Here is a 576,716-nt window from a genome sequence, read left to right as displayed (position 1 = left end):
AAGGATGAGACTTAGACAGGTCAATGAAAGTAACAAATTGCTTTAGCCCATAGCAGAAGACATAGCGCACTGTCCACACCTACATCTTGCCAGCAAGGACTTCTACTTTACATAATTCACACGAATGATGATAATTCATAAATTTTCGAAAATGAAGGTAAATGGGTGCCAGAAGTCACAAAATAATCCCTCAAATGTTGATGATGATGATGATGATAATAATAATAATAATAATAATAATAATAATAATAATAATAATAATAATACAGTTATAGAGCATTGAACTTTTATCTCAGATTGCGTACACATGCTGCATGTCTAGTATTCTGTTGGCTGGGCCTTACCAGATACCCTTTTAAAACAGCAGAAAATAGCTAGTGACCCTTAGTAAAGCTTCTTTAAAAGAATTTGAGAAATTTAGAATATATATATTAAAATAAAATGACACAATAATATTAATAGGGCAAGAATTAAGACAGCCGTATTTTAAAACTTGAAACTAATTTGTCGTTGTATTTGCAACTTACTGCCATTTCTCCTGGCACTTGTTAACCAGCAAGACCTTCCGCAGATCTCGTTCAGTACCACGTCCGTTGTGTTCTGTCGTCCTTGGTTCACTTCTCTTGCTACTCTGTCCACATTCACATTCCCAGTTGTAGTTCTCTACTCATTAGACCGGCCTCCTAATCTTCAATTTCCTTGCCGAGATAAGGAACCCGTACTTATAAGTAATAATCAGTTAGTCAAGACCTAGACACATGACTGACCTAGTAACGAAGAGTGCCTAAATCGTAACAACTTCGTAATGTAATAAATACTAAGCGGTTCTGCCTCCTAGCATTTGATGAGTGGTGAAGATTTTGGTAGCATACACACACACATCAAAAATTGCTTTGCATCACACCTGTATGTCATTTAACTGTGTTGCGATCTTGACCTGTCCTATGCAGTCTGGAAAGACGGCACTTTGGATGTTTACCAGGATTACCTGATTGAAAAACTGGAAAAAATCCAAAGAAAAGAAGCTCGATTTGTTCTGGGTGATTTCCGACAAAAGAGTAGCGTTACAAAAATGTTGCAAAGTTTGGGTTGGGAGGAATTGAGAGAAAGAAGAGGAGCTGCTCGACTAAGTGGTATGTTCCGAGCTGTCAGCGGAGAGATGGCGTGGAATGACATTAGTAGACGAATAAGTTTGAGTGGAGTTTATAAAAGTAGGAAAGATCACAATATGAAGATAAAGTTAGAATTCAAGAGGGCAAATTGGGACAAATATTCATTTATAGGAAGGGGAGTTAGGGATTGGAATAACTTACCAAGGGAGACGTTCAGTAAATTTCCAATTTCTTTGAAATCGTTAAAGAAAAGGCTAGGAAAGCAACAGATAGGGAATATGCCACCTCGGCGACTGCCCTAACTGCAGATCAGCATTGATTGATTTGTAAACATACAACTGCACGTACCGCAACACACAGGCAGAACGACACATTCAAATACGGGTCACTTTCGCAGTTGACGTTGTGTGGAAGAAGCATTAGAGATGTGTTCTAAGCAGTGTAGGATGGCACGACATGCAATGACGATGTGTGACATAAACACACATATCAAGGAGGATGGTCAACAAGGGCATTTGCTCGACGTGCGGGTCGTAATCAGTGATGTGGTTCGATCATGGAAGTGGTACAGGAGGAACGTTTGATGACTTCCCGTGCACAAGTCGTCCAAGGGCTATGACTGCAGTTGATTACAGTTACCTTCGAATTTCAACTCGGAGGAACGCTGAACGCAATGCGACACGCTGAATAATGATATTTGGGCTACCACAGGTCGCAGCATTTCAATTAAAACTGTGAGACCGCCGGGCTGAGTGGCTCAGACGGTTAAGGCGCTGGCCTTCTAACCCCAACTTGGCAGGTTCGATCCTGGCTCAGTCCGGTGGTATTTGAAAGTGCTCAGATACGACAGCCTCGTGTCGGTAGATTTACTGTCACGTAAAAGAACTCCTGCGGGACTAAATTCCGGCACCTCGGCGTCTCCGAAGACCGTAAAAAAAGTAGTTAGTGGGACGTAAAACAAATAACATTATTATTATTATTATTAAAACTGTGAGAAACAGGTTGCAGGAGGCACAACTTCACATTCGATGCTCTGCTTTCAAACGTAGACGTTATGGGGCACGGTCTCAAATTATCTCTTTAGAATTGGCATAAAGTCCTTTTCAGCGGTAAGCCTAGTTCCTGCCGATTGACGGCAATGTATTTGGAGGCCGTCTGACCAGGCTTCACGTCTCAGACACACTGTCCAGCAAGTGCAGCAAGGTGGTGGTTCCCTGATATTTTAGGGTACCATTCTGTGGGGCCACCGTACGCCACTCCCAGTCACGCAGCTCAATATCACGGATATAAGACACAGGGACGATATTTTCCGACCCATAGTAACATCGTATCACCATTCTAATGGATGATAATGTGCGCATCAATCGTACGGTTCTCGTTAATGACTTCCTTCGTCATCATGATATCGCTCGACTAGAGTGGCTGTCGTGTTACCCGGATATGAATCCTATCGAACTTACCTGGGATAAATAAAGAAGCCTGTTAATGGACGTCATGACTCACCAACCACTCTGTGAAATCAACACCGAATCACTATTGAGGAGTGGAACACTTTGGACCAGCATTACCTCGATGAACAAGTGGACAGTATGCCAAGTCGAATTTGGGCATGCAAGGAGGCGTGTTACCGGTATTGAAGGTACTGGTGTGTGGTTTATTCGGTACCGGTAACTCAATTTGAGAAAGCAAAGCTGAGTTGTATTAGAGGATGTCATTTGTTGTTTGTTGACTGTACGCATCTCCTTTCTGCTGTAAACAGTCGGGAACCGTTGGTCCGACTTGATGTATGTTGTGGATTGACTGAGATGGATTTCATCGCCTCAGTGTAACTTTTCCAGTACGTAGCGTCCGGCTCCATGGCTAAATGGTTAGCGTCCTGGCCTTTGGTCACAAGGGTCCCGGGTTCGATTCCCTGCAGGGTCTGGAATTTGAACCATAATTGGTTAATTTCACTGGCACAGGGGCTGGGTGTATGTGTCGTCTTCATCATCATTTCATCTTCATTACGACGCGCAGGTCACCTACGGAAATCATATCAAAAGATCTGCACCTGGCGAGCCGAACTTGTCCTCGGACACTCCTGGTACTAAAAGCCATACGCCATTTCATTTCATTTCAGCATGTAGCGAGGAGAAAAACCTGTGACGAGTTAGAGCAAAAGAAGGCGTGCTATGTATGATTTGAAACTAAATTAATATGTCCTCATTCTCACGTAGCTATTGACGTGGGGAAGCGTTGGTTTGCATCAAGGATTTGACTAAAACGGCGAAATTTCCCAAATCGTACAGACTTATGTTTCCTAAATAGTGTACCGGTACTTGCATTTGACGTAGTAGAGAAAAACAAGTTACCACATCACGGTCAAGGCCTGGTCTATAAAATCGTGGGAAGACAAATTAGTGAAGTAGGCATCCTAAAGCAACTTCCATAATTTGAGCAAGAGGATTCAATGTGGAAGGACTAGACTAATCTTTTATTCATGTTACAGACACAAGTTCATTCCTACCAGAATATTCATTGTCGACGAAAATAGGTTCTGAATGGTATAGAAAGGAATTAAAAAAACAATGGTTGCTCTGAAGTTAGAAAAAACAAATTGGCGTGATCTCCTGCGAAGGGAGTGCAGTGAGCACAACAATGGAACAATGTTTCAGTGCCTCCAGTTACATTTCACCAATGATTATTTTCAACAGGCAGAGGATGAGTTTTGAAGTATCTTTTAGTGCTCAACCGAGTAACAACTTCCAAAACATAAATTCGGAACTTTTTGTGAAATCCCTGAAACACTTAATTTCCTATATCCGCTCCACAAATGAAACGTCAGTATTGTTGTTGCAGTATTGTTGTTGCAGTATTGTTGTTGCAGTATTGTTGTTGCAGTATTGTTGTTGCAGTATTGTTGTTGTTGTTTGATAGGCATACAACTCATACTTATTGCGATTAGTGTATTGTCCAGGGAACAGTGTTTGTGGCCTAATTTAGGAACCCAATGATACAATTTATGAAACCAGTTTCCTAGTTTGTACTGGGAGCAAACTTCAAGGAAATTGACTCTGTATATCTTCTACTGGCTACCTCCAAACCTTGGATTATTGGATATGTTTTCAAACCGAATAAAGATGTTTTAATAAACCTGTAATTAATCATTACAATTTAAGGATCAGTTGTGAAAAATGGTACGATTTACACAATCTCCCCCTATTCAGCCATTGTCACATGATTTTGGAAAGAATACGAAGTTGAAATCACAGGTATAAGTATTCCCCCCAAAATGCGAAAGAAACAAATGTACAGAATTATCTTGTGATAAGATGCTGCCAAACGGTGGACAAATTTACACTTACTTGTTGCCAAAGTCAACTCTATTACACGTCATGGAAAAATGAAAGATAAAGGATTCTACTGTTCGTAATCTCAGCCCTTAATAGGATAGGGTGATTAAATCTATGCCCGGGGAACATTTAATCATAGCCTTTGCAGACTGAGAGAAAACCAGAACTAGAGTATGTCTCCTCAGAAGTTGTCATTTCTTTTTTAAATTTCTCCGACTACCTAAAAGGGAATCGAGCCCATGACTTTACAGATAAACCCAGTGCGCCTTTATTGACTTGGCCATACTCCAAGCAACTTTGCTTCTAAATTGACAGTTTACAAATACGTGACCAATGTTATGTAGACCTTTGTTACCAGCACTCTGTTTCTATGAGAACTGCTGATACAATACGGCCGAGACATGTATCCCCTCATACAGTCCTGACGGGCCTTGGCCCACCAAGCGACCGCTGCTCAGTTTTATTACGAAGTGATGCATGGTCATCGCGGCGAATCCTTTCGGCTGTTACTCATGGCCTTCCAGACCGGGGTCGCTATCTCAGTCAGATAGATCCTCAGTTGTTCTCATCTAGGTTGATTGGACCTCGAACCAGCCCTGAGATTCAGGTAAAAATTTCAGACCTGGCCGGGAATCGAACCCGGATCCTGTGGGCAGAGAGCAGGTCCGCTGCTAATAGAACGCAGGTCCAGCCTTCGAGACACATGTAGTTTGTAAAATATAGTATCCTGCATGAGTTAGCATTATACCGTTGTAAGGAAATGTTTTGAAGGCTAATAGCACATTGCGTACAACTTCCACCGGGCGAGTTGGCCGTGCGTTTAGGAGCGCGCAACTGTGAGTTTACATCCGTTAGATAGTGGGTTCGATCCCCACTGTCGGCAACCCTGAAGACGGTTTTCCGCGTTTTTCCATTTTCACACCAGGCAAATGCTGGGGGCTGTACCTTAATTAAGGCCACGGCCGCTTCCTTCCAACTCCTAGTTATTTCCTATCCCATCGTCGCCATAAGACCTATCCGTGTCGGTGCGACGTAAGGAAAAAAAAAACTTTGGAGTTGACTCTTATGGGTGACCTGCGCTCTGTGAATAGGGGGTCCTAATGGGATGAAACATAAAGTTGAAGACGGCAAATATTCCTAATCTCCTAGCCAGAGAAATTAACCAATAAAGGACAATACCTGGGACCTTGCCGGAAACCGAACCTGGAAAATGTTGGATGAAAGGCCAGTATGCTAACCAATTAGCCATAGTACTGGACATCCGATACTAAAATGAAAAAGGTAAATTAAATAAGACTGAGGAAATACATTTCTAACTACTGGTGGCTGCTGCACGAAGAAAGATGCATTCGAAGGAATCATCCACTAATATCAGGGTCGTCGGAACCCTCTATTAATGTATTACTTTGACTCTCACCAAAGAGACTTTCTACGCAGTTCTCTGCCACACCATTTTCCCACGTCTCACATGTCGCTCGAACACTCGAGAACAACAGCCTTTTTGTTATCATTGGAGCCTTGTCTTGAATGACGGAATAGTAGGGAGAACTGTCCCTATTCTCAAGTAGGTTATTCTTTAAAACTCAAACGAATTCTTAAATGGCGTTGTAATCCCCTGTTTTCTTGAACCCGTACAGAAACAGACACTAGAGTACGAACTGATTTACTACACCGGTATGTCGCACAATAATGTATCTTTCCTTATTGCATCAAATCACATTTTTTCCTGATGTGATACTGGTTCTCAGTGACGACATAGTGTGTGTCCATAGGAATTTATCATTCCTAACTCGTTACGGAACTCTAAAATTAATGTTATAACCGGAGGGAGGCGGGGGATCCATTCTTGTTAACGAAAGAAATAATATTAATTAATGGCTAGTGTATAATAACTGAAACAAAATTATTTTCTCATTCATAAAATAAACTAAAACAGAAACAAAATTTAAAATTTGCTTCTAAGTAGCACCGACGCAGATAGGTCTTATGGCGACGATGGGATAGGAAAGGCCTAGGAGTGGGAAGGTAGCAGCCGTGGCCTTAATTAAGGTACAGCCCCAGGATTTGCCTGGTGTGAAAACGGGATGCCACGGAAAACCATCTTCAAAGCTGCCGACAGTGGGGTTCGAACTCACTATCTCCTGGATGCAAGCTCACAGCTGCGTGGCTCTAACCGCACGGCCAACTCGCCCGGTAAAACAGAAACAAACACCTTACCTTATGACTGCGGTGTTGTTTTGGAGGTGGTGCTGATGTAATTCCACGGCAAACGAAGGAATGGCTATACCTAAAGGGCTATATTTGATACAGACAAAAAGGACTGAACACAGACATACTCGACCGAATTTCATACACAGTTTAGCCTGTGGATGGGAGACGCAGATGAAGAATACACCCACGATATGCCCTGTCTATGGTAAGAGGCGAATAACAGAGGCTACCAACGGATGAACCATGAAACAATCTGTGATAAGTACCATTACGCTATGGGTCGACTTTATTTGTGATTAGTACTCTTATATGTGCCTGGTTGTGCTCCCTCTTAGAGCAATAATCACTACTACCTGAGGAACCCGTACCGCTACTGCCCCCAGCTGGGTCTGTGATTAGTACCATCGGGGGAGTAGTAGCATTATATGAAGAACATCATGGCTTTGTGTTGTCTATGAGAGGTGCCATAATGTGTGATAGATACACCGTGGGTCTACATTGCCTATGATTAGTACCACTGTGTGAGGAACCTCATGGTCTGTGTTGCCTGTGAGCAGTGCCGTTATGTGTGACATACCCTGGGTCTACATTACCTGCCAATTAGTACCACCATGCGAGAAACACCATGATTCTTCGATGCCTTTGATTAGTACGACTATAGGAGAAACATCATGGTTCTGCTTTGCCAGTGATTAGTACTATTGTGAGGGGCCAGTGACCTGAATTTAAGACCCCTTTGGACAACAAGAGTCATCCCAGAAAATAAGTTATTTGAATCGGATCCAATTATTGTTTTGGATTCATGGTCAGTTTTTCATCATCATTCTTTTTAGATTCTAGTCAGTGGATACATTTTGAAGTTTTAATTATCGTTTCATGTCGTTGCACCTCGTATCATTAGGGGCCGATGACCTAGCAGTTAGGCCCCTTTAAATAGCAAACATGATCATCATCGTCAAACACCATACCCAGTTTGTAGTATACAATACTGCATCACAGAAACATTTGGTGGTTTGCTATGTAGCCGGGCATTGGACTATTTAATTTAATCTATGGTCTTCATTCTCGGTCAGGTAGGACTTTAATCCACAGAATACTCCGTTCAGCTTTTCTCCAAGATATAGTGTACAGCACTGTAGATTGTATGGAGTGCCATTTTATAAAGCCGTTTGAACTCAGTGAGTTACAGTGCTGAATGAAAAGAAGACAATGTTGACAACCAGATTTTGACATCGTGGTCTGTCGATACACTTAAATATTAATGAGGGCCTGTCATTGGATGGATGACAAGACAACATTGACAAGTCTACTGAGAAGTTAAAATGTTCAAAACATAGGACAATCCTCGTCAATTAGTCAGTGAAATGTATAATTCTCATTTGTTTTTATTTATTAATATACCGGGCGAGTTGGCCGTGCGGTTAGGGCCGCACAGCTGTGAGCTTGCATCTGGGAGATAGTGGGTTCGAACCCCACTGTCGGCAGTCCTGAAGTTGGTTTTCCGTGGTTTCCCATTTTCACACAAGGCAAATGCTGGGGCTGTACCTTAACTAAGGCCACTGCTACTTCCTTCCCACTCCTAGCACTCTCCTATCCCTAAGACCTATGTGCGTCGGTGCGACGTACAGCAATTTGTAATTTAAAAAATATTTTAATCTGCCTGAAATTTCTGGTGACCACAAGTCTAAACATGCACAATGATGTTATCGCTGCACACTCTTGCCTTCGTGATGCAGGTTTAAACTTGTTCGATAAAGCTATGCCTTGACATAGGAGTTGGAGGAGGAGGAGGTGGAGGAGAATAATGAGGTCTTAAGAGCCTATGTATAGCCACCATTGTTTAAAGATGACAGCTGTTAAAAGAATTTTTCAAATTACTGTCACCACATTTCAAAGGTATGAGGTTTAGTGCTGTTAAGATACCTGCACGATGCTCTGTTGATTAAAGATGAGAGCTGTAAAATATATACATAGCACGTAGAATTTTACAAACGAGAGCACGTAGAATTTCAAATTGCACTCCACTGCATGCATAACAGCAGCCGCCATCTTGCGCAGTAGCCTCTAAGCTAGATTTCTTCATAAGAGTAGCCGTCATCTTGTGTGAGCACCCCTAGGCTGTCTCATAAGGAGCTGTGTATAGTCACCGTCTTGTCGCTGCTATCTTGCACAAGCACCCCTAGGGCGTCTCATAAGAGTAGCAGCCATCTTGTACAAGCGCTCTTAAGCCGTCTCATAAGGAGCTATGTATAGCCGCCATCTTGTGTCCGTCATCTTGCGCAAGCATCCCTAGGGCGTCTCAAGCCATCTTGTGTGAGCACCCTTCAGCTGGCTCATAAGAGCAGCCGCCATCTTGTAGAATTAGATAGCCGTTAATGCCAAAGGGCCTAAGTAGGAACCGAACCGTTGATCTCATCATTACACTGTTTCTCTTATGCTATCATATTCCTGATACTGCGAACGTGGGTATTAGGCAGAAAAAATTTGTCCGTTTTGCTCTACGACGTATCGTTTTGAAGATAATTAACATTTTGCATTTAAGCCCCACATTTAATGAATCGAACCAGCACGGCACGTTATACTCTCTACCATAGCTAGACCTGATCATGTTACAAAAACTTGCTTCAATACAAGCTAAAACAGTGCAAATGCCAAAGGGCCTAAGTAGAAACCGAACCGTTGATCTTATCATTAGACTATGTTTTTCTTATGCTATCATGTTCCTCATACTGCGAACCTACGTATGAGGCGGAAAAATTTTGTCCGTTTTGCTCTACGATGCACCGTTTTCGAGATATTCAACATTTTGCATTTAAGCCCCAAATTTAATGAATCGAACTAGCACGGCACGTTAGCCTCTAAGCTAGCTTTCTTGATAAGAGCAGCAGCGTAAGCACCCTTAAGGCGTCTCATAAGGAGTCGTGTATAGCCGCCATCTTGTGTCCGCCATCTTGCGCAAGCATCCTTAGGGCGTCTCAAACCATCTTGTGCAAGGACCCTTAAGCCGTCTCATAAGAGCAGTCGCCATCTTGAGCAAGCATCCCTAGGGCGTCTCATAAGGAGCCATGTATAGCCGCCATCTTGCGCAAGTATCCCAAGGGAGTCTCATAAGAACCTATGTATAGCAGCCATCTTGCGTAAGCACCCTTAAGGAGTCATGTATAGCCACCATCTTGTGCAATTAGCGTCGAGAGATGGTTGCTGTAGAATTTTTCTTTTTAAATTATCCACAACCATATTTCAAAGGCAGTAGCTAAAGAGTGCAACACTGAGGTTTGCGATGCAAGATGCCGAATGACAGCTGTGACGTAGAAATTGTCTACTACTACGATAAAGATAGCACGGTGCTCTGTTGATTAAAGATGGCTGCTGTCAAAAAGAATTTTTCAAATTGTCCGCCACCACATTTCAGCCAAAGAGGGCAGCACGGTGCTCTGTTGATTGAAGGTGGCGGATGACAGCTGTCAAAAAGCACGTGGGTTTGTTTCCAAACAAGAGCGGGTAGATTTTTTAAATTGCCGCCACCACATTTCAACTAAAGAGTGAAACACTGTGCTCTCTTGATTAAAGATGGCGGATGACAGCTGTCAAAAAAGCACGTGAGTTTGTAAAGCACTTAGAATTTGCCGGCACCGCATTTGAACTAGAGAGTGCAGCACGGTGCTCTCTTGATTAAAGATGGCGGATGGTAGCTGTCAAAATAGCACGTGGCTTTGTTTCCAAACAAGAGCACGTAGAAGTTTTCCAATTGCCGCCACCACATTTCAACTAAAGAGTGCAGCACTGTGCTCTTGATTAACTCGCGCTAGTAAGGTTAAGTTGGTAGCACTAAGGTTTAGGCCCGTCAATATGGCAGTACTGAGGTTTGCGATACGTTGTTGTCTGTCAAAAAGCACTTGGCTGTCAAAAAAAGCACGTGGCTTTTTTTACCAATTCAGATTTACCGCGGGAGGAGGAGCAGGCCCCTGGGAAGGCCTCCCGGGTGGCGGTGGTGGAGGAGGCCCCTGGGAGCCCGGTGGCGGTGGTGGTGGCAGAACCATCCAATTACACTTGAGAGCGCCTTTTCTCGCGGGCTTGGCTTCAGCCACAACTTTCCATTATTTGCCGGGCTATCTTTCGCGAGTTCGGTTCTGACCACATGCCGATCGAGAACCGGAGATGTTCCATTTGTCCGACATGCTACAGATAACGCGACTTCTTAAGTGAGTTTAATAGGATGGAAAAATGCAGATGCTGTCAATGAACTGTACAGGACACTGCGGTTTCAATATAATCACATTAAATGCACGAAGTAAAGTTTACTGTTCGATTAACGATGTATCGTTGATGACGTTTTACGTACAAGTACCGAAAAATCGCTTTTTGGCAGTCCAAGGGTTACGGAAATGCGAATCTTTAATCGGCTAGTATAGCTCTTATCGAGACAATAATTCCTGTGTCAGGAAATGCACAGTGTTTCTGGTTCATCCGCTAATTAAGAGAGGTGTCGCCTCACAGCTTAGGGGTGGAGCTATGTATCTCATTCACTCAAGCATGGCGGGCACCTTGTGCATTCCACACGCCCCAGTTAACCAACCTCAGTGGCGCAGTCGATTATTTCTCTTTTCGAGATACCGAGTTCCCAGCTGAGGTCGGCGGCATTCAATAGAGTGACAACTGTACGTCGCCGTTTTCTAACACATTAGGGGAAATTAAAAAAAAAAAAAAGTTTTACGTCACACCGACACAGGTAGGTCTGGAAAGAAAGTAACTATTTCTACATAATAATGGTACAGCACCAGCATTTGCCTGGTGTGAAAATGGGGAACTACGGAAAACAATCTTCAGGGCTGCCGACAGTGGGGTAGAAACCCTCGAAGGCGAGCCAACAGCTTAGCTGTTTAAAACACTGTTTAAAAGAACTACTGCGAGAATTCTTTCTTCACCCACCCCGCACCCCTTAGGGTCTCTGCAGACCGTTTGTTCTTAGAAAAGACGTTGAATTTATCATTATTACCGGGATGGTTAGCCGTGCGGTTAGGGTCGCGTAGCTCTGAGCTTGCATACGGAAGATAGTGGGTTCGAACCCCGCTGTCGACAGTCCTGAAGATGGTTTTCCGTAGTTTCCCAATTTAACACCAGGCAAATGCTAGGGCTGTACCTCTAGGCCACGGCCACTTCCTTCTCACTCATAGCCCTTTCCTAACCCACCGTCGCCTTACGACGTATCTTTGTCAGTGCGACGTAAAGCAAATTGAAATATATATATTATTTTTTCTGTGGTTCAGTGGTAGAGTTTGACTTTGTAGCGGTAGTCGGATCTGTTAAGGTCCAGTGAAAGAACGTTCGGCTCTCCTTGTGCACGATATCGAAGTGTAAAACATCTCCGGTAGCTCATTTGAGGTGTACCTGATAAAAATGGCAGTCATAGCTGTAGGTCGTCCAGTAGAATTCTAGTTCTCCTTCTGCCGGGCTGAGTAGCATGGACAGTTGAGGCATTCCGACCCCAACTTGGCAGGTTCGATCCTGGCTCAGTCCGGTCGTACTTGAAGATACTCAGATACGTCAGACTCGTGTTGGTAGATTTACTGGCACGTAAAAGAACTCATGCGGGACTAAATTCTGGCACCTCAGCGTCTTTGAAAACCGTAAAAGTAGTTAGTGTGACGTAAAAACAATAACATTACTTATATATATTCTTCTTCTTCTTCCAAGCTTACTGGCGTAATCACTTTATGTGGACTTGACCTAGTTTTACGGTCGAGGTCCCTTCCTGACGCCAACCCTATGTGGAGGGATGTATTTATTATTGCGTTTCTCTGTGGTGCTTGGTAGTGTGATGTGTTGAGTGTTGATGACTAGTGTGTTATGACGAACACAAACACCCATTTCCCGAGCCAGAGGAATTAAACATACGCCGTTAAAATCCTCGACTCTCTAGAAATCGAACTCAGGGCACTCTGAAGTGCGTGCCAGTACGCTGACTATTCAGCCAAGGAGTCAGACCCCTGTTTCTCGACCAACACTTGAACACTTGAAAGAGAATGTCATACTGTATATGTCATGAGCAAACAGCCTAAAAAAGTCAACCTGCACAAGATTGCTGAGGCCATACGTCAATTATTAAAACCTAGAGGTCTTCGCTTGCCTGCCCCAGCTAGACAGTCAGCTTATAGTGGAGTGTTTCGTGGTCAGCGTGACCACACCGTATATAGTATTGCTTGGCTTTCGTTTCAGAGCCCGCCGTCTGCCACGTCAGACAGTTCTTAGCTGGTCTCATGAAGCTGAGTGCAACCTGTTCCAGGCCCAGTAGAGAGAAAATGGAAGGGATCCGACACTTCGCAAAAAAAAAAAAAAAAAACCCACATCGGCTAAAGAGTACAAGGGCCACGAAAGGCGTGAAAATGAGACTCTAACACCGTCGAAGTAGGAAAAGAACAAGAATTGACCAAAGGCGGTCGGAAAAGATAGATGAAAGTGATACAAGTAAGTGGATGCAATGCGGGACTCGGTTGAGCGCCCCGTGGTCGCTAACTCATACTCCCAAGTTGAGAGCGTCTGGTGCCCCTTTTACTCGCCTCTTACGACAGGCAGGAGATATCGTGGGTCCTATTCTAACCCCACCCCGACCCACAAAGGGACCTCGGGTAAAAGGCAGGCACACTATCCTTACACCAGGGGATGGGACATATATTATAGCTCAGTTACCAAACTGTCTGTTCTTTGTAAAATTCTAGAATACTGAACATTACCATCTTATAAAATAATATATACAATTTTATGACTACCAAACCAAACCAAACCAAACCAAACCAAACCCCATTTCACTACAGCCCTTGAAGGGCCTTGGCATACCAAGCGACCGCTGCTCAGCCCGAAGGCCTGCAGATTACGAGGTGTCGTGTGGTCAGCACGACAAATCATCTCGGCCGTTATTCTTGGCTTTGTAGACCGGGGCCGCCATCTCACCGTCAGATAACTACTCAATTCTAATCACGTAGGCTGAGTGGACCTCGAACCAGCCCTCAGGTCCAGGTAAAAATCCCTGACCTGGCCGGGAATCGAACCTGGGGCCTCCGGGTAAGAGGCAGGCACGCTACCCCTACACCACGGGGCCGACATATTTTGTGACTACAGTAGCACCAAATATTGTTTCGTTGCAATTTTAATTTGCGTGGGTTTAAGGATCACGTTTTTCATTACTGTAACAGTTGACCTTTAAGTTGATGGCCTATTTCTAAATTCAGTAAACTCAGTATGCCTGACGCGGGTGTATAACAAATATTTCATTACCTAAAATATCTATGTGTTTCATTAATTTAGAAATGGACAGGCTACTTTTAATAAACTAAATTACTGATGCCGAATGGAAGCCTGTTCAATTCACTTTTTAATTCAGGAATCGATAGGAACAATACTGTGTTTCCCTGATGAGTTATCATCTAGGAACCATTTGTGATATTAAATTTTCAAATTGGTACAGTGTCAGGCCGGTGCTTGGTGAAGTTGGTCCAAGCACTCATTTTCCATACTTGGAATTTGCGGGAACGAATTAAGGCGCAGTCGGTTTGCATTTGAGGCTTCAAGTACGAGAATCTCGTATCAGTCGATTTCGTGGCATGGTCAAGAACCTCGTTCATGACAAAACTATGGTAGGCCTACTTCAAAATATCATAGAATCTATAAAAATTGAAAAGACTTCAAACAACTTATTCATGATTCACGGTTAGTCAAGTCCAACGAACGGCTGAGTGACCCGCGTTCTAGTCTGTAAACTTTGTATATGCTTGGAATCGAACTCGTGGCCTCCATGGAAGTCAGACATTCTACCTCCACAACACGGAGCTGACATTTCACAACAGGGACAATATGTGGCTGTCCGGTATCTCTTATGATGGATAATCAAGGGGAAAGAAAATTGTAACCCCATGAATACTGATACAAGGAAGGTGTCAGCTAGGTACGTAGACGATACCGGTTGCAACCTAATCGTATTCGTCATTCGGGCGCCCCCATCTCATTGTTCATGGACGAACCACAAAGCCCAGTAGAGCTTGGTTATTATTCAGTCTGATGTGGAGTAATGTGAAATAATCGCTTCTGTGAGCATATCAACGTTTGAGAGGGTACGCACGATCAATCTAAGTGAGAGTGGGTTAACTTGCAGACTGTTGCTGCACGTGATGGCTGTACGGCAGCAGCGCCTGCAACAAGTCGAACTCGACAGTACCTTGTGGAAGAACCCCTGCAGCATTTAGATGCCCCGAACAGACCCCCGAGCAACAGCAACGGAAATTCCAGGCTGGCACCACACTAACAATCGGTTATCGTTTGCGTGGAGCTGGCTTACGATGCTATGTTCCTGCAGCAATTGTTCCACCGACCCAATAACATCGACTTACGAGGCTGAACCAACAATTGGCATAGTGTCGTCTTCACTGATTAATCGCTCTCTTGCCTTTGACGTAATGATCGTTGCAGTCATGTCCGACGGCGTACCGCGCCGATCTAATTTTCAAGAGGTGCACAGGGCCAACAAATAGGCATTAGTGACTGTTGATAGTACAATGACAGCTCGACTGTATGTGGACAGGGATGCCAATGCAATGTTGTCCCTTCGAGTAGCAAATGTGATGTTTTACAGGACAGTGCCCATCCTCAGGCTGTAGGCATCTTGAGGGAAGCTCTCCTAGACATTACCATTTTATAGTGGCCCGCAAGGTTTCCCGACTTAAGTCCTATTGAACATTTGTGGGAAGTGATGGGTAGACGCCTAGAAAACTCCCTTCAGCCACCCCGAACTGTGTGCGAACTGATCCTCGCGGTGCAGCAAGCACTGGCTGCGATTCCGCGGGACTTATTACTCCATAGATCCCGATAATTATAATGAAATTTGACTGCACTCGTGGTTCAAAAATGGGCAACTGGCAACGATTATACAAGAAAAAAATACAGTAGGTTAGCAATGCATTTAGCTATTAAAATTGCTTGCTAATATGGCAGAAATGCGCGACGATTCTGCGTCACATCCGGGACACCGAGGAGGAGGCTGAAAAACCGGGAATCTGATCACACTAGATGTAGCTGTCCATGTCACACTGGTCTTCTACTACTGCATCTAATATCCCTTTTAATGTGTTTTGCTATACCTAGGTATGGATTCAAGTTTCAGCCTCCCACTACCATTCCTTTCCCTCGTTTCTCTGCAAAACAGAAAGGCTGTTGGTGTTTCAGGACGTACATTTTTGGTCAAATTTCACTAAAAATGAAATGGCAAGCAGCTTTTAGTGCCGGGAGTGTCCGAGGACATGTTCGGCTCTCCAGGTGCAGGTCTTTTGATTTAACTCCCGTAGGCGACCTGCGCGTCGTGATGAGAATGAAGATGAAGACGACACAACACCCAGCCCCCGTGCCGGCGAAAATAACCAATGATGGTTAAAATTCCCTAAAATGCCGGGAATCGAACCCCGAACCCCTGTGACGAAACGTCACCACACTAACCATTTAGCCATGGAGTCGCCTCAATATTACACTAGCCAAAAATAGCAATTATCTCTTTTCAGTTAATTGCTAATGTTTCACTTTCAAAATACCACGCTCCACAGAAATGTCTTCAAAACTCGTTCTAATCCGAATATCTATGAGCTGGGCTGAGTACTCGTAGCTTAGGAGGTAGAGCGCTGACCTTCTGAGCACAACTTGGCAGGTTCGATCCTGGCTCAGTCCGGTAGCATTTGATGGTACTCAAATACGTTAGATTTACTGACACGTAAAAGAAGTTCCTCTGCGGTACAAAATTCAAGCATTCGATGTCTACGAAAACCGGTAGAAATGATTGTAGTTAGTGGGACGTTAAACAAATAACATTCGATTATATATTCTTTGCTTCTGCTATAACTGGTTACTTTACTACTTAAAATCACATAGAATTATTTTCTTCTTCCTTTATTTATTTATTTATTTATTTATTTATTTATTTATTTATTTATGTATTTATTTATTTATTTATTTATCTGGTTACCCTCCAGGGTCAGTTTTTCGCTCGGACTCAGCGAGGGATCCTATCTCTACCGCCTCAAGGGCAGTGTCCTGAAGCTTCAGACTCTGGGTCGGGGGATACAACTGGGGAGGATGACCAGTACCTCGCCCAGAGGGGGCTTCACCTGCTATTCTGAACAGGGGCCTTGCGGGGGGTGGGAAGATTGGAAGTGATAGACAAGGAAGAGGGAAGGAAGCTGCCGTGGTCTTAAGTTAGGTACCATCCCGGCATTTGCCTGGAGGAGAAGAGGGAAACCACGGATAACCACTTCCAGGATAGCTGAGGTAGGAATCGCACCCACCTCTACTCAGTTGATCTCCCGAGGCTGAGTGTACCCCATTCCAGTCCTCGTACCAATTTTCAAATTTCGTGGCAGAGCCGGGAATCGAACCCGGGCCTCCGGGGGTTGGCAGCAAATCATAATAACCACTATACCACAGAGGCGGACTTTATTTATTTATTTATTTATTTATTTATTTATTTATTTATTTCCCCACCTGCCCCACTTCCCCCAAAGCCTGTTGCAATTACAGGTGGGCTTTGCACAGTTTTATGGCTGGATGTCCTCCCTGACGCTAACCGTTAGTGGAAGAATGTAAAATTACGTACACACATTTTCTTCTATAATTACGTTTTTATGTGGTGGTTGATAATGTGATGTTTTGTGTGTAAATTTAAGAGATATGTATTCAGACTAACATGAAGTCCTAAAGCCAGATAAATTAACCAGACGTGTCTTAAATACGGTCTACCCTAGGAATCGAATCGAATCCGGGACTCTGTGAAACGAAGGCTGCTACGCTGTTCTTTCAGCTAAGAAGCTGGATTATTATTATTATTATTATTATTATTATTATTATGATTATTATTATTATTATTATTTCTTCATACCTTAGTATGCTGTTGACACCATTCCCTCCTCGTCATTATTTAGGCCTATCCAAGTATTTTATCGATATCCTCCTCTAATCCTTCATTGTCTTCCAGACATGCAAATCATAGGGTAACATAAGTCGATAGTAAAGAAAGTGAATCATTTCAGTGCTTTGACTATGTAATTTGCTCCAGTTTAGAATACAATGTACGAAGTTCCTCTGGAGCAATGAGGCATGGCGCCTGCTGTCTCGGCGCCAATAAAATGTCAAACGAACGGATTTATAGGATATTCTATTATGATCCCACACAAAGGAAGTTCGTTAAAAGAAATTACATGACAGTAAAATGTTTGTTTGTCAATTAAGATGGGAATCCGGTGATTTGGACACAATATTTTCGTTTCTGTAAAATTCCTGTACAAAGCTACGAGTTTACCTACACACTTGCGATGGTTCATAACACGTTTAAGAACTTTAAATTCGTAAGTCAACTTCTAAGTGTAACTTAAGAGCTTATCATTCTGCCAAACTTCTTCCTTTTCTTCTTTATCTGTTTACCCTCCAGGGTTGTATTATTATTATTATTATTATTATTATTATTATTATTATTATTATTATTATTATTATTATTATTATTATTTCGTATTGCAAAACAAGGATACATTGTAAATACATATAAATACATATTTCTTAAATAAATATGTAATTTACAGGTCAGCATTCAAAACTTAATGTCCAGACTTTTCAGCCAGTCCACTGCTTCTGTAGAGGCACTATGTAATTCTTGAACAGATCCACTGAATCTTCCTTTTGGGCAGTCCATAACAACGTGCTGGATGGTCTGAGGCACATTATCACAGTCGCAGAATGGGTCTTCAGATTTTCCCCTCGGACTCAGCGAGGGATCAAACCTCTACCGCCTCAAGGGCAGTATCCTAGAGCTTCAGACTCTGGGTCGGGATACAACTGGGGAGGATAATCAGTACCTCGCCCAGGTGGACTCACCTGCTATGCTGAACAGGGGCCTTGTGGGGGGATGAGAAGATTGAAAGGGATAGACAAGGAAGAGTGAAGGAAGCGGCCGTGGCCTGAAGTTAGGTACCATCCCGGGATTTGCCTGGAAGAGAAGTGGGAAACCACGGAAAACCACTTCCAGGATGGCTGAGGTGGGAATCGAACCCACCTCTACTCAGTTGACCACCCGAGATTGAGTGGACCCCTTTCCAGCCCTCGTACCACTTTTCAAATTTCGTGGCAGAGCCGGAAATCGAACTCGGGCGCCGGGGGAGGTAGCTAATCACACTAACCACTACACCACAGAGGCGGACCTGTCGAACACACAAGTTAAATATAAATATGTTATGCCTTTCAACGTTCAGCCTGCAACCCTCTGTGAATGTCCCAATCGCCGCCACAGTCCTCTATTTTGTAATTAATTCTGTGACCTCGTTTTGTTATACCTCTTACCTTTAAATCGGTGGAAACTGAGTTTAACCATCATCGTCTTGGCCTTCCTCTACCCCTCTTACCCTCCATAACAGAGTCCATTATTTCCCTAGGTAACCTATCCTCCTCAATTCGCCTCACATGACCCCACCACCGAAGCCGGTTTATGCGTACAGCTTGATGCATTCAGTTCATTCCTAACTTAGCCTTTATCTCCTCATTCCGAGGACCCTGCTGCCATTGTTCCCATCTGTTTGTACCAGCAATTTCTCGCCACTTCTATGTATTTTACTTCTACCTTATGAATAATATATCCCGAGTCCACCCAGCACTCCCATAAATCAAAGTTGGTCTGAAAACGGACCGATGTAAAGATAGTTTGGTCTGGGAGCTGAATTCCTTCTTTCAGAATACTGTTCATCGCAACTGCGAGCACACTCCATTAGTTTTACTGCACCTTGATTCAGTCTCACTATATTACCATCCCGGGGGAAACAAATCCTAAATACTTGAATATATCTACCTGTTCCAGCTTTGTTTTTTAATCTTATATCCAGTTCTCTTGGATTTCTTACCTACTGACATCAATTTAGTCATAGGAAGGCTAATTTTCATACCATACTCATTGCACCTATTTTAAGTTCCAAGATATTAGACTGCAGGCTTTCGCCACAATCTGCCATTAAGACCATGACTGCTTACTATATTTCCATCTAACTGAACCCCTCCCTGCTACTTAATACCTTTCAGCAGATGATCTATGTAAACTATGAACAGCAAAGGTGAAGGATTACAACCTTGTATAACCGTGTAAGCAACTTGAACCAAGAACTCATTCTACTGTCAACATACCTGAAAAAAAAAAAAAAAAAAAAAAAAAAAAACACCACCACGCATTATAAACAAGGAATTGAAATGTCGTATGGCTTTTACTGCCGGGATATCCCAGGACGGGTTCGGCTCGCCAGGTGCAGGTCTTTCTATTTGACTCCCGTAGGCGACCTGCGCGTCGTGATGAAGATGAAATGATAACGAAGACAACACATACACCCAGCCCCCAGGCCATTGGAATTAACCTATTAAGGTTAAAATCCCCGACCCGGCCGGGAATCGAACCCGGGACCCTCTGGACCGAAGGCCAGTACGCTGACCGTTCAGCCAACGAGTCGGACAACAAGGAATTAAAACGCACATTATTAAACAAAGTGATATCTTTCGTTCTCGAAAGAACATCATCAGATTCTATCAAATCACACTCAAATATTTAGAATATTTATGTTTATTCTTGCTCCAATGTATGCTAGAGTAGTGACAAAGGAGGTCATCATTAAGATAAGTTCCAGATTTCAAGTTCCTAAAGAGAAACAAACATAAAAATTTGAGCGTGATTTGATAGAATCTGATGAAGGACGAAACATGTAATTCATTGCTTTAATAGTGAGTATTTGTATTCCTTGCTTAATAGTGTGGTTTTCTTACAGTTATCTTATAGAGTAATATTTATATTGAACCTGTGTGTTTGACAGTCTGAAAATCTTTTTAGTTAGATTTCACTGAGTCGACATTGGAAAGTATGGCTTCCTTATTAACAAATAAGTCAACTTCATAACCATTCTTGAAACAATTTTATAAGTTCTCTTTATTACCCGTTCTAAGAAACAATTTTATATTCACAAGTGTTCTTTATAATGTTTAAGAAACAGATAAAGTCTTCTTTATACCAGGTTTTAACAAAGGTATTTTCTTCACAAATCGTCTTTATAGTACTTCCATTTAAATAGAATTTATTCACGAATGTTTTCTTTTTAACCTTTTTAGGAACCATTGTTGATTAATAAATCCTCTTGTTAACGGTTAAGAAACAGTTTTACATTCATAATTCTATATTTGGAAATAATTTTGTGTTTACAGCACGATTTTAGAAACCATTACAAATGCATAAGTGTACTTGTATTTGTAAATCTCTTGTGTGTGTGTGTGTGTTGTGTTGGGTATTCAGCCCGAAGGGTGGTTTGATCCTCCGCAGCTCCACCAACAGCTTTAACAGATAATCTAGATGTAACTGAAGAGGCATACAAGGTAAATGATGAGTGAGGTAGTTTCCCGTTATTTTCCTCACCGAGCCAGAAGATGCTATTACATATTAATCTGCCAAGCCCACTGAAATGCATGCACCAACTGACCCTATGAGCGATATTTTCACACCATTCATGACAGCAGGGACTGGCTGCATAAGGAATGGTATTACTAACATCGCTCATACCTCGGTCACTTTCATATTTTCAAAGCCAAGGATGAGACTGAGACAGATCAACGAAAGTAACAAAATTTATTCTAGCCCATACTAGAAGATGTAGTGCACTGTAAACACTACATCTCGCCAGCAAAGGCATGTAAACTTCTTATGTGCCTAAATTTAATGGTTTATTACCACGTTTGTTATTAATACACAATATCGCGTATCGTGATTTGGTTGAATCCCCAAGGACTTCCAGTGTTGGTGATATTACAGTAGTAAATATAACTCCTGAATGGAACTTGATCAAAGGTAAAACCATTAAAATCCCTTGAGGGAGTGGAAGGGAAAGTCTTTTGCTATCTATAACCTTGATATATTTCGACTTCCTGACAGAGAATCGAAATCACGTCCTTCCGGGTAAACGCCTTTACTGTCTTAAATATTCAGCCTCTGAATGGAGCTTGTGACGTCAATGAAATTCTACTGTTGATATCTAGATTTTTGCTTTTATTGTTTGCCTTACGTCGCACCGATACAGATAGTTCTTATGGCGACGATGGGACAGGAAAGGCCTAGGAGTGGGAAGGAAGCGACCGTAGCCTTAATTAAGGTACAGCCCCAGCATTTGCCTGGTGTGAAAATGGGAAACCACTTAAAACCATTTTCAGGGCTGCTGACAGTGGGATACGGACCCACTGTCTCCAGGATGCATGCTCACAGCTGCGCGCCTCTAACCGCACGGCCAACTAACCCGGTGATATCTAGTTTTCGCTACAGCCTGGGCCTAGTTATTATCACTTCTCTTTGTGCTTTTCCCACGTTTACACCTGGCTAATGCTGTATCTTAATATTAAGACCACACAGCTGCTTTCCTAATCCTAGCCCTTTTCCAATCTCTGTGTCGCCGAAAACCTTCGATTTATTTGTGCAACTTTAAAAACCACTAGCTCCTCCTTTTTTCTATGATTAGTGTTAAATAGGACTGATAAAACTGCTATTTTGCTCCTCAAAACAACGTTCACCACATTCACAATCCAATTTCTTTCTAAAATAATACTTAAGAATAGAAGGAATGAGAGTTGACCAAGAGAGGTCAGGTAGGAAATATGAATGAGAGGCCTTACACGAGCAAGTGGAAGCTACTGTATGTAGTCACAACTATCCTTCACAAGTTTTGAGCTCCTGAGTGTCGACCTTTCTTCATATCTCCTTCTAAAACACTGCGTCTCCAGCTGTTCGCCTAAGCATGCGTCTTCTTGCTTGTGAAATCCACGTCAAGTATTGCCTGCCTAGATTGTTGTTGTCGTGTCGTGGTTTGTACTGGAATCTTTCTGGGCTGGGGTTTGATGCCACTTCGTTGTCTAAAGCCAATTGGATCCTTGATTTAATATGTGGCAAAGCTCCATTGCATGTGCGAGGTTCGAACGCACACCTCTCCGCGCCCTCATTAACTCATCCGTCTTCACGGGGTCGCGTTCAGTCCGAGTCTAGAGAACAGGCTTAAAGGGGGTGGAGTAAAATTTAGGTTACTCCATTCTACTGCCAATGGAATTCTTAAAAAGAACTGCTAGAAATTAATAATCTTGGTGATTAAAAGAAATACAAAGAAAAACCGAAGAATATTACATGAAACTGTACAGTTGGTCAATGGACCTTAGTTCGGAGGCGAATCTCCGACCAAACATTAGTAAAGGCTTCATAGAAATGATTTATCATTCGCTAAGATGAGTAGACCTCATATTTACTATAACTGAATATAGTAATCGTGAATGCGACGGGTAATCATCAAGTCTCCTTCCGACACCGGGAGAAATATTACACAATAAAATTAAAGCTAATTTTGAGTGGTTATTTGTAACATGACATCAGCACAACTAAGACAATAAAATTGCAAGATCCACGAACCTGCTACGGCAGGGGGAGAGGTGATACTCCCACGTGACGCGTCCCAGGTGGCGATAAGCGGGGTCCTAACCAGCTTGCCGGTGGACTGGAGCGAAATAAAATAGCTCTCGCGGACTAAACACACTACCCCCTGTGGGTGGGGGGACGCAGACGAAGAATACACCCTCGGTATCCCCTGCCTGTCATAAGAGGCGACTAAAAGGGGCGCGACCGAGGTATGATCGAATTAGGACCACGAGACTACTTGTAATTAGTACAATCACGCGGGGAACACCACGGGTCGCCTTTACTTGCGAGTAATACCAAAGATAAGACTTTTTGCAGATGATGTTATTCTGTACAGAGTAATAAATAAGTTGCAAGATTGTGAGGAACTGCAAAATGATCTCGATCATGTTGTGAGATGGACATTGGGCAATGATATGATGATAAACGTGGTTAAAAGTCAGGTTGTGAGTTTCACAAATAGGAAAAGTCCTCTCAGTTTTAATTACTGCGCTGATGGGGGGAAAGTTCCTTTTGGGGATCATTGTTTTTTTTTTTTTTTTTTTTGCTAGGGGCTTTACGTCGCGCCGACACAGATAGGTCTTATGGCGACGATGGGATGGGAAAGGCCTAGGAGTTGGAAGGAAGCGGCCGTGGCCTTAATTAAGGTACAGCCCCAGCATTTGCCTGGTGTGAAAATGGGAAACCACGGAAAACCATTTTCAGGGCTGCCGATAGTGGGATTCGAACCTACTATCTCCCGGATGCAAGCTCACAGCCGCGCGCCTCTACGCGCACGGCCAACTCGCCCGGTGGGGATCATTGTAAGTACCTAGGTGTTAATATAAGGAAATATCTTATTTGGGGTAATCACATAAATATGATTGTAAATAAAGGGTACAGATCTCCGCACATTGTTATGAGGGCATTTAGGGGTTGTAGTAAAGATGCAAAGGAGAGGGCATATAAGACCCCAGCTAGAGTATGGTTCCAGTGTATGGGACCCTCACCAGGATTTCGTGATTCAAGAACTGGGAAAAATCCAAAGAAAAGCAGCTCGATTTGTTCTAGGTGATTTCCGACAAAAGAGTAGCGTTACAAAAATGTTGCAAAGTTTGGACTGGGAAGACTTGGGAGAAAGGAGACGAGCTGCTAGACTAAGTGGTATGTTCCGAGCTGTCATGGCAGAGATGACATCAGTAGACGAATAAGTTTGAGTGGTGTCTTTAAAAGTAGGAAAGATCACAATGTGAAGATAAAGTTAGAATTCAAGAGGACAAATTGGGGCAAATATTCGTTTATAGGAGGGGGAGTTAGGGACTGGAATAACTTACCAAGGGAGATGTTCAATAAATTTCCAATTTCTTTGCAATAATTTAAGAAAAGGCTGGGAAAACATAGGGTATCTGCTACTGCCCTAAATGCAGATCAGTAGTGATTGATTGATTGATTGACTGACACTGTCAGTGATATATATACACTATGTTAGGTAGCAAGAGCGTGTGAATCAGGATGGGCTTTACAGTACCCGTAATTAGTACCACTACATACGGAACACCGCGGGCTTATGTTGCCTGTAATTTGTACCATTATGTGAGAAACACCACGGGTCTGGGCTTGGCCTGTGATTAGTACCACTATATGAACGATACCTTGGATCTGCGTTGCCTATGATTAGTACCCACTATGTGAAGAACATCACGGGATAGTACGAGTTCTTGTGATTAGTTCACCTATGTGAGGAACACAATAGGTTTGCGTCGCCTGTAAGTGGCGCCGAAATGTGAGAAACACCATAGGTCTGCGTTACAGTCATGTGCGTATTACATTACCCTTGAGTAGTACCATTATGTTAGTATTACCACGAGTCTACGCTACTTTTGATTAGTACCTCAAGATGACTAATACCACAGTTCTACTTTACAAGCGATAAGTACCATTATGAGAGGCCGATGACCTGGATTTTCTACCCCTTTAGACAATAAGCATCATCGATTCAGGATTGTGCTTTAGAAGCAGTCCCTTGGTCAGTAACACTATTGTTTCACGCTAGTTTCTCGGAATGTGGGGCATTGCGGGTCGGATCCACTGATTGTTTTACGTTCATATTGATCCATTCATTCTTCATCACGTTTTGAATTCTGGTCAGTGGATTATTTTGGACTTTTAAATTGTCATTACATTTCGTCTCATTTCGTACCATTGGGCGGGGGGTGTCCTTAAACAACAAGCATCAACATCATCATCAAAATTACAAAATCCACCAAACAAAAATCAAGACAAACAAACACTGGGTCAGGAATCGAACCCAGGACATACAAGAGAAAATACCAGGGTGGAACCTGCACTAAAAATACGACGAGAGGAGTAAGTACAAACACATGGAACCTTGGCTGTTCCTCAGGAAAAACTGAGTGTGACGACGTCCTGAATCGCCTGGGACTCGCACTGACAGCCTTCTGCTGTCACCAGCAAGATGCTGAAACCACTATATTTAAAGGAAAAGAAAAAGGGCTCCTATAAACTGGCGTTCATTAATTGGCTAAATTGCATTGCGGTAACCAATGTGCAAACATTTTGAATATTTGATAGGTTTTGCAATCTGCGTCCAAAGAAATATCATAAAACTTGGTGGCTGGCAAGCTAACTTAATTCCTCCTTTCGACCTTTCGCAGCGAAGGTGGCACCAAATCTTTTCCAGTCTCAATCAGCTGTGGTTTGACGGTGACACATTGCCGAGACTCTCTTCTTTCTTTCATTATTAATAGAACTCTTGCAATATCACTTTCAGTACGGTAATTCCTCGTATCTCAATATGATTCGCGGCATTATTTCGTAGACCACACTAAATTTTCTGAGCTAATTCCTCTAGCACGATCACACATTATTATATCTTTGTCAAGACCTTATCTTTTTTTTTTTTTTGTTGGCTAGTTGCTTTACGTCGCACCGACACAGACAGGTCTTATGGCGACGATGGGACAAGGAGGGGCTAGGAGTGGGAAGGAAGCGGCCGTGGCCTTAATTAAGGTACAGCCCCAGCATTTGCCTGGTGTGAAAATGGGAAACCACAGAAAACCATTTTCAGGGCTGCCGACAGTGGGGTTCGAACCTACTATCTCCCGCACTTAAGCGACTGCAGCTATCGAGCTTGGTCGTTATCTTTTAAGCCAAACCAAATCCCTTAAGTGCGGCCAGTATCCAGTAATCGGGAGATAGTGGGTTCGAGTCCCACTGTCGGCAGCCTTGAAGATGGTTTTCCGTGGTTTCCCATTTTCATACCAGGCAAATGCCTGGGCTGTACCATAATTAAGGCCACGGCCGCTTCCTTCCAACTCCTAGGCCTTTCCTAACCCATCGTCGCCATAACCTATCTGTGTCAGTGCGACGTAAAGCAAATAGCAAAAAAAAAGAACATATTATTATTATTATTATTATTATTATTATTATTATTATTATTATTATTACCGTGGTTTCTTGGTGGACAGAGGTGAAAGAAGGTGCGGGCTTGAATGGGTCTATCTACGACAATCAAAACATTAATTAATAGCTTTAAAATTAGAGAGTTATATTTCTTTTCTACTGTTTTATAATTTTTTCTTTGAAGCTAAATTTCAACAAAACACGTCGTTCAGCGACAGAACAAGATTTCAGGTACAATAGTTTAAATACAAAGTATAAGAAATCAGAAAATCAACAAAATTGCCCATTAACAATACGAGCTTAACGTTCCCAATCTTACAAACGTTCCTTGAGCACTATGGCTCCATCCACTCAACAGTCAAGAAGACAGGTCTCCCAATTTCCTAACACCTCTGCAAGAAAAGAAAGAGCATCTATGCCCTATGAATTTATCAAGGAGACTGCGCTCCGAACCTTATGCCCTTATTGCCTCCTCAAAGCAACCTTCAACATTTACAACCCGAGCATTTTTGCTCACTAAAATTTACACTTTCCAGACCTCTCGAGGCACAACCTACATTTTACAATTCAATCAGAACTCATTCTTAAACTCTCAATAGTAACCACTTAACATAAATGATTGACTTTTACAGGAGTATCGAATACTCATTCTACCGGGCCTTCGTGAAAAAAAAAAGCACAGGTTAAAGTTAATGGCCCAAAAATCAAAATGATGTGGAGGCAGACACTTGTACTCCTTGAAACTTGTCCTAGTTGGGCTCACTGCCCGACGTTACAGAAGCTAATCCTATACTACTGAGATGACTACCTTAAGTGCGGCCAGTATCCAGTAATCGGAAGATAGTGGGTTCGATCCCCACTGTCGGCAGCCCTGAAAATGGTTTTCCGTGGTTTTCCATTTTCACACCAGGCAAATGCCGGGGCTGTACCTTAATTAAGGCCACGGCCGATTCCTTCCACTTCCTAGGCCTTTCTTCTCCCATCGTCGCCATAAGACCTGTCTGTGTCGGTGCGACGTAAAGCAAAATAGCAAACAAATGAGGTGACTACATGCAGAAAATTTAAGTTACAAATAGGAAACGGTTACAAAATTGTAGTCACCTCGAAGTCAAGTTGATAGGTAACTCGAGAGTGTGTCACGCTCTCTATTCCCGAATTTAAGATAAGTGCTTTTCGGCTTATTTGAAATGTACAGTAGAATTTTACAGTTTAGAAGATTGGAAATTTAAGGTTACATTATTAAACATAATAAACCTTCCCCTCGAGCTAGCTTTCAGAGGCTATCACATAGATATTAAATAGCTGCCATTACCTTAATCTGCAGTAAAGCTCGATGAAGGGCGAGACGCCCCTGTCTCCTGTATTAGCACACACTCAGTAAACACTGAACGATCAATAAGACCAGGTGGCTCGAAATGGTACCAGCTTTTATACCCGAGAGGAAGGTTCTTGAGAGATCTGGGCTAAAGCCCGACACCCCCCCCCCCCCGCCCCCAACTTTATTGGATAATTAAATAAGTATAAGATGAACATTATTGATGGAAAAATACACGTACTGTGCCCTTTTCAAGGCAACAACTGCGGTGAACTCTTCCTTCTTCTGTGCGCCGGCTGCTCCTGTAATAAATGACATTTAAATGATACTCACCGCTGCATGTAGACTCTTCTTCCTCAGCCGTGGACCGTCCGTTGGTATCCCCGAAGATAGGCCACCCGTCGATCAAGGAGTGAGGAAATGAAAAGTAGGGGTAAACTAACTATAAAATGACGGTACCCAAAGACTGACTTAAAATTTAAATAACAAACTGATTTATTGAATAAAGTGCAAGTGCCAAAAATGTAAGTGAACTAAACTGGTGAGAAATGTAAACAAAGTGAAATAAAATGAGACTAAGAAAATTAAAGATTGAGGATCTGCTTTACAATAACACCATTATCTGCCTAATAAACTGACTGAAGGTCAATCAAATTAATTAAAATATTCCAGACTATGTTGACACTGTCTCCAAGACGATAACGTGAATAAATACGAAACTCTGGTCAGAAATACCACCTCACTTGAAGTACAGAATTATATTACGTAGAAAATATCTCTCAAAATAAATTAAAAGTAGTTGAATCATAATAAAGCAGTTAGTTACGTCATCAATCCACTGACTCAGAGGAGTTATCAAATCTTAAACACATGTGGCTCATTTGGGAAACACCCAACTTAACATAATCGTGGATTGCACTAACCAAGTGTAACACATAAGGAATAATTCGAAGAAAACAGCCATGAACATCACACTTCATTTACCACATAACCACTGTCTTATTCAAACACCTCGTGATTAAACAAAATAAATTATTGAAACATGAATCTGAGTGTTACAACCACTCATCTAATTTTTTAAACTTCATTTGCATGACTGTGATAGCCTGGACTTCTTAAAATAATCCAAAAGATTAGGCCAAGTGCCTCATGTTTACATTTCAAATGACAGCGATCCTTGTACATTAAAATTTTACTGAATTTGCCGCTGACTGCATTTCATTATGAATTCATTATTTGTGGTACCACCACTAGATGGAGGCAGATGCCATCTTATTTACCTCATTCATTGCGGCAGTTTCTATACAACTGGTTTATTAAAGATCGCTTCATTTCTTAAATAAAATGTAGTGGATTTAAGAGGTTTGGTAATTACTGAATGCCTGGTATGAGCATACCACTACTATGGTTTTGACTGTGACCTAATCGATGATCCTTTAACCTAACATCTGAAATCTTATTTACATAAATAAATCTGTTAACGGAGAAACACTGCTCCAACATAAGAAAATACAGAAATCAAAACTAGCCTTTCTACACCTATCTATTTACATCAAACCAAATATAAATAATTCACATACGATCACATCCTACAAATAAACGGTAATAAAGTACACTCAGAAAGAATAACAAATAAACAAAACTAGATCCCAACATCGCGGCCTACTGAGAATTAATAAGGATGGAATGCGCAAAACAAAATCGGAGTCTCCAGAAAATATACCCCGCTGCGAGTAGCAAAATATTGCGAACTTGACGGCAATCTCTAACCTCAGACGACAAATGTCTGGCCATGATACTATTTAACCTCTATGGACAATAATTACTGTTATTTCATGTCATCCATAACTTTACATGACTATCAAAAATACACATTGATTCGTCGCTCTGCTCACATGTACAACGGCTAGCATGTTTTGCCGAGCATCTACTTTCCCTGGAATTATTTTAAAACAAATACAGGCTTCTGCCTACAATCATAACCCATGTCGTAACGTATTTAACACTCTTGGTTAAATTATACACCTCTCAAAATAAATCCTTTACTCATCATTAATCTCGACGTAGTACTTCATAATACGGCCTCGCTCGTATCCGGCGGGCGAAAAATCTGTCGTGCACATCACTATTTCTTACGACAGTTCATGACATGGTCCAAATATCACATTTCCATTATCAACGTAGATCATCAGGGATATTACTCATCTAGCTCGATCTCTCGATCATTCTCTGCTTCACCTATCACAAAATATCAGAGCTGACTCATCAATGGCTTCCTGGCACTCACTGCTTCTAAAAAAAAAGACGAGATTGCCTCTCAAAACACAGATATTGAAAGATGTGTAACCGCAACTACACAGAAATAAATACTCGCGTCTACCAAAAATCGTCGCAAAAATACACGGGATAAGAACTACCAGAAACGGTCATCTGAAGGATGATTCCACAACATAAAACAAGCTGAAAGCGCAAAATAGCAAAAATAAACATTAAAATCAACAAAACGGCGTCTACAAAATCACAACTCCAACAGAAATATGATTCAAAACCAACGATCTAATAACATGTTGATCATTAATAATTATTACAAATTGGCATTACACTCATTGAGATCAAATAATAGAGCATCCTAAACTGTCAAAGTGACACACAGCAGAATAATCCATAACAAATACGCAAACACATCTACATAAAGGAAGTGCGGAAATAACCCTAGCTGAAAGTGCAACAATATTATTATTATTATTATTATTATTATTATTATTATTATTATTATTATATTACTAATATTATTATTATAGTTATAATTATGATTATTAAAATGTGAATTATTTACAATCCTACCTAACAGTCTAAGCTACATTTGATCATCGATTAGGCACGGTCCTACATATTTATTTACATTATTTATTGATGCTCATACCTGGGTGATGGAGGCACGTTGGATTACCCTCCGGACTCCGTCATGGTGAATTAGAATTCCATCTTGAAGCTGATGTGGTATTCCAAATTTTCACACACGCAAACTTGATACATTTTTATCATGCCGTTACACACGCTTACATTAACATAAAACACTCGCATTTTCTCGCACTCCAGTGAAGGTTAGACGATAGCACTGCAGACTCCTGTCGTGAAGTTGGAAGTTCTTCTCCGCTACCTGCCTGAAAAATCACCTGCTGATCTGCACACCGCTCTCTCAGCTTTTGTTTACATACAGCTTACCGATCATTCACCCCTCCGGACCATAACAGTTTGCTCAAGGTCTACCACTGCGGCCTTTATTAAAGAAAAGTCATTCTCCTCCCTGTCTGCCTTTACTAGTTTCTCCCCGCAAACATTTCGCTTGCCCAAAATAGTTTATTAAGTGGTAAAAGCAAGCTAACGTACAGTTTCCAATGATGTGGAGAAATTTTATGCTGATTGTCCTCCCAAAACGAAGACAAAAATAGCTTTCCAACAAATGTCAAACTACCCGTGGATTAGAGAGGTTTTATGTAATTATGCTGAAAAGATGGACTTGTCCCTCTCGACTCGTGATGTGAGTTCATTTAAGCCAAGTGTTGAAAGTGTAGCTCTTGCCTGTTATCTCTGCATAAATAGTAAACGTTTGTTAAAGTGTTCATTTCTGAAATGTTACTCTCCCAAGAAAAATAATACATGGCTCTCTCAAATGCCAACAAGTGTGTCTAATCGCTTTCTTACCAGCCAAAGTATAGTTCAAAGCTGACTAACTGAATTAGCTGACACACTCTAAACACACTGAAGATTCAACTAACTCACGAACACAGAATACAGTGAAATACACAGTCACACCGTCACACTGTGCCACTGTCACTCTATCACTCTGTTACTCTGACACTCAAGATTCACTGAAGAATCAACACCCTGGTCGCTGGGGTTTTTGTAATGAGTTCTCCCCCCACCTTGAAAATAGTTCTGTGGAAGGGATGTGGCGTAGTAATCTAGCCCTCGGGAGCGCTTTATCGTACATCCGTAGGTTAAAGTTTCAAAATTTATGTACAAAAACTTCCTAATTTCGGTCTGACTTACTTGTTATATTGCGCCGTGGGAAACGATCACAGGATAATCCACACGACGGCGCGCGTCACCGGCGTTATTTCTTCCAGCGATTGGCTCCTTCCCGCCATGACAGTTCATCTCCTGGGCAATCCTACTATTCCGTGTAGAGTTAAAATTCTATTAATTAGGCACTAATTAACCACAGATTCGCACTGATAAATTTCCAAATATTATAAAGAAGTCAGGACACTGTTTTTCACCACTACACCGGGCTTCAGATAGCGAAATACTGACTGTAGATTCCCGCTATGACAGTTCATTCAAATTTAGAATTTTGTGATTGGCTGAGACTTTCGCGCTCTTCGTAGCGTGGATGCTTCCATTTCCTCCCAAGGGTTGGTGGGTATTGTCGTTGTCTCTTTGTCCTTGCTAAGTAGATCAGGCCTCAACGCGTGATTTTCTCGTGGGAACCAAGTAGAAAGTTGTCACTCCTAGGCGGTACCATAAAATTTATTGGATGGAGTACCGAGGGCGGTTTACAAGTTGCTCGTGCTCTAAGAAGAGTTTCGTGGATTTTACTTGCCGACAGACTGGCGCCGGAAAGTTCCTTTGTGATTGCTAGATTCACAGCCTACTGTAGTATCCCATATGCGAAATATTCAACTTTTAATTTGTAAATTAATTACGTAAATTCGCTTATGGGTGCAATACAAAATGTCCTATTGGTCGTTTTTAAAGTTGGCGGAAAGAGATCGAATTGTTGAAAACTGTGATACACAAAAAACAAAGACAAATCAACTCATTTTAGGAAAACTTAAAATAACAAATTACTTTGTAGTCTTAATCGTTCCTCTTCACACTAGAGGGCATAACATACGTTTTTTGTAGATACATCTTTGAATAAAAGTTCAAACTTCTTGCACAAGTTGTTGCAAATTTATTTTGAACATGGCATTCTTCAAGGTGCTTCATGTGAATGAACGGGGTGGGTGTACCTCGCGGACAATATTATTATTGTTGGTTCTCTTACTAATATCTTGTCATACCAAGTGTTCGCAAATATCGCTCCCTTATGGGAACATTAGCTAATATAGAGGACGGCATTCAAGTCCAGGCATGTCACACTACGCAGTAATCATTATTATTAATCTATTATGGCTGTGCGCTGGTGACTGGTATGTCCAGGCTCCTGGGTTCGGTCACCATCTTCTGATCCGTGCTGCTAGGCTGCTTCCCAATGGTAGTAACTGCTGTAAAAGAAGACTTCGTTAAACACAACTTCTCCTCCGGTCAGTCAGGTCACTTTAAGACTGAGTGCCTTTCAATTCCCTTCACTTCTGCAAGTCTCATTTCGTGTACTTAGCGAAGTACTATCCGTCGAGTAATGGTCACTTACTGACCTACTTATTAAATACCCCGGGAGTACTTTATTTACAAAGGTAACTCAATTCTCCCCATCTAAAGCACTCTCGAAATACGTCTCTAGCTATACCATCCCTTCTTCAGAGATGTCGTATCCAAATCCCACATACATTTTAAGTGAAAACTGATGGACATAAACAATGTAAAAATCCCCAGAAACTGTTTCTCATCAAATGAACAAAATATAAGCACTCAAGATTGCTTTTTACCGTAATGATCCTTGATCTGGCCAATACTACATATTAATTATAATATTTACATATGTACAAACCCCCGCATTCACTAGCTACGTAATTATTTAAGGTGTACTCATCCTACTCCTGTGTTGTACTTCATTCGAACCTCAGTAGGTTCATTTGGTGATTTAAACCTCTATTATGGCTGCGCACTGGTGACTGGGATGTCCAGGCCCCTGGGTTCGGTCACCATCTTCTGATCTGTGTTGCTAGGCTTCTTCCCAATGGTAGTAACTGTTGTAAAGGAAGACTTCGTTAAACACAACTTCTCCTCCGGTCAGTCACGTCACTAGCATATGGGGGTTAACTTTTCCGGCTCTGAATTACGGCACTGTTCATAGTTTGAAACTCCCACACCTTACTACCTTATTGGGACTAATATCCTTGCACGCCTTTATTCATAAGCCCACGGCGTAAATTTACCTGTAACTGTTTTTAAAAGTATGTGTTCTATTCACGACCGCGCCATTATTATTTTTACTACCATTTACACGATTCACGTTTGCAGTTCAGTTTATACTCCATGTTGACATCACGGACATTGTTCATTCGGGATATCTGTCATAAAGTTGACCTCCGCGACATTTGTTTGAACCAACAAGGTGACAATATCTAAGCAGATATATAACCCATTCATCACTCTTCACTTCCACTATGCCCGGCTACATGGCTAAATGGTTAGCGCGTATGCGTTTGGTCACAGGTATCCCGGGTTCGTTACCAGGCAGCGTCGGGAATTTGAACCATAATTGGTTAATTTCACTGGCACAGGGACTGGGTATATGTGTCGTCTTCATCATCATTTCATCCTCATCACGACTCGCAGGTCGCCTACGGGCGTCAGTTGAAAAGACCTTCACCTGGCGAGCCGAACTTGTCCTCAGACACTCCCGGCACTAAAAGCCATACGCCATTTCATTTCATTTACTTCCACTATCAAGTGGCTATGCATTTTGGGTCAAGTGTTTGTAAGCTTTCATTCGGGAGAACGTGGGCTCGAACTCCACTGTTGGCAGTTCTGAAGATGGTTCTCCACAGTTTCGCCACTTTCACACAAGGCAAATGCTGGGGCTGTACCTTAATTAAGGCCACGGCCGCTTCCTTCTCACTCCCAGCGTTTTTCTATCTCCCTGTCACCGTGAGTCCGGCTCCTTGGCTAAATGGTTAGCGTGCTGGCCTTTGGTCACAGGAGTCCCGGGTTCAATTTCCGGCAGGGTCTGGAATTTTAACCATCATTGGTTAATTTCGCTGACACGAGGGCTGGGTGTATCTTCATCATCATTTCATCCTCATCATAACGCGCAGGTCGCCTACGGGTGTCAAATCGAAAGACCTGCATCTGGCGAGCCGAACTTGTCGTCGGACACTCCCGGCACTGAAAGCCATACGCCATTTCAGTTCATTTGTCACCGTAAGACCTATCTGTGTCGGTGCGACGTAAAGCAAATTGGAAAATAAATAATTACTTCCTGTGAGTTCACATATTTCAAACAATAAACCATTAGAAAAACCAACAAAATTCTTAGTTTCATTTGGGAAACACGACTCTTTTTCGGCGACGCTGGGTTTATAGTGACCTTAGACTTAAAAGATATACTCTATCAGGCAGTCTCTAGTGTGAAAATCGGAAAGCACTAACTTCGGGGCTACCGACGGTAGGGTCAGATTTCACTATCTCCTGAATGTATACTTAGAGCTTCACGGCCCGTATCGCGAAATTATCACTGTCAAGTAGCTCCTCTGTTACCTCACGTAGGCTGAATGATCCACGAACCAGACTGCAGTTCTAAAAAAAAAAATTCTAACCTGTCGGAAATCAGACACTGGACCTCCAGGTAAGAGGCTGAATCACTACTTCTATACCACGGAGCCGGCATTTTATTTTCCGACAGTCGGTTCAGTGCTCCCTTGGTCAGTTTAAGTCTTGATTCATGTTTACTTACGCTTCTAACACGTAACTATATATTCGAATAACACTTTACTATGAATACATGTCGACATCTGTGGTGTAGTCTGTGAGTTTGGCCTTCGCTTTCTGCGAGAGCAAATTCGATCCCCGCTAAAGTGTTTACATATAACTCCGTCTTATTTCCAACATGTTATATAAATGCTGTGTGATAAAACTCCACCACTCTGTTGTTCCTTAAAAGAAATAGCAAGTCCTGGCAACGAGTCGATCACTTAGTATTGATTCCATGCTGTCGGGCTGGTTCGTTCACTGAACCTTTGACAGACAGAGAAACTTCACCAAGTAAACATTTACTGTCCTTGGATATTGTTCGATATATTCCTGGACACTGGCAATTGTTCGTTGTTATTTTCATTTTTGGTTGTTAATTACAGCACTACCAGAAGATGATCATTAGGATATCTGTCCGTATTTTATACACTGATTAGCTGCTCCCTGTGGATCAATGGTATAAGATCGCCGGGCAAACCTTGCCAAAGTGGTCTGGACTTCGAAAGACCGAAAATAAGCATTGGACATTCCACATCGTGCGATGTCGGCATGTAAAAGACTTCGCGTGACATATTTTGTGTTATCCGACAACATTAATTAAAAGTCAGACACACATCATCCAAGAAAGATCTCGTTTACACCGCCATCTCATATAATAAAATGGAACGTCAAAAGTGATGTTCAGCCAGCCCAAAATGACGTCAAATAAAAATACCTGCACACGTTAGCCGACGCCATAAATTACTTTACTTTGTTCTCCTTCGTTTCGACCGTCTGTGGACCACGTTTGACGATAACTTTAGCCTGCTCCAGGGGCTGCCTGGCCGAGGCTGTAAAGGCGTGCTTTGCTCACCCGGAAGGACGTGGGTTCGATTCCCAGTCAGGAAGTCGAAAAATTTAAGAAATGAGATTTCCACTCCCGGAGGTGCATATGATCCTGAGGTTCACTCAGCCTACACCAAAAATGAGTGCCAGGTTAATTCCTGGGAGCAAGGGAAACCTGGCGTAGAGTTAACCACTCTACCCCATCAAGTGCCGGGGTTACGGATAGTAGAAGCCTTTACCTTCCACCCCTCCAAGGGCCTTCATGGTCTGTACGGAGATGACTTTGCTTTGCTTTGCTTTAGCCTTCTCTTCCTTCACTCTTTGTCAGTATATTTTCTTTCTTTCTCCTACTTCCGTCTTCTGTTCTTCTATATAGGATCCCCCTTTTCTCACTACAGTAGTGTCTCCCCAGTCTGCTCGAAAGCACGGAAATTTTTGACGAGTTGTCTCAATTGATTTCTGTCCATGATATAATCTTCCGGAATCCCCATCTTCGCCAAATCAACCTCACTTATTCAGCTCTGGCTTTCTCTTCCTGAAGAATTCAAAGATTCTCTTCGTTAGTCTGTCCAACCTCAACAAGTGTCCACAGAACTGTAACCTTCTCTTCCTCATTATTATTATTATTATTATTATTATTATTATTATTATTATTATTATGCACTAACTGGCCCCAAGGTGTAGGGGTAGCGTGCCTGCCTCTTATCCGGAGGCCCCGGGTTCGATTCCCGGCCAGGTCAGGGCTGGTTCGAGGTCTACTCAGCCTACGTGATTACAATTGAGGAGCTATCTGACGATGAGATGGCGGACCCGGTCTCTAAATCCAAGAATAACGGCCGAGAGGATCTTTCATGCTGACCACACGACACCTCGTAATCTGCAGGCCTTCGGACTGAGCAGCGGTCGCTTGGTAGGCCATGTACCTTCGGGGCTGTTGCGCCATGGGGTTTTGTTTGGTTATTATACACATTGATTTGTCTGCTCTAAGTTCCTAAACATTTTTCTTGCAGTGTGTCCCCACCTATAATAATGGTGAACCTAACACCGAAATGTGTAACTGTAAAACCCGAGACTTGAATCGGTATAAATGAAATGTCGTATGGCTTTTAGTGCCGGGATATCCCAGGACGGGCTCGGCTCGCCAAGTGCAGGTCTTTCTAGTTGACACCCGTAGGCGACCTGCGCGTCGTGATGAGGATGAAATGATGATGAAGAGAACACATACACCCAGACCCGAGCCATTGGAATTAACCAATTAAGGTTAAAATCCCCGACGCGGCCGGGAATCGAACCCGGGACCCTCTGAACCGAAGGCCAGTACGCTGACCGTTTAGCCAACGAGTCGGACACTTGAATCGGTGAAACCCTGGTGTTGACGCAACATCTGAAAAACTTCACGAACTTCATTTGGCAATGATCTGTGCAATTGAAGATGTACTGGTCAAGAAATGGAAACTGCAGTCACCGGGAAGGAAAACAAGATGCCATGTTTGTGTTCAGCAAGCTTCGGACAAGACTTCGAAGAGAAATGCATGAAGGCTAACCTTGTATGTGGAAGAAATTTGTACAAATCTTACACTGAAACCAGAGTTTTGTGGGCTAGAGCGACATGTTCTATGTCGCTGGACAGTCGCCTACTTTAAGGTGTCAATGAGAAGTTTTTTGTTGTTCATAAATTAAAATGTCAAAATTGGTATCACTTGCATACTCCAACTCCTCTGTGATTAGTATCATCGGAGGCTGATTACTCTGTAAGTAGTACCATTATATGAAGAACACCATGGGTCTGTGTTGCCTGTGGAGTGGTGCCATAATGTGTGATACACCGTGGGTTATATTGCTTATGATCAGTGCCACTATGTGAGCACCACCATGAGTATACGTAGCCTATGATGAGTACCACTACAGTATATGAGGTACACGACGGATCTAGCCGGTGCCTAGGCTGTATGTGAGGAACACCGTGGGTCTGCGTTGCTTATGAACAGTGCCGTTGCGTGTGACATAATCTGGGTCTACATTACCTGTGATTAGTACTACTATAAGAAAAACATACTAATTCTGCTTTACCAGTGATTAGTACTACTATGAGGGGCCTGTGATCTGGATTTTGGACCCCTTTGGGCAACAAGCATCATCCCAGAAAACAAGAATTTTGAGTGGGGTCCAGTGATTGTTTTGGATTCATGATCATTTTATCACCATCATTCGCTTTAGATTCTAGTCAGTGGATACATTTTGAAGTTTTAATTATCGTTTAATTTCGTTGCACCTCGTATCATTAGGGGGCTCATGACCTAGCTGTTAGGCCCCTTTAAACAACAAACATCATCATCGTCATCATCATCATCATCATCATCATCATCATCATCATCAAGATTAAGCTTGATGGATGGAGCCGTGAGCATAAATTGGCTTGGGAGGTTTGTTTGTATAAGGCGAATTCATGAGGATAGGTTACCTACAGTAAGAAAATGATCGACTCGGACATGGAGAGTAAGAGAAGTAGAGGAAGACCAAGGTAACGATGATTAGACTCAATATTTTATGTAAACGGGTGTGGAAGTAAATGAGACCACTAAGTTAGTTGCAAGTTGAGAATTATAGAGGTGCTTCGTTCAGCCACATAATAAGCTTGTAGATTCAACGCTGAAAAACATAAGTCTATAATGAATGGTATGTATGTAATATTTTCGCTTGACTACGGATATCTTTCACTGAGAGGCCACTTCATTTCTTGTCAGGAATAACTTCGCAATACCGGATTCTCCAGTAATAATGAACCTGTCACGGTACTTCGAGTGCTCGGCACGCTATATCCGTGTTTCATGTGTTAGGGGCTCTGACATTATCTCGCGACGTAGTTTTAAAGGAGAAAGTGCGGTCACTGCTATCTCTGCACTTCAAATAAGCTGAACGAGTCGAGGAGTTGAACTCGCACGCTATGTTAGAAGAACCACGAGATTTGCTGCTAATTAGCTCGTAAGTAAGCAAATTACAAGCCAAAGAAATACAGTAAAAATCTAGTGTCAGATTACTGTGATTGTGAACGACGTAAATGGATGGCAAACTCAGACTTGGTTAAAATTCCCGACTCTGCCGGGAATCGAACCCGCGACCCCTGCGACCAAAGGCCAGCACGCTAATCATTTAACCATGGAGCCGGATTCCGGGGTTGGTTTCTACCTCGGACACGGCGAGGGATCCCATCTCTGCCATCCCAAAATTTGGCCTGGGAAATACAACTGAGGAGAAGGACCAGTGCCTCGCCCAGGCAGCTTCACCTGATATGCTAAAAAGGGACCTTGTGGGGGGAGGGGAAGATTGGAAGGATAGACAAGGAAGCGGCCGTGGCCTTAAGTCAGGTATCATCCCGGCATTTGTCTGGAGGAGAAGTGGGAAACCTCTTCGAGGATGGCTAAGGTGGGAATCGAACCCCCTCTACTTAGTTGACGTCCCGAGGCCGTGTGAACCCCTTTCCAGCCCTCGTACCAGTTTTGAAATTTCATGGTAGAGCCGGGAATCGAACCTGGTAACTAATCACACCAACCACTACACCACAGAGGCGGATCCAGTTGAGATTCTAAAACTCACATTTTTCCTTCACGCTGAGCAGGGAGACGATGCGGTGGTGCACAGACTAGCAATCTGTGTTTGCCACCCATTTAAGACTCATAATCACAGTAATCTTACACTAGATTTATATTTCTTTTCTTATAATTTGCTTAGTTACTTCTAAATTAGTGGCAAATCTTGTGCTTATACCATTGAAGATAGCCTGAAACTATACAGTATGTGTAAGAATTAGTCCTATAGAGTATTGTAACAAAAGTCCGTTAGACTAAATGTGTATAAAAAAGTCTTCAACTAATTAGCTGCATGTTTCCGCGTCTTCCCCTATGTGAACCACATTAATTTTTAAATCTCGGCGTTAAAATAATGATAGGGACAGAATCGTTATTTCCATGCAAATGGTGACGAGGACAGAAGCTACTCCTAGACCGTAATAAATGGCTAATAATACCATTTCAACTTTTATATGTTCGAACATAGACTGTGATAATTCGTCACTGAGTGACAATTTAACACACAAACAAAAACAGATGCATATATCTAACATCAGTCACAGTACTGGAATTATCTCCCAGAATGTTTCGTCTGACTCCTGACACTCAAGGTTTATTCAAATGTGTATCACTGTAATACACAAAACGAGCAAATTTTCAGTTCCACTTAGTCACCTTACCCTGTGGCTGGGAGACGCAGATGAAGAATACACCCACGGTATCCGCTGCCTGTCGTATGAGATGACTAAAAGGGGCCCCTTGGGAGCGTTGGTTGCCGACCACGGGGCCCTTAGCTGAGTCCTGGCATTGCTTCCACTTACTTGTGCCAGGCTCCTCACTTTCATCTCCCATGTGCGACCTTCCTTGGTCAACTCTTGTTCTTTTCCAACCACGACGGTGTTCGAGTATTCGAGCCCTAGGGAGTCTTTCATTTTCACGCCCTTCGTGGCTCTCGCCTTTCTTCATCCGTTACTTTATTTTTCGAAGTGACGGATCTCTTCTTCTTCTTCTTCTTCTTCTTCTCTCTATCTACTCCCTGTGGGTGGGAGCGCAGATGAAGATTACACACGCTATCCCCTACCTGTCGTAAGAGGTGACTAAAAGGGGAGACCAAAGATGATTGAATTAGAACCATGAAACTACTTGTGATTAGTACCACTATGTTAGGTACACAATGGGTTTGTGTTTAGTAGCAGCAGAGAGTGATCACTGTGGGTTTCCAGCACCTGTGATTAGTACCACTCTATGCGGAACACCACGGGCTTACGTTGCTTTTGATTATTACCACTATATGAGCGACACTGTTCATCTGCGTTGCCTGTGATTAGTACCCACAATGTGAGGAACACCACGGGATAGTACGAATTCCTGTGATTAGTACACCGATGTGAGGTGCACCATGGGTTTGCTTTACCTAAGAGTGGCGCCATTATGCGAGAAACACAATAGGTCTGTATTACCTATATGATGTACTGTACCGTATACTGCCCTAATTTCGGCCTAGCTCAGGGCTAGAAGCGCGTGGTACGTCCGGATAGGGTCAATAGAAACATCTAATAAAATACACCAAAGTATATGGACAGGTAATACGTACATATAAATCTAGTGAATGAGAACTCCAGTAATCAGGTAAACTGGATTTATTAAACTAAAAACATAGATAGGAAACATTCTAAATAAAACAAATGATCAAAAGAACAACGGATCGCTGGTTGTGTCAGTCAAAGAAAAGTTTACACGCATTTTTACATAAATTAGCATTGTTAAACACAACGTTTACAAACACTATAGGTAACGAACCCGAGATATTAAAAAGAATTTCTCCTTGCATGGAATAATTTGAGTTTACATATATTTCCTTCAGTTACTCGCTTTCTTAAGTCCCCAGTTCTTTGTCCGAGGGCTCGATTTCCAAACCGTTCATGATATGTGATAGTAATACCCGATCCACTAGTAATGGCCTAAATTAAATATATACTCCGATCATTTGAACACAAATATGTAAAACACTTGTTCAGGACTGCATCTGAATCACCCTTCCAAAATGGTCACCGACTCTATTTACATGGGGTCCAAATCCATGATCGCAGATTAAAAGGGGCCCCAGGGGTGAACCTTTCTTCCCAAAGATAGTCATCGGACTATGTCTCCCCATTATCAAACAAATGACAACATTACAACAAAGAAAATAGCATACTGGACACAGCTATACAAATCACAAAATGAAATAACCAAAACCAAAGCACACAGAATGCACACACTGAAATTGATAGTGCTTTCGGGTCAAGAACCCAACATATCCTGGCACTGGACATCACATATCTCATGTAGATGCAGCATAGCAGTAGCATTTGATACGGCAGTGAAATCAGCTGGTCGGCAAGATAAACATAAACTAACTAGGGCTTTGTGGACATGCGATTCATTAGCATAACGGGACAACTGGTAAAAAAGTTCACTATTCTTCTCCGCCCAGCGTACAGCTGAGGCAAGGGGTGACTCCCTGTGGCAAGAACAATAAATTGGCACATCGACTCTCGACAACATTCCCAGTGCTACAGATAAACTCACAATTCTGGCCAGCAAAATTACGGCTCACTGCCTAACATAATCTCATATATAACACGCCAGCTCATTAACTCAGCATCATCCTCCCAACCCCATGGCACTACAGCCCTTGAAGGGCCTTGGCCTACCAAGCGACCGGTGCTCAGCCCGCAGGCCTGCAGATTATGAGGTGTCGTGTGGTCAGCATGACGACTCCTTTCTTCTTGGCTTTCTAGACCGGGGCCGCCATCTCACCGTCAGATAGCTCCTCAATTCTAATCACGTAGGCTAAGTGGACCTTGAAACAGCCCTCAGGTCCAATTAAAAATCCCTGTCCTGGCCGGGAATCGAACCCGGGGCCTCCGCGTAAGAGGCAGGCACGCTACCCCTACACCACGGGGCCGGTATCATCATAGATCCAAATATACCATCAAGGCTTTCATAGCCTATCTCTTGTCACCTCAGCCCCGTAAGTATCCACAGGCAATTCTCTAGCCTCACATAAATAATCGACGACCGGTACATTTCCATGAATTTGCCTGCCACCACACCTAAGGACCCTAATCTAATTTCGGCGTTGAAAGATCTTCCGTTGCGTATTCTAACACCTGAAATTCATGCATCATGCAATAAAACATCCTAGCATATACTGTCTCTATTCTGATCCTCTTGAACTGTTCGACACTGGTGGCGCACAGACCATTAGATTTTTTATGAAGAATCTGCCCATACCACTCTGTCTTAAATCAACATAAACCGGAATAACATACATATAACAATAACACACACCTATATCTAACCTATTCTTTCCCTTATTTCCGATCTAAATATTTACAACACATAGCTCGGGGACTTGGATTGCAAGCAGTCCTGAAATTAATTAAATTTACAGAAATGAGCAGTACAAATGCCACTCTGGCTTACATTTAAAGATTAATTTACTTATTTAAAATGGCCCTAAACTAGAGCACTTCACATGCTTATAGAACAAAAGGACTTAACTTGGTGGCAACCTCTCCATCAGCGGCGAATCACATTCCGCTATGCCAAGCGTGCTTAGCCCATGACTACTATGCAGAGCGCAGGGATGAAAGTCCTCTTGTCGACTCCTGGATTGTTCATGGCTGCTGTCTCCTCGATGTCGGCTATATCTGGAACTGTTGAATTAAATTAGAACCATCCACTTCTCCGCTTAGTATGCTCAAATGCACGATCGCAACCTTAGTACTGGCTAAGAATTGACTATAGCCTCCGCTTAGATTTTAGTCCGATCTACGCGGCACTAAATTAAGGGCATTGGACCGGCTTGCAATCTCTCCTTGTCAGCGGTTATACATTAACGAATCGCACACGTTAATTTCTTGTGCGCGTCGTTTATTACTGATAAGTGCAGACCGCCATTAGCTCTTTTAAGTTAAATCACCACGATTCTATTTCAAGTCTAACAGAAACTTCACAAAGTTATTGTCTTATCGGCTCGCAATCACGACAGAACACACTCGGCGTTCAAAAAGCAATAGCAGGACGCTTCGTTTCTCTGCCCACCCTTTATAGTCTCACAAGGTTTCTGGCTCCAAGGGGAAGTACCAGCAAACAGACCCTCTTTCTTTGTGAGAATCGCTAGATGCTAACGGCTGCTCCCGTTAATTCGCATATACCTCAGTTTAGCATAAGTAAATAGTTTTATCAGCTCCACTTATTCCATAATTATCATTTTAACTATTTCTGTTGACAATTCTGTAGAATTTATCTTAGTGACGGATTAATTGATTAAAATTCAGGTGATTCCGCCCCTGGAGCGAAAATTTTGTCAACCTGTGCCAAATGCTCGGTGTATCCCCTCGTTCAAACCTCACCCTTCCAAAGTTTGCTGTTCGCGTGGGTACGCAGCTGTTGGGGTCTACATGATCGAGATCACGGCTTGCGACTCTGGTCCAACTAGAGGAATTCGTTCCTTCCGGCGCACTACGGGGTTGTCACAGCCTATGGCACAACCATCCACGGTTCCTTCCTTTATTCCCCGCGACTATATTTAGTGCTTGAATAAAATTACGCCACAGTGTTGTAATAAATAAATTGGTGCATATATGATATGATTCAGTACAATACTTGTTAGTAGTACCATAATGTTTGGAACACCATAAGTTTACGCTACCTTTGATTAGTACTGCAACTTGGGAAATACCATGGTTCTACGTTACTAGCGATGAGTGCCTTTATGAGGGATCGTTGACCTGGATATTGAACCCCTTTAGACAACAAGCACCATTCATTCAGGATTGTGCTTTGGAAGCAGTCCCTTGGTCAGTCATATAGTTTCTGAGAAGGTGAGGCACTGCGGGTCGGATCCACTGATTGTTTTAAATTCATATTCATCAATTCATTCTTCATCATCACGTTTTGAATTCTGGTCAGTTGATGAAATTTGTAGTTTTAAATTGTCGTTTCATTTCGTCTCATTTCGTACCATTAGGGGGCGATGACCTAGATGTTAGACCCCTTTAAACAACGAGCATTATCACCTTAGTCACCTTCTTCATTAACTTGAAGGACACAATCGCTTGGGCTCGCAAAACTTGGTCGACGTGGGTGGAGCTATGCGTAAAGGCTACATCACTTAGTAAGATTGGAAATTTGAGGAAAAGCTATACGTAGTTTTTTGCGCTGAATCGTTATTTATTTTTTTAGAACTATATGTTTTCAGAAAAGTGACTTACACATTCTTTTTTATCTCCATATTGTTCCCCTAACACCGATAGGAACGCTACATTATTATCACAAGTTGGATGTTAGAGGAAATGACTGGATTTAATGGAAATACATAAACATGTATACTTCACTCCACAAGGTGGTTTACAAAGTGACCTCTGCCCAGTAACACGTAAGTATCAAGAATGTTAAGAGCGAGCTGCCCTAACGTTGACCTGTACACTTTAAGCTGTGAGTCCAGGGCACTTGTACGCGCGTGTTATACACACTCCACGTGGTGCCACACCCTACTTCAAATCTCATCATTGCATGATACTCTTGAGGCACAGCCCAGAGCAAAGTGTAGCTTCTACCAAAGTTCCAGCCTCATCCATGGCTGATAATATGTAAGCTGCTTGAGTATAGGCGGTGCTGAGTAATGACACTCCAAGCTCAAGCAGTGTGTCTGAGCGTTATTAATGGTGTTGCTCATAGGGTCAGTCGTGCTGCAGTAGCATTGTCTGACCCAGTGAGGAAAGCAATGGCAAACTATCTCACTCCTCATTTTGCCTAGTATGCCTCATTTTGGTGCTGCCATTGGTTTTTGTGGTTTTCCTATGACTGCATATACTTTGGTGGTACTGTTTGAGGACCCAACTAGCCTCTGGGCTGATGACCTGACGGACATGATGAGGTGGGCTAACACAACAACAGGGCGATGATGAACACAACGTATAACAAACAGCACCTCCATTTTACCTCAAAAACTAGACGTCATAGGACGCTGAAAATTTACATTCAAGAACTCCAAAACCCGAAAAGCAGCAGGAATAATTCGTGACCGAAAATTCCCCTGTGGTTTGGAAAACGGAGAGTGAGTTTGCGGATCCGAAACAGTTCATAATTGCAACTGAAATCATTTCTGTTACCGTAGGGAGTTCATGCTTTGTGTTCATTGCGCCTCATTTAAGTGAGACTACCTGGGCCATTTGGAATAAAGAATTCACTTATATGCATATGACGGTTTTCACAAAAGTATACGAAAAGTGGAGTAGGCTACGTTGGGACACGGCAGACGTGAATTCGTCGTGTGATTGGAGAGAGTTTAAAATATACGTAGTAGTTTCAACCGTGGTTAATTTCAAGAACGCAATATTACTTTTGTTCCCATTTTAGTATAGGGACGTAAAGTTCTAGATCAGCATGTTGTGCAAGGTAGTCAGGATTTATGAAAACTAAAGTTGGGATGTTAAGGAAAATTTATATTTGCTTCCTCAGGTAATTTTCCCCGAAATCTGGAAAATAACTGTGAATAATAGATCCCTGGCCCCGTTTGATGTTGCATATAAATGCATATTTAGGCCATGTTTACTGCTTTGGTCATATTTTGCTCATTTTAGTGATATGAGGTCATATTTGGTCATATTTGGGGCATTATTATTTAAAATGAGACGTCGTTTTTAACAATGCAAGCGCCCTCAAGATGGTTTTCCGTGGTTTCCCATTTTCACACCAGACAAATGCTGGGACTGTACCTTAATTAATGCCACGAACTCTTTCTTCCCATTCCTAAGTCTTTCCTGTCTCGTCGTCGCCATAAGACTTATCTGTGTCGGTGGGACGTAGAGCAAGTAGAAAAAAAACAAGGCAAGTACATGTTATCTGCGTCGAGTTTCAAACACAGGATTTCAAAATACTGTAGTAGATGTATTTTTCTTTCTTTACCCGAAACATATCGGTAGCAGATTTAAAAGACATGATACCGACAAAAAAAAGGTGATGCACGAACGTACGCCGACAGATACTAAAAAGCATGCTAATACTTCGTTTTAATAACTTTTTAGGAAAACAGAGTGAAAACTACGCCTCTGGGCTCATAATGAATGAATGTACGAAGTTTTAACGAACCGACTGTACCTCTGTCAGTTTGCATGATTAACTGTATCTGCCGTATTATCGCTAAACACTTCTTGGCACGTTTAATACCAGCTACCTATCTCTAAAATGCTCATCATACACTTCCTGACAAAAAAAAGTCAAACACCCGGAAGGAGTGGTCCAATATTATCCTATTTCGGTATACATGCATACCTTTGATGCGTGAGCCAATGATTAGATTTGCAAGGATCTGTAATTTAAAGAACGCTCACCAGAGTGCATTCGTAATGGCACCGTCCTGTTGCTGATAAGTTGTTACCAGTCAAATGCTGTGAGTCAGGCAGTTAAGCAAGACGTGCAGAGAGGAGTACGCACAGTACGAAGCACCCGCGATGCCTCGCAGACGCGTTAGACAGCCTGTCCATCAACTGGCAGCATTTGACAGAGGCCGCATTGTGGGATTGCATGAGGCTGCTTGGTCGTGTCATGCAATAGCCAGTCATGTGGGCCATTCAGGTGGTACAGTGGTCCGATGTTGGACTCAGTGGGTACATGAGGGCACCCAATCACATCGTTTGAGTCGACCAAGAAACACCCCGAGGGACGACCATCGTATGGTCCGCCATGTGTTGAGGGATCCCATAACTTCGGCACCCGCCATCCGCGAACATGTACTGGAGACTCTACAACATCCTGTGAGTTCCCGCACGGTGTGTCGACCACTACATCCGCCGGATTGGAGTCCTACCGTCCCATGTGTCGGTTGCCGTTGACACCAGAACACCAACGCCTGTGTTTGGAGTGGTGCCTTACCCGGGAGGCATGGACAGATGACGACTGGCGTCGCATCATGTTCAGTGGTGAGTCCCGCTTCTCCATAACCTCCGATAACCATCGTGTGTGGGTTGGGCGGCGTCGAGGGCAGAGGGCACATCCTGCCCATATTGTGGAAAGACACACTGGCGTAATTCCTGGCATCATGATGTGGAGAGCCATAGGATATGCGTTCAGTTCACCTCTAATAGTGCTTCGGCGTACTTTGACGGCATAGCGATACGTAAGATATTCTGCGTCCGCACGTCCTACCCATAATGGCACAGCACCCTTGGACAGTGTTCCAACAAGATAATGCTCGTCCACACACAGCACGTGTGTCTATGGACTGCGTAGAGCATGTTGAGGTTCTCCCGTGGCCAGCAAGATCCCCGGACCTCTCATCATTGAGCACGTGTGGGATGGCATTGGAAGGTGACTCCGTCCCAGTAACAACCTGCGGGATCTGGAGGGACAGCTGCAACAAATGTGGACGAACTTGCCTCAGGCTGTTTGACACCATTCCGAACCGCATAAGGGCATGCATTGTGGCGCGGTGCGTGGTGGGGGGTTGGCTGCGACACCCTGCTGACCTGACACCAACATTCCACCTGTAACTGCCAACGGCCTTGTTTCTTTCATCCTATCAGTTCAGTTCAGTACAGGCACGTGATCTTTCGGCATATGTAGTTTTTCACTTTTAACCACTCCTTCTAGGTGCTTAACTTTTTTTTGTCAGACAGTGTACTTTAACCTCCTTGGGTCATATTTAGCCGCGTTTTTGGGCTATTTTCTTGCATATTTTGTACTTATTTAGCTTATAAACTTCCGAACCCTGATGATAACTCACATTTATTAAAATTAGTCATTTAAATACCTTTAGCGAACACGGTAGAAGAATATACACAATTAATTTTAAGAATCTGAGGTACGCGTTCGCACTTATCGTCCATTATAACTTATTTTTAAACCACACATGATTAGCTGAAAATTTACAAGGGTGTCTGAAGGGCTAAGTTAATACACATTACATGAATACCAAAAATTCTTTAAAGAATATAAAAGACGAAGGAAAGGAAATGCAAAGAAAATGAAGGATGATTACATAGTTATGAAAGTAGAACAGCTAACATCCTTCTTAGGATGTTTTAACCACACCAGCATGCGTTGGCTTACTATAGTATGTATCTTGCTTAATGAAATATTAGGCCTACATGTTAAATACAAAATCAAAAGGTCTAGGAAATTGACCTCGAACAAATGCGTAGTAAACTTAACAAAAATTTTAATTTGCACAAAAATCCAAATTATGAAACTCTTATCCAAGGAAATGGCATGTCCCTCATTGGAGCCAGAGCCAACTCGGATAACACATCTGTTTCAACCAAAGCCCATCGTAGAAGTCCACACCCCTCCTGGCACCCACGAGAAGCAATGCTTCAAACAAACTTCCTGGCGCAAAGCAGAAACTCTTGCTTCATCTGTCCTGGTTGCGGACCAATCAAATTACCCAATTTCAAACAGGCTGTTTCATGACCAATTAAATTTAAATCCTCTTCCGCTGTGATGTTCTCGAGAGTTCAGTATCTTCGCCGAAATGACCACCAGAGAGCACGGTGTCTCAGTGCCTCAAAGTTAGTTACACTCTTACGCAATAGTTTGCAGTATACTTAAACACCGTTACACACATATAGTACAATAAATAAAGAACGTACAATAGTTTTGTATTATAGAGTTGCAGTATTGACTCGCGTATTTCTCCTTCTTGTGTATTTTTACCTAGCAGTCTAGTAAACAGTGTTCAACTTTTAAAATTGTATTTATAAAAAAATCTCCCTTTCTTCTTTGAGTTCAGAATTTGAATTTGCCCAATTCTAAAAATAAACTCGTCCAGTGAACTTCCCTCATTTTAAAAATGATCTCATCAATGAAATACGGTAGTTAGTCGCTGTTTTTAAGATCGAAAATTTGCAGTAGTCCGAGGGCGTATATTGTTAGTCTTGAGCGAAATACCGTGAATTTTCAAAACAACGGTTAGAGATAAATATTGTAGTTACACAGCTTAATTTAAATTAGTGTAAAAATACCCTGAAATTAACGGCATCAAACCCATGAGTAGCCTACCACTATAGAAAACTGAAAACTAAAAGAAGAATTTTGTTTTATGGGATTATCGGTGACGATTTATAGTAACAGACGAACTTGAAGCGATTTCCGACGTCAAAAACAAGACACTTCAAGGTTGCCAAAGGAAATCATAGATATTCTTTCAGGGTTTTCCCTTGGACGGTACTCAGCTGCCGCGAGTGTTGCAGACTCAGCAGGCGTAATGAGACTATGTCTGTCTCATTCGTCTTTACCGAGGACTGGAGAAACAAAGCTGAGTGGAGCAAATGAACTATGCCCTCTTTTATTGTCATCACTAGCCCAAAAGTTAGTATTATTCAACCTACTACCATCAGTGTACAAATTTCATGTTGGTTCCGTATTGACAATGTAATATACATACAGTACATTAAATTCTTATAAAGGAATTTTTTTAATGGTTCCACCTATTCAATACCGTCTCGTTATAGTAAAAAATTATTTAAAAAGCCAGGACGTGTTTCGGCCTATCATATTTGGCCATCTTCAGCAGCTATTAAAATTAAGCTATACACTTCGAAAAAGCGAGCGTCACTACTAACAGGCATATTAAAAGAATATATTAAATATACATTAAAATTACACATTTATTTTGCAATAAAAACGTCCACTTTATCGAATATCTAATTGCTGATTGCAAGGTGGAGAATTTTCAGCCGGTTTATTATCAAATATTTGAGTGACATCTTTTCATTGGTTTGATAAGAAGAAATCACTTGAACATTCACATCTTACAATCATCAATTCATCACCCGTTAAAGTGGACTTTTTTATTTCAAAATCAAGATGTATTTTAATATGTTTTTGATATGTTCTTTTAACATGTAACTTTGTAATGACACTCACTTTTTTAAAGTGTATAGCTTAATTTTGATAGCTGCTGAAGATGGCCTCTTTTGATAGGCCGAAACATGCCCTGAACTTGTGAAGAAATATTGACAACAACCAGACAGGTATTGACTATTTGGACCAATTAACGAAATCCTTTTACAAGAATTTGTATACCACAATCAAGTCGTGCTAGTCAGGGCAACTCTGTAAAATGTCCAGCCAATCATGAGCCTTGTATCTTGTAATATTTTGTTTCTCACTATTCCATATTCTTCCCTATATACTACTTACAAGCTGCTTGCCTCTCTTACTCAAGACGGTGAAATCAAGTGTTTTAAATCTGGAAGGACGTGGGTTCGATACCACAGCCAGTAAGTAGAGCAATTTTTGAAACGAGACTTGCACTTTCCTGGAAAGGAGCAAGTCCCTGACGTTCGTTTCACTATAGACAACATATGTGAGTCAAACTCCATCATTCTAAATGTGGTTATGCATGACTTCTTCATATCAACTACAAACGAATATAATGAATATACAGAGTCTCCCTTATAAACTCAGACCGTTCAGCGGCGTTTTTACTTTCTGAGATGTAAGCAGCCGTACGGGAGGTGCGTGCACCTTGCAAGGTGCATGCACGTGTTCGACTTAGCATCAATGCCCAGTTTGAATCTCAGCTGTTAACATTGTGAGACTGTTATCATTTCAACACCGTATTTTCGTATGTAAAAGTAATTTTAATTACGAATCGGCTCAACGGGTACGCGATGCATTTGTTCAGCAATACCACCTTCATGAGCACAGATTCACGTAATTGTAAATAAATTTGAAACTACTGGCTCAGTGCTCTATACAACAAACCTGCGCACACACGAACAGTTTTAACAGAGGAAAAACTAGATGACATTCGTGGGAATCTTGAACGGTCACCGAATAAATCACTCGCAAAACTAGCACAACAAGTAGGAGTTTTGCTTTCTTCTGCGCACAGAGCTACAAAGCTGTTACACATCAAACCGTGCAGGTTTACACGGGCCCATTGTTTAAAAACCTACTGATCCAGCCACGAGAGTGAGATATTGTGTGTGGTATCTTGCATCATTGAATGATCGTTTGTTCGACCCACACCTTGTGTTCTTTTCAGATGAGGCCTGTTTCATCTTAATGGTCGTGTGAACAGTCAAAACTCTCGCTATTGGTGTGTAGAAAATCCTAATGGTGTTTATGAAGTCCCTTATTATCAAGGATGACACTTCCAGCATCTTTTATAAGGTAAGGTTTCGCTTAAAGCAGGGCGGCCGCACGTGTTGTGATGTGGGCTGAGGCAGCTGTTGTAGCCCAGAGTACAAACACCGTGCGCTCGGTCTGGGTTTAACGAGAAACCCTGTACAATGTTCGTCGTCTAAACATGACGGTCAGTACTTCCAAATCCTGAGACCAATATTTGCAGGTACACAGGTTGTTATACAAGGCTTTACGAACAGTAAGAAAATGGTTCTGATGACCATGATGCCCATACACTTCACCAGATGCCACAGTAACATCTAACGTTCATTATCCCGAATGTTAATCTCAAAAGCCTTCATAGGCTCTCTGAAACTCGCTCTAACGCGGTCGTCTTGTCGGATGGACGAAGACAATGTCTTTCTCTACTAAATTATAGATTTCTATCGCCGATTTAATTGAGTTCTATCGATTCAACCTTCCAGTCGATATAATCCTATCCCCCAGACGGGATCTCATCTCACCCAATTTAATTGAAGCTTAAAGGTTTCTGTCAGTTCGAAATAGTGTATCTTTTATCAGATCGTGATATGACAGGGAAGACGTCGAGGACTTAGACATGAAGAGTCTATTCGAATTTCACTTGCTACAGTTTACAGTGGAGGACAAAGGTTTTAACATCTACCGGGAGCCTGACCTATATATAGGTAATATTCCTGTTACTATGATAGGAAGTACTGCTTGAAGAATACGGGCTCAGACTAGCATCATGTCATGCGTTACCGCTTGGATATATAGGCATTAAAAATTAGCAAATAGGAAGGCAACTAAGCGCTGAAGTGGGCCTATGGACGTGCAAAAGGTAAATATATTTTACTCTAGCATTGTTATGAGCTTATAGTTTCCTAAATCCATTCAGCACTTCATAAGAGCGACATTTCTCGTTAAACTAAGGATTGTCTGTACGGTCAGCGTTGACTCTTTTCTGTTCAGGGGGTCCCGGGTTCGATTCCCGGCCGGTTCGGCGATTTTAATCGCTTCTGATTAATTTGTCTGGCTCCGAAACTGGGTGTTGTTGTTTGTCCCAGCACTGTCTTCATATTAGGAAAACACACTACACTGCTAACCACCATACAAAACACGCAATAGTGATTGCATCCCTCCACATACGGTTGGCATCAGGAAGACATCAAACAGGTAGAAGAACTGTTCCATTACCATGGAATTAACCAATTAATTCTTTGATTAATTTAAAAGGCCCGGGTTCGATTCCCGGCTCTGCCACGAACTTTGAAAAGTGGTCAGTTGAGTAGAGGGCGTTCGGTTCCCACCTCAGCCATCCTCGAAGTGGTTTTCTCTGGTTGCCCACTTCTACTCCAGGCAAATGCTGGGACGCTATCTAACTTGAGGCCACGGCCGCTTCCTTCCCTCTTCCTTATCTACCCATTCCGATCTTCTCACCTTCCATGCCCCCCCCCACTCACAAGGACCCTGTTCAGCATATAAGGTACGGTCGTCTGGGCGGGGAACTGGTCCTCCTCCCCAGATGTATGCCCACAACGCGAACTCTCACGCTCCAGGACACTGCCCTTGAGGCGGTAGAGGTGGGATCCCTCGCTGAGTTGGAGGGAAAAACCAACCCTGGAGGGTAAACTCTTTAAGAAAGGAAGAAAGAAAGAAAGAAAGAAAGAATAATTTAAATATTAACTTTTTTCGATTACTGAGAATAATGCCAATTAATAATCAATGATTTTTTAATATTCTCGGACAGTAAACGTGTTCTATTTTCTTGGAGAATATTTTCGAACATCATACGACGTAAAAGGGTAAATTCATTTGGTTCCAAATTCGTTTCATCACCTACGTACCGGGCCTTGTAGCACATGGGGGATATTTGTAATCTTTTTCCACCCTGTAACTTATCACTGGTGGCAGCTACCTTCCCACATGCTTTCTGGAGTCTTCCTTTGACTTTCTCGACAATCCCTACTGCCCTTACCGGGTTTTATGCCACTTTTTTCCCGCTCAGAAAATCTTCTGGTAGTTTGCAGAATTTCGTCTTCAGGAAGCCAAATCTTTGCGAACTGACGGGTTGCAGATCGCGTCCTTGGGTTGGCGTGGATCCAACTGATTATATAAAACCGCTTTCGACTAATTCTTTCTTCGAGGTCGCTGAACTAAATTGCGACTTTTGTGGCGGAAACAAAAAATATCCTACTCCTGTCTGGCGGGGTTTTAATTTTCATCATACCGCTATCCAAACTGAAAGTTGAGAAGTAAACAACGGATGCCGTTTCTTGAAAATTCCGAGAATCATGCGGCGATGGGAAACAGCGTGAAGGAAATTCAACCATAATTTTGCATTCATGGAAAACGAAGAACATACCCAATCCCTTAAAAGGTACTATATAGCCAATTGTTCTTAATAATATTATTGGTTTCACGTCCCAGTAACTATATTTTTATGGTTTCCGGGGACGCTAAGGTGCCGAAATTTTGTCCGCGGGAGTTATTTTACGTGCCAATAAATCCACCGACACTAGGCTGACTTATATGAGCATCTTCAAGTACCACTGGACTGAACCAGGATCAAACCTGCCAAGTTTGACTCAGAAGGCCAGCGCTCTACCACCTGAGCTGCATAGCACGGAATATTTATTCTTCAAATAGGTTTGTTTGTTTGTTTGTCCAACTCCTGTCCCGTTTCTTAACGGGGTTGGGTATGAGGTGCGATGAATCTCTCGTGGCGGGTTTTTATGACCGGATGCCCTCCCTGACGGCAATGTCATCAGATGAGTTATAGATGAAATGTATAACTTGATATATGATAGTTGGATTTTTGGGGAGGGGGGCGTGAAACCTGGCGCCGGCACATAGTCTACTCCTGTCGAATAGCACCAAGGGGTCTGCTTAATGCTTATGTCTCCATCCGGCGGACGAATCACCATCAACAACATAATATGCCCTCACTCCGGAGACGTTTGGAACTTAGGCTAATCCAGACTTTTGGCACGCAATCTAGTGATTAGAAATTGTATACCACCACCTCCCCTACCCTGCCGGTGAACATTCTGTGGTGAAACAGTTTCGACCAACGGGACTCGAACTGGCTAACCACAGTGTGAGATAGTTTAGACCATGGCGTAGTTTTACGGTCAGATGCCTTCCTGACTCCAACCTTACGCGGAGGGATATTAACACAATTGCGTGTATTTGTCGTGGTTGGTGATGTGTTATATAGCGGTGAAGTCTTGTATTAATACGAACGAAAATAGTCTGTCTCCATGCTAGAGAATTATCTCCGACCCGACTGGGAGCCGAACTCGGGGTTCTCTGAACCGAAATCCAGGACGCTGAACATTCAGCCTAGGAGCCTGGGAGATACATCTCCTGTTATAGTGGTACACAACATTAGTGCTGAATTTGTTGTTTAGTTGTTTCATAATTGCAATGTAGAGAGCTCTCTGCAGTTGCAACCTCTCTCGCACTTTATTGCATACACAGGTGTAGAGCGCTGTTGAACGAACTCCCGGTATTCATTAACGAAAAAGAGATAAAATAGTAATTAAACTTTATGTTCTGTTAATTTCATTTAGTCACTATCTTCTCGTCCATCGGCACTAAATATTCGAAAATCTCGCATATGAATGATCCTCCTTGCAGACGTTTTTACACAGTTTTGAAGTTAGGATTCTGAAGGCAAAAGATAGAAATATTTGGGTTTTCTGATTGGTACACATTTTAATACAATAAACCTAATAATTAGAAGAAGAAAAACAAGAAGAATATAATTTGGTTAGCTGAATACACGGTACAGGTCGTGAGATGTTGACTTCGAGATCCGTCGTTTCTCATTTTCGTACCAAGTTTCAAGAGGATGCGCAACTGTCAGGTATTTCGAAGAATGTAGGTGTGGGTAAAACACAGGGAAGGGTTACAAAGGGCGTGAAAATGAAGGATCCTCTAGATTCGCAAATCTAATACCATCCGGATTAGAAGAAACTAAGAGATGATTAAGAGACATCAGACAGGAAAGATGAACGGTAAGTGAAAGAAATGTCAGGTACAGCTACGAGCCTTGTGGTCGCCAACCCAGGTTCCCAATTTGAGAGTTCCTTTGAGCCCAATTTGAATCGCCTCTAAAGACAAGCAGTGATGTATTCTACAGTCACTACCCACAGGAAAAACATAAAAGCTGTAGCCTACTTTAATTAGCCGGTACCGCGGTTCGATTTCCGGCCAGGTCAGGGATTTTTGCCTGGATATGAGTTCATGTTCGAGGTCCTGTCAACCTACGTGATTATAATTGAGGAGCTGTCTGACGTTGAGATAGCGGCCCCGGTCTTGGAAGCCAAGAATAATGACCGAGAGGATTATCGTCCTGACCACATGACGTCTTACAATATGCAATCGTGCTGAGCAGTGGTCGCTTGGTAGGCCATGGCCCTTCGGGGCTGTTGCACCATGGGGTTTGCTTCTACTTTAATTGGGCCAAAGTCGCTTCCCTCAAGATCCTAGCCCTTTCCTATCTCATCACCGAAAACCTACAGTATGTATGTATATGGGGCATTAAACAAAAAAATAATATGAGATATGTTCTAAAATGAAATTTATACATTGTCTTTCGTGGAATCTTCCTGTTGATTATGCGGTTCCCATAATTTTCGCAATATTTTCATATATTTCAAGGCTGCAGTTTGTCACCACTCCTTTTCAATGTTTACATAGAACAAGAGATAAAGGAAATCAAAGAGGAATTTGGAAAAGGAATCACAATCCAAGAAGAGGAAGTCAAAACCCTGAAATTTGCCGATGATATTGTTATTTTATCGGAGTCTGCAGAGGATCTGGAGAAATTGCTGAATGGTATGCGCACAGTTTTGGAGAAAGAGTACAAGATGAAAATAAACAAATCCAAAGCAAAAGTAATAGAGAGCAGTCGAACGAAGTCTGGTGACGCAGGAAATATTATATTAGGAAATAAAAATGAAGTAGATGAATACTGTTACTTCAGTAGTAGAATAACTGATAATGGCAGAAGTAAGGACATAAAATGCAGACTAGCAGAAGCAAGGAAGACCCTTCTTAAGAAAATAAATTTACTCACTTTGAACATTCTTCTTCTTTTCCTACCGCGTGTCCCACGCCTGTGGGGTCGCGGTTGCGAACTGCATCGCACATGGGGAATTGACCCTGTTTTACGACCGGATGCCCTTCCTGGCGCCAACCCTATATGGAGGGATGTAATCACTATTGCGTGTTTCTCTGGTGGTTGGTAGCGTAGTGTATTGTGTGAATATGAAGAGGAAAGTGTTGGGCTGGACACAAACACCCAGTCCCCGAGCCAGAAGAATTAATCAGAAGCGAGTAAAATCCTCGATTCGGCCGGAAATCGAACCCGGGACACTCGGAACCGAAGGCCAGTACGCTGACCATTCAGCCAACGAGTCGGACGTTACTCACTTCGAACATTGATATAGGAAAAATGAAATGGCGTATGACTTTTAGTGCCGGGAGTGTCCGAGAACAAGTTCGGCTCGCCAGATGCAGGTCTTTCTATTTTACTCCCGTAAGCGACCTGCGCGTCGTGATGAGGATGAAATGATGATGAAGACGAAACATACAGCCAGCCCCCGAGCCAGCGGAATTAACCAATTATGGTTAAAATTCATGACCCTGCCGGGAATCGAACTCGGTACCCCTGTGACCAAAGGCCAGCACGCTGACCATTTAGCCATAGAACCGGACATTGATATAGGAATTAGATGTTTAAGACTTTTGCCTGGAGCGTGAGGTGGAACGTGGACAATAACTCGCTCAGAAATGTGCTGTTACAGAGGAATGCTGAAGGTGAGATGGTACACGTACTAAAGCGAATTTTTTGCTATTTGCTTTACGTCGCACCGACACAGATAGGTCTTATGGCGACGATGGGAGAGGAAAGGCCTAGGAATGGGAAGGAAGCGGTCGTGGCCTTAATTAAGCTACAGCCCCAACATTTGCCTGGTGTGAAAATGGGAAACCACGGAAAACTATCTTCAGGGCTGCCGACAGTGGGGTTCGAAACCTCTATTTCCCGTATGCGAGCTCACAGCTGCGCTCCCCTACCGCACTGCTAACTCGCCCTGTACTAAACCGAATTGGTCAAAGGGGAAAGATTTGGCGAAATTTGACCAGAAGAAGAGATAGAATGATAGAACACCTCTTAAGACACCCGGAACTTCTTCAATTGGTTTTTGAGGGAAGTACGGACGGTAAAAACGGTAGGGGTATGCCAAGGTGGGAATATGACAAATAGATTAGAGCAGATGCACGATCTAGTAGTTATGTATAAATGAAAAGGTGAGCACAGGATAGGGTGGTATGGAGGGCTGCATAAAACCAGTCTGTGGACTGCTGATCCACCAACAACAATATTTAATATGTTAATTTCATCTAATCTAATGTACTTGATCGTATTCTAGGAATGTGCCTATTAACGTGATACAGGAACATCTCGGGTGGCGGAAACTGCCTGACTTCTCCGGGGTGACTAGAATGAAATGGACTGGGAGAAACCTTTACCACTTAGTGCAACAGCTTCGAAGGGCCATGGCCTACCAGGCGACCGCTGCTCAGCACGAAGGCTGCAGATTATGAGGTGTCGTTTGTCAGCTCGACGAATCCTCTCGGCCGTTATTCTTGGCTTCCTATACCGGGCCTACATAGGCTGAGTGGACCTCGAACCAGCCAGGTAAAAATCCCTGACCTGGCCGCGAATCGAAGCCGGTGCCACAGGTTAAGAGGCAGGCACACCTACCCCTACATTGCGGGGCCGGCAGACTGGGAGAAAGGGAGATATCAGCCCACTTCCGCTTTGTCCAACATAAATTTCACTTGAATTCAACGAAATTTGAAACTGGAAGCCGTCTGTAAAGGCTACCTTCCAGCTGTATGAGGCACAGAGAAGTCATCTTATATTCTAATTTCTGAATGATTTTGTTCGTTTTAATACTGCCGTAACTCTTCTAATGAGGCTCACAATCATTCTATGACGCTACATTTAGCGAACAATGAGCACGAGCGTTGAGAAACGGACCTTGGTCGAGACACGAGTTGGAACATATACATCACCATGAAGATAAATCATACCATCTATTGAAAGCGTACAATGGAGACAACAAACAACAGTTGTCGAGTGACGTAGCTGCCGTTTTCACAGCCAATTCTCTCCGCGACCTTAAGAGACACATGGGCTGTACCAGGAGGTCGCCGCGGACATTTGGTACCCTACAGCTAGAATGAAGTTCTGTCTAACCAGAACTGAAACTGTAGATTTACCAGAAATGGAGAGAAAATCTGGATATTCATCTAGAAGAGAAAATGTAAGAAAATTCACCCAAGAAGGATTCCACGCAGGTGAAATTGCTATTCCATTCCAGAGTAGAGTCGCTCAAAAAAAGAAAGATAATCGCATTGTAAAAGTTCCTTGCGGGTACACATTTCTCGGAAACAAATTAATTTACAGACATAATATTTGTTGTTGGCACCACAGCACGTGTATCTATATGGGGATGAATTATATTTTAATAATAATTAAACTGTCGGGCTGAGTGGCTCAGACGGTTGAGGCACTGGCCTGACCCCAACTTGGCACGTTCGATCCCGGCTCAGTCCGATGGTATTTGAAGGTGCTCAAATACGTCAGCCTTGTGTAGATGTATTGGCACGTAAAAGAACTCTTGCGGGACAAAATTCTGGTTACACGGCGTCTCCGAAACCGTAAAAGAAAGCAGTGGGACGTAAAACCAATAACATTATTATTATTATTAGTATTAGTATTATTAAGTCTGATAAAATGTTAAGTATAAGGAACACACAACGTTTTAAAGTTGCTTTACGTTGCACCGACACACATAGGTCTTATGGCGACGATGGAATAGGAAAGGTGGGAACATACAATGCCATGGGAAAGGAGTAATAATACCGAGTACGATGGCGGCGTGGTTTTGAGCCACTTAGCTTGCATTCGAGAGATGGTGGGTTCGACTCGCACTGTCGGCAGCTCGTGAAGATCATTTTCCGTGGTTTCCCACTTTTGTCTAAGATGCATACTGCCGCTCTATCTCACTTAAGACAACGGTCACTTCCTTCCTTATCATAGCCCTGTCCTAACCCATCGTTGCCACAAGACCTGTCTGTACCGAGCTCGGTAGCTGCAGTCGCTTAAGTGCGGACAGTATCCAGTATTCGGGAGATGGTTTTCCGTAGTTTCCCATTTTCACACCAGGCAAATGCTGGGGCTGTACCTTAATTAAGGCCACGGCCGCTTTATTCCCACTCCTAGGTCTTTCGTATCCCATCGTCGCCATAATACGTATCTGTGTCGGTGTGACATAAAGCCAATACCAGAAAGGTTTCCATGCTGATGACCTAGCATTTCCAGCTTATTACCAAAGTCTTCCCATGACTTCTTTTTGGATTCAACAATTATTTGCTTCGCTCTGTTTCTTTTATATATGTACAATTCCTCGTCTGCATCAGCCCTTGTTTGGATCCATTTCTGATAAGCCTTCCTTTTACGTTTACAAGCTGCTGTTCCTAGGCATTTCCTTGCTGTTTCTACTACAGCACCCATGTATGCCACCCATTCTCTTTATATATCCTAAACCTGCTTACTGTTCGGAACTTCTCACTAAAAATATCCATGTACTTTTTTCAAATTTCCTCGTCCTGGAGATTTTCTACCCTTATTCGTTTGCGTATAGATTTCACTTTTTCTATTCTACTCCTAGAGATTCTTAGTTCACTGCAGATCATATAGCGGTCTGTATCATCGAAAAATCCCCGGATAACGCGTACATTCTCAACAGATTTCATGAAATCGAAGTCGGTTAAGATATAGTCTCTTATGGATCTGGTATCCCTAGCTTCCCATTTGTAGAGGTGAATCGCCTTATGCTTGAAGAATGTATTCGCAAATCCTTAACCCATACTAGCACAGACGTCTAGCAAACGCTTACCATTCCTATTAGCTGCCATATCTACCCCACATTTACGAATCACCCTTTCGTATCCTTCAGTTCTATTTCCAACTCTCACATTGAAATCGCCCATTAGCACAATCCTAGCACTTGGCCCTGACTACGATGTCACTCAATGCTTCATAAAACTTGTCAACATCCTCATCTGCACCCTCACATGGTGAATGCACTGAGACATTTCTCGTCTTAATTCCTCCAACTGCCAAATCTACCCACATCATTCGCTCATTTAAGTGTCTAACAGAAACTACGTTGCGTGCAATAGCGTTCCTGATGAACAGTCCTACCTTATACTCAGCCCTTTCATTTTTAACACCCGTCAAGTACAATTTATAGTCTCCTATCTCTTCCTCGTTATCTCTTCTTACCCGAATATCTTTTACTGTAACCCAGCACATCCATATGCATCCTCTTTGCTGACTCAGCCAGTTCTTCCATAAGCCCCATTAATACTGATAACACACCATCGAATTCCATTTCGTTCGCCAAGTAGTTTCCAAGGAGTCTCTCGTCTGTCGAATGGGAGTGGGACTCCGTTACTCGCATAGGTCGGAGGCTTGCTTAATATGTCTTGAGCTCAGTAAATTCTGTGAAGCAGGATGCTACCCTACTTACACATAGTCCAAGTGAGGATCTCTCTTTTAACGAGTTAGGAACAGCCGGCGGATTGTATAGTCCTAGCCGCCTGAGCACAAGGAGGGCTATGACTCAGAATATGTACGAGCCGCCCACTCCCATTCCGTAGCAACTGATATCCCGACACTCAGAACCACTTACCAGGCCACTCAGCCGTTGCCCATGGTTCAGGAACTAGGATGTGACTACAGTAACCCATGCCATGAACAGTTGTTTTATAATAATAATAATAATAATAATAATAATAATAATAATAATAATAATAATAATAATAATAATAATACTAGCGTGTAGCGTTCGAAGAGGCCTGGTGCAGGTCTCTTGAGTTCACGCGTCGTTTAGGCGACCTGCGCGTCTGTAAGGATGGGGTCCTTCCTGTCATGAATTATTACGGTGTAGACGGCACAAATACGCAGGCCCGGAGCCATTTGAATTAAACAATGAAGTGGCCGGATATCGAACCCCCGACCGTCTCAACCAAAGGCCGACACGCTAACCATGGAGCAGGAAGTAATAATATTAGTGGCACGATTCGAAAAAGGATTGTCTGTTATAGCCCCGTGACAAGAATGAGCCCAGGCAGGATATGTCCGAGTGGATATTAACATACTTTCAAGATAAGAAAACCAAACGGGCATGGTTCACAGACGTTGAGGAATATCTACGAAAAATGGAAAATTCTCATAAAGATATCCAGGAGTGTGTTCCGCTTAAGGAAAAACTACGTACGCACAAATGTTTTCAGGAAAAGCCCAAGCCGAAGACAGGGAAGGCGTGGACCCAACAGAGAGAAGAGCAACAGCGGAGGCGAAGCATTGGCTGGCAGTTAAAGCTCGGAAACGGAGACAGTTGAACTGACGTGGTCCCTAGTTGGCCGAAACGAAGGAAGAAGAAGAAAATAATAATAAATCATTTCCTAACTTATTTTACGATTTTCGGTGACGCCGAGGTGCCGAAAATTTGTCCCGCAAGAGTTCCTTAACGTGCCGGTAAATCTACCGACACGAGGCCAGCGTATTGAACACCTTCGGATACCATCGGACTGATCCGGGATTGAACCTGCCAAGGTGTGGTCAGATGGCCAGCGCTCTACCATCCGAGCTACTCGGCCCGGCGTATGTTTTAGTCCTGCGTCCCTGTTGTTGAGATGCATGGCTGAATGGCCAGCATAGCTGCCTTCGGTACAAAGGGTGCGGGGTTTGACTACCTGCCGCCGAGGCTTTTAGCCCCGTCTAGTGAATTCTTCCGATTCAGGAAGTGGGTGTTTTTATTTATATTATTTCATTTATATACTGGATGGTTCACCAGTCCCTTATTTTTTCGGAGGTAGACAACCCAAATAACGCGTATAACCTAAATATCCTTATAATTTAGTATACTGATGACCGGCTGAAGTGCGAGTGTCCGAGTACTAATATGAGGGTTATTATCGACAGCGTCCAAAACAGCCTCTTCATTTGGACCAGACGTAATAGGAGCATCTCTAACGGAAGTTACCCTTCCAAGAGTCTAATTTGACGGCAATCTTCGTTCAAGGTTTCCGAACTTATTTGTAGTCGGTAGTCTTCTGTCAGGAAAATGCTCGTGATAGAGACTTTGCGACTGGACTACGTTCTGCCTTGTTTCCCCCATAAATGAGCAACATATCAACGTACTCGTCACTGGAATATATCGTCAGGAAATGAATAAGTACTTTGATGTGACCTCGCAAGTGTGGATTATTATTTGTGTGCGCTGGACTCGGAAGGTTGTAGATTCGAATCCCATGCTGGCCATCCTGAAAATGGTTTGCCTCGGTTTCCTTATTACCTTATTAAAAGACCAAGGCCGATTTCCTTCCCAATCCTTCCTCTACGCATCCTTACGCGAAAGATGCGAAATCAGAGCGCATCCCTTAAAATCAATAGAAAAAATTGATTATTTTACTGAACCCTTGAACTTACCGTCCCATCGTCTGTCGGCCACAGCTGATGCAATAGATCAATATTTAACTCTTAAATCTGGGGTCGTAGCGGGTATATTTCGGTCACGATCTTGACCAAACGATGGGGTTCACAAGAGAGCCTAACTACTTGAAATGAGGAGCGCATATGTACTTACTAGATTTTATTAAATTATCAAATCCAAAAAAAAAATGTGTTTAAAAACTCATTCATCAGAAAAAATATTATATAACACTTAAACGCAGTAACATTGCAATGCGTGAATGTTATCTTTTTAGATTTATCGAAGAACTTTCTTCAGAGGAAAGTAGAAAGTATCACAAATTAGTGGACAGCGAAAACTAGAAAAAAAAAATAAAACCTGAAAGTCGGGCACCTTTTGATCCAAACGATAACTGAGAATTAATCCACACGATCAGTGGAAAATCTGACATTCAACAAGTAGAATTCCAGATTTACATTTAATTAAGGTTATCCATCAGTCTAATACCCTGTCGGATATGGGAACACCTGCCGAATGGACACTTAATCGAACCAAATTGACTATCAGTTGCTTTGGATAGGTTGCGAAATATTACTGGAAAGCATGGTGTTCACTACAAGTTAACAGCAACAGTCATAATTAAAAATAAAATTCCACCATGTATTGTCATTACGTGACACCCTGAAGTTATGAATAATCCCGATGCTGAAACGTGCATCACCCAAACAGCTGTTCAGAAGGAACCAACAACAAATCGATCCGAGGGGATCTAACGTTACATCGTTCTGAAGGAACAAAAACTGCGAAATGCAAGAAACACTTATTCATTATGCATTTAGAAGAAATGCTAAACACTGAAGTTAAAGAAAAAGTGGTAAATCACTTTAAATTATTCGTATAAAACCAACTGTCAGGTTATAAACGGTTATGTAAAGCTTAATAAACTTACAAGTCCACATGACAAAATAAAATTCAAAAATACCAAAGGGAAATCTAAGGAAATCTTTCCATTCCCACAATTATGACTACCATTACAAATCCGTCTACCTATGTTTGTCCCAATAAACTAACTACAAGTTAATGATAGACCAAAGTCTCACCTATTATAAAATGAAAGAACGAAAATTGAAAATAAAATATATTGACAGCTGACGAATCGAAACCGCGTTCGTAGCGCAAGTCCTACCTAATAAGCTAAGTGTCAACACGCACACTATCAAAGTATATCGGACATCTAAACGATAAAGTAATTGTCAAGAAATAAAATTTAAAATACTAAAGTTCAATGAACTCGAACGTGCGTAGCAAACAGCGGTAATAGTCTCCGTTAACTCAGTATCCATGCTGGACAACCTCACGTTTATGTCACTAGTGGTTCCATGATCTTATGTAAACACCTTCTAGCTAGTAAGGATTGTGCCGAAACATGGCCTCAATATTACTTTGCTAACACTTCGCATTACAGACACTACTGCAGACACTACCATCGTTCAAGTCACTTGGCCAAACACTTAACCTAGGACTTGACTATATACAGACGACACCCAAATCCTGTCGTCGAGCCTAGATAGTGTCTACACACCCTAACAATAACATCTATATACACACGCGAAATTCTAAATCTATAGTTGAACGTAAACTGGGATATCTACTCATCCGTATACTCCTATGATACGCGCAACGTTCTAAATCTATCGTCGAACGGAAACTGGTATGTCTACTCATCCTCTACAATATCAGGCGAAATCGTAACTTCAAACATAATTACTGATATTTAACTTGAAAACTTGTCGAAACTATAGCTCACAATGAAACAAATCCTTGCCACAGAATGAACGCAAGTCTGGAAATACACCTAAGTCCATTCTCGTCAATAAAACGTGAAATTGTAAAATTAATAACGTGCGGCTACTCAATCCACGACTCAAACACGATCTCAACACACGCAGTGAAATTTGGAAAAATAATAATAAATTCAGCACTCGTCTAACTTTACGTGAATATCGCCAAAACAGTAATCATCACCATTGTAAAATCCGCAATGTAATTCTAATGTGAAGCCCAAAATCGCCTATCATATCACTGTTACAAACGTTTCTATCAACGGAACTATCCAGTGAAGCGAAATTTATTGAATCTACACAGCCAAAGTATCACTTTAATAACGTCCAATATCTCATCCCACAATGTTTTCGATTTAATGATCATTTCGTCTCGTGATATTAAAAATATATACTGAATGGAACCGTGTTTCAGAATGCCCTTCTGCTTGTGAGGTCGCTTACTATAACATGCACTATGCTGATGTTACGTAAATCGTCATTTGGACTTAACTGCCAAGAGCTACAATCTTCTACAGAAATTGTTTATCACGGGAAGTTCTTGCCTTGAAATCATAATAGGCGTTACAACGCACTCACTTCAATTCTGACCACCATTAAATCAATCAGCTGTTCAGGATTGCTAACGGAACATCATATACAGCCTGCCTCAGAAATATCACATTTATTATACAGCCTGCCTAAAAAATTATTCTCCATCGCCTATCATCCCAGTGGCATTACTCATGAAATACAGGCTTCCCATGCCTTCAACGTCTTCACAACTATTCTCTTAACATTTCATTCCGACACAATCCGTTTCTTCCTGTCCCAAAACCTTTCAAATCTTGGTACTTCCATTACGAACAATTTTATAAGAATCTTTTCATTCATTTCATTACATCTTTCGGACCTCAAGGACAAAATAATGTACCGTCATTTCCTATATCACAAAATACACGGTGTCACAAAAATTAACTTCCTATGAATAAACTATAACTTTATCAGACTTCACTGGATTTCGAAACGAACGCAAATCTTACTCGACATTACTGTTACATACATGTTTTATCATAGAAAAATGTTACCCTGCTGTAAATATTATTATTATTTTCTGAACTCATACGATATTCGAATTTATCATGTTCAGCACGACTGCATTATCGTTATCACATTCCTAACTTTTATCAACTTGACCAATATCTCAAAGAATTTTAACACATAATTTAAACTTCGCATTTTACAGTTTCTCAACGAGATTTTTACCACCTTGAAGAGTTTCACAAAACGACAAGAAATATAAACACTTCACCTAATAATTTTAAAATAGTATTTCGACACACGCACTGGAAAATGTTATTGGGACAAACAAATTCTATCTACAACATTAATACAAAATATAGACAGACCTGAAATGTAGTCATCTTTGAGTTCTGGCTACATTTTAGCCAGCTGACCTCAGATTCAGCCGCACATGATTATAGAATACATCATCTTCTTATAGATTACTTAAAAATTACACAGATTTTACACTCGCTATTAATTAACAAAAACACAAATGACGCACTCTCATCGTTCGCTATCATGCGAACGTAGTTCTCTCTCTGCTGACGACTGCGAACTGTCTCCGTGGACTCTGTTCTCATCCACCCTATTAGGCCAGGTGTTTCAAAAGATAACAAAATCAGACCTGTCTCTGACTAGCCTCCAAACCTCCTTTGACAATCTCAAACACACAATGCAATAAATGAAATCAGCTACGTATTTTAAGTAGATGTCTATGCCTTCACGGTTTTTCGTCGGCGGAAGCTCAGGAAATTTTCTATCACTTTCAATCAAATACTCTACTTGAACCACCTACATGAATATATAACGTAAGTTATTTTTAAGAAATAAATCCTGCACTTTCTTGTAGACGAGCTACGTGGGTTCCTCCGCCCAGACCTTCAGCTAGAATGTGTAAATGTGGATGGAGGGGATTCCTTTTATAAGACTAGAGGTGACGCTACCCCGATCATGAAGCCTGGTGGTGCAATCCTCTAATTTCATAACCACTGGACCAATCTTCCTGACATTTATTCCAAAAATTCCATTAAAATTACAATTCGCAATGGTGATGTTTTTATATTTTCCCCATACTTACAACGGGCGTAATAAATTTATATCTGACATGTAATTGGCGCGCTTTCTTCGGATATGACCTTCACACGTGCCGCAAATCCGCCAGTACGGACGCCAACTTCTCCCCAAGCTTGACTTAATTCCTGTTGTTCCTTGTGGAACATAGGGCATCAACAAAGCATCTCCATCTGATCCTGTTGTCAGCCAACCTCTTCACCTCTCTCCAGGTCTTGCCTTCTTCCATTGCCTCCATGTGTACAGATCTTCGCCACGTTTGTTTGGGCCTTCCTCTCCTCCTTTTACCCTGCGGGTTCCAATCCAGTGCCTCTCTCTCGATGGCTTCATTCCCTTTCCTCAACGTATGCCCTATCCATTTCCATTTCCGCCGCTTTATCTGTATGGCCATCTCGGTTTCACCAGTCCTTCTCCATAGTTCATGATTGGAGATTACTTCCGGCCAGAAGATGTTTAAAATCTTCCTTAAACAGCGGTTGACAAAGGTCTGCAACTTGGAGGTAATCACTTTAGTCACCTTCCAGGTCTCGGACCCATACAGTAGAACAGCCTTGACATTACTTCGAAAAATGCGAAGTTTGGTCCTGATAGATATTTTGTTGTTCTTCCATACCGGATAGAGCCGAACAAAGGCACCGTTCTCTTTTTGTATACGTTGAGAAACATCCTGTACTGCTCCTCCATCTTTGGAAACTACACTGCCCAAGTAGGTGAAACTATCCACATCCTCTATAGGTTCATCGCTGAAGACAAATGGGTCTAGTTTGTTGGTGTTCATCCTTAGGGCCTTGGTCTTCTTTGAGTTAATCGTTAGTCCCACCTTTTTTCTTTCTTTTACCAAGTCTTCAATCTTTGATTGCATTTCACCATGTGCCTCAGACAGGAGACACACATCGTCAGCGAAGTCTAGGTCTTCTAACCTATTTGCCAATCCCCACTGGATACCACGTTTCACATTTCGCGTTACATTTCTTATTACCGCATCAATCACCACCAGGAACAAGGTTGGCGAGAGGATACAACCTTGACGTACTCCTGAACGTACAGATATAGGTTCAGATACACGGCCCTCATGTATGACTCTGCATGTATAATCACGGTATGTTTCCTGAATGAGGTTGGTAATTTGTGATGGCACACCATACCGCTTCACTTCCTTCCACATAGCTTCTCTGTTGATCGAATCAAAAGCTTTTTCGAAATCGATGAACACTGCATAGAGGCGAGATGACCATTCAGCACACTGCTCCAGAATTATCCTCAAGGTGTTTATTTGGTCTACACACGAGCGATTTGATCGAAAGCCTGCCTGTTCCCGTCGGAGCCTCAAGTTGATATGCTCCTTAATTCTGTTCAACAAAACCCTGGTGAAGACTTTGCCAGGGATTGAAAGAAGCGTAATGCCCCTCCAGTTGTTACAGTTTGACATATCGCCCTTCTTTGGCAACTTCACCAGCAACCCACATTTCCAATCTGTCGGCATTTCTCCATTAAGCCATATCTTCTCAAATAGCGGCTGCAACATATTGGCAGTGGTATCCATATCAACCTTCATGACTTCTGCTGGAATATTGTCAACACCTGCTGCCTTACCAATATGTAACTCTCTCAATGCCCGCTTGATTTCCTCCACTGTAGGAATGCAGACTTTAATCCTTGGGTCAGGCTGGGATTCTTCCTCTTCTTCACCTTCTCCTGCATCTACTTGCTCCTCCAAGGAGTGGTTTAACACTGCAGAGAAATGTTCCTGCCATCGCTTCAGTTGATCCTCGGAGTTTGTTAGGAGGACACCATCTTTGTTTCTGACTGGACGGTTTTTATGCATCTGCTTCCTTGCCAGAACTCTGGTGATGGTATAGAGTTCTCTAAGATTTCCCTTTCTGGCTGCCTCCTCTGCTTGTTGAGATAGGTCATCTATCCATTTCCTTTGATCTCTCCTCACACTTCTCTTTACTTCCTTATCCTTCGCAGCATATTTGGATTGCAATTCTGCCTTCCTTGCTCGTGTCTTACATGCATTCATTACTTCCTTTATCTCTTTCCTTTGTCTGATAATTTCCCATGTCTGGTCAGTCATCCAGTCTTTTTTCCTCCTGTCCTTAAAACCCAGGATATTTTCACTTACTTCAGTAAATACAGATCTAGTCTTCACCCATTTTTCCTCCACCTCAGTGAGTGCTTGGAATCGATTCTTTAGTTCTATCCTGAAGGCTTCTTTCACATTTCTGTCATCCCTTAGCTTTCCAACATCATATCGCTTCCTTATTTGCTCTATCCTTCTCTTTTGTGCCTGTATCTTCATTCTAAAGGTAGCCACAGCAAGATGGTGATCACTGCCAATGTCTGCACCTCTCTTATTCCTCACATCCAACAATGAACTCCTCCACCTTCGTCCAATAGCCACATGATCTATCTGGTTTTCTGTCCTATGATCCGGTGATACCCATGTCACCTTATGGCAGTCTCTATGTGGAAATATAGTACCACCAATAACCAAATTGTGGCTTGCACAGAAGTCCACAAATAGCTGTCCATTCTCATTTCGTTCCCCTAAACCATGCCTTCCCATAATATGTTCAAGTCCTTCGTTGTCCTGTCCCACTTTTGCATTCAAATCTCCTTCAACTAGGATGATATCCTTCCTTTTCTGTTTCTTAACCGTTCTATTAAGATGTCCATAGAACGTCTGTTTGTCCTCCTCCTCCGCTGACTCCGTAGGTGCATAGCATACTATCAACACAATGTTTCTAATATTGGTCTTAAAACGTGCCACTATTATCCTTTCCGTCACTGGGTACCACTCCATAAGGCTCCTCTTGGCCTCCTTATCCATTAATATACCCACACCTCCATAACTCGCTCCGTCGCCCTCGGGTCTTCCAGAGTATATAAATGTAGCTCCATCATGGGTTGCCAGTTCCCCAAACTCACTCCATCTTACCTCACTCAAACCTAGGATGTTCAGGCCATAACTCCTCATACATGCCACTGCCTGTCGTAGCCTTCCACTTTCCCGCAGAGTCCTCACATTCCATAGCCCAATTTTCGTTAGCCTTTTCAAGCCAAAGGTCGTCATCTTCGGATCCGTCCGGTTTCTCATTGTTGATGTTTCTGTAATAAGGTAATTTAAGGTTGTGCGAGTTATTGGCCCACAGCACCCGAGCTTGGTGGTGGGGCTGCCACCTACGCCTCCAAGCCTGCTGTTTTCTGTTGGGGTAGTCTCCCTTAGCCTTTGAAGATCCCTCTTCACCACAAGGCAGTGGTTTTCCTCTTTATTTTACCCCAAGAGGAAGGGTTACCTCAGCCGCCAACTTTGCCGTACCAAAGGTCTCCTTCTCCGCCTCAGTTGCCGTTAAGGACTTCACCAGAGCCCCGTTAGCCGTTACTTTTCAGGGTTCCTGTAAGGCCTTCACAGCTACCGTAGCGGTCCTGGGGCACACAAGGTCCCCGCTGTACTTCATCCTTACAGGCTATCCCCTACTTCGTACCGTTGCCCGTCCCCCACGACGTGGACGAGGGGTTGGACTTATGGGGGACCTCCCCAAGCTTAATTACATTTAAATTCACCCTGTGGATTCTGTCTTCATTTAATGTTTATTAATAATTTCAGTCCGTTATTCCCGGATTAACCATGTCGCCAAAATCTCTCGTTGTGAAGGTTTTCAATAAATTGTTAAATTAGTCAGTACTCGAAATCAGCCGAAGCGTCCCGGCCTTTCACGAGCGGGTGGCTCGCTCGCTGTGGTGAGTTTGTTCCCACGGAGGGTGCGAGAATCTCGAAATGAAACAAGGCTACTCCCACAAAAGTTATTTGTAGCTGAAATAAATATCTGCAATTGAAACAGACATTCAACGTATTAGGTCGTGTTACGTACATGTAGTATATGTTGAAGAGATGCTAAGTACAGAACAAAAATGGCCAGCCGGACAGCAGTGGGATCCGAACCCACAACCTCCCGATTCAATATCTGCAATTATTTATCATCGTAGAATTATGGGCTCAGTATCTCCGCTAAAAAGTAGCACCTCTGTCGTTCAAGAAATTTGCCTTATGCTGGATTCGAACCATTAAGCTGCCGATACTCACACACCGTGTGCTCCAGCCCTTAACCGATTCTGCCACGTAGACCTGGGTAACTATCTCATCGGACCATATTTCTTCGACGGACATCTAATGGGAGTACGCTACCTTCATTTTCTTCAAAATGAACTGCCACAGTTGCTAGAGAACGTGCCACTGCGCGAGCGATAACGAATGTGGTTTCAACAGGTCGGGGCTCCACCTCACAGACCAGTAGTTGTCCGGAACCATCTTTATGCTTCATATCCAAATAAATAGCCCGTCAGATGACCCGATCTAATGCCACTTGACTTCTTCCTTTGGGGTCACTTAAAGCAGGTAGTGTATGCACAGGAGCCTGAAGATCCTGGTCATTTTCGGCAACTGACCAACGGGGCATGCCAAGCTCTTACACCTGGCATGTTGCAACGTATAAGAATGCCTTTAAAACGTCGTGCTGAAATCTGCATAAACCAAGGTGGTCAACATTTCGAACACCTGTTGCACTGAATATGCAGGGTACATTACTTCCTACCTACAGACCATCATGTCTTAGTCCAATCTAGCTACATAACATCGGATAAAACGATCCTTTTCAGGATCATGTAAAAATTCATTCTAACAAGAGGACATGTGGCCTTATTACAGTCAATGTAAACGGCGTTAATCGAAAACAAAGTGCTCCAGCCTATGAATCCAACCTACTAACAGATCATCATCATCATCATCATCAGGCTATGGAGTGATGTTTCGACGCGGTTTCACACTAAAGATGAAATTAAAGCAGGAATGGTGTGCTTTCTGTGAGATAAGGTCGTTATGCACAACATCACAGTAGTCAAATAAGAGCATTGTTAGTGTGTTAAGTCTTTTCTTGTTGCTAGAGGAAGGAAATTTCTGGCTTTTTCCGAAGGATGGAGGAACCGATACTCACTTCAGTACATGTGTATTCCTAATCCTCATCCCTTTTCTCTACGGGGTCTAGTATGAAGTTAAATGGATCTTCGTAGCGAGTTTTTAAGACCGGATGCCCTTCTTGACGTCAACGTCATCAGAGAATTGAATATATGACGTGGGAGAGGGTGAAACCCGGTGCCGACACATAGCCTACTCCTGTGGAATAGCACCAAGGGTTTACGTCTCCATCCGACGGACGAATTACTATCAACAGCGTCATATATCCTCACTCCATATGAATACTGCGGAGAGGTTTGAAATTGAATCCAGGCTTTTGGCACGCAGTCTAGTGATTAGGAATTGTATGCGAGCACCTCTTCTACCCTTCCGGGAACAGTCTGATGGTGAACAATGTTTTCGACCAATGGGACTCGAACCGACCTACCATGGTGTCAGGAGCCTTAACGATCATGGTCAGCAGGCTATTCTTTTCAGGACACGATCCTTACAGATTATAAACAATAAGAGTGAAAGATTAAAGCTTTTTCTCACCCTAGTGACTACTTTGAACCAAGAACTTATGTTGCCATTAATTCTCGCTGTGACCTCATTGTCAACATACATTAATTTGATTGCCTGTCGTATTTTTTTTCGCTCGGTAGTTTCTTGCTGGTCCTCCTCTGTCGTTTAGTGGTTATTGTGATTAGCTGCCACCCCCGGAGGCTCGGGTTCGAGTCCCGGCTCTGCCACGAAATGTGAAAATTGATACGAGGGTTGGAACGGTGTCCACTCAAGCCTCTGGAGGTCAACTGAGTAGAGGGGGGGTTCGATTCCCACTTCAGCCATCCTGGAAGTGGTTTTCCGTGGTTTCCCACTTTTCTTCCAGGCAAACGCCGGGATTGTACCTAACTTAAGGCCACGGCCGCTTCCTTCCCTCTTCCTTGTCTATCCCTTCCAATCTTCCCATCCCCCCCCCCACAAGGCCCCTGTTCAGCATAGCAGGTGAGGCCGCCTGGGCGAGGTACTGATTATCCTCCCCAGTTGTATCCCCTGACCCAGAGTCGGAAGCTCCAGGACACTGCCCTTGAGGCGTTAGAGGTGAGATCCCTCGCTGAGTCCGATGGAGAAACCAACCCTGGAGGGTAAAGAAGAAGAAGAAGAATATCTTGCTTCTCTTGTATAACTATAATAATGCCAAGACAGGCATCATACGCGCTAAGTTGACCAGGATTCCCCTTGCTCGAGGCAACATCATAGGTGAAAGGACAATAGAAGGATAACCGGCTGCATAGAGTACATGGTGTTCTAAATTGCGGTACTAGATTCTTAAACCGCCTGCTGTGTAGTCGTAACTCATTCATTACACCACAGGGTACTCTCTCCCACCGCCTCATTGTTCTACTTCTTGTACTGAGCTATGACTAACATGACGAAGAGCCTCGGGGTTCAATGTCGGTTAGGTGAGCAGGTAATTGGTTGCTTCACCTGATCCTATCAGACAGGCTGCAGACAACCTCGAATAGCCTTGCGCACCTGCTGCCTTACAACCGACAATGAAAGGTGTAGACACTCTACGGCGTCTTACGCAATACAGGAGTACAAATCTATCCTGGCTTCGAAAATACTCATTTACATAGCGTATAAAAACTAGAATGGGTTATAAAATGCTCATTCACTTAGCGTATAAAAACTAGAATGGGTTCGCAAATACTCATACTCGTCGCATATAAGAATTAGAACATCTTCAGAAGTGCTTATTCATGTGGAATATGAACATTAGAATGAGTTCGGAGATACTAAAAAATGTAGGTTTTTTCCCCAAGTTACTTTACGTCACACCGACACAGATAGGTCTTAGCACATTCAAATAACACCGCGCTAAGCCAGGATGAGAACCTGCCATATTGGGTCAAAAGGCCAACGCCTCAACCGTCTGAGCCACTCAGCCCATCTATTATTATTATTATTATTATTATTATTATTATTATTATTATTATGTTTCTGGGACCCTACTAACCACTTCTTTTCGGTTTCTGTAGACACCGAAGCGTCGGAATTATGTCCCAGGAGTTCTTTTATGTACTGGTAATCCTATTGACATGGAGCTAGAATATTCGAGCACTTTCAGATGCCACCGGACTCAGTTGGGATCGATGGGAGAGGGAAGGGCTAGGAGTGGGAAGGAAGCGGCCGTGGACTCAATTAAGGTACTGCCCCAGCATTTGCTTGGTGTGAAAATGGGGCAGCTCAGTGAAAAACGTAGCGTATAAAAGCTAGAATGTATTTGGAACTGATACAAACGAGCAAATTCATAGCGCAACAGCCCATTAAGGACCTTGGCTTGCCAAGGCGATTGCTGCCCATCCAGATGACGTGCAGAAATTAGAGTACACATGATCAGCGTGACATGTTAAACTTTATTGCAACCGAGCTCGATAGCTGCAGTCGCTTAAGTGCGGCCAGTGTCCAGTATTCGGGAGATAGTAGGTTCGAATCCCATTGTTGGCAGCCCTGAAGATGGTTTTGCGTGGTTTCCCATTTTCACACCAGGCAAATGCTGGGGTTGTACCTTAATTAAGGCCACGGACGCTTCCTTCCCATTCCTAGGCCTTTCCTGTCCCATCGTCGCCATAAGACTTATCTGTGCAGGTGCGACGTAAAGCAAATAGCAAAAAATGTATATATTGCTTGTATTTTGCGACCGAGATCACTGCCTCTCACAATTCCTGAGTCAGTTTCATGAGGCTGAATGCATATCATTCAATTCCTTAGCCCAGAATTAAAATTAAAATCTTTGGAGTGATCGCGTATTGAACTCGGGGCACCCAGCCGCTGCACCATGGCTGAGGTGATACAAGTAGCATTTCTTTTGTTAGTGGTTTAACGTCGCACTAACACATCGAAGGTTTTCGGCGACGCAAGAATGGGAAAGGTGTAGGAATAGGAAAATACGTTATCCATAGTCGCATATAACTAAAAGTTTGCTCGATTCATAGCACATTTTGAGTGAGGGTTGTGCCACCATTTTAGTCACCATTCACTACTGGCTGAAGTCAGGAACTACGGAAAATAGTGTACGTTCTAGAATGGCCGAAATGGGATTTTCACCCACAGTTCTGTTACCAACTGAGGGCATATTTGTCTTTATTCCACCAAGTCCACCTTGAGTTTGCAACAGAGTCGGGAAACTAGCTTGAGGAGGGGATTCGAGAAGTTACATTTTAAAGGCGCCTGAATGAAAAGCTTTGCATACCATTTGTTCTAGAGTACTGAGGTGAATCAGACATTCTAACATAGTCAAACATTGTCTATGAACCGTTGGTCTGGTACAACCGTCCATGACATTTCATTCAGCCTGCGGACAAAATAATAATTGTATACTTGTTGTTTAAAGGGGCCGAACATCTAGATCATCGGCCCAGTACTTATATAACATGTGTTTATTTTCATATTCGTTTTGTCCATAAGCCAACGACCGTAGCCGTGTTGAAACACCGGATCTCGTGAGATCTCCGAAGTTAAGCAACATTGGGCGTGTTCAGGAGTTGGATGGGTTGCCACGCGCTGTTGGTGGGGGGTAAGGGAATGGAAGAGCGGAAAGGAACTGGCCACCCTACCGCACGTAAACTCCGGTTCAGGAACACCTCTGCGGAGGTTCGGACCTGCCTTCGGGCAGAATAACCCTTACCTTACCTTTGTCCATAAACAAGGTGCACTGTCAGAAATAAGGTGTCTTAACAAGATACTGTATTCTATTCAAGACCCTCCTCTACCTGTCTTTACAACTCAGCGACCCACGCCAGCAAATTTAGCAGAGTCCCATCGGCCGGCCTATTGTTTAACTACCCACTATGGTCAGTCGCCTTGCCAACGCACTATTGTTAGCAATTCCAGGTACTTCAGAACTGTTGTAAAGAGACCTTCATTAGCGTCCTTGAAGCCAAATGTTCCTGTTTTTGTTGGTTTCTTGGTTGGTCAGGTGGCTGCAATTGAAAACCTAAATACTGTGATGGCAGTGGTATGGAACTGAATCACGTCTGCCTCCGTAGCGTAATGGTTAGCACAGTTACCTACCGTCCTCGGAGGAGCGAGATCCATTCCCGGTTGTACCAGAAACTTAGGAATGGCAGGAGGGCTGAATGAGGTTAAAATAGTACACGCAGTTCACGTGCATTGCGTGTGTGCCTGAAAGAGCTGCACCATCTCGGGATGAGGACACGAGTTTGGGCTCGTGGCTAAATGGTTACTTTGGTCCAGAGGGTCGCTGGTTCGATTCCCGGCATCAGGCCTCTTTGGAGGCCACACACCATTATTATTATTATTATTATTATTATTATTACACCGAGCTCGATAGCTGCAGTCGCTTAAGTGCGGCCAGTATCCAGTATTCGGGAGATAGTAGGTTCGAACCCCACTGTCGGCAGCCCTGAAAATGGTTTTCCGTGGTTTCCCATTTTCACACCAGGCAAATGCTGGGGCTGTACCTTAATTAAGGCCACGACCGCTTCCTTCCCACTCCTAGCCCTTTCCTGTCCCATCGTCGCCATAAGACCTATCTGTGTCGGTGCGACGTAAAGCAAAACTAGCAAATTATTATTATTATTATTATTATTATTATTATTATTATTATTATTATTATTATTATTATTATTATTATTATTATTATTATTATTATTATTTACAAGCAAATGGACCACTAAGGATCACGCTACAACTTCATTTATTTCTCTTCGTGCAGAGTTTTCTCTTTGTCCAATATTCCTTCATGCGTTCGCTGGCCTGCTTCCGTTGTTCATCTGTCCAGGCTCTTCCAGTCTTCCTAGTTCTTCCTGCAGCTTGAACACCTTCCAAATTCTTCAGTGTGTTCCTAAACGTATTCCTTTCCAACAACTGGTCTTCCAAGGTGCGTAACCTTTCCAATATCCTTCTTCGTTTCCTTAATCCATGCTGTAGTGGTCTTTTTTCTCCAGAAGTAATGAAATATCTGTTTGGTAAGTCTTTTTGCGTTCATGCTGTACAGATGTGTTAGAAACGCCAGCCTCCTTTTCTTCATGGTCTCTGAGATTCTTTCCACCTTCTGGTAAACTTCTTTGTTGCTCCGAAGATCCCATCGGCTTTCAGTTTGGATAGCTCCCATAAGGATTCTTCTTTCCAGGACCTTTAGCTTCTCCGGCTTGATGATCATGGACAGGCATTCACTGATATGCAGGCATTCTGTTTTGACCACAGTGTTCTTATTGTAGATGTTTCTTGTCAAGCCGTGTGCTCTCTCCATTTTTGAGATCCTATTATTATTATTATTATTATTATTATTATTATTATTATTATTATTATTATTATTATTATTATTATTATTATAGTCCTAGAATATAGGATCTCCCCTATATATTCCCTGTGTTTAGATCTAATACTGTGCCTTTTAATATGCCTACGCTTCTTACCTTAAAAAAGTTGAAAACTGAGTCTAACGTCCTTTTTTACGACACTTCCTGGTTTTCTTGTGGCGGGTCGAGTTGCGCTCATCGTAAAATTTCCAGCACTCACCAGTAAGTTGAGGAGGAGGAGTGTGGGTTCACCTTGATAAGAAGAGGAAGTCATGGGTCAGTCCTCCTGAGAACAGGTTGGGTGATCTCTTCAGTGTCCCGTGTGGATGTTTGATTATGACTTCCTGTGAAGAGGCATAATCGGGAAGACAGGCGTGGAGGTGTTTGGACATTTATTTACAAGGGCTTCATAATCGTGACCAAAGCACTGCCATCCACAGAGAATTGACATAGCCTGACAAAATAAATAAATAAATAAATAAATAAATAAATAAATAAATAGCACCCAGAAGGCGAGAAGGAAACGAAATAATACTTCCCATTTTGAGAGGGTATGTGATGTCATTTCAGTGATTGCAAAATGGTCAAATTTACAAAGAACTTGGCGGTAGGAGCCCGCTTATCAATATGACGTTGCATCCCTCCTGATCTGGATGAAAATACTGATTCGGTTGGAAAGGGTGTTATAAAGCTCTCGTTTCTACTCCTGATGCAAGCCGGCCCCCAACTATTGTAAAATGGTCCTTGCTATCATGGATACTGGCACTTCCAGGGGGTCGACACTCGATGTGGATTTGGCCCAGTTTCATGGTCAGTTGCCCTTCCGGACGCGAACCCTATGTGGAGGGATGTAATCGCTATCGCTTGTTTCTGGTGGCTGATAGCGCGGTCTGTTATATGTAAATGAAGAGGAATGACTTGAGACAAATACAAATACCCAGTCCCCGAGCCAGAGGAATTAACTATACGCAATTAAAATTCTTGGACCTGGGGGTGGTGGCATGATCAGCTCAGTTGATGGCTTCCTACCCGGGAGGCTGAGGTTCGAATCCCGGTCGATCCTCGGTCCAGATTTTCATCTCAAATCATGTAGCGTCAGGAAGGGCATCCGGCGTTAAACCCCCGGGCAAAACCAAAACTAGTATGGGTGGCTGTAGCGACCCCAGAAATAACTGGGATAACCTGAAGAATGTTATTTAGTTAAATCTTCGGCCTAGCCGGAAATCGAATCCAGGACCATCAGAACCGAAGACCATTCAGCAAAGGAGCAGGACAATCATTGTTACCTCAGTCCCATGAGGTAATATCCCGAGTTCAAAGAGGCTTTCACTTCTGCACAGCAAAGACATTCTAAAAACAGAGCACTGTAAAGATCATTTCGTTCACTTCTTTTTAACAAAGTACAGATGATGGCAACTGCGAACTCACTTTGCTTTGCCACATCGTGATTCGATTTCATTTACAATTCTACCATTCTTCCACCTGTTGCTATTTCTTTTCGGCTGAAGTTATTTTATGTCTTTTGACACAAACCAGAGCAAAACGTAGCAGCCACCGAAGTCTTACCATGGCACATTTGCAGTTTCTCTACGACTGGTACTATCTGAGTATTCGGCCAGCTTCTGGGCTGAAAACTTACGAGTGCCATTCTGAGAGATGCACACCAGGAGTGTGATAACGAAGCGGCATGGTCACTAGTCTCTCACCAAGGCGGCTGTGAATCGAATACCGGCCAATATATACGGGATTTTTAAAATGAAAAATCGCTGCCCTGTGGTTAAAATTCCATGTTCCAGATTCCACGGCTATGACCACGATATCAACATTATCGTAAAACTGCAAACTTTTTTACTTTGCTTATAATACACACCACTGACCTCTATCGCGCAGTCAGTCGTTCTTCTTCTGTTCCCAAGATAGCGGGTTTGATCATGACTCAGGTCGCTGACTTTTGAGCGTGTTTAAATACGACAACTCCGTATTATTTGGTTTCTGGCATGTTACAGATCTCCTGCAGATGTACATAAATATTCACAAGAACTTCAGCACACATACTGTGTGTGACAACAAGGATCCTGAATTTTACAAACAAACAAAAACCGCTAATAGATGTTTTTTTTGCTAGGGGCTTTACGTCGCACCGACACAGATAGGTCTTATGGCGACGATGGGATAGGAAAGGCCTAGGAGTTGGAAGGAAGCGGCCGTGGCCTTAATTAAGGTACAGCCCCAGCATTTGCCTGGTGTGAAAATGGGAAACCACGCTAATAGATGTAATGTTACGACTTGGAAAATAATGAACTATTCGTATGCACAAATAAAAAAAAATTGTGTGGACTTTACGGATTGCAACAGATTCATAGGGAATTATCACACAGAGTGAATTATGAAATATAAAGGTGGTGGTGCAGAATGCTTTACGAGTCTTTGATAATTACTATTTCTGGGAATACCTAACTCTATCAAGATCTTCTTCTTCTTCTTCTTCTTCTTCTTCTTCTTCTTCTTCTTCTTCTTCTTTTCCTACCGCTTTTCTCACACCTGTGGGGTCGCTGGTGCGAACTGCGTAGCGCATGTGTATTTGGTACTGTTTTACGGCCGGATGCTTTTCCTGACTCCAACCCTATATGGAGCGATGTAATCACTATTGCGTGTTTCTGTGGTGGTTGGTAATGTGGTATGTTATCTGAATAGGAAGAGGAGAGTGTTGGGACGGACACAAATACCCAGTCCCCGAGCCAAAAGAATTAATCAGAATTAATCGGGAATCGAACTCGAGACCCTCTGAACCGAAGGCCAGTACGCAGACCATTCAGCCAACGAGACGGACCTAACCCTATCAAGATATTCCAGGTGCAGTTTGTAGTACCTCCCCTGCTACCAAAAATCAATCCTTTAACTGACCAATGCTCAAGTCGGGTGTTATAATATTCGCTTAAATATGGAAGGACCGAGCTCTATAGCTGCAGTCGCTCAAGTACGGCCAGTATCCAGTATTCGGGAGATAGTGGGTTCGAACCCCACTGTCGGCAGCCCTGAAGATGGTTTTCCGTGGTTTACCACTTTCAGACCAGGCAAATGCTGGGGCTGTACCTTACTTAAGGCCACGGCCACCTCCTTCCCTCTTCTAGTCCTTTCCTATCCCATCGTCGCCATAAAACCTATTTGTGTCAGTGCGACGTAAAGCAACTTGTAGTAGTAAATATTTGAGGTATGGTTCATAAATCTTTCTATTCTGTGTCAACCTCAATCGCCTGCTCAAAGTCTCTTTCAAAACGAATAAAGAGATCCAACACTAAAGCAGTGTGCTTTTTTGGATGAATGGCAATGACCCCGTAGAAGACACACAGTGAACTTCGTAGACTTGCCACTTCATTTTCGTAGAACTGATCTAACTCTGTGATGGCGATTATTTCTTTGCACTGCTCCCTTGAGACAGGTACCAAACACTTGTCCTAAGGTTTCAGTCTCACCACAGTCAGGATGACGGCAGCGAGTTGTACTTGCGCACGTTCCAGGGACTGCTCGAACCGTCGAGATGTTGGACATTTTAGGGCGTTTTTCCACTCTGAAGACGATAATCCACTACGATTATTCACCCAAAAGTTGGGTTTGGGTAAGTCAGCGTATACTGAGATGTCTCTTCCTCTCAAGGAGAGAAAAAATGAAATGGCGTATGGCTTTTAGTGCCGGGATGTGTCCCGAGGACTTCGGCTCGCCAGGTGCAGGTCTTTTGATTTGACGCCAGTAGGCGACCTGCGCGTCGTGATGAGGATGAAATGATGATGAAGACGGCACATTCTCCCAGTCCCAATGCCAGAGAAATTAATAAATAATGGTTAAAATTCCCGACCCTGCCGGCAATCGAACCTGGGACCCCTGTGACCAAAGGCCAGCACACTAACCATTTAGCCACGGAGCCGGACTCCCTTAAAGTTCTTCTCAATTGCCTGCTCGTCCAGTGTTGACTATGGTTATTGAATCCACGTTAAACATTATTATTATTATTATTATTATTATTATTATTATTATTATTATTATTATTATTATTATTATTATTGACGTAATATAGGCTTTTGGGCTTATGCCGTGTCAAGAAAATAAGGTGATATTCTTTACGTTTCGCAGAGAACTGTGCTCTGCGTCATCAGAAGAAAATCCGGACTGACCACAAGAAAGGCTTTCTAAACAATGACGCAGAGCACAGTTCTCTGCGAAACGTAAAGAATTTCACCTTATTTTCTTGACACGGCATAAGCCCAAAAGCCTATATCATGTCTATAAGTACGGGCCGTGACACGGCTTAGAATAGTAAATTTAATAGACTAATGGTAAATAGAGTGGCTCCTTGGCTCAAGGGTCAGCGTTGAGGTATTCAGTTCAGAGGGTCCCGGGTTCGATTCCAGGCCGGTGGGGGGATTTTAATCACTTCGGATTAGTTCTTCTGACTCGGGGACTGGGTGTTTTTGTTTGTTATAACATTTTCCTTTTCATGTTCAGACAGCACACACCACAGAAAAGTGCAATGGTGATTACATCCCTCCATAGGGGGTTAGCGTCAGGAAGGGAATCCGGAAGTAAAACAGGGCCAATCTGCATATGTGTGAGTCGCAATTCGCGCCCTCGACCCCACTAGTGTAGGAAAAGCGGTAGATTATTATTATTATTATTATTATTATTATTATTATTATTATTATTATTGTTGTTGTTGTTGTTGTTGTTGTTGTAAAAGTTGTACGTACCCCACATCTTGAACTTTGTACTTAACCTGCTTCCCTCGCCCTCTTCTAGGGAAAAAGACTTGTTTGTTCCTGATAGAACCGGAATGTGTTGGTTGCCTGTAGTGTTCACTCCGCCCCGCGGGGGATGCTGTCACAGTCTCCTTGGCCTACTCCACAGGTACCTCACGCCCTTGCACTGCAGTGCTGCTGAATCATTACTAACCCACTTCAAGTGCTCCATTGTCTGATGGAGGGTAGTGCGGCTGGTACCTTGACATGAAGCTCTTAAATTTGGAGCGATCTTTGCGTAAGTCGCGACCACACACACACATACTGTATTAGCGTTACCACCTGGTACCAAAGTAGTGGGTGATGTCAGCGAGATTCCTAAACAATTCAGGTCATGGTGGGTTTCCCTTTCACGATTTTAACCCCCCACTGAGAACTATCAGCCTCCTCCGCAGTCTCGTGACATCATATCAAGATCACTGGCGAGGGCACCTTGGGTGTGACGCTGATCAGGTGGGCGCAGATTGGGTAGTCTGATCTCCACATCACGCGAAGCAATCTGAAAAAAAAGAGAAGTTTTTAACAATGTAATTTGTATATTTTCCTAATGGTGAAACCTGTAGTCAGTAGAAAACTAATCCTAACGGAAGCATTCCTTGTTCTCGACGTATGAATCGTGATTAATTCAAAGAGCGTTAATCACTACTTGTCCGCCTCTGTGGTGTAGTTGTCAGTGCGATTAGCTGCCATCTCGGGAGGCCCGGGTTCGATTCCCGGCTCTGCCATGAAACTTGAAAAGTGGTACGCGGGCTGGAAGGGGGTCCACTCAACCTCGAGAGGTCACCTGAGTAGAGGTGGGTTCGATCCCCACCTCAGCCATCCTGGAAGTGGTTTTCCGTGGTTTCCCACTTCTCCTCCAGGCAAAATCCGGGATGGTACCTAACTTAAGGCTACGACCGCTTCCTTCCCTCTTCCTTGTCTATCCCTTCCAATCTTCCCATCCCCCAGCAAAGCCCCTGCTCAGCATAGCAGGTGAGGCCGCCTGGGCGAGGTACTGGTCATCCTCCCCACTTGTATCCCCGAGCCAGAGTCTGAAGCTCCAGGATACTGCCCTTGAGGCGGTAGAGGTGGGATCCCTCGCTGAGTCCGAGGGAAAAACCGACCCTGGAGGGTAAACAGATAAAGAAGAAGAAGAAGAAGAAGAAGTTAATCACTACTTTGGCCATTTTCTGTTCATGAGAACTGCGCTAAAGGAAATCAAAGATAAATTTGGATAGGGAATCACAATCCAAGGAGAGGAAATAAAAAAATCTGAGATTTGCCGATTATATTGTTGTATTATCTCAGTGCGACAAGCTTCGGCAGCCGGTAATAATTCCAGACTCCCCACTGTCGGCAGCCCTGAAAATGGTTTTCCGTGGTTTCCCATTTTCACACCAGGCAAATGCTGGGGCTGTACCTTAATTAGGGCTACGGCCGCTTCCTTCCCACTCCTAGCCCCTTCCTGCCCCATCGTCGCCATAAGACCTATTTGTGTCGGTGCGACGTAAAGCAACTAGCAAAAAAAAAAAAAAAAAAAAAAAAAAAAAAATCCAGACCCGGTCGGATGAATGGAAACAGGCTGAGGATTGTGGTATTATTTGAGTCTGCAGATCTGGAGAAATTGCTGAATGGTATGGATACAATCTCGGAGAAGGAAACAATAAAACCTAAAACAGATGTAATGGAGTGCAGTCGAACGAAGTCAGGTGATGCAGGAAATACTAGATTAGGAAATTAAGTTTTGAAGTAGAGATAGGCGAATGCAGAGTGGGACTCGGCCCACAAGGGGCCATGGCTGATCCGTGGTCTGACAGCTCTGCACTCCGACCGACCGACCGAGCAGAGGACGTGTGCCCACGGCTCTACCATGGCTCTTCGCCTCTGTATTCGGAAGACGGAGAGGAGGTGGTCCCCACTGTCGGCTGTCCTGAGAATGGTTTTCCGTGGTTTTCCATTCTCCTGTACTAAGGCGAATGCCAGGACAGTTCCTAGTATAGGCGAAGACCGCCAACCCCCTCACCTTCTCCGTACATCATCTCCGACACAAATCTCCTGGCCTGCGAGACGGAGTACTGTCTAGGAGGCCCGCCTCCCCCTTCAGGGGAGGAATGATAACCTTTAGCAGTAGTATTTGAAGTAGATAAATATTGTTACCTGGGTAGTAGAGTAGCAATCGATGGCAGAAGTAAGATCGACATAATATGTAGACTAGCACAAGCAAGGAAGACCTTTCTTAAGAAATCTGCTCACTTCGAACATTGATATAGGAATGAGAAAGAGGTTTACGAAGACTTTCGTCTGGTGCATAGCATTGTATGGAAGTGAAACATGGCTCAGAAAGAAAGACAATAAGAAATTTTGAAATGTGGTGTTACAGAAGAATGCTGAAGTTGAGATGGATAGATCGAATCACGAATGAAGAGATACTGAAACGAATTGGTGAGAGGAGTGCGATTTGGCGAAATTTGTCCAAAAGAAGGAATAGAATGATGGGCCACATCTTAGAACACCCAGGACTTGCTCAATTAGTTGTTTTTTTTTTTTTTTTTTTTTTTTTTTTTTTTTACGTCGCACCGACACAGATAGGTCTGCTGGCGACGATGGGACAGGAAAAGCCTAGGAATGGGAAGGAAGCGGCCGTGGCCTTAATTAAGGTACGGCCCCAGCATTTTCCTGGTGTGAAAATGGGAAACCACGGAAAATCATCTTCAGGGCTGCCCACAGTGGGGTTCGAACCCACTATCTCCCGGATGCGAGCTCACAGCTGCGCGCTCCTAACCGCACTGCCAACTCGCCCGGTTAATTAGTTTTTGACTGAAGTGTAGGCAGTAAGAACGGTAGGTAGGGGCAGACCAAGGTGTGAATATGACAAGCAAGTTAGTGTTGATGTAGGATGTAGAAACTATGTAGAAATGAAAAGGTTAGCACAGGATAGGGTGACATGGAGAGCTGCATCGACCCAGTCTGTAGACTGATAATCAAAACGAGTATTTTGGGAATGATGTTATTAGAGCCGTCGTTTTTAGGACAGGAATCAGACTTCTGAGACTTCAAGGAGTGGTGGAAAATTAGTTTAAAAAGAGCACTTTTCTGAAGAAATCAAGAACAAAGGAAGACAGGAAATCGTAATGAGTTACATATAGACTATAATTTTATTTTTAATCAAAATATGCATGAATGCATCCAACACGTGTTGTAGAATATGGCCTTGTATTACGTGTTCAAAGTACGATAGCACTCGGCCATGTCAAGATTACTGCTACTTACGTCCGGTGCTCCTTCATCCGGCTCTGTCAACAGGCACTGTAGCGCGCTAAATCGAATGACTGGTCTGTTCGTCAGCCGCTCAGTCTTCGGTAAAACAACGCTCTATTATCAGTCAGTTAGTCCACAGCGAAATTCCACTGCATAAATTTCCACTCTGGCACATGTCCAGTACCAGAAATCTTTACTGTCAATGATAATGATCAGAAACGACCACATCTATTAAAGGGCCATTATAAAAACTGCCGCAGTTTTTACACATACATTAACATAAAATGTCCGCAGAAATTCATCAAATCATCATCATCATCATCATCTGTTTACCCTCCAGGTTCGGTTTTTCCCTCGGACTTAGCGAGGGATTCCACCTCTACCGCCTCAAGGGCAGTGTCCTGGAACTTCAAACTCTTGGTCGGGGATACAACTGGGGAGTATGACCAGTACCTCGCCCAGGCGGCCTCACCTGCTATGCTGAACAAGGGCCTTGTGGAGGGATGGGAAGATTGGAAGGGATAGGCAAGGAAGAGGGAAGGAAGCGGCCGTGGCCTTAAGTTAGGTACCATCCCGGCATTCGCCTGGAGGAGAAGTGGGAAACCACGGAAAACCACCTCTACTCAGTTGACCTCCCGAGGCTGAGTGGACCCCGTTCCAGCCCTCGTACCACTTTTCAAATTTCGTGGCAGAGCCGGGAATCGAACCCGGGCCTCCGGGGGTGGCAGCTAACCACGCTAGCCACTACACCACAGAGGCGGACAATTCCTTAAATATTAATCAATAATTTAACAATGAAGTGTGAGCTTAATTTACGATATCGTGCAACGTAAGTTTGAATTTCATTTGATGTTTTTTGCACAATGTTTAGCACTAAATCTTCTACTCGAAGATATAGCTCCACGTTATTTTTTTTTCCTTATATTAATTGTATCGGCGTACAATCTCTTCAAATGTCCAACTCGTCGGCTGAACGGTCAGCGTACAGGCCTTCGGTTCAGAGGGTCCCGGGTTCGATTCCCGGCCGGGTCGGGGATTTTAACCTTCATTGGTTAATTCCAATGGCACGGGGGCTAGGTGTATGTGTTGTCTTCATCATTTCATCCTCATCACGACGCGCAGGTCGCCTACGGGAGTCAAACAGAAAGACTTGCACCTGGCGAGCCGAACCCGTCCTGGGATATCCCGCCATACGACATTTCATTTCATCTCTTCAAATCGCCTTTGATTTGCAATAGTCGTGCCTTACGTTTATATGGCCATTTTGAATTTTAGTTATGGTATTCTGTCTCATTCCTTTCTTGTATTACGTTTTTTTTAAATACTGTCCAGAAACCATTATTGGTTCTGTGACCACCTCGCAGTCTTATTTCATAGCATTTCCGTGAAGGAGGTCGAAATAGTGCCGACGTAGTTCTGCATCGCCTTTGTGCTCGACGGCCGGTCGCATAGACTACATATGTAACTTATGTGAAAGACAAACGAGAAATAGAATTAAATAATAATATTGAATATTTTGACCAGTAGACATTTGTGCATATTGTACATTTTAATTTCTGAACACTGGATGGACATTTTTACTTTGACCTAGCTGCCTCTGTGGATCAGTGGTAGAGTGTCGGCCTCCGGATCCCAAGATAGCGGGTTCAAACACGGCAGAGGTAGTCAGGTTTTTGAAGGGCGGAAAAAAGTCCATTCGACACTCCATGTCGTACGATGTCGGCATGTAAAAGATCTCTGGTGACACATTTGGTGTTTACCCGACAAAATTCATTAAATCTCAGCCATAGACGCCCAGGAGAGTTTCGGTTCACTCGGTCTGCCATCTAGTGGGCCTAGAGTAAAACGGAACGTCGAAATTGACGAGCAGACAGCCAGATGGCGTCAAATTGAAATGTCTGCACACGGTAGCTGAGGCCATACGATTATTATTATGTTACTTGTGACCTCCCTTGATTGGAGTTTCTAGATGGGGACATTTCTGTAGAGGACTCTGTGTACATTGAACTATTTTAGTTGTGACCTCCCTTGATTGGAGTTTCTAGATGGGGACATTTCTGTAGAGGACTCTGTGTACATTGAACATTGTGCTGTTGATGAGTTTGATCAGAAACTCGCTAGACCTTGAGCGATTAACACACATTCCATTCTGAAATCACCGTTTTGTTTTCCTTTTGAAGCATTCTCAAATTCTTCTGTGTCGTACCCTGTTCGGAATGCGAGACCCGTGTGATGACTGACGTGTCACTGTCGTTTATCAACTGCGATAAACAAACCCTAGCGCCTCATCGTATTGATTGGCTTTAAAAGTCGACCTGTTCCCTCACCAGAAAGAGGAGCGCATACCAGACTGATGAAATTCGTGAGAAGGCAACAAAACTGAGATTCCGCGAGATTTAAGGCATATTTGCGAAGTGATCACACTGAGAACAGTCTGCAGTGCCCAGCAGATTACAATACACAAAAAGACAATGAAGAGTGATGGATTTTTTGCTATTTTTAGAATTGTATTGAGCCCTGGTACGAACTCTTTCAATAATAAATAATAATGTTACTGGTTTTACGTCCGAAGACGACCTTTTTACGGTTTTCGGAGACGCCGAGGTGCCAGAATTTAGTCCCGCAGGAGTTCTTTTACGTACCAGTAAATCTACCGACACGAGGCTGGCGTATTTAAGCACTTTCAAATATCACCGGACTCAGTCAGGATAGAATCTGCCAAGTTAGAATCAGAAGGGCAGCGCCTTAACCGTCTGAGCTAGTCAGCCCGTTGAAATGTTTCCCTTTAGTTACTTGCTAAGGTAAAAGATAACCAATGATTCTGTGATTTTCTGAGTACGTTACATCTTTACCTTCCGCTTCGGTTTGTTAAAAGGGTATCAGTCTGCACGTTTTTTTAGCCGTATTAGAACAGTATTGGTCGTACAACATCAAATCACGCATTTTATTATCCATATGGTCGGAATAATAGTATTTTACAACCTTATTCTGCTAGTGCCACTCTTGCCACACTCGGGTGGGGTCAAGCATGTGGGCTTGGCCTTTTTGTTGGTATTTGCTTTACCTCGCACCGACACGGATAGGTCTTATGACGACGATGGGACAGGAAAGGCCTGGGAATGGGAAGGAAGCGGCCGTGGTCTTGATTAAGGTACAGCCCCTGCATTTGCCTGGTGTGAAAATGGGAAACCTCGGAAAATTATGGACATGATTTTTGGGCTTAGAAAACGACGGAGAGTTACAACATACAACTAATGTTTTATTATAGCAATGCATAGATGACGCAGTGTGCACAGATTACGAACACTGGTTGTCATGGTTACAATGGTGTCAAGAAATGTACGACTAATTTCAGATTTTAAAAAAAGCGAGGTGTCTTCTCCTGTGGTGTAGTGGTTAGTGTGAATAGTTGCCACACCCGGAGGCCCGGGTTCGATTCCCGGCTCTGCCACGAAATTTGGAAAGTTGTCATCCGTATGAGCCACCTATCTCCGAAGTGATAGGTGGTTTGAGAGTACCGATACCGGTGCGCTTCGTTGCGCTCTTCTGTCTGTCATTATTTGAAAGGAGTTTTTACTGAGTTCGATGAAATTTAGTTTGTTTTGTTAATGATAACTATATTAGTTTGAGGTTTTAATATAATATTTGTTTATTGTAATTTTTAATGACATTTTGCCAGGGATCTCGGCTCGTATCGTATCCTGGCAGGCCTGACACAGAGATTTATGAAAATACAGCATATGGTTAGACACGGGTGGCTGCCCGTTTGAAATGTGGTTCGAAGCCTGGAATGGGGTTCACTCTGCTTGACTCGGTTCAAATGAGTAGAGGGGGGGCGGATTCGATTCCCATCCGAGTCATCCTCGAAGTGGTTTACCAATTCTCCTCCAGACAAATGCCGGGATGGTACCTACCTTAAGGCCACGGCCGCTTCCTTCCGTCTTCCTTGTCTATCCCTTCCAATCTTCCCATCCCCCCACAAGGCCCCTGTTCAGCAGAGTAGGTGAGGCCAACTAGGCGAGGTACTGGTCCTTCTTCCCAGTTTTATCCCCGCGATACAAAGTCTCACGCTCCAGGACACTCTCCTTGAGGCGGTAGAGGTGGGATCCCTCGCTGAGTCCGAGCGGAAAACCAAGACTAAAGGGTAAACGGATTAAGAAAGAAGAAAAAAAGAAAGTCAAAACGAAGTCATCTCCGTACAGGCCATGACGGCCCATGGAGGGGTGGAAGGTAAAAGCTATCCGTAACGTCGGCACTTGGTGGGGAAGAGTGGTTAGCTCTACGCCAGCCCCCTTTGCCCGCAGGAATTAATCTGGATTCATTTTGGGCGTAGGCTAGGTGAACCTCAGGACCATATGCACCTCCAGAAGTGGAAATCTCGTTTATTAAATTTTTCGATTTTCTGACGGGGAATCGAGCCCGCGTCCTTCCGGGTGAACCGAGAACTTCTTTACTGCCTCAACTATGCAGCCCCTAACTTCAGATATACCCCATCCAAAAAGAATATCCATGTTAATACTGAAGTACTCTGCAAAACTGGCGGATTTTCGTATTGTAACCCCACGGCGATTACACTTTAAAGCAACTGTGGTAATCAGTGCCCAAGTATCGCTAATCCCGAGACTGCTGTATGCGGGACAACTATGATAGTATATGTATATGGTCACCATAAAGAGCAGCGGCGTTCCCTGGAAGGTGTAATTACCTGCTCATAACCCTCACCACATGCACAAGGCCTGTGTTCTCCAAGTATAGATGTAAGGTAATGGATTCATTTTAATTTCAACAAGACCCAGATATCTGAAGGTTTGCCGCTGACAGGAATGGAAATAAGATACCGTCTTCTCTCATTCCTTGACACGCATTGCATCCCGTCACTGACACCAATACCCTCCATAACAAGTTTCCTCCAATAATACGAATAGTGCCTTCTTGATCTTTCTACACACTTGCATCAGAGCGATACATGAATAGGTGTTACGAAAGTCGTGTCCGCCTCCGTAGCGTAGCGGTTAATGTTATTAGCTGCCATCCTCGGGGGCCCGGGTTCGATTCCCGGTACTACCAAAAATTTAAGAATGGAAGGAGGGCTGGTATGTGGTTCAAATGGTACATGCAGTTCACCTCCATTGGAGGTGTGCCTGAAAAGAGCTGTACCACACCGGGATGAGGACACGAAAGTCGTGATAAATTTCCTGGGACGAAGTTGCGAAGTAAAACTATCAATTAAATTGATAAATCGACAAAGTATGTTGATCAACTGCAATGTTCCCTTAAGAAACGTCAAGGCCGATTTATGCCATAGAGTAGGCTTAAGTGCTTCCCGAGATGACGAGCAGTCATATAAGGGATACTGGCTTATTTTATCGTGTATAAAAGAGGATTTTCTATTCGTTTTTAATTTTTACTTTATTGTTAACTACGTTTTATTACATTGACTCTGTTTTAGTTCGTTTTTGTGTATTTTAATGTATTCATTCAACCTTTAATTTTAATGATATTATATTACTTCAGTGCTTTATCCTATTCTGTCTTTTTTAAGGAAATAAGGCATTGCGAATTAGATCCACTGTTTATTTTAAATGTATATTCATTCTTCAATATCACTTTTTAAAATTCTAATCAGTGCATACATTTTTAAAACTTTAATTATTACATTTTATGTCGTACCATTAAGGGCAGATGACCTAGATGTTACGCCCCGTTAAACAAGAAGCTTCATAATCATCATGAGTGCTCTAGGAGATGGCAATTTCACGACCGTAAAATTACACATTAGATTAAATGGTCTGTATTTCTACGCTTATACAGAACTATTTTAAAAATCTACGGCACGTATAATGGTTCAAAATGTCTCATTCGGTTCATTATTAACTCAAGAAATGTACAAAAGTACTAAAAACTCGAAATGTTCGTTTGTAAAGAAAGTGTTTGTCACTGACTTATCACCGTATCTTCAACTCCTTTATTTTAATGTAGGAAGTACAAACTTCAAACGATGGATTCCCTTATTAATTTAGGTTCTCGTAAAGAAAAGGTTTGAAGAAATACACCATTAAGGGACGGAACGGGGTGTTGAACTGCTCCCACCCCACCCACGCCCCAAAAAATATTAATTCTTCCGAAAGATTATGCCGTTCAAAGTCGAATTTTCACATATTGGTTGTTCTTTTATGTCCTAGATGTTAAATGAGACAGGGGTTTAAAACATTCCACCTCTTAAAGTAATCAAATCAAGGTAAAGTCACGAATATAAAAATAATCATTCCTTAAGAACCGTCTGACTTACAAAATCGAAATGTCGCTTGATGCTTGATCTGTTATGTCCTAGACGTTAAGGAAGAGATATGCTCAAATATTCCACACTGAATAGGTGCTAATGAGGGTTATCTCAAAAACAAAGAATGTTAATAACCCGGAAAGCGTTTGACGTACAACGGTGAAATTTCACATGACGCTTACTCTTTTGTATGTTCCATATTTTTTTTCTATTTGTTTTACGCACCGACACAGATAGGTCTTATGGCGACGATGGGATAGGAAAGGCCTAGGAATGGGAAGGAAGCGGTTGTGGCCTTAATTAAGGTACAGCCCCAGCATTTACCTGGTGTGAAAATGGTAAACCACGGAAAACCATCTTCATGTTCAATATTAAATAAGGAATGGTTTTAGGTACCTGTATGGGACTTGAATCTATAAAAGATACATTAATTTCGCCGAAACAGTTCAACATATGAAGTTAAAAATTCACATGACGGTCTCTTCTGTTAATGTTAAGAGCTGAAAACAGATACTGTATATTAATTTCTCTGAAATAATTTGGCATACGAAGAAAATTCTCTTGATTGTTGCTGTTTTCTTTTGCGCGTCTCAAAAGGAAATAGATTTGGATATTCAGCCTCTAAGGATATTTAGGAAGGATTCCAGCCTGAAAACCTAAAACCATTTGACTATGCTTAGAATGGACTTTTCACATCATATTTCACTTAATTTTCAGTTAATTTAATAATAAAATGGAAACCATAAGAGGTTTTGAAAGGGGTTAACCGGGCAAGTTGGCCGTGCGGTTAGAGGCGCGCGGCTGTGAACTTGCAACCGGGAGATAGTGGGTTCGAACCCCACTGTCGGCAGCCCTGAAGATGATTTTCCGTGGTTTCCCATTTTCACACCAGGCAAATGGTGGGGATGTACCTTAATTAAAACCACGGCCGCTTCCTTCCAACTCATACGCCTTTCCTATCCCATCGTCGCCATTAGACCTATCGGTGTCGGTGCGACGTAAAGCCACTAGAAAAAAGTGGGTTAAGCAACGAAAATCACGCTATGCGACTATGCAGCTTCGCTTAGGCCCCGTTTTATCAACAGCTGTTAAATAAAATCTAACAAATTGTTTGTTAACGCCGTGTTAACAGTTAAACAGCGTGTTAAGATTATTGTGTTTCTACAAGCTTTTCTTGATAATTGTTAATTAACATGTAGTTAACTCTCCCGAGAGTTGTGAACAAAGCGAATCTAGAAGGCAGTGGTAGAATCATGTGGTTTTTGAGCTCGCTCAGCTGCTATTTTATTTGAATGCAACTATAAAACGTGGGGCGTGAAATCGACATAAGGAGCTGTCTGATATTTGATTCGGAGTCTCCAGCTAAGAAGTCATTTCCAGACTTCTATAATCACTTCCACACTGTTTTATGTCTGGGTGTATGCTATAAAGGGTATTCTTGAAAATGGTTCCAATATTTACAGAGGAGGCAGCAAGCAAGAAACGAAGGGAAACAGGTCCTATAAATATTAGTCGCAAACCCAATATCTTCGTAGTTACTGTCCGCTACCACTACCATCAGTTATCACCATGTCTTGGATGTACTCTTCACACCATGTGCTCGATGTGACCACCATCCACTGCAATGCAGCCTTCCACCCTACGTCTCATGGAATCACGCATTTGTTGGAACACCCCTGGCTGTTGCCGGATTGCGTAACAGACATTCAACACGCGTCTTCGTAGTGTATCCATACCGTTTATGAGAACCGCATACATCACGGTCTTTACATGTCTCCAGAGCCGAAAATCTAAAGGGTTAAGTTCAGGGGAACAGACAGGCCAAAGTACTGGCCCTCCCCGACAAACCCATCGCTCATGGAAGACCCGTATTTGGTGTCGCCTAACCCTGCGATGAAATTGGGCCGGGGTCCCATCATTCATGTACCACATTTGCAATCGTTTAAGATCAATGTTTAAATAGGAACTTATTTCCGTCTTTTGTTGCATACGAACATCCGAAAATTATTGGAACATCGTGATCATTGGTAGCGGACCATAACTTCGAAGATATTGGATTTGTGACTAATGTTTATAGGACCTTATTTTCCTTCGTTGATTGGGTGTTGCCTCCTGTGTAAATATTGGAACCTTTTTCAAGGACACTCCGTATATTATAACGGTGTTTGAAGTCTTGTGTAAGGATAAAAATTTGGAATTAGATATACCTTCTTAAGAGGTATCCTATCAGAATCTCTTTGTAATTTTTTCCCACTGCAAACCACGATGTGATAGAAGAGTTATTACATATTGCACTGTCGTTTGCAGAACCTGGTCATCTAGTAACTACATCCCTGATCTGCAGGTTCGGATCATTTATCACCTGAACATTAGAAAAAGTATCCCTTCCGATTGCAGTATATCTCAGCTCTATTGCTTCTTGGTGATTGGATTATTGCGAGTGCACTATCTTTAGCAACAAAACTGCATATTTTATAGAAGTCGTGGATAAGCAGTTGACGTTCTTCTACTGAAGGAAATGTTAAGTATTTTATTCTCACGCAGGGGCGGTGCGTGGTATTCTTGCAGTGTTGCACAACTCACACCGGGCGAGTTGGCTGTGCGGTTAGGGGCGCGCAGCTGTGAACTTGCATCCGGGAGATAGTCGGTTCGAATCCCACTGTTGGCAACCCTGAAGATGGTTTTCCATGTTTTCCCATTTTCACACCAGGCAAATGCTTGGGCTGTACCTCAATTAAGGCCACGGCTGCTTCCTTCCCACTCCTAGTCCTGTCCTATCCCATCGTCGCCGTAAGACCTGTCTGTGTCGGTGCGACGTAAAGCCAATAGCAATAGCACAACTCACAACAATTTTACACTTCATTTGTCGTATTTTCTTCTAAATTTTTTGTTTAATAAACCTTACATATATTCTAAAATATATTAAAATTAACCATCTTTGGCCATTCGACGTACTAATGCTTCGTAATGGACAAATATATGCTGCCAGCTTCGAATCAAACTCAGGGGGGTTTGCTTTCCTGCTGCAACTCCCAAGCGGGCAGACCGGCTAGGACGACCCTAAGCCTGTACGTAGCATCAGGTAGCACGCTCGGTCCTTGGGTGTTGCACGAGACTAGGATCACACCCCTGTCGAGAAACTATTCCAAATGTTCCCGTTAGATTGCACCATTCTGCGGTGATGACTTCATTCTTGTTTTCTATCCTCTCCCCAACGGTAATTTCTTTTCCACGCTACTAGGATATACCATAGCGGTCCATCCATAATATATAACCATAATTTTGCATCAATAAAAAAAGGAATTTTCAATTCAAATGAGGTAAGAATAGCTGTAGTTACACTGTATAATTTCCCTCTTATTTCCTGCGTTTTAACTGCCGGATATATTTCATTTTTAATAAGAATATAGTTCATTACTTAACGATAATTGAATCTCTTGTTATTACTGTAAGCTTCTCATATAAAAGTGTTGCATTGAAAATTTTGGTGTAACACTCGGCTTCAAATACCACCAGCCGCCACTGTTTTCATGCATGTTGTCGGTGCAGAAACTATTGTAGGTTTTCAAATTCTGGCATTGTCTCCAACAATTACATGAAAAGAGACAGGAGCATAAAATCTTAAAATTATCAGTATTTGCAGCATGTGAGAAAGAGACAAGTTTCTATTCGTGAGAAATTCTAACCTCACTAGAATTTTATTAACAACCTCAATAACGACTATTTTGGTTAACCTGTATATTTGTAGAAACTCTGCATCCAACATATTTTCAAAATAATGACGTCGCAAAACCCTTCCTTTATCAGGCATTTTGTTCAAAAGATCTAAATACAACAATTTCGTATCCAAAGCGCAATTGGTTGCCCAAATGTTGACGTTTACCACGGGGTTTCGGATGCTAACTTAACACGTTGTTTAACAACTTGTTAACATTGACAGTTTTTGATTAAATACAAATCTTTTTATTCCGAATGTTAAAACTACTTAAACTATTTAAAAGCTTGTTAAGTGTTAACAACTTTGATGAAGCCGAGGCTTAAATAGGTATTTTACGAACACAGTTACCTACTAGCATATGCAAAAGGATTAGGACATGGTAATAATAATAATCGTATGGCCTGAGCTACCGTGTGCAGACATTTCAATTTGACGCCATCTGGCTGTCTGCTCGTGAATTTCGACGTTCCGTTTTGCTATAGGCCCACTAGATGGCAGACCGAGTAAACCGAAACTCTCTTGGGCGTCTGTGGCTGAGATTTAATGAATTTTGTCGGGTAAACACCAAATGTGTCACCAGAGATCTTTTACACGCCGACATCGTACGACATGGAGTGTCGAATGAACTTTTTTCCGCCCTTCAAAAATCCGACTACCTCTGCCGGGTTTGAACCCGCTATCTTGGGATCCGGAGGCCGACACTCTACCGCTGATCCACAGAGGCAGCTTAGGATATGGTGAAGATCAAAAATGGTAAAGAACACTCAACCCAGAAGGTCACACATATACTGGTAATTTCTTTTACGCCGGGCTGAGTGGCTCAGACGGTTAAGGCGCTGGCCTTCTGACCCCAACGTGGCAGGTTCGATCCTGGCTCAGTCCGGTGGTATTTGAAGGTGCTCAAATACGTCAGCCTCGTGTCGGTAGATTTACTGGCACGTAAAAGAACTCCCGCGGGACTAAATTCCGGCACCTCGGCGTCTCCGAAGACCGAAAAAGTAGTTAGTGGGACGTAAAGCAAATAACATTATTATTAATTTCTTTTACAGCACGTGTCCAGCACACGAGTTTTCTTCTCATCATTGCGTGAATGCATGAAAAGTACGCATGCGCATTTATGTTCGGTTTATTGTACGATCCTGGCTAGAATTTTATGTCTGTTCCAGCGGAAGAACCTTGTGGACACGTGCATTTGATCATCTTCTAAGTCATATCATGACTGGAGTTAGTCCCTTTTCTTTGTTTAAAATCTACAGCTTCATTATTTGCACTGTGATTTCGATTTCTCTTTTGAAGATTGTAACCATGCCCTTCGCTAGTTTATGTTCCTAGTTTATGCATTGCCTTCTGGTTACATAATTTGAAATTGAATAGGATATTTTTTTTCTGTTGATTTTGGATTTTGTCTATCACTCTACGAGTTGTTCAAGACTGTACGAGTACTATGGAACATTTTTAGTATCCCGGATGATTGTTACTCGACATGTGGTAGAGAACATGAGTAAGGGTGGCTGCCTCTTCTCTTCACTAGCATACCTGTTCCATGGTTCTTAAAGATGGAGCGCCAATTATATTGTTAATAAACTTACATCCTTCTAAACTTTGCAATGGTACCAGCCAGCAGTTTAAGTCCCGATACGAACATCTCATAGAATTATTTTATTATTTCAAAGTGATATAATTTACGAGAAACATCAGGAATGGACAAATTAATGGTCAGAAAAAGACCTGTGGCAGATCATGAAACAGCAGATGTGGAGCAACAGCCAAGTAATGTGTGTGAAACTTCAGAAGATAGTGCATCTCTAACCTGTGTTTCTTCCGCGCCATCATGTAGTAGCAAGAACGCGAAAGTGAGATTTTGTAATGAGGAATACCTAAAAATGGGGTTGACGAGGTGTGGCAGTGAAGGTTCTCCTATACCGGACTGTTTGATATGTGGAGAAAAACTTTCTAACGCGAGCATGCCACCTAATAAGATGCTGCGCCATGTTTCAACAAAACACAAACATTTACAAGGAAAAAGTGTTGCCTATTTCAAAGAACTTAGAAGGAAAAAATAATGCTGTATTTACTAAGAAGTTGAAGACCTGCGATAAAGATCAAGAAGCTAGTTTTATCTTGTAGCTGAGATTATTGCAAATTATACGTTGCCTCATGTTGTTGCAGAGAAAGCCAACATTCCAGCTTGCTGTGCTGTAGTAAAAACGATGTTTGGCTCTGAGTACGAAACTAATATCAAGAAAATCCCCTTGGCTGAAAACACAGTTTGCAGGCGCATTCAGGATGTGTCTGAAAACATTGAAAACTCAGTTAAAATTCGAGTTGGTGAAACAAACTCAATGTTTGCAATGCCATTGGATGAATCTACCGATGTAGGTGGACTAGCTCAGCTAGTTTGTTTTATTCGTTTTCTTGATGAAGGGAAATTCGTTGAACAATACCTCTCTTGCATAGAATTTCCTTGCATAACCAAAAAAGACATCTTTGAAGTAATAAATGGATACGTGGAGACAATGAACTTGTCGCGGAAGAGTTGTGTTGGCATATGCACAGATGGAGCCCCATCAGTGACAGGTTCAATAAAAGGATTCATAGCACTGGTGAAACAACGAAACGGGAACAAAGCGCTGGTAGAAAAAACAACTGGAGAGGATTGAAGTCAGGTTTGGACAAGACTATTGAGATGACAAATTGAATTAAAAGCAGGCCTCTCAAGTCGCGGTTAATTGCCCAGATGTGTGGCGAGCTAGGAACACATCTCCTCCTCCATACAGAAATCCGTTGGCTATCAAGAGGGCGAATGCTTCGTCGTGTGTATGAACTGAAGGATGCAACGCTGCAACTATTTGAGCAAGAACAAAAAAACCCGAGTTTGCTGATGCATTAAAAGACGAATTCTGGTATACAAAGTTAGCTTTCCTTTCTGATATTTTTGAAATACTCAACAAAACGAATGCTGGTCTACAAGGTAAGACTGCAAATCTCCTTACCGCTACAGACAAAATTGCCGCTTTAAGAGACAAAGTCGGTGTACGGGGTATGGTTGAGAAAAACAAATCAAAGCAAATTTGAAATGTTTCCATTGACATCTAAATGTCCATTTAGTGACAAAGTACAACCACTGGTTCTTAATCGTTTAATGCAAGTGAAATCAAGGCTGGATAGATATTTTCCAACACTAAATGTAAACCAATATGACTGGATAAGAAATCCGTTTGCACCCTCCAGCTCTTGTGAACTTCAACTTATCGAAGAGGATGAACTGGCGGGATTTTAAAATTTAAGTACCAGGAGTCAGATTTAGATAGCTTCTGGATTTCTGTTCAACAAGATTTTCCTCAACTCAGTAAAAAAATCCCTCATCGTTTTGTTGCGGTTTTCTGCAACATATTCCTGTGAAAGTGCGTTTTCTGTTATGGCTAATACAAAAATAGTTAAACGTGGAAGTTTGAGAATGTTAGATGAGGAAATGCATGTGAATTTGTCCCGCATCTGGCCCCATGCAGATATGTAATGATCGCCAAGCCCATAGCAGTCACTGAATTGGAACATCAAGGTGCAAATTTTGTATCTATGAGAAAGGTGTTTAATATAGACTATTATACTTGGAAAATCATATATATACTATGAAAAATTTAAATTTCTTTAAAATGAATCTCCTTTGTTAAAATAGTCCATGTTTATAACTAAAATAATTAAATGGGTGTCATGTAGAGTTATGTGTGCTAATAGGGTGTCGCCATTTGGTAAAGCACTGGTGTAGAGAAATACTATATATTATTGTAACATTATTTCACTCTGACTGTTGTGCATGTTATGCATAATATTGATATGAAGAATGAGGACATGAAGAGTGCTTCGTATAAAGAGAACAGTGCTCTGTGGATAATTGTGCTAGGTCCGATTCTAATTGTATTGTGCCTTTCAAGCAGTCTTGTGTTTGAATCATTTGCTGGCATATGCAGTGTACAAAGTGTGTTTCAATGCGAAGTATTGTGTTTGGAATTAATGGCTGCCTGCAGTGACATACGAGAAAACTATTCTGTTTCCTACTATTCCTTTATATTTTCTGGCCTTAAACCCCCGACCAGAAACAAAATGAGCTTCAGCGACCTCAAAAATAAATTACGTAAGATGAAGGCAATTTTCAAGATTTCTTCTTGATCTAATTCTTCTTTCTCTACCGTTTTCGCACACCTGTGGGGTCGTGGTTGAGAACGGTGTCTCACATGTGGATTTGGCCCTGTTTTACGGCCGGAGGCCCTTACTAACGCCAAAGCTATATGGAGCGATGTAATCGCTATTGTGTATTTCTGTGGTGGTTGGTAGTGTAGTGTGTTGTCTGAATATGAAGAGGAAAGTGTTGAGACAAACACAAACACCCAGTCCCCAGGCCAGAAGAAATAATCAAAGGCGATTAAAATCCCCGACCCGGCCGGGAATCGAACCCGGGACCTTCAGATTCGAAGGCCTCAACGCTAACCATTCAGCAAACGAGTCGGACGTTTCTTTGATCTAATCAATATATTAAAATTGTTAAACAGCCATCCAGTAGGCAAGCGGCTATTGATGCTTCAGGCTACTAGTTGAGAATATAGTTTTCTGCTTACATCTGAAGAATGGTGATTTGAAGTGAATTATTGTTATTATTATTATTATTATTATTATTATTATTATTATTATTATTATTATTATTATTATTATTATTTCGTGTGGCTATTGTAGCCTTGCGTAGCCCTTGTAAGACAGATTCTCCAACGAGGATGGGTGGCATCTGCCGTGTATGGGATCTGTGTATTTTTAGTGGAGGGTAATGTTGTATGTGATGTGAGTTTCAGGAATGTTGGGCACAGTAGAAACATCCAGTCCCCGAGCACGGGGAAATAGCCATTTAAGGTTAAAATCTCCGACCCGGCCGGGAATCGAACCCGGGGCCCTCAGACCAGTTAGACAAGGAGCCGGATACTATGGGAAAACAAATGCAGCTCTTAATGAATGCAAAGCACCCATGTTGATGGACATACTCAGGAACCACCGAACCAATAAGAGCGAAATAAATGAAATGAAGGTTCCTCTTAGGTTGTAAGTAACAGCTAAGAACCCGCATTTGGAAAAACAATCATCCCTAAGGTGTAAAATACAGTGGGGAAACGCGATAAATTGGCAATTTTTCGGAGCACTAGGGCTACTCAGCCTGTTTCCAGTCATTTTGACTGGGTGAGGAATGGAATGAATGACTCCCCCATCTAGCGGCCAGGATGGGAATTGTGCCGGCTGCCGAAGCCTGTCGCACTTCTCTGGGGCAATGATTAGTGAATGACAGATGAAATGAAATGAAATTATATTGGAGAGTGTCACTGGAATGAAAGACGACAGGGTAAACCGGAGTATCCGGACAAAAACTTGTCATATGCAGGTCCAGCACAATCCGAAATGGAGCGACCGGGATTTGAACCACGGAACCCAGCGGTGAGAGGCCGGCGCGCTGCCGCCTGAGCCATGGAGGTTGCTCACTAGGGATACTATGAAAGTTAATTTTATGTCATTTGGTAACATTCATAACTCTTGCCCTACTTTCTCTGTGCTGTGACATGCATACCATATAGAGTGGCTCACCTGAATTTTTCACCACAATTGCCTTCTGACTAGTTGAAGATAGCGATAGCGATAGGCGGTTTTCACCTTGGTGAATAACAATAAGGGCCACATGAAAGGACGTGCAATGTGTGTCCCGTGCTTCAACAAGCAAAGAGGTAGCGCTAACAAGTTTTTTTAAAATGCATGCATCGTAGGTGACCACATTCAGAGGAATTAACCAATGAAAGTTAAAATCTCTGACCCGGCCGTGAATCAAACGCAAGACTCCTTCGACCAAACAGTTTAGCCATGGAGCCGGGCTTTCACGAAGGTAAAGCCCGCCTATCGCTATCTTCAACTAGTCAGAACATATTATAGGTGAAAAACTTCAGTGGACGACCCTGTATCTCGAGATGGAGCAGTTAGCTGCTCTCCTTGTTTTGTTGGTTAAAAGTGAAGGTTTCTACGAGGTTTATGTCGCAATAAAATGTCCCAATTCATTATATAAATATGCATGTGGTATTTGTATTTATTTACGATGTAAATGATGGCTATCAACGAAGACAGCTTTTGTCCTTCTTACTCACTTTCTTATTTACTACTAGCTGTTGTGTTAGAAATGCCACCTAGCGGAGATGAATGGGAGCGGAAGAAACAGAGCACACTTCAACTAACAACATAGTAGTCAGTCAGTCAGTCAGTCAGTTGTTTTTGACAGGTTGTTAGTGGCTTAAGACATTGTAGGTTAATGTATTACATTTTCTTTACTGCCGAGCGGCTTTGAACCACTTCCCCCTTTTCTCATCATTCTTCGCGTTTTCTTTGTCATAAATTGAAAATGATCAGGATATAGGCCTACTGTAAGAGTTTTTTTTTTTTTTTTGCTAATTGCTTTACGTCGCACCGACTCAGATAGGTCTTATGGCGACGATGGGACAGGATAGGACTAGGAGTGGGAAGGAATCGGCCGTGGCCTTAATTAAGGTACAGCCCCAGCATTAGCCTGGTGTGAAAATGGGAAACCACGGAAAACCATTTTCAGGGCTGCCGACAGTGGGGTTCGAACCTACTATCTCCCGAATACTGGATACTGGCCGCAACTAAGCGACTGCAGCTATCGAGCTCGGTGTAAGAGTTTGTAAATTGGATTTTAAATAATTTACGCATTGAAGACAAAACTGTTATTTCCGTAAGTAAACGATATATTCATTGAATTGACCCACAACGCGGACTGTACACTTGTGCTGACACTAGTTCCAGACCTGTAGGTTATATTGTTTACAAATATGACCAAGGCTACCACTGCTCAGCGACATGAGCATCTGATGCAAAATCGGAAGGTTGTAGATCACACTGGTGATCGGTTGGCCATTTTTGTTCCAAATTTAACATCTCTTCTATATATATTAAACACGACCTAATCATTTGAAAGTTTATATCGATTTCCGAAAATATTTTAAAGTTATAAACAAGATGTAATAATCGCGAATATCTCGGTTATTATACTCGTACGGTAAAAAAAGACAGGTCGCTTAAAAGTTCGGAAATTATATTTTTCAAATTTTATTATTTACGATTTGTCGATAGAATATATATCAAGTCAAGCGATTGGCTGCGCGATTTGGATCATTCGAGAGATAGCGGGTTTCAATCCCACTGTCGGCAGCCCTGGAGATGATTTTCGGTGTTTTTCCATTTTCACACCAGGCAAATGCTGGTGCTCTACCTTGATCAAAGCCACAATCGCTTCCTTCCCACTCCTGGGCTAGGCCGCCGTCGCCAGTCCCATAACACCTCTCTGTGTCGGTGCGACGTAGAGCAGATTATTTTAAAGAAGTAAATATTAACTCGTGCCGCCTCTGTGGTGTAGTGGTTAGTGTGATTAGCTGCCACCCCCGGAGGCCCGGGTTCGATTCCCGGCTCTGCCACGAAATTTGAAAAGTGGTACGAGGGCTGGAACGGGGTCCACTCAGCCTCGGGAGGTTAACTGAGTAGAGGTGGGTTCGATTCCCACCTCAGCCATCCTGGAAGTGGCTTTCCGTGGTTTCCCACTTCTCCTCCAGGCAAATGCCGGGATGGTACCTAACTTAAGGCCACGGCCGCTTCCTTTCCTCTTCCTTGTCTATCCCTTCCAATCTTCCCACCCCCCGCAAGGCCCCTGTTAAGCACAGCAGGTGAGGCCGCCTGGGCGAGGTACTGGTCATCCTGCGCAGTTGTATCCCCGACCTAGAGTCTGAAACTCCAGGACACTGCCCTTGCGGCGGTAGAGGTGGGATCCCTCGCTGAGTCCGAGGGAAAAACCGACCCTGGAGGGTAAACAGATTACGAACGAACGAAATATTAACTCAGTAATTTGGAATTTCTTGCTTTGACCCCTTAATATTTTTACCCCACTGCATACCAATGAAATTATGTATAGTCTAGCGCACAATTCTACTATCCTTGAATTTAAATATTGAGTTTCAAGAAATTCTTTTCTGTAGTTTTCCCGTAATGTCGCCATAAATAGGCAGTAAAACATTGAACTGAATCTACTATCTGGTTCTAACGATAAGTCGTGACAGTTTGTAGATATGGCACGAATAACAGGAACTACGTTCATTAAAAACATTAGTCATGATAACAGAAGAATGAGATAAATGTTCATTAATAAACTGTTCATTATGCACTACATATAATTACAGTAAATGTGTAACTAAAGCCCGATTGCAATACCACTTTATAATTTCACAACAGGACCTCAATTCGCGATCGTGGACGGAGCAGATGTTTATTGTTAGACCTTGAGACTTCAGATAGGCACATGCGCGGCAGACATGCGTACCCCTGACTCTCCTTACCCCGCATCAGCGCGACTTCTCGTCAGATGACCATAGCACTTTCAACTTCTAGATGCTTAAAACATACAGTCGAAACTGCTTATTGTGGCATCGCTTTCAACGACGCATTGCTGAAATCTAATGGTTTCGTCTAAATACTATATATACACTGCCGGAAAAAAGAATAGTACACCCTCTTAGAGTTTTCCAATTCACTCAAGATTTATTGTTGAAACAATGCATATGGAGTACATGAAATGATTGCATTTACAGATATAGCTCCAGCAGTACTGAGGTACCAGGTGTCGATTCATACTGAAACACCCATATTAGTAGGTAGTATATCCTCCACAGGTGGCATTGCAGGCGCTGATTCTGGCATCCATTCGAGCATACAAATGGCGAATACTGTCTTGGGATACATTATTCCATGCCTGTTCGACCTGTTCACGTAGTTCTGCAAGGGTTGTGGGTTGACGAGTCGCACGTGTCAGTCGTCGTCCTATCATACCCTACACATGCTCGATGGGAGACAAGTCCGGAGATCGTGCTGGCCAGGGAAGTTGCTGCACGTCTTGCAGAGCACGTTGAGTTTCAGGCGCAGTGTGTGGGCGACCATTATCCTGTTGGAACAACACATCACCTTCCTCTTGCAAGAATAGCAAAAGACCGGGTCGTACAACATTCTGCACGTGCCGAGCGCTAGTCAGTGTTCCCTCCACAAACACCATAGGTGAATAAGAGTTGAAGTGTATCACACCCCAGACCATAAGGCCTGGAGTGGGGCCAGTATGTCTTGGACGAATGCACTCTACGAGACAACGCTCGCCAGGTCTACGTCGTACGCGCAAACGACCATCACTTGCGTGCAGGCAGAATGTGCTTTAATCGCTGAAGACCACGACCCGCCAATCCATCTTCCAAGTGATCCTCTGCATGCACCAGTCGAGCCGTGCACGTCGATGTTGTGGCGTGAGTTGAAGACGAGGCCGTAGTCCCACTGCTAGTAACCGGTTGGGAACAGCTCCTGTTTACACTTCCGGGCTCACAAACCCTCTTATCTGTGCTGTGGTAGTTGTACGATTTGCCACTGCTGCCCTTACAATACGACGATCTTGGCGAACGTCTGTGCTGCGTGGACGTCCAGAAACTCGTCTACGGGCATGAGAATGTTCACGTGACCATTGCAATTAGCATTGTTTCACAACTGACGCAGCACGTCCAACTTGTGTGGCAGTTCTTCGGATGGACCATCCCGCGCCACTCCGAAGGCCACAATTTGACCCCTGTCAAACTCGCTCAGTTGGCTGTAGGAAACACGAGTGCGTCTCCGTGGCATGGCGCATGTTTGCTTCACACGTTTACAACACAGTGAACCTTATGGCTGTAAACATTCTCTATCAAAGGCTACACGCAGGTGGCACTCTGACAGCTATGTCATTACGCTATCTGTGGGCGGACGACGTTGAAACCATTATCAGTACATCTGCTAACCACCAGGTGGCACCTGCCGTCATCGGATCAAAATCGATGCCGTCTTTCCAGGTGTACTATTTTTTTTCCGGCAGTGTGTATTCCATTCGACGGCCGTACAATCCTGAATAGGGATGCGAATCAGGCAAAATCGCCATGAGCACTGAGACACTCATCCCACCGTCGTTGTAAAACACTCGTATCCTACTGCGTGAATAAGTCCGTAACAGCCTACGGCACAGCCTCGTCCGACAGGAACAACCGACACTTCAAGCCCTTTTTAGGAGATCGAAGGCGTGACAATGATTATGCGCCGGTCCACCCTAATCGCCTCATCCACCGCCCGCTTGTTGTCCGTAATGAATGAGGCTGGCCTCCCAGATCGGTCGGCGTCTTGTGTTGAAACGCTACCCGCGCGAAACTTGGTGCACCATTCCACAACGGTGGTTATCGACAGACGTGCTGCCCCATACACAGTCTTCATTCTCCGATGGATGTCCACCGGTGTTTGTCCTTCGGCAGCCAAGAACAAAATAACAACACATTGGCCCTGTTTGGACGCATTTACTAGTATCGTCGCCGTAGTTCACGTGGCCGCACTTCACGCACGCACCTCGGCACGATACGACTTCCACACTGATCCCTTTGCCTACATGTCCGTGCTTATACAGGGTGAAGCGAAATTCGCGCACTTGGGCGTCGCAGTGTGACTCCTCATATGCCAGCAATAAAAAAAAAACGTCTTTCACAAAAGTTCGTCCTGCGAGTATATCAGCAGAAAAAGGACGTTGAGGAGTGGCAATCTGGCAATACTGTAACCACATGTACGGTAAGTACCTCTGTCAGCAAATATTACGCGTGCTGCGCAGTTGCTGCAGTGGATAGACTTTTGGGTTGGCAGGCAGGAGGTCGAGGGTTCGATCCTGGGTTGAGGCACATTTTTTATTTGCTGATTTCCATCGGACATTACATACTGTAATACAGTAAGACACCGTACCTTAGGTCACATGTATCCTACATTTACAACATTTTGTGACGCTGAACACAACAAATACTTTGTTAAGCCTACTGGTAATGTAAGGCCCTAACGAAATGTAATGGACCTGAACGAGGCAAGAATAATAGTTGGTACTAATCTATGAGACCATTGGAGGAGGGTGCGAATAATTCACGCCCACGACGTGGAAAGGGCGTCTTTCAAAGCTGACCAATGGTTTCTATAGGACCCGCTGCAATCGCTGTTGACGATTAAGATGCAAGATACCATACCACCTGGACTACATTTACGAAATAAAAAACATACGCTTCAACCCAGAATCGACCCCTCGACCTCCTGCATCATCATCATCATCATCATCATCATCATCATCATCATCTGTTTACCCTCCAGGTTCGGTTTCTCCTCGGACTTAGCGAGAAATCCCACGTCTACCGCCTCAAGGGCAGTGTCCTGGAGCTTCAGACTCTTGGTCGGGGATACAACTGGGGAGTATGACCAGTACCTCACCCAGGCGGCCTCACCTGCTATGCTGAACAGGGGCCTTGTGGAGGGATGGGAAGATAGGAAGGGATAGGCAAGGAAGAGGGAAGGAAGCGGCCGTGGCCTTAAGTTAGGTACCATCCCGGCATTCGCCTGGAGGAGAAGTGGGAAATCACGGGAAACCACTTCCAGGATGGCTGAGGTGGGAATCGAACCCACCTCTACTCAGTTGACCTCCCGAGGCTGAGTGGACCCCGTTCCAGCCCTCGTACCACTTTTCAAATTTCGTGGCAGAGCCGGGAATCGAACCCGGGCCTCCGGGGGTGGCAGCTAATCACGCTAACCACTACACCACAGAGGCGGACGACCTCCTGCATGCCAACCCAAAACTCTATCCACTGCACTAACTGTACAGCACGAATGATATGTGCTGACAGAGGTAGTTATCCTACATGTGGTTACAGTGTTTCCAGATTGCCACTCTTCAACGTCCTTTTTCTGCCGGATATACTCGAAGTACGAACGTTTGTGAGAGACATTTTTATTACTGGCATGTGAGGAGTCGCGCTGCGACGCCCGAGTGAGCGAATTTCGCTTCACCCTGTATACCCGCATCAGAGTCGCGCTACGTTGAACGTCCGCTGCAGCAATAAGCTCAAACGGAAACTTTTTGAATAACGCCTTATACATTGTATTTAAAAAATCGCTCAGTACGACATATCTTATAAAAAGGAGTATTTTTATCACATTTTCGAAGAAATGTATCGACTATAACGTTGAATGTTGATTTTTGTTTGTTACGTATTTGAGGCGGGGCTGCCTGGCCGAGGCGGTAAAGGCGTGCTCGATTCGCCAGGAAGGCCGTGGTTTCGAATCCCCGTCAGGAAGTCGTAAAATTTAAGAAACGAGATTTCCACTTCCGGAGGTGCATATGGCCCTGAGGTTCACTCAGCCTACACCAAAAATGAGAACTAGGTTAATTCCTTTGGGCAAAAGCGGCCGGGCGTAGAGCTAACCACTCTACCCCATCACGTGCCGAGGTTAACAATTTATGGTGGAAGCCTTTACCTTCCACTCCTCCAAGGGCCTTCTTGGCCTGTACGGAGGTGACTTTGCTTTGCTTTTACACATTTGAGGATCGATGACTACAATGTAAAGCTTATTTTCAAACTCATGTTTTCAGTAGATTATAGGTTTCAAATCAGTCCCTATCTTAAACAAGTTAACACTCCGAATATAAAATAGTATTTCTGTACTTTTTGAATATTGACCTGATTCTTGGTGTTTAAATCGGACAGGACAAATAATAGCCTTGTCGGGTTCAGTTTAAATTTTGTCTATTACAGCTTTACGGGAGAGTGGATTGGTTTTTCATTAAACTTAATCTATTTATGCCCATTTTTTTTTTTCAGTATGGACTGCTACTGGCGTAAATACGAACCAAAACTGTTTAATTTATTTAGATCCTATATAAACACGTGGGTCGTTCACTTGTTCGAGAATGACAGATGGACAGGAGGCAACGGGGTTAAAAGTCAAGTTGTGAATTTCACTGTTAGGAAAAGTCCTCTCAGGTTTAATTACTGTGTTGATAGGGGGTGAAAGCTCCTTATGGGAATCACTTTAAGTAGCTGGATGTTAACATAATGAAAGGTCTTCATTGGGGTAATCACAAAAACGGTATTGTAAATAAGGGTGCAGATCTCTGCCCATGGATTTGAGGGTATTTTGGGGGTTGTAGTAAGGATGTAAATGAGAGGGCATATAAGTAAGATCCCAACTAGAGTGTAGTTCCAGTGTATGGAACCCTCACCAGGATTACTTGATTCGAGAACTGGAAAAAATCCAAAGAAAAGCAAGAGAGCGTTGCAAAAATGTTGCAAAGTTTGGACTGGGAAGACTTGGGAGAAAAAAGACGAGATGCTCGACTAAGTGGTATGTTCCGAGCTGTCGATGGAGAGATGGCGTGGAATGACATTGGTAGACGAATAAGTTCGAGTGTTGTTTTTACAAGTACGAAAGATCACAATATGAAGATAAAGTTGTAATTCAAGAGAGTAAATTGGGGCAAATATTCATTTATAGGAAGGGGAGATTAGGTATTGGAATAATTTACCAAGTGAGGTGTTCAATAAATTTCCAAATTATTTGCAATTATTTAAGAAAAGACTAGGTAAAACGGGTAGGAAATCTGTCACCTGGGCGACTGCTCTAAATGCAGATCAGTGGTGATTGATTTTGAATGAGGTTGTGAGATTTCCCGGATATTTTACCAGGCAACAATGTACTATTACTAATATATGTATTATTATTATTATTATTATTATTATTATTCTACCGCCTTTTCCCACGCATGCGAACTGTGTCACAGATGTGGATTTGGCACTGTTCTACGGTCGGATACTCTTTCTGATGTCAACCCTATGTGGCGGGATATAATCGCTATTGCGCGTTTCTGTGGTAGTTGGTAGTGTTGTGTGTTGTCTGAATATGAAGAGGATAGTGTTGGGACAAACACAAACACTCAGTCCCCGAGCAATAAGAATTAATCAAACGAGCCGAGAATCGAACCCGGGCCCCTTCGAACCAAAGGCTTCAAAGCTGACCATCCATCCCAGGAGCCGTACACTAACATACGTTGTACTGTATACCGTGATAAATTGAGCACTTTTACATCAATAATGGTTATCGCTCCCTTCCACAAAAGTTATATTCTGTTCGCAGAACACGTAACTAGATCACATAGCTGACACTAAAGTTCAGATTTCCTTTCACAAGAAGAAGATTTTGTTCGCAGAACACCTAAATAGATCATATAGACAATACTGAAGTTCAGATTTCCTTTCACAAGAAGAAGGATTTGTTCTCAGAACACCTGAATAGATCACATAGCCAGCACTAGAGTTCACGTTCGTTTCTTGGTAAATTGCGAAACAAGTAGGTACTAGCAAGAGGAAAGTTACACCTAGCACATGTTCTGAATGTTTCATTACCACAAATTTTGAATCAGCCTTGGTTGATCACTGTTTAGGAAATGACTATGGCGTTCATTCCTCTGGCGCTCTTTCGTAACACCTCAAGGTAACTAGAATATAAGGTAGGCTATTCCGGCGGTTGAAGCTTCCATTGGCTGGAGCGCTCTGACGTCACGCGGTATGAACGATAGCGAGTAAGGAACACAGTCGCAGTACAGCAAGCCTGTGAATTCTCGTGCCTGTGAAACATCTTCTCGATCTTTCATCAAATAATAGTCTGGTTTAGTCCGATTCGATAAGTAACGGCACTTCCAATAGATTTAAAAACATGAAAATGCGTTAAATTTCGTCACATGCTGAGCAGGTAGAACATCAACTATCAAATACATGACATATAATACGATAAGAAATAAAATATTGCCATGCAACTCAAAATAATTAATTTATTTCCTGATGAAGTAAATATTTAGATTAAATAGCATAGGAAAATATGCATCATATCGACATCATTATGGAATTATATTAAATTATTAAAACGTATGTGTCAGGAGACTTAATTACTTGATGAACCAGCCAAAAGCTTAGCCTTCTTATTGGCATATTTTCTCAGTGCTAGCTCCTTCCTCTTTGCATTAAAATGCCATATCCTAATAAATGTCCTGGTCCTTACGTAGAGGCAAATTATTTTGTCATGGAATACTGGAAATTTTGACTTAATAATAGAAATAAGAGTTTTCACTTTTTTGCATCTGGATACAGTCTTACCGTGAAACACACCAAATGAAATTTCGAAGTGGGCTATATTTTTTAACCACTCATGACTGGGATGTGTGAGGCCCCCTTTTGAAATAACCGAGATCCAGTAACAGGTCTCTTCTCGCACGACATTTTTGTCTCTTTCTTCGTATTTACTATATATCGGATCACGGATACTGTCTTATTTCACGAGCTTCGAAATATATTCAGAAATATAAGTTATTAGCACATAATAATGTTAATGTTATTGGATTTTACGTCCCACTAACTATGTTTTTGAGCACCTTCACCAACGGACTGAGACAGGATCGAACCTGCCAAGTTGGGCTAAGAAGGCCAGCGATCTACCATTTGAGTTGCTACTCAGCCCGGCTATTAGCACATACCAATAATTATAGAAAATATGATTTTCATTCAGTCATTTATATCTGACACCTTTTTACCGTACGAGTTGTAATAATCGAGATATTCAAGAGTTTATTACAAAGTGTTTCAATACCCATGCATTGTTAACGAGGAAGTATTGTTATGCCATCACAGTAGCAAACTAACTGGCTATGATGGTTGTTGTCGTTATTGTCTTTATAATATGCGAAATAATAATAATGTTATTTGTGTTACGTCTCACTAACATTTACATAATATGTTGACTGCATTTTAATCAGTACAGTGGTTCTACTTCAGATACTGACAACACGAACACTGTTCACGCAGTGAAGCACTATAAAATTACTATATGTCCGTGATCCAATATACAGTAAATACGTAGAAAGAGATAAAAATGTCGGTCGGTCGGTCACTTGCTTTCTTGGCTTACGCTGCGTGAACCATCAACGATAGACCCCAAGTGTAAGCGTACGAAATGTAAAGCATAGAATCCTCTACAAAAAAGTCCGCGATGGCACATACCTATTTCCAACCGGCTGCCCTCTAGAAGCGATTTTACGCTACAGTCCGCGGTAAAAAATGTAACTCCTTAAATTTAAATAAATATTTCGATATTATCCTCGAGTTCCTCATTAAAATAAATTGTTTAATCTCCTCCAGTATTTTATAAGGATTACAATAACCTTGTCAGGACATTATTTGCATGAATGGTTCAGAAGTTATGACCATTTTAGACTGTAGTGGTAATACGTGTCAGCAGGACGGGCGACCGCTGTCTCATACCACATGACGTCACGCAGAAGGCGGAGAGGGAGAGAAACAAGTGAGCGCGGTGCGGGAAGAGACCCCTGCGGGTAACAGCTATTCAAGTTGATATTGTTATTTTTTCAAGTTGCTTTACGTCGCAGCGATACGGATAGGTCTTATGGCGATGATGGAACAGGAAAAGGCTAGGAGTGGGAAGGAAGCGTCTGTGGCCTTAATTAAGGTACAGCCCCAGCATTTGACTGGTATGAAAATGGGAAACCACGTAAAACCATCTTCAGGGCTGCCGACAGTGGGGTTCGAACCCACTATCTCCAGAATACTGGATACTGGCCGCACTTAAGCGACTGTAGCTATCGAGCTCGGTAGTATATATAGCCGTATCTTTGGGCTTGTTCCTTATTGATACGCAATTACCTTCGTATCTTTTCGATAGAACTACAGGCCATCTAGAGAAATTCCATAGCTGTAGTTGGAATCCAGGCATTTTTCATGCAGGAGTCCAATAAACAGCATTTACATCCAAGTACTCTACGAAGTGCGAAGAAGTCTTAAAATAAACTTTTATCAGGATTGCGAAACATAAAGGGAGATTTCATATTCCCCATATTCATTGCCATAATTTATCTCCAAGTTACTGCCAGTAGCTTGTCCACATCATCTGACACTGAATCAGGAGGGCCACTAAAATCGAGCGGATTATCCGAGATGCTATTTTTTTTTCTTGCTAGGGGCTTTACGTCGCGCCGACACAGATAGGTCTTATGGCGACGATGGGATAGGAAAGGCCTAGGAGTTGGAAGGAAGCGGCCGTGGCCTTAATTAAGGTACAGCCCTAGCATTTGCCTGGTGTGAAAATGGGAAACCACGGAAAACCATTTTCAGGGCTGCCGATAGTGGGATTCGAACCTACTATCTCCCGGATGCAAGCTCATAGCCGCGCGCCTCTATCCGAGATGAAGCTTTCGTTCACTGGTACCTGAAGCTAGACACGATTTAATCTGTGGGATCAGCACGGTCTACATCAAAAGAAGCTGCATCCGTATCCCCTGCTCTATCTTCTGGCAATAATATAGAAGTATTGAATTAAGAGTACGGGATATCTAAGAAATCAATCAGTTAGTCACTACTGATCTGCAGTTAGGGCAGTCGCCCAGGTGGCAGATTCCCTATCTGTTGCTTTCCTAGACTTTTCGTAAATGGTTTCAAAGAAACTGGAAATGCATTGAACATCTCCCGTGGTAAGTTATCCAATTCTAACTCCCTTTCCTATAAACGAATATTTTACCCAATTTGTCCTCTTGATTTCCAACTTTATCTTCATATTGTGATCTTTCCTACTTTTATAGACACCACTAACCCAGTTGAATTTTTACAGAAATAAAAATAAAAGGTGATTTTAAACAACAATATAAAACATTACTTAATTTAGAAAATAAATGCTTGCTGACGATTCTGGAACTGCTGCAATAGGGGAAATCAGTAAGGTGCCTGCTTGGTGATTTACTTTGTCGTCACCTTTCGGCCCGGCTCTCCATTCGAGGCTACACTCGTTTCCATCGCAACCCCTCCACGGGTTTCGCTTATTGGCTCTGACGTTGCAAATGCTATCAATTACTGGAGTAGAAACGCAAGAGATCTTTTTCAACGTTGAGACGCTTGAAAATGTACCTCAGAAATACCATAAGTGAAACTCAACTCAGTTGGTTCGCTCTTTTGAACTTTCACAGGGACATAGTTGTAAAAACCAACAGATTTTTGGATCTACTTCCTAACAAGCCTCAAAAATTGGATTTTAGATTGTAATATGAACATAACATAGTTTTACATAGCGTAGTTTTACACACAAAAACTGATGTATTTCTTTTACGGTTGATTGCTCATGACAAGATGATTATTATTATTATTATTATTATTATTATTATTATTATTATTATTATTATTATTATTATTATTATTATTTGCCGCATTTTGCGTGGGTCACAGAAGGAACGAAGCGCAAAGGTTCAATGGGTAAACAAAGCAAAACATAAGCTCCGAGAAGTTGAGTTAAAATTTTGAAAACTTAGTATTTACTTTCTTTTCAGCAGGTAACAAATTCACAATGATAATTTCAATTAAAAATACAGTAGTTGAGAGCAAATAGCTCAGACGCCAACCCTAACCCTAAATACGTTTTACACGAAAGAAGATTTCAATAGCTCTGAAGCCATCATACCAAATGATCTCGGTAGGAGGTAATAAATTACTATTACAAAATTCTGGGTGTAAAAAATAATTAAACAGAATCCCACCAAGAAATTAATAGGTGTGAATCCCAAGTACCATAATCATAGGACCTTAGACACACTAATACCTAGTCCAGCCTCTACAATCATAACCAATTCCCAGTAATACAGACAAAAGGAAACGAAGCTCCTAGCATGTTTCAAGGGTCGAAAAAACCAGTAGTTCATCAGACCTAGGAGGCCATAGCACAGAAAAGGGCATGGGCGCCTGCAAGGGGGAATTCTAAAAAGGTTGATGTTCAATTGTTTAATATCATACCAGATTATTTCATAAACTGAATGTACTGACAGTCATCTAGCATCTGTTATAACCGGAAATTTCTGTAAATAATTTAATGTTGCTGATGTTATATTGGTTTTTATATTCAAGAAAAATAATATAATAATGTCATACAATAGGCTACTAATGGAAACATTGCTTTAGTTTCCAATATGGTTACGCCTACCCTAGTTTTAGGTACCGTATGTTTCCATTACATTAATCACCATCATCACCATCATCATCATCATCATCATCATCATCCTCATCATCACCTTAGGAATTTGCCCTCGGCAGTGACCATAAGGGAAATCATGTTCTCGAGATATTTTTATACATTATCACAACTCTAGCGAACCTCTGCCCCTAAACTAAGGTCGTGTTTGCTGACTAGCAAGGCATGAGTCCCGTAAGGGATCTGCAACTTACCTCTTTTCTGTGAAACAAGATGGTCCTCAAAGTACAAAAGCATTAGGATCTTTTCATAAAATTTTGCAGTATCATGAAGGCTCTCGAAAATATTTCTAACTAGCGAAGTTTCAATTCCAAGACTCGACAACGCGCACATAACCTCCACTGTTCAGCGTCGAACTCGGCCTTTATTTTAGCAATTCACGTAATGGCAAAATACAGTGGTATTTTAGAACCCGTAACAAGCTCCCTTCAATCGGAAGAGGAAACACAAAATTTTGTGGTCAAAATATCTGAACTAAAGGCTAACGTAGCCAACGATTTCAGAGCAGCAAAGTGCTGCATTTAACGAAGCAAGTAAGAAATGCAACGAAAATGGGTGGGGGTGGGGCTGCTTGCGTATCACCATCATCTACCTAGGTAATGAAACGAAATAATATATCTTCTTTATAGCAGGAAAGTTGATCTAGAAAAGTGTTAATGTGCCCTCCCTCCCCTGGAAAAGATTCTGTGGGCGCCCATGGAAAAGGGTACATACCCTCTTACCTTACGGCAAGTACACTCGTTGCCTCAAGAAAGAGGATCAAGAGATCCAAAATACAGGAGTGGAAGGCTCTTACTGCAAGACAGTAAACAAATATGGAAAAGGAATAAACTTAGGTCGAGACAAAAAAGAGAACGCAAAAAGAAAGAAAAGAAAGGAGGCTAGCACAAGCACTCCTGAAAGTCACATACAGAGTTCCAGCCAGAAAGTCATGTTCCTCAAGGAGTTCAGGATCGGTGCATTTACCAGGGATGGATTTATAATATAGGTCCACAAGGCACGCGCCTAGGGCCAAGTGGCTTTGTGGAGAGACAAATGTTGGCTAACACTATTTCGTGGCCCCTAGACATTTTTACCGAGCAAGTAGCCACACCGTTAAGGTCACGTAGTTTTCAGCATGCATTCGGGAGGTAGTGGGTTCGAACCCCACTGTCGGCAGCTCTGAATATGGTTTACCGTGGTTTCTATTGTCACACCAGGCAAATGCTGGGGCTGTAACTTAATTAAGGTCACGGCCGCTTCCTTACCACTCCTAACACCTTCCTATCCATTCGCTGCCGTAATACCTATCTGTGTCGATGCGACGTAAATAAAATTGTGAAAAAAAAGCAAAAACCAACGTAAATGTTTTCCCCCTTTAAACAACTGGAACCATCATGATATTAATCATCAAGCTAGCACTATTTTGTGTTAATACGTACAATAATACTTTTGTGCTTTGAATGATAACACATAGAAGTTATTGACTATTTGTTTGTTGCTTGCTTGTTGTTTTAAGGGGCCTAACATCGAAGGTCATCGGCCCAGACTATTTGTTTGTTTGTTTGTTTGTTTGTTTGTTTGTTTGTTTGTTTGTTTGTTTGTTTGTTTGTTTGCTTATTGGCTTTAGGTATCAAACCAACCAGCCCGCTACAAACACATTTGAATCAAAAGAAAAGATACACAGTAAATTTACACTTGCACTACATACCCACGTATGAAGTATCAATGATAGTGTACTTGGATTTCATAGTTTTAATGGTTCTAGGTTCTTACAGTACAGGGACTGAAAGTGCCTCCTCTGAAGTTATTTTTTGCTGGTATTGTAGCACTGTAGACCTTACATTGTTAAATTTGTGTGTTTTATGAACTTGGCAATTGCTTTATACACCTTTGGTTGCTGGGAGGATGAAATACACTGTATGTTAAGTGGGAGTTGAAAGTTGATTTTAAGTAAAGTAGTTATTAAGTATGAAGGCTTTCACGGCCGGTGTCAATACAATAAAAATCTTCCGAGCTATTATGCCGTGGTCCACAGAAGATGACTACCGCAACAGTAGTCGAAACGTCTGGACGAAATGAGAGGAGTGGACCACGGCATAATGGCTCGGAAGATTTTTATTATAGTGTAGTTATTTCGCTGCACATGTTAAAGTTGGGGTGAGAAGATGATGTGATTGAGATCAGCTATTGGATGGCGGTCACGGGAATAGTAAGGCGAGTCCAAAACACCTATCCGGTAGAGATGGCTTACAAAACTTCCGTGGTTGAAAGTTTGACTTAATTCGTCGCTATTTATTTTTAGAATATGACTTCATTCTTTGCTATTTATTCTTAGAATATGACTTAATTCTTCACTATTTATTCTTAGAATAACACAGCACGTGTCTGGTTTCACTTTTCTAACAACTAAGAAACATTCTGAGTCGTTATCAGTATGGCAGTTTTGTTTCTTGGAATATTGCTTCTGGCTAACAATATTTGATCGATGATTTCAGTACCGTCAGAGTAAAATGAAAACCTCTATGATCAGTGAATTTATTTTCGCCTTTAAAATTAATGACGGTATGTGGACTTTCGTTTTATGTAATTTTAAATGTTGCTTGTACGATGAACAATATTTTATAGTTTATAGTTGTACTTGATTCTTGTTCCTTTTTGGAGTGTGCATGGTATAAATGAGTCTAGAGGCGCAGAAATGTTATATCCGCCAATGGCATTTAACATTTCTTATTTAAATAATTTTGAAAAAAAATTACTACACCAACTTAGAACCAAAAATATATCGACTGTATAAACCAGGGCCTCTCAAACGCCCACAATCTCACGCGTGCAGAGCGAGGCGCAAGAGCTCCGTGCACTGTGCTTCGGTGCCGCTCGGTATGGCTCGGATCAACGCTTCGTCTCTGGGCTACTCGGCTAAGCTCGGCTCTACTCGGCTATACTCGGCTCAACTCAGCCCGGATTTGGAGCGCTACGGCGCGAGTGGGGCAGAGGGAGACAGGCGGAGCGAGCGAGAGAGGCATGAGGAAAGAGAGAGTAAGCGCTATTGCTCCAAATCGAGGAGTGGGGGGTCTGCACGCTGGTCAACCAAGCCAAGTCGTCTTTTGCACCGTGCACAGTGCATGCACCACGCGCATGCACCCTGAGAGGCCCTGGTATAAACAAACAGACAAATAGGAAAGTTGTCTCAATCTACAGCCGAATCAGCAGCAGACTTGAAGACGTCCCCAGAAAATTAGGATATAAAAAAGAATTTTTGAAGAGTATTTCTTTGGAAATTGTGTATCATCACACCTCTATGCTGTGATGTTATGTCTTAAATCTGAACTTTAAGCCGGTTTACAGCCAGCAGATCATCATCATCCTCCTCCGTGGTGTGAGGATACATCAGTCAGGATTATGGACAGTGTTTGTGTTGGTTTATCACCAGGTGTAATAGATCATTTAAGAAAGGCCATAGACGAAATCACTGCTCTATTTTGAAATATCTTCTTGACATTGTTATTGTTGTCATTTTTATTATTACACTAATATTACAGTATTTTCTCTTATGTGTATTGCAATTGCATGTAAAGGATTTCTCTTGTTATATACAAATATAAGACATACTTGCACATAATTTTCCACTGCATCATTTCCAATTAATACATTATTCTTAAAATCGTAAGTTGTAAAATTGTCCGGCTCCATGGCTAAATAGTTAGCGTGCTCGCCTTTGGTCACAGGAGTAACGAGTTCGATTCCCGGTGGGGTCGGGAATTTTAACCATAATTGGTTAATTCCCCTGACACGGGGGCTGGGTGTATGTGTCATCTTCATCATCATTTCATCCTCATCACGAAGTACAGGTCGCCTACGGGCGTCAAATCTAAAGACTTGGATCTGGCGAGCCGAACTTTTCCTCGGACACTCCTGGCACTGAAAGCTAGACACCATTTCATTTCACAATAAAGTATTTGTAAATAGATGAACTCACTGCATTTTCAACTTGTTCAAGTAGTGTATGTCATGAAATAGACTGAAAATAATTTTCCCCTCTCCTGAAGAATTACCGATTTGTTGATTAAGTCCTCATTCCGGAGAGGTCTTCAATTATGAATACGGGATTTCCCGTCTTTGAAAGTACTATCGGTTTTAACAGCGTATGGGACGCCCTTTTTTTTAACAACTCACTTCTGTCATGGTTAAAATAGTCTGTTTACAGTAGCATTTAGCGATCCTACATTTCAGTTTACCATTCTTCATCTAACGATTCTACATCACACTGCTGCAATAAATTCTCTGGAAAAAAATATGACTTCAGGAACTAGAGGTTTTACATTTGAAAGATGTTACATTTTCTGGTTTTGAAAAATGATTAATTCTTTGAAATCTACTGAAACTTGTCGAACTTTTAATTTGTATAGCTTTTAGGAAGAATTCTCTTACCATGACATTAAATTAGGTGATGCTGGAGCTATATATACCTGTACTGAAATGAAATGGCGTAAGGCTGTTTGTGCCGGGAGTATCCGAGGACAAGCTCGGCTCGCCAGATGCAGGTCTTTGGATGTGACTCCCGTAGGCGACCTGCGCGTCGTAATGAGGATGAAATGATGATGAAGACGACACAAACCCAGCCCCCGTGCCAGTGAAATTAACCAATGATGGTTAAAATTCCCGACCCTGCCGGGAATCGAACCCGGGACCCCTGTGGCCAAAGGCCAGCACGCTAACCATTTAGCCATGTAGCCGGACTATACCTGTACTGATACTGATAATGATCGAAGTTGTATTTTGAACTCAAAATGGGTGATTTTCCTCTAAATATCTTCTTAATCTCTTTACCCTCCAGGGTCGGTTTTTTCCTCGGACTCAGCGAGGAATCCCACCTCTACCGCCTCAAGTACAGTGTCCTGGAGTTTCAGGCTTTGGGTAGGGGGATACAACTGGGGAGAATGACCAGTACCTCGCCCAGGCGGCCTCACCTGCGATGCTGAACAGGGGCCTTGTGGGGGAAGGAAGCGGCCGTGGCCTTAAGTTAGGTAACATCCCAGCATTTGCCTGGAGAAGTGGGAAACCACGGAAAACCACTTTCAGGATGGCTGAGGCGGGAATCGAACACACTTCTACTCAGTTGACCTCCCGAGGCTGAGTGGAGCCCGTTCCAGCCCTCGTACCACTTTTCAAATTTCGTGGAAGAGCCGGGAATCGAACTCGGACCTCCGGGGGTGGCAGCTAATCACGCTAACCACTGCATCACGGAGGCGGTCTTCCTCTAAATATGCTGTCCAAAATATACTGTTCTAAACATCTTCTGACCGAGCTCGATAGCTGCAGTCGCTTAAGTGCGGCCAATATCCAGTAATCGGGAGATAGTGGGTTCGAACCCCACTGTCGGCAGCCCTGAAGATGGTTTTCCGTGGTTTCCCATTTTCACACCAGGCAAATGCTGCGGCTGTACCTTAATTAATGCCACGGCTGCTTCCTTCCCATTCCTAAACCTTTCCAATCGCATCGTCGCCATAAGACAAATCTGTATCGGTGCGACGTAAAGCAAATAGCAAAAAAATCTTATATTCTAAGAATTGCTGTTTCGAATGCATATGTTGAAAGAGATTTTTTTTTCAATTCTTAAAAACAAATAGAATGATGAAAGTAACAGATATTCAGCAACTCTGATAAAGTCAGAAATGCAAGTGTCGCTTAATTTTGATCATAGTTGTCAGAAACGTCACGGCTTCAGCATTATTGAAACAGGGCTAAGAGTTAAGAAAATATGGATTTTAAACTTTCATGTAGAAAATGAAACAACAAAATACTGTGATAAAGTTTATGCCTAAAATATAACTGTAGTAAAGTAAATTATATCTGTGTGTTCTTGAGGAAATATTGTTGTATCGTGTCGACATGACCTGTCCGTTATTGACATTTCATAAACCTGGCAACCCTAACTCCTGTTGAATCGGTGCTTAGCTGCGACGTCACATAACTGTTAAAACAGAGATAATCGACAGTTCTACTCAGTCTGTCCCTACACTAGAGTAGCCCTACGTCACGACAAGCCACTGAGAACCGCATGTTCCTGTTCAGAATTTCAGGAGCAACTTGAGAGGTCGACAAAAATGTAATCATGCACATGCTGAGCGATTGTCCCATCAAGGACGATTGCAGCAGCTAGCCAGAGATGAAAACGAAGTATGAGAAAAAAAAAATTCAAGCGTACGGGCCAGGGCGAATTTATAATTTTATATATATTTTTTGCTATTTGCTTTACGTCGCACCGACACAGATAGGTCTTATGGCGACGATGGGAGAGGAAAGGCCTAGGAGTAGGAAGGAAGCGGCCGTGGCCTTCATTAAGGTACAGCCCCAGCATTTGCCTGGTGTGAAAATGGGAAACCACGGAAAACCATCTTCAGGGCTGCTTACAGTGGAGTTCGAACCCACTACTGTATCTCCCGGATGCAAGCTCACAGCTGCGCGACCCTAACCGCACGGCCAACTCACCCGGTTTTATTTATATTAATTAATGTTACTTTGCCGGCCCCGTGGTGTAGGGGTAGCGTGCCTGCCTCTTACCCGGAGGCCCCGTGTTCGATTCCCGGGCAGGTCAGGGATTTCTATTTGGACCTGAGGGCTGGTTCGATGTCCACTCAGCCTACGTGATTAGAAATGAGGAGCTATCTGACGGTGAGATAGCGGCCCCCGTCTAGAAAGCCAAGAATAACGGCCGAGAGGATCCGTCGTGTTGACCACATGACACCTCGCAATCTGCAGGCCTGCGGGCTGAGCAGCGGTCGCTTGATAGGCCAAGGCCCTTCAAGGGCTTTGACAATGTGAAAGTGACTGAGGTATGAGCGATGCTAGAAATGCCATTCCTTATGCAGCCAGTCGCTGCTATGAATGGTGTGAAAAATGTTTCTCACAGGGTTGGTTAATGCTTGCATTTCAGTGGGCTTGGCAGACTGATATGTAATAACAATTTCTGGCTCAGTAAGGAAAACTACCTCACTCCTCATTTCCCTAGTACGCTTCTTCACTGGTGCCTAGGCCATCTATGACAGCTGATGGAAGACCTGTTGAGGATCCAGTCAGCCTTAAGGCTGAGGACTGAACATACATACATACATACATACATACATACATACATACATACATACATACATACATACATACATACATACATACACAGCAAAGACAAATGTAGCCAAGCGGTTACAGTGAGTGTAGTCAGCCACGTATCTTCAAGCTTTATTCTCTACAGCACAGACTGGTGATTCATATACCGTTCGAAGACCTAGCAGACGGTGGAAGTTTTTTTTACAGCACGCGAGCGATAGCGTTAAGTAGGCGGAACGCAAGCTTGGCATGATTATAGCTCACAATGGGGAATAATCAAGGAAAAAAGTTTCCTGTCTCAGTGTAACCACCCACTAAGACCTTGATAAGCATGCCAACAGGAAATACACAATGCCATTGCCTGCCTTCATCTGGTGCAGCTGTAACGTTAACTGTCTTCGAAAGGCTCAGAACTCGCATGAAGAAAGTTTGTAGGCAATTGAAAGGAATATATATTTTCCAGAAGATATCAGAAATGTCATAATCCTTATGATATGTGTGTATTTATTATTTTTTTATTATTGCCAATGGCCGTAGCCGTGTTGACACACCGGATCGCGTCAGGTCTCCGAAGTTAAGCAAAATTGGGCGTGGTCAAGAAGTGGTTGGGTTGCCACGCGCTGTTGGTGGGGGTAAGGGAATGGAGGAGCGGAAAGAACTGGCCAGCCTACCGTACGTAAACTCCGGCTCAGGCATACCTCTGCGTAGGTTCGGGCCTGCCTTCGGGCAGAATACACCACTTTTATTATTATTATTATTATTATTATTATTATTATTATTATTATTATTATCTTCCTTTGTTAATCTGCTTACCCTCCAGGGTTGGTTTTTCCCTCGGACTCAGCGAGCGTGTGACATTGGGTCGGGGGATACAACTGGGAATGATGACCACTACCTCGCCCAGCCTGCCTCCAGCTGCATCACACCGCCGCGTCGTGTGTAAATTCTACACCCACTGTAATAGGTGTGGCGGCCCCCACCGCCACACAGATTGTAAGGAGCCTCGTGACCAGGCGAGATGTGAAAATTGTGAGGGAAATCATGCTGCCTCCTTTCCTGGGTGGCCATTCATCAAGCGGGCCATCAGGTCCCACTACAGGCACGCAAGACATTTAAACCAGCAAAGTCATCCACCACCACTTCTCAATCACTCCACTCCTCCGCCGCTATTCTCATTTCCCCACCAAACCAGCCGAGCAATTCCACCCTCATCTCCCTCCTTCTTAACCTTCTTTCCTCTCACCTCCCACTCCAAGTACCAGCCATGCTAACCCGACAGCCACTTCTTCAATAGCGCATCCTAACCTTCGCCTTGCCAACATTCCTTCCTTTCATTTGACTTCTTTTTCTTCTTAGAGTATTACATCCAAACATTACACCAACGACTTCCAGTTTCCACCTAGCACTGGTTACTCGATTTTTTAACAGTGTAGCCAAGAGGGTTTTTCACCGCTGACGTGGAGAACTTGTTTTCTTCACGACAGATTGCTTTCTCCCCGCTAGTGCATTGTCGTGCTGGTGATGTTCCGATTCTTCGGGTACTCCGCTGCCACTGACGAGTAGAGAGGCCTACTGTTCGCCCCGGGACTCTCGAGTACTGGACAACAACAACAACAACAACAACAACAACAAAGAACAGCCTAAACCTGCTATGCTGAACAGGGGCCTTGGTTGGGGATGGGAAGTTTGGAAGGGGTAGACAAGGAAGAGGGAAGGAAGCGGCCGTGGCCTTAAGTTAGGTACCATCCCGGCATTTGCCTGGAGAAGTGGGAAACCACGGAAAACCACTTCCAGAATGGCTGAGGTGAGATTCGAACCCACGTCTACTCAGTTGACATCCTAAGGCTGAGTGGACCCCGTTCCAGCCCTCGTACCACTTTTCAAATTTCGTGGCAGGGCCGGGAATCAAAGCCGGGCTTCCGGGGGTGGCAGCTAATCACACTGACCACTACTCCACAGAAGCGGACTTATTATGATTATTATATTTAGTATTATTACTCCGTGCCCCATGATAGTGTGCCTACCTCTTATGGATTCGCTTCCCGGACACTGGAGAGCTTTTTATTCTGGCCTGAGGGCTGGGACGTGTTTTTACTCAGCCTCGTGAGACCGATGTTTTGAGGAGCTGTCTGATGGGAGAATCAGTTGATAGTCAAGAAAGCCAAGCTGCTGAAGTCATGACCAAGCCATCAGGCTGGTCAGCGGTCATCTTGGTAGGTCATGGTTGAAATGGGCCATTTCACCATGGCTTTTTGGATTATTATTATTATTACACAATGATACAATGAGACTGTTCGGGGCGTCGACCTATAGAGATCTTTTGCTCCTACTTGCACCATATGACATGAACCTGCGTGTAATTAGAATTGCGGAAGGGATATTAATCATTTACAATTTAAAAACCCTGACCGGGCCGGGAATCGAACCCGGGGCCGCCGGGTCACAGGCGGACGCGTTGCCCCCTACACCGCGGGGCCGGACGACATTAGACACACATTTTCTGCAAATCAAACGTACGGGATCGAAATGGTGTAAGCAAGTAGAGAAAAGACGTCGCTGAATTAGGATCATCAAATCTGCAGGACAGAAATGTTATCAGGAATATTATTCACACCAGAGGATTTGAGGAAGATGAGAAGAAACCAGCACGTCGTACCTGGTCAAAGGAACAGAAATTACAACAATCTATGAAAATGAAGAAGTATGGGGCAAGGAGGAAAGATCAACAAATGTTGATTCTGCCTAGTCTAAGTGACCCATTCGGTCAGAAGAAGAAAAAGAATATTCCTGTACCTGGCATGGATTTAGCCCTGTTTTATGGCCGGATGCCTTTCCTGACGTCAATTCTAAGCAGAAGGATGTAGGCCTGTTTATTACTGCATGTCCTTGTGGAATACATTCTTCAAGCATAAGGCTATTCACCGCTACACATGGGAGGCTAGGGGTACCAGATCCATAATAGACTATATCTTAACAGACTTTGAATTCGGGAAATCTTTTAGGAATGTACGAGTTTTTCGGGGAGTTTTCGATGATACAGACCACTATCTGATCTGTAGTGAACTAAGTATCTCTAGGCCTAGGGTAGAGAAAGTGAAATCTGTCTGCAAACGAATAAGGGTAGAAAATCTCCAGGACGAGGAAATTAGACAGAAGTACATGGATATGATTAGTGAGAAGTTTCTAACAGTAGACAGTAAGCAGGTTCAGGATATAGAAAGTGAATGGGTGGCATACAGGGATGCTGTAGTAGAAACAGCAAGGGAATGCCTAGGAACAACTGTGTGTAAAGATGGGAAAGGGCGAACATCTTGGTGGAATGATGAAGTGAGAGCAGCCTGTAAACGTAAAAAGAAGGCTTATCAGAAATGGCTCCAAACAAGGGCCGAGGCAGACAGGGATTGGTACGAAAATGAAAGAAACAGAGCGAAACAAATAGTTCTTGAATCCAAAAAGAAGTCGTGGGAAGAGTTTGGTAACAACCTGGAAAGGCTAGCTCAAGCAGCAGGGAAACCTTTCTGGACAGTAATAAAGAATCTTAGGAAGGGAGGGAAAAAGGAAATGAACAGTGTTTTGAGTAATTCAGGTGAACTCATAATAGATCCCAGGGAATCACTGGAGAGGTGGAGGAAATATTTTGAACATCTTCTCAATGTAAAAGGAAATCATCCTGGTGGTGTTGCAAACAGCCAAGCTCATGGGGAGGAGGAAAATGATGTTGGTGAAATTATGCTTGAGGAAGTGGAAAGGATAGTAAATAAACTCCATTGTCATAAGGCAGCAGGAATAGATGAAATTAGACCTGAAATGTTGAAGTATAGTGGGAAGGCATGGATGAAATGGCTTCATAGGGTAGTAAAATTAGCATGGAGTGTTGCTAAGGTACCTTCAGATTGGACAAAAGCAGTAATGGCACCTATCTATAAGCAAGGGAACAGGAAGGATTGCAATAACTATCGAGGTATCTCATTGATTAGTATACCAGGCAAAGTATTCACTGGCATCTTGGAAAGGAGGGTGCGATCAGTCGTTGAGAGGAAGTTGGATGAAAACCATTGTGGTTTCAGACCACAGAGAGGCTGTCAGGATCAGATATTCAGTATGCGCCAGGTAATTGAAAAATGCTACGAGAGGAATAGGCAGTTGTGTTTATGTTTCGTAGATCTAGAGAAAAAATATGACAGGGTACCGAGGGAAAAGATGTTCGCTATACTAGGGGGCTATGGAATTAAAGGTAGATTATTAAAATCAATCAAAGGCATTTATGTTGACAATTGGGCTTCAGTGAGAATTGATGGTAGAATGAGCTCTTGGTTCAGGGTACTTACAGGAGTTAGACAAGGCTGTAATCTTTCACCTTTACTGTTTGTAGTTTACATGGATCATATGCTGAAAGGTATAAAATGGCAGGAAGGGATTCAGTTAGGTGGAAATGTAGTAAGCAGTTTGGCCTATGCTGACGACTTGGTCTTAATGGCAGACTGTGCCGAAAGCCTGCAGTCTAACATCTTGGAACTTGAAAATAGGTGCAATGAGTTTGGTATGAAAATTAGCCTCTCGAAGACTAAATTGATGTCAGTAGGTAAGAAATTCAACAGAATTGAATGTCAGATTGGTGATACAAAGCTAGAACAGGTCGATAATTTCAAGTATTTAGGTTGTGTGTTTTCCCAGGATGGTAATATAGTAAGAGAGGTTGAATCAAGGTGTAGTAAAGCTAATGCAGTGAGCTCGCAGTTGCGATCAGCAGTATTCTGTAAGAAGGAAGTCAGCTCTCAGACGAAACTATCTTTACATCGGTCTGTTTTCAGACCAACTTTGCTTTACGGGAGCGAAAGCTGGGTGGACTCAGGATATCTTATTCATAAGTTAGAAGTAGCAGACATGAAAGTAGCAAGAATGATTGCTGGTACAAACAGGTGGGAACAATGGCAGGAGGGAACTCGGAATGAGGAGATAAAGGCTAGTTTAGGAATGAACTCGATGGATGAAGCTATACGCATAAACCGGCTTCGGTGGTGGGGTCATGTGAGGCGAATGGAGGAGGATAGGTTACCTAGGTGAATAATGGATTCTGTTATGGAGGGTAAGAGAAGTAGAGAGAGACCAAGACGACGATTGTTAGACTCTGTTTCTAACTATTTAAAGATAAGAGGTATAGAACTAAATGAGGCCACAACACTAGTTGCAAATCGAGGATTGTGGCGACGTTTAGTAAATTCTCAGAGGCTTGCAGACTGAACGCTGAAAGGCATAACAGTCTATAATGATAATGTATGTATGTATGTATGTTTTTGTGGTGGTTTGTACTGTGATGTATGTGTTGTACGCAAATGGAGATATGTATTAAGGCGAACACAAATACCCAGCCTCCGAGACAAAGAAATGTACTATACGCTGTTATAATCCCCCACACGATCGTGAATCGAACCCGGAAATGGAAAAAAGGAAAGCACTGTGATTCGAGGAAAAGATTAGAAAGAACTGTAAGGACGAGAAAGGTAATGAATTCGAAGACTGGAGAATAAGAATATGTGTGAGGGGAAAGCAGTACCTTGTTGCTGTTAAGAGGATCCTCTTCTTCTTCGCCTTTATTTATTGGGGTTGGCACTTGGGATAAATTTTGCCCAGTTTTACGACAGGATGCCCTCCCTGACGTCAACTCATCTCTCGGATGCGTTTTGGAAAATGAGAAATGAATACAGTGAAAGTAACGGGCCAATTTCTTGCAAGCATCAAAAGACTCTCCTTCGATTTCTTTTGTTGAATCTGTAGAACTCAGCAAGAGAGTCGTTTCCAGTGACTATCGTAACATTCGTAACTCCATACCATGGAACATATCTCAGTGTTCCCTCATCTACGGTCGGCATTCTACTCCATAGAGAACTCCATAGTTAAAAGAAACCGGGTTTCATCGCTAAAGAATGTTCTGTATTAACACTTTAATTCTATGATGATTAACAAACAGCTGAAACCACTCGCAATAAATAGTATCTCCTCCGTGTCCGCCAACTTCTACTCATCAACGAGAGAAAACGTATGCGGATATAGAGTTAGCTTCTTTCTAGCTGCTCTATGCTATGTGAAGATTGATACGCCAGTCCTCTGTGCCATCTCCCGCACGGATTTAGACGGACCTTTAAGAAGCCTGTCGAAAAATATTCTCTTCCGTTAAAATTGGTGATCTACCACTCTTCGGAGCATCGAATATGGCATCTCGGGTAAGAAATGTACTTATTAAATCTCGCCCAGTGTTACGATGCGGTAGAACTGAGTCGGGAAACTGGTCGTGAAATCTTCTCTTCACTTCGTCCATGTATTTGTCACCTTTTCGGAACACCCATTCCACCAAAAAAAAAAAAAACGTTCGCTCCTCTGTAGTAAGCATCTTGTCTCGCACGCTAATGACCACCTCCCCCGGCCTTCACTTTAACAGCTTTGCATCCCGCTCTGCTCTGCTGGAGCCGTGCTAACACACGCAGTATCACCACTAGCCAAGCTCACTGCGGAGACTCATTTATAACACACTGTACAAATAAGATGTTGCAAAAGAAATCAAAATATGGGATACTCAACTTCAAACTGTCCCGAAGAAAGAAGCCATCCTGCAGAAGACCCGAATCACCTTACACAACGGAAGAAGGTGCTTTAACTTCAGCGAAAACGCTATTTTTTTCGAGACCAGTTATACATAATCAAAAGAATGATATTGCTGATGGACTTGAACGTTGCTTCATAGCGTTTTCTCATTTAAAAATGGTTGAAGAAAACCTGTAGCTGATAGACTTCAGCTTTGCTTCAGTACATATTCTGAGCATCGGCCAAATTCCGCGACAAGGGAGAAACACTGGATTAGACGACAGTACGCGATTATCAGCCATCCCTGCAGGGGTATAGTAAGTCTCAGTCTCTCTCTCTCTTTTCTCCCTCCTTATCCTCGGTTCGATGCTCGGAGGACAACTGAGGAGATGTATGATCCGCTTGAGGGCGAATCCGGTCGTGAGTATCAAGAAGACGACTGATAGATTCATCGCTCTGTCCACGTGTTACCCAAATACCTGATGATCATTTTATTCGGCACAGTCGTCTTGGCAGTCTTAAAGTTCTTCAAAAATCGTAGTGGTTATAATCACAATCTCAACTGTCACGTAAAACTACAAGCTTGCTTTAAAAATTGCACAAGCCACAAATTAAGATTACAAATAGAAAAGGATGGATAAAGCCCTCGGTGTATACAACAAAAACTCTTTTTACTGCTTATGTTCTTCAATTTGACAAACGAACGCACACGTGATGCTTAATGAACCTCGTGATACGGATGAGTCGGGAGTTGCGTCAGTTCAGAAGACTGTGTTAATTTAGTACCAGTCAAGTTTTGTATGCGAGAAGAAGATTGAAGCGTCAAAAACTTCTTTGCAAACAGACTTATCGTTCCCTGGAGTTGCCGTTGGTAACCAGACTGTGAGGAAATGGCGATGACTTTAACCCTGCAACTTAATCGAAGTCCAGGAGACTTAACAGATACTCCCCGAATCCGTGATATTATTTCTCCCTTTCATTAATGAATTCCAAGGAGATGTGATTTCAAGGACGGATCAAGCACAAGCAGTTGCCCAGTTGTGATTTAATGGCAATAAAGTGATTTTAATGTTCACAACTCTGTCAACAATCGTAAAAGCAGGTAGCAAATTTTTCACGATTTATCTCCACTCAGATTGCAGATTTTTTCATGAAACATGATGTTAAAGTTAGTTCAAAGCATAGAAAGCCGCACCGAAATGTGTCTTAACTATATTTAAAGTGTTGAGAGGGATTCTTATTCCTTTTCGACCAATCTTCAGACGATCCTCTATCATAAAGATTTAAAATATAAATCAAATTATGTTATTGTATCAAAATTGGAGGGATACAGATACACTTGCTGATCACTTGCCAGTACTTGCAGAAACAGTTAGAGGAAACACCAGCATCGTTCACTTAGTAGAAGAAACTGTAGACAAACGGGACCTCAAAAATTAATGCAAAGAAGATTAAATAAAATTGCGACAGTATGTGAGATCGGGGAGGGGTAGGGGGAGAACATTTCTGTGGATACCGGAGAGAAGTTGGACCTTCGAAAAGCAGGAGAGAGGTAGGCTAGAAACAGTTGTTAAAATGTGGTTATGGAAGATGATAAATCCGGCAAGTTGGAAGAGTAACAGAAAATTATTAAGATAGGTTAAAGAAGGGTGTTCATTGCTGAAACCAAGAAGAGGAAAAGAAAAAATAGTTTGTTGATCATAACTAAATATAAGTGACTTCCTTTACAACATTTTGAAGGAAGAATTACCAGAAACAGAGAATTAGGATGAACACGGACTTTGTCCTTCTATTTTTGCTCAAGACAATTATAAACAAACGTTACGATAAGGAGGCTAGCTCATAGACAACTTCAGCTACAACGACAAAACATATTCCTTAGATAATAATGATGATGATGGTGACGATCGTGTGATTGTACTAACAATTTCTCTAAATTATAGTACTACTTATAATACACCACTAAATCTTTAAAAAGATACGCTAGTTTGCTGTGAAAGTAATGTTAATGTATCGAAGATATTCAGTCCCCCCAAATAAACCCACAACAGTTGTTTTAGTGGTGCTGTATAGCTCATCCCCTATTATGAAATTAATTAAATTGTGATATTGTAATATATTATAAATATAAAAATGTGAGATAGATGAAAGGCTACTTTCCGAGGCGTAAAAGGTGATTCCTCTTCAGGATGTCTAACAGTTTGGAAACGAGGTTTCCACTTTCGGAGAGGCACAGGGTCTTACGGTTCACTCAGCCTTCACCAAAAATGAGTATAAAATGTATAAAGTTGATATTTTAAGCATTTGAAGGGCTCGTTCAGTCCCGAAGCTCTAGATTATGTGGTATAAATAATTTTTACCAAAACCTTCTGAGTGTGCGACTATTTAGTTTGCGTTAAAATCTGTTCCAGAGAGTCCAGACATAGTATTGTACAAGAGTTGCTAAAAGCTTAAATTCTACTGTTAGCGTGCGCTGTTATTAAAATTAAAGTAAGTCTGAAGAGTTCCGGTACACGAATGCGAAAGGTTAATAAACCCTTTAGTTCTCAGATAGTTTTGAAACGACAATGGAGAGCTCAGCTCTTTATACGCCAGTATCTCCCGACATATTTTTGTGCTAGTTATTATCGGCTTGCTCAATGCCGATGTTCATGGAAAGCAATAAAGCTTAACAAGAAAAGTAAGTCAACACACAATAAACATTGCACCCAATTAATAGCGCGTGAATATGAATGCCACTGCTGTGTATAAAGCGAAGTTTATTGCTCTCTTGCATTGTGTATTATCAATGAAATGCCAAGTTTTATTTTGTCACGTTCTACATCTGATTTTTAAACTACTGACCGGTTAAGACTGGACTTGAAACACGAACACCGATGGTCAACTCATACGGGTATTTTACATCAGTAAAGCCCGGATTTTTATGCAGTAACAGGTTAAAATGCAAACTAATTTGGTTAGTAGGAATTGTCGGTCACCCGCTCTGTCATAATGTAGCAAGAGTAACATAAATTTTAGGGGTTCTGATAGGCCATACCCCTAATGTTTATGCAAACTTCATAGCATGGTCGTTGTGAAGGTAGACTATACTTGCTACTCGCTTTTTGCTTTCTAACCTATTAATGCATAAAAATCCGGGCTCTATACATCAGTATCGGGCTCGGCACGTTCTATATGTTCAGTGGTTCAGTGAACCCCCTAGAAATTGATGAGTCTTGGTAAAATGGTTTATCAAGAGCCTATTCCTTTAATTAGCTGTGTAGCGATAATGGTGACTTCAACGCTCGGTTACTCTCCAGAACCGGCGAAGAGGTCTGTGGAACGTACGAAGGGTGCGCAAGGCGCGCGTCACTGGTGAAAGGACCAGCGACAGGCACGAGCTACATGGAGCAGCCCCGAAATAAGCCGAAGCACTGCCTCAGAATGCGAGGTTAATATTTGCCGTATGTGGTAGGTTTTAAGGGGATTTTAATTTCGAAATTTTTGTTTTATTTTAATAATTAACAGCTATGAACCAGAATATTTTGGTGACTACGATGTGTATAGTATCAGTAGCCTAAAATTTATGTAATTAATGTAAACTTGGTGTTTTATGAAAAGTTAATAACAAAATGTGTCATAAATAATAGTAGTCTGTTATTCCAACGCCAGCAACGTCTTCAACATCAGACGAGACTGGATCGGCTTAACGTAATTACACATTATATCCTCCCTCTTTCATTTCTCATTCTTTTCGTAACTTCCTCGAGCTGTGCCTTCAAAGAAAAGCCACTTGCTAATCAAGCAATATCACTATTTTACATCAAACAATAAATCTGAGCACTTTATTTTTCAAAGCAGTGAATCCCCACATGTTTTCTTCACGCGCCGCCACTGATTAGTAAAAAGCCTGCTTTCTAATATATTGGAGCCTTAAATTATATGATATCATATAATATGAGTCGTTTATTTTCAAAAGCAGGGAAGTCACAAATACTAAAATTTTCAGGAGACATAATAAACACTCTTATAACTCTACTGCATGAAAGAAGTAAACCTTGCAACTGTGGCAATATTTTTGCACAAGATAAGTGCATACATATCTGAGATATAAACGATCATTAGTTTAGAGTTTTGTAAATAACTGGGGATTTATTTTGGATGTATCCGGTTAAGAAGCAAGCTACATGGAAGTATCCCATTTTGAAATAATATAAATACTTCTTAATAATTACCATTCTCCAAACATGAACGTTTAGGTAGTAATGTTAAATGAAAGTTACCAGAACAGTCAAGCTGAAAGTTTTAAGCATGGAAATGCTATGTTTGTTTACATTTCTTGGCCATAACCTACACAACCAAATCAGTAACTTCATGCGTATTTGAACGCACACAATCTTGCTGAGTAAAAATATTATTAAATGTTAATTTATATAAAGGAACGTATCTTCAGCACTTTCTATATCAGTTGTCTAGACTATGTTCTTGTAGTACGACAAAGACTCCACTGACAACCAATCAGGACCAAAATGTTTCTCGAATAATGCTGAAACACCACGGACTTTGAGCAGGGACACCTAACACTTGCTGGTATCAGAGTAGAAGGTAGCACGTCTTAGACTGTCTGGTTCCTTTTGGAGACAGTGCTGTAGCATCCTAAGTTAATCCTATAATGGACGTTTCCCTTAATAAGAATAACATTTTCATTGTTGTTTCTTTTAAATAAAAATATTTTGCAGGGATTAAATTGAAAGTGCCACTGAGCAGGTGCGCGGTCAGCACCAGCTGGTCAGAGAGAGCAGCTGACAATAGTCTGGAAAAGGTGAAGCGCAGTGCCTTCTCATCGATGTATCTCGTTTTGCAAGTGAAATAATGACTTCGCTGGTTTTGAAACTAACTCCCAACTTTACTTGCTTGTAATGGCATGATGTATCAAAATATGAACTATTGTGCACTAACGGGATTATAGAGGACTATTTCGAAGGCACAAACCCAGCAGCACCTTAATTTTACAAAAAAAGTGATGTAGCTGCTTTTGTAACTAAACGACTGATATGATATAATATATAGCATTTTCAGGAAACGTAAGAGGACTGAATTTCAGGTCGGGAATCCAAACTGGAACAGCTGGATCATTTCCCAGGAGGGTAGTTTACTAAGTGAAATTGGTGCAGCAGAACGTGAGTTCTCGGACGAAACTCTAGTGACATCAGCTTGTTTTTATGCAGACTTTGTTACACGGCCTGCAGTCCTTTCATTGACCTCTACTGCCTCTCACTCGACACTATAAAGTAGCACCTGTAACAACTACGACACGCCAACAAGCGCCCTAGGTACGCGAAATTAGCACCCTTTCCATCCGGGGTGGCAATGGAATATATTTTCTACTAGCTGATAACCATGATTTTGTTTTCTTGATGTTCATTTGTTTTAAGGCCAAATTCGTTACTTACGTTATTGATCCTGTTCTAAAAGAATTGAAGATCTTCTAAATCGACTTCTACTATTACGTTATGATGTTCAATTTTAGGTGAATAATGTCGGATATTATATCAGGAATATGTGGAAAAGCAGAAGGGAAAAACTCGTTTAGAATAGCCGCGTAGCTCCGATATCCGAATCATATAAATCAGTTCAGTTTCCTTTTTAGTCATATTCCTTAAATGCTTTACAGTAGGAGCCATCAACTCGGTGTACTATCGTGTAGGCTCTAGTTGCTTGCCTGCCCGGGGCTGTCCTACAAGAGCGTATTTGCAGCAGTGGAAGGGGGCCAGTGAATCAGGTGATAAGTGACATTATTCCAGAGAGTCCAAAATTAATTAATAAGTACAGTGAAAGTAAATATCTTTTATTAAAATCATAAGAAATATTTTTTTAAACTTTGGGACGACAATCATAATTTATTACTCGTATTTAAATAGTTAATAACGAAATAGCTTTCTTTCGTTCTTTCTTTCTTTCTTTCTTTCTTTCTTTCTTTCTGTCTTCCTTTATAAATCCGTTTACCGTCTAGGGTTGGTTTTTCCTCGTATTTAATAAGGGATCCCAGCTCGAACGCCTCAAGGAGAGTGTCCTGGAGCGTGAGACTTTGGGTCGGTGGGATACAACTGGGGAGGAAAACCAGTAACTCACCCAGGCGGCCTCACCTGCTATGCTGAACAGGAGCGTTGTGGGGGAGGGGGGATGGGAAGATCGGAATGGATAGACAAGGAAGATGGAAGGAAGCGGCTGTGATCTTAGGTTAGGTAGCATCCCGGCATTTGCGTGGAGAAGAAGTGTGAAACCACGCACCACCACTTCGAGGATGGCTGAGGTGGGAATCGAACCCCCCTCTACTCAGTTGACGTCACTCGGCGGAGTGGACCCCGTACCAGCTCTCGTACCACTTTTCAAATCGAACCCGGGCCTCCAGAGGAGGCAGCTAATCACACTAACCACTACACCACAGAGGCAGTAAGGAATAGCGTTATTCTTTGACAGATGTACCGCCCCAGTCAAACTCCCCGCCTGGCAGTGTCCTCGAATCGGATCACGCGAGGGAGTAATTTGCGCGGCCGCGGTCACGCCGCCGCACGCGCGTGCGCAGGGAAGAATCCCAGACGCACGACGACGACACGACGGACGAGGGTCCGCGAGCACGACGCATCCTTAACACGCTTGGCTCGAAAAGGAATAGCTAATTTTATTTTAAAGTAGTTGTGAAAACCCGCCCAAAAGTATGTTTTGGGCATATTGTTCTTGCGTTTATTAACATGTCGAACATTTTAATGCAATTATTGACTGTATGTTGCCTTTCTTTCAGCAACAGCAACAGCAAACTAAATGAAGACAAAACTTATCAAAATAACAAAAATTAATAAACTGTCATTAGGTTTTCCCCGGGTACTCCGGTTTTTCCTGTCACATTTCATTCCAGCAACACTCTCTAATATCATTTCATTTCATCTGTCAGTCATTAATCGTTGCCCCAGAGGAGTGCGACAGGCTTCGGCAGCCGGCACAGTTCCTATCCTCGCCGCTAGATGGGGCTCCATTCATTCCATTCCTGACCCGGTCAAATGACTGGAAACAGGCTATGAATTTTCATTTCAAACTGTCATTAATCATAACTTATCATAATTGTTCTCCAAGTAACATAAGACAACATAATTACGGTATTCGATTTACTTATTGTAATAGAATCACATTTCCCCCGATATCACAGTGTCTCATATTAGTGTATCAGAATGTACAGTAGTGACAAAATTCTCATAAACCGGGCAAGTTGGTCGTGCGGTTAGGGCGCGCAGCTGTGAGTTTGCATTCGGGTGATAGTGGGTTCGAGCCCCACTGTCGGCAGCACTGAAGATGGTTTTCCGTGGTTTCCCATTTTCACACCAGGCAAATGTACCTTAATTAAGGCCACGGCCGCTTCCTTCCCACTCCTAGGACTTTTCTATTCCAACGTCGCCATAAGAACTATCTTTGTCAGTGTGACGTAAAACAAATAGCAAAAAAACTTCATACGCGTAGTGAATGAACGTTGAAAGGCATAACAGTCTGTAATGATAATGTATGTATGTATGTATTTATTCTTGTTTGACCACGAACCTACTACGCTGGGGTATCAGGGGGAGAGGTGATACTCCCACGTGGCGCGTCCCAGGTGGTGGATAGGGGGGTCCTAACCGGCTTACCGGTGGACTTGAGGGAAATAAAATACCTCTCGCGGACCAAACACACTACCCCCTGCGGGTGGGGGATGCACATGTAGAACACACCCGCGGTATCCCCTGCCTGTCGTAAGAGGCGACTACAAGGGGTGATCAAGGGATGATTGAATTAGAACCATAAAACTACTCTTGATTCGTACCATCATGCGGGGAACACCATGAGTTGCCTGTACTTGCGAGTAGTACCACTAAATTGGTACGAAATAGGTTTGTGATTAGTAGCAGTAAAGAGGCTGGCCTGGGGTTTCCAGTACCCGTGCGTCGTACCCATGTGAGCAACACCTGTGAGTTGTACCGCTATATGAGCGGCACCGTGGGTCTGCGTTGCCGGCGCCCGCGATTTGTACACCTAGGTGGGGAACCTTATCGGTTTGCGTTGGCTCTGCGTGGCGCCATTGTGTGAGAAACACCATAGGTCTGCGTTCCCTGTACGAAGTACAATACTTGTGAGTAGTACCATCTTGTGTGGAACACCGTGAGTCTTCGCTACTTTTGATTAGTACCCCAACATGACAAATACCATGGCTCTACTTTACTCGCGACATGTACCATTCTGTGGGGCCTTAGACGTGGATTTTGCACCCCTTTAGACATCAGTAATAATATTATTATTTTTTTGAGTCTGATCCACTGTTTTTTTTTTGAGCTCATGTCCATCCATTCATTCTTCATGACATTTTTTTTATTTTATTCAGTGGATGAATTTGAACTTTTTGTTATTTCATTTCGTACCATTAGGGGCCGATGACCTAGATGTTAGGCCCCTTTAAAAAACAAGCATCATCATCATCATCATTCTTGTTTGACTATGAAAATATGTTTTAGATACAATTATATTTTTAAAGAAATATTGCTGTTTTCTTTATGGACTTGTATTATCTTTTCTAGGTAAGTGCCAGTCCTGGAGAGGTCCTAAAGAAACTGCAATTCGTCAATATGAGTTGTTGGTAGAAGTGAGTACAAAAAGTCTTACAATATTAACAAATCCATCTTCTAGAGGATATTGTATCACAGATTACTATTTCAATGAGAATAGATTTATAAATCTCGAAGTCAAATAGATTGCAACTTGATGCAATAACTAGGGAAGAGATTTTTAAGCATGAATAAACTAAAATGCAGACGTATTTAACCAAGGCGCAAATGTCCTCTACCCTCAAAATAGTTCTGCACTGAGATTTGCATAAATACTGTATTTGCGATCTCAACTATCAGAACCCCTAAAAGTTATGCTATTCACTCGCATAACTATCGTGGTTAGATGATACTTGCGCCTTGCTCAAATATGTGCGCGGTCTAACCCATTTCGTGACTAAAACATATTTTCCCTAGCAATGACCATTGCACTTGAACGGACAACGTGTTGTTGGACATCCAGATAGAATGGGATCCCATCCCATTCATCAAATCATCTTTGTCAGCGTTTGTTCTGCCTAATGGCGTGATCCGCTTCGCTGTCTCCGCTTTATACGGTCTTGTCATGGCGGAGTCTATATTCTCTCTTTATATCGCTATGTAGTGTATCAGATGATCATTGGTTAGGTCGCCTCTTGAACCTCTTTTCGACTACTTTCAGCTTGTGACCCTCTTCGCAATTGTATCTCCTACTTCGCCGCAATTGTCTAATATCATAATTGGCTTTCACATATTTTCGCCTAAATTGCCTTGACGCCAGATCGTTTTCTTTTGTTAGAGGCGATCCTTATGGCATGTCGCTTAGTCGACGTTATGGCTCTTCGATAGCAGATTAATATTCTTCACCACACGATTCACAGCGATACGATAGTTCTTCGATATCAGGTGATCTTTCATCCAACGTTCGCAGGTAACATATGTTGTCCTTCATTATGTATCATCACCGCTTGCACCAAATGCCAAATCATCCATGAAAGCTGCTTTAGTCTAAGAGAAGATCTCATCTGTCTGTGTAAGGATTGTAACGATACGATATGCTGCGCAACTCATTCTTTAACATAGTTGCTTAACAAGCAAATAATTACTCCACAGATATTAGGTCATTGGTTTTGCACATCGTACAGAGGTAAGCAACCTGTAGCCAAATGTAATTCAGTTACTTCAAATTCCTTCAGCAGTACTCATTGGCATCAAAATATACATACTAAGATGAAACAGGTGGATTCAAAGAAAGTCATGTTAACGTAATGGTACAGACAAAACAATATTATCATTGCTTCAGAACGATGTTCCGTCTACCTGCAGAGCAGAATGTTACTTTTAGCCGGAGACTGCCTCATGTCTACCATCACGTGAGCGGTTATGGAAGCAAACGGCCGTATATTATTCTCCAACAGATTTGCTCTTACTTCTGAAAAATTATGCTACAAATAATGAACACAATTGAGTTTTTTTTGGGATGTAGTATGATGTATATATCTAATTGCCATTAAACCGAATGTTCTCTCCTCAGTGCCTGACGATTCAGAACTTTCTTTTCTACTAGTGCGTCCTACATGGAAGTCTAGGAGGTCTAGGAACGTCCCTAATTCCTTGGAGTTATCATCGTGTTCCACGCTTATTCACCTCCTGGATTCTATTAATAAAGAAATATTTTAAACCTATAACCGTAGTTGGGCATTACCTAGCCGAGGCGTAAATATATGCTAGGTTCGAATTGGCTTCGATTCCTCGTTAAGGAGTCAACAATTTAGACACGACATTTCCACTTTTGGAGTCGCAGTTGGCCTGGAGTTCACTCAGCCTACTTCAGAAATGAGTTTCTAAGGTACACTTTGTGCTAAGATTGCGAACAGTGAAAAACCTTCATGGTCTGTTCGGAGATGTTTTCCTTTCTGACTGTATCGTAATGTATTTTCATTTAGAGAACAGGATTTAAGCATTTATTTTATTTTCATGTTGGTAGCACTAGTTACCGCGGGGACCACCTCAACGTGTACGGTCTAGCGGTAACCTAAATCGCGATGTGATTGATCACAACTTCCCTGGGCGGCTCAGATCTGTAATTGTAATGTTGCTCATGATGTATATCGGTTAGATATAAATTTGCATGACTACTGACGTAGTCTGATTGAGATCGGCGCTGGCAGTTGGAGGTTAACAATTCTCCGGTTTAGAGGTCACGGAGTTGAACCCTGTGCTCTAATTCCTCGGCTCTCTTTGTATAGGACGTGAGATCTCCAAGAAAGTCTGCACATCTATTTATTTATGTATGTATTTAATTTATTTATTTATTTATTTATTTATTTATTTATTTATTTATTTATTTATTTATTTATTTATTTATCGTAAGTCTGTACAGAGTTCTCCTCCATATTCACAGACACTGTACATATGGGTATATAAATGCCTGAATGGGTTGATAATGAATGATTCTATGACTGAATTGTCATGCATGCATGAATAAATGAATGAACGGATAGCCACCAACTGAGGAGAGAGCATTCGATTCGCTGAATAAATGTATGGATGGGTTTATGCATAACTACTGTCCGGTCGTGTTATCCACCCCTGGTGAGAAAAGGAGCCACCTTCCCAGGGATAAGACGCCCAGCCCTTTCTCTTGAGGCTCAAACAGAAGACCCCCACCTGATCTAATAGCTGTCAGACACTAATTTATCACCATTCCCTAATTTCTGCAAGGCACACACAAGCGGAAATCCCTCTCCCCATGTGCCCTCCCTCCCTTTTCTTCTTTCTTTGTTGCATTGTAGTCACTCTACCCCTTCGATTGGGATAGGCCCGTCCTATCCCGTCCTACCTCGGTTATATCCTTACATGAATGTTAATTAATGAATTAATTATTTTTAAATTAAATATGATTCCCTGTCTAAATTAGTGACTCCCTGCAGGCCGGATCACCATACCACAGGCAAGGGCCACGCCTACGATTTTATCTACATGAATGAATGAATGAATGAATTAATTAATTAATTAATTAATTAATTAATTAATTAATTAATGATTCCCTAACTGGATTGATGAAACAAGTATGGATGGATTTATGAATGGTTACATGATATTCATGAATGCATGATAAAGGAGGAGACTCATCACTCCCAGTACGGATAACAGTAACTGGGGAGAGAGCCCTTATTTTGAATTAAATGAATGACTGAATGAATAATAAATGGGGAATGAATAATGAGTGAATGAATGTTATCAACCTACAGCTACGGATCGCCAACAGCTGAGGAAGAAACATTATATCCATTGGGCCCTGTCTCATTACAAACAATTTGACAGTTGATTAGGTTATGGCTTACTAAAATATCAACTTTACAGTGCTACTAATACTAATATTCCTTATACTACATACCACTATTGACAGATTCTTAACTAACCGGTTCGTAACACAATCATCCATCCGTAATCTGTCCTACCCTCATTGTGGGCTCTTTCAACACTCTTCTACATGAGTCTCTAATTACAATTAACAGTTTACTCAGATTACCAGGCTTATACCATTCTTTGCTTATCATCCTAATAATCCTATAGCCATTCTCATCCTCACTTGTCATATATTGTTCCTTGCTATTCAAAAATTTCCTTCTCAGCGAAGTCTGCACACTCAAAATGGACATTCCTGAAAAGCTATTTAGAGGTACTTACTAACTAGTAGAAATAATAATCCTCCTTGCATTTTCCCACTTGTATATGACTGGATTGTTCCATCCTTTTCTCCACATCAGATGACCCACAACATTTGAGGGTTGAGTACTGCGAGCGCATGTAGTCTTTCATCCTGTCCAGCCAACGTGTTTATGATCGTCCTCGAGGCCGACAACCCTCCACGTTCAGTTGAAGTTCGGTCTTGGCAAGTAAAGTGTAACTGATCATCAGTGGTGCCAACCTGTTAGCCATTCATTGTGGTACCAACACTTATAAATTATGGTAATTTCTGGTACGATAGAATGAAATAGAAACAAACACGTTCTAACAGACTTCTAATAGAGGAGGGTTGCCCAGTTGTACTTCATCCTAAAACAATAATCACCACTACCATCTGTCAGACTTCTTGTCTGAATGGTCAACGTCGTGGACTTCAGTTTCACGGCTTCAATTTCCGGCTGGGTCGTGGTTTTTACCTCGTTTGGTAAATGTCTATGGGTCAGGAAGAAACAGACATTCTCTGTGTGCGACAATTGATTTTCTTTATATGAGAACAACTGATTGAATCATCCTAGTTGTCGCGGCCCAACACAACTTTAAGTCATGTCCATACGTCCAACAAATTCTATATTTCTATTTTCGATGCGTAGGTCAATCATATTTCACAGCATTCATGTTAGTATCTAGGTGTTAATATAAGGAAAGATCTTCATTGGGGTAATCACATAAATGGGATTGTAAATAAAGGGTACAGATCTCTGCACATGGTTATGAGGGTATTTATGGGTTGTAGTAAGGATGTAAAGGAGAGGGCATATAAGTCTCTGGTGAGACTCCAACTAAAGTATGGTTCCAGTGTATGGGACCCTCACCAGGATTACCTGATTCAAGAACTGGAAAAAATCCAAAGAAAAGCAGCTCGATTTGTTCTGGGTGATTTCCGACAAAAGAGTAGCGTTACAAAAATGTTGCAAAGTTTGGGTTGGGAAGAACTGAGAGAAAGAAGAAGAGCTGCTCGTCTGAGTGGTATGTTCCGAGCTGTCAGCGGAGAGATGGCGTGGAATGACATTAGTAGACGAATAAGTTTGAGTGGCGTTTATAAAAGCAGGAAAGATCACAATATGAAGATAAAGTTGGAATTCAAGAGGACTAACTGGGGCAAATATTCATTTATAGGAAGGGGAGTTAGGGATTGGAATAACTTACCAAGGGAGATGTTCAATAAATTTTTGAAATCATTTAGGAAAAGGCTAGCAAAACAACAGATAAGGAATCTGCCACCTGGGCAACTGCCCTAAATGCAGATCAGTATTGATTGATTGATTGATTGATTGATTGAGCATCAACACTCTGTTTATTATCTTCTTCACTCTATTCCATAGCAGCGATTAAATGAATTATTCGCAGTGAACAACTGCACGCGTGTGCGCAGTACTATTAAGTTACCGAGGCATCACGACAATGAAAAGTATGGTAGTTGGTGTTTATTAAAATTAAGTGAATAATTATGTCAATTAAGCGGCGAGGTCTCTGGTTTGTTTTAGGCAACTTTACAGGAAGGCAAATTAAATAGAAATAACATGAATGATAGTTGTACCGGGCGAGTTGGCCGTGGGGTTAGGAGCGCACAGCTGTGAGCTTGCATCCGGCTAATTCTGTGCAAGCTGGTCAGGTTCATCTTATTTCATGATCATCAAGAAGGCTGTGACAATGAGTTTGCAAGAGTTGAATTTGGCTGTTCTGAAACAGAGGGAGCAAGCAAACCATTGTTTTGAGGCTTGATTTTCAAGATGTCATTTCGTTCGCCTTTTCATTGTAGAAGGTAAATTACCCACAAAAGAAATATTGATTTGTAGAGGTTCAGAGTTAAATGAATAGTATTAGGATCCGTTACCTGAATAGTAGTAAAATGAAAGAAAGCATTTTATTTTAGGCTACTGGATGGATGTAAACATTGATGTTCTTTTAAAAGAGGAAAATACACCTACATTGGTATACGCATTATAGGAAATCACAATGGCACTCTGAGAATGAGACTGTTTTGAAGTAGATAATGAAGTGTTAGATAAATTCTGTCATTGGCTATTATTGCTAACAATGTTATAATTAAATATTCAACCGAAATTCCTATGATACAGAAATAACGAAAAAAGGTGTACTGTTCCACTGAATGAATTGCTCGCTATTTTGGAAGAAGATGAAGAAGGCGACATTTCTTCCGAAGCCCAGATCGACTTCGGAATAATGGCCCCTCCCCCCGCCCCACTACTGCATTATGTGATCTAACAGACGAGGATTCTGAAGAAGACGACAATGGAACTCTCAACAACCTTCCCGGTTCGCAGCTATCAGCAGAAGCAGAGCTCTTTTCTTCCTGCATCCGTGAAAATCATGATGAGATTTAGAAGATACAGATTCGCAGTCACCACTGCAAGTCAGTCTCGCCGTAATTGTACTCAAAATGGATCGGCCCCAGAACCTGAACCTGAACCTTCGGTGTTTCCTGTGAGACTGTCCTGATATTACAAAATATAAGAAATATATTGGAAAGATGACGATCTCTGCATGGATAATGACCCTTGGCCTCGAATAATTGATGTTAAAAAGGAAAAGGCACCATTTAATTTTTTTTTCAGTAAATAAAGCAGACTATTTCATTTGTATAGCTATTAATGTTATATTATACATTTCGGACTAAGAGAGCTGACTGGTCGTATAGTGACACAGATGACTAATTGTACAGCCCGAGCATGTTATGTTTCAGAACTTTTGGTAACTTTCATACACAACTTGTTCCCTAATTAAGCTATGTCGATTGCAGTGATACCATTTTGCTTATTCAGTCCTCAAGCCGAAGGCTGGTTGGATCCTCAACAGCTCCGCCATAAGCTGTTATAGATGGCATAGGTATCACTGAAGAGGCGTACTAGGGAAATGAGGAGTGAGGTAGTTTCCCATTGCTTTCCCGACTGAGCCAGAAGTTGCTATTACATATCAGTCTGCCAAGCCCACTATGCACAACCAACCGACCCTATAAGCAGCATTTTCACACATTTCCTAGCTGGGACTGGCTGCATAAAGAATGGCATTACTAGCATCACTCATACCTCAGTCACTTTCACATTGTCATAGCTAAGGATAAGACTGCAACAGATCAATGAAAGTAACAAACTTGTTCTAGCCCATACCAGAAGACAGTGTCTTAACACTACGTCTCACCAGAAAAGCCATAATGATAATAAATAAATAAATAAATAAATAAATAAATAAATAAATAAATAAATAAATAAATAAATAAATAAATAAATAAATAAATAAATAAATAAATAAATAATGAAATAAATAAATAAATAATAATAATAATAGTAATCCAAAGAGACTGGCACACAGGATACTTAGTCTACAAGAAAAATGGAAGGCACAATCTTTATGGCTTAACGAGGTTTAGAGGGACTTGAAAGAAGTGGGGATCCAGAAAGGAGAAATGCAGGAAAGAACAGCCTTTATGAAGAAAATTGCGAGAATTAGGGATGCAACGGAGAAACTCGTCAGTCACACAACATCTCGATTGAAGAGCGACAAAGGAGAGCCAGAGCCTTAAGAATATCTGGAATGAGTGCAAATAAAAGGGACTAAGTTCGAGAGATAGAAGATCAGGTGGATTGTGTAAATGTGGTCCATAGATGACCGTAACGAATCAAATAAATATATACTAATATTATAAAGAGGAAAAATTTGTTTGTTTGTAACGAATAGACTCAAAAACTACTGAACCGATTTTAAAAATTTCTTCACCTATAGAAAGCTGCATTGCCAGTGAGTAACATGGGCTGTGTTTTATTTTCAAAACAATTCGAGGTGGGGGGCACGGGGGGGAGATATAAAAATAATAGGCTAATATAGGCAAAATATCGAATGTGTCGTATAAGGACGAGACAAAGCTCAATTTAATCCTCTTGACGCAAAGAACAAAACTCGGCTAGCCCTACGGGCCCGAAAACTATGTTTTAAGGCCGTAAAACCAACCGTTAGTGAGATGTTGGCACCACACTACCCCTGCTCTAGCAATCGGATAAAAGAAATGAACTGCCGTAACCATGGCAACGTCAGTTCCAGGATTCTAGAGCAGCGAGATTATGCATGTACGTTTGGGCATAGCTGCCAACCAAAATTGGTACGCATAAGACTTACTATCTGGAAAAAATATACTGTTGTGTAAGGCACTCATAGGACTCCTTTGGGCGGGGATGGAAAGGGGGTGAAGTATACAAATCTTATCTTACTATATATAAAAATGGATGTGTGTGTGTGTGTGTGTGTGTGTGTGTGTGTGTGTGTGTGTGTGTGTGTGTGTGTGTGTGTGTGTGTGTGTGTGTGTGTGTGTGTGTGTGTGTGTGTGTAAATGACACATCTCCTCCTAAACCACTGGAGCAATTTCATCCAAACTTGGTACACGTATTACTTACTATCGGGAGAAGAGCACTGTGGGGGTAAGCCATCCCTAGCGCCCTTAAGGGAGGGGGTCAGGGGGGTTAGTTATAAAAATAATCGAGAATAGTGTCGAATTCATAGTTTTCGGGGTCGCTGAGTTGAAAAGTAATACTCCAGAATGTTTTAAACTCAAAGTTCAGCCCCCTTTTAGGTGGGGAGCGAATTGGGGGTGAGATGTAGAAATAATTAAAAACAGTTTCGAATCCATAGATTTCAGGGTCTCTGAGATGAATAGTAATACTCCGGATTTTTTACTGGTCCAAGTGGGGGCGAAGGGGGTGAGATATAAAGATAATCGAAAAACTATATATAAAATCTTTTCTTCTTATTCTTCTTAGTATATATAAAAATGAATGTAAGTGTGTGCGTGGGTGTGTGGGTGTGTAAATGACACATCTCCTCCTAAACCACTGGAGCAATTTTACCAAACTTGGTACACTTATCAATTAGTATCAGGAGACAAACCGCGTGGAGGTAAGACACCCCTAGCACCCTTATGGGCAGGGGGCGAGGGGGTGGTATAAAAATAATGTAGAATAGTATCGAATCCATAGTTTTCGTGGTCACTGACATGAATAGTGACACTCCGAATTTTTTAAAGTTCATGTTCAGCCCCCTTTGGGGTGAGGGTGAGGGGGGGAGTGAGATATAAATATAATCGAAAACAGTGCCGAATCTACAGTTTTCGGGGTCACTGAGATAAATGGTGACAATCCAGATTTTTTATCTCTTAGGCGTGGGGGGGGGGGCGAGAGGGGGACAGTCTCATTGACAGTTGAAATCCTGTACATCGTATCTATACTGCGACGGCTAAATACATACAGTTATTACTTATTAATTTTTAACAGGATCAAATACTTCCCAGTCGATTCGAGCTTCCATAAGAACGAAGTTTTACTCGAAAATTAAATAATCTAAAACTTGAAATCAAGCACATCTAAATCATTCTAAAACTACATAATACAGTAGATCGTAACATATCAATCTGCAAGTCAAAAAGGAATTCTATAAAAATTCACTTCACACATAACTAACTGATAATGCAAATCCTAAAGGGAAATATTCAGAAACTATCCGGGCAACGCCGGGTACTACAGCTGGTAAATAAATAAATAAATAAATAAATAAATAAATAAATAATATTTTTTCTTTTATATTCCACTGACTATTTTTAAGGTTTTAGAGATGATGAGTTGCCAGAATTTTGTCCTACACGAGTTATTTTACGTGCCAGTAAATCTACCGACACGAGACTGACATATTTGAGCGCCGACAAATTCCACCGGACTAAGCCAGGATCGAACCTGCAACTTGGGTTCAGAAGGCCAGCTCTCTAACGACTGAGCTACTCAGCCCATTTTCATACTCATCTTGCAATTGCAAAAGTTGTGAAATTGCTTACTAATGAAGACATGCATCTGCATCTTTAAGCGCATATAGGTGGCGCAAATGCTGAAACCTGTACTTTCGACGTGAGTTGGTCTGAACCAATGCTGGGTATTGCCGAAGTGTTGTTGCATTCAAGATAGTGGCCAAAGTCAGTCTCTCGCCCTCGAGATCCTCGTGGTACCGTAATGTTGAGCAAAAGATTCTCTGTTCAATGATACACACGTCATGGGTTGGAATATACACTGAGGCAAATTAGGAAATTCTCACATTTTTCAAACCTCGCATAACTTTGTTTGTAAGGGTTGTGGGGCAGTCGTTGTTGTACCATCATCTCGGTCCCATAGGGAGCTTTCTGGTTTTATCCCATAAAAGGGGTCAGAGTTGATATTTAGATGAGCAGGAGGCCAATTTTCAAAAAAGTGTTGTGCGAATTTTCAATGTTCAGTCACTTATTCACAAACTGTATTCTTATTCAGTGTAATGTGACACATATGTTAGCCTGTCTATTTATCAAGGGAGCGAGATCAGAATCTTTTAAATTGTTCGACGATTTCATTCGCTATGGTGCTCTGAAGTGTTCAGAGTGCGCGTATTGGAGCGCTTAGAGCATGAGGCCCCAGCAGGGAGTGAATCATCGCGCTTAATTTATTGTGACACTTAACTGAGGTCTGGAGTTATCTTACTATATCAGAATATCGAATGTACCACTTATAGTTCACCAGAAATAACCTGCGAAATACAGGCTGATTTTCGTAATGCAGCAGGACAATGTCACGTCTCACTGCATAATCTTGCGTTCTTTCATCGTTTTCCTTCTAAGTCCCAACTTCGAACCTTCCAGCTCGGTCCCCTTGGGCAGTCTAGGAAATATTTGATTTGTTCCAAGGACTTTAGGGTATCAAGTTCTCAGATACAAAGTTTTAATTATGTCTCTACGGTTCCTGGTAGTTCCTCATTAATTCTTGCGAATTTTCATTGTTATAATTAAGTTTATATACTTCGATTTCCATTTACGTAATATCTCGGATTTCTGTCAATTCCTCGAAGCTGAAAGGAGAGTCAGAATGGCGTCGTTACTCTCAGGAACTAATCGAACAGTTCGGCGACCTGCGTCGCGTCATTTTACAATGGTTATGAAATGCAAAGATAAGTTTCATTACCAGAGGAAAACTACCGTAGTTCTCACGAACTTGCAAGGCTATCTGACTTACTCATATCTTTCTGGGAAAACGAAGCTCTAGTACTCTCAGGCCAATACCAGAAAGTTCCTAGGAACATGTGAAACAAAAAATACAACCATAACCTGGCTCTTCACTAACAATAGCAGATCGATCAAGTGCGGGTTTTCTTATCACTCTCATCCCCAATAATTTTTCAATAAAAATGCATGACTTGAATACACAATTAGCTCAATATCATTGATCAGTAAGTGGTTCATTAAAAAAACCTTAAGGGCTTTTTTTACATGACTCATCTTGCCGAATTAGAATGGATTTCATTTCACATCTTAATTGTATCTCTCAAAATATTTCACATAAATAAATAATGATCTTTTTGAAGAAAACTTACCAATTTGTCCTATCTCTGATGATAATAATAAAAAACCTAACCTTAATGGATGGTTGAATCTTATTGATAATACTGTCTTTCTTAGCATGTGAATTGTACTGTTTCCAGCTAACGTTATTATTATTTAATTGATGACTCAGATATAAGCCTAACTCTATAAATGTGAATGTATATCACTATCGGAACATTAGTGTTCTGACATGAGAATTAATTCTCAATTCTAACTGGGGCCTACCTCACAGCGAAACGCATGTCCCTAAACATCACTCATAAACATGCCAGGAACTATTCCAAATAGTCTTAAAATTATATCTCTATAACCGGAAAATATTTTCCTATTCACTGCAACATACCAAAAACTAGTCTACTCCACCTAGTCTGACCTAATATTCCTTCATGACTCCGAGATAGTCCTGCCCAATGCAAATCCTACCTTAAGAACACTGGGACGTACACTGTTACAACTCTGTATTCCCACCATATATCAGAAACTATTCTGTTTCTACACAGTCTGACTAATATTTCGCCTCGTGTGAAATTAGGCCTACTGTGAATTACTCACTTCAGTGCTACGTAGTTCTATCCAACCCACACTTAAGAACAGTAGACTGAAAATAACAGTGGACTGAAAATATTGTAACCTATCGCATATGCCTTGATATCAGAGTGAGGAAAATATATTAGTAGTAAAGGATACACAAGTCATAGCATCCACTCACCGTCATGATATAGCCTATTCATTCGCCGGGCTAAGAGGCACTGGCCTTCTTGGCCGTTTCGATCCTCGCTCAGGCCGGTGGTATTGGAAGATGCTCAGATACGTCAGCCTCATATCGGTAGATTTACTTGCACGCAAAAGAACTCCTGCGAGGCACAATTCCGGCACCTCAGCATCTCCGAAAACCGTAAAAGGTAGTTAGTGGGACGTAAAGCCAATAACATTATCATTTATTATTGTTATTCATTCAGAAACACTGTACAGAAAGATATCACACTCGCACAAAGAAGAAAGAGACAATCAAAGAAACAGCTTCTCAATCTTCCACATCCACCCCACTCTGGTCGACCTCCGATGGAATGACCAGCAGCACGGGGCAAGGCATCTGACGATCATCGGGAGTACTAAGCATAACAGTCATGAAATGTCCATACCTTCCTGAACGTAGTTCTGCTATAAGTCTGTTTGTTCTTATATGACGTACGTGGTTGTCTTCCTGTAGCAAGGTCAAGTCTGCAACGAGGAAATCAACTGAAGTTTCGCTCGGTTGGCAGACATGGTGGTAAGTAAATCCGTAGCTGCAGTAAATAGTCTCTTGTCCATCTCTCCCAGAACTATTCCGTGGCTTGTTGTTGGAGTCTATACTCCCTTTTCAGGTCCTTACTGAGTCTAGTTGGAATTGTGGTTAAACGCTTCCCATTAAGTAAATACGCTGGCTTTCAAGCAGTAGTGTCTTCTTGCTGAAGGAGAGGACGGGAACTTACGGCGGCATCAATACCGAGTGCTATGGTGAATAAGGTTTCTTGATCCACATGTCTACGTCTTAAACTTTCCCTACGTAAGCGTTTTATGGTACCAATCGTACGCTTCAACCATCCTCTCCATCAAGCCGCCACAGATGCGATGAATTTCTAGAGAATGCCATTTCGAGAGAAATATCGCGAAGTCTCTGTGCTTTACAGAAGTGAACAAACTTCCTGTAGTTTTCTTTTAGCGGCGTGAAACGCAGTGGTATTATCTCAATAGACGGTGTGAAGTAGGACCCTGCGACTTACGAATCGTTGAAAGGCCATAAGAAAGTTCTCAACAGACATATCTGAAGAAAGTTCAAGCGTGAAGCTCTTGTGATGGCACAGGTAAGTAACAACATCCAGCTCTTTCGGTTGGTGTTATCCGAACTCACAAACAGTGGTCCATCGAAGTGTAATCCTGTGACTGAGAAAGTGCTGAATTTCGAAAGCGAATCCAAAACTGAGTTCGTATTTCCGTCAGAACTATCGACAATTCTAAGTGGTGAAGCCTTACGTGCGTGTGATGAATCATTGACCGTTTGAAATGATGCTGACCATCAAGGAGTATTTGGATGTATCTCATCGTACGACAACGACAGTGATGAAAACTGCCGGGGCCGATGAGCTAGATGTTAGGCCCCTTTAAACAACAAGCATCATCATGAAAACTGCCGGCGACCACCAAGGCGAATGAGGTTATCTTGAAGGATGCGATCTTAGATGACTATGGAAGAGCTGAATTTTTACGCAAACTCTCGTACTCGCGAGAGGCGGATCACCATTTATTTATTTATTTATTTATTTATTTATTTATTTATTTATTTATTTATTTATTTACATCTTGTAGCCCTTCTCGAGGACTGTGCCCATACTTATAAGCAATTTCTCCAGACCTTCTGCACACTCAGACAAAATGAAAATATAATCAGTAAATCTCGACATTTTGATTTCTGTCCTTGAATAGTGCATTTAATTCTTTTTAAAAATATCGTGTACCGCTTGTCTTATACGAACATTGAAAGGAAAGGGAGACAAAATCCAGCCCTGCTTCACCCGTTTCTGAATAGATGTTTCTTATAGCCCTCGAGCCTTTTTCTTTTCTAGTTGTTTAACGTCGCATGAACAGATAGTACTGTAGGTTACCTGCTGACGGAAGGGAAAGAAAGTTTTGGAAATGGGAAGGTATCGGTTTGCCCTGAATTAAGTTACAGGATAATGTGAAAATGTGAACCATGTAAAATTGTCTTCAGTGCTCCCAACGTTGGGACTCAGACCCACCATCTTCAATTTACCATAGCTCATAATAATATTCTTCACCATTCTCACTGCAAGATAAAATAGCGTCCAATAGTTCCAAACATTGACATTCTGAAAGAGAAATGCTATCTCACATCTTGGTGTATTGGGGACGACTTGACTGTTGCCTGCTATCTTCAGCGATAAGAGCTATTCTTTTCCTTTACTGAACAATGCTCTAGTTATATCTTATCGCCTGGGGTTAGTGCCAGTTATTTTTGTAAAATAGGACCATTTCCTTCGGTTGGAATGTAACCTTTATGTTGCTCTTTCAGGGTACAGTAGAAGGGAAGACTGATATGTTGCAGACAATTGCATTTTGAATGCATTCCTCCAGTTCCTTGAAGCTCTCCAGTAATAATAATAATAATAATAATAATAATAATAATAATAATAATAATAATAATAATAATAATAATAATAATATTTAATAATCAAAACCGATTTCAAACAGGCAGGTATTACACCAGCATATGTCCAAAACAGGGTAATGTTCAGATCCAAAATTCACAAATGGCAAGTTGGTCAAGAGGAAAGACCAAAGAAGAAGACTGGAATAACCTGGTCTAAGGACAGAAAGGAATCCCACAGTAAAAGAATGAAAGAAATATGGGCACAGAGGAAGGTGGCAAATGTACGCCTCTAAGTACTTTGCGTAGTCCTAATGGGCTTATTCGCATATATAATACTAACAACATACGACATGGAATGTGAAATTGAGTTTCTTCGCACTTCAAAAATTAGACTACCTCCATCGGGCTTGAATCAGCAATCACGGAATCCAGAGGCCAACAGTCTAGCTCTATTATATGAATCTACTGTATGTAAAATTCCTACATTAATTCTCCCGCATTAAACGCTAGCCCGGATAATTCGTACCGTACCTATTTTATGGTGCAGGTCACATCATCGAAGTTTCGTTTCAGATGTTTCATACTTCCTGTCGTAGAATTGTTCATCGGCTTGGAACATTCACTGTAGAGAAGGTAGTAGTGTCAAATTAAGGAAAGAAAATTCTGCATTTCACATACCAAAAGGTACGATAAATTACTGTGCTATTTAGCCATCTCCGTACAGGCCATGAAAGCGGTTGGGAGAGAGTGAAGTTTCCACTATCCCTAATTTCGGCACCAAGAGCGATGGAGTGTTTGGTTCTATCCCTACCACCGTTGCCCCTAGGAATTAGCCTGGTGCTGATTTATCTTGTAAGCTAAGTGAATATCAAGGTCATGTACCTCTCCAGAAGTAGAAATTTCATCTCTAAATTTGTCGACTTCCGGTCAGGAAATCGTACCCACCTCCTATGGGGGGAACTGAACGCGCCTTTATTTACCGCTTCAGCGAGGCAGCCCCTAAATTCTTCTTTTTCTTCTTCCGCTCATCCCACATCCTGGTGCGGTTATGGGTGCTAAGTGTGATGCTGATTGTTGTTTTAAGAGGAAGTGCAACCGTTCTCTTTTACCACTAACCCGAAGGAAATAAATCGAATAGATCCGGCACTCGGAAGAATCAGGGTATCGGAAAAGAAAGGGAAGGCCACAAAGGACTTAAAAAAAGACTCCATAACCCTCGCAAACCTAATACAGTTGGACAACTATGGTTCGTTAAAAATCTGTCCAATGTAGTGGGGTGTCCAATCTGCAGGGTGGGTGTACACTGTACAGTATTTCAAAAGTACACTAATAGCGCAAGAAAGGAAAAACTCTGAGCTAGCATGTACTGTACACTATATATATACGTAATGAAACAATGGTTATTTGAATTTATATACAGTACAGTACACTAAACTTTAGACCTCCTAAAACTATTAAAAAAAAGCAATACAGTATTGTCCTATGTTTTATTCTGCACATTGTAGTGTACAGTATAGTCTTCTCCTCCTTTTCCTACCGCTTTTCCCACACCTGTGGGGTCGCGGGTACGAACTGCGTCGCATATGTGGATTTGGCCGTGTTTTACGGCTGGATGCCCTTCCTGACGCCAACCCTATATGGAGGGATGTAATCACAATTGCGTGTTTCTGTAATGATTGGTAGTGTAGTGTGTTGTCTGGCCCCAGGCCAGTAGAATTAATCAGAAGTGATTAAAATCCCCGACCCGGCTGGGAAACGAACCCGGGACCCTCTGAACCGACCATTCAGCCAACGAGTCGGACTGCAGTGTACAGCACAGTACTCACCCTTTAATGCCTAGTGAAAAATCAGTCTCATGACTTTGATTTGATTTTTGAAAGTACCTGTCCTGATTCTATTTTCCGACGTAATCCAAATAGAGTTTCAATCATTTCTGGTTAGTTATACACGAACACATAATGTTTCAACTTGTTACTACACTGCAGAGCTTTTTGATGAATAGGTGGCTCCTTGGAGACAGCAACTTCTTCTTCACTTTTTGTAAAACACTGTCAACTGTTTCAGGAACATCATCGTGGATTTACAACACATTATCGAAATCATTAAAAACACCAGCAGCGGGCGAGTTGGCCGTGCAGTTAGGGACGCGCAGCTGTGAGCTTGCGTCCGGGACATAGTGGGTTCGAATCCTACTGTCGGCAGCACTGAGGATGGTTTTCCGTGGTTTTCCATTTTCACAGCAGGCAAATGGTGGGATTGTACCTTAATTAATGCCACGGCCGCTTCCTTCCAACTCCTAGGCTTTTCCTATCCCATCGTCGCCATAAGCCCTATTCGTGTCGGTGCGACGTAAAGCAAATAGCAAAACAAACACCAGCATGTGACAATTCACTGCGAATGACTTCAGGAAGACATCCCAGTTCCTCAGTTAGCGACATGTTAGCTATGTGAGATGGTTCTTCCTCTTCAGTTTATTGGAAAATAAAGGAATACTATCTGTCTTAACATATTGCTTGGAAATGCTGCCCGTTCAAGAGCATTTAAAATGACAATATTAAAATTGCTTGCACGAAACGATCACAAAACAGCAAAACAAAATCAAGTTTTGAACCTGTTCACACTGTCTTTTAAGGGCTGTCCAATGTCCATAGTTGAGGTGTGCCCAATGTACAGAGGATTTTTAACATGCAAATGTATAGGGATTTATACGGTGCATTCAGTATATGTCCAATCAAAAGGAGTGTCCAGGCTATAGGGGTGTCCAAAGTGAGGGGTTTCACTGTACCATCTGGTTTGCAAGAGAACAGAGTCGACGAAAGTAGGTCGAGCAGAAAATTGAAAGTGAGAATCTTGGCACAAGTAAGTGAAAGGAACGCTAGACTCAGCTAGAGACCTCGTAGTTGCCTACCCACGCTCCAAAACGGGAGATTTTGGGGGATACTCTTCTTAGGGCCTCCTACGACATGCAGGGAATGCCATGGACGTGCTCTACTGTCCCCTCCACAAGAGATCTGATGGTGTAATACATGTACGTGAAGATGTGTGTTTTGAGACAATCACAATAACCCAGCCCCAAGTTAGAGAAATTAATCAAATGCAGCTAAAGTCCCCGAACCGAACATTAATCGAACCCGACACCCTCTGAACAGAAGGCTACGTTGACTATTCAGCTAAGGAGTCGAACTCATTCCCTTAAGTAGTGTGTAGATACATTTATACTGCATGTTTAATCCTCAGCCCCAACAAATCTACCACCGTGCGCCATATACACGGCGTCACTGAAGAGGCGTATTAGGAAAATGACGTCTAATGTATTTTCCCCGTTGATTGTTTTGCTGAGCCAGAAGATGCTATTACATTTCAGTCAACCTAACACACTGAAATTTGCCCACTCACTCCCTCAGGTGAGACACTCCACACCATCATCATCGAATCCGGCTCCATGGCTAAATGGTTAGCGTGCTGGCCTTTGGTCACATGGGTCCCGGGTTCGATTCCCGACAGGGTCTGGAATTTTAACAATCATTGGTTAATTTTGCTGGCACGGGGGCTGGGTGTATGTGTCGTCTTCATCATTTCAATCTCATCACGACGTGCAAGTCGGCTACTGGCTGTCAAATCAAAAGACCTGTGCCTGGCGAGCCGAGCATGTTCTCGGACACTCCCGGCGCTAAAAGCCATATGCCATTTCATTTCACCATTCATCATAGAGACTGGCGCAGAAGGAATGGTGTTGATAACTTTGTTGCAGTGAAAGTCAAGGAGGGAACTGAGACTGATTGGTGATCTAGGTCTGGTATCTCACCAGAAATGGGTCTGGATGAAAATGTATTTCGTTGCCTAGCAAATGGATTGTGGATAGGCAGTCTCACTCTATCTATCGTAATTGTCGTTGCGCTCTTGTGATTGTAGGGGCTGCCTAGCTGAGGGGGTAAAGATGCCGTGGGTTCGATTCCCCGTCTGGAAGCCGAACAATTTAGAAATGAGATTTCCACTTCTGGGGAAGCACATGACCGTGAGGTTCATTTAGCGTACATCAAAAATGAATAGCAGATTAATTACTGGAGACAGTGTTGGACGGACATATAAGTAACCATTCTCTCACTCAGCATCGACGTCACGGATAATGGAAGCCTGAACCTTCCACTCCACCAAGATTCATCATGGCCTTTGCAGAGATGGTTTTGCTTTGGTTCTACTCATGATGGTTGTGGTCATAATGGTGAAGTACACATAGCAACCATCCGCTATTAATTAAAGGAGAAAATGGAAGTTTTAACCCTTTAAATAATAATAATAATAATAATAATAATAATAATAATAATAATAATAATAATAATAATAATAATATCTGGCGAGTTGGCCTTGCGGTTATGGGCACGCAGCTGTGAGCTTGCATACGGGAGATAGTGGGTTCCACCCCCAACAATCGGCAGCCCTGAATATGTTTTTTCGTGGTTTCCCATTTTCACACCAGGAAAATTCTGGGTCTGTACCATTCCACTCCTAGGTCTTTCCTACCCAATCGTCTGTATAAGACTAATCTGTGTCGGTGCGACGTAAAGCAAACCGCAACAGAAATATTAATAATTTTTATGTCCCACTGACATTTGTGCGGTTTTCGGAGACGCAATGGGCCAGAATTTTGTCCCGCAGGAGTTCCTTTAAACAGTAAGATTTCGGCAAAAGGAAAGGAAGGATAATAAAAGACGTGACAATTACTCCCTATACCTTTCCGGCCTAATATCATCGAGGTAAGAAAAGGACAAGAGTTGATCAAGAGTGATCGGACAGGAAAGTCGAAAAATGAAGAACCTGATGTAAACAGGAGATCTGTGGTCGCCAGTTCATGCTCCCACGTTGAGAAACCCCGGTATTTACCTCTTTCAGTCTCCTCTTAGACAGAAAGGCGATACATCCCATCCCGCAGGAGGTATTAGCAGGAAGCTGGGACGTAGAGAGGGCTAAGTGAGATAACAAGACCTTCCAGTTTTGTATCAATCCTCATGTCATTCCAGTTTTCTGAGCGACCAAAACAGATACCCACAAAATTATTGCTTTATCTTACAGCCATCAGTTTTAATCACCCTTCTAACACCTACACTATTCTAACATCACGTGTCAGGGAGCAGGGCTGGTCAAGAATTTCGGTGAAAAGTACGAAGAGAATTCTGCGCCATAACGATACATCAATACACGGAAAAGGCGAGAAAACAATATGGATAATGTCGTCTTTAAAGGTAGACTATTAGTGTTGAGTGGATGGTTGCTCAGTCTTAGCAAGATAACCACCACCGCCAACGCTTAAGGAGAGATGGAATGATGAAAAGCAGAAAACATAAGCAAACATTCAAGAGGGGAAAATAAAAATGTAGAAATGTATTCAGAATATCAGTACATAAATCTACATACGTCTTGAAGTGCAATACGTCTATCGCTACGCTCAAGTTCCCCCGGTAAGAATAGGCCTATACGTGTCCCAAAACACCTGTAGACCAGACTTCCTTCAATAATATTAAAACTACAGGTCAGATGGCGCGATAGTAATTGGCGTGGTATCCCCCCACTTTATGGGGAAAGTGGAGCTCGGAGCATGTGGTGAAATTACTTTAACTCTGATAGAAGGTACTACGAAGTGTCCTCCGTTTCGTCTACGTGAGGTCTGTCGATACCTCTAATAATACGAGGGTTGGGGCAAAAGTCATGGCAACAAGTATTATTTAGATTGAATACGGCATATATAAGACAAATGGAAATATAGAGAGGGGTGTGGGGAGTGGAATGTGCGTACATCAAATTGGTTGTTCGCCGGGGTTGCAATGCCATAGAATGTCACATAGAGCTTGAAAATTGTGGGGAATAATGCCCTTCCGTACCGAACCGTTGCGAGAAGTGCAGCAGCATTTCAGTATGGACGTGAAAAAAAAAAAGCAGTTGAGTTTGGTGTGGCCTTTGATAGGCTTAAACTTTGAGAGCGGATCGCTCTTTTGAAATTGATTTTGGGTGCCTCGAGGAGGCTTTACATTGTAATTGGGAGCAAGTGCTTCTGAACATGATTGGGGTCTTCTGCCCCTTTGTCGAATCTTGTTTTTTTTGGGTAAAGTTGGGCTAATTGCTCAAGAATTGTGAGTCCGGGGCTCGAAGCCCAAATCCTGTGAATACTGTAATCGTACATTTGTTACCTTGCTACTCTGTACCTGCCATTCTTGTTATTTCTTGATTTTGCTAAGAAAATATAACCCTGTTAAATTTTATCTTAACTTTAATTTCGTATTCTGAGACCTGTTCACCCCCGCACCTTCTTTCACCTCTGCTGTTCCACAGAAACCTCGGAACAATTATTATTATTATTATTATTATTATTATTATTATTATTATTATTATTATTATTATTATTATTATTATTATTATTATTATTATTATTATTATTATTATTATTACTTCTGCCGACTATGGACTGCGAATACGCAGCTTCATATTTTCGAGGTTTTTCCCCCTCAAGAAAAGTACTCTTCTTCGTCCTTTCGAGAATACCCTATGAGTTTACGATGGTTTCTCTTCGGACAGATCCTTCCTTCACCTGTGTAATTTTCATTTTCTACGTTTCTCTCTTTTCTGTGTCTTCTGTCTTGATACTACTGTTTTCAAGATTTTTTTAAAAAAATTATAGTCTATTTGTTCGTGGCATCGACCTCTGCAGATCTTTTGCTACTACTTTCACTATATGACATGAACCTGCGTGTAAGTGTAATTGCGGAAGTGTAGAGTGTTGAATGTGAGGAAAGGAACGTTGAGGACGACGACACAAACACCCAGTCCCCAAGCCAATTAATCCCCTGACCCGGCCGCGAATCGAACCCGGGGCCGCCGGGTGACAGGCGGATGCGTTGCTCCCTACACCGTGGGACCCGACTGTTTTAAGCTTACTTTTTACATGTTTCCTGACGTCGCACCTACACAGATAGGTCTTACGGCGACGCTGGGACAGGAAAGGGCTAGGAGTGGGAAGGAAGCGGCCGTGCCCTTAATTAAGGCGCAGCCTGGTGTGAAAATGGGAAACCACGGAAAACAATCTTCAGGGCTGTCGACAGTGGGGTTCGAACCCACTGTCTCCCGAATACTGGATACTGGCTGCATCCAGCGACTCCAACCATCGAGCTCGGTTTTCTAGATTTTGGTGGACTTCTTCCAACTATCCCGGTCTAGAAAGCCAAGAATAACGGCCGAGAGGATTCGCCGTGCTGACCACACGACACCTCGTAATCTGCAAGCTTTCTGGCTGAGCAGCGGTCGCTTGGTAGGCCAAGGCCCTTCAAGGGCTGTAGTGCCATGGGGTTAGTCCTCCACCTATGGAACTTCTGGTTTTGGTGCTGATGACCTATATGTTGGATCCTTCAAAACTACAATCATCAACTTCAGCCTTTCTGTTCTCCTGTACTAAGGTAATTTACTGTTCTTCCTCACTTCCGGTTTTGCTTTTGGGGCAATTGCTCTTGGATTCTAATAAGACTTCTTAGACATCCTGTTTCACTAACTACTCTGAGTGCAAGCGAACTTGGCGTATTTTTCTTGCATGGTGAACGCTTTGTTAGTAAACAAATCCAAGCGCCTACTTTACCCGCCAAACCACGGCGCTAGTTTTGGATAGGTAATGGTGCGAGGGGAAGTGTGTACGCCGCTTGGTCTGAGCGTGCGCTGCTCTCCCCTCCATCCTCCCTTGACATCCCCACCACTCGCACTGCACAGCCAGCACTATCCCTCGTCAAACCTTCACTCCAGTCTCCATGGATTTTAGTCGTAAAGCGTGGAGTGAAGGATACGGAAGCGAGACATCTGCGATTCAGTGCTAACTTGTGGAAGAACTGTGAAACTAATTCGAAAAGCGGACGATTTGAATGTGCGCGTGCACTTCTTTTCCATTCGCAATACTATTTTTATAGTGACTTTCTTTTCTTAAAAAGCAAATTGTTAATTTTTACCTCTCTTTTCTATATAGCTCAGTATCTTAGGAAAATTCCGCTCTAATTGTATACCAACGATTGCCACGTGTATTTATGAAATAATTCGTTTCTTCTTCGTCTGTAATTCGTTATTCGCGATAGTTTTATACTTAATAGTTGTAGTAAGAACTTTCTTTTACTCAAATTCTTGACGCTAAACTTCCATTGTTTAGCCCAGTAATTTAATGACGTTTCGGTGTTATAAGTAAAGTCGGAGCACTACGCTTTTAGTAGAACGGCTACGTCTAGTATAATATTTCGGGTCTCGTATATTACGTGACACCAATGTAAAAAGTAGTTGTGAGGTGAATTAATTACATTAATTGATACATTACGTAGAGTAATAAACATTTTATAAATCATGGTGGTTAAGAGTGACACTCGGAATGGGCACGAACTCGCGCCCCTGAACACCCGTGCGAATGGTACAGGGGGTGTAGTGACCATTGTGTTACCCCCGCAGCCTGGAAGTGGTGCTACGCACAGAAACAGTATTGTTGGTAGTGTTGAAGAAGGCGAAGATCGAGCAGCATGGAGCAACAAGATGCAGTTCTTCTTGAGTATCATCGGCTACTCTGTGGGCCTAGGGAACATTTGGAGGTTCCCCTACCTGTGTCAGCAGAATGGAGGAGGTGAGTACGACGTGGCTTTCTCGACTCGGCACTTCCATGCCGCATTCTGTTGTCGCCTTATGTCTGTAAATATTTTCTAACTTTTTCTTTCCATATCGCCGCTTAAGAATGCAAACCTCGTCTGTAATATGAACCTGACTTTACAGGAGAGCAGAGAAATTGCTCTATAGTTAAAAAAGAATTGCCAGTAGAAATTTGTAATCATATTGTTTGGTACAAGAATGTTTTCTTTAAAGAATTTCATTTTGCACTTGCGAGGTATCTGTAGACAACTGTCATGATACATTTTAAGCAGTTCTGCTGGATATTTTATTACGTCGTCTCCACAGGACTACTTGGAGTCTTTTTACTGCCATACCGAAATATAAATAAAAATTATTTCGGAAAAAATGCACGGTACGAGGTCTCCATTCTTAAGAGACAACCAGTAAGTTGTTCACATTCTTACGTAGTGGTAAAATCTTCAAATGTATAATTTATACGGAAATACTGTAGTTTCGTTAAAATTTTAAAGTTCATTGACTGTACCTCAGTTTCAGCTAGTATTCCTCAGTAATTTCACGGTCTCAGTATTATACTTCCTTTAATAATTAAAATTACAACAGTACGCTTTTAGTAGAACGGTTGCGCCTAGTACGATATTTTAAGACTCGTATATTACGTGACACCAGTGTAAAAAAAAAAAAGTCGTGTTCCAGCTTATCACTAGACCCTGTTTCGAATAATAAGATGCATATTTCCTGTTATACTATTAGTTCATTGGTTCGAAACAGATTGTCAGCGATTTTCTTGTCATGGATATCACGCTCGGTTCTTGTGTCATTTATCGTGGGTTTAGTTCCAGCTAACTCTAATCATAGTTATATATTCACGGAATCCATTATTTGAATGCAGATCATTACTGAATTATGTCGCTAAAGAAGTAAGTAGTAGAGGGAGCGATTGTTGTTTGACATCGTCGCCGACATGTCACAAGGTAACTGTTGTTCGTATGTTGATAATAAATGTAAAGCTATTTTGTACAAGGAAAGTTACTTTTTGTCGTTCTTATCGCCCTGTGAGTGGGGAAGTGAGAAGGTAGGAGGTAACTGAGAGGCGAATCCCTGTCTCTCTCAATTTGGGAGTTTGGATTGGCGACTACAAAGCACCTCGCTGAGTCTGGCAGAGCTTCCACTTACCTGTGACAGCCTCCGTGCTTTCATCTTAAATACCTGACCATACTTGGTCAGCATTTTGTTGTATTCCGAACCGAGAGAGTTGGCCATGCGGTTAGGGGTGCACAGCTATGAGCTTGCATTCTGGGGATAGTGGGTTCAAACTCCACTGTCGGCAGCTCTTCCCGGGGTTTCCCATTTTCACTCCAGGTAAATGCTGGGGGCTGTGCCATAATTAAGACCACTGCAGCTTCCTTCCGACTCTTAGACCTTTCCTTTCCCATCGTCGCCATAAGACCTATCTGTGTCGAATAGAAAAAAAAACACCACCCCACCAAACCGTTCTCTTCCAACCCCGCCGGTATTAGTTCTTTGACGCGTAGGGAGTCTTTAATCCTTTCGCCCTTCGTGTCTCTTCTTTCCTTTTGCCGATACCCTCATTCTTGGAAGGTTAGGAATTCTTTCCTTTTTTCCACTAATTACTAATAAGAGAAGCCAACGGCCGTAGCCGTGTTGAAACACCGGATCCCGTGAGATCTCCGAAGTTAAGCAACATTGGGCGTGGTCAGGAGTTGGATGGGTTGCCACGCGCTGTTGGTGGGGGAGGAGGTAAGGGAATGGAGGAGCGGAAAGGAACTGGCCACCCTACCGCACGTAAACTCCGGCTCAGGAATACCTCTGCGGAGGTTCGGACCTGCCTTCGGGCAGAATAACCCTTACCTACTAATAAGAGAGGACGGTTGCCTCGTTGTATTTCCTCTTAAATTATACCAGCTGTCGTTCATATTCTTAGTAAAACATTTTTTTTTTTTTTAATTTTGCAAGTTGTTTTACGTCGCACCGACAGAGATAGGTCTTACGACGACGATGGGATAGGAAAAGGCTAGGAGTGAGAAGGAAGTGGCGTGAATAAATTGAAAACCACCTTCAGGGCTGCCGAGAGTGAGGTTCGAACCCACCATCTCCCGAATGCAAGCTCACAGCAGTGCGACTCTAACTGCACGGCCAACTCGCTCGTTCCTCGTAAATCTGTCGGTTACCTGGTTCATATTAATAAAATCATAAAAATTTCCCAACAAATCTCCAGCAAAACCGTACATGTCAATCTGGCAGCATGAGGTACTCTACAGTACATTGGGAAAGCCATCCAAGGACAATGAAATGAGAAGGCTGGACCACGCTGTTTTTTTACGGTTATGTCCAGTGCACTTTCTTTCTTTTCTCTCTGTTTCATACCCTATTTAAATACTTATATGTTCCCGTGTTTCGTGTGAAGTAGTTCCATTTGTACATCATTACAATTTCAGGGAAGTTTTTTTTTTTTGCTAGTTGTTTTACGTCGCACCGACAGAGATAGGTCTTACGGCGACGATGGGATAGGAAAGGGCTAGGAGTGGGAAGGAAGCGGCCGTGGCCTTAATTAAGGTACAGCCCCAGCTTTTGCCTGGTGTGCAAATGGGAAACCACGGAAAACCATTTTCAGGGCTGCCGACAGTGGGGTTCGAACCTACTATCTCCCGAATACTGGATACTGGCCGCACATAAGCGACTGCAGCTATTTCAGGGAAGCAATAACAGGCACTAAATGTTATCAAGCAATTCATGCATTCAATAAGTGTAATGTGCTGATGAACACTATTGTCCTAGGCCTTCAATGAACTAATATTAGTAACCTCCATATTTCGTGCATAACAAGTTAAGTGTAAATCCCCTAGTTTGATGCTGATTGCCAACACTTCTCTTATAAAGTAACAGATATCGCTCTCAACTGTTGCGTCGTTAATCGTGGAGTGAATTCCAGGTAACGTCTGTTTTATTCATTCCTAGGGTAACAGTCAACTTGTATTCGGTAATATACAGCCAAGAAAATCGTGACCACCTTGAAGCACCAACAGGACCTTTATTTAATTCGTTTGTTTACTTACCTACTGCTTACAGCTTCTTGAAGAAGGCCCATGCTAGGTGGGCTGTGTGGATTTCGTACGAGGCTTCGCTGCATTTTTGGTTCGAAAGTATATGAGTCATATTGTTCCAGCTGAGATGTCCGACTGCTTGAGGTTCAGAGGGTCTCATGTTCGATTCCCGGCTGGCTCGAGGCTTTTAATTGCGTCTGATTAATTCTTCTGGCTCGGTGTTTTTGTTTGTCCCAACACTCTCCTCTTCATGTTCAGACAACACACCACAGAAACAAGCAATAGTGAAAAGGGCCAAATCCAAATGTGCGACTCCACCAAGGTGTGGAAAAAGTAGCATTAAGAACTTCCTTTCATACCAAGCCCATATGTGAAACCCGTCTGATTATGTTGCAGTGATTTTATTACATCTACTTCGATTGAGAAATTCTACATGTGGTATGATGGGAAATTTGAGATGGTGATCATTGTTTTGAGGAAGAACAAATAACCATCCTCTCAAATATAAGGAGGATAGTAACCCGTCATTAGTGTGCAGGAGTGTCGATTGGGAATTAGAAATGTGTGCGTGGAGGGGGGGGGGGAGGGATTACACTCAACAAAAAAACACCCGGGTTTGTTAATAATAAAAGAAAATAAGGGAACGAATTAGTTGATAAGACAACAGGGCTTGTACAAATTGCTTTCTTTTTTAATAATTCCTGTAATTCTAGGCTGCTAAATAGAATAAAAATGTAATGTTTTCTACACAAAGTGGTGGGCGACTGTCCCTCCCCCTCGCCCCCCCCTCCCTCCCCGCAATCGCCACCACTGTTGAATAAATGAAATGAGTTAATCACCAACACTGCAAAATTACAGAGACCTAATTTCCAACCCCATTACGATTTCTTTTCCTTTCTTAACAACCCGTTGTAGTTCGCTCCGCAGTTAATCTAGATCATGTGGAATTTTTACTGGGGACAATGAAACATCTCAGTTTCACCGTTTCCTACACTGCAGAAGCGAGCGTAACATTGTCGCTTTCGTTTGGCTTCTGGTGAATGCTGTCACTTAAGTATGTAGGCCAGTTGATGAAATGCGTGTGAAGTCTAATAACCTGTGTGACTCGGGTGTCAGGACTGACTAACCTTAGCAGTACAGTTCCTTAGTCGTTGGCTTTCTGTTCCAAGGATAGTAGGTTCGATCCTCGCTGAAGTCGGCGGCATGTGTAGGGTGCTAAAATGCAAGAGCGCTGTGCCTTTCTCCAAGGAACGTGGAATAACTCTTATGGGACACAATTGTCACACCCTGACGTCTTATGAAATGTAAAGGAGTTGAAAGTTGAATATGTCCACTTCGAAATTAAGGAATTAAAAAAGTTCATTCTCCCTCAGTTCCTATTCGTATTAGCGGAAAACAATAGAGCAGCCTCGTAGTATAGGGGTAGTGTGCCTGGCACCCTCTTTAAGAAAGACTGCGGGTTCATTTCCCGTTAAGTCCAGGGATTTTAATTTCCTGCTCTCGCTGAAAAAACAACAAGGAGTTGAGTTCATAACTGATCACAGTGTATCAGTTTCTCATAAGCCATAATATCTTGTGATACCTTAGGTCTCACAGTAACACACATCCTACTCACATAGTTCATTAAGGTTCGTTAGACAGTGCCCTAGTCACATAATTAAAGATAACGATAAACAACAGTTATGTTATGAAGTGCGGATTCGCCAACTTCCTAATCGTGCAATCATCTTGTTGCCTTACTTCTTATGGCCACGAGGTAGATATATTAGCTGAATGACTTCGTCGCCAGCTTCTCAGGCGTCCGTGCTTCAGAGTAATGAATGTGAAATTTGGAAAGAAATGTCACACTCCCGATAGTTCGTATTCTAGGTAGAACCGTAGATTCTGTGGCTTATGTAAATGATTTAAACATTGTTAGACATTTAAAATTCTAAACTTGCTTGCCTGTCTATTATTCTTATGGTCAATTGAAGGGTTCATCGACCGCCTGTGATACGATCAAATACTGTCCCGCTACATCAGAGCATTATGATTGAATATCCAACTAGGAACAAATGTGTTGCGGGTTAGTATTTGTATGCATCGCAGATGGTCCCTGTTTACAGCTAAAAACACATCGATTCTTCATACTGTACGTGGTTATATATATGTTCAGCCGCCAGCCCAATGGCAGGCTGGATCCTCAATAGCTCCATCATGAGCTGTCATAGATGGCCTAGCCATCACTGAAGAGGAGTGAGGTAGTTTCCCGTTGCTTTCCTCACTGAGTCAGAAGTTGCTATTACATATCAGTCTGCCAAGCCCACTGAAATGCATGCACCAACTGACCCTATGAGCAACAATTTCACACTATTCATAGCAGAGATTGGCTGAATAAGGAATGACATTACTAGCATCGGTCATACCTTAGTCACTTTCATGTTGTCAAAGCCAAGGATAATACTGAGGCAGATCAATCACAGTTTTAGGTTCGCACTGTTTCCACAGAGATGCCATAATATTGGTGTTAAAATAATAATCGTATGTCTTCACCTAGTGTGTGTAAGCATTTTAATTTGTCGCCTTGCTCGTCAATTTTGTCGTTTCGTTTTACATGGATAAGAAAACCGAATCTCTCTTGGGCGTCTATGGTGAGTTTTAATGAATTTTGTCAGGTAAACACCAGATGTGTTGCCAGAGATCTTTTACATGCCGACATCGTACGACATGGAGTATTGAATAGACTTTTTCCCACTTCAAAAATCCGACTACCCCTGTCGGGTTTGAACCCACTATCTTGGTGTTGAATGCCATCCTACTTCATGAACGGCATGAATGAGGTTGGGAAAAATTTCACTTTCAGTTTGTCTTAAGTTAAGGGTTCATGGCGCTCAGATGTTCAGAAACGACTGTATTCCATGCTACAATATTCCAAAGAAATGGGGAGAAGAAAAAACTTCCTTGTCTACTCGAATGAGGGTGCTGCGATTTTTAATCGTGAAGCCATAAACAAAATGTAAGCAGATCGTAGCTGATAGAAATCAAACACCAACAAACATAGAGGAAACGAAGAGTCAATCAGTAAGAAGTTGTTTCATTTCAGGGACCTTTTTACTTCACGATGAATAATTTGTTACATTACCGGGCGAGTTGGCCGTGCGGTTAGAGTCGCGCAGTTGTGAGTTTGCATCCGGGAGATAGTGGGTTCGAATTCCACTATCGGCAGCCCTGAAGATGGTTTTCGGTGGTTTTCCATTTTAACACCAGGCAAATGTTGGGGCTGTACCTTAATCAAGGCCACGGCCGCTTCCTTCCCACTCCTAGGTCTTCCCTATCCCATCGTCGCCATAAGACCTATTTGTGTCGGTGCGTCGTAAAGCAAATAGCAAGAAAGAAAGTAAAAATGTTACATTTGTTGGACCGAGCTCGCTTAAATTTCTGCTGATATCTTTCGTTTCACGAGCCTCCGCGGCTTAGGCTTCAGCGCACCGGGCTCTCACCGTTGGGTTCAGTGGTTCAAATCCCGGTCGGTCCATTTGAGGTTTATGCTGGACAAATCGGAGGCGGGGTGGGTTTTACTCCGGGTGCTCTTGTTTTCCCCGTCATACTTCATTCCAGAAAGTCTCTCCAGTATCATTTCACTTCATCTGTCGGTCATTAACCATTGCTGCAAAGGAGTGCGACAGGCTTCGGCAGCCGGCACAATTCCTATCCATTCCATTCCTAACCCGGCCGAATGACTGAAAAAAGCTGAGGATTACTTCATATTTCATTTCACCAGTTTTAATACATGCTCCATCAGACTGAGGTCACGATAGTAAGGCAGAGGCCTCTGCACAGTATAACTACGTCGCAGGGTTGATTGGTTCGGAGAGTAGAAGCGCTGATTCCAGCTCAGCCCGGTCTCGTATTTTGCGGTGCTCAAATACGATAGCCTCATGACGGTAATTTACCGACAAGCAAAAGATCTATACTTCCGAAGAAAGTGGTCGTGGTTCTCTGAAAGATACTACTCTGGGATTCACTTCGAATAGGAAAAAAAGGATCACAGAGATCTATTTCAAGGAAGCCTATAGGGAAACTGGCACGCACCTGTTTACTGTGTCCTTCGGTACATCCTCAACTGAGGTCCAGCAATCACACTGATCAGCGCAGGTCAGAAGAAGTTATAACTATGATGATATTATTGTTGGTTTTATGACCCTCTAATCATTTATACGATTTTAGGAGGCAACGAGTTGCAGAAATCTGGTTTCGCCGGAGTTCTTGTATTTATAATCCACAGTGATGTACTTTGATCTACAGATCCTGAACAAACACTAAACATCTGACACGAAACTGACGAATTTTAGCACCTTCAAGAACCACGGTATTGAACCAGATCGAACCTACGAATTCTGCTTGAGATGGTTTAAAAAGACTTTAAAATCTGAGTCAATCAACTCGAGAACAATAATAATAATAAACCACATTGGTCCTGCAGGATTTCTTTATCTGCCTGAATCCAAAGAACTTCCCTAATTTAAAACTCCCTGAAATGCCGCCTACAGCATGATGATATCGTTATATTGTACCTACATAGTTGGTTGCGGGGATCGGATCGCGTAACAGTGGGCTTGCAATCGGGAGATGGTGGATTCTAATCTCTGAAGATGATTTTCTGTGGTTTCCCATTTTCTCACCAGGCAAATGCCGGGGCTGTTAAGGCTGCGACCGCGACCACTACCTACCCAATCCTAGCTCACTCCCATCCTTTCGTCATCGAAAACCTTTGATGTGTTAGTGCGACGTTAAACCACAAGCAAAGAAATATTATTATAGTAACAATTACCGTTTCTTACACTTCAACGCCTCCAAGACGACTGATTCAGCTACGCAAAACATTACCCAGATTCACCTCATGGCACCATTCTCGTCTTCTCGAATCACATGCTGGCGAGGAAGGAGGTGTCCATAAATAAAAGTGGCCCCATGCCATTGCACTACTGACAGATTGCTTAAGACACGTGCCTCATTCTTCTCGGCAGAGATGTAGGTGAATACGGCACAATAGATTCCCTTCTTGGAACATGCATAGCCTTTCTAATTTTATTTACTCTTCTTCTTGCTCCTGCGCAGTAGTGAAAGCTGGATGGACTGTGGATACCATTCGTAAGTTGGAAGTGACAGAAATAACGGTAGCGTGAATGACTGCTGGTACAATATTTTATTATTATTATTATTATTATTATTATTATTATTATTATTATTATTATTATTATTATTTTATGATTTACTTTACGTCGCAGCGACACAGATAGGTTTTATGGCGACGATGCTGGTACAAACAGGTGGGATCTTTGGCAGTAGGGTAAAAGAAATGGCGTATGACTTTTAGGACCGCAGGTGTCCGAGGACATGTTGGTCTCGCCAGGTGCAGGTCTTTCGATTTGACTCCCGTAGGCAAACTGCGCGTCGTGATGAGGATGAAATGATGATGAAGACAACACATACACCCACCTCCCGTGCCAGAGAAATTAACCAATTATGGTTAAAATTCCCGACCCTGCCGGAAATCGAACCCGGGACCCCAGTGGCCAAAGACCAGCACGCTAACCATTTAGCCATGGAGCCGGACAGGAGGGTAGATGGAATGAAGAGATAAAACTTAGTCAGGAATGAACTTGATGAATCAAACTGTGCGTATAAACCAGGTTCGAAGGTGGGGCAGAGGATATGCTCCAAGGAGAATAATGCAAGGGCCGATAACCTAGATGTCAGGTCCCTTCAAAGAACAATCATCATCATCACAGTAATGCACTCGGCTGTGGAGAGTAAGAGAAGTAGAGGGAGACCGAGGCGACGATGGTTACACTCAGTTCTTAATGATATGAAGCGTAGCGTTGAACTGGTGGCCTTAGCCTAACTCTCGCACTGCATACTGGCGACCCACATACCAAAAAAAAAAATTCTTCCGGATTTTTGCTTTGTTAAAGAGGCAGCTGCAGGGAATATTTATATTTCGCGAAGACTTTACTTCAGTTCCTCGAAAAGAGATAATGGAACTACCACAACTATGACTGTCATAACAATGCTGGAAATTTTGAAATAAATTGACCGTTGCCTTGCTGATGCAACCAAATGGCTCACATTTGAATACATTTTGAAGACTTGTTCTTAGATATCGGAAAATATGAAATCTGAAGTATATAACTCCCAGGCGAAAAACCACTCATTCTAAAAAGCAAAGAAAAGGCACATCCGCACAGGCGATGAAGATAAGTGGATGACAAAGCCATCAACGAAGAGTATAATTTCAATAGAACAACGGCAAATTGATTCAAAACCTTTGTGCATTGTTAGAATTGTCGTGGTTATTGTCGTCGATAACGTGGAACGAAGTCTTCGAGAAACGCAGTTTCCCTCTCTTACACGGCAAAATCCCCATTATCCGGAGCCTCGAAACTTCGGCATAAATTTCGGCTATTATGTATCTTTCTGTAACTTAATGGGTTAATGAGTTAATGGGTTAATGATTTTGCACTCCTTCAGGATGCTCATAATATCCTTCAATAATATCCTCTGCTCAGTGAACGACACATTGTGGTGCGGTCTATTACAGATAAATTATTTATTTATTTGTTTATTTATTTATTTATTTATTTATTTCGAGTGGGGTCCACTGGATCCTAACGTACCGTCCATTAAAACAAGTGTACTGTGGGAGGTATAAGTTTGGGGGAAGCTATGGAGAGCCATTTTCAGAGTTACCGATGGTGATGTTCTTCGAACCCACGATCTCTCCCGAACGCAGAAATTACAAATAGAGGATGTGAAGACACATAGTTAATTCAAATAACTTGCATACTGAACTCCAAAAGGCGTAAAAGTCTACAATAAAGATGTATGTGTGTATGAAATAGAACAGTTCTCTCCCTAATGGTTTAGGGTTGATTTAACACAGATATGTTTTCGGCGACCTTGTGATACAGGGGATGGGAACGACCGGAGTCTTAATGAATGAGTACATTACGGAATTTGCTCCGTCTGAAGATGTGAACGTACGAAAAACCATACCATCTTCAGGTCTACTGCCAAGAGAGGCTCGAATCCACTTTCTCCAGAATACAAGCCTGCAGCGTCGCTCAGTACAGAGTACCTCTTCCCTTAACGCTGATCAGCGTGCTCTCAATCACCAGCGAAAGTTTGCAGTTTATTATGATTTGTTTAAAACTTTCTTCAGTTTATTTCCGCGGCTCATCATGTTCGAAGGCCACGACGGTCGTGTTATGTCAAGGTTGTAGTCACTCATTTGAGTTCTTTACGTGCCGATAACGAAAGGATGTGTGGATAATGGTGGCGTGCTATCGCTGAGGTTATTCGAACCTTTCGCAGTCTAAAAGGAATGTCTACCGGTGGCGTCAAGCCGTCCGTCAGCATGAGACAAGGCGAAGAGGACATTGCATTCAACATTAGAGATTTCTGCTGACGGATCCCAGAAGCGCAGTCGCTTAATTGTTGTCCCTCTACTCTCAAGATACAGGGTGCGAACCCGGCTGACGCCGCTCTGATTGGCACGTTGTTAATTACCACAACTCAGCAACATTGGCTTCAGGACGTTACAAACCTCACATGGGGCAATATTTCCGGTAGCCCGACGTCTCTGAAAGCTGTATTATTATTATTATTATTATTATTATTATTATTATTATTATTATTATTATTATTATTATTATTATTATTATTATTATTATTATTATTATTATTTACATTTAAGCAAAGTTAAATGGAATCATTTGCGTGAGGAACGGCACCTACAACGTTGAGCGTATGGAGCGAGCGCTTTGCTTCGAGAAACACTTGCATTAGAAGTACTCGTAAAATCCTAATTTTTTTTACCAGTGGCTTTACGTCGCACGGACACAGATAGGTCTTACGGCGACGATGGGATAGGAAAGAGCTACGAGTGGGAAGGAAGCGGCCGTGGCCGTGGTACAGCACGAGCATTTGCCTGGTGTGAAAATGGGAAACCACGGAAAACTATCTTCAGGGCTGCAGACAGTGGGGTTGAACCCACAATCTCCCAAATGGAAGCTCACAGCTGCGCGCTCCTACTCGCACAGCCAACTCACTCGATAAAACCCTAAACTTCCGTCACATGCCTCATTCCCTCTCTGCCAGGTGATGCTTTTGAATCTCCGTGTCCATCACCATAATACCTGATATTTTCGTTTTGTCGAGAATGGCGTTTCTTTAAACCAGGCCTGCAATGTTCCAAGTGTGCATATCATCCCGGAATCTCTCTCTCTCTCATGCCAGGAGTAGAGAATTTTCGCCATGCTAGTCTTTGGCCAACTGCGAAGCCTCGAATAAGGACTTTCCAAAAAGTGTCTAGCTGATAAACCCCATCTAGCAGTTGCTTGCCCTTGAGGTGTCCCTTTCGGCACCTGCCCTTCCACCACCATCTTCTCCATAGCTTCCTTTCTTCTTGAAGTCTGGCTGAAGTATTTTTAGGAATAAGCAATCTCCGTACAGGCCATGAAGGCCCTGGAAGGTAAAGGCTTCAGCTGTCCGTAACTTCGACACTTGGTGGAGTAGAGTGCTTTGCTCCCAGGAATTAAGGTGGTACTCATTTTTGGTGTAGGCTGAGTGAACCTCAGGGCCGTGTGCACCTCCGGAAGTGAAAAACTCGTTTCTTAAATTGTTTGACTGAAATTAAATGGCGTATCCATGGCTTTTGGTGCCGAGATGTATCCAAGGACTTCAGCTCGCCAGGTGAAGATCTTTTGATTTGACACCCGTAGGCGACCTGCGCGTCGGGATGAGGATGGCATAACGGTGAAGACGACAGTTACACCCAGCCCCCGCGCCAGCGGAATTAACCAATGATGGTTAACATTCCCGAACCTGCCGGGAATCGAACCCGGAACCCCTGTGACCAAAGGCCAGCACGCTAACCATTTATCCATGGAGCCAGTGAATCACTCGGCTTGTGGGTCGATGAAGAACGCAGCAAAATGCGCACCGACAGGTGAACTGCAGGATACACGAATTTTTCTACTATCGGACGGGGAATCGTACCCGTGCTCGCCTTTATCGCCTCGGCCAGGCAGACCCTTATTTCAAGAACACTCAGTTAATGTTCTCTATGAGCCTTTCTCTAACCCAGATCTCAAAAACTGAAGCTTTGGTCCGGTGTTCCATCCAAGATATGCGCACGCTCGACAGTAGAGCAACATTTCCAGCTCTTGCACTTCTCCCTGTCGGCTGTTTTAACCTGTCCTTTCTCAGCAGCGTATGTGGCGACGGGAAATATCAGCGCATTTACCACCTTCAGTTTTGTATTCTTGATAATTTTCCTGTCCTCCCATATTTTGCTGTGTTTGGCAGTCGCCACACTGGCCAGGGCAAGGCGTCTTCCTTATCTCATCCGTGCAGCTTCCGCTGTTCGAGATTATTGGTCCCAGGTAGATGAATCTCCCCATTACCTCTCTAACCGAGCTACTCCACTCATGTCGCAGTGTTGCCAACTTGGTGAATTTGTCGCTAGATCTAGAGATTTTCAGACATTTCTGACGTCAAAATAGAAATTTAGCGACTAGCGACTTCTAAAAAAAACAATTTGATGACAAAATAGCCACTTCTACTTGTTTTCAGTTTTAGAAACTGATTACGTTACAGTTGAAAATTTCATTGTTTTCTCAATAAAATCGGCAAGTCCTGTTTTGTTATTATCGTTTGAGATCGTGCCGCAACGACGCAGTGTTTCCGCCTACGTGTCATAACGTCATCAGGAGAGCCCCTGATCCAGTAGCCAGAAACTGTCAACTAGATTTTAGATTCGTAATAGTGAAGTATTCATGTATAGAGTGTATGTGAGATATTGCTGTCGTTATAAGTGTCAGTTAGTCTATATCAATGGTTAATTTTGGAACTTATAAGTGATGTTTATACACGCAAAGTAAGATGTCTAAGCATTTTCAGAAGAATAATAGGAAAATTCAATTTGGGATTAGGTAGATATAGGATATTTAAATCTAGCGACTTTTAACGTTTCGTTTAGCGACAATGTTGAGACTTTTTTCATGAAGTTAGTGAATGGATACGATTATGAGGTGTCAACACTGCTCTTGTCCACAATCATGATTTTCGTCCTGCTCTTGTCGATTCCAAGGTCATACTTACTTGTCAGTCGATCCATGAAAATTATCTCCAACTCCCTGTCACTTGTCATGAGTATGTCATTGACGTATAGTTTAAAGATCGGCACGCTTTTGAAGTCCAGACTGACCTACCCTTTACAAGGCAAACATTCTATTGGTCGAGAGTGATCTTCTATTGTCCGACAGGCGAATCGATCCTGGAAAGTCGTATATGAGCCATCTGCTATGGTCGACGGCTTATGGCCCTACTTAACGTTGGAGTCTTCAGTCCTTAGCGAGGAATTTGTGAGAATTATGCCTCAGGTTTCTGATGGTTTCGCCTCGCACTCGCAAGCCACCTTCCCACTTGTGTGTTCAGAGTAGATGCTGCATAGTATCCTTGTCTGACTTCTGCTTCGGTCTTGAAGATGCTCAGAGAACATTTCGTTGACCTCAGAATACAAGAGTCATATTAGACAGAGCTCAAGTAAATAGAGAAGTTGCCGCTCACTTCGATGTTCTTGCTCACCAACATTACCGTTTACGACCTCTTCACGTACTTTATGACCTTCCTCTATCGCACAATTAATGGCTCGTCCCACATACGGCGCTTCTAATTCATTTAATGCTCCTTCATAATACGATCAGGGGTACAGCTGTTCAGATGTTTTATCGCCTGGATATTTTATCGTCCATGCGTGAAATTCAGATTTTTGAATCAAAGAGGATCTCACCTAGTGAGTTGGCCGTGCGGTTAGAGGCGTGCAGCAGTGAGCTTGTTTTCTGGAAATAATGGGTTCGAACCCCACTGTCGGCAGCCGTGAGGATGGTTTTCCGTGGTTTCCCATTTTAACACCAGGCAAATACTGGGGCTGTACGTTAAGGCCTTGCCACTTCCCATTCCCAATCCTTTCCTAACCCATTGTCGCCATAAGACGTATCTGTGTCGTTGCGTCGCAAAGCCAATTGCAAAGAGGATTTCTGAATAGACGGAGGATATTTCCGTATGGAACCTGATCTACAAAAACCGTTTCAAATAGAGTTAACAAACTAACAAACAAACAAATCATGGTGTGACAACACTCTGGATACCAAAGCAACTGATTTTTTTCCTATTTATTTTTCGTTGCACCGACTCACACAGGTCTTACGGCCACCATGGGACAGGGCAGGGCTAGGACTGGGAAGGAGGCGACTTTTCCTTAATTAAGGTGCAACCCCAGCATTTGGGTGTGCCATAGCTGTAGACAGTGGAGTTCGAACCCACTATCTCCCGAATGCAAGGCTTGAACCACCCAGCTAACTCGCCCGTTCCTTGGTAGTATACCTAACTCTAACCTAGAGGCCACGGGTTCCACTCCCGGTTAGTCCATGGATCTTAATTCTGGATTGAGGCTGAAACGAGATACGCCCAGCCCATTTAGAAGAACTAAGAATCTGATATGAGAAGCAGTGGACATGGTCGTGATATCAAACAATACAGCTGAAGATGTTGTCACACTGACCACGTGGCATTCCAATACCTGCAGGCCTTCTGACTGGGCAGGAGTCGTCTTGGCAAATCAAAGCCTTAATTGGCTGTACGTGTAGGTTTTCGTTTATAGTTGTAATATTGGGTGGAATTGATTTCAAGGCATCTTTCCTCAGTCTCCTGTGATATCAAATACTGACCCGCAAAGCTCTCTTTTTCTGTACATTGTGCTGGGATATTCAACCTTTGAAACACGTGTGCTTTGCGGATCACTACTTGCATGCTTTGCAGGGGATTGATGGCAGAGTAATGGTGAATGTTTATTTTAAAGGAAATGTGATTCAGTTCTCGTTGTTGGGAACATTATTTAAGAACCGAGACATCGGAGTCCAAAACGAAAATAAATTTTGCCGACAGATTTTTAAAATCCTGCATCATCCATTAATCCATGTAATATAAACTACTATAAATGAATATTTCAAGTCCAAAGAATTGCCTAAGGAAACGGGATGGAATTTTGCCATTTGTAAAAAACGTTAAATTAAACGTATAATGGTCATAATTAAATTAAATTGAATTTGTTATACTTAAAGGGCGGATTCATATGCACTAAAATTGGCAAAATATGCGTCCCTTTATGCACTAAAAATAGCAATATAAGCACTCATATATGCACTATTGTATACTCTGCTAAATACTTGTTTTTCTTCTGTGTATAAGGTTGGTTCTCCAAATATCAACTGCTGGAGCAGAATACTTTTAGCTGTTTTTTTCTTTTCTGGCGTGATTTCTAGTGGTAAAAATAAAATGGCGTATGCCTATAGCGCTGGGAGTGTCCGAGGACAGATTCGGCTCGCCAGGTGCAGGTCTTTTGATGTGACGCAAGTAGGCGACCTGCGCGTCGTGATGAGGATGAAATGATAATGAAGACGACACGTACAACCAGCCCATGTGCCAGCGTAATTAACCAATGATGGTAAAAATTCCCGATCCTGCCGGGAATCAAATCCGGGACCCCTGTGACCAAAGGCCATGGAGGTGGACATTTCTAGTGGTTACTGGGCTTCATACAAAAAGCCTCCATGGCTCAGGTGGCAACGCGTCGGCCTCTCACCGCCGGATTCCTTGGTTCAAATACCGGTCATTCCATGTCATTTTTGTGCTGGACAAAGTGGAGTTGGGACAGATTTTTCTCCCGATACTCCGGGTTTTCTGTTATCTTTCATTCCAGCAGCACTCTCCAATATAACTTCATTTCACCTGTCAGTCGTTAATTATTGCCCCAGAAGAGTGCGACAGGCTTCGGCAGCCGGCACAATTCCTATCCTCGCCCAAGATGGGGGGGGCTTCATTCAATCCATTCCTGACCCGGTCACTGACTGACTAGAAAACAGGTTGTAGGTTTTCATTTTCACTGGGCTTCATACAACAAAGAAATTGAAGTATAAGTTATAGATCCAACATAGTGGCAGCTCCGACTAGCTCGTAACGCACTAAACAACGTCGGTGACATATTCTATATCAGTTCATTTTCAACTTACATTATACTTGTAACAAACTGCGCTTACTTAAAAAAAATAATTAAATACCCATAATACATATTATCATACTAACAATTGTAATGTTGTCCGACTCGTTGGCTGAACGGTCAGCGTACTGGCCTTCGGTTCAGAGGGTCCTGGGTTCGATTCCCGGCCGGGTCGGGGATTGTAACCTTAATTGGTTAATTCCAATGGCACGGGGGCTGGGTGTATGTGTTGTCTTCGTCATCATTTCATCCTCATCACGACGCGCAGGTCGCCTACGGGAGTCAAATAGAAAGACCTGCACCTGGCGAGCCGAACCCATCCTGGGATATCCCGGCACTAACAGCCATACGACATTTCATTTCAATTGTAATGTTTTAAAATATTTCTTCGAAGAAAAAGTTCGAGCGTCACTCTCAGATGGCATAATTCTAACGTAAATTACATCGCTGTAAGTTGAATTTACACTTAAAGTACAGTTAGGAGAGCACTTCATTTTCTGGTATTATTTCTCTGAAGTGAATGTTCTGTTCATCGAATTATTAGAGCGAAGAGAATTACGCGAGAGGACGTCAACGAGTAGTGGGAGTTTACGATTGTTCGAGTGATTATGTAATGGACAAACTTACGTAGTAAAATTATGACCGAACATAAAGTGAATTATAAACCTAGTAAACTATATAAATGTTATAAATAGGCAAGATATGTGCGCAAGTTTGGTTTATGAAGCTTGTTATGTTTGTGAGATTCGCCCTGTTTTATTAGATACTCAGTATTCCTGGTTGAACTGAGCAGTAATTGAATTAAATAAATAAATAAATAAATAAAATAAATAAATGCCGTACTGTGTAGTTTAGAAGGTAGAGTGCTAGCCTTTTGAGCCCAAGTTGCTGAGTTCAGTCCCGGTGCAGCCTGATGTAGTAGCAGATGTGATTGTTGGTTTAAGAGGAGGTACATCTGGACAACTATCCTCTATTAAGCAATAAATGTTAAAATCCCTGAATCAGCGGGGAATCGAACCCGGGACTCTCTGAAGTAAAGCCCAGCACGCTAACCATTTAGCCATAGAGTCGAGCAATTCAAGGAAAGATATAGGTTACTGAGTTATTGATCATAATATCAAAAAATCTTAAAATAAACAATTAACATATAAGTAAATTTTCCCCCGAGTTGCGTTGAAATTGAGGTCTTTTTGAAGTCAGCTGTTTCCTATATCGTCACTTGTTACATCCACGCTTCAGGCTGCTGAAATTGGGCACAGTTGCTGTGGACGTGTGGGTGGATAGAAAATTCTTCATAGCCTCAGACATGCAGCAATGTGGCCAAGGATAGATCTCCACCTCCCATTTATGAAGTTTGCTGAACCGCAACATATGGTTGGCGGTCTTAACCCACTTTTCCTGCCGTTACATATTCTTACACAAAGCTGCATTTTTAAACTGACCTCGTCACTTATGTTGTGCTCTCGGCAAGGCTCATGGTTTTGAAATTGCGATCACGCCTTAGGCTTTAATGTATTTCAGGAGCGTACTGTACAGAAGACCTTGTTATTTTTTAATAACTCCAGATGATAGCTTTTCCTAAACAAGAACAGGTTGAGAACGTGGACTGAAATTTAAGTCATCGGGCGAGTTGGCCGTGCGGTTAGGGTCGCGCAACTGTGAGCTTGCATCTGGGAAATAGTGGGTTCGAATCCCACTGTCGGCAGCCCTGAAGATGGTTTTCTGTGGTTTCCAGTTTTTTTTTTGCTAGTTGTTTTACGTCGCACCGACGCAGATAGGTCTTACGGCGACGATGGGACAGGAAAGGGCTAGGATTGGAAAGGAAGTGGCCGTGGCCTTAATCAAGGCACAACCCCAGCATCTGCCTGGTGTGAAAATGGGAAACCACGGAAAACCATTTTCAGGGCTACTGACAATGGGGTTCGAACCTACTATCTCCCGAATACTGGATACTGGCCGCACTTAGGCGACTGCAGCTATCGAGCTCGGTGGTTTCCAGTTTTCGCACCAGGCTAATGCTGGGGCTGTACCTTAATTAAGGCCACGGCCATTTCTTTCACAGTCCTAGGCCTTTCCTCTCCCATCAGCGCCATAAGACCTATCTGTGTCGGTGCGACGTAAAACAAATAGCAAAACAAAAATAAAAAATTTAAATCCTCTATGTTCTTCATATTACTTCTCCGAAATGGCTGCCAATGACGGGCCTTATTTTCCAAATTTAGTGGTTCATCTGCGTCTAAATTTTGGACCCAAGAAGATATATATCCAATACTGAGATGTTACTAGAAAGTGAGAGATTTTGAAATCGAGAACTCTCCTTACACAGTACGCTTAAAAGCACGAGTTCATTTTATTTTTAAAAATACTTCAGATTACAATTTGCCCTCAATCATCTATATATATATATATGATAAGAGTTTTGTCTGTACATTGCTCAGAATTTGAAAAGAACGGTATTTCTGTATCGGTCATGTCCACAGTAACAAGGAAATGCACATTTTACTTTTCCGTAATGTCTGTCTGTCTGTCTGTCTGTCTGTCTGTCTGTCTGTCTGTCTGTCTGTCTGTCTGTCTGTCTGTCTGTCTGTCTGTCTGTACACGCATCACGAGAAAACGGCTGAAGATAATTTAATGAAAATCGGTATGTAAAGTCGGGGGTTGAGCCACTACAATCTAGGCTATAAATCATTTTATTCACGCTGAGTGAAATGGTAACTTAAGGGAAGGACAAAAATGTAATTCTCAAATATTTATACTATTAGTGGTCCTGTCGATAAATACTACATAACTAAAGTTATATAGAATTAAATTTCCGATCATTTGTGTCTTACACATTTTATCGTACCGATTATGATAACACAGATATTCATGAATTTGTATTTTTGCTGCTAAGTCCATATCAACGCCGAGCGACGAGAAATGGGTTAACAGAATTTAATGACAATCGGTATATATTGTCGGGGAATAAGAAACTATCTAAGCTATAAACAATTTTATTCATCCTAGATGAAATTGTAGTTTAGGGGAAGGCGCCTAAAATTTAATTTTTAAATACCTATGTCATTGGTCCTGTCGAAAAGTACTACATAACAAAAGTTACAGAGAATACAATTTCCGATCATTTATGTTTTATTCAGTTTTACCTTACCGACTATGGTAAGAGTGGTGTTTCAGAGTCGGAAGAAAACTAAATGTGAAGGCCTACAATATCGAAAGCGCATAACATTGCTCAACAATAGCATTACATTGACCATTGTTTGTTATGATGTTCTTTGTCTCTTATGCTGCCACTCAACTCCATCCTGAATGAATATTGGAGGGAAATAGCTGGGGAGTTAGAAAACTTTAGCATGCTATTCCTCTGGTTCATTCGTTTTCTGATACTGCTGGTACGTTATACACGGGTTCATCATAGTATTCCAGCTATTCGATCCCTACTCTGACGCGCTGTTTTGAATGAGCAGTGTGCACACTTAAGGCAGAGGCTCACTTAGTAGTATGACCTGCTCTAGAATTACAATTTAGGTCTATTCCAAATTATAACACCACATTATACTAAATAACTCAAAATTGAACCCTGAGAAGACCCGTTTCCTTAAGAAAAGCGTTTTCCTCTTCACTTTTAATAAATTCTACATTAATTTTATTCCAAATTAGCAGTGAAGAGGGAGTTTCTCCTCTGGCTTGGAGGAGAAATTTGCCTCCTAGTCAGATTTTTCCGCAGTCAGTGTTGTGAATTGAGATTTTCCGACTCATCGGGTACTCCTAGCAAACATTAGTAAAAGGGCATAGTTTTTGCCCTGGAACTCTCCACTATTCGACCCCCGCCACCGCGGATCACGGCTGTCTGTGGCTTGGTCATTCAAGCTCTGGAACTTTGAACTGTTAGATCGGCAGCGTAGTACTGTTCGTTAAATGTGAGAAAATGTGTGGTTTTTCATTTGGTCGAGTATTTCATATGAAAGCATTGCTTTTGATCGCGCCATTCCTACTGAAGTCATTGTAATGACCTATGTTCATTTCAGTTGCGAAAACCACTAAGACAGTCATTTTGAGGATGTATAAAGCCAGGTGGTGTGCGAGTGTCTGTCATTATAATGAAAACTCTCCAACCTGATTGTGACTCATTGTAAGCAAGTGGGCCTACCATTAGAATGAAAATTCTCTAACCCAGTCTTCATAATGAGAAAGGACCTTTGGTGACTTCCCCGCCGCGTAACGTTAAGAGCTATGCAGTTTTAATACAATTTTGCTCGCAACGTGTACGCTACCTAACCTAGAATTCTGTATACAATGTAGAATTCCGTAGCGAAGCACGGGTACATCAGCTAGTTCGTTAAAAATAAAGCATTAGTTGAAAAGAAGACCGTAAAGTCATTTCGTTAAATTAAAGCAGTCAAGCAAGCAAGATAACTGAAGTGCCGGAAGTTGTAAATGAAGCGACCCGCAGCTTCACGTGGTCTCAGAACAACTCGGATATGACATTCCACTTCAAAAACTTCACTTGTTTTGTCCGAGATTAGAACCATAGTCGCTTTGGCGAAATTATCCAATATAACAGCAAATTGAATTTCTATTCGATTTATTTATTTATTTATTTATTTATTTATTTATTTATTTATTTATTTATTTATTTATTTATTTATTAGCTGTGTGGTCTAGGGATTGTCAGGACCAAAGGATCGATTCCCGCCGGGGCCTGGGATTCTAAGTGCATATGGCTAATTCTTCTAGCTCGGGCACTGGATGTTCTTGTTCGTCTTACTACACACCTCTTCATATACACACAATATTGAATATATCCCTCCACAAAGTGTTAGTGTTAGGAAGGGCATCCGGCCGTAAAACGGAGCCATATCCACACAAGGCGTGCCAATCCCAAGAAGTTAGGAAAAGGATACTAAGCAGAATAAGGTATTATGTCTATGTTCCTGGCCCGCTGAAGGATTCGAATATTAGTCTAAAGGCTGGGACGGTGTTCTTTCGGTTTTGCTAGGGGAACTGAGGAGCTGGCTGATACGAGAGCCAGTGAACGCGGTCAAGAAAAGCAAGTTGAGTAAGTATACGTAATATCTAAAGATTGTATAGCTGTGCAACACTCGCTAGCATATCTAAACATCTTTATATACCACGAAACTTTCCCTTGTGGGTGGCGGTCACGTAGCTGTCAGCTTGCATTCCGAAAATAGCGGGTTCGAACCCCACTATCGGCAGCCCTGAAGATGGTTTTCTATTGTTTCCCATTTTTACTCCAGATAAATGCTGGGGTTGCGCCTTAATTAAGGCCATGACCGCTTCCTTCGCACTCCTATCCCTTTCCGATCCCATCGTCGCCGTAGGACCTGCCTGTGTCGATGCGACGGAAATAAAATAATTGTGAATTAAATAATTTGGACCGTGTGAGTTGGCCGTGCGGTTAGAAGCGCGCGGCTGTGAGCTTGCATCCGGGAGATAGTGGGGTCGAATCCCACTGCCGGCAGCCCTGATGATGGTTTTCCGTGATTTCCCATTTTCACACCAGGCAAATGCTGGGGCTGTACGGTACCTTAATTAAGGCCACGGCCGCTTCCTTCCAACTCATAGGTCTTTCCTATCCCATCGTCGCCATAAGACCTATCTGTGTCGGTGCGACGTAAAACTACTAGCAAAAAGAAAATTTGGAAGAGAGTAAAGTTTTACACTCAGACAGGCATTTCTTCATCTCCGCTCATTTGAACCTGTTGTGTCGTTGCCTTCACACTTGTAATGTGTGCGTTCTGGTGGCATTTGAGCTTGCCGTAACTCAATTAGATGATATTCCTTACTGTCTTATAACTAATCATATTTAAAAATACACTAATAGTGACTCAGCAGTCAAGCAGTGTCTATACACTTTAAACATATATCATTGTTTGTCACGACGTCCCAAGTACCTAACATGAAGCAGCAGACACGAGTAAAACTAAAAGCAAGTCGCAACCTTGGCAAGCACAACAGATGATACAATGAGTGTCTGGTGGTTGAAAGCTTCCAGCTTGTACCACTTTTGTTTTGACTCGAGGTAAATATACGGTGAACAATGTTTAGATAAGCCAGAAATCTTTTAAACACATCTCCCGGCCACGCCTACATTACGCAAGCAAGTATTTTAATTCAAGTTATAAAGTAGTGTACACTTTGAATTTCAGTAGAGAGTGGGAATTGTAAGGATTGTGTTTACAGTTGCACAGTTTCTTCTATGTAACATTCCTGAACAAATAATCACCTTCACGTAACACGGTACACTATCTCATCAGAAGTATCCGCACGCTTCTGTGGATATATTGGGTATTGGGTATGAAAATAGTGTGAGATAAGGTTATGTCCTCTTTGCGCTCTTTGTTAATTTATATATTCTGAAGCCAGTTTTCGAATTGCTTTTGATGAAGTTGATGAAATGAAATGGCGTATGGCTTTTAGTGCCGGGAGTGTCCGAGGACAAGTTCGGCTCGTCAGATGGAGTTATTTTGATTTGACGGCCATTGGCGATACGCGCGTCGTGATGAGGATGGAATTATGATGAATACGACACATACACCCTGCCCTCGTGCCAGCAAAATTAACCAGTTATGGGCAAAATTAACGACACTACCAGGAATCGAACCCGGGACCCCTGTGACCATTTAGCCATAGAGCCGGACGATGAAGTTGATAAAGGAATCATTACCACTGCGAAGCAAATAAACACTGCCGAGCACATGAAGCTGCGATACTCGCTGAAAATGTTTAAAAGTTCACTTCCTTTTGTATAGCATGGACGAAGTAAGGTAAGAGTTTGGCCTTAAAATAAACATTCAGAAAACTAAATTCACGGTAGTCAGCAAGCAGAAAATCATCACCGCTATTATCACGTTGCGCGGAAAGGCTACTGAAAGCGTACCACAATTTAAGAAGCTAGGATACTGATTCACAGCAGGTGTGGCCGCCTGGTCAAGGTACTGGTCATCCTCCCCAGTTGTATCCCCGACCCAGAGTCTGAAGCTCCAGGACACTGCCCTTGAGGTGGTAGAGATGGGATCCCCGCTGAGTGCGAGGGAAAAACCGACCCTGGAGGGTAAACAGATAAAGTAGAAGAAGAAGAAGAAGAAGAAGAAGAAGAAGAAGGATACTAGTTAATACAGGAATGAGATCAGGATGTAGAATTGTAAATCAGAAACAGTATTGAAAAATATTTTTCATATTCCCACTAGTCTTAACTCTCGCAAAACAGCCTATTTTCTGAAATGACAAATACAGCCTAATACTGTTCTAGAAGGGTAAGGTGGACGCGAACGGAGGTTATCCTGCTGCAGACACTCCGACAGCGATCCACGATACGATAAGTCTGATGCAGGAAACCTCAAAAGAGATCATTATTGCCAGTCTTGTGTGAGTAGATGTCACCAGATGATAAATATATATACTTCGAAAATCGTATAAGTAATAAGCGGAACGTAGAAAAACTTTTTTTTTACAATTTTTTACGTGGCACGGACACATATACGTCTTATTGGGACGATGAGATAGGAAAGGGCTAGGAGAGGGAAGGAAGCAACCGTGGCCTTAATTAAGATACAGACTCAACATTCGACTGGTGTGAAAATGGAAAAGAATGAAAACCCATTTCGGGGCTGCCGACAATGGGGTTAGAACCCACTATTTCCTTCATGCAAGCTGACAACAACGTGATCCAAACTACACGGCCACTTGCTCGATAAAAGAAAATTATTATATAAATATCGAATCACGAATGAACAGATACTGAATCGAATTGGTGAGAGGAGATCGATTTGGCTAAATGCGACGAGAGGAAGGGATAGGATTATGGGATACATCTTAATACACCTAGGACTTGCTTGATTGATTTTTTTAGGGAAGTGTTGGCGGTAAGAACGGTATGAGTACACCAAGGTGTGAATATGACAAGCAGATTAGAGCAGATATAGTATGTAGCCTCCCCTGCGAACCATGTGACCTTGCCGCGGTGGGGAGGCTTGCGTGTCCCAATGAAGCAGATGGCCGAGCCGCAGGTGCAACCATATCGGATGGGTATCTGTTAAGAGACCAGACTAAGGAATGGTTCATCGAAAGGGGGAGAAGCAGCCTTTCGTAGGGTGCAAGGGCGGCAGTCTAGATGATTGTCTGGTATGGCCTTGTAATAACACTCAACATGGCTTAGCTGTGTTGATATTGCTACACGGCTGAAAGCAACGGGAAACTACAGCCGTAACTAACTCCCTAGGACATGCAGCTCTCTCCCCCCCCCCCTCCTTTTCAGTGTTTACATAGAACAGGCAGTAAAGGAAATCAAAGAGGAATTTGGAAAAGGAATCGCAATCCAAGGAGAGGAAATCAAAATCTTGAGATTTGCCGATGATATTGTTATTTTATCTGAGACTGCAGAAGATCTCGAGAAGCTGCTTAATGGTATGGATTAAGTCTTGGGTAAGGAGTACAAGATGAAAATAAATAAGTCCAAAACAAAAGTAATGGAGTGCAGTCGAACGAAGGCAGGTGATGCAGGAAATATTAGATTAGGAAATGAAGTCTTAAAGGAAGTAGATGAATATTGTTACTTGGATAGTAAAATAACTAACGAAGGCATAAGTAAGAAGGACATAGAATGCAGACTAGCACAAGCAAGGAGAGGCTTTTTTAAGAAAAGAAATTTGCTCACTTCAAACATTGATATAGGAATTAGAAAGATGTTTTTGAAGACTTTCGTGTAGAGCGTGGCATTGTATGGAAGTGAAACATGGATGATAACTAACTCAGAAAGAAAGAGAATAGAAGCGTTTGAAATGTGGTGTTACAGAAGAATGCTGAAGGTGAGATGGGTATATCGAATCACGAATGAAGAGATACTGAATCGAATTGGTGAGAGATCGATTTGGCTAAATTTGACGAGAGGAAGAGATAGAATGATAGGACACATCTTAAGACACCCAGAACTTGTTCAGTTGGTTTTTGAAGGAAGTGTAGGTGGTAAGAACGGTAGGGGTAGACCAAGGTATGAATATGACAAGCAGATTAGAGCGAAATGAAAACGTTAGCACAGTATAGGGTGTCATGGAGAGCTACATCAAACCAGTCTTTGGACTGATGACTCAAACAACAACAGCGTGTAAGATGTATGGGACAGGAGAAGTGCCATCCGATTTTCGGCAGAATGTTGACATACCTATTCCCAAAAAATCCGGTGCCGACAAGTGTGAAAACTACTGCACCATTAGTTTAGTATCTCACACCTGCAAAATTTTAACACGTATTATTTACAGAGCAATGGAAAGACAAGTTGAAACTGAGTTGGGAGGAGATCAGTTTGGCTTCAGAAGAAATGTAGGAACACGTGAAGCAACCCTGACTTTACGTCTGATCGTAGAGGATCGAATTAAGAAGGACAAGCTCACATATATGGTATTCGTAGATCTTGAAAAGGGATTCGATAATGTTGATTGGACCAGGCTATTCGAGATTCTGAAGATGATCGGGGTCAGATACCGAGAACGAAGAATTATCTTCAATTCGTACAAAACTCAGTCTGGAGTGACAAGAATTGAGTGCTTTGAAAAAGCAACAGCAATCTAGAAGGGAGTGAGGCAAGGTTGCAGTTTGCCCTCTCTCCTTTTCAATGTTTATATAGAATAGGCGGTAAAGGAAATCAAAGAGGAATTTGTGAAGGGAATCACAATCCAAGGAGAGGAAATCAAAACCCTGAGATTTGCTGATGATATTATTTTACCTGAGACTGCAGAAGATCTGGAGAAATTGCTGAATGGTATGAACAGAGTATTGGGTAAGGAATACAAGATGAAAATAAATATGTCCAAAACAAAAGTAATGGAGTGCAGTCAAACGAAGTCAGGTGATGTAGGAAATATTAGATTAGGAAATGAAGTCTTAAACGAAGTAGATGAATATTGTTACTTGCGTAGTAAAATAACCAACGGTGGCAGAAGTAAGGAAGACATAAAATGCAGACTAGTGCAAGCAAGGAAAGCCTTTCTTGAGAAAAGAAATTTGCTCACTTTGAACATTGACACAGGAATTAGAAAGATGTTTTTGAAGAATTTCGTCTGGAGCTTGGCATTGTAAGGAAGTGAAACATGGACGATAACTAGCTAAAAAAGAAAGAAGATATAAGCTTTTGAAATGTGGTGTTACAGAAGAATGCTGAAGGTGAGATGGAATAGATGGAGTCACGAATGAAGAGATACTGAATTGACTTGGTGAGAGGAGATCGATTTGGCTAAATTTGATGAGAAGAAGAGATAGAATGATAGGACACATCTTAAGACATCCAGGACTTGTGCAGTTGGTTTTTGAGGGAAGTGTAAGTGGTAAGAACGGTAGGGTGGACCAAGGCATGAATATGACAGATTAGAGCAGACGTAGGATGCAACAGTTATGTAGAAATGAGAAGTTTACCACAGGTTAGGGTGGCATGGAAAGCTGCATCAAACCAGTCTATAGGCTGATGACTAAAACAACAACATAGTAAGTAGTATTTACGGAGAAATGAAAAGGTTGGCACTGGATAAGGTCGCATGGTGAGCTGCATCAAACAAGTCTATGGACCGCCGACTCAAACTACAACAACATATTCCCGCTATTGGTAGTGGGACAAGTACGAAAGCTGAATGAGTCAAATTTGTCACTCGGACTGCTACAGTGTGACGGAAACGCTGTATCATGATGATGATAAAGTAATAATATTTATTGCAGCCGAATGGCCATAATTATTATGAAATTGGTCTTAAGTAGATATCGCACAGAAATTCATTGTTTATGTAACAGGAATTGAGTGGGACCGAACTGTGCAATAACGAGACTGGCGGTGCACGGATTTCACCATAAGCTTTGTATGTGCGAGCCGGATTTCATGAACCCAGTGACCAGTGTGTGTGTACATTGTGCAAAAACTCGTGTGTCCTTTACCATTTTGTTAAGTGTTCTAAAAGAGTCAAAACGCTGAGTGACAAATGTAGACAACTGTTGTGATTCAACGGTCTCTAAGAAGTGCGAAAATCGCACGCAACGAAACTACTCATATATAATGCAGCCTCCCAGCCCGAACTGTGCCAAACATCGAGTAAAAATAGATACAATACACATGTGTAGTTTACTATTTACTTCTTGTTTACCACCAGAGATGAATGAAATTCCTGCCAAGTCCACTCACCACTGTCTTGCTCTTAAAATCCGGTATAAACCGCACATTGAAATTAGCTACATGGTTATCCATTCAGCACAGAACTTGTTTTCGTTGTGAAGGTTGTACATTGCTTTAACAAGTTCATTGAACAGATTTCCTCATTCAGAGTGAAAAGAGACGCTACTTACAATCTAACATACTCATTTCGTGCCAGCTTTAATGCTCTAGAGCAGAGGTTCTCAAACTATTGAGATTGTACCCCTCACTCGTGGCTAAAATTTCGCTAAATGATATGTTAAAAATATGAGTACCTGCCTAATTATTGGGGCATTTTTAATTGATTAAAAACCATTATTTAAAAAAAGACGCGATTGTGAAATTAAATACGTTGTATAACACATCACAATAAATTTAACAGTTTGTGTCTGTATCAAGTATAATACAATGTTAATAATAATAATAATAATAATAATAATAATAATAATAATAATAATAATAATAATAATACTGGCTTTACGTTCAATTAACTAAATACTCTTACGGTTTCCGGAGACGCAGAGGTGCTGGAATTTAGCCCCGCACGATTCTTTTATGTGCCAGTAAATGTACCGACACGAGGCTGACATATTTGAGCACCTTAATATACCCGCGGACTGAGCCAGGATCAAACCTTCCAAATTGGGGTCAGAAGGCCAGTGCCTCAAACGTATACGTTGTTTGTATGAAAATTCCACGAAACTCTAGATTTTAGCCTTAATATAAAATTAATAAATAAGGATGAAATATGTTCGATCTTAATTCTGGAATTCAGACATTGAAAACCATCAAAATTTCAATGAGTTGAATGTGCCTGCATGTCATGACACAATTTTCTGATATGTACTAGTCCAGTTGAAACTTTCAAGCGTAGCGTGGCTCCATACATACATATTCAACTTCTTATTTATTTCCATATTTCAATTATCATTTTTTCCAGAAGATTGCTGGCGTACCCCAGTAAATGTCTTAGGCGTACCCCTAGGGGTGCGCATGCCTCAGTTTGAGAACCGCTGGTCGAGAGGTTAGCATCATAGGTTCTTGTGCCTAAGATCGGAAATTCGAGTTTGAAGACTGTAAAACACATGGCGCTCTATCTCGTTTATGTCGTTTGTTAAAGCCGACAACGAAGATGACTATGAAGTAGTCCATATGTTAACTCAGAAGTATTTATATGTTAACTCAGAAGTATTTTGGCAAGCGAGACCATACTTATTATTATTATTATTATTATTATTATTATTATTATTATTATTATTATTATTATTTTCTTTCTTTCTTTCTTAATCTGCTTACCCTCCAAGGTTGGTTTTTCCCTTCGAATCAGCGAGGGATACCACCTCAAGGGCAGTGTCGGAGCGTGAGACTTTAGATCGGGGGATTCAACTTGGGAGTAGGACCAGTACCTCGCTCAGGCGGCTTCACCTGCTATGCTGAACAGGGGTCTTGAGGGGGGATTGGGAGATTGGAATGGATAGACAAGGAAAAGGGAAGGAAGCACGGCCATGTCCTTAACTTAGGTACCATGCCGGCATTTGCCTGGAGAAGTGGGAAACCATGGAAAACCATTTCCAGGATGGTTGAGGTGGGAATCGAGCCCCCTCTACTCATTTGACATCTCGAGACTGAGTAAACTTTGATCTAACCCTCTTACCACTTTTCAAATTTTGTGGCAGATTCGGGAATCGAACCCGGGCCTCCGGGGGTGGCAATTAATCACACTAGCCATTACACCAGAAAGGCGGACATTATTATTATTATTATTATTATTATTATTATTATTATTATTATTATTATTATTATTATTATTATTATTATTATTATACCGCTCAAACCGCACCATCGGCATCTCTGGAGATAATTATTTCATGGTTTCCCATTTTTACACTAGATATATGCTGGGCATGTACCTGAACACCTCGGTCGCTTACTTCCCAGTCCTAGTCGCTTTCCTATCCCATCGCCATCGAAAACGTACCTTAGTGCGAAAAAAGGAAATGAATAATAATAATAATAATAATCATCATCATCATCATCATCATGGTGTGTGGCCTCCGGAGAGGCGTGGTGCACACGCGCGCGCGCACACACACACACACATAGCCCCCGAACCAGTAGGATTAACAATGAATGTTAAAATCTCCGACCCGGCCGGGAATCGAACCGGGGATTCTTCGGACCTAAAGCCAGCACAGAAACCATTTAGCCATGCAACCGGATCGGCGGCGTGATAGTTGAACGACATTAACGCTGGTTTTTCACTAAGGCGGCCATAGTTCTAATCCTGGCAAAAGCTAGTGGGTTTTTAAAATGTACAATCACAACATTGTCATAGAGCGGTTTTGGCAAACGCAATGACGATAATGTTAAGTAATGTGCGTGATTAGCAACACTTTGCCGTACACCTTGATTTATTAAAAATTCTTCCCCAGTGTAGTTATTTACATTTTAAATAGTTAATATGTTATAAGACTTTCATGTTGTCGATATCCACGTCGGTGCATAATTTCCTACAGCTTATTTCATTTAACTCTGTCAAAAGCTACAGTCTTTCAGAGTATCAGTCATATGCGAGAATATTAGATCGCAATCGCCTTCTTTGCAATGAAATAGAAGTACGACGACGACGACGAACCCGTCTTTCGTCGGTACTGGGACAGAGCCCCAGTGACCGCGAAGTTTATGGCTTGTCGACTCTAAAAGGTCTTGAATGCCCTGTCAGAATGATGGTTCCCTGCAGATAACGGTGTTATTCATCGGGTTGTGCTAATATTCCTCAGTCATGATTGGCCAGTGTGTGGCCTGCGCGTGAGCGCCTGGTGTTGTATTGCGTCCGTGGCCGTGGTCGTAAGAAGTTGCTCGAGGTTAGGCAGCATGGAAGGTGGTGGTCAGCCAGCCAGTGGGTGACCACTCCCGATGTTGCTTAACTGTCGGTGGTAGATACGCTGTGATTCCCGTGCTTTAAGGAGAGCCGGGGGAGATGTTTGTTGCGGGGTGTCATGAGGTTGTTCTTGGCTGGGAGGGGAGTAGGGTTTAGCTGATGATTAGTTGATTACTTGGCATGGTCATGGGGGGATGCGGGTTCGGGGCTGTGATTAGCTTGAGGAGTAGTATGTACAATAGGTTGGAGGTGTCCTGGGCGGTTTGATTGGTGAGGTTGTAGTTGGGGATGGTGGGATGAGGTGATTGGTCAAATGTGACCCATATAAAAACTTAAAACTAACTTATGACCGTGTTCCCGCGTCAGTGACAGAGGGCAGTGGAGAACTTGCTGACGTTGTTGTCAACAAAAGGACATAATTCTTGTAAGGACATGCTCTGCACACGCAGACATATTCGTGGTCTACACGTGCTTAGTTAACATGTTGTGTCTGCACTGGGGACAGACCGCGTCACCCTGGGCCCCCTGGCGACAAGTCAAGAAGTGCAAACGCAGCAAATTAACTTGTGTGCAAATATGGTAACCTGCTAATGGCTTTCATTTCGTTTTGTTGGGGAGCACATTGAGAGCTAGTGCTCTTGAAATGTGATCGGGTAGTCATTGGCGTAGGAGTACATGCTCTTCTTTTACTGTACAACATACAGTGTGAAAAAAGAAAAAAAAATGTACTGCCACATGCTAAGAAGGGAAAGGATGTTGGTGACATGTCATCTTTTAATTGGTTCACAGCAGACATTGCTATCTTATAAAGAAATCCTTATCATAGTTACCACATTGTAGAAATGCTAATAAATTTATTAGATCATTTTTGTCATTTTTTTGCAAGTTGCTTTACGTCACACCGACACAGATAGGTGCTATGGCGACGATGGGAAAGGGAAGGCCTAGGAGTGGGGAAGGAAGCGACCGTCGCCTTAAGTAAGGTACAGCCCCAGCATTTGCTGGGTGTGAAAATGGAAAACCATGGATTGTCAGTTTTGCCTTTTTGTATTTTCAGGTTATTTTCTAAAATTATACGTCATTACTTGGTCATCCGACTCATTGGCTGAATGGTCAGCGTTGAGGCCTTCGGTTCAGAGGGTCCCGGGTTCGATATCCATCGGGGTCGGGGCTTTTAATCGCCTCTGATTAATTATTCTGGCTCGGGGACTGGGCATTTGTGTTTGTCCCACCGCTTTCCTCTTCATATTCAGACAACACACAACACTACCAACCACCACAGAAATAAGCAATAGTGCTTACATCTCTCCATATAGGGTTGGCGTCAAAAAGTGCATCCGGCCGAAACAGGGCCAAATCCACAAGTGCGACACAGTTCGCACCCGCAACCCCACAGGTGCGGGAAAAAGCGTTGGAAAAGAAAGAAAAAGAAGATACGTCATTACTTTGCCATTTTATGGAATTTATTAGACTAATTTATACTTTGAGTCATTTTCCTTCATGTTTGAGTACTTTGAAGCATTCATGCGTGTGGATATCGTCGCAATTTTGAATTTTGAAAATTCTGAAATCGTAATGTGTCCAAAAATTCCAAACGTCTCGACGTACAATATTTATGAAACTATCTGTGTAACTTGAGATCTGCAGTTCGCCTTTTGATAGAAATTCCATTCTCTTGTATGGAGCCGAAAATTGTCCTAAGAATTTTACGTTCTTGTTTTTGATTATCTGCAATTTTAGAATGATGTTGTAAAGTTAAGTTTTCTGATGCATACAGAGCTTCCGGTAGAACAACTGCTTTGTAGTGTTTCGATTTAGCATTATGTGACGTTACTACTGTATTATTATTATTATTATTATTATTATTATTATTATTATTATTATTATTATTATTATTATTGTTATTACTTCGTTATGCCCATTCAGAGAGCGCGTCATGGTTTTCGTCTTCTTATCCTCCCAAAATCTTTTATGATGTCGTCCGTGATATTCATTTCACCGAGCTCGATAGCTGCAGTCGCTTAAGTGTGGCCAGTATCCAGTCGTCGGGAGATAGTGGGTTCGAGCCCCACTGTCGGCAGCCCTGAAGATGGTTTTCTGTGGTTTCCCATTTTCACACCAGGCAAATGCCGGGTCTGTACCTTAATTAAGGCCACGGGCGCTTCCTTCTACTTACTAGTCATTTCTTCTCCCATCGTCGCCATAAGACATATCTGTGTCGGTGCGACGTAAAGCAAATAGCAATAATAATAATAATAATAATAATAATAATAATAATCATTTCTTGGAGGTCCGCCTTAGTTTCTTCTAAACAGTTTATTTTGACCTTCTTTGAGTTGATTACTTTAAATAACTTTTTTTGTGAGTCTTTCGGTGTCCATTCGATTGATAGAAAATAATATATTTTTCGTGGATCTTGATATAAAGAAGGCGGTTTTTATCTTTTTTTTTTTTTTTTTTTTGCTACTTGCTTTACGTCGCACCGACACAGATAGGTCTTTTGACGACGATGGGACAGGAAAGGGCTAGGAGTGGGAAGGAAGCGGCTGTGGCCTTAATTAAGGTACAGCCCCAGCATTTGCCTGGTGTGAAAATGGGAAACCACAGAAAACCATTTTCAGGGCTGCCGACAGTGGGGTTCGAACCTACTATCTCCCGAATACTGGATACTGCCCGCACTTAAGCGACTGCAGCTATCGAGCTCGGTGGTTTTTATCTAGAGAAGCTGGAAACAGTGTAAACAGTGTATGTTTACCTACCTCCTTTTTTAATGCTATTTATTCGGGGCATCGACCTAGATGTTTTGTACCGGGCGAGTTGGTCGTGCGCGTAGAGGCGCGCGGCTGTGAGCTTGCATCCGGGAGATAGTAGGTTCGAATCCCACTATCGGCAGCCCTGAAAATGGTTTTCCGTGGTTTCCCATTTTCACACCAGGCAAATGCTGGGGCTGTACCTTAATTAAGGCCACGGCCGCTTCCTTCCAACTCCTAGGCCTTTCCTATCCCATCGTCGCCATAAGACCTATCTGTGTCGGTGCGACGTAAAGCCCCTAGCAAAAAAAAAAAAAAAATAGATGTTTTGTCCCTACTTTGCAGCATGTTATGAACCTGCGTGTATATGGAAATTGCGGAAGTGTAGAGTGTTGAATGTGAGAAAAGGAACATTAAGGACGCCACAAACACCCAGTCCCCAGGCCAGGGTATTAATCATTTATAATTCAAAACCCTTGACCCGGCCTGGAATCGAACCCGGGGCCGCCGGTTGACAGAAAGATGCGTTGCCCCCTACACCGCTGGGCCGGACTACCTACCCGTTAGTCCCATTTCCTGATACCAGGTAGGGGAAGAAGGTTCCCTTCTAAACAGTACTTTTTAATTTCTTAGTATTTGGCCATGTTAAGCAAGCTGGGGCCCCCAATTTTACATGGAATGCGTACAACATGGATGAGACTTTTGATTTTTAAAATCTCACATGTATTCGCCGGGGTTCGAACCATGGTTGCCTTGGTGAGAAGCTAGTGACTACTATGCCAATTCAGCTATCACGCCCCTCCGTAGAGATTTGTTCCGGTGAGCTGAACATCTTTTAGCAGTCCATGGGAATTCACCCATGTTGTTGAAGGATTCTCCTAGCGCTTTATTGATGGCAGTGTCAAACGCCGGGATGATGGCGAACTTCTGTATTTATAGTATGGTAGGCACGTCAGTGTGATTGTCCACCTCCTTGGCTGAATGGTTAGCGTACTAGTCTTCGGTTGAAGGGGCCACGGGTTCGATTCCCGACCGAGCTGTGGATTTTAACTGCATATGGAAGATTTGTCTGGCTTGGGGACTGGGCGTTTGTGTTCGTGTCAATACACTGCTCTTCATGAACTTATATAACATATCACACCACCAACTACCACACAAACACGCAATGGTGAATACATCGCTCCACATAGGGTTGGCGTCAGGAAGGGCAATCGGCTGTAAAATTGAGCCAAATCCTCACAAGTTCCTACCCCATAAAACCCGAGAAAGGTCCAGGTAGAAGAAGAATAAGAAGATGAAGAAGGTAAGTCAATGTGACAGTGGAAAGGATTTCTTATTGCACTACAGATTTTGCGATAAACCCCCATTGTTGAAATCCCCCGGGAACTGCTTGATTACCAATTGTTCTTGCTCCTGTACAGGTTAGGAGCTACTTAAGTGCAAAATTGTAGCTTCCTAGGTCTGCTAGTCTTTCACAACGTTTTGCAGTTCTGGTGGGCACCAGGAAGAATAAGCTTCCAATTAAATATAAATTCAATTTAACATTTAATGTCACACTTGAATTTCAGGTCGTAACCTATGACTCAAGAAAAAAGAGGAAAAATAATTCCGATGGTAGGACCCGACGGGAATTTTCAAACACTAAGCTTCTTGTTGTTGTACGGGAATGAAAGTTGGGTTGACCTAAGATGTGCTATTTGCAAGTTAGACATAAGAGGCATGAAAGTAGCAAGAATGGCTGCTGGTACAAACAGACGGGAACAGTGGCAGAAAGTTGCTTGAAATAAGAAGTTAAAGGCTATGTTAAGAACAAACTCGATGGATGAAGCTGAACTCATGAACCGGGTTCGATGTTAGGATCATGTGAGGCGAATGGCGGAAGATATGTTACCTAGGAGAATAATAGACTCTGCCACGGAGAGTAAGAGAAACAAAGGGAGATCAAGGCGAAAATGATTAGACTCAGTTTCTAGTGATTTATAAACAGAAGACTGTGAAGGCGTTTAGTTAATTAACTGATTAACTGAAGGTAGCAGACTGAAAGCTAAAAGGCATAGTAGTCTAGACTGAAGATGCACTATATTATCTTGCTATTGGTTTTACGTCGCACAGACTGACAGGTCTTATGGTTTCGATAAGATAGGATAGGATAGGATAGGATAGGATAGGATAGGATAGGATAGGACTAGAAACTGGTCTTAATTGTGGGATACCGTCCCAACTTTCGCTTGGTGTGAATATGAGAAACCGCGGAAAACCATCCTCAAGGCTACCGGCAGTGAGGTTCCAAACCATCATCTGCCGAATGCAAGCTAACAGCTGTACAGTTGCAGCTTCCTGTTGTATGAAATAGTTTTGTCTTCACAGAAGACAGGGAATAAGATTGTTTCTTATCCAATCCCTTCCTGAGGCAGCTTTTACTTTAGTTCATAAATGCAAAACGAAATCTAAGTGATCATTTAAAAAGAAAAAGTCACTTCTGGTGACAAAGCATGAGGCGACAGAATCGGGGTCATCAAGGCGCCGGCACAGAGCTGGAAGGTTGGGCCATGAACTTGATACTTCCAAGACCGCCCAACTCTCAGGTTACTCTTCCTGCGGTCTGCTTTGAGCAGACTGCCGGTATTTTTCCAGACATCTAGCTGGCGCGAGTCACGAACAAGGCTCGCTTGACCGCAATCTCACTATTTCCGCCGCTCAGTACCAAGGAGAGTTGATCGCTTTATCTGACTTGATAATTCACGATGGAGTATATTCTCTTACCGTATAGCGCTAAAGGACGCCAGGAGACTACTGACGCTAAAATTAGTCGCACAATATTGGCGACCACAGGGCTGGTACAGTTGATTTCCGAGGAAAGGACCTGATGGACAATTTACTTTCACATCTCTCGCTCCCAGAGTACAATCGACACTAGACCGACAAAGTTTGTTGTCAGAGCGCACACAACCAGAGTTTATCAACCTGGATTATTTTATTTTATTAGATAAATAAATGTAGGTCTAGGATAAACACACCTGCCCTGCCGTAGGATTTTGTCCTAGACTATATGTACATTCCTGTTGGTAACTTGTCTTTCGATCCCTCTGCGGACTGTTCCAGTTCCTTTTCAATCGCACTGCATACAGGAAGGAGTTCCTGCGCCACCTTTTCAATCGCACTGCAAACAGGAAGGAGTTCCTGCGCCACCTTTTCAATCGCACTGCAAACAGGAAGGAGTTCCTGCGCCACCTTTTCAATCGCACTGCAAACAGGAAGGAGTTCCTGCGCCACCTTTTCAGTCGCACTGCATACAGAATGTCATCGAAAAAGGTTCCAGTATTTGCAGAGGAGGTAGCACGCAACAAACTAAGGAAAGAATGTCCTATAAACATCGGTCGCAAACAAAATATCTTCGTAGTTATGGTCCGTTACGCAATGATCACCACATTCCAATAATTTGCGGAGGGTCGTATACGACAAAAGACGGAAATGCGTTCCAACCTAAACGACTGCAAATGTGGTAGCCTACATGAATGAACTTAACCCTTTGGTTTTCTGGCTTTGGAGACATGTAAAGACCATGCTGTATGTGTGTGGATACACTACGAGAATGCATGTTCAATGCCTCTGGTGCAATCCGGCAACATCCAGGGGTGTTTGAACGAATGTGCGATTCCATGCGACGTACCATATGCGCAACTTTTAGTAATACCTGGGCTCCCTACTGCTGAATCGGTAGATCTCGGTTATATTCGAGATTCGTATTGGCAATCTTTGAAACAGAAACTATGAATCGATTATGCATCGCCATGAGACATCTGGCGTACACTTAACGTACTAGCACTGTTGTTGTTGGCACAGCAAAGCCAAAATATAGGTTAGGATTGAACGAGAGTGAGGAAAGCAGGCCTCCTAATGCAATTTATACCGGGCGAGTTGGCCGTGCGCGTAGAGGCGCGCGGCTGTGAGCTTGCATCCGGGAGATCGTAGGTTCGAATCCCACTATCGGCAGCCCTGAAGATGGTTTTCCGTGGTTTCCCATTTTCACACCAGGTAAATGCTGGGGCTGTACCTTAATTAAGGCCACGGCCGCTTCCTTCCAACTCCTACGCCATTCCTATCCCATCGTCGCCATAAGACCTATCTGTGTCGGTGCGACGTAAAACCCCTAGCAAAAAAAAAATATATACAATTTATGCTGTTGACGTCATGGCTGGTGAAACAGGTCATGTCGTCCTTCGTCTTCCCCCATACAACTGTGATCTGAACGCCACTGAATTGGCATGGACAAAAATAAAACGCGAATTCAAACGACACAATATTACGGGAGACATGTCAATAGTTAACTTACGACGACTGACCATCTGCCACACATTGGGAGGGGTATTGCAGATAGGCGAAAGAACTGGAAGGGGAATGCTGGAGGCACGATGGTGTCATGGAAATAGCCATGGACGAGATTGTAACTAATAGTACTGCAGATAGCAGTGACGATTGTGGAAGTGATATGTCTGAGAATTAATAGTACTGCAGGTAGCACTGATGATTGTAGAAGTGATATTTGAGAGAATTCATGCCTAAGATAATAAAGGTTTAGAAAATTCATATCGATCGATCATACTTTTCATTCAATTCAGATTTCATTTCCATTCAATGTGGCAGTATTACCGGAACTGGGAGAGCTCTCTCTCCTTACTCCTCACCCCGGTAAAACCAGATATCACTAAAAGTTGCGCGTTCTGTAGGCAAGGGTGGAGGGCTGCACTGCAATAGATGGCGGCCACATCGAGCACATGTTGTCAAGAGTACGTGATCATTGATCATTGATGGTAGAGGTAGCGGACAATAATTCTGAAATATTGGGTTTGCATGCTGCCTTCTCTGTAAATATTGGTATATATTTCAAGAACCACCTGTATAGTATTATTCATTTGGTAGTAAGCTGATACTGCTCCCTTTGTCTGTTTTGCTCTCCCTGCCTAGTATAATTCAACAGTTCCTATTTCCACAACAGATCTTCATTCACATACTGTAATACATTGTTCCTGTGTACAGGTAATTGCCGATAAGTTGACCTGGAATATTTTACACTTTTGAGTTTATTATGGATATTGATTTACACACAGTGGTGTTCAAAATTATTTATTTTAAAAATCGGAATGCTTTTCTGACATTAAGAATTAAACTTTCAGAAGTAGACAGAAAGTAATACAAAACTACAACTCCCGTATGAAATATCCCAACTTCTCTGCAATGCATATGCCCACTGGAATTAGCCCAGAAAATATTCGTTTAGACATGTCCCCCCTACTTTGTTTCACTGGGGTGTCGGAATTAGGCAGCTCGCTTCTCCTCTTGGTAATGAGGTCTGCTTCCTGTGATCCCTCAAAGATCGTATTCAACATAAACTCTTCCGCGACTTGAACGGTCGGGCCGCGGGCTGGTGTCCTTGCAGGAGATGACTGGAATCTGTCCCCTACTTCGTCCTATCTATATTTGCAGCATTGTCCCTTCGAATTTGAGGAGGGGCTACTCATTTATTGGTTCAGACTTTGTCTGTACAGTCCAAGACACCCCTGCCTTAAAAGTACTGTATCCATCTGAACGCCCAAAAGTCGTAGACGCACTACATGGAAAGGAATGTGTCAGGTAATTTGCGCGATCAATTTAACTTTTTTAAGATCCAAGTAAAATGATCAGAGGTTACAGACAGTACAAGGAAAACGAAGAAAAGGAAACAGATTATCTAAGTCCCCTTTTTTTCAGCAGTCGGCACTATTGCAGTGCTCACAGCAGAGCAAGAACGACCTTTCAACTCGGTGAATGAAATTGTGACTCCTGTTATGAGTGGAACACACAGTAGAATTATTTTATTAATCTCACGGGACCCACAGTCCAGTAGTTTGATACACTACCATAGCTGAAGACTTGATTTACATCTGGAAGACCTTCAGTGGGTGACCCCAACTTTTGGAAGCAACAGAACCTCACCCCCTGTGAATCCACTTGGAAGGCATTGAAACGTTTGCTGAGTAACAGTAATTCAGTCCTGTTTCCCAAACTCCTGGTGTCCGTTAAGAATGATAGCTGCCAGAACGGACGTTAAGCAAGTGATATATCCAAATGAAAATATGCATTATACTAAGACTGTAAAGTCTTCGTGGCTGAGGCGGCAGCGCGCCGGTCTCTCGCCGCTCGGTTCCGTGGTTCACATCCCGCTCACTCCATGTGAGATTTGTGCTGCAAAAAGTGGAGGCAGGGCAGGTTTTTCTCCGGATACTCCGGTTTTCCCCTGTCATATTTCATTCCAGCAACACTCTCCAATATCATTTCATTTCATCTGTCATTCGTTAATCATTGCCCCAGAGGAGTGCGACAGGCTTCGGCAGCCGGCACAATTCCTATCCTCGCCGCTATATAGGGCTTCATTCATTCCATTCCTGACCCGGTCGCATGACTGGAAACAGGCTGTGGATTTTCACTAAGACTGTTAACTACAGTACACTCATTGAGTATTCTGCTCACCCGGTCTGGGACGAAGTATGCAGATAGTGATGACCTGGAACATGTTCGTATGGCATACCAGTAGCTACAAATGCAATGGGTTTAAGAGCATCTGTCGCGCGTGTATTTATAGGGTTCACTGCGCCAGACGAAGGAAGCAAAAAAGAGGATAGTACTGTTTCCCTTTCCTGTCTGCGCTCTCCTACTTAAGCCCTTTGTATTGCGTTTCGAATTATCTATTACCTACGATTAATTTTCAAAGGATAGCAACAACGCAGCACGTTCAAGAGGGGAAAACGGCTCAGAGCGCTTGTCAAATGCTGCACAGTCCATTTAACGATGTATGTAAGCTGTTTTGCAGGACCTTGGTGAGAGTCTGTTCAGCGTGAATTGTCCTTTATACTTTTTGTAAAACTAAATTAAGATAATGTTGTTTGCTTGATTGCTTAATACTCCAGCTATAGGCTAACACCTCCAAAATCTCCAAGTAGTGTCCGCTCTTTCCAGTTTCATTTGTTTTGTACATCATTATAACGAGAAAGTTAGGCTGTGCCAAATTAAATAAGTTGCGATCATCAAACGTAACAATGTTTTCGGCTTGAAGTAAACTTTCAGCTTATTAGGTTGTTTTGAGTACATACTGTGCATGCCTAAGACATGCTAGGTACACAGCAAAAATAGCCAACTGGACACTAACAACATCCGAATTCACAATTTTTCGATTTCACCTCGGAATATGTTATAGGCCTACGTACACTTGATGCTACACCAATTTTACATTCTGTTTACTTATTTTACTTGCTAATTAATTAATTAATTAATTGATTTCGTTTGGCAATTTTTAGCCGGGTGCAGCCCTTGTAAGGCAGACCCTCCGATGAGGGTGGGCGGCATCTTGCATGTGTAGGTAACTGCGTGTTATTGTGGTGGAAGATAGTGTTATGTGTGGTGTGTGAGTTGCAGGGATGTTGGGGACAGCACAAACACCCAGCCCCCGGGCCACTGGAATTAACCGATGAAGGTTTAAATCTTCGAGCCGGCAGGGAATCGAACCCGGGACCCTCTGAACCGAAGGCCAGTACGCTGACAATTCAGCCAACGAGTCGTACATTTTACTTGCTAATGCCTATATAACAACAACGAAAGAAAGAAAGAAAATACAGAATAATTTCATTTTCATTGTCGTTTATTCTTGAAGATCGGCTGATCCCTTAGGTCCCGGAGAGGGATCTCACCTAAATACCACTGTCAGTTTGTGTGCCGGAGGTTGAGGGGCGTAATAGTTAAGTGTCGTTCGGCTGAAGTTTGAATACTGGCCAGTGCGTGTAGAATTTTTAAAAATATGTCACCTCCCTGTAGCTCTAAACGATAGCCGCAGATCGTTCTGGTGGCCAAGATTTTGAAAGAGGACATTCTTGGTCGTCCTCTTCCCCTTTTTCCAACAACTTTTCCTTCGTAGATGTTGCACATGTGACCCATGTCTTTTGCCTTTCTCCTTTCAGTCTCTTTAAAGATGCTTCGTTTTTTTTTTCATATATTTCTTGGAAAAGCTAGGTGTTACATTTCTTCTGTGTCAAATTTGTTCGGTTCGTTCTTCTCAGATCCACATCTGCGTTGCTTCCAGTCTCTGTATTTCACGTTTCCCCAATATCCATCTTTCACATCCATGCGTAAATTCAGACCGGGACAAAGCTCTTCACAAATGCCTTCCTTATTTTTATGTCTATATATTTATTGCTTAGCAGACTTTTTTGTTTTGGAAGGCTTTCTTAGCCATGGGCATTTCTTTCCTCGCCTCGTGGATACTTCTGTCGTCACTGGTGATAGTGATTCCCAGATAATTGGCTCAACTGATCAGATTTTTGAATTTCCGATTTTATTTGAGCCTATGTCATTGGATGGTCTTACTTATAACCATTGCCTTTGTCGTAGTGTTTACTTTGAGGTTCCATTTGTAGAGGATCAGAGTTTAAATTTTCGCCCAGACAACCGTGGTTCGAATCTCAGTTATCTGCAACGTCCACTTAGTAAACCTAAGTACGCAGGTACAGACGTCACTGCACATTGTTCTTTATTATAATGGCTATCCATACATCGGGCAGTAGATTTAGAAAATACATTAAATTGAAGATGATGATGACATTGTTTTTACATCCCACTAACTACGTTTGACTGTTTTCGGAGATATAAATTAAATTTGACACCTTCGTATTAAGAATCCTGTTCCGAACGTCTCTGGTTCGATTTTCATCTTGTTTAGAGATTTTACATTTGACGTGATTGCCTTACTGAAAGATTCTATGCCACGTGAGTCAAGTTCCAAGAAAAAGAGGAAAAGCGTGTACTATAATCTTGCGTGACTGTCGATATCGTGATTATAGTCACACGCTCTCCAGTTTTACCACAACTGAGTTGATCTTGAGTTGCAATGAAATGGATAAATATTCGCAAAAGTTGCAAAAGAAGCGCATGTTCAGACAATGACCCCTCTGCATTTATGTATATATGTCACCATCAGATTGACTCGTTGGCTGAACGGTCAGCGTACTGGCCTTCGGTTCAGAGGGTCCCGGGTTCGATTCCCGGCCAGGTCGGGGATTTTAACCTTAATTGGTGAATTCCAATGGCACGGGGGCTGGGTGTAGGTGTTGTCTTCATCATCATTTCATCCTCATCACGACGCGCAGGTCGCCTACGGGAGTCAAATAGAAAGACCTGCCTCTGGCGAGCCGAACCCGTTCTGGGATATCCCGGCACTAAAAGTCATCCGACATTTCATTTTTTACCATCAGATTGTCACAGATGTTTGTGTATCCAGACTATCGCATTTTCCCTTCCTACATTATTAGCTCTGCCAGAGTCATATTCCTTAGAATTGATATTATCCCGTGATCTATGTACTTGCCAATTATAGGTGGAGTTCTTGTCGGAGACTACCTTGAACTCGCTGTGTCTGTAACGTTGAGAGCGGGAGGCAATTCGCCGGGCTCCACTGAAGGACGAGACTCATTGTGCACACAATGGAGCCACAGCATCTTTAAGCAGCTGATGCAAAGTGACCAACAGCATCTTAAGCAGTCCTCTGCATGTGGCTAGGTTTGTAGATAGGCAACACAGTTCTTTAAAACATTCTCAGAACATTAGGAAATTAAAAACTACACTGAAATTTACTAATAATAATGTTATTGGCTTTACATCCCGCTAACTGCTTTTTGCAGTTTTCGAAGACGCCGAGGCGCCGAAATTTAGTCCCATAAGTATTCTTTTACGTGCCAGTAAACCTACCGACATGAGGCTGACGAATTTGAGCACCTTCAAATACCACCGGATTGAGCCAGGATCGAACCTGCCAAGTTGGGTTCAGTAGACCAGCAACTCAACCGTCTGAGCCACTCAACCTGGCAGGAAATTTACTCATAACTCATACTTCTCAGTCAGCTCAAAGAAGTGAGTTCTCAGGGAAAGTTATACTTATATTCTGTTTTCAGACTGATTGTTTTCTTGACGTGAGTTGTCTTATACATAAGCTTGAGGTTAAGACAGAAAATCAGCAACAATTATTTCTGGTATATGCCTTTGCTGGTGATAGTGTTTACAGTACACTGTGTCTTCTGGTATGGGCTAGAACTATTTTGTTGCTTTCATTGATTTGCCTCAGTCTTATCTTTACCTTTGACAATGTAAAAGTGGCTAAGTTTCGAGCGATTCTAATAATGCCATTCCTTATGAGCCAGTTCCTGCTATGAATAGTGTGTAAATGTTGCTCATAGGGCCTGTTGGTACATGTATTTGACTGATGTGTAATAGCAATTTCTGGCTCAATGAGGAAAGTAACGGGAAACTACCTCACTCCTCGTTTCCGTAGTACGCGCCTCTTCAGTGATGCCTAGGCCATCTGTGACAGCTAATAGTCGAGCTGTTGAGGAACCACTAGCCTTCGGGCTTGAGGACTGAACATTTCTAGTATAAGTAACAACATTGGCAGGAAGGTTCTGATAATAACGAGTTGAAAATGAATGAATGAATGATGATGATGATGATGATATTTGTTGTTTAAGCGGGACTAACATATAGCTCATCGGCCCCTAATGGTAGCAAATGAGACGAAATGTAATGACAATTTAAAAGTTCAGAATCATCCACTAACCAGAATTAAAAACGTGATGATGAAGAATGAATGGATGAATATGAATTTAAAAAATCAGTGAATCCGACCCAAGAACTATCATATACAATAGTATTGCTGACCAAGGGACTGCTTTTATAGCACAATCCTGAATCGAGGATGCTTGTTGTCTTAAGGGGTCCAAAATCCATGTCAACGGCCCCTCATAAGGGTACTTATCGCTAGTAAAGTAGAACCATGGTATTTGTCATGTTGCGGTTCTAATTAAAAGTAGCGTAGACTCACGGTGTTCCACATATTATGGTACCACTCACAAATATTATACGTTGCACAGGTAACGCAGACCTATGGTGTTTCTCACATAATGGCGCCACTCATAGGCACCGCAAACCGATGGTGTTCCTCACCAAGGTATTTCCGTGGTGTTCCTCACCAAGGTATTTCCGTGGTGTTCCTCACATGATGGGTACCAATCACAGGCAACGCAGACCCACGGTGTCGCTCATATAGTGGTACTAATCACAGGCAACCCGCAGACCCTTGGTGTTTCTCACATATTGGTACTAATCACAGGCAACCCGCAGACCCTTGGTGTTTCTCACATATTGGTACTAATCACAGGCAACCCGCAGACCCTTGGTGTTTCTCACATATTGGTACTAATCACAGGTACTGGAAACCCACAGTGAACCGCTCTCTGCTGCAACTAATCACAAACCTATTGTGTACCTACTACTCGCAAGTAAAGGCGATCCATGGTGTTCCCCGCGTCATGGTACTACTCACAAGTAGTTTCCTGGTTCTGATGCAATCATCCCTTGGTCGCCCCTTTAGTCACCTCTTACGACAGGCAGGGGATATCTTAGGTGTATTCTTCGTCTGCGTCCCCCACCCATAGGGGGTGAAATTGAATTCTTAGGATAATGCTGTGTGCGGCCTGGTGTGGCGAGTGAGAAGGGTAGGTTACGTAAGAGCGTAACTAGGGAGGGAAAGAGAAGAAAAGGTAGACCTAAGAGACGATAGTTAGAAAGACGTTTTAATTCAGAATAAAAAGCACAGACTGACGAGATCGTAAAGCTAGTTGCAAATAGAGGATTGTATATGCGTTTTGTCATCCGTGGAGGTTGTAGACTATGCTGAAAGACATAAGACTAGAATCAATATGTAATGAAAATCTACAGCCTGTTTCCAGTCATTCGACCGGGTCAGGAATGGTATGAATGAAGACCCCTTCTATCGGCGAGGATAGGAATTGTGCCGGCTGCTGAAGCCTGTAGCACTCCTCTGAGGCAATGATTAATAACTGACAGATGAAATGAAATGATATAGAAGAGTGTTGCTGCAATTAAATATGACAGGGAAAATCGGAGTACCCGGAGAAAAACCTGTACCGCCTCCGCTTTGTCCAGCACAAATCTCACATGAAGTGACCGGGATTTGAACCACGGAACCCAGTGGTGAGAGGCCGGCGCGCTGCCACCTGAGCCACAGAGGCTCAGAATCAATATGTAATGCATGTATGTATGTGTTTAATATCAATATGCCAGTCCCGTAGGGTAGTGGTAGCGTGCCTGTCTCCTATCGGGAGGCCTTGAGTTTGATTCATAGCTGGTAGAAGAATTATATTTCTGGACTGACGGCTAGAACGGGGTTCACTCAGCCTCGTCAGACCTTCTGATGGCCGTTATATCACCTGGAATGCGTTTACGATCATTTTGCAGCTATTTGTTGCTCATATGTCGGGATATTTTGTGAAAGAACGACATTTTTCGCAGCTCTTTGCAGCACAGCTTCCTAAGATGTTTATTATTTGAGCCGGCTCCGTGGTTTAGGTGTAGCGTGCCTGCCCCTTACCCGAAGGCCTCGGGTTCGATTTCCGGCCAGGTCAGGAATAGTTACCTGGATCTGAGGACTGATTCTAGGTCACCCAGCCTGCGTGATTACAATTGAGGAGCTATATGACGGTGAGATGGCGACACCGGTCTAGAAAGCCACGAATAACGGCCGAGAGAATTCGTCCTGCCGACCACACGACACCTCGTCATTTGCAAGGCCCTTCGGAGCTGTTGCATAAGGGGGTTTAATTTATTCATTATTTTATTTTGTTCCAAATGTACACCCCACTGTGTTGAGTCAAATGACACCTCACATGACGTTTTAACTCGCCAGAGTCCAGAGCTACATGAATAATTGTTAGCCGTGCAGCATGGCGATTTTAATACCGCAAGATGCAATCACTTTTGGCATCACCCAATGAGGCCATGCCGAGGTCAGATTCATGTTGCGCGGTACATTGGTTCCTTCTCCTTTAAAATCAAATATTTAATGCTCGTCGTATGCATTGTTTAGGACTCATAGAACTTCAATGTTGTTGTCTTTCACCGGCCGAAGTACGGTCCGAAGCTGAAGACATATTCTACCTCACAGAGAGCGCGGGTAAATTCCTCCAGCTTGCTTCGTGAGCTGTGGCTTGGAGTAGTCTGGCAGCTTCCTCCTGCACGAAGAACTGGTCCCCGTGTACTAAACAAGAAGAAAAAAAAAACTGTTCAGTCTGCCTCAGACAGACATGCCTTTAGCCCAGCTCAAGCACACACGTGTAAGTGCTTCAGAAGGCCATGAGGAAAACAAACGAGTAGGAGGAAGGCCACGCCTCGCTTTCATTCATATTTGAGGGCCACCAAAATAAAGAATGAGGCTCCGAAACTTCCGCCAGAGTTCGTGTCAGCAATATCAGGAATAAACTTGTTAAGTCACGTCGGTAAACATATGACATAATTTATGGTACGTTGAGTATATCATCTTCAAGTATTTTCTTGAAAACTTCTGAAATACTGTGGAAGACATCCATGACACATTTCAGTATATGTAGAAGACAAACATCAATCCATTCTTCAATCTGAAGGCTTTCATTGACACTTGCCTGCCCCCTCCTTTACATCCTTACTTCTTCTTCATCCTCTTAATCCGTTTACCCTCCAGGGTTGTTTTTTCCCTCGGACTCAGCGAGGGATCCCACCTCTACCGCCTCAAGGGCAGTGTCCTGGAGCGTGAGAATTTGGTTCGGGGGTAAACTGAGGAGGAGGACCACTACCTCGCCCAGGAGGCCTAACCTGCTATGCTGAACAGGAGACTTGTGAGGCGAGGGGTGTGTGGAAAGGGATAGATAAGAAAGAAGGAAGTGGCCGTGGCCTTTACTTAGGTACCATCTCGGTATTTGCCTGGAGGAGAAGTGGGAAACTACGGAAAACCATCTCGAGGATGGCTTGGGAGGGAATCGAACCCCCCTCTACTCAGTTGACCTCTTGAGGCTGAGTGGACCTCATTCCAGCCCTCGTACAACTTTTCAGATTTTATGGCAGAGCCGGGAATCGAAACCGGGCCTCCAGCGGTGGCAGCTAATCACACTAATTACTACACCACAGAGGCGGACTACAGTTACTACAATCTCTAAATACTCTCATAACCACACAAGGGGTAGCAAACGAGCTTCGACTTGGACATGCTGACTCCAGAATCGTAGTCGATTATTCGTTGTCCTTCTGTTCACAAGATAGCAATTCTATCTGCCTCTTGGCATAGGACAGAGCAAAATAACCGAAGTCTTAGTCTCGTTTATAGCTACTACAGTACATATGGAAACTGCTGAGGTATGTGGTGCTAAGAATAGAAATGACCCAGAGCACACACAAGAAAAAGGCTGGCTCTGTGAGGAAAGCATTGGCAAACTACTTTACTCTCCGTCTTGCCTATTGCGGTGCTGCAATTGAATTTTACGGTTTCCCTGTAGCCACATATTCTTCGGCGGTGCTGTTTGAGGATCCAACCAGCCTCCGGGCTGATGACATAGCAGATTGCTTAGTGTGCATCCAATGGCATTGCCTCTTCTGGAGGGGGCGCCGTGCAAGTTGGCCATGAGGCTAGGTTCGCGCAGCTGTGAGATTGCATTCGGGAGATAGTGGGTTCGAGCCCCACTGTCAGCAGCCCTGAAGATGGTTTTCTGTTGTTTCCCATTTCTTACACCAGGCTGTGCTTTAATTAAGGCCACGGCCTCTTCCTTCCCATTCCTAGCACTTGCCTGTCCTATCGTCGCCATAAGACCTATCTGTGTCGGTGCAATGTAAAGCAATTTTTTTTATTCTTCTTCTGGATTGTCTAAACGAGGTAGTTAATGCTCATTCGTTCCACTCAGAAGGACATGGGTTCTCTTCTCCATTAAGGAGTAAGTGAAATTACCACTTCTGAAGAGGCACATGGTCCTAGGATTCACTCAGCCTGAAGGCAAAGACGGTCGGGCATAGAGTTAACCACTTCATCTTGCTTAATTTCCACACTAAGAATCGAAATGTTAACCTTCTGCTCCTCCAAAGTCTGCATGGCCTGTAGTATTTAGCTCTGCTTTTTATTCCTCTGTTCTACGCAATATAAATACAACGAAAGAAATAAATCTTTCTTGCGCTGAAGTCTTTCAGAGTGCCCTTCTTCTAAACTAAGGGGTGTTTGATCAAAGAGTTTTCCGATTATATCTAGTCAACAAATGGATTTTTCTTTTCTATCGTACTTTTCGAAATTCTGCAGTGAAATTTTGAATTGCTCTTTTATAATTTTCTTTCCTCTGACATGTTTTCGAGAGACAATCTTTAATTCTATGATCAGTTGTATCAGTCCCTTAGCACAACACCACCACCATCATACTACCATACTTGAAAATGTACTTTCGATGTGGAAGTGTTTCTGAAGTTCCAGTTATCTATCAAGTGTTTTATAACGATGTGGGAGGGTTCCTAAAGTTCTAGGAGAGTATCAAGTGTTGTGTAACGATTTCGAAGGATTCCTGAAGTTCTATGTGACTGTCAAGTGTTGTATAACGATGTCGAAGGGTTCCTAAAGTTCTAGGTAACTATGAAATGTTGTGTAATGATGTAGGAGTGTTCCTAAAGTTATAGGGAAGTATCAAGTGTTGTGTAACGATTTCGAAGGTTTCCTAAAGTCCTAGGTGACCGTCAAGTGTTGTATAATGATGTAGAAGTGTTCCTAAAGTTCTAGGTGACTATTAAGTGTTGTGTAATGATGAGGAAGTGTTGAAGATTTCCTGAAGATCTAGGGAACTACCAACGATGTGGAAGGGTTCCTAAAGTTCTAGGTAACTAGTAACTGTTGAGTAATGATGATGAAGGGTTCCTAAAGTCATAGGTGATTACTAGGTGGTGAGCAACGGTGTGAGAGGGTACGTGAGGTTCTAGTTAAGTACGCGGGCACTGAACGAGTGCTCTATTACATGATTTCCGATCTGAAACTCTCTAAATCTCAAGTAAAAGTTAACTGGAATTAGAAACTCATACAGAGCACCGAAAAAAATACTGATATTTTGTCGGCTTAGCTACTTAAATATTTACATGAAAGATATACTGGGGAGAAATATATGGCTTACATCAGTGATAAAATGTGGTTAAAGTAAACTGGGCTGGAAATATGGCCGCGCGGATTAAGTTCGCACACGTCTGCAGCTCGGCTGGTCTTTGTTCTTAGAGCAGAGAGACCTTGAGAGAGGTCCACGTGTAGCCGAGAACATGACCTGTTCTGGACCTAGGGAACTCTCTTGAGCGTGGGCTCTCTCAAACAAGGACCAGCCTCAAGCAACGGACAAAGTGATTAGATGAATAATAATCTGGATTGGGTACTGATACGTTCGTGCATTTGGCTGAATGGTCAGCGCACGCAATCAATTCCCGGCCAGGTCGGGGAATTTTACTGCAGATGGTTAATTCCTTTTGTTCGAGGACTGTCCTGCCCTTCAGGGCTTTTATGGACGCAGGTAAAAAATTAGCGGAGAGAGAGAGAGAGAGAGAGAGAGAGAGAGAGAGAGAGAGAGAGAGAGAGAGAGAGAGTTCGCGCCGGTCTCCTTTAAGAATTAGCAACCCTTATTTGCTAACTCGGCGAGATTCTTAGACGATCTACCACAGCTCAGTAGCGCTTGGAAAGAGAGCCAGTCCAACTGACAAGCCCAAATGGCACGACCAAGGCGAAATGCTATATAAACACACACACAGATCCTATTCTTCTTCTTCTTGTAACATATCCTCATTGAATGTCCGGCTCCATGGTTAAATGGTTAGCGTGCTGGCCTTTGGTCACAGGGAGGGGTCCCAGGTTCGATTCCCGGCAGGGTAGGGAATTTTAGCCATAATTGGTTAATTTCGCTGGCACGGGGGCTGGGTGTATGTGTCGTCTTCATCATCATTCCATCCTCATCACACGCACAGGTCGCCTACAAGTGTCAAATCGAAAGACCTGCACCTGGCGAGCCGAACATGTCCTCGGACACTCCCGGCACTAAAAGCCATAAGCCATTTCATTTTTTCCCCCTCACTGCATGTCGACTGTCATCAGGACAATCTGACTTATTCTTAGCATCTCGGAAAAGAGTGGGGGGTACTGGGCCCATACCATTTTCGTACATTACGTAGCCAATATATTCTCCTTCTTCTCCTACTTCTCCTTCCTTCAATTGTACCCTGTAACTTAAGTTGAAGGAATCCATATTTATCATTTCGAATGATATGGCTAAAGTACTCTTCTTTTTGATGTTGTGCATGGCCTCTAGCTCTTCTCTCGGGCGTCGGAGTACTTCAGTGTTATGTAGTCTGTCAACCCATAATATTCTGAGCAGACGTCGGTAGCACCACATCTCAAAGGATCGAAGGTGTTTTGGTGGTGTTCTCTGTTAGGGTCCAATTCTCGGCACCATAAAGTAAGGCAGGAAATACATAACACGGACGTAAACGGAGACGTAGATTGATCTTAAAGTCCCTGTTACAGAGAAGTTTGCTCATTCTCTTGAAAGCAGTCTTTGCTTGTTCAATTCGAGTTGGTTGTGCAGTTAGGGACGCACAGCTGTGAGCTTGCATCCGGGAGATAGTGGGTTCGAGCCCCACTATCGGCTGCCCTGAAGATGGTTTTCCGTGGTTTCCCATTTTCATACCAGTCAAATGCTGGGGCTGTACTTTAATTAAGGCCACGGCCGTTTCCTTCCAACTCCTAGGCTTTTCCTATCCCATCGTCGCCATAAGACCTTTCTGTGTCGGAGCGACGTAAAGCAAATAATTTTGAACAGCATTGCTCCAGCTGTAAACAACCCAGTCTATTTCTGTACTTTTTTAATGCAAGGATGTCTTTCTTACTCCAGCAATGCCGATTGACGGTTCCATTACGATACGTGCCTGGAAACACTGAAGTTTAAGAAAATCTTCGTTCTCTCCAGCCAACAACAGAGACATCATAATACAATCTCTTAATTGGAGAGTCGTTACGCTCAGCCTCCCGGAGACGCAAAGTATTGTCAGAAACTATACTGAGAAACCACTCTTTCATCAACTACTCAAGACAGCAATTTTTACAGCTCAGAATCTCGGAAGCATGCTTTCCTCGGCTGTTAAACTGCCGCTGCGATGCTGTTGTCTTTATTTATTAAAGGAGTACTAAATTGGATAATGAGCGCGACTGCAAACACGAAGAAGAGAGGATGATTTGGCGACACACGTACTGTACAGCTGGGTAGGTCACGATGTAGGGGAGCGCCACGTCCCCCGCACTTCCGGTGACCACTCCCGACCCCGCCATGTGTTTTTGAGGAATCTACTACTTGATTGTCCTACCATCTACACCTCGCTCCCACACTGAGCACTGCAGGCTATTCGCTAAGTAGGCCTATTGCCCGATCGCTGATATTTGTACACTGTTATTTATTTATTTACGTATTTATTTATTTGTTTATTTATTTATTTATTTATTTATTTATTTATTTATTTATTTATTTATTTATTTATTTATTTTTCCTACAGCATTAAAACGAACAGGTACTTCTATCGAATTGAGAAATTCTCTATCGAATTGAGAAATTCTCCCTTCACACACGTAACATTGGAATACGATATACCTTGCCATAATTTACCTAAAGTAGCCATTATATAATAGTCAGTGGTGTAGCAGATTTTTTTAGTGCAACATACATACATCTTAGTTGTAGATTGTTGTTGTATTCAGTTTGCATGTCTCTTTGAATTAATTACAATACTCTAATTGCTACAGCCAACGGCCGTAGCCGTGTTGAAACACCGGATCTCGTGAGATCTCCGAAGTTAAGCAACATTGGGCGTGGTCAGGAGTTGGATTGGTTGCCACGCGCTGTTGGTGAGGGGTAAGGGAATGGAGGAGCGGAAACGAACTGGCCACCCTACCGCACGTAAACTCCGGCTCAGGAACACCTCTGCGGAGGTTCGGACCTGCCTTCGGGCAGAATAACCCTTACCTTACCTAATTGCTACAAACTCTGAGGCCTTGTTTATTCCACACCGACTCTGACCATCGTCCCTTTTCTCCTCCTGATTTTCTTTCACTCCATGGCCGAGCCATTATTCTTCTAGGTAACCTACCCTCCTCCATTCGCCTCACATGAACCCACCATAGAGGCCACTTTATACGCAGAACTTCATCCATCGAGTTCATTCTTAGCATAGTCTCTCTCTCATTATGAGTACTCTCCCTCTGTGCATCAATGGTAGATTGCCGTTTTCTGGATCCCAAGATCGACGTTCAGTTTCCGGTAGAGGTAGTCGGATTTTTGAAGGGCGTAAAAAGTCCATTCGACACTCCATGTTATACATGCCGGCGGGTAAAAGATCTCTGGTCACACATTTGATGTATAACCCGACAAAATTAATAAAAATTCAGCCATAGATCGCGTTACTGCCAAGTGGTAGAATAAAAAAAAATGTAGCATCAAAACTGATACGCAGGCAGCCTTCATGGCGTTATATCAAAATGCCTGCACACGGTTGCTGAAACCTTATGATTATTATTATTATTATTATTATTATTATTATTATTATTATTATTATTACCTGTTTATAACAGTGTATCAAAGGACTGACAAGAAGGGAGAGTAAAGTATATTTCATACTAGTATTATCCCAGCGTTGAGGCCTTCGGTTCAGAGGGTCTCGGTTTCGATTCTCGGTCGGGACGGGGATTTTAATCGCAAATGATTAATTCTTCTGGCCTGGGGACTGGATGTTTGTGTTTGTCCTAACACTCTCTCCTCATATTCAGACAACACACCGCACTACAAACCAGCACAGAAATACGCAATAGTGAACACATCCCTTCCCATAAGGTTGGTGTCAGGAAGGGCATCCGGTTGTAAAATAAAGCCAAATACACAAATGCGACACAGATCACGCCAGTGACCCCATAGATGTATGGGGAGAAGCGGTAAAAAAAAATATTATCCCAGTGTTGATAGCATTAATAACATTTAAGATGAAAGTAGCAACCTACCTCCTTTAAAGCAATGAGGTTTGCGTGTTAGATACAACCAGTAGTGAAACTTATTGTAATTTCTTGTGAAAAAGTAGCAACCAATTGGAATGAAAATTAGATTTGGCGTTCACTTTGAAAACCACGAACAGTTAAGTTCCTGATAGAGTTTCTTAATTTAACACGGTGGAGGAATTTTACTGGTTAGATGCAATATAAGACAAGATATGTGATTTAAATATCAAGAAGAGGATAGGGTAATTCGTTTAGTTTTTTTTACCTAAAACAAATAAGACGTAAAATGTACTTATCAGCTCCGCATCATTGCTTTTTTTTAAAAACTTTTGAATGAACTAGTGAAACGTAAGGGAAATCGTTTGGTAGCTGTAAGTAAAATGTCCTCCAAGTATCTCAAGTACTAAGGGTCAAAAGTATAAATATTATTGCTGAACTTACGCGGCAGTCAATAGCAGAATTGTATATTCTACGCCAGATATGCACGAAATGAGGTGGCCTCCACACCACATCTCGCTCGAAGTTGTCCACTAAACCTTCTCTCACCTTGCGAGTTGGCCGTGCAGTTAGGGACGCCCAGCTGTGAACTTGCATCCAGGACATAGTGGGTTCGAAGCCCATTTTCGGCAGCCCTTAAGATGGTTTCCGTGGTTTCTCATTTTCACACCAGGCAAATGATGGGGGCTGTATCTTAATTAAGGCCATGGCCGCTTCCTTTCCACTCCTATCTTCTCCTGTCCCATCGTCGCCATAAGACCTATCTCTGTCGGTACCACGTAAAGGAACTAGAAAAAGAAACTTTTCTCACACACTTATCTCTCCCCTGCACGCGAAAGAAATTTTTCTGCCGACATTTACGAAGCCTCAACTGAGAACGAATCCTTCCTATAAAAACTTCAAGGCTTCAGTTCGTGCTCAAACTCCTTCACACCAGATGTTGAAAAAATACCGAAAAGAAAATGCGAAAGGCGTTAAAACTTAAACGCCGATTTCCCTGATTCCTTATAACCTCCAATTAGGATATCAGTATGAAAGTATGATCACTATTTTTTTCCATTATTTTCGTTTGTATTTCGTTTCTTTAGTAGTGATGAGTACTATTTTGGATAAGCTGATAACAAAGACTCGGTTATCACTGCACGCCCTGCAGGTATGACGCTTGTCAAACTTACCTTATTTTCTAAATTGGCATAGGCCTACTATCTATACTCGAGCACGTTACATCATAGCAATAAACAGGAACTTAAAAATACGCCAACTTTTGCATTGTTTTTATACGCGCAAACCACGCCCGTAATTTACAAACGCCTCGGCCTATTGTATTACCGTTGCTTTGACTATGCCCAGACTGCCAGGTTCTTTTTTTTTTAAATAGATAAGGCAGCCCCATACCTTGTGTGGTGGCGCCAAGTTGACATGAGAGCTGCTTTTGTGTACATTCCTGCTCTAGGTCACATACCACAGTGTAAACGAATACAGAGGCACTCACTCTGACGCGCGATAAATGAAACGCCGTTTGGCCTCCGGAGAGGCCTGGTGCAGTTCTTTTGATTTGACTTCCGTAGGCGACCTGCGCGTTGTGATGAGAATGGAATGATGATGAAGACAGCACATACACCCAGTCCCCGTGCCAAGGGAATTAACCAATTAGGTTAATATTCCTACCCTGTCGGGAATCAAACCCGGGACCCCCTGTGACCAAAGTTCAGCACGCTAACCACTTAACCTTGGAGCCGGACTAACGGGCGATGAAAGTAACGTAAGTAGGGTATTTATTTCGAGTTTTATATTTTTAACGGTTACAATTTTTAATTGCGACAAAGTAACTGTTACATTCATCCATCGCTATTAACAGATGCAAAGGTATCAGAATTATTGTTATCCCGCGGAGGGCTTTTAACATGCTGGAAGTTAGTGACACGGGATTATCGTATTGAAACTTCTTAAATGTCACTGACCTCGAAGAGAACCACTTATCCTTGGAACGGAACGACGACTAACTGATGATACCACTCATTATTATTATTATTATTATTATTATTATTATTATTATTATTATTATTATTATTATTATTATTATTATGCTATTTGCTTGACATCGCACCGACACACTAGGTCTTATGGCGACGATCGTACAGGAAAGGCCTAGGAATGGGAAGGAAGCGGTGTGAAAATGGGAAAACACGGAAAACCATCTTCAGCGTTGCCGACAGTAGGGTTCGAACCCACTATCTCCCGGTTGCGAGTTCACAGCTGCGCGCCCCTAACCGCACGACCAACTCGCCCGGTATTATTATTATTATTATTATTATTATTATTATTATTATTATTATTATTATTATTATTATTATTATAAGCACGCCTGGTGGCCATGATCGTTAAAGCGTCAACTCTGTAATGGCCTGACGCTGTGGTTAGCCGCTTCGAATCCCGTTGGTCGAAATAATTTTCACCATCGGAATTTCTAATCACTAGATTGCTTCAATTCCAAACCTCTCCGCAGTGTGGCCATATGACGCTATTGATGATTCGTCCGTCGGATGGGGCCGCGAAGCTTTGAGCAGACCACTTAGTGTTATTCGACAGGAGTAGATTACGTGCCGATACCGGGTTTCAACCTCTCCCTACATCATCATCATCATCATCATCCTATATCTAGACGCGCAGGTCGCCCATGTGCACCAGGCGAGTCGAACATGTCCTCGTACACTCGCAACACTAAAAACCGTACGATAAATAAATAAATATTGTCTCTACTTTCTGGCATTAATCAACTTCGACGAACCAGCTGACAGTCAAGTACAGAGGATATATACCAGTCGGTACTTACACTGCGTAGAGGCCGATGAGAGACTACCTCCGCATGGAGTACATTACTGAGGAAGTGGCTCATCAAACCGACTGGAAATATGAATCTTCAGTCTGCCACCTTCCCACGTTTATGCGACTGGACTGACGGCGAGTGTCTCAGAAGGTAAAGTGGTGGTATCTTGAAGGCATTGACATACGCCACCTTAGAGACTAAGTATATTTAGGATGCCCCTAAGTACCTCATTAGTTCATGTCTGTTTTCATTTTTATAGCCTATCTACATGTATACATCGCTACATTTCGACTGCGATTTATTAACGTAAACAACCTCCTAAATATTTCGAAAATTGCCTTAACTTTTTCTCCAGGTTCAGTGTAAAAAAGAAAATAGACATTGAAAGATATTTTAAAATCACGAACACTACAGGTAATTGCCTTCGGCAAAACGTTTTTCACTGAGTAAAAGTATGCTTTCGTTGTCCGCTTATAATGTTTCTTCTTCTTCTTCTTCTTCTTCTTCTTCTGCTTCTTCTTCTTCTTCTTATTATTATTATTATTTCTTTTTTTGCTATTTGCTTTTACGTCGCACCGACACAGATAGGTCTTATGGGGACGATGGGATAGGAAAGGCCTAGGAATTGGAAGGAAGCGGCCGTGGCCTTAATTAAGGTAGAGCCCCGACATTTGCCTGGTGTGAAAATGGGAAAACCACGGAAAACTATCTTCAGGGCTGCCGACAGTGGGGCTCGAACCCACTATCTCCAGATTACTGGATACTGGCCGCACTTAAGCGACTGCAGCTATCGAGCTCTGTATGTTTTTCTTAAGATCCCCAATTTCGAATTTTGATTTTATTAGGGAAATCAGGGTTGTAAGGTTCCCTGGTACCAAGCTTTCAAGTTAGGGTGTGAGAAGTGCCGCATTAGTTCATGTCTGTTTTCATTTTTGCAACTGATTTTATACATCGCTATTATATTATTCTGCTCTGTTCATTTGATTCTCGATTAATTGTCCTATATGATGCCACCAGTTGTTCATCTCTTCTGTAACTCATTTTTTATCTTCCTCTTAGTTATTTGACTTCTCCCTTTCATCAGCTCATTCCATTTGCCGTAACGAGAGCTCTGCATGTGTTCTGTTCTCTGTGTATCCATCATTTCAAGGCCCACACCCACTGACAGTCCGCTCTAATTATCACAAAATTAATGGTTTTGCTACTTACAGTATTTTTGGCTTACAAAGAATTCCCATATTCTTTCATCTATAGACTTTACTCAGTAAATAACTGGAGATTAAAAATTCCTTTTCGACAGAGTGACGCTGCTATGTTGCAAGAACAACTTAATGATTTGTAAGAAATCACAGTGTAAATTTAAAATGTATTAAAACCAAGCAAAACCATCGCAGTAACGGAGCACGGAGGTCCTTCTAAGAGTATAAGGTAAAGTTGGGACGGCGAACATATCCCCAGGCGGCAGCTTCTGATCCCAAAACGCGCCCCACCCTAGTGGTAATGGGGTTTGTCAGTCGGTTTCTTCACTCTGGACACAAGGGACGCTCGTCGTTTAAAGGGGGAGGTACACATTTATTGGTCAAAAAATATCATTTTTCAATTTATTTTTTCTTTATAGAATAAACTTTTCTCGTTAATATGTTGAAGGAATTTTGTAAATATCTCTAACGGTATTCAAGATATGTCCCATAATGTACACATATTACGCACCTTTTTCCTCCCATTGGTAAGTTTAAACCTCATTCTCCGAAACTTTAATTTTTACTTTTGTTTTCCTTCATAACTCAAACATTTTTTTAGTTATCTTGATAAAAAAATTATGCTTATGTAGTTTTTGCTTCTTAACAATGTGAACTAGAACCATTGCTGTAACTTTTGTTTTTGGTATTTTTTGGGAAGAAAACACTTCAAGAAAATGCCGAAAATTAAACTACTCCTATGAAAAAGGGAGAAAAAAATATTGTTTCAAAGGATTACCTAAAGATCTTAATTCACACAAGCATTGTAAACATTCTAAATAATATTCCAGGAATATGAAAATTTGTAGAAATTATCGAGGAAAAGCACAATAAATGTATAAATTAGTCCTAAATTTTGTAAATTAATTTATATTAACATGGGACAGTTAATTACAAATGTTCAAACGGAATACTAAAGAATAAGAACAGTACTATGAGTGTGTAAAATTTCATTTCAATAGAACATAGTGTTACTGAGAAATAAAATGTTAAATATTGTAGATTTTTATACTTGTAAAGGCAGGTGAGCACTATCATTAGCATGGTTGTCATATTTTGCGGCATCCACATTACTGAATGAGGCTAAGTGAAAAGCAATACATTTCACAAATATTAATTAATGAAGCAAATATGACAAGACTTTCAAACAGGGAACAAAGTACGTGTGAATTGTCTGAACTAACTCCAAAAAAAAAAAAAGGAGACTGACGTCTATTGTAATACGGCATGCAATGGCAACGGAGCTGTGAGGATTTCTATTGGGGAATGAAAACTTCTGTTTTAAAGCCCGCTGCCGCCATAAATCACCCCCTGCTGGACAAGGGAGGGGCCAGGAGATCAAACGGGTGCCTTTTTTTATTGTTGTCGGCCGATGATCGGTTGTCCGTCCAAACTATAAGGACTTCCACTATTCGTAAACGCGACCCTAACTAATAGAGGGTTAATTCTGTGCTAAGCCGTCTTTTGGCTGACGAAATAAACTGAACTCGTTTTTGTTGTTAGCCTTATCCCAGGACTATGCACCTCTTGACATTTCTCGAAATCTTGACTGGAAGCAAACTCACGTTCTCCCGTGTGAACCAAGCCCACCTTCACAGTTTCGCCAAGGCAGCCACTTAAATTTAAGTCTTATAGTGTAATCTGAATACCCGAATAGGTAAGTTTGCCGTTTTACGTGACTTTAATACGTGTGGTCACTTTTTACGAGACAACACGTTTCACGTAGATTTTAATAATAATAATAATAATAATAATAATAATAATAATAATAATAATAATAATAATAATAATAATAATGTTATTGGCTTTACGTCCCACTAACTACTTTTTCGGTTTTCGGAGACGCCGAGGTGCCGCAGTTTAGTCCCGCGGGAGTTCTTTTACGTGCCAGTAAATCTACAGACACAAGGCTGACGTATTTGAGCACCTTGCGCCACTCAGCCCGGCGCGTGGATTTTAAACTACAAGGATCCGACTTCCCTTTTCGCAAACCTCGTATAAAAATGGCCAGATTCGAACTGCGGCTGTTGGGGAAAAGCTATTGACATTCGGATTCTTATATCATTTGTGTAACCACATCTCCAGCCCCACAGTCTCGGTTTAGCGAACCTGTCTCTTACCCAGAGGCCCCAGGTTCGATTCCCTGTCAGGCCTGGGACTTTCGCCTGTCTGAGAGCTAGTTCTTGGTTAATTTACGTGACGGTAGCTTTACAGAAACGAGGCTGCGTACTGGCACACCTTCAAATAAGCCTACCTACTTGTGGAATGAGCCGGGTTCGAACACGTCAACTTGGGTTTAGAAGACCTGCGCTCTACCGTTTGAGCCGCTCACCCAGACATGCTAGCTGAAGCTATTCGATTATTATTGTACCAGGAGGTACACCTCAACGCCGCGCATTCAAAATAAGCGCCTGAATAAACTCCTCTATCGATCAAAACGTGAAACTGATAACACATCAACTTGGAACTTTAATCAGAAGATATCACCACTGAAATATTAAGTAATTGTGTTATTGTGAAGTTTCCTAAACTGATTGAATTTCTCCTTGTTTTGTTTTGCTATACATCAAGAAGTTTGGACCTTTTTCCACAGATGTCACTACTGAAAAACTCTGATCATGTACTCTGGTGCAAGGTGGAAGGACTTACAACTTAAAGAAGTTTCGTATTCCCAGGTTTCCCATAACTGAATCTATGTTCATTTATTTCTGGGTTGGCAACACTTCTTTTTCTTTCCGCCAGTTTTGAATCTGGCCAAAGAAATATTTCTGTAATTAATTTTCAACCTATCACGGGCTTCTTGTTCGACTTTGAGTGTAACTTTTGAGTCTAACCAATAACATGGAAGGGTGTGTACGGATTACCCCAGAATCGTCTCGAACCTTCCCTGAGGGTATAAAAACTGCGCCTTTTCATGTTTTCTTGTCAATTGATCGCCATCTTTATAAGTGTGTGTGTTAAGGCAGGAGGCGGGGCGCCTCTTTCTTCGGCCAGCAGAACATCTACAAGGTAATGGCCACATAAATTCTATCTTTCTTGCTGTATCCGCTAATTAATCCGAGGGGAAGGTCCGAATCTTTAATTATGTAAAAATACTTTTCTAAAATGTAACATTTCTTTCGGCAAATGTAAAAACTTCATAAAATCTTTAATTGTGAATCGGGGATAGAGAGTGAGTTACCCTCTCGAGCTCCCCTTCATCATGTTTTGAGGTGGCTACGTTTTTGCAACCTTTCGTTTCTGTAATGTATTAAAGTTATTTCCATTCGAGCCACCTCAGTAGTTTGGGAATAGCCCCAGTATCATCGGCCAAGAGCCCTGTATGATTTTATATATCATTATCTGGAGTGCAGTGTTCGCCTCCATTCAGGTTGTGTTCGGGCCGTTTATTTAACCTGTTCTTTTTTCACAAAGGCCCTGTAGGTTGGGTACTAGATACCCCTGTGTTAAACAATTTCAATTTGTAAATAGTGCCTTTAGAGGCCGGAGATTGTAAGTTTTTGACGTAATGCGGCCTTGAGTAGGCTGGAAGAAACTGAGAGCCTGTTAGCTCCTTTCAAGTTTTGTATTATTATTATTATTATTATTATTATTATTATTTTGTTAGTTGCTTTACGTCGCACCGACAAAGATAAGCCTTATGGTGGCGATGGGACAGGAAAGGGCTAGGAGTGGGAAGGAAGTGGCTGTGGTCTTAATTAAGGTACAGCCCCAGCATTTGCCTGGTGTGAAAATGGGAAACCACGGAAAACCATCTTCAAGGCTGCCGATAGTGAGGGATTCGAACCCACTATATCCCGAATATAAGCTCACAGCAGCGCACCCTAACCGCACGGCCAACTCGCTTGGTGATAAACACTAATGCCGCCTCATGCAAGTGCAATCACATTTTGAGTAGGCCTAAGTAACACTGGAGATAAACATGTTACGTTGGTCTATGGGTGTTAAAAAGCTACTCGGCATCAAAAATGTTGTAAGAACTTCTATTATAAATAAAATGCGGAAACCACTGCTCAGATGGTACAGGCATGTTACTAGAAGTGATAACTTCATGGCTAAAACTGCCCTCCGATATCATCTACGAGGATAGACCTCGTGGTCCCCAGAGCAAACGGTGTCTAGATCGAACCAAGGATATGGACGTGATTTACCGCACTATGCAGAGGACGTCGTGGGGACAAACTGCCTCTAGTCCATTGCTAGACACCGGCAAGCTGTAACAGTGCAGGCAGGCATTCACTTTCGTTATTGTTGGCCTAAATTATTATTTGTAAATAATAATAATAATAATAATAATAATAATCGTATGGCCTCAGCTACCGTGTGCAGACATTTCAAATTGACGCCATCTGGCTGACTGCTCGTCAATTTCGACGTTCCGTTTTACTCTAGACCCCCACTAGATGGCAGACAGAGTAAACCGAAACTCTCTTGGGCGTCTGTGGCTGAGATTTAATGAATTTTGTCGGGTAAACACCAAATGTGTCACCAGAGATCTTTTACATGCCGACATCGTACGACATGGAATGTCGAATGGACTTTTTTTCCGCCCTGCAAAAATCCGACTACCTCTGCCGGGTTTGAACCCGCTATCTTGGGATCCGGAGGCCGATACTCTACCGCTGATCCACAGAGGCAGCTTAAATTATTAGTTAAAAGTTAATAATGAATGAAGTTGGAAACTAATGAACATCTTAGGCCTACATATCATTTTAAAAAATCTTGAAATTGACATCCATCATTCTCCATATAAACATTGTATCGGCGTTTAAAAAAAGTTCCGAAATACTCGCATTTCCGCCTCTGAAATGTCACGTATCAGTCCTGTGATGCCATTCTCTAGGTCTTCAAGAGTACGTGGACTGTTCTTGTATACTTTGTTTCTAAGTTCCCCACAAATAAACCTCGAGGGAACGAGAGGGCCAAAGTTCGCTCATCGAACACCTATTCTAATATATGTATTGACTTATGAGCTGTATGGGCAGTGGCCTTGTCCTGCTTGAAGTAGACATACCCTGCTTCTTAGCATATCGTTAATAACTTGGTTATGTACTGTCTCAGACGCAATGCAGTGACAATGAAACGACATACAAATGAGCGAACGGTTCTGCCATACGATTTCTTTAGGAGAAATGTCTCAACTAATATCCGTTGTCCAATACTATAAGTCACCATACTGATAGCGAACACTTATAACTAGGGCCCGGATGTGTATGCAGTAATAGGTCAGAATGCAAACTGAGGCGAGTAATAAGTAGAGTCTATCCGCACGACGGTGATGCTATGAGGTTTGCATAAACATTAGGGGTTCGGCCAATTAGAACCCCGAGAATTTATGTTACTCCCACTACACCACGTTAGAGCGGGCTAGTCGACATTTCCTACTAACAAAATTATTTAGTAACAAAATTACTTAAGCTCACAGTTACGTTGCTCAAACCCCGTAGCCAACTCCCTCGATGACCTCAAACCTGGAAAAGTCTTTCACAAAAGGAAGTGACCTTCGGTGACCAGACAATTGAATCCTGCACCGTTGCGGGATTCACTGTATGAAATAAAATGTGTGAAAACTCATCTGCGTTACAGGCCATGGAAGCCCCATCGAGAAATAACTCGTAGATGGTAAACAAAAAGGAAAAAACGTGGTTCATACTTCCTATGTCAATACCTCGGTTTGCCAAAACCTCTGCTGCTCAACCGGATGGCCGGTAGATTTTCGACCACGTTGTACTCCAATATTTGCCGTCCATCTCATTGCGCAGCAACCGTCTTGACAGGCCAAAGTCCAATGGACCATATATGCCACAGCTTAGATTTTTCTTAGAGTATTCACAGAATGTATCACACTGATTGCTGGACGGAATAAGAGTCTATAATATTTTTTTTTTACTGGGTGAGTTGGTTGTGCGGTTAGGGGCGCGCAGCTGTGAGCTTGCATTCGGTTCGAATCCCAGTGTCGGCAACCCTGAAGCTGGTTTTCCTTGGTTTTCCTATTCTCACACCAGGCAGATGCTGGGGATGTACCTTAATTAAGGCCACGGCCGCTTCCTTCACACTCATAGCCCTTTCCTATCCCACCGTCGCCATAAGACCTATCTTTATTGGTGCGACGTAAAGCAAATTGCATAAAAAAGAAAAATTATTGAAGTGTTCCCTTCTACACTGATGTACTCACCGAGAGCTGCAGCTAGTAGACTCAGCAAGGGGATAAGAGTCTCGGGTTGTTATCACTCTTGGTACGGTTCTTGTTCATCAGTGTTGTCAGCATGATGTCCCAGCTACTGCTAGCCTCTTACCTGTCTCTAGCGCCTCTTATCATCCAGCTGAACAACTTCCTTGTAGATTAAATGCCTTCCTTAGTGACCTCACTCTGCAGTCGAACATCATACTTGAGTAACAGAATATATATATTTTTTAAATTAACGTTGCAAAGTACTGTTTCAATCTAACTTCTTTATTACTCCCTGAGTCCGGCCCCATGGCTAAATGGTTAGCGTGCTGGCCTTTGGTCACAGGTGTCCCGAGTTCGATTCCCGGCAGGGTCGGGAGTTTTAACCATAATTGGTTAATTCCCCTGGCACGGGACTGGGTATATGTGTCATCTTCATCATCACTTCATTCTCATCACGACGCGCAGGTCGCCTACGGGTGTCAAATCAAAAGACCTGCACCTGTTGAGCCGAAGACCTCGGACACATGGGGTTAGAAAAGATGAGAGGTTTACCTAAGAACATCGGAGAGCAAAGATGGCATGAAGAGTGTGACATAATTAACGGAAAGTAATACCAAAATAAGCTGGTACTTCGTGATTATCACCCAGTGTGGTATGGTCTGGTCTGAGCTGCTTCTTTCAGCGTTAGTGTGCAAAGTATTCACGTGTATTTTTACTTTATCACATACATTTTCTTTTGGATATTAGACGCCTTGGCTGAATAGTCAGGTCTTCCTTCGCTTCAGCACGAAGAGCCCCAGGTTCGTTTACGGACCGAGCTGGGGAATTCAGCGGTGTCCGGTTAATATCCCTCTTGCTCGGCGCTGAATGTTTGTGTTCGTTTTAATATACACCTCACGCCACCACGACCACTAGATAAATATGCAATAATGAATACATAGCTCTTTACGTTCATTCGCTTCAGCACAAATTTTTTCGTGCAAAAATTCCCTTCAGTCCTTTTTATATATTGGCATTTTATTAAAAAGTTGAATGCCCCAGTCATTGTATTGGGCGTGGCATATGAATTCACCGGTGGTCTGTACCTCGCATGGCCCTTGTTGTTTGAGTGTTATTATTTACTCTCTTGTTCAATGAATAAACAATCACTCGTGCTCTTCTGGCCCCATATTTCATAACTTTATAGGATGATTATCTCAAAATGTTTGTAGAATTTCCTACTTGTAGCTGTTCTTCAGGATGAGTCAGAATGGTTACATTTAGTTAAAAACTGAAAGGTTTGTGGATTACGAAGAAATACTCACCTTCAAAAATTAAAATTTGAATTTTTTCTAACATCTATTAAATGAACCCGTTACTGTCATCATCATCATCATCATCATCATCTGTTTACCCTCCAGGTTCGGCTTTTCCCTCGGACCCAGCGAGGGATCCCACCTCTACCGCCTCAAGGGCAGTGTCCTGGAGCTTCAGACTCTTGGTCGGGGGATACAACTGGGGAGAATGACCAGTACGTCGCCCAGGCGGCCTCACCTGCTATGCTGAACAGGGGCCTTGTGGAGGGATGGGAAGATTGGAAGGGATAGACAAGGAAGAGGGAAGGAAGCGGCTGTGGCCTTAAGTTAGGTACCATCCCGGCATTCGCCTGGAGGAGAAGTGGGAAACCACGGAAAACCACTTCGAGGATGGCTGAGGTGGGAATCGAACCCACCTCTACTCAGTTGACCTCCCGAGGCTGAGTGGACCCCGTTCCAGCCCTCGTACCACTTTTCAAATTTTCGTGGCAGAGCCGGGAATCGAACCCGGACCTCCGGGGGTGGCAGCTAATCACGCTAACCACTACACCACACAGGCGGACCCCGTTACTGTCATGGTTGATTATCAAGAAGAAAATCTCTGTATTCAAAAAGAGTGAACAAATTTCCCGTTTCTGATTTAGTTATGGGTATGTTTAGTAATAGCCGGCCCCGTGGTGTAAGGGTAGCGTGCCTGCCTCATACCTAGAGGCCCCGGTTCGATTCCCGGCCAGGTCAGGGATTTTTACCTGGACCTGAGGGCTGATTCGATGTTCATTCAGCCTACGTGGTTAGAATTGAGGAGCTATATGACTGTGAGATAGCGGCCCCGGTTTAGAAAGACAAGAATAACGGCCGAGAGGATTCGTCGTGCTGACCACACGACACCTCATAATCTGCAGGCCTTCGGGCTGAGCAGCGGTCGCTTGGTAGGTCACGGCCCATCAAGGGCTGTAGTGCCATGGGGTTTGGTTTGTTTTTTTATGTTTAGCAAAAGGCGGCCCCGTGGTGCAGGGGTAGCGTGCCTGCCTCTTACCCGGAGACCCCGGGTTCGATTCCCGGCCAGGTCAGGGATTTTTATCTGGAACTGACGGCTGGTTCGAGGTCCACTCAGCCTACGTGATTAGAATTGAAGAGCTATCTGACGGTGAGATAGCGGCCTCGGTCTAGAAAGCCAAGAAAAACGGTCGAGAGGATTCGCTGTGCTGACCACAAGACAACTCGTAATCTGCAGGCCTTCGGGCTGGTAGGCCAAGGCCTTCAAGGGCTGTAGGGTTAATCTTTAGTAAATATGGGGACACAATTGTTGAAAAATCGTTAATAACCATTCACATTAAAAAAGAATCAACGTTTCTTCACACCATACAAAACACTCGAAATAATGTACATTTGGAGAAAATTTCAAGAAAATCCCCTAAATAAGTTTAGAAATGTTGACTGTATCTGAAATGGGCATTCACCTTAATCTACTAATCTACCCCTACCGGGCGAGTTGGCCGTGCGCGTAGAGGCGCGCGGCTGCGAGCTTGCATCCGGGAGATAGTAGGTTCGAATCCCACTATCGGCAGCCCTGAAGATGGTTTTTCGTGGTTTCCCATTTTCACACCAGGCAAATGCTGGGGCTGTACCTTAATTAAGGCCACGGCCGCTTCCTTCCAACTCCTAGGCCTTTCCTATCCCATCGTCGCCGTAAGACCTATCTGTGTCGGTGCGACGTAAAGCCGCTAGCAAAATAATAATAATAATAATAATAATCTACTCCTTACCGAGCTCGATAGCTGCAGTCGCTTAAGTGCGGCCAGTATCCAGTAATCGGGAGATAGTGGGTTCGAGTCCCACTGTCGGCAGCCCTAAAGATGGTTTTCCGTGGTTTCCCATTTTCACACCAGGCAAATGCTGGGGCTGTACCTTAATTAAGGTCACGGCCGCTTCCTTCCAATTCCTAGGCCTTTCCTATCCCATCGTCGCCATAAGACATATCTGTGTCGGTGCGACGTAAAGCAAAAAGCAAGATAATAATAATAATAATAATAATAATAATAATAATAATAATAATAATAATAATAATAATCTACTCCTTAATCTACTTGTAATGCTGACCCCAAACAACAACACCATCACCAACAACAATAATATGATTATGATGGTGATGATTTCTGGAAATGCTTGGAACAATACCTGTTGACAATATAAACGCTAGATAATATAAATATAATATTATAATGTAATATAAACGCCGATGATCCTGAGTAATACAGTACTGAATGGGCACTTGTGTGAGGTCCTAAAGTGAGAGGCACTCGTAGATTCTACAAACGCCCTTACACTTAGGCTGTCTTGTAGATACGGTGCAGTTCCACGCTACCTTGCGAGAGTTTCTTTTTAGCACATTAATGAGAGCCATGTGGTAGCTCTGTAAATAATGAAGTGTCTAAGTACACACTCATCAGGACATAAATACCTCCAGGGTCACTAAGGCAGCGAAACGTTAATCACTGTGCCTTCTTTGAAATCCTCCCCACACTCTTCTTCTTTGAATAGCATTGTGCAATGCGTATGAAAGAAATGAACCGTATGCTAGGCACGAAAATAGTTGGCAGAGTCCTTTTGCCGCTGGCTACTCAGCAAGGTGGCTGCTCTTCGAATCTCTGTCAGTACAGTGAGATTTTTAAATGGGAAGAGTATTTAGTGAAGTTCTTCTTCAAGTGTCCATCCTAACGCCAACTCTGTGTAAAGGGATGTATTCACTATTACGTGTTTTTGTGGTGGTTTGTAAATATTAACAGGAATATATTGGGATAAACACAAACGCCCACTCCCAGAACCGTGGGAATGCACAGGAATCGAACGTGTGCCCTCCAGACCGAAGGCCAGTACGCTGACCATTCAGCTTATGCCGGCATTTCTGAGGTTGCCTGGAGGCACTCAGGTTTGGGCGTAGGTGAAAGAACGGGTGCCCTTCCTGATGCTACGTGATGTTTCAGGTGGAAATTTCTGTCCAAGATCGACCTGAATTCGAACCTTGGCAGTCCGTGTGAAAAGCCAACTGCTAAGCCTTACAACTGCCTATGTTTGTTTATTAAATTATTTATTTAAATTATTTGGTGAAGTTAGGTCTCATGGTCCTCTCTCTTTCACTTACAAAACATTACAACTGGGCTGACTGGCTCAGAAAGTAGAGGTTGCCCTTCAGAGCTCGGTTGGCGTGTTCGATTCCAGCTCTGTCCAGAGGTATTTGACCTTACTAAAAATACGCCAGTTTCATGTCGGTAGTTTTACTGGCATGTAAGAGAACTCCTGTGGGAAATACTTGCGGCTCCTCGGCGTCTCCGAAAACCGTAAATGTAGTTAGAGGATTATTATTATTATTATTATTATTATTATTATTATTATTATTATTATTTGCTGCTGATGTCATGAGTTTCCAAGCATCCCTGCAGTGAACCCCAGTGTAAAAGCCAGTGGCCAATTTCGGTGTCAGCGCCGTATTCATTTTTTTTTTTTTTTTTTTGCTTTACGTCGCACCGACACTAATAGGTCTTATGGCGACGATGGAGTAGGAAAGGGCTAGGAGTTGGAAAGAAGCGGACGTGGCCTTAAGTAAGGTACAGCCCCAGGATTTGCCTGGTGGGAAAATGGGAAACCACAGAAAACCATCTTCAGGGCTACCGGCAGTGGGATTCGAACCCGCTATCTCCCGCATGCAAGCTCACAGCTGCGCGCTCCTAACCGCACGGCCAACTCGCCCGGTGTTATTCATTTCTTAATTTTGTAAGAAGTGGCAGCTCGTCGTATTGAGAATAACCTTGGCGCCGTGTGTTTTGTTTCTAAAGAATATTAATTGTCTGTTTCTAATGAAATGTAATTATAGAATCTCTGAATCATGTTTTGGAGTTGACTCTGTAGGTTCTTGCCTTGGTGCCATCACGTACGGTTGGTTCTCTGTACAGCCTGTGCTGAAAATAGATGAACACTTGAGAATTTCACACTCATCTATTCTATCAAAATAAGGAATTAGGTGATAAAGAATGGTAGTTCATGATATTATTTTTGATATATACTTCATATTACCTGATCCTCATAATGTTAGGAAGAGTTCGGTTGATGGGGGAACTGCTATGCTGTGACCGTTTGAAGCAGACGCTACTAGTGTGTTCTAAGAACTCCTGAACAATGCCGTAACACTCAAGTTTCTCTCGGAAAAATTTCCACGAATCTGATTCAGAAAGAAACGTTGTAGGCGCCACGAATATACCACAGTCGGCTGAGAAATTCACAATAGAATTTCGTTTGTAAGGCAGTATTGTGTACAAATCAATACACAAAAAAAAAAACCATTAATATTTCTGGTTTGTGAAAAAAGTAGACGAAAATGTTGCACGATTGACTTTGTGACTTCGACATTGTGGACAACAGTCTTGCAGAATTAATTCCTAAGAAGTTTGATGATCTGTGTATATATTGTCTGCGTTTTAAGATCGGGAAGGCGGAGTGACTCGGACAGTGGAAGTCCTGGTCGTCTGAACCCAAGTCGGCGGGTTCGATCGCGGCTCAGTGCATTAGTCTTCGAAGGTGCTCATTATTATCATTATTATTATTATTATTATTATTATTATTATTATTATTATAGCAGTCTTGGTCCGTATAATATGCCACTTGACAGTGAATAGCTACTGGCTTTATTTACATGAGATATTATTATTATTATTATTATTATTATTATTATTATTATTATTATTATTATTATTATTATTATTATTATTATTATTATTATTATTATTATTGCAGTCTTGGTCCGTATAATATGGCACTTGACAGTGAATAGCTACTGGGTTTATTTACATGAGAGCCACAAGTTGATAACAGGCCGCACTTTACATTTGTGACAGGCTGCTTGCTGCGTTAACAATTATTAAAAAGAGAAGAGACAACGATTCATCAGCACGATGTGATCATCTCAAATTCCCTCTTTGAAGCTTGTCAGTAAATAGGGTAGGCCAGCATTTTTGAGCATAATCGTGACTACAGGGCTGAACGATCGCAGTCGCAAACTGGACTTCGTTCAATTTCAAGACGTCCTACATTCGACTCCCCTCCGGGCCTCACATACGAACTTAGGGTATGTAGCACAAAATAAACCACACTAACATATCCATTGCTTTCTTATTTCAAGTAATAATAATAATAATAATAATAATAATAATAATAATAATAATGAAATGAAACGGCGTATGGCTTTTAGTACCTAGATTGTCCGAGGACAAGTTTGGCTCGCCAGATGCAGGTGTTTTGATTTGACTCCCGTAGGCGACCTGCGCGTCGTGATGAGGATGAAATGATGATGAAAACGACACATACACCCAGCACCCGTGCCAGCGGAATTAACCTATTATGGTTAAAATTCTCTACCCTCCCGGGAATCGAACACGGGACCTCTGTGACCAAAGGCCAGCATGCTAACAATTTAGCCACGGAGCCGGACATAATAATAAAAATAATAATAATAATAATAATAATAATAAATATAAATATCGTATAGCTTCAGCAATCAGAATAAGTATTTCGAACTGACGACATCTGAGTGACTTGGGTGTCAATTTCAACCTTCTGTTCTTCTCACTAACAAATGGCGCCACTGTAATTAACTACAGTTTGCATTCCTATCAGAGATACCGATGCTCAGTGTAGAGGAATTAGAATTCTGAGATAAGTTTGTCGATTGAACGCCTCGCGTTCATCAGCCCGCCGGCAGCTCACATGTATATCGTCGTATAGCATTAACCAGGGTATCATATAGAGAGGTATTCAATATTGAATTGTGAATTTAGAAATAGACTTCTGCGAACAAATGTCACGCTGTCCTGTGCGCTTGTCTGGCCAAGTAAATATTTGCAGCGTGTTGCTTACCTGTTGTTATGCTTGACGTGACTGTAATAGCAAACCTAGCCCCTAGCAACATCAGTCAACAGCAGGTGTGAATCTAAAGGAACAAAGAAAGACAAAACCCTATGGTACAGAACCGACTAACCTAAACACAAAGCTAGCGAAAACTCTGTTTATCTAATAAATAACTGGACAGCAGCCAACGCTAAAGAAGTACGTCATGGTAAAGATGGATCACAAGATTTCAAAGCGGGTTCGATCCTGCACCGTGTAGGTTCAATTTGTTATAGGTTCATTTGAATGTGATGTTTTTCAGCGAAAAGAGATCGGCTGACGACCATCAAATGCAGAAAGTTGTGAAGTGTCTAAAATTATTTGCGGGCTTCAAATTAATATGTCTGAATTATTATTATTATTACTATTATTATTATTATTATTATTCCATCACTTTTCCCCAAACTCCAATGGAGTCACATATGTGAGCTTTATCGCACTTGGTGAGCTGGTCATGTTTTACGGCTGGATGCCCTGCCTGATGCCAGCCCTAAGTAGAGAGACTTATTCATTGTTGTGTGTTTCTGTTATGGTAGGTGGCGTAATTTTCTGTGTGTTTATGAAATGAAAACATAGACAAACGCCCAGTCCCCAGGTCAGACGAATTAACCAGAAACGGTTGAAATCCTAGCCTAGGCTAAGAATCGAACTCAGGACCCTCTGAACGGCAGGCCACATCGTTGACCATTCAAACAAAGATCCCGGCTTTCCCCCTTTTGCCCCTATTACTTGTAGCCGGCGCTATGTGAGGATAAAGTCCAGTTTTTCGGACGATTGCCTTTCCTGACGCCTCCCTAGTATGAAGGGAAGAATTAACTTTTATGTGTTTCTTTGGTTGTTTGCAGTGTGATGTGTTATAAATGATATGTGCTAAGACAGAACACGAATACCTAGTCTCCAAGCTAGAGGAATTAACCAAACGTGATTAATATCTTCCCCCTCCCCGGAAATCGAACCTGAGGTCCTTTAAACTGATGGCTGTTAGAGTGACCCAGATTATTATTATTATTATTATTATTATTATTATTATTATTATTATGTGCGTATGGACCCAATGGATCACGCAAAGCTCTAACGATTCTGTTTTCTGAGTTGCCAAACAGCTCTCATCCTTTCTCCGTGGATCCTTTTTCGTTCTTCTGTCCACTTTGCTCCAGTCTTCTTTTTCACTTCGTTCTCTGGTTGCACTTTCCATCCATTAATTTTTTTCCTATAAAGGTTTCTGTCCGCGATGTCATTTGGGTTTATCTGGGCTTTTTCCAGATCCTTCTTCACTTCTAGTACCCATGGAATATTTTTTAGATGTTCTATGTAGGTGAGAATCTTAAGTGTCAGTCTACTTGCCGGCAGTCTGCGGACGTGCCCATATAATTTCAGACGTCTATTATTATTATTATTATTATTATTATTATTATTATTATTATTATTATTATTATTATTATTATTATTATTATTATTATTATTATTATTATTATTTCTACCTCTCAGTCCCGTCTCCTGATAGATGAGGTTAGATGCAATTAAATTACATTTTTACGGTCGGATGCCCTTCCTGACATCATACTCAGTCGGGGGGGGGGGGGGGTTAATGAAATGGATGATAGTGAAAGAAATTGGGTAAGGAGGTGGAAGGAATCGGCTATGGCCTATCAGTAGGAACTGTCCTGGCATTTGTCTGGAAGTGAAAATGTTAAACCACTGAAAATTATTCTGAGGACAGCTGGCAGTGGGATTCGAAGCCAAGTCTCCAGAATGCAGAGCTTGACTTCGTAGCCATACTGTGTTAACAGGGGCGGCCACTCCGCTTGGGTTTATTATTATTATTATTATTATTATTATTATTATTATTATTATTATTATTAATAATATTAATGTCCGCCTCTGTGGTGTAGTAGTTAGTGTGATTAGCTGCCACCCCCGGAGGCCCGGGTTCGATTCCCGGCTCTGCCACGAAATTTGAAAAGTGGTACGAGGGCTGGAACGGGGTGCACTCAGCCTCGGGTGGTCAACTGAGTAGAGATGGGTTCGATTCCCACCTCAGTCATCCTTGAAGTGGTTTTCCGTGTTTCCCACTTCTCTTCCAGGCAAATGCCGGGATGGTACCTAACTTAAGGCCATGGCCGCTTCCTTCCCTCTTCTTTGTCTACCCCTTCCAATCTTTCCATCCCCCATCAAGGCCCCTGTTCAGCATAGCAGGTGAGGCCGCCTGGGCGAGGTACTTGTCATCCTCCCCAGTTGTATCCCCCGACCCAGAGTCTGAAGTTCCAGGACACTGCCCTTGAGGCGGTAGAGGTGAGTGGTAGAGCAACCGACGCGAAATCGGGGGGTTGTGGGTTCGGATCCCATTCGTGTCCGGTTGGCCATTTTTCTTCTGTACTTAACATCTCTTCAACACGTACTAAATGTACGTAACACGACATAATAGGTTGAAAGTCTGTTTCGATCACAATGTGGTCGTGAAAATTCAATATTCAAGAACGAAGATCTCCACAAATATTCTTACCCTGAAAAAGAAAGTGCGTAGCCTGCTTTCTTTTCTCGTTTTTATGTCGTTCCTGAGTGAGAAAAGGTTAGAAATTCCTTATCAATACAAACATGTAAAGTCTATATGAGACATGTTCTCATCTCGTCATGCAGGTATGGTAGTTACAGAATGATTTGTTGGACAGGACGTGGTTGTTACCTATTTATAACTGTTCGGTTTAGATCACGGTAACGACGTTGAAAGTGGTTCAGAATAACAAGCCGATCCGGTTTGGAGCAGAACTGGTTAGTTTAATGTAGAGGATGAATTCCATCCCTACAAACTGATCTTGTATACAGTTGTTTGGAAAGGTCATCATAACCTTCAGCGAGTCTGGGTTGCACGCGACATGTTGGTAGCACTCAGCTTCTTCGCTACGCCCTCATGAACTCATTACACACCATTACAGTTGGCCGTGATTTATTCTCACTCACTCAGCGTCTTGAGATTCGCCCTTCAAGGGGGCCATGGGCCTCTAATTTTATCTGCCGTAACGAGATGCACACGACATCCGCCAGACCAGCTGCTTGCAAACAAAAATGTCCACCGGAAACTTATCAACGCCTCAGCTCCAGTCTTAACCTGCCTCAAGGTCATTTACTTTACAGTAACTCCGTAACAGTACCGGACTCAAGGATCCTGGTTTTAAACCCGGCAGAGAATTTCGGATTCTTGAAGGGTGGGAACAACTTTATTCGACATTGCATGCCGTACGATGTCTGGCTGTAAAAGATTTTCCAGAGACATTTTATGTTTATCGGAATACAGTGGAATTTCGATATCTCGAATCGCCCCGGGAGCTAAATTTCATTTCGAGTCTTCGAAATGTCGAGATGTAGAGAATACCGTTTTGGAGCGTGTACAGCACAGAATTGAATCATATATATCTACGGGCTTACATTGAATACATTATTTTAACAGTATTTAAAAATATACAAACCAACTATATTTTACGACATCACTTTAATTGTAATCTTTTAGAAGACAGGGTACAATATATACACCTTTGGAAAAATCCGATAGTCTCTTCTGTTTGTTACTGTTAACATTTCCTCCTTTTGTGTTGAAACTTCTCGTCAATACCACGCAGCCGAGATTCGTAAATGGAGCTTGTCATCCGCGACTTTGGGGGAGGGGGGTGCTTTCGTACGTGACCGTTAATTAATTCCGATTACTAGAAGTTTAGTTTTTCGGTTCCCGTCATATTAGCTCCCAGCATCACTGTGACCCATTCTTTACTTGTTAACTGTTCCTCACAAACCGCAAATGCCGTATTGCACAGTTAATGTTGCACAAAACCGAGTTACAAGAGTATTTTTTGCTTCAAGGGACGAAAGGTTTGCTTCTAGAAATCGAAAAATTAGTGTAACCTAATTTCGAGTATTAGAGAAATAAATACATGTGAAGAATGGGACAAATGACCGGGACCGAGCTCGATAGCTGCAGTCACTTAAGTGCGGCCAGTATCCAGTATTCGGGAGATAGTAGGTTCGAATCCCACTGTCGGCAGCCCTGAGAATGGTTTTCCGTGGGTTCCCATTTTCACACCAGGCAAATGCTGGGGCTGTACCTTAATTAAGGCCACGGCCTCTTCCTTCCCACTCCTAGCCCTTTCATGTCCCATCGTCGCCGTAAGACCTATCTGTGTCGGTGCGACGTAAAACAGCTAGTAACCGGGCGAGTTGGCCGTGCGCGTAGAGGCGCGCGGCTGTGAGCTTGCATCCGGGAGATAGTAGGTTCGAATCCCACTATCGGCAGCCCTGAAGATGGTTTTCCGTGGTTTCGCATTTTCACACCAGGCAAATGCTGGGGCTATACCTTAATTAAGGCCACGGCCGCTTCCTTCCAACTCCTAGGCCTTTCCTATCCAATCGTCGCCATAAGACCTGTCTGTGTCGGTGCGACGTAAAGCCCCTAGCAAAAAATATACAACTAGCAAAAAAAAAAAAGACCGGGAAATTTTAGTTACTTCGAGATACTGAAAATTCGATAAAGGAGGTTTCGAGATATCGAGCTTCGATTGTACATAGATCGACAAAGAGAGATTCCCTCTACTGTCACCTGGTAGTATAGAGAACGTCAAAATTGTCACGCAGGCGGCCTAAATGACGATACATTGAAATGAGATCCGCACATAGAAATCAAAACCAGAACTGTCTTTGCCTTTATTGGTGGTGAAGATAGGGCTCAAGGCCCTCTCTTACACTTAACCACTAGAAGAGTATACATGTACATAACTTATACAGTACTTACAAATATAAATAAAACAAATAATATAATATAATATAATATAATATAATATAATATAATATAATATAATATAATATAATATAATATAAAATGACAATAAAAGAATCCTTAATTTTAAAATGCACAAAGTAAAATACACTGCAATAAATCCGTTCATTCATCCCATTCATTCTTTCATTCACTCAACAACAATTATCCAGCAAGTCAGCAGGATCTACTCAACAAATACTCGCGGCACGCCACTTTAAACTTGCGATGAGAGGGATTGTCCATAATGTTCGCAGGTAGCAAATTCCATGCCCTGGACGCAGAGATTATAAAGGAGCGGTTGTAAGCAGCAGTGCGGTTTACAGGTATGGTAAGAGAGGGGCCAGATCTCGTATTGTGGTCATGATATGAAGAGAGGTATAAGAAAAAGGTGAAGAAAGATAGTTGGGAGTATTAGTGGAAAGTATTTTGTGCAGAAGTGGTAACATGTGAAATTCACGGCGCTGGTATACACTCAAAGCCACGACAATTCCTTATAATATGGTGATATGTGAGCATCATATCGCAGATTAAATATATATCTTACGCAGCTATTGAGGCTCCGGTCCAGTTTCTTGTTACTGTCGCAGGTAATTTCAGTCAACACAGTGTCACAATAGTCAAGTATAGGTAGTGTAAGAGAGTGAATTAGTTGTACTTTAAGTCGAACCGAGAATGCATTGCAGAATCGCTTCAGAGGATATACGCATTCGTGTACCTTATTACATATGCTTATCACCTGTTGAGTCCAATTTAGGGTCTCAGTCATAATTGTACCGGGCGGTACACCTCTACACCGTTTATTTAAAAGTTGCGCCAGTTGAAACTCCTCTTCTGGAGGAAGGTTGAACTTTATCTATTCTATTAATTCTCTACTTTCTCAGAAGATGTCACCACGTGGAAAATTTTGAGTTTTTGAACTGTGTCACTTTTGATGTGTTTTTGTTTCGCTTGAAGTAAGAAGTGTGAACTTTCTCTTCTAGAGGACACTACTGAAGATCAACAATAGCGCACCCTAGTGCGGAGTCAAAGAACTATTTTGTTGGAGAAATCTTTATTTCAAAAGTTTGTTTCTTGTTAAATTTCTTTCTGTTATCGTTTAAGTTGGCTGTATACCCCTCTTTTTCCCCTTGTTTTAGATTTATCCAATCCCGAATTTCTTTTAGTAATTTCTGACCAATCAGATGTATCTTCCCCCAACTTGAATCGATTGCGGGGTCCTATCCAATAAAAACATTGTGGGCGGGTGTTTTCATTCCCCTAACGCCTAGAAACTTCCGCGAGAGTATATAAACTGCTGATTTTGGGGTCTCCGGGCCACTTCTGTTCCATCTTTCAGTGTATTAAGTACATAGCAGGAGGCGGGAAGCGCCTCTTTCTTCTTCAGCCGTTCAACACCAGGTAATGGCCTATTAATAACTTCTTTTCTTGCTAGGTTGGCAGTTTGACACTCGCGGCGGGTTCGAAGCATTTCCATCATGTAACCTTTTCCTTAAATGTAATTACTCTTTTCATCTTTTTCTTGTAAAGCTACATATTGGGATAGAGAGTGCTAACCCTCTCGAGCTCCCACTCACATTTGTTTTGAGGTGAACTTATTTTTTTCAAACTATTCTTCGTTTATGTAATGTAAAGTGTTCTTCTCTAAGTCACCTCTGTAGTATGGGATTAGCCCTTGCGTTAGCGGCCCAGAGCCAGATTAGGTTTTAAAAACAAAGTGTATTAGGAGTGCAAGATCGCCTCCTCTCAAATTGTTATTTTAGAGGTCATGTAATCAACCTTCTTTTCATGTAATAGACCTCCGTAGGTTGGGTATTTTACCCCTGTGAATACGTCCTTAGAAGGACAGCTTGAAGGTAGAGTTTGGTGTGGCCTTGTGATAGGCTTACAATTTTGAGAGCGGATCGCTCTTTGAAATTTGTTTCTGTATGCCTCGTGCAGGCTTTATGTGTAATGTTTGGAGCCAGTGCTCCTGGGCATGAATGGGGTTTTCTGCCCCTTGGCTAAAATTTTTTTGGAGTAAGGCGGGGCTGATGGCCCAAGAGTTATGAAGTAAGGGCACTGAGCCCGAATCCAGTAATATTGTACCTACATTTTTGCTACTCTGTACCTGTTATGATTGTTATCTCTTGTTTTTGAAAAGAAAATATAACCTAGTTAAATTTTAAATTAATTTTACATTGCACGTTAAATTCGTAGCTTGAAACCCATTCACACCCGCACCTTCTTTCACCTCTACCTACCACGGATATCTCCGTAACAATAATAATTCCTAATATGTTTCTGAAATAATCTTGCGTGCAATCGAAAACAAAACTCTCGTTGCTTTACGTTTCCTAAGGATGGACACTAAGGACCTCTTCAGTGAACCGACTGCAGGCCTTTGAAACGTGGAATTTATAAGATCTCATGAGTAGACCTCCTCACCCGCGAGGAGGAACTCCGTCCTGCCTGGAAAAAGTTGTGAAGTCGGTGTCCGAACATTCCTGGTCACGGAGATTTGCGGTCACCACAAAATCACGGACATTTGCGGTCACTGAGATTGTGTTTGTACCCGGGTTGTCGGCCGAGGTGCGAGAGGTATCTATCTCCGAAAAAGTGCGGCCATCACGGTAGTCGAGTTTGGTGGTTGTTTATGAAATAAGCATTAGGCTTACAGGAAATTCAATAACATTTTCCTCGTTTCATTTTACATTAGGTCATGTAGGTTTGGAATGTGTAATGCATATTTTCATATTTTTTAAAATCGCAGGTGGTACATGAAATATGCCCATTTTTAAACGTGTTTCAACGATGCGTCAAATTTAATATATTATTGTTTCTATAAATAAGGCACGCGAGAGAAGAATGTTCTCGAAGCGAGCGAGCAGGAGCTCAGGCAGGTTAGCGGGGATACCCCTAGATTAAGCTAATAATACCCCCACTCCCACTATTGGAGTGACGGCAAATCTCCTATGACTGCTGGGGAATTTCCGTGAGTGGGCACACGTATATTCCAGTGACCGCAAATGTCCGGCGACCGCAAATATCCGGCAATCGTGAAGTCTTGACCGTCGCAAAACTTGGAAAAACGAATTTCGGCCCCATACTCAGAATAAACAAATATGTACTGTTACAACTGATTATAGATGGAAAGAGAGATATGCAACTTGGACATAGGCGGGGAAGAATATCCTGGACACGGAACCTCGGACAGTGGTTGGACATCGAAGATATACCAAAAACTCTGATACGGGTAACATAAAATAGGAAGATGTACTCAGTGGTAGTTGGCAACCTTCTGTGAGAAGAAGAAGAAGAAGAAGAAGAAGAAGAAGAAGAAGAAGAAGAAGAAGAAGAAGAAGAAGAAGAAGAAGAAGAAGATCCTCCAAACCTCGGGACGCACGGTGATATTACTTTATGTATGGCCACGATAGGAGTTCCTGTGGTTTTCTCAGAGTTATGATACGATTAGGGCCTAAGCTTTCATTGTAAATAAAATGCATTCTAGATTTAATCGGTAGAGAATGCATTAGGCCTGAAAGAAGAAACAAACTGAACCTACTGATCTAGACAGTGTTGCCAGTTCCTTCAAAACTTCGGAAACTCTTCCGATTTAAAAAAAAACAGAAAATGTGAAATTAGGTGGAAATCATCCGAATTATCCTCCGTCCTCATTTCATAGGTAAAAGTAACCAGGAGGAAATATTATTCACTGTGCTTGAATTCTGGATACAGGGTGGTGAGAAACAACGTAAGCGACGTATATGAGCGTTAGAGGGTTGCTCATTACTAGGGCTCAGAAGTTGAAGACCTACAAATTGCCCAAGAAAGACCTAAAAGTATCCAAGAAGTCCCGCTCTGTGGTGTAGTGGTTAGCGTGATTAGCTGCCACCCCTGGAGGCCCGGGTTCAATTCCCGGTTCTGCCTCGAAATTTGAAAAGTGGTACGAGGGCTGGAGCGGGGTCCACTCAGCCTCGTGAGATCAACTGAGTAGAGGTGGGTTCGATTACCATCTCAGTCATCCTCGTAGTGTTTTTCCGTGGTTTCCAAATTCTCTTCCAGGCAAATGCCGGGATGGTACCTAACTTAAGGCCACGGCAGCTTCCTTCCCTCTTCCTTGTCTATCCCTTGCAATCTTCTCATCCCAGCAGTAGATGTGCCCGACTGGGACTCCGGCAGCGTGGAAACTTTCCTCACCCCACTTGGCCGCCTTGAGACGCTCCTGACGTTCGGCGTTGGTGCTTTTGAAAATTGAATTTTTTGGAATTCCGACAAGCCGCTCTATTGTCTCGAATGCGTTTTTGAAAATTCTGAAGACATTGTTGTGAATTTATAACGCATTGTACGAGAGAAATTTATTTATCGCACTTCTTTGCACGATCGTTCTCTCGCATTTTAACTGATTACCTTTTCCGTATAGGCTACATGTCGAACCCGCCGAGGTGAATTGAGCGACACCTCACACGGCATACTAACAGAGCTACACGAACTGTTAGCCGCGCGACACGGCTAATTTAGCACCTCTAGCATTATTGCATTATCCGATGACGTCGTGTCGACGTTAGAGTGTTACCGTTAGACACATTGGCCCTTCCTCGCTAAAACGACATATTGGATAATGAACTCTGTCTTGGCATTTGTTGTCTGGAAATTGTTTCTGTTTGAAAACTTTTGTGTTTTTGTAACACTCGACCGCCCAAGAACCGTTCAGAAACCTTAGTCGTATTCTACGTAAATAAGTGTTATTCATCATCATCATCATCATCATCATCATCATCATCATCATCATCATCATCATCATCTGTATACCCTCCAGGTTCGGTTTTTCCCTCGGACTTAGCGAGGGATCCTACCTCTACCGCCTCAAGGGCAGTGTATTGGAGCTTCAGACTCTTGGTCGGGGGATACAACTGGGGAGTATGACCAGTACCTCGCCCAGGCGGCCTCACCTGCTATGCTGAACAGGGGCCTTGTGGAGGGATAGGAAGATTGGAAGGGATAGGCAAGGAAGAGGGAACGAAGCGGCCGTGGCCTTAAGTTAGGTACCATCCCGGCATTCGCCTGGAGGAGAAGTGGGAAACCACGGAAAACCACTTCGAGGATGGCTGAGGTGGGAATCGAACCCACCTCTACTCAGTTGACCTCCCGAAGCTGAGTGGACCCCGTTCCAGCCCTCGTACCACTTTTCAAATTTCGTGGCAGAGCCGGGAATCGAACCCGGGCCTCCGGGGGTGGCAGCTAATCACGCTAACCACTACACCACAGAGGCGGACAATAAGTGTTATTAACGATCATAAATATTTTGTGTTAAAAAGTTTAAAAAATCTGTTATTTGACGCTGAACCACATATTAACTGTTGTTAAAAGATTAGGTAAGGTAAGGCTTATACTGCCCGAAGGCAGGTCCGAACCTCCGCAGAAGTGTTCCTGAGCCGGAGTTTACGTGCGGTAGGGTGGCCAGTTTCTTTCCGCTCCTCCATTCCCTTACCCCCCCATGCAACTCCTGACCACGCCCAATGTTGTTTAACTTCGGAGATCTCACGGGATCCGGTGTTTCAAGACGGCTACGGCCGTTGGCTAAAAGATAAGTATATTGCATTGAAATCAGAAATAATACTACACTTTATTCCATTGACGTTTGTAACGTATGAAACTAAATTTCAAAATAATAAACCAAAAATATTCTGGAAATAAAGCAGATGGTTTCAAAGTTCACTGTCTTCCGAAATACTCGCTGTATTTGCACAACATTTTCTAGTTTTCTTTATGAGAACTATATTAATCAGCACCTAATGCTGATGGCCACTGCAGTAGATGAAACGCAAAGCAATTTCTCCGTTTGATCAGATACTGCACTATTATGTTCAGTGGTCTTGGCAGACTGATATGTAATAGCAACTGCTGGCTCGGTGAGGAAAGCAACGGGAAACTACCTCACTCCTCATTTCTCTAGTACGCCTCTTCAGTGACGCCTAGGCTATTTATGACAGCTGTTGGCGGAGCTGCAGAGGATCAAACCAGCCTTCGAGCTGAATACCCAACATGCATACATACAATACTAAATACTGTTATGTGAGAGTCCTTTGGGAAACAGGGAGTTTCTCTAAAGAGTGCCCGATAAATAACAGTTCTTCAGTAACTATTATTATTCCGAGCGAATGGGTGCGCTGTTGGAATCGCGTGGCTATCAGCTTGTATTCGGGAGAGAGTCTGTTCGAATTCCACTGCCGGCAACTCTGAAGGTGGTGTACCGTGGAAAATGATGGGGCTGTAAATTAATTAAGGTCACGATCGCTTCCATTCCATTCCATTCTTAGCCCTATCCCATCCCATCATCGCCATAAGACCCGTCTGTTTTCCGTGGTTTCCCATTTTCACACCAAGCAAATTTTGCGGATGTACCTTAAAGACACGGTCCCATCCTTCCCACTCCTAGCCCTTTCCTCTCCCATCGTCGCCATAAGACCTATCTCTGTAGGTGTGACGTAAAGCAAATTGCAAACAATCAAAAAAGGGTTTTTAGAGACCACGGGGCATAAAATCATGACTACTCCAAAGTAAGCGAAAAGGAACACCTCCCTTGCGGTTGACAATGCTAAAAAGTCAGAGGTCAAAGCTAGAAGATGAATATTACATGGACGAGCTCCACTTCCGTCGTGAATTTTTTAAACTTGTTTCCTGCGTGGCAATCTCCATAAAGTAGCTCTGCTAGGTATGACCTCTGTTGATGTGCACGCTTCCAGAAAACGAGACCAGCAGTGTCGAATTCGTATGACGCATCCTTAAACTGAACACTGTTATGCGAGAGCACCATCAATCATACGACACCTGAGAGATTGCCCAAGACATCGAATTCTCAAAATTCGTGACTCCAGTAAGTCGATCCCGTCTGCAGTTGTGAATCATAACGTTTTAAATTTCAGCACGTTTTTCTGGAAGACCTGCTCGGTCAAAAGTGACACATGGACAGCATGCGTCGTGTACTCTACCGAAAACACAGTTACCATAATTAAACTTAAAGAATTTGAAAGATAAGACTATTTATACATTTAAAGTTTCGTTTATGTATTTGGGCACACCATTAGAGCAAATATACTTGTCTTTGGGAATAAAATAGTCATGGTAGTAATGACTAATGAGTATAGACACATTACAAACAATTACGTAATAATAATAATAATAATAATAATAATAATAATAATGGAAAGTGGCTCTAATACACCCAATGCATAAAAAAGGGGACAAACAGAAGATTGATAATTATAGAGGCATTTCTCCTCTGCAAATTGCATACAATGTATTCTCAAAAATATTGTTGAATAGAGTAAAAACGTCACTTGACAAGCAACTGGGTGAGTATCAAGCTGGATTTCGAAAAGGTATATCTTGTTCTGAACAAGTATTTAACTTAAAAACCATTTCTTCCCCAGAGGATATTGAATTCAAAAGACATTGTTGTGACTTTTGTAGATTTTAAAAAGGCCTTTGACTCGGTTGATGGAGAAACCATAGATAAAAAAATTCGTGAATTTGGAGTGAAAACTAAATTGGCAAACCTAGAACATGAAACCCGTACTGACACAATTTCAAAGGTGAAATTTATGGGTGAGATACCAAAACCTATTAAGATAAATACTGGGATACGGCTAGGTGACGGTTTGTCACCCCTTCTATTCAACTGTGTTCTAGAGAAAATTGTAAGAATTTGGAACGTACTACTTAAAGTGTATAACATTTTTCCGGTGACTTTGGGGAGAAAAAACAAAGGCATTGAATTAAATTGCCTAGCATTTGCAGACGATTTTGCTATACTGTCAGAAAACCTAACAAGTGCAACAACACAAATCAATCTCTTGGAAGAAATAGCCAACAAGACAGGTTTGAGAATCTCTGTAGAAAAACAAAATTTATTGCAAACACCAAGAATGCTCTAAAATTTTTGGCAACAGATAAATGGGTCCAGTGGAAAGAGTAACGAAATTCAAATGTCTGGGAGAAATAATTCAAGAAAATGGTTTAGACAAATCTGCAGTAGAAGAAAGGGTACACAAGATGGAAAGAGCATATGGTGTCATACAGAATTTTTGTAACAAAAAGTGTCTATCTAAAAATCTTGAAATAAGGCACTACACTACAGTGGTGAAACCGGAATGCTTATATGCAAGTGAATGCCTGGTACTAAACTATGGATTAGATAAACTTGACGTACTAGAAAGGAGAATCATGAGAAAATTCTTAGCCCTGTGAAAACAACAGAAGTATGGAAATTAATATCTAATGATGAAATATACAGGAACATAGAAAAAAAATAACAGAAACCATAAGAAAAAGGAGACTGCAATTTTTCGGACATATGTACAGAATGGATGATTCCAGACTAACAAAAAGGATTTTCAAGTACCTTTGGGACAAAATGGCAACAACTAGCTGGATTCAAGAAGTAAAGAAAGATTTAGAAAGAAATAATATAAGAGAAGAAGAAACTATGGACAGAGAAATTTTTAGAAAGAGGGTAGTATGGAAGGATTTCAAGGCAGATTGAACAAGAAGCCTGGTGCGAAGTGGTCCGAGGACAGAAGGAAACAATATTGGAAGGAGCGGAAGAGAAAACAAGGTATGAAGAACTGAATTGAAATTGGCACGTGGTCCTTAGCAGGCTTCATCGCAAAGAAGGAGAAGAAGAAGAATGTTATTAATTTTACGTCCGACTCATTGGCTGAATGGTCAGAGTTGAGGCCTTCGGTTCAGAAGATTCCGGGTTCGATTGCTGGTCGGGTCGGGGATTTTAATCGCATCTGTCTGGCTCCGCGGTATAGGGGACAACGCGTCCGCCTGTCACCCGGCGGCCCCGGGTTCGATTCCCGGCTGGGTAAGGTTTTTTTGACTGTAAATGATTGTTAATCGCATCTGCTTAATTCTTCTGGCCCGGGGACTGGGCGTTTGCGTTTGTTCCAACACTTTCCTCTTCATAATCAGACAACACACTGCACTACCAACCACCACAGAAACTTTCAATAGTGATTACACTCCTACATATAGGGTTGGCATTAGGGCCCGTAAAACAGGGCCAAATCCACATGTTCGACACATTTCACACCCGCGACCCCACTGGGGTGGGAAAAACGACCCTCTAACTACTTATCCGGATTTCGGAGATGCCGAAGTGCCGGAATATTGTCCCGCACAGTTCTTTTACCTACCTGTACCAGACGAATTGGCCGTGCGGTTAGGGGCGCGCAGCTGTGAGCTCGCATGCGGGAGATAGTGGGTTTGAACCCCACTGTCGGCAGCCCTGAAGATGGATTACCGTGGTTTCTCATTTTCACACCAGGCAAATCTTGGGGCTGTTCCTTAATTAAGGCCACGGCCGCTTTCTTCCCATTCCTGTCCCATAGTCTCCATAAGACCTATCTGTGTCGGTGTGACGTAAAGCAAACAGCAAAAAAGAAATTACCTACCAGTACATTTACCGAAACGAGGCTGACGTATTTGAGAAGCTTCAAATACCACCGGACTGAGCCACGATCGAATCTGCCAAATTGGGCTCAGAAGACCAGCGCTCTGCCGTCTACGCTACTCATCTCGGCAGTTAGTAATATTATAACTCTTAGCAAGTTGGCTGCGCGGTTTGCGTCGTCTATCTGTGAGGGAGATAGTGGACTGGAATTTCACCGTCGGCTGCCCTTGAGATGATTTTCCTTGTTTTGGAATTTTTACACCAAGTAAATATTGTACCTTAATTAAGACCACAACCGCTACGTTCCCAATCCTTGCACTTTCCAGTTCTTGCGTCGCTGAAAATCCATCGATGTTAAAGCACCAGCAAAGAAAAATAAATAAAAATAAAATAATAATATCCCAGTTTAAATGCTTGGTAGTTGATACTTACCCATCAGTTCTTCTGTAATAATAGTAATTTCGTGTGGCTATTTCTAGCCGAGTTCAGCCCTTGTAAGGCAGACCTTCCGATGAGGGTGGGCGGCATCTGCCATGTGTAGGTAACTGCGTGTTATTGTGGTGGAGGATAGTGTTATGTGTGGTGTGTGAGTTACAGGGATGTTGGGAACAGCACAAACACCCAGCCCCCGGGCCATTGGAATTAACTAATGAAGGTTAAAATCCCCGACCTGGCCGGGAATCGAAACCGGGACCCTCTGAACCGAAGGCCAGTACGCTGACCATTCAACCAACGAGTCGGACATCAGTTCTTCTAAAAAGGAGGGAGTAATTTTGGAGGCCTGGGTTCGATTCCTGGCTCTGCCATCCTCGGAATGGTTTTCCGTGGTTTCCCCACTTCTTTTCCAGGCAAATGCCGGGATTGTACCTAACGTAAGGCCACGGCCGCATCTTTCCTTCTTCGTTGTCTATTCCTTCCGATCCTCCCATCGCTCCCCCCCCCCCGTCCGACGAGGCGCGTATTCAGCATAGCACGAGGCAACTTGGGTGAGGTACTGGTCCTCTTTCCCGGTTGTATACCCGACCCAAAGTCTTACGCTCCAGGACAGTGCCCTTAAGGCGGGGGAGGTGGGAACCCTCGCTGAGACCGAGGGATAAACCAACCCTGGAGGGTAAACTGATTGAGGGAAATGTAAAATACTGTTTGTCGGGAATGACCTGTGATTAATTTATATGGTGTGTTTTTCACGGCCGGATTTTCTGGCACCAACCGCAGCTGAGGAGCTAATGAAGATGAACTTGGGTACAGGGGTCGAAGGAAATCAGCTGCGGCCTATGAATTGGAACTGTCCCGGCATTTGCCTGGAAGTGAAAATGGGAAACCGCACGGAACCATTCTCAAGACAACCGAAGGTGGGTTTTGAGTCCATCCGTCTTCCGAATAGAAAGTTTGGCTCCATAGCCGTTGCACGCTGATACGCGCCGCCAATCTGCTCGGTTGATTAATAAAATATAAAATATGATTTCATTTAGATGTTCGTGTCGTTTCATTGTCATAAAAAAAGCTCACGCTGTAGATCAGTGGTAGTGTTCGCGGGTTCAAACCCGGCAGAGGTAGTCGAATTTTTGAAGGGCGGAAAAGAGTCCATGCGACTCTCCATGTCGTACGATTCGGCATGTAAAAGATTTCTGGTAACACATTTGGTGTTTACCCGACAAAATTCATTAAACACTCAGCCATGGACGCCGAAGAGAGATGTGGTTTACTCTGCTATCTAGTAAGCCTAGAGTAAAACGGAACGTTGAAATTGACGAGCAAGCAGCCAGAGGGAGTCAAATTAAAAGGCTAGCGTACGGTAGCTGAGACCATATTATTATTATTATTATTATTATTATTATTATTATTATTATTATTATTATTATTATTATTATTATTATATCCATGCGTTATCTGCAGATCGTCGTTACGCCTCGAAAAATCGCCATGTGACATTGTTGAGAGGATAAGTACTAACCCTAAGTTCATGTATCACTTTAGAACGAAAATTAGTTGATGCAGTTCGTGCAATACTGAACCTTAGATGACAGAACCTTTCTGGTCAGAGTTCTAAGCTGCAATATTATCACATAGTGGTTTTTCTAGGCGCAACGACGAAATATGAAGTCGAATTTGTCTCTACATTGCGATACTTTTTTTGTCTCGGATAAGGCGAAGTTGAGTTCTATTTTTCGGTTTCTGTTTGAAGCGTTCCGTTGTTTACTTTGGGAATTAGGTATTACACGCCAAAATTAACAGAATGATTGTCATGAAAATTAGTATTTTAACTTCGCGCGTACCAGCAAGAAAACTACACAATAAATTATTACGAACTTCTTTAGAAGAGAGGATGGTGTTGCGGAGGGTTCCTAAGCACGTTTTGTATATTTTAAAAGAACATCTATTTTCCTCTTTGTGGAGGTGGACATTATTGGAAAAGAGTATTTCGAGCATTGTTGTTCGAATCATTTTATAATATGATAAGTATTTTTATTTGAAAACTGTCTCCCATTGGATATAGTCCCATGGGACTTAGTATAGTCTCATTTCTTTACGATGTCAAAATGCTCGTTTATGTACGTGATGAACTAACATATGGTACGGTTTCTTCAGTGCCAGTGTGACAGTTTCGCCTCGTAAAGATTGTGGTAATCCAAATTTCTTCCGAAAAGTTTCAAAGAATTTCGGAATAACATCGCGAGACCCTATTAAAAGTATCACTTCTAGATGTTTCAGATTATTTTTTTTCTTGAAATATCCAATTCTTGGCTCGCATATATTCTTCTTTTCAACATCCACTTCTTTTGGATGATTTCTTCGCGTTTCAAATCTAATTGTTGGGTCTATAATGAATTCATTTCTGGTGACATTTGAATATGCCAAGGATTCTATTCGTCTAGCTCAGCCGTTTGTTGCAATACAATCCTCCTCCGCTCCCCATGATTTGTCTTTCAATGGTGCTGCTATTAGTTTCCTTACTTGATGGTGTCGAGCGTTTCTGAGTAATAAACCTCCAGCAAATTGTTCTGAACCCCATTGTCGGCAGTCCTGAAGATGGTTTTCCGTGGTTTCCCATTTTCACACCAGGCAAATGCTGGGGCTGTACCTTAATTAAGGCCACGGCCGAATCCTTCCCATTCCTAGGCCATTCCTATCCCATCGACGCCATAAGACTTATCTGTGTCGGTGCGACGTAAAGCAAATAGCAACAACAAAATTGTTCCGAAAATGGACAGGTTTAGAGTCCATGAGGCGACTCAGAGTGTTTGTGAAAGAAGAGTAAGTTGACACCATACATCAATATTCTTATATTTTAAGCTCAGGTTGGGAAGGCATTTGGTGCTGACCCTGTATTTTAGTTCCCAGGCTCTTGCGACCTTCTTAGTTAAATGACATTGCTGTCAGGAATATATTAAGCCCAATCCTGGCACAGGCCTGCCGTCTTTCTGTTCCGAGAACTTCAAATGTGACAACTTCCTGTTTGAATTTGTCTGACGAGGACAACCAGTGTTGTTTTCCTTTGGAGAAACCACTTTCCTGAAGAAATATGAAGATACATTTTCCACACATGTACAAAATTAACCTATCAAAAACAGATTTAGCAGCTACGGTATATAAAACTAATTTTGCACACCAGGTTGTTTATTGTTTATATTGGCCGTCACACCTATCGGCGCATTATCTTCACCAACCCGTAATTTCTTTTGCAATATTTTACCGTGACAAATGCTTCTGAGAAATTATGTACGACTTTTCTTTGTGCACTAGTTTTGTTATTACTTGCATTTGATAATCCAAAGATGAAAGGAAATCATCAAAACTGAGAAGTCGGTTTGCAGTAAAGATATGTTTTATTGCACCTACAATACTCAACAGGAAATACAGCTTAAAACAGAAAGGAAGGCTTTTATTACTTCACGGAACAATTTTGTACTTCAGAAAGTCGCAGTTATTGACCAAGAGAAGTGGATTTCCGGTGGCGAGGACCTTCGAACGACCTCTTGTAGTTGTCATCATCGTCCCTCCCCTCTCCCTGCTCCCTTCAGCGAAGTCTAATGTGAGATGGTAAAATACTTTATTTTTATTTATTTTTAAAATATTCTTTAAAACAATCTTTTATAGCAGTGAAGAAATAAAATGGAGAAACCCCAGCCAAATTGTGTGGTTTATCAGCGAAGTTAACCAGCTTCGTAGATTACTGTTTCACAGCTTGATGATAAGGATTTAAAGTTCGTTTAGTTGCTAATTTTAAGAGAGCTGGAGTGGCGCAATTTTTCACTGAAGGAGGTTCTTTAGTGTGCTGTTAAGTCTTACGCCACTGGTCGCTGGAATGGAAGTACTGTAATTTTGAATGCCAACTGACAGTTAGGTGATTCGATCCCATAATCTTGAGCATCTCTGCCAACTACGCCACACAACCGGTCTGCTAAAAGAATCGCCATTCTGCCAGTCCCGTAATGTAAGAGTAATGTGACAGCTCGTTGCCCCGAGGAGCTGAGCTTGATTGCCGGTCAGCCTAAGGAGCGTAATTCTGAACCGAGGGCTAGGACGAGGGTCTTTCAACCTCGTTGAGGAACGAGAGGAGCTCAGGTATCCTTACAGAGTATTCTCATTTGGGGTACGTAATATATCTCTAATTTCATTAACGAAATTATTTTTGCCTTTCGTAATATTAAAAGATAGCGTCCTCTGAATAAAAAGCTTGCCTTTTCACATTTTCACTGATACATTTCTACGCAAAATAAGCAAAGTTGTGCCCTCGTGCTCAGTCAGACCACCAATGGAGAAGAGCTTCATGTACCATTTTAGCCACATACCAGCCCTATTTTTATTCCCTTTCATGACCAGGAATCGACCCGGGCCTCCGTTACGCTACGAAGGTGTATTTCATCTATATAAGTTCTCCTCTGTGGTATAGTGGGTAATGCGATTAGCTGCCGTTCTCGGAAGTCTTGGTTCGATTCCCGGCTCTGCCATGAAATTTGAAAAGTGATACAAGGACTGGAACAGGGTCCACTCAGCCTCAAGAGGTCAACTGAGTAGACGGGGTTCAATTCCCACCTCTGCCATTCTACGTGGTTTCCCAATACTCCAGGCAATGAGTGGGAAGGAGTGGCCGTAGCCGTAATTAAGGCACAGCTCCAGCATTTACTTTGTGTGAAAATGGGAAACCACGGAGAACCATCTTCAGGGGTGCTGCCAGTGGAGTTCGAACCCACTATCCACCGAATGGAAGCTCACATCTCACCGCACGGCCAACTTTCTTGGTCCTTCCAATCTTTCCATCCTCCACAAGGTCCCTTGTTCAGCATAGCAGGTGAGGCCGTCTGGGCGAGGTACTGGTCCACTTGCCCAGTTGTATCCCCGACCAAATGTCTCATGCTCCAGGGTACTGCCCTTGAGGCGGTAGAGACGGTATCCTTCGCTGAGTTCGGGGAAAAACAAACCCTGGGTGGTAAAGAGACTAAATAAATAAATAAATTGATAAGCCGTTCATGGGATTGGAGATAGTGAGAAAACATCTAAACAGATTTCAGCGAGCGACCCCACATTTTGAAGTGTACCATGGACATGTTCTCGGAAAATAGTAGTTTTCGTAGGATTGCTGACATAATTTTAAAATGTTCTTATTTTCTCTAAGTAGTTCCAAAGTATATCGCTAGGAACCGCCTTGCAACTGGCGTAGTTCCAAAGCCTCTGCTTCATAACGCGTGAAAGCTAGTATCATCGCTACAAGCGCTGTAGTTGGAAAATCGCTAGTTTCTAGCAGTAGCGTGTTGGCGTACTGTTAAGACGGTAGTGTGAAAACTGCGAGCTGTGGTTTTAAGCTTTGTTGGTACGAACTTGCGAAATACTTTCGCCATATAAAATCGAAACAAATCAATATACTACTTGCATGTCTACCAGGGTACGTCCTATCCTAAAAAGGTCTTCTGAGAAAACTATGACCCAAGATAGTTTCAACGGTAGTAACTAGATCGCATAGACAACTGCAATTCGCCCAGGTAGCTTGGAACAATCCGTATTTTTGTAATTTCTTTTCCACGTAGACTTACGTTCGTCGACAACGGGTACGTGGTAAGAAAAAATGAGGACTCTTTTAGTGTTTGGGTAGAACACGCATATCACCGAGAGTATTTCATTTGATTATGTTTAATGTCTCAGTTTAAAGGTAAAAGAGGAAGGTACCTGTTGCAAAAAAAAAAAAAAAAAAAAAAAAAAAAGGTTGAAATTAATTTTCATGAAATAGCGCTTCAAAGTAGAGCAAAATTTGTTGTAAATATGTGACGTCACACGCATACTCTGTTACAAGATGGCGCTGCGTTGACTCGCGCGCTCAGTTGGGGGTTGCCTGTCGTTGTGAATATAGCGTGGTCAGTTGTATAGACTAACAAATTTAATAATCGGAAAGAAGGATTGACGTCTTAAATTATATCTCTTAATTCTCATACCACAGATCCATACCTCACCGAGTTATTAGCCACATTCCTAGTGTACCATGTTCTGTTGTTTATTATCCACATCATATTTTTCTTTTATTTCTAATTAGTAAGCGTGCGAAACGCTCAAAACTCTGCAGTAGTGGCAGCCTACCGTCAATTTATTTCAGCTTCTGCTGCACAAGCCACTTGAGTTAAATAATATGGGCTTTCGTGGGTTAAAGGAAAGCGGTCCAGTAGCTAGCTATTACACGGGCTACGAGTAAGTCTACTGAAAGTCGGGCAAAGAATCTTGTAAAACTTTTAAACACTTCGATTAGATGTTCCCAGCTGCGGTCGTTATTGATAATGGACTGTTTCTGAGAGAGGTCATTTGCTTCGGAGTCGAGGCGTCATTAATAATTTCCTGTGAGATCAGCTTTGAGAGCAGGCAGTTTATGGTTAGTTTCGAAACACTAGTGCTTTGAAGTATTTTCTTAGCTTCCGATCTAACCTGTGCGAACACTTTCTGTGCTTTGAGTTGTAAGTTAGATCCTGGCGTACTGCTGACTGTACTATCTGGTCATATTTTCTTAAGCTCTCGCAGCGTGGGTATTTCATCCTGCCTATTTCATTTGCTGATGGAATAGGCCCATGCAGTAGTGTGTACAGTACACTGTGCCCTGTGTTAAAAGCTAGAATAACCTTATTACTTCCTATTCGGGTTCAGTACGGGAAACTACTTCGCTCCTCATCGCCTCCTTCTCTGACATCTGGTCCTCTTACGATGGTAAATGGTGGAACTGTTGGGGACCGAACAGAGTGGCCGCGCTACGGCTATGGAGCGAAACTCTGCATTCGGGAGACGAGTGGGTTCGAACTCCGCCATCGTATGTCCTGGGAATGGTTTTTATGTGGTTTCCCATTTTCACTTCCAGCCAAATGCCGGGATAGGCCACAACCGATTCCTTCCACTTCCTTACCATCATTCATTTAATAGTCCGGCTCCATGGCTAGCGTGCTGGCCTTTGGTCCAAGGGGTCCCGGACTCGATTCTCGTTTGGATCGGGTATTTTTACCTTAATTGGTTAATTTCGATCGCTTGGGAACTGGGTGTGTGCGACGCCTTCATCATTAGAATCACCATAGTTACGGCCTCATCCTCACAGGAGTGCAGGTCGCCTATATGCCGTCAACTCCAGGCCTCTTCGGAAGCCATACGAAAAAGAAATTGTTTAATATGAACTCCTCAATTGATGTTGTGTCAGGAAGGGCATCCGGCCGTAAAACTTGCCAAATAATTTCATTTCACATCATCGTCGATCCCGTATTAGGAAATGGGACTATGTGGTAGGCATACACACAATGGTGGATTGTTGGGGATCTAACTAGCCTTCAGGCTAAATAGTCTACATACATGCATACATAACATATATACATACATATGCCTTCAAAATGCTACTAATAAAAATGTAAACAGCAATTTGACTTCAAGGACTGAATGTGTCTCGGAAATTGAATGTCTTAGCGGAATCGACAAACCCACCTGCCGAGAAACTGAAAGATTTGGTTCGAATCCCGAGGCGGACAGATGTCTTTCGTCTTACATCCCACTTACTAGACTACTATTGCAGTTATCAAAGACTCCAAGCTATTGAAGCCTCCATGGCTAAGGCGACAGCGCGCCGAACTCTCACCGCTTGGTTCCGTGGTTCAAATCCCGGTCACTCCATGCGAGATTTGTGCTGGACAAAGCGGAGGCGGGACAGGTTTTTCTCCGGGTACTCCGGTTTTTCCATTCATAATTCATTCCAGAAACACTCTCCAATATCATTTCATTTCATCTGTCATTCACTAATCATTGCCCCAGAGGTGTGCGACAGGCTTCGGCAGCCGGCACAATTCCTTTCGTCGCCGCTAGATGGGAGCTTCATTCATTCCATTCCTGACCCGGCGAATGACCGGAAACAGGCTGTGGATGTTCATTTCAATGACTACAAGCTGTTGTTAATTTGTTCCGCTGGAGTTTTTTTTTTTTTTTTTTTACGTGCCGGTAAATCTACTGACGGAAGCTGGCAGATTTTAGAATCTCGAATACCAACAGTCTGAGCCAGGATAGAAGCTTCAGACTTGGGCTCAGAAAATATCAGTGCCCTCCCGTCTGAGCCGCTAACCCCATGTCGTATGTTGGGTTCTTTCGTGTTGAAATTACGCCCCCAATTAGTTTTTCGTAGTAACGAAACGACGATTGAATAGGAAAATATTTTCAGTCAAACCCAGAATTATAGCATAAGTAATATTCTGAGTTTAAAGTAATATTACTTGCCTTTTTGAAACCTTTTCGTAGGAAGTGGAGAGGAAGCAGATTGCAGAATTGAGGTCATAACATAGCCGTGTGATTACTGCACAAAGAATTGAGCGTTGGAGGAAAACCACGTCAGCATGCATTACGGAAACAGAGGAGGGCCCTAAGTAGTGTCGAGGTCATGCGAAATCTGCTGGCTTGCCTACTCTCCAGATTACTGGAAGGCACGCTCATTGCTCCTTCCATCCACACAGTGCCAAGACCAACATTTGCATAGTGTAAGATGTTGAGGCCTTTTCTCATTCATCACTCGCCAGGACATTGTGTATCAGACCAATAGTAGAATTGTTCAAATTATATCAAACAGGAAGTTGATCAGTAATACCTCTTTATTTCTTCCATCTTCTTTTCTTCTTATTCTTCTCCTGCTTTTTACCGCTCCGGGGTGAGGTTACGGATACAATTTTGTCACGCATGTGGTCTTGGGGTTGGTTTTACGTCGCAGTAACTTGCTATTTGCTTTACGTCGCACCGACACAGATAGGTCTTATTGCGACAATAGGATAGGAAATGCCTAGGAAATTGAAGGAAGCAGCCGTGGCCTTAATTAAGGTACAGCCCCGGCATTTGCCTGGTGTGAAAATGGGAAACCACGGAAAATCATCTTTAGGGCTGCCGACAGTGGGGCTCGAACCCACTGTCTCCCGATTACTGCATACTGGTCGCACTTAAGCGACTGCAGCTATCGAGCTCGGTGCAGTAACATGGAGAGGTCTTATAGCGATGATGGGGTATGACAAGGAAAATAAGAAACCAGACCGGGGTGAGTGGCTCAGACGGTTGAGGCGTTGGCCTTCTGACTCAAGCGTGTTAGGTTAGATTCTGGCTCAGTTCGGTGGTATTTGAACGTGCTCAAATACGTCAGCCTCGTATCTATAATTTACTGGCAAGCAAAAGAAACTAAATTCCGGCACCTTGGCGTCTCCGAAAACCGTCAAAGTAGAAAGTGCGACGTAAAGTAAATATTATTAATATTATTATGAAACCACGGAAAACCATATTCAGGGCAGCCGTCAATAGGGTTCGAACCCATCATCTCCCGAATGCAAGGTCATAGCCGTATGACATAAACCGTGTAACCAAATCACTCCCATATGGTATTGGCACTATTTTACGGGCAGATGCCCTTCCTGGCGTCAGACCTGTGAGGAGGCATGTATTCACGATTACGTGCTTCTGTGGTGGACGGTAATATGGGTCTGTGGAATTAACCGGACCCGGCCGGGAATCGAACCTAGGGGCTTCTCACCCGAAGGCCGTTGCGTTGACCATTCGGTCAAGGAGCTGGACTGTTCGTATGTTCTGTAATAGGTGAAATCAAATCAAGGAGTTGCCATCTGTAAGACGAAACCTTTAACGAGTGAGTTGGCCGTGCAGTTATGGTTCCGCAGCTGTAAGTTTGCATTCAGGAGATAGTGGGTTCGAATTCCACCGTCGGCAGCCCTCAAGATGTTTTTTCCGGTTTTTCCCCCATTTTTGTACCAGGCGCTATACCTAAAGGCCATGGCTGCCCTTTCCGATCCTTCCGTCGCCAAAAACTTTCTGTGTGTTAATGCGACGTGAAACAAATCGGGAAAAAGAAAGAAATCTTTGCATCTCCCTGTTTTTAAATCAACTTTGGGATAGGGGAGGGAACTCTGTTATCTTATTCATAAGACACGAAACTAGTGAGAAATATTGCGGGTACATCAGGTGGGAACAACGGTAGGAAGGTATAGCGCTAAGTTAGGAATTAACTCCATGAATGAAGGAGATATGCGTATGTGCCAGCTTCGATGACCAGGCCATGAAAGGCGAATCGAAGAGAATAATTTACCAAGGCAGACGGTGACGGTGAAGTATGGCCCCGATCTGGACAGCTATAATTTGTCGCAGTGACCATGCGTAATCTGCAGGCATTCGGGTTGAGCAGCGGTCGCTAGGTAGGCCACTGGCTGTCAGTGCTGCGCCATCATGGAGGCGGGTGTTTCAATTAATTCACTTGTGTCATTGTAGTACTTAGGCTAAATCCGTAGTAGTCGGGTAATTCTGGAGCATAGTATGGCTGATTCCAGTGTAGTCGGTGAATTTATAGCCAGTAACACTGCAGATAATGCTACTTGAAAGTAGTAATAAACATTGTAGAAGTGCTCGCGTTAAAGAACACAGTAAGCAGGTTAAGTACTGAAGTTTCTTGATGCTGCACCAAAGGGGATTCCGCTGTACAATTTGCAACCTTTACCATCAGACAGCAAAATGTCCAGATGACCGTCTCCTCACGCTTGGGCATAGCCACGGTAAAGTTAATGCGGAATTAGCAGAGTTCAAAGGGCTGCCTACTCGAGGCGGTAGTGGTGTGCTTCGTCATCAGGAAGTATGTGCGTTCGATAACTCATCAGAAAATTAAACTTCTAATTCCGGTAAGGTACCTACGTGGCGCTGATGTTCACTCAGCCTACATGAGGAATGAGTACCAGGTTAATTCCTGGGTGGCAAAGGAGCTTGGCACAGAGCTAACCACTCTCTCACCTAGTGCAGATTTATGCATTTTTGAAGCCTTTACTTTCCATTACTTGCATGCAGATGGTTTAAAACAGTTCAGTAAATATACTCTATAGACTTATTTATATAGATTTTATACAGATTTTTTTTTTGCTAATTGCTTAACGTCGCACCGACACAGATAGGTCTTATGGCGACGATGGGATCGGGAAGGCCTAGGAGTGGGAAGGAAGCGGCCGTGGCCTGAATTACGGTACAGCCCCAGCATTTGCCTGGTGTGAAAATGCGAAATCACGGAAAACCATCTCCAGGGCTGCCGACAGTGAGATTCGAACCCACTATCTCCCGGATGCAAGCTCACAGCTGCGCGACTCTAACCGCACGGCCAACTCGCCCGGTTTTATTTATATTTATAGATATACTTTAATTATTAAAATAATATTAATGATAATATATTATTTATTTTATTCATTTAAGCGTATGGCTACATCACTAAAAATTAATATTTCAGTTATCTCAAATTACAATCTAATATCCAGGCCACGAATGTAGTCTAATTATCTCTCCGTCATAACTAGAAACTCTGTTGATCGCCAGGGAAAGCTCTCAGAGGACACTCTGCGACTACATGGTGAACAGTCTGCTTTTCAGCGCCACAGTCACAACTTGGAGATGTTATCTTCTTCCACTTGTGCAGGAAATAGGCACACCTGCAAGTATTGGTTCTTATTCGGTTAAGAACCGACCCGATCTTGTGTGGCAATTCCAAGACAGGTGGCTTGGTCGATGTGCACGGCATCTTATTACTACTATTTATTAGTATTACTGTATTATTATTACTGGTTTTACATGCTGGTAAGGATTTTTTCATCTTTCGAAGACATAGAGATGCCAGAATTTGGCCAAGAGCTCTTTTAGGTGTCGATGAATCTACCAGCACAAGGCTTGAGCGCCTTCAAATTCAACCAGTTTGAACATGGATTGAACTCGTCAACTTGCGCTGTACAGTATCAGCCACTCAATCTGGATTATTATTATTATTATTATTAGTAGTAGTAGTAGTAGTAGTAGTAGTAGTAGTAGTAGTAGTAGTAGTAGTAATAGTATATAGTTCTGGTATGTATTAAATATGGTAGTTAGGACCAGGAAGAAGTACTGTAGCCTGCTAAGAATTCTAACTGCCCTGAAAGAGTATCCTCAGCTCTCTTATCTAAATTATTAATGGACTCCCTCATTCTTGTTTGGAATAAGGTTAAGTGGCTCGTTCTTTCATCATGGAGACATTCCCTGAGTCATTATTCCTATCAAGAGTTCTGATGTTTTTTAATAACTTACAGAAAGTACTTGTGTGGCGCATATATGAGAAGTAAACAACACGTAATGTGGAAACGTTCCATAATCTTCAATCAACTGCTGTCTAATTACAGTAGACATATTTAACACTTTCACCATATTTAACACTTTCACCAAGCTGAAAAGTGGAGGCAAGAGTGAAGACTGCTACAGATATTTAAAAAACGTCTAATCTAGATGTAAATATTTTCGTTGCTCATAAAGTACTCAGCGCTAAGATAGTTTCGGACGCAATAGTGCAGAGCTTACTACTTTATATCCTCCTCGCCTTTTCGGCCTGACTACCATTCCGTACTCTACCACGAATCTAAATTAATGGAAGTGGAAGCTATGTGGCTCAGGGAACAGTTGGGTAGATAACTTGGTTAAAGTAGGGTTTTTGGCAGTTCTGGAAAAAATTACCTTGATTCAGACACAGATGGCAGTGATGGCTGAGGAAGAGATGGGGTTGGAACATGCAGCTGTGTAGCAACTAGCGTACTGTATGATGAAACTTAGTACTAACTCTCTTCTTCTTCTTCTTCTTCTTCTTCTTCTTCTTCTTCTTCTTTCCAATTTACTGGGGCCGGCATTGATATGGATTTGGCCCAATTTTACGACCAAAAGCCTGTCCTGATGGCAACCTTATGAGAAGGGATATATTTTCTGCTGCGTGTTTCTTTGGTAGTTAACAGTGTGCTGTGCTGTTTATAGATAAAGAGACGAATACAAATACAGAGTCCCCGAGTCAGAGGAATTACCCATACGCAGTTAAAATGCCCAACCTAGCCGGGAATTAAACCCTGGACCCTCTGAACCGAAGCCAAGAAGTCAGTCAAATAAAGCAATAACCGACACACACACACACACACACACACACACACACACACACACACACACACACACACACACACACACACACACACACACACACACACACACACACACACACACACACACACACACACACACACAAGTAATAAGATGATTAGTCAATCCACTTGTCTTTTCAGTATATCTGTACGGCTGTAAAACGGACAGCGAAAGCTAAAGATAAAAATAGTTTCATTGCCTTCGCTGACGAGGGCTGTTGCGAATACCACATACAGCTTTGATGGACTGTATCGCGATTGACATGTCTAAAGCATTTGATAGGGTGGATCATGGGAGACTACTGGCAAAAATGAGTGAAATTGGACTAGACAAAAGAGTGACTGAATGGGTTGCTATATTTCTAGAAAATAGATCTCAGAGAGTTAGAGTAGGTGAAGCTTTGTCTGACCCTGTAATGAGAGGGGAGTTCCTCAAGGCAGTGTTATCGGACCTTTATGTTTTCTTATATATATAAATGATATGAGTAAAGGAGTGGAATCGGAGGTAAGGCTTTTTGCGGATGATGTTATTCTCTATAGAGTGATAAATAAGTTACAAGATTGTGAGCAACTGCAACGTGACCTCGAAAATATTGTGAGATGGACAGCAGGCAATGGTATGTTGATAAACGGGGCTAAAAGTCAGGTTGTGAGTTTCACAAATAGGAAAAGTCCTCTCTGTTTTAATTACTGCGTTGATGGGGTGAAAGTTCCTTTTGGGGATCATTGTAAGTATCTAGGTGTTAATATAAGGAAAGATCTTCACTGGGGTAATCACATAAATGGGATGGTAAATAAAGGGTACCGATCTCTGCACATGGTTATGAGGGTATTTAGGGATTGTAGTAAGGATGTAAAGGAGAGTGCATATAAGTCTCTGGTAAGACCCCAACTAGAGTATGGTTCCAGTGTATGGGACCCTCACCAGGATTACCTGATTCAAGAACTGGAAAAAATCCAAAGAAAAGCAGCTCGATTTTTTCTGGGTGATTTCCGACAAAAGAGTAGCGTTACAAAAATGTTGCAATGTTTGGGTTGGGAAGAATTGAGAGAAAGAAGAAGAGCTGCTCGACTAAGTGGTATGTTCCGAGCTGTCAGCGGAGAGATGGCGTGGAATGACATTAGTAGACGAATAGGTTTGAATGGCGTCTATAAAAGTAGGAAAGATCACAATATGAAGATAAAGTTGGAATTCAAGAGGACAAACTGGGGCAAATATTCATTTATAGGAAGGGGAGTTAGGGATTGGAATAACTTACCAAGGGATATGTTCAATAAATTTCCAATTTCTTTGAAATCATTTCGGAAAAGGCTAGGAAAGCAACAGATAGGGAATGTGCCACCTGGGCGACTGCCCTAAATGCAGATCAGTATTGATTAGAACAAATGATTTCGTTGTCCAGGAAGTGAAGCTAGAAAACTGTCTTTATAACCTTATGGAACTCAAAATATTACAATCCTTTGGTCGAATTATGAGAAGAAAAGTTAATCACCTAGAAAAGGTAAGGTTTACAGTAAAAGATTACGAGAACGAGCATCACTGGAGTTACCACGTCCTACGATTGTCCCTAGCAATTGTACACTATCTCGTTTTAGTCCTCTGTTTCCCTCACAGAGCAATTATCCGGCGCCTTTAGACTAACTGAACTGCTCCAATATAATGAGTTGTCGACCTCTTGTTCTAGGATTTTATGTAATATACAAAGATGGTCACTCACTGCTAAGGTTATGGGTAATGGAAACTTCGATCATCCAATCATCTAATGGGTCTTCATGCCCTAGATTGAGGCTATTTTTCCTTCAATCAAAGTATTGGGATATTACATGAAAGCTCCAGATTTAGGCTAATAGGGACTCATCCAATTTTATTGAGAAAAACGATTCATGATTAAGCCAATAGAGATTCATAAAACTATAGGTTTTATTAAAGGAGACAATACTAAATTGAAAGGTAACATTGTAAAGCTAAAGAAATAGGTCGTGGTAAATGAATGTTACGTATCCGAGGTCCGTCGTAGCGTTTTCCACCTCCGAGCCTAATTTATGTAATCTGCATTTTTTTTCTGTCTAGACGAAAACAAGAAAGAAACAGTTTAAGAATACGAATAGTGATCGCAAATACTGGTACGTATTTTAGTTTCATTTCTGTGTATTTATCTTTTAATTTTTATAATGTAATCGTAACAGTTTTAAGCTGTCCACACCAAAATTAACTCTTTCTTGCCGAATTCTCTGGCATACAGTATCCCTTGGTTCTGTAATTAAATTTGAAACATTTTTTTGATAAATGGTAGTTTTTCACTTTGTATAATATCCAAGAAAGAAGCTACAAAAGTCATTCCTTCCACTGGCAAACCATTCTGTACTCACTGGTGGTATAATATTTTCAAAATTTTGAAGTTCTGTAAAACCAAAAATCCACAGCAAGCAACTCAATGTTGAAAACATCCTGGGGATATGAACTACTAATTTAAGGTAAATAAAATAAAATATGATAATAGATTCTTTATTTATCCAAAAATTCCCAATCCTTTTCTTAATCATTATTCTCTCGAGTAAATTATCAATGTGCCTTTTTCTACCACTATGAGTGCTAATGTGAGCCAGTGCATTCATTGTTCCACTTAAACACTTATAACTACATTTTTCAAAACATCAAAAAAACTCCTGAAGGTATTGACCCAAGGAACACATTACAGAGAGAATTATGTAAATAAGTTAATTTAGCTACGAATTTAATTTAAAAAAAGGAAGCGAGTAAAGAAAGAAGCGATTTTTGCAGTTTTTCCTGAACTGCGTTTAGGCCGGAAGTTATTTACGAAATGTCTTTTTAGTTTGATAGAGTTATTCAAGACTCACAATTTCAAAACTCTCCGGGCCCTTTAGCCCTTCAACTTTCGGCGCTATTGAGGAAATTCCTTAATTTTAAGTTTTTTGCAATAAACCCCTAGTTTGCTAAGAAATATTTTCAACGTTAAAATAGAAGTAATAATTTCACAAAATTACATTACAAAAGTAATTTCTTGCACTGGAAAACCATTCTCTAGTCTCTGGTGCTTTGTTATTCCTATGATTATTAAGAAACGTTCTTTAGGAACAATAATTTTACACAATTACAATTTCAAATAGTTACAAATACTACAGAGAACTGTCAGATGGCTACTAGAAGCGGAAATGCAACACACGCAGCGAGTGGAAATATGAACTCACAACATGCAACTTCCGCGGAGCAAGGCACCTGGCGTGCTGTACATAAATGCGACCACAGCAGCGAAAGAGTTAAAAGAACTCTGGGTTCGAACCCGACTGTCGGCAGCCCTGAAGATGGTTTCCCGTGGTTTCCCATTTTCACACCAGGCAAATGCCGGGGCTGTACCTTAATTAAGGCCACGGCCGCTTCCTTCCCAGTCCTAGCCCTTTCCTGTCCCATCGTCGCCTTAAGACCTATCTTTGTCGGTGCGACGCAAAAAAAAAAAAAAAAAGAACTCTGCAACGAAAACTTTCATCGAATGATTGGATATCAAGTCCGCCTCTGTGGTGTAGTGGTTAGCGTGATTAGCTGCCACCCCCGGAGGCCCGGGTTCGATTCCCGGCTCTGCCACGAAATTTGAAAAGTGGTACGAGGGCTGGAACGGGGTCCACTCAGCCTCGGGAGGTCAACTGAGTAGAGGTGGGTTCGATTCCCACCTCAGCCATCCTGGAAGTGGTTTTCCGTGGTTTCCCACTTCTCCTCCAGGCGAATGCCGGGATGGTACCTAACTTAAGGCCACGGCCGCTTCCCTCCCTCTTCCTTGCCTATCCCTTCCAATCTTCCCATTCCTCCACAAGGCCCCTGTTCAGCATAGCAGGTGAGGCCGCCTGGGCGAGGTACTGGTCATACTCCCCAGTTGTATCCCCCGACCAAGAGTCTGAAGCTCCAGGACACTGCCCTTGAGGCGGTAGAGGTGGGATCCCTCGCTAAATCCGAGGGAGAAACCGAACCTGGAGGATAAACAGATGATGATGATGATGATGATGATGATGACTGGATATCAAAACTAGGGGAAATAAACACCCCTAATTTATGGCATTATTTTACATTCTGTAATCCTGTTTTCATTCTGAAGAACATCCCAGATGGTTTTAGAAAAGTTCTAGAAACCATGCGTGGTTATCCATTACAGTCAGTCATAATATAATTGCACAAAGACACGCAAAAAACAAACTATCATTACATAAATTATAATGCTATTAAAACAACGCGCGTGTTTTTGACAGTTCCCGGTATAGTAAGGGATAGTAGGTACTATGGTAACCAGTACACGCCTTCCGTTTAAGCCAATCCCAGCTAGATAAGTTCTCTCCCTTTTCCTACCCTCTCTGTCTTAAAGCTCCGTGAGGAGGCCGGTCCAAGTTCCACGTTGCCAATGTGGCCGGTCTATATAAGAGTATCTGCATTAAGTGATATCATTATCTGTATAGTGTGTTTTTGAAATCAGCTAAATATTTATAGTGCTATTGTGTCCGTGTTAGTAAGTGTTAATAATAATTGTATCGTTATCAAGGTTGACATTTTAGTGCAGTGTAAATTTTACATAGTATACCTAATATTTAGGGGCTGCCTGGCCGAGGCGGTAAAGGCGTTCTCGGTTCACCCGGAAGGGCGTGGGTTCGAATCCCCGTCAGGAAGTCGTAAAATTTAAGAAACGAGATTTCCACTTCCGGAGGTGCACATGGCACTGAGGTTCACTCAGCCTACACCAAAAATGAGTACCAGGTTAATTCCTGGGGGCAAAGGCGGCCGGGCGTAGAGCTAACCACTCTACCCCATCAAGTGCCGAGGTTACGGATAGTGGAAGCCTTTACCTTCCACTCCTCCAAGGGCCTTCATGGCCTGTACGGAGGTGACTTTGCTTGCTTTGCTTTTATACCTAATATTTTAAAAATGTAATTTCTGATTTTTCTTGAAAATTTGTAATGCAATTTTTCCAGTTTTAGCTTTAAGTCAGCAAAATTAGGAAATGCCTTGAAAAGTTAAGTTGAATTGAAGTGTAACAGGTGTTACCAGAACCCTTCGAAATTACGCTAAAGTTTATTGTTTTTTTTTGTTTCTTAAAATAATAATTATACATTCTACTTGTTCTTTTCCTTCTTCTTTGCTTCCTTCTCATTAAGGTGGACGGGTTTCGATTTTTGGAATTATGGACAAAGCATGTGATATTTTAGAAATTAAGAATCACGACCTGTGATTAGAATACCTAAGGACGGGGCGAGTTGGCCGTGCTCGTAGAGGCGCGCGGCTGTGAGCTTGCATCCGGGAGATAGTAGGTTCGAATCCCACTATCGGCAGCCCTGAATATGGTTTTCCGTGGTTTCCCATTTTCACACCAGGCAAATGCTGGGGCTGTACCTTAATTAAGGCCACGGCCGCTTCCTTCCAGCTCCTAGGCCTTTCCTATCCCATCGTCGCCATAAGACTTATCTGTGTCGGTGCGACGTAAAGCGACTAGCAAAAAATAAAATAAAAAAATAATACCTAAGGTTTTGTTTTGCTTCGGATTTCAATAAAAGGAAGTCCCATAACTGATAATCGCAAGTTTCAAGGCGCTCGAAACGACAAGGTGAAGGATGGACTTTTACCTGTCACCTACGGCAAGGTCTGAGCGATTTCCCTTTTTTATGTAGACAAAAGATCTCTTAGATATTTCTCCCATCCTCACGCGGATTTGAACCCAGAATGTTCAGCAGGCTAGTCAAAGTGCCATTCTGCTGCTGAAATGTACCTAAAAATGAAATCAATCGTCCGGAGATGGACTGATAAAAGCCTGTGAGGGAGGGAAATTATGAGTATGTCTTACGGTATTTGAGCTGATAAAATTACTGCTGAGCCAACTGGAATTAATAGCAACAATATTTAATGTTATTCTAACGTTTTCATGGTCCCCGTACATGGATATCATTTTCCGCAGCGCCTAGCGCAGAGCGAGAGGCTTTCATTGTAGTTGTAACCTCCAGCCGGATCATGTGGCAACACAGCACTCCAGCTTCTTTGCTGCGACCTGTCAGAACACGCACGTTGTTTTAATAGGACTATCAGCTCGGAGGATGAAGGCGTTATGATGGATCTCGGGGGATTATCATATTTCCCATACCATTTTTGTATCACCACGATACTTATTGTGTGGATTTGCTAATAATGAAACCTGTTTGCACTAAGTGAAAAACTACAACACATATCTGATTCTTATATTCGCTAGATGCCTTTGCTGGCAGGACCTAGTGTTTACAGTGCACTATGTCTTCTGGTATGGGCTAGAGCAATTTTGTTACTTTCATTGATCTGTCTCTGTCTTATCCTTGGCTTTGACAATATGAAAGTGACTGAGGTGTGAGCGATGCTAGTAATGCTATTCCTTGTGCAGCCAGTCCCTGCAATGAATGGTGTGAAAACGTTGCTCATAGGGTGGGTTGATGCATGCATTTCAGTGGGCTTGGCAGACTGATATGTAATAGCAACTTCTGGCTCGGTGAGGAAAGCAACGGGAAACTACCTCACTCCTCATTTCCCTAGTACGCCTCTTCAGTGATGCCTAAGCCATCTATGACAGCTGATGGCAGAGCTGTTGAGGATCCAACCAGCCTTAGGGCTGAAGACTGAACATACATACATATTCGCTAGATGCTTTTCATTTGTTCTTAAGCCACAGATGCGCCAGCAGCGAAGGCCCTTGTAGGAAGCTACAAGCTTCTTAAGCGATCGACTGTCTTCGACGTGGTACGTCAACAGGAAATCTTTACGCTATGTGTCACTTTCAAAGAGTTCGTTAATTGAAGTTGATTAACGCTTCCTTAGGAGTGAATCGCTACAGCTCGCAAAGCACCGAGGGCCATTGGGAAGTCGAGCTTGTTGAAGAAGCTCCGCGCGGGATTATTCTTTTACAGGCAATTTTACTTAGAAATACTGCCTCCAGCGAAGGTAGCCAGTAAGATTCGGTATACATTCATAAGATTGTTACAGAATAGTGTAGAATAAGTAAATATAAAATTTATAGCTATGCTAAAGTTAGATTAAAGCACTAAACCAAACCCCATGGCACAACAGCCCCAAAGGGCCATGGCCTACCAAGTGACCGCTGCTCAGCCCGAGGCCTGCAGATTACGAGGTGTCGTGTGGTCAGCACGACGAATCCTCTCGGGCATTATTCTTGGCTCTCTAGATGGGGCCTACATCTCACCGTCAGATAGCTCCTCAATTGTAATCACGGAGGCCGAGTGGACCACGAACCAGCCCTCAGATCCAGGTAAAAATCCCTGACGTGGCCGGGAATTGAACCCGGGGCCTACAGGTAAGAGGCAGGAACGCTATCGCTACAGCACGGGGTAGGCTAGATCAAAATGGTGGTCCAAAATTTGGCATGACTTCTTCAGTACAAATAGTAAAATTTAATTTCTTACATTCATGAGTACGCTGAACGTTACCTAAATTCCTCAAAGAATTTTGAAATAGTTCGTCCCCACTAGGATACCCAACACTTCGATGTTAGCTAGATTGTTCTTGAAGTATGGATTGGTGGGATTACAAATTACTGTGTCGTAAACACAAAGCCTATGTTATTTTAATTTTGCTATGGACAAATTGAAACTGTTTAGATTACAATATAAAAGTTGAAAGAATAAATACGAATACGCAGAGGTGAAGCACAAACTCGTTAAGTTAATAATAATAATAATAATAATAATAATAATAATAATAATAATATAATAATAATAATATAATAATAATAATAATAATATTTGCTTTACGTCCCGCTAACTACTTTTACGGTTTTCGGAGACGCCGAGGTGCCGGAATGTAGTCCGGCAGGAGTTCTTTTACGTGCCAGTAAATCTACCGAAACGAGGCTGGCGTATTTGAGCACCTTCAAATACCACTGGACTGAGCCAGGATCGAAACTGTACGGTTGGTGTCAGTAGGTCAGCGCCTCAACCGTCTGAGCCACTCATTCCGGCTCGCTGCGTGTACAAAAGTCCTGTAAATAATGTTGTTTCTCCGTACAGCCAAGGACTCTAATGTAGACATCAGAATATAATCGTCGCTACAAGTAGCAGCAGTTGTTATTGTAGAGTCACTATGAGTTCCATTTTCATGTTCGCACGGCCGTCATCATTTTACCTTAAATTTTCTTCAATTTTTTAAAATATTTGGTATAATCCTCTATATACAAAGAAAAAGAAATAATTTGGTAGCATTTTACCTTCGCACGAACTCATACGTTTACAGCGACGATGGGATATGAAGCACAGAAAATCACCAGCAGGACTGCCAGTGGTGGAGTTCGAACCCACTATCCCCCGAATGGAAGCTTGCAGCTTCAAAACAAAATGGTGTGTGTGTGTTTGTGTGTGAGGGAGAGAGAGAGAGTAAAAGACTTATCGATATGCATGACATTCTTCCATTTTTGCTTGTGATTGGGAATATGGATGACCGGGTGAGTTGGCCGTGCGGTTAGGAGCGCACGGCTGTGAGCTTGCATCCGGGAGATAGTGGGTTCGAACCCCAATGTCGGCAGCCCTGAAGATGGTTTCCTGTGGTTTCCCATTTTCACACCAGGTAAATGCTGTGGTTGTACCTTAATTAAGGCCACGGATGCTTCCTTTCCAACTCCTAGGCCTTTCCTATCCCGTCCTCGCCATAAGACCTATCTGTGTCGGTGCGACGTAAAGCTACTAGCAAAAAGGAATATGGATGTCAGTATCTTAACTCAGAAAAGCTTGGTAAACGGTATTTTTAAAATGCATCATATACCAAACCATTAATCTTTCATTTAGCAACAGTTGGATGGGCTGCCTAACCGAGATGATAATAGGGTGCTCGGTTCACCCGGAGGACATGGTTTGGGTTCCCCGTATTTTCCATACTTGTTCTGAAGTTCTCGGTTTTTTTTTACTACCAATTTTCAAATTGCAAAAAAAAGTTAACTTCACAACAAAGTCACAGCATTGAAACAAGAGTTGAAAATACAAAAAATCATTGTTGCTGCTAAACCGTGTTGATTCGAGGTTATAGCTTCTTACGCAGACTGACAGCCGAATTCCTCCGAGGTCATGCAAGTCGTCCAACACACACAAAAAAAAAATTCTCACAGCTATTTTCTTACTACTAAGTAAGAAAATGTCTACAGTGCTCCAGACGGTCATTCACGGCGCATCTGTTGAATACCAGTGATCTAGAATCAGTAAGAGAAAGTGAAGTAGTTATGGAAGTGTAATTTCCTTTACCAAGTGGTGGTCTCCGCCATCCTTCTGCTTGGTCTCATTGTCAGTTCCATATTTTATTTTATTTTTATTTTTATTTTTTATTTTTTACTATGTAGAGTGAAGGGACGATTCTATTCGTGCAAAATATCAGCATCAGTTCTTTTCTGTATCTAGGCGCTTCAAGACCACCAGAGATCGAAAAGGTGGTTTTTGTAACATAACTGTGATTTAAAACCCAATCTCGTTAGGTCGCAGACCACGTCTAAAACGTTACTTTATTTGCCTTATTTGAATCTGGATGAATACAAGAAGTTACGAAATTTGTTCCCTTCCTGATCCCTTTACCAATACATGTTGTTATTGGACAGCAGTTTTGTCATCATCTGTTTACCCTCCAGGTTCGGTTTTTCCCTCGGACTCAGCGAGGGATCTCACCTCTACCGCCTCAAGGGCAGTGTCCTGGAGCTTCAGATTGGTCGGGGGATACAACTGGGGAGAATGACCAGTACCTCGCCCAGGCGGCCTCACCTGCTATGCTGAACAGGTGCCTTGTGGATGGATGGGAAGATCGGATGGGATAGGCAAGGAAGAGGGAAGGAAGCGGCCGTGGCCTTAAGTTAGGTACCATCCCGGCATTCGCCTGGAGGAGAAGTGGGAAACCACGCAAAAACCACTTCCAGGATGGCTGAGGTGGGAATCGAACCCACCTCTACTCAGTTGACCTCCCGAGGCTGAGTGGACCCCGTTCCAGCCCTCGTACCACTTTTCAAATTTCGTGGCAGAGCCGGGAATCGAACCCGGACCTCCGCTCACGCTAACCACTACACCACAGAGGCGGACCAGCAGTTTTGTACTCAACATAAATCACTTTAAAGGGGTTGAATTCCCCATTAATTGAACTCGACATACTTTAATACGAATTCTAATAGACAAGCTTAGAATTAGGAACCTCAGATCACAATTTCTGTGGCAGGAAATTTTAGAACTGAGCAATAAAACAGGACAATTATCTGTTCAGGTACGCTAGTTTTGTAAACAAGCTATTGTAAAAATATCAAGACTCGGTCTTTTATTGCCATTTTTACCTTTTGAAGTTGCTCTTTTATTGCCGTTGTTAATATTCTACTAAAGTAAAGTTGTTAACGTGAATGTCACTTCAAGTGATGTCAAAGAATGCAAATACTACTGACCTGAATCATCCATGACAAGCCTCCAGGGCAGCAGGGTTATCTAACATGTAAGTTCTCGTGTGAAAGTAAAGGCGCTGCGAGTGACCTCATCTTCTAGCGAAGAAGGCTGTAGAGAAAGGCAAGTTATGTTCAATGTCCAACCCACCTTGCTCCGCCTTTAAATAGTTTTCTTTTATTGTAACCGACTGAAGTAAAGATCTTACCCAGATTATCCTTTCGCGATCATGAATATATCCAACAGAGTGGCAGGTATAGAGGTCGAAAGTCTGTGAAGGACAGACTTTCAAGAATATACTTCAATCAGGACCACACCTAATTAAAACTGCTAAAATAGTAGAGTGATGTTTAGGGGCCATGCATATTGCTTCTCAGCACTGCCATAAAAGAAAAACAACAATAATAATATTCTTTTCTTTCTTCCGCTTTTCCCACAGCTTTGGGGTCGCGGGTGCGAGCTGTGTAGCACATGTGGATTTGGCCCTGTTTTACGACCGGATGCCCTTCCTGACGCCAACAGTATATGGAAGGATGTAATCACTGTTGCGTTTTTTTGTGGTGCTTGGTAGTGTAGTGTGTTGGGAGTATATGGCATGAACTGTATTAGGACGAACACAAACACAAGAGTCTCCGAGACGGACGAGCTAACCATACGCAGTTCAAATCCCCGGTCCCTGAATTGACATTGACAGGGTCCGATTTCCGGCCAGGTGAGGGAATGTTACCTGAACCTGAGAAATGTTTCGAGGTCGACTCGGCCTACGTGATTACAATTTAGGAGCTGTCTGACGGTCAGATCGCGACCCTGGTGTAGAAAACCAAGAATAACTCCTGAGAGAATTCGTCGCTCTGACCATATCACCTCGTAATCTGCAGGCCTTTGGGCTGAGCAGCGGTTACTTGGTAGGCCAAGGCCCATCCGGGACGTAGTGCCATGGGATTTGTTTTGTTCATAATCTATAGTTTAAGGTTATATTGGCAGTTAATTAAAATAATCATACCTGTAGCTTGCTTGTAGCTCTTATAACCAGGTCCGCTGCCTCTCAAATTGGAGAGCTTTTTGTTGGTGAAGAGCGCTCTAACCTTCAGTCTTGGATTAAAATCTTTAAGAAGAGTCGGCTTTCAGGTAAGAGGCAGTTACGGTATCTCTGGCCGTGCGTTTAGGGGCGCGCAGCTGTGAGTTTGCATCAGGGAGATAGTGGGTTCGAACCCCACTGTGGGCAGCCGTGGCTTTTCCCATTTTCACATCATGCTGGGGGCGTACCTTAATTAAAGCCACAGCCGCTTTCTTCCCACTTCTAGGCCTTCCCTCTTCCATCGTCACCATAAGACCTATCTGCGTTGGTGCGTCGTAAAACAAATTGAAAAAAAAATCTCTACATTAGTGAGGCTTAAATTCAAAAGCTGCAGTCGCTTAAGTGCGGCCAGTATCCAGTATTCGGGAGATAGTAGGTTCGAACCCCACTGTCGGCAGTCCTGAAAATGGTTTTCCGTGGTTTCTCATTTTCACACCAGGCAAATGCTGGGGCTGTACCTCAATTAAGGCCTATCTGTGTCGGTGCGACGTAAAAAAACAACTGGCAAAAAAATTTAATATAAAGGAATTAGTTTCTGGTAAGTCATCCTCACGAGGCCAAGGTGTTCTGCATTAGAATTCCAGACAGTGAGAAAGTGAATCTGGGACAGTGAGGTGGGAGTATGTTATTCTGATCTGTATACCTGTGGTCACCAGGATTAGTCAAGATTTAAATTACTGATTTAATAATTATTTTAATCAAGCGTCTTTTTTTCTTAAATCATATATGTAAATGCCAGTTTATTAATGCACAAACGTAACAGTTTAAAATTCAGACTAAAGTTCAAGGTTATATTCAGTAATATAGAAACAGATAGGCCGTTTGAGTGAGTGGGTTTTGCTTTTAAATCTTGGGAGACCATTGAGATGTAATATTTGTACACGTGCTTGAAAAGGAATGCAGAATATTTATTTTATACTTTGAAATTTAGTTTTTGATGATATTCATTGCAACAGTAATTCAGTTGCAATAATTATATCGGTTTTATGTCCCACCGACAATCTTTACGGTTTTCGGAGAGGATGAGGTGCCGGAATTTGGTCCCACAGTATTATTTCACGTGCTGATAAATCTACCGACGCGACGCTGATGTAATTGAGCACTTTCAGATACAACCAGACTGAGCCAGGATCGAAGGCCTGAAGGTCTGAGTCACTCAGCCGGCAGACAGTTATACAATATTGCCAAATGTGTGCTAATTTTTCAGGAAATCGGGTGATAAAACGCCGAAGCTGTGAGGATACAATTCTAGACACGAAGAACCTATAACTGATGCGTGTTTGGCTGCTTTCGCAATGAATCCTTTTCAGATTTTTGTAAATAAAAGTAATAAATGAGCATATGCATTGAAAATTGTCCATTTATTAAAAAGACACGTTTGAAGAAAATGCAAGCTTGCAGGAGCCATTCCATGGGCTAAAGTGAAATACATTAAAATGACTTGTAGATGAAAAATATAGTTATAATCAAACAGATCAGATTTGTAAACTGGTTATTAGGTTTTTAAAAGAATCACCTCGTCCAACCAACCCTGGTGGTCAACAGTACCGACGTCGTCGAGTTTGGATTAGCCATTAGAGCTCCTTCTCTCGCATATGCTTAGAACCCACTCTTCAACATTCCCATGAAGCAGCACCAATGTAATGCAATCTCTTACTTAAACATTTAACCTACCCGTATTGTTCTCAGAACAAATATTTGTTGATTAAAGCTGTGTTCATGGTCACAGTCTTCAGCCTGACATGTATGTGATACACTTAACATACATTGCAATAGAGGTTGCCTAACTATCAGGGCTCTCTGCCAAGGTAGTTTTTTTGCCCTGAGTTTTCAACAAGACGATGCTATTTGGTAGACTAGTGTTCGATGACACAATCTCTGGACCTATAAGTTCAACATAAATTTCTATTAGAAAAACCTGACTAAAGAGCGGTCGTTATTATTATTATTATTATTATTATTATTATTATTATTATTATTATTATTATTATTATTATTATTATTATTATTAACAACTAGCGCCTTGGGTTAATGTTCACGGGGCTGAGTAGCTCAGGTGGTAGAGCGCTGGCCTCCTGAGCACTAGCTGACGGGTTCGACCCCAGCTCAATTCGGTGGTGTTTGAATGCGCTCAAATACGCCAGGCTCGTGTTTTCAAATTCACCAACGCGTAAAAGAACATCTGAAAGACAAAATTCCGGCACCTTTGCGCCTGTGGAAACCGTGTAAGCAATTAGCGGAACATTAAATCAATACCATTATTATTTGCTCAATGGTGAGCGTACGGGCCTGCAGTTCAGAGGGCCCTTGGGGGTTTGTGTATGTCGCAATGTGCTTGCCTTCATTTACACACCACACAAAAATAGTGGAAATATCCCTCTAGATAGAGTTGGCCTCAGGAAAGGCATCTGGCCGTGAAACCAGGCCAAATCCACACCAAGTACCGACTACAAGAAATTGGGAAGAAGGCCAGGAAGTACTACTACTACTACTACTACTAATAATAATAATAATAATAATAATAATAATCATGTAATGCAGGATTCTTGATCTTCCCACGATTTGAAAATTTACCACTCTGTGCGCAGTAGCAGTAAAGGTGGACATGAACGATGCCACGGGGACACTGGTTCAGCAAGGAAGTACACAGGATCCAGGATCGTCCAAAATGAGTGAGAGGAGGTACTGGTGCAAAGTGGTCTGAAAAGCGAAGTACCGATTTCTCCTCCAAAGGAATACTGGAAATCCAGAAAATCTCAAAAGTGTTAACCCTTGACCAAAATATGGCTTCCGATTGAGATAGCTAAAATTAAAATACAGGGAACTCAATCGTCAAAAATTACCAGTGTTTCGCCCAGAGTGCGGCATGGGCTCATCAGTTGGATACCGCACCTTTTCCAAGACGCTGGCCGGCTAGCACTCTGGGCGAAACACTGGTAATTTTTACCGGTTGAGTTCCCTGAATTTTAATTTTAGCTATCTCAATCGGAAGCCATATTTTGGTCATGCTAGCCCGGGAGAGCAATATAGCAAGTGGAGATGCAATTCTCCCCTAGTACGTCGGCACTGCATTGTGTTTATCACATGTATGGCTTTGCAGTGGTGTCGCTACCGCACTCTGGGCGAAACACTGGTAATTTTTGACGATTGAGTTCCCTGAATTTTAATTTTAGTGTTAACCCTTTTCCTAATTGGTCGAAACGATGCGTATAAACCTCCGGTAAGAGATGGTTTTAGAAAAAAACATTAAAAGTTTTATTTGTTGTACGTCCTCCTAAATACTCTTATTTCATACTGTGCCGATTTTCATGTCCACGTTCTTCGAAATAGTATGGCAAATTGAACTTTACAACACGGTAGTTACTCACTGCACTAAACTTCTATCAACTCAACAGCATACCATTAGAAACCTCCTTCAAGTCATGTAAGAAAAGTTACTTAGATACTTCCCACATTGTTGCATTGCGTCGTGTGGGCGAGTTAATATATCTGTTGACTGATTCCTGGATGATATCCATTTTTTCATGGATGGGATTGGCTGTTTTAATGGACAATAATGTGGTCACCTTAATATTATTTAGAAAAACATGAATTCAACATACTCTGGAATAAGATGTTGTACGTCGCAAGGGCGAATGTGTTTCGTTTAGGAATTCCGACCGAGCCTCCTCATACGTAAAAAGTACCCCTAATTTTTGGCTCTTGCAATGTAAATGAACCATAATGGCCGCCGGGCGCTGGCCTTCTGACTCTAGCTGGGCAGGTTCGATCCTGGCTCAGTCCGATGGTATTTGAAGATGTTCGCATACGTCAGTTTCGTGTCGATAAATTTAGTGGTAGGTAAAAGAACTCCTGCGGGACTAAATTCCAGCACCTCGGCGTCTCCAAAAACAGTTCAAGTAGTAAGTGAGACTTAAAGCCAATAGCATGATTACTATAATGACTAGAGTGCGGATTATTAGGTGCTGATAGGTTAGAATGCAAACTTACCTAAGCCAGTAACAAGTATACCCTACACTGTACAACGGTGATGTTATGAGGTTTGCATCGATATTAGGGGTACAGCCTATAGAACTTCTTGAATTTATTCTACTCTTCCTACGTTATGGTACAACGGGTTGCATAACACTTCCTACAAACCAAATTACTTTGCATTCTAACTTATTACCACCTAAACATCCGAGGTATAATAATGACTGTTGGAGACGGCGATATATCAGACCTTTGCTCTACCGAAGTTCTTTCCGCACCAGTAAATCTATCGACATGAGGGTGGTGTTTTGAGCCGGAATCGAACCCGCCATCCTTGGCTCAGAAAGCAAACGCTCTATCATCTGAACCACGTAGCTTAGCCAAAAACAAAAAAGAAGAACGTTTATTAATTCAAGATCGTGATTTTCGCATCCGGTACAGACACACATAGCTACACAGCTTACTTGCATATTTTGTACACAATTACGTTTGAGCACGATATCCTAGTTAAAATTCCGTCTTGCTAAAATGAGAGTGAGTCTTTTTTTTTTTTTTGCTTTGGGCTTTACGTCGCACCGACACAGATAGGTCTTATGGCGACGATGGGATAGGAAAGGCCTAGGAGTTGGAAGGAAGCGGCCGTGGCCTTAATTAAGGTACAGCCCCAGCATTTGCCTGGTGTGAAAATGGGAAACCACGGAAAACCATTTTCAGGGCTGCCGATAGTGGGATTCGAACCTACTATCTCCCGGATGCAAGCTCACAGCCGCGCGCCTCTACGCGCACGGCCAACTCGCCCGGTAGAGTGAGTCTTCAGGCAATGAATCTATGAGATATATCTTCCACATCCCTCACATAATCGTGTGGCCTAATTCGTGATCTTCGTTCACCTCATTGCGAATCTCATTTCAGAGGCACAAAATAATGAGGATACCTTGCGAATTTGATTCGAAAACACGATCGCAGAAACGCGCCTAATCCTCATCTTGCTTTAAAATGAAATTGAATAAAATTAAAAATGCTGCATAACACTTAGGTCCGCTCCGTAGTGTAGGGATACCGTGCGTGCCTCTTTCTGAGAGGCCTTTGGTTTAGTTCCTGGCCAGTCCAAAGATTTTAATTCTGTACTGGGGGCTGGAGCGGGTTTCACTCAGCCTTGTGAGACCAACTGAGGAGCTGTTGAAATGAGAGGCACGGGTCTGGTCATGAAGGCTAAGCAACACGGTTGAGAACGTGGCCACTATGACCACAATGCACTCCAGACTATATAATAATAATAATAATAATAATAATAATAATAATAATAATAATAATAATAATAATGTCTTAGAAGTGAAGCTTCCACGGTGTATGGAATTATTTAGTTCTTCCGCCAGGCTGAATGGCTCAGACGGTTGAGATACCGGCCTTCTGACCCCAAATTGGCAGGTTCGAGGCTGGTTCAGTTCGGTGGTATTTGAAGGTGCTCAAATACGTCAGCCTCATATCTTCAGATTTACTGGCACGTTAAAGAACTCCTGCGGTAGTAAATTCCGGCACCACGGTGTAAAACCGTAAAAGTAGTTAGTGGGACATAAAGCCAATACTATTGCTTATTCTCCTTTCTCCGTTAGGGTCTACTAGAGACCACGTGATAATTTCAGTGCATCACCCTTCGCTGTTCCTTCTTCTTCCTGTAATACTCCTTCACCTGCCTCACTATGCCTCCTCTCCTCGGACCATTTTGAGCCTGCGTTTTTTCCCTCCAGGCCTTGGAATCCTTCCATTTTTAACACCCTTTTCTAAAAATCTCTCTCTCTCTCTCTCTCTGTTGCTTCTTCTTTTTCCCATATGTTGTTTCTTTCCAAATCTTTCTTGACTTCATGAATCCAGGTTGTTGTTGATTTCTTGTTCCAAAGATAAGATCTGTTTGGTTAACCTGTTGTTATCCATTCTGTATAATGTCCAAACAATATTATTCGCCTCTTCCGCATTGTATCTGTTATGTTTTCCATGTTTCGGCATATTTCTTCATTACTTCTTGATTTCCAGAGTTCTGTGGTTCTTAGCGGACAGAGTACTGTTGGGAGATCAGAAGAATGCACTTATCCAGAGAGGCACGGGGCAAAGGGGTTTTCACCAGCAGAGCCAGTGACGCAGTGGTTACCATAGCAATTCCGCTACTACCCAGGGGACTTTATATTATCTTCCACTGGCAACTCTTCACTCTTGTCAGTTGTAATCCAGCAAACTGCGAAGTGTGAGTCAATGTTTTCGTGTAGCAGATAAGAGCCGATCTGTCTGGGCAGAACAGGAAGTTCGTGCTTGCAGGCCACATTCCTCATTCCTGCATTCTTCTCATCTCTACACAGTACTTTCCGTATAATTTTTCTTTCCAGTTCTTCTAATTTATTCAGCTTATAATTCAGTACTAGACATTCACTCGCGTATAGGCATTCCGGTTTGACTACTGTGTTGTCGTGTTTTACCTTGAGATTTATTATTATTATTATTATTATTATTATTATTATTTAGTTCTTCTTCCGGGTTAAACCGTGTTGTTGTTTTCTATACACTACGTACAGTTTGCCGACGTTTCGATTACACTGCAGTATTCTTTGTCAAGGTGACTGAAACACCCCTACTCGATTGGAGGTAATCAGTCTCCCAGGCAGCAAACTATCCATCTGTACAAAATACTGTGTACATTATAATCGATACTGTGTTTGAATGGGTTAACGTACCATAAGTCAACCACACGGCATTGTTATATTTAAACACCCTCATATTCCACCGACCTTAGCCACTTTATCCATAAATCTAGGTTACGCTGGTCGGAAATCAAAAGAAATCACAAGAATAACAACTTGGCAACACTGTGGGTGGTACTGAGGAAGAGACCTAATTTCCTCTGTGGCCCATTTCACAACTGACAAGCGCTAAACTAAGTAACGATTTGGCAGGGTCAGACGTCTTTCCCAACTGGCCTAGTTCTCTTCAACCGACGAGACGCTGGAACGGGAGGGTTCAACTTCCGCGCCGCGCCAATTCTGGATCTGTAGAGCACTACCGATGATGTCGCTCTATCATTGTTTTAAAATCACTCCTATTTTCAAATTCCTGTAGTCCAAAATAATTTTAATAATGCTTTAGTTTCAAACTTATTGTATAATGCACGTTTTAATTTGATTTAGCACATGTACAAGGACAGTCGTAATGCACGCAACCTGCTCATCTCCACAACAGAAACACGCAATAGTGATTACATCCCTACATCTAGGGTTGGCGTCAGGAAAGGAATCCGGCCGTAAAACAAGACCAAATCAACATGCTTTCGTGGCCACTACTTCTTTCCTCAGTTGGCCTGTCGGAGTGCAGAGCTGTTGGACCATGGTCAGGGACCCACTCCTGCAACCGTCGACTGTGACAGTCATGTCTTTGAAACTGTTGAGTGCATATACCTGGGCACATAATTTTGCAAGGGAGGGACAATCAGACGATCTGCCGAAGACCGAAATGGAGATGAGCAGGTTACGTAGTGAGGAGCACATCACAAGACCCTGAAGGAGCGGACACCACGAGAGTCGAGGAGTTTCTGCAGACCACCTGCTAGCTAGAGGGATGGCATTCAGCGTCACGCACCAAGCAGCTGGATTCTCACTGCCCACCAGAGGCGATATCAAAGAGAAATGTCTATAATATGTTCAGTAGTAGACGTCAACAGGCTTTAGAAGACTTTACAGACTGAGTTGGACGTGCGCTTGGGGTCTCGTAGCTGTGAACTTGTGTTTGGGAGCTGGTGGATTCGAATCCCACCGTCGGCAGCCCTGAAGACGGTTTTCTGTGGTTTCCCATTTTCACACCAGGCAAATGCAGTGATTCTACCGTAATTAAGACCATAGACGCTACCTTCTTAATCCTAACCCTTTTTCATCTTTGCGTCGCCGAAAACCTTCGATGTGTTTGTGCGACGTTAAGCCGTTAGCAAAAAAAAGGGGGGGGGGAAGAAAAAAAGAAATAAAGTGGCCTTATCGAAAGTATCTAGTATTCATCTCGAATACCCTTCTATGTAGAAACCTGTCGAAAGCACCATAAACGGCATCTCGAATGGCCTAGCTAAATGATTGTGAATCTGATCCCCACTATCGGTAACCCTAAGAACGGTTTTTCCTAGTTTTCAAAATGCACACTAAGAAAATGCTGCGACCGTACCGTACTTTATAATCCTAGTCTTTCCCATTCCACTGTTTTTGAAACTTTGTGTTGGTGCGACGTCCAACCATAAGGAAAATATAAAAAGAAATACATGTACTGGAACGGTAACAACAGCTGTAGGGTACTGGACAATATGTAATGAATTGTTATTATTATTATTATTATTATTATTATTATTATTATTATTATTATTATTATTATTATTAACGTATTGTTATATGTAAGAATAATTTCATTGTTACATCAAATGACAAGTCTTCTGAACATACAATTCTTCTCTTTCTAGGTATGTACCAGGCAGAGAGCAATACTTCAATAGTGTACGCTGTCGTCATTAAGTAAGTATTCAATACACTATCTAGCATTAATAATGTTATTGTTCTTCCGCTATTTTGCCTCATGTCAGGGGCTGTAAAATTATCTGAAAAATTAAATTGTTGAGTATTAGGGACATTCCTTCAGTAGTATCCTATACATTCACTCTCCCTTTCGCTTCAAACTGACATTAAATTTCTAATTAAATTCCCACTAGTTAGCAGAAAGGCTCTTAAAACTGAGGATACAGCACCTATACAGATACAAAGAATATAGCTGAAAGATTATTAAAGCCCGGGTTTTTATGCAGTAACAGGTTAGATTGCAAACTAATTTGGTTAGTAGGAAGTGTCGGCTACCCGCTCCTCCATATTGTAGCAAGAGTAACATGAATTATAGGGGTTCTGATTGGCCGTACCCCTAATCTTTATGCAAACTTCATAGCATAATCGTTGTGAAGGTAGACTACACTTGTTGCTCGCTTCAGTAAGTTTGCATTCTAACCTATTAATGCATCAAAATCCGGGCTCTACTTATTATAAATCAGAGAAAACAAAAATAAGCCATAAAGTTGGTCTTAGGATAGCAACAGAGTGCTTCATAATAGTGAACACAATTTTGTCAAACTTTTCCAATTTGCATAGTTACCTCCAATCATCAAACAAAAAATAAAACAAATAAAACCTGGAATTATACCTCTGGACCCAAAGAAGAAACCAGTGAATATGCCCGGCCCCTTTGCTGAATAATCAGCATAGTGGGTTCAGAGAACCTCGGGTTCAAATCCCAGGCTTTTTATCCACGTCTGTTTAATTCCTTTAGTTCGTCTTGAATTGCACAGGGAAAGACCCCATTTCCAAACGCAACCACTCATTGTCCTGCACGACAATGTCCACAGTGTTCTTCCTGTGAGGAAATAGTTGGCACAGAGGAGGCGCGAAGTCCTGACATGAATCCCTGTGACTTAGATCTGTCATGAAATCAGAAACTGGGGATACATCATCGATACAGATACAAAGAATATAGCTCAGGGTTTATTAAAAAATCAGAGAAAATAAAATTAAGTCTATATAGTGTCCTGTTTACGTTAACACGTTGGTTGTTCGCTGTGAGGTACTATACTCTGTTCACTGAATCTGTAAAGTAAGGTCATTCAGGAGAGGGTCGAGCCCGACTGTGTCCACTCCACCAGTCAGTCAGCGTCAACATGATGCTCCATTTTTAACGTTGTGACTCGAAGGTTTGTTGTTACGAACGTAGTCACTCGATCCTAATATACTAACCAGTACCGGTATATTGTCAGAGAATTAGAGGACATTCCTGTAGATGCGGTCGAACCTACATAGATCCATGTGAGATAAACTGAGCCCAGAAAATGACATCGGCAACATCAAAACTGACTGCAGTTTTGCCCATGTATCTGATCTTTAGCAGCACTTGCTGTACAAGCGAGTACAAGCCAGTTGTTCAAAAAAATAATCATAGTCGACAAACTGTTAACAATTACATGCTCTGTGGGCAAATAAATTACCCTTTGTTCTACATTAAATTAATGATCATAAGGGAATCAAATATACTATTCAAATCACAAAGTACGGATTTTCCTAGATTTCTTCTTTAGTAATGCACGAACACACAAGTCAGTATACTTCTTTTTCATATTAAATACGGACCTATGATCGTCACCAACTGGAGCAGTTTAAGTCCTATCGCACTAAGACAGCCCGCTAGCGATGAGTACGGCAGCTACTGTGATGTCTAGAGCCCGGATTTTGATGCATTAATAGGTTAGAATGCCAACGTACTGAAGCGAGTAGCAGGATCATCTACCTTCACAACGATTATGCTATGGGGTTTGCATAAACATTAGGGGTACGGCCCATCAGGTCCCCTGTAATTTATGTTACTCTTGCTACATAATGGAAGATCGGGTGGCCGATACTTCCTACTAACCAAATTAGTTTGCAAACTAACCTGTTACTGCATAAAAATCCGAGCTTTAGTGATGTCCTTTGGGTAAGTTCCATGGTGTGATGTAACTTCCACGAAGGTAGTTGGAGATGACACTGACCACTACTTGGTGGCTTATTGAGGACAGCTGGAATGTCTAGTGGGTGCTGGAATGCGAGCCATCATGCGCCAGGGTAGGGTACCTTGATGCCAAGAAACACTGGTCTAAATCTGTCTCAGTGGAGCCGAGTGATGGTATTTAGGCGCCTGTCTGTAAAACGCCTCGCTGTTGCAGCTTCGGTAGCTACACGTAATGTGTATGTTCTTGCTGAGCGCTGAGAAGGCCTGCAGACTTGCCATCTATTCAGCGGAAGACTCAGGGAATTGGCGATGGGATATACAATTAGGATCATTGTTGTCAACTTGGCGAATTTGTCGCTAAATTGAGCGACTTGTGATCGTTGATAACGACTAAATTTAAGCTTTGGTGACTAGTGACAAATCTGGCGACAATTCATACAATGTAAGCTTGAAATTTGAAATTTTGAGTATCAGTAAACCATTTTTACCAAATGTTTTGTCCACCTAAAAGATCAATATTATTTTTAATTGTATTCGCCTTTAGCATCTAGCACTGCCTTCGACATAGAAATCAAGGTACTTTCCGATTACAAAATTGAGAAGAGTAATAAACTGTAATAACAGTGTTATTAATTTTACGTACTACTAACTACTTTTACGGTTTTCGGAGACGCCGAGGTGCTGGAATTTAGTCCCGCAAGAGTAAGTAAAAATACTGGGATTGTAACGAATGCTGTCATTGATACTCAGGAATTCATGACCTTGGTTTAAGCCAGTACTGTATTTTCGTGTATATACATTACAAGCATTGTGATTTGTAGTTTTTTGAATATGGTGGTGTTCAGAGTTGTTTTATAGTTTCCGAAAATAATGGAAATCTGCCTACAGCTCCACCAACAGCTGCCATAGCCTAGGTGTCACTGAAGAGGCATACTAGGGAAATGATGAGTGAGGTAGTTTCCCGTTGCTTTCCTCACCGAGCCAGAAGTTGCTGTTACATATCAGTCTGCCAAGCCCACTAAAATGCATGCACCAACCGACACTGTGAGCGAAATTTTCACACCATTCATAACAGGGACTGGCTGCATAAGGAACGGTATTACTAGAATCGCTCATACCCCGATCACTTTCATATAGTCGAAGCCAAGGATGAGACTGAGACAGGTCAAAGTATGTAACAAAATGTATTCTAGCACATATCAGAAGACATAGTGCACTGTAAACACTACAGCCCTCTAGCAAAGGCATGTGTGGTTATATGCCTATGCTAAATAGACTAATCCAACACGACAGAAGCTTGGTTTTAAGGCTTCCACTGAAGATCCATGACGAGTTGCCAAAGGAATGTTATCACTGTTCATTGCTTATGTTGTTCATTTCTAACAACAGACCACTTAAGAAAGAATGTATTCTCTGATTCCAAAATACTTCATCGAACAAAATGCACAGAAAACTGTTAGGGAGGTGCTTGTCCTAAGTTAAACAGAGAATTTACAGATTTGAAATAATAAAGAAATAGTGATTTAAAATGATTTTAAATTGTTCGGTAAAACAACAAAACGGAATGCGAAATGTTGTTAAACTGAACAGTACTTTAGCGATTTCTGGCGACTTTCGAGGATACGTCTAGCGACATTCTCGTTCTAAGAGTTGGCAACATTGAATTAAGTGTTGTACGTTTTAGACCGCCCTATAGCTACGTACCGGTCTGTCTCACGTATGGCTGTGACAGACAACACGGAAGTTGCTGAGGTATGGGCGGTGCTAAGTAGTGAACAATGGCATTCAGAGCACGACTTGTACGTCTGCATACCTTGAAAGGTGGTACTCGTAGGGCGGTTTTGCAGCAATAGCACTTTCCGGCTCAGCGATGGAGACGTTGGCAAACTACCTCACCCTTTATCTTACATAATATGCCTTATTGTAATCCGATTATCGATTTTCCCCGGTTTCTTATAAACACATACATAACCTTAGGTGGTGTTGTTTTAGAATCCAAAACCAGCCTGTAGACTAGACCGACATGTTAAACGCCGTTTAGATTACCTTTAGACATTTATGCCTGTCAAGGTGGATGAGGTGGTAGAATAATGCCTATTGCTCACGGTAAAATGTTTCGTAAAATTTGTCGTACAATTAATTTTATAAAATTTTGGTAAAAACAAATTGTGTTGCTCACGGTAAAATTATTTCTAAAAATCCGTCGAAGCATCAGGATGGCCATCTATGAACTCACTTATGAACTAAGATTTGTATGTGCTGCCATCTATCGATAAACTTTTAAACCAAGAATCAGCTGTTCAACTTACAGTGTGTTTGAGAGTATGGCTCCAACAAACAAAGCAAAACTTGCTGCTTTAGCTGCACTTATATGTTGTACAGTGGTAAAAAGGAAGAAAAGAAATGCCAGGAAATGCTGGACTCGGGATTGGATCAAAAGAAGAGAAGAAGGTGGAGGATTGCTGTCCTTGGTCGAAAATTAGTTGAGTTTAGAAGACTAGCATTCTTATAGGGATTCGGCGATTGTGTTTTCTGCCTCTCTTCTTGCATTTCTGTTGTGGTAAAGTGGTGTTTTAACTTCGTACAAACAAGGATATTTCTGGTATTTGTCAGTAAAACACTAACAGCTTCCTTAGCCCACCCGGATCCTGCCATTTTAGAAAGAAGTGTTCGTTTACAATCGAGCTTCACAATCTTCTCACGACGTAGCGCCAACATTAGCGTGATGTCAGCTTCGCTGATTGGTTCGTTTCGTAAAAATAATTTTACGGAAAAGAACATGTCCTATTTTATGAAAAGTTTTATCAAATGTTTTATAAAACTTGAATTTGACCGTGAGCAACAGAAATTTTATAAAATTAAATTATTCTACAAAAAATTTGACAGAAAATTTTACCGTGAGCAACAGGCATAAAACACACGGTACCCACTGCCTCTCATAAGAGGCGAATAAAAGGGGCTCCACGGACTCTCAACTTGGGAGCGTGGATTGGCGTCCACCGAGCCCTCAGCTGAGTCCTGGCATTGCTTCCACTTACTTGCACCAGGTTCCTCACTTTCTTGTATCAGACCTCTCTTGGTCAACTCTTGTTCCTTTCCAACACCGACGCTCTTAGGCCTAGGGAGTCTTTCATTTTCACGCCCTTCGTGGCCCTTGTCTTTCTTTGGTCGATAGCTTCATTTTTGAAAGTGCCGGATGCTTCCATTTTTTCCTTCTGATTAGTGTTAATAGAGGATGGTAGCCTAGTTGTAATTCCTATTAAAATAATAATCACCTCTTTGTATAGGGCAACATATCTGCCTCTTAAGTGGAGAACTTCGTGTCGATCCTAGGCTAGCCCGACGATTTTTTATTCCCGAGTCAAGGGTTGGAAACGGGCTTCAATCGCCTTATAAAGTTGAACTGAGGAGCTGATTGATATGAGAAACAGTGAATCCAGTCAAGAAAATAAAGTAATACGCTGACCACGTTGTGTTCCAGTGCCAGTAGCCTCTCTGCCAAGACAAAAGTCTCTTAATGTGCTGTGTTATCGGACAACAGATTGCTTGTAAGCTAAGAAACTTGGCAGCGTTCAATGGAAACTATCCTTGTAAACTTCTTGATGGGACACTTTTGAAGTTCACTACTCGACAATCGCAGATTACTTCACTGAATGTGGCCTGTGTAATATTAAAGATTGAAGTAGATTCATGAAGTTGCTTAGTCTGTGCAGTGACGTAGAGGTGAATAGTAATATCAATAACATGACAGAAAGTACATAACTACGAGAACACTTAATGATCATTGAATTCCTAACCTACCGTTTCGTTCCATTTCAAAGGCTTGAGACAAATTTTGAACAGCTGTGACTTGTGCCCAGGTGTGTTTAAACTAATAACTAAACTTAGGCCATTTAGGCATTAAAATCTGTTTTAGGCAGCATAAATAGGCACTGGAATGTTAAAATTGGTACTGTCAAAATGTACATCAACTCCGTACCTATTTACAATTTTATTTATCTCGTGAGTATTGCTCAGTAGGAGTTTTACTGTGTTCGAACCCGACCATTGGCTGTCCTGAGAATGGTTTTCCGTGGTTCTCCATTTTAACTTCCAGACAAATGCTGGGGCAGTTCCTATTCATAGGCCACAGCCGATTCCTTCCACCTCCTCACCCAATTTCATTCACCACCATTCATTTCATCTCCATTTTCTCCTCAACTGAGGTTTGCGACAGGAATGGTACGCGGCCGTTAAAACATTCCATATTATTTTATCTCGTCTCATCCACAACCACATATTAGGGAACGGGACTAAGTAGTGGACATATTCTGTATCTGAGAGAATACTTTAAGACAGGGCATGAACTCAGAGAATTAGAGTAGGCGAAGCTTTATCTGACCCTGTAATAATTAAGAGGGGAATTCCTCAAGGGCAGGATTATTGAACCTGTATGTTTCTTATATAAACACATGATATGAGTAAAGAAGTGGAATCAGAGGTAAGGCTTTTTGCGGATGATGTTATTCTGTACAGAGTAATAAATAAGTTACAAGATTGTGAGCAACTGCAAAATGACCTCGATAATGTGGTGAGATGGACAGCAGGCAACGGTATGATGATAAACGGGGTTAAAAGTCAGGTTGTGAGTTTCACAAATAGGAAAAGTCCTCTCAGTTTTAATTACTGCTTTGATGGGGTGAAAGTTCCTTTTGGGGATCATTGTAAGTATCTGGGTGTTAATATAAGGACAGATATTCATTGGAGTTATCACAAAATATGATTACAGGTAAAGGGTTCAGATCTCTGCACATGGTTATGAGGGTATTTTGGGGTTGTAGTAAGGATGTAAAGGAGAGGGCATATTAGTCTCTGGTAAGACCCCAACTAGAATATGGTTCCAGTGTATGGGACCGTCACCAGGATTACTTGATACAAGAACTGGAAAATAATCCAAAGAAAAGCAGGTCGATTTGTTCTGGGTGATTTCCGACAAAAAAAGTAGCGTTACAAAATGTTGCAAAGTTTGGGCTGGGAAGACTTGGGAGAAAGGAGACGAGCTGCTAGGCTAAGTGGTATGTTCCGAGCTGTCAGTGTAGAGACGGCGTGGAATAAAACAGTAGGCGATGTTTGAGAACAAGTTTGAGTGGTGTTTTTAAAAGCAGGAATGATTGTAATATGAAGATAAAGCTGGAATTCAAGAGGACAAATTGGGGCAAATATTCGTTTATAGGAAGGGGAGTTGGGGATTAGAATAACTTGCCAAGGGGGATGTTCAATAAATTTCCAAGTTCTTTGCAGTCATATAATAGAAGGCTAGGAAAACAACAGATAGGGAATTAGCCACCTGGGCGACTGCCCTAAATGCAGATCAGTATTAGTGATGGATGACAAATCCCGGGTGCCAGTTCGCCTGAAATTCTTCTTTGGTGCCTTCTTTTTCGAGCTGAGTATAATCTCCCCCTTTATATGTTTAATTCCCGGTTTGGTATCGCTGAACAATCGCAAAGCGCATGTAATAATACACAACCCACTGACACTTCATGTGATTTATCGAACTCGCTTGAATATGAGAATGAGGTTAGATTACGGCGAGCAATTTGGTAAGTACGGGCTATTTCTGCTTTGATATTACTGTAATACTATTACCATTTTCAAAATACTAATCAAGGCCGCATTATATAAGTAGTAGAAGAAAAATTAATGTTAATTGCGAAGATTTGCGGTTCAAGGAAATCTCTTGTAAATAAAGTATTACTGACATAGAAATAACTCAAATATACTTGTCATATAAATGACACGAATAATATCCTGCAATGCTCCTTTACTATCAAAATAGAATCTCTTTTGCTATTAAACTGATTATTTTAACAGAGCTGTTATTGTGAAGTGGAATAGAACGTAGCCTACTCTCGCGAAATTTATTTCCGTCTGTTGACAGCATACGAAGCTCCTAGGCATGCGCTTAAACACAAAAGGCACAATACGAATGTCTTGTCTGATTGTTCCTTGTATCATATGCTTTTAGATAGGTTGATTACTAATGTTTAAGCTTTAAGTTATTCAACGTTTAACATGTCTGACTAATAAATACAAAGGAATTGTACAATGTGGTGTTTTGTACGACAATGTTAACTTTGCTATATACATTTTACAATTTACAAGTTCCTTAGAACAGTATCAAAATATAAGTATCCGATAATTTGCTAGTTTCATAAGTTCGTATTCCAGGACAAGTCAATAAGCATCTGCAATCAATTTTTATAATTTATTACACTTTTTATTGGTATTATTTTTCAAGATAGTCACCCTGCTTTTCAATGCACATCGAAGCTTTCTGACACCCTTTGCAAAAAAGGGTTTTAGTTGCGCAGCAAGCCACGAATGCACTGCTTCCTTCATATACAGAACCACGGCTAATGTGCATATGGTTTCTCACGTCATCAACAGTCACTCATCTGTTATTCAGGACCATATCACGCACTTGTTCAATGTTAGCATCAGTTACGGCTGGAGATGAACGCCCGGATCTTTCCTCATCCTTCACGCTCGTGCAACACCTTTTGAACTGTTTCGTCCAGTGGTAAACACTTCGCTGTGGCAAAACATTGCCGCCGTATTGTGCTGAAAGCCTTCTGTGAATTTCCCCTTCTGGTACACCCTCAGGCCACAAAACGGATTACGGAGCACTGTTTTTCCTTGGTGCAAACAGAGAGTGGCACGGCAACAGCACAACCTGTACTGATCTGAAACCCACCACAGACGTAGACAGCGGTGCCATCTAGCGGCTGGTGAGCACACGACGCCATAGAGCCAACCTAAAGACAATTAGAGCAAAATTGTAGGTACTTATTGACTTGCCTACGTACATAGTGGCTTGTCTCATTTACTTCAGTGTCCTGCTGTCTTTACATTTTGTAGTAATCTGTCGCCCTCTCCACACTCGACAACGATCTACGCTACTTTTATTACGGCTAGGGAACACTTCATCTCTAACTTCGTGCCCTAGCCGTGACAACAAAGCACAACGAGGCCTGGACACCAAACTGGTAGTCGGCCTCCCTCCATCATGCCAAATTGCATCCTACCTGGCGTAGATCTCTCCTACACGGACGCAGCATTACTGCGATACCTGAAGAATGAAGGCATCCCAATTACAAACCTCGGCAGAATCCAACAGAACTACATACCCACCGACCGAGTGCTCATTCAACTAACCTCGGAACGAGCAGTCCAAACAGCGATAAGACATGGCATCTTAATCAATGGCAAGCCACATTACGCCGAGCCCTGCCCACCCCATATGGAGAATGACTTCGGACCGGACCCGGGAACCAAGCCACCTTGCCAGCCACCACGAATAAGGACACCCCCAAATATCCCACCACCCCAGCCATCATCCCATCCGCTCACCACCCTAATTACTACCATTACTACCACCACTGCCACTATTCCTGCCCGCACCTCTCCCTATACCCCTATAACCACAACCACCATGGCCCACTCCTCCCCCATCATGATGTCTCCCACCACCTCTACCCTCCCCAACCCAACCCGGCCACCGATTGAAGAAGAAGCTCACAACGTTACCATGGAAACAGAAAGACCAACATCACCGCCACCAGCTCCCGAGTCCGAGTCCGAACCCAACAGAACAACGCCGCCGCCACCAGCACCAGACTCCAACACCAGCTGCGTCATCCGAGGCGTAAATCCAGCTATCCCGCCAGAGCTCATAACCCAGGACCTACGGCGAACGGGACTCCAACCGAAAATAGCCACCAGGATCCATAATGCAGCCGGGCCTACCTACATGATACAGCTCCAACTCCAGCTCCAGCTTCCCGAAGAAACCCATCGCCTTATACAACACGGTATCCAGCTCTTCGGGAAGCAACACAGGGTGGAACAATCACGCTCTCCCCCTCAACAACCCACCCGCCCCAAACCCAAACCTAGCCCTTCTCAGAATCATTCCAGCCTCTCCTCCCTACCTAATTCCCAGCTCCTTCTACTACTACTACTCACTTCCCTAGCTAATATCACCTCATTCTAGCAGCAAATCATCCATCTATTCCTTCCGAATCACCGAACACCACAATAGACTAGAATTATAAATCATGTAACTTGTAACTAATCAATGTAAACCATATATGTAAACCTTTGTAATACCTATGTAATTAAAATCAATAAAAAGCACGAGAGCAGACGCTGCACCCCTTAGCCAAGAGGCCAAATCTCCACATCACCAAATCAAAGCTCCCTCCTTTTTTATCATCCAACCCTATCAAATCCCCAAACCCCGCCAAATCTCCTGGCCAGAGAGAAGGCGTAACCTTCTAGGTGGCCCGCCCCTTCCCGAATGAAAACATCCCCCTTGGTCCTTGGTAGTAATCTGTTGTAGTGTGTAAAAGTATAAAATCATAATACCTATTGCTATTACTACCATGTTCTATTTTTCGGAAGGCTAGTTGCCAGTATATTAACGATGCGGGTACTAGAAAAATTAGCTGGTTCCTAGGTTTTGAGTGCTGGCTCCTAGATTTAAAAAACATTTGCCATGGTCTACTTTACTTTATCTCAATTCTGTGAAGATAGAAAGAAGCTATACTGAAACTCCTGAAACAACTTAGTCTTCAGATACATTATAGTTGGCTACTCTCAATTTTCGAGGGTTTTCTTAAATGTCCAGTACATACAGTGTAAGTTTCTAGACACCAGTCCATGTTTCAGTTCAACAACCCTCATTCGTACTATTTCGTAGAAATTCTACTACTTTGTCAAACACACACAGAACGACATATCATTTCGAATATTTCACTGTCACTACACTTAATTTATAATCCTGGTTGTCATTATGTCTAGAAGAGGAAGGTCCACAGATCTGGTGACATGTCTGTCAGTTAAAACATATTAATTAATCTGCTGTCGTGAAAGCTAACGTCGTGCTCAGTAGCCTTCAGCTCCTTTTTAAGGACTGTTCCGAACTCTTACAAGTGAGAAGTGAGTTAAATCTAATAATGGACGGCAATGTTTGTTCACTACAAACACCTCGCTGCAACTCGTTCTCGGCACAGCCAGTTCGGCATTAACGCCCAATACTCAGAGACCCAGGCTTCCCGAATTTGGAAGACCCGTGGGTTCGTACCCTCTATCCTGGAAATAGTTTTAATTGGTTTCCCGTTTTCTGATCCTTGTTAAGCAACGAATCATTCTCTCATCAGGTGTCAAGGTTACGGACAATGGAAGATATCATCTTCCACTTCTCCAAGAGCCTTCATGGAATGTACGGAGATGACTTTGCTTCTTTCTAAATTTAGATGTTTTAAGAAAGAATATACCGAAACCAATGCATGCTATAGGTCTACTTGAATAGCCAGACTGAGCGACTCATGACAGAGCACTGTCTTTCTGTTCGCAAGGTAGTAAGTTCCATACAGGATCACCATTTTTGTGCCACAAAGAGAGAAAGGAACATAGTAAACAATTTAGTTACATGAAATAACTCGTATAGTAATTTCTGAAATGTAAGATACTGGCGAGGCATATTTTTACTTTATGAACCAGATCCCTTTCTGAGGACTTGACGCACATGATGAGGATGTTATCAATGGCGAGAATTCAGAGTGAAAATGAAGTGATTATGAAATTCATTTCGACGGTGTGTTTAGCTTTATTTTTTAACGCAATTGCCAGACAGAGTGTTTGAAGACTCTTATCCCTGCATTTTAAAAAATTAAAAAGTAGTAATGTTTACAATGCTTTCTGCTCGGTATGTCAAAAGGAACTGTTTTCTTCTTGTCCGTTTCACCCACTTTGGGGCACGATAGATCAATCAAAGGCTAGTGAGTCGTGTTTTCCTGTCCTCCCAGTACTTTTTCATTCTTTCAGATCTTGCCTTCCTCTCTTCTTCAGAAATTCTGTATAGTCGTTTGGGCTTCACCCTGTCCTGAAACCTCTTTATTTTGTCTTTGATTATTTCCTTCGCGGATCCATCTACAAGCACCTCTTCTGTAATTTGGAACTCTCGTAAGTCATTCTCAGTTTCCTTAAACCAGTTAGGAACGGTCTATTAACAAACATAAAAGAAAAATCTTACGTTCAGTGTCCTTCAATTTGTGAGGTAAATACATGTCATTGTTTCTTTACAAAAAACTACTTTCAGTTAGTACCAGAGGTTTATATAGAAGTTGTACGATCATGCCGCAGTTTTAAACATAATCACGCAAGTCAAATGCTGGTGACTACACTAGAACAAGTGATTAAAGTACAGTTCGACGTTATCATTACCTATGAAGAACTTCGGCTAGCAATAAAGGCAATATAATCTCAGCAGTATGATTAATGGTGAGTCATTATTTTCATCGGTTTGTATTTAATATTTTCATGCACGTAGGCCGAAAAGTAGTTTGAAAAGGAATTTTTTTGTTTGTAGACTTTAATCGTAGTAATTCCTATTTTGTCCCTGTAAATTTACATACAATGTTTAATACACGCGGGAAATGTTATACTGTTCTGGGTGAAAAGAAATATGGTCACCCTAAGCATTATTATTATTATTATTATTATTATTATTATTATTATTATTATTATTATGCTGTTTCCTCACAGAAGGTTCGTTTTGCGTGTCAGAGTTGCCGTGTCGAGCTGTCGGAGGTTCCGCCCCCAGATAATGTTTTTTTGTCCACATTTACATTTCCTTGCTGTCTTGCATTCTGTGATCAATTGTATATGCTGTATGTCTAACCCTTAGTCCTGTTTCCCGATACGGTGTCGGGGATGAGATGAGATGAAATTTTATGACATTTTTTTTACGGCCGGATGCCCTTCCTGGCGCCAACCTCAGTTGAGGAGCTAACGAAGTTGAAGTGAATGATGGTAAATAAAATTGGGTGAGGAGGTGGAATGAATTGGTTGTGGTCTATGAATAGGAACTGTCCCAGCATTTGCCTGGAAGTGAAAATGGGAAACCACGGAAAACCATTCTCAGGACTGCCGACGGTGGGGCTCGAACCCACGCGGCTTCCGAATGCATACCCGTAGCGCTTCAACACGTACGGCTACTCCGCTCGGTCCTTCTGTGATCAATTCTGAGTGAAAATCCACAGCCTGTTTCCAGTCATTCGACCGGGTCAGCGATGGAATGAATGAAGCACCCATCTAGCGACTAGGATAGGAATTGTGCCGGCTGCTGAAGCCTGTCGCACTCCGCTGGGGCAATGATTAATGACTGATATATGAAATAAAATTATATTGGAGAGTGTTGATGGAATGAAAGATGAGAGGGAAAAACGGAATACCCGGAGAAAAACCTGTCCTACCTCCGCTTTGTCCAGCACAAATCTCACACGGAGTGACCGGGTTTGAACCACGGAACCTAGCGGTGAGAGGCTGCTACCTGAGCCACGGAGGCTTTTGTAATCAATTATATGAAACTTTATTTGTAATTTCTGAAGATGTGACCGAAAGAGGCTGAGGATAAAGATTTCACGTGATTTTCTGGTACGATGGAGAACATCCTCATTGGCGACGTGGTTTTGAACATTCTGGGATATAACCACATTTCAGAGGCTTGCAGTTAGTTCATTGGTGCCCATCATTCTACACCGTAAAGCTGCGTTACGTTCAGAGTTGGCAAGTAATTGAGTAAAAATATTCGAATTACCTGTAACGATTGCATTCATAGTAATTTTTACTTGTAGTCGTTACTTTTAACAAAAAGTATTTTTACTTGTAGTCGTTACTTTTAATAAAAAGTATTTTTTTACTTGTAGTCGTTACTTTTAATAAAAAGTATTTTTTTACTTGTAGTCGTTACTTTTAATAAAAAGTATTTTTTTTACTTGTAGTCGTTACTTTTAACAAAAAGTATTTTTTACTTGTAGTCGTTACTTTGAACAAAAATATTTTTAATACTTAATACTTTTAATAAAAAGTGTTTTTTACTTGTAGTCATTTCTTTTAACAAAACGTATTTTTTACTTTTAATCGTTACTTTTAACAAAAAGTATTTTTTACTTGTAATCGTTACTTTTAACAAAAGTATTTTTACTTTTAATCGTTACTTTTAACAAAAAGGTTTTTTTTACTTGTAATCGTTCCTTTTAACAAAAAGTATTTTTTTAACTTGTAATCGTTACTTTTAACAAAAAGTATTTTTTTACTTGTAAACGTTACTTTTAACAAAAAGTATTTTTTACTTTTAATCGTTACTTTTAACAAAAAGTATTTTTTACTTTCAATCGTTACTTTCAACAAAAAGTATTTTTTTACTTGTAATCGTTACTTTTAACAAAAAGTATTTTTTACTTGTAGTCGTTACTTTTAACGAAAAGTATTTTTTACTCGTAATCGTTACTTTTAACAAAAAGTATTTTTTTACTTGTAATCGTTACTTTTAACAAAAGTATTTTTTTACTTTTAATCGTTACTTTTAACAAAAAGTATTTTTTACTTTTAATCGTTACTTTTAACAAAAAGTATTTTTTACTTTTAATCGTTACTTTTAACAAAAAGTATTTTTTACTTTTAATCGTTACTTTCAACAAAAAGTATTTTTTTACTTGTAATCGTTACTTTTAACAAAAAGTATTTTTTTTACTTGTAATCGTTACTTTTAACAAAAAGTATTTTTTTTACTTTTAATCGTTACTTTTAACAAAAAGTAATTTTTTACTTGTAATCGTTACTTTTAACAAAACGTATTTTTACTTCTAATCGTTACTTTTAACAAAAAGTATTTTTTTACTTGTAATTTACTTCTTGAAATAAAATTGTAAACGTTACATTCTAGTAATTGCTATACATCACACGGAGGCAGAAACGACACAAAATAAATTGTGATGAGGATAACTTTTTTCAGTTCTACTACAGCAGAACCAGTAGCCTCACCAGTTCTGGATGAGGTACTTTCTTACCTGTAGGGCGTCTTTTCAGTAAATAAAAATATGTACTTCCTCCCTTGAGACGTCAAGGATTAGCGATGAGAATTTAATAAATAATAATAATAATAATAATAATAATAATAATAATAATGTTATTTTATTTACGTCCTACTAACTACTGTACTTTTACGGTTTTCGGAAGTGCCGAGGTTCCGGAATTTAGTCTCGCAGGAGTTCTTTTGTGTGCCATTAAATCTGCCGATACGAGGCTGACGTATTTGAGCACCTTCAAATACCACCTAACAGAGCCGGGATCGAACATTCCAAGTGATGGTCAGAAGGCCAGCGCAGCAACCGTCTGAGCCACTCAACCCGGCGATGAGAATTTTAAGAACCAATTGATTTACTTGCAAAGTAAATGGAAAAAAATAATTTCAAACGCTAAAATTTATTAACGAAAATAAAAATTATAGGGGAATAGATAATGTCGAAAATGTCAAGGTGTTCTAGGGAAATGAGAAGTGAGATAGTTTCCCGTTGCTTTCCTAACCGAGACAGAAGTTTCTACTACATGTCAGTCTGCCAAGCCTATTGAAATGCATGCACAAACCAACCATATGAACGATATTTTCACACCATTCGTAACAGGGACTGGATGCATAAGGAATGGTATTACTAGCATCGCTCATACTTCAGTCACTTGCAAACTGTCAAAGCCAAGGATGAGACTAAGACAAATCAATGAAAGTAACACATGTATTCTAGCCCATACCAGAAGACATAGCGCACTGTAAACACTACATCTCGCCAGCAAAGGCATAAGTAGTGATAATAGACACTTAATGTGTCTATGCTAAACATCCCACTCAAAAGGAGGTAATGTAATAATTTTTCTTGCAAACTTGTGTATTATTCCAGCCCCAAGCGAAAACAATAGTTTTTCCTTGACTAACATTCTGTAAAGAAATTTTAATCGCAACCTTACTGATTATTTGTCAAATAACTAAATCCAGCCCAATTACTTTCTCCTTTTACTCTTCCTAACGGCCGTAGCCGTGTTGAAACACCGGATCCCGTGAGATCTCCGAAGTTAAGCAACATTGGGCTTGGTCAGGAGTTGGATGGGTTGCCACGCTCTGTTGGTGGGGGGTAAGGGAATGGAGGAGCGGAAAGGAACTGGCCACCCTACCGCACGTAAACTCCGACTCAGGAACACCTCTGCGGGGGTTCGGACCTGCTTTCGGGCAGAATAACCCTTACCTTACCTTTACTCTTCCTATAAGTTCCTTTTGTCTGGAATGCTAGGTATTCATAAGTTTTATTGTTTTGTTTTGTTTGTGTTCATTTTCTAACTTATTTAGTAATTTTCTGTGGCTGTTCCACAGCACATAATATTATGTTTTTCATTCGTAGTATTAATTTTAGTCCGCCTCTGTGGTACAGTGGTTAGCGTGATTAGCTGCCACCCTCGGAGGCCTGGGTTCGATTCCCTGTTCTGCCACGAAATTTGAAAAGTGGTACGAGGGCTGGAACGGGGTCCACTCAACCTCGGGAGGTCAACTGAATGAAGGTGGGTTCGATTCCCACCTCAGCCATCCTCGAAGTGGTTTTCCGTGGTTTCCCACTTCTCCTCCAGACAAATGCCGGGATGGTACCTAACTTAAGGCCACGGCCGCTTCCTTCCCACTTCCTTGCCTGTCCCTTCCAATCTTACACCCCGCCCCCCTCAAGGCCCCTGTTCAGCATAGCAGGTGAGGCTGTCTGGGCGAGGTACTGGTCATTCTCCCCAGCTGTATCCCCTGACCCAAAGTCTAAAGCTCCAGGACACTGTCCTTGAGGCGGTAGAGGTGGGATCCCTCGCTGAGTCCGAGGAAAGAACCGACCCTGGAGGGTAAACAGATTAAGAAGAAGTATTAATTTAAATAAATAAATAAATAAATAAATAAATAAATAAATAAATAAATAAATAAATAAATAAATAAATAAATAAATAAATAAATAAATAAAGAGTCCGGCTCCATGGCTAAATGGTTACCGTGCTGGGCTTTGGTCTCGCGTTCGATTCCCGGCAGGGTCGGGGATTTTAACAATCATTGGTTAATTTCGCTGGCACAGGGGCTGGGTACATGTGTCGTCTTCATCATCATTTCATCCTCATGACGACGCGCAGGTCGCCAACGGGCTTCAAATCAAAAGACCTGCACCTGGCGAGTCGAACATGTCCTCGGACACTCCCGGCACTAAATGCCATACGCCATCTCCATTTCAATAAATAGAGAAATAAATATATACAACACGCCGACTAATTTCGAACTGGAGGTGAAGATTGTGCACAAAATGTTTTAATTCAGAAGTCCGCTGTTTGCAGTGCCAATCCTGCTATCATGAGGAACTACAATCCCTAACTCCGGTTGATCCATATTGATATCGCCGTCGTGACTCACTGCCCGGTCATGCACGCTCGGTGTTTCTATTGACGTTCGGAAACGGAGAGCTGTCAGACCGGCTCCTTGTAATCTGTACGGAACATACCACAGACCTTGTCCTCGCCTTGGCCGCATTTAATAAGAACGTGAGAAAGTGTAGTACGAGTTATTAATTACATCTCATTCACACCAGTGACAGTATAACACGCGATCACCTTTCACTGCCACGCAGGTTAAGAGGTCTTCCTGACCTAAGACAAGTCTCCTTTGGGCGTATTGCGCGCACAGTGTGACTGAAGGTTATATTCGTCTTTCATATTAAAGATTTCTTCTTTCTTTCTTTCTTTCTTTCTTTCTTTCTTTCTTTCTTTCTTTCTTTCTTTCCTCCTTATTCTTCTTATTCCGCTTTTCTTACCCCTGTGGGGTTGCGGATGCGAACTGTGTCGCAAATGTGGATTTGGCCCTGTTTTATGGCCGGACGCCCTTCCTGACGCCAGCCTTATGGAAGAATGTAATCACTATTGCGTGTTTCTGTGGTGGTTCGTAGTGTAGTGTGTTGTCTGAATATGAAGAAGAAAGTATTGGAACAAACATAAACACCCAGTCTCCGAGCCAGAAGAATTAATCAAACACGATTGAAATCCCCGACCCGGCAGGCAGTGGAATCCGGGACCCTCCGAACCTAAGATCTCATTCATATTAGACATTTACTCGTTTATGCAAAAGGATGAACGACATAATTATAAAGTTTTCCTGGCTCCATGGTGAAATGGTTAGCGCGCTGGCCTTTGGTCACAGGGGTCCCGGGTTCGATTCCCGGCAGGGTCGGAAATTTTAACCTTAATTGGTTAATTTCGCTGGCACGGGGGCTGGGTGTAAATGTCGTCTTCATCATTTTATCCTCATCGCGACGCGCAGGTCGCCTTTGGGGGTCAGATCAAAAGACCTGCACTTGGCGAGCCGAACTTGTCCTCGGACACTCCTGGCACTAAAAGCCATACGCCATTTCATTTCATCATAATGCTATTGAATTTACGTCCCACTAACTACTTCTGTGGTTTACGGAAACGCGGACGAGCCGGATTTTTTTGCCATAAGAGGTACTTAACGTGCCGGCAAATCTACCGATAGGTGACTAGTGAATTTTTATTTTTTGCTTTACGTTGCACCGACACAGATAGGTCTTATGGCGACGATGGGACAGGAAAGGCCTAGGAATGGGAAGGAAGCCGTCGTGACCTTAATTAAGGTACAGCCCCTCCATTTGCCTGGTGTGAAAATGGGAAACCACTGAAAACCATCTTCAGGGCTACCGACAGTGGGATTCGAACCCACTATCTCCCGGATGCGAGCTCACAGCTGCGCGCCCCTAACCACACGGCCATCTCGCCCGGTTATTTAACACCTTGAAATACAGGGTGGGCAAAATGAAACTGGGCCGGAAAATATTTATAAGACTGGCGCAGAATTGACCCTTGTCAATGAACAGGAGAACCGCCCTTCACAGGAAATGCTGGAAAGCGTGATTTTGATGCATCAGTCGGTTGCTGTCGTATGTCTGCGCGTGCGCATCTCCCGAGTACGTCACTGAGTCATTACGTGAGAGTGGATGAGAGAAGCAGGCGTGTTTAGTGACCATTTGAATGCAATACGAAATGGTGCCCACGATAAAACACCACGTGTTCATTGTCGAGTATGTCCGACTCGTTGCCTGAATGGTCAGCGTACTGGCCTTCGGTTCAGAGGGTCCCGGGTTCGATTCCCGGCCGGGTCGGGGATTTTAACCTTCATTGGTTAATTCCAGTGGCCCTGGGGCTGGGTGGTTGTGCTGTCCCCAACATCCCTGCAACTCACACACCTCACATAACACCATCTTCCACAACAATAACACGCAGTTACCTACACATGGCAGGTGCCGCCCACCCTCATCGGAGGGTCTGCCTTACAAGGGCTGCACTCCGCTAGAAATAGCCACACGAAATTATTATTATTATTATTATTATTATTATTATTATTATTATTATTATCTAGTATTATGTAAAGCACGATTCGTGCGCGGAACTGTTTGCGCAAGAGTTTAAGATTGGATGTGTTTTGGAAAAAAACTCAGGCAAAGTCTACGATGCAAAACGTAGTGGCAAAATAGCGTGAAACGGGCTCTGTAGTGAATAGAAAATCGTAGCTATCCGAAAAGAGTTCGAACACCGGAAATCATTGTTCGAGTGAACGAAGTGCGACGAAATCTCAGCGCCGTTTATCTGTGCAAGTGGGATTTTTTTTTTTTTTTTTTTTTTTGCTAGGGGCTTTACGTCGCACCGACACAGATAGGTCTTATGGCGACGATGGGATGGGAAAGGCCTAGGAGTTGGAAGGAAGCAGCCGTGGCCTTAATTAAGGTACAGCCCCAGCATTTGCGTGGTGTGAAAATGGGAAACCACGGAAAACCATCTTCAGGGCTGCCGATAGTGGGATTCGAACCTACTATCTCCCGGATGCAAGCTCACAGCCGCGCGCCTCTACGCGCACGGCCAACTCGCCCGGTCAAGTGGGATTTAAGAGATCGCCGTGTCTATGTATTGTCAAAAGGGACCTGTAACTGTATCCTTACAAACTTACTGTTGTGCGTGCGTTAAAGCGTCCAGACGAGCCTTCGCGTGTTGACTTCTGTCGGGAGTTTCTGTGTGAAGTAGAGTCGGGACTTTTTGATACTCGGTTTTTCATTTCTTTAGATGACGCCTTTTCAAGGTTCTTCTGTGATGTTCGGTAACAAAGGTCACTCCCACATCAGTCCTATTGTAAATATTTTCCGGACCGATTTTATTTTGCCTACCCGGTACAATCGAACTATTGGACTCGCCAACTTGGTCACGGAAGGTCAGCCACTCAGGCCGGCAGTAGTATATAATTAGGGGTGCCCAGGCTGCCTACTTCCTTATGCCTGAAATCGAAGCGAGGTGTAGGAATACTAATGTAGTGAGCTCTTGTTTGCGATACTTTCTCTTTGGTAGTCGCTCAAGCAGATCGAATGATTTTGACGACGTAAGGATGGGAAAGGACTGAGATTTTAAAAGTGGTGCCCATGGTTAGAACCCTGCGCGGATATACAAAATAATATCCGCATCCGCGAATTGTTATCCGCGGATATTGTAAATATTTAAGTACAGAATATTACACCCAAGATATTGAAACTGATAGATCTGTTAACATAATACGACAAGCCTGACACCTGGCACCAGAACCACTACAGTCACAGGTTTATGAGGGATTTTCTCTTGTGACAACTACCGACATATTGACCTTTGTTCCTTCCTTCCATTAATTTCGGGCAGGAGCCAGTTAGGCATAAATCAGATTTACGGCTTTATGGTCTCAAGGCTCTTTATATAACACCATTGTCCCAAACCAATGTCAAGAGTTGCCTAACCACAAGCAACAATAAGAGTATACCTGAGTGAAAAATCAATAAACGTCATTATTTAGAAATTATCAGCAAAATTATCTGCACTCCCATACACTGTGTATCCACCAAGACAATTAAAGTACATGGTGTGAAAATGAGAAACCACGGAAAACCATCTCATTATCAAGACTTCCGACATTCTGAAAAATATAATGAGTATGTATGTATGTATGTATGTATCTGTGTATGTCGTGAAGAGTGGCTCAGACGCTACAGCGCTGATTTTCCGACCTCAGGTTTCAAGGTTCGATCCCTACTCAGTTTGTTGGTATTTGAAGGTACTCAAGGACGCCAGCCTCGCGTCAGTAGATCTATAGCCATGTAAAGGAACTCCTGAATCACAAAATTGTAGCACCTCGGTGTCTCCAAAAAAACCGTTGGAGAATAAGCCGTGATATAGAATAGACTGGTGCAAAATTTCAAGGATTTGAATGAAAAAGAAACGAGGGTGAAGATCCCCAAAATCGAGTGCAGATGAAATAAATAAACGTATGACAAAGCTAGTCCCCTCTGGAATGTCCAAAAAGGTCAGTAGATTTGTGCAAAATGGCGGTTTGCAGCCATCATAATCCTGGCTCTGAATGTGATGAAATAGTCATGTCTATGCCCACCGCCTTTACCCCAAGAATTTACCGTAGTAATATTTTTCACTGTGGGCTGGGTGAGCCCCAGGACCAAATATTCTTTGTTACATTTTTTTATGGCGTGTGGCCTCCGAAGAGGCCAAGTGCAAATCTTTCGGGTTGACGCCGTACAGTCGACCTGCCTGTGTATGAGGATGGGACCCTACTTATGATGCAGTCTAATTATGAAGAGACACAGCCTGGAGCAATATAATTCACCATTGAGATTAAAATCAACGACCCGGCTGGGAATCGAACCCGGGATCCTCTGGATCAAAGCCCAGCACGCTAACTATTTAGCCATGGATGCGGACAGGCACAAGTAACTTGCTGGAGGTGAGAAATTTAATTTTTAAAGAAATGGTACCTGGTGGGAAATCGAACCAATCCTTCAAACTCGCCTATACATACTGGGCGAAGGAAATGTTCATTCCATCAGGAGGAACACGTCGATCGTTCGCTTGTGAGGCTCCTGCCTCCTCACCGCTCACGCTCGATAGCCGTACTCCGTTATCAATCACTTGATCTCGTTACATTACCTATGATCACATCGAAAGTAGGAAATGCGTTTAATTGAAGCCATCAAAGCTGCAATCAACTTAAATATTTGTGAACCATTGTCTGATTATACCGATAATGTCAGTGATGGTCCAATTACACTATATCCATCGTAATATGTGGACCAGTAAGGCATTGACTTAGTGTTCTAGCTACTAGGCTTCACATTTGAGTGTCTGCTTTCGAGTGAGTGCTTGGCCGCAATAATGGTATCCGGCCTTCAACCCCCTGGCAAGTCGTAAACTGAGCCTAGGTTAGCATTGTCAAAAAACGGCCTTTCATGGCTTTCGCCCTCGGTTTGCCACGAGTCAGTGCCTCGAGCTCTGAGATCTGTCTGATTGTGAGCTACGTCAGGTGTAAGATGCCAGTGAGTGGAGGGTAACACTGCGAATAATGGCTGTCTGTTACGGATTCGGCACTAAAAAGAATATGATTCTTCTTCTTCTTCTTCTTCTTCTTCTTCTTCTTAGACTATTATTATTGATGATGTTTCTGTTCGTATCCTTAGAGCTGTCTCATTGTGCCCATTTTCAACGTTCTCTTTCTTTCCTTCTTTCTTTCTTTCTTTCTTTTTTTCTTTCTTTCTTTCTTTCTTTCTTTCTTTCTTAATCGTTTTACCATCCAGGGTTGGTTTTTTTCCTCGGACACAGCGAGGGATCCTACCTCTACCGCCTCAAGGGCAATGTCCTGGAGCTTGAGACTTTGGGTCGGGGGGATAAAACTGGGGAGGAGGACCAATGCCTCGCCCAGGTTGCCTCACCTGCTATGCTGAACAGGGACCTTGTGGTGGGATGGGACGTTTGGAAGGGATAGACAAGGAAGAGGGAAGGAAGCGGCCGTGGCCTTAAGGTAGGTACCATCCCGGCGTTTGCCTGGAAGAGAATTGGGAAACCACGGTATAATAATACATTATTATTATTATTATTATTATTATTATTATTATTATTATTATTATTATTATCTTAGAACCCACTTACTAGTTTTCCAGTTTTCGAAGACAATGAGGTGTCGGAATTTAGTACCACTGGAGTTCCTTTGCGCGGCGGTAAAGCTGGTGTATTTGAGCACCTTCAAATGCCAGCGGGATCGAACCAGCCTACTTGGAGTCAGAAGGGCAGCGCTGCGCAGTCTGAGCTATTCAGCCCGGCATTTCACATATTACATTTTTCTCTGCGAATGAGATCACCATCATAAAATCAAACTTGTGCATTGGTTGCCTAATTGTACTTCCTCGTAAAACAATAATCACCACCACCACCATTCGAGAAATGGACTATGGATAAGTAACATGTCTCACAAATACTCTTCTTCTTGTAGAGCTTATTCCACACCTCCACGGGACGCGTGTTCGAACTGTGGAGCACATGTGGACTAGCCGGATGCCTTTCCTGACGCCATCCCTATGTGGAGGGATATATGAAATATTACGTGTTTCCGTGGAAGTTGGTGGTGTGGTGTGAATATGGAGAGGAGTGTGCTGGAACAAATACAAATACCCAATCCCCAAGTCAGAGGAATTAACCAGACGCGACTAAAATCCCCGACCCGACCGGGAGTCCAACCCGAGACCCTTTGGCCCAAACTCTCACCATTCAGCTAAGGAGTCGGACCACACAAATACACCTTTACTGCATGTGAATATAATACTGTACATCTACAAAATCGCGATTGAAATAAGTTGTCACAGAGATACTTGAACACATGAGAACACTGCACGATAATTAACGTGGCATGAATAATGGTTGGGACTCTGTGGTGTAGAGGTTAGTGTGATTAGCTGCCACCCCCGGAGGCCCGGGTTCGATTCCCGGCTCTGCCACGAAATTTGAAAAGTGGTACGAGGGCTGGAACTGGGTCCACTCAACCTTGGGAGGTCAACTGAGTAGTGGTGGGTTCGATTCCCACCTCAACCATCCTGGAAGTGCTTTTCCGTGGTTTCCCACTTCTCCAGGCAAATGCCAGGATGGTACCTAACTTAAGGCCACGGCCGCTTCCTTTCCTCTTCCTTGTTTATCCCTTCCAAACTTCCCATCCCACCACAAGGTCCCCGTTCAGCATAACAGGTGAGGCCACCTGGGCGAGGCATTGGTCCTCCTCCCCAGGGAAAAACTGATCCTGGAAGGTAAACAGATAAGGAAGAAGAAGAGAAAAAGAAGCCTGTATATTCACCACACTAGTTCAAAAGTAAGATAAACATTTAACTTAAAATATCGCAGTACTTGACAAACTAATATAAGATGTTTAACATTAATATCAGAACTTTTTAATTGTTGGGCTTAAACCTTTTTAAGTGTGTGTGTGTGTGTGTGAGAGAGAGAGAGTGAGTGTAAAGAGGCCTGAAATTGTAGCGGTTTTTTTCTTTTTGCAATTTGCTTTACGTCGCACCGACATGGATAGCGACGATGGGTTAGGACAGGGCTAGGACCAGGAAGGAAACTACGTAGAACTTCAGGTACATACAGTCCCAGCATTAGCCTGGTGTGGAAAAGGGAAACCACGGAAGATCCTCTTCAGGGCTGCCAAGAGTGGGGTTGAAATCCACTATCTCCCGAATGCAAGCTGATAGCTACGTGACCACAGCCACTTGTTTTTATTGTGGCACGCAAATGCATTACATTTTTCCTACGAATCAGTAGTAAAAGTGTGCCATTGACAGTTGACATCAAAAATTTTTCGGGAATTACCTAAAATTGAACTCAAAAGATTTCTCTGCTTAAAAATATGTATCGGCGGACAGTAGGAGATAAGGTCGTCACCTGAACATTCTGTACATTTTTAGTTTACTCTTACGTCATTGTTAACAATATGTCTCTTGAGTAACGAAAGAGATGAAAAGATTACACACTGACCATAAGCTGATGTTACAGTATAATCTAGGAAGTGGTTTCAATGGAAATCGAAATTTTTATAGAACAGTGCAATTAGTCTGGACATTAGAGGGTTAATTTCAAGAATGAAATGGACCTCCTCCACTTGTTCATTAATACCATAGTCCATTCTATTGGCAATATGCATTTATCGTTGAGCGTTTTTCTTAAAACTCGTTGCGGTTTGTACGTGAAACAAAGCGCTCGGGTGGCCGCTAGTGATTCATAAATAAAATATCAAATTATGTGACATATACATAACATCGTCTTCGTGCTCTGGAGAGTCTGTGGTGAAACTTGTAGACTAGTATGCACGAGATGTACTACGTAGCGTGCTGCAATTGCAGCTTCCAATTTTGGCCGGTAAAATCTAGTCCCCTCTTTCCAGTTATTGCCAGTAAGATCTAGTTCCACCTCTCCTTGGAGCATTATTTTAGAAATGTGGAATTCTGTTGGCCTTAATATTCATTGGGGGTAACTCGACGGGTGAAGACTTCAGTAAGGATAGATCTTATTAATGTCTGGTAGTCACCAGACTCCAGCGCGCAGTGATCATTACGTGGAGGGCCCACTATCCATATTACAGTTTATTCTCTTGTTAATCGCCAAGCTCCATCCAGCAATTATCACTGCTGATGAGAGCTATCATTACAAACTCTTATTATTATCGTGAGTTTCCTCGCGATTCCCTGGCAGTCGCCGAATATTTGGCAAACACCAGGCTCCACCGGGCAGTGATCACGGCGTGGAGGGCCACTATACCTATTACAATTTGTTTAGTACTTATAACTGTATATTAGATTTGATTTGTTCACTACCTACAACACAGAGTCTAAGTTGGAGCAAAACTCTGTATAGATTCTCTGGAAATAAACAAAACCCTGCCCCCCCCCACCCCCCGTTTAAGAGATCAAACTACAGATAGATAAATCACAACTTTAAATATTACTAATACATACATACTCTGATCAAGTTGTGTACCTCATTCCAGTCAGTGCATTTCGATTAATAATAATAGTAATAAATTAACTTCGCATCTCTCTATATAAAAATGAACTCCGTCTGACTGCCAAAACAACATACTCGTCTAAACCTATGAGCAATCTTACGACATACTCGTCTAAACCTATGAGCAATCTTACGACATACTCGTCTAAACATATGAGCAATCTTACGACATACTCGTCTAAACCTATGAGCAATCTTACGGCATACTCGTCTAAACCTATGAGCAATCTTACGACATACACGTCTAAACCTATGAGCAATCTTACAACATACACGTCTAAACCTATGAGCAATCTTACGACGTACTCGTCTAAACCTATGAGCAATCTTACGACATACACGTCTAAACGTATGAGCAATCTTACGACATACTCGTCTAAACCTATGAGCAATCTTACAACATATACGTCTAAACCTATGAGCAATCGTACAACATACACGTCTAAACCTATGAGCAATCTTACGACATACTCGTCTAAACCTATGAGCAATCTTACGACATACACGTCTAAACCTATGAGCAATCTTACGACATACTCGTCTAAACCTATGTGCAATCTTACGACATACACGTCTAAACCTATGAGCAATCTTACGACATACTCGTCTAAACCTATGAGCAATCTTACGACATACTCGTCTAAACCTATGAGCAATCTTACGACATACTCGTCTAAACCTATGAGCAATCTTACGACATACTCGTCTAAACCTATGAGCAATCTTACGACATACACGTCTAAACCTATGAGCAATCTTACGACATACACGTCTAAACCTATGAGCAATCTTACGACATACTCGTCTAAACCTATGAGCAATCTTACGACATACTCGTCTAAACCTATGAGCAATCTTACGACATACTCGTCTAAACCTATGAGCAATCTTACGACATACACGTCTAAACCTATGAGCAATCTTACGACATACTCGTCTAAACCTATGAGCAATCTTACGACATACACGTCTACACCTATGAGCAATCTTACGACATACACGTCTAAACCTATGAGCAATCTTACGACATACTCGTCTAAACCTATGAGCAATCTTCGGACATATTCGTCTAAACCTATGAGCAATCTTACGACATACTTGTCTAAACCTATGAGCAAACTTTCATGACATTTTGCACAAATACTGTCAGAGGAAATTGTCACGTGACTGTGTTTTATTTCAAAATATTGAACTGAAAATATATTGAGTATTTAATTTTCACGACCAAATTTTACTTGAAATAAACTCTCAACGTACTTTTTTTTTGCTAGTTGTTTTACGTCGCACCGACACAGATAGGTCTTACGGCGACGATGGGACAGGAAAGGGCTAGGAGTGCGAAGGAAGCGGCCGTGGCCTTAATTAAGGTACAGCCCCAGCATTTTCCTGTTGTGAAAATGGGAAACCACGGAAAACCATTTCCAGGGCTGCCGACAGTGGGGTTCGAACCTAGTATCTCCCGAATACTGGCCGCACTTATGCGACAGCAGCTATCGAGCTCGGTTCTCAACGTACTAAGTCGCCTTCAGTACATACAGTAACTTACATATCGAGGAGATGTAAGTACAGAAGGAAAAGGCCAACCAGACACCAGTGGAATCCGAACCCACAACCTTACGATTTCACGTCGGGTGCTCTTACCTTAGGTCGTTTCCAACATAAAAAATATGATCTAGGACACCATAGCTCAGTGGGTAAGAGCACCCGACGTTAAATTGGGAGGTTGAGGGGTTCGGATCGTACTGGTGCAGTGTCCTAATTTAAATCTATTCTTAAGTTTTGTTTTTTTTTTGCTAGGGGCTTTACGTCGCACCGACACAGATAGGTCTTATGGCGACGATGGGAGAGGAAAGGCCTAGGAGTTGGAAGGAAGCGGCCGTGGCCTTAATTAAGGTACAGCCCCAGCATTTGCCTGGTGTGAAAATGGGAAACCACGGAAAACCATCTTCAGGGCTGCCGATAGTGGGATTCGAACCTACTATCTCCCGGATGCAAGCTCACAGCCGCGCCTCTACGCGCACGGCCAACTCGCCCGGTATTCTTAAGTTTAATCAAGTTCATATCCCCATTGTAATAATGCAATTAGTATATTCTTAGACCTGTATCTTGTTTCATGTAGACGCTATATAAATTCAATTCAGCTCTCTCATTAATAATATAAAATGGCCGGTATAAAACACTTGAAGAATAAAAAGTAGTGGGTTAATGATATCTGTTTTACACAGAACATTCCTATTTCTCTTATAGGCCTACTAATGTCTCTTGTGAGAGTTGAACGAGGGGCGTGGCAGCAGTCAGGATTGTAATCCTGGCCAGTGCACGTGGGATTTTGAAATGAAGTCACATCCCTGTGGTTCGGATTCAGCGTAAAGCAAGCCCCTTGGCTGTAATCACGATTGTCAACAGTTTCGTAATACTACAAGTTAGACTTAAATGAGCAAATTCTCTGTTTAGATTTACACAATTTGACGTCCATTGCGCACACAGCTATAGTTCGGCATTCTCTGCCATTGGCCCCCTAGCGTTCGAAGTTTGACAGCCAAGCTGATCTGTTCTTATGAAAAACACTATGCCTCATTATAGAGTAAGTACTTCACTTAAAACATGTCTCTAGACAAGCTTGTAGTTATACGTGATTGTTGATATATACTGTGATCAAAGCTACGGTACCTACCTCTAGGTTTGGTGAAACCCAAACCTTTTTCATTTCAAAAGTCCAACATGCACTACCCTACTGTATTACCACCCGCTTATAATGTTCCTCGGCAACTTTCTTCCTTCACTTGAGTTATGTACATCTCAGTTATTAATAACGAGGCTGTATTCTTGCTGTCCGATTCAGGAACATCAGAGTGCCGGAATTTTAACCTGGAGAAGATTTTCTTAACTACTCCATTATTATTATTATTATTATTATTATTATTATTATTATTATTATTATTATTATGCTCACTTTATCTCGGTCAAACGGGATCAGCCTTTTTAATCTTGAGGCTCCTCTGTTCCCTGTTCAGTGATCAGTCCAAGAGTCTTGTAGCTGAAGGTGTACCCTGTCCTTATTTGCTGTTTCGAATGGAGAGGCACTCATCCATTTCATGGTCTTCTGGTCGGCGTGTTAATATGACCGAGGAAAACTTCTTCTGGTGTGGCAGTAGATTACTTGCTCGTTTGCAGACTGGGAGTCAAGACAAAATCATCCTCAACTTCAGTTGTTGAGCTCCAATACTCTGACGACAATGTTATTCAAGCCAATACAGAGCACAACATACAAACTATTTTGAGTGCATTTAACTAAGCATATAATAGTATCGGCTTAGAAATTAACATGAAAAGAAAAACACGTTTTTCCGTTCTTAGCACCATGTACTAAACTCCGACAAGGCAGATCCGTTCATCACGGTCAGAGACGAGATTTTTTCCAAGACTGAACATTATCCTCACCTTGGCTCCTACCTCAATACAAACACTAACATAAATCCCTGAAATATATTAACGCCTCACATACGCTAGAGCGGCCCTCAGTCGTCTCCTCAAATGAGTCTTTGACAAACATGTCATATACTTGCGAAGAAAGCTGTACAACGTAATCAGGCAGAGAACATGCCGCTACATCGACCGTAGTTTAAGGGCACGACTGACACCCTATCCCATTGTTACGGAATAGTTCTTCATTTTGCTCGAATGAAAATGGGAAACGACGGACAACAATCTTCCGGGCTGCTGATGGTGGGACTCGAATCCAGTCCCTCTGGAATGGAAACTTGCAGCTATTGTGTAGCCAGGGCGAGTGAAGTATTAAGTGGTGGAACTCATGTAGTTCAGCGTTCTCGCCGCAAGGCAGAGCTAGTTTTAATTGGTCTTAACCCGGCTGCAATACCGCATACCGTCACATGAAACAGTTAGTTTCTTTACATAATTTTAATACACATTAATGCGATTATTATTGAGTGCGCAATATAACGCAGTGAAATAATGTTTACAGCCGTCAGTTGCATCTTGCTCAGAAAAAACAAAGGGCTGTACCCAATTTTTCATAAGAGGAGCAACGACAAACGCGAGTGCCTGGTCACCAAGAACACTTTTCAGGTTTTGTGAATTCACCCATGTTTACACATCCATCAAAACAGTTCATAGCAGAGTTATGTCTGATGTCCTCCCTAACTTCACTTCATCACATATAAATACACAGTTACGGTGATTTTCGTCCCTTACACTCCCAACCCCATATCACTACAGGTAGTCGCCATAGCATGAGGATTTAAGCCATAGTTATACTTCAGTCCACGAGATAATTCTCTTAATAATGAAAGTGATGGCAATGAAGCAGCTGATGCTTTTCGCAATGTTGATATCCTTTTCTGGATTTTATGAAGGAGAGAAAACTTTCCAAAATCTGGTTCATAATGCACTCTACATGATTTTTAAGAACTGCTTTTCGATCATGGTGCGAATTACAAGTTGTATTTTTACTTATCTGGTGTCCGGCTCCATGGCTAAATGGTTAGCGTGCTGGCCTTTGGTCACAGGGGTCCCGGGTTCGATTCCCCGCAGGGTCGGGCATTTTAACCGTCATTGGTTAATTTCGCTTACACTGGGGCTGGGTGTGTGTGTCTTCTTCATCATCATTTCACCCTCATCACGGCATGCAGGTGGCCTACGGATGTCAAATCAAAAGACCTGCACCTGGCGAGCCGAACATGTCCTCGGACACTCCCGGCACTAAAAGCCATAGGCCATTCCATTTACTTGTCTGGTAAATTATTCGTGTTATATTTGAGTGCAATAAAGCCAGCAGGGTGGCCATGATCGTCAAGGCGCGAAGTCCACATGGTCTAAACCGTAGTTAACCGGATCGAGTTCCGTAGGTCGGAAAATTTACGCGGTACCCACTTTGATCAGCGTTTTATCGATGAAATGAACGCCACACACACACTCGTTCGAAGTTTACAGTCTTTAGAATTTTTCTGTTCCATTTACTGAAACAATTTTGCTTAGGTCTAAACAAGTGCCTGCCATCCCCTTTACTATAACCAGCTTTAAAACCTGGCACAAATAAGCATGGCATGTTCACGATGGTGATTACATTTTATAACACCACTCAATTCACACGTAAACAATATTCCACTCTCTAATACAGTGCGTCGCGCCTACACAACAGTGCGCTCAACCGCTAGACGTTTAGACCAAACGATGTGTGCGGCGCGTGGTGTTGAAATATGAACTACATTCTCTGGACAACGGAGCATATGGAAGTTCCAACACTTGATAATTTACTCGCGCCCTGGTGTAGCCAGTTCGGTCAGTGTCGTGCCGTTCCATAGTTCGCTAGGATGTCTCAGAGAACTGGGTGTGGGATGACCGAAAACAAGATTCGAATTCTAGTCTCCACAGATGTCCTTAGGAGGCTAAAAGGCAACCCTTCAGTCCTCCTAGGAACACAGAGCATCTAATATTGAAGCTGCTGCGGACGGCAGCTCCTGACAAGACACATCAACGTTAAATATTTTATTTTCTTACTGACCATCGTCCTAACATTCCCTGTATGTTAGGAATAGCAAGAAGTTTCAAATTGTTGATAGCATTTGATCATTTGTCAACATCCGTGACCTAAATAGCATCACATTAGGCGGGTTCATCTTTCAGCCTATATAGTCCCACATTACAATGTCGTTTGCAGTATCTGTCATCCCCTGTGACGGCGCGTCGTTGTTGTTCTCGTTTTAAGACTCCATTTCGTAGGCGAGCTTCAAAATAATTCTGTTGAAAAGTTAGGAACCAACACAGGAGGCACAATATAAAAGCCGATACACTTTAAGATCGTAAATCCAAAGAATGTCGGCTAAGTGGTGCAGGCATAGCAAACCTGCTTAGGGATTTTGATTCTAATGTTGGAATACAATTCACTAACGAGGAATGCATCCCACTTTGAGGCCAGAAGAGCACAATATTGTTGTACCGAGCTCGATAGCTGCAGTCGCTTAAGTGCGGCCAGTATCCAGTATTCGGGAGATAGTAGGTTCGAACCCCACTGTCGGCAGCCCTGAAAATGGTTTTCCGTGGTTTCCCATTTTCACACCAGGTAAATGCTTGGGCTGTACCTTAGTTAAGGCCACGGTCGCTTTCTTCCCACTCCTAGCCCTTTCCTGCCGCATCGTCGCCATAAGACGTATCTGAGTCGGTGCGACGTAAAGCAACTAGCCGAAAAAGCGCAATATTGTTACTGTTGCAAGCATTATATATCCCGTAGTTCGCATGCATGATATTACAAGCTAATCGGAATCCTTCTCCGCAGAAGAACGATGGAAAGTGCACATTTGGATGATGCGCATAGATAGCTTTTTCTAAAATTTTATTTGCTAGCGATTTAACGTCGCTCTAACGCAGATCCCCTAAAAATTATCGTTACCAGCATTTTACTGGTTATTGTTGTTATCTGAGGTGTGCTCTCTCTCTTCTGCTGCTACTCATCTAAACAAGGTGACCTATCTGCTGCTGTTACAAAAACCAACCGTCAACGACATGGTAACTACGCTTGATCCCGCGTTATACAAACATCCGCTCACGACCGGCTTTGGGACAAACAATATATTTAAGTATCGGGACTGGTTACTTTTCTATTACGATAAAAATGTAAGAGGCTTCAGAACATCAGAATTTACTATTCCTACTCTATAAAGGACTCTTCGGTAGGATTAGTATTAACAACGGTAGGACGCAGGAACTAAAATATACGATCGTAAACTTTTCCCTTATCCGCCATAGAATCAACTTGTACTGCGCAAAAGATCGGGAATATTAATTTTAAATTTTTTTTACGTCGCACCGACACAGATAGGTCTTATGGTGACGATGGAGTAGGAGAGGGCTAGGAGTGGGAAGGAAGCGGCGGTGAACTTTATAATTAAGATACAACCCCAGCATTTGCCTGGTGTGAAAATAGAAACCACGGAAAACCATCTTCAGGGCTGCCGACAGTGGGGTTCGAATCCACTTGCTCCCGGATACAAGCTGACAGCTGCGCGACCCCAACCGCACGGCCAACTCGCCCGGTTCAACAACTTATTTATGTAGCTTTCATTTATAGGTCCAGTGCTGACGGAGACATTTGGAACTAATTATTAGGCGTTGCCCTGAACTACTATTTCACCCAGCTTGAGTAAACATTAACATTAAACCAATTAAATTAACATTAAATGCTAATTTTCATTAAATTCTATTTTGTTATTACCTCTTGAAGTGTGTACATACTTACTACATGTAGACAGAAATGGTGGATACTTAATAATGGCATATCCTTCTTATTGTGGACATGAATAACTTTTAACAAATCTGACGAAAGTCCAGAAGCCACGAATAACGACTGAGAGGATTCGTCTGCTGACCACACGACACCTCATAATCTGCAGGCCTTCGGGCTGAGCAGTGGTTACTTGGTAGGCCATGGCCCTTCGCGGCTGTTGCGGCATAGGGTTTGGTTTGAGGTATTTTGTGGGCAAGGACTGCAACCCATGCTTCTCTCTCGTAAGGAGAGTAGTATAAATATTAGGGGTACCTACTTGCATAACGACTTCTATTACCAAAACTATTATTAACCGCAATGTGACGGGAGAATACTTGGAACAATGCGAACAGATTAGAATTTAATTCGTTACTGCAGAAAACTCAAAGTCGTACATATCTATGATTTATATCCTGAAATTCCAGGAATTAATTCGTAGTTATTGTATTTCCAGTGGGTTTATTTCATTTGTTATTTTTTATTTCACAACAGTGTCAAAAGTAAATATTCACCATTTTTTTCATGATTCTAAGAACAGTTGTCTAACTACGAGATGGAAACGTATCATGCGTCTAAAGCAGTCTGAAGTAGGTAATGGCAATGGACGTTCCGCTAGAGTTAGATAACTATACTTCCATCTCTCACATTCCCCGCTACATCGTAGATTCGACGTCTTGGTTAGAAAGTAGCAAAAGATCTTTAGAAAAAAAGTATCTGACATGCAATCTTCCAGGCTCTGACCAAGACATCTACCTATTTATACAGCCCAGCAACTAGTAGCTGAGAACTTGTGCTTGATAAGGCAGTCTGATTAGAGATTGTTCATTCCTTAAAGTTTTTTTTTTTTCCCCAAGCCATCCTGTCAGGGAATTGGCTAAGTGGTTAGCGTGCTGGCCTTCGGTCACATGAGTCCCGGGTTCGATACCCGACAGGGTCGGGAATTTTAACTATAACTGGTTAATTCTCCTGACATGGTACTGGCCCTATGTGCCGTCTTCATCATCACTTCATCCTCATCACGACGCGCAGGTCGCCTAAGGACATCAGATCAAAAGACCTGCACCAGGCCTATCCGGAGGCCATACGGCATTTCATTTCATGTCAGGGATACGGTCAAAGCGGAAAATAAATCAAACCAACCATGGTGTATATGCTGATTTACTGTACAGGTGGAATATTTGAGGATTTTATCCATGAAACATCCGATGTAGTGATCTATGTATAGAATTTGCGTATTAACGTTTCTATTTTGTATATATCTACAGTACAGTATATGCAGTAATTTCGTGCTGTGTATTGATGTGATGTTTGGTTACATGCACTTAATAATAATAATAATAATAATAATAATAATAATAATAATAATAATAATAATAATCCCCGTTTGAAATTTCGAACCATTTACATAGCATTGAGGATAGGAAGTGTGTACGTTTCCGTATCTTTTTAATATCGATGTGTTTTTGGGATGGGGCTCTATCTGGAATTAGCGTAAGCAATTTAGCGTTGACAGTTTTGCGTTGAAAAAAACCGACACCATAACCTGACAACCAGTATACGTCATATGGATGGAAGAAAGACGCCATTTTGGTGGACGGAAATGCATATTTTTGGAAGATATTGAAGTTGGACGTATTATACCTATAAATATAGGCTGTAACGAAGCAATCGCGAATAATTTTAACTGGAAATCATTAATTAAAATCCTGAACATTGCGGAAGGAAAAGAAAATTATTTATTTCGATTTATTGGAACTCTTTATCTCCCCTGGGGGGTGGAGTGAAAGGACGCATTCATTATCTGTAACCCCTGCAAGTCGTAAGAGGCTACTATGAGGGGAGCAAGTAAAGTATATGTACTCACTCTCTCTTCTAAGGCCCCAAAAATATCCATGATGCTATGTATTTCTGTGTAGCGGAGAAATTTTACATATATCTTTCATTTTTTTATTATTTTATTATTACAATTTACTTTCCGTCGCGCCAACACAGATAGGTGTTTGGATAGGAAAGGAATAGACGTGGAAGGAAGCAACCGTGGCCGTAATTGATGTACAGCCCCAACATTTGCCTGGACTGAAAATGGGAAACCACTGAAAACCATCTTCAGAGCTGCCGACAGTGGGGTTCGAACCCACTATCACCCGAATACTGGGTACTGGCCACACTTAAGTGACTTCAGCTATCGAGCTCGGTACTACTACTACCTCGTCTGAGTGACAAGGCTATCTCGGAGAGATTACTACTTCTCAGTGTTTTTAAGGTCAGTTTTAAACTACAGCACAATGAGATTAAGAGTTTTGAAGTCGTAAGAGATTTCATTCGCTTTATCTTTAGCTAAATAATAAGAAGAAGAAGAAGAAGAAGAAGAAGAAGAAGAAGAAGAAGAAGAAGACGAAGAAGAAGAAGAATACCAAACTCGATAGCTGCAGTCACTTAAGTGCGGCCAGTATCCACTATTCGGGTGATAATTAGTTCGAGCCCCACTGTCAGCAGCCCTGAAGATGGTTTTCCCTGGTTTCCCATTTCCACACCAGGCAAATGCTGGGGCTGTACCTTAATTAAGTCCACGGCCGCTTCCTTCCAACTCCTAGCCCATTCCTATCCCATCGTCGCCATAAGACCTATCTGTGCCGTTGCGACGTAAAACCACTAGCATCGTCGCCATAAGACCTATCTGTGTCGGTGCGACGTAAAGCCAATAGCAAAAAAACTAGCAAAAGAAAAATAATAATAAAATTAGATGAATAAGAATAGTAAGTCTTTCGCTGCCATGTGCAGTTATTTTCATTTGGCTTCCTCTATGCTGCCTGCATGTCATTTTCGACGCTCCGTATCTCTTTTGGATGACAGAGGTACAGATCTCTGGTAGGCAACCTACCATCCAGGTTTGAGTTGTAATTCTTAATGACATATCCTGCATGTGGGGAGGGTGGGGGAGGGGGGTTGGTGGTAAATACGTCATGTGTCACCAGAAATTTCTTACATACGGACATCGTATAGCATGGAATGCTGAATGAACGTGCTTCTGTTCACTCCGACTACCTCATCCGGGTTTGAACTCTCGATCTTGGAATTCCGAGAGATACTCTTACTCCTTATCCACGGAAGAAGCTTCCCTTTACCTGAAATCTGAGTATTTTAGCAATATTCTTCTGACAGTTGGGTGATCGCCGCAGACTCCAGCACACGTCTGTATGACGGGCGCTATTTGTAAACACTGTATGGGCGCTGTGCCTGACTCTGTTGTAATAATACGTGACCTCGACATTTTCCAGACATGCGACATAAAAGTTGACAAATGGATTTGCATACATATGTATGAACATAAAATAGAACAGGGACAGTACGGGTTGTAAGACAGTGACTAGGAAAATTCCTTCAATGTAATTCTTTGAATGGGGACTTCCTTGCAAAGTAACCTTGTGAAGGCCAGATTCATGGTACAGATGTCGTCATTGTGCTGAACGTTACTCCGAACGGCACGTCAGCTCTCGTCATGAACTGCGAGTCTCCGAATTTCTGGAAGACTAGTAAATCTATCTCCTGCTGATTTCTTTTTTTCGCAATAGCGATATTAAGCGAAATTATATTTGTATATTCATATTCCATGAATTACAAAGTAAATTGGTTAAAAGCCGAGTTTCAAAAGGAAAAATTTCCTGGAATGCGTTATCCTATAAAAACTCATTCTGAATTTCAGCCTCCAATAGAACCATTAAAATTCGTTGATTATTTTCCTTCTTTCCACTTTTCGATGCGACTGCGTATAAACTACTTCCCAGTTTAATTCGACCAACAGAGTGGAATTATTTCCTTTCTAATCCAACCCATACCACTTATATTGCATTTTAGCATAAATTTCACACTTTATACCGTTTTCAAAATGGTTTGGATTAGAAAGGAAATAATTCCACTCTGTTGGTCAAATTAAACTGAGAAGTAGCTTATACGCAGTCGCATCGAAAAGTGGAAAGAAGAAAAAGAATCAAAGAATTTCAATGGTTCTGTTGGAGGTTGAAGTTCAGAGTGAGTTTTTATAGGATAACGCATTCCAGGAAAATTTTCCTTTTTTAAGCTCGGCTTGTAACCAACTTACTTTGTAAGCCTAGGAGAATATGATAACATTACCCTAGAGGCAAAAAGGAGAGCCTCTTCATTTTTTGTTCGCACAATACTAAATGAAGAAATTGAGGACAACAAAAGAAAGGTGGTCAGCTCATTTTAAATAATAATAATAATAATAATAATAATAATAATAATAATAATAATAATAATAATAATAATAATAATAATAATAATAATAATAATAAGTACAAACATCTGACTTGTAAAATAGAGGAGCAAGGGTATGTCGCAGTGGAAACTTTCCTTTTCAATCTCACCCATTGAATTACATCTGTGATATCTATAGTTGACTCGTTTGTCACGATGATGGTGGTGATTATTATACAGAAACATAAAGCTCTTTTTAAACTATTAATCAGTAGCGGAAGAGATCTGATATATTTAAGAGTGAGTAGGCCTATCGTTTAGATTCATTTTTTGTAGATTCATTCCCAAACCCAGTGAGTGAGAAAAGGAAGAGATTCCATTGACTTTAAATTGAGACAGGGGATAGAATCTTAATAGTACTTGGTGTGGTGACTAATATACAATATAAAAGCAAATGTGTAATGGTACGGTTTTCAATTTATTTTACTTCACCGGAAACTATTGCGAACGGAATGTTTTCCTTTCTAATCTCACCCATTCAGTTAGAAGCTGGGGATTTTTCAAATCGAAAATTTATTATTTAGACTGATGTTTTCACTGCCCGAAATTCTAGACATGATAATAAGCCTTTGGGCTTTTGCCGTGTCAAGAAAACAAGATTTGCGTTCTGCAGAGAACTTTGCCCAAAAACTTATCATGTGAACAAAACTTTATTTATAGTTTTAATTGTTTTTTCTGGAAACTTACACAAGATACGTTTGTGACCCTTTAGATACGGTTGGTTGTTAAGATCAAATACCCAGATTTTTCCCAAAGCAACTGTGAAATCTATTTGGGATTCTATCAAGATTGTAGATGATGACAGATATTTTATCAACAAATATAATTTAATTGTAATTGCTAGAAGACGAACGAAAGAACAAAATCTCCACAGTGTTCAGTAATTTCCTTCAACAGTGTCATTCATTCATGAACATGATTTTGTAATTTCGTATATTTTCTTAATATTGTATCAATATAAATTGTTTTTTCCGATATTAAGCTATCGTCTTTATCGGTTTAAAATAAATGTACAATGTTATTATTCCTAATGTATTTTATGATGCTATTGTCTCTAAGCAAATATAGGGTGACCCAAAAAATTGTAACCGAAATCACTTTGTAGTTTCTAATTATGACATTAATTCAATGCAATTTTGTTTCATAATTGCCATTTAGCACGTCACTTATCGACCAACGTCGTTTATGACGAGCCTATATTCGCTTGGTAAGCCTCGTAATCATAGCTTCACACTGCTCCTTGTTGATATTCTTCAGAACTGTCTCGATGTTGTCCCAAGATGTGGAGTGCGTTTGAAGCAGTGTTCTTTCAGTAATCCCACAAAAATGCATCAACATACTGAGGGATCAGGACTTCGTGCAGGATATGGAAAAGTTGTGCCTCTTGAAATCAACCAACCAGGAAACATCTCTTACAACTTCTTCGGCTAGTGTGTTTGATAGTCCCATCTTGTTGAAACATTTGCTTATCCATGTCAAGATTGTGTAGCTCACAGGATATTACGGAATACGTTTGGAAACGTGGAATAACTTGTTCTCTGTACTCCTGTGAAGTGACAGTGGTCGTATTGACAGGGTAATCTTCATTGATACCATGGATAGACACAACAGCCAATAATGTAACTTCTTCGGAATGTAATGGCCTTTGTTCACATTCATGCCTCAGTTCCCAGTCTCGGAGAAACGGCAGTTTTGCTTACTGACCTGTCCACCGAGTAGCCCATGGCATTCGTCAGACCACCACCAATTTCGGAGATAATGAGAATTTTCATACACACATACCAGAACACGTGCACAATAAAGCGCGCGTGCTATGAAGTCTACTTCTTTCAGCTTGTGGAATACCTGCAATCGATATGATTGCGCTCCAGTATCCGCAGTCATGCGGCACACTAGAGCAAGCTATACAAAGTTCTCGTGACGTGCGACGTTCGGAGAACTATTTTTCATCATCTATCCTGTATTGGCATTAGATTTTGAGATTATTGAGCATCCAGACCTTCCTTCATTATGGTTGCCGACATTACCAGTACTTCTAAACACTTTCATGCATTGAAGAATTGTTTCTTTCGGTGGTGGGGGTCTTCGAAACAGCTCTTCGAAACCAGACAACACAAGTTGCAGAGATGGTCCACAGCTCCTTCCAGCACCATAGCTATGGACGTAATGTTCTACAGCCCAGGTGTACTTCGGTGTACTTTGTCATGATTAACTCCCCATATCTGCATCAAAAATGCATTGAATTAATGACATTATCGGAAAGAGTTTTGGTTATTTTTTCCCTTCAATTTTAATTTCACATTACTAGTACCAAGACCAAGCCGGCCCCGTGGTGTAGGGGTAGCGTGCCTGCCTCTTACCCGGAGGCCCCGGGTTCGATTCCAGGCCAGGTCAGGGATTTTTACCTGGATCTATAGGCTGGTTCGAGGTTCACTCAGCCTAGGTGATTACAAGTTGAGAAGCTATCTGACAGTGAAATGGCGGCCCGGTCTAGAGAGCCAAGAATAACGGCCGTGAGGATTCATCGTGTCCGCCTCTGTGGTGTAGTGGTTAGTGTGATTAGCTGCCACACCCGGAGGCCCGGTTTCGATTCCCGGCTCTGCCACGAAATTTGAAAAGTGGTAGAGGGCTCGAACTGGGCCCATTCAGCCTCGGGAGGTCATCTGAGTAGAGGCGGGTTCGATTCCCACCTCAGCCATCCTGGAAGTGGTTTTCCGTGGGTTCCCACTTCTCCAGGCAAATGCCGGGATGGTACTTAACTTCAGGCCGCTTCCTTTCCTCTTCCTTGTCTATCCCTTCCAATCTTCCCATCCCCCCGCAAGGCCCCTGTTCAGCATAGCAGGTGAGGCCGCCTGGGGGAGGTGCTGGTCATCATCCCCAGTTGTATCCTGACCCAGAGTCTGAAGCTCCAGGACACTGTCCTTGCGGCGGTAGAGGTGGGATCCCTCGCTGAGGCCGGGGGAAAAACCGACCCTGGAGGGTAAACAGTTAAAGAAAAAGAAGAGGATTCGTCGTGCTGACCACACGACACCTCGTAATCTGCAGGCCTTCGGGCTGAGCAGCCGTCGCTTGGTAAGCCAAGGCCCTACGGGGCTGTTGCGCCATGGGGTTTGGTTTGGTTTTAGCATCAAGACGAAGGATTTCCGACCAAATAATAATTTCGTGTGGGTATTTCTAGCCGAGTGCAGCCCTTGTAAGGTAGACCCTCCGATGAGGGTGGGCGGCATCTGCCATGTGTAGGTAACTGCGTGTTATTCTGGTGGAGGATAGTGTTATGTGTGGTGTGTGAGTTCCGACCAAATAGAAAACATTGACTGTAGTAGTGCATCAAAAGTAAATGTGTCATATGGCGTTCTTTGTGTTAGTGTTTCCGATAAGCCGAGTTCACAAACGGTCAATGAACACATGAAAAGCTACAAGTGAATCCAGTCGAAAATACTCGACCAATAAGGATGAAATAAATTTTAAGGCTAGACAGGTGCAAGAGACTTGTTTCGAGAAAACTGATTGGCTTGAAAAATATATATTCAAAACTGGTTTCTCAAGAAGTGAGCATAAATCAAGAAAGAAAAGATGACCTGTAGATATTTTGGCGGCCGTCTAAATATTCTCTACTTATTTGCAGCCCTGTCCCATATATAACAAAAATGTTCATTTAATTAACTAGGCCTACATAGTGAGTGTTGAAGCCAGTAACATGCAACACGAATTGTTGATACACAAGATGTCTGTACGTGTATGTTTAAATTGCCCCAGGTGCAGGAGACAGTGCCCTGTGTTGTTAGGTTTATCAAGGCAGAATGCGTTACCCGTATACAAAGAAACTTAAGAACTGGTTATCAGTGTGATCGACCATCCACAGATGGTATTAAGGATTGGGATAGTCAGGCACAGAGCACGGAAAAAGAAACTAGGTCTTAGGCAAGAACAGTTTTAAGGAATGAGCCAATTATTATTAACAGAACCAAGATGGTGACATATCTTTATTATTATTATTATTATTATTATTATTATTATTTGCAAGCTGCTTTACGTCGCACCGACACTGACAGGTCTTTTGGCGAGGCTGGGATAGAGAAGGCCTAGGAGTAGGAAGGAAGTGGTCGTGGCCTTAATTAAAGTACAGCCCCAGCATTTGCCTGGTGTGAAAATGGAAAACCATCTTCAGGGCTGCCGACAGTGGGGTTCGAACCCACTATCGCCCGAATGCAAGCTCACAGCTGCGCGTCCCTAACCGCACGGCCAACTCGCTTGGTACGTTTCTTTAATTAGGGCTAATGGTTATATACAAAGCATTTGAGATAGGTACTTTCATTTCTTTGGGCAGTGCCATAAAACAATGCATCAGCCGTTGAATACAAGTATCTTCTAAACTTTACCATTCTACTCATCGGTTCATCACACACTTTGGAATTTGACATTTCCATAGTATATGACCGTATCTTGTACCAATGTTACAAAACTGACCGATCGCCACCAGGCAACTGAAATGAAGTTCCTCCAGTCATACCATGCCTACGTAATAATAATAATAATAATAATAATGATAATAATAATAATAATAATAATAATAATAATAATGGAGTGCAGTAAGACGATGCAGGGAATATTACATTGGGAAATGAGTTTTAAAGGAAGTAGATGAATATTGTTACGTGGGTAGTAGAATTACGCACAATGGCAGAAGTAGGCCTAACGAGGACAGGCTGGCACAAGTAGGAAGGCCTTTCTTCAGAAAGGAAATTTTCTCCCTTCGAACAATGATATAGGAATTAGGAAGATGTTCTTGAAGACTTTCGTCTGGAATGGGACAATGTATGGAATTGAAACATACACGATAAATTAGAAAAGAAGAGAACAGAAGCTCTTGAAATGTGGTGTTACACAAGAATACTGAAGGTAATATGGATAGATCGAATCTTGAATGAAGAAATACAGAATCGAATTTGTCAGAGGAGAATGATTTGGCTAAATTTGACCAGAAGAAGGGATGGAATGACAGGACACATCTTAATACACTCATGACTTGTTCAGGTAGATTCTGAGAGAAGTGTAGGCGGTAAGAATGGTCAGGGTAGACCAAGGCATGGATATGACAAACAGATAAGAGTAGGTATACTAATTACGTAGAAATGAAGAGGTAAGCACAGGACAGGGTGGCATGGAGGCTGCATCAGGCTGGTTTATGGTCTGATAACCCTAATAATAATAATAATAATAATAATAATAATAATAATAATAATAATAATACAATATAACGTTATTGGTTTTACGTCCGACGGACTACGTTGCTGTTTTCGGAGACGCTAAGATGCCGGTAAGTTATCACGCGCAATTTCTTCTACATACCAGTAAATCTCCTGGAATGAGGCTGATGTATTTGAGCACCGTTAAACACTACCGGACTGAACCAGAATAAAACCTGCCAATTTGAGCTCAGGACTAGCTGTGATTGTCACTGTGAGTTTCTAGAAGGCGCACTAATGTGTCCAGGAGAGAATACAGTGCCCTCTCCGTCGTTAGATGTTTCTGTTGTGAATACTGCACATCTATATGGTTGTTAAGTTCATAACAACTTGAACGTATACTTGTGTGATACCCGTCGTGCTGCAGCAGCTGCACCAGTCACTATTTTCGTCAGATGAACTGTCGGGGAAGAGAAATGGATACCTTGGCACGGGCCTGGCACAGACTTGGACTCCAGCATGCTCGTATATCATCAAGCACTGCCGCTGCTAGCCCAATTGCATTCTCCTTCATAATTTACTTTAATATGCATACCAGACATGCTTCTCAGTTTATAGTCTCATTTCAACACCGCGAAATAGTTTCCTTGTTGCCTCTGAGGCTAGGGAAATAATATCCTCTTATTAGCCTACTTGGATTCTTTGTTATACACTTCATAACAAAGTATTGATCGGCTGAAAGTCCTAAGTCCCCGAGTAAAAGGACGACCGATAAGAAGGAGTATATTATCATACATATTTCTTGCCTAATTAATATATGGAGGTTTACTTCTTCTTCTTCTTCTTCTTCTTCTTCTTCTTCTCAACCGTTAGGTTGGTGGGTGACATGCATGTCTTCCAAGCGTCTTCTTTCTTTAGCCAATAGCTTTAAGTGACAATAGGTGTATTTGCCTTTAATCATCATCATCATCATCATCTGTTTACCCTCCAGGTTCGGTTTTTCCCTCGGACTTAGCGAGGGATCCCACCTCTACCGCCTCAAGGGCAGTGTCCTGGAGCTTCAGACTCTTGGTCGGGGGATACAACTGGGGAGTATGACCAGTACCTCGCCCAGGCGGCCTCACCTGCTATGCTGAACAGGGGCCTTGTGGAGGGATGGGAAGATTGGAAGGGATAGGCAAGGAAGAGGGAAGGAAGCGGCCGTGGTCTTAAGTTAGGTACCATCCCGGCATTCGCCTGGAGGAGAAGTGGGAAACCACGGAAAACCACTTCCAGGTTGGCTGAGGTGGGAATCGAACCCACCTCTACTCAGTTGACCTCCCGAGGCTGAGTGGACCCCGTTCCAGCCCTCGTACCACTTTTAAAATTTCGTGGCAGAGCCGGGAATCGAACCCGGGCCTCCGGGGGTGGCAGCTAATCACGCTAACCACTACACCACAGAGGCGGACATTTGCCTTTAATGCCGTCTCTAAATTTAGTTCTTCGTCTTCCTTCACTCCTCATTCCTTCCAGCTTCCCTTCAATAAGGGTGGTGCACCAATCAGAATGACGAACCAAATGGCCAACAAAGATATTCTTTCTTTTGTTCAAGGATTCAATATTCTCGTTTGTGACTTTATTAGTCCAAGTTATGTTTAGTATTCGTCTCCAACACCACATCTCAAATGTCCTGAGTTTCAAACCATCTGCTTTTCGCAAGGTCCATGTATCAGAGCCATGGCTTACAATACTCCATATAAAACGTTTCACAAAGTGCTTCCGCAACTGTAACATTCTTGGATGTTAGTAGAGACTTCTTTTTCTGTGAAGTCTTCTTTCGCCTGTGCAATTCCAGCATTTACTTCCCTCATACATTTCCCAGTAGATGTGATCAGACTCCCCAGATATTTAGATTCTTTACTTGGGCTAATTTCTCTCGATCCATTAGCACATTGACAGTTTGGTCACCTCCTTAGTTTGTTTATTCTCATACCGTAGTAATTCGTTTGTGTGATTCAGTGCCTTCCCCATTCCTCTCTCATTCTCAGCTATCAGCACTATATCACATGCAAAACGTATGGCACTGAACAGTTTGCCATCAACTTTTATACCATGGCTGTTCATAGCTAAAAATTATTTAACGGCTTCTTCGATGTAGATGTTAAATAAAAGTCCACATCCCTGTCTTACTCTTTTCCCAGTTCTTGCTTCCACTCTTTCCTTGCCAATTAATGCTGTAAAGTTCATAGAGTATTCTTCTGTTCCTGTAGTCTATTTTCAGCTTTCTTAGGGTTTCAAACAGTACATTCCAGTTTACATTATCAAAGTCCTTCTCTAAATCAATGAAAGCAATTACCACAGGTGTATCAATTTCCAGGGATTTTTCAATAATTACTCTGAGACTTAGGATGGCTTCTCGTGTGCCTCTTCCCTTCCTAAATCCAAACTGTTCTTCTGAAATATTATCTTCTGCTTTTCTCTAGATCCGATGGTAGATATTACGTGTTATGATTTTGGAGGCATGGGAGAGGAGGCTCAGCGTTCTATGATCCTCAGAGCTCTGTGCTTTTTTGGCACAGGAATAAGAATAGTTTGCTCAAAATCTCTTGGTATTCCTCCTCTATATTTACACTTACTAATAAAAGCGTTTCACATTTATGCATTTGTGAGAATTTAATAATATTCGCAAGACAATGTTTTAAGGGAATAGTTAGGGCGGTTTGCACTCTTCATTTCTTCGTTATCTTTGTTCAGGATAATAATAATAATAATAATAATAATAATAATAATAATAATAATAATAATAATAATAATAATATTATAATAATAATAATAATACAGTAAATTCTCAATTTGACGGACTGCTAGGGGTTAAGAAACCAGGAAAACAGCTTATTTAGGCCAGCCATGTTCCACGACGTAGAAGGTACGGGCTTCTACACCTCATATTACAAGGAAAGGTAGAAGGTAAGCGAGGAGCGGGTAGACCACCGATGTCATGGCTTCAAAACATCAAAGACGAGACTTGCATCAAGAACACTGAACAACTTTTAAGGTTACCGGGCGAGTTGGCCGTGTGCGTAGAGGCGCGTGGCTGTGAGCTTGCATCCGGGAGATCGTGGGTTCGAATCCCACTGTCGGCAGCCCTGAAGATGGTTTTCCGTGGTTTCCCATTTTCACACCAGGCAAATGCTGGAGCTATACCTTAATTAAGGCCACGGCCGCATCCTTCCAACTCCTAGGCCTTTCATATCCCATCGTCGCCATAAAACCTATCTGTGTCAGTGCGACGTAAAGGCGCAGGCAAAAAAGGAACCCCACTGTCGGCAGCCCTAAAGGTGATTTTCCGTGGTTGCCTATTTTCACACCAGGCAAATGCTGGGGCTGTACCTTAATTAAGGTCACGGCCGCTTCCTTTCCACTCCTAGGCCTTTCCGATCTGCGTTGGTGCGACGTTCAGGTTAGCTAAAGGAAAGGCTGCTTTCTTCAGGGTGATCGGTAACGTCTGGGGGACCAGATATGGCACTTGAAGAAGAAGAAGAAGAAGAAATAAAACCGAAAGACTCTTAAATCGCAAATCTTAGAAATTGTACTGACAATAAGAGGCTTTCATTGCTATTGATATGATTTAATGGCAACACTGTCCGGCTCCATGGCTAAATGGTTATCGTGCTTGTGTTGGCCAAGGGGCCCCTGGTCAAGAATTTAACCTTAGTAGGTTAATTTCGATGGCTCGGTGACTGAGAGACAGAGAGAGCATTAGAATTCATCACAGCTAGGACCTCATCCTCACAGACACGCAGGTCGCCTATAGGCGTTAACATAATGCGACAAATAAATTCCGCCTGATCCGAAAATATCGGTGGTTAGAGAACACAAGGACGATTATCTCGTTCATAGGTGCCTCGTCAGATTCAGAGGTGACTGCTTACTAGGAACATTATTAGCAGTTTCGAGCAATAATCATCTAGAAAGACCACACAAGTGGAAAGCAGCTGAAAGTTGATGCTCTTCTTAAGCCAAATGCACTGTAAACTGGTATATAATAATAATAATAATAATAATAATAATAATAATAATAATAATAATAATAATAATAATAATAATAATAATAATAATAGCATGTAGCCTCCAGAAATAAATGGTACAGGTCATTGGAGTTGAGGATGTTAGTTTAGAAAGGCGCTACTCTCTATCTCTTTCTTGACGGTCAGCGTGTCTCGTTCTCCAGCTCGAAGATGAAGTGAGGTAATAAAAAGTAAAGATAAACTGAACCAGGACAAAGACAAATAAAGCCTTCATTTCCGACTGTGTAATTTATGTCCTGTTAGAATTTATTTCTCTGTCCTGATTAAGAGCCTGCACAAGGAATAGGCGACGAGTGTTTATTCTGCTAGAAATTATATTCGGATCACTTAGTCACCGAAGTAGCAACATTTTTGGAACATCAAGTTCGTCTTATTCTTTTTCTTCTTCTAGTCCTTCCCGATCTATTGAGGCCAACCCTATGTGGAGGGAAGTATTTACTATCGCATGTTTCTCTAGTGCTTGGTAGAATATGCAAGACGGATAAAATAAACACAAAGTCTCAGAGCCAGAGGAAGTAACCGTACGCAGTTGAATTCTTCGCCCCAGCTGTGAGAATCGAACCCGGGACTCTCTGAACCGTAGGCTGACCTATCAGCCAAGGACACGGACAGGCTATACTTGTCCTAATGTTCTAAATTCCATACTTAATTGAAACCATAACAAGCCGCACTGAGTGGCTCATACGGTTGAGGCGCTGGCCTTCTGACCCCAACTTGGCAGTTTCAATCCTGGCTCAGTCCGGTAGTATTTGAAGGTGCTCAAATACGTCAGCCTCGTGTCGGTAGATTTACTGACACGTAAAAGAACTTCGGGATAAAAATTCTGGCACCTCGGCGTCTCCGAAAACAGCAAAAAGTAGTTAGTGGAACGTAAAAATACATTATTATTATTAAAACTTTTCCCGTCATTTTCCCTTCCAGCAGATTGGAAAGAAAGATATTATGTCGCAAGATGCGGCCAGTGAATTTAGCTCCTCTTCTCTATATCGTTAGCATCAGTTTTCTCTACCCTTGAATTTCTTGCAGAAGGTTTTGTTTATTCTCTTTTCAGTCCATTTAATCCGTAACATTCGTCTCCAAACCCACATCTCAAACGCTTCCTTTCATTTCCAATCCTCATCTCCGATTGTCCAAGATTCACATCCATACAATGGCACACTCCATACAAAAGACAGCACAAATTTCTTCCTAATTCCGAAATCTAAATTTGCACTGACCAAAAATGTATCTTATAAATAAACGCCTGTTTGGCAAGCGCTATTCGCCTTTTGACTTCTTTGTTGAACGTGTTGTCATTGGTGATCCGACTTTGTAGATAAGGGAAGTCGCTAACTTGTTCCACTATCATGCCAGTAAGCTTGATGTTGTTGTGAAATCGTTCAGGATGTTTACTCACAACTAATACCTCGGTCGTCTTAACATTAATGTTTAACCTTGAAAAACAACAACAAAAAGATTAATTTAACAGATACTGTAATGATAGGATATGAAATATGTACCAATTTCTGAAGTCTGTGAGCCAGTTACATCTCTCTAAAAATACATTTCTACTTGGTACGTCTGTCGAAGGGCAATCGAGGAGTGTATGATTGCAGCTATGAATGCTTTTTAAGAATTTTTTTGTTATTCGTGAGGAATTGAAGGACTAAACCATACAAAGCTGCTGCTGCAGTGAGAGTTATGAGTGGACCCCATCTCATTCGCTAAAAGCAGTCTCAAATTCCCTCCCGTCACTAGACCTTTCATTGCTACCACTTCCTTGTGTCAGACTCATCCTGTCATCTTTCCTATCCGATTTCTCGTGGCTAATTCGCAGTTGACGTGTATCGGTCGATTGTATGGGCATTCATCAAACGTAGCGGTGAACAACAGTGAACACGTCAAAACAGGATCAAGTCGTCAAGGGGAAGCGTTCCGATACGTTGGCTTGTTAGTTGTTGTTTATTCACGAGAATTGTGCAAGAGGCGTTAGTAAAGAAACGGTGGGAAGTTGTTGACCACTTCACTTCTATTTTTATTCCTAAACATTACTGTTTCTGTTGTTGTTTACTTTCTAATTTCATAGTCTTGGTTTTAGTTGATCATAGGTGTGCGAGATCTAGATTTTTCTTTCCCCCCGCCTTTCATGACACTTCTCTCTCTTCAGTAGACACCTTCATTTGTTTTTGGGCGATGTCTACGAATAAATGTCATTCGCCACCAGTGACAATCGCTCCGAGTCCATTAGCTGTGGAAATTCCACACGACTCTCCGTTTCACTCCAAAAACTTGTATTGCCTGCTAGCCCCACTTCCTCTCATTTATTCTCCAAGTGTCATAGTGTTCTGGTCATAATTATTTAGTGCATTCTAGTTGTGCTTGATATGGAAGTCACGGGAAGTGCTAACCTAACCTGAACACATCTGATGGACTCGCAGGCAGTGTAACATTTTCCCCATACGTAGCTGTCCTGCGAACACTGCTGGATTAAATAGTAAGGAGACGTGAAGGGGAAAACCATCAGGAATATTCTTTAATGAGAACGGCCCTTTCTGGGGGCGATTGTCCATTGTAAACTTCTGGACTGGACTTTATTTATTTTTTATTCGTATCAGAAGCATACATTTCACATAACATAATGGTACTTAATGGCATACATATCAAATAGTGTCTGCCTAGAATTTTGCCAAATCACGGGCATTAGGTGTCGCAGCCATAAAGTCCTCCATTTTGCAACTTGTAGGACACTTACTACATTTCATGAAATGGGCTGTGGTTTGGTCTTCACCACATTCACATAGCCTGGATGTGTCAGGAAAGCCCTACTTTACCATATTGATTCTTGATCTACCAACCCCAGTGCGAATCCTGTTCAACGATTTCCAAGTAGACCAATATTCCTCGTGTCCTGGGGGGAGATGTTCAATCGGTAGCATCCAGCCAGCAAGTTGAGGGTTTCCAGTTCGTCATAATCTCCACCTTGTGATTGAGCAGATTCGTTTAGATCTTCGGTTGTATTCAGGAAACTACTCCTAGACCTACATCTTCGGTGGGCAGGTTCATATCCGTACAATGGGTATGCACATGAGGCAAGTGCTTTAGTTCTCTCATTCATAGATGCAACTTCTTTTTTACTATCTGGTGGGGCGATTCCAGCCAAAAAGTAGATTCTATCTCGTGGTGCTGGTCTCAAACAACCAGTGATGTGTCGACATGTTTCATTTAGAGAAATGTCGACTTGTTTAGCATGATTGGATCTGTACCAAACAGGGCAAGCGTACTCTGCAGCAGAGTAACACAGAGCCAGGGCTGTAGTTCTCAACGTCTTTGGATGTGTACCCCAATTGGTTCCAGATAACTTGCGAAGGATGTTGTTTCTAGCTGACACTTTCTGCTTGATGTTCATGCAGTGTTATTTTTAGTTGAGAGCACGGTCCAATGTTACACCTAGTTATTTAGGTTTTGGGCAGTAATCTAGTTGAGTATCTTCCCATACTACCTGAAATTTCCTTGACGTCTGTTTGTTCTTTAAATGGAAGGCACATACCTGAGTTTTAGATGGGTTAGGCTTCGGTTGATTTCCTCTGTAGTAGTATCATAGTTCAGAAAGAGCATCTGATAACTTTTCTTCTACAACCTAGAAGCAGTTTGCTTGAGTAGCAATAGCTCGACCATCCGCATATATGAAGCTTCTGATGCCAAATGAAGAGGTTGGTACTTCGTATAGCTATTGAAGAGCACAGTGGCGAAAACACTGCCTTGTGGCAAACCATTCTTTTGTTTCCTCCATCGACTATTCTGATCCTGAAATTCGACCAAAAACCGACGATTTTGGAGAAGATTGCAAATGACTTGAGTCATCTTGTAATCCTTTGTCATGTTATATAATTTGCGCAACAGTATACGATGATTAACTCTATCATATGCAACAAATAAGTCGGTAAAAGCCACCCCTGTGGATTTATGATTTTCGTATCCATCTTCAATATATTGTGTCAGATGGAGGACTTGTGAAGTAAAATTTTTCCCTTTTCGGAATCCTGCTTGCTCTGGGATAAGTGGTTCATTGATCACTGTAAGTCTTTCAAGGATCATCCGTTTTAGGATCTTGTACAGATGACACAAAGTGAGATAGGTCTGTAATTTTTTCATCGTTTGGGTCTTTTCCTGGTTTGAGAATTGCGATTACTGTGGTTTTCCTCCACACACGTGGTAACATTCAGGTGTTTATACAGTAGTTGTACTGTTCTAGTAACCATTGTTTAGCAACAGATCCAAATTTCTTAATTTGCTCAACACACACTTCATCTAGGCCGGCAGCCTTACCATTCTTACACTGCTTTATTGCTCTGTTCAGCTCAGATAAAGTGAAAGGTTTAGTGAGTGTATCTGTCTCCTGCTCATAATCCCTCTCAATTCCCTTATTCTGAAGTCGACATAGATTGGATGGTTGTCCATTTCATAGAAGTTGATGAACAATTTGGTTTGCTGTGACATTGGAATGTGTTGAAGTTTTATTAGGATCACTACTGAGTCGTCTAAGTAATCGCCAAGCTTTTTGACTACTCCTACCCATATCAATCTCTTCCATCAACCTTAACCACTGTGCCTGTTTTACTTCAGAAATAGAAGAAATTACTTGTCCCATTGTGATAGTATCATTGCTGAAAGGGTTTTCTTCCAATAGTTTATGATACTCTGCCAGGAGGGAAGAGGTTTCTTGAGTTGGACCTTGTATGTAGTTTGTTCTACATCCTCTAGGGATTGTAGCTCTTGAACACTGACTGATGATATTATTGAACTGTTGATATGCTTCTGGAATTGGATTGAGTGGTTTGATCTTCTCGTCCAGTAAATTGGTGAATCTTTCCCAGTTGGCTTTCTTAAAATTATATCTCCTTTAAAGTAGACCTCTTGAGTTCTAATGGCACCTACCAGTTGACACATTATTGGGTGATGCTGTGTATACGGATCTGTGTATACAGATTTAACGCGCTGATGTGATATTTTCTAGCTCACAAATAAAGTCTGGATTATAGCCCAATTTCCATCTTCCACTGTTAAAAGAAGGGAGCTTGCTATCTGCATAAGAGAAAGATGGTGTTCCTCAGCCCATTCGAAAACATTCTCACCACTCTCATTTTCTTGTTCATGCTATGGTTGTTGAAGTCACCAATGAAGAAATATACTTTCCGATCATTGAGATGGTTAGGTGGCATGAATGAGAATGTTACATTAGGAGGTTTATATATGGAAACTATAACCGAATTGTTCAATTCCACTGAGATCAATTCTACATCATTTTCTTCTGTAATTGATGTGGAGAGTATCTGGAGATCTGGCTTGACAAAGATTGCACTACCATATTGTCCATGCGGTCTCTCTGCTGCCAATTTCATACCTGGTATTCTAGGACGTGGTTGGTGTACATCCCTGTGAGTTTCCTGTACAAGTATTGCATCACAGTTTGTTGTATGGCAAAGTTCTCGTAAGAGCTGTTGTTTACAAGTTGGAATACCTTCTATGTTTATAGATATGCTGGTCATTTTTGGTTCTGAAAAGAACCTTTCCCGACTTATGAATGTCATTATATAATAATAGATGTTACTTCTGGATTGGAAAGATTAGCTGGTGTTAACACCTCACCGTTGCCCAGGGAATGCCCGAATATAAATCATACACTCTTCGGGGAGGCTCTAATATACTGGGAGCGATTGTCACACATTTTAAATTGGGAGCGATTGACACTAGTGGCGACTGACAGGACAACATATCTACACGCTAAACTACACCGCGCACTAACGGTTGACCACCAAAAACATAACTTAAATGGGCGGCAATGTTAAGACGACGTCCTGAGCATTCCTTTAGCTACTGCGGTCACGTCTTATGCAGTCGCCCTTCTACAGTAATATAAAAATCATTACCATAGTTCTAATACTTTTTAAGCTATACTCACGTAGATTTTTCACCCGAAACCTCTGACCTCAATTTGAATGACATTTTATCCTTAATTATTGGTAACGTTGATTTTAATTTATGTTGCCTTGCCTGTTATTCTGCTTCACACAGCACTTCATTGCCAATGTGTGATGTTCGTTCAGCCAAACATCTCATCATCGTGATAAATTGCAGCTGTTGTGGGGAATCTCGCACTGTTCCTTGAATCCTGTGATGCCAATCTCTTGCTGTTTATGTATTTTTAGAATCATTTATAAAATTAGCAGTGCTGTTATGTATGTGATGAGTTAAAGCTGGGCGTGTGTATTCGAGATGACTGAAATAGACACATCCTCCTTGTACTGCTGCGGACATTACATCTGGATTCATAGCCGGTGTCTGGGGGAATTATTGACAGGATCATCTCACAAAAAAGTTAAGGTTGCGACCGGAGAAGTTTAGATAGAAAATAAATGTGTGGGTTATAATGACACTTTCAACTATCCTTAGCAAGTAGCCAAACTTTTCCTCTAATGTGAAGACTCTTCTTGGGTTGATGTGGGATTTTTTTTTAGCATACTTGTCGAGATATTTGTACGAAAAATTGAACATACCCAAGTTCTACAACCCAACAGTAACAAATACAACAACCAACAGGCGCACATATTCAAGTCGATAGGTTGATGAAGAAAATGGTGTCAAATTTTGGAGATGAGTATTTTCAAACGAGCGACAATATCATCACTTTCTTCATATTTTTAAACTGTTTTTTCCAGTCTGTCATCTAGAGCGATGTAAGCGGCCTTTCTTCGTTTACCTTTCATATTGAGCTGGGCCCTTATCAGCGCATATGCAGAGCTCTCTGCTTCTTTCTTTAAACATTTGATGAGGACTTTGATTCGAGGATTTGATCATCCAAGTTCGGCGATAATTTTGTTGTGCCATCTCTCGACGGAGTTGGTGGTTCGATGACGCCTACCGTAACAACTCCAAATGTCGACTGGAACTTCTTCATTCTCCGTCCACCTTTCTACGAAATAGTCCAAAACTGCAGAAAGTTTTTCATTGTCAAGTACTCTGGAATGTATCTCCAACCAGCCATCGGAAACATCCTCAGTTCGACGAAACGATAAAGAAGAACGCATGCGGATGTTCATTCTCACTTCTTCGTTGTATTGTATTGTCACTGAGGATGAAACCTGGTGTCTCTGGTACGACCCTGAAACGAAACGGCGTTCTCCGGGATCCCCTCGTCGGAAAAAGTTCAGAGCCAAAAAGTTACGTATCAAACTCGCTTTGAAAGGAAAGAGATTTGACGATATTCCTGACATCTAACGAAACGTGACGAAGGTTTTGAACACCATCCCAAAGGAAGCCTTCTTGGAAAATTTCCACGACATGTATCGCCGATCTCAGCAGTGCATAGTTATGGGAGGGGACTATTTCGAAGGACAGAAAGGTCACTGTCGTGCGTTGTTCATCTATGTTGATAGTACAGGAGTATTCGTTCGTTCGTAATCTGTTTACCCTCCAGGGTCGGTTTTTCCCTCGGACTCAGCGAGGGATCCCACCTCTACTGCCTCAAGGGCAGTGTCCTGGAGATTCAGACTTTGGGTTGGGGATACAACTGGGGAGAATGACCAGTAACTCGCCCAGGCGGCCTCACCTGCTATGCTCAACAGGAGCGTAGTGGAGGGATGGGAAGATTGGAAGGGATAGGCAAGGAAAAGGGAAGGAAGCGACCGTGGCCTTAAGTTAGGTACCATCCCGGCATTTGCCTGGAGGAGAAGTGGGAAACCACGGAAAACCACTTCCAGGATTGCTGAGGTGGGAATCGAACCCACCTGTACTCAGTTGACCTCCCGAGGCTGAGTGGACCCCGTTCCAGTCCTCGTACCACTTTTAAAATTTCGTGGCAGAGCCGGGAATCGAACCCGGGCCTCCGGGGGTGGCAGCTAATCACGCTAACCACTGTACCACAGAGGCGACAGGAGTATTCACCGAACTTTATTGTCACAGGTTGTATATGTCATAACCATCCATTAGTAGTTCACATCACAGCCTGCACGGTTACTAGGTAACATCACGTCACACATTGTGTATCACTAAGTTCGTGACTCAAATTTTCAGATGACTCGCCAGTCATAAGACATATTTATGTCAAAAGCAAGCTCATACTTTTACGTGACTGTTCAAATCGTGATCATTGCTAATTGTGTTCCCAGATTAACAGGGAAACTTAATCACAAGAATGTGAGTTTGTTTAAAAAATGACACATGCACTGGACAGGATTCGACTGGCGGCTACCTTGCTGAGAAGCCAACAACGTTCGTATGAAGATGACGTTATTACCGTATACAAAAATAAGAGTAGATGATGTGCACTACATGTGCTGCCAAGCCACGTGTCCCAGGTTCATTCTCTAGCGGCAGAAAGAGTATCCGGCCTAAGAAACGGCAAACAGCCAAAATGCTCGACTAAGCAGACACAAAAAATGAGAAAGTGACTGTTAAAAAGAAAAAAAATGCATATTTTACTGAGTCTACACGTAGCTCTGCTTGACGTCAATATTTTACCGCTATAACTGTGGTTCGACTGCAGATGAAGTTTCTGCTCGTTGCCTTGATGGATCAGTGGTAGAGTGTCCGACTCGTGATACCAAGTTTGCGGGTTCGATCCCGGCTATGTTAATATATTTTTTTTCAAGGGCAGTCAATAATTCTAGCATTCCATGTGATTGCTGTTGGCACTTATTGTCACTTGACATAAATTAAACTCGGCCATAGAAACGGTCCTGTAGAATTCCACTTTCATGACAGACATGACTGTAGCACAATCAAAATGTTGAAATTGGTAGGCTGGCCGCGTACTTTGTATTTTGTTTAATTTAACTACCGGTACTGTATTTTCTTCTCTATAAAACAAGTGACGAATATGTGTACTGTACGTCAGGATGGAGGTCAGCGTTTGATGTGCTGAGATAGCTGGTGCTCTCGAGGCCAGGCCCAACATCGTCCCCATCTCCTCGATTACTTCTGGGAGTTACAAACTCTCCTAAGTAATGGACACTACAGGCTCCACCACGTACATATTTCACATTTTCATTGGCGTTTCTTGGGAGAAAGACGAGCAGCTTGAAACTTGACCCTCAGCACTCATTTGATTGTAAGTTCAAGGGAGACTTCCTTCCTTCCTTCCTTCCTTCCTTCCTTCCTTCCTTCCTTCCTTCCTTCCTTCCTTCCTTCTTTCGCTGTTTCTAACGGTGATGCCTTGTCGACGCAACCGTAATCCTCTATCTTCAGCGTTGTGCTCCACCTCCTGGTACGTGATATACCGAAGATTTAGCATCAGATCTTGAAGGTACTTGCTCCTTCGTTTCCACCTCCTTTCTTTTACAAAAATGTTCCATTCCCAAAGTTCGTCAAGAAGGTGTGCCTAATATACTTGGTCGTGCTCTTCCTAGTTATCGCGAGTAGTTTTCTCTTGTCTTTGATATCATTCAGAACGCTTTCGTCAGACGAGTTGGCCGTGCAGTTAGGGGCGTGCAGCTGTGAGCTTGCATCCCGGATATAGTGGTTCGAACCCCACTGTCGGCAGCCCTGAAGATGGTTTTCCGTGGTTTCCCATTTTCACACCAGGCAAATGCTGGAGCTGCAACTTCATTAAGGCCATTCCTAGGCCTTTCCTATCCCATCCTCGCCATAAGACCTATCTGTGCCGGTGCGACGCAAAGAATATTGTGTAAAAAAGAACTTTTTCATTGGCTCTCCTTCGGATCCAGTTTTAAGTCTCAGCACTCATCTCCAGGCGCACATTTCAGAAGATTCGGGCAATTTCATTCTTCTTTACTTAATGTCTAGGATGTACAAACATATAGCAGCGCACTTCAGACTTGGCAAGTTCGATCATGGCTCAGTCCGGTGGTATTTGTAGGTGTTCAAATACGTCAGCATCGTGTCGGTAGATTTACTGGTACAGAAAATAACTCATGCTGAACAAAATTATGGCACCTCGGCGTCCCAGAAAATCGTCAAAGTAGTTAGTGGGACGTAAAAATAATATTATTCAGACAAAGGATTTTTCGACTTGAATGTTCATATGCTTACTTGTCAGCAGATGTCTTTGGTTGATGAACGCTTGTTTGCACAACGCTATCCTCCTCTTGATCCTCTGTTGTCTTGTGACCTGTTTTACCTTCTTGTTTTCAAGCTTGATATTTCTACGAACTAGCTCAGAAGATTTCCATAACTAGGAATTTAAAATAAATACCATTTGTTCAAAGTTTCGTCAATTATCATCGGCCTCAATAGACATCGGAACACGGGAACATTGCTCTCAAAAGTGGCTCTTTACTATACACGTAAATTTATAAATAATGTCACCGTAATGAAGTTAAATCTCTGAATGAGCTGAGGTGTGTGTCTTCCCTTCTGGTGAATGAGCACACGTCCACCGTCCTCCAGTTCTTTAAGCGATTTATTTGCCCAGTGTTTACGGATGCGATATATCAGAAATGATTCATTCGAAATAGTCTTTTCATCCTTAACTTCCACTTTTGCAGTCCTCGGTCTACAGGGAAGGTGACTCTGTTATCACTGCATGACTGTAAGAAGAGATAGAAGGTACTTTTCAAACATATACATGAGAGAAATATGCTGTATGATCGCTAGGCATACCTCTAACTGTAACACAAACAAGGGATAAAACATTTCGTACGTTCAAAGACACAGGTTGTTCCTCGAACAGAAGAGTATTCACCAAGAGGTGGTGAGTCGATGAAACGATGTAACCCCACAAATTTCTCTTGTTCATAAACGCTTATTTGGCCAGTGCTATCCTCCTCCTTGATCTCCATAATACACCTCTTTTCTTATGTGATAATATTTCTAAGGTAGGGGAATTTTGTGGGTGCTACTAAGTAACTTTAACATATTCGTTCTGTTAGTGAAAAGGATATATTTCTACTGGAGAGCCTCTGTATGACCAAGGTACTGGGTCCCCAGTGCTGGAATGACCTGGCACAGAGAGCGCTGAAGACTGCTCGTTGTGTTAGATTCCTATCATCACCTCCATAGCACTAATATTATGATGGGTCAGTATGGCAAAGTACCAATACTTATCAGAATATGTACCTATGGCATGATAAAAATTCATTTTACATTATTCATTCAAACACATTTCTTGATGTTGAAGATTATCGTCTCATAATTTCGTTTCCACTGCTCTAACCTATATTTGTTTTATTCTTCTTCAGGTGAGTTCCGATATGCATTTGGACCATCACTTGGTAGCTTGAGGGTGAGTTCGTTAAGACCTTGTTATCATGATAATAATAATGATTAAATTTATTAATGTATTAAACGTTGCTGGGAACTGCATCTGTAGATGCTCAGAAGGATCTTCACAAAACTATCTTATTTTCATCAACATTTAGTCAAGCGTTTGCATTCCTTGTATTTCTCTGAACAGCACAGATTGTAGACTAAAACCTTGTACTACAGCCTGTTAACATACGAGAACTTAAAGCGAACTTCACGGTTTGCAAATAGAAGTACTCCTGTATGAATGTTACTTGACATCCAACGAGTGTGTGTGTCTACTTTTAGCCATTAGTTTACATAACTTGGTTAGTAGCGACCTAGTGAGGAATGTGCGAGATCCAGATTGGGAACAGAACCTGGCAACTTTCCTAAAAATAATAATTATAATCGCTACATCCCGAAAGGATGTGCCATGTCAGTGATACATAACATTTGCTGACATTGGACTTGTGCTCAGGTCTAGTTCTTAAGCGGAAAAATGCAACAGATGTTTACAAAAACTGTTTCCTTTTTCTAATTCATCTTTAGTTTCTGAAACATCTTATTGTAACCGTATTCTTCAGAAGGGGAGCTATGAAATCCACTTGTCTCGTTGCCCAGGTTTGTTTCAGGTAAATTTTCAACCTCATGCAGCACTAGAAAATGATTTTCGTTATACAACTACTAAGTAACTTTCCATTTGACCGACATTTTACGCCAAGAAATGAAACAAGTGCCTTATGATAAGGATCGAGTGGACACTAAAGTCCGAAGAATCTATGAAGTATGGTCACGCATGACATCACTTAGGAGAGGGCGGATCCTGACAGAGCATGCTTCCTTTACTTTCTCCCAGCTAGTCTCAAGAAGGAAGCAGGTGAGTTAAGTGCATATCGCTAATTTACAGGACACAAACCAAAACTGTGTGATGCACCTGACATTTCTTAGGCAACCGTCATTTTAAAAATACAGTGATGGGCAATTGAATTAGCAGCATGTTTAGCCAAACTGAGGCTGTGGTGGGCCCGTCGAATGTAATCGTGAATACGATAGTCAGAGCTCCATTGACCATGTGAGTAAGAGCTGAGCACAGCATGGGCTAGACACGAGATTTCAGCGCATTTGATCTCTGTCGAATTGCCAGTGTCAACATACGGACCATTCCATTACCGAAGCCATACAGGCACTGAACGTTCCACATGCCACCGTGTCAGCAGTGCTCCGTGAGTTCATGGATTCGGGGAAAACTACCGCCGCAAGGGTCAACAGCTGTGGTGTACATCATGTTAATGACAAGGGTCGTCGCCCGGTAATTTGTATGGTAAGAGGGGATAGACGAGCCATAGTGCAGCAGATCTTTCACGGGTTCTTTGCTGGACAACAACGCTCCTTGCTATGGGATAAGTTACAGAATCTACCGTCGTACTAGGGTACCCCTTCTCGCCGCACGTCACTGACATGGGCAGTTGACCACTACCATTGGACTATCGAAGCTGGGAAACAGGTTACCTCGATAGATGGGCTGAGGTGCCAGTTCGTACTTGTCGGATGGCAGGATACAAGTGTGTCGCCAAACAAGGGATCCCTCTTGCCAGCGGGTTCAGTTCAAACTGGTAGTGGTGGGATCCTCGTATGGGGACTGTTCGCTGTATGGGATGAAATGGCACCCCCGGTGCATCTGCCAGCGTCCCTCACCGACAAGCGATACAGGAACCTGTTGTCAGATCATGTCCTCCGATTTTTTCGCCTCCAGCACACTGTAGGATAATACACCCACTCATCGCTCCCGAACTGCGGCCGATTGGTTCCGTGAACTCTCCTCGGACAGGGGGATGCTTGCCAGTCTCCAATGGTCAATCGACTTCAACCCTACTGGCCACATCTGGGAAACCATCGCGAGGGATTTGCGCGCCCTGGACCCTGTTCCTGTTCCGACCAATCTCCATTGAGGGCAATATGTGAACAAATAATGAACTTTGCAACATGTGGCCATGTGGCAAACACACACGTGTAGAGTGCGAGTTATCTGCCGGGTTCCCGTGCTACACACAACGGACAAGCGGGGCAAGCGGAGGCACTGCGTTTACCAGGCATTACCAGTTCCTCAATTTCACCAAAATTTCAAGTGGCTGTATCTTCGAAATTACACCTCACGGGATTTTAAAACCAAATGTGTTATGTTTCCTTTTTAGAAAAGTTTCGTGCCTCTTCGGCTTGCTCTTCCATTTACTGGACACGCTGTATATCATAGTGTAGACTTACTTTAGTAGTTTTCTACACAGTACTGAAAAACACCCCTTTCACAATTTGACTTTTATTCGAAATATTCCCCCTGTTTAGAATTTTCGTGGGATTTTAGGTCACGAAGTGTTTCTGCATTCTCGTGAATTAGTTAGACCTCATAGTTCTTGAAATATGTTTGTCTGGAAGAGGAACTGCGTATTGCGGTTAGAGCCGCGCAGCTGTGAGCATGCATCCGGGAGATAGTGGGTTCGAACCGCACTGTCGGCAACCCTGAAGATGGTTTTCCGTGATATCCCACTTCCACACCAGGCAAATGCTGTGGCTGTACTTTCATTAAGGCCACGGTCACTTCGTTCCCACTCCTAGGCCTTTCCTATCCCATCGTCGCCATAAGACCTATCGGTGTCGGTGCGACGTAAAACTAATTATAAAAAGACCTTCCTGTTATGCAGATGGGATTATTAATAAGACTGCGTTAAGTGCGTTCCATTTTCTGGGAAAGCACACATCCCTGGGTTTCTAAGCTAATGTTGTATATCGTCATCATAACCACGGGAACTCCAGTTCTACATGAAATCTGAACCATAGGAACGTGACGTTTCATTTCAAATATCCCGCATGCTTTAGCCGGGAATCAAACCGCTGCCGCCATGGTGACAAGTCGGGGACGATGCCTCTCGACTATCCCGCCCCGTTCCTGGGTTTCACTCAGTCTACACCAGAAATAAGTACAGTACCTGTTTAATTCCTGGGAGCAAAGACGACCGAGTTTAGAGTTAACCACACTATCCCACTTCGTGCTGAGTTCACAGAAAGTGAGTTATTTACCTGCTTCTTCTCCAAGCCTATTCTGAGATAACTTGTGTTTCAGAGCGCTTATTTCCACATAATATGCACTGTAACTGTTGGATCATGTCTGAGTCAGACTTCAGTTAGAACATTGCAAAAGGAAATAAAACTCATTTTTTCCGTGAAGCACCACCTTTGTGGAATATATTCCATTTTTGACGTACGTATGTCCGCACCCAGAATTCCAACAGCTTCTCAAATATTTGCATGACTTGAACGGCCAGGGACATTGGGGATTCAAGGTCTGTACATACTGTTCTTGCGTAATCAACTGTAATATTCATATTATTACTAGACGTACTGTACGAGCGCTCTTTACAGTTATAGCATAAGTAAGTTGTATCGTAACACACACATGTGTGATTTAATAAATAAGATAATGACACCATTCATCGAGGTGCCATATCTGCCTGTAAGCATGCGACTAAGGGGCTCTGAACTTGGGAGCGTGTGTTGTGACCACGGGACCCTTAACTGAGTCTGACATCGCTTTCACTTCCTTGTGCCAGGCTCCTCACGTTCATATTTCTTCTTCTTCTTCTTCGTATTATTATTATTATTATTATTATTATTATTATTATTATTATTATTATTATTATTATTATTAACAAATACATCACGGTGGCAATGGTCACGTACAGTAATGTGATAATGAATTAAAATTCAAACATAATTACACAGTAACAACAACAAAACAACAACAATAGTAGTAGAACAAGCAATTCCATGGAAAGAAAATATTACAAGAAATACTACTACTAGTTTAATTCTAAATCCAGCATCATCATACACAAATTCACATACAACTTAAATGGACGGAAGAATGGAAGAAAAAAAACACAGCGAGAGGATGAAGATTATGGAAAGAGGAGAAAGTAAATTAATCTGCTAAATAAGTTCAATCGCGCTCCTTGGTTGGGCACAAAGTTGTGTAATAATAATAATAATAATAATAATAATAATAATAATAATAATAATAATAATTTCGCGTGGCTACTTCTAGCCGAGTGCAGCCCTTGTAAGGCAGACCCTCCGATGAGAGAGGGCGGCATCTGCCGCGTGTAGGTAACTGCGTGTTATTGTGGTGGAGGATAGTGTTATGTGTGGTGTGTGAGTTGCAGGGATGTTGGGGACAGCACAAACACCCAGCCCCCAAGACATTCGAATTAACCATTGAAGGTTAAAATCCCCGACCCGGCCAGTAATCATTGGCGGTGGGCTCTCAAGAGCACATGAGCACGTGAACACCCAGTTCTAACGCATTCGTGCATACCGGTAATTCAAAACTGTTTCCTTTTTTTCCACCTGATTTCGTCAATCGATCGAAAGCATTTTACTTATATCGAAGCTCCGTTACACTGACAGCTGTTCGCTTCGACTGACAATGACAGGGAGCACACTTGAGATTTTGCTGCGAGCCTTAACACTATACGCATGCGCATGGACATGACGTCATGGTTTATGCACAGATATCTCCATAAGCGAGGAGCACGGTAAGGAATTTGTCTTTTCGTCTACAACCACCTTAAACCAGAGATGGTATTACAGTTGACCACAAGGGTCCGCCACCTCCCCTGTTACTGTTGGCCACAGCTTCCAGAAGTTACTGTCGCATTACATCGCCGGAAGATGTCGCCAGTAGCTAATTCTGAACAGGTTTTCGTAATTACAGGATTAGAAGCTAGAACCTCAGCCGAAGCCTGAGCGACTCAGCCGGGCAGTCGCAATTTTAGTTTTCTTGTACACTGATAGATTAGTCTCGGGAAAATGCATCCTCGGTTATAAGCGTTCTACTATATTATGAGTAGAGAAGCAACCGTACAAGGAACTTTTATTGAAACGATTTAAGTAAGTGATTTTGTACGTATTTGCATTCAACTTTCGTATATTTGAGACGAGTGTGAACCCTCTGAAAATTTGGTCACGAGACGCCACTGCCGGGAATCAAGCCTGGAACCCTCTGAACCGAAGGCCAGTACGCTGACCATTCAGCCAACGAGTCAGACATAATAATAATAATAATAATAATAATAATAATAATAATAATAATAATAATAATAATAATAATAATAGACCTAAGACCCACTCCTGCAAGGGCATTTACACATCAGAATACCTTTCCAATAATATTTTTAACTCACTAATAAGATTCTCTGTGCACTACGCCTCCGAATGTCTCTTGATGACGACGATGGGTCCACTCAGGAAAATAGAGCTGAAGGAATGGAAAATATTGAGGATTTTAGGACCCATAAGAGAAGAGGATGGCGCATAGGATCAGGCACAACAGTGAGCTGTATGATCATCAAGAAGACATAATCACATTCATGAGGAAAAGGTGACTAGCCTTCTACTGCCACCTGACCCGCATGGACCTCTTCAGGCTAACCAACACGATCTTCAGTTCAGCATGTAGAGGGTAAGTCTCCAAGATCAATTAAATCGGACTTTGAACAATGTGAAATTTCACTAGACACCACACAGGACCGGTCCCAATTGCGATGTTTTCTCGCCAGCAGGAACAACACAAGGAAGAACACCGAAGTGGACAGAGAAAGATGGCACACATCCATAAAATGAAAGCTAAGAAGAAACAGAAGACGCGTGTAAAGAGTCAGAACGATCCCTGTGGTCCTAAATAGGTCCAAACGAAAAGAATAAGACGACGGAAGGATGTGGCTAAGCTGCGTATCACAAGAAAGGAGATATTAGATAGAACCGTCTCCAGAAAAAGAATTAAGGAGTTAGTGGAGTTCCAGGAACAAAGGAAATCTGTCAGGACGGAGAAAAGCAGGGAACATAGTGAAATAATAAAGAAATACTGGAAAGACAGGAAGGCAAGGAGAATAGGAAAATCATGAAGTTACTTATCGTTGTCCACAGCTGGCCAAGATCGATGAAAGAAATAAATAAAGAGGAAGATGCAAGGGTGTCGGATTCTTGTCCGGCAGGATCCTTGAACGTTCCTTACGCGAACAAAACAGAGTTCTCGCATTTGAACGCACGCATATTCCACCAACTACGAACCCACCATTCTAAGAACAGAAGGCCCATGACTAACTGAGGTGGAGAATGTGGGGTATGTTATAAAACTGTATGCTTTTTAATTCACTTTGTGTTTACGAAAATACTAGCTCAATTATAAAAGTATTCAGAATGCAGTGAACCTACTGTTATGCATCACGCAAAGGCCAGCCTTCGCCTTCCTGCTCGCGAATTCCGTATTACTCTTGCGGCAAGAAATATAATTATATCTGGCACTGACCTGTTCTTTCACAATGAGAACAGAAATAACCACCAAGCGTTCTTTCAGCCTATCCTAAATTACAACCCACAGGCTGTGGAATAGTATACTAAATCCATAATTGAAGATGGCTAAATGCTTACAAGGACGGTTTACAAAGTGGAAGGCTGTGATGGAAAGTTCAGTGGTCTTATGAATATTTTTTTTTTTTGCTAGGGGGCTTTACGTCGCACCGACACAGATAGGTCTTATGGCGACGATGGGATAGGAAAGGCCTAGGAGTTGGAAGGAAGCGGCCGTGGCCTTAATTAAGGTACAGCCCCAGCATTTGCCTGGTGTGAAAATGGGAAACCACGGAAAACCATTTTCAGGGCTGCCGATAGTGGGATTCGAACCTACTATCTCCCGGATGCAAGCTCACAGCCGCGCGCCTCTATGCGCACGGCCAACTCGCCCGGTCTTATGAATATTACCCATTTTGAGAGTAGTTAACCTGGCTTGTATGAGGAGCAGTCAAATGAAAAAAAAACAGGTCACCTGATAAAAGTATAGTAGAACAGTTCGTACCTCAGAAGTATTCAACTAAGAAATGAATTCCACTGGGTGATGAGGCGGTCAATCCTATTCTTGAAAACACTGGCGGATTGTCTATGGAATCACATCTGTACCCAGTCACATACGTGTTCGTCTGCTGCCAACCGATGTCCACGAATATCTTCAGCTCTCCGCGACGAGACGGCGACATCCGTGACGTGACGGCATCTTCCGTGAAAGTAAAATAGCCTATCGTCGCCTTGTAAACTAAGCGATGAGTTCCAACACTCCCGTTGGCGGAATTTGCCGTGACCTTCGTCTTTCTCCGTGATCCGTGCCGGCAAAACGTATTCGCACGCCTACTCAGTTATCTTGGAGTAATGTGGTTATCTGTCTAACTTTGAACTGATCCTTACCTCCCAAAATGAAGGACGAATTGCTGATTGAATCATTGAAGGCACAATCATTTTTATATAATTTAGCTGATACGAAATACTGGACATTGGCTTGAAGAAGATCTATGGGACGAAATAACAAAGAAAATGGAGGATGAAGATAAGTAATTACTGTATAACTTACTATTACTTATCAGATTAAGAAAAACTGTGTGTGATAGTTGATCTAAATTTAATGTAGTAACATCACAATTATATAGGGCTGTATAATATTATTCAAATTTGGCATTATGAGAAATTGATAAATTAGCATTTCTTTCGGTATAATTGCAGGTCTCTAAAATGTGTCCTTTTCTTGTTATGTTACACATGTTTCCAAATTTCAGTGCCTGCAGAGAGTTGTGAAAATTTAAAATTTGAAGTACCTTTTTTTTACTGCTGAATGAATACAATTTTAATAATAATGATAATAATGTTAATGGCTTTACGTCCCGCTAAGTTCTTTTTCGGTTTTCGGAGACGCCGAGGTGTCGGAATTTTGTCCCGCAGGAGTTCTTTTACGTGCCCGTAAATCTACCGAGACGAGTCTGACATATTTGAGCACCTTCAAATACCACCGGACTGAGCCAGGATCGAACCTGCCATGTTGGGGTCAGAAGGCGAATACAATTTAGGTTGGATGAAATTATAATTTGGACAGATTGATATTGGATGAAATGTCTGAGCAAACGAGCTTTCCAATCTAACCAAAAATCTTCGTCCACGTATCCTCAAAGCTATGAAGTTATGAACTTGTATCCGTGGTAATAAAAATACTAGTAATCGAGGTAGTAACAGTGGTAGTAACATTTCTAGTAATACTAGGCCTAGGTTAGTTACGTGTCTAAAAAAAGTGTGATTCACAAAACTAGTAAGTATAGTCACTTAATGCAGGAAGATTTCCATATAGAAGACGTAATGCCTTGCTGTAATGTGAAGACGTAACGCCTTGCTGTAATGTGCCCTACCACGTGACGTAGAGACATGTCTGCACGCGATGACATACAAGTGCTGTTAGGTGTCTGTCTACTTCCTTGCCGTCATTTCACAAGTGCAGCTCGCCAGACGATAATAGTAAACATACTGTAAACGTGGGGTTACCTTTAAATTATACTGAAGACGATAAGGACCGGAAATCCGCAGTAAATTGGATCATGCATAACGGAATTGGTTTGATGCTAAATTGCTATGTTCAGGCTTACTGAAACGAACTCTGGTAGTATCGGTTTGTCATTTTAATGGTTAAATGCTACGGACTAGTGTCAGTTGATTTATCCGCACGTTCAGGAACTCCTTTCCAGGACAACATTTTACGCCCATGGGCGCCCGCAGGATCTTTTCCAGGCGGGGGGTGGGGGCACATTAACAATTTTCTTTAATATAAAAACCAATATAACGTCAGCAACATTAAATTGTTTACAGAAATGTCCGGTTATAACAGATGCTAGATGACTGTCAGCAAGTGAAATAATCTGGTATGATATTAAACAACTGAACATCAACCTTTTCAGAATTCGGGGGGGGGGGGAGGTCAAGCGCGCCCCCTTGCAGGCGCTCATGCTTACGCCTTTATATTTTAAAGGGACTTTATAAACATAACATTATTTTTATTGGCATACTTATAAAAGTCAACAATTAGTCATACTCAAACACCGATGTCGTGAAATAAGCAACATTGGTCGTGCTTAGACTTCACTTATTTATGTACTATTTTTTTCTATTACATTGCGTAATTTACGTCAAATACGTCATTTTTATTTATTTCTTCTTTCTGCCATTGAAAATTGTCACAAGACAAAGAATACCAGAGACAAAGAATTGTAATTATTAGGGCTCGGATGTTGAGAAAAAATCTTTTCTTGAGTGTCCGAAGACGAAACCCAACATAATACAGTATATGTTCATTTTGGGGTTTTATTTGTCCTTTCTTGCCTTCTTCGGCGGTTTTCGGCTTAGTGGTCATCCCTTTTTAAGGTCTCAACGGCTTTTTTTTGCAACTTCTTTCGACTACATTTGTACTGCCCATCCTCAACTTGATTCATCATCAGCTCATCCATCACCTCTTAAACATCTTTTCTGTAGTAAACACATATGTTCGAACCATATCTGATACTCGTATGAGAGAAAATGAAATGAAACTAGGGCTTGAAAGAACCAGGGGTATCACCTTATGTGCAAGATACGTGAAATACTGAAAGGAGAAAATGTTGATGTGGGTGTTTTTGAAGAGGAAGATCTCACTTGCTGCAAGCATGAACCCTTAACATCTGTTGATGTGAAGAGAAGTTTCCCGATGTTTCACAACGTGCTGTCTGAAAACTGACGATCTTTTACACCTAATAACCTAGAGATGACTATTGTTATATACTGTAAGTTCAGCTGAGGTAAAGTTTCCGAATTCTAACTTCTGTAACCCTAGCGCGTTTTAGCCAAATATGATTCCAGTTTTACTAATTTCAATTTCTTTCTCCAGGATGTTGAATTAATTCTAGGTGGAAAAAATATTTCATTCTCAATTCTGCAAGTACTTTTTTAACAAACACGGAATTCCTTTTTTTAATTATTTAATCTAAAAATATATAATGTCTGAAAGAAGAAGTATTTTACTCATATACAGCATTTTTGCACTGTATGTTGCATAACACCAATATTTTGCATTTTTAAACATTATATTCCTTCATTAAATAGGTAATTAAAATAAAATTATGAACGAAGTTTGATCGCATTCTTATGCCCTTTCCTGCCAGATTTAGTCCTTTCTTAAGGTCTTCTTCTTCTTCTTCTTCTTCTTCTTCATCTGTTTACTCTCCAGGGTTGGCTTTTCCCTCGGACTCAGTGAGGGATCCCACCTCTACCGCCTCAAGGGCAGTGTCCTGGAGCTTCAGACTCTGGGTCGGGGGAAACAACTGGGGCCTCACCTGCTATGCTGAACAGGGGCCTTGTGGGGGGATGGGAAGTTTGAAAGGGGGTAGATAAGGAAGAGGGAAGGAAGCGGCCGTGTCCTTAAGTTAGGTACCGTCCCGGCATTTGCCTGGAGGAGAAGTGGGAAACCACGGAAAACCACTTCCAGGATGGCTGAGGAGGGAATCGATTCCACCTCTACTCAGTTGACCTCCCGAGGCTGAGTGGATCCCGTTCCAGCCCTCGTACCACTTTTCAAATTTCGTGGCAGAGGCGGGAATCGAACCCGGGCCTCCGGGGGTGGCAGCTAATCACACTAACCACTACACCACAGAGGTGGACCATAGTTATTGTATATTACAAAAATGCTATAATGAACATTAGTAATGTACGTAAAAGGAACCAACAGCATTGTTACAGTACCGTTTACATTATCAGTATTAAGATCAATGTTACAAAAAGAGCAGAATTAAGATTAGAATAATATAACAAGGGTATTATTATTTATTAATAAATATTTACCTATGCGATAGCGGCTGGATACAAGATTTCGCAGAAAATGGATTGGTAGAATAGGTGCTCTAGAATGGCCAGGAAGATCACCAGTCCTGACACCTCTCTACTTCTTCCTACGGGGTCATTTGAAATTGATTATTTATACTCCGCCTGAGAATATTCAAGAACTGAAAAATAGAATAACCCGAGAATATCGGAATCAACACTCCAGATGGTTCGCGAAGAGTTTCAAAATAGGCTGTATTGCTCTCTTGAACGCTTTGTTCAAATTCAAACGGTTCCAGGTTGCCAAGACTACACAAAACAAAAGATGCGAAAACAAACGAGGTCATGTATTACCAAATTAATGTTCTATCAAAAATAAGTATAAAATATAGCAGTGTCATTTAAAATTTCTAAATTATTTAAACATATTTTATTGCCCAAGCACAACTATTGTATTAAATACTGATCAGTAGTCGGTGATTCTATTATATTAAGCTCTGATCAACAAAAGCAATAATCTAGGTTGCCAAGGCGATAGAAAACAAAAGTAATGAGATCAAAGGAATGAGGTGTACTAACAAAGGAATGATCTTTCAAAAATAAGTCATTTGAAATTTCGAAGAAGGACGGGCTGGGGGTGAAAACTAAAATGCAATTAACCCTGGTTATAATTTGATATGTTTTTAAAATTAAATTAAAATTAAATAAACAGTGATTTATGCTCGGAAGATTTGAAATGGAAGCCCCGTATATTTATTTATTTCTAATTTCTCCTTCATTCTGGATTTTCGGGTAGTTTTCATCACCTGATTGTAGGGTGTGATAGATTTGTCATTGGTATCCTAATTTTCTGAATGTTTCGTGTTTCTTTCGTCATGTCATGAGCATCAACACTTCGAGGGTCGTATGTTGAAAACCATTTCATTACACGAGGACTCGATGACAGGGCGGAAGTAAGTGCAATTCATGGTCCAAAACTAAAGAGAAACTCGGTAGTCGAAGTTTCTCGGTAGAGTATCAGATCCAGTCTTACCATAACAGCATCGTGCAATCTTGTTAGCAAATTAGACTTGAGAGTAATGCATTGTCTGCACCCTACATGGTATCTTGGTCAGATCAGTACAGCGTCATGCCTTTTTCAGTTCTTCTTGTGCTCTAGAGCCGAACCGAGGCCACTCAGGCTCAATGCACTTCACAGAATGAGATGTAATCACTCCTTTAGTTGAACAGTCTCTCTCTCTCTCTCTCTCTCTCTCTCTCTCTCTCTCTCTCGTTAGCCATGATCCGAATCAGGTTCTCGTGGCATAATTGCTTTAAAAGTCTGAAATAGTTTTTTGATTACATTTTGTACCAAATATTCTGAGAAGAGACAATTAGCCAACATACCGTGAACTTTTATACGCTGATATTCTTTGCTAAAAACCAAATACTACTTTATTTACATAAATACAAAGGGCACTAGGAAAGTTTTGCAATGTGAATGAATGCTTTAGACTTTTTCAAAATAATTTCCACCTCACGCAATACACTTCTCCATACGTCGAAACCAGTCACTAAACCAACTCTTCCACTTTTCTTCGGTTACATTTTCACATTCTTGATACCATGCTGCCAGAAGCTCCTCGTCGGATGCAAAACGCCGCCTTTCAGCTTCATCTTCATTTCTGGGAAGAGTGCGAAGTCACGTGGGGCAAGATCAGGACTATATGGAGGGTGATCAAGCATAGTCAATCCTGATCTGGCAAGAAAATACATTGTTACATTAGCATGATGTACTGGAGCATTGTCGTGATGCAAGAGCCAAGTGCTGAGCCGTGACCTTGGACGGAGCTGCTTGAGAGCCTGGATGACCTGAGGAAGACAAGTCTCACTGTACCACTTCGCCGTAACTGTCCTTTGTGTTTCTAGCACAACCTGAGTCAGGATGCCCCCTTTAGGGAAGAATACTGCAATTATCTTTTTCTTCACTGACCTTGACTTTCGCACAGTCACAGGATTACTCTCATCTTCAAACAGCCACACCTTGTTCTGGGATTTTGTTGGGACATCGTAATAGTAAAGCTAAGTTTCGTCACCTTTAAGGATGCTATTGACGTTACGCGAAGTCCTATTTTCAAACTGTTTTAGCATTTTTAGGCACCATCTCACTCGATGTGCTCTTTGTTCCTCTGAAAGTGAATGGGGCACCCAAAGGGAATAAACCTTTCTAACATGGAGATGGTCGTGTAGAATTGAATGAATAGTTGGTGCAGGGATGTGGAGGGTTTCTTTTACCTGCCGATATGTCAACCGCCTCTCTTGCTGCAACATTTTCCTCACAGCTTCAATGTTTTCCTCAGTCACTGATTCAGGCGGTCGCCCTGAACGAGGATCGTCTTCAACCCCAAAATTTCCCCTCTGAAACTCTTTGTACCAGCGGATATGGGCAGTCCTTGCCCAACACAGGAGTCATTTCCTTCAGGCACTGGTTAACAGTTCATCCACGAGCAAAATTGTAGCGGATAATTGCGTGATATTCACCTTTAGACAACACTGACATCTTAACTTGCTTTCAATCCCACTGCTTGGTAACAACTGGTGTGAAGGTCGCGCCTTGGTGTCTTCTAGACCAGTTTTCACCCCTGTTTTCATCCCTCACCATAACAGGGGTGTCCAGCCAACCGTTTTTGCGTATTGCAAAAGTTTCCTAGTGGCCTTTGTAATAAATTGCAAGATTTTACTTTTAATTATATTTTATTTACTTTTGCAATTATTTTATTACAACCAGGACTTATTTCGATTGAATAGGGAACATGCATGATCCGGGGTTTTAATTAAAAATATGCTAATCTGATACAAAATTACATGCAGAATTCAAAAATGTGATCAGAATGTACAAATAATAACTCCAAACATGATAAAAATCTACGAAAATGTCATGTCACGCAAGTACGCGATCTCATTGGCCTGACGTCATCGTACAGGTTGACTGAATTAGCAGACGAAATAACACGTAGTGTGCTGTGAGAAGCGGGATACTCTTCGCGTATTTCTACTTTACGTTAGTGTCTAGTATGGTTAAATTCGAGGTCTATACATTGGATAATAATCTGAGTGGTATATTTTAGACTTAAAATGAATCCTGCGCAGACAGTGAGGCAGAAAACTTATAAATGGTGTAGAGTTCCGATGTGCAATAGCACATCGCATACCATCCCAAACAAATTGTTTATAAACGTTCCAAAGACGCTAAAACTAGGGAGAAATGGATTTTGGTGAGCTGGAGAAATGCTGGTGATATGTCGGAAAAGTCTACAGTTTATTTTTTTGAAGATTTTAACGTAAGATGAATTTGTTTGAATTTTCAAATAACTTTTCCATGTCAGCTGTTCTAGTGGTAAAACTTTAAATTTTAATGTATGATGCTTTATTTAAATGCTTCAATTACATCTTGGAATATGAAAGTAATAAATGGTGCATTAAATAATGCTGATTATTAAAGTATTCTCCAAACCTAACCTATGTTTTGGGTGATCCATGTCAAGATAATAAATCAAAGGGGTTATGAACCATTTTGACAGCTCTAATTCTACCAATATATCTTGGCATGGGACAGTTATGTATGTCTTTATTGAAGAGCTTAATTGGTAAAAACAAAGGGTAAAAATACCGCGCGAGTTGGCCGTGCGGTTAGGAGCGCGCAGCTGCGAGCTCGCATCCGGGAGATAGTGGGTTTTGAACCCCACTGCCGGCAGCCCTGAAGATGGTTTTCCGTGGTTTCCCCATTTTCACACCAGGCAAATGCTGAGGCTGTACCTAAGGCCACGGCCGCTTTGTTCCCATTCCTAGGCCTTTCCTGTCCCATCGTGGCCATTATGTGACGGTGTGACGTAAAGCAAACAGAAAAAAAAATAAAGTCACAGCACCCAAAGACATTCCTGTATTGAGCGACAAAAATGTCACCAGGACACTTTTCTTTCCTGATATGCTCAGCTTGTTAAAAGCCAAATGTAATTAATGTTACTGGCTTCACGCCCCGCTAGCTACTTCTACGATTTTCGGAGATGCCGATGTGCAGGAATTTAGTCCTGCAGGAGTTATTTTTACGTGCCAGTAAATCTACCGACACGAGGCTGACGTATTTGAGCACCTTCAACTACCACCGGACTGAACCAGGATCGAACCTGCCAAGTTGGGGTCAGAAGGCCAGCACCTCAACAGTCTGAACCACTCAGCCCGACTTGTGAAAACTAGATGAAGTCATATTTACCTTTATCATGTTTAACTTTTTCCCTCCACAAAGATATTTAATTCTCTTTCATGGGCCCCGGTAGTGGGTAGGCCAGTTGTCCCAACCATAAATATATATTTTTTGGGGAATGATAGATTATAGCCCTATAGTACTATGATCTTTCTTTCTTTCCTTCTTTCTTTCTTTCTTTCTTAATCAGTTTATCCTTCAGGGTTGGTTTTCTCTCGGACTCAGCGAGGGATTTCACCTCTACCACTTCAAGGGCAGTGTCCTGGAACGTGAGACTTTGAGTATGGTGATGAAACTGGTGAGGAGGGCCATTACCTCGCCCAGGAGGCCTCACCTGTTATGCTCAATAGGGGCCTTGTTGGAGAATGGGAGGATCGGAAGGGATAGACAAGGAAGAGGGAAGGAAACAGCCGTGGCCTTAGGTGCCTGGAGGAGAAGTAGGAAAATACGAAAAACCACTTCGAGGATGGCTGAGGTGGGATGTGAAACCCTTCTACTCAGTTGACCTCCCGAGGCTGAGTAGACCCCTTTCCAGCCCTCGTACTATTTGTTTTCAACTTTCATGGCAGAGCCGGGAATCGAAACCGGGCCTCCGGGAGTGGCACACATTAACCACTACACCACAGAAGCGGACTAGTACTATAATGCTACTTATATGTTTATGTTAGTGCTGAAATCCGATTTCTTACTTTACTAATGCTGAAAGCCCGAAAATGTAATGTTATTCTTTAATAGGGGAATCAGTCTAGAAGGAAATGTTGAAAGTGATGTGATATCTATCCAGGTTCAGTTGTTATCCTAATACTATGGGTTACAGTACATTGCACGTATATAAAAGATGCCCCTTACAAACTTGTTTTTTATCCGCGAAATTCTGCGGCCACAAAAGTCACTATTTTTCAAGAATGACGACATCTACACATGATAGATTGTCTGATTGTGCTCTTTTGAACCTTCTTTCTGTCATTTTGAAGTTATTCGCGATCATGAATAATAAACAATCGGCTTTTAGCAACGGCTAATGCATAACGGCTGGTTGAGCTCCATGCGGTACTGGATCGTGACGTCACAGCGCGCCGCTTACGTCAGAGGCCGTTTCACTCGCCTTGCGGAAAGGCACTATTAAATATTTTTTTAATGGTAGAAAACAAGGCAACATATCACAATGTAATACGTTTACATACTATTTCATTGGTGTACTTTTCAAAAAAAATATTTTTGAAAATGATGCATGTTCCCAATTGCGATACGAAAGAGTGATGAACAAAGTGCGATTTCTCGAATAATGTCCTCAAAACTTGTTCTTGAATTTCTAGGTTCTAAATTTGTCTGGTACTTTTTCCGCTATAAGAAAGTAAACACCGCGATGTTAACGAATATATTTAGACTACATGATGATGATGATGATGATGATTGTTTAAAGGGACTTTACATCTAGGTCATCGGCCCTTTAAATACAAGCGCAGAAGTGAGGCTTTATAGCAATAATGGCAATGGCCCTACCAGACTCTGTTTATTGGCCACTGTTAAGAGTTCTTATTCTCTATCTTTCTTATGACGTGTTAGTAGAGAATATTAGTAAACGAGAAACGACTTGGCTTGGTTAAACCCGTGTCAGAAATATCATTTAGATATGACCGCCCTTATTTCTTGGCCAAATTGCGTTACGCTGCAATTAAAAGCGAATTCACGTAAATGAATCCAAGTTGCCAACTAGAACAGGCAATAGGCCATTGCTTTGTCTGACCTTTTGTACTGCTTTTAAAAGTTATAAAATCGATGTTCGTTGTAAACACTCGCGATTGCACCCGCGCTCGCTGTCTCCTGAAAATTGAGCTGTCATCAGTTTCTGGTAAACCGGGCGGGTTGGCCGTGAGGTTAGGGGCGCGCAGCTGTGAACATGCATAGTGGTTTCGAACGCCACTGTCGGCAGTTCTGAAGATAGTTTTCCGTGGTTTCCCATTTTCACACCAGGCAAATGCTGCTGGGGCTATACCGTAATTAAGGCCACGGCCGCTTCTCCCATTCCTGAGCCTTTCCTATCCCATCGTCGCCATAAGACCTATCTGTGTCGGTGCGACGTAAAGCAAATAGCAATTTTTTTTTTCTGGTAAAACTGAAGTAAACTCGCGAATAGCACTTATAAATGCAAGTGATTTCAGGGACTCAGCAATAATATTGGACAAAGAGGGACTATAATCTACTACCGTGGAAAAAGTGTAGCCACCCGGATTAATATGTTAATAAAACGTTTATCTTTTGTCCTACATAGAAACCAAACCAAACCCCGTGGCGCGACAGCTCCGAAGGACCATGGCCTACCAAGCGGCAACTACTCAGCCCGAAGGCCTGCAGATTACGAGGTGTCGTATGTTCAGCGCGACGAAGTCTCACGGCCGTTATTGTTGGCTCTCTAGAACGGGGCCACCATCGCACCGTCAGATAGCTCCACAATCACGTAGGCTGAGTGGCCCTCGAACCAGCCCTCAGATCTAGGTAAACATCCCTGGCCTGCCCAGGAATCGAACCCTTGTAAGAGGCAGGAACGCTATCCCTGCACCATGGGGCCGGCTATACATAGAAACAAGCTGCACCAAAATGTTGCTTACTTTATTCAATTATGTGAAGTAAAGATTTTTATCGAACCCATTTAAAATTTTAACGCAGGTTGAACATAAAAGAGTGCCGATATATTTTCAGTTTCCAACGGAGCGCTCACTTAGAAAATTCATAACATTAAAAGTGTTGATCAGATCGTTACCAAACTTTAATACGACTTAAAGGAACTTATTATCAATCTATATACTAAGTTTTTAAATTTCATCTGATATTTGCTAAAAAGGTTATTGTAAATTTTGTGAAACCACTTCTTCTCATTACTGGGTGATCATAGTCGTAAATAAGTCGGCTTGTTATGAAGATCATGAGAATGTCAGGCTAAAAATGAAACTGATTTTTGCCTGCATGTAATTGTTGATTTTACATTGATATAGCAATCGTGATTATCATGATAAATTCATAATGAATAAGACTTTGCATGGAAATTATCAGTTGCAAATAAAAAGCTCCCTCTTTACAGACAGGCTGGCTTATTTTATATTAGTACCAAATGAAAAACTTTCTGATTTTGTAATTTTTATACGTGCGATTATCCTTTTTACACACAAGACACCAAACTATCATCCACCACAGAAACACGCAGTCGTGAATACATTTCTTCACAGAGACTTGGCGCCAGGAGGAGTAGCGAAGTCCACATGATCGATACACTTCGCACCCACGACCTCACCAGGCCGTGGAAGAAGAGGAAAAAGAATAAGAAGAATAACCACCATCATCAGGTTTCTCAAATACTTTCATCGTAGAATACGTCCTATTGGAAGTCCTATTTGGTCAAAAGCGACACACGGACAGACATATACAGCGCATGCATGTACTCTACCGAGGTCATCGTTACCATAAACCATTGTTAAGTATAAGCTGACCGCACGGTGTAGGAATAGTGTGCCTGCCTCTTACCCGGAAGCCCCGGGTTCGATACCCGACCAGAACTTTGTTTAAACCTGGATCTGAGGACTGTTTCTATGTTCACTCTGCCTACGTGATTGCAGTTGAGGAGCTATCTGGCGGTGAGATAGCGGGCCCTGTCGGGAAGCCAAGAATAACGGCCCAGAAGATTCGTCGTAATCTGCAGGCCTTCGGGCTGAGCAGCGGTCGCTTGGTGGGGCTAGGCCCTTCGGGGCCGTTGAGCTATGGGGTTCAGTTTTGTTGAGTAAAACATACAGTACATACAAAGAAAGTTTATATTCCTTACCCTGAAGGGTAAGTGGGTGCCACCGCCTCTCTGGCAGGTATAACTTCAGAATAAGCCTATTTATTTATCAGACAAATGATCTTCTTATTCTTCTCCTTCTACAGCTTTTCCACACATGTGGGGTCGCGGGTGTGAATTGTAACGCACATGCGGGTTTGGCCCTGTTTTACGGCCGGATGCCCTTCCTGATGTCAACCCTATATGGAGGGATGTAATCACTATTGCGTTTTTCTGTGGTGGTTGGTAGTGCAGTGTGTTGTCTGAATATGAAGAGGAAAGTGTTGGGACAAACACAAACACCCAGTCACCGATCCAGAAGAATTAATCATTCGTGATTAAAATCCCCGCCCTGGCCGGGAATCGAACCCGGAACCCTCTAAACCGAAGGTCTAAACGCTGACCATTCAGCGAAAGAGTCGGGCTATCGGGAAAATTCTCTATTAGCATAAAATAATAATTGTACATTGTGAATACTGTAGTTATGTGATATTAATAAAACAATAACGTCCGAGCTCAATTCCTTGGTAGTTACTACTTGGGATAGGTGAAACCTCGTCTGAAAAGGAATGAGTAAAGTCTGATGATAATATATATATAATAAGAGTTTTGTCTGTACACATCTCAGAATTTAAAAATAATTGTATTTCTGTATCGGTCGTGTCCACAGTAACAAGGAAATGCACTTTTTAATTTTCCGTATTTTCTGTCTGTCTGTCTGTCTGTACGCGCGTCACGAGAAAACGGCTGAAGATAATTTAATAAAAATAGAAAGCTCATAAAATTGATCAACAATAACATCACATTGATTATTGTTTGTTGTGATGTGCTCTGTGCCTTCTGCTGCCACTCATCTCAGATAGATGGCATTACTGCTGCGAGTATAACAGCCTGCCTGCATATTGGCGGGAAGTTGCTGGGGAATTAGATCACAAATCACAAAGATAATCTTTCTGAGAATCCCGTAACGAAGCACGGGTATATCAGCATGTTCATTTACCTGTTGGTGTAATTTCATTAGCATCCCATTCTTCTGGTTCATAAATTTTCTGATACTACTGGTACGTAATACACTGGTTCATCTTAGCATTCCAGTTATTCGGTCCCTACTCTGAGGTATTGTTTGGAATGAGCAGTGTGCAAATTTAACGGAATAATGGCAGAGGAGTGTTCGCGGCTCTCTGTATCTTCTGGAACTTGTCGCGATACACGTGTTCCGCAACTTTGTCGCTTGGTGTGTACTAGCCTTTAGGCGTCTGGAAGGGCAGAGAAAACAAGTTGTACTTCTTTGGGTCAAAGCTCATGTTGGAATCCTCGACAATGAATTGGCGGACAAAGCAGCGAAATCAGCAACAATCGAAGTACAACAAGCATCAGATTACATCCGTCTGCTACGTCGGCGGCAAATTAGTAACACAGAACAAGGAGTGACACACCGCATCACATCATGCTATCGTGGAATACACTACACTTCCAGCTACCGAGATATTCACTGTTGCCTTGCCGCATCCCAAGGATACTTTTGTGCGGCGATTTATTAGAACACTTGCAAGAATGAAGTTATAACGTCGGCCGTTTTCTGTTACACCTACATGCTACATTCCCTCATTTTACCGTGGTGCAACCGGAGCTATTGAAAATATTGACCCTGGCAACATGAACAACGTGACATGAGTAGCAGACTGCTGAACACGATTTTGCTCCCTATCGCAAATTCCTCGACCTCCACAACTCCTTCACTGTTGTGGCCAGCTGTGAATGGAACCCACTTCCGCAAGAGGTCAGAGAAATATCCATCGCTGGAAGTTTTAAACAAGCATGCTCAGAATTATCTCAATGGGCAGAGATTGTAGAGCGACTAATGGTAGTAGTAGTAGTCGTATTACGTTATGCTCATTCCAGTTTTCACGTAGTACACAAACGATATCTTCACTCTGCAGTTATCTCGCACTGGAGGTGGTAAAACCGCCATATATTCACATAATGGTAAATTATATAGTTTTTGGAATTATTATTATTATTATTATTATTATTATTATTATTATTATTATTATTATTATTATTATTATTATTATTATTATTATTATTCGTTCGTTCGTAATCTGTTTACCCTCCAGGGTCGGTTTTTCCCTCGGACACAGCGAGGGATCCCACCTCTACCGCCTCAAGGGCAGTGTCCTGGAGATTCAGACTTTGGGTCGGGGGATACAACTGGGGAGGATGACCAGTAACTCGCCCAGGCGGCCTCACCTGCTATGCTGAACAGGGGCCTAGTGGAGGGATGGGAAGATTGGATGGGACAGACAAGGAAGAGGGAAGGAAGCGGCCGTGGCCTCAAGTTAGGTACCATCCCGGCATTTGCCTGGAGGAGAAGTGGGAAACCACGGAAAACCACTTCGAGGATGGCTGAGGTGGGAATCGAACCCACCTCTACTCAGTTGACCTCCCGAGGCTGAATGGACCCCGTTCCATCCCTCGTACCACTTTTCAAATGTCGTGGCAGAGCCGGGAATCGAACCCGGACCTCCGGTGGTGGCAGCTAATCACGCTAACCACTACACCACAGAGCTGGCATTATTATTATTATTATTATTATTATTATTATTATTATTATTATTATTATTATTATTATTATTATTATTATTATTATTATTATAGACACAATACGTCTTTAGAGGCGTGATTAGCGTTGTGACTTTCCATTCTGAAGGCAAAGTTCGATTCCCGGTCGGTCTCGGATTGGAATTTTCATCTAAAAATTATGTGGTGTCTGGAAGACCATCCGGCCTTAAAAAATAAAACACCTGTTCAAAACCCAAAATACCGAACGAGTTGGCCGTCCGGTTAGGGACGCTCAGCTGTGAGCTTGTATTCGGGAGATAATGGGTTCGAACCCCACTGCCGGCAGCCCTGAAGATAGTTTCCCGTGGTTTCCCCATTTTTCACACCAAGCAAATATTGGGGCTGTACCTTACTTAATTGGTCGCTTCCTTACCTCTCCTAGCCCTTGTCCGATCCCATCGTCGCCATAAGACCTATCTGTGTCGATGCGACGTAAAGCAATTTGTAAAAAATAAAATAAAAAACCAAAATACGCCAGAGTTGCTCCAGCAACCTTGCGAATACCTGGGATATGGTTAAGAAACTTCATTACATTCTATACCGTACCTCATAACCCACTACTTGTAATTAGCTCTGTGAACTCTTCTATTTCCACATCTATTACTTATAAATCCTTAAAAGTCACTATCAACTCCCTTTGTTTCGTATCCTCGATCGTGCGGTCAGGGGCACACGGCTGTGAGCTTGCATCCGGGAGATAGTGGGTTCGAATCCCACTGTCGGCAGCCTTGAAAATGGTTTTCCGTGGTTTCCCATTTTCACACCAGGCAAATGCTAGCTGGGGCTGTACCTTAATTAAGGCCACGGCCGATTCCTCCCAACTCCTAGGCCTTCCCTACGCCATCGTCGCCATAAGACTTATCTGTGTCGGTGCGACGTAAAGTAACTAGCAAAAAAAAAAATATATATATCTTATCCTCGATGGCCGAAACCATTATTCTACTAGGAAATATACCCTCATCCATTCGCCTCGCACGTTTTCACCACCGAAGCCGCTTCATACACACAGCTTTATCTGTCGAGTTGTTTCTAACCTAGCCTTAATCTCCTCTTTACGAGTACCGTGTGCAGTTGTTTCTTTCAAGTTATAAATAAGCTATCCTGAGTCCACCCATCACTCAGTCTCGTCCAGCAAAGGCGGTCTCAAAACTGAACGAACTGAACGGACTTCACTTCTTTCTACAGTATACAGTTGATTGCAACTATGGGCTTTATTCGATTCCAATTTCCATTTCCAATTTCTGTTCTTTATTACCAGCCTGAGAAAATGTATATCCTAATTCTTGAAATGATCTACCTGGTCCACTTTAGTATTCCCTATCTGATTTTATTAACCCTGCAGTGACCACGTGGTGATCTCACACACCCCGACGCTTACTAACTTTTGTGTATTTACCGTTCAAACGTTGACAATAGAGCGGTGACTCTAGGTAGCTTCCTGAAATAGCGTGACTCAACAGTCCTTGACTTGTTGTCCATTGTTGACGTCTTCAAAGCGCATTGGCAATAAATTCCAGCTGGGGGTCTGATAGATCCCCACGTGGTAACAGACGCTGGGATCGCTTCAACAAAAGAAATTGTTTCTAAATCAAGATGCACTGTTTGCTCAAGAATTAAAGATGTAAAAACCAAGACATATTGTTGCAAATGTTACAGAAAAATGTGCCTGAAGCACATGAAAATATGTGATGATTGTTTGAAAGCCAGCCATGACATGGATGATAGCGAATGAATGTGCAGTTTTCTGAACTATGTTATGTTGTACTGGTATTGTGGTGTGATAATTGCATTCTTTTAAATTTTGTAGTGAAATGTAAGTGATATTAATAACATAATATATTTGCACAAGTCTACGTTTCGTTTTAGAGTTCTTCAATAAGAGGAAAGTATCGGGATCTGTCAACACCTCACGTGGTAACTCACGTTCCCTGTTTCGACATTGGTACCGCAGGGTTAAATATATTAGTAAACTGTTCGCAGGAGAAGCTAATTAGGTACCACTCCTGTAAACATGAAAGCTCTTTATTTCCGATTTGGGTTTGGGGTAATGTATTCCTTTTTTTTTTTTAAATTCCGGGCCCTAAATTTCTTTCATAATTTTATTCTCTAATCTCTAATTTTCCTTTAAGATTTCATGATGTAAATTGAGCGCTTCTGAAGCATAAAGAACTTCAGATTCAATCACTTTTTTTTTTGCTATTGGCTTTACATCGCACCGACACAGATAGGTCTTATGGCGACGATGGGACAGGAAAGGGCTAGGACTGGGAAGGAAGCGGCCGTGGCCTTAATGAAGATACAGCCCCAGCATTTGCCTGGTGCGAAAATGGGAAACCACGGAAAACTATTTTCAGGGCTGCCGACAGGGGTTCGAACCCACGATCTCCCGAGTACTGGATACTGGCCGCACTTAAGCGACTGCAGCTATCGAGCTCGGTTCAATCACTGTTAAGTACTGAAGAATGTTACTGTTCCAGGATAAGATTTTTTTTTTGTTATCAACATGCTTTGTGTGTTGAAAAGCAAATTCCCATTTTCTGAATTCTTGAAGCTACTGATTTGTTTTCAATGCCATTTTCAGTGATCCATTTACTTAAATGGTTAAATTCCTATACTGTTGAAATGGTATTCATATCAGTTGTAAGTTCAGTTGGAGTTTTTTCTATATTTGTCATGAATTTAGTTTTTTCCTATGAGATCTTAAGTCATGTTTTTGCTGCTTGCTCTTTCAGTATAGCAATCTGTTTCTGTGCATCAGAGATATCTTTGGCAATCAGTGCCGTATCATGAGCAAACGCTAGACAGTCTATGGCAATACCCTTAATTTTTGGTCCTAGTCAATCAATCAATCAATCAATCAATCAATCAATCAATCGATCGATCAATCAATCAATCAATCAATTAATTAATTAATTAATTAATTAATTAATTAAATTAATCAATCAATCCGTTGTCTACATTTAGGGCAGTCGCCGAGGTGGCAGATTACTGTTTGTTTTCGTAGCCTTTTCTTAAATGATTGATAATAATTTCGGAATTTATTGAACACTCGCTTGGTAAATTATTCCAATCCTTATCTCCCCTACCCATAAACGAATATTTGCCCGAATTCGTCCTCTTGAATTCCAACTTATCTTCATATTGTGATCTTTCCTAATTTTAAAAACACCACTCAGACTTATTCGTCTACTGATGTCATTCCACGCCATCTCTCCACTGACAGCTCGTAACATACCACTTAGTCGAGCAGATCATCTCCTTTCTCCCAACTGTGCCCAGCCCAAACCTTGGAACATTTTTGTCGAAAATCACCCAGAACCAATCGAGCTTCTTTCCTTTGGATTTTTGCAGTTCAGGAATCAAGTAATCCTGGTGAGGGTTCCATACACTGGAACCATACTCTAGTTGGAGTCTTACCAGAGACTTATATTCCCTCTCCTTTACATGCTTACAACAACACATAAATTCCCTCATAATCGTGTGCAGAGATCTGTACCCTTTACTTACAATCCCATTTATGTGATTACCCCAATGGAGATCTTTCCTTATATTAACACTTAGCTATTTACAGTGATCCCCATAAGGAAATTTCACCCTATCAACGCAGTAATCAACACTGACAGGACTTTTCCTATTAGAGAAACTCACAACCTGACTTCTAACCCCGTTTATCATCATACCATTGTCTGCTGTCCATCTCACAACATTATCGAGGTCTTTTTGCAGTTGCTCACAATCTTGTAACTTATTTATTACTCTGTACAGAATAACATCGTCCGCAAAATAGCCCGATAGCTCATTTCTGTTCTTTATTCATATCATTTATATATATATATAAGAAAATATAAAGGTCCAATAGTAGTACCTTGAGGAACTCTCCATCTTAATGATTACAGTCGGTGACATAATGCACTCTTCTCCACTCTCTGACAACTTTTCGAAGAGTACAATAAAACAGTAAAGGGGAGGGCCCATTACCTTGACGTACACCTGTATTCATTTCAGACTCATCACTACATCTATATTTATTTATTTATTTATTTATTTATTTATTTATTTATTTATTTATTTATTTATTTACGACGTAAAGACAAGATAAGTAGTAGGCGTTAACTGCAGTGCCGCAGTATATAAAACGTAAAACTCGGTTCACGTGGGCCGTGGGCTGTAGTGGATGTTCACAGAACATGTGGGTGTGCGATGCTCGTGCGCCGTGCCAGCGAGCCGCAATGGAGTGGGGAACAGGACGTCACAGCCGTCAAGACGCCAGGCGCCGTTCGGCAGGTTGACGTCATGTCCAGACGCATTACATGCGATGATGTTGATAACAATATTATAGTGGTCAAGCAGTGTAGGTCATGTCACACGGCCAAGTTCAGAGACGTAATAAGGTGCTGCTAATATTTTTACGTGGGAGATCCCGCTGTGAGCTACGCAAACGCAAACTACGACCTAATGAGCCAGTGATATACGTCGACGCGTCTACATGTAGACTATAGCAATAGCTTGGTATTTTTAATTCTGCCAGGACACTGTAAGTCATTGGATCGAGAAGTTAAATCGATGAGGTCTTCATCACATCGCAGAAAGGTTCCATTCGCATACAATGAAGCCACTTGTATGGCCCAGTCCCTCAATCGTTAGCTTTGTCTGCTAAAACTGTTTCAATTTAGCGTCTTAGTTTAGCGACTAATAATGTTTATTTCCTATACTATTGCGTTCATGTGTCCTTGCTGGCAAAGCCTGGCGTTCACAGTGAACGTTGTCTTCTGAAATGGGATAGAACAAATGTGCTACTTCCATTGATCTTCCAATAGCCGTAGCCGTGAGATCTCCGAAGTTAAGCGGCATTGAGTGTGGTCACGATTTGGATGGGTAGCCACGCGCTGTTTGTGGGGAGTAAGGGAATGGAGGAGCGGAAAGGAACTGGCCACCCTACCGTACGTAAACACCGGCTCGGGCACACCTCTGCGGAGGTTCGGACCTGCCTTCGGGCAGAATACACCCTTACCTTACCTTACTACTGGTCTGTCTCAGTCTCGTTCTTCGCATTGACGACACGAATGTGACTGACGTATGAGCGATGCTAGTAATATCATTCCTTATGCAGCCGTTTCCCGTTATGAATGGTGTGAAATTGTCACTCATAAGGTCAGTTAATGAGTGCATTTCAGGGGGCTTGTCAGACTGATATGCAATAGCAACTTCTGGCTCGGTGAAGAAAACATCGGGAAACTACCTCACTCCTCATTTCTCTAGTATGCCACTTGAATGACACTTAGGCCATATATGACAACTGAAGGCACAATTATTGAGGATCAAACTAGCCTTCTGGCTGAATACGAAACCTACATACATAGCGTTCATAGTATGTGAGAACAGCCTTGGCGTCTGCAGTGTGGGAACTCAGTTGGCAAGTCCATGAAGAAGTTCACTGTCTTACCTTCTACTGGATGCTTGAGAAGAATAGGCATTGTTGCGAACCATCCAGTCGAGATGGTAATCTTAACTGTCCGCTCTGAGATGAACGTTAAACAAGCCAGCAATGTCGACGCTGAAAAAAGCATCTGAGAACCGTGTACCTCGTACCTCAGCGAGTGCTACAACATCCGTCCTGACAGATGGTCTGTAATTGGCTACTCTCTCTGTGAAGAAGCATTATAACGAAGTATACGTGGAGTCTCATATGGGGGTTGTGCATTCATCGCTCTGCTCTAGAGAACGTCATGAAACTAGGTCAGCGTCTTAAATCGCCATCTCTACGACGCGTAGGTCACCGCATTTCACAGATGCTGATCTGTGCTATTTACAATACTGTTGTGATTCATGTAATTCTATAAAGTCGTATGTATCAATCAATCAATCAATCAATACTGATCTGCATTTAGGGCAGTCGCCCAGGTGGCAGATTCCCTATCTGTTGCTTTCCTAGCCTTTTCCTAAATGATTTCAAAGAAATTGAAAATTTATTAAACGTCTCCCTTGGTAAGTTATTCCAATCCCTAACTCCCCTCTGCCCCAGTTTGTCCTCTTGAATTCCAACTTAATCTTCATATTGTGATCTTTCCTACTGTTATAAACGCCACTCAAACTTATTCGTCTACTGATGTCATTCCACGCCATCTCTCCGCTGACAGCTCAGAACATACCACTTAGTCGAGCAGCTCTTCTTCTTTCTCCCAATTCTTCCCAACCCAAACTTTGCAACATTTTTGTAACGCTACTCTTTTGTCGGAAATCGCCCAGAACAAATCGAGCTGCTTTTCTTTGGATTTTTTCCAATAAACATCCTAGGTATATAATTAGGTAAATAAATTGAAGTATGAGAATATTTTTTTTATTTATTCCTAAAAATTACAATCTTCTTAATCATCGTTTCCCGGTCGATTAGATTAGCAGTTTGCGATTTCTACCACTACGAGCGGTAATGTGAGTCAGTGGTTTGTTTCACTTAAACCCTCATAGCTACATTCGGTGTAGACATTTTTCAAAAAAAAAAGACAGAAACGCTTAAGCGTATTGAACCAACGAATAACATTACAGAAATAATGATATAAATAAGTTCATTTGGCCAAGATTTGAATAAGAAAGAAAACAAGTGAAGAAACGAGCGATTTTAGGCTGTTTTTCCGGAACTGCATTTAGGCCGAAAGTGATTTTTGAAATTTGTTTTTCTAGTTTGTTAGAGCTATCAAAGACACACAATTTGAGACTTTCCTGGCGCTTAAGACCTTCAACTTTTGGCACAATTGAGGAAATTACTTAATTTTACGATTTTCGTAGTATGGCTGCTAAGAGTATTTTCCAACATTAAAAAAATTGTAGTCCGCCTCTGTGGTGTAGTGGTTAGCGTGATTAGCTGCCACCCCCCGAGGCCCGGGTTCGATTCCCGGCTCTGCCACGAAATTTGAAAAGTGGTACGAGGGCTGGAACGGGGTCCACTCTGCCTCGGGAGGTCAACTGAGTAGAGGTGGGTTCGATTCCCACCTCAGCCATCCTGGAAGTGGTTTTCCGTGGTTTCCCACTTCTCCTCCAGGCGAATGCCGGGATGGTACCTAACTTAAGGCCACGGCCGCTTCCTTCCCTCTTCCTTGCCTATCCCTTCCTATCTTCCCATCCCTCCACAAGGCCCCTGTTCACCGTAGCAGGTGAGGCCGCTTGGGCGAGTTACTGGTCATACTCCCCAGTTGTATCCCCCTACCAAGAGTCTGAATCTCCAGGACACTGCCCTTGAGGCGGTAGAGGTGGGATCCCTCGCTAAGTCCGAGGGAAAAACCGAACCTGGAGGGTAAACAGATGATGATGATGATGAAAAACATTGTATTTCTTTCCATGCTCAATTAATTTTAAAGTTTCTTGTCCTAGGCATATTCTTTTCTTGTTACTTCTTGTTAATTCAAAATAAATGCCACCAAACAAATGAAACACTCGAGAACCACTACGCTCAATGTCACTACATTTTCAGTACCGAAACCTTATTGCCAGCGCAGTGCGACTCGTTGGCTGAACGGTCAGCGTACTGGCCTTCAGTTCGGAGGGTCCCGCGTTCGATTCCAGGCCGGGTCGGGGATTTTAACCTTAATTGGTTAATTCTAATGGCACGGGGGCTGGGTGTATGTGTCGTCTTCATCATCATTTCATCCTCATTACGACGTGCAGGTCGCCTAAAGGCGTCAAATAGAAAGACCTGCACCTGGCGAGCCGAACCCGTCCTGGGATATCCCGGCACTAAAAGCCATACGGCATTTCATTTCATTGCCAGCGCAATAACAATGTTACTGCAATTTCCGCATCACAGTCTTCTTCTGCCGATTTTCCCACATCTGTGGGGTCGCGGGTGCAAACTGTGTTGCACATGTGTATTTGGTTCTGTTTTACGGCCGGATGCCCTTCCTAACGCCAACCCTATATGGAGGGATGTAATCACTATTGCGTGTTTTTGCGGTGGTTGGTAGTTTAGTGTGTTGTCTGAGTATGAAGAGGAAAGTGTTGAGGCAAACACAAACACCCAGTCCTCGGGTCAGAAGAATTAATCGGACGCATTTAAAATCCCCGATTACGCCGGGAATCGAACCTGGGACCCTCTGAACCGAAGGCCTCAACGCTGACCATTCAGCCGATGAGTCGGACAATTTCCGCATCACAATACCATGATTAAAATCCGTTGGTAGCACGCGAGTAAATATTCATCTTCCAGATTGAAAAAATGCAGCCTACGTATCTGTATATTTATCTGACACTCCTAGTACAGGCACTCAGTAGACTGGTTTGATTACGGCTCAGACCGGTGGTATTTCAAGGCGTTAAATAGATTTACTGACACGTAAAGGAACTCGCGTGGGACAAAACTTCCGGTTCCTCCTGTGTGTCTGGATTTCGTAATAGCAGTTAGCGGGACATGCAATCTACAACATTTATTGATTACTGGGCACCGTAATTTCCCCACAACTACGATGCAGACATGCAACTATAGCCCTCCCATTCCCCGTGATTTACTGATGTTTCTGTATAATCTTCTGACTTTCTCTTTTTCCTTCTTCTTCTTCTTCTTCTTCTTCTTCTTTATCGGTTTACCTTCCAGGGTCGGTTTTTCCCTCGGACTCAGCGAGGGATCCCACCTCTACCGCCTCAAGAGCAGTGTCCTGGAGCTTCAGACTCTGGGTCGTGGATACAACTGGGGAGGATGACCAGTACTTGTCTCAGGCTATGCTGAACAGGGGCCTTGCTGGGGGATGGGAAGATTGGAAGGGATAGACAAGGAAGAGGGAAGGAAGCGGCCGTGGCTTTAAGTTAGGTACCATCCCGGCATTTGCCTGGAGGAGAAGTGGGAAACCACGGAAAACCACTTTCAGGATGGCTGAGGTGGGAATCGAACCCACCTCTACTCAGTTGACGTCCCGAGGCTGAGTAGACACTGTTCCAGCCCTCGTACCACCTTTCAAATTTCTTGGCAGAGCCGGGATCCGAACCCGGGCCTCTGGGGGTGGCAGCTAATCACACTAACCACTAGACTACAGAGGCGGACTTTTTCCAAGTCTGATAACCCAGTATAGCCATTCCTCATTCTGGTCCGCGGGCCCCTGGATGGCCACGACGATGATCCAAGGGGTCCGCTATAATAATGTGAGTTGCATTTTATATTTTATCAGAATTAATTTTAATGAATAAAAAGTAATGTTATTGGCTTTACGTCCCACGAACTATTTTTTCGGTTTTCAGAGACGCCTAGGTGCCGCAATTTGGTCCCGCAGGAGCTCTTTACGTGCCAGTAAATCTACCGACATAAGGCTGACGTATTTGAGCACCTTCAAATACCACCTAACTGAGCCAGGATCGAACCTGCCAAGCTGAGGTCAGAAGGCCAGCGCTTGAACATTCTGAACATTTAATTAATGAAAATGAAAATCCACAGCCTGTTTCCAGTCATTCGACCGTGTCACGAATGTAATGAATGAAGCCCGTCACTCTCCTCTGGGGCAATGATTAATGACTGACAGATGGAATGAAATGATATTGATGAATGTTGCTGGAATGAAAGATGACAGGGAAATACGGAGTACCGGCCTATAGTAGATACCCACGCCAATCATATATACCAGGTGGCTCTCGAACGCCGTACTTTCTACTTATAAATGCCCTGCATGCACAAATGAAGAATGGGATGTCTACCAACTGATTTGTACAGGGGAACTACTGCCAGCGGGCACGTTACGTCAGAATATGAAGAGATAAGAAACGGAGTGTCGCTCGCAGCATGTTACTCAGCGCTACTGGTCCAATACACCCCTTGCATTAGTAAACATCGTTTTCGACCGCATAGTTCTAGGCTGGTGTATGGTACAGCCGGACTACATTTGCTGTCTGCATATCAGCAATGGCTAGTGTGATCGGCAGCGACGAATACATAGACATTATTTTAATCTGGACAATCTGGTCGGAATGCAACAGTAGCTCTAAACACACGTATGCCTTCTACACATGTACTTCACCGAACAGTAGTAGCTTTTTTGTTTCATACAAGCAACTCTTCAATCGAGAGGAATGTCTACACGTGTATAAGTTAATAAGTTATTAGATTTCCTTTTCTGGTTTCGAATCCCACTGTCAGCAGTCCTGAAGATGGTTTTCCGTGGTTTCCCATTTTCACACCAGGCAAGTGCTGGGGCTGTACCTTATTTAAGGCCACGTTCGCTTCCTTCTCACGTGTAGCCCTTTGCTGTCTCATCGTCGCCATAAATCCTATCTATGTCCGTGCGACGTAAAGCCAATTGTAAAAGAAAATATTCAGTTGTAATCGTATTTCAACGGGAGCTAATACCAACGTTCCTAAATTATTTCTTTGTGTTATGTTATTTATTATGTAAATGCCCCGTAGTATGTTTGAGATACCTGGTGAAAATTTTATTATACAGCATTGAATCAAAATCTCAAAAAAACTATTATCACGAATAATCCACGGGGCAGATTAATTACATTTTCATAAAATAGCATAATACAAAGGAACTAATTTAGTCCGGTGAAAGTAAAGTTGGTATTCTCTCGTGTTGAAATTACAATTGCAATCAAATATATATTTTTTACAGTTGACGTTTCGTCGCAGTATTTGCCTGGTATAAAAATGGGAAACCACGGAAAACCATCTTCAGGGCTGTCGACAGTGGGATTCGAAACCACTATCTCCTGAGTGCAAGCTCACAGCTGTGCGCCCGTAACCGTAACCCCTCGGCCAGCTCTCCAGGTACAATTACATAGATGTACGGTATGATTATGCAATTAAAATCATTTAGTATTTGAATATACACTAAGAAACTAACAGACAATAGAGAGACTGCCAGACTGATGAATGCGCGAGGCAAGCGGGTGAATTATAACTCAGTGGCCACGATCTCGGCAAAAGAATATGTACCCCTGCTACCCTTCCTCACAGCACATGCAATGTCTCCACTACTTGCCGTAGCGCTATACAGTAAAAGAAAGATTTAGCATATAAGACAAAAAGGCTTGTAGAAATAGCTTTTTTAAAACAATTCCTAGTTCCAGCTGGCTAAAGTGGAATAAAATGTAATATTTACTCTACAAAGTGGGGGTGGGAGCGACTGTCCCTCCTCACCAAACCCCCTATACGCCGCTACTGTTTATAGACACGCCAAAGATGCAGTAAATGAAATTGAATAACTTTTTAAAATAATGTCTGTGTATTCACCGCTGCTGATCACACTAGCCATTGCCGATATGGAGACAGCAAATATAGTGCGGCTGTACCAAACACCAGCCTATGACTATGCGGTCGAAAACGATATTTACTAATGCAAGGAAGTGCATTAGACCAGTAGCGCTGAGTAATATGCTGCGAGCGACACTCCGTTTCTTATCTCTTCATATTCTGACGGAACCTGCCCGCTGGCAGTAGTTCCCCTGTGAAAATCAGTTGATAGACATCCCATTCATCACTTGTGCGTGCGGCACATTTATAAGTAGAAAGTACGGCGTTCGAGAGCCACCTGGTATATAGGTTTATTTATGTCTGAAAAAAGTGTACCTGCAAGGAACGTATTCAGTACAATGTGCTGATTTTCTTTTTGAGCGACTGTACGACCAACTGCCATAAGATATAGTACAGTACTTGTATCCTCCAACCAGGAGCCAATAATACCCTCAGACGTTATCGTGGAACCTCTTTCAATACCAGTAAAACTGTACAATCCTACCATTTCATATCATTATCGATCTATTGTTGGGATATTGTTTGCAAGTTTCCAGCAGTTCAAGGTAAACCGATAGGTAAAGTTGACGCATTGTAGAGTCGTCAAATTTTTTCGTGCAGATCCGTACAACGCCGTCATAGTTTTTGTTTGTTAACATTTATGCTTTCACAATAGACCTGATATACAGTAGACTTTTGGGCTAATGCCGTGTCAAGAAAACAAGGTGAAACTCTTTACGTTCACACAGAACTTTGGTCAGCGTCTTCAGAAGAAAATCTCGACTTTTCACGAGGAAGATTTCTGCAATATTTTAAATTATTTTTAAATTTTGCTTTGGTTCAAATTTACTTAATAATACTGTATTTCATTTGAAAGTTCATTTATTTTCCGTGTTAGTCTGGCTTCTATTTCTATAATTACGCATGATAATCTCACGAGTTTTGATAAAACCTCTCTTAAAAATACTATCAACAAATCAAGACTCGAAGAGGAAAGGATGTGCTCTATTCCCCCTTCCAGTAAGATAAAGAACAACCATAACGTATTCATCTAACCTTGAGGGTTAGAACTGAGATACACACATCTGGGTAAGTGCCACATAAGCCGTTAATTATTATGATGATGATGATTAATATATAATATTTTTTTCATCGTTAAGGCTACTAAGGATTGCGAGATCTGAACTGTTTGTTTTCTTGCAGCCCCACAGGTTCTCATCCTTTCGAGTGTGTTTTATTCGATAATAATAATAATAATAATAATAATAATAATAATAATAATAATAATAATAATAATAGTAATAATCGTACCGTTTCGGCAACCATATGCAGTCATTTTGATCCGACACCATTTAGGCTGCTTATTTTCCACAATGAGATGTCAGCAAAACGAAGACTCTTAGTCTGGTGATCTATGGCTGATTAAAAAAAAAAAAAATCGCAAATAACAAGTGCGCCACCAGAGATCTTTTACAAACCTACATCGGACGGCATTGAATGTCGAAAGGGTTTTTTTCCGCCCTTCAAATACCGCATCGGGGATTGCGCCTGTAATCTCTGGATCTGCAAACGATAAAACGCGTATCTCGTTTAATCCTTTTCAAGCCAGTTTTCATGATTTGATGTGTCGCCTTGTACATCCCTGCTGACCAACTGCCACGAGCAGTATTCCCAAACCCTTTTCCCTCCACCCTGTCGAGGACATTGACCTGTGGACTTGCGGGCGTGCCGAGAAGTGCCTCCTCCCCTCTCCCATTCCAACATCCCTAAGGACCACATCACCACTTGCAAGCTCTTTTACCAGTACGAGAGAGAGGGATATACATTGTACTTGTTTAATTAAGCCAATAACATGGCATACAACAAGTAACAAAGTGTAAAACACATTTCTATTAGGTTCAAACAAATAAATGTTAGCTGACTTGTGCTCGAGTCATCTCATCACTCTGTAGACTGTGCCACTCCATTCGGAGCGTAGGCCTATATCTTCATCGTTAGCTCGTTATTACAGCCTATACGTACTCAAAATAGTTTTGCCACATTTATTCCAAGCTTCCCCTAGCGTTCTTACACATTACATTTCTTTTTAAAACCATGTTAACGCGTCCTGGAAATGTCATATAATGAATTAATCTCTTCCAACAAAATGAATCATATTTTTCTCCTCGCACCAAACTACATTAAATGGATAATGATAATAATCTCATGGCGGTAAACATGGTTAAAAATAGTTATATATATTACAACTTGCTTTACGTCGCACCGACACAGACAGTTCTTAATGGCGACTATGGCATAGGAAAGGCCAAGGAGTGGGAAGAAATCGGCCGTGACCTTAATTAAGATACAGCCCCAACATTTGCTTGGTGTGAAACCACGGAAAATCATCTTCAGAACTGCCGACAGTGGGGCTCGAACCCACTATCGCTCGGATGCAGAGTTACATTTAAAAGGATGCTGTATGTTGTTTTACGTCGTGGCGACACAGGTAGGTATTATGGCGAAGATGGGATAGGAAAGGCATAGGAGTGGAAAGGAAGCGGCCGTGGCCTTAATTAAGGTACAGGCCTGGTGTAAAAATGGGAAATCATGGAAAACCATCTTCAAGGCTGCCGACAGTCACTGTCTCTCGAACGCAAACTCTCAGCTGCGCGCCCCGAACCGCACGGCCAACTCGCTCGGTCATTTAAAATGAGACAAGATATATCGGTAAATGTAACTTTTAAGCATTGAATTTAGATTCCGAAAACCGGTTATAATAATTTATCAATTGTGCTAATACAGTTTGTATTTGTTTACTTTTGCAACGATATGATAGAAAAGAGTAAGAAGGAAGGACCGTCGCCTTAATTAAGACATAGCCCCAGCATTTTTACCATGTGAGAGTGGGGAAACCACGGATAACTGTCTTCAGGGGCAGCCGATATTGGGATTCGAACCAACCATTTCCTAAATGCAAGGTAATAGGTACACGGCTCGAATCGCGCAGCCAACTCATTCGGTAGGATATAAATCTTAAAATTTGAAGAACGTGATAGATCTGTTTCATTTGTTTGTCAATAATAATATTATGCAACATGGTACATTACATTGGTAAATATGCATTTATCATTGAACTTTATCCTTGCAACTTACCGATTTGTTCGTGTAACGAAGGGTACGAGTACAGTTTGTCTTTGAAATAAAACCCAGAGAGAGAGAGAGAGAGAGAGAGAGAGAGATAGAGAGAGAGAGAGGGGGGGGGGGGCTTCATAGTGGCTTAATTATCACATGCTGTCAAAGAGGTCTCTGTAGTTGAGAACTGATGGAAAAATGTAAGATCAGGACAATAAATGACTTAGTCTGTGGACTGGTTTACTACGTTTTAACCCGAGGGAAGTTTCCTGGCCGTTCACTACAACCGCTCCAGTAATAATATGAATCCCCTATGTTTGTGTAGACTGACAACAGCCTGTATTGAAGACGAGTTAGATCTCGGCCACTGAATAACAGCAGATAATTGTTCACGTCGACTGAACTGAACTCATTTCTGTGGATCAAGGATGCTGTTCTAGGAGTTGCTGATTTAGTGCGACCCATTTGACGATGCTGTCATCTAATTCGTCTTACCGTATAAGTCGAGAAAGTAAGAGAGACTTTATTGTTAACAAGCAACACGAAGACATCTGCGACCTAATTTTGCACTTTGAATTTTTTTTTAGGGAAACCTAATTTAAATTGTAAACATAACCGCTGCGAGGACTTAGCCGAAGTGGTAAAATTGACCTCTGTTTACTCGAAAGAACGTGTGTCTTTTAGAAAGTTATATAAAAATTCCACGCATATTGTTCTGTAGGGGCTGTTTGGCCGAGGCGATAAAGGCGTGCTGGATTCAACCGGAAGGACGTGGGCACGGTTCCCCGTCAAGAAGTCGAAAAATTTAAGAAACGAGATTTCCATTTCCGGAGCAGCATATGGTCCTGAGGTTCACGCAGCCTACACCAATAATGAGTACCAGGTTAATTGTTGGGGGCAGAGGCGGCCTGACATAGAGCTAACCACTCTACATCATCAAATGCCGAGGTTACATACCTTTATCTTTACCTTTACCTTCCACCCCTCCTTAATGACCTCCACAGAGATAACTTTGCTTTATATTGTTCTCTAGTAAACTCATTTCGCGACAATGAGTTCCAGGTCAAGAGCCTTAATGACCACCAGCAAATTTTAAATTGATGCTGAATTCACATTATTTGTAAGAACATTCCAAAGGGCTCACAATAGATAATCGTTGAATTTCACATAGGCTTGCCAATAGAACTTGCTGATGGTTGGTATGTCTACTCTGAAAGTACTTTTAAAATTACACTCCACAGTTATCCCAGATTCATTTCCACTGAAATTTGTTTACAGTGCATTATATCGTCTGGCATGGGCCAACATAAAATGGTTACTTCCACCGAACTTGTTCAGTCTCATCCTTTGTTTTTGTGACATGAAAGTAACAGATAAATGAGTAATTCCCTCCACATACGGAGTGTTCGGAAACAACGTGAACAGCTATATGAGCTTTAGAGGGTTTGTCATGATGATAAATCATTTGAAAAAAAAATAATTCGATATCTCGCAGCGTTGTCATTTTATAAGCTGTTGAATTTGACGCAAGTGCAATAAACAGATAAAACTTGAGAACAATATTCTCTCACCCATGGATAACTATACAAGTATCGAGCTCGAATTATTATTATTATTATTATTGTTATTATTAATATTATTATTATTATTATTATTATTATTATTATTATTGCGATTATTATTATTGTATGTATAGCTGTGAAGTGTTACATCCATTTAGTATTATTATTACATCATGTATACATACGATATGATCGCGTTGTTTTTGAGGTTATGTTATGAAGTGTGCACTGTATATAGACATTTATATCAGTTCAGTTAATGTGATACCTGTAAATTAATATTATAATTTATTCTTACCTGTATATATAAATTGTAATCCATAACAGTGAAACACACTGTGAGTTCCATAATGGTAATGAGCACGAGAACTATTGAGAATATTCTGCACATTATATTCTATGTATTGAGCACTCTAGAATTTTTACGAAGATATTTTTGGTAACGTGTCTTTCTGGAAGCTTGGCCAGGCACCTATATAAAGAGGCTATCTTGATGGTGAAGTTAGTTACTGCTGCTGAGTTTTTGTTTGGAAGTTATTGGTTGAAGTCATGGTGTAGCAAGGTTATACTTGTGACCACATGGACGACATGCTTTTAAGCAGTCAACTGTTTTATTTGTGTTTCAATTTTGTCATCTCGATGTGCAGGGATTGGCAGTTGTCTTTAAATGGCGGTTTGTGATGTGAATGTTTTATTTTTGACAACAATGATTAAGGTTATGTGTGTGTTTTGTAAATATACAGTATGTGAATAAAATAATTATACCAACTGACAGAATGTCGTGTACATCTTTGTGTTAGCCAATCAGATCGCTTCACGGGCGAAAACAAATTAGCTTTGCGAGGCGGTGTTGCTAAGTCTGCGCGTCGCTTAAGACCGGCTTGAAAGCTTCGTCAAGAAATCAGCATCAAACACAAACAAACTGTGGGTGTCAGCCTCATCGTAGCGCGATCCTGTCACCTCGGAGGTCCGTGCTCAAGTCCCCCGCTGGCGAAAGTGTTTTCTCGATTGATGCTCTCATGCGGGTCTTAAACTACGCGCAGACTTAGCAACACCGCCTCGCAAAGCCCATTAGAATTCGCCCGCGAAGTGACGTGATTGGCTAATTTTGGCAGCTAATAAAATGATAACGGCGCTACATATCGAATTATTATTTTCAAATTATTTATCAGTAAGACGTGCCTCCGTGGCTCAGGCGGCAGCGCGCCAGCCTCTCACCGCTGGGTTCCGTGTTTCAAATCCCGGTCACTCCATGTGAGATTTGTGCTGGACAAAGCGGAGGCGGGACAGGTTTTTCTCTGGGTACTCCGGTTTTCCCTGTCATCTTTCATTCCAGCAACACTCTCCAATATCATTCCATTTTATCTGTCATTCATTAATCATTGCCCTAGAGGAGTGCGACAGGCCTCGGCAGCCAGCACAATTCCTATCCTCGCCGCAACATGGGGCTTCATTCATTCCATCCCTGACCCGGTCACTGATTGGAAAACAGGTTGTAGGTTTTCATATCAGTATGCCCAAACCTCTTACGCTCATATACCCGCTTCACGTTGTTTTCGACCACTCCGACGAGGTTCGGTGGCATCTGCCCTGTATGGGAAACATTTTTTTCTTTCCTGTTAGTGATTTAACGTCGCAGTAACACGCCGAAGGTTTTCTGCAACTCATGAATCGGAAAGGGCTAGGATTGAGAAGGTAGCAGACGTTGCCTTAATTAAAATGCAGCAAAACATTTGCGTGGGATGAAAATGTGTGAAAGTGGGATTTGAAACCACTCCCTCCCGAATGTAAGCTCACAGCTACGTGAGTCCGACCGCGTAGCCAACTTGCTCGGTGTATAGCCAACTGCGTGTTAATATAGTGGAGGATAATATTGTGCGAGTTGCTGGAATATTGAGGTCGGTACAAACATCCAGACCCTGAGCTAAGGGAATTATCTGTTTTCGATAAAAAAAATCCCTTGTCCCGGTTGGAAATCGAACCCGGAGTCCCGAGGAGCGAAGACCAAGACGCTGACCATTCAACCATGGAGCCGGACTACTGGCATAGAAAGGCTTAGAGCTAGTTCACATAAAACAAGTTTGATTACAGTTCTTCTCCGTCTAATACTTGGCTGTGCTACGCAGTAAGGAAAATGACATTGTAATGGCAGACGAAGAGATAATAATCTCTTTGCTTTCAAACCAGTTTTATTGTTTTATTGTTCATTCGGTCATTACCAACACACCAACACAAGGTGCTCGTCAAGTTAGATATCACCTCTTATTTGAATACATTAAAGAACACTTCAGGACGATTCCATTTGATTCTTACCTTGTCTAGAGATTCCTGACCATTTTAATCATAGTTTCCAAACCAAAACATAGCATTAGTAGTATAATCTTCCCTACAGCCGTCCATCTCCGTGACAGGTTGGCCTACATCTTGGCCTTAGGGTTTCGGAGTCTCGGATTCGATTCCCAACCAGGCCGTGGGATTTCAGTCGTGAACGGTTAAATCCTTTATCTCAGGGATTGAATGTTTGTGCTGGCCCCAAACATTCCTGCAACATACACACACACTCTTTTAGGACAAACATATAAAGTATCCACGGTATCCCTTACCTGTCGAGAGAGAGAGAGAGAGACTAAAAGAAATACTTCCCCACATTCTTTCAACTTGTAACAGCAGAGGGTATGCTTAAGGAAACGGCAGATCCACAAGGCTGGATGAATGATATAAGAGGGGAAAACATTTTTAAAGTTTCAGAATGTATTTATGACTTAACTAGCTGATGCACCCGTGCTTCGCTACGGGATTCTCAGAAAGACTGACTTTGTGGTTTTCCTAACTGAAGTCAACAAACGTCATTACAAAAACGTCAGTAGGAATGTAGCGATTAAAAGCAATGTTATCACACAAAATACTCGATCAAATGAAAACCTGCACATTTTCTCACTTTTAACGAACAGTACTACGGTGCCGATCTAACAGCCCAAAGTTCCAGAGCCAGAATGACCAGGCCTCAGACAGCCGTGAGCACTTATCTGCCATTATTCCGTTAAATACGCACACTTCTCATTCCAATCAGTGCCTCAGAGTAGGGACTGAATAGCTCGAATGCTATGATGAACCAGGGTGTTACGTATCAGTAGTATCAGAAAATTTATGAACCAGAGGAATGGCATGCTAAAGAAGAAAGCTACCTAACTCCCCAGCTACTTCCCGCCAATATTTAGGCAGACTGTTACACTTGTACGACTGGGCGAGTTGGCCGTGTGGTTAGGGGCGTGCAGCTGTGAGCTTGCATCCGGGAGATAGTGGATTCGAACCCTGCTGTCGGCAGCCTTGAAGATGTTATTCCGTGGATTCCCATTTTCACACCAGGCAAATGCTGGGACTGTACCTTAATTAAGGGAAAACCCGCTTCCTTCACACTCATAGCCCTTTCCTATCCCATCGTTGCCATAAGACCTAACTGTGTCGGTGCGCCGTAAGGCAAATTTAAAAAATACTCAGTACGCAGCAGTAACCCTATCTATTGGAGATGAGTGGTAACAGAAGAAAAAGCACATCACAACAAACAATGATCAATGTAATGGTATTGTTGATCAATTTTATGAGCTTTCTATATTGTAGTTCTTCACATTTAGTTTTTCGACTCTGTGATATTAGGGCGTCTTATAAAGTCTTATAAAGTCCCTCATATCTGACTTTACATACCGATTTTCATTGAAACCTGTTTACCCATTTTCTCGTGACTCGGCGCTGATAAGGACTTAGTAACAGAAATCCAAATTCATGAATATCTCTGATCATAGCCGGCATGGTAACAATGTATGACATAAATAATCGGAAATATAATACTACATAACTAATAGTATTTATCGATACGACCACTAACAACATGATTATTTGGGATTTAAATTTTAGGCCTACCCTTAAACTACATTTCATTCAGCGTGAATAAAATTATTTATGGTCCAGATTATAGCGACTTATTCCCCGATTTTGCATACAGATTTTGCTTAAGATAGGATCACTAATAACATAAATATTTGAAAATTCCATTGTAGGCCTTCCTTTAAACTGTCATTTTTCTCAGCGTGAATACAATTATTTATGGCCTAGATTGTAGTGACTTATTTTTCGACTTCTCCTGCCGATTTTCATTCAGATACGACCATTAATAACAAATATTTGAGAATTACATTTTTACGCCTTCCCCTAAACCACCATTTCACTCAGCGTGACAAAAATTATTTAAGGCCTAGATTATAGTGACTTATTTCCCGACCTTTTATACTGATTTTCACTATGATATGACCACTAATAACATAAATATTTGAGAATTAAATTTTAGGCCTTCCCCTAAACTACCATTTCCGTCAGCGTGCATAAAATTATTTATAGCCGAGATTGTAGCGACTTATTGCCCGACTTTGTATACCGATTTCCATTAAATTCTCTTCAGCCGTTTTCTCGTGATGCGTGTACATACATACAGAGAGACAGACAGACAGAAATTACGGAAAAGTAAAAAGTGCATTTCCTTGTTACTGTGGGCACGACTGATACATAACTGCCATCCTTTTTAAATTCTGAGCAATGTACAGACAAAACTCTTATTTTATATATATAAATTCACCATTTTAAAATAGAAATGCCAAGTAACAACAATCTATCTATATTTGTATATATAAAAGTCATTGTATGTATGTGGGTGGGTGGGTGGGTGGGTGGGTGGGTTTGTACCACATCTCCTCCCAAACCATTGGATCAATTTCAACCAAATTTGATACACTTATGACTTGGTATCATGAGAAAAACCGCGTGGGGGTAAGACATCCCAAACACCCCTGGGGGCGGGGGGGCGAGGGGGGTCATATATAAAAATAAATGAAAATAGTGTCAAATCCATACTTTTCGGGGTCGCTGAGATGAATAGTGACACTCCAATTTTTTTGAAGTCCAAGTTCAGCCCCCTTTGGGGTGGGGGCCAGAGGGGAGTGATATATACAAATAATCGAAAATAATGTCGAATACATAGTTTTCGGGGTCGCCAAAGTGAATAGCGACACTCCGGATTTTCAGTATCAGGAGACAAACCACGTGGGGGTAAGACACGCCAGGAACCCATAGGGGCGGGGGACGAGGGGGGCATAAATAAAAATAAACGAAAATAGTGTCGAATCCACACTTTTCGGGGTCGCTGAGATGAATAGTGACACTCCGATTTTTTAAAAGTCCAAGTTCAGCACCCTTTGGGTGGGGGCGAGGGGGGAGTGATATATACAAATAATCGAAAATAGTGTCAAATACATAGTTTTCGGGGTCGCCAAAGTGAATAGCGAAACTCCGGATTTTTGGTACCAGGAGACAAACCACGTGGGGGTAAGACACGCCAGGAACCCTTAGGGGCGTTGGGCGAGGGGGGTCATAAATAAAAATAAACGAAAATAGTGTCGAATCCACACTTTTCGGGGTCGCTGAGATGAATAGTGACACTCCGAATTTTTTTTAAGTCCAAGTTCAGCCCCCTTTTAGGGTGGGGGCGAGGGGGGAGTGATATATACAAATAGTCGAAGATAGTGTCAAATACATAGTTTTCGGGGTCGCCAAAGTGAATAGCGACACTTCGGATTTTTGGTATCAGGAGACAAACCACGTGGGGGTAAGACACCCCAGGAACCCTTAGGGGTGGGGGACGAGGGGGGTCATATATAAAAATAAACCAAAATAGTGTCGAATCCATACTTTTCGGGGTCGCGGAGATGAATAGTTACACTCCGATTTTTTTTAAAGTCCAAGTTCAGCCCCCTTTGGGGTGGGGGCGAGGGGGAGTGATATATACACATAATCGAAGATAGTGTCGAGTCCATACTTTTCGTGGTCGCTTAGGTGAATAGTGACATCCCGGGAATTTTTAAATTCCAAGTTCAGCCCGCTTTAGAGTGGGGGACAAGGGGGGATTGATGTATAAAAATAATCGAAAAGAATGTCGAGTACTCTTCGGGGTCGCTGAGATGAATACTGACACTCCGGATTTTTACTATCAGGAGACAAACCGCGTGGGGGTAGGGCACCCCAGGAACCCATAGGGGCGGGGGGCGAAGGGGTGAGATATAAAAATCATCGAAAGTAGTGTCGAATGCATACTTTCGGGGTCGCTTAGGTGAATAGTGACACCCCGTGATTTTTTTAATTCCAAGTTCATCCCCCTTTGGGGCGGGGAGCAAGGGGGTGAGATATAAAAATAATAGTACTTAGTGTCAAATGTACAGTTTTCGGGGTCGCCGAGGTGAATAGTAACACTCCGGAATTTTAATATCGGGAGACAAACCACGTGGGAATAAGACACCCCAGGAACCATTACGGGTGGGGACGGGGGGCTTGAGATATAAAAATCATCAAAGTAGTGTCGAATACATACTTTTTGGGGTTGCTGAGATGAATAGTGATACTCCAATTTTTTTTAGTCCAAGTTCAGACCCTTTGGCGTGGGGGCGAGGGGGAAGTGATATATACATGTAATCGAAAATTGTGTCGAATACATAGTTTTCGGGGTCGCCAAAGTGAATAGCGACACTCCGGATTTTTAGTATCAGGAGACAAACCACGTGGGGATAAGACACCCCAGAAACCATTAGGGGCGGGGGGCAAGGGGGGTCATATATAAAAATAAACGAAAATAGTGTTGAATCCACACTTTTCGGGGTCGCTTAGATGAACAGTGACATCCCTGGAAATTTTTAATTTCAAGTTCAGCCCCCTTTAGGGTGGGGGCAAGGGGGAGTGATATATAAAAATAATCGTAATTAGTGTCGAATCCACAGTTTTTAGGGTTGCTGAGATGAATAGCGGCAGTCCGGAATTTTAGTATCATGAGACAAACCACGTGAGGGTAAGACACCCCAGGCGCCCTTAGGACCAGGGGGTGGGGGGTGAGGGGGCTGATATATAAAAATCATCGAGTGTATTGTTCAATCCATACTTTTCGGGGCCATTGAAATGAAAAGTGTAACTCCGGAATCTTTTAAACCAATTTCAGCCCCATCGGGGAAGGGGGGGAGGTATTGAAAATTATCGAAAATAGCGTCGAATCCATAGTTTTCGGGGCCGCTGAGATGAATAGTGGCACTCTGGACTTTTAAAGTCCAAATTAAGGCCCCTTTTGTGGTGAGTGGTTAGGAAGGGAGTTAGATATAAAATAATCGAAAATAATGTCACATCCATGGTTTTAGGGGTCGCTTAAATGAGGAGTGACACTCCGGTTGTCGTTTAAGTCCAAGTTGATCCCCAATTGCCAGGCGGGTGAGAAGAAGTCAAGAACACAAAATATCCAAATGACCGAGATTAAGGATGTTTTTGTACGTTCCAGTATAACTGTCAGCAGAACTTAATACAAATATTACCTACTATCTGAAAAAAATACTAAGGGGGAAAGACACCCCTCGAAGCCTTAGATAAGGGTACGAAATGTAATTAAGACTGAAAATGACCGATATTAGTGTTGAATCCATACGTTTCGGGACTACGGGAACAATTTCAAACAAACTTGGTCACTTACGACTTATTATCAGGAGACAAAAGTGCGTGGAGGTATGACAACCCTAGCACAATTTATTAAAATTCGTATCCACCTTATTCAATACCAAAAATGTTGTTAAGATGAAATTACAACATGTATATATGATAAAATAAAATACGGACGAATAATGAAATTTATATACTTAACCCTAGCACACCTACGACGGGATGAGGTGTAGAAATAATCGAAAATAGTGTCGAATACATTCTTTTCGGGGTCGCTGAGATGAATAGTAACGCTCCAATTTTTTTAGAAGTACAATTTCTGCCTCCTTTCGCATAGCGGTGAGAAAAAGTGAAAAACAAAATTTCGAAAATGACCGAGAGAATGGACGCATGTGTGTATACTGGACCTACTGTCTGGAGAAATATACCCTAGGGGTAAGAGACTCCTAGCCTCTAAAGTAGGGGCGAAATGTAAATATTAACCGAAAACGGCCGAAATTTGTGTCTAATCCATAGTTTTCGGGGTCGCTGAGATGAACTGTAACACTCTGGATGCCGTTTAAGATAAAGCTCAGTCCTACTCGTCAGGCGGATAAGAACTGGCAAAAAATTGAAAACGTCCAAAGGGACAAAGTTTAAGGATGTATGTGTGTACGTTTTAGCATATCTCTCAATCAAACTTAGTATACACATGACTTACTATATAGAAAACATTACTGTGGAGGTCAGATACACCTTGCCCCCGCTGGTGTTGGGGAATGAGAGGGGCTGACGTGCAAAAATAAGGAAAATAACCAATATTAATGTCGAAATCCATTGTTTATGCGTCGCTGATACGAACTGTGACGCTGTGGATAGCGTTTAAGTCCACGTTCAGCCTCCATCGAGGCAGGAGCTGAGAAGGGCTTAAAAGTAAATAGGATAAAGTGACCGAGATTAGTGTTTACTCGATAATTAAATAATCTAAAACTTGAAGTCAGATACATCTAAATAACTCTAAAACTACATGATAAGTCGTAAAATCAGCATCTCAAAAAGAATTCTATAAGCATTCACTTCACACTTAACTAACTGGTAATACAAATATTAAAGGTAAACATTCAAAAACTATCCGGGCAACGCCGGGTACTACAGCTAGTATAAATATATAAACAAGGCAACAAATACATAAATAGAGTTCGACAACAATTTAAGAACAATAAGGTAATAATGATCTAGCAAACCAGTCTCATTAGGTGAACCTAAGCTAATAATACATGGCAAGAAAAGCCCCAAAGAATTCATAAAAGAAAGTGAGAATTCATAGCGTGGACTATCTATCCCCATTTTACACAGTAGAATTTTCTGTTTGGTACGTTTACATACAAATGGAGAGATTCGAACATTAAACACTAGTTACTCCTAACCAGGGAGCTATGAAACAAGTTATTTAAAATGCAATACTAATCGGGAATTCCTCTCTCTAATACCCAAGATATAATCTCACACTGCACAAATGACCAAAGGGAAAAAATAACTCCAAAAGAAGAAAGAATACATTTAGAAAAAAGATCCGAAGTAACAAAAAAAAGCTAGGTACTCCCGAAAGTCGCAATAAATCCCATTAAAGAAAAGAACTATAGAACGACATGATGGGACATGAGTGCCCAATTCAATCAGGGGATAAACCCGAACTAAGCCGCGTCTAGGAGAAAATGAAGTTAGAATAATAAATGGTTAATGCACGTTTAAATTCCGAAAATACCTAGTCAGAGTAAGAGAAAAGAGAAGAGATAATCACTCAATTATCCTTATGAAAAATTAAGAATTTACATTGTACGCTTACGTTAACCTCAAGTGGTGAAATCGCATGAGTTAAACCAACACTAGCCCTATAATTCGTGAAATAGCACAAAATTCCCTACACAACATAGTTGGAAAAGCCTAAAGGTCTTACGCTAACATGATGATTAAAGTTAATTTTCAAACGCAGGGAAGACGGCCACCAAATAACTGAACCGCCCTTTCATAGGCAGCTGGCTGGCAGCTGATTGGACACAGTTACTGCCATCTTAATAAACCAGGAAGAAAAAAAGAAAGGGTACCAAACCCGAAATTGGAAATTCAACCCTGCAACACAAAGTTCCAGGAGGTACGGCTAGATGGTGCGCAGTATAGATGTAAGAAGGGTAGACTAACCACAGCCGAGGCCCCAGTTAATATCACATCTTTAGCTCGGGGATTGAATATTTGTGTTGAACCCAGCATTCCTACAACTCGCACACATACTCCTGTCGGTGAGGACATATAATATATCTATAATACCCCCTAGCTATTGTAAGAGGCAACTAAAAGGAGTAGATATTTTCCTTTGGTTAACTCTTGTCTCTTCCGACCCAGACGGTATTAGGTTTGCGATGGTTGTCGGGTCTTTCAAACTCTTCGTGAACCTTCGCTTCCTTTGTCAGTAACTTCATTCTTCCTGTTGCTCTTCTGATTACATTTGTGATGGAATATTTGCCTAGTTGCACATCCTCTTAAAACAATAATCACCACGACTGACAAACTCACGTACAACATGGCGGACGTCACCTACTCTCGTCGTTGGAGGATCTACATTACAAGAGTTGGATCAGGCTAGCAATAGCAACTCGAATTATTATTATTATTATTATTATTATTATTATTATTATTATTATTATTATTATTATTAATTCGTGGTTTATATAGCCCATTAAGGACCCTGATCATCGCAAGACGACTGATGCCCGGCCAAATAGTCCCTAGTGGCATGAACACCTGCATCAGATCAATCTATAGGTATGCATGATGACCGAAACAACGGCTACTTTTAGGAACCTTGTAAGGGCGATTCCAATTAACACGCATGATAAAATGAACATCTGTTTTTCTCACTGGCTTCTCTTTGGGTTCGGTAGTTGCTTTACGTCGCACCGACACAGATAGGTCTTATGGCGACGATGGGAGAGGGAAGGACTAGGAGTGGGTAAGAAGCGGCCGTGGCCTTAATTAAGGTATAGCTCGAGCATTTGCCTGGTGTGAAAATGGGAAACCACGGAAAACCATTTTCAGGGCTGCCGACAGTGGGGTTCGAACCTACTATCTCCCGAATACTGGACACTGGCCGCACTTAAGCGACTGCAGCTATCGAGCTCGGTGTATGGGTTCGGGGAAGGTTCGATATCAAAAAGGAGGCTAGGCACAAGTAAATGGAAATGATACCGGATTAAAATTGCCCCCTGGTCGTCAAACACTTATCATAAGTTAAAAAAATCCCAGTTATTTAATTGTTGTATGTAATTGGGGAATGTGGCAGAGGAATGGGGGGAAAAAACTATTTCCTATTGTCGGAATGAGTTGAATGCGTCTAGCATCATTCCAGCATCCCTGCAAAGCTCAATAGGAATACTACTGTAAAACAATTCAGGGATGAAGAAGGGCGGGAATCGAACCTTCCTTTCTCCCGACTCAGCGCTTCAATACACTGAATTGACCTGGCCGAGTTTAATTACTTCCTATAAATAAAATTTATGCTTTTGTACACACAGAAAAGCGATAACTTTATTTGACTGATAAACCCTTCCACGTCATATAAAGACCTTAGAGACCATCGGTTCATTTCTATGTACTGCATCTATGTATGTATGTATGAATTTATTGAACCCTTAACCTTTGAGGGAATGGGACGGGTAAGTAAGTAAGTATATTTTGCGGTAAAACTAACGGCAGTGAAATTATTGCTCACCTGCTGTCCATGTTTAGCGTAGACAACAGTTTGACATAATATTATGAATAGTGTTGTGGTGATTTCTGCAAGTATGGTTTTCACAATAGAGAAGAATGTGGTTATCGTGGAACATTATTTGCGGTCTTACGGAATGGGGCGTCAGAATTGGCCGAGTTTGCTTCACGTTAAGCAGATGGTTTTCCGTGGTTTCCCATTTTCACACCAGGCAAATGCTGGGGCTGTACCTTAATTAAGGCCACGGCCGATTCCTTCCAACTCCTAGGCCTTTCCTATCCCATCGTCGCCATAAGACCTATCTGTGTCGGTGCGACGTAAAGCCGCTAGCAAAAAAAAAAAATAGCTTCACGTTAAAGAGCGGTGTGAAAAAAATATTTCATAAGGAGGCGCCCAAAACAGAACAATGTTAGCTATCCTTGACAAGTTCCGTCATACGGTATCAGTCTTACGTCAACGGAAGGGGACAACAGGGCGCCCAAGAACAATCACCACAAACGAGAATCATGGATGACTTCTCCAACAAGTGTTACTATCGGGCGAGTTGGCCGTGCGGTTAGGAGCGCGCAGCTATGAGCTCGCATCCGGGAGATAGTGGGTTCGAACCCCACTGTCGGCAGCCCTGAAGATGCTTTTCCGTGGTTTCCTATTTTCACACCAGGCAAATGCTGGAGCTGTACCTTAATTAAGGACACGGCCGCTTCCTTCCCATTCCTAGGCCTTCCCTGTCCCATCGTCGCCATTAGACCTATCTGTGTCGGTGCGGCGTAAAGCAAATGGCTTAAAACAATAATCACCACAACCTCACCCGACAAAAACTCGTTTATTAGGGTTTGAACGGCCTGATGTCGTTAGACAGAAACCACTACACAGTGGTCGGGTAACGATTTGGTCTGCCGTGTGCGGTAATGAAATGTTGGACCCTTATTTCGTAGAGGATGCTGCAAAGAATCCCAAAATAGTGGACTAGGAAGATTTTTTTCTACCGGTACCTGTTTAACGTCGCACTAACAAATCGAAGGTTTTCGGCCAGGAAGGATGGGAAAGGGCTAGAATTAGGAAGGTAGCGGCCGTGGCCCTAATTAAGGTATAGCCTGGTTTGAAAATGGGAAACTACGGAAAACCATCTTCAGGGCTGCCGGCGGTGAAAGATTCCAACCCACTATCTCCCGAATGCAAACTCACAGCTCCGCAATCCAAACCGCACGGCCACTTGCTCGGTGTAATATGAAGAAGAAGGAGGAGGAGGAGAAGAAGAGGAAGAAGAAGAAGAAGGATGTGTGGCCTCCGAAGAGACCTGGTGCAGGTCTTCCCGAGTTGATGCCTAATGGAGATGTACGCGTCTGTGAGAATGAGGTCCCACTTGTGATTAATTTTAGTGCTGAACAGCATACACACCCAGGCCTCGAATCATCATAATTATCCAATAAAGGTTAACATCCACGACTCGCCCGGGAATCAAGCCTGGGACTTATTGGACCAAAGGCCAGCACGCTAACCATTTAGCTATGGAGCCGGGCATTACTGCTGCAATGGTACAATAATACAAAAACTACCAATCAGCCACGGGTGCAGTAAAAACCAAACCCGAACACCATGGCGCAACAGTCCCGAAGGGCCATGGACTACCAAGCGACCGCTGCTCAGCCCGAAGACCTGCAGATTACGAGGTGTCGTGTGGTCAGGACGACGAATCCTGTCGGCCGTTATTCTTGGTTTTCTAGACCGGGGCCGCTATCTCATCTCCATATAGCTCCTCAATTGTAATCACGAACCAGCCTTCAGATCCAGATAAAAAATCTCTAACCCGACCGGAAATCGAACCTAAGATCTCCGGGTAAGAGGCAGGCTACCCCTAAACCGCGGAGCCGGCACGGGTACAGTCGCTAGTGTATATCTCCGTGAAAGTCGTAAAGAGTCTGCACCTGTTCAGTATCCTGGACCGTAATGCAGTGTGCATGCGTTGAAATGGCAGCTAAGTGAGATATCTTCCATGCAACAATTACATGGCTGGCTGGTGGCTTTGGAAACTAACCACTGGTCTGCACAGTGGTTAATTGTACGAGTTACTCTCACGGTTATAACTTCCAGGGTGCATAGCCCGCAGCCAACACCACAGGAGCTGCAGTAATGAAATATTGCAATATTCCAGTCGCAATACGACAAATGATAGTCTAGATTACCTAATAGACCTACTCGTATATGCACACACACACACACACATATATATATTACTAGGTATTCTATAAATAATACATGCTGATTAATACCTAGTTAAATTGTATGCATAGATAACAGTGTCGTTAAGCTAATTTGGTAATCCAATTTATTGTTAAGCGTAAAGGCAGGTAAATAACAGAGCAGCGATAACTCGGCCGCAGTGCTCTCTGCCCATATTTTATTATCCTTTCACTACTGAAAATCTGTTGGCTACACGATCTTTATATAATAATAATAATAATAATGAAAATTTATGTCCCACTAACTACTTTTACGGTGTTTCGAATCGCCGGGATGCTGGAATTTTTTTCCCCTCAGGAGTTCTTTAATGTGCCAGCAAATCTACCGACACGAGGCTGACGTACTTGAAGCACCTTCAAATACCACCGGACTGAGCCAGGATCGAACCTGCCAAGTTGGGGTCAGGAGGCCAGCGTTCTACCGTCTGAGCTACTCAGCCCGGCGCCATCTTTATAGTTTGTGAGATTGCATGCGGGAGTTGTTGGATCGAGCCTTATCATCGGCAATGCTGACAATGGGGTTTTTTTCACAGCAGGTCTCTAACTTAAATAAGCCGATAGGTGCTTCTTTCCCAGTTCTAGCTAGAAGATAGACATTAATTAATTAATATTATTGATTAATTCATTCATTCATTAAACCATCTAGTTATTTCTTGTATTGTACTGTTTCAACCGTTTGTACCTGGTAATTCTGAAGCTCTGTAGCTACCATTCATAAAATATGAAGTACTAGTGAAAAAATAAATAACACAAATTAATTCTGCTTCTTGTTGTGAGAGACGGTAAGACCGTGCTCGGTTCACTCGGAAGGGCGCGGGTTCCATTCCCGCGTTAAGTCAAGTTATTTATTTTTAGTCTGCTTTACGTCGGACCAACAAGGACAGGTCTTATGGCGACGACGGGATGGGAGTGGGAAGTGAGCGCCCGTGGGCTTAATTAAGGTACAGTCCTAGCATCTGCTTGGTATGGAAGTGGGGAAACCACTGAAAAGCATCTTCAGGGCTGCCGACAGTGGGGTTCAAATCCACCATCTACCGAATGCAAGCTGATAGCTGCGTGACGCAAACCGCATAGCCGCTTGCTCGGTGTCAAAATATGTGGGCTACGTAGCGCATACCTATCTACGAAATGTCACTGTAATATTTGACTCAAATGGAACATAATAATTGCTTCTACACAAATAAAGTCGAAAATCTGCGGTAAATTAAGAAATAGTACGAAATATTTTAGTTGCAGACAATGATATGGATACATACTTTACTACCTTACAACTATTCTTTTTTCTGCTACGTCGCAGCGCTTGCGTATGTGTTTTGTTTGTCTAACACTTTCGTGTGTGATGTCTTTGCTCATTGAAGTTGTTTGCATTAATTAGGTGTCGATTTATTCATGTTGCTCATTCGTTTTGTGCCCGAGCTCATTCATTCAATGATATATTTATTGGTCCAGGAATCATGCTATTTTCCTTTCGACAAAAAAGTAATACATTTATTGGTCCAGGGATCATGCTATTTTGCTGTTTGAACTGCCCACGCTAGTCATATGGACAAAGATAATGAGAATTCACAGACATAGCACTCCCATTCGTCGATGCTAGCCCTGGAGCTTGAAAAAGAAACAAAAAACGGCACGAGCAGCGGAATACAACTTAAGGGAGTCCTGTCTACAGCTCGTAAGTACGTATACATATTATTTCCCTAGATATTTCTCTGCTAGCGACGGTATTTCTTAATTTACCGCATATTTTTTACTTCATTTGTGTAAAAAGAATTATTATGTTCCATTTGGGACAAATATTAGTGACATTTCGTAGATAGGTACATTGCTACATAACCGGCATGGAAGGTGTATTTACTGATTCGGAGTCTTCTGTAGAAGTTGATACAGGAAAACCTTATCATGCGTCTAACTCCAACGATAAATACTACGACTTCAAAGATCTTGAGGTAATATTTATTAAGAAAATGGGAGATAAACGGCTTATATCTGTTCTATTCCTCTTTGTCGACTTTTGCTGGCTGTATCGCATCATTTTCGAATCCGATGATTGGATCGATTACATGGTCGCATTTTGCTCTTTTCATCGAAGGCTGTGATGCCTTTTCGACTGCTGCCAGCAATGAAATGAATCGGCGTATGGCTTTCAGTGCCGGGAGTATCCGAGGACACGTTCGGCTCGCCAGGTGGAGGTCTTTTGATTTGACTCCCGTAGGCGACCTGCGCGTCGTGATGAAGATGAAATGATGACGAAGACGACACATACACCCAGCCCCCGTGCCAGTGAAATAAACCAATGATGGTTAAAATTCCCGACCCTGCCGGGAATCGAGCCCGTGACCCCTGTAACCGAAGGCCAGCATGCTAACAATTTAGCTATGGAGCCTTACCTGCCAGTAAGGACATACCGTATTGATGGTGGTGATTATCCTTCTAATGGGACGTACTACTGGGCAACCATCCTTTTTTAACACTAATCAGGAAAAGACAGGAGCAGGTTCGACCCTTCGAAAAAGGAAGGTATCGGTAAAAGAAAGGGTTGGCTACGAGGGATATGAAAATGGAAGACCTCTTAGGCCTCATAAACTAATGCTCTAGGTGGGTTCGAATCCCACCGTTGGCAGCCCTGAAGATGGTTTTCCGTGGTTTCCCATTTACACACCAGGCAATGCTGGGGCTGTAACTTAATGCCACTGCCACTACCATCCCAGTCCTATCATTTTCCCATCCTTGCGTCGCCGAAAATTTTCGATATGTTTTGTGTGACGTCAAACCAATAAAAAAAAAAGACAACACTTATTACTGTGTGGATCGGAGAACAAGAGTCGACCAAGGGAGGTCCAGTCGGAAAGATGAAGGTGAGAAGACTAGCACAAGTGGAAGCAAGAAGAGACACAGGTAGCGTTTCCGCAGTCACCAACCCGGCATCCACATTTAGTCACCTGTTATGACAGGCAGGGGATAATGTATTCTGCCACCCTCACCCACCGGAAATGGCAATAGCATATTAGATATTGTAAGATTAAGGTTCGAATTCTGGCCATTGCACGTAGAATTTTTAAAATGAAAATTTTGATCCCTGTATTTCGAATTCTGAGTGAAACTGGATGTCCCGTGCCGTTGATCACTGTATCAACAGTCAACAAGTTTGCTTCTGTTAGAATGTGCTCTTCCACTGACGGCGCGACGACCTATATAATCATTAATTGGTTCAATGATGTATCTTGTGAAGAGATCAATTGACCTTAACTCAGTTTGTCGAGAGTTTAGACCCTTCAGATTCTCATTATCGCCAGGGAAAGTTCAACACAAGGCAGCTGCCACTGACGCCTTCCTGTGCTGTGATCAATCACCTTGTTTGTCAACGGACTGTTTGAACTGCGGAGACTGACATCTCTACGCCGAAGTTAATTTGCACACCACCGTATTTCTCCTCACAGAGGGTAGCAATATGATCAAAAATAAAATGGTATTCAGAAATAAAATGAATTCTCTCTAAGGAGTTTTCAAGCTTGGCGCGGTGAATATCCGTGATGATGTTACGAAGTTTCAGGGATGATAAAGGATGGCAAAGGGATCAGTTTGAGATAAGGAACCATATTACGGAAATGATGCAGTCAAAAGTTAAGCAAAATTCTACTGATTTAAGTCCGTTTCACAAGCTGCTCTATTTATAATAAATGTTTGAAATGGCGTCCGCCTGCGTCAATGCAGACATGGCATCGTCGCAGAAAGTTCCGTCGTACCCGATCGAATAGCCCCGGTGTCGTTTGAACAGCATCGCAGGCAGCGAGAATTCTTACCAAGGGATCGGTGGCTTTTAAGGGTGATTAAAAGTGGCAACCCCATGTCGTTGTCTTGAGGAACTACTGCGGGACGACATTCCCACACCCCGGCATCTGTTAAGAACGGACGGAGGTTAAACAACTTGGATTATTAATAATTTCTGACTCGAAATTTTCCGGCTCCGCCTCTGTAGTGTTCGATTCCCGGCTCTGCCACGAAATTTGAAAAGTGTTACGAGGGCTGGAATGGGGTCCACTCAGCCTCGGGAGGTCAACTGTGTAGAGGTGGGTTCGATTCCCACCTCAGCCATCCTGAAAGTGGTTTTCCGTGGTTTCCCACTTCTCCTCCAGGCAAATGCCGGAATGGTACCTAACATAAGGCCACGGCCGCTTCCTTCCTTCTTCCTTGTCTATCCCTTCCAATCTTCCCATCCGCCACCCTGTTCAGCATAGCAGATGAGGCCGCCTGGGCGAGGTACTAGTCATCCTCCCCAGTTGTATTCCCCGACCCAGAGTCTGAAGCTCCAGGACACTGCCCTTGAGGCGGTAGAGGTGGGATCCCTCGCTGAGTCCGAGGGGAAAACCGACCCTGGAGGGTAAACAGATTAACAAGAAGAACTTTTCCGGACTGCAGTTCCTTATCTCAAATGGATCCATTTGCCGTCCTCTGTCATCCCTGAAATTGTGAAACACCATTATGGATGCACCCTGTATATTCCTTTCCTGTCACCTTGGATCAGCTCTTGTTCGCTTCTGTGTTTGCCAGCAAGGCACTCGCACCGCTCTTCTTTTCAAACGCCTGTCACGTTGCGGGTAAGAGAAAGGGAACAGCCACCTGTAGTTCCAAAATTTGATAAACGTTAACATGGCTGGAATGTTCCGAATAAGAGTTCTTTAGTGTCCATTCGAAGTGTTTTTTCCTTTCTCCCTATCAAGAACACAATTACAATGAAACCGCATAGTTTTGCCAGAAAATATTAGGAAAGCTCATGATCGAATACAGGAAGCGTAGGCGTTTGTTACGCTTGTTGTAGTAACCAACGTATCTTGAAGGTCATTCATCAACAAACCCAGCCCTGAAATGTCGTAGGGCTTTCCTTCAGGCGGTAAGTCTGTCTTCTCGCCAAACATTCCAAAATAGTTTGTAACGCCCATTACTTTTATTTTGCCCATTTATTTCATTTTGTGAAGGCGTCATTACCACAGTACTTAGCTACTGGCTTTCCATTCAGACAGCTGGAGGCCGATGACCTTCGATGTTAGGCCCCTTAAAACAACAAGCATCAGCATCAGACAGCTGGAGTTTGAATCTCGGTGCAACGAAGGGTAGAACTTTCGACTGATAAATCATATGGTGTCAAGAAGAGTATGCGACCTTTTAAACTCTTGGTCATATTCCCAGAATGAGCCTGGCTGAGTGGCTCAGACGATAGGGCTCCGGATTTCCGAACCAAAGCTGCCAGGTTCGATCCCCGCTCAGTCTAACGGTATTTGAAACTGCTTAAATTAGTCATCCTCGGTGTCGACAGATTTAACGGCACATAGGAGAACTTAAGCGGGACATAATTCTGGAACATCCGTGTCTCCAACCGTAATAGTAGTTAGTGGAAAGTAAAATTATTATTATTATTATTATTATTATTATTATTATTATTATTATTATTATTATTATTATTATTATTATTTCGTTATGCCCATTCAAAGAGTGCGTTTGAACTTGCTGGCCTAATAGTTTTCGCCTTCTTATCCTCCCAAAAACTCTTCATTAGTGCACTGTGTTGCATCTTGCGTTCAGTGGACCACTTCCTACCAGTTTTCTAATTAGGTTTCTCTTCGGATTTGTGCTTGGCTACTGTTATCCTTAAGGCTTCACGATCTTCTATGATGTCTGTGATTTTCATTTCTTGGAAGTTCGCCTTAGGTTCTTCTAGCCAGTTTATTTTGACCTTCTTTAAGTTGATTACTTAATCTTTTGGAGAGTCTGTCGCTGTCCATTATATAGATATGGCCATAGAATTTAAGGCGTCTCTTTCGTACGGCACCAGTGAACCTGTCAATTAATGAGTAGAGGTCCACCGTTCTCTTCTTAATCCACATTCTATTTTCTCTTGTAGGACCATACATTTTCAGGAGAATTTTCCTTTCTTGCTTTTCAATTTCAATAATTTTAAAGTGACCTCCAAGGGATATGATTTATGAGGCGTATAAAGCTTCCGGCAAAACAAGTGTCTTGTAATGTTGTAATTTTGCATTACGCGATATGACTCTCTTGTTATAGTAATTCCACGTTTGTCTGTACGCCTTATGGAGTTTAGTGGCTTTTTCTATGTTAGCCCCACTGTCTAGTCCCGGTGGTAGCATGATTTCTCCAAGGTATTTGAAGGAGGACACCTGTGAATTTGTGGCGTTCTCCACCTCTAGCGGAGTTTCTTGCTACGATTATTATTATTATTATTATTATTATTATTATTATTATTATTATTATTATTATTATTATTATTATTATTATTCCTTAAAGCAATTCTCATCACTATCACTACCACTGCCAGATAAAAGGAGCAACTCCCGAAAGGTTGTATGTTTGTATCAACCGACAATGTTCGCTCGCCCAGTGAGGTGACTTCGAATATTAATGATGGCTTTATTATTAGTCTAGCAGTAAATCTTACTGACCATCCTCGCGGTCTAGGGGTAGCGTGACTGCCTCTCAGGCGGGGGCCTCGTCAGGGGCGAGGTCAGGAATTTTTACCTAGATTTGGGGACTGATGCTACGTTCACTGAGCCTACTTGGGAACAGTTGAGAAGCTATCAGACAGTGAGATGGCGGGCCCGCTCTAGAAAGCCAAGAATAATGGCCATTAAGATTCTTCACGCTGATCACACGTCACCTCCTAATCTGCAAGCCTTCGGGCTGAGAAGCGGTCGCTTAGGAGGCCAACGCCTATCAGCGGTATAACACTATGAGTTTTCTCTCTTGTTTGTTTTGGTATGTTTTACTACTTCTGTGAACAGACTTCCGAGGTGGGGGTCATGCGTGTGAGGGGGTTGCCTACTCTTACGTGAATCTGTTCTAGGGAGTAAAAGAGATGGAGATTAGATGAGATACTAATTTAATGATTTCAAGGAAAGACCTCTAATTGAAGAGGTTGCAGAGTTTGCTCCTTATATAACGTTAGGGAGTCATCTGGTTCAGACACACAGGCTGAAAGATGGTGCTGATTATTGTTTTAAGAGGCACAGGCTGAAATTCACTTCGTCTATGATATCCGTGATATCTATGATATCGTCTGTGATATCCGTTCTGTGGTGGCTATAGAATTGTATTCCTTATTGAACCGGCTCTTAAATGCAGCCTAAGTAGTGAGGATATATAACAGGAAAAACTGTAGACCTTATGACTTTGTGAATTACTTCCTAGAATTTAATTAAACAGAGTGAGTTGGCTATGTGTATTGGGTCACATAGCTGTGAGCTTGCATTCCGGACATAGTGGGTTCGAATCCCACTGTCGGCAGCTTTGAAGATGGTTTTGCGCGATTCCAATGCTGGGTTTATACCTTGATTAAGTCCATGGTCGCTTCTTTCACATTCCTGGCGATAAGACATGTCTGTGTCGATGCGACGGACAACAGATAGCAAGAAAGAGAGAAGAATTCAAATTCATGTTTGATTAGTAGTTACTAAAATGTACTACCACGAACAATCTATGCCATATATACATCATAACTAAATTCTGTTTTAATCATTTGTATAGCCCAGATCCATTTCTGTCATGTGCAGAGTTTACAGTGGACTGTATCTTCTGGTACGAGATAGACCAAGTTTGTTGCTTTTATTGATCTCCTTCAGTCTCCTTGGATTTTACAAAGTGAAAGTAGGAGAGGTGTGAGTAATGCTAGTAACATCCTTCATGCATATATATAAAATATATATTTGTGTGTGTGTGTGTGTGTGTGTGTGTGTGTGTGTGTGTGTGTGTGTGTGTGTGTGTGTGTGTGTGTGTGTGTGTGTGTGTGTGTCATTGGGCTTGGCATACTAATATGTATAAATAAAGTTCGGATGTTAAGGAAAGTCATTTCTATCTTGAGCTCATTTTACCTGAAATCTGAAAAAGAAGTGTGAATGATAGGTTACTGGCCCCGTTTAAAGCAATTTTATGTTGCCGAGTTTATTGTCTGATCATGGTTTGCTCATTTTAGTGATATAAGATCATATTTGCTTAAATTTTGAACATTTTTGTTTAATTTGAGGCGTCGTTTTTAACAAGGTACATGTTATCTGCGTCGAGTTTCAAACACAAGATTCCAAATACTGTAGCAGATATATTTTTCTTTCTTTCTTTCTTTCTTTCCCAGAAACAGACAGATGCAGGTTTGAAAAGTATGATTCCCTGAAAAAGATGCTGTTCGGACGTACGCTGACAGATGCCAAAAAGCATGTTAATACTTCGTTTGTTTTTTCTTGAGAAAACCGAGGGAGAACTGCGCCTCAGAGCTATCATGATGAATTAATTAATGTGTAACATTTAATGCAATGCAGCTCTGTAAGTTTACATGATTAAATGTGTCTGATAGTTATCGCTAATTACTTTTTACACGTTTAATATTAGTAATACTCTCATACTTGCTAACTATCCCTAAAATGCTTACGTCATATTTTGTCATATTTAGCTAGTTTTAGTGCATATTTGCGTATATATTTTGTAGTTCTTTAGGTCATGAGCTTTCCGAACCCTAGTAATAACACCACCTGGCTCGACGAGGAAGGCAACAGGGAACTAGAGTAGGTAGCTCACTCCTTATTTCACTATGCCTTTTCCATGACTCCTAGGTTATTTTTGATAGTTCATAGCGGTGACATTGTGTATTCGACTAGATTGCGTGTTTAGGACATAACATATACCATTTTATTATGTTTGGAATGCATTTAGTATTTTGAATACTAACTAGTTAATTGCATGTATTAGTAAATATTACAGCAAGTGAATACTCTCACAACAGTAGCTAGTAAATTGTGATCAGGAGAATATAATATTATATTCATAAATCTACTTAAATGTATACCTGCGAGTGACGTAATACTTTTGTAAGTGAAGAGTCATTGTTCTGACAACATATTGACATTCGGAGGCCCCAGTCCAGGAACTTCCAAATTCGCATGGGGCCAATGGAGGACAAGCAAACTCGCATTAGCGACCAGGTGGTCATCAACACACGCCACTGACTTCACTTCCTAGAAGTGCACATTAAACCTGATCACCGGAAAATTTTTAACTTCCCGAATATTAGTTAATAAACGGTGATTTGTGTGCAATACGCCAATCAGAGTGCCTCTCTAATACGTTTTTAGAAAGGGTTTAACCCTTTATAGGAGAACATTTTTTTCAATATTTCGTTTTTGATTTAATATCTACAAGTAGACATTGTTTTGCAGTAAAAAATGAGATTTTGGCAGGAAATACAACGTAAGGTTTCAAAAATAAATGTAGAAAATAGGTGGTCATCAACGTGTCAACCATCCGCTTAAGATGACTTTGAATTGGTCACAATCAGTCCGAATCAGCTACCTGTTTATCCTTCACTGAGTGAAAAAATGGAATAAACTCATTTTGAGCCATTGATTCTAATCTAACCAAATATTTTGTGTGCCATGCTGGGGAAACAAAGGTAAGATTTTATGGCTTTCGAATTATATGCAAATTATCTTGACAAGTGTTAAATTGATACAGGCACGGCTTCATAATACGATCTGCAGAGCTGCACAACCACCAGAATGAAAGATATAATAGCGATCCCATCCTTCATATTAGGTGCTGTTATCGATCCAAAGATCGATACCAATTCAGATACTGGTGATCTGGCAACCTTGTTTGGATCTGTGAACGACAGAACATTAAGTTGAAAGCATGAGAACACACTTAACTACAGCCTTCTCCAATAGGTGGCTAGGAGTCACCCATAAGGTTCTGTATGATCTGCACGCTTTGCAGCACGGCTGGCCTTTTCACGTGTATTGGAGGAACTGTTTCGTCCCATTTCTTGGAATCGTTGACGCTTCCTCCCCAGCGCGGCTGTAAATCACACGATCTCCTCTCGTGGACTACCACCCTCATTAGGACGACCGTGTCTTGCTGGATTTGAAAGGAAAGAATTGTATCACCTGCCACTGCTCCGGGTTGGTGTCTTGCTATTAGATAACAATATGCTGGAGAATTATTCTAAGGTTTTTAAACAGATCTCCTTTCGACAAAGGTTTTAATAGACTCCTCGTGACAAACCGTAAAATTAATTTCACCAATACATGAATGAACATTCTACAAGTAATCATAAAGATGTTTCTCCGTAATGGTAGTGAACTCTTCGGAGTTAGGTAGTCATGAAAATGAAAACAGGAACGTTAGTACTAACAGATAATGTTTCCCCTCGATTAAGAAAGCCTTCTCCCAAAATTCACGCAGGTCTAGAAACCTCTGTAAATATGAGTGTGTCGATACTAGATCAACATGTTTTCAAGAAGCGGAAGAAAGGCTTTATTTTTTTGTAATATTTTAACTGTAACATTAGAATAAGTACATTTAATTATAGTATGTAAGTAATATGAGGAATGTTAATGGACTGCACTAACAAAATTTCAAATGCATCTCTTATATTTAGAGTCCTGCGCGGATATACAAAATAATATCCGCATCCGCGAATGGTTATCCGAATCCGAAAATGGTTATCCGCGGATATTGTAAATATTTAACTACAATATATTACGCTCAAGGTATTGAACGGATAGATCTGTTAAAATAATACAATAGGCCTGACACCTGGCACCAAAACCCCTACAGTCACAGGTTTATGAGGGATTTTCTCTTGCGACATCTTCCGACGTATTGAACTTTGTTCCTTCCTTCCATTAATTGCGGTCAGGACCCAGTTAGTTTTAGGTCGCATTTACGGCTTTATGGTCTCAAGGCTCCTTATATATCACTATTATCCCATAGCATTGTCAAGGGTTGCATCACCACAAGCAAAAACAAGAGTATACCCGAGTGAAAATCAATACACTTCATTATTTAGAAAATAACAGCAAAATTATCCGCACTGCCATGCAGTTTGTATCCGCCAGGACACTAACTTCGCATCCGTGCAGGGCTCTACTTACATTTCGATAAATCGTCGTTGTTGCACCTGCGAAAATTGCTATGTGAAAATATGTCTGCTTAGAACTTTGGCTAGTAAGGGTCTGTCATCTAAGGTTCAACATAGTGCGACGGTCCTCGAAGCATCTCGTTCTTGAAGAGACGTGTGCTGCGGGTCAGTATTTCTCCAATACATAGCGGTCACATAGCGGTTTTTGCAGGCGCAACGACGATATATTCTAATAATAACGCCATTCAGCTGTGCTGTGTAGCTCAGACGGTAAAACGCTGGTCTTCTCAGCCCATCTTGGCAGGTTCGATCATGGCTCAGTCCGGTGGTATTTGAAGGTGCTCAGATACGTCAGCCTCGTGTCGGTAAATTTAATGGTACGTAAAAGAACTCCTGCAGGACGAACTGCCGGCACCTCGGCATCTCTAAAGATGTGGAATGTAAAACATTATTATTATTATTATTATTATTATTATTATTATTATTATTATTATTATTATTATTATTATTATTATTATTATTATTATTATTATTAACGCCATCCGGTTCGAAAGGAAATTACTGTCACGTATGCAAAATACTGCACCAAGCATAATAGCATAACTATCACTTTTATTTCCAATAATTGATAACTAAACGGCGCGAAGATCAACTTTCTAGTGAATGGTGGCGCTCGTGAAAACGACCTTTGTGCTAAAACTGCTACCAACTGAATCAAGCAGAGGTGGCAGTATATATCACCATAATCCGTCCCAATACATCCTAATACGTCTGTAAGGGTCTTCTTATGTTAACTAAAGCACGTATTTTGGTATTTACGGTACAATTGGCTTTATATCGCACCAACACAGATAGGTCCTACGACGATGATGGGATAGGAAAGGGCTAGGAGTGGGAAGGAAGCGACCGTGGTCTTAATTAAGGTCATTAACTATAGTAACTACAGCCTAGTGTAAAAATGGGAAACCGGCTGTGGGGTTCGAACCGGCTATCTCCTGGATGTAAGCTCACAGCTGCGCGCCCCTAACCGCACGCCTAACTCGCTCGGTAACGTGCTTGCTTAGTGAACCTCTATCCTATAAAGGATTAAATGATAACATTCGCTACAAATTGCCCTGAACGCTGTTTGTCACTCTCCCAACACAATAGAACTAAGCAAATTTATTGCCAGAGTAAGTATTGAGTAAGTAAAGTGGATGGCAAGACATAGTTTATTACGAAAAGTCACAGCGTGGGACGATATGTACGAAGTTTGGTGCTGCATAGTCTTACAAAAATCTACTCAGTTCTTTTGTTAGGAAGTATTCACCACTTGCAAAAGGTCTGGAAACTTGAGTGACGTCACAGCAAATAAAGGAGAATACCAAACTCCTGCATATAATTACAAACTTTACTTTCTCTGTACCTGCTAATGATTCAGGGAAGTAAGTGCTGTAAACATATCTTCGTAACTGCTTAGCCTTCGGTCCTCGGGACCGCAGGTTCGATTCCCGGCCAGGCCGTGGATAGGCTAAAAGCCAGGTCGCTATTAACTTCAACGGCTTTCAGATCTTCCGCGAGAGCTGTAGAAAGCATGTTCGTGACACGGAGTACGTTCATGGGCGAGAAATCAGGCTGATTACTTGTACTGCTGTCGACAGCGAAACGGGTTGTGCAGCACGCTGCACATTGTTGAACTTCCTGTGATAATTAACTCTCGTACCGACCTACCACACAAGAACCTGTGTTCTTTCTCCAAGGTTGGAGGATGGACGTAGTCGGTTAGTCATCCTTCTGTTCCCAAGATAGCGGCTGAGTTCAGTGGCATTTGATAGTATTTAAATAGGGTAACTGGTGCCATTGGCTTCCAGCATGTTAAACAACTCCTGCTAGACGAAATTCTAGAACCCTAGCGTCTCTCAAAATCTATAACTAAGAAACATATCTCAAATAATTATTATTATTATTATTATTATTATTATTATTATTATTATTATTATTATTATTATTATTATTATTATTATTATTATTATTATTATTATTAGATCCTCCGTAGTTCAGGCAGCAGTGCGCCGGGTTCTCACCGCTGGGTTCCATGATTCAAAACCCGGTCAATCCATGAGAGATGTGCTTGACAAAACGGAGATGAGACAGGTTTTTCTTCGGGTACTCCGGTTTTCCCTGTCATCTTTAATTCTAGCAATATTCTCCAATATCATTTCATTTCATCCGTCAGTCATTAATTATTACCGAGCTTGATAGCTGAAGTCGCTTAAGTGCGGCCAGTATCCAGTATTCGGGAGATAGTAGGTTCGAACCCCACTGTCGGCAGCCCTGAAAATGGTTTTCCGTAGTTTCCCATTTTCACACCAGGCAAATGCTGTACCTTAATTAAGGTCACGGCCGCTTCCTTCCCACTCCTAGCCCTTTCCTGTCCCATCGTCGCCATAAGACCTATCTGTGTCGGAGCGACGTAAAACAATTAGCATTAATTATTGACCCAGAGGAGTGCGACAGGCTTGGGCAGCCGGCATAATTCCTATCCTTGCCGCTAGATGGTAAATTTCTTATTCCGCAGAAATGCAGAAAATTCAGGATTTTCGCTTCTTTCTTTCTTTCTTTCTTTCTTTCTTCCTTTCTTTCTTTCTTTCTTTCTTTCTTTCTTTCTTTCTTGGACATATCGGGCGAGTAGGCCATGCGGTTAGGGGCGCGCAGCTGTGAGCTTGCATCCGGGAGACAGCGGGTTCGAACCCCACTTTCGGAAGCCCTGAAGATGGTTTTCCGTGGTTTCCCACTTTCGCATAAGTCAAATGCTGGGGTTGTATCTTAATTAAGGCCACGGCCACTTCCTTCCTACTCCCAGTCCTTTCCTATCCTATCGTCGCCATAAGACCTCTCTGTGTCGGTGCGACGTAAAGCAAATTCTAAATTTAAAAAATATATATTTCTTGGACATGATAAAATTCGCCATTTAGGTTAAAAATATACCGAAACCCGAATTGGTGATGGTCCACTTCTTTAAAGAACACAAACAGTCTCCGTACAATCCATGGAGGTCCTTGGTGGAGTGAAAGGTAAAGGTTTCCACTATCCGTAACCTCGACACTACGTGGGATGCAGCGGTTAGCTGTATGTATGACCTGAAGGGCCAGAATATTGTGGCACCGAAACGCGCGCGGAGTGAGCTATGCTAGCAGGGAATAACAACAGGAGGAAGAAGAAGAAGAAGGAGAAGAAGAAGAAAAAGAAGAATTGTTGATGGAGAGATTGAGACTGCACACTCAGTACCCTACTCTGATTCTCAACAAATAAAAAAGTAATTAGAAATTATAGACATGATACTGTATACGCTTTTGGGCTTATGCCGTGTCAAGAAAATAAGGTGAAATTCTTTACGTTTCGCAGAGAACTGTGCTCTGCGTCATCAGAAGAAATCTCGACTGTCCACGAGAAAGATAAGTACGGGCCGTGAAAGTATCAATGGCAAAATTAGAAATTACCTGCTAGCAAATGTTTTTTTCTTAAAAATATGAGGGTGTAGACAGGTGAGGGATTGTCCTGCCAAGTTTTCGTGACACTGTCGTGCGACGCGTCTGACTTGGGTAAAATGCAGACGTTAGATTCACCTGGCTGGTCATGTAGCAACACGCTTGTAGCCCGAGGGTGCGCATATGCACCACTCCGTACCATTCCGTTCCATGCCTTTGATGGCATTTGATGGTTTTTCTGAATGGAATCATTTTATTATAGGCCACATTTGAAATCAAACGGCACCTCAACCATTTGGATTGCATAATTAGTTTCGGACCTATAAATCATAATGCGAGCGGGGATTCCAATGTTCTGTTTGTAGCTTGATTTTATAGACGTCAAAACGACTTCCTTAACACGACAGTAAGGCTGTACCTACTCACACAGGGTAGTTGCATGTTCGACCACGAATTATCAGCCACAATGCACAGCCCACCATACTCAAGTCTCTGCCTTCTAATCCTACTTCCTGTTGAGCGGCCTCATTCTTATGGCTCACCGTTTTTATTCCTTGCGAGAGCATAAGATCGATTATAATAATAACAGTGCTTCTCCCATTGTTTATGTTACCTCATCCTAAAGACGTGCACCCCCCGACCTTTACGATGTGATGTAGTTAACTTGGTCCAGGTTCCTTTCTGTCAACCCCAGACAGCGCAAGACGTGGGAACAGCTGATGTTGGGAAGGAATCCAAACGCTGCTGCGTTGTGTTTGTGTGTGAAACCATCCCGTATCTTCTTACACAATGGCCAGGTTCCAGAAAACTTCCTCATTTTTTGGCACGTAGCAGGAGTTAAGTTATTCTAAGATCAAGGACAACGTCGATCAAAAAGATGAAGCGAATGATGGATGTGTTGCAACGAGAACATGTTCGTCATTACGGACAGAATCTTGCTTTGTTCTTGTTCTTGTTCCTTTTAGTCAGGAAACTGACCCTCAACGTGGTTGCCATAAGACACAGTATTGTACAATTTTTATGTTTTTGAATATAAATGGTTCCATAAAAGAAGCACGGACCTACGCACAGCCGCCTCGGCAATTGTAACTAGGTAGCTTTCCTTGAGGGCAAACCTTTTCCACAACTCGGCCATCATCCCCGGTATGGTACCTCTTGCACCCACTAACAATTCGTATTCAAACAAAATAATATTATTCACAATAACGTTAAGATGAAATTTAGCTCCTCAACAATCAAGGAAGGAAGCTGAAATTCCAACGACTGAATAAGCATGCATTTTATTCACACGGTACCTTTTACGCGCATCAAGAAATAAAAGCCTTATATACTGAAGTGGCTCAGACGGTTGAGGCACTGGCCTTCTGACCCCAACTTGGCAGGTTCGATCCTGGCTCAGTCCGGTGGTATTTGAAGGTGCTCAAATAAGTCAGTTTCGTGTCGGTAGATTTACTGGCACGTGAAAGAACTCCTGCGGGACTAAATTCCGGCACCTCGGCGTCTCCGAAAACCGCAGAAATAGTTAGTGGGACGTAAAGAAAATCACTGTATTATTATTATTATTATTATTAGTATTATTATTAGTATTATTATTAGTATTATTATTATTATTATTATTATTATTATTATTATTATTATTATTATTAGAAGGTATTATGAGTAAGTTTCATATAATTCAGCAGGTAGCAAGCTCTAAATGAATTGATTCAGCTAGTGAAAGTTTGTCTGAGATGTTTCTCGCTACAGATAAAATGTTTATACTATGATAAACATATCGGTAACGCTAGTAATAATAATAATTTATTATAATAACAATAATTTCGTGTGGCTATTTCTAGCCGAGTGCAGCCCTTGTAAGGCAGACCCTCCGATGAGGGTGGGCGGCACCTGCCATGTGTAGGTAACTGTGTGTTATTGTGGTGGAGGATAGTGTTATATGTGACATGCGAGTTTTAGGGATGTTGGTGACAGCACAAACACCACCCCCGGACCATTGGATTTAACCAATGAAGGTTAAAATCCCCGACCCGGCCAGTAATCGAACCCGGGACCCTCTGAAGCGAAGGCCAGTACGCTGACCATTCAGCCACCGAGTCTGACAGTAACGCTAATGAACCTGCGGGATAAATGTGTAGCAAATGCACCTGGCTGCCGAGAAGATCTTGGGGAAAACAAAACCAGGTCGAAAGTATATTGACGAGGAGACTTGGTGCCGTACACGACTTGATGCTGACCTTGACCGATAACGATCACTGAAAAGAGTTGCCAAGAGAGCAGTGGCAGCTGCTAAAAATTATCCCTAACCTGACCTATATGAGCAGCTTGGCAATCCAGTATAAATGTGTGCTGTCTAACTACGTACCGCAATCTTGCATTCCAAGACATTGGGCACGTCATGAATGTTAAGGGAACTGATAAAAAGATACATCATATGTTCTTCAAAGATGTTCTAACCACTATGCTAGCATCTGCAGGGAAAAATTCCGACATCCACCACTATTAAGCCCTCAGGCAACCCACGAGCCAATACCAGCGATAACAGCAGAAGTGTCGGTGGCCACCAACGAGCTGAAGAATGGGAAGTCATCTGGTCCAGATATACTTGCAGAAATATGGAAAATACTGGGAGAACACGAAGCAGAATTTCTTGCTTCCCTATTCAACAAAATGGCAACAACCAATAAGCCTCGAGAAGTATGAACCACCAACACAACTATGCCATTCTGGACTGGAAAAGGAGATGTCACCTGATGCAACAACTACAGGCCTTTGAGTATCCCATGAAAATCTTTTAACGGCTACTGGATACTAGGCTCGGGACAGTAGTTTCTGCATCTCCTGACCACTGTGGGTTTATCAAGGGTTGTGGCACTACAATCCACGCCGCACGTTTGATGTTGGAGAAGCACGAAGTAAAGAGAGAGACTGTACACTTGTCATTCTTGGACCTAGAGAAAGCCTTTGATAGGGTTCCACATGATCTGATCCGGCGAGCTTTCCGCCACCACAGAGTAGGATAAATTTACGTGAGCTGGATCCAGATTCTCTGTCGAAATGTACTCTTTTCAGGTGTAGTCCGAAAGAAGTCCATTCAGCACTCCAAGTCGCATGATGTCGGTATGCAAAGGATATTTCGTGACACATTTGGTGTTCATTCGACGAAATTACACAAAACCCAGCCGTAGATCGACCACCAGAGATCAGTTTCTCTGTCATGTTTTGCTAGTGGATCCGTAGTAGAGAGTCTGCCTCCGGATCCCAAAGTCGCGGGTTCAAACCCGATAGAAAAAGTGGGGATTTTGAAGGTCGGAAAGAAGTCCGTCTCTGGGATCTCTGCACCTTTTAATTACTGTTGGCGTCCTTCAGGGTTCAGCCCTCTCTCCACCACTGTTCATCACTTGAATAGATACAGTAACGGTCGATATACAGTCACGTCATCCCTGGACGCTTTTGTATGCAGACGACATGGTACTCACTCAGAACACCCGTCTGGCATTCCCGACACCAGACTAACATAGAATGGCTTGCGTCTCAATCTCCAAAATACGAAATATCTGGAAAGCGATCCTAAAACCAGTGGCACCATCAGCATCGTCGACCAGGATTTGAAGGAAATTACAGAGTTAGAATATCTTGGATCTCTAATAATATCCTCAAACGATTCCACCCTGGACACTCGGATGAGTGTCAATGCAGCATGGCTCAAGTGAAGACTGCTGATCTCTATGACAAAAAAAAAAAATGCCTGAACATCTGAAGGTAAAAATGTTTAAAACAGTGGTGCGCTCAGTAGCCCTCTACGGGGTAGAATGCCGACGTTTAAGAAGAAAACAGGGACAGGCTCTCCACACGATGGAGATGAAAATATTGCGATGGTCCGTTGTATTGACTCGCTACGACCATGGAGCAAATAACATTGTGCGCCAAAGGCTTGGTGTAGCCCCAGTTGTGGAGAAAACAATTGAGGCCCGACTTCTGTGTTATGGTCACGCCAGTAAATAAAATTTTTAAAAACTGCGATTCTATGGCCAAAACAGCACTCTGACTCGATCCTGGAGGATGTCGGCTCCGTGTTAGACCGCTAAAGAAGTGGAAGCAAAACATCAAGGATGACATGCACGATATGGATCCCACCCTGAAGACGTCTACAACAGAGCCCTGTGGAAGAGACGTGGCAGAAAACCAGACCCCGTGTAATGGGACAAATGCTAGGAAAGAAGATTACGATAAACATGTACCAACTATAGTAAACTAATGTCGGAAGAAAGTTTTAGAGAATGACAATTCGCCTTTTACTCTTTGCACGTACTTTAAGCTCTCCAAGTTTTCTATCGCAGTATCACTATTGTAGAGATTACATCCTTAAGTTCCAGCTCAGCGAACAAGCCTTCGTAGGTTATAAGTGGCCATTGACTGGAGCAAAGCTTTGAGTGTGGCTTCGTTTAATTGCCCGGCTTGACGCTGCGCAGTGATCTTCAATTACTCTGCTTAGGGAAGAGTTTCATCTAACTAGCTTGCTCTTGTGTTCACTTTTCAACAAGTCACTTAGAGGTGAGAACTCGTTTAGCGCTAATATAAACTCAAGGGTTTTTTTCCACAAAAGTTGCGAGATCTTAGATGAGTGAAACGCTATTTCAACGGAATCTCTTGTAAATCTGTGTAAGTGTCACGTTGATAACCGCCTCAAGTTCGTATGGCCCCAGCAACTTCTGGGAACTACCTCACTCCTTATTTCTCTACTGTGCCTCTTAGTGACCCCTAGGCGGTCTATGACAGCTGATGGTGGAGTTGTTGAGGACCAACCTTCGGGCTGAATACTCAACGTACGGTACAGTACAGTGCATACATTCATACATACATACATACATACGTAAATACATACAACACGTACTGAAGAACTTCAACACTTCTCATGCGTTATCTTCTTCTAGCGCTTTTCCCACACCTGTGTAGTCGCGGGTGTGAACTGCATTGCTCATGTGAATTTGGTCCTGTTTTACGACCGGATGCTCTTTCTGACACCAGCCCTATATGGAGGGATGATTGCGTGTTTCTATGGTGGTGGTGGTGGTGGTGGTAGTGTGGTGTGTTGTCTGAATATGAAGAGGAGTGCTTTGGGACAGATGCACACATACACACACACACACACAGATCCAGTCCCCGAGCCAGAAGAACTAATCAGAAGCGATAAAAATCGCCGACTCGCCCGGGAATCGAACCCGGGACCCTCTGAACCGAAGGGCAGTACGCTGATCATTCAGCCAAGGAGTCGAACCCATGCGTTATTATAGTCTGTTTCATATATAAGTAGGGTTATAAAAACGTTCTCAGCTTCAGGCAGTCAGTGGTGTTGTGACTACTGAATGCCTGAAAATAATAATAATAATAATAATAATAATAATAATAATAATAATAATAATAATAATAATAATAATAATAGGAGACTGGCACAAGTAAGTGGAAGTAATGTCAGGCTCGTCTAGAGAAACCATGGTTGCCAACCAACGCTCCAAGGTTTAGAGCCTGCGGTCACCCTTTTAGTCATTATTATTATTAATATTATTTATTATTATTATTATTATTATTATTATTATTATTATTATTATTATTATTATTATTATTATATGGCTTCAGTTACTGAGTATAAGCATTTTAATTTGACGGCAGCAGGCACATGACCAAACCAAGTGACGTGTCAGGCCAATGCCGAGAAGGTAGAGAGAGAGGGAGAGTGTTGGTGGTGGGGGTGATTATTGTTCTAAGAGGGAGTTCAACTAGGTAACCATCCTCTCTTAACACTGAACAGGAAGAAAAGAGAAGGGCCGCGGATGTGAAAATAAGACTCCACACGATTCGCAATCCTAATACTATTTGAGACGGAAAAGAACAAGAGTTCATGGAGGGAGGTAGGGAAGATGAAAACTAGGAGACTGGCACAAGTAAGTGGAAGTAATGCCAGCCTCGTCTAGAGAAACCATGGTTGCCAACCCACGCTCCAAGGTTTAGAGCCTGCGGTCACACTTTTAGTCATCTCTTACGACAGGCAGGGGATACCGTGGTTGTATTCTACCACCCCCATCCGTAGAGAGAGAGAGACCGGAAGGACTATACCCTCTCTGACAGTCAGCATATGAAGTTGTGGGGTGGTGGGGAAAGAAAGTCCTTCCCCACGCTGCCTCGGCCTTTATGCTCAGCACTTCACGGCTCGCCAACGAGTTTCGAATCTCAAGTCAGGCTTCTACAAAGGATGTTTCAATTTACTACATCCGAATTCCATTCCAGCATCCTAGGTACTTCACTTGTGATGCGACGCCCTTCCAGTGGCGTTTCCGCCGAAGGTGATATTATAACAAAGAGGGGGAAAAAAAGGACTTTCGGTGTAGAACGAAAAGTCTCTAGTAAGACCCAACTACAGTATGGTTCCAGTGTATGGGACCCTCACCAGGATTACTTGATTCAAGAACTGGAAAAAATCCAAAGAAAAGCAGCTCGATTTGTTCTGGGTGATTTCCGACAAAAGAGTAGCGTTACAAAAATGTTACAAAGTTTAGGCTGGGAAGACTTGGAAGAAAGAAGAAGAGCTGCTCGACTAAGTGGTATGTTCCGAGCTGTCAGTGGAGAGATGACGTGGAATGACATTGGTAGACGAATAAGTTTGAGTGGTGTCTTTAAAAGTAGGAAAGATCACAATATGAAGATAAAGCTGGAATTCAAGAGGAAAAATAGGGGCAAATATTCCTTTATAGGAAGGGGAGTTAGTGATTGGAATCTTGCCAAGGGAGACGTTCAATAAAATTCCAATTTCTTTGAAATCATTTAAGAAAAGACCAGGAAAACAACAGATAGGGAATCTGCCACCTGGGCGATTGCCCTAAATGCAAATTTTGATTGATTGATCGATTGATTGATTGATTGATTGATTGATTGATTGATTGATTGATTGATTGATTGATTGATTGATTGATTGATTGATTGATTGATTGAAAACCAATATCGTTTGATCGTTCGTCACCATAAAACAAATTGTACTCAATGCTACTGTATTAGAACTTCTTAGATTTTAACAAGTGAGTCAATACCTTTCGTATCGAGAGTTACTTGATATAGAATTGCCATCTCGAAGGCTGTTATGATTTTGCTGTGGAGGTGAAATTGTCATAATTATGCCATTATCTCTCAAATGTTAGCGTACCTCAACAACTGCTCGGAACAATTGTGGAGCAATTTGAAAATATGTTTTTACGCTAGCTTCTTAGCCTAATATCATGGTGCGGACTTCACAGTAATGTATCATCCTTGTTGAGCTGGTTTGAAGCTCGATACCTCATATGTTGGTCGTTGGTTAAAAAAAGTTTAAAAACCTGGCATCTTATTGAAACAGGTTTAGATGTAAATGCGGATAGAATGAAGTACGCGGTGATTTTTTATAATTATAGAGCAGTCGAAGAGAACTTGTCACAAATACCGTAATGATGTTCACACATACAAGTGTTTAAAGATTACAAAAACTAGCGGCGGAAAATAGCTGATAATGATGCTGATATATAAAGTAGAGTTATTTTTGTTGTTGTCTTTCTGTACATACAACAGCTTCACGTTCGTATTTGGAGCTCTATCTAGCCGTAGAGGAAATTACAAATTAGCTGCACATTACCTTTATTCATGTACGAATTTAACGCGCACTAACTCATATAGGTTATCGGTGGATAGGGAATAAACCAGCGCCCGTGGCCTTTACTAAGGTACAGTCCCAGCAATTGCCTGAAATTGAAGAAACTACAGAACACATTTTCAGAGCTGCCGACGGTGGGGTTAGAACAGTGGTCTATATTTTCAGATAATGCGCAATCCGCATCAAGTTTTCAAGTAGATTATTATTATTATTATTATTATTATTATTATTATTATTATTATTATTATTATTATTATTATTATATTAGTGGTAGTAGTAGTAGTATTTATTCCTTTATTCCTTCATGCAGCCAAATCTATGTGAAGAGATGTACTTATTATTGCGTTTGGTAGTGTTGTCTGTGTATGAAGTGGTTTGTACTGGGAGATACTTAGTTCCCGAGGCAGAAAAATGAATGAGACGTGATTAAAATCCCCGTTTCCCACGGGAATCGAACCCGGCCCGGGACCCTCTGAACCAAAAGAACTCCATGCTTACCATTCAGCCAAGGGGCCGGACAAGCAGGTAAATTTAACGTGGTAAAATCATTCTTCAATTTATGGATCTTTCAAAGAAAATACTGTACAATGTGACTGACCATTGTAACAAAATATGAGTTATTTTTTAAAAAAAATGTGGTAGCGCTGTAACGAGAGCTACCCGATGTTTTATGATAAATTTCCAACTTTCACCTGAGTGACTGCCCTAAATACAGAACAGAGTTGACTTATTTAATTGTAAAGTTAAAAATAAGTGTCACGTTCAGTTCATTTTGGGCCTTGGATTGCCAGTACGAATGCTGCCCACCCACATGTTTTGCAAGTATTGGAAACACGTAGTCAGCGTAACGACATCCTTGATCGGATCCGCTGCCTTTCGTATCAGGCAGTTCCTCAGCTAGTCCTACAAAGCTAAGTATACCCTAGTCTAGAATTAAAATCCGTGGACCGATCGGGCATCGAAGCTGGTGCCTCCGGGGAAAACACATACATAATACTGGCCACTGATAGTGTTCAGGCAACTGAAAGTACAGTTAAGACAATATCATAATTGTGCAGCAATAAACTTTCATGAACGTAATCTTCTCTTATGAAAGGACAGCTTGCTTTTCTGAAGCGGCCAAGTATATTATCTCTTAATGTGGTATAAGTCCGCCTCTGTGGTGTAGTGGTTAGCGTGATTAGCTGCCACCCCCGGAGGCCCGGGTTCGATTCCCGGCTCTGCCACGAAATTTGAAAAGTGGTACGAAGGCTGGAACGGGGTCCACTCAGCCTCGGGAGGTCAACTGAGTAGAGGTGGGTTCGATTCCCACCTCAGCCATCCTGGAAGTGGTTTTCCGTGGTTTCCCACTTCTCCTCCAGGCGAATGCCGGGATGGTACCTAACTTAAGGCCACGGCCGCTTCCTTCCCTCTTTCTTGTCTATCCCTTCCAATCTTCCCATCCCTCCACAAGGCCCCTGTTCAGCATAGCAGGTGAGGCCGCCGGGGCGAGGTACTGGTTATACCCCCCAGTTGTATCCCCCGACCAAGAGTCTGAAGCTCCAGGACACTGCCCTTGAGGCGGTAGAGGTGGGATCCCTCGCTAAGTCCGAGGGAAAAACCGAACCTGGAGGGTAAACAGATGATGATGATGATGATGATGATGAATGTGGTATAAAACGACAACGAAATAGCCACAAAGAAACATTTTTAACTAATTAGGCAGCTAAGTCATATCGCACATTTCGCTGTTTTATTGGTCACAAATAAAAGCGCATAACGTGTTTCTGCAGTAACTTCTAGTATTACAAACGTTCGACTATTTTTAAGTTCATTGAACCATAGAACTACAATATATCGCCGGTTTCGTGTATTCTGCCCACAAACATCACACGACTGCATGCACTCCAGGGCGCAACTACGTTCCGTTGCACTAGCGAGCGTGTTAGTATACGCTAACCGGCTTATGTTTTACATTTGTTAAAACTTCCGAAAGCGATTTAACATATTTAATTTTAAGCTAGATGTTTTAAATAGCCCAAAATGGTACAAATCTCATGATCTTCACGACTATGTATAGGCCAATATGTATATAGCCTATATACAGGGTAAAGCGAAATTCGCGCACTCGGGCGTCGCAGCGCGACTCCTCACATGCCAACAATAAAGAAAATGTCTCTCACAAAAGTTGGTCCTGGGAGTATATCACGCAGAAAAAGGACGTTGAAGAGTGGCAATTTGGCAACACTGTAACCACATGTAGGGTAACTACCTCTGTCAGCACACATTATTCGTGCTTTACGGTTGGTGCAGTGGATAGAGTTTTGGGTTAGCATGTAGGAGGTCGAGGAGTCGATCCTGGGTTGAAGGGTATATTTTTTATTTCGTAAATGTAGTCCAGGTGGTATGGTATCTGGCATCTTAATCGTCAACAGCGATTGCAGCGGGTCCTCTAGACACCATTTGCACTTACATACTACGATCCTAGAAATGGACGAACAATCGTTTTCATTGGTCAGCTTTGAAAGACGCCCTTTCCACGTCGCGGGCGTGAATTCATTCGCACCATTTCATATACTAGATGCGAAACCTCTTTTCTTTGTACCCTCCTCCAATGGTCTCATAGATTTTTTTTTGCTAGGGGCTTTACGTCGCACCGACACAGATAGGTCTTATGGCGACGATGGGATAGGAAAGGCCTAGGAGTTGGAAGGAAGCGGCCGTGGCCTTAATTAAGGTACAGGCCCAGCATTTGCCTGGTGTGAAAATGGGGAAACAACGGAAAACCATTTTCAGGGCTGCCAATAGTGGGATTCGAACCCACTCTCTCCCGGATGCAAGCTCACAGCCGCGCGCCTCTACGCGCACGGCCAACTCGTCCGGTGGTCTCATAGAATAAGTACCAAATATTCTTCTCTCCTCGTTCAGGTCCATTACATTTCGTTAGGGCCTTACGTTATCAGTAGGCCTAGCAAAGTATTTGTTGTGTTCAGCGTTACAAAATGTTGTAAATGTAGGACACATGTGACCTAAGGTGCGGTGTCTTACTGTATTACAGTATGTAATGTCCGATGGAAATAAGCAAATAAAAAATGCGCATCAACTTAGGATCGAACCCTCGACCTCCTGCATGCTAACCCAAAACTCCATCCACAGCACCAACTGTACAGCTCGGATAATAACTGCTGTACTTACCGTACATGTGGTTACAGTGTTGCCAGATTGCCACTCTTCAACGTCTTTTTTCTGCCTGATATACTCGCAGGACGAACTTTTGTGAGAGACATTTTTTTATTGCTGGCATGTGAGGAGTCGCACTGCGACGCCCGAGTGCGCGAATTTCGCTTTACCCTGTATAGTCTTAAGCCACGTGCAGTTTAATAACACCGCCTCGTAAAGCCTATTTGAATTCACCCCCTGCGAAGCGATCTAATTGGCTAACTTCAGAAGCTGATAAAATAACAACGGCGCGAGTTATCAAAATACTCTTATTCAGATTATTTATCAGTACTTTCTAACAGAGTCCGCCTCTGTGATGTAGTGGTTAGCGTGATTAGCTGCCACCCCCGGAGGTCCGGGTTCGATTCCCGGCTCTGCCACGAAATTTGGAAAGTGGTACGAGGGCTGGAACGGGGTCCACTCAGCCTCGGGAGGTCAACTGAGTAGAGGTGGGTTCGATTCCCACCTCAGCCATCCTCGAAGTGGTTTTCCGTGGTTTCCCACTTTTCCTCCAGGCGAATGCCGGGATGGTACCTAACTTAAGGCCACGGCCGCTTCCTTCCCTCTTCCTTGCCTATCCCATCCGATCTTCCCATCCCTCCACAAGGCCCCTGTTCAGCATAGCAGGTGAGGGCGCCTGGGCGAGGTACTGGTCATTCTCCCCAGTTGTATCCCACGACCAAGAGTCTGAAGCTCCAGGACACTGCCCTTGAGGCGGTAGCGGTGGGATCCCTCGCTGAGTCCGAGGGAAGAACCGAACCTGGAGAGTAAAACAGATGATGATGATGATGATGATGATGATGACTTTCTAACAGTCGTATATCAGTTTCACGGCCGGTTGCCTTTGCTAATGCCTACCTTGTAAAACTATGCTGTACACAGTACACATGTAGTGTCGAGCACATACTGTAGTTAGATGGAGGTGGTGAGGAAGACTCCTGTCGTACTATTAAATCATGGAAGGAGGAAGTACTATAGGGGCATTGTATTGTGTAGTTTAAAGACAGGGAAAAGTCCCTGAATAAGGAAGAAGAGAGATCTGCTCATTCGACCCCACAATATTTAAACAGCAGGAATCACAAAAGAACAAAAGTTCACGAAGGAAGGTCAGGCGGAAAAGGTGAAATCCGCGCAAGTAAATGGAAGATGTGCCAATCTTGCATACACATCGTAAAAGTTGTGAAGCTCTGAGGTACAAAGTGGATCTATGAACCAGGTAGAACATTTAAGGAGGGCGGGGAAAGGTATAATTTTCGCTAGCTTAAATCGAGTAAAATCGAACATTTTATACCTCAGTAACTACCAATGCTTTTAAAACAAAGATTTGCATGACTATCATGCCAAGTTTATGCATAATTTTTGCCGGTTTTTGTGGTAAAAAAACCATGTAATTTTAAAGAGAAATTATTGTTTTTCTTTGTTTAAAATATTGGCCACTGGCTTCTACACACTTCGCCAATATTTCAGGTAAGTTATAAATACCATGGCAGAAAAATTGCTTGTCTTTTGCGACAAACCATTCGTCGAGCCATTTCCAAACTTCCTCGAAACTGCTGAAGTGGTGCTCTGCGAGGGCGTGCCCACTGCTGCGAAGAGGTGATACTGTAGATGGCGCCAGGTCGGGGCAGTACGGCGGGTGCGGAAGGATGTCCCATCCAAGCGATTTCTAAGTGCGTTTCTATGGTTTTGTTGTGTGAGACGGCGCATTGTCGTGTAACGAAATCACTTTCCCATATCTCCTGCCCCATTCTGGTCGTCTTTCGATCAATGCGTGATTTAATTATTTTTTTTTCTTTTTTTTTTTCGACAGCGTTGTGCATTAACGGTTTCGCCGGGCTTCAAGAGTTGATAATACACAATACCGGTTTTTTGGTCTACCAGAGCGCGCACTGCCTTTCACACTGAAATCACCACTTTTTATTTGTCGAAACCATGTCTCACATGTTCTAATCGATGGAGCATGTTCACCATATGTTTTACCACACCCTTTTTCTTTTCATTAAATAAGAAAAGCAAAGCGTGCCGCAAATGTTCTTTTTCAGGCCCAAACGTCGACATGATCACTGAACGATACAACACAGACGCTAGTATTTGGCGGACTCAGCTTGTGTGTGTTGGTAGGTTAATGTCAGACGAACAAACTGACGTGTATGGCAAATTCATTCGCTGCGTAGTGTTCGCTGGCGCCATCTCTTAGTGAAACCGGAAAAGACTTATGCATACACCTGGTACATTCATTACAGCTGTGGCGTGCACTGGGTCGAAGCAAATGAAGCACTAGTTCATTGAGCTAAACCAGCATTGAAATTTGTTTGAAATATCCTTTAAATTGATCAAAATCAACATCATTCACCAGTGATCTGCATTTAGAGCAGTCGCCCAGATGGCAGATTCTCTATCTGTTCTTTGCCTAGTCTTTTCTTTAATAATTGCGAAGAATTTGGAAAATTATTGAACATCTCCCTTGGTAAGGAGCCTTCGTGACTCAGGCGGCAGCGCGCCCACCTCTCACCGCTGGGTTTCGTGGTTCAAATCCCGGTCACTCCATGTCAGATTTGTTCTGGACAATGCGGAGGCGGGACAGGTTTTTCTCCGGGTACTCCGGTTTTCCCTGGCATATTTCATTCCAGCAACACTCTCCAATATCATTTCATTTCATCTGTCATTCGTAAATCATTGCTCCAGAGGAGTGCGACAGGCTTCGGCAGCCGGCACAATTCCTATCCTCGTTGCTAGATGGGGGCTTCATTCATTCCATTACTGACGCGGTCGAATGACTGAAAACAGGATGTGGATATTCATTTTCATTTCCTTTGATAAAATTTTCCAATCCGTAACTCCTCTTCCTATAAAATATTTTTCCCAATTTATCCTCTTGAATTCCAACTTTATCTTCATATTGTGATCTGTCCTACTTTTGAAGACACCACTCAAACTTATTCGTCTACTGATGTCATTTCACGCCATCTCTCCACTGACAGCTCGGAACATACCACTTAGTCGAACAACTCGTCTCCTTTCTCCCAAGTCTTCCCAGCCCAAACTTTGCAACATTTTCGTAACGCTACTATTTTGCCGGAAATCTCCCAGAACAAATCGAGCTGTTTTCCTTTGGATTTTTTCCAGTTCTTGAATAAAATAATCCTGGTGAGGGTCCCATACACTGGAACCATACTCTTGTTGGGGTCTCCTCTTCTTTACATCCTTACTACAACCCCTAAATGGCCTCATAACCATGTGCAGAGATCTGTCCCCTTTATTTACAATCATATTTATGTGATTACCCCAATGAAGATCTTTCCTTATATTAACACCTAGGTACTTACAATGGTCCCCTTAAGGAACTTTCACCCCTCAACGCAGTAATTCAAACTGAGAGGACATTTCCTATTAGAGAAACTCACAACCTGACGTTTATCCCCGTTTATGATCATATCATTACCTGCTGTCCATCTCCCAACATTGTCGAGGTCTTTATGCAGTTGCTCACAATCTTGTAACTTATTTATTACCCTGTACAGAATAACGTCATCTGCAAAAAGCATTGCCTCTGATTTCAGTTCTGTGTTATATATATAACATAAATGTCCAATAATACTGCCTTGAGGAATTCCCCTGTTAAAGGTTACAGCAATAACAGGTTATTTTTCTTACAGTGAAATATCGTCAATATATTTATAGCCGCACTGAATAGCTCAAGTTGGCAGGTTCGATCCTGGCCCAGTCCCGTGCTTAAATACGTTAGCCTCGTGTCGGTAAATTTATTCGCACATAAAAGTACTCCTGCGGGACAACATTCTGGCACCTCAACGTCTCCGAAAACGTAGAGGTAGTTAAATAATCGAATATATAAACTTAATAGTATTATATTACACTACGGTGAACAGTAATTTATAAGCGATACATTTAAACAGAATTCTTTTCCCATTACAGTGTTCAGTTGGTTTTATAACTTGTATTTTGATCACATTTCTTAAGTGATATCTTAAATATTATATTACTTGATTATGTTGTATGATGAATGTTTTTAAAAATAGCTCTGAATCCACTACTGCATTAGATGAAATAATGTGCAGATTTATTTTAAAAGACTAATAATTATCCGTTACTTTTAAAATCAAATTTGCACATTTACTGTTTGTACGGTATTACATGGCATTTGCACGGTAAATACAAAAGATCCCCAGTAATTCGAACTAATTGGGGCTGACACTACCTCGAATTACAAAAACAAATAGAACAACACACACTTGGATTGCAATGCGTGAATGAATCTTTAATGAATACTTATTATCGTGTATTGCTATTTGCTTTACGTCGCACCAACGCAGATAGGTCTTATGGCGACGATGGGACAGGAAAGGCCTAGGAATGGGAAGGAAGCAGCCGTGGCCTTAGTTAAGGTACAGCCCCAGCATTCGCCTGGTGTGAAAATGGGAAACCACGGAAAACCATCTTCAGGGCTGCCGACAGTGGGGTTCGAACCTACTATCTCCCGAATACTTTAATGAGTACAAAAAAACGTTTAGGTGTTAGATATGGCTTAACATTACCAAGTCTAAAAGAGGCACGAATTTAAATTTTAAAGGAATTGTCCAGAGTCTTTTGTTTTACAAAGCTTATGTTTGTGGATAGCAATCTTCAAAAAAGTATAGTCAGTCGAGGTAGATCATTCTCCTCAGACATTTCTTTATTACCACCGTCTTAAGAGTTGCTAGACATCGAATTGGAGCTGACGCTACCTCGAATTGCAGAAACTCGGATTGCATGGAAATAAGAGCAAATCAAAGGGTAATTCGTGAATGAAGGTTTAATGAATACAAAAAAAATGGTTTAACAATACAGTACATGCCAGCCTGAGTTCGGAGATAGGTGCTGTCACAAGTCTTCGACCACCGGGCGAGTTGGCCGTGCGTGTAGAGGCGCGCGGCTGTGAGCTTGCATCCGGGAGATAGTAGGTTCGAATCCCACTATCGGCAGCCCTGAAAATGGTTTCCCATTTTCACACCAGGCAAATGCTGGGGCTGTACCTTAATTAAGGCCACGGCCGCTTCCTTCCAACTCCTAGGCCTTTCCTATCCCATCTTCGCCATAAGACCTATCTGTGTCGGTGCGACGTAAAGCCCCTAGCAAAAAAAAAAAAAAGTCTTCGACCGCAGCAGTAATTACCCCAGCGCCCTTTCAGATCCGATTCTACTACCCGTGGCGCCAAATTCCGCCCATTGTAGCTCAATAACTATAGGCCACTTGACAATGTTACCACCACTACCTCGCTATGCTACGAGAATAGATTCCGGTCGTGAATCAAACCCGGGACCCTGTAAATCGAAAGACACTGACCATTCAATCAAGGAGTCGGACAGCCATCAGTCATTTGCACGACTGAAATATCGGTTAAGGTTAGGAGTAACGTACAGATGTACTCGTTACTGTTTGCAATAATGGACAACCTGCCACTGATTTATTTTTAGTGGCAGCTGTGGCTGGGTGGGGGTTTATTTTTTTGGCAAGTCATAAATCTGCCGGACGTGTGATCTCATTTACTGAAGGGACGAACAAAGGAATAGACTCCTAAAAGTCAGCCAAGAGATACCTGTCAATATGTAGTAGACGTGTGAGGACATAGTTGGTTTTCTTTTTACGAAATAACATACTAACATACTTAACATACTTACGCAGATTATTGTGACTATCGTACTGCAGTTAAATATGATGATTTTGATTAAATGTTTTAAAAGACCAGCGTCATTCATACTGTCTAGTCTCTACGATATTCCTGTAGGAGTTTGTTCTTAATCGATACCCTTCATATCAGTATTTCCAATTTTTCACAGGTTTAAAAAGTGAAATTACTTGTGTCGAAGAGGATAGCCTGGAGTAGGGGTCCGCAGAGTGCGGAGAGGGGGCGGGGGGATCTAAGAACGGAAGTTCAAATGGCAATACAAACTTCATCTCATTTTTGAACAATTACTGCTGTCCTCAGATTCTCAGTACAATAAGCCACACATAAATCTCTTCCGCTCCTATTCAAAACGAACTTTCAAGGAAACACACTACCAACTTAGAATTTCACAGGTGCTGACCAGAAAGGTTAGCAATTACTCTGTCAGCACGAGTTCGGAGATAGGTGCTGTCACACGCCTTCGACCACAGCTATTACCCAGCGCGCTTTCAGATCCGATTCTTTTATCTGGGGTGCTGACTTCCACCCATTGTAGCCTATAAGCCACTTGACAATGTTACCTCCACTACCCTGCTACGGTACGGCAATAGATTCTTGTTTCTCAACTTGAAACTTGTTGTCAGTCAGTGCAAAGACTATGAGTGAACAGTACACTGCCCTGTTCTGAGGAGGGGTAGCTAACATTTTTTAATGGTAAATGTACAATCATAAACTTGGACAAATGGCTATTTTACAGTGGTAAAAATTGATCATGTGAAAGTGTTTCGTCGAGTGCCTGTCCTCTCAGGAAAATCATCATCATCATCATCATCATCATCTGTTTACCCTCCAGGTTCGGTTTTTCCCTCGGACTTAGCGAGGGATCCCACCTCTACCGCCTCAAGGGCAGTGTCCTGGAGCTTCAGACGCTTGGTCGGGGATACAACTGGGGAGTATGACCAATACCTCGCCCAGGCGGCCTCACCTGCTAAGCTGAACAGGGGCCTTGTGGAGGGATGGGAAGATTGGAAGGGATAGGCAAGGAAGAGGGAAGGAAGCGGCCGTGGCCTTAAGTTAGGTACCATCCCGGCATTCGCCTGGAGGAGAAGTGGGAAACCACGGAAAACCACTTCCAGGATGGCTGAGGTGGGAATCGAACCCACCTCTACTCAGTTGACCTCCCGAGGCTGAGTGGACCCCGTTCCAGCCCTCGTACCACTTTTCAAATTTCGTGGCAGAGCCGGGAATCGAACCCGGACCTCCGGGGGTGGCAGCTAATCACGCTAACCACTACACCACAGAGGCGGCGTTCCTCTCAGGAAAATATCTAGTAAAAACAGGATGCGAATTTAGTTATATGTTCACCTTCCATATTTGTTTCAGCTCTCGCTGGAAGGTTAACTATTCGACAAAATGAAAGTGCACAAATAACAAGACTGTTATCTAAAACTTGGTTTCAGTATCATTCTTGTGAGTAAGCATGAACGTCTGCAGTGCGTTCTTTGCGTGGATATTTTAGCCAACGATAGTTTGAAACCCGTGGGCTTTCTCGAAGATGAAGGGGAATATTCCTTCTCTTGTTGTACCTCGAAGATTCCAGTACTTCATCACTAGAAATATAAATACAGGGCCGACGCGAGCGAGGAGCAGGTGGGGGTGTTGTGTTGGAGTGTCGCGTGTGAGACGGTATTCCACCAGGGTTAGTGTCGGTGGGAGTTGGGCAGCAGTAGTGCTGGCTGTCGTCGGAGTTACTGTGTGGTAGCTGTTCAGTTATTGTTGGCTGTGTTGTGTTGTAGCAAATCTGTTAATGTTGGAGAGGAGTGCTGGTTTGCACTGTTGTCGTTATTTAGTGATACGTGGTGAGTAGTTCATTGCGTGGAGCAGTTAATTGAGTTGATTGTGTTGATATTGTGAGTTACCGTACTCATCTGGAGTGGAGCCAAGGAATTGTTGCGTGCTGTGACTGCGAATAGCACTATGATCGAACCTGTCTGCGTTCAGCTGCTGTGTGAAGTTCGGAGGACTTGTCAGCACTGCGGCAGGATGTCAACCCTATATAGAGGGATCGAACCACTAGTGTGTATTTCTGTGTTGTTTAGTAATGAGATGTAATATTTTAAAATGCAGATTGTATTAAGACGAACACAATCACCCAGCCATCGAGCCAGAGGAATTAACGAGACACGGCCAAAGTCGCCAGCACCGACCATGTGAACTAAAAGTCTACAACGCTGACCAGTCAGCCAAGGAACAAACCTAACGTGGCCTTCCTCTATTTTTATAACAGATATTTAATTTTAATATCATCAATGTTAATACCCTGTTGCAACTCTTCCTACAGGAAGTTTCAGATCAGGAGCTGTTTTTCAAGTTTAAAACCGAATATTAAGGTGTTCGCGTAATATTCAATCAATCAATCAATCAATCAATCAATCAATCAATCAATCAATGAACTGCATTTAGGGCTGTCACTTAGATGGCAGATTCCTCATCAGTTGTTTTCCTAGTCTTTTCTTAAATGTTTGCAATGAGCTTAGAAATATGTTGAATATTTCCCTTGATAAATTATTCCAGTCCTTTACTACTCGCCCTATAAATTAACATTTGTCCCAATTTGCCCTCCTGAACTCCAACTTCATCTTCATATCGTCGTTGTGCCTCGAAATATCGCTAGGTGACGGTGTTGTCGGAGATATACTGACCCGCAGCACGTGTATCTCCTAGGACGATAATGACAGAACTGGTCAGAGTTCTAACCTGAAATATATCACATAGCGGATTTTTTGACGCAACGACGGTACTGTGGTATTTCCTACTTTTAAAAACTCTGTTCAAGTTTATTCCTTTACTAATGTGATTCCATTCCGTCTCTCTACAGACAGCTCAGAATATACCACATGGTCGAGCATCTCGTCTCCTTACTCCCAAGTCTTCCCAGTCTAAAAGTTTGCGGCATTTTCCTTTGTCGGTAATCATCCAGAGCAAATCGTGCTGCTTTCTTTGGGTCTTTTCCAGTTCTCCTGTCAAGTATTCTGGTGTGGGTCCTGTACACTAGAACTGTACTCGGATTGAGTTCTTACCAGAGATTTATAAACCCTCCTTTTTCATCCCCTAAATACCCTCACAACCATGTGCACAGATTTATACCCTTTATTTACAACCTCGATATCATGATTACCTAACGAGCGAGTTGGCCGTGCGGTTAGGAGCGCACAGCTGTGAGCTTGCATTCGGGAGATAGTGGGTTCGAACCCCATTTTCATACAAGGCATATGCTGAGGCTGTGCCTTATTTAAGGGCGCGTCTGCTTCCTTCCCACTCCTAGTCCTTTCCTATCCCATCGTCACCGTCATAAGATCTATCTGTGTCGATGCGACGTAAAGCCAATTGTAAAAAAAAATGATTACCCAATAAAAATCATTCCATATTGTATTAACACCAAGGGAAAGAAGGAGAAGAAGAAGAAGAAGAAAACTGTTGTTAAGAAGAAGAACTGTTGTTCTACGAATTCATCCCATAAAGATACTAGTAGCACGCTTGTATAAAATTCCCCTGGTTTTATATCCCTCTGCCGGCCCCGTGGTGTAGGGGTAGCGTGCCCGCCTGTTACCCGGAGGCCTCGGGTTCGATTCCCGGAGGTCAGGGATTTTTACCTGGACCTGCGGGCTGATTCGAGGTCTACTCAGCCTACGTGATTAGAATTGAGGAGCTATCTGACTGTGAAATAGCGGCCCCGGTCTAGAAAGCCAAAAATAATGGCCGAGAGGATTCGTCGTGCTGACCACACGACACCTCGTAATCTGCAGGCCTTCGGGCTGAGCAGCGGTCGCTTGGTAGGCCAAGGCCATTCAAGGGCTGTAGTGCCATGGGGTTTGGTTTGGTTTGGTTTATATCCCTCTGACCTCTTGAGGAAGAAAATTCCATTCACAGCTGGCCACAACAGCGAATGAATTTTTGTAGGTTGAGAATTTATGCTTAGGAATAGCGAGCAATGTCATGTTCAGTGTGCTCTAGTATTTTTTTTTTCATGGTGTTCAGAAATGCTGTGAAATCATTCATAAGGCTAGGTTAAGTGTTCGGTGCAGTTTAGTCAAAGTATGTAGCGCGCGTCTGTCTTCGAGGCGTATCCGTCCGAGGTCAACGTAAGACTGGGTAACGTGATCAGAAAATTTCAAGTTACATATGAATCTCACGTAGGCATTTTGTATCCGTTGTAGCTTATCTTGAAGTTCTGTTTTTGTGTCTTTGTATACCATGTCATACAACTGTCAAGCAGTATGACTTACGAAAAGTAGTTTAACAGACCTTATTTGATCATATTGTAATTAATATTTTAGTTTCAAAGTTGCGTTGAATCATTTATTAAAATAAGATTCTTAAATATGTAATTTCATGTTTATAAACTGAATTTGTACTTGGTGTTTTAAAATCATTTTAAACTTTATATTTTTATTGTAATCCCCTGCATGGCGAGTTTCAGAGAAGAAGAAATCAATATAATACATGCAAAATCAAAAACTCAAGTTATAATATTTCAGTACTGTACTTAATAGTGGTTCCCATAAAGTATCATCCCTTCAACATGATAATCAAAACGGTGAGAGGGCTTTTCCTCTTGGCGAAACAACCTGACTGTTCATCCCGTGTTCGCTCCAACTTTCTTGAAATACAGTACAGTAGAACCCCGCTTAACTGAACTTCGCTTAACCGAAATGCTCTGGCAAAATTGTATTTTCATACTTTGTTTTTACGCTCTCGTTCTTAGCCGTCGATATTAGTAATTCTCTTGCTATACGTGCTGAGAGCTACTAGGCAAGCCCTATTTTTATATTATGACTTATGCCAGAATGAACATGTAGCATAAAACAAAACAGTTTCTTACCTTCTAGTTCATCCCTTGATACATTTTTTCTTGAACAAGCAGGAATTATTATTAACGTATTATTATTATTATTACTGTATTATTCGTCATGAAGATTATGCAGACGACTCCGACCTTGACAATGGCAGTTTTGAGACTCGAGTTACAACAGATGATGGATTTAATGCATTGGAGGTAAGATTGATTTCGAATGTTTATTAAAATACAGTACTTCACGCTTAAATTACAATACTGTAATAAAATTACTGTATACAGTATTCAGTTTAGTAGTAACAAAAAAAATTGTTTCATTATTTCAGATTGCTTTGCACTTTCTTGAACAAAGCAATGAAATGAAATGTCGTATGGCTTTTAGTGCCGGGATATCCCAGGACGGGTTCGGCTCGCCAGGTGCAGGTCTTTCTATTTGACTCCCGTAGGCGACCTGCGCGTCGTGATGAGGATGAAATGATGATGAAGACAACACATACACCCAGCCCCCGTGCCATTGGAATTAACCAATTAAGGGTAAAATCCCCGACCCGGCCGGGAATTGAACCCGGGACCCTCTGAACCGAAGGCCAGTACGCTGACCGTTCAGCCAACTAGTCGGTCAAAGCAATAAATCTACACCAGCTGATGTATTGTTGCATAAACGGTGGCGCGACATAGCTGCACGACAGCGCTGCACCAAGAAAATTCAGAAGAAAATCACTGATTTTATACAATGAGTGACATTATGTAAATATTTTAATGTTAATATACAGTATGCACCTTTGCATAACAGAGTTTATGCATTTTCATTTCCACATTGAACTTCCGAAAATATTTACCATGATTGTGTCATCCGAAAAAACGCGTCAAACGAAGTGGCTCCGCCCCCTTTATTTCGGATATACGGGGTTCTACTGTACACATAGTTCTGAATCCCGCCATTCTAAAATAATCCAAATAAAGTGATTGACAGCTCGATGATACTTACTAAGCCTGTAAGGCTTCTGATCCGAGAGAGAAGTCAGAGAAAGTGCTGTGCAGACCAAAGGACGACCTTTGTGGTTCCGGGCCAAGACACCGGCTTTCGTGGTGTTACGTGAGGTGTATCAAGGCTGTTTGAAAAACTTCTCATTCTTCTTTTGTCTTTCTAAGATCGGTACTAACCTAGGCAGAAAAAGTCGTGTGACGCTGAAATCATTTGAAAAATCCAGATTATCATCGACCTCTGATTCAAGCGCATGATGAATAGAGATGGGAATTATAGGCACGAACAGGTTAGAATGCAAATGTATTTGAACAAGGCGCAAGTGTATGTTACCCGCATGACGGTCCTGCGGTGAGATTTGCATAAATATTATCGATCTGAATTATCAGAACCCCTAAAATGTATGCAACTCCCCGACATATCTGTAGAGCGGCTAGATTTCACTTGCGCCTTGTTCAAATACGTTTGCATTCTAACCTATTCGTGCCTATAATTCCCATCTCTAATGATGAACAATGATAAACAATGATTGGAGGAAGGCTGCCCCCATTATGACTCGATCTTTTGCCGCCACGTCAAAGAGAGGATACTTGATTCAGATACAGATACGGAGGACTAAAACGTTTCCTTGATTATCACCCTCACCCTTCTCTCCGTTACCTTGCCATTGAAAACAGGTCCTGTAAACAAGCATACGAATCTCCTGTGACAAACAACATCGTAAAATAGACAGCTGTTCATGCACCAGGATTGCTTTCCTTGATGTGACGTTCTTCGTAATGTGCTCTCCAGTCAAGATTTCTAGTAATCCGAGACATGCGGGTGGAGTTTCTAGATTACTATATTCTTCTTATTATTATTGTGCCTTCTTACGGAAGACGGGGACAGCCTTGGAGTTATTATTTCAATTTTGTGCTTCTCATCGTGAATGCCACATGGACTGTCCACTTACGAATTGGAATTCCAGGTCCTGACTTAAGATATAAACTCCATGACATTTTCTGGCGGTTGTTGATTTGAAGGGATTGTACAGTGAAAATATCATCCCATCTTAATTCCTTATTTTCTCCACATGTGGGCGAGCTCGTATTTATAAGTAGAGGGCTGAGGTTCACATCTGGACTAGATCCTTCATTATAAACCTCAAGAGTACTGACATAGTATCCAGTATTTTTCTATTACTACTCAGATAAACTTCTTCATTTACACTTCAGCTTTAAATCTCAGTATGCTATTTGACATAACTTGCCTTCGTTGTGAACATTTTCAGTCATGTTTCTCTCAGAGCTCGAATTGTTACGTTCACTTTAGTAATCTGATGAGCATTCTTGTTTCATATGAGATATTTCAACGGATTTTCGTCAAGAAATTCTATTCTGGGGAAAATGCCCCCTTTTAGATTGGACATGCCGAGTGAGTTACTTCAGCGCTTTAGCTGTTCGTGTGGGTAGCAGGGAAAACAAGTGGGGATGACTTCCCTATCCACTTACTCGAAGATAACACAATTTCCGGTCAATATTGATTCACATGAGATTGCCACCGTGACACCGGGATAGAAACATCTGGCGGGTATGAAGGAACTAGCGGTGACTAAAAGTACACATTGGCAGTTGTTTAAAAGGTTGGAGATCTTGTGTTGTGCATTTCGAGAGATAAACAAGCGATAGCGGAGAACGCTCACGTTCATAATATAAGAAACAAACCATGAAGAGCTGCTAGTATTAATTATTTTAGCTGCCTATAATTATAATTCATTATCAAGAACTGTCTGTAAATAAATGGCAATTATATGCCTTTTGAGTCGAGCAGCGTACATTCATGGCAATGCTTGGTTTGGGGAGTCCATGCCCTGGGGGCCTTCATTAAATAACTGGCTTAATCAGAAAAACTGTCATCAGATTGCTGTTTGTTAAAGTTACGTTATGGTCTACTTTAGACTCTTTAATATTCTCTTATCAGACAGGAAAAGCCAGTGGTGTAGCTATGTTGAAGTAGTGAATGTTGTTTTAAAGAGCCCAATCAATCAATCAATCAATCAATCAATCACCACTGATTTACATTTAGCTCTGTCGCGCAGGTGGCAGATTCCTTAGCAGTTCTTTACCTAGTATGTTCTTTAAATGATTTCAAACCTAGCGAACTGACCATGCGTCAGTGGCGCGCAGTTGTGAGCTTGCATCCGGAAGATAGTGGGTTCGAACCCCACTTTCGGCAGCCCTGAAGATGGTTTTCCTTGGTTTCCCATTTTCACATCAGGCAGATGCTGGGGCTGTACCTTAATTAGGGCCGCGGCCGCTTCCTTCCCACTACTAGGCCTTTCCTATCTCATCGTCGCCATAAGACCTATCTTGTGTCGGTGTAACGTAAAGCAGATTCTAAAATGATTTCAAAGAAGTTGAAAATTTATCAAACATCTCCGTTGTTAAATTATTCCAATACCTAATTCCTCTTCCTATAAACGAATATTTGCCTCAGTTTGTCCTTTTTAATTCCTGTTTTATCTTCATGTTATGTTCTTTCCTACTTTTAAAAATTCAACTCAAATTTATTCGTCGACTAATCACATTCCAAGCTATCTTTCCAATGACAGCTCAAAACATTCCTCGTAGCCGAGCATCTCGTCTCCTTACTCACAGGTCTTCCCAGCCGAAAGTTTGCAACATTTCCGTAACTCTGCACTCTTGTCGAAAATCACTCAGAACAAATCGTGCCGCTTCCTTCGAACCTTTTCCATTTCTCGTCTTATGTAATTCTGGTGAGGTCCGACCCCGCGGTGTAGGGGGAAATGCGTCCATCTGTCACCCGGCGGCCCCCGGTTCGATTCCTGGCCGGGTCAGGGGTTTTAATTGTAATGATGAATATCCCTGGCCTGGGGACTGGGTGTTTGTGACGTCCTTAAATCTTCCTTTCCTCACACACAACATTCCACACTACCGCTATTCCAATTACACGCAGGTTCATACAATATGGTGTCAGTAGGTGCAAAAGATCGACATGGGTCGACGCCCCGAACAAATGGTATTTTAAGGAAGAAAAAAATATATATCCTGGTGAGGGTCCCATACACTAGAACCGTACTCTAGTAAGGTCTTCTTACTAGTGACTTATCGCCCTCTCCTTTGCATCCTTACTACAACTCCTAGACACCCACATAACCATGTAAAGAGATCTGTAATCTTTATTTACAATCCCGTGTACATGATTACCCCATTGAAGATCTTTCTTTACATTAATACCTAGGTACTTACAGTGAACCATATGACGTACTTTCATCCCATCAACACAGTAATTAACACTGAGAGGACTTATACCGTATCCACAAAGACGCACACGAGATGCTGTCAGTTGGTACAATTATTTTATTTACACGTATATTCACAAATTAACACACATATAACCTTAATCACAGTATCACAATAAAACACTTCACTTCGAGAATATCAACAAAGCCCCATTATTAAAAACAACTGCCAACACCTCAATATATAGGTTACAACTTTGAAACACAGTTGAAAACAGATGACTGCGTATATTATTATGGAGACTGCAAATATTGCATGTCAGCACAGGATATATACTTGCTACACCATAACTCTACTAAACAACAACTAACTAACTCATTTTCTCCATCAAGATCGTCTCCTTATATATATGTGTGTCTGGCCAGGCTTCTAGAAGATTACATTACAAAATACATCTTCGTGAAAATTCTAGAGTGTCTAATACATAGGTTATAATGTATAGTATATTTTTAATAGTTCTCGTGCCTATTACCATTCTGGAAGTTACAGTGTGTTTCACAATTATGGATTACAATTTATATATTCAGGTAAGAATAAATTATAATATTAATGTACAGGTATTTACATAAACTGAACTGATATAAATGTCTATATACAGTGCACATTTCATGACAACCTCAAAAACAACGCGATTATATCGTATGTACACATGATGTAGTAATAATAATAATAATAATAATAATAATAATAATAATAATAATAATAATAATCGTAAAATAATAATGATAATTCGAGATCGATATCTGCATTAGTTACCCATGGGCGAGAGAATATTGTTTTCAAGTTATACTTGTTATCACACTTGCGTCAGTCTGTCCCTCTTGTTGTTGTTATATATTAGAGGCTTGGCAAATCTTTGTTTGTCAGCACCGTGCGGTCATGAGTCTCGGTAACTGATAATGAATGCTTTTTGTTGGATTTATACGGTAGTGGCGAGTGTTACTATTATTAATTCGGTTCAAAATAGGGGAAAATGCTTCGAAACTTGCAAGAACTACGTAATTTATAACACAGGCATCAACCACCGAAGGATCAGGTTGGAGCCTCACAAATGATTACTGTAGTAATTTTTTGGTCTTTTTTATTGGTGTCCTCCTCTACGAACCATGTGACCTTGCCGCGGTGGGGAGGCTTGCGTGTCCCAATGATGCAGATAGCCGAGCCGCAGGTGCAACCATATCGGATGGGTATCTGTTGAGAGACCAGACTAACGAATGGTTAATCGAAAGGGGGGTAGCAGCCTTTCGGTAGTTGCAAGGGCGGCAGTCTAGATGATTGACTGATACGGCCTTGTAATAATACTCAACATGGCTTAGCTGTTTTGATACTGCTACACGGCTGAAAGCAACTGGAAACTACAGCCGTAACCACCTCCCGAGGACATGCAGCTTTCTCTGTATGAATGATGTACTGATGATGGCTTCCTCCCGGGTAAAATATTCCGGAGGTAAACTAGTCCCCCATTCGGATCTCCGGGTGGGGACTACACGAGAGGGGGCGATCATCAGGAAGATGGATACTGACATTCTGCGAGTCGGAGCGTGGAATGTTAGAAGTTTGAATCGTTGTGGTAGGTTAGAGAATCTGAAAAGGGAGATGGATAGGCTAAAGTTAGATGTAGTTGGTATAAGTGAAGTACGTTGGCAGGAAGAACAGGATTTTTGGTCAGGCGACTACCGAATTATCAACACGAAATCAAACAGGGGTAATGCAGGAGTTGGTTTAATAATGAATAAGAAAACAGGGCAGCGGATAAGCTACTACGACCAGCATAGTGAAAGAATTATTGTCGCCAAGATAGACACCAAACCAATGCCCACCACAATAGTGCAGGTCTATATGCCTACTAGTTCAGCGGATGATGAAGACATTGAAAGAATATATGAGGAGATAGAAGATTTAATACTATATGTCAAAGGTGACGAGAATCTAATTGTGATGGGAGACTGGAACGCAGTGGTAGGCCAAGGAAGAGAAGGTAGCACAGTAGGAGAATTTGGATTGGGACAAAGGAACGAAAGAGGAAGTCGGCTGGTTGAATTCTGCACTGACCATAATTTAGTCCTCGCCAATACTTGGTTCAAACACCACAAACGACGACTGTATACGTGGACGAGACCTGGAGACACTGGAAGGTATCAAATAGACTTCATTATGATTAGGCAGAGATTCAGAAACCAGGTGTTGGATTGCAAAACTTTCCCAGGAGCAGACGTGGACTCTGACCACAACTTGTTGGTCATGAAATGCCATCTGAAGTTGAAGAAATTGAAGAAAGGAAAGAATGCAAAAAGATGGGATCTAGACAAGTTGAAAGAAAAGAGTGTGATGGATTGTTTCAAGGAACATGTTGCACAAGGACTAAATGAAAAGGCCGAAGGAAACACAGTAGAGGAAGAGTGGAGAGTAATGAAAAATGAAGTCAGTAGGGCTGCTGAAGAAATGTTAGGAAGGAAGAAAAGATCAACTAAGAATCAGTGGATAACTCAGCAGATACTAGACCTGATTGATGAACGACGAAAATACAAGAATGCTAGAAATGAAGAGGGCAGAAAAGAATACAGGCGATTAAAGAATGAAGTGGATAGAATGTGCAAGGTAGCTAAGGAAGAATGGCTGAAGGAGAAGTGCAAGGATGTCGAAGGCTGTATGGTCCTGGGAAAGGTAGATGCTGCATACAGGAAAATCAAGGAAACCTTTGGAGAAAGGAAATCTAGGTGCATGAATATTAAGAGCTCAGATGGAAAGCCACTTCTAGGGAAAGAAGACAAAGCAGAAAGATGGCAGGAGCATATCCAACAGTTGTATCAAGGTAAAGATGTAAATAATTTGGTTCTGGAACATAAAGGGGCTGTTGATGCTGATGAAATGGGAGACCCAATTTTGAGGTCAGAGTTTGACAGAGCTGTGAGTGACCTAAATAGGAACAAGGCACCTGGAATTGATGATATTCCCTCTGAATTACTGACTGCCTTAGGAGAAACCAGCATGGTAAGGTTATTTCATTTAGTGTGCAAGATGTATGAGACAGGAGAAGTCCCATCCGATTTTCGGCAGAATGTTGTTATACCTATTCCCAAGAAAGCCGGTGCTGATAGGTGTGAAAACTACCGCACTATTAGTTTAGTATCTCATGCCTGCAAAATTTTAACACGTATTATTTACAGAAGAATGGAAAAACAAGTTGAAGCTGAGTTGGGGGAAGATCAATTTGGCTTCAGAAGAAATGTAGGAACACGTGAAGCAATCCTGACTTTACGTCTGATCTTAGAGGATCGAATCAAGAAGGACAAGCCCACGTACATGGCATTCGTAGATCTAGAAAAGGCATTCGATAATGTTGATTGGACCAGGCTATTTATGATTCTGAAGATGATAGGGATCAGATACCGAGAACGAAGAATTATCTACAGTCTGTATAAAAATCAGTCTGCAGTGATAAGAATCGAGGGCTTTGAAAAACAAGCAGCAATCCAGAAAGGAGCGAGGCAAGGCTGCAGTTTGTCCCCTCTCCTTTTCAATGTCTACATAGAACAGGCAGTAAAGGAAATAAGAGAAATTTGGAAATGGAATCACAGTCCAAGGAGAGGAAATCAAAACCTTGAGATTTGCGGATGATATTGTTATTTTATTTGAGACTGCAGAAGATCTTGAGAAGTTGCTGAATGGTTTGGATGAAGTCTTAGGTAAGGAGTACAAGATGAAAATAAATAAGTCCAAAACAAAAGTAATGGAGTGCAGTCGAACAAAGGCAGGTGATGTAGGAAATATTAGATTAGGAAACGAAGTCTTAAAGGAAGTAGATGAATATTGTTACTTGGGTAGTAAAATAACCAACGATGGCAGAAGTAAGGAGGACATAAAATGCAGACTAGCACAAGCAAGGAAGAGCTTTCTTAAGAAAAGAAATTTGCTCACTTCAAACATTGATATCGGAATTAGAAAGATGTTTTTGAAGACTTTTGTGTGGAGCGTGGCATTGTATGGAAGTGAAACATGGACAATAACTAGCTCAGAAAGAAAGGGAATAAAAGCTTTTGAAATGTGGTGTTACAGAAGAATGCTGAAGGTGAGATGGATAGATCGAATCACGAATGAAGAGATACTGAATCGAATTGGTGAGAGGAGATCGATTTGGCTAAATTTGACGAGAAGAAGAGATAGAATGATAGGACACATCTTAAGACACCCAGGTCTTGTTCAGTTGGTTTTTGAAGGAAGTGTAGGTGGCAAGAACGGTAGGGGTAGACCAAGGTATGAATATGACAAACAGATTAGAGCAGATGTAGGATGCAATAGTTACGTAGAAATGAAAAGGTTAGCACATGATAGGGTGGCATGGAGAGCTGCATCAAACCAGTCTATGGACTGATGACTCAAACAACATGTATGTATGTATGTATGTATGTATGTATGTATGTATGTATGTATGTATGTATGTATGTTCAGTCCTCAGTCTGGTTGGATCCTCAACAGCTCCACCATTAGCTGTCAAAGACGACTTAGGCATCACTGAAGAGGCAGAAATTAGGAGTGAGGTAGTTTCCCCGTCACTTTCCTCACTGAGCCTGAAGTTACTATTGCATATGAATCTGCCAAATTTACTGAAATGCTTGCACCAACCGACCATGCGAGCAACATTTTCACACCATTCATAGCAGGGACTGGCTGCATAAGGAATGGCATTACTAGCATCGCTCATACCTCAGTCACTTTCATATTGTCAAAGCCAAGGATAAAACTGAGACAGATCAATGAAAGCAAGAAAATTGCTCTAGCTCATACCAGAAGACAGGTGCACTGTAAACACTAGGTCTCACCAGCAAAGGAAATTTCGTTGGTATTTGAGTAATAATATAATTATGACATTCGTAAGCTATCTCATTTTCAGCAATGCATTATACATCAGGGGATAAGAAGAATGAAAAGTTACCACAGGCATGCGATGGAACTGGCGTCCTTACTCTTCATAAGAGTATTGTCATTGTAATATTATTCGCCCTTTCGACTTAGTTATCTTGAGGAATAACGATGTTGCTTGACATTTGCTTTAACTTCTGCTTTCCCGTTAACAGATTCGACCCTGTGAAGAATTTAAAAAAAGATTGCTTTAATAGTGAATGCCATCTTTAAATGATTCACCATTTTATTGCCGATATTTTTGTTTTTATTTATTGTTAAAATCATTTTTCCAGATATAAAATGACCTCTTTTTTTCTTAATCTGTTTACCCTCCAAGGTTGGTTTTCCCTCTGACTCTGGGACTGATCCACCTCTACCGCCCCAGTATCAGTTTCCTGGAGTGTGAGACTTTGGTTCGGGGGAGATACAACCTGGGAGGAGGACCAGTACCCTGCCCGGGCCTCAGCTGTCTTGTGGGGGGGACGGGAAAATTGTAAAGGATAGACAAGGAGGAGGAAAGGGAGAAGCGGCCGTCACCTTAAGTTAGGTACCATCCCGGCATTTGCCTGAAGGAGAAGTGGGAAACCACGGAAAACCACTTCGAGGAGGGCTGAGGTGGGAATCGAATCCAGTTCTACTCAGTTGACTTCCTGATTCTGAGTGGACCCCGTTCCAGCCATCGTACCACTTTTCAAATTTCGTGGCAGAGCCGGGAATCGAACCCGGGCCTCCGGGAGTGGCAAGTAATCACGCTAACCACTACAACACAGAGGCGGACATAAAATGACAAGGTTAAAAAGTTAGCAATTTTAACATGGAATGATAACCCCGTGGTGAAGCAGGCCATTAGGGCCTTGGCTTGCTAAGACGACTCACTTCTTCCCAGCTATATGACCTGCCGATTTTGGAGTGCCACATAGCGCGGTGCCTATAAAGTATGAAGGAAATTAAGTTGTCGTATTACACAATCGACTTATTCAGGTTAAATTTACAGTCCTATTTAATTATTTCTTCATTTTCCTTAAATAGCAGAGTAGATTTTTTTTTTTTTGCTTTACGTCGCGCAGACACAGATAGGTCTTATGGCAACAATGGGATAGGAAAGGCCTAGGAATTGGAAGGAAGCGGCCGTGGCCTTGAGTAAGGTACAGGCATTTGCCTGGTGTGAAAATGGGAAACTACGGAAAACCATCTTCAGGGCTGCCGACAGTGGGGCTCGAACCTACTGGATACTGGCCGCACTTAAGCGACTGCAGCTATCGAGCTCGGTAAAGTAGAATTTTAAGAAGGTGCAATTGCTAATGGGGTGGGAAGTGTTCCTGCTTCATCTATTGTACAACGCAGATGAAGGGTGTGTCGACAGGAGTTCGCGCGAAGTCTGACCTGACCACAGCACGTGTATCTCTACACGTGTCAACAAAGGTCACACGCACGTGCCACAGTCTGAGTTACACTTTATATTTAAACTCGTCTAGACTACTGCCGTGTGACTGTGGATTATCAGTTGACTAAAGTCTGGAATAAATATCATGTTTTTTTATCAAATCTTTCTATCCATAAAATCCACGTGTAATCGTCGTGTGAGCTGTAGTGTTTCCCCCAGAATTTCCACTAACTTAACAATGAGCTAAATCGTTTAAATTTTGCGAGTTTATTTGCTAATATATGTTCTGAAAGTTTGTTATATAAAACCTTGAGTGTCCATATACTGGCAGCTATTTGATATATAACTGACATAGCCTACCGGATACCCAACAAGACCCTATTTTCATCATTCACTCTTAAGTTTCTAACTAAAGTTCCTTCCCTCCCACCATTAAAGCAGACATTTCATATTCTGCATTTAATTTCCGAATTGTAGATATAGCTCTCAAGTTTATAAATAATGGTTGAACTGTTGAGTATTCTTGTCTCATACCCTCAACACTCAACTTCTATTAAAAAAGGAATAACTATCTTTATACAGTATATTAGATCAGTTTGTAATAACGAAATGATTGTAGTATTCATCCTGTTTCCAATTAAAGGAACGGATTAATTATTTTTGAAGTAAAATATAATTATAATCATTATACCGTATTCATCTTTGGTTTAACTTCTTAACAGTTATTAAGCATTGATTGAAAATCCGGATGGGATTATACTTATTGGCACATAATGAATATATGTACATTTAAAGTCGTAATTGCGTTCTAATTTCTGTAAATGAGTTCAGAATGATAAATAGTACTAATTTGTGAGAGGGAATTATTAATTGCTACAGCCAACCAAGGGATCCTCAGTTAATATAATTAGTTCTTGAAATAGTTGATTTTAAACCTTGAACAGGCCCAGAGTTCGAAACTAAACAAGCATGCTGCCAGCAAGAGACCATGGTACCTAGTACGGATCTTCCCGAGGTCACGACGAGCGGAATATTCCACTAGCCGATATTCCAGTCACCAAAACCCCTCCCTCCTCCCTTTACCCTACCATTTCGGCTAATGTTCTACACTGCGTCGAGGGGAAAACACTTTTTGCGCATGCTCAGCACCGAAGACAAGGATAGCGCATAAAAAGAGCAAGACGGTAGGATTGAGCTCAGAAGTTCGAAGACAAGAATGTTTTCATGATAGAGGAAGAGAGAGAATGTGGCGCGTTTTGTGTGGCGGGAAGGGAGCGAACAGAAGTCTGTGCGAGAGAGAGAGAATGAAAATATAGAGGAGGGAAGCCGAAATAGCTCAGGGTGGGAGTAATCGGGAGGTGTGGCCATCCATTCACGGTTCCTGGGAACTGGGAAGTAACGCAAGACGAATAGCTTCGTAGGATAGTTTCTTCGTTCCCTTTCTTCAGTCCAAGAAGCTACAAAACTGAACGCTTCCCTTTGAGGGTATCGTGATTGTTGGCTTTAGTGGCTAAGGAACATGCCCTCTTTCCTGTTTACAGTTGAAGAGGTGGATTCCAGAACGCAAAAAATAGTATTTTTCAGCAGAAGCATTCTTTGTATATTTAGATATCACTCAGAATGTTTGTACCACGGCTTTTCTTAATTGCCTCTTTAAGTTGGAATTATTATTTTTTATAATACAAACGTTCATTCTGGGAAAAGTACTGGATTTTAATGCTGGGCTTAGTCATTCTGACATAGTGCATTTTGGAAGAAAAAAAGTCTGTCTGTTAGGTCATCAGCCCAGAGGCTGGTTGGATCCTCAAATAGCACCACCAAAGGTTATGCGGTTATAAGGAAACCCCAAAAACCAATGGCAGCACCAAAATGAGGCATACTGGGCAAGATGAGGAGTGAGGTAGTTTGTCATTGCTTTCATCACTGGGTCAGAAAGTGCTATTGCAGCACGACTGACCCTATGAGCAGTACCTTTCATAACACTCAGATGCACTAATCGTGCTCTGAATGTCATTACTCAGCACTACCCATACCCCCAGCAACTTCCATATTGTCACAGCCATGGATGAGACTGGGACTTCGGTGGAAGCTACACTTTACTCTGGCCTGTGCCAGGAGATGGATGCAAAAGTACTGTATCCATCAAGAGATGACAGCAGAGAGGAAAAAAAATAAGTATGAGTGGTTAAGTACATAGATTATAAAAACAAAAGCATTCTTGAGTGCTACCTTCATTGGAACATAACTAAAGTAATCTTACAGCTTTACATCAGGGTTATATTACAGAAAAGGTTCTTCTTCATCCCAGTGAACATCGTCATTGACCTTAGGTAGTGATGTGCAGTTGCCCAGAGCTTTATATCAATAAAGGCTTTGTCCTTTGGATTGAGTTGCACACATGTTAATAGTTTCTCCACACCTTTCTTCTTTAACTCACTTATCTTGTTCTCCTCTTCGATTTCTGAACAGGATCTCCAGAAAGAGCCTGGTGTATGTGAGAAGAAAATTGTCTTGCTCAGGCTTAGTTTTAAAAACATACAACTTACTGTGGAAATCAACAATGCCTTCTTTATTCAAATCCCCTGCCATGCATTCTTCGTTATATCATTATTGCAGTCTTTGCTAAGAACACCATGGGCACTACTACTATTCCGAGCATACCTGCGTTTGTTTTTGTCCCAATTTTCTGGATCCAGTTTTCTCTTCCTACTGTTCTCATTTTCCTGTGCGTTAACTAAACACTTTAAATCACACATTGTTCCATAGTTCCACAAGAAGTGTCCTGGTAAAATATTACTACTACGTGTTCTACTGCTCATGCGCAATATAGCAGACTGCAATTATGAACATTATGGAATATTACATCAAATGCCTTAGCACAGTTTGGAAAAAATCTCCATTTTTCCACCACCGAGCTGGATAGCTGCAGTCGCTAAAGTGCGGCCAGTATCCAGTATTCGGGAGATCGTGGGTTCGAACCCCATTGTCGGCAGCCCTGAAGATGGTTTTCCGTGGTTTCCCATTTTTACACCAGGCAAATGCTGGGGCTGTACCTTATTTAAGGCCACGGCCGCTTCCTTCCCACTCCTAGCCCATTCCTCCCTCATCGTCGCCAAAAGACCTATCTGTGTCGGTGCGACGTAAAGCAAATAACAAAAAAAGAAAATAATAATAATAATAAAATAACATTTTTTCACATGATTACGAGACTATGAACCGCTTAGAAAATTTTCTTCTCTCAACTGATGCATCTGTGCCTTCTAATCAAAACAAACGCAAAGTGCAAAATAACAGAAAATTGACTTAGTGCGTTTTGGAATCCACCTCTTCAATTAATTCCCTTCCACACTCCGCCCACTTTCGAATTTTAAGTTAACACGAGAGAGTGACTGAATATTTCATCCAATTCCAGCGGACTTTAACTTGCTAATATATCTGTAGACAGACGTTGGACGTATTTCGGATATAGTAGTTCAGTGCCAATGTCAGTAAATGTATAGTGGAACTTCCCTAAAACCAGGGGTGGCAACTATTATTGATTGCTCGTTAATTATTACGGAATTTTATGAACTTTAAAGTTTTGATTTTTTCTAATTCTAATGAATATGTTTTTACCATTCAGCTTAGATTTTATACACTTCCTTGTAAATGTGTTGTAAAATTTTATAAAACGTTAGTTTTTAATTCGGTGTTAATAGTTTGCTTGTCCGTGCCATCAAACGCATTGTGATCGCTTCCTTTATTAAAAGGTTGTCATACAGTACCGAAAGGATAGCACACTTCACCAAATACAGTACAGCTAATATTTCGTCAAACAATTTGCTGCAACATTTCGGTACTCTTGGAACTGAATACATAAGTCTCATTGCCACCAGATCATAACCACTATGCGACAATACAAATTTGTTCATTTTAGCATCATTGTCAAGACTGAATTCCAGCAATAAATTGTTTTTTTTTCTCTTTTTAATTAATTCATTATCTGTTGTTTACCTAATCTTTTCTTAAGAAGCCTGTATGCCACTTCGCGGCAGCTAACCCTTCACTTGAAGTCGGGGAATCTAAACAAACCTATGCGACAAATGGTCGTGTCACTTAACGGCTTTAACCAAAGCAGTACAATGGTCTTGTCACTATGACGTCTTGTCAATTTGTCCGCACGTGCAGACAGTGATTCAGTATTCATTCATTCAAGATTTGTCCACCCTCAAACATAGCATGTGCTGCTGTTGCTTTGTCGCTTAAATGAGCTGACGTTGGCAAGCCTGCTTAATGCATTGTGATGTCGCCCGAGACGCACCATGTTGGATCTCTAACCTATCTTTCGAGGTCTGGTTAAGGAAGCTTTACGAAATTCTTTATAGACTATTGTTCACTAATTCCATGTCTTTGCGTTTCTGTTTCCTTCACTAATATTTATCAATGACAAGGGAATTTCCTCCGAGGTTCATTAAGATCGGTTCAGAGGTGGAAATAACAGAACAGTGTAATGTTTACGATAGAAAGAAACTCATTCCACCGAGCGAGTTGGCCGTGCGGTGTGGGTCGCATAACTGTGAGCTTGCATTCGGGAGATAGCGGGTTCGAACCCCACTATCGGCAGCCCTGAAGAATGTTTTTCCGTGGTTTTCCATTTTCACACCAGGCATATGCTGGGGTTGTATCGTAATTAAGACCACGGTCGCTTCCTTTCCATTCTTAGCCCTTTGCTATCACATAGTCGCCATATCTGTGTCGATGCGACGCAAAAGAAAATTCCACTTCATTCTCCAAGTGTCAAGGGCCCTCATATCCCTGTCATTCGAAACACCGTAGTTTTCGACTGTCTTTGATGTAAGGTGCTTGATACATTGTGGACAACAGACGCGTGTATACTTAGTGCGAGTGAAGTCTCTCTTCATCCTGTCTGAGGGAAGACCCTGTATTAGTGTTTGAAACAGAGATAATATTTAGAAGGCCTATTGGTTACGAACGATCCTAGTATTCTTGGTGTCGAAGTGGTGAAACCCACTTTTAGAATGGGCGGATGAGAGAATTTTAGGCCACTTTTCTTCCCAATTGCTCACCTCCGCGGTCTAGCGTTAGGGAGCTTACCACTTTCGCGGAGGTCCCGGGTTCGATTTCCGGCCAGGCCAGGGATTTAAACCCGAATCTGAGGGTTGGGTTCGAGATCCACTCAGCCTACGTGAGATAACTGAGGAACCACCTTACGGTGTGATAGCGGCCCCGATCTAAAACGTCAAGAATAACGACAGAGAGGATTTGTCGCGCTGACCAAGCGTCAGCTCGTAATCTGCAGGCTTTCGGGATGAGCAACGGTCGCTTTGTAGGATAAGGTTCATCAAATCTCTAGCACAGTTGGGTTCGTTTGTTTCTTCCCCAGGCCGAGTGCGACACATTCTAGACCCTCAACGCAGAACTCAAGTTCATAGCACAACCGAGAATCAAAATCCGCGCCTACTGAACGGGAACTTAAAGTACCGAACCTTACGCCATAGCCAAGTGAACCAGAACTAATGGCTTCATTCTTAGTTTACTCTTATTTGGCGCCCAAGGGACGCAGCTGGATGTGCTTGAGCAAATATATATTCACGCTATGGTGGCCGCCCGCATTTCAGATTGCATTCAGAATACAAAGTGGAGTTTTACTGTCATACAAAAGTAGCGAATCGCTTCGTAGAAACTTCAGTACTTGGTGAAATTGGGTTGGCCTTGTCTACCCACTTTTTATCCCCTTCCCCCATCTGACCACTGCATATATCCATATACATGTTATACTCAAGAACTTTACAGCTTATTTTACGCCGCACCGGCACAGATAGGTCTTATGGCGACGATGGGATAGGAAAGGCTAGGGGTGGGAAGGAAGCGGCCGTGGCCTTAATTAAGGTACAGCCCTAGCATTTTCCTGGTGTGAAAATGGGAAACCACGGAAAATCATCTTCAGGGCTGCTGACAGTGGGTTTCGAACCCAGTATCTCCCAGATACAAGCCTACAGCTGCGCGCCCCTAACCGCACGGCCAACTCGCCCGGTCCCAAGATCTTTGAACTCAGGATTATAAAGCTGATAGCAAGCCTTTGGAAACCTCAGACAGACTATCGTGGAATAAAGGATAAGGAGTCATAAATCGTAAAAGGCTAACGTGAATTAAGTCACACTCAGAAATCCAGTAAGGGCATTGTAGGTCCTCGTCCACTGAGGAAGGAGTGGATGGGGGAAAAAAAATGAAATAGGAGCAATGTAAAACGCCTATCGCAGAACCATGGTTACCCTCTGTACCTCAGAATTGTTTAAGCACCTTCTAGTGAAGCTCAAGAAGTCACGATCGGCGACACGCTTGTGAGGTTGCATTGTTCAGAGATTCCAGTTTCAGTTACCGATAGTGTGGTTTTATTCCTCCTCCTACCTCCGCAATTGGTGCACTCGGTTTCTCGTTGCCCTTTTAATAATAATAATAATAATAATAATAATAATAATAATAATAATAATAATAATAATAATAATAGTAATGTTATTGGCGTTACGTTCGACTAACTATTTTTACGGTTTTCGGAGATGCCGAGGTGCTGGGATTTAGTCCCGCGGCAGTTATTTTACGTGCTAGTAAATCTACCGACACGATGCTGACGTATTTGAGCACCTTCAAATATCACCGGACTGAGCCAGGATCGAACCTGCCGAGTTGGGGTCAGAAGGCCAGCGCCTCAACCGTCTGGGCCAATCAGACCGGCGAGAGTGCTTGCAATTAACAGCTGCCCTTTTGTTACCGACAACAATTCCCTTCACTTGAACAGCAACGGTACATATAAGTTACGGGGTTTGTTTAGAAGGGCAATATTGAGACATATTCAGGAAAGCAGGGTGGATTAGGTAGCGGTGAAGGGGAGTATAGGGAGCTGGAAGCCCACTAAAGATGACATAAAATTGTTAGTGATAACCAATAGAAGGGATAAAATTAGGTAATTCAACAAATATTAATAGATTTTATCAATAGATATCAATAGATTATTTTTATTTAGCAGATATTGTAACAGGCGTTGAATCACTGCTGAGAAGTGATATTATGGATACGGAAATTTTCTTACAGATCTGGAGTGTTGATCGCAGAGACAGCATAGGAACGATAAGAAGAAGAAGAAAAAAAATTAACCTCGGAAGAAACAAATGATGATGATTATGATGATGATGATGATGATGATGATGATGATGATGATGATGATGATGATTGTTTTTAAAGGGGCCTAACATCTAGGTCATCGGCCCGTAATGGTACCAAATGTAATGACAATTTAATATTTCAAAATCATCCACTGACCAGAAAAAAATGTGATGAAAAATGAAGGGATGAATATGAATTTAAAACACTCAGTGGATTCGACCCAAAAACTATCATAAACAATAGTATTGCTGACCAAGGGACTGCTTCTAAAGCACAATCCTGAATCGAGGATGCTTGTTGTCTAAAGGAGTCTAAAATCCAGGTCAACGGCCCCTCATACTGGTACTTATCGCTAGGTTGTAGAACCATGTTATTTGTCATGTTGAGATACTAATCAAAAGTAGCGTAGACTCGCGGTGTTCCACACGTTATGGTACTGCTCACAAGTATTGTACGTCGCACAGGTAACGCAGACCTATGGTGTTTCTCACATAATGGCGCCACTCATAGGCAACGCAAACCCTTTGTGTTCCTCACTTAGGTGTACTAATCACAGGCAGCGCAGACGCACGGTGTCGCTCATATAGTGGTACTAATCACAGGCAACGCCCAGACACGTGGTGTTTCTCACAGTGGTGCCAATCACGGGCACTGGAAACCCACAGTGAACCACTCTCTGCTGCTACTCTCTGTGGTACTACTCGCAAGTAAAGGTGTTCCTCGGGTGATGTTGCTAATCACAAGTAGGTAGTTTCATGGTTTTAACACAATCATCCCTTGGTCTCCTCTTTTAGTCGCCTCTTACGACGGGCAGGGGATACGGCGGGTGTATTCTGCGTCCCCTACCCACAGGGGGTAAGAAACAGAGATGCTCAGCGTTCACTGCCATTTTCCTTTTCCGAACCCAAGATTCTTGGGGCAACTTTAGAGAAGTACGGGTTTTTTTTAATAAGTTACGGTAATCCTTAAGCTTGCATCGACCAAAATGTACAAGGCTGACATCCTACCATTTTTGAATTGGTCTCAGTAAATGTATGAATCAGATCTTATTATTCTTGCAGCTTAAGGATTTGAATAATTCAAATGGATGGCTTGAAGTCACAACAGAACTTTGCAGTATCAGATTACTGTTACGTCTTGAAACTTTATGTCCTCAAATACATTTTAATGATTGGTTGTAAAACTACATAGTTCTGATATGACTGCATCGTTTCTGTCACGTAAAAGACGGTCGCATTGCGTTACATTTTATGATTACTGCCGCTTTTAAAGCTGTTTATACTCATTAAGAGCCTTTGTCTACCAGCTTGATTGATAAAACGTAGAATATCGGGGAACAACGAGTGGGAATCTTCATTGCGAATACTGTGCGTGCTCCTTGTCCTTATGTAAGGTTGAGTTATGGCAGGTCTGTTAAGGAGAGTGGTCGCTACGAGAGGGGTGCGGCAAGCAATTCAGTCAAGGCAAATTGCTGCTGGTGACGTACTTTGCCCTGGGTTTGTAAACACAGATAGCTCTACAATACAGGTTGGGGAAAATAAAACTGGTCCGAAAAATATTTTCAGTAGGACTGCAGCGAGATTGACCGTTGTTAATGAACATCACAGAAATGTTGAAAATGGCCTCATCTGAAGAAATGAAAAATGAAGATCCAAAAGTCCTGCCTGACTCCAATGCACTTGGAAACCACCGGCAAAACTCAACATGCGCTCTAACCGTAACGCATGCGCAACAGTAAATTTGTAAGAATACAGATGCAGGTCCTTTTTGATTTTGATTTATTTATCGTATGGCAAGTATACAAAAGAAAATTTACACTATATACAAGGACAAGAATGTTGGTAGCGTTCACATTTACAAATCAATGTCCAGTTGCTGTAGCCATTCTAAAAAGGGAGGGTGTAGCACTGATGACATCTTGGGCTGGTCCACCATACTTCCTCAGAGGGCACTCCTCAATAATGTGCTGCACTGACTGGAAAGGGGCTCCGCAATCACAGGCAGGGGATTCTCAAAGTCCCCACTTATGTACCATGGCCTTACATCTAGCGTGGCCTGTTCTTAATACAGGTTGGGGAAATTAAAACTGGTCCGAGAAATATTTACAGTAGGACTGCCGCGAGATTGACCTTTATTGATGAACATCATAGAAATGCTGAAAATGGCCTCATCTGAAGAAATGAAAAATGAAGATCCAAAAGTGCGACGTGCAGATAACCTCCTCGTGGTGTATCCTGGGCAACAGACGGCTGATAGTCTACACCAGGGCCTCTCAAACGCCCAAAATCTCACGCGTGCAGATAGAGGCGCAAGAGCTCCGTGCACTGTGCATCGCTGCCGCTCGGCATGGCTCGGATCAACGCTTCGTCTCTGGGCTACTCGGCTAAGCTCAGCTCAACTCGCCTATGCTCGGCTCAAGTCAGCCTGGATTTGGAGCGCTACGGCGCAAGTGGGGCAGAGGGAGACAGGCGGAGCGAGCGAGACAGGCGTGAGGAAAGAGAGAGTAAGCGCTATTGCTCCAAATCGAGGAGTGGGGGGTCTGCACTCTGGTCAACCAAGCCAAGTCGTCTCTTGCACCGTGCACAGTGCATGCACCACGCGCATGCACCCTGAGAGGCCCTGGTCTACACAAATAGCCGACCGAACTAGATCCTGGATCTCTCACGGTCAATCAAAGTTACATCAGAAGATGAAAACAAAGATGAAACCTACCAAAGGCACTTGTCAGAGCCAGCTGACAAGGAAGCTTGGAACCAGCGCTCAAATTCTACACATAAATGCAGAAGGCCTGTCAAAGGACAAATGTGAATACCTTGGTGAACTAGCTGATGACCTGAAAATTGACATCCTTTTTGATAAGGTTTCGACACGACGCTCTCTTAATTCCCACTTGCACAGACAAACGACGTTGCGATTTCCCTTTTCGGATAGTTAGGGGTTTTATTTGCTATAGAGTCCGTTTCACGCCATTTTGCCACTAAGTTGAGCGTTGCAGACTTTGCTGGAGGTTTTGCCAAAAGACTCCCAATCTTAAACTCTCTTGCAAAAAGTTCCACACAACTTTTCCACGAATAGTGCTTCGCAAAACACTCGACAATGATCATTTTATCGTGAGCACCATTTTGTATTACATTCAGTTGGTCACAAAACATGTCTGCCCCTCTCACTCACTCACACAGCGACGTACTCGGGAGATGCACACGCGCTGACATGTGACAGCAACAGATTGGTGCATCGAAATCATGATTTCCAGCATTTCCTGTGATGGGCATTTCATTAACAAGGGTCAGTTTAGAGCCAGTCTTATAAATATATTCCGGGACAGTTTTATTTTTGACCACTCTGTATAAACATTTTTGTTTCTATTTGTTTTACGTCGCACCGACACAGATAGGTCTTATGGCGACGATGGGATAGGAAAGGCTTAGGAGTGGGAAGGAAACGGCCGTGACCTTAATTAAGGTACAGTCCCAGCATTTGCCTGGTGTGAAAATGGGAAACCACGGAAATCCATCTTCAGGGCTGCCGACAGTGGGGTTCGAACCCTCTTCTCCTGGATGCAACCTTACAGCTGCGCACCCCTAACCGCACGGCTAACTTGCCCGGTCCTTTATAAATAAATAGAACTATAACCTTAGAATGCTTATAAATGAAATTTCTGACTTTCAATTCAGGTTGTATGTAAAACAAAAATTTCGTTCACATTTTGTTCTTTAAGATGTGTACAGCAACACCTGCAATACATTTATTCATTACCTGTGATTTGAACCTTCCGCCTGCCAGGCGAGTTGGCCGTGCGGTTAGGGGGGCGCAGCTGTGAGATTGCATCCGGGAGATAGTAGGTTCGAATCCCACTATCGGCAGCCCTGAAGATGATTTTCCGTAGTTTCCCATTTTCACACCAGGCAAATGCTTGGGTTGTACCTTAATAAAGGCCACGGCCGCTTCCTTCGAATTCCTAGACCTTTCCTATGCCATCATCGCCATAAGACCTATCTGTGTCGCTGCGACGAAAAGCCACTAGAAAAAAAAATCCGCCGTATGCAGCGCGACCACGCAGACACGCTGTAAATTACCTCCGTACGTTCACTCTGACCATGTAAGATGAGCCCGGTGAATTAACCATTTTAGTAACCCTACCTTTATCGAAGTTACCAGTATCGTCAACCTTTTTTCAATATAGAAGGAGCTGCATGGCCGAGGCGGCAAAGGCGTGCTCGGTTCACCCGGAAGGACGTGGGTTCGAATCCCCGTCAGGAAGTCGTAAAATTTAAGAAACGAGATTTCCATTTCCGGAGGTGCATATGGCCCTGAGGTTCACTTAGCCTACACCAAAAATGAGTACCAGGTTAATTCCTGGGGTCAAAGGCGGCCGGGCGTAGAGCTAACCACTCTACCCCCATCACGTGCCGTGGTTAACAATGGTGGAAGTCTTTACCTTCCGGAGGTGTCTTTGTCTTTGCCTTTTTATTCAATATAGGCCTACAACGTGGTTGGAAACAACGCGAAAAGAGTATATATAAGTGTTATAGGGTTTCTCATACTGATAAGTAATTAAAAACAATAGACATCTCACACTGTTGTCAATTTATCAGTTGCTGAAGTTAGCCAATCAGATCGCTTCGCCGGCGAATTCAAACTGGCTTCACAAGCCTATGTTGCTAAATTTTCATCTGGCTTAAGACCAGCTTGAGGGCACCAATCGAAGAAAAATAACTTTGTCAGGTTGGAGATTTGAACACGGACTTCCGAGCTGTCAGGATCGTGCCATAATGGTGACATAGTGTGTGTGTTTGTGTTAGACGCTTATTTCTCGGCATGGCTCGCAAGACGTCCGTAAGCCATGTGCATATTTGCAACACCGCCTCGCAAAGCCCAGTTGAATTCGCCCGCCAAGTGATCTGATTGGCTGACTGATAAAATGATAACGGCGACAGATATCGATTTTTTTTTCAAATTATTTATCAGTATACCAGCCCTATAACGCTCATACAACTGGTTCCTGTATACAGTCCAACCAGATAAACACATTTATAATAGACTAGCGCACTCGTCACCCGTGGTAATAATTCGCCGAACTCAATATTAATTAATAATGGTGCGTGTGGATAAATTAATGAAGTAGTTTTGTGATAAGTGAAAATATATACACACATACTCACAAAATTCGCACTCTCGCTTTTATATTAATATATATATATAGGTAGATTGATAAACCAAACTGGTTTCGTGCAACTAAGTGGACATTATCAGTGGCATTTCCTTAGGGACATAGATGTTGGCATATTTGACCGTCGTTATTTCATGAACATCCCTACCAATGAAGATGCTGTTGACATTTGAGATAATGTATCTTTCCATTAGTGAAATAATTTTATAACCGGATAAGTAGTACCCTTCACACATAAACAAACAAAATTCGCACTCTCTTTATAATATTAGATAATTATGGATTATTATACATTTTGTAATTAAATGTATCCAATGACTTTCTATCAATGTTCGAACTTACTTTTGTAATGTACAAATTAATCAACTAATCTCTTTCATATGATACCCCTCTCGGCCGCATTTCGTAGGTTTCGATTACTACCCCCTCCCCCTCTTTAGCTCTCCAGTCACGCTAACCCACCGACCGATTCTGCTCAAGTTCCAAATTAATTGCTTAATGTACAAAATAAGCTCTTTCATATAATATCCCACTCGGCCATATTTCCTAAGTTTCGATATTCCTCCCCCCCCCCCCTCAGCCTCACCTGTCTCAGTAACTCCTCTTTTAATGCACAAATGAAACTCCTTCATTTCATACCCTACTCGGCGGTTTTTCCTTTTCAAATTTTCACCCTGCCCCTAACCCTTGGGGGTCGATTTCCAAAATTCGTGTTAATAGGAAATCTGTAATCGGAAAAAGTAAAATGCTTCCCAAATTTCAAGTCTGTAGGTTTAATGGTTGCGGAGTCTTCCTGATTAATATATCAGTGAATTGATTTTTTTTCTGCCACTCCCCTTAAACGCCTTTGGTAGTCGATGAAAACTTATATTTAACAATATAGAATATAGCCTATGGCACTCAGAGATAATGCATCTTTCTATTAGTGAAAGGATTTTTAGAATCGGTCCAGGAGTTTCTGAGATTACCCTCCAGATATACACAAACTCACAAAATTTGCACTCCCAGTTTATTATGTTAGTATAGATTTCACATCGTGGGATTTCAGAAAAACTGTAATAGTAAACATCCTTATTGTATAAATGATTTCCTCCTCAAAATCATTTCGAATAAATAAGTCACATATTGTTGTGGTACGGCCCCATGGCTAAATTGTTAGCGTGCTGGCCTTTAATCTGAGAGGTGCCGGGTTCAATTACCGGCCACGTTGGGGATTTTGACTTCATTGGTTAATTTCTATGGTTCGGGAGCTGCATAGTTATGGGAGGGGATTATTTCGAAAGACAGTAAGGTCACTGTCGTGCATTGTTCATCTATCTATGTTGATAGCACAGGACTATTCACCCAACTTTATTGTCACAGGTTGTATTTTCCTAAAGCAGGAATAAATAGCCTTCGGTAAATGCAAATAAAAAATCTTTCATTTAGATTCAGGTAATAGAAAACGTAGGTAAATATTATAAATTAATAAATATACCTTGCAAAACTGAATAACCAGTTTTTTGAATTTTTGTTTTTATATTGATTTAAACTCAGCCATTACAATAAGCGACCTTCTTGTCACATCTTTCACTATGTTGGTGTTATGCAGGTTACAGTAGAGCTGCCTATCAGACCAGCCGCAGTAGAACAGTCTGGCCACGGATCGGTCTGTCATGCCTAGCCTTACGACATGGCGTCACGAAAACTCTCATTCGGACGTTAAGTGTCAAAATTTGTTATTTACGAGTAACTTTTCTCGTACTTGAAGAAGCAGTAAGATAATCTCGACACATTGACCAATGTGCGATCACATGGCTTAGTTTCGTACTAGATGTAATATGCTCTGGAACGGCAAAAAACAGTTCTTGCACAAGTGAGAAACCTCATTGAGCTGTCGTTAAAAGATCTATGCGCGTACTGCGTGTTGGGAGAAAACAAGTGAGTAAACCTTGTTTTAGTTTTTCTTATTATTCACAGTTGAATATTATCACTCTGTGCCCACTTTAGTACAGACGTTGAAGGCAACCCAGTTCTTATGAGACATGATTTTGTGTTAAATAGATTATTTGTTTTCGCGAATAATGATGAATTAATTTGTACGGTACCGGGTGCTTCAGATACATACTTCTCAGTAGAGGAGGTAGTCTATTTGCTCCGCTGTAGGAGCTTTCGTTGTGATGCACGAAACGGCTACCCGCAACAACGTAAGGTCGAGACGTTGCCGAATGTTGTAGGGGCTACAGCAAAACGTTTCACTTTCCTTTCCATGCGTATGCGCCTGCTGGGTGCGGCAACCCAATGTACTGTGGAGTAAGTATAAATCCGGCACCCAGTACATACGCGTTTCTTAGGCGTTTACACCTAGGGAAAGAAGTGCTGTAGATTAAAGATGCGTTCTTATCTTCTGACCAGTGAGGAATATGGGTAATAATATTGGGCATTGGAACAGGAGAAGACAGTGTGGTCAACACTGCACCCCGGCCAGTCTTCACCCCAAAAGAGAATCAGTCGAGAAGATCATCTGATACTCATTTGGAAACCTAAGTTGACCAAAGGATACCTTGAGAGCGGGAAACAGTTCTTAAATCTGTAAGTTTTTAAATGCGAAATGTGGCTCCAAACTTCATGGCAGACCCGGGAATGAAACTTAGAGGTCTCACAGACAGCAGGTTGATACAGTAACTGCTTGACTAGGGATACGATAATCTTCTTTATATATAAAAATTCAGCCTGCGTATGTTTGTGATCGCAAAAGTCTAAAAGTATTCGGTCAATTGACTTGAAATTTCGATACAACGTTGCATTTGAATACGAGCGTGTTCAGGAAGTGGTTTGAAGGAAATCGGAGGGGTAGTTTTTTATAATAAGTAATTTTATGGAATTAATTTAATTACAAAGCTGCACCAAGATTGAATCGACTTTGATGGAGAGATTGTCGCTAGGTGACAACGACTTACGCTATATCATTATTAGAGTCCGGACTTTCATGCATTAATAGGTTAGAATGCAAAGTTACTGAAGCGAGCAGCAAGTATAGTCTACCTTCACAACGATTATGCTATGGGGATTGCATAAGGATTAGGGGTACGGCCCATCAGAACCCCGATAATTTATGTTACTCTTACTACATTATGAAAGAGCGGGTGCCCGACACTTTTTACTAACCAAATTATTTTGCAATCTAACCCGTTACTGCATAAAAATACGGACTTTAATCGTTATAGTCCGGTAAGAATTGATATATGTAGGAGGATGGGAACACGCCGCCATGTTTTATGAAGGACCTTTCTTGCTAGGAGGTTCATGTAATTAGGCAACTCATTGCTTGTTATTTGCAAATAGTAATCCGACATGCCGTGATCGAGATGTACTTCCATGTAACTAGGCAACTCATTGCCTGTTATTGTAAATGCGAATAAACATGAATAAATGTGTCCTGTGCTCGTAAAACTCTAAAAGTAGTCGAAAGTCGTCTGTGTTTTCGCTAGCCATAGTACGAGTTTTATGAGTTGAATCGAGAAGAAGTAAGCACAATAGCTTCAACAACACCAAGAACAATTAAATCAACAGTTAAGACGTATGGAGTTGCAATAACTGAAAGATAGAGCTTCATATCACCAAATTGCTTTTCCATACGAACCAGATATTCAATACAATACCTCATGTAAATTCGTTCAAGTCATAAAAACGGACAAAGTTTGTCCGTACTGCACTGCAATGAAATTTAAAGGAGAAACTCCGAGAATGTGCTGCGCGAGCGGAAAAGTGAAGATGCCTAAATTTGAGCAGCCAAAAGAATCAGAGCATTTTTTTTCAAATGGAATTATTGATGATTCAAAACATTTCTTCATAAACAAGAAATTACAATTCCTATTTCCAGATGACTTTATTCGGCGCTAACGTTATAGCAGAGCATTTTATGCGGACATTTAAAATTCAGGGACAAATTTAGCACAGATCATTAGTCTTTGCTTCATTTCCCAGCAATAATCATCAATTTCTCCAAATCTATTTCATCGGACATGAAACTGGTCAATTGAATCCACACTGGAATCAGAAAGCATATTGTTGAGTCGTTGCGAAAAATGTTACATCACAACAATAATTTAATTTAAATGTTCAAAAGAGCGATTGATCTCATGTTTGCTAGAATACATTTATTTCCATCCCCATTCATTTCATATCAGATTGAGCCACAGCGAAGCATGGCCGGGTTTAGCTAGTTTGCCTATAACAGTTTAATTTGGATAAAGTCCTAAATTTCTATTCGATGGTACTTAAAGTTACCAAGCAAGTGGCTGTGAGGTTTGAGTCACGTAGTTGTCAGCTTGTATTCGGGAGATGGTGGGTTCTAAACCAACTGTTGGAAGCTATGAAAATGTTTTTTCCGTGGTTTTCCATTTTCACACCAGGCAAATACCTTAAATAAGGCGATGGTCGCTTCCTTTCCACTCCTAGCCCTTTCCTATCCATCGTTGCCAGAAGACCTATCTGTGTCAGTGCGACGTAAAACACATGGTACAAAAAAATATATATTTAAAGTAGCTCAAATAGGAGTTCAGCTTCGTGTCGGTAGATTTACTGCTGGGTAAGAGAACTCCTGCAGGACAAAATTCCACCACCTCGGTGTCTCCGAAAATCGGAAATGTAGTTAGTGGAACTTACAATAAAACCAATTACGTTGTTAACAATAATACTACATTTTTATTCGTTTCACGTCGCACTAGGCCTTACTCTATTGTCGGGGTTAGGACTAGGAAGGAAGCAGCCGTGGCGTTAATCAAGGTACGGGCCCTGACATTTGACTGGTGTGAAAATGGAACAGTCACCGGAAATCGTCTTCAGCTGCCGACAGTCGGGTTCGGACTCCCACAATCTCCCGAATGCAAGCTATCAGCTACACGGGCCGAACCACGTAGCCAACTTACTCGTTAACAACAAAATAATAATAATAATAATAATAATAATAATAATAATAATAATCTCATGTCCTTATCAATCTGGCACCGAGAAAGCTCTATCCGGGTTCGTTATTTTGAAGTATGCGCCAGGGCGAATGATTATTTCACGTGTGGTAGGTGTGACCTCTTAGTCATAGTCCATGCCATGCTGATGGAGTACTTGTGCTATGGCAAGGGCCAGTGTAGCTGTTCTTGGTATGTTAATTAATACTTTCACAAAACGTTGTAAATTAACATTCAAAGGACAGTGTTCATTGTACTAACCAAAGTACTAGTCTTCTGTCTAAAAGCAGTGATAATACATCAGCGCTGCATAGTTCTATATCGTTATATCCTGCTTTCGAGACCAGTCAGGTTGTGGGACAAAGTCGTTTCTTCAAGCGCTGGGACGCCTTTCCAAGTTTTAATCCCATAAATTAGTCTCACGTCGATAATAGACAGTTTTCAAATACAGAGAAAGCATATCAGATGTCCACGATGGTTTAGTATTGTTAAATACAACAGTAATACGCCTGGGATATATAACTTCATATCGGACAAAAAGACTTGGAAAAAATGAAATTGAGGTCTTTAAATGTTGTAAATTTCAAATGATGTCGAAAAGCGTCGAAATGAAGGGCATATAAAAGAACGTTACGGTAGGCTGTGTTGTCTACACGGTGGCCGTTATTTTGAACGTGACGACGCCTGTCCACAACGAGAGAAATGAAACTCAATTTGCAATGCAATCAGAAAAATAAGTTCATAGGCTAGAAATATGTTTGCTATGGGAAGAAGGAAAATATTGCACATAAAATAAACTTTTTCAATCTTCGACACTGTTGTTATACGTTAGATACTGTTGTTGTACCTCAGTAATCCTCATTTGCGGCGTTGAATGTCTTAAGATAAGCCCTATGATTCTACCTCTTGTTTTTCCAAATTTCTCTTTGATTTTTTTACCGCCTGTTCTCTATAAACATTGAAAAAGAGGGGGTAAACTGCACCTTATCTTATTCCTTTCTGCATTGCTGCTTCTTATCACTGCAGGCTAATTTTTGTACATATTGTAGATAAGTCTGATGTTAGAGGACCGAATTAAAAAGGTAAATTGCCTTTATTTTCTCTCACTGGAAATGAAGCGTGGGAGCCGAGTCACTTCGTCGCTGCTTCTGACCAAGGCGGCCGTCGTTTGAATCCCGGCCGAAGCATGTAGGATTGTTTAATGAAAAGTCACGTCCCTGTGGTTCGGATTCCACGTCCCGTGGTCATATTCGATGTCAATAGTTACGTCAAACTTCAAGCTTGCTTGCTTGCTTGCTTCCCACGGGAAAACACGCGCGAGTTGCTGTCCGTTGAAATTTATATCAAACTGGAAAGAATTCCACGCGTGTGAAGCCTTAGGTAAACGTTGATGTTAGTCAGTGATAGTTTTATGAGCGAGTGAGTTGGCCGTGTGGTTAGAGGTGCGCAGATGTGAGCTTGCATTCTGGAGATAGTGGGTTCGAGCTCCACTGTCGGCAGCCCTGAAGATGTTTTTTCCGTGGTTTCCCATTTTCACACCAGACAAATTCTGGGGCTGTACTTTAATTAAGGCAACGGCCGCTTCCTGTCTACTCCTAGCCCTCTCTTATCCCATCGACATGGCCGCCATAAGACCTAACTTTCGGTGCTACGTAAAGCTAAAAGAAGTTTGATGCTAGTCAAGCTCTGAGCCTTTAGTTGAAGCAGAAACAAAAATTGAACATGGAATCTGAAATCTGACAGATATTTTATTTAGAAATATTGTCTTCCAACGAAGGTAGCCAGTAAGACTCTCTATGCACTAATAAGTTTGTTACAGAGTAGTGTAAAACGTATAGCAATATTACCCACAATTAATTTAGACTAAAATGATGGTCCAAAATTTGGCATTACTTTTTCAGTACAGATAGCAAAATTTCGTCTTTTACATTAATGAGTACACTGAAACGCTTCCTAAATTCCTGAAATAATTTTGAAATAATTCCCCTATACTATATACTCTATTTCAGAGATTCAGTTTGTTCTCGTGTTAAGTCGTCAAACCAATCAAAGTGTTTATTGAACTTCCGTTGCGCCAATCCCGCGGATTGCGACAGCACCATTCATCACCAGTAGATTTAACAAGTCTGTCTGTTTACTGACCTCACACCTCTTGATTGCTGTGGGAAGTGAGGAGAAGAATAACAGGTCATTCATTGGGGCGTGCCTACAATTCCTGTCAGACCGAGCAAACAATCTGCAGGATATTAAATAGGTTCATACCACTAAGTTGCTCCAGTTTCGATTCTTTATTACACGCAGGAACGATTGCAATTTACAGCCTCCTAGAATAAAATTGTGCCCTATGGAAAACCAGGTCGATTGCCTTTGCTGTGACAACAACAACAACAACAACAACAACAACAAAGTTTTGCATGTCCTTCGAAAATGTTATGGAAAGCTACATTAACACTATTCTCTTCATTAAAGCAAATTCATGGAATTGTAATTCTTGACTGATCTTCAATCCCTCTAAACCTGATTTCTAATAAATAATATTTTCTTGTTTCAGGCGCCTTTCTCATTCCGTTTGCTGTGATGCTGATCTTAGAAGGCATCCCGTTGTTCCTGATCGAGCTTGGCATTGGCCAGAGGTTGCGGCTGGGATCCTTGGGCGTGTGGAACACCATTCACCCTTGGCTTGGTGGATTGGGCATCGCTAGTTGTATCGTCACGTTTTTTGTGGCGCTTTATTATAACGTAATCATTACGTGGTGTTTCTACTACCTCTTTAACTCGTTCCAGGTAAGCCTCAGCTTAATTTAAACTCTACACTCACGTTAATTAACAAATTAACTTAATGGTATGATATGTGTGCACGCTGACCCGGTGAAATTCATCCTGCGAATGCTGTTTAGATTATTATTATTTACAACTTAGAATGTTTAGTTAGTACATGGGCTATGCTTTGTGGCGTTTCTAGTTTCTTAGCAAAACAGGACCACATAACGAGTTAATAATAATAATAATAATAATAATAATAATAATAATAATAATAATAATAATAATAATATGACTAATTTGCGACTAATGTCGTCTAAAGCGCTTACATTTACAAATACTGTACCTCTCCCTTCGCCACTGGGAGGAACTACCACCACTAATTTATTTATTTATTTATTTATTTATTTATTTATTTATTTATTTATTTATTTATTTATTTATTTTGCACACTTTCGTGGTAATGATATTCCAGCAATTGTACAGATTTTAGGAAATGAAAGCACAATAAGCCTTAATTTACACTACATTTTTACAAAGAGTTTGAACCCACAAATTTTCGAGCAATTCTAGTCGTGGCAATGACATCGTCTTCTGCATGGTCTTGTAGATGTTGGAGTTGACATCCAACTTCTTCAGTCCTTCCACCAGAGTTTTAGGTATAGCAGCTGTACCGAAGGGATTATTGGCACAGTGATCACTTCTTCATAGCGCCATAGTCTTGATTATTATTTTGATTATTATTATTATTATTATTATTATTATTATTATTATTATTATTATTATTATTATTATTATTATTATTATTATTATTATTATTATTATTACTGTTCCTCTGCAGATCATTGGAAGAGCTTCGGTTTCCGGATTCCAAAATAGCGGGTTCAGATCTGGCAGAGGTAGTCTTATTTTAATTTTTAAGGGCGCGGAAAGGTCCTTTCGACACTCCATGTCGTACGATGATGGAATGTAAAAGATCTCTGACGACACACTTGATGTTCATCAGAGAAAATTAATTAAAACTCTGCTATATCGCCCAACAGAGATCCGTTCCTCTGCCAACTGAAAGAGTAAAGTGAAACAAATTGACACACAGGCAACCTCGATGGTGTCCAAAATGCCTGCACGCGGTACATGAAATCATATTATTTTTATTATTATTACATTATGTTGGCACAATCACCATTTCTTCCTCCCGCCCTCAATCGTGCCTGAACTACCGCACTAACTGAGCTGATATTTGGCATAGATATATCTCAGATTTTCAGTTAAAACACAGGCCTGCTCAAATTTTTCATTAATAAACTACGTATTTCAGAGTGGAGGTCATTAATGTGTACAGTAGATATTCACTGAACACACACATATTTTATCAGCTAAAACCCAGTCACCTCTCCCAAAATAAATCCCTCTACATGGACTTAAAAATTCAGTTTTCTACAAATGTCAAAGGCCTATACCTACATATTCTTTGTAATGGTTCTCCAGGAAATTACACTTTTACACATTAAGAGCCCCATAGACATTTATTGCCAATATCTATTACTAAAATGTGTTGTAACTTTCGGTGTAAATGCAACTTCTGCTTCCCATGGTGTTCCAATTGTAGTCCAATACAAATGGGAGAATTTAATAAAAATGGCAAATACTTGGTTCATTGTTTATAATCTTCATTCCTTGAAAGGTTTCCCTATGATAAGTGTTCAGAAGGGCTGATTATATTGTGCTAGCTTTTTTTACCCTTAAAAGAACAATTTACGAAGCCCATTACATCCCCGTAGGGCAAAAGGGCCTCCTACCATCTGGTAGGGGTAGCTCAGCTGAACTCACTGGGTGAGCTAGTCACTGTTAGTCTGTTTCTCCTATTGCGATAGTTCCCAAGCAATTAACACATATTAACAATCACTAATTATCCTTTGTTCTTATTCCAATAATCTGAACCTGAAGAAAGTTCTGACTACTTATTTTATGTCCCCAAGTCATCACTCGTCCTGATTCCAATTACTTTAAAACTAAGTATGATTCTTTCCACTTCACTCTGTCCCTTGCTGTCCTTGACCACTGATCACCAGCCACTACATTGAATTCTTGAGACCACCTCAGTAGTTGACGTCCTCTGTTTCTTTTTCCTATCCTGGGATGCCACATTGTTGCAGTTTACGCCCAACAAAACAACAGTTGCTACCAAAATATAGTGTTAAAAAATGGTTAAATTTTGATTTTGCATTTTCTGTAATATACAATTTGTTCTTTCATATTTCTTTCATAACAATGTTAAAATTTTGTATGTACTATATATTTATTTGCTCATTAGTTACGGAACTGACTGGTTTATGAAGTTGCATAAGTAATAACCAATACTAAAAATCTCCTCTTAGAGCTGGATTAAGATTGTATAAGAACCTAGGCTGAAGGCATAGTGCAGCCCCTTCCCCACTCCTTGAGGCAGAGTCCTCTGCATGAAATATCACATTCTTTTTTTAAACTCAGAAATGACTTAAAAGGTTTTGGCCTTTAATCATCCTCAGTTTGTAACAAATGAAACAAAATGTAAAAGAAATTGGAGGTGATTTGTTTGAACTGTGAGTGCTAAAACTTAAACATTGATTCCTTGAGCAGTTCATGAATATTTTAGTTAACTATGAAAGGTTTATCAATCAGTTTATGTGTGTACAATATTTGGTTTGTCTTAGTACTTATTATGTAGGTATAATAATTGTGTGGAAAAAATGGTTCATTATTATTAGTGGGCCTACAAAGACGCAATGTGCTATTGATTGAAACTTCGTGATATAAATACCATGATACTTAACCCTCAGTACTAAAGTCATATTTCAAGGACATACCACAGGGTCTCTCAAATGCCCTAAATCCCACATGCGCAGAGATTCTGTGCACAGTGCATTGGTCTCGGGGCGACTCGGCTAAGTTCAATTCAACTCTGCTCGGTTGGCGGAGCGCTGCAGAACAAGGTAGGAAGGGAAAGACAGGTGAGGCGAGCGAGACAGGCGTGGGGAAAGAGAGAGCAGAGCTATTGCTTAAACTTGAGGAGTGGGGGTCTGCACTCTGATCAACCTAGTGAAGTCGTCTTTTGGACTTTGCGCCCACAATGCACCGGTGTATGCACCCTGAGAGGCCCTGCCATACCGGTACGTACCCAGGTCCTGTCTGACAGACCTCTGTATACTTTTGCAAATTACGATTAACTGAATTCTTAAAATCGTTCCAAAACTAAACTATACATCCTGTGTCATGAAGTAACGTACACATAAACAAGAAAAATCTTATCATCATTACACCTTGAAATACCATTATGTACAAAGTTGAGGGGAGAAATACTGACCCCCAGCACATGTATCACTTAGAACAAAAATTTGTTGATGTAGTTCATTCAGTACAGAACCTTAGACAACAGAACCTTTTTGGTTAGAGTTCTGAACTGAAATAATATCAAATAGCCGTTTTTCTAGGTGCAACGATGATAGACATGTTTCATATTGAGTACTTAGTTAACAGATTATACAATTTCTTTGCAAATTTCCTCACAAAGTAAATTCAAGTCATTTGGAAAAAATATTGGAGATGATTTGTTGTTTATTCGTATAGCAAGACAAAATATGCTGCTGCTGCAATCGAAGGATCTGACTCAATGTTGAAGATTACTTTCAACAAACTAAGTTCACATTCTTGATCACTAATGCTTATAGCTCATCACTGCATCTTGGAGGGTATTTAGGGGTCGTAGTAAGGATGTAAAGGAGAAGAAAAGAAAAAAGGGTTTTCAGTGTAGAACGAAAAGTCTCTGGTAAGACCCAACTAGAGTATGGTTCTAGTGTATGGGACCCTCACCAGGATTACTTGATTCAAGAACTGGAAAAAATCCAAAGAAAAGCAGTTCAATTTGTTCTGGGTGATTTCCAACAAAAGGGTAGCGTTACAAAAATGTTGCAAAGTTTGGGCTGGGAAGACTTGGGAGAAAGGAGACGAGCTGTTTGACTAACTGGTATGTTCCGAGCTGTCAGTGGAGAGATGGCATAAAATGACATCAGTAGATGAATAAGTTTGAGTGGTGTCTTTAAAAGTAGGAAAGATCACAAAATTTGAAGATAAAGTTGGAATTCAAGAGGACAAATTGGGGCGAATATTAGTTTGTAGGAAGGGGAGTTAGGGATTGGAATAAGTGATCAAGGGGGATGTTCAATAAATTTCCAATTTCTTTGCAATTATTTAAGAAAAGGCTAGGAAAGCAACAGGTAAGGAATCTGCCACCTGGGCAACTGCCCTAAATGCAGATCAGGATTGATTGATTGATCCCTAATTACACTTTCAAACTTTTCATATTCCAACTCAGGAAACCATAGCGTAATGCTGATCCCCACATCCGGTCTGGCAGACTATGCAAAAACTACAAAATATTGCAAAACACACTATGTAGCAACTTACAGTAAACTGCTGCTGTTCCTCAACAACATACACACCAGTAATAGATTAAAGAACATGCGGCTTTCTTCCAGTTGCTGTAAAGGAAAGAAACTATCACTGTTACCACCCCCCACTGTACGGTCTTGCAGACCAGTCCTGGGTACTCGCTGGTTAAGAATAAACATTAAAAATCCTTTATTGGACTTGAGACTGTTACAGATAGCTACTTTCCCTTCATTTCTTATTCTAATCTGTTAGGATGAGAATAGTAAATGCACCAATTCAAAAATTTGTGTATTCAAAATTGTTATTAATAGTGAACATGTTTAACTTGTGAATATTATCAGTTTAAAAAAAATGTTATTTGCATTTACTTTTTGTGGTTCAGGCCCCTAAATCTGGCCCTGTCTACTGTCTCATAATACAACTGGACATTTTAAAGACATATTTTCCTTGCTTTAATACTTTCAGAGCCCTTTGCCATGGGGTGAATGTCCGCAAATTAACGGTACGATTGTGGCAGAGTGTGAGAAGTCGTCTGAGACAGCCTACTTCTGGTATCGCACTACACTCGATGCAGCACCCTCAATGGAAGATAGTGGTGGTCTCAAATGGTGGATCGTCATCCTTCTCCTGCTTGCATGGATTGTTGTGTTCTTCATCGTTATGAAGGGCATTCAGTCTTCGGGAAAGGTTTGGAATCTACCTAAATAAGTTAATGTAAAAGTCTTAATAATTTTCCCTTTTCTTACTTCATCCCTGTTAAAATAGTTATTGGATATATTGTTTTTCTGGTAGTCGTAAGTCATGAAAGTTACTTGTGATGAGACAAGTCTGTTTATAATAAATTATGAGAATAATAATGCAAGTAAGTGCATTGTCAAAATTGATTGTAGAATTCCAGCATTGTTGGGTGAGCAATAAAAGATGTGATTTGTGGCCATTCTCTTGGGAATACCTGCAATTAAATTTTTAAAAAAATATATTTTGACAGGTCATTGTCAGGTCTTCTGTTTCTCCTTCAACCTAAAATTTGTAACAATGATACTCAAAAACATTTTAACAGTTAAAGTTTAGAATTCATTATTTGGTGTGATTCTTAATATTTTTAAGAAGTTATCTGAAATAAATTTACATCCTCAGAATTTAAAATGTGTAGGGTATAGAAAAACTTTGTTGCGTAAATTAAAGGAGTGTTAGACTATACAAGTACAAGTATTTTGAATATAGGAGCCACAAGTCTGTGGTGCTTACTTTTGGCACTATGCGCGCTTAAAGATTTCAGATCGGGTGCCAACCTCCCAGGCACTAGAGCGTAAGCGTGACACACTGCTTGCTTTAGGTTCACATTTTAGCTGCGGACAGTGGAGAGGAACAAACTGACAGAACCTCAGAGCAGAGGCTTAAAATGTCTCCTTCCAAGTTGGCGGCACAATTCACATTGATTCGCTTATTTGTTGGAAAATTCTCGCCGCTTCTCGGACATGATGAGCAGAAATGGGAACGGACAGACAGGAGGACACAAGGAAGACTGAAGGGAGGTTGTGCGGACAGCGCCTCAGCAGAAACAGTGTGGCTCATTAATGCTGGAGAGTCTGGGAGGTAGGCAGCCAAAATTAATCACCGCAGACCAATGGCTCCTAAGTTCACAATATTTGTATTTAATTTACAAAACAAAGCTTTCTGCACCCTGTATATTTGGTACAAAATTTAATTCATAATGAAGAATATCATGCTCCACCATCTTTCTTTTAGGAATGGATTTTATTTGTGTCAATTACATCAGGTCTCGAAGTAGGCAATCTCGGAGAGAATAGGTAAGAGCACATATTACGATTAACACAGTGGCAACAACAAAAAAGGCAAGGCCAGTGTCCACATCTTCACAAAGTTGGGCTTACGAACCCCCATTCATCTTCATCCGTTCCTTCTTGCTCAGTGAGGGGAGACAGACCTTCAGTCTTGATGAGGGAATTGTGGAATAAAAAGAAAGCTTTGTAAATACAGGAAAATAGGAAGAGAAAAAGGTAGATGAGGGGGCAGACTCTGAAAGGCTAGAAGCAGAGGAGAAACAAAGTCAGGAAAAGGAACTCATTGGGTCAGTACAGGGAAAGGAAATAAGAGAGAAGAAAGTGATAATCTTTCGGTACACAACGTTATTCACTACCTGTTCTTTCCTTTTGATTACTTAGAAAGAAATCATCAATATAAATCACATTAGTAAAAGTATATTTATATGATTTATGTAAGATGTCACTGCCATGCTACAACCAAGGGAAAACAAGAGACATTTGTCTCAACAGGTCTGCCTACCAGTGCCTGTACTTTATTTAGCAAATTTAAGATCCTTAGGACATGGTAACTTTAAGATATATTTTCATTTACTTTTTTCCTGACGAGATGGATGGCACCAAGTTAATGCTTTTTGAGCTGTGATTCATATTGTTAACTCTGATTATTTCCTATGCTTAAAATATTCTTAGTTTGCATGCTTTCCATATAGTTTTAAGATGTGTAGTAATATGTGTGCATGTGGGAGTGAAATTACTATCTATCTGAGAGAGAGAGAGAGAACCTTGTTGCAATTATATTTCTAAATGAATTATTCTGCCATTGTAATTTTTGTCCTTTTCTTTCTTTGTTGATATAAACCTATATCATATTTATAATACTGTATGCCAGTGTGAACCTTTCTATGGCCAAATTGAAAGAATGATAAGGACCTTAAACAAAGTGGATGTTGATGTATTTCATCACTGCATGTGCAAAACCTCTTCCTGTCCATTATTTCCCTTAAGACTCAACACGCCTCCCAGCCACATATGGATATTCAGTCCATCAGAACAATTTTCATACGTGTAAAGTAAAATGAACCTTACTGTACCGTACTGTAGGAACGTATGTCTCTATGGCATATTTATGCACTCTTACAGTATTATGTTTTTAAGTTTCGTTTTCCTTTCTGTATATGCATAGGAAAATCAACACAACAAAAATTGTTCTGAGGGACTGCATATCCATATGTGGTTGAGAGACATGGCCGGTCTTAAGGAGAATAATGGATAGAAGGGCATTGTGGGATATGAGGTTTTGCGCAGCGACAATTTAATTGCTCATTGTCTGATTTGAGAAATCACTTGCACAATTTCCATACATGATTTCTTCTTTCCTGCAGGCCTACTCAGTTGTAGGTACTGTAATCTGTAGAGGTTTTGTAAGAAAGAAAATAACTCTAGTTCCTTTTCTTACCTTTCTTTTTGCCTTGTATTATTTTGTAATGCAGAAAATGCTATTTGAATAAAGTGTATATATGTATTTTGATATATGCAAATATATCACAAAGAATTCAGACTCTAGCATAAAACTTTTTAATTGTCATTACACTTCATCAATTTTAAATTTTTTACTAGAATTTAAGTATAAATTAGCTTTGTTTATTTAAATTCATTCATTCCTATGTTTATTTCAAAGCTTGTCCACTAATCCATTGATTTCTTGCAGGTTGTGTACTTCACCTCCATGTTTCCATACATCGTTCTCACTATCTTCTTTGTGAAAGGCATGACATTAAAAGGAGCTGGTGCAGGTCTCATACATATGTACACTCCAAAGGTAAATTTGATTGGAAAATTTCTATTTTATTGTTACTTATGCAATCACTACAGTATGTTTGAGAAGATTTCTACTGAAATAGTCATTACATTAAAGGTTAAATTCAGATTATCAGACAAGGTTCTCTATTTTCTTCTTTAGTCATAAATGTCAGCATGGTTATAACTTTTGCACTTCACCAAAATATTGGATAAAACTTTTGTTTATCTATCTTTTCTCCTATGTCATTATTAGAGTTCTTACACTCTCAGTGTACTTTCTCAATCACAATAGAGAAATGGGAAAGTTAATATCCACCTTTTCAATACAATATATTACGTGAAGGTTTACATTTAAAACATCACGTTTATTTACATTTGGTACCGGTTTCGACAATGTTTGATGTCATCATCAGCCAGGACAACTATACAAAGATATATTACATTAATCGTGACTCCTACAGTAATATTACATTACTAGTATTGAATATAAACATGAATATAATTAAAAAGTATATACATATATAAGCTGACAGTCAGTGCGATAAAAGATTGTTTTTTATAAAGTGTACACCTTAGTATTTTAGTTAAAAAAGGAGAAAGTAATGAAAGTGAAGTATAATGATCAGCTTTTAGTGACATATTTGTCTGTTGAACAGTAGGGTTATGTTTATGAAGGCTTTGTAGCCATGTTTAACATTATAAAAGAAGTAAACACATGCTTAGTTCTGAGTGTTTCTACATAAAAATATGTACAGTAAAATCTAGAAAGTATTCGAATGTGGCTTGAGCTTGGACTTAATAGATTGGATGTCACAGCACGTTGATGTTGGCATATAAGGATGTCCGTTGGTAGATTCAGTGTATAAGTTTTTTACTCTAATTTTGTATGTTTATATCATATTAGTGGATAGAGCATTTTGGATTAAGTGCAGTTCTGTTGTGATGGTATTGAAGAGATTCTTGTGCTTTGAGTTGCGAGTACATAGGTTGTTCAAGAAAGCTCTTGAACCAAGACGGAACCTCGGATGCCAAGCCAGTATTAGTCCATTGGTTCCTCTCTGACACATCTAATACTGGCTTGGCTTCCGAGGTTCCGTCTTGGTTCAAGAGCTTTCTTGAACAACCTATGTACTCGCAACTCAAAGCACAAGAATCTCTTCAATACCATCACAACAGAACTGCACTTAATCCAAAATGCTCTATCCACTAATATGATATAAACATACAAAATTAGAGTAAATAACTTATACATTGAATCTACCAACGGACATCCTTATATGCCAACATCAACGTGCTGTGACATCCAATCTATTAAGTCCAAGCTCAAGCCACATTCGAATACTTTCTAGATTTTACTGTACATATTTTTATGTAGAAACACTCATAACTAAGCATGTGTTTACTTCTTTTATAATGTTGAACATCGCTACAAAGCCTTCATAAACATAACCCTACTGTTCAACAGACAAATATGTCACTAAAAGCTGATCATTATACTTCACCTTCATTACTTTCTCCTTTTTGAACTAAAATACTAAGGTGTACACCTTATAAAAACAATCTTTTATTGCACTGACTGTCAGCTTATATATGTATATACTTTTTAATTATATTCATGTTTATATTCAATACTAGTAATGTAATATTACTGGAGGAGTCACAATTAATATAATATATCTTTGTATAGTTGTCCTGGCTGATGATGACATCAAACATTGTCGAAACCGGTACCAAATGTAAATAAACGTGATGTTTTAAATGTAAACCTTCACGTAATATATTGTATTGAAAAGGTGGATATTAACTTTCTCATTTCTCTATTGTGAATCTTGATTCAGTACGGAACCTGAAGAATGAAATTCTTAATGTTAAATACTTTCTCAATCAATCAATCAATCAATCAATCAATCAATCAATCTGCATTTAGAGTTGTCGTCCAGGTGGCAGATTCTCTGAACTTTATATTTTTTTCCACCTAGTAAGTATCTAGGTTAATGGCCGAGAAGATTCGTCGTGCTGACCACACAACACCTCGTAATCTGCAGGCCTTCGGGCTGAGCAGCGGTCACTTGGTAGGCCAAGGCCCTTCAAGGGCTGTAGTGCCATGGGGTTTGGTTTGATTTGGTTTGGTTAGTATCTAGGTGCTATTCCATTATTTATTACCTAGGTAGCCATGTTTGTAACCCCCTTATACCTCTCTAATAGTTGTTAAAGTATGTTTCTTTAACTATGTTCAGGAAAAGTGTCTATATATGAGAGATAATGTTTATCTTTCTTTTCCCCTATGTCATTAAGAGAGTTCTTACACTCTCAGTGTACTCCAATCAATCAATCAATCAGTCAGTAGTCAGTCAGTCAATCAATCTGCATTTAGGGTTGTCGTCCAGGTGGCCAATTTTACAGTATGAAAAAATTCCATTGATAAGTCACTGATAATTTCTGTCACTCCTGACAAGTTATTATTTTGTACAGTTATTGCAGCAGTAATGCCATCTAGGGGAGATGAGACAGAACATACCTCAGCTAACATCATTTGGTGATTTATGTTATCATTGATCAGTATTAGGGGCTTTGGACATCGTAGATCACTACGACTTAACAATATTTCTATGTCAGGGAAGCTCATCCCTGTTCACTTATGATAACAAAAGAGAGCTTGTAAAAGCAAGCATGCAGTGTGCAGTGCATCTAAGCTTTCGTACCAAATGTGCACTACTGGCGCATTAACGAGCGTTATAATATGCCTTGCCGGTTTCAAAAGTTTTATTCACATTCGATCCACCTTCATATTTAGCTAGCCAACGGTCGTAGCCGTGTTGAAACATCGGATCCCGTGAGATCTCCGAAGTTAAGCAACATTGGGCGTGGTCAGAAGTTGGATGGGTTGCCACGTGCTGTTGGTGGGGGGCTAAGGGAATGGAGGAGCGGAAAGGAACTGGCCACCCTACCGCACGTAAACTCCGGCTCAGGAACACCTCTGCGGAGGTTCCGACCTGCCTTCGGGCAGAATAACCCTTATCTTACCATATTTAGCTACTGACATAATTTCATTATTTACTACCTGCTATTAGATATTTTTGTATGTCTGAAATGAAACAGTTTTTGGAATCATCACTTTGTAAACCATTCATTTATAATTTATAAATACAAATAACCAAAATATAAACAAATTCCAAATAAATTATCTCTTGCCTTTTATACTGTATTTATTTATCCAATTGAAAATTGACAATAAAGAAAAATTCATAAGAACATATTATCCAGGGTTTAGTATTAAGGGCATGCAAACAGGGCTAGGTGAGTATCAAAACGGCATGAAACCATAGGAATTTCTGTTTAAAGTCGGGTAATTTAAGGAACACTATTCTGACATTTAAGTGATACACAAAGAACCTTCTTTTCCCCTCTCTTGTAAAGTTGGCAAATCTCAGATGTAAATTTTTTTGAGTTTGCTAATGAAATGCAGTATACATTACCATTATATCTAAGATAACTTGTGGCATTCCTGAGAGAGAATGAAATAGAGAATCTTATTAACTGTCACTTTATATTGATACACTTTCATTAAGAACTGCTTTTTATAGTATATTAGATAAATGAAAACAAAATATGCTCTCCGGTGAGATCATTTTTTGTTAAAACATTTAAATTCAATGCAACTTTTAAATTATCATTCATTCTTAGATATGTACACATTCAGTACTCCAATAAGCTGTCATAAAATCATGTATTTAACAAGTATATTAAAGTTTTCAATTATAAAATCACATTAAGTTTGTTATCAAATTTTTGTTTTTAAGTCTTGATAGCAAACTTCTGTGACATAATAACTGAAGACATATTTATTTTTCTGCCTCAAATGTAATTAGCCTGCTTCACAAACAGAGAATTCAAGGGAGTCAGAGAATGGGATGTGTGCAGTCTATCGTAAGTTCTTATACAGCAAGAACAGATAAAAGAAACAAGCAGTTCTGCACCTAAGGTATTGGTGTATTTGCAGGGCAAGTCACCAAGCAAAACACTGTGAAAATCATTGTAACTTCAGTAGTTACTGTTAAATTTTAAGTTTCCTGAAAGGAAACTAAATAAAAACTTATTAACTTTTAAAAACCAGCCGGATTGAAACAATCACACGTCACGGCGCCTGTATGTTTGGATGATAATTTCTCACCAGTGTTTTACCTCTTGGGGAAGTGTATCATGTATTTAGCTTGGAAGACCAAACAGGTAAGTGTGGTCCATATGAAGAGAGAGAACGAGAAAAATCCCGAAGATGAAAGACCGGGTGGAATCGCTAATCAGACAAGGAGGATGATATCATCTCTCTTTCACTTCAGGTAGAAAAGCTTCTGGACCCAACTGTATGGCTAGATGCCGCCACACAAGTGTTCTACTCGTTTGGGCTCGCCTTTGGTTCTCTCATAGCATTTGGAAGTTATAACCCACCCAAGAACAACTGTGTTCGTGATGTCATTCTGGTTTCAATCACCAATGCTTTCACAGCCATCTATGCCAGCGTCGTCATCTTCGCCATCCTCGGTTTCAAGGCCATGACCAATGTTGAGAAATGCATGGACAAGTGAGTGTTATTTTGAATACAAGAGGAAAGTAATAAGAGTTTCATTAAAAATACAAAAAAAGGAAACAGAGTGGTAGAGGGATCAGTTTACACATTTTATGGACATGGAACCCTGGTTGCAGGTGAAGCGAGCATATCACAGAAGTAAAAGAGTATTTTTAAGACAGCTAAAATCACAAAGAAAACTTCTTTTGAGTACAATTCTAGGGTCATCCTATATTTACTTAGTTTTCTTTCTTGAAGAAACAAGGGTTATCTAAAGAGTTTTGGTCTTTTGGAACCTATGTTCTTATCTCTTGGTTTAGACTGTTCTCTGTTTATCCTTGATTGATGACCATACCTTATGATATGTCTGTGATATGCATTGCAAACCTTAACTCTCATATCTTAAAATTGTGGATTTGATCTGTTGCCTTTTACCAACCTGTCTCTCTAGCATCTGAATGAGATATCAGAAGCAGCATCATGCGGTAGTCTAGCTCTGCCTGTAGAAGCAGTGTAATACTTGTCCAAACTAACCAAATAATGCAATGCTTCGTTATAAAACTGCTTGCTTTTCTTATGTGCAATTTGATGTTAAGAAATAAGTTATTTATAATGTTTGTTGCAGATTTATTTTTCTCAGTTAAGTATAGAGAAAGCAAAATGGAAGGACAGATCACTATTGGAAGCAAATATACAATAGATTATAGAGACATTTTGACTTTATAAAGATGGACTGACAAATCAAGTCCTCTGCGTCCTGACCCTTAGAGGAGTTGAATATAAAAGCTTCAGCACTAAGAGGGATAGAGTGATTAGCCCTATGCCTAGTCACCCATATCCTAACTTACATGAATGTCAGTTCCCATGTCACTTTTTCCTGTTCATTTTTCTCTATGCTTAACACTGTCAGTTTAATTCCTTTACCATGTGAATGTCTCTTGTAATATATGTAAGCATAAGATCACACTTCTCTCTTGCATTAAACAGCAACATTTATCCTGAAAGGTACTGGATGATTTTCATTCATTACAACCATGAGCACATACTAATTTGCATGTTTTCTTTTCATTCACTATAGGAACCGTGTTATACTATCAAACATGGGTTTCAATGCAACTGGCGACGCCTACGACGGCATCATGTCGAACTTCACTGAACAGTACAATGAAACTACGCTCGAGAAGAAATATGGACTAGAAGTATGCAGTTTGGAGAAGCAACTTGATGAGGTAATAGAAGTGTCACGATTCTTCTATGCGTTGTCTGGCTCCTTGTCTAAATTGTCAGATTAGTGGCCTTCATTTCAGAGGGCCCTGGGTCCAATTCCCAACCACGTTGAGGATTTTAATGTTTTACTGTCCCCAACATACCTGCCAAATCATTCACCACACACTACACTATCCTCCACCACAATCATTAGTCTGCATGGTATCAAATGACTGAAAACTAATATGTGATATTACCTCAAACTTTTATGCTGATTCCAGAATTGTTTTCAGTTTTCTCCTATCACATATATATATTGCTGTGCCAGTAGGTAATGAGTTTATTGGAGGGAAATAAATCAATTCTCGGAGGGAAATTCCCCAGTAAAGACCTGTAAACCTTTAGGTTGTTACACATGTTGATGCTAGTTGTTATTATGGAACCTTAAAAGTGTTATTTTTCTCACAGGCTTGATAATTATGTATATTTAAGACAGTATTAGTAAAACAGTTCCCACGTTACTAAAAATGGCTTTCACGGCCGTAGATCTTACGATCACAGTAATAGAACCAGCTTTTTGATGGTTATGCCGTGTGCGTTTGCAAAGTTTCGCCCAGACGTGCCATTTGGGCTCATCACTTGGATTGGCACGCCCCTCCAAGACTCTGCTTAGCAGTGGCAAACCAACTGTGTGGTCCTGCCATGTTAGCAGATAGGGATTGCTAACCTGCTAAAGGAGAAGTGAATTCTCTGTTGTTTGTAAAAATAGTAAATTCACAAAATAAATTAGCGGAGTTCTGTAGAGTATTTTTTAAATGTTTTTTGAATAAAATCTCACCTTGTGCGAAGTGGTATTAGAGTACATTTGTGCGCTCAGAAATTAAAATCGTCAAAATATTACTTCCTATTTTGTGTAAAAACCTGACGTGATTGTCAAAAGTGGAAGTTATTTCTAGAATCAGCATTAAAAAAATTGATTCTAGAACACCTAATTTTAACAAATATTATGAAAAAAAGTTTTAACATGTGGACTAGTGTAATAGCCTGTTCTCCATACACAGCAGAAGCCACCCACCATCGCTGGAGGGTCCGCCTTACAAAGGTTGCACGAGGCTAGCAATAGCCACATGAAATTATTATTTACTCCATGTATTGTGCCAAGGAGAAACTCTTATCATCAAAATGAAGATTCACACATGAAATGCATGTTTTTATTGGCACATTAGACTGCAGAAAATTTATTTTAATTACATTTTGAAAGATGAATAACAGAACTGACTTGAAGAGTATTTTGAATCTTTTTACAGTTTATGAAAGATATAAGTATATTTAATTTTTACACTTTTTTTTGTAACATTTAGATGTAATGGTGAAAAATTGTTTCAAAACAAAACACATTGAAGGTAAGAGGGTCATTATATTATCTCTTATCAGTACTTCTTCTCTTCATAACAACAACAAGAACACTGACCTGTTAGGACAACTGCTGCCCAACCAAGTGAGCTGCAGACAATGGAGTGGCATATGGTCACTGTAATGATATCTTCAACTTTCATGACTTGATCCGCTACCTCTCACATCTGATAGTTTCTCATTTAGTCTTGTGAGGTGGAGTGGAGCCTGTTGCACCCCTCAGGGCTGGCCAAGGCTTCTAAACACAGATTACCTCCCCTTGTGGAAATGTCACTTTTTCTAACTAAATTGTCTCTCGCCCATTTGGGAGGATTCCATCTTCTTTGGTACCCCAGTTGTTGTTTTCTTTTTTCTTCTTCTTTTCTTTAATTGTGGTATGTGAGAATGGAGAATGTCTATTTTCTGTAATATTACATACCAGCTATTGATACCTCCACCAATTGTTCATAATTGCCCAGAAAGCCATTAATCACTTCAGAAAAGATCTTCCAGGACATCAGTTCCTATCTCTAGGACCTTTTCTTTCTTTAAATATTCCCCCTTTCATGTCTCTCAGATAGTGTGAAAACTGTTTTTTGTCATTGAAAGACTGACTTGGCCATCCATGGTCATCAGAAAGTGCTTCATGAAACCTAATTTAGAGGAGGCAAATGTATTACATTAGGCTATATTGTCCTGGAATATGATGTTCTCTCTGGGTGACCCCATCTCCTTTTTTTCTCTTAAAATTTACAGGACAAAACTACAAGGGAGGTAAATACATGGGTATTATGCAACTACAAAAAGTAAGGCATAAAATTGAGATATACAATTTCAAAAACTTCATTTATTTTTCAAATTAATACTTAAAAGCACAAAATCTCCAATAACACAAAATTTGAACAGTTGTGAGAATTTTTCTTCAAACACCACATCATGTTCAGATTCAGAAGCGGTGGCAGTACGGGTGAACTTGATCTTGGGGTCAACACTAGCAACACAAACGCCGCATAATAAATATCAGGCATACAATGTGTGCGAATCAAAATTAGATTATTAAGTGCATAAATAAAATCAACATACTATCCTTTGCTCTCTACAGCTTTCTTTGAAAGCCGTACTTCATCATCGGAGTTGTTTGTATCCATTGCGCCATCCCATGACATCATCCTCCAAGCCATCCATCACATTAGGTATCCTGGTCTTATTGAAGCTTTTTACAACAATGTCTAAAGTGATCAGATTCTAAGCTCAAAGAATCCAAGAGCACAACAGCTCAATGCTGCCCCTTTTTGTCAATTCGAAGGAACCAGATTCTATCCATTACCCATAAAATCGGTGAAGATGATCTTTGAATGGTTTATTCACCGAGACGTCTAGTTGCTGTAAAATTGAGGTGAGCCCGCTTGCACAGTGTCGTATCCCCGCCAATAGGTGAGATGCCAAGCGGTGAGTGGAATCACCTGATGGCTAACAACAGTACAAAAAACGTAAGGGATATAAGATGGTAATTTATAGGCGTTAGGTAAGTTGGTTGTTAAGAGTTGAAACTCATATGATTTCCTATATATGTGCGTATATTAACAGATGATGTACAAAGAATATACACGTACAATTGAAGTCGGTCACTTAGTGTGACGTACTGGAACTAGCCTTCCTCAGAACGGCTACTCCAAGTAAATGCAAGTGGACTCTAAAGCATTAGAGTACCACTGAAATGCTAAAGCGATGTAAAAACAGAGTATCGTGGAGTCTCGCAGAGATTCCTCAAGCTTTAAGTTGCCAGCTACAATAAAACCCAGAAGAACTAGGGCTTAAGTCGAGAATCAAAGTATGAATGATGAATACCAAGTGTTAGCACCACCGTTCAACTTGATCTACTAAGAAATAGCGAAGTAGCGAGACCTCTTGGAGAATCGATCACGATTCCCTGACAAGAGCGGAAGGCAAGGCTTCCAAAGCGAAGACTAATGCAATAAGACACTTGTTCCTTCAATTACATACGTATTTAAATAAACTAGCAATTGATATGAGGGTCTCCCCTCCTCTTAGATAAAGCATTTCTGGCTTTCCATTGGTTCTACTACCTCCCCCATGTATCACAACTCCCACGCTATGCACGTGGCAATATTTATTATCATGAACTTTACTTCTCGCCCTTAACCCTATCCTCGTAACATAACTCCCCCATTTCTAATACTTGTCATCATAAACATGATTCTCCATCCCGTTTCACTTAATTGGGTAGCCCATTAATTTTAAGTATGGGATCCTTCAAACTACCCCCTTTCTTGCTATCTCCAGACGATAGGACATGACCATTTGGATTGTCCGTATCGACTCCCTCGTAAGACCTCTTGAACTCACAAGACTCTGTTTTTAACTTCATTACTTAGGCAGCACGACCAATGGATTGAGTTTTCAAGTAATCACTTATATAATGTTACGTGATGCAGGTTCGTGTCCCTGGACATGATACCTCCCCCCTTAGGAAAGACACTAGTTGCCACACATGCAACTGGTTTCCACCTGAGTACACGTACATACAGGGTTAATTACCGCATGTATCTTAAATGGCACATTACATTTTAGTAATATTTCATTACATTACCATATACACTTACATTTCATTTCACCCATTTTCCACACTTTGGGCTACGAAATTATCGACAGTGGATTTAGCTTTCATTAATTCTTCTTTCTGAGCCTTCCAATAGTCAGTTAATTTTGGTTCTACGCCAAAATCTCTTCCTGCACACTTGATACATTTATTTTGTACAAAATAAACAACTAAGTTTAAACTTCATGGTATAATTACCATTCTTTCATCCCATTTTGCACATCACTTTCCAACTTGCTCATCTTGCTGCTACAAGAGACTGAATGCAGCTGTTCATTTCTTTATCTCTGGTCTTGCCTGGAGGTAGGCCAAAGTAGCAGGTAATTGGAAGGTATTTATAAATGCTTGGAATCCAGGGAACAGGCTTTTTAGTACAAGGAGTGTCCAGTTTCTTACCAAAGATGCTAATGGAAATTACGCAGCTGTAAGAATAATAAGATTCAGGAAATATGTTGCTTACTTGAATACAATATAATAAATTTGCATGACGTAGTGATTAGTTAGAATCTGAGGATGTTCTTGTAGAATGAAACATGTCATTCCACCTTGTATTTGTTATTTTTTACCGGTGTTATATTTGTTCAACAGATTGTAAAGCTTATAAGTTTCTTTTACTGAGTCAAGACAGAAAAAGGAATGGCTTCATTCTTAACAAGTTATTCAACCAGTCAGACAAATCACTTAAAATCCAAATCCTGGATATTGACAAATCTATCACATAAGAAATGTTTGGAACTAAAGCTCATTCCCAAATGTATACTCATTAAAATATAACCCACCACACCGGGCGAGTTGCCTGTGCGGTTAGAAGCGTGCGGCTGTGAGCTGGCATCCAGGAGATAGTGGGTTCGTATCCCACTGTCAGCAGCCCTGAAGATGGTTTTCCGTGGTTTCCCATTTCACACCAGGCAAATGCTGGGGCTGTACCTTAATTAAGGCCACAGCCGCTTCCTTCCAACTCCTATGCCTTTCATATCCCATCGTCGCCATAAGACCTATCTGTGTCGGTGCGACGTAAAGCCACTAGAAAAAAAAAAAACACAACATCAACAAAAATCTCATCTAAAGAATCACAACTGACATGGATAAAAAATTAAATATATATATATATATAAACAAAGAAATTAACAAACAAATGTTATGCATGATACTGTATAGGCGTTTGGGCTTATGCTTTGTCAAGAAAATAAGGTGAAATTCTCTACGTTTCACAGAGAACTGCGCTCTGCGTCATCAGAAGAAAATCTTGACTGTCAACGAGAAAGGCTTAAACAAACATTGTTTAAGAAACATTGTTTAAGAAGCCTTTTTCATGGACAGTCAAGATTTTCTTCTGATGACGTACAGCACAGCTCTCTGTGAAATGTAAAGAATTTCACTTTATTTCCTTGACACGGGATAACCCCAAAATCCTGTACAGTATCATGTCTGTAAGTACGGGCCGTGAAAGCATCAATGGCAACAAGTGTTATGCATTCATTTAAACTTAAGCACATTCTGGTACCCCACTCAATGGTCGACCTATAGTAAAATATATTTATTTGCAAATGAGGTGTCTACCTCGGTGGCAAATGGTACATTAAAATACATTATTGTCAAGCACTAAATATTAAATTAACAAGAGAAGAAAATTTTCCTATAATACAACATTATACAATTTATGCTAACAATGTTTTCTATTAAACACACAGCTGATCCTTAATAAATTTATATTGTTTACAAAATTCTACTTATAATATTTCCTGTACTACTTACAAATATAGTCAACTGATATACAGTATGTGGAATTACTTCAAATGATACTATACAACTGGTATAAGATTAATATTTACATTGCAATTACTTTTTTTTTTTTTTTACCCGTTCTGGAACCTAAGTAGCATAACGACCTGCTGCGTCATAACCAGAGCCCCTTTTTCCACCACTTTTCAGAGTTCCTGAAGGGCCTTCACAGCTACCGTAGTGGTCCCAGGGCCCTCGAAGTCCCCACTGTACTTCACCCCTACAGGCAGTCCCCTACTTTGGCTGTCCAAAGTCCTTAGACCAGGGGATGGAATTAATTTATTCACACACACATTTTTTTAATTTACAATAACCTGCACTGGTCGAATGCCCTCTAACACTTCATTTATTTTCTCTGTTGCTGTTTATTCTCTTCTTGAATATCTGTACAGATTTTGGAAAAGGATCAAACACTACCCCTGGTAAACTGTTCCACTCCTTCACACCCTTCCCAATGAATGAAAATTTACCCCAATCGCTTCTGCTAAAATTCCTTCTAATTTTATATTTGTGGTCAATCCTGCCGATATAATTATTTTCCAACTGAAGCCTCTCACGGATATCTCCCCATGCTTCTTCTCCTGTATAGGCTCTATATAATCCTATAAGTCTAGTTTTCTCCCTTCTCTTACTTAAAGTTTCCCACCCAAGTTCCTTTAACATTTCTGATACACTACTCTTTCTCCTGAAATCCCCTGTTACAAATCTTGCCGCTTTCCTCTGCACACTATCTATTTCTTTTATTAGGTATTCTTGGTGAGGATCCCAAACACTGTTTGCATATTCCAATAATGGACGAACCATACTCAACTGACTTTTTTCTTTTAATTCTTTGTTGCCTCATTATGACATGTAACGATCTGTATGCTTTCCCAAATATATCATGAATATGACCCTTCCAGTGCAAATTACTTTCAAATCTCACACCTAAATATTTGCACTTGCCATCTTTTGGGATAACTACCTCGTCCAAAGTATATTCAAATTCAGTTTTAACCCTAGAATTGCCAAACGTCGCGCTTGCGACTCAATAGAGTGTCACTAGAATGCCAACGTCGCACGCGCGACGCATAGTACATGCATTCGCTTAATCAGTCATAACATCATTTATCGTTCACTTACGCTCTTTTAATAAGTAAGACTTTGAAGAAGAAACGTCAAGTCTTCCATCACACACTCCTCACTAGCCGGAAATGACTCAGTCAAGGGCAGGGTAGGTATAAAGTCACCTACTATTTCATCATCCCCCTGTGATCTCAGTTGCTATGTAACTTCGCGCTCGCTCGCTGTTTCTGTTAGTTTCTGTGGATATATGTCGTTATCTATCAACACATTATTGAGTTTATTCCTAAATTGTTTCTTTTGAAGTGTAAACTTTCATCATGGATGATGAGCTAAGTGATTCAAGTGATATTCTCAAAGTTCTTGAAATAATTGGGATGCTTCCTCTTCCAGCGGTATATTTTCTTTAGCTGATGATTCTTTTGAGAGCGAAGAAGAATATATTCCAGAATCTGAAGTTGAAAGTGATTCCGATGAAGAGAGCAGGCCTGCTGACGTTTCATTGAATGACACTGTTTCCGTAACACCAAAGTGGTGCAGGATTTATCCACCCGAACCGGAGTTCGATGTTTCCGAGATGTTCCGCATAAGGGGTCCTGGCAGTAGGATCTGTCCGCTCCAAAACAGTACACCTATTATGTATTTCTACTTGTTCTTTACGGATTTGATTTGGAAGCTTTTGGTGAAAGAAAGTAATGACTATGCGGCAAAGAAACCTAAAAGGCATTCTGGAGAAATGGCGGCCTTTTCTCGTATGCAAACCTGGTTTGATGTAACTGTCTCCGAAATGAAAAAGTAAATTGCCATTCTAATAAATATACGGTGCACCGTGAATGTTTTCATAAATTGCAGATTTTCTGGAGGCCTATGAGGCATGGCAGGAAAAGAAAACTCTCCGAAAATGATTCCCAGTAGTACTCGGTGGCTGACGGAACTGTGTGTAGCTCGGAAATGTTCATTCTTTTGTGATTTTATTTCTGTGTTTACTTTTGAGAACGTAATATTTTTAAAAATTAGAAGAAATTTTGCGTGTTTTGTATATAGTGATTTTTAAAAATGAGTGGTTATTTATTACTAATGGTGAACTTGAAAATATGAAAAACTTTTTTTTTTAGTTTTACAAATTTTTGATCGCCTGATACGCACCACATAAGCAAGTGAATGATCTAATACTTATATCAGCATCTTAAATACAGCTTTCTGAGTAATATGGTGTGCTACATGCCTAACGTTTCTGCATCTAAACGTGCTTAAATTTGTTAAAACATAAATGTGTAATGCATGAGAAAATGGCCTGGCATTTAGGGAAAAACACTCGGCACTTCTAGGGTTAAAGCTCCTGTTTGTAAAAGTTGTAACAGTTGATTTGCCTCCATTAACCTTCATATTATTTTCTTCAACCCATTGTTGGATACTTTCAAGGTCCCTTTGTAATTCTGAACAATCCTCAATGTTGTTTATTTCCCTATAAACAACTATGTCATCTGCATACAATCTTATTTTTGATGTTATATTGTTCCCTAAATCATTTGCGTATATTAAGAAAAGTAACGGACCGATTATACTACCCTGTGCAATTCCCTTCCAAACTTTCTCTTCCTGAGATACATTATTTCCTGCTTTGATTTTCTGAACCCTTGAGTTTAGAAATGTTTTTATCCAACGTGTAACCCTTACGTCCAATCCTATTCCCTCCATTCTCTTTAATAATATTCTGTGTTCCACTCTATCAAAGGCTTTGGAAAGATCTATGGCTATGCAATCTAACTGACCTCCTGAATCCAATTGATCTGATATGTCCTGCTGAAATCCCACCAGTTGTGCCTCACAAGAAAATTTCTTTCTAAATCCATACTGGCTCCTCATGAACCAATTTTTATCATCACATATCCCTCTGATGTACTTTGATATTAAACTCTCCAGTATTTTACAAGCTATACTGGTCAGGCTGATTGGTCTGTAGTTCTCTGGTTTCCTTTTATCACCCCTTCCTTTATAAATTGGTATTATTATAGATTCCTTCCATTCCTTTGGCATTACACTATTATTTATGACATAGTCAAATCGAAATTTTAAATAAGGCACTATGTACCACCCCATTGTCTTTAATACCTCCCCAGTAATTTGATCACTTCCTGCTGCTTTTCCTTGCTGAAGCAGTTGGATTTCTCTGAAAATATCTTCATTTGTGAATGAGAAGCTTCTTGTTTCCCTCTGTGACTCTCCCTCTCTATCTTCTGTTTCGGTTTCCAACTCCTGACAATCATCTACTGAATCTCTGAATTCCCTACTAAATAGGTTTGCTTTCTCAGTATCTGTTAAATAGAGTTCACCCTCTTCTCCCACCATTGTAGGAATTTGGATTCCTTTTCCTTTTTGATTCCTGATATATGAATACAGCTTTTCCCATTTCCCTTTGTGGTCATTACCCTCTTGAAGTATGCCATTCATATAATTCTCTTTTGCTTCCTTTTTCACTCTATTCTGTTCCCTCATTAGCTGTTTTCTAGTTTCTCTACTCTCCCTACCCTCTTTGATTTTCCTGTTTACTATTCTACACTTTCTTTTTAATTTTCTTATTTCCCTTGTATAATAAACAGAGTCTGAGGTCATTTTATCCTTCTTAACAGGTACAAATCTCTTCTCTCCTTCCCAAATGATTCCTTTAAATTTAGCCCAAAGTGTATCCACGTTACTCCCTTCACTTATCCAACAACTGAATTGTGATTTAAGGTAAGTCCCAAATTCATCAACTTTAGTTTTTCTGTACAGTTTCTTGTCTTGTGTAACCCTCTTATTAAGCCTTTTTGGTACGAGTCCTACATCCATTATTACAGCCTTATGGTCTCCTATTCCTTCAATTACCTCAGTTTTATTAAGAATTTCCCATGGTTTAACCAAGAATACATCTAGTAAGTGATTGAGACGAGTCGGTTCTTGTACTACTTGTGTAAATCCTCCCTCCCAAATTAACTTATTTGCCAGTTTCTGTTCATGGGCTTCACTAGCAGCTCCATTCCATTCAACTTCAGGCAAGTTTAGATCTCCCCCAATTATTACCATATCATTATTATTGTTTTTATGAGTATAATCTATTATTTTCTCAAAGATTTCCATGTCTCTTTCCTCTCTTCCAGGCCTGTATGTTCCTATAATTCCCACCTCCTTCATATTATCACAAACTAATTTTATCCCTAATACTTCATCCCTTTCATCAGTAAACCATTCATGTGAACAGTAAGTTTCCTTCACCAGAATAAACACCCCCCCTCCCTTTTTATCTCCTCGGTCTCTACGATAGACTGTGTACCCTTCTGGAAATACTTCTCTATTACCCACCCCTTCTCTCAACCACGATTCCACTCCTATCACCACATCAGTCTCATAAGATTCAATCAATGTACCGAATTTTAATTGTTTATTTACTGCACTTTGACAGTTTACCAAGAGCAATCTCAGACCCCCTTCCTCCTTAAAACTTGACTTTTGCAATTGGGTAACTTGAAATTCCTTACTATCCTGAGTTTCATTTTCTAGTTGACTGAGCCAGCTTGAAGTACAGCTGGCTCTTTCTACTAGTTTTCCTGGTCAGTATGATAACTCAAGGGAGTTTCCTGTTTTACAGTACATATCTTAAGATTAATAACATCTAGAACAATATTTGCTATCTTTCGTTTACCTGAACTGTTTAGATGGAGGCCATGTTTTGTATAACAGTATCTCTCAAAACTGCTGCATTCAATAACCTGAGTATTCCGAAAATGTTTACAAATTTTAACAATATCTGTATTGACCTTGTCCACTTCAATGTTCACACACGAGTCTCTACGCAAATCATGCCTGTGGGGCACGTTCACTACAAAGACGTTAGTGTGGGTCAGCTTCCCTAGTGTATGTTTAAGTTGTAATCTTACATTCTTGGCGTCGTCGTGAGCTACGTTGTTCGTCCCACCGATGATAAGCACTGCATCGCCGCTCCTGAAGTTCCTAGTTGCTTCTTCTACGTTTTCCAGGACACTGCTGATAGAAGCTCCTGGATATATTTCTCCGGTTGCTGCTATATTCTCGTCGTTAATCACTCCCGCAATTCTCCTTCCTTGGCTATCACCAAACACAGCTACCTTTGCTGATTTAGGCCTAACTGGGTCTTGAATCTGAAATCTAGGCCTAAATTTTAAACTCGGCACGGCAACGGCAGTGGATCGCGATGATTTGGTTTCACGCGCACGATCGTTGTCTTCCAGAATTAAATTATTTAGGACAGAAAACCTATTCCTGATGTTTATTTCCGGAAATTCAGTTGTAGATTTCTTCTTAGCCGGCCATCCACGAACTACTTGACACCACGTGCTCGAGTTTGTTACTGGTACCGGTATATCACTTAGGTCAATGATTGGCTGATGATTGACAGGCACGATATTCTTCTCCAGTTAATTATAGAGGGTAAAGTTCTGGGGAAGAGAACAGGGGGACGACATAGGGAACAGTGTTGCCAACTTATATTTTCAAGATCCGCTAATTACTACTAAAAATCCGCTAAAATTCCGCCAAGAAATCCGATCTCAAATAATGGGCAATAATAATAATAATAATAATAATAATAATAATAATAATAATAATAATAATAATAATGTGAGGAAAATCCTCGGCCCCTGGAAAACAGAAGATGGATATAGACTGAGGTCACGCAAATTGATAGAAGAGCTTTCCAACATTGCAGCAGACATCCGCAAAAGACGTATGAAATTTTATGGGTGCGTCTGCAGACTACCGGCAAGTAGACTGACACACACGATTCTCACCTACACAGAACATCTAAAAATTATTCCATAGGTACTGAAAGTGAAGAAGGATCTGGAAAAAGCCCAGATGAACTCAAATGATACTGCGGACAGAAACCTCCATAGGAAAAAAATTAATGGATGGAAAGTGCAACCAGAGAACGAAGTGAAAAAGAAGACTGGAGCAAAGTGGACAGAAGAAAAAAAAGGATCCACGGAGAAAGGATGAGAGCTGTTTGGCAACTCAGAAAACAGAATTGTTAGAGCTTTTCGTGATCCATTGGATCCATACGCACGTGGTGGTGGTGGTGGTGGTGGTGGTGGTGGCGGCGGCGGCGGCGGCGGCGGCGGCGGTGGTACTCACCTGATCTGTGAGTTCCACTGGGATTAAGCCCCTGCCTGCGAGCCGGCGAGCTAAACCTTGTAGGCGTTTTATTGCCGGGTACAAACTAGGTGAATCCCCTACCTCAATGGCCACACACAGAACAGGCTAGTTCATTAAACGGTCGTCCTTCATAGCATAAATATAAATGCTACTCTCTCACAGTTTCATTATCTGTCGTCATTCGTCAACTAAGAGATAAGTAACCTTTCCCCACGCATTACAAATTTATGATGCCACAATCACATAACATCAAATCCAAATAACACGTTTTCCTCATGTGACTGCTAGCTCCTGACAAAAAATACGGAATAGCTCAGAGACAGACTGGAGTATAAATTTTTTTAAAAAGTAAAATGGATAAAACGCTGAATTCCGCTATAATAAATCTAGAATTCCGCCAAAAAATCCGCTGTCCGCTAAATGGTATATTTCTCCGCCGACAGTCTTCTAATTCCGCCAAATTTAGCGGAAAATCCGCTAAGTTGGCAACACTGATAGGGAATCCTAGATTAAGAACACCGTCTATGAACTACATTGTGATCAAAGAGGGCAGTGGACCATTAAACGTGGTTCCGGTGAAAGATTTTTTTACTTTTTTTTTCTGTTATAGATAAAATGCTGATATATAATTTTAGTATAAATTCAATCAATCAATCAATCAATCAATAAATTAATTAATCACTGATCTGCATTTAGGGCTCTCTGCCAGGTGGTAGTCGTGACTAAATGTTTACCTAGTATTTTCTGAAATTATTTCAAAGAACTTCGGAATTTATTGAACATTTCCCTTGATAAATTATTCCAATGCCTAACTCCTCTTCCTAGAAATGAATGCCTGGCACAATTATGTAATGGAAATTACAATAAATGATATCAAACACTGAGAACTTTGTTAAAACAAGTGTATGTTGGCATTTCTCTTAGAACAGTCTTATATTTTTGCCAGTAGAATTTGTTGCCTTGATATACTAAGCACTGAGTAGAATTATCCGGTATGGATGAAAACTGTAGAAATCTTTAGTTTATCTACCGGTATTTACTAAAGGATTTTCAAGTTAATATTATTGGTCTTCTTTCTGTTTACAGGCAGCTGAAGGCACTGGGTTAGCTTTCATTGTGTTTACACAGGCGATTGTAGAACTTCCATTCCCACCATTCTGGGCTGTTTTATTCTTCATGATGCTTCTGGCCCTTGGACTGGGCTCACAAATTGGTATCCTGGAAGGGATGCTATGCACAATTTTTGATATTGAACTTTTGAAGAGGATTCGGAAACCGTACCTTACAGGTAAATTGTGTGATATGCTGAATTTCATCAATGGTTCATATCTGGATATCTAGTTTTTCTGGAGAGTTTATGTTAAAAGTATTTCTCACTTACTACATGTCTGAGGCATAGGCATATCTGAAACGTAATGCATGCAGTATTATTCACCTATCTAGATAAATTAGCAGTAATAGAAACATATGCAAACTCAATAAATGACTCCCTATCCTCTTGCATGCCTGCTCCAAGAAAGCTTCCTTTAATAATAATTACTTTTGCTTTAGAGATGTGGAGTCACCATCTCACCATCAGATAACTCTTCAATATTGTAATCACGTAGGCTGAGTGTATTCAGGCCAGCCCTCAGATCCAGGTAAAATCCCTGACCTGGCCAGGAATCTAACCCAGAGCTTCTGGGTAATAGGAAACCACACTACCCCTAGACCGTGGGGCCGGCTTATCGAGAGATCACCTGTCCCTTTTTACAAACTGAAAGACATTCTTTATTTTCAAGTCCAAAGCAGAAACAGACCTGACACCATTTTGGTCACCTCTTTACATTTTATTAATATTATTATTTCCTGTATTATACTCATCCTCTCAAGGATGCTCCTCAACCTGTTGTGTAAATATATAGGAGTACTCTTCCTCGCTGACTGATAAAGATTAAATATCCAAATAATTCCTCATTAGATTAATTTATATCAAAACAGGCACAAAACTACTTTTCTACATAGCCTCCACTAAACTCTACACATTTGTTTCTATAACACTGGCAATTTATTGATTTCATAGTAATAAAAATTTTGAATGGGTACATAGCCAGTCGCACAGGAAGGATTGTCCCTCTTTGTCAGTGGAAAATTTTCTTTCCATCTAAGCACGAAATTCTGCCTGGCGGTTTACACATGATGGCATTTTGGAAGGCAGAGCTCTCACTTTCACCAGCAAGTACGAACACTCCTCTGGGATCCCAAACTACCAACAAAATCAAACCTGGTGATGTTCAACCAGTACTTCATACCAATCTTAACCTATGGTATTGAAACCTGCACCCTCACTAAGAAAGACTCATCAAGGTTGCAGGCATCTGTGATGAAGTTCCTTAGGTCCACAATTCAAAAAAAATGAACTGGACAAGTTAAGGAATGATGTGATCAGGAAGGAAGCTGGGATTGAGACATCATTGTTAGAGCCGGTCAGCATGTCCAGATTGAGGTAGTTTGGGCATATAATGAGGATGGATCTAACAAGGACAGCATATGTTAAATTGGAGAGACATGTGGCAGCTAAACGGATGGTGGGAGGACCAAGAACCCACTGGATGGACATCATAAAGATGGACATTGCAGATTGGGGAAGGACACTGGAGGACGTCATTAACAACAGAATGTATCTCAGTATGACAGAATGGAAGAGGCTCGCCAACAGTACCCGGGAGACTGGAACAGTCAGATGATGATGATGATGATGATGATGATGATGATGATGATGATGATGATGATGATGATGATATGGGCACACAGTTGATGTGTGGAATTCTCAATTGAATATTCAGACTTAGACTTTTATCGCCAGCTAGAACTGAAAGAAAAATTATCTTGTGGCAAGGTTCCTAGAATCTTGCAGATTTTATCCTCTTCATTCATCTCTGCATTTAAATTGTAAAATGTTTTTCAATTTAAATAGGTGATTAAACATCATATTTGTGATCATACTTGTATGTGAAGGACAGCATGCACAATTCAAATGTTTTATGCTCTGCGATACTTTCATATAATCTATGCAATTTTAGCCAAACATCTCGGGCTGGTCCAAATCTCTTGACTGTGATTAAAGTTTCCTTAGTCATGTTAGTTGTCAAAATGAGTACCGTATGGCCTTTGTATCTGCAATTTTAGAACATTCTAAATTAGCCATATATCTTTTTACCTTGTCAGCTGATCAGGATGAGAATTTTGAATCTCCATGATGCCTAGTTTTTTTTTCTTTCTAGGTTATGAATGCTAACCTAAAGGTCCATTTTTCGGAGTACGATTAATTTCCATTTGACTTGAAGAATGTTTAATACCACTACACTTACTAACCCAGATAGGAACGTGCAGTTGTAAGCATGCAGGGCCTATAACCTCTTGATATAACTGGGTTATATCAATAACTGGATGCAACACAAATGGTGTATTTTAGTCTGTTAAACACTAAATTGTACTAGAAACGCTTAAGTCATCAGTTGTAGCATAATTCCCCACTAAAGCTCAGATGTAAGAGTGATTGACTGCGCAAAAAGGTAGGCCCATACATGTTTTTTTAGTACTGTCCATGCTTTTTATACAAATAGCTGTAAAGCCAAAGAGTACTTCTAGAGAATAAACACATCCTTCAATGAAGAAACACAAGTTCTAGAATATTTCTACATTTATCACAGAGGCAGTCTTGGTAGGTATTTTTGGGGGGATCATGCTTAGTCTGCCTACGATCTCTCTTTTACTTCCCCTTTCTGCTGACATCTCAGCTGTGGTAATGAATGATTACCTTGCATATTCAGTTAATCTGCTCTTTATTGTCACATTTATTAAAATAAAAGTACTATATTGCTATGAGCAGAATAAATATGCTGAAATAATCCATTATTCTTTCTGTTTCAGGGAGTGTGTGTTTCATCTGTTTCCTAGTTGGCCTCATCTTCTGTACAGGTGCTGGAGAATATTGGCTCAAACTGTTCGATTCATTTGCTGGCACAATAGGTCTTGTGTTAGTTGCCTTCCTTGAAACTGTTGCTGTTATGTACGTTTATGGACATAAAAAGTAAGTGGACTGACAGCAGCTATATTTGCTTTTTTTCTTTTTCTTTTTCTTACTGTGAAGAGTTTTTAAATACCTTCAACTTCTCAAGACTTCTTTAACCTTAACATTTTAGCTGCAAACATATTTAACTCACAATTTTATCTAAAATGTTGTAACTCCATAACACTTGCTACTATTGTTACTATTGTTGCCAGAAGACTGCATGAAGATGTGGAGATTGTCCTTGTACCGTACTAAGTTTTCATGCTGTTTCTTTGTCTTTCCTGTCTGTCGCTTCCTCTTCCTATACTAACCTGTCCTTTGTTTATTCTGATGTGAATCTCGACTATGTTCCTAATTTGACATGTCCTTGTAGAAATGATACTGGCTTTTGGGCTTATACTGTGTTAAGAAAACAAGGTGAAACTCTTTATGTTTCGCAAAGAACTTTGCTCCACGTCCTCAGAAGAAATCTCGACTGTTCACGAGGAAGTCTTCTACAATAATGAGGGTTTGATTTTAAGATTGTTTTACTGTTGGAGCTGTAGTGGTTCACTCGTTCATCAACAGGTGGCTCACTGTATGTTGGCACAGCGCTCCAGGCGGGAACTGATGACAACATAATCAGTGTGTACACGTTATGAAAGTATGACATTAACACATAACGCTATTTGTTTTACGTCGCACCGACACAGATAGGTCTTATGGGGTCGATAGAACAGGAAAGGCCTAGGAATGGGAATGAAGCGGCCGTGGCCTTAATTAAGGTACAGTCCCAGCATTTGCCTGGTGTGAACATGGGAAACCATGGAAAACCATGTTCAAGGCTGCCAACAGTGGGGTTCAAACCCACTATCTCCCGGATGCAAGCTCACAGCTGCACGCTCCTAACCGCACGGCCAACTCGCCCGGTAACACATAACGCAGCTTGGAACGAACCAACTGGTAATGATGAATGTACGATTTGTTTCGGAGTTTTCCAAATTTGTACGTTCATCATTACCAGTTGGTTCATTCCAAGCTATATGTTATGTGTTAATGTCATACTTTCATAATGTGCATACACTGGTTATGCCCCCCTCGCACTCTCACATCGTCTCTGGTTTTTTCCACAAACTTTTTCATTCTTCAGCTCTGTTCTATTCTATCCTGATGTTGTCATTGCATTTTATTTTATTAGTTTCTGTTTATTGCTTCCACACACACACACACACACACACACACACACACACACACACACACACACACACAGAGAGAGAGAGAGAGAGAGAGAGAGAGAGAGAGAGAGAGAGAGAGAGAGAGAGAGAGCGCTTAATGTTGCCGGCTCCTGCTTGGAGCACTATGCACGCATACAGCGAGCCACCTGGTGACGATCGAGCGTACCAATGGTAAAATAATGACTGTAGAAGACTCCCTCCTGAACAGTAGAGATTTTCTTCCGAAGACGCAGAGCAAAGTTCTCTGTGAAACGTAAAGAGTTTCACCTTGTTTTCTTGGCATAGCATAAGCCCAAAAGCCCATATCATTGTCTACAAGTACAGGCCGTGAAAGCATCATTGTTTACATGTCCTTATTATGATAGATCAGTGTAAGAGTGAAGAGTCAATGAAAAACTTTCAACACAGAAACACAAGTGGGTAAACTCCACATCTTCACATTCTGCCATAATTGTAGATGGACTTTCTCCTCAGCAATTCCAACTCTTCCAGATTCTGTTCCTCTTTCTCCCAGTGTTCCTCAATCTTCACCAGGAACATAAAGGAACATAAGACAAAACACAGATGGAATAAAATAAGCATTCAGGTTTTATGTAAGTACTGGTAATGAAAAGAGGACAAACTAACAAAACACAAGAAGTAGTTAGGGAGAAGAATTAGAAAATAAACAAAAGATAAACACACTGTTAGGCTTCTATGTTTGTTCTGTGTTCCTCTGTTTATTTTGCAGAAATGTTTAATGTCCTAAAATGTTGAAACTTTCCCAGAATAAAAATTATTCAGAAATCACGGTTAAAAGGCTCCACCATTGAGCCAGCGAGGTACGTGGCGATGTCATTTGTGGGTTCCCCCCCTCCTCGTCGTCTTCTTCTTCCTCTTCGCTGCAGCCTGGAGTCCTCCTAGCTTGAGCAATCTTATGCTCTCATCCACTATGTCAGCAGCCTGAATCCGTGGTTTACAGCTGCTAGGTCGGACACGTCAGCTAGTGGAGGTATTCCTGCCTCGCCTTGGTGCATGGGCATGTAGACTATCTCCGCGCTGGCATACTGTGGGAGGTTCAGGGTGTTCTTGGTGCCTGCCTTAATCTTCCTGTCCAGGTGGCCGAAAAGGGTCTTCTTCACCCTTACAGTCATGAGCACGTGCTCGAGCTGTGGTGTGGTGAAAGTCCGTACAGCATTGAGCTTCTGCCACGGTGCTAGGAGGCTGTCAAAGATGGTGTTGACCTCCTGTACAATACATAGAATGGCATCGTTGGATGTCTGGTCAATCCTTAGTCCAGTGGGGACCCCGAGGTGTTGGTAGGCATCATCCTCACGAAGACTCTTCATGGTTCCCCGGAGATGGTGTCTTCCGTTCTGAGGGCGGCTTTCTTCTTCGCATGCAATGATGTGCATTTCTGTGGCTTAAACTGCAGGCCTAGCCAAGACGCTGCGTTGCCCATCTTCTCCAGCAGGATCTTCATTTCCGCCTCCGACTTGGCTACGAGGGCAATGTCGTCGGTGAAGACCAGAATGGAGACAGTTTGGCCTCGGATGCGGTATCCCTCGTTGAAGTCGTTCAGTGCCCTGATGATGGTAGTGTGTGGCACTGAACCAAAGGCATTGGCTAGGTCAAGCCAAGCTATTACCACTTCTTTCCCAGATCTTCTGGCGTCCACCACGATCTCTTGGAGGACAAAGTTGTGCTCAAGGCACCCCTTCTGGGCTTTGAAGATGATGTTATTATCCCAGCGATACTTCCTAGCCTCGCTGCTAGGATGGCTCAGTACAGATTCCTGATAGTTTTGGAGAGAGCAGTGGGCCTCCAATTAGTCAAGTCATCCTGGTCACCTTTCTTGAAGATGACCACCATCCTGCTCTCCTTCCAGGATGACAGGACCTTCAAGAATTTGAGGCATGTGTTGTATATGCAAGCCAGAAGAACTCTATTCTTGTCGATCTGATACCAGTCACAATACGAGATGGTATATCAGATGTAAGGCTTTTCAGGCGTTTGCTCTATTAACCAGCGTTTCGTCTTAGGTCTGACACTAGACTCGTCAGAGTGGGATGTGTCAGACCCTACCCACTGACGCTGGGTGTATGCAGGTGAGCATAAGCATAAACATCAAGTCAGTTATGTTCAATTCTCTCCCCTGATGGGGGAGAGCGGGCCATCAGCTCAACTAAGGAGCTCTTCAGCCATCGAAAAAAGAGGTAACAGAAAAGGAACTACGGAAGAAGATATGTATCGTACATACCGGAGAGGGACGATGATTGATAATGGCGAAGGGGACCGGTCACCGCAAGATGGAACCCAGGGAAGACCCGCAAAAGACCCCGCACAAGCAAAACCCCAACCAATACCGGAAGGGGAAGAATTTGTTATATAGTAAGGCATCTCGGGCGCGCATTACAGAAAAGTGCTACATACAGTTACATGAACACATTACATACGACATAGATTACAAATAGTGAGTAGCAGAAAGTGACGGGTTCAGTGAAAAGTGGGAGGAAGGAACGGGATAATATTGTAGAAGGAAGTAGTATAGAGTTGTAGACAGGTTAGTGACAGATGTAGCCAGTAGACGTAGGAGGTCCAGTATCGGAAGAGGCGGCAGAGTAAAGGTGGTGTATGGAGTAGGCACAGTGGTGTGGGGCGGTGGTGGGGTGGGTGGCGGGACGCGGGAAGGACAAGAAGAAGTGGTGGTGGGAGAAGAACGGACAGGAGAGGGTTGTGAAGAAGATGGAGGACGGACGAGCCACGGCGGGGAACGAGAGGGCTCCACACGGTGGGTTCGCCCTCGAAAGGGGACGCCGGAGGTGATAAGATGATCAACATCGGCAAAGGAAGAAAGTCTTAGGCGAACCATGAAGGTCGGACCATCTGTGTTGAAGATTCTGAAGACCCGGCTGACGGGGATGCCCTCCATTTGCAGTTCATGCAGAATGTCCTGGTCGGTGACGGGAATTCCCTCCATGGGAATTTAGAATTTTCCATTCGGAATTGCTAGGCGGGCAATAATTCCATTCCATTCCACAGTTATCAGACTGTGCCTCATACATAGGCTTCTGATAAGCTCACCTGCATACACCCAGCATCAGTGGGTAGGGTCTGACACATCCCACTCTGATGAGTCTAGTGTCAGACCTAAGACGAAACGCTGGTTAATAGAGCAAACACCTGAAAAGCCTTACATCTGATATGTTTTTGACATGCTCTATTGGTGAAAAATATCTAATTCCCTCCATGGGAATTTAGAATTTTACATACGAGATGGTGTCAGGTCCCAGCGCGGTGTTGGGAGCCTTGGATAGCTTGGTGGCAACTTGTTCCAGCAAGATGTCGACGATGGTAATGGAGTTTTCGATCCTCGGTAGCCTGGGTGTTCCCTCAGGTGCATCGGTGGTACTGCAGGCATCCCTGGCCCCGTGTATTCCCATGAAATGCACCTCCAGCTCTTCTGTGGGGGCCGTGCAGAAGGGGATTCTGCTTTGAGGACCTGCTTCATCGCTTTCCTTCAATCCACGCGGTAGAGTTGCTGAATACTGGCAGCCTTCGTAGGGTCGAATTTCGGCGTCCCTATGCGTTTGTGCTGGAGTGTTTCATCTCGAGGCCCTTGGCACTCTTCTGCTTGTTTGCAGTGGTTTGGCGTACAGTTCTCTAGCTGCGAACAGCCTCAGTGAGCTCGGTACAGGTGCATTAGAAGACTTCTCACTCCGTAGCACTCTTGAAATTCTCCAGCCATTCCTCCTGTAATTCAGTGAGTTTCGATGGGCCAGTCGAGCTGGTGGTATTACTGGCCTGGCTGGGTGACTGGTCTGCAAGACTGACATCTAGATTGTCGCTGTCGGGTCCATTGGGGCCACCAGCTTCGGTGTCGTTGCCAATCGGGGCCATCAGGATCGTAGTAGTCATTGTGGTCGTGGTCGTGGTTGTGGTGGTTGTCATCGTCCTCCTCAGTGGGTATCGGCGGGGCTCGCTCGGTGATGAGTTCCGTGGCTTTGAAGTATTGCCAGCGCTGATGGTAGGCTGGGGTGATGCGGCCTGGATCTCCAAGGAGCCATCTTCATCCCGGACAGGAGCCTCAGTGGAGCCGGTAGGTCGTTCATTGGTGGGCTGGTAATCTTTGGCGTGGTGTTTGTGGGGGCTGGTCAACTCTGCTTCAGGTGGCGGGATATTGTTGCCTGGGAGCGATGATAGAGTTGTGGCAGTGATCAGCAGGCCAGGATTCTGGGTGTCCAGGACGTTGGAATTGATGTCGGGAAGGATTAGTCTTCGGGGAGGGGTACCAGGTTTTGTAGTTCCAGTTGCAATGCCGCCGTGGATGGTGAGGTGACATCTCGGTGGGATATCTGCTTCAAGCGGTTCGCCTTGCTGTTTCTCCCCCCAGTGCTTCCCGGCCAGCTTCTTTGCATAGCGGTTCTTGCTGGCTGCAGCATTTAAACACCATGTCAAGTTCACTGCCCTTCTCCACGTGGAACTTACGGGTGTGTTTTATGAAATCCTCATATCATCTGAAGTGCAAATTTGGCATGGCCACTTCTCTTTGGTGAACGGGAGCTTGATGTGTAGAGACAATAAACATATTTATGTATTGAATTAGGTGGAAAATAAAAACAAGAATTGTAACAATTAGTGTAGTATGGTGCCGGTGTGCTATCCTCTTCTACTTGAAACAGGCAAAAATACAGCAGCCCCCACATTAAGGGTGTTTAAGTGGGATGCCCACAGGGTGTTGAGGCTTCCCCTGTGTGTAGGGCTATGGGGTACCCTAGCTCCTGCCCCCTCAGGGCAACCTCTCAAATTAATACCTGACCTCATCGTCCACTCACTATCAGTCACTACCAGAAGTATTCATACAATCGCGACTCACTTAAGCACTTGCTCCTCAATCTCTCACTTGTGCAGACACTCAGTTCCACTCTCCCTGTTTTTCTAGATCTCAACCTCTTGCTCTTTCACGCAATCCCACACACTTCCTCACTGTTCTGCGCAATCCCACAATTAGTCTAACACTCAAAATCACTCACAGACACTCTTCTGCACTTGCTCTGATGATTTCAAACAATCCCACTTTTTCCCACTTATCCCAAATGCAATCCTACACTCAAAATCGCTTGCAGATACATCCACACATACTCATTCTATCAGTTCCACACTATCCCACAATTATTCCACAACCAGTCCCACGCAGTACCACACTCAGAATTGCTCGCAGATACTCCCACGCACTTGCTCTACCAGTTTCACATTATCCCACTACCAATCCCACACACAAGTAGGCACTCTTGCACTCCTCCTTGCAGCCTCTGGCACTCTATCACACTTCTCCTAATCCCACTTTCCCCACTTGCACTCCGGCACTCACTCGCACTTGTAGATGGTCTCCCACACTTGTGCAATCTATCCCATGCAATCCCACACTTATCCCACGGTCACTCGCACCCTCCCACTCTCCCTCCCTCACACGCAAACTCACTCACCCCCACTCTCTCTTCCACTCCTCCTTCCACTGTCCCACTCGCTCCCACACCCAATCACACACACACCACTCAGCCGCATGGGTCATCTCAAGGTGAGACCCTATGCCACCAAGAGCCTTGGCCGGCTCGCCGGTCCTTCAGAAGAGCGGGTCTCAATATCTTGAGACGCACAGTGGCCGGGTCTACGCCTCGCTCCTGGTAGTGGATGAGTCATGTAAAGACCACTTAATCGGCCTTTAGCAACCAAGTGAGCACTGCACTTATCAGCTTGAATAAAGTTGTTATAAAAAGCAATTAATCTGATAAGAAGAGAAAATAGGTGGGTAGGAGATAGGGATCTGCGCTCATATGGCCTTCACTTAAACCAGAGTGGTACGTATAAGTTAGGAAATTTGTTTAGAATGGTTATAGAGAGGTACATTCAGGGAAACGGGGTGGTCTAGGGAGCGGTGATGAGGGTACAGGGATCTGGAAGTCAAGTAGGGATGACATAAAAATGTTAGTGTTGAATTGTAGAAGTATTGTAAAGAAAGGAATAGAATTAAGTAATTTAATCGATATATACTTACCAGACCAGTCCAGAAAGCCAAGAATAATGCCATGGGGTTTGGTTTGTATACTTACCAGATATTGTAATAGGAGTTAATTCATGGCTAAGAAATGATACAATGGATGCTGAAATTGTTTCATGGAACTGGAGTGTGTATCGTACAGATAGGATAGGAATGGTAGGAGCGAGAGTATTCATTCTGGCGAAAGAAGAATTTGTAAGCTACGAAAATGTTAAAGATGTCAAACATGAAATTCTAGGTATAGGCTCATCTCTAAAGATAATAGGCAACTTGATGTCTTTGGAGTGTACAGACCAGGAAAGGGTAGCACTGACACTGATTCAGAATTATTTGATAAGGTAATCAGCTATTTGGGAAACGACATGGAAAGAAATGTGATTGTAGCAGGAGATCTCAATTTACCAAATGCCAGTTGGGAAGGAAATGCAAACGACAGGAAGCATGACCAACAAATGGCATATAAGTTAGTATGGGAAGGACAGCTGATTCAGAAAGTGATGGAACCAACTAGAAGGAAGAATATTCTGGACGTGGTGCTGGTAAACCCAGATGAGCTCTATAGACAAACCGAAGTAATAGATGGTATTAGCGATCACAAAGCTGTTTTAGTCGTATTAAATAAATGCGATAGAAAGAAAGGTCTTAAAAGTAGGACTATTAGTCAGTACCATATGGCTGATAATACAAGCATAATATAACCATGACATTTACAATAAGATACAAAAGTTGAAAACTAGAAAAGCAGCTGGAATTGATAGGATTTTTGGGGATATACTAAAGGCAATGAATTGGGATATAATACTATATCTGAAATACTTATTTGGTTAGTGTTTGCATGAAGGAGCTATACCAGATTAATGGAGAGTTGCTATAGTAGCCTCTTTGTATAAAGGAAAAGGTGATAAACATAAAGCTGAAAATTACAGGCCAGTCAGTTTGACATGCATTGCATGTAAGCTTTGGGAAAGCATTTTTTCTGATTACAATAGACATGTTTGCAAAATTAATGACTGGTTCAATACAAGGCAGTTCAGGTTTAGGAAAGGTTATCCCACTGAACCTCAACTTGTAGGATTCCAGCAAGATATAGCAGATATCCTGGATTCAGGAGGTCAAGTGGACTGTATTGTGATTGACCTGTCTAAGGCATTTGATAGGGTGGATCATGGGAGACTACTGGCAAAAATGAGTGCAATTGAACTAGATAAAAGAGTGACTGAATGGGTGGCTATATTTCTAGAAAACAGAACTCAGAGAATTAGGGTAGGTGAAGCTTAAGAGGGGAATTCCTCAAGGCAGTATTATTGGACCTTTATGTTTTCTTATATATATTACATATATATCAATGATATAAGTAAAGAAGTGGAATCAGAGATAAGGCATTTTGCGGGTAATGTTATTCTGTATAGAGTGATAAATAAGTTCCAAGATTGTGAGCAACTGCAAAATGACCTCGATAATGTTCTGAGATGGACAGCAGGCAATGGTATGATGATAAACGGGGTTAAAAGTCAGGTTGCAGAGTTTCACAAATAGGAAAAGTCCTCTCAGCTTTAATTACTGTGGTGATGGGGTAAAAGTTCCTTATGGGGATCACTATAAGTACCTAGATGTTAATATACCGGGCAAGTTGGCGGTGCGGGTAGAGGCGCGCGGCTGTGAGCTTGCATCCAGGAGATAATGGGTTCGAATCCCACTGTCGGCAGCCCTGAAGATGGTTTTCCATGGTTTCCCATTTTCACACCAGGCAAATACTCGGGCTGTGCCTTATTTAAGGCCACGGCCGTTTCCTTCCCACTCCTAAGCTTTTCCTATCCCATCGTCGCCATAAGACCTATCTGTGTCGGTGCAACGTAAAGCCCCTAGCAAAAAAAGAAATATAAGGAAAGATCTTCATAGGGGTAATCACATAAATGGGATTGTAAATAAAGGGTACGGATCTCTGCACATGGTTATGAGGGTGTTTAGGGGTTGTAGTAAGGATGTAAAGGAGAGAGCATATAAGTCTCTGGTAAGGCCCCAACTAGAGTATGGTTCCAGTGTATGGGACCCTCACCAGGATTACTTGAAAAAAGAACTGGAAAAAAATCCAAAGAAGAGCAGCTTGTTTTGTTCTGGGTGATTTCTGACAAAAGAGTAGCTTTACAAAAATGTTGCAAAGCTTGGGCTGGGAAGACGTGAGAGAAAGAAGATCAGCTGCTCGACCAAGTGGTATGTTCCAATCTGTCAGTGAAGAGATGGAGTGGAATGACATTAGTAGACGCGTAAGTTTGAGTGGTGTCTTTAAAAGTAGGAAAGATCACAACATGAAGGTAAAGTTAGAATTCAAGAAGACAAATCGGGGCAAATATTGGTTTTATAGGAAGGGGAGTTAGGGATTGGAATAACTTACCAAGGGAAATGTTCAATAAATTTACAATTTCTTTGAAATCATTTAAGGCTAGGGATGCAGTATACACTGTATTGGCATGGAAATGACAAAGAGATGACGAAGGGTGTTGGTTTCGTCATGAGTAAAGATCTAGAAGGAATCGTTGACATTCAGTATGTTAGCGAGAGAATAATAAAGGTACTGTGCATTTAGGGAAAGAAAAACTAACTTTGGTACAGGTGTATGCAACTCAAACTGGATGGTGTCAAGAGGATAAGAACCAGTTTCTTGATGATTTGGAAAAAGTTATTAGTAAAGAGAGAGTAATCATTATAGGAGATCTGAACGCACAGATTGAGACAGATAGAACAGGATATGAGAACGTAATGGGACCTCATGGATGTGGTGCAAGAAATATAGGTGAACATATCCTTGACTTCTGTATGAGGAATGGGTTGGTGGTTAAAAATAGTTGGTTCAAGAAGAGACAGAGCCATAAGATAACATGATACAGTTGGGATGGACTACAAAAGACTGTAATTGATTATGTCATCTCAGATGAAGAAAGGAGCAGAATGGTAACAGATGTCAGAGTAATACCCAGCGAGAGTCTTGACAGTGACCACTGTCTATTATTAGCAGACCTGAGAAACTTCTATGTGCCAAAAGTAGAGAACAGGAAAATGTCAAAAATCCAAGTATGGGAACTCGAGAAAACAGATAAGAGAACCGAGTATCAGAACCGCATAAAAACCCTGTTACCAGGAGATGAAAGGAAAAATGGAGAGGTAGAATGGACCAGACTAAGGGACACATTGGTTAAGGAAGCAACTGAAGTTTGTGGAAAGACAAGTGTGAAAACCAGGGAGAAAGAAACACCTTGCTGGAATGAAAGAGTGAGAGCAGCAATCAGGGAAAGAAATCTCTTGCAGAAAGAAAGGGATTGGGAGAAAAATAAATAGGATCTTACTAGAGACAAGGCAAAAATCAGAAACCTCGAACAATTATACCGAAACAAGAAACTGGATGTTAAAACAACGGTTACAGAAGAAAAGACCAAGACATGGAATATATTCACTCAAAAACTGGATGAAGACAGCAGATGCAATAAGAAACTACTGTATAGTGTTCAGAGGTAAAAGGAAGCCAATGAATAACATAAAGGCACTTGAAGATGAAAATGGAAATCTGTTTAGGACAGACAGTGACATGAGAGAAGTCCTGAAGAACCATTTCGAATAGACCAGTTCAAGAACAAAATACAGGACCGGAAATCCAAGCCTACAATGAGGAACCTCCCATCACCTGGACAGAAACTGAGACAGCCATAAAATATATGCCTAAAGGAAAATCTTCAGGTGCAGATGAAGTGAATGCAGACATGATAAAGGCAACAGGCATCCAGGGTATGCAATGGCTGCACAGAGTACTAAATGCTGTATGGACAGACAACAAAATACCTGCATATTGGAGCAAGGGTGTAATAATTCCCCTGTTTAAGGAAGGCAGCAGATGGAAACCCACCAACTATAGAGGAATACCACTGCTGTCTCATTGGCTAAAAATTCTAGAGATCATAGAAGGGAGATTGAGAAGCATCATTGAAGTACAGTTAGAGGAGGGGCAATATGGATTCAGAAGTAACAGATCAACAATGGATCTAATTTTTAGCACCCACATGCTGATGGAAAAGTATTGGGAGAAAGGCAAGAACCTGGTCATTGTATTCCTGGATATAGAAAAGGCCTATGATAGTGTTATAAGAAATAAGATCTGGGAGTGCCTGAGGAAAAGAAATGTGCCTGAAGGACTGGTAAGGAAAATTCAGATGTTGTACAAAGACTATAATAAAATAATAATAATAATAATAATAATAATAATAATAATAATAATAATAATAATAATAATAATAATAATCGTATGGCCTCAGCTACCATGTGCAGACATTTCGATTTGACGCCATCTGGCTGTCTGCTCGTCAATTTCGATGTTCCGTTTTACTCTAGGCCCGCTAGATGGCAGACAGAGTAAACCGGATCTCTCTTGGGCGCCTATGGCTGAGATTTAATGAATTTTGTCGGGTAAACACCAAATGTGTCACCAGAGATCTTTTACATGCCGACATTGTACGACATGGAGTATCGAATGGACTTTTTTCCGCCCATCAAAAATCCGACTACCTCTGCCGGGTTTGAACCCCGCTATCTTGGGATCCGGAGGCCGACACTCTACCACGGATCCACAGAGGCTGTGTACAAATTGGGATAGGTCGATCATCATGGTTTAAGACCAAGAATGGAGTTCAGCAAGGAAGTGCACTGTCCCCACTACTGTTCATCACTGTTTATTAGGTACTACTAACATCGTCCAAACTGCGCCATGTTGTACCTCTAACCTATCTTTTACAAATAGTCAATGGAAATTTTACCTACATAAAGTTCAAGTTGAGTAGCACTGTTCTTCAACTACTCCACTTGGAATTAACCAACCACAAGAAGATGCATCATCTAATGTTCCCCCTCCCTTTTACCTTTTTTACAATTTGATCCCCTTTTTCCTTATTTCAACAGACATTCCACAAGCTGCATCTCTTCTTCCGATGTTAAACGAGCCTTCTGATGGTGAATTTATATCGTGAAGTTCCTCAACAGCTATAATGAGACACTCCATGATGATTGATCCATCACTAAATGGTTGCAACTGTTGAGTTATCTGAAAAGCAATCTTATAGGTGAGACATCAGCCACTTAACTGGTAGAGTAGTCAACATCACTACTCACACTTCCTGATAGTTTCTCTACCAATTGTGTGATGATCCACGCTCGTGTCTCTCCCTCATATTTTCCATGTTCATTTGCAGGACACATACAAGAGTTGCCCATACGAAACAGAGGTTCAAAGAAACAGAACATTGTGCCTGCGTTGGTGGATGCTGTGCAGAAGCAAAATGCCTGGGTACAGTTTTACCATGAATTTGCCCAGAACTGCCCAGCATCAATTATTCAATTTTTTTTTTTTTTTTTTTTTTGCTAGGGGCTTTATGTCGCTCCGACACAGATAGGTCTTATGGCGACGATGGGATAGGAAAGGCCTAGGAGTTGGAAGGAAGCGGCCGTGGCCTTAATTAAGGTACAGCCCCAGCATTTGCCTGGTGTGAAAATGGGAAACCACGGAAAACCATCTTCAGGGCTGCCGATAGTGGGATTCGAACCTACTATCTCCCGGATGCAAGCTCACATTATTCAATTTATGGTGGCAGATGGTGTTAGCAGAACAGACTTTTTACAGTCATATGAAGGTTGTTTATGGGAATGAGAGAGTATCATGCTGTACAGTGTTCAGCTGGTATTAGGAATTTCATCATGGACAAGTAAGGATATCCTAAAACCATGTTAAGCACAGAAGGCAGCCTGGTAAGAAAAAAAAAAAGAAGAAATTGAGGGAGGGTGGAGGGTCCCAAGAAGTCATTAAAGAATGGTTCCGCTGACAAACACTGATGCGTTTGCTTGGGGTATTTGTCATCAAGTGGGCCACTAGGACACTTGCTTGAACTAACATATTTAGGCAGATATGTCACCTATACATCACTCTTTACTTCACGTATTCCAAACAAGAAACCATTACAGAAACTTGAGTACTTGACATTAGTTTCTCTCGCAGAGCACCACTGGTTTAATGGTATTTGAAAGAAAATATTTTGAATATTATTTTCAATTATTTAACCTCTGAAAATCTTTTCCCTACCCTAATTACGTATAACATTAACAACAAATTACTCTAAACACTGCTTGTCACTTACCTATGGTAATAGAACAATGCAAAGTTATTAACAAAGTCTGTATTGGACAGATGTACAGTAGAGTCTCGATTATCCGACCTAAACGGGACCTGGAGTACGTCGGATCACCGAAAATGTCGGATAATACAGAATAACTTTGAAAATGACCTAGAACAAACAGGAAGACTATACTGTATTACTATGGTTTACCGTACTCTATTGACTTATCAATTCAATTGTACAGTAGATGCAGTATTGAACGAAAACATTCCAAATGTCTTATGAAAAGAAACTTGTCAACAGTGTCTGCTTGCCTGCTGATTCACGTTTTCTTGGTGCGAGATCCCGCCATCGACGATAATCCTTCACTGCGAGTCATCGTTTTCTCCTTTTGTTCTGCAATGCCTCGTTCTTCTTGTTCATCATCCTCATTTTCTTTAGCATTCACAAAACCAATAATATCAGGGTCAGTTAGTCCAAACAGCTCATCTTGTGCACACCACTTACATCCTCACAGCCAAGAATGCAGTTCAGTAAGGGAACAACGTTTTCCATGTCTTCTTGTACCACCTTCTCTCGATGTTCAACCTCACTCAACAACGTGTTCCAAGACTTTCTAATGTCGTCGTTTCAACTGCTTTTCAAGACTTCATTATCCAGTATGCCACGTCTTTCATGTTATTTCGTTTTAACGTTTCTATCATGTCGTTGCCATTGTCCATTTTCTCTATCAGGATGAAAGGAGTTTCTGCCGATATTTCCTCTTCAATGTTTCCAGCACACCTTGGTCCATTGGCGGCATAATGACGTCATGTTAGGAGGGAGGAACAGTAACACGAACAGGAACATTAACAGAAATGTTTTAAGTGCCCTAGGCTTCTTTGATTTACCGATCATAAGCAATTTTGCTTTTAAGTTCCCAGTAATATTACTACAGGCAAGAACAGTAATTCTTTCCTTATTACGCTTGTAGCCAGGTGCAGACATCATGGCTTGGGCTGCGAGGGTTTTGATGGAAGCATCTTGAAATTCAGCCCAGTCTCATCACAGTTAAAAATCTGATCACCGGTTAATCCTTCAGCAAGAATTATTTCTTGAAATTCCCTTTTTAAATTTCGCAACCTCATCGGATTTAGCTGACTGTTTTTCTCTACAGATATTAAGCTCCCCAATGCCGTACCGTTTTTTCCACCGAACAAGCCACCCAGCATTGGCAGTAAAATTAGGGTCCCATTCATTAAAATCCTTCTGGAAATACACCACCATTTATTGCAGAATGGGCCCAGATATTGACAGGCCTTTTTTCCGGTTTTGAGTGAACCAAAGAAATAGAACTTCACTTACTTTTTCGTACTCACATTTTTCATTGTTTTCCTAATTTTCAGTGCATCACTTGTTGCTCTGGTAGAGCACCACTTTTCAATTTCTTCTCTCTTATGTTTCCAGTCTCCCACTGTAACGCGTCCAACGCCATAATCTGGAGCCATTTTTTTGAAGAGTTTCCCCTTTGTCCAGTCCCTTTAACCCACTCAACTTGTCTTCCACAGAAACAATCACTTTCTTCCGTTTACTCGCCATACTCACAGAGGATATGAAAACTATAACATCCACTCCCAACCAATACTACACTGAACAATGACTGAAAATTTGCTGCACCTGTCCTTGAGAATAACCCGGTCCTACCGCATGACTGCCAGTGCTTGTCCCACGGTCTTACCCTCCACACCGGGTATCCCAGAATTGCCTTCACCTAAAGTTCAAATTAAGACTACCAGTGTCGGATAACATGAAATGTCGGATAAGCGAAGGTTGGTTGAGCGAGACTCTACTGTATATTCAAAAGTAAGAAGAAATATTTTATTATGGAAAACCATTAAAAAGAATTAAAATTAGAAAAATGAAAATCTCACAGTGCAGCAGCCCATTAGGACCTTGGCCTGCCAAAGTGACAGCTGCCTAATCAGATGTCCTGAAGATACTAGAATAATACATGGTCAGCGTGACAACATTCTCAGTTGTACTGCTTAGTTTTTGCGACCAGATCCCCTGCTTCTCCCATCAAACAGTTCTTGAGAATAACGAGAGAAGACCACAGCTATGGGGTCACTGATTTTGTTCAAAGTTTGGAATGTTCATCAGCATAAAAAATTACGAGATGCACGTCTCAGGGTTTGTGCAATTAGCCCTTTAAATTTCACAGTCAGCATGCCTACCTATTGGCAGTTTGCAAGAAATATCTGTAGCATTGTTGGTTTGGCAGTCAGCGTCCTCCTCCACTCCATACTGGTCCTCTGCAGCCTTTTGCTCTTCAAACAACCACCACAGAACCCAAACAGCTGACCTCTTTCACAATCATAACTTCCATTGATTGATTGATTGATTGATTGGACACCCATGTAGCTTATGAGACATATTTGAGGGCCGATAACCTAGTTGTTAAAAACAAAAGTAAAACCTTGGCCTACAAAGCGACCGCTGCTCAGCCCGAAGGCCTGCAGATTGAGGTGTCATGTGGTCAGCATGACAAATCCTCTCGGCCGTTATTCTTGGCTTTCTTGTCTGGGGCCGCCATCTCACCGTCAGATAGCTCTTCAATTGTAATCACATTGGCAGAGTGGACCTCAAACCAGCCCTCAGATCCAGGTAAAAATCTCTGACCTGGCCAGGAATCGAACCCGGGGCCTCCGGGTAAAAGGCAGACATGCTACCCCTACACTGTGGGGCCGGCTAACCTAGTTGTTAGGGCCCTTTAAACAACAAGCCTCATCATCAAAAAGTTCTTGATAAATTTTAAGCACTGTGATGTGGCTATCTGCTTCAGTGGATTCATAAACAGCTCGGATATTCTGTGGCATGAAGCTGTTGTGGAGGCAACGTGGGTGGACCATGTTTCCAACGGTTCAGGCTCATGAAAGGGTTCTTTCCCCATACTGTGAATTTCAGCTGCATTTGCAACATTCTCATTGACGAGAATATTATCATGCACTGTGCAATGCTGGGGTGCACCTCCATGTTGCTCATTGTGATAAATGACCATAAGAATAAGGAGAGTTCCCAAGGCCACTGATGCCTTCCAGAACCCCCTAAGTACTTCAAAAACCTCAAACTCTTCAGACGCTCTAGAGGTACACAGTAAAAAGGGGCTTATTTATATTTGTTCCACTCACTTAGTTTGAACCAGTTCTTCCTTACTAGAGTCTACACAGTTTTTGTGTGCTATAGTTACTTCCAATTTATAATTGTTGCAAGTTTTAAGCTTAAGCTTAATTCACCATATTAATAATTATTCTTTCTGTTTTCAGGTTTACTCAAGATATAGAAGATATGACTGGCTACCGACCTGGTTTCTACTTCCAGATCACTTGGAGGTTACTGGGGCCACTCCTTATGGCTATCATCCTAGTTTCTTCCATCACGCATATGATCCTGAAGAAACCGAAATACCATGCCTGGGATGCTTCCAGGGTAAATATAATGAGAAACAAAATATGCTGGAAGTTCAGAAACATACAGTTCCAAATCTCTGTAATACAGCCTCCAAGGTTGACTCTTAAATACACTTGTTACAGAATTTGACAGAATGTTTTTAAAGCAAGTATATCTATATTTCAAAGTAAACATATTGGAAGGAATTCAAATATACAAAGCAAAGAATGATGACAGAAATATATATATAAAGTAAGATCCAAGAGTTTGTAGACATAGCATACAGTTCCTTACTGTGAATGCTTTAAAGCATTGTTATACAGCCACTTTCAGTAGGTTAGAGTTGTGAACTTGGTGTCGTAGTTAGATTCTGGGTGATGCTGATTAAGATATTAAAAAATCCCTTTGGACAAGTATACACATTTGCCAGCATTCATAAACCTCCTGCAATGCTTCTTTTACTTTACATATCAGTGCAAAATGACATCCCTTCAGATGACTTTTCTCTCTTGGAAGCAGGTAAATGTCATAGGGGGTTAAGTTGGAAGAACAGGCAAGATAGAATTCTACAGTTCTGTGTTTGGCAAAAGGAAAACCTCAAAAGACCAGTAGGGATTGATTAACGGATGTGTTGTAATGGAACATAATCAGTGTTCACTTGGCCACATCTCAAGCTACTTACGGGATGGACTCCTGCAAACATAATATCCAGATACAGCTTGTTTATCCCTAGTAGAAATTAATTGTGAAAGGACAGTCAGTTCCTAGGGGAGAAAAGAAAAATATTCTAGCGTGACTTTCTCTTTCTTGCGATTCTGCCAGATTTTCTTCAGTTGCAGTAAAGACCAATTTCCGTGTTAAAGAAGCAAGCTTTGATTGAATATCAAACAAATAGCTTCCAGTTTTCACCATTTGTGATTATCTTATATTAATAATAATAATATTAATAATAATAATATTATATATAATAATTTTATATATAATTATTTATTATTATTATTATTATTATTATTATTATTATTATTATTATTATTATTATTATTATTATTATTATTATTATTATTATTATTATTATTATTATTATTATTGTACACATGCAGGATTTTCTTTTTGGATTGTGGAATGCCATTTTGGTCTAACAAACACATCAGCTGGACGACTCATTTTAGATTGGAGTTAGTTGTATCCAGCCCTCTTTTCATAGGTCTTCTATGTGGGCATTGACCACATTGGTGTTGAGAAGAAGACTATACTGGGGCTAAGATCATCATTTGTGATTGGATTTGATGTTGTAGATTCAACGAGCTGGTACTAGAAAGTTTGGATCACAAGAGCTTTTTTTTATTAACCCTTGTCAAGCAAATTAGATTTTGGTTGTATACGTAATTCATTTTTATGACTTTATTGTTAACAACCACAGATTCTCGGAAAATATAAGTAGTTTAGTGTAAATAAGCCGTTCATATCTAATTTTATCTGAATAGATTGCAGGTACCTATTTATTCTGGAAGAAATAAATACTCAGCTGCTTGTTTGCATGCAAATGTGGCACAAGGCACACCACACTGTAGTTTTCAATAATGTCACAAAACACTATATTTACGTTACATACACAAAACTTGTTTGTAATTCACTTTCTTGCCTACTTCATAATTCAGTATCTCTAATACTACAGTATAATTATTGAAATAAAATATTCATTAATAGATATACATAGTTCACTATGGGCCGGTTTCATCAACGTCGGTTAAACCTTAACCCCGAGTTACACAGTTTTAACTCTTGAGTTTGACTATTCATTGCGTTTCATCAAGGAGGGTTATTTTTAACTCTAGGTTAAGACCGGAGTTAAGTTAACCCCTCCTTTCACCTGGGTTAAACTGTTTATTCGAGGTTAAAAGCAACATGGCCACAGTAAATCATGCATTTGATGCAGAGCTGCTTTATTTAGATTTGTTAAACGGTGTTCCTAACAGAAATAGGCCTATAATAAGAAGGAAAGACTTTGAAAATCTATCTGAGGAACAATTTCTGAAGAGATAGGCTTCAAAAACCGTCGTCAGTAAATTCGTCGATGAAGTTCGCGAGAGGTTAGAATACACAGCTGATCGAAACAAACTTGGGCTTGCGAACTAAACTAGAAACTACATTGACCGTAATATAGCAACAGCAGTATTATACAATATTGCTGTGGAGACCCGAGATTAACTTCCCCCACAGGACTTGACTCTGCGTAAGTATCTCACAGGAAGGAGAAGGAACACGAATGTTGGAATTGAGAATGACATCATTCTTCACATTGATAACGACAGCACTTCAGTGGCATATAGGAATGCAACTGCACACCACCACTTCAATAGTACAACACTTATGAACATTATACCGTGTATTACGTAGTGGTTATACAGAAATGCATTGCTTTCGTGTGTGTTATTGCTGTGAAGGTGTGCCAACTTTCAAAACAACTCTTGGCACAGAGAAGCTAAAATTTTTATAGAACTGTTTTAGTTGTTTCGTAGATCGCACTGTAACGTGGGCAATATTATTAAATTCTCCTGTTATTCTTTCCCATGTATCCTCCTTTTCTTTTAATTGTATACCGTCAATCTTCTTGCATTCTATAATACTTCGGTACTCGGTGGCTAATTCAATAAGTAATGCTTTTTCTAAAGCAGAAAAATTCGTGCCACTATTTCTCTTCTGCACTTCTTCCATTTTTCGTTCAAGATCACGAAAGAATAATATCTACCACGGACCTGAGGAAGAAAACGAAATACAGCGCAAGAAATAAACAAAAGAAGCACGCAAGAAGTGTGTTCATGATCTCTGATTTTTAGTCACTGCCTCCTTGATTATTAGGACAGCTGTTTCCTGCGAGGGTTAACGCGGTGTTAGTTAACCCTCTGCCGAAATAGCTTGGTGAAACGTGTGACTTGTAAGAATGAGTTAAAATATTAACCCTAAGTTAACAAACCCAGGGTTAGAGAATATTTAACCCACGTTGATGAAACCGGGCCTTAGTGTCGGAATGGGAAGCAAACAAACTTTATTTATGTTGTAAACTAGAATTGTTTCCAGTCCTAGTTCCTAATTTGTAACCTTGTACCATTCTGTGCTTTCCTCATCACTGTTATTGACTTTCTGTCAAAATTCTGATGATTAATTCCACCAATAATACCTAGGTACTCATTGTCTGAATCTGTCCTGTCACTTATGTTGTTCTCACACTCACTTGCATCAGTTTCAATTCTTCCACTTTTTCACCATTATCACTCATTTTTGAGAAATCATCAGCACTATCTAGTAATTATGATTCGATTTCAGACTTGTTTTGAATTCCATTTCGGGATATAATATAATCTCTACAGTAACTAAGACACGAACATTTGCAATGTCGACAAACTTCTGAAAAGAACATCACTGTGAAAATTGTGCTTAGCAGCAAAACCTTCTTTCTTTTTCATTCCAAATCCCTGTATGAAGCCTAACTAAGGTCCCTGTGTATTCACTCCTGACATCTACCGACTAATATTACAAACATAATCTAAAACATACAATCGCGAAAGCACATAATTTAAAATTCCAGATAAAGAATTCTTTCACTCTCATGAGAGCAGACGAGTTCCGGATAAACCATGTAACGCTCGGCTAAGGTTATTTAATTTAGAAACCACAGCCATTCTTTCCTTTGTTTCGAGATTAAGTGATGAAGGACCCCCCTCGCGCCCCTACACGTGCACGCATGCACATACACAGTGTGCATTAACAATGTTTAAAGACAATTCTGCAATTCTGGCAAATGTATTATGGTGCTATGTTACATAATTAATCATGGACTGTGATCGCATTCAATGTTCAACCATTACTGCTCATTATTGTTTATGGATTCTTGATCCTCTCTTTAAAATGTCATTATCACTCGAACATTATCCTACATTCACTATCTTTCCATCGAAGAATCATCATGAAGTATGCAAGTTGCTTTTAAAACTCCACGTTTCTTACTTCATGCTAAAATAATTCACTTAATACTTCTTCATTCCTTAAATGAAACCTATATACTGAATAATTGTATTTATTACATTTTTTTTTTAAAATACATAAATTACCGAGCTCAATAGCTGCAGTCGCTTAAGTGCGGCCAGTATCCAGTATTCGGGAGATAGTAGGTTTGAACCCCACTGTCGGCAGCCCTGAAAGTGGTTTTCCGTGGTTTCCCATTTTCACACCAGGCAAATGCTGGGGCTGTACCTTGATTAAGGCCATGGCCGCTTCCTTCCCACTCCTAGCCTTTTCCTGTCCCATCTTCGCCATAAGACCTATCTGTGTCGGTGCGACATAAAGCAACTAGCAAAAAAAAACAATTATAAAATACAATAATTGCTGAATAGGTTGCATTACCTGGTGAACGCCTGGTATTTTATGTTTAATGAGAGAAAGTCTGTTTTTGATTATTTTCTATAAATTTCTGGATGAGCCAAAGGGATTCATTGATATGATGGTGGTTGTGTTTCCAGGGAGTTTCTGTAGAGACCGACTATCCTGACTGGGTAATGGGGATTGCTGGGATGATGATTGCTGCTGGTGTTCTCCCAATTGTCCTTGTGTTCATCTTGAGGCGGTTCCAGTGTCTCAAACTTGATGTCAGCATCCACCAGGGCTCAATCAAGAGGATTGACACAACAGTCTCCACCAAGGAGATGATGGGAGATGTTGATGTGAGTTCACTTGTCTCCTACCGTACTTGCTTATTGCAATTTGTGTTGTTCACTATCTTTCAAGAAATTAAAATAATTTGCTGTTGATACTCATTTATTTGTATTTGCAAACTGTGATGTTCATTCTTAATCATCCTTGTTCTGTCAGTCCTAAGACAATTAGTTCAAGTGGAGAATGAGCAAATTCTAGAAGTTCCAACAGCATTCATATAAATATTGGTAATTGAAGTTGCTCAGAATTTGTCCTCACAGAGTCTTTCTTCAAGCTGCTGCATAAGTGCCACAACCCAGTTTTAAAAATGACATACAGACATCTATATAATGTAATTTATTATTGATATTTACCCTAACTTTCAAAACTAACTAATTGTTATGTGATTCAAGTTGGTTTCCTTTATGGAGCCGAGGATAGTTTTCAATTAGCATTCCTCCATTCTCATTCTCTAAGCCATTGAATCTGCCACTTGTCATGTATCCAGTTGGAATCTGACATGACACAGTTCTTTTGCATTCAGAGGATTCCACATTCTTAGGTGTCTCATGCTGTTCAGATAGAAAGCACTCTGATTTCAAAGATAATTAATATTTGTAGAAATAGGCTTATGTAAATACAGGTGATTTCTTATAGAGCAGTTTAATGCCTGCCATCTACACACTAAAGTTCAATACACTTCAGCAACCTATTGAATTCAATTTGCATTTGATTATCAGTTTTGGTTTGTTAGATTTGTTAAGTCTTCTGGATTTATGCTGTGTAAAATGAGACAAACTACAAGAAAATATAACATTTTACAGACATGTTGCTCCACTTCCTCAGAAGATATTTGCAATTTACTTTTTCATTAAACATTAAGTCGTGCGAACAGTTTGTCACACAGCATAAACTCAAACATATTAATAGGATAAACACAACAATATGCCAGTGGAGGAAGAAGGAGCAACAGATAGAAGAGAGAGGAGAAAAGTACAAATGTTAAAACACGAAAGGACAAGGACATTCTCTACAACTTCATATACTGCCATCTTGGAAGTACTCATAGAAGGGCTCTTCTGATAAATCCAGTTCCTTCTTCATAGATTTCTTCTCAGCCCCTGATGATTTTGTTTCTATTTTGCAGTTTTATCAAAAGGGAAGGCTTTAATACTCGTTGAGGAGCCATTGTAACAGATCTTCAGCCTTCATGTGGGAAGTGTGGGATAAAAAGAAAGAAGCTTTACTCATTTCCTACATCTACCTCACCAAGACTGAAGATCTATCAAGATGGCTTCTCAATGGGTGTTGAAGACCACCCTCCTGCAAAAACCTGGGATGCAAAAATGAGCTTGTTGAGGACTGAAAAGAAATGGATGTAGAAGAACTGGGATTGATGAGGGGAGATTCAATCTACAGAAGAAGTCTGTTATAGTAAGAATTCATAATGCCGAAAAAAGTACTCACTATACTGGATTGTCGTTATATTTGATTTTTCGTAAAAATCGGGAAAAATCCCATACCCATTAAAATCAGTATGGAACGGTAATCACTTTGTTCAAAACTTGGTTTTTCGCAGATGATTTCTGTACTATGGCTTACTCGTTTGTTATTTTTCAAAATCCAATACTATGCAAAAGTGTGTGTTTAATTTAATTCTGAAAATATTGTAGTGTCACTCCAGAGGCTTTTGTGTCAAACTTTTCGGTTTTCTTCTTCAAACAGGGTCACCTAACCTAACCATATTGTAATCACGAAAACATATTTCAAGCACACATAGAGAAACCTCCTCACTATAAATTTACATGGGAATAGCCTTTCCAAAATTTAACTAGACATGAGAAAATATAAACTATCCTCTGAAATCGGTGATGTACTCTGACATATCTTCAGGTATAATACATTCTTACTTAATGTCAGTATATAACATTAAAATTAAGTGAGCGTTTACTTCAGCCTTTATTTTTAACAAGTTAACAACTGCTATCGGACATGTTATTTACGCATTTATTACAAAAACCTGTTCTCCACTTTCATTTTGATTTTTCTGTATGGAACAGCAGTTGACATCGCCTTTGAATGTTGACAAAAGAGCTCACTAGTGGATATAGAGATGATCGATCGCATGCAATATAATTAATGGGTGTATAATGTATGAACGGAAAAATTGTGCATGCTTAATCGCTCTTTTAATAATGGATGCATCAGCGATAGGGCTCTCGCTGTAACCAAAGGATAATACACAGTTTAATATAGGAATTTTGAAGGGACAGACAAAAACTTCCATTACAATGGTTTTTTTTATATATGCTGTACTCACTGTAGCAGACTTCTACTGTACTTCAAGGCAGCAGGATATGAAGACATTGAAATTGCACTTGTCCTTTCATGTTTTCATATTTTTTTGTTCCATGCTCCCTCTTTTCACACTGACCTGTCTTTGTGTTTATCCTATTCTTTGTTACCTTTATTCTTATCTTCCTGCATATTGACATAACAGTAATTTTAATTACATTATACTAATATCACTCTTAATCGCTCAGAAAAGAAGCTTATAAATATTTTAAGCTCTCTGAATTTGATAATCAATTATGAAGAGACGTAAATACAAGATGATTGTTTACCAGATCTCTTCATTGTAAAACTTTTAAGTTTCATTATCAGTCTTTGATATTCAATTAGAATAGTAATTATAAAACTAAAATTGAACATCAGCTTGCTTTGAACATGTACTTGATAGTTGTTAATCAATATTATAGCCATTACTTTTAATTTCTTGAACTTAAACTGAAGACTACCAGCGTGATTCTTTTTATGCTGTGTGTGTGTTTTTATACAGGTGCTGTTGCTTTACTTCTAACTACTATAATATACTGATTGTTGTTTGTGCCTTTTTTGATAACTTCTGCTTCTATATTATATGTGACTAACTACTAAAATATGCTTTTTTTTTTTTGGTGAGTTTTATTAGCATATTTCTCACTTTTCATACGAATCTATATTCTGTAAATAATACTTTTTTAAAATGAAGATTATTGTAAATATTTTCAAGACCAAAGTAAACATCATATTATGAATAGGGTGACCATAATTGTAGAATATATAAATTGGCAGTTTAGCTCAGTTCTGTAACAAGTAATGAGCTTCCCTAGTTGAGTGATACGTGAAACATGATACTTATCAGTTAATCTAAACGTGACTGAACAACTGGATTTCATAACGTTCTATTTGCCACTTCTTTTAGAATGAGCATCTCTCGATAAATATCCACCTAACTTAATTGTAACGTTCCAAAAAATAACTGAAAAAGAAAAAAGAGGAAAATCTTAGTCATTAACGAAGTTTTAAAGGGTGCCTACATTTAGGTTATTTGGTTATTATTGTGAGAAATACCTGTTCTACATAAACATTAATACTAGAAAAAGAAGAACTGAACTGTCCCTTTTATAATAGTTAACTTAACTATCTGATTAAACTTCTTCATTAAGTTCTCACTTCACTGTTTTCAACAGGATTATTCCAAATAGACTGATATTTAGTCAGTCGGGAAAACAGACCAGACAGTTCTACTCTTGCTAGGTTTAGTGAACTCGTGCATTTATTGGTAGCCTACTTGAAGGACTTGGACTCACAAAATCCCTTCAGTTCATCTACTGTTACTATGTAAAATATGTAAGTAGTGGAAAGATAATCAAAATGAACAGATTTGCAAAAATATCAAAAAGAAGAAGCTTGGAAGGATAGAAGCTTATACACAAGGGATAAACATAATGATAGTCTAGTGTGGGCAGAGGTATTAGTAATAAAGGAGGGACAAGGACAAATCTGAAAGCCTATAAAGAAAAGGACATATTCCAAACTGCACACACTGCCATTGTCATAAATGGGTGCACAACAGTGTAGCTTATATTTGGACCAAAACAGTTTTTCCTATTTACTTTGTCATACCCAGGTTACCTTAAGAGCAGACTTATCACTTTTCATTCAGGTGGTTATTGCCTTATCATGTCATATACTAGATTCTATATCTGTTGAAGCAGAACAATACATCCATTTTCTGAAACAAGACTGTTTACCAAGGCAACTTATGGTCACCCTACTAATAATTTGCAATACATCAGAAGTAATAAACAGGAAATAAAGGCTGTATTTTATTATGTACTTGCTCAAGAAAGCTGATCACCACCTACTTTTTGAATGTATTTCAGTGTATCCCCAAATTACATAAAATATTAGGAATAATTGTCACATCTTGACTTGACAAGATCAACCTACTGTCTCGATCCTTCCATATCTGTCTATGTGTGTGTCTTAGTTATAGGCGGACGTCTTGGATCACCCAAGGCCCCCTTGCTCAGATGTAATGTGATTCGTCCTGTAACACTAATGATTAGAACAGAATTAAAAGAATTAACACGTGAGTTGTGTTCGAGAATTTGTCGAGAATGCTGGAGGGAATGGATGTCTACCTTTTGCATTTAGTTTAGAAGTACCCTACATGCTGATATCATGAAATATCAAGGTTATATCATAAAGTTAATAAGTTTACTTCCTCAAATGTATCTGAATGATGTAATAATGTAACTGCTTTCTGCTTGCAGTTTTAACCAGAAAATATATTTACTCCTTTAGAATTAAAATTAGAACCATTAAATTCAGATAGACAACCAAACTGGGTTAATTATTGCATTTAAGTTTACAGTGATCCAGTTTTCATTTCGAAAACTTTATACAAGTTATTTTGTCAGAATTTTTCTTTTTTCTGATTTGAAATTTACTTCATCATCAAGATATGGTTGAAAGAAATAAAACATTCTGCTTAGCAACTTAACATTCCGTATTTCTAGCATATAGACTAATTGTGACTATATAATATTTTAAAAAGTGGCTGCAGATTGTATGGAAACATAATATAAAGGCTTAATATTAAATTTAATTGCACATTCTTGCTAAGCTGGTACAATCTCTCTACACTTTCTTTTTTTTTTTTTTTTTTTTTTTTGCTATTTACTTTACGTCGATGTCTCATGGTGACGATGGGATAGGAAAGGCCTAGGAATGGGAAGGAAGTGGCCGTGGCCTTAATTAAGGTACAGCCCCAGCATTTGCCTGGTGTGAAAATGGGAAACCACGGAAAACCATCTTCAGGCCTGCCGACAGTGGGGCTCGAACCCACTATCTCCCGATTACTGGATACTGGTCGCACTTAAGCGACTGTAGCTATCGAGCTCGGTCTCTACACTTTCATTACATAGAATCCCTTAATAAGATATGACATACATCACTAAAGAGAGGCTATTTAGCTGAGACAGTAAAGGCATGGTCTGTTTCACACCGAAGGATGCGAGTTTGATTCCCCATCTGAAGTCCAAACATTTAGAAAGAACGGTTTCTGTTCTAATCTGGCACATGTCTCTGGAACTAAAGACAGCCAAGCATGGAGCTAACCACTGTCCTACATACCAAAGGGCATTATAGCCTGTATGTAGGTGGCTTTGCTGTTGTATGTTATTGATAAGTACAAAGTATGCAAAATTAAGAGGTGTTCCAAAATTTGTCAAATAGAATGCCAAATAGAATTTAACATTGACATTTCTTTTAAAAGACTTCTTTTTCCCAAGGAAATGAGGTTATTTAAGTTCCATCTTTATCTGTTATATTTGAACCCTCAAATATTTTGTTAACTAAACATGTTCTTTTATTTCCTCTTGGGTTTGTAAAAATATAGTAGGCCAGGCTGAGTAGCTCAGATGATTAGAGTACTAGCTTTTTGAGCCCAGGTTGATGGGTTTGATCCTGGCTCAGTCCAGTAGTATTTAGAAAGGTTCCTCAAATATGTCAGCCTCATGTTGGTAGATTTACTGTTGTGTAAAATAACTTCTGAGGGACAAAATTCTACCACCTTAGCATTTATGAGAACCATAAAATTAGTTAGTGGGATGTATTATTTAAAATATAGTGCCACTAGTTAGCAACTGATAATTGTAACAGATATCACTGTCTGCTGTGCTAGTTAGCCTTTGCATTTCCATGCTTTCCTACTTCTGTTGTTACTTTGATGACATTTATTGGGAGAACATGCACCCAGTATTAGTTTATATGCTCAAAGAGATAACTAAAATAGAAATAGAAGGAAACATGCTAACAACAGTGAAGAGTAGACAAAAAGTTAAGTTACGTTGTTATTTTATAAGGATTATATTGGCTGCCATATGATCCCACTTAAGAGGCCTACACCATTGAAGCCATTTGACGTTCTGAACCAAAAGTAAACCTATTAACGAGTTTCATATAACCTTGTACCCCTCTTATCTCATTCACTTTTAGATTAGTTGAGATGATGAAGCTGTCAGACTCTGCTGTTTCCTCCCTTCATTATAGCTTTCTTCATTCAATTGCTTTGGACGATGTTGCATGTTAATTATACAGTATATGTTGTCTCTACAGACTGTCAGTGTTTGTTTGTTCTATACTTCATTCTGTTTGTGTATCAGAATTTGCCACTGTTCTGTTTTCTATGAATTCCAGTATTTTCTTTCTTCTCAATCTCTTAATTTTCTTTTGTCTTCTGTACCCCTGTATAATGCAGAGCAAAGAAAGTCAGATCTTGCTCTGGGAAGAAAATGCAAGAGCATGGGGAGTTTTGCTCTTACAACCTTTCTCTCATGCATGCTTAGCGAGCTTATGTGCCTGGAAATAATGATAGATCCCTTAAAAAATTAAGCTTGACACAAGTAGATTTACACAAAAGATATGAGGGGCTTGTTTTCAAAATTGAATATCTCCACAATCATAGATTTTACAGGAGAGAGGAAAAATATGTCTTCAGACAGAATTATCGAATAGAGTAATATATAGTTTGAATGATAGCTAGAAAGAGCAACATCACCAAAAGAACACTAAATTATGTATAGTACAGAAAATGTTATTGACAAAAGAACATTGGATATATTGAAAATAAATGGATATATTTAGCTTTGAAAAAAAATAAAAGGTGGTTGTATTTAGCTATGAAAAGCAGGATATTTCACACACTCCCAGATATTTTTCCTAATTCATAAAATTTAATGGGAACATAATAGTAATAGGTACAATTTGAAAGTAAATACCTTATTTTTTTTTTAAAATTACTCATTTAGTTAAATCAAATTATGTCATAAAATGACCATAGGACACTGCATACAGGTCAGAAAATTAATCAATATCAATAACACACTAAAAACAAGATAACATGTTGCACAGTATATGTTTCACTGTGTCTATCAGATGCATAACGTGCATGGTGAAGTTAAACATGTATTGGTTGTTCATAATCTAAGCAGTCACAAGATGGTTCAGGTTCATCAACCTGCGAACACTCTAGTACGTAACGATACCACTGTAATTTTGGATCTTGCTCCCAGCTGTTACCAAAATGTGCTTTCAGTAAGTTTCGAACATCTCGAAGCTTTATGGAAGAAAGGCCATGCTCCATTGGGACATCAGAAAGTACCATCTTTTCTTCGACGACTTTGCTTTTCTTTAGTTTTACGTATTGCTCATTGCTCTCAAATCTGTAGTAATTATGAGCCTTAACTGTTGAAGTGAAGGTTGTGGTGCTGATATCTGTTTTAACACAATGAAAGTAATATAAGATGAAAGTGAGAAATTAAAAAACATACATCGATGCATATATTCAGTTTCCAAAAAAAAATACATTGCTGTGTATTTTAGAGCGTGGATATATTGACTTCTGGTGCAAAATATTATAAGTGATGAATATATTCAGTTTTGAAAGAAAAGCATGTTTTCTCACAGCGTTATCAATAGGAAATATTAACATTTGATTAAACATTTTACCATCCAATGCAGATGAGGCAAATGTTACAGAATCAACCAAAAAACAATTTTTAAAATTTTTGGAGATATTCACTTTTGAAAACAAGCTCCTCATATGTATTCACTTAAAGGCAATATGAAGACAATTTATATCAAAAGAATATAATCAAATAAAAGAAAGGAAAATGTGAAAAGGGCTTTTTCAAAAAAACAGATTTTTTTTTTAATGTTACAAGCATAAAGGAACATTCTCTATTTTTCTTTTTTTTTAAATCAGTTTGAATATGCAATTTTTTCTTTGTTACTTCCTGGTCTAATATTTTTCAGAGTTGTTTTATTTCTTGTTGTGTTGGGAGCTTATTTGCTTGTGTGGAATAAGTTCTTGTTTTCATTTGGTTTTGTTCCATAGCTTCAAAAAGTATGTATTATAGATGTCCTGATAATATAGGCAAAGTAAGAAAAAATAGCTCTTAGGTTAAATTTATTATATGAATAACTAAACTATATCTGATGTATACACGATCTTTCAGTTCAGTACATTAAATATTTTAGTAATTAAAACTCTGCCTACAGGAATGAATGTCTGTGAGACTGCTGAGTTCAGTTAATGAATTCTTTCAGAACAAACTTACAACATAGTAAGGATGTTTGAGTGAGCCATTAATAGGGAAGGGACCTGACTTATTGGTATAATAAAACTCTAGTATGAAAACAAAGTAGCCACTCTCCTGGTGCTGGGTTAAAGTACCTCAGAATAGAAATTCAGAAAGTGAAGGTTAGCAATTTTTGAATACAGTAATGAAAATATTATTTTTTTAAGAAAGGAAACTCAGAGCTCCAAAATTCTCATAAAATCCACCACAAAAATTTATAAAAGTACAAAGAAAGTATGGTATATGAAGTTTCTATTAGCACAGTGTAAGGAATGAAATATTTCTTTCAATAGACTGAATTGAATTGATGTATTGATTGAATTGATGTCTGAATGTCTGAACTGAAGGAAAATATAACTCTCTACACTCATATGTAAACTTCACCATCCTATGGAACACCTTAAGATACTGATCTGCATTTAGGGCAGTCGCCCAGGTGGCAGATTCCCTATCTGTTGCTTTCCTAGCCTTTTCCGAAATGATTTCAAAAAAATTGGAAATTTATTGAACATCTCCCTTGGTAAGTTATTCCAATCCCTAACTCCCCTTCCTATAAATGAATATTTGCTCCAGTTTGTCCTCTTGAATTCCAACTTTATCTTCATATTGTGATCTTTCCTACTTTTATAAACGCCATTCAAACCTATTCGTCTGCTAATGTCATTCCACGCCATCTCTCCGCCGACAGCTCGGAACATACCGCTTAGTCGAGCATCTCTTCTTCTTTCTCTCAGTTCTTCCCAACCCAAACATTGCAACATTTTTGTAACACTACTCTTTTGTCGGAAATCACTCAGAACAAATCGAGCTGCTTTTCTTTGGATTTTTTCCAGTTCTTGAATCAGGTAATCCTGGTGAGGGTCCCATACACTGGAACCATACTCTAGTTGGGGTCTTACCAGAGACTTATATGCACTCTCCTTTACATCCTTACTACAACCTCTAAACACCCTCATAACCATGTGCAGAGATTGGTACCCTTTATTTACAATCCCATTTATGTGATTACCCCAGTGAAGATCTTTCCTTATATTAACACCTAGATACTTACAATGATCCCCAAAAGGAACTTTCACCCCATCAACGCAGTAATTAAAACTGAGAGGACTTTTCCTATTTGTGAAACTCACAACCTGACTTTTAGGCCCGTTTATCAACATACCATTGCCTGCTGTCCATCTCACAACATTTTCGAGGTCACGTTGCAGTTGCTCACAATCTTGTAACTTATTTATCACTCTACAGAGAATAACATCATCCGCAAAAAGCCTTACCTCCGATTCCACTCCTTTACTCATATCATTTATATATATAAGAAAACATAAAGGTCTGATAACACTGCCCTGAGGAACTCCCCTCTCAACTATTACAGGGTCAGACAAAGCTTCACCTACTCTAACTCTCTGAGATCTATTTTCTAGAAATATAGCAACCCATTCAGTCACTCTTTTGTCTAGTCCAAATGCACTTTTTTTGCAAGTAGTTTCCCATGATCTACTCTATCAAATGCTTTAGACAGGTCAATCGCGATACAGTCCATTTGACCTCCAGAATCCAAGATATCTGCTATATCTTGCTGGAATCCTACAAGTTGAGCTTCAGTGGAATAACCTTTCCTAAAACCGAATTGCCTTCTATCAAACCAGTTATTAATTTCACAAACATGTGTAATGTAATCGGAAAGAATGCCTTCCCAAAGCTTACATACAATGCATGTCAAACTTACTGGCCTGTAATTTTCAGCTTTATGTCTATCACCCTTTCCTTTATACACAGGGGCTACTATAGCAACTCTCCATTCATCTGGTATAGCTCCTTCGACCAAACAATAATCAAATAAGTACTTCAGATATGGTACTATATTCCAACCCATTGTCTTTATTATATCCCCAGAAATCTGATCAATTCCAGCCGCTTTTCTAGTTTTCAACTTTTGTATCTAATTGTAAACGTCATTGTTATCATATGCAAATTTTATTACTTCTCTGGCCTTAGTCTCCTCCTCTATCTCGACATTATCCTTGTAACCAACAATCTTTACATACTGCTGACTGAATACTTCTGCCTTTTGAAGATCCTCACATACACACTCCCCTTGTTCATTAATTATTCCTGGAATGTCCTTCTTGGAACCTGTTTCTGCCTTAAAATACCTATACATACCCTTCCATTTTTCACTAAAATTTGTATGACTGCCAATTATGCTTGCCATCATGTTATCCTTAGCTGCCTTCTTTGCTAGATTCAATTTTCTAGTAAGTTCCTTCAATTTCTCCTTACTTCCACAGCCATTTCTAACTCTATTTCTTTCCAGTCTGCACCTCCTTCTTAGTCTCTTTATTTCTCTATTATAATAAGGTGAGTCCTTACCATTCCTTACCACCCTTAAAGGTACAAACCTGTTTTTGCATTCCTCAACAATTTCTTTAAACCCATCCCAGAGTCTGTTTACATTTTTATTTACCGTTTTCCACCGATCATAGTTACTTTTTAGAAACTGCCTCATGCCTGCTTTATCAGCCATATGGTACTGCCTAACAGTCCTACTTTTAAGACCTTCCTTTCTATCACATTTATTTTTAACTACCACAAAAACAGCTTCATGATCACTAATACCATCTATTACTTCAGTTTCCCTATAGAGCTCATCTGGTTTTATCAGCACCACATCCAGGATATTTTTCCCTCTGGTTGGTTCCATCACTTTCTGAATCAGCTGTCCTTCCCATATTAACTTATTTGCCATTTGTTAGTCATGCTTCCTGTCGTTCACATTTCCTTCCCAATTTACACCTGGCAAATTCAGATCTCCCGCTACAATCACATTTCTTTCCATGTCGTTTACCACATAGCTGACTATCCTATCAAATAATTCCGAATCCGCATCAGTGCTACCCTTTCCCGATCTGTACACTCCAAATATATCAAGTTGCCTATTATCTTTAGAAATGAGCCTTACACCTAGAATTTCATGTGTCTCATCTTTAACTTTTTCGTAGCTTACAAATTCTTCTTTCACCAGAATGAACACTCCCCCTCCCACCATTCCTATCCTATCTCTACGATACACACTCCAGTGCCGTGAGAAAATTTCTGCATCCATTATATCATTTCTCAGCCATAATTCAGCTCCTATTACAATATCTGGTAAATATATATCTATTAAATTACTTAATTCTATTCCTTTCTTTACAATACTTCTACAGTTCAACACTAACAATTTTATGTCATCCCTACTTGATTTCCAGTTCCCTGTTCCCTTATCACCGCTCCCTAGGCCATCCCGTTTCCCTGAATGTACCTCCCTATTACCCTTCCAAACAAATTTCCTAACTTATACGTACCACTGCGGTTTAAATGAAGGCCATCCGAGCGCAGATCCCTATCTCCTACCCACCCATTAGGATCTAGAAATTTCACTCCCAGTTTCCCACATACCCACTCCATAGTCTCATTTAAATCCCCAATCACCCTCCAGTCAGTATCCCTCCTACACAGTATTCCACTAATAACAATCTCCGCTTTCTTAAACTTCACCCGTGCTGCATTTACCAGATCCCACACATCTCCAACTATGTTGGTACTTATATCAGCTTGCCTTACGTTGTTGGTACCAACGTGAAACACTACCACCTTCTCCTTCCCCTCCTCCCTCTCTTCTACTTTCCTCAACATCTGCCTCAACCTAATTCCTGGATAACATTCTACCCTGGTTCCCTTTCCTCCACACACTTTCCCCACGTGTCTAACGATGGAATCCCCCATGACCAGAGACTCAACCCTACCCACCTCATTTGATCCCCTCCCCTCCTGGTCAGCCCTATCTTTCCTGATAGCTGCAGAAACTACTTACTCCTCCCTTTTCTCCTTCCCATGACCCTGTTCCACCTGTCTTTTCCTATCCTCTACTCTACATTTCCCTTTCCTACCTTTTCCCTTCCTCCTACTTCCACGCATCTCAGCAACGGTTCCCTGTCCCTCATCTTCCCTCTGTTGTTCTACCTGGAGTGACTCATACCGATTTCGCACAGACACCTGTCCTGAATTCTGATCCTGAATAGAGCCCTTAGCCTGCAATCTCCTTCCCCTTAGAACATTAGACCACCTGTCTTCTACAACTCCTCCCTTTCCTTCCCCTCCCTCTTGTACACCTACTGTAACCTGTACATTATTTGAGGGAGTCCTATCTTCCTTCCTGTCTTCTGTGAGAATCCTAATTATCTCCCTCAAACTTTCCAACTCCTCCCTCATACCCCTCAATGCCTCACCACACCCACAATAAGTACACTCGCGCTCCTTAGCCATTCTTTACGGGGGAAAAAATTTAAATTAAAAAATAAAACTTATTTGCAAAAAAAAAAAAAAAATGAACGGAGGGATATATTGTCTGGGATAGTACACAACAATAAGGTAATTAATATACGACTACACTACAATACTACTTAGTTGTGCTCTATTTTTTTTAATCCTACAACCCCTAACAGGATAAAAACTGCTGTTAATTACTGAATATCGAAAGTAATACACAAGAACTACACAATTCCAAACTGCAATTAAGCCTATCCTAATTACAACAATATTTAAGTAAGAGTTTCTACGGATACCTCTACTACACCATTACTACACAAATATTTTACAATAATAAAATAAGCACACTAAATTCTAATAGGATATTACTCGTATACTACTGTACAGTACACTACAGTAATTTTTTAAACTACTTTCAGACGTATCCTAATTACGATACCGGTACCATACCGTATGTCACTACTAAGCACAACAGAAATTAAATTTGCAAGAACTACTGTACTCAAAGATTACCAACGAAGCTAAATGCTTAGACAAATTATTATTAGTATTACGGTCTAATAGATACACACGAAAGATAACACACGAATATAGCAGGCAAGATACGGCACTATCTAAATGTACTGTATCTATACTACAATGTATCTACACTACACTACACTGCGTTTGGTTAAATGCTTAAGTATCAAAAGGATTGCCGTACACGAAGAAAAACACGAATATAACTGGCAAGATACTATCAAATATATTATACCAATTATACCAATTGTTTGTTGTACAGAAATTACAGATATTTTCAAAGTATGTCCCACTTTCATATTTAAAAAAGAAATAACCAGGTTGAAGACATTTCAGTGAAGAAAACTACCTTTTCACATCCTGATAAACTAGTGTGAAATGTCGATACGGCTCTGTATTTGCTTGTGCACTAGGTTCTCTTACTTTTTATTGATGAAGTGAAGTCATTAAGTATATATAATAACATGAAATGACAATGTTAAGAAGTAACAGAAAACAAAAGTGCTTTTCCAAACAGTGCATGTCAAGATATTTTGTTCATGCGTTTTGTTTTTCTCTTTTCTGTACCACTGATTTTATTTAAATTATATGAAGTAGTCTTCCATGGAAACATGTTCTGTTGAGATATTTTACATTTCAGGCTATGTCTGTATAGCTGAACTTTGCAATTTTACATATATTTACATACTGCTTTCCATTCTTTGTGCAAAATTTAAAGTACATTCTAACATATTACGGTATGAATTAGTTTACAAGATGCTGTATTCTATGAGTACCTAAATAACAGAATTCCGCAATTTCACACTATTTCTTCAGATTTAGAATGTTTTTCTTGGTTTATAGAGGCTGTTTAGATGATAGTATGAAGTGTAATAAAGGTCTGAATATTCTTTTCAAACAGCATGACCTAAGGTACTTCACTTGCCTGTACATGATACGAGAAAACCTTAATACTCCAGGATTAAAAATGAAGATGTGATGAAGTGCTGTCTCCTTCAGTGATGGTGGCGGTGGTGTGTTATTTCTCATCTCAGCTAACATGTCACACTATGAAATTAACACACAGTGTAATGGATAGCAACAAAACAGAGTATCATGGAGATACAGCATGGAAACTAGTTTACTTCAAGCATAATCTACCATTTGTGTTTTGTTCTTCTAAACAATGATTACCATACTTTTTTTCAATAATCTCTCTTTCATATGGGATTCTGAGTTGTTCATCCATTACATAAAGAAACATTATCTCTTGCTTTTTATACAGTCCTTTTCAGAAACCAGTAACAAATAATTCCACTTACAATAGTTCTGGAGTAACAAATAATTCCACTTACAATAGTTCTGCCTTTAGCCAGTGACATAAATGCTGCATAATATTATTTTTTTAAAATGTCCCTTGCATTCCACATGTTGTTCTGTCTGCTTATTATTGAGCAAGTGGTTTTAGTTGTCTTCATGGTCAACTGACAAAGCCTTTCATTTTGTCTTTGTGTTACTGTGTCACAAGACACATTTAGGAGCCTTTTCTTAAAAGATTTAATTGTCAAATATTAATTTTAGCACAAGGTCCTTCTTTAGAAAGTTGTTGTAACACATTACTAACAAATTTATTTTGAAATGTTGGTTTTAATTTATTATTACAGGATTCAACTGATTTATATAAAGATTCTTAAAGACACCTCTTTGGAAATAACTTAGATTTGGACTCTAAATATAATACCGTGTATCATTAAATGATTACTTGTTTGGTTATGTAAGGTAGATCTATGATGATTTTGTTGATACAGAGCAGGAAAATAGAATGATGCTACTACCAGCTACAAAAATAGTGAGAAGACCTGTACAGGAATAGAAAATAGAACTAAGGGGGGGGAGAAAAATACTAAGCGAGGTACTGGGTAAAGACTACAGTGGCTTTTTCCACTAGTCTTACATTGACCTTTCCCATGTTAAGCAAACAATGGAGTAATTGGACATGCTGATAATTTTCTTCCTTTCAAAAATGCTCAAAATATTACTTTTTCAAATTCAGTGAAACACTTAAGCATCCTTTTATAAAAATAAATAAATAAATAAATAAATAAATAAATAAATAAATAAATAAATAAATAAATAAATGAGATTGCAGAGTGAAAGAATGAAGACTACTGGACAAGGATTAAAGCCCAGAAACAAATGAAGCTGAATTCGAATTAAGGTGATCCATAGTCAGCCAAAACAAAAGAAGAAGAAATAAATAGAAATACACTTGAATATTCTATGTTGACCAAACAAAAAAAAGCCAGAAAAATAGAAGTTGATTTAAATTCCTTGGTCAGCAACACACATACATGAATAATGAGGACTAAATCATACGCTAATTGCACACGTAGTATATTTATAGGATCTTTGTGCTATGGTAGGCTTCAAAACAATCCACAGAGTACAAGAATGGTTGTCCAGAACATGTCTTAAAATAGTATGGTAAACTGTTTATTTTTGTTTGTTGTTCATTTTGCACACAACCTAATGTACCGGTAATAATCCTTTTTATGTCTTTCCCATGAAATGTTTATTTCTATCAAGGCATTCTTGTGGAGACCCTTGGAGTGGTCTCTCCCTCTTCTTGAAATCCCTCCTGTCACTGATTGATGCAACAACAAGACTCTCCCTTTATGCCTTGTGCGACATTGATTTTCTGAAATTCTGCTTCTGAACACTTGCATTCAAAATGTATGAATTTATTATGCAGACCTCCAATAACCAGAAAAATACCTTTCTCCACCAGTTGATTGTTCATCTCATAAAATGATAATTAGACATGAGGTGGTCCTGTCGACTCCACCTATTTTCTTGATATGATCCTCAACTAGCACTGGTTTGTCAGTTATAGATACTTTTGATGACACTGCAGTTACATTATCACCTTAGTGTTTGATCCTAAGCATTACCACTACCCTTTTGTCTATCCATACTAATGAAAGTGTGTTTCCTCCAAAAAGCAATGACTTAACTTTTTTTCATTTTCTTGGTGTTTTTATTGTGCAGGTCAATTGTCATACCCTTTATTCTTGGCAGGAGGATGAAAGATTAAAGTATAATGTGGAAATTACAAACAGATTTGATATTCTCGGAGAAGATCCTATAGAAGACACTGATGAAACAAATGACAAAGTTTGTGAACGAATGTGGAATAACGCGAAACAAATCATGACAACAGTAGCAATGAAAGAGATACCAAAAGGTGTTAGTAAGAAAAAGAAATAGTTCGATGAGGCATGTCAAGATGCAGTTAATGAAGTGGCAATATGGCGTAATAAGTGGCTGCAGTCTAATAAGAATATAGTAAATTAATCCATAGAAAGAAAAAAGTCTACCTGAGACAACAAATAGAATCAATCCAAGATGACTACAGAAATAGGAACATCCGCAAGATGTATGGAACTGTCAACCCAATTAAAAAAGAATTTCAACCAAGATCAATTATTATGAGAGATAAGTCTGGAAATTTAATTGCTGATCAGGACAAATTATAAAATTACTGTAGGCAATACTTCAATTCCTTGCTGAGTTGTGTTGATCCAGAAACCTGTATTGGTAAACCATCTAGTTCCCCATCAGAACAAATACCAGAGCAATCATATCAAGAGGTATTACAAAGTATTATAAGTTTAAAAAACAATAAAGCTTAGGTAGTGACAACATTCCTGCTGAGCTTATTAAATATGGTGGAGAAAGATTACATATATAAGATCATTCTAAGGATACGGCACGATGAAGTTATTCCAAAAGAATGGCAGGAATCACTTATTGTCCCAATTCATAAAGGAATAATAATAATAATAATAACAATCGTATGGCCTCAGCTACCGTGTGCAGACATTTCAATTTGACACCATCTGGTTGTCTGCTCGACAGTTTCGACGTTCCGTTTTACTCTAGGCTGACTAGATGGCAGACCGAGTAAACCGAAACTCTCTTGGGTGTCTATGGCTGAGATTTAATGAATTTTGTTGGGTAAACACCAAATGTGTCACCAGAGATGTTTTACATGCCGACATCATACGATATGGAGTGTCAAATGGACTTTTTTCCGCCCTTCAAAAATCCGACCACCTCTGCCGGGTTTGAACCCGCTATCTTGGGATCCGGAGGCCGACACTCTACCACTGATCCACAGAGGCAGCTTTCATAAAGGAGGGGATAAGGAAGAACTTCAAAATTATCATGGTATATCTCTTGTAAACATGTCCTACAAAATTATTTTTTAAATTAAAGGTGTGGGAACACAAGGAGTTGGTTCATTATCTCTTTATAGATTTCTTCAAGGCATATAATTCAATCCATAGAGAAGGACTGTGGATCATCATGATGGAGTTTGGCTTTCCCATAAAATTACCGGTAATTAACTTGTGCAAACTGTGTATGGATGATAATGTTAGATGTCTTTTGCTCAAGGGCAGAAAATCAATTTCCTTCCAGAATAAAACTGGTCTGAGACAAGGGGATGCACTATCTCCTCTTCTATTCAACATTGCACTGGAGAAGATTATCAGGAAATTAGCTCTTGTATCTGCTGGCATCATATTTGGGAGACAACATAAAGTCCTTGCATATGTAGATGATATTGTTCTTATTAGCTGCAATGAATTAGAAATTAGGCAATTATTTGTGGAACTAAAGGAAATGGCAGCAAAAATTGGCTTACGGGTAAATGATAAAAAGACACATTACATGGTTGTACAGAGACCGAATCATGAGGAGGTCGACAGATTATTACCTTTGAAGATTGGGAAATAATAGGAGTTTAAATTCCTTGGTGTATTAATCAATGAGCAAAACCGAAGGCAACAGAAACACTAAGCTAGAATTAAGAATGCAAATAAGGCATTTTACTCTATGAGCCTTATATTAGGCTCCAAGTTTTTAACAAGGAATGCAAAAATGATTATCTACAATACAATCATTCGACAAGTACTTCTGTATGGTTCTGAGACATGGAGTATAACCAAGAAAGAGCAGCAGCAGTTGCATGTCTTTGAGAATAAGGGTTATAGAAAAATATTTGGCCCATGGTTCGATCCTATCTCTCAAAGGTGGTAGAAAAGATCTAATTATGAGATTTACACCCTCTTTCAACAACACACTATAATGGGTGTGATAGAATCCAACAGACTGCGCTGGGCTGGACATGTACCGAGGATGTAGGATAACAGAGCACCAGTAGATCTATACATGGGATCTCTTAATGGGAAAAGACCTTCAGTGAAGATCCCTAAGCACCTGGAAGAAGGAGATCAACAAGGTATGCTGGACCCTCCAAATTAATAAATGGGAAGAGCAGACTCAAGATCGAAAAGGACTGAAGAGGATTGCGAGATTGGCACGGGAACTTCACGTCACTCAGAAGCCTACGGAGTGAGTGAGTGAGTGAGTGAGTGAGTGAGTGAGTGAGTGAGTGAGTTTTATTCTTGGCATCACTATCCCTGTTCTCTTCTGTAGTTCACCAGCAAGTTTTGGGCTAGTATCTGTCAGTGTTCACACTGTATCCCACAGGTGGATTGGTGGTGTCTCCAATGAGCAGAGTGCATTGGAGTGCTTACACGTGTAATTTGTCTTTCCTAAGTGATGGAGAAAGGAACATATGTACATATGCAGTCTTGCTGTCAGACAACACAGTAACTTTCATACCAAATTTCACTAGTTTGTTTGGATTATAAATTTTCAAATTACAAACTAGCTGAATTTTATTGTTCTTTCATCCACACCGACGGTGAAGGAGTATAAAATACTTGCATCTATGAAGTGCAACACAGTTATAAATTTATGGTCCTTATTTGAGGTGTCCATGGTCATGATTCAAAGATTTGAAAACAGAATAAAAAATGTCATTGAATGAAAATACATTCCCAAAGAATGACCTGTGTTTATACCATTCTCTGCTGAAGTACTCCTGTATATCACATCTGGAATGCTGTCCCATATTTATAACAAAACCGGCCTGAATATCGCATGGTTGGCAATGGTTCCATTTGATATACCTAGCGTTCGGTGTGCCTTTCTGATATCACCATATAAATTTGTTTTTCAATGGATATGTATTTTACTGTCTTAAGAAAAGTGAGAAGTATTCAGTTGGAGGGATATAAAAGGTGAAATGTTCTGGAAGAGTAGTACAATGAGATGGTGCCATTGTAAACAGTTTTTTATATATGGACCCAGGGTTTGTATTTTTGTTGTCTGTGTAATCAACGTGAACAGTAAGCCTACCTGTGTGTGCAACTTTGTGCAATTCACTATTGTCATTCTCTGGTTTACTATCACTCTCACTGGAACCTTCAATAAATGTATCATACATGCTGTTACTGTCTTCAGTATCACTTTCTCCTTCACTACCATTCATATTATCCAGTATTTCGCAAAAGCGGGAAGTTCTTACCTCGTACGACTCCATGCTGCAAAGTTTTCCCCAGAAGGTAGTACATTGGTTGAAAAAACTGAAAATTATCCATACTTGACTAGAGCAGTAGTCCTACACCATTTAGAGAGTCCAGAGATGTGCTTGTACTCAAGGACACAGAACATGAAAGTCATCTAGCAGCAGATTTTGAAGTCATGCACCATATTCAGTTTACGACACTGAGGGAGCGTATGCTGAGATAATTTTTTCTTGTTAATTTGCATGCTTTATTGGATGGTGAGTAGCTCAACAAATTTATCTCTTTCTTGATAACTGTGGACTATATTAGAAAATGTTCATACTGATTGCTGCAATTGAAGAACGTACGAGACCAAGGAAGTCCTACAAGAGATTGTGTGTGGATCATTCACAAAACAGCTGAAAATTGGTTGGGGAGGGTTTTTTTCAGAAGTGATATGTAATATAGTTTCCATGGTTTCCCATTTTCACACTAAGAAAATGCTAGAGATTGCTCACAAATACAGCCTGAAAAGTCTAGCATCCAGCCCCTTGGCTGAATGGTCAATGTAGTGCCCTTAGGTTCAGAGGGTCTGGGTTCAATTTCTGGGCATTTTACTCACATGTGGTTAATTCCTCTATCCCAGGGGCTGTTTGAATGATTTCATGTTAATACACATCTTTATTTACATACGACCACAGAAACACACAATACTGAATACATCCGTCCACACAGGAAAGCCATCTGGCTCTACAAAAAAAGACAAAGACAAAAACACCTCCGTACAGGCCATGAAGGCCCTTGGAGGAGTGGAAGGTAAAGGCTTCCACCATTGTTAACCTCGGCACGTGATGGGGTAGAGTGGTTAGCTCTATGCCCGGCCGCCTTTGCCCCCAGGAATTAACCTGGTATTCATTTTTGGTGTAGGCTGAGTGAACCTCAGGGCCATATGCACCTCCAGAAATCTGGCTCTACACAACTGGGCTTAATTCATTTATATCACACCAGGCAAATGTTGGGGCTGTACCTTAATTAAGGGCATGGTTGCTTCCCTCCCACTCCTAGCCCTTTCCTGTCCTATCTTTGCCATTAAAAAAAAGCAAAATTGCAAACAAACAAACAAACAAAAAAAAAAAAAAAAAACATTTATAGTGCCAGCCCAAAGTATTTGGGAACAGGCCAGCAGAAGAAGAAGAAACAGCATTAAGCTAGTGGTTTAATGTCTCATAACTAAGGGGCAGATTTTAATGACCTAAAAATCTTCGAAATATGCAAGCAAATATGACCCAAAAATCTTTAATATGTGACCAAAAAAAAAGAAAAAATATGACCTCACATTATAATTGATTAATTTAGGTCTATAAATGAAAATTTGTCAGTTTTCTTTGTTACATTCAATTTATGTTGATCACAAAGTTCTTTTTAATCTTCAGATAAGGCAGCACACATATCCTGAAAAAGCAAGAAATAATTAGCAACGGATGATGATCTGATAAAGTATCGGCAAATTTCTATAAAAATGACGATGAAAATATCCATACCTGGTCTTAGTACTCCTTTCCAGCAGTGACATTGCACTGGATGATCATGTGCATTTTCAAATTGTCGAACTCGAACCCTCTTCAGTAGTCAGACATAATGTTTCTGTACCCGGAGAAACTCTGCTCGACGCCACACAATGTTATGGGGGAAAATTTGAGCAATGTTATGTCCTCTGGAGAAAACTGCTGCTGAAGATCCCCAAATGTTGTATGGTGTCCACAAAGAATGTCAATTATCTTACGAAGCATAGAATAACCTTCATTTGACAACAGCACTCTTTGCAGTTTTTCAGAATTGTTTTCAGCCACTTCACCCTTCCCTTTCTTTAAATCACACTCAATGTTCTTCACAATATCCAACGTGTCACTTAGTGGAAGCCCCACAGTTTCAAGACGAGTGATTGCTCTTGGTATCACACCAAAATTCGATGACATGAATGCCAAATTTTTGACCAAGCTGGCAGAAGTAAACAACTTTTGCACAATCCTGACAGATGATGAATCACAAGGATCCAATTCATGAACAAGCATCTTGAAGGAATCATAATTGCTGCAGTAATATTGAACAGCGTCGAGCCAAGTTCCCCAACAAGTAAGGACAGGCTGAGGTGGAAGGGGCAGAGTAGGAGCAGTTTCTTTCAACTTTTGAACTCGAAGGGGAGCCTTTAGGGATATTTTCTTGCCATTTGCAATTAACTTATCTACTTCAGGGTACTTGATCCAAACCTCTTCGGCCACTCTATGCAAAGCATGGGCAAGGCGCGTTACGTGGATCATTTGCAGATAAAGTAGATTTAGTCCTTTGGTAGCCTTCTTCATGTACGGGGCGGCATCAGTTACAAGATGTAGTATGTTGTTTCTTTTTACCACCAGGCGAGTTGGCCGTGTGCGTAGAGGCGCATGGCTTTGAGCTTGCATCCGTGAGACAGTGGGTTTGAATCCCACTGTCGGCAGCCTTGAAGATGGTTTTCCGTGGTTTCCCATTTTCACACCAGGCAAATGCTGAGGCTGTACCTTAATTAAGGCCACGGCCGCTTCCTTCCAACTCCTAGGCCTATCCTATCCCATTGTCGCCATAAAACCTATCTGTGTCGGTACGACGTAAAGCCCCTAGCAAAAAAGTTTCTTTTTACCCCATCTGGCCACAGTAACTTAATAGCATCATCAAATAGCACAGCAATGGAGAAATGATTTACTTTCTCTAAAACCGCACACGTCAGGAGAAACACATTATCGGGCTTGTCATCTTTCAGCATGCCAATAATTACGTTACCTACGTACCTCCCATTTATGTCAGTTGTTCCATCCAATGAAATTCATATCTTGAGGTTGGGAACTTCAGATCTTATCTTCTTTAAAACATCTTCATAGACACTCAAGATATAAAATTCTCTCAAAGTTGATTCATTGGAAACAGGTTGACTAATATACTTCTCTAAGAAGACCCTGAAGCTGGTACTGTTCACTTTTTTCAAGGGAATGTTGAACTAGCCATCATCCTGCAGAAATCCTTTCAGAATTCCGATCTGTTGTCGGACAGAGCAGTAGCTGCACATGAGGCCCTTTCAAAAAGAAAATGCTGCCTATTCTTTGCTGTGGAAGATTTTATTAAGCACTTCTGATGTTTAGTTGTAGCGCAGTGTTGTTGCACATTAAAATGTTTCTGAGCACATCACACTTCACACAGTTTACAATATAAAATAACACCATCACTACTAAAATTCTGCTCTCCAAATTCCTTAAAAAAACTGCCTTAATTTCACACTCTCTGAACACTTCTGTTTAGGCTTGTTGAAACTACACTGAAGAAGTAGTCTCAAAACAACAAGCCAGACAGTCCTCTATTCTCTAGGGAACAGAAATACCAGTTCATTAGCTGCGTATGCACCCCAGGATGCATTTCTCCTGAGTATTGTCAATCACTTTTTGCTCCTCGTTAGAAAATTCGAAGAATATCCTTTGTTCATAATTCCAGTTACCTGCCACCTGCCCATTCCTACATACAGAGTAATATTCAGTCCACAAATAGACTCCCTAACTATTACAGCAAGATTCCCTCACTGAATAAAATAACTTGCCACAAAAATTCACTCAGTATGAAAATCCTTAGAATATGACAGAAAATATTACCCCTTTTTTTAATATTTGCTTTACGTTGCACCAACACAGATAGGTCTTATGGTGATGATGGGACAGGAAAGGCCTAGGAATAGGAAGGTAGCGGCCATGACCTTAATTAAGGTACAGCTCCAGCATTTGCCAAGTGTGAAAATGGGAAACTACAGAAGACCATGTTCAGGGCTGTCAACAGTGGGGTTCGAACCCACTATCTCCCGGATGCGAGCTCACAGTTGCGCTCTCCTAACCGCATGGCCAACTCGCCTGGTAAAATGTTACTTTATTGCGCGTCAAGCAGAAATGACCAATATCTTAAATTTGTTCAATTATGACTTTTCAAGCAAAAATATGACATGTCATTAAAATCTGCCCCTTACTCATGACATATCAAAGATTTTCAGTGACATAAGAGAGGGAAGGGGCCAGGTTTGGAAAGGTAGTGACTTTACAGCCCCCAGCATTTGCTTGATGTGAAAATGAGTAACGACAGAAAACCATTTCAAGGCTGCCAATGGTGGAATTCAAACCCACCATTACCCAAATAAGCTCACAGCTACTTGAACCAAACTGCGCGGTCAACTCACTTGGTGAAACATTAAATATAGCAAAAAAATCTCATATAGCTGACAGAAGGTTGATATATTATGGTTGGTTTAATGACAAACTCCCACAGATTAAATGAAAGATTGTTAGAAATAGTTTTGAGTGGAATAAATTTAATAGATCTAAGCTGAAATATTTTGGATTCTTTCAGAGCTTGAACCTGAGTCTGGATGGGTGTTATGACATTAGAATTGTCATTGTACTAAAGATGTAAATTTCAAATTCAGTATTTAGCTTTCACAACTGCATTGTACTTGAAATAGATTTTCAGCTTCTTAGTTCATGCCTAAGAGATGTTAAGTACCAGATACTGATGGGAGCTGAATGTGTAACCTTTGGTTTTTGTGTCAGATGCTCTACTACTGCACCATGGTGGCCTAGGTCATTCTTTATCTGTTGACAGAGATCTGAGCTATAAAGATCTGTCACTACAGCCAAGTCCGGCTCCATGGCTAAATGGTTAGCATGCTGGCCTTTGGTCACAGGGGTCCCGGGTTCGATTCCCGGCAGGGTCAGGAATTTTAACCATAATTGGTTAATTCCGCTGGCCCGGGGGCTGGGTGTATGTGTCGTCTTCATCATAATTTCATCCTCATCACGATGCGCAGGTCACTTACGGGAGTCAAATCAAAAGACCTGCTACCTGGCGAGCCAAAGTCCTTGGATACATCCCGGAACTAAAAGCCGTACGCCATTTCATTACTACAGCCAACACAACTGTAAATTATGTTGTAAAAGCTAAATATCAACTGGGATGGCCCACAGTGGGCAACTAGCTCACATACACTGACTGACAGAGCAAATGCAACACCAAGGAGGAGTGGTTCGAAAGGGATGAAAGTTGGGGAAAAAACAGAGACGGCACGGGCGAATAATTGATGTTTATTTCAAACCGATATGCAGGTTACACAATGCACATGGCATTGACTCTGTAGGATGTAGGACCACCGCGAGCGGCGATGCACGCAGAAACACGTCGAGGTACAGAGTCAATAAGAGTGCGGATGGTGTCCTGAGGGATGGTTCTCCATTCTCTGTCAACCATTTGCCACAGTTGGTCGTCCGTACGAGGCTGGGGCAGAGTTTGCAAACGGCGTCCAATGAGATCCCACACGTGTTTGATTGGTGAGAGATCCGGAGAGTACGCTGGCCACGGAAGCATCTGTACACCTCGTAGAGCCTGTTGGGAGATGCGAGCAGTGTGTGGGCGGGCATTATCCTGCTGAAACAGAGCATTGGGCAGCCCCTGAAGGTACGGGAGTGCCACCGGCCGCAGCACATGCTGCACGTAGCGGTGGGCATTTAACGTGCCTTGAATACGCACTAGAGGTGATGTGGAATCATACGCAATAGCGCCCCAAACCATGATGCCGCATTGTCAAGCGGTGGGGCGCTCCACAGTTATTGCCGGATTTGACCTTTCTCCACGCCGACGCCACACTCGTCTGAGGTGACTATCACTGACAGAACAGAAGCGTGACTCATCGGAGAACACGACGTTCCGCCATTCCCTCATCCAAGTCGCTCTAGCCCGGCACCATCCCAGGCGTGCACGTCTATGCTGTGGAGTCAATGGTAGTCTTCTGAGCGGACGCCGGGAGTGCAGGCCTCCTTCAACCAATCGACGGGAAATTGTTCTGGTCGATATTGGAACAGCCAGGGTGTCTTGCACATGCTGAAGAATGGCGGTTGACGTGGCGTGCGGGGCTGCCACCGCTTGGCGGCGGATGCGCCGATCCTCGCGTGCTGACGTTACTCGGGCTGCGCCTGGACCCTTCGCACGTGCCACATGTCCCTGCGCCAACCATCTTCGCCACAGGCGCTGCACCGTGGACACATCCCTATGGGTATCGGCTGCGATTTGACGAAGCGACCAACCTGCCCTTCTCAGCCCGATCACCATACCCCTCGTAAAGTCGTCTGTCTGCTGGAAATGCCTCCGTTGACGGCGGCCTGGCATTCTTAGCTATACACGTGTCCTGTGGCACACGACAACACGTTCTACAATGACTGTCGGCTGAGAAATCACGGTACGAAGTGGGCCATTCGCCAACGCCGTGTCCCATTTATCGTTCGCTACGTGCGCAGTACAGCGGCGCATTTCACATCATGAGCATTCCTCAGTGACGTCAGTCTACCCTACAATTGGCATAAAGTTCTGACCACTCCTTCTTGGTGTTGCATTTGCTCTGTCAGTCAGTGTATAATTCAGTTTTCAAAATTCAAGCATATTTCTTCCTTCCCGATCTCAAAAAATTATTTTCTGTGCATCCTGCTTGTGGAGCATTATGCTTGTATGATCTCTATGCTTTTGTCTTTCACCCTAATTTTGGCCTTGATCATCCGTTGTGAAATCTGCACGACAGTTAAAAAATAGAATTGTTCAATAAAATGATGTATTAAACCTCCAATTGTCCCATTTACATACAATAATTTGATTAAAGAAAAACTATAACAGATAAAATTGTTGTATAAAGAGAACAGAATATCTTCAAAAACAAATCAGTACAAAGGAGGTAGGTTTAATACTTCTGTAAGCAAACAAGTTTTTATTGATGAAAATAATGATGTGAATAAAGAAACTAAACAAAAGTTAATTAATATTCACATCATTCTACTAATTCCCATAAGAATTAAGACTTGTTACTCTATCTGATGATACTGGCAAATAATATGTATCAGATAATGTATATAGTTTTTACTTTTATTGTTATTAGGTATTAGTCTACTTCAGCACAGTGTAATGGAAAGGTATCCACACCTGTGTATATAGTAAACAGTTGTTAGGATCTACAATATGCAGATCTGTAGGGTTTATGGGTTAGTAGACAAAGCTTTAGGTAAATCACCTGTCTTTGGGCCAGTCATTTAAACACTGCACTTGCTTTCACAAACTGTCACTTTAGCTTCTCTTATTTAGTAAGCACAGAGACAGATTCAGCTCAGGCTATTCAGAGATAAACGTCTTTTCTTTTCCCTTAACAAAATGTAAGTTGATCATGTTTGGAGATAGGACAATCAAATACAGTATTTTACAATGCTAATGGAGATGTTGCATTTTACCCTCAACTGTATGTAATGTTTAAAGAAGAAAAGCTTGGTGCATGTAATCAGTTATGTGTGAAAACTAGTGAAAAAATGAAATATCCCCTTTTCACTTTTGGTGTGTTTCTATATTAAATTTCCTTTTACTGACAAATCTACCTGCTTGCTTATATAATTTCCAGGAATGAACTTTTACAAATATACTATAAAGAATGGAAGTGTATTTTTGCATGGGACTTACTATTTTTACTGCAGGCAGCATCTCCATTTGCTCTAAATAAATATACAGTCATTTCTCATTAATATAAGCTAACACAATTGGAAGAAAACAATCATCCTTGAAATTTGCAACCCTTGTGAACTCTGCCTCAGAAACTTAACTCCAATTCCAACAAAGTTTAGTTTTATGGAAGTAGTAGCTGTGAAATGTTTAGAACCGCTTTATTAATTCTTGAACAATGAAAATTAGACCCTCCCAGAAGTAATCCTGCAAAAGGTTTTCATGGGGAAAGTAGTTGTGGAACATTCAGAAGCATTTCATTGTTTTAAAAAATTAGTCTGAGCCTTACCCAAAAGCTATTCTGTTGATGGTTTTCTTCATAAAAGGAAACTTGAGAAACATGAAATCACAGACTCAAAACAATTCTTTTATGGAAAGGATAGAGTTCAAGACCAACCAATGAAAAAAAAAAAAAAAGACCCAGCACTCAGTACGATTATAAATAGAATCTACTCTCATAATTATTATTCCGTTCATATGAAATTTGACTAGAATTTAAAACTTGTAGGTACATGGTTTTCTTTCTATTACACATCCATATCAAAGCCAAAGGGTTATGTATGATTGGTGCTCTGTATTTTACAAATATGATGTGATGATGTTTTTTTCAAAAATTGTTTCATAACATTGTAAATATTTGGTACGGTAAATAATTAATAGATTACAAGGAACCTTTCAGTAATTAATTCAGTATATCATCTGACTGGTGGGGGTGGTACCCAGGTCCTGAACTACTTCTCTGAACCAATGTTTCAGAGGCACTGATCAGATCATCCTTTATTGTAGTAGCCTATAGGGTAGTAGATTTCAGAGTCATAAGAAGATCATGCATTTTACCTGGTTGGTCATTCGATTACTTTTTTTTTTTTTTTTTTTTTTTGCTAGTTGCTTTACGTTGCACCGACACAGATAGGTCTTACGGCGACGATGGGACAGGTAAGGGCTAGGAGTGCGAAGGAAGCGGCCGTGGCCTTAATTAAGGTACAGCCCCAGCATTTGCCTGGTGAGAAAATGGGAAACCACGAAAAACCATTTTCAGGGCTGCCGACAGTGGGGTTCAAACCTACTATCTCCCGAATACTGGATACTGGCCGCACTTAAGTGACTGCAGCTATCGAGCTCGGTCATTCGATTACTATGACGAATGTAAAGTGTAATCCCAAATGAAAGTACATAAACAAGGAAATCAGATAACCTTAATTCTGCTATGGTTTGTAAACATACAGTGTTGTCCTTCCTGGAAGAGATCAGTATACTTTTTCATGTCTTGTAGGCGAGAAACATGTCTTTCATAATAAAAGCACTGAGAAGTAGTTTGGGGAGGATAAATGCAAGAGTGCTTCACACACTGTGTACTTCATTATATTATTTAGCTATGTTACAGGAATGAATTCCAATTTCAGAAACAAATACCTACAACGGAAATGACTGTATCTAAATTTAGTTACAAACTTAAATGAAATTTAATTTCAGAATAGCTTGATGCTTATCTTCTCTTGTGCCGGCGTAGAACAGTGACACTGCATTAACAGTTAGTTGACCTTAGGCAAATGATCTGCCTAACCCACAAAATAGCTCAGAGAATGTGCTTTGAACTAGAATAGAGACACATGTTATCATGGAGTTATGTAGCTGTTTGAAAGTATGTACCTCAATTTCTTGAGATAGATTCTCTACTATATTAATCTTATTACTAATTTCATATGTACATTCGAAAAGCTAAAATTTAACTTGTAGTTCATAAAAGTTTTAAATTAACTTATTTAACTCAGTTTCACAGGTGAAAGCTATCAGATTCATGTTATCTTCAAGAATATTTTACTAATTTATTGTAATTTCTTTTTCAGTTTGATGAATATCATGATTTGCCGCAGGACGGCTCTGATTTCAATGACGACGATGAAGATGATGATGATGAACCGCCAAATATGACAACAAGTTCACGATCAAAAAAGAAATTCGCTATGGAAGTGATGGACTAAATGAAAATGAGAACTTATTTTGTAGTATTTTAAGAGAAAATAAAGTTGAAAAGTGAAAAAAAAATGTGCATTTCATCTGATAGTATATTGAGAAGTTTTAGATTCAGACATTTTGAGTGAGATGAAATATTTCATGATGCAATGTTCTCCGCACATCCAACAAATATTTAAATTTGAAGCAAAGGAGTTAGAGATGCTACTGGATCTGTATTGTTACCATAGATGATTTTTGAAAAAAGGAAGCCATGAATTAGTTCCTTGCTAATAGATTGACAAATATGTGATACCAACTTGTATATAGAATAATTCATAGTTTCTGTAATTGTTGATAAGGTAAGGAAATTAATTATTAAGTTTTAATCTTAATGAATATTAATTTTAGACAAATCTGGTCTGGTTTATTACTTCAAAAGATAATTTTACTGACATCTCATCAACCTTGTTATTTGTGAAGAAAACTGATATGAGAATTCTGTTCTTGAAGGATACAAACGAAGTAGGTAACATTATTTATGAATGAAGGAGTTTCTCAGACTTATGAATTAATGCTAAATGTTTTTCAGGAGTTATTCAAAATGATTTTAACAATCTTAAAAAACAAATAATGTTCATATAGTTCAGTGTGATATTTCTTTCCTTATATTATTCCCCTCAACAGCTAAACAAATTTGCAACAGAAGGTATAAAGAATTAAATAAAACTTCTTTTTTAGTATCCAATTAGAGGATAGTTTGATGTGATATGTGGACAAATTTTAGGTGTATTCTTTATTGATGTTAGGAACATAGAAAGAAGCTTATTTAGTGCGTAAGTTATTTTGAGTGGATTAACCAAAATTACCTGTTAAGATATACTTGATCCAATAGTAATAACATTCAGAATTATAAAGACCTATTCAGTATTACGCAGGTTCATTACGTTAGCTTAGCTATCTTAAGAGCTTTAATTAAAGATTAGGTTTTTAAAATTTAATTAATCTCATTTGTGCCTTTATTATGTATTTTGACATTAAGTATTAGACTAGTTTTTTTAAAATAAAGTTTTGTCTGTTAATATTTTTATTATTTTTAAAATTTTAAAGTGTTCAGTTTTATTCTAAATACATAGTTCTGAGTATTTATTGCCAACTTAAAATTTTTCCATGAGTTAACTATTATTAATTTCATTACTCAACAGTTTGAGAAACTCTTAATATGTTTAATTTAAATAAGCAAGTATAAGCTAATGTACACAAAAAGATGAATGTGTTATGCCAGCAAAATGACTATGATATATTTGACTTAGTGTACACTGTCACAATGCAAATAACTGGTGATGTTCAGGTTTTCTTACTTCTGTGCCTGCAAATATACTATTAAAAGTTTGGTACATTGCCTTAAGCAAAAAGCATTGTCTGTCTGCATTGATATTTGATCAGGAATCAAGCAAGATATGAAACTATTAGTGAGAAAAATTGAGGATCTTAATTTTGGTGGCCTTGATAGTAAATAGAAGAGTAATTGCATAACTCTATGGAACTTCCATCTCTTAAATATATGGTGAATCTGGATGGGGTAGCATTCCATTTTTATTGAACCATTTCCATCTCTCATTTCATTTGAAACTTAATTCTAGATGATGAACATTCCAAAAGAAAAAAGAGAAAAAATCCATGCCACATTTTTATTCCATACACTCTGAAAAATCAAATTACACGGGAGCCAATTCCATAAATATTTATAATTTCAGATGCATGTACAAATTGTAATTTTTGTCCAATGTTGTGGGAGACAAACACATATCTGTTTTATCAAGTTGTAGACCTAGTTACGTGGTTCTCATTTGACAACAATTCTTTTATCCAAAATTCATCCATTGAGGGAACTGTATTCAGCTTTCCCATTATTTTTGTAGAATTTTTAAGATGGGAGATAACATGATACGACATTTTTTGAGATAATCTCATTGTATGTTGATTCTTGTTAAAATTGAAGACTTGCTTGCTTTTATTTCCATCACTTGGGTATTTTATTTGCTTCTAAGTATATCAGACACACATAAAAATATAAACCCAACCCTCATTTCTCGATGATATTTCAATGATTATTGATTATTTTTTCCTTCAGTAAATATCTTTTCCTATTATTTAATTTCATACTTTTTCTGAATGTTAACTGACTTTGGATTTAGATGAAAGGTTTCTCCTAATAAAATATATCAGTCTTTCACTTTTCCCCAAGAAGCAAGTATTTGTCCCATTGTAAGCCTTCAGCTATGATGTATTTTACATTTTTGGTCCTACACACCTGGAGATTTCTAAAAATGTCTTTCCTAATATCCTTCCAAGCTCTTTCCCCAGTAACTGCCATGTAAACTTCTTTCCAGTTGTTTCTAAAATTCTTTCCACATTATTGTGTGCAATGATGTATTAGCCAGTTATGTCCTTTTTTTTTTTCTTCCTGGACAATTTATGGTCGTCCAAACATATGAAATGAGTAATTTTGTATATGCCTTTAATTCTCTATGCTCATGTCTGTAATGCTATCTCCACACTTTCATGCAAGATGCCTATATGAGACATTTGGCAAGCATTGCTAATACGAGTGATATTGTCCACACTCCTGCCAATATTCACTCACAAGATACTCAGTCGTTACTATGACTTCTAAGATGATGAATGTCGAAAGCTGTTAATTATTATTACTATTATCTGGCAACATATTACACAAAAAAAAAAAAAAAAGTAGCAGTCTTCTTTCTCAAATGTCCCTTGAACGTTGCCATCCGTGGATACTATTTTTTTTAAATCTGCCACAAAAATATCTTAAATTTGACAGATGTGAACCATGCATCTTTTACTTTCTTCTGGTCTTATGTTCATTGTGTTTTGAACCTCATATAACATTGATAATATTCCCCCAAAAAATAACTATTATTCTTATTAACCAAATTAAAAGAAAGTAATAGTTGCAGTATGAAAAGTGTTTCTACTGCAGTTCAAACACTACACTGGTATGGTTGAGAGTGTTGATGGGATGCTTGCATTTGCTGTTTGTTTCCTTTGATTCTTGCACCAAATGCAGACTGGGCAGAGCACTGACAAGGCAAGACGAAGACACCATCCGCACTCTCACACTTGGGCTGTCTTGAGTCAGCTTGGCAAGAATGTGGATCTAACTTAATATCAAGAGAATTATACTAATTACTTGATATTTCCATCCGGTCATAACCATTCAACGCGTTTTCCTTTTGCCAGTAGGCTCCAGAACACCAAGCAAGTTGGCCAAGTGGTTTGGGCCATGTAGCTGTGAGCCTGCATTCGGGAGATGGTGGGTTCAAACCCCACAGTTGGCAACCCTGAAGATGGTTTTCCATGGTTTCCCATTTTCACAACAAGCACATGCTGAGGCTGTAACTCAATTATGACCATGGTCATTTCCTACCCAATCCTTGCCCTTTCCTGTCCTTTCTTTTTGCCACAAGACCTGTTTGCATCAGTGCGATGTAAAACAAATAGGAAAAAAAAATCAAACTTCAACTTTCGTTGTTACATTCCCATTTCATAAATCTTTTAACTTTGAAATACATCCCGTTGTTTTTAACTTTTAATTGTGTAACATAACCTCTTACACCTTACGTGAGTATTTGGAATATGCTGCTACATACTGACAATTGTGGAATTGTTGCAGCTCATGAATAAGTCACCTTTAACCAAATGTATGCCCATTTAATCATTTCATCTACAGTAACTCAACAGGCAGGGTTTATTTTTGCATGTGTAAAATCTTAACACTTTTGAAGAAAGGAGGAGGAATTCAATAGTAACAAAGACTTTTACAAAACAATGTTGCAAATAATATTTTTAATACAACACTACACACACAACTATATATAAATAATCTGAAATCTTCAATAGAATGACTGCTCTAAAATAACATGACTGTTGATTATACTAATAATTGATTTTAGAAGCCATAAGAGCCAATTTTACAGTGATGACAGCCTGTATCTTTTTCAGTTACTGTAACATACATTGTTCATTACCTACATCCTCTCCAGACTGGTTCCACTATATATTTAATAATGGATACATTTTTATTATTAACTTATTCACATGATCATTCTTCCAGTAACCTTGGTTTTAGATTCTTTAACTCCATCGCTGTTTCACCGTACTGGGTTTCCCTACATATAGAATAAATGAATAATGAAATCATTGACCTATATTCAGAAATTTAATAATGTTCCCAATTGATGAGTGGTTTCTATTAGTTTATGATTTCCCATTCATTCTATCAAGGTTCTTGTTTCTCAAATAAAAATGAGAATATTTTAGTTTCTTTCATAGTTGCCAAAATTTTATTAAGTCTGGAAGTTTTTGTTCATTATGACCAACTTTACAGTGGGTGATCTGCTGTACATGGCTTATGAAATAATAAAGAAACATTTATTAGTTGAAATGTAAATTTTACTTTTACTGCTGTTAAATATTACAAAACAAAGCTAAGGTCATGATTTGATTGAAATACATCAGTTTGTGTAAAGTTGCCTAGTAATATATCAGTTTTATTAACTAAACCAGTTATTCCACTCCATATAATTATTTTCTGGGAATAAAAGTGTTTGTAGTTATAGAATTCCTTGCAATTATAAAACCTTAATCTAAATTTTCTAGCCTAAATGCAGACCTTTATCCAGTTATTTTTGCAGGAACAGTACCAATTAATTTTCATTCCAATGGCATTCATACAGTGAGAATAAAATTGAATTAACTTCTGTGGAAATTTTTTGTACACAACAAAAACATGTAGGATGTTCAATGATGCAAAGTGAAATATTTCAGAAAAATTAATTTTGTAAATACCTATGTCTTAATTATGTTATTTGAATGAGTCCTATTTTGGTTACCTTTAAGTCTGCTTATTTATCTAGAGCCTAAATATGAGAGAAAGATAAGTTACTTTTAATTTGTTCATAATTTTAATAATAGCAGTAATGACTTTTAATATGTAGCAGGAAGAATCATATGTACTGCAGTAGCCAAGTTCATTCATTTTGGTAGCATAGTATTTGTAGTACAAAAGTAACCTCTTTGTAATCTTGTGAAGAAGGCAGATTATTTGTAATACAGTAACAAAATTAAATGCATTATTGTAGAGAAAAGAGGCACACTGCATAATATTGTTGTTGTTATTATTATTATGGAAGGTATGCTGGTCATTTGAAGTGATATTTGCTCACTCTGTGGCATTAGGTATGCATATGACCAGCAAACAGTATATATATATATATATATATACACCATAATTTATTTATGAGGTAATCTTGAATGTTATCAATTTTCTAAAATCAACAAACAATAATAATTATTGTTTTGTAAATTTATCAGCTGTGTTTGTGTGTATGTATGTGTGAAAAGTGTATTTTATATTTGTAAATAATTTGTTTTTTATATAAACGTAGTTCACTTTTATGTAGTGATCTCTTTATGGAAATATGGTGATGTCTGAATAGAAGGTAATTGTCTAAAGAGTGTTATGATGATCTGAAGATGAAATACATAAATTTTTCTGGAAAAGAAGCAAATTTATTTTGCCACAGTTATTTGCTGTGATAATAATTCATGGCATTTGAAAACTATCAAATACTCCCAAATACTCTTTCCTGGTTAGTTTTAAAGAGTGATTATTTGATGAAGTTTTCTAAAACTTCTTGAGTTGGCAGTTGTTATACAGATTTCAAAACTATTATAACAATGGCTGCTATTGATTTTAATTTCAAATATTAGTCTGTGTTCAGCTAACATTATAAAGCATCATATTTGCCATTCATTGTCAGCAGAATTTACAAAATTATAGTCTGTTGTATTATACAGATACAAATAATTATTAGCAACTCTCAAATCCTCCATACATATAATGCAGCATAAAAATTTCAAATTATAAGAACTAAGTTTAATAACATTTTTAATTGTCTTTGGTAAGTTTTTATGTAATGGTTATCATTTTAGTAGCTTCATTGCAAAACCCTTTTTTAAGGCCTTAAATTACTGTAGAGATATTTCTCCTGCTAGATGACTCTGCTGAGTTCATACCAGAGCAGTTTTCTGGCTTATCAAGTATTGATCTAACAATGTAAGTGCAATCAAGAGTAATATTTTAGTACTGTCAATCCTGTATAATATTTTATTAACAGGTGGAAACCACTTGCTAATGTTGGCACTAAACTTTGCTACCCCCTTTCCAAAGATGTTCAATCTTTTTCAACAAACAATCCCTCTATATTCAAACATCATTATCTGTGCTGGAAATGTAACGTATTACACCAGACATTACCTTCAAATAAGAGAAATGTGAGAGTTGCTAAAAATGTGTTTTCATCTATAGTTTTGTTATTTTGAAACTGTATAGATTAATTCCTGTTTTGCACAAGGTGTCAATCAGGCTGACAGTGGCTCCACAAAATAATACTTGGAACAAATGAAGAGATAGACTTTATTCTAGAATTAATCTCCATACTCATATCTAGCTAGACTGTTTGGAAAGTGAAAAACAGGAATTTTAGCATTTTATATGTAATTTTATTGTCATTCATTTTCTCTCCTTTCATGGCTTGTATCATTTACATTTTGTAAAATATGGCCAGATATAAGGAATTCCTGTTACTGCACAGAATCCTTCATTTCAGATTGCACCTATTAAAAAAAAAAAAGGTGACAGTTCTAGAGATGTGTTTTGACTTATACTGTGTTTATGCTTGGTGGATTCAATTGATTTATGTAGAAAAGCTGCTGGTCAGTTCAGTGCAGCACAATAATTATTCTTGCTCAAGAAGTAAATAAATAATAATTAAGCTTTAGATAAACTTCAAATGCTACATGAACCATCCTTGGTCTCAGTACTCAAATATGTTCTCTGCAGATGGAAAAAAATAAAAATAAAAATTATTGTTTCAAATGACTAAAAAATTGACACACGAATGGTTAGTACGGTCATTTTGTTTTATCTGTAATAATAGTAACCTCTCTATATTTTTGCTTCATTTTGGAAGAAGGTTAAATATCATCTGTAATTTGTAAATACTGTGCTGTCCAGCTATTTACAACCAGGTGCTATCCTAAAATTTTAGAGCTATCAAAAAGGTAACTTAAAAACTGATTGCAACCAGGAATATCAATTTTGTAGTATGTTCTTTTTCATTGGTTTTAACATTCATAATGCTGCCTGCAACATGTTCAGAACTGATAAAATGATATATTAAAAAAGACATTATTTGATGTCCATTAGATACTAAAGCAGTCTGAGGAGGAATTAAAAATAATGCGGGTGCATACAAGACAAGCTAAGATAATTAGTCTTGATCATCCACATTTCTAACTGCTGTCTAAAAGCTATTCATAATTCTTTGTACTTTTGTTGAAGAAGTCATGGTGAATAATTTCCTTGTGTTATTTTTATAATATGTAGGAATCTTACTAGTATACCTTTGAAGTACCCTTTCTCCTGAAAAGTGTTTTCTATTCTGAAAATATTACTCAATTACCAGTATCAGAAACAATAAATAAACATCTCAAGTTTTAATTCATCTTGACTGCTGCAAGTTATCTCTGCATAGAACTATATTCAGATGGTTTCATTTACAATGGCTGACAAACTTTAGTAGCTCTGCATACCTATAATTGGGCACAAATAGAACTATGGAGGATGGCAGACTTGCTGTGGTGATGGTAGGTGATAAAGAAAAGACTATGTAGTTTAAGCATGGAATTGAATATTGTGAAATTTATTACTGTACTATACTAATGATCTGATCTACTTGCAACAAGTGGATTACATTCATAATGACAAAGTGTTAGTTATCTTTTGCTATCACTGTGATATGTTTAACATGCCTTGCAAGAAAGAAAACTTTTTATAACACATTTTAAATGTATTACAGTTAATGATTATTGGGGATACTGTAGCTTTGTTATTGTACTTTGTAGTAAAGACTGAACAGTTAATTGCAGTCAAAGACATTACTTTTCTATATCTATTTTATCAGATAATTCTAACACTATGAACTGCTCAGAAATGTCCAGTGCTCAAATATCATGAGTAATCTATGGAAAGAAAGAAAAAAATCAGTCACAAATTGACATTAGCAGCTTCACGTTAGGACATGCAGTAAGTTTTTCTTCAACTTTACTTAAATCTTCACAATTTTTATAATTTATGACCTTTGCTAGTCTAAATTTTATTAAGCTGAGTTGTGTCAATAACTTACTCCAAGTAATTTGTGTTCTGTCTTTGTACTTATTTCTGCTACTTGAATCTTCCATCCATAAATTTTATTTGAAACAGTCCAGGATGATTTTAACAGGCAAAGAGTGGATGGAACTCCCTGACCAATCCTAAATATAAAACAGTTGATATTTTGAAATTGTGGAGAAGCTGCAAAACAGATAAATACCTAAATAAGAAAACCATAAATGTAAATTCTTTATTTACATGCAGTTGCACATTTTCATTTAAAGTAATTTCATGTTTTTAACAGCTTGTTTCCATATTAGTGAGATTTATAAAAAGTTAAAGTGATAACTTTTTGCATTGTTTACTCACAGTAGTTTACAATATCTTCCTTACAATGTTAAATTGAAGAATGAACAGTGTTTTCTCATATATTAATTCTGATTGTAACCATCTCTTCCACAAAGAAAATTTCTGTATCTTTAAACTGTGCTAAAGATATGTCATTTAAAAAGGTTTAATAAGCAAATTAGGCAGTTGAAGAGAGTAAAATTGCAAGGTACTGGTACTGTACTTTAAAGTACTGAATCCTAAGATCCCCCAAGTTTACTCTGTGACGTTTATCCTTGGTTTCTGTAGTAAAAGAAGTTTTACTTTAATATAGACTCTGTTAGCCTAGGGCCTCTCAAACGCCCAAAATCTTGTGCGTGCAAACCGAGGTACAGAGGTTCTGTGCACAGTGCATCGGTCTGATTCTGCTCAGTTTGGACCAGCTATTTGTCTCGGGGTGACTCTGCTAATCTCGGCTAAGTTAGGTTCAACTGCTCACGTGGTGGAGCGCTGCAGAGCAAGCAAGGAAGGGGGAGACAGGTTGAGCGAGCGAGACAGGCATAGGGAAAGAGAGAGGCAACGCTATTGCTCAGAATCGAGGAGTGGGGCTCTGCACTCTGGTCAACCTAGCCAAGTCGTGTTTTGCACCTTGCGCCGTGCAATGCACCGGTGCATGTACCCTGAGAGGCCCTGGCCTAAGTCCACATTATTATTATTCCTTTATAAATCATATTCAAATTACAAAGACACATACAAATATATTTTTCCATGACAATGATTGCAGTGTTATTGGATGAGGGAGATGGATTTTTATTCTTAAAATTAATATTAGAAATATGCTGATAAAGTATTACTGTTCATGAAAACAGTATTAAAAAATGAATGAAGAGAATACATTAAGAGGAGGGCATGATAGCTGAGTGACGGTCACTGGCTTCCCACCAAGGTGGTCGTGATGTGAATCCCAGCTAATTCACACAGAATTTTTGAAATCACATCCTTATAGTTTGGAGTCCTCTTAAAACTGGTGATGGTTGCAATATCAACAATCGCCTAAATCTACAAGTTGCTTGCTTTATAATATGTCAAAATTTACAGGTGAGGGATCTAAGTGTGGGTTAAATATATCATAATCTAATCATATGTCTTGCCCATAAACTTAAATTTTAGTTGAATATCTTTGCTGGCAATCTTTTGAATGTTATACCTATTTGACACTAAATCTTTCATTTAATTCTTTAAATTAGTATTGCAATTTTTAATGTTTAAAATGTAACTCAAAACTTAATATTCAAAGTACCCATAATCCAATGGCTAGATGGGAAAACTGCATTCTTGAATAGGGATACTGAAACAACTGAACCGTTTTGATAGAAGAACAAAAATTAGTATCCTGCAGATTTATTTCTCTCTTACTTCATTCATTTTAAAAAATTAAAGAAAACAACATTCCAAATATATTTTGAGATGTAGGTAATATGCATTATCTATCAACTGCTAAATAGTAGTATATAATTAGAAATACAGCAAGTTTGTTTAAAGAAACTGATATAAAAACCCAGTGATAACATTTACAGTATTTAAGATTGGCAGATTTGATTCTGTTATGAAGAAATCAGGAATTCACCAATATAGAATCAGTCACATGGCAATATCACTTTCTCTTCTGAGACACTAAGGGCAGCCTAAAACTGGTACAGAGGAATGTATTTATCCAATTTCCAATCTGCATTGTCTTAAGCTATTCATCACACTCTAGCATAATGAAAGGAGGAGCAGTAAAGTGTGAGGCGATGCTGTATACTGACTAGTGCTCAAAAGGGAATTATCGGGCAACTGTAGTTGAATCAGAATGATTGGCAGCAAAGCAGGAAAGACTTACCAAAGTGGGGATCTAGTGTTTAAACCTGTGTTCTTTCATCCATATAAAATAAGTTTAATATATAAAAGCAGGCAGTTCTTGCACAAGAGTTGATAACGTCAATATAAGCCCTTTTAAATTACAACATGCCTTATGACCAAAATTACACTATAGAGGCATAATTATTATTCAGTTGGCAGCACTGCTTTCCAAGCTTCTTTACTTCTCTGTCTTCTAAAATGTCATATATTATTTATGTAATATTTTTAAAATGTTTTCTATATGAAAGTTACAGGTAACTTGCAAGAGTAACATTAAGTATGATACAATAACAGTTTTAATAATCACTGGAAATTCAAAGTTTTCTATACTGGTACCTACTTCATCAGCAAGCAGCACCCCAAAAATTATTGACTGTGATATTCAATATTTATATGTTAATTGTATGAAGACAATCTAAATGCCATGTTGGATGCAGTTAATTAAAATATTCTGTCTTCCTAGATTCACTAACCATGCACTGCACTCCAGTTCAGTTCATTCTACCGTGCCATTGCTAATTGTTAAAACATTCATTTTTAAGTCAATTATATGGTTGTTTGGTAGGGCTCTCTTTTTACAATAATCTACATTGCAATTTTGCAATAGAACCCTAGTCAGTGCTACTGTCAATAGTTGCCAATGTTCTTTTTTTTTAATATATTTTTTAAAATATCTGCCTTCTCTATGTGTATAAAATGTTTCTTTAGAATGAACATTAGTATTATTACCTATATAGTATTCACAAGAAGCGCATCTAAAACTGAGTTGAGACTATTGAAGGACGAGTAAATAGACAAATCTATTTAATGTAAATAAAGTAGAACAAATATTGTACGATACTTCGTTGAAGAAATAAATATTATAAATATATGCACTTTTTTAATTTCCTAGTTAACCCTAGAACACCAGCCCATCGTAAATTTTACGACGGTAGGTAGCAGAACTGTATAGTTTATTGCCTTCCGCGCATGCGTGGGTGCCGCTTTTTTGTGTAGCTGTTTTTTCGAGCAGTTATTTACTGTGGCATGTGCGATTGTTGATATCTTTGCTCATTCTTGTAATAATTGGGTGGGTGTTGTCATATTGATGAACGGTTAGTGATAGTGTGAATTTATAAGTATAATGTTTCTTCATGCCTTTTTTACCTTTATATTTTATTTATTTATTTTCTCGGTACTTTTGGCTTCTTTGCGATGTAAATAACCCACATTCATAATTTTAAGGGTTTATTTGAATATATTATGTTATAAAATTCATTTCTTATAAAACGTGTTTATTTAATATTTTTTGTGCATCAAGTTTTCTATATTTAATAAATAATCACATAAAATTATTTAATATCTACGTATTTTGATTCATGTTAAGTTTAAGACACTATAGGAACTCTAAATAACCAAAATCTTGCCAAATATAAGCTGTTACGTAGAAAATATAACAATTATAAATTGGAGTAGTCAAATTTACGAAGGGTTAGTAATAATGTGCGGCGAAATAGGGTTAGTGTTCTAGGGTTAAATTGAATGCCATATCATAGCAACAGGCAAGGAGATTATAAGTTTCCCATGTACACATTGGGGCCTGCATGGGCTGAACAGCTCGTACGCACAACTGAACGGCAATAGGATTCCATGCTTTACCTTCAGTACTAGAGTCGCTGGTTAATAATATTACAAACAAAGAATTGCCTAAAATGACATACTCGCCTATGTCATACCAGGAGATAATGGAACCTCTTTCGTTCAGTTTCCAAACATTTTTGGCATCGACTAATGAAATTATTCATCTCTCAGTGAAACTGAATTTGGATTTGTCTTGTACAATTTATCTCTTAAACTCCAAGTGACTGACCACTTAAGTGCTGCACTTCCCAGCGGACAGAAGTAATTCAGGTGTGAGCATTACGAAAGTGTGGTGGTCTCTTTAAAAGTTCACTATTACTACCCAATAGCTTGGATAATTTTAAAATGTTTATGTTTACATTAAATTTTCAAAAGAATGTAGTTTCCAATTGGTTTGTATTATTTTATGGCTTACATTAATTGAGGAAAGGCCTGTTACATTTTAGACAGAATTGTAGTGACCCCCTTTTTTTTTTTTTTTTTTTTTGCAATGGTTGTTTCAGGAAACAATGAAAACTAGTGTTACTCTTGCCTCAGCAACAACGTGGAGAAAAGTTGGAGGTGAGATCTCCAAGATTAATTTAATGCAAACATCAGGTTAATTGGATGATCAGTTTATGAGAAAGCAACCATGTACTGTAATTTGAGGTATTTTTTAGCATCGGCCACTTGATCTCTTATATGCGTGAACATTCATTTCCACTGTTATGTGTCAGATTTCGCCTTGCTTCATAGAGATAAACATCACCTAACCTTAGTAATTCAGTTTGGTGTGATTCAGCTCGAAGCACACTCCATTCCTCTTCAAGTGTTCAATCCGTAGAGTGGTTTGTGCAGCTCTCCACTCTGCTTTATTTTCCGCCCTCCTCTTGGAGTTCAGTACGGCTTCCACATTTAATGTCTCCCATTATCTACTGAATATAATGAATACAAGGTCTTTCTCAGTATCTCTTCCCTTCAGTCATTCCTTCTAATATGAGTTTAAGCAAGCCGTCATGTCTTAGTATACAGGGTGTTTCTATATTCCCATTACAGACTTTGAGGGCTTGCAGTGGGGACCAAGATGGTTAAGTTTAGCATAGGAACTTGTGTCCAGAAATGTGCCATCTTCCAGCTATCTTAAAAAAAAATACCTCAGTACACTTTCAAATTTCCTGCATTTTCGGCGCCACTGACGAGTACGTAGATCATTGAATGATCGCGTGATGTCCCATACCCCTTCAGGTTTGTTGACATTCCATGCCATTCAGTTGAGTGTGTGATCTGCACGGAGATGTGTTGTACTTGCTGTTGTGCTTGTGATCTTTGTTCATACTACAGTACAGCAGTAATTCTTTACTACATACACAGCAGTAAGCTGTACATACAGTACCGTACTTACAGTAGATCATTAGTAGTGTGTTGACCATGGCGTACACGTTTGCAGAATACACCGACATGTTGATATTGTACGGCGAAGCTCGGTGCAGTGGGAGAGCTGCTTGTCAGTTGTATGGGGTGCGTTTTCCACACCGCTGGACACCTTCACATACCCTCTTTGATAAGCTAGCCTTGGAGACTGATAGGTTCACCGCCAACAGAGATGACTGTGGTGCTCCACGGCGGCACCGCACACCTGAGTTTGAAGAGGCTGCACTCCACTCTGTGGAAGATTACAATACTATGAGTACCAGAAACTGAATGTGGATCACACAACTGTCTGGCATGTTCTGCATGAGCAGCAGCTACACCCGTAGCACCCCCAGAGGGTACAGGCAATGCAGCCACAGAATTTTATGTCAAGAGCCCATTTCTGAAGGCGGTTTCTTGCACTGTTGTGTGGATGATCCCCACTTCCCTCGGCAGATCCTTTTCACTGATGAAGCAAAGTTTACCAGAGAAGGTGTTTTCAATTTACACAACAGTCATGTGCGGACTGCTGAAAACCCGCATGCTGCGCGCCCCATGGGTTTCAGCAGCAGTAGATACGGTGTGAACATTTAGGCAGGGTTCCTGAATGGATGTGTAATTAGGTCATACTTTTTTCCACGAAATCTCATGGGTACCACGTACTTGGTATTCCTTGAAGATGTACTGCACGAGTTCTTAGATGATGTGCTACTGCATGTGCGTCAAAACATGGTTTCAGCACGATTGCGTGCCACCTAATTTTTCACTTGTGGTCCAAGATCAACTGCACCAAAGATTTGGGCAACAGTGGATAGATCGTGGTGGCCCAATTGCTTAGCCTGCATGTTCACCTGAGTTGACACCACTAGACTACTATCTGTGCGGTCACATGAAAACTTTGATTTACGTGACCCCTGTGGAATCCGAGGAAGACCTACTGGTGCAGGTTATGGCTGTAGCAGATGTTGGAGGACCAGGGATTGGTGATAGCGTGTACGAAAACATGGAACGGAGGTACCGTGTCCGTGTTGACATCTGTGGTCGTCACATCGAGCCCCACTATAATTGGACCCACACGACAAGTAGCAGGAGTCAGACAGTGCCGAAAATGCAGGAGCTGTGAACGTGTGCTGTGGTGGCTTTTTGTAGGCAGACTGTACTTTTCTGGGAACAAGTTTCTATGATAAACTTTACTGTCTTGGTCCCCACTGCAAACCCTCAAAGTTTGTCATGGGAATTTAGAAACACCCTGCATACCCTATTAATTCCATCCTAGTTTTATGCTCCTCCAAGTAGCATTTTTTTCCCTACCTTCTTATACACTTCTTCATTTGTTATCCTATCTCTGCAACTGATCTTGAACATTCTTCTGTAGCACCACTTTTTTGAATGTGGTTAATTTCTTATTTTCCTATTGTCCAGGTTTCACACCCAATAGGGTAACACTCCACATGTATGTAACACAACTGATGATGCTGTTTGTGGTAAAGAGGCTTTTACTTTTACTAAATGCAGCTTTTGCTTGACTGAACCTATTTCTTATTTCCTTATTACTTCTACCATCTTTTGTAATCTTGCTTCCCAGGTACGTAAATTCTCTCATGTCATCTAAAGTTTTCCCGTTCATTGCGAGTCGTCTTCTCTGGCATATCAAAGCCAGAAGAAGAGTAATAAAGAACTGTTGTGGTAGTCGATAAGTTAAGCTTGAAACTTCCTCCATTCTGGGCCAAGAAGCCAGAAATATAGTTTGTACCAGCTGAAGCTCAGTTTATGATCTTGGGAATCACGTTGAGGTCACCAAATTGTAGGGAACTAGATTACTACAGCACTTATAATTTATTTTATACTTCAATATTTTACACTCAAAAGCTACTATCTATCATTATGTAGTTCCTAACAACAAACAGTCCCCAAAGACATCAAACATTCCATTGCCATTTCTTATCTCCAAGGAGAACCTAAGACAACTCAGTATCAAGGAGTACATAAGCATGTAGTCCCCATAATTTGTTCCATATTTTCTAGCATGTATTCAAGATCTTTTTCACTCTCTGCAACTATTGCGATGTCATCCGCGTATCGCATCATATCTATTGTGTTTCCATTTACCTTTACTCCCACATTCACTTTTTCCCTTATCCTGTTCAGTGAATCTTGAATGTAAGCATTAAAAATTATGGACGACAAAGCACATCACTGCATCACCCCTTTTCTTACTGCCATTTCCTCTTGTTCATTTCTGATTTTAATTACTGTAATTCCATTTTTATACATGTTCCCGGTAAGTCTCCTTTCTTTATACCAGATTCCTATGTTTCTGAGAACTTGAAATATTTTTGCACATTTGAAAATATCAAATGCTTTTTCTATGTCCACAAAAGCCAAGGAAGACTTTGTTCATTTCTAACATCCTTTCTAGTATTAGCTTCAATGCCAACTTGCTTCTTGTTTTCCTTTTCTAAAACCAAATTGGTCTTCAGTTATAAATTCTTCTCCCTGCCTTTCTATACATTGTAGTACGACATTGGTTACAATCTTGGAGGCATGTGTTATCAAACGTACTGTGCTATACTCCTCACACTTCTTAGCTTCTTTCTTTGGTGTTTGAACTATTACATTTTTCTCGAAGTCAAAAAGTTGTTCTCCTTTCTCATAGATGACCATTACTAATTTAAGTTTCTTTCATACGTGGTCCACTTCTCTTTAAGAGGTCTATTATCAGGTTATCAATACCTGGTGCCTTATTATATTTCTGCTTTTTAAATCATCATCATCATCATTATTTTACAGTTCCAGTTTCCCAGGTACTGTTGGTAAGCCTCTTCCATTCTGTCTTATTGAGATATGTTCTGTTGTTAATGATGGCCTCCAGTGTCCTTCCCCAATCTGCGATATCCATCTTTACAATGTCCATCCAGTGGGTTCTTGGTCTTCCCACCATCCATTTCCCTGCCACATGTCTCTCCAAGTTAACATATACTGTCCTTGTTAGCTCCATCCTCATTACATACTTAAACCACCTCAGTTTGGATATGCTGACCAGATCTAACAATGATGTAACAATCCCAGCTTCCTTCCAAACAACAACATTCCTCAGCTTGTCCTGTTTGTTTTTTTGAATTTTTGACCTAAGGAACTTCATCTCGGATGCCTGCTACCTTGATGAGTCTTTCTTAGTGAGAGTACAGGTTTCAATACCATAGGTTAGGATTGGTATGAAGTACTGATTGAACACCATCAGGTTTGATTTTGTTGGTACTTTGGGATCCCAGCAGAGTGTTCGTACTTGCTGGTATAAGTGAGAGCTCTTCTGCACTCTTTTTGCCACCTCTTTTGTGGCTAGTGTATCTCTAGATATTACACTGCCGAGGTATGAAAAACTCTCCACACTTTCTAGTGGATGGTTTCCTAGCAGGATGTTTGCTGATCGTCCCTCTCTGTTTATTGCCATCACTACTGTTTTGAGTTCGCTTATCTTGAGATTGAACTCCTGGAACTTAACCTTCCATTCATCAAGTCTCGACTGTACTTATTCCTCAGTTTCTCCCCAGATCATAACATCATCAGCCAAGGCCATTGCATTTAGTTCACAAGAGGTTTTCTTGATGTTCTTCATTATGTCATCCATGATGGTGATAGACAATAATGGGGATAGTGCACTGCCTTGCTGGACTCCACTTTAGGTCTTGAATCAGGTGGAATGTCCGTCACCCAAGCGCACACAGCTGATACAGTTCTCATAGAGCATCGGAACATTCCTCACCAGTCCCTCTGGCACATTCCGTTTTCTTAGGCATTCCCATATCTTCACTCTTGCAATGCTGTCATATGCCTTCTCAGTGTCAAGGAAAACCATAAACAGATCTTTGCCTTTTTCCCAATATTTTTCCATTAACAAATGGAACTGAAGATTAGGTCTGTTGTGGACCTGTTGGGCCTGAAACCATACTGTTCCTTTTCAAACTGTGGCTCTAAGATGACTTGCAGTTTGCTCTGTAAGATTTTTTCGAGAATCTGCCCATGAGAAAGGAGTGTTATTCCCCGGTAGATGGAGCATTTTCGGCGGTTTCCTTTCTTAAACAGGGGATTAATGACACCCTTGCTCCAATCAGTAGGTATCTTGCCATCTTTCCAAACTGCATTGAGCACTCTGTGTAGCCACTGTAAACCCTGAACTCCTGCTGCTTTTATCATGTCTGTGCTGAATTCATTGATTCCTGGGGATTTCCCTTGTGGCATCTTTTTAAGGGCTGCTTCTGTTTCTGCCCATGTAATGGGAGGTTCCTCTGTGCAGGTTTCAACAGCTGGTTCTTTTGTTTTCTGATCTGCTTCTGTCCTGTTCAATAGGTGATCAAAATGATTACGCAGAACCTCTCTGATGTCCTCTTCTTGATAGCTAGGTTTCCATTAGGATCCTCAATTGCTTTGGTAGTTTCAACTGAATTCCTTTTATTTTTCATCACTCTGAACAATAGTTTCATATTTCCTCTGCTGTCTTCCTTCAGTTTTTGAGTAAATTTCTCCCAACACTTTATCTTCTCCTCTTCTACTACTCTTTTAACTCTCAATTGCTTGTCCCGGTAAACTTGCTCGAGATCTCTGACCTTCCCCTCATCCCTTACCTGTTCTGGCTTGTATTTCTCTCTATCTCATTCCTTTTGTGCCATGTTCCTGTCCTTTATTGAGGATCTAACTCTTTCATTCCAACAGGGTGTCTCTTTTTCCCTTACTCTCGCACTTGTCTTCCCGCAAATCTCTATTGCTTCTTTTATCAAGGTGTTTTTAAATCTGGTCCACTCTACCTCACCACTCTCCATTTCTTCTGTAGGCAGTTGTCCTCTTATACGGTCTTGATAACCAGTCCTTTTTCCAATCTGTTGTAGTTCCCACACCTTAATCTTAGGTAATTTCCTGGTTGTTATCTTTGGTACATTAATGTCTTTCAAATCTGCTACTAATAACCGGTGGTTGCTATTGACGTTCTCACTTGGAATCATCTTAACATCAGTCACAAGTCTACTTCTTTCTTCATCTGTAATGACTAGACCTGGGATTTTAGGCTCTAAAAATATTAGTTTTAGGCGCCTAAAATAGGCTTTTAAAACAAGTAAATAGGCTTTTTAACGAGAAAATAGGCACTTAAAATATGTTTTTAAAATGTGTGGATAGGCAGGAAATAGACTTTAAAATATTATAATACACACTTAAACTGTAACATGATACCTTTTTAACTTTAACAAACGTAGTATCCCTATTCTTAACCGAAATAACTGCAAAATTAAGACAATAAAAAATCATTTATCAAAAACAATATTAAAAAGTCATGTGTCAAAAAAGTTATGGATTATATGATATATCATTATCAGTACTGATCTAAAACCTTAATACTAAAATCACTGTACACAATTACAGCACTGTAGGCATCCAATAACGGTGTAAACGCGAATGGAGTATGTGTTTATTATTTGTGAGGAACGTCCCTATAGTACTTTCATTCGTAGTTTGCTTTACAGTACATAACAATAATCTTCTCCGAATTGTCCACAGTCAGACTGTGTCTTTTGTCTGTTAAAATCATTCTGAAAGCAGAAAAAGAGCACTCCACACTCACAGATGTTAGAGGGGCATAGGAAAATTTACCTACATTTTTCAAGTCAATTTCACTTGGTAAGTCTACCTTTTCCCCATCCATTACCTGAAGCGCCCTTTTCAGCACTGAATAACCTGGAATCTTCTGCAGTACACTAGACCGCTTGTCTCTTATTTTTCCCCTACCTTATCCCTAGCACTTTGTTATTCTCAGCTTCCTCAATTACAGAAAATTGCTGTTTGAGACTGTTTCCTTTTCCCTCCATTTTTGTAATGGTGACTGGAAGAAATAAAAAAATTGCCTGAATACCGGTATACGCAATGTCTCTCTGAACAGTGGAACAGTCATTTAACAGCTCTTTGACAGACGACACACATGCAGAGTTGTCCATTAAAGGCAAATTGTCTATCACAGTCATGATTTCCTCAAGATGTTCTGCATAATACAGGGCAGCTTCCATCCAGGAACCCCAACGGGTGATGATTGGCTGTGGTGGAAGGGGAATAGAGGGGAGTTGCTCTCGAAAGATGGCTATTATTGATGGAGCCTTACAGAACACTTTCTTCATTGTTGAAATGAGAGTATTTACTGCAAGAAACTCGGCCTTAACTGTTTCTGCGAGTCTATGCAAGGCATGGGCCATGCAAGTAACATGAATTAAAGAAGGATAGAAAGTTTTGAGGAGAGGTGCAGTGGCAATCATGTAGGAAGCAGCATCAGAGACAAGGAGAAGGACTTTAGAATCATCAACACTCCCAGGATACAACAATTGTAACCCCTTGTTGATGAAGTATGCAATGCTTTGAGTATTGAATTTCTTAAGCTGTTTAGAGCAAAGAAGGTGAGCGGTAGATGCCTGATTGGGTTCCAGTTTTCCTACTATAAGGTTAGCAATGTACCTGCCCACAGAGTCGGTGGTTTCGTCCACACACAACCATATGCAAGACTCCCCAATATCCTCCCTGATTGACAAAATGACCTCATTGTAACAAATATCTAAGTAGTTTTTCTTTAATGTAGATGCTGATGGGATGTGCAGCTTGGTGTATTTCTGTAAAAAATCTCTGAAAACCGGATTATGCACAGCATTCCAGGAATATTTGCTGCAACTAGGGCTCTACACATATCAGCATAGAAACCATTATGGGTTGTAGGAGATTTAGTTTGTGTGAGCAGAGTCTGTCCAATGTTACTTTTCACGGCTGCTTTCACTTTGTGACTTGCAGTATCTGCATGCTGCTGAAGGTGGTATTTTTTCTCATGTGAAATCTAAAACACAATAAAGAGATGTCAATTAGAGACTAAGATGAGGAATAGAAAAGGTGAGCTATTGAATAAAATTTGTAATTTTTAACTATTTAAATTAAGCCATTATTACTCTAAAGTTAATTAAGAACAAGAACACTACAGTCCCTGAAGGGCCTTGGCTTTCAATAACGGTTACTGCCCAGCTCATGGCCTGCAGATATTGGGTGGCGTGTGGTCAGCACGATACATCCCTTAGCCGTATTGCCTTGCCTCTGTGTCCCCTGCCCAATGTAGCTTCTCAATTTTCCTCACGATGCTGGGTCAACACCCTTTCAGACCTCATAGATTTCTAAATTACTGCCGGTACTGGAAATCGAACCCAGGTCACCTGGACTAGGTCTCTACAATTAATTAGAGAAGCCAATATCAAAACATTAGTTTTAGATTAATATGAAATTTAAGATATATGCACATACCTGTTTATTGCAGTACTGGCAGAAAATAATCTTGCCATCAAAAGTCATCCCTGGAAATTGTACAAGCCATTGTTGTATAAGCGCACTCTTAGATGATTTCGTTTTAGGCATGATCAACTATATTCACTTAAACAGATGTTCTTTCACTGGCGACTTGACACAGTATGTCCCTTCTTACTACCTGCTCCGTGTTCTTCCTAGATAATCCTCCCCCTCACCCCGTCACTCGACACAGTACGTCCTTTACTACCTGTTCGTTGTTCTTCTGAGTTAATCTTCCACCTCCACCCTTCACTCAGCATTCTTTTGGTGACATGGTGACAGTTTTCTGGGAAGAGCACATTTCTGTGAAAAACCCACCCTCTGCTGTTCTGCTCGTTCTAGGGATGTCCATTGTGTGATTGTAAAAATTACAGAAGTTGAATTTTATTTTAAATTTATAAAATAGGCATTTTAGGCACTAAAATAGTAAAATAGGCTCTAAAGGTTCAAATAGGCATTTTAGGGTATTATAAAACTCTATTAATGTAAGGGATTTATCATGAAACATCAACATATTTTAAAAATATCATGTTATTTTGTAAGGAACGAAATAGGCATTTGCCTTAAAATCCCTGGTCTAGTAATGACATAATCAATGAGCGACTTGCTCTTTCCATCCCAGCTATAATGGGTAATCTTGTGACTGACTCATTTGTTGAACCAACTGTTTTTTACTCCCAAACAGTTTCTTATGCAGAAGTCTAGGAGATGTTCCCCTTCTGAATTCCTTCTCCCATAGCCATGTGGTCCCTTCACCTTCTCATAGCCATTCCTGTCTGTCCCGATCTTGCGTTGAGGTCCCCGATTATGATTACCCTCTCTTCACTGATGGTCTCTTCTAGGTCTTCGAGAAACTTGTTCTTTTCATCTTGATTGCAACCCATCTGAGGGGCATACACTTGCACCAGTGTCAGCCTCTCTCATTTACGTCCTGGATCTCAGCAATACCATCTACCTCTTTTAGACAATATCAATCCTACTCCATTTCTCATCTTTTTGTTGTTACCATTCCAGTAGAGGGTATCGTTTTTCCTCAACTCCTTTTTCCCTTTACCTTTCCATTTAGTTTCACTCAGTGCTAGAATTGATATTTGCCTTCTCTCCACGGTGTCCACTAACTCTTCACATTTTCCAGTCAAACCCAGGAGGTACATTGATTGTTCCTATTCAAGTGTGTTGTCTTCTCTGGGGTTGTTGACCAATTGCAAGGCTTGGCCTATCATCAGGCTGTAAGCCGTCATACCTGGCGTGGGTCTGCAGGTGCTGTTGTCTACTCTGAGTTCTTTGTTTGCATCCGAGGCTCGTATAAGTGTTGCAAGTGATTGAAGTTACTCTTCAACTGACTTGCTAGGCCTAACGTTAGAGAAGATTTTCTGTCAGGGTTATCTCCCTTAGCCTTTAGCAGTCCCCTGTCACATCTGCAAGGCAGCAGTTTCCATCTGTATTTATGTGTCATTTCCTACACAATGGCTTCAACAAGCCCCGTAAGTGTGAACTCCTCTGCCCATAGCCATTGGTTCTCCCTTAGTTTGTCAGGTTTGGTAACAGCCGCCCAACCCTCGGCCAGACAGTCGCGGGTAGTACCATCTACTGTTGCATACGGTAGCAGGATGTACCTGACCTGACTCTCCTCTTTCATTGTACTACACCCAAGGTTTTCTTCTTCCACTTCATCCCCTCCCCTCCCCTCCCCTCCCCTCCCCTCCCCACCCCTCTCTCTCTCTCTCTAGGACTCTTGTTTTCTTGCAAGTTTTCATCTTTGTACTACCAGGCTGAGTGGCTCAGACAGTTAAGATACTGGCCTTCTGACTCCAGCTTGGCAGGCTTGATCGGGGAACTTGACGCAAGCTCGGGACAGACAGATATGGCTATGAGAAGGTGATGGGACCACATGGTTATGGGGGAAGGAATTCAGAAGGGGAACATCTCCTAGACTTCTGCATAAGAAAATGTTTGGTAGTAAAAAACAGTTGGTTCAACAAAAGAGTCAGTCACAAGGTTACCCGTTTTTATCAAGGTGTTTTTAAATCTGGTCCACTCTACCTCACCACTCTCCATTTCTTCTGTAGGCAGTTGTCCTCTTATACAGTCCTGATAACCAGTTGGGATGGAAAGAGCAAGACGCTCATTGACTATGTCATTACAGATAAAGAAAGAAGTAGACTTGTGACTGATGTCAAGATGATTCCAAGTGAGAATGTCAATAGCAACCACCGGTTATTAGTAGCAGATTTGAAAGACATTAATGTACCAAAGATAACAACCAGGAAATACCTAAGATTAAGGTGTGGGAACTACAACAGATTGGAAAAAGGACTGGTTATCAGGACTGTATAAGAGGACAACTGCCTACAGAAGAAATGGAGAGTAGTGAGGTAGAGTGGACCAGATTTAAAAACACCTTGATAAAAGAAGCAATAGAGGTTTGCGGGAAGACAAGTGCGAGAGTAAGGGAACAAGAGACACCCTGGTGGAATGAAAGAGTTAGATCCTCAATACAGGAAAGGATCCTGGCTCAGTAGAGTGGTATTCGGAGGTGCTCAAATAAGTCAGCCTCATGTCTGTAGATTTACTGGCACGTAAAAGAACTCCTATGGGACTAAATTCCAGTATCTCAGCATCTCTGAAATCCATAAAAGTAGTTAGTGGGACGTAAAAACAAATAACATTATTATTTAATTATCATCTTCGCACAGAGCTCCTATGTACTCTTTCCATATACTTGCAATTTTTCTGTGGTCATTAAGAAGGTTGCCCTGTGAATCACATATAGCATTGCCCTTGATAGATCGCTTATCAAAGAAATGTTTAACTATCTTATAAGCAGACTCCATTTTACCACTCTCTTATCTTTTTTTCGATTTCTGAGCAAATGTCATCTGAATACTTTTCCCTTGCTGCTTCTGCTTCTTTGTTAATAGCATTACACAGTCTTCTGTATTCCCTCATATCTGCTAGTTCTGAGGAGTTGCTTAACTTTCTTCTTTCATCCATCATATCCAAAACCTCTTTTGTAATCCATTCTTTCTTTGGTATGATTTCTGGTTTTCCTAAGGTCATATCAGCTGCTTCTGTCAGATCTTGCTTAATGATATTCCAAGATTCTTCTGTCATAGCAGCCATTTCATCCTTATTCCTCTCGTCTGTCCTCTGTTGACATTCGAACATGGTGTTTTCATACGTGTATGTTCTATCTTCAGCCCTAAGGCTGATTGGATCCTCAACAGCTCTGCCATCAGCTGTCATAGATGGCCTAGCCATAACTGAAGAGGCGTACTAGGGAAATGAGGAGCGAAGTACAAAGGGCACTAGGAAAGTTTTGCAATGTGAATGAACTTTTTCAAAATAATTTCCACCACAGTCAATACACTTCTCCATACGTCGAAACCAGGCACTGAACCAATTCTGCCACTTTTCTTCGGTTACATTTTCACACTCTTGATCCCAAGCTGCCAGAAACTCCTCGTCGGATGCAAAATGCTGCCCTTCCAGCTTCATCTTCACTTCTGGGAAGAGTGCGAAGTCACATGGGGCAAGATCAGGACTCTATGGAGGGTGATCAAACAAAGTCAACCCTGATCTGGCAAGAAAATCCATTGTTACATTAGCACGATGTGCTGGAGCATTGTCGTGATGCAAGAGATAAGTGTTGAGCCGTGACCTTGGAGAGACCTGCTTGAGAGCCTGGATGACCTGAGGCAGACAAGTCTCACTGTACCACTTCACAGTAACTGTACTTTGTGTTTCTAGCACAACCCGAGTCAGGATGCCCCGTTTAGTGAAGATTACTGCAATCATCCTTTCCTTCACTGACCTTGACTTTCACACAGTCACAGGAGTACCCTCATCTTAAAACAGCCACACCTTGTTCTGGGATTTTGTTGGGACATCGTAATAATAAAGCCAAGTTTTGTCACCTGTAACGATGCTATTGACATTGCATGAAGTCCCATTTTCAAACTGTTTTAGCATTTTTCGGCACCATTTCACTCGACGAGCCCTTTATTCTACTGAAAGGGAATGGGGCACCCAAAGGGAACAAACCTTTCTAACATGAAGATGGTCATGTAGAACTGAATGAATAGCTGGTGCAGAGATATGGAGGGTCTCTTCTACCTGCCGATATGTCAACCTCCTCTCTTGCTGCAGCATTTTCCTCACAGCATCATTGTTTTCCTCAGTCACTGATTCAGACGGTCGACCAGAATGAGGATCGTCTTCAACCCCAAAATTTCCCCTCTGGAACTCTTTGTACCAGCGGAAAGTTGTTGTCCGATGTGGACAGTCTTTCCCCAGCACAGGAGTCATTTCCTCCAAGCACTGGTCAACAGTTAACCCACGAGCAAAATTGTAGTGGATAATTATGCGATATTCACCTTTAGACCACACTGACATCTTAACTTGCTTTCAATCACACTGCTTGGTAACAACTGGTGTGAAGGTTACGCCTTGCTGTCTTCTAGACCGGTTTTCATCCCTCACCATAACAGGGGTGTTCAGCCAACCATTTTTGCGTATTGCAAAACTTTCCTAGTGCCCTTTGTATTTTCCCGTTGCTTTCCTCACTGGGCCAGAAGTAGCGCTTACACATCAGTCTACCAAGCCCACTGAAATGCATGCATCAACCGACCCTATGAGTAACATTTTCACATCATTCATAACAGGAACTGACTGCATAAGGAATGGCATTACTAGTATCGCTCATACCTCAGTCACCTTCATATTGTCAAAGACAAGTATAAGACAGAGACAGATCAGTGAAAGTAACAAAATTTCTCTAACCCATACCAGAAGACATAGTGCACTGTAAACAGTAGGTCCTGCCAGCAAAGGCACGGTGTTCTCATCTTTGAGCTTTACTATTTACCATATTTTGATACTTTTTTCTCAAGCTCTTTACACTTCAGTACCTCCCTTCATCTTTATCAGGTTGTGATCTGTTCCTATATCAGCTCCTGGATAACTCCTGCTGTCTTTTACTTGGTTCATAATTCTCTTTTTCACTAGTATATAGTCAGTTTGGTATCTACCTTTATCTACTGGCATTTTCCAGACATACTTCTTTCTCTTATGGTGATTAAACCAGGTACAGTAAAACCTCATTAAGACGTTTCTGCTGACAACAAGGAAAAAGAATGTGCTAAGCGAGAAAATGTACTGCTGAATATACAAATAAAAACTATCCAACAGGGATATGGAAACACTAGATACATCTTTTTTTGTGACATGACTGCATTTAACGTCTTGTATTCATGAGTACGGTGAAAATTATATCTACCCTTCTAAAGATGAGAGGAGAATATTAAAAGGTGTGAAAAACATGAGAGAGAAAATACAAAAATATTTTCTGCTGTGGATTATAAAGTAACAACAGTGCACTGAAAGGTGTGAAAAACACCAGACAACAAATATGAAAACATTTGCATGGGGGTCCATGAAAATATCGAGTATTATTGCAGATCAGACTCTTTCTAAAACAAATGGTAGTAGAAGCCTTTTATTTCAGACCATTTGGTTATTAAACATTATTTTCTGGCCACACTCTTAGACAAAGAATTAATGGGAGGTACACTCGACCATGTGCGACTGCGACTTTGGCCGCCATTTTGAACACACACAAGTATGAAGTTTGAACGCAACAAAATTTTGATTCAACCAACTTGAATGATCGAGTTGAAACTCGAAGATGCAAGTTTCAACATTTGTGCTACTCTGCATGCGTAAAGATGCAGGTGCCAGTCCATTTTCTGATAGATTTTAATTTTATCTTCATTAGTAAGGAATTTTATGACTTTTCCGTATCCATAATTACGCTGTCACAAGACAAATATGCACCATGCTAGTCAACTTCACACAATTATGTTCGTAATCCAGATGTAGACTACATTCACCTGCGAATTAAAACTTTCCGATCATTGCATGAAGTTTACATAGTGATCTTTTATATTTCGGGTATGCTGATTCTGGAACTGAAGTCAGTTTTTCCCTATCACATTAGGTTTTTATGCAAATTCAGAATGAAAATTTTATAAATATGCAGCATGCGCACATGCAAGATTACTATTATTACATGTAAAGAATATAGTCAGCTGGGAACTACAACTGAATTGTATACGAGGATCTTCATTGCAACATTGACATCATGACTGTCAAATACCCGGGATCCTAGTTTGGGAAAGGATGCTCCAGCACGGTTGATTCTAAATTGGATTTTCAAATCTATAATTGCACTTGATGAGAGGGTGCTGTCAAGGTAAGGAAACGAGAATACTACACTAGTGTCAAGAAGTTAAGCATAATCACTAAACATGGCCATACCACCTGATAGGAACGTCAGACGGATTGCTGAAAAAACGGAAGCTGAATCACACACCACATGTCACACAACTTGTCCAAAAAACAGTGTCAGAAAGGTTCTGATAGCTAAGATACACCTTTGACAACAACTAACAATACTTGGCAATGTCTTCCACAAAAAAATATGCTGTTAATAGGGTGTATGGTTACCCTTAACGGCCATACATGCTCTCTATCAGATGGTCCAAGAGCTCTTGTGGCAGTGGATCCCATTCCTCTGAAAGGGCAATGTGAAAGTCTTGGAGGGTCCTTGGTGGAAGCTGATGGGATGCAATTCGCCTCCCCAGTGAATCCCAGGCATGTTCTATAGGATTCAGATCTGCAGACCTCGCAGGTTAGTCCATGCGATGAATGTCTTCCCCAGCCAGAAATTCATCCAGCAGAGCAGCGCGGTGCAGTCGGGCATTATCGTCCATTAAGAGGAAGTCTGGACCAACCACACCACTGAAGAGTCAAACATGTGGTCTCAGTACCTCATCCCTGTATCTCAGAGCATTAACAGTATTCCTCAGACCACCCATAAAGATGTGCAGATCAGTACAGCCATTCAGCATGATACCGCTCCACGCCATGATGCCACCACCACCGTACTGGTCCCGTTCCACAATGTTCCTGTTGTTGTATCGGCTACCCAGTTCTCTCCAGATTAATGTGTGATTGGAATCGTTCTGCATACTGAAGCGGGATTCATCTGTGAAGAGCACATGCCTCTATTCATTCATGGTCCAGTTTCGATGTTGATGGCTCCACAGTAAACGGGCCCGTCTCTGTGCTGGAGTGAACGGGACACACACCGCTGGACGTTGGGCAAACAGCCCTGCTATTCTGAGCCTCCGGCACCCAGTTTGCCAGAAAACGACAACCCCTGAGACAGCTGAAAGCTCCGCCGACAATTGTCTTGCAGGTGCACTCCGATTTCATTGGGCGGTTAAAACCAGATATCGGTCCTGCTGTGGGGTGGTTACCCTTGGTCGACCTGGTACTGGCCTACAACTAACATCTCTTGTGTCTCGAAATCATCTCCAAAGCCTGGAAATGACACTTGTGGCACATTCAAGGATACGGCGACTTTGGTCTGTGTCTGGCCTGCTTCCAGTTGGCCAAGTATTCTACTCTGCAAAACAGGGTCCAAATGGCATCGTTGTGACATTATGTTGTCACGTTCACCACGAGGCTACACTCCACACACTATAACAAGGCAAACATGATTGAGGGAATATGGGGTGCAGGCACTGGCTGTGTTTACCTTGCGGTTACACCGCTAGTCAAAGCAAGGAACACTCCTTTCCTATACAGAGCAAACACGTAAGGTTGGTAGGTGCATATGTCGTGCGATTTGCGGTCCATTTCCTGTTGCCCTGCTTACTCGTAATTTATGTTTAACTTTTGGACACTAGTGTACTTGAGAGCTCACTCCATCGATGGAGACCGTGATCTGTCTATGTCCTTCCTAGGGGCTGGTTGATAGAGAATCTGTGTTTTACTGGTATTTAGTTTGAGATCAATATGTCTGTATGCAGTTGAAAAGGCATTCAGGATTAACACTAGTTCTCCTTCAGACTGGGTTACAACTGCATTACCTTCAGCATACTGTAACTTGACTAATGCTATAGAAAGTGTACGAGTCTTCGCCCTTAAACAGCCCAAATTAAAGTTTCCCATACAGTCTGTAATTTATCCGTATTCCTGGAGAAAGAATGTCCTTTGCTAGCTGCATAACAGCAGCTATATACAATGAGAACAAAGTAAGGGCAATCACAGTCTTGCTTAACAGTAGTATTGATATGAAATGGCTCTCCAACAGATAAATGCTCCCTTATTCTCTACAAAAGAAATAATCTGCTTAATCTTACTGAATGTATCTTGAAGAATGTGATGAATGTAATTTATTAATATTCAAGTCTATAAAGTCTATAAAGAAAGATCAGAACATTAAAAAGGAACGCATAATAGGATGAACACAACAGATCAGTGTGGGAGCATAGAAAGAAAACACAAGAGGACAAAAACATTCTCCAAGTCTTCATACACTGCCATCTTCAAAAGGCATCATCATCACTTACAGTTCTTCTGCATCAATTTTTTCTCAGCCCCTGATAAGCTAATTTCTGCCATTTTTCTGCCTTTTCTTCTTTCCGTACAAGTGACTTTCCTTCTGGGACTCAATATTCATGCACCTACTCTTTCTTTTTTCAAACATTTCATTGACTTTTCTAGGAGCATACAATGTTCACTTCTCCTTCTCCCTTGTTTTGTGTTTCATGGTGTCCTAGTCCTAGCTCATGAACCATAGGCAACAGCTGAATGGCCTAGTAAGTGGTCCTGAGAGGTAGGACATCAGTTTCTACAGAACAGGAATGGGTATCTCAGATATATTACAAGATGTAGCCCTCCTTGTGCTCAGGTTACAATTCATGAGAGGTCCCTAATCTGTTATGAGGAGATATTCTCACTGGGACTATGTTTAAGTAGAGTAGCATCCTACTTAACAGAAAATTTACTGAGCATGCTCAGAATGTTTTAAGCAAGCCTTGGACCTATGGGAGTGATGGAGTCCCACTACCATTTGACAAGCCAGGGAAACAATTTGTTGAATAAAATGCAACTTGATGGCAAGCTATCTATATTTCTCTTTATTAATGGGCGTTATGGAAGGAAGAAAGTATAACTGGCAAGGTCAGGAAAGAGAATGCATCTTGATATGTAACAGAAGATAATGAAGAAGAGATAGGAGATTGTGAGACGTTCTTAGCAAGAGTGAAGAGAGGAATGGTAGAATGTGAGGTGGGATTGTTTTAGGAAAATTACAGCATGCAACATCCAGTAGTTTCTATCAAGCTCATAAATATTGAGGATAGATTGAGTGGTTGAAAGAATTAGGATGAGAATTGTCTGTGTATACACCATGTGAGGGAGCAGATTAAGTTATGAAGCTCTGAGTGATTTCAGTCTGGGTTAACAGCAAGGATAGAATAGCGTTAACGGCCAATTTCAGTGTGAGAAGGTGATTGATAAATGTGAGGAAGATATGGAAGCTAATACAGTAGTGACTCAAGAAATTTGGTGAATGGGGTTCACATATTTAATTCTTTTAAATTATAACATTAATATAACTTTTTTTTCCCATTTACATTAAGTTGATCCAAGATAAAATAAACATAAAATCAGACTTTAAGTATAAAATAAACACTCATGTCAGTAAAAAAATATGTGGAAGATGGTGTTTTTGCTGAACATTGGTAACTTTATCCATTACATCAAGGGCTAGAAAAGGCCAGGAAAACAACAGATAGGGAATCTGACACCTCGGCGACTGCCCTAAATGCAGATCAGGATTGATTGATTGATTGATTGATTGGAAGACTAGATTCGGACAAATGTTGGCCTTATGGAGGAGCAAAACATCGAACAAATGATGGTAAATTTGGGACAGGACAGCAATGACAACAAAACTTCAGTGATGGCGATGGAGACTTTAAAAGTAGTGGTGAGTTTGATATGATCAGGACATCTGTTTTTAAGTGCAATATGAATTTCAACATGTGATGAAGAAACCTTGACATGAGTCAAGATCACATCAGTACTTAACAGTTCTCATAATACAAAATAGTTACCAGACCATACTAATGTTGTATTTCTGCAAAACAGGAAGGAAGAAGGCCATCAGATAATTCAACCCATGTGACTATTGTGATCACTGAATTAGATATGGATAAAAATTCACTCAAGTGTGATATAATAACAGATTAGGCATACTCTAGGAAGACTGATATATGGATGTTTTATTCAATACACATGCATGAAATAATAATAATAATAATAATAATAATAATAATAATAATAATAATAATAATAATAATTGCTTAACGTCCCACTAACTACTTTTTACCATTTTTGGAGACTGAGGTGCCAGAATGTAATCCCATAGGAGTTCTTTTATGTGCCAGTAAATGTACCGACATGAGGCTGACATATTTGAGCACCTTCAAATACCACTGGACTGAGCCAGGATTGAACCTGCCAAGCTGGGATCAGAAGACCAGCACCTCATCTCTCTGAGCCACTCACCCCAGCAAAGTAGTTGTATAAAAAGCCACACAGGATATTAGGCAACACATCCATGGACTTGCTCAATGTCATTTCTATTCACCTCATCTCTCACAGGTAGCTAGCACTCTTTCAGTCCATTAGTAATGTTAGAATAATGAAACAGGCCAGTACTTCAAAGTGTATGCAATTCATATCTCCAAGAAAGTAAGTAAGAAATATATATATTAATTTAGAAGAATATTTGTAAAATATAGTAAGGAATAAAAAGAACATAATTTTGTACTCACTCCAGGGGTTCTTTTTCCAATTGTTGGAAATTAGCTTGTTCTAACATTATTTTGATAAATATATTTATTGAATGAATCAACGACATCCCGCAATTACGGGTTGCCACAATGGACAATGTAAAGCATATCAGGGTAGAGAATGTTTCATCATATAGAAATATAGCGGCGAGAAGGATTTTTTTAATAATGGAGGTCCGAAGAGGTGAGTTTTTTTTTTGCTAGTTGTTTTACATCGCACCGACACAGATAGGCCTCATGGCGACGATGGGATAGGAAATGGCTAGGAGTGGGAAGGAAGTGGCCGTGGCCTTAAGGTGTGAAAATGGAAAACCACGGAAAACCATCTTCAGGGCTACTGACAGTGGGGTTCGAACCCATTATCTCCCGGATGCAAGCTCACAGCTGCGCGCCCCTAACCGCACAGCCAGCTCGCCCGGTCAGATGAGATTTCAGGATGTGTACAGATCCACGTATGGTGGTGATTACTATTCTTTCAATGCTGTTCATAGGCAGGTCGAACTTCTTCCAGAATTCTATGAACAAGGCAGGTATTGTGCCACGAGCGCCAACCATTAGGCTGATAATCACTTTTGATTTATGGCGAGCCATCTAAGATATGTCTGATCTAGCGATACCCATGCACTTTAAAATGTGTACTTTCTTACAACAAGTTTTAAGAAAAGAGCTCAATATTATTAATGTAACGGACCATACAACCTACTATTAATAAATAGGTGAACCAGACCCATTGCATTCTCCAAATTAAATGGCCAAAATATATTCAAAAAGATATGCAAATAAATTATTTCTTTCTACTAGATTTATTTACATTTGTTTTGCTTTTTAAATGCCAATACATGTGTTTTGCTCCCTGTTTCCATATACCTTTAGAATAATTATAACTCAAAAACATTTGGGAATTTGATCTTTCTAGAGATATTGGGGATATTGATATTTCTAGAGATATTGGGGCTATCAGTTTCTATAGAACCAAGTTTTATGTTTATAGGGTTCCTAGAAGTGCTTTATTTTTTCATATCTATTTCCATTCTTGTAACTACCTTAAGTTAGACTTTCATTTAAGAATATCTGTATTTCCTTATCCACTTAACCCTTTGACCGCCAGCCTCATACGCGGTGTCCATGTCCTATACCGCCAGGGCCTAATGAGTACTTTTTACCTTGCAGTAAATTATTCGTTATAATTTCTGTTCAATTTATGTAAATTGGATGGTCATTTTTTTATTTTGAAGGTAATACTTCGGGCATTTTATTGATGTAAATTAATGCACCTTTATTTTATAAAGTGATAATTCAAATAAAAATTTTCTTTCTTTGAAAAAAAAAGTATTTCATGATCAAAAAACATTAAGAAAAAAAATTGTTACTACAAAAAACTGCATTATTTTAGAGAAGTGGTGTTTCCTATGCCACATATAAAAAAAATAGATCTTTATGTACAATATTACAGTTACAATATTATTATTATTATTATTATTATTATTACATTAAGGTGAAATTTTCTAATCTCACATTATACGGAAATGCTGCAGTTCCTGGTTCATTTTACGTAAAAAAAATTTATTACTAACGTCTATTTCACACAAACTTAACAACCAAAAATTCACTTTTTGCCTTAAAAACATGATACAAGGAACTATTTACTAATATTTACACATGTTTATGATGTGTTCTAGCGAATGTGCTTAGTGAGGCACAAAGGGTGTACACCCTTCTTACACTGTTTACAAAATAATGTATCTGGTCTTCTTCCATTTACCACCTTGACTAGTACTAATCGTTCTGCATACGGAACAGTTGCATTTTTCTTTTTTTCTTCAGAAAAAGAGTAAGGGTTTGTTGCCCGCCCGCAGGAGCAGAATTTTCACTTGATCACCGAGCCACTCGTCAACAAGTTCCTCAACTAAACTTGTTGTATATAGTCTTATTTAATCAAAACTAGTCCAAAACATGTATTATACATTATTAAAACGAATCAATAACCTGGAAAATATTTTTTACGGAACGTCCCATCAATCGCACGTTGGCATTTTTAGACTGAACCTTGAATGTCTGATCAATTGGACGTTGGCAGTTAAAAGGTTAATATACCGGTATCAAAAATTTCCCTCGACTCTTCATCTTGATTTGATATTAAAATTAATTTGGGGCTTCAGGAAACTTTTAAGCCAAACAATAGGTTGTTATTTTGAACAAAGAGAAAAAGTTATGGAAAGGAATAAACAAGTGAAAATAAAGTTATATGTAGAACAATAGGAAGATCAAGAACACACACAATATGATAAACACAACAACAAGTCAGTATAGGAAGAGGAAGAAATAGAAAGAAAGCATGAAAGGGCAAAGACAATTTCCACATTTTCAAATACACTCATTTGCAAACATCATAAACTCTCATATCCTGTTGTGTTTAATTCCAATTGCTTATGCGGAAGTACCACCAGGAGGCACACACGTCCCTCTCTCATTTATAAATTCATAGATGAAAGGCACCAATTAAGGCCTTAGCTTCAGTGCCAGTCACAAAGCTAAGTTAAGTGAATACATAGCATGGCCCAGCAGTACATCTGACAAGCCTTTGACCAGCTGGAGGAGTTTGAGAGAGGCCACATTGCACTGAAAGGGGCATTTTGAACATTTTGGCATACTGGTCACCACTTGAACCATTCTCACTACCCTGTGCATCAGCATTGGACACAGTCAGAACTTGAGAGTACACACGTGTTGAGACGGTTCAGCAGAGAGGTTAATTTCATTTTGTGGCAGGCTTCACACCATCCAGAGACATGTCATGATGGCTGGGGATACGCCTGTGTCCACCACTACCATATCCACAAGACTAGCAGAACAGGACCTGTCTTGTGGCATCCCTTACAACATCTACCATGACCGAGTATGTTTGAACTTCTGCCAAGAATGTGCAGTATGACAGCTTGCAGATTGGTGATAACTAGCATTCAGTGACAAATCACTGTTATGTCTGGTTACAGACAACCACCAAATTTGAGTCTGGAGATGTCCTGGCCAATGCAATGGTCCATACTCATAGAGTGGGACACAGCCCTAAAGAGAGGTGTCATGGTGTAGGGTACCCTTTCCTATGACTCCCACTCCTCACAGGTGGCAACTGAAGGAATCCTGATGGTGCAGTGATACATATAGGAAATTCTGCGACTGAGTGCTTCCCTTCCTGATGCAGCTTGACAATCCAGTTTTCCAGCAAAATGATGACCGACCTCACATAGCACAGGTATCTCTGGCCTCCCTTCATGATGTAAAGCATGCTTCCTTGGCCAGCAAGTTCTTCAGACCTCTTGCCCATCCAGATCATTTAGGACCAGATTGAATGACAACTTTGGACAGCAGCAACTACAGCAGACTTGGAGGGTCAGTTGCACCAGCTGTGGTAGGATCTTCTTCAGGAGAACATCCAACACCTGTATGCTTCCATGCCTAACCACACTGCTGGCTGTCTCCATGTTGCATGTGTTTAAGTGTTTGTTATCCTGCAATAAATGCTTGCTGTGGTACAATATTTTGATATTGACTTTATACTACTAAGTCTTGTGCCTGTACCCACTTACATGTGCCCCTAAGATGGCTCCTTCATGGTATGAAATCCTCATCAATACCAGTTCTTCTAAATTAATTTTTTCTCGGCCCCCAGTGAGCTTATTTCTGCTCCCCACCTTCATCAGAGCCTACCTCCATAATGCATAGGTTAGTGTTATCAGCTGCCATCCTCAGAGGCTTGGGTTCAATTCCTGCTACTGGGAGAAATTGAAGGCTAGCAGGTTGGTTCGTGGTTAAGAAGGTACACTAGTCTTTTACTACCTTTATCTTCTTGCTCCTTTCCTTTTTCTGAGTTTATCCAGCATTCTTCTTATCCTACACTTCCCATCTGAAGATTGAAGATCTACCAAGATCGCCCTTCAACGAGTTTTGAAGCCTGCCCTCCTGATGAAAGTGGGAAGCAGGTTAGAAATTAATTCAGAAAAATTGGGATTGGTGAGAAAAGAGCCAGTTTATTTGAAGACAACAGTACATGAAGATTAAGTGGAGATTGTTCTTGTCCTAGCTCTGCCTATTTTTCCATAGATTGACCTGTCATTGTGTTTTTCCTATTGTGTGTATGTTGGGTATTCAGCCCGAAGGCTGGTTTGAACCTCCACAGCTCCACCAACAGCTGTCATAGATATCCTAGGTGTCGCTGAAGAGGCATACTGGGGAAATAAGGAGTGGTGTAGTTTCCCATTGCTTTCCTCACTGCACCAGAAGTTGCTATTACATATCAGTCCGCCAAGCCCACTGAAATGCATGCACCAACCAACCCTATGAGTGATATTTTCACACCATTCATAACAGGGACTGACTGCATAAGGAATGGTATTACTAGCATCGCTCATACCTCGGTCACTTTCATATTTTCAAGCCAAGGATGAGACTGAGACAGGTCAATGAAAGTAACAAACAAAATTAATAAATTTATTCTAGCCCATACCAGAAGACTGTAAATACTACATCTCACCAGCAAAGGCATTTTTTTTCCTATTATGTGTTTCTTTTAATGTTCATATCTTTCTATACATGATTTGCTTTGGAAAATTATATCAGGTTAAATAGGTACAGTACATACCACTCGTCTCTAATGGGGGTGTACCTGAAAAGAGCTGCGCCACCTCGGGTGAGGACATTAATTTACTTTGTTTTCCAATAGGTGGAAAAATGCTTACGCATGTGTACATATGCTATTTTGCTTCGGAGCACTATTTTGACCTGGCTGTCTCCCATTTTGGCCTTCTTTATGTGTTTTTGGAGTTTTTATATTCTGTGAATCTTACAGGTATCAGGTGGTTTGGTACTAATTTTTAAATTTCTAGGGTTCCTGAAGTGCTTTGTTTATTATGACTATTTTCCAGTGGCTTAAGCTAGTATCAAGACATGGGCTACCATTAGATTTAGGTTACCCCTTTTCGATGGTTGGTTTAGTGAACGTCAAGCCTTCAAAGTTTTGAGCTGCAGCCAATAGCAACAGAGAAGCCTGCTGTGGTATCAAGGCTGCTTCACAAGCTACTGGCCTCTGCTACTGCCAATGCTCAACCCCTGATCAGTGGAGATGTTAGCCTAAGGTTAGCAAATTAAAATCCGGCTTTGTGGCTATATGGATGGAATGTTTGTCTTTGGTCCGATGGTCCTGGTTCAATTCTCAAAATCAACCCTGATATACTCTCAATTCACCTGACTTGGGGACTGAGTGTTTATGATGTCTTCACCATTCATTTTATCCTCATTAAGTCACCACCAAGCCTATACAGATGCCATGCACCATTATTATTATTGTTATTAAATATAATTTTTAATTTTACAGCAGTCGTACTCATCATTCACTGGTTAATTAGTTTCCTCAGGAGATCAGTGGTGGTGTCTGACCCATGATCATGGGTTCGATTCCACCCAACAAAAGAGAACACTGAATCTGAAAGATGGCATTTCATTTTCAGCAGATCTACCTATAAAAAGAAAACTATATTAATCCTATCTATAACAACAGCCCTGCAGTGTCTTCCTACAAGGATGTTGAAGTAAACGGGTGTGAAATACCAACACTCTGTTATCTATATAATTAAGTCAGAAGTATGAAGTGAGGAAGTATAGTATATAGAACGAGTAACGCATGATTGATAGTTAGCTGTGGCGATCTGACGGACCGAAGCCTAGCACACCTATCACCCCGATCCTTGCTCCTATGCGATATACAGCAGCAAGCCATGCGAGGTGAGTCGAGGGGAGAGGGATGAGAGTCTGGGCTGCAATATCAGTCTCTGATGTCTTGCTCTCAGAAATACGTGCAACATTTTTTCTCATTTCTTACAAGTTTTGTAAATGGAACAATGTGTCAGATGCTTGCATTATAATGTGCTTTAAACTTCCATCATTGTCAATTGAGGTTTGGGCTTCACTGATAGCAGTATACGGCACTGCTATTTTCATTATAATCTACTCTTATACATTGCTACATTTTTACTTTTGTTTCTTAGTACAGATTGAACATGATACATGCTATAGAAACAAAGCAACCACCTATCAGACATGAACACAGTCCACAACACAAACAAAGAATACACTGGGCAAATTTTTTGTATAACCTTCATCAGTGGAACAGAGAAAATGTTGGTTTTTATATTGTTAACATTTTAAATGATGTTTTTAGCAATTTACAGCTCCTCATTTATTTTCTTACCTGTTACTTTACTTCTTATAATTAACTTTTCTACCAAATCTAAAGACATTTTGAAGCAGAAAGAGATGGAGGCTTTATATAGGCAGCAGAAATTCAGTTTCTGAGAACATTGTTACAAAACACAACTTCTAAAATTGTGATCAATCAACTGATCAAAAGTAAAACTCCATATTAAGTTTAGGCTGTTTGTGTTAATAGGTCACCTGAATAGCATTGCATTGCCTCACCTCAGGTCTCCACCCCAGTAGCAGAGATCATAGTTTTATTATCATTGTTATTATTACACTGTACTCTGTTGTTCCTAAATGGTACCTACTTTCTCTTCCTAAATCCTCACTTTTACTCTTAATTTACACCCATCTTCTGGAAAAGGGCTAGAACATTATGTTCCACTCGCTAAATGTAGCAGCAGCACCGCCGCCACCACCACCACAACCACCACCACCCCCAACACTATCACCAAGGACAATCTTTGCTGAATTAGGTTAACACCTTAATACACAACACTGTCCTCAGAAACCCGATTGCTCAAACAACCAACTTAAATATTTCATTTAATTCCATCATGTGAATTCGTGGCTATGTGCAACATATCCAGACACATTGTCACAAATTGTCTTGAGCAGAAATTTCATACATTAACTGTTTACATTGTTTGTTGAAAAATAATTATTACTAAAGTGTTATTTGAGTTAGGGGATATTAGAGGTTAAATGACTTGTTCTATCTTAGAATATAAATGATATCAATAATTTTTATAATTTAAGTATTGAGAGAATCCTAGAGTGAAATGAATCCTAATAATAAACAATTAGGTTGAAATAAAAAATGCAGATGTGCTTGCAGAATTCTTTTAACATTAATGTTGCTATTTAGATTTTATTTAATTCAATTACAAATTACTCTTAATTTCCACATACCTAAAAAAATTTTTTAAGCGACAATATGTTATGACTTCATGACATCTGTACACTGAAAATCCCTGGCAGACTAGTTAGTTTGCAGGATACCATATTTCAAAGTACTTCTTATCTAAATTCTCAATCACTGCCCGAAGGTGTTAGGCTGAGGTAAATCGTGTACACAGCTATTGATTCCAGAAGATCAATTCCAAGGGAAGGTAAGTAGGACATTTTTATTGATTCTAAGGCAATACAACATTCTTGAACCTAGTCATGGCAAATGGAAAGAACAATTTGGTTGGAAATCCTCATGTAAGTTTAACAAATACTTCATAGTACTATTTTAACTCACTTATGTGCAATCCTTTACACCAGTGTTGAATAGCCTGCTCACTTTCTCCCAATACAGTTATTTATTCATTCAATATTAGTAGGTATGACAGTATGACATTTTTTTATAATCAAACATTATGCATGTGTAAGAAAAAATATTTAGGGGGGTAAATTAATATCATTCCTTGTCATTAGAAAAGCCACAATTCAATTCAAAAGGTAAGCAAAGACAACTTCATTTTTTTTTATGGCGGGTTAAATTAATATGATTTTCTCATTAGAAACCTCCACTGAGTCAAAAATGAGAAATTTATGTTCATACATACTCATTATAGACAGTTATGCATTCCACTGGTCACTCTCTAAGCCTGTGTGAAAACCGTTTATAACACTTCTCCCCTTCCTGAAATAAATAAATAAATCAATAAATCAATAAATCAATAAATAAATAAATAAATAAATAAATAAATAAATAAATAAATAAATAAATAAATAAATAAATAAATAAATAAATAAATAAATAAATAAATAAATAAATAAATAAATAAATAAATAAATAAATAAATAAATAAATAAATAAATAAATAAATAAATAAATAAATAAATAAATAAATAAATAAATAAATAAATAAATAAATAAATAAATAAATAAATAAATAAATAAATAAATAAATAAATAAATAAATAAATAAATAAATAAATAAATAAATAAATAAATAAATAAATAAATAAATAAATAAATAAATAAATAAATAAATAAATAAATAAATAAATAAATAAATAAATAAATAAATAAATAAATAAATAAATAAATAAATAAATAAATAAATAAATAAATAAATAAATAAATAAATAAATAAATAAATAAATAAATAAATAAATAAATAAATAAATAAATAAATAAATAAATAAATAAATAAATAAATAAATAAATAAATAAATAAATAAATAAATAAATAAATAAATAAATAAATAAATAAATAAATAAATAAATAAATAAATAAATAAATAAATAAATAAATAAATAAATAAATAAATAAATAAATAAATAAATAAATAAATAAATAAATAAATAAATAAATAAATAAATTCAACAATCAATCAATCCCCCATTGATCTGCATTTAGGATTGTTGCCCATGTAGCAGATATCCTATCAATTCTTTCCCCAGTTACTTGGAACCAGAACTGTATGTGGATTAAGTCCAGTTTTATGGCCGGATGCCTTTATTGATGCTAACCCTCTTCACTCACTACTGTATGTTTCTGTGATGGTTGGTAGCTAGAGGAATCAACCAAATGCAGCTAAAATTCCAAGCCCATCTGAGAATCAAACCCAAAAACTCCCATGTCTTGTATTCTATGGCATGAAAGTATAAATCAGTATCATAGGACCAGGCATGTTAAAAAAGAGTGTGCCTGAAAAGACCAGCTGTTTACCAGATAGTATGCAGTAAAGAACAAGGTGTATTTTGAAGTTCTCCTTTCACCAATCCATAACATTGGTTGCAACTAAGATACTGATTTTCTTCCAAAATATTGAGAAAGCTATCTTGGCAAGAAATGCTAAAGAGATACTGTGAATAAGAGGAATATATCAAACCATGTTTTAACTTTATTCCATTGACAAAGTATTACCAGATCTTTTTAGTTAGTGCAGCCATTGGCGATATATTGTCACTCGATCTTTGACGATATATCAATTGGCCCTGTATGGGTTAAGATGAAACACAGTAATAAGAAGAAGAGTAGTAGTCTGACAAGATTGAAATGTAGACTTTCTGCCCAGAGGATATCTGGAAATGGGGAAAGGTGAAAAATTAGAAGGAATTATCTTAGCATGATCTAGCAAGAGGACAGTGTCCCAGTTAGTGAAATGAAATGTCGTATGGCTTTTAATGCCGGGATATCTCAGGAAGGGTTCGGCTCGCCAGGTGCAGGTCTTTCTATCTGACTCCCGTAGGCGACCTGCACGTCGTGACAAGGATGAAATGATGATGAAGATGACACATACACCCAGCCCCCGTGCCATTGGAATTAACCAATTAAGGTTAAAATCCCCGACCCGGCCAGGAATCGAACCCGGGACCCTCTGAACCGAAGGCCAGGACGCTGACCGTTCAGCCAACGAGTCGGACTCCCAGTTAGTGATAAGATGCAAGAACATTCCAACCAACAAGATACCTTGCATACTTACAGGATAAGAAATGAGCCATTACAAAACATTACTGGAATTAAAGAGGGTGTGTTGACTGAAAATTCTGGACATCTGCTCAACTTCCACTGAATTCAACACAAATTTCACTCTCAGTCATCAAGATTTGAATGATATAAGGTTGACTTTTTCTGTCCATGCTGCAGAAGAGTGTGTATTGATAAGATAAGAATATGATGATGATGAAATGGCATATGGCTTTTTGTGCCAGTAGTGTCCGAGGACAAGTTCGGCTCGCCAGGTGCAGGTCTTTCAATTTGACGCTCGTAGGCGACCTGTAAGTCGTGATGAGGATGAAATTATGATGAAGACGACACATACACCCAGCCCCCGTGCCAGCGAAATTAACCAATTATGGTTAAAATTCCCGACCCTGCCGGGAATCAAACCCAGGACCCCTGTGACCAAAGGCCAGCACGCTAACCATTTAGCCATGGAACCGGACTATGATGATGATTATGATGACAATGAAGATGATGATGAAAAGTCGGGTTGTAAGTATCACCAAGAGAAGTCCTCTCAGTTGTAATTACTATGTTGCCAGGGTGAAAGTAAGTACCAAGACATTGACCTTCACTGGGTTAATCATATAAATGGGATTGTAAATGAAGGTCACAGATCTATTCATATGGATATGAGGGCATTCAGGGGTTCTAGTAAAAGAGAGGGCATATAAGTCAATGGTAAGACCCCAATTACAGTATGGTTCGAGTATATGGGACCTTCATGAGAATTACTTGATTCAAGAACTGGAAAAGATACAAAGGAATGCAACATAACTTATTCTGGGTAATTTCCAACAAAAGAGTAGTGTTATAAAAAGGTTGCAAACAAGCAGCTCGACTAAGTGGAACATTCTAAGGTGTCAATGGAGAGAAGGTTTGGAATGACATTGGTAGATGAATAAGCTTGAGTGGTGCTTTTAAAAGCAGGAAAGATCAAAATATGAAGATAAAGTTGGAATTCAAGAGGACAAATTAGCAACCTAAATCATTTAAGAAAAGGCTATGTAAAGAACTGATAGGGAGGGAGTCTGGCACTTTGTGACAGCCCTAAATGCAGGATCGGTGGTGACTGACTGACTGACTGACTGACTGACTGACTGATTGGTGATACATGAATTAGTTGTAAAGTACTATAAAATTCTGCTATGTTGAACAGTACTGTATTTTATTTCCAACATGCAGAGGTGTTAGTTTAAATAGGTAACGGGATATGATAGCGGATTGGAACCGATTTCCCACCAAGGTGGCTGCAGTTCCAATTCTGGCCGATGAATGTGGGTTTGGAATCTGTGTAAAACTGAAGAGCCCTTGGCTATGATCATGATAACAGAAGTCATATTTAAACTATAAGCTTTCCTTCCTTTAATACAGGTTGAATTTGGCTACCTAAAAGGAATGTTTGATGAAGAGGGAGACTTTGCCCTTCAGTTCTTCTACCACTCATCAACTCTACAATACTTTTCTTTGCTAGTGATTTAATGTTGCACTAACACATCAAACATTTTTGGAAACATAAGGATGGGAAAGGGTTAGGACTGGGAAGGTAGCGACAGTGGCCTTAAGGTACAGCCCCAGAATTTGCCTGGATTAAAAATAGGCTGCTGACTGTGGGATTCAAACCTTCCATGTCCCGAATGCAAGCTCACAGCTTCGTAAGTCTAACCACATTGAAACTTGCTCCGTATAGATTTTACATAATTGAAAGAAAATGTAATTGGCTATCCCAAAATTAAGCTAAAAAGAAA

General features: G+C 41.2%; 1 protein-coding gene across 1 annotated transcript; it reads left to right on the top strand.

Annotated features, from left to right (window-relative positions):
* Nucleotides 1-159,220: 159,220 nt before the first annotated feature.
* Nucleotides 159,221-545,067, top strand: LOC136876317 (sodium- and chloride-dependent transporter XTRP3). The gene is made up of 11 exons (XM_067150163.2): nt 159,221-160,059; nt 452,908-453,140; nt 458,010-458,231; nt 461,040-461,150; nt 465,469-465,710; nt 466,774-466,924; nt 480,010-480,211; nt 482,836-482,995; nt 499,680-499,842; nt 504,321-504,521; nt 533,623-545,067. The coding sequence occupies exons 1-11, from the start codon at nt 159,789-159,791 to the stop codon at nt 533,755-533,757; spliced, it is 2,091 nt and encodes a 696-aa protein (XP_067006264.1). The 5' UTR covers nt 159,221-159,788; the 3' UTR covers nt 533,758-545,067.
* The last annotated feature ends 31,649 nt before the right edge of the window (nt 545,068-576,716 follow it).

Source organism: Anabrus simplex, chromosome 6 (assembly GCF_040414725.1).
Source record: "Anabrus simplex isolate iqAnaSimp1 chromosome 6, ASM4041472v1, whole genome shotgun sequence".
NCBI classification, from domain to species: Eukaryota; Metazoa; Arthropoda; class Insecta; order Orthoptera; family Tettigoniidae; genus Anabrus; species Anabrus simplex.
The sequence above is the reverse complement of the archived record's forward strand: the minus strand, read 5'-3'. Positions and strand labels throughout refer to the sequence as shown.

Coding starts and splice junctions, on each gene's coding strand:
- LOC136876317 (XM_067150163.2), top strand. CDS start 159,789: ATGGTGGTTAAGAGTGACACTCGGAATGGGCACGAACTCGCGCCCCTG. Junction 480,212..482,835: donor TCGGAAACCGTACCTTACAG/GTAAATTGTGTG, acceptor TTTCTGTTTCAG/GGAGTGTGTGTTTCATCTGT. Junction 499,843..504,320: donor ATGCCTGGGATGCTTCCAGG/GTAAATATAATG, acceptor TTGTGTTTCCAG/GGAGTTTCTGTAGAGACCGA.